Here is a 518,815-nt window from a genome sequence, read left to right as displayed (position 1 = left end):
ACCTGAATGTAGGATGCCCAGGCTCCTGGGTTTGGCTAGAGACACAGATCTGGGAGTTATCCAGGTCAAGGCAGAGGTTCAAGCTTGGACACAGGTGAGCAAACTCAGATCACACAGGACAAGGACAGAGAGCCCGGGAACGACCCCCGGGGCTGCGGCAAGAGCAGTAACCATATGCCACCTGCTAGTGTCTGGGGTAAGTTACCCTGACGGTTCTCATCCTCGTGCGAGCTCAGTTTAGAGGCAGAAGGTCTTACGGGCAAGAAGTGGGGGCTTTACGAAGTCTCTTCTCTCTAGTTTCAAACCTCAGCTAAGCACTCGTTTGCTGTGTGATCCTAGCTTGTGTCCCAACCTCTCTGAGCCCCAGCTGTAATCTGGAGCAATAACACCTTCCTGGCAGGGTTGCTGTGAGGATTAGAGAAGATACATAGGGAAAACATCCCGTGCAGGCCAGGTTCGCCCCTGCCCCCGAGTCAATTTCTCTGTAACGCTGCGGTGGCACATTTAGGGGCAGAGTCCTTAGTCCCAGTCTCCTGGACTCTCTCTAACAAAAGACACCCCAAGAGTGCAGACCTTAGCTCTGGGGGAGGCAGCAGGGACGTGAACCCCTCCCCAGACTCTGCGGGAGCCCTCAGGACAGCTGGAGAGGACCCAGACCTGTCCCCAAGGGCAGCTTCTGGAGGTGGAGAAGGACCCGCCAGGGTCACATCCTGTCCTGCCAGGAGTCATTGCCTCCCACCAAAGTCGCAGGCCAACCCCTGTGGCCCCAGACAGTGTATCCAGCTCCCTGGGCGGCTTTCAGGGGCTGACCTATGAGACTTGGGGCGGGGAGGCTCAAACTTACCCTCAGGTTCCTCCCTGAATCTTGGGGAGACCATCACGCTGGCCCTGTTTGTGCCAACCCTGTGTGACAGGGCGAGGCTGGCAGCTGCATCCTGGATGCCCCTGGGCACATTCCCTCCATCTCTGTATCTTCCCACAGCTGCTGCCTCTCCTCGTCGGGTACCCTCCTGTCCTCCTGGCCCCAGGGGTGTGTGAGTTACAGCCACTTCCACTGTCTCTCCCATGCAATGACAGGAGAAAGGGCCTGAGCCTTTTTGAGACCTTAGACCCATGGGCCTCTACCAGGCCACTGACACGTCAGCCTGTCTCACACGGGCAGGGCCCCCTCAACAGTGTTCTCAGGACCCAGTGAGGAAGCTGAGGCTCGGGAGCAATGGTTGAAGTTTCAGAGCTGAAACTGGCAAACTCTAAAGGCCAGGCCTTTGGCGGGACACTGGGGCAGGAACTCTCAGCCCTGGTTCCAGGGATGGCTGCACTGAGTCAGAGGCCCCCTCGGGCTGATGCAACAGGGATGGAGCCTCGACCTGTGGCCAGGGCCTCATTTCCAAGGCTTTTGAGAATGGAAGCCAAGCTTGGGCACTCACCCCACCCCCACGCACCCCAACCCTGAGCCTGCAGTTCACAGAACTGCCCGGCGAGCCACCCCCGGGTGCCCTGTTGTGCTTCATCTCCCACCTCTATCCTCCTCCTCTGTCCTCATTCACGGGGAGCTCAGCCACCCCCGCCCCCTTGTCTGAGGGACGGGAGCAGAGCAGGACGGACTGCAGGGCTCAGATTTCTCTGCCGGCCCCTGAGACTCCCACCTGTTTATGCAGAAGTCAGGCGCCAGGCCTCTCAGCTGCCCGGAGAGCTCCGCTGTGCTCCTCCCACCCGCCTCAGTCCCCGGGGCCACCTGAGCAGGTAAACACGGCAACAGGAGTCACCTGCCCTCATTACTTGGCTTCATCCTGCACTCAAGCTTCCCTTGCTCACAGCCAAGGAGACACCAAGACACTCGAGCTGAGGCTGCAGCCGGGAGACCAGGCTTTTCTGCTCACCGTGTGCAGAGCCACTTGGTCCCCAAGGGGTCACTGGGGCCTCGCTGCACCAGGGTCCTAGCTTGGCTTCCTCCACTTTGGGGTCCTGAAATTTGGTGCTATCAGATGATGCTTGGTTATAATCTACCTTCTTCCAGAAACCGCCTCATGCATAGAAGGCACTATAATACATTGGTTAATGGAAAATATATATATACATTTAATTGTATGCACTACAAGATAAAATTGATTTTTTTTGGCCAAGCCCTTGGCGTGTAGAAGTTCCAGGGCCAGGGATGGAAGCTGAGCCACAGCAGTAAGCAGAGCCATAGCATTGGCAATGCCCAGTCCTTAATCGCTAGGCTACCAGGGAACTCCAAGATCAAATTAAATTTTACAAAATAGATGCTAAAATCCAGATTGTGGTCTTGAAATCCTATTTATTCCTGAGACCAATGAGGGTTTCTTAGAAAAAAGGCTGATTTCAAGTCTGGGCAGCAGCTCCAGCTCCGATTTGACCCCTAGCTTGGGAACCTCCATATGCTGCAGGTATGGCCCCAAGAAAGACAAAAGACAATATAAATAAATAAATAAATAAATAAATAAAAAGGTAGGCAACCTCTAGGGACTGATGGGGCTTCCAGCCAGAAGAAGCCTGGGCCCTCGGTTCTAGCCTGGAACCTCACAGGAACGAATTCTGCCAGCAACCTGATTGAGCCTGGAAGCGGGGTCTTCCCCAGTCAAGCTTCTGGATGAGAACACATCCCAGCTGCCACCTGGGTGGCAGCCCTGAGATCCCAGCTGAGTCCAGACTCCTGACCTGCAGAAACAATGAGTTAATAAATGTGCCTTGTTTTAAGCAGCTAAGCTTGTGGTAGGTACTATTGTTACACAGCAAGAGAGCCCTAATTCGCTTGGGGACTTTGAGCCACAGACCGCGGGTAGGGAAGGCTGCACACCCCTTCCCCCACCTCCCCTTGTCCCAGTGCACGACTTCCCAGCTGAGCAGACACTGAGGGCCACAGTGTGAACCCAGGGACCGTGGGAGGAGATAAGAGGCTCATGTCTCCTCAAGCCCCTTCCCCCAAGAGGCTGGCCCACCTGCCACAGCCTCTCTAGGCAAAAAGACAGCAGAGTTGAGCCTCACCGCACAGGAGGAAGCCGGGGCTGCCGGAGGATCAGCAGCTGGGCCAGACCAGGGCAGACGGTGGCGGCGGTGATATGGATCCACTCACCCCCTCCTCGAAGGCCAAACTTGTAACTTTTCTGGGCACACTGGGGCTGTGGGGTTGGAGCCCTGAGATGTGGAGAATCCCTGGATCAGCAGGAGGGGGTGGGGTGAGGAGGCTGAGGGAGGAGTTTGTTTATTTCTGCAGACAGGAAGCCATTGCTCCGGTGGCCCAGGATGCTTTCTGGCTCCTGGCTCCACCCAGCCTCCTCCTGCCTCTGGGATTGGCCAAGAGGGAGGCCTTGGCACCCTCGCTGGTACCCTCCCAATCAGGGCCTCCACCCTCACTGTTCCCATAGCCTGGGGCCCTTCCTCCGGACCTTCACAAGGCGGGTCCTGTCCCTCTGCCCCACAAAGAAGACAAGGTCCCTTCCTCCCGGACTCTCCAGTGCAGGCCTCCACCTGCTGCCCCTCCAAGACATCACTAGCACCATGTTGTACGTTCCTCACAATACTGTCTGCAGTTGCTATTTCTTCTTCTTTTTCTTTTTTTTTTATAGGGCCGCACCTGCAACATATGAAAGTTCTCAGGCCAGAGGTCGAAACAGAGCTACAGCTGCCAGCCTACACCACAGCCACAGCAACTCCAGATTCGAGCTGTGTCTTGCAACCTACACCACAGCTCACGGCAACACCAGATCCTTAGCCTACTGAGCAGGGCCAGGGATTGAACCCATATCCTCTTGGATACTAGTCAGGTTCTTTACCGCTGAGCCACAACGGGAACTCCTATTCTTTTGTTTATTATTTGTCCCTACCTGTCCCGCTAGTATGTATGCTCGGGCCTTGTCTGTCTCATTCATGCTTGTTTCCCTGAGCGCCCAGCACAGTTCAAGCCTCCAAGAACTGTTTGTCTTGGGAATGAGCTCTCAGTCAATGCAGTTACCTTTCTAGGTGCTTCTGTGTCTCGGTACCTCCTTGCAAACACAGTGAGGCTCATAGGGTTGCCTCTCAGTCCTGCCCGATGCCCAGTAATGTCATAGGCTCTGAGCCAACTGCGGGGCTTTGAAACCCTGGTCTGACTCTTCCTGGCTGTGTGACCCTGGACAAGTATCTTAACCTCTCTACCTTCATTTCTTCATCCGTAAAACACAATCATAATAAAACCACCTACCTTGTAGGTACAACAATTAAAGGAGATTAGCACAAAGGGCCTGGCACGGAACAAACAATAAATATGAGCTTTGCCAGCCTCAAGCCAACAGCACGCCAACGTTTAAGAAGAGGTGAGAATCTCTTACCCTGCCGGCTGCCCTCTCTCTTGGCTTTATCTTTTGCTTTATTTTCATCCTACTTTTATTTCTCCTTTGTCCTGCTGTTCTATCCCATCTAATTAAAAACACTGTTATTGTGATTTAGAATATATATGATAAGGGCAAGGGGCCGAACCATGCCTTTAACAAATAATTAACAATTTCATCTTTTGGTGTTCAGCTTTATCTGGAGGGAGCCCTTTTTCCTTGGCTGTCGGCTTGATGTTAGCCCATTTATTCTTAAACAGTATCAACAGGTATCAACAAAGGTTTGATTTTTACTGGTCTTTTCAAGGACAAGTTTCTAGATTTGTTTATCCTCTTATGTATATATTTTCCCTGCATTATTATTATTATTATTTTATGGCTGCACCCACGGCATATGAAAGTTCCCAGGGACTGAATCTGAGCCTCAGCTGCAGCAACGCCAGATCCTTTAACCCACTGCACCAACCAAAGCTGCTACAATCAGATGCTTAACCCACTGTGCCACAGTAGGAACTCCTCCCCACGTTCTTTTTAATCAATTTTACACATACTCAAGAGCGTAGACTTTAAGTGTACCATCCTCTTGCGTTTTAACAATTCAGTTCGCCCTGTATAACGAACGTCACCAAGATACACAGAAAGATTTATCACCCCAGAAAGCCCCCTCGCTTCTCTCCTAGTCAATTCCCCACCCTCCCAGAGGCAACAGCTGTTTTGATTCCTATCACCATAGATTAGTTTTGCTTGTTCTAGAAATCCATATAAATGAGATCATACAGTGTGTCCTGCTCTGCATACGGTTTCTTTTGCTCAATATGTTGTTTTTCAAAAAACGAACTTCAAATTCAAAGAAAAGCTGCAAGAATGGTGAGAGGACTCCATATCCTTCCTTCTCACCCAGACTTCCCGCCTACTCACATTTGATCCACTCCCTCCCTCAATCTTTCCCGTTTTGTGTCTATTCCATTTTCATGGGTCTTTTTCCTGCATCATTTGAGAACGACGTGCAGGAAAAAAATACCCCATAACCTTAAGTACTCCATTGTGTGTGTCCCCCAACAAGAGCCCTTCCCTCCAGGCTTCAGGTGTGAACACCAGGAATGGGGGACAGGGGGCGCGGGGGGGGGGGGTTGTCCACCTGGAGTCTGTTTGCCACCTCAGCCAGAGCTTGGAGTTAATGAACAAGTGCCATGGTGTACTTTTTAGCTCATTATTACTTGGGATTTATTTTCTGCTGGCGAAAGAGCTTTTCCCTGCAGCCTTGATGATCAGCAGGAGTCAGTGAGGTGTCCTGCTCTTCTCTAGCCAAGGCTAGGGTCCCTTCAGGGACTTTGGACAGAGTGATGCAAAGGACAGAAACTGCATCGTTGGTTTCTGGATGCAGCACACAGACTCTGCCTCGTTGTGGGGAGTCAGGACCGCTCAGTAACTCACACCTCTCCATAGGCTGCAAGGAAAGACACAGAAGGCTCTCTAAGTAAACAGAGGCTTTGCCTCAGAATTGAATTAGAACAAATGGTGGGGGGTGGGGGTGGGGAGCTGGCAGAGGACAGCAGGAGCACCTAAATCCGCAGTTCTCAAACTTGAGGTTGCCAGAGGGCTTGCTGAAAACAGATTGCTGGGCCCACCCAGACTTTCTGCCTGTGCGACTGGGAGTTGGTCCAGCCCAGGGCGCTCTAATTGTGAGCGGCAGCGACATCTTGTGGTCAGAGTGGGAGTGAACCTTGAGTGCCCCGCGCACCTCAGCTCCGGCGGTGCCCGTGGGTCCAGGATGATATGGGGCCAGGCAGCAGCACCCAGACAGAATTCAATAGACCCAGGCATTGCCCCACAGTGTGAAGGCGCCTGAGGCCCCATTGTACCCGAGAGACAGGGGAACCGAATCATGTTTCCTGCAACTTCCAGCTTCATTTCCAAAGACTTCCATCCTGATTTTTGTGAATAAGTTCCTTCCCTGGTCTTTCCAAAAGCCCAAGGCCTGTGAAGCAATGCCTTAAAGTCTCAGCCACAGATGGGATGGGTCCCGAGTCGGAAGACGGAGTTCTGGAATGAAATGCCTCACTGAACAATTGCTTTCAGCCCAAAGGAGCATTTTATGACATGAACTATTATTATCTTTGTAGCTTGATATCAATCCTTGGCAGGATTTTCTGACTGACTGAAGCAGTAGTAACAATTTCAGAGTGTGTAGAAAAGGGAGCCTGGGCCGTGCCCACCCATATTTCCTCTGCTCGTTAGTTTGTAGACTGGGCTGTAAGAATTTCCAGAGTCGGGCAGGTGTTGGGGAAGTATAAATGCAGCGAGGAGGGGTTGCAAATGCAGAAGCCTGTGTGGGAACCCACCAAAGAGACTCCACCACGCTCCAGCCTCATCCCTGATTTCCGGCTTCCTGGGTCTCTCCCCTGGCAGGGACTCCAACCCAGAGAGCCAGAACCAGCCTTACCTGCGGTCCTTCCAGGCAGATCCGGGCTGAGGGGTGGGGTTCTCTCGTCAGGGGACGGTGCTGGGCTGGGACTCCTGGGTGCTGTGGTTCGTGTGCCAGGCTGTGTGCTGGGCCAGGAAGGCAGAGGTCACGGGGTGGTCGGGAGATGCAAGAGGGTGTGGGGCAAGTCAATCTCTGGCACCGGGGGTTCCAGGAGGTGAGCAGGTCTCCTCTGACCAAGACTGGCCCGTGAGCCTGATGCTCCAAAGTATGGACTTCACCTTGTCTTGTTGCATTTTCCCATCAGGCTGGGAACTTCCCAAACGTGCAGCCACGTTTCTGCGTCATCCTACACCTGCTGCCTAAGAAGTGTATCCCCTGCTGGGAGAGGGGAGCCGGGTGCCAGGTGCTTCCTGGCACCCTGAGCAGCTCACTGAGCCAGTCTGGGCCCCAGTGGTACCAGTTATCAAGCTTGGCCCCCAGAGCACACAGTGTTGGGAGAAACTCGTGGGCAATTTTCCACGAAGCTGGTCAGACCTCATCATCCACCTGCCCACCGCCTCTGGGACATGCGCGGACCCAGAATCCCTCCCTCTGGATGTTCAGATGAGCCTGTTGGTGTGGATGGAAGGAGACGGAGGTTCTTCAACTGATGAAGAAGATGCCAGCCAGAGGTCAGCCAGTCGGCTCTGGGGGCTGAGCACCGACCATGTGCAGAGCTCGGTGCCCCGTGTGTGGTGGTCACCTTTTGGGTTGTCTGCCCGTCATCCCTTCTCCCTTATTCTGGCAAAAGTGTTGCAACTCCAACCCCCCTCCAACCCCCCCACCCCGCCCCACCCATAGTCTGTAGGATTTCTGTGCGTCCCAGGACCACAGGGGAGCACGTGGCCCAGGCCCCCCCAGTAGGAGAGTTCACCCCCGCCCCCTCCTGGCCCCAGCAGTCCGTGCAGGGATCAGCCTTTCAAGGGACCTAGTACCAGAAAAACTGTCTGCTGGGAGCAGGTATGAACCCGGGACAGCTGGGGAGCATCTTGCCACCACGGGAGGAGAGCCAAAGCCAGGAACAGAGATGGGCCAGTTTCTGAGGCCATCCCTTGAGGTCCTAGAGCAGCTGCGCCTGGAACCATCCAGCGTTTCCTTTTTGGCCTAAATGAGGTTGAGTTGGATTTTCTGTCACTTGAAACTAAACGGGCGCTGGCTGATCTGGGGAGAGGAGGATATGCAGAGAGAAATTAAGAGAAGAAGGGAAGTGGTTTCTGCCTTTCGAGAGGTTCCAGGCCGGGGGAATATGGTTTCCTTTCTGGGGGATCTGAACACATTTTCAAACATGTGTGTGTGTGAAATAAACAGAAAAGTTCTTATACTTTTTCTTTCTCTATCACGTAACACGTATTCATAATGAAAAATTTACCCAAAAAAAGGAAGATCGCTTGTATGCCACTGTTACCCCATGTTTCTATGTCTATGTTTCTTCTGTTCTTTTTCTATTTAAAAATAGGAGTGGGGGGGGTTCCCTTGTGACGCAGTGGATTAAGGATCCAGCCTTGCCATTGCAGAGGCTCAGGTCACTGCCGTGGTGCAGGTTTGATCCCCGGCCCGGGAACTTCCACAAGCCCCTGGCGCAGCCAACCAATCAATCACTAAATCAATAAGAATAAATTCGAAAAATGAAAACAGCAGTAGGGTCGTACCGTGCACGTCACTGTGGTCTATTTTCACCCTACTCTCCAGAACATGGTGATTTTCGAGAACCTATAAAGGAAACCATTAGGAGATACGTTTCACGGCACAACTGAACTCACATGCACCTCGCCGCTTAGCCTCCCATCTTGTCACAGGCAGAGGCACAGGAGGCCGTCTGTGGACAAAACGTGGTGACTTTTCTCCATCGTGACACCTTCAGAGGAAGTCTAGAAAAGAGAGAATCCATTAATTCACTCATTCAAAGAGTAACTATTTCAGTGCCTCCCATGTGCCAGGCACTGTTCTCTGTGCTCAGGGTACGAGGAGCAAAACCAGACACAGTCTCTCCTCTCATGAGACTCACAGGACAGTGAGGAAAAAATCAATCATCAAATACTCACCAAAAGTGAAGCAAGAGCTGTGACAGCTGCTCAGAGCGTAACGCAGAGGATTTGACCCCCTCGGGAAAGCCTTCCTGCGGAAGAGGGGTTTGGGTTGGAGCGGAAGGGATGAAAGATGTTAAGCAGACCAAGGGAGGGAGGCGAACATCTCACGCAGAGGACAGGACCGGCACAGGACCGGCGCCACGGCTGTAGGGAGGCCGGTGAGTGTGTGCGGAGGTCCGCAGGGGCTGGAGGAAGGGAGAGCACGTGTCACATGACCCGAGCACAGGTAGCAGAGAGAGACCCAAATGATGCGGGACCTTGGGAATCACATTAATAGGTTTTCTTCTCTTTTTTTCTTTTTAGGACCACCCCTGTGGCCTATGGAAGCTCCCAGGCTAGGGGTCATATTGGAGATGAAGCTGTTGGCCTACGCCACGGCCACGGCAACACCAGGTCTGAGCTGCTGCATCTGTGACCTACACCACAGGTTGCAGCAACGATGGATCCTTAACCCGCTGAGCGAGACCAGTGATCGAACCGGCATCCTCGTGGATCCTAATCAGGTTCTAAACCTGCTGAGCCACAACAGGAATCCCTCATATTAATAAGTTTTGTCTTGGAGTTCCCGTCATGGTGCATCAGAAACAAATCTGACTAGGAACCATGAGGTTGTGGGTTTGAACCCTGGCCTCGCTCTGTGGGTTAAGGATCCGGCATGCTGTAAGCTGTGGTGTTGGTCAAAGATGCGGCTCAGATCTTGTGTTGCTGTGGTGTAGGCTGGCCCTGTAATTCCAGTTTGACCCCTATCCTGGGAACCTCCATATGCCGCAAGTGCAGCCCTGAAAAGAAAAAAAAAAAGAAGAAGAAATTTTGTCTTTATCCTAAGAACCAAAAGAAATCACTGGCATTTCCCTGAGCAGGTGCACGTGACACAAGTAGGTCTGGGTTCTATAAAGATCACATGACTGCGTGGTGAGAAATGGATCGGGGAGGTCCAGGATGGGCTCTGGTGTAGCAGGTAGACGGCTATTGCAGTGGTTGAGGTGTGGGGTCAGGGTGCCTTGCACCAGGGTAATGACACAGGAAGCGGGAAGCGAGGGGAAACTGGAGGAGTATTTAGGAGATAAAATCAGCAGAACTTGGTAACCATTTGCATCTGGAGGGTGTGAGACAGTGTGTGTGTGTGTCGAGGAGAACTCCTGGGCAGGTGGGACGACCAGTCGCAGAGCCAGGAAACTGTCAAAGAACCAGGCTGGGAAGACCGAATGTTCTTATAGACACTGCGGTGGAGGAACCCTTGAGACACCCCCAAAGAGATGCCAGGCGCAGCTGGATGTCTCAGACAGGAGCTGTGCGATAGCATGTGCGAGTCGTTTGCAAATTGCGTGCACGGACCCCTCAAGAAAACCCCACCTGGGGTGGGTCCTGATCCCACTCCCTATGCTTCAGGGATCAAATTGCTGACCCCTCTGGGACCCAGTGTCCTCGAGGGTTCAGTGAGGATGGGCCAAAGCTCTGCCCAGCTCTAACCTTCTCTGAACCTGTGAGCATATGGGGACACAGCATTGCCCCCCAATCCCAGAATCCACCCCCCTACCGCCCCACCCCAGCCAAACCCAGAGAAAGAAGCCCCTCAGTGGGGGGGAGTGTTCCTGGCTCTGTGAGACTGGCCCCTGGGATGTTCTTGTTGTGACCCCGGCTGTCCTTCTCCTGCTCGGGTCATGGACCACCCTGAGCAGCCCGGATGTCTATGCCTGGGTGGGAAGCCCAGGCCCGTCCTCCTTGTTCGGATGGAACAGTGAACTGGGCGAGCTGCCTTGGCACAGGGTGAGGCAGATTCTCTGAGGAAGGTTAAGGTCAAAGGCGTGAACTATGAATGAGGTTGCTTCTTGCCATAGACCCTCCAGGGCCGTCTCCCCAGGATCTTCTTCTTCCTGGCGCCCGGCCCGCCCCCATCCCCCAATCTTTCTTCTCTGCGCTTTTCCCAAAAATGTGTCCCCAGGTCTCCATACTGTTTGCTTATTTCACAAACACCCCAGTTTTGGGTGATGTCCCAGGTTCTACTGACTTTGCCTGGCCAGCGTAGCCCATGGAGTAGGCCTTCCTGGATGTCTTTACACCCAACGCCCTCTCCTGGGTGGAGAAGGATGCAGGGCTCATTATTGATGTCTTAGACACCCGGAGGAAACGGCCACCCGACGGTCCTGAATTGGGGTCTGGATTGCTTTCCCTAAACCCATCACCAGCCTCCTCGCCATTGTAAAGTCTCTTTTCCATTGTCCCTTCGCTTTTGAGCGTGTCCTCCAAATCCCGGAGGCAGTGGCTATCCTTTACGAAGGCTTGTTAGGGACCAATCTTGGCATCAGGCTCTTCACTGTATCTTATGTAAACTTCAAAACAACCTGTGAAGTAGGTCCGCTGTCTCCCACTTTTCTCTAGAAAGGGATGAAGTCGCTGGTCGGAGTTCAAATGGCTGCGGGGGGAGCTCAAACCCAGGTGTGGTCGGACGTGACTGTGCCCGGCTCGTCGGCCTGGCTGACTGGTTCCTGCCTGAAAACGTGGTGTCAGCCACGCGAAGTGCCAGTTTCTTGAGAATGGCGGCCCCAGACGTGCAGGAACCTCGTCTAAGTCATCCCTTGTCCCCAAGCACCTAGGACAGTGCCCAGCAATGATGTGTTGAATCAGTTTGCATGAAGGAGCCAGGCGGAAACCCCCACTCCTCCCCCACTGGCACCAAACACAGTTTTCACAACGAATCACTGCCGTGCAAGTTCCTAAATAACACATGAGAGTGAATCCCTAGCCGGGGGGTGGGCAGTAAAAGACCCAAAGCAGTAACTGGCTGAGCCATCAGTAAACAGGGAGGCGCTTGCGTTTCTCTGGTATGTTTGAATTTCTTCCTTTTAGACCCTGGGGCCTAGCTCTCTGCCAACACTGGGATTTGCTAGTGACCTTTAAGAGAGGTAAAAGGTTTGTTTGTTTGTTTGTTTTGTTTCTGGTTTTCAGCAAACAACGAAGCTACGCTTTAACGCTTTTGAGAAGGAAAGAGCAAACTGAAGCAAAGTTCATTCTTTTCTTTCTTTTTTTTTGTCTTTTCGCTTTTTCTAGGGCTGCTCCTGCAGCATATGGAGGCTCCCAGGCTAGGGGTCAAATCAGAGCTGTAGCTGCTGGCTTATGCCAGAGCCACAGCAATTCGGGATCCAAGCCACGTCTGCAACCTACACCACAACTCACAGCAACGCCAGATCCTTAACCCACTGAGCAAGGGTAGGGACTGAACCCGCAACCTCATGGTTCCTAGTCAGATTCGTTAACCACGGCGCCACGACAGGAACTCCAAAGTTTGTTATTTTCTGAATTTGTTTTTCTGTTGAGAGCATTGGGTGTCGGCATGGCTGTATTCCAAGGCTCCCAGGCCTTCAGGTCAAAGCCCACCCTCCTTCCGACAAGGTGGCCTCACCTCTGTCTCCCCCCCACCCATCATCACAGCGGCGGGTCAGACTTTCCCTAACCTCCGGGGCTTCGCCCTTTTCTCCTCTTTCACCTCGAATCTCCTTTTCCCCTTCCCCTTTGCCTAGTTAAATTTTACTCATCCTTCAAGTTCTAGAACGGCTTCCTGAGTGCCCCCATCAGACCCCCCACCTCCCTGCACGCACCGTCCGGGGTCCGTTTGCCTATGACCCCAGACACTGAACACGGCAGTATTTTCCTGTCCTTATGCCGCATTCCACCTGCCCGGACCCCCATCTGTCTCAGTCTCCACGGTAGCTGTTAGGAAATAGTGTTGCAGTGCCTTGTTTAACCACCTTATTAAATAGTTGTAGATCCATTTATTGAGTGCCACTGTGTACACGCCTCCAATAGGTTTCATTCCTAAGCAACCTGGCAGAGTAGTTTCGAGCTCCTACTTTAAGGAGCTCGGAGAGTTTCAGTCACTGGTCAAAGGACATGTATTTATTTATTTTTTAAAATATTTTTTATCTATTTATCTATTTCGCTTTTTAGGGCTGCACCTGCAGCACATGGAGGTTCCCAGGCTAGCAGTCAATTCGGAGCTGCAGCTGCCAGACCATACCACAGCTACACCACAGGATCTGAGCTGTGTCTATGACCTACACCACAGCTCACAGCAACGCCGGATCCTTAACCCACTGAGCAAGGCCAGGGATCAAATCTGCATCCTCACGGATGCTAGTCAGGTTCGTTAACTGCTGAGCCACGATGGAACTCCTAATTTATTTAGGCTGCAGTGTGCGCAATTTCCTGGGCCAGGGCTTGAACCCTCGACATGGCAGCGACAATGCCAGATCCTTAACCCCCTGAACCACCGAGGAACTTGAGAGGACAGGATCCGAGCCACATCAGCGACCTACACCACAGCTCATGGCAAGGCCGGATCCTTAACCCATTCAACAAAGCGAGGGATCGAACCTGCAACCTCACGGTTCCTCGTCATATTCATTTCCACTGCACCAGGACAGGAACTCCCCAAAAGGACACATATTTAGAAAGAGGCAGACTCTGGATGTGAGTTCAGGCCTTTCGGAAGATCTCCCTTTCCTGCTAACGTCCAGGCTTCAAGTTACCCAAATCGCTGTTATCTTCAAACTCTATAACTCAAAAGATAATTGGCTCATCAGCTGTGTGACCTTAGATAAGTCACTTGACCCCACCTGAGCTCCGTTTTTTCAAGTGGGAGATGGGGGAGGGGCGGACCACCTGAACTCCAAGACACACCGTGGCCGAGGCGGCACAATGGTTCAGATTAGGAGAAGGTGGGGCAAACAGCACCAGGCCCCAAATCTATCATGCATCTGTTGCTGTTTCCTAATCTGTGGATATGCTCGGCCTCGGCAAGCGCATGCATACACATTCCGCACACGCCTTCCAGCTCCCGGGAGTGTACACACAGCCTAGGCGTGCTCCTGGGGCTGCCAGGCCTGTGAGTGTTTGTTTGCTGCCTCTGGACTTTGCCTCCTGCCTCTTCGAGGCTGGCCTCCCCTCAAGAGATATGCACTCCTGCCGTCTCTGAGAAGATGAAGCGACAGCCCAGCGAGCTGCTCTCACCAGGGTCAGCCAGGCCATTCCTGCTCCCTGGGCCCTGCAGAAGCCACACCTGTGTGCCAAGGCTTCCCCAGCCCCCCTCTGGCAGCCCCACCACCCAGTTAACTGGCAGAGCCCTGCTGGCAGGAACCTAAGTACACCCACTCCCCACCCAGAGCCGAGGCCGCCTATCAGCAGCAGCAGTGAGGGAGCTGCAGTATCCGTGGGAAAGTGCCTTGGAAAGGCCAAGAGGGCTACAGGGTCATAATTACATGTTTGTGATTTAAAAAAACCACACAGATGGTGTGGACTGGAGTTTGGGGACTCACCACCAGTCTCTACATGGGGTAAAACCTGGACCACTGCAGCTGCCGGCCCCCAGCCCCCCTGCGTGGAAACCCAGGAGGGGGGCGCTCTGGGCTCTGGGAGAAGTGGGAGAACAGGTCTTCAGATAGTTAGCTATTTTTAAGAGAAGATTTTATGAGCCCGATTCTTGCATCTCCTCATATCTAGAAAAACACTAAAACCCGTCAATGATGGCTGATGTCTGTGACGAGTAGTGACCGTCCCAAGACCAGCAGCAAAGTCTGTAAACTGAGTGCGGAGCTGCAGCGCCTCCCCCTCCCCCTGTACCATGTATTTCGTGATGTATCCCCCCTCCTCTTGGGCCAGTACTTCAGAGCTGCCAGAAATCCTGCCTCCTGGGCTGCAGGCAGGGGGCAAAACCAAAGGTGTCAGGGGCCCCCGGGAGTACAGCCACTCCCAAGGGTGGGCCGGTGAGCCCCGAGGGCACGCAGGGAAGAAACACAGCAGACGGGCCCCCAGCCCAGGGGCGGCGCAAAGGAGTGAGTCCCGGAAGCCCAGACCTTTCCATCCTCCCCTAGAAATGGGTTTTCTGCAAATCTTCTTCTTTTTTTTTTATTACTCAATGAATTTATTGCATTTTTGGTTGTACAGTGATCACCACAACCCAATTTTATAGGATTTCCATCGCACAACCCCAGCGCATTCCCCCCCCCCAACTGTCTCCTTTGGAAACCATCAGTTTTTCAAAGTCTGCAAATCTTCTTTTGTAAATCTTTTGTTCCTACCACCTTCCCTTTGTTACAAAAATGCATATATCCAGCTTCTCCCCTCACCTCCTCGGAGCAATTTCTCCGAGCCGCCTGAGATGCTGTCTGCCGAGCTTAAATCCTAATTTTACCCCAAATAAAACCTAACTCTCAACTTTCAGGTTGTATTTTCTCAGTTGACAGTGGCCAGGGAGTGAGCAAAGAAAACTGAAAGACAGAAAGAAAAAGGACCAAGAGGTAGGACCTCCACAGGCCAGGATGAGGCTGAATCCTCTCCAGGTTATCCCAACACCTGCCCTGTACCCTTGACCAATCAGAAGCCAGCTGGGGTTCCGGTGCCCCAGGAGCACTCAGGTGCCTTAGTTTTGTTTGCTCGGGAGCTCAGCAGCCACTGATGAAGGCACATGGAGGGGATACCAGCTTGTCCCTGCTGGCCCCCTCCCTCCTGGTCCAAGATGGGCTGTGGCTGAAGAGGGTTGGGGGGGTGTGCTGGGCCTCTGGGAAAGAAAGGCGTTTGATGTCAAAGCCTCCTCTGCAGCAGGAAACAAAACTTCACAAGGATTCGAGGGGAGGCACCGCATCTGGCTTCCTTCCTTCCGGGCCCTGGTCTAGAAAAAAGCCTGGAGCCTGACAGCCCCTCATCCCCACACAGCCCGCATCCCTCTACCCCCGCCCTCCCAGAAGGGGGCCTCCCTTCTCCCTTACGCCTCCCCACCCCACCCCACCCCTGACTTCCCCACGAGAGGGGGAACCGGGGAATCTCCCTGGAAGGTACTCCAGACAGTCCGTGAAAAGCATGCAAATGCAGTGCAAAAATAGCATGCAAATCAGCACATCTCCCACCAATTCATCCTGTCTTCCCCTCCCCCCATGGGTCCCATCATCCTTTAGGCGATGGAAGGGGAGGCTTTCGTCCCCCCACCCAACAGCCTCAGGGACCTTTATTCTGTCTTCCCTTCCCCACCCTAAGCCCAGCCCTTCCCCATCCCCAGCCCACCTGGCCCTCTGCCTGACCTTGAGTGGTTCAAGAACCCAGTGCTTGCCGTCCGAGCTGCGGCGCCTTCGGGAGGGGCCCCTCTGTGGGCTCAGACCCTAAAACACTGATGAGGAGGAACCCAGTCCTAGCTTTCCACCCGTAGGCACTTCGCCAAAGGCCAAAGATGCTGGACAGGGAGTGGCTGGGGTGCTTTGCCTCTGGCTTTTCCCCTGGCCGGACGCTGTTATTACCGTGATTGTTGCTACCGTTGTTTCATCTGAAGGAAGCAGCGGCATTCGTGATAAAGAAGCAGGGTGGGAGTTCCCTGGTGTTCTAGTGGTGAGGCTCACCCCTGCAGCCTGGATGCAGCCCCTGGTCTGGGAGATCTCAGTGAGACCCGGCTGCTACAAGGTCACACATTAAAAAAATAAAATAAAATCAGAAAAGAAGCAGAGTGGAGTTTGATTGTGGTCCTCACTGGACAAGGTGTCCATCTATCATCACCCTGCCTCGTCCACCTTAAATATTGACAATTCTTAGTGGTCGAAAAAGGAAGAGGGGGAGTATCACTGAACTGAGAGAATCTGCCAAGTATGAAATTTAAGCATTGGGAGAGTTACAGGTAAAAGCCATTGCCTCAAGCTACCTGGAGTAGTTTCACTGGCACGATTTTTTTAGTGAGCCCCCCGGGGCTCTGCTCCCACAGAGAGTTATCCAGGCTGTTCCCTTTGGCTTTTGTGGGACCCAGATGCAGTTCTGTCCCCTGTTCTCAAAGTGCTAGGTGGGCTGCCTCCGCTCCCATACCTGGCCCACGACTGACCCCAGCAGCTCTCACTCAGCCTGGCCCTGACTGCCCCCAGCTCCTTCCCTGAACTAGAAGGAAAGCCTTCACACCCCCAGGCTTCCCCAGCTTGGCCCAGACTCTGACGGGGCCTGGCAACAGCCCCAGGGTAGCGAGGAAGCCCCAGGACCCAGAAACCTGACTCAGGACAGGAAATACTTCAGCTGGTTTCAAAGGCTCTGTAGCCAAAGGGAAGGAAGCCTCGAAGGGTGGTTTCCAAGAGCCAAGGTCCTTCCAGAGGGGGAAATAAATGAGAATGCCAGGCCTGGAGCCTTGGAAAGAGGGTCCCAGACCCTGAGCTATAGAGTCCAGAGCGAGCACTGGAGAGGACTCAGACCTGCCTCTCAACCCGGCTCTCCAGAACGATTGGCCTCGGGGCTCCCACGCCAGTCACAACTCCATGGCCTGGCCTCCAGGTGTGGGAGACAAGTGGCTGTAAGTGACCCCACCTCGGGGTAGCCTTCCTGTGACACCAAGTAGAGCTCTATCCTCCTTTCAAAGACTCTTACTTCTTTATCTAAATTGAAGTAGAGTTGATTGGCAATACTATATGAGTTTCAGGTATACAACAGTGATTCAATATTTTTATAGCTTATACTCCATCTAAAGTTATTATAAAATATTGACTATATTCCCTGTGCTATACAATATATCCCTGTAGCTTTTTTACTTTATCGCTATTTTTTCAGCCATACCCACGGAATGCAGAAGTTCCAGGGCCAGGGATCAAACCTACACCGCAGCAGTGACCCAAGCCACAGCAGTGGCAATGCTGATAACTTAACCAACTATGCCTTCAGGGAACTCTAGCCTTTAAAAAAAATTTTTTTTAATTTACTTATTTATTGCTTTTTAGGGCCACACCCATGGTATATGGAAGTTCAGGCTAGGATGCCAGTCTAGGAATCAGAGCTGTAGCTGCTGGCCTACACCACAGCTCACAGCAGCGCCGGATCTCCAACCCACTGAGCAAGGCCAGGGATTGAACCCTTGTCCTCATGGATGCTAGTCAGATTCATTTCTGTTGCGCCACAATGGAAACTCCTAAAATTTTTTTAATTTAATTTTTGAATTAAAGTAGAATAGATTTACAACGTTGTACCAGCTTTTTCATTTTATATATAGTAGTTTGTATCTCTTAATCCCCTGCCCCTAGAGTGCCTTTCTCCAGTTTCCTCTCCCCACTGGTAACCACTGATTTGTTCTCTATATCTGTGAGTCTGTTTCTGTTTTGCTATATTTGTTTCATTTTTAATATTCCACATATGAGTGATAATATGTAGTATTTGTCTTTGTCTATCCAACCTATTTCACTTAGCATGATACCCTCACAGTCCATCCATGTTGTTGCAAATAGTAAAAAAATCATTCTTTTCTGGAGTTCCTGTCGTGGCGCAGTGGTTAACGAATCCAACTAGGAACCATGAGGTTGCGGGTTCAATCCCTGGCCTTGCTCAGTGGGTTAAGGATCCGGCGTTGCCGTGAGCTGTGGTGTAGGTCGCAGACGCGGCTCAGATCCTGCATTGCTGTGGCTCTGGCGTAGGCCGGTGGCTACAGCTCTGATTAGACCCCTAGCCTGGGAACCTCCATATGCCACGGGAGCGGCCCAAGAAATGGGAAAAAAAAAAAAAATCATTCTTTTCTATAGCTGAGTGGTATTCCATTTTTGTATTTATATATATATATACACATATATCACATTATCTTTATCCATCCAGTGATGGACACTTAGGTCGCCTCCATATCTTGGCTTTTATAAAAAATGCTGCTCTGGAGTTCCCGTCGTGGCGCAGTGGTTAACGAATCTGACTAGGAACCATGAGGTTGCGGGTTCAATCCCTGCCCTTGCTCAGTGGGTTAAGGATCCGGCGTTGCCCTGAGCTGTGGTGTAGGTTGCAGACGCGGCTCGGATCCCTCGTTGCTGTGGCTCTGGCGTAGGCCGGTGGCTGCAGCTCCTGATTCAGTCCCTAGCCTGGGAACCTCCATATGCTGCGGGAGTGGCCCAAGAAATAGCAACAACAACAACAAAAAGACAAAAGACAAAAAAAAAAAAAAAAAAAAAAATGCTGCTCTGAACATTGGGGTGCATGCATTTTTTCAAATTAGTGTTTTCACTTCCTTTGGCCATACAGCCAGGAGTGGAATTGCTGGATAGTACAGCAGTTCTATTTTTAGCTCTATTTTCCACAGTGGCTGCACCAACTGACACTCCCACCAACGGTGTATTAAGGTTCCTTTTTTCCCACATCCTAGTCAGCACTTATTTGTAGTCTTTCTGAGACTAGCCGTTCTGACAGGTGTGGTTTTGATGTGCATTTCTCTGATGACTGGCAATGTTGGACATCTTTTCACCTTCAGAGACTTTCAGATGAGTGACTGCAGCTCTCCTGCCTGCCCACCCTTCAGTTTATGTCTCACTTTCAGCTTTAGCTTTAAATCCCCTTTTTCTAATTATTCTCAGGAAATACAACACTGAGTCTGAAAAGTTTTGTCTTTTGTGTTTTGGATTTTTTTTTTTTTTTTTTTTTTTTTGTCTTTTTAGGGCTACACTTGCTGCATATGGAAGTTCCCAGCTGGGGGTCAAATCAGAGCTGCAGCTTCTGGCCACAGCCACAGCCACAACACCACCAGATCCAAGCTGCATCTGTGACCTACACCACAGTTCATGGCAACACCGTATCCCTCACCCACTGAGGGACGCCAGGGATCGAACCCACATCCTCAGGGATACGAGTTGGGTTTGTTATCCCTGAGCAACAACGGGATCTCCTGATCTTGATCAAGTCAGGCAGGTGGTCTCCTGGCCCCATCACCTCTTAGGCCACACCCCAGAACGCTGCCTGCCTGCCCCTGACTTCCCGCTTCTGGAGCATGAGACACTGAGGCCACCAGCCTGAGCTTTGCTAACATCACCACGTGCCTTACCTATGACTCAGCAGAACCCCAGGAGGTGTGCTCTGCCCAGCCGCATTTCACAGACACCAAGGCTCAGAAAGCACTGACACTCGGCTTGAGGCCTTGCTGTTAGGAAAAAGCTGCGCCAGAGCTGGCCTCCGGGTTTGCCTGCGTCCTTAACGACCCCTCTGGGCTGCCTTTCACTCATCCCCCCATGTGCTCCTAGATCGTGGTGGCAGAGGCGAGCCCACCAGGGGCGGACTTTCATCAACCTTTTCTTTTCTTGAGGATGGACCCATTAGGGGCTCCGTCATGACCTCACATCGCATGGGTGGCAACAACAGGGCCAGTGTCCCTGGAAGACCCCTCTTTTCTTTTGTATTATTCAATAAATTTTACTACATTTACAACTGTACAACAATCATCACAATCCAATTTTATAGCTGGTCCATCCCAAACCCTCAGCGCATCCCCTCACCCCCCCCAACCTGTCTCCTTTGGAAACCATAAGAATCTGTTCTGCAAAGAAATTCATCGTGTCCTTTTTTTAGGTTCCACCTGTGGGTGATAGTGGATGATGTTGGTGTCTCGCCGCGGAAGACCCCTCTTAAAGCCACTGGGGGCAATCCTCTTCCATACAGCCTCGCCATCCTCCTCCCTCCCTGTCTGGTTACTGCTTCCTCGCCCAGGAGTTCGGAGCTCCTCAGCCTCTTCAGCAGGGGCCACAGAACATCATGGAATATCTCACGCATCTCTGCCTCCCTGAAACACAATGGGAACTCCTGGACACATCTGATTTGATTCCCGGTCCTATAGCCTCTTCTCCATGAACCTGTGGGCAGGTCACTTAATCCTCTGAGCCTCCTTTTTCTCACCTGTCAAATGGGACGGTCATACCTACCTCAAAGGTTTGTGTGTAATGACTCAGCGAGATAGATCAGTGTTTGCTTGGTGCACGATGGTTTCAAAATACATGGTAGCTATTCAAATTACAGTTGACCCTTGAACAAAATGGTTTGAATGGCTTGGATCCACTTATAGGCAGATTTTTTCTTTATTTTTCTTTTTTTTTAAATTTTGGTCTTTTGTCTTTTTAGGGCTGCACCCACGGCATATGGAGGTTCCCAGGCTAGGGGTCTAATCGGAGCTGTTGCTGCTGGCCTATGCCACAGCCACAGCAATGCCAGATCCTAGCCATGTCTGTGACCTACACTGCAGTTCACGGCAACACCAGATCCTTAATCCACTGAGTGAGGCCAGGGATCAAACCCACAACCTCATGGTTCCTAGTAGGATTCATTTCCGATGCGCTATGATGGGAACTCCACTTATATGCGGATTTTCTTTGACAGTAAATACTACACAGTAAATGCTGCACAATCCATGGTTGGTTGAAGCTGTGGCGGCAGAACTTTGGATATGGGGAACCAGGCTACAGAGCGCCAACCATAAAGTTATACTTGACTTTGGTCCAAATCCACAGTGGGTCAGTGCCCCTGACTCCCACATCATTTAAGGGTCAACTGTAATTGGAGAGACAGAAGGGGCATGTGCCAGTGGAGTCCTTTACCCATCTCCTACTCGGACTTAAAGGAGGCTTGTTCCCAGCGATGGAAACTCCTACACTCTCTGCCAAATCTGCATGCTTCTCACCTTCAAAACCTGAGACGCACTTTCTTGGCAAGGCTTCCTGAACGAACGTGTCCCTTTATGGCAACATTCCTACTTCAGACCATATCTCTGCCACCCAGTGCAAGGCAGGTTTCACGGCTGAACTCCATCATTTTGCTCATCAGATGAGGAGATGCTTGTGGACAGCAGCTGTGTCTCCCCTACTGCCAGCAAGTTACCAAAGGAACTCTTAGATTCCCTCCAGGACTCAGATCAAGTGCCACTTCCTCCAGGAAGCCTTCGGAGGAATCCCCGGCCAAAATTCCTTATTTTACCCTCTCCATGGCATCTAGCAATTCTCCTTCAGAGCATTGACAGCAAAAAAATAATTAAGTAGAAGCAAGTCTCCCCTGTTAAACTGAAAGTTCAATGAGGATAGCTTCCTTGTTTTCCCTGGTGTATTCTCAGCACTTAGCTCTGTGCGTGGTGCAGAGCAGAAGGGCAATGAATACTTGTTGAATGAATGAATGAATGAATGAATGAAGACTGCATATCACCTCTCCCCACCACTCCCAGGTCCCAGCATGAATCTGTCCATAGAATGTCCTCATTCTGCTTCCAGCCAAGGTCTATTTCATCGTGGGAACCGTTGCCTTTTCTTGGTTGAAACTTGAGTCTCAGGCTTTCTGTACGCTGCCAACCTCACTCCCCCATTCCTGCAAGGAACACATCCCCCAGTCCGAGGAAAAAGCTCCCAAGGGTTTCCCCTACCAGGACCGACTGGGCAGCGGCTGGTACCACAGCAGCAACCACAGGCTAAATATACCCTGCTTTGCATCCTGTTTGCTTTGAAGCACACCTGGCAGACACGCATCACAGGCTGGGAATCGCACCTTACCCACTCACCACTCCAGCTCCAAGAAGCAGCCCACCGACCTCCACAGGAAGAGCCTGCGGGACCCTCGGGCCCACTTCTCCCCCACCTTGTGCCTGCATTTTCCTTTCTCGGGATCCAAGAGGCCAGGGTCCCACCAAAGCTTTGGGCAGCAGCCAGAAGCCCTGGGCTTACTCAGCATGGACCCCCGCCCCAGTGGCCAGGAAAGTGCTGATTCAGGAGGGTCTGGTTACCATCTGCTCCTCCAGCTGCAACAAGTCCCTTCCCTTCTCAGCCTGTTCCCTCATCGATAAATGTGGTCGGCGGCGGAGGGGTCCTACCCCTGCTTTCCGCCCCCAGGAGCTTGAACAAGCCAACCAGGGTCATGCAGAGGACGCCCTGCAGTGGGCTGCCCCCAGACAGGGCACTGAGGAAGTAAAGAAGAAGGCTGTCCCTGCCACCAGAAAGGTTAAGTCAGCAGTAAACAAGTGTGATGGGGGAATGGGAGGGGTGCCGCCAACGGGCCAGGAGAGGAGCAGATGCCAGCATCATAGACACCTGCGGGTTTGTAAGATTGTCAACTGAGAACTCAGGCCAGCCAGCTGTGCAACCTGGGCAAGTGACTTACCCTCTCTGTGCCTCGCAGCAGTGTGGTGAGGACAAACATACAGACATGACCCTGTGTAAAGAAAGGGCTTTGATCCATTCTGGCGCAAAGTAGGTGCCAGATAAGAGTTAGCTGTTATTAATTGTTAACATCACTAATTTATTCAACAAAGATACACTAATTTATTCAACAAAGATACAACAAATTTTATTCAACAAAGTAGGTGCCAGATAAGAGTTAGCTGTTATTAATTGTTAACATCACTAATTTATTCAACAAAGATACACAAGGCTCCTTTAGGCACCAGGACATATCAAAAAACAAAACAGACTAGAAAAATATGCTTTTGTGCAGCTTACATTCTGGAAGGGGAACAGGACACCAAGCCAAAGAAGCGTGCTGTTTAATGCATTTGATGAGAGAGCTTTGGAGGAGTTCCCGTCATGGCGCAGCGGAAACAAATCCGACTAGGAACTGTGAGGTTGCGGGTTCGATCCCTGGCCTCTCTCAGTGGGTTAAGGATCCAGTGTTGCTGTGAGCTGTGGTGTAGGTCCCAGATGCAGCTCAGATCCCGTGTTGCTGTAGCTGTGGCTGTGGTGTAGGCTGGCAGCTGTAGCTCCTATTCGACCCCAGGCGAGCTTTGGAAAACAAGGCAGCAGAGAAGGAGCATAAAGAGCCCCCGGGCATGGGGGAGGGGTTCCGGGTTAATCGAGGGGGTCAAGGACAGTCAGGTGGGAAGGCGACAGTGAGCAGAGGCCTGAAGGAGGGAAGAGTAAGCCGAGCCATGACCCAGCTGGAGGTGCCAGGGTCCAGAGTGGCCGCAACACCTCCTGGGTTGCCGCGAATACCTCTTGAGCTGCAAGCAGGTTTTGAGCAGATTAAGTCGAGTGACAATGGTAGGCCTACACCAGGCACAGAATATGCTAGCTCTTCTCCAGTCTCCAGAAGATTCAGGATGTCCAGAGCAGAGCGTGCTTCCTTCCCAAACCTTCTATGGCCCCTGTGTCTCTGTGTGGGCCCCGAGGGCTACGTGGGCTTGGATCTGAGCTTTGCTGAGTGTCCCAATTTTTCTTTTTGTTTTTGTTTTTTCAGGGCTGCACCTGCAGCATATGGATGTCCCCAGGCTAGGGGTTGAATCAGACTTGCAGCGGCCGGCCGATACCACAGCCACAGCAATGTGGGATCCAAGTTGAGTTGGCAACCTACACCACAGCTCATGGCATCACCGGATCCTTAACCCACTGAGCAAGGCCAGGGATGGAACCTGCATCCTCATGGATACAAGTCGGGTTCGTTAGCGCTGAGGCCCAGTGGGAACTCTGCTGCCAAGTGTCCTTGAGAAGACACAGGAGCCTGAACCTGGAGATTGGATGGCGAGTGCCAGTCCACAGGCTTCTAGCTGGGATCTCCGCCAGGGACAATAATAACAGCTGTCACTTGTGCCAGGTGCGTTATCATTTCATCCTTCCACCAGCCCTGCAAGGCAGATGAGGAAAGAGCATGGCAGAGAGGTTCTCATAGCTCGAAGAGGGAAAAGCCAGGGCCTGAGCCTAGCCTGTGGGACTCCAAAGCCCCGGGCTCTCAGTAGGGTTGCCACATTTACCAAAAATAAGCAAAAGCATGGAGTTCCCGTCATGGCTCAGTGGTTAACGGAACCAACTAGGAACCATGAGGTTGCGGGTTCGATCCCTGGCCTTGTTCCGTGGGTTAAGGATCTGGTGTTGCCGTGAGCTGTGGTGTAGGTTGCAGATGCGGCTTGGATCCCGTGTTGCTGTGGCTCTGGCGTAGGCTGGTGGCTATGGCTCCGATTGGACCCCTAGCCTGGGAACCTCCATATGCCACTGAAGCGGCCCCAGAAAAGGCAAAAAGACCAAAAAAAAAAAAAAAAAAGCAAAAACAGAACACTGGGAAAAAAAGTGAATTTCAGATACACAAGAAAATCATTTTTTTAGTATGTCTGTCCAAATACTGCATGGGACATATTTAGAGTAAAAAATTATTCAACACTCACGTGAAACACATTTAATTGGACAGCCTGTATTTTTTCCTGGCAGCCCTAGCTCTCAGCCACCCTACCATGCAGGCCCCAGTGTCAGAGGTCACAGTCTCTAGGAGGTGGTGGAGAAACTAGAGATCAAGCCACAGAGGAGGCCAAGAGATGTCCCACACGTCCCTGGCTTGATGTGAGCTCTCAGTTTGAAGGTGAGTGTGCGCTCACCCCATCTTGCCAGCAAACAGGCAACAGGCCCCCTGTTCTAGTTCCTGACCTTTATTTATTTATTTATTTGTCTCTTTTGTCCTTTTAGGGCCGCACCCATGGCACATGGAGGTTCCCAGGCTAGGGGTCCAATCGGACCTGTAGCCGCTGGCCTACACCAGAGCCACAGCAACACGGGATCCGAGCCGCGTCTGTGACCTACACCACAGCTCACGGCAACGCCAGATCCTTAACCCACTGAGCAAGGCCAGGAATCCAACCCGCAACCTCATGGTTCCTAGTCAGATTTGTTTCTGCTGCACCACGGCAGGAACTCCTCCTAGCTCCTGATCTGACCACCTTCTGGCCAAGATGCGTGTTGACCCCCGCCCCCACTGCCACATCTAGTAGTGCACCCTGGAAGTCACTGCCCAGTGAACCTGCTCATAGGACCATGAGGCTCCCTGCCTGGGCCCGCTGAGGGCAGACCCTACAGCTGACAGGGCACTCCTGACCAGAACTACCTCTATACATACAGAAGGCCCACCTAGCCCAGGGGTCAAATCAGAGCCATAGCTGCCAACTTACACCACAGCCACAGCCACAGCCACAGCCAAGAGGGATCCGAGATGCATCTGTGACCACAGCTCACAGCAATGCCGGATCCTTAACCCACTGAGTGAGGCCAGGGATTGAACCCGTGTCCTCATGGATACTGGTTGGGTTCTTAACCCACTGAGCCACAACTGGAACTCCTGACTTGTTTTTTGTTTTTTTGTGGATTTCTTTTTCCTTGTCTTTTTAGGGCTGCACCTGCGGCATGTGGAAGTTCCCAGGCTAGGGGGTTGAATTGAAGCTACAGCTGCCAGCCTAAGCCAGAGCCACAGCCATGCCAGATCCAAGCTGCATCTGTGACCTACACCACAGCTCATGGCAACACCGGATCCTCAACCTAAGATCCAGGCCGGGGATGGAAAGCCAGTCCTCACGGATACCAGTTGGGTTCCTTACCACCGAGCCACAAAGGGAACTCCTGCCTTGTATTTTTGTTGTGCCCTCTCTCACAAGGCCTCAGACCCAGGCCAACTCTCGACACCCCACCCCGTCCCCTGCCCCCACCCCAGATACCTCCACCAGGGCTTCTGCCTCCCCAGGGTGTCCCACTGGGTGTCACCAGCCAGATGGCCAATTGTTTGGAGCTTGAGGATCAGCGGCTCTGGACTGTGAGGGCGGACACTTCTCCCCTCGGGGTCGCAGCTGATTGGAGGGGCCGGAGGCTCGGTGGGCGTGGCCTTCCTGCTTTATTTCAAGCCTCTTCCTCTGGCTCCGCCTGCATCGGGCTGGGCTGTCCCCTCCCGTGATGAGGTGCAGGTTGCTTCTCCCCTCTGTGGGGGCCTTGGTGACCCGCCTCCTTCCGGAGTAAGTCCTCTCCACGGTGGCCTCGGGAGGTGGAGCAGAGCTTCTGAAGGTCAGCACCTGCAGCCCGACGCCGGAAGCCCTGCCTGCGGGCCCCTCCATGGGGACGCCACCATGGATGCTCTGAGGAGGAGGCTCACACACCCTCCCGCAGAACCACACGCACTCACACCCTCACCTCGCCTGATATGCCTGATTTCCTCCGCGGGCGGCAGATTAGCTACATTGTGATCAACCCACAAAGCACCGACTGTCCTAAGAGCAGCTGACTGCTCAGGAGCCCCCCTTAGGGATGGACATTGAAGTTCTAATTTTTTTTATTTTTATGATTTTTTTTTCGCTTTTTAACTTTTATCGAAGGGGAGTTTATTTACAAGGTTGTGATAATTTCTGCCGTGGACATTGACGTTTTAAAAAATCTCTGCGGGAGTTCCCGTCGTGGCGCAGTGGTTAACGAATCCGACTAGGAACCATGAGGTTGCGGGTTCGGTCCCTGCCCTTGCTCAGTGGGTTAAACGATCCGGCGTTGCCGTGAGCTGTGGTGTAGGTTGCAGACGCGGCTCGGATCCCGCGTTGCTGTGGCTCTGGCGTAGGCCGGTGGCTACAGCTCCGATTGGACCCCTAGCCTGGGAACCTCCATATGCCGCGGGAGCGGCCCAAGAAATAGCAACAACAACAACAACAAAAAGACAAAAAATATAAATAAATAAATAAAAATTAAAAAAAAAATAAATAAAATCTCTGCGCCTATTTCAAAATCAGCCCTGCCCAGCTGCCCAACCCCTTCTTCCCGACCCCTGCGTCCTTCTACTCCGGCTCCCACCCCCGCAGGGTAGGCTGAGGGGGACAGAAAGGCTCAGCCTGTCCCCCGGCCACCTCTGGACGCTTCATTGGACCAGTGGGAGCAGCAGAAGCAGGGGCTGAGGGCTGCCTTTGCCTGGGGCCTCTGGGCACATCTTCGGGCCACCCTGCCCCTTCCACCCCTGGCCTGCCTGCAGGGCATGCAGCGATTTCCCGGTCCTGGGTTCAGCCTGGGCACCGCTGGCCCCCACTCCGCCCCCAACCCCCCCACCCCCGTCTGTCTTTCTTAGCCTTCCTCTGCCTCCTCCTCAGCTCCGCACAGGTCCCCCGCTGTCCCTGCAGATCCAGTCTCACTCCCCTACTCCCACGGCGGCCCCTGGGAGCACCTGCTCCTTTTTCCGTTTTGCCCGCTCCTTCTTGCTGGCTCTGTCGGAGTCACTTGCTTCTTTGCTGTCCAGTTTCCCCTGCCTGGCAGCTGGTGGCTCCCTGCCTGTCTGTCCCCTGAAGAGCAGGCCCTTGAAGGAATCCCTTCTGAGAGCGCCACCCTCAGGCCTAGGGGACCTGAGAGGCAGCTGGGGGAAGGGTGGGGACAAAAATAGCTCCTTATCTGAGCCTGAGGGAGGCCCGCCTGGGGAGGGTCAGGAAGGATTCCAAGGCCAAGAGGGTGAAGAAGCTGCCGCAGGGTCTGTGCCTGGATTAGGTCCCTGCTGGGAGCCCTTGGCCCTCCCACACCTGGAAGCTGCAGCTGATCTGGCCGCCGTGGGGCCTCCCAGGCACCTGGACTCAGGACTCCTAACAGGACCACAGGAACAGGTGACGGGCCCCAAAGACACCGAGGTGGGTCTAAGCACTGTCAGACTCGGGTTCATGCATTCATGACCTTCCCAGTGACCTGGAGTCTACAGGGAGCCAGGCACAGCATGGTGGCTGGGGGACTTGCTGTGTGGATGGCCCGAGGGGACCCTCTCCCTCAGCCCCGGTGGGCCTCACCTCCCCCCCCCCACAAACAGAACACTAAGCAAAGAGGGTCTCATCCTGCCTCATGGAGCTCACGGTGCAGAGGGACAGAGGACTGGCCAGTGGGGCAATTGCAAGGCGGAGCAATGGAGGCTGCGCCGGGGAAGGTACAGGTGCGGCGGGGCCCAGGGCTGGGCACTAGCCCGGGCTTTGATGGCCTGGTTCTCGGTTTCCAGGATATGGTCCCTGTGTGATTGGATCCCACTCTATCTTCTTTGCTGACCTCTCGCCAACTGTCCCTGTGCCCCCAACACACACGCCAATTCACATCCCTGTAATCACGCAGGTCCTGACCATCCCCGCTGCACCTCTGTGCCATCCTGTCCTCCAAGTGAATGTCCCATCCCTGCCCACCCAAATATCCACATCCTTGTAGACCCAGCCCAGAGCCTCACCCCTTTGCAGGCCTGACGGGGGACGCACTCCATGGTGACCTGGTCCCCCTGGGCGCAGAAGGAGGCCCGTTATTCCACGTGTGATCTTCCCAGCTGCTGGGACACTGCCCAATGACAAGGGCGTGTCTTAGCTATTTTTTTTCCAGAGACATGAGCTCATCATTCTGGCAACTGTGATTATGTTTAGATTCTCAGCGTCAGGCGAATGAATTCTTCCGCAGAAAGAAACTCCCATGTGCTGAGAGCTTTCAACGCACCTGTGCTTCCGGGACATCGTTTCATTTAATCGTCCTCGCACCCTTGGGGAGTGGACCCTGGAACTCCTGTTTCACAGGGATGGGGAGTGGCAGCTCCGGGCAGAGCCAAAGCAGCAAGATTAGATCAGCACCGCTCCGGACAGCTGGTCTCTCCTTCCTCCTGGTTGCTCTGTCTTCACATGGCTTCAAGGACACCCGATTTCCCGGGTTCCCTCCTACCTTCCTAGGGGGCCTCCTCTTCGCCTTCTCAGCATCAGGACCCCCGAGATTCAGCCCTTGTCCTCCCGTCTGTCCACACTCACACCCTCCAGGATCTCACTCAGCCTCCTGGCTTTAAACAGCATCCATGGGACAACACTCCAAGATGCATTTGCCATCCTGACTCCTTTGCCTAACTGCCTGCCTGACTTGTCCAGCGAGAGTGACAGCATCGGACCTCCCCAAGGCTGCGGCTCCTGATTTCCCCCACCCCCGCCTCAGCCTGCTCCGCCCTCATCCTCCCACCTCCACTGGTGGAGCTCCAGCAAGTACTTGCTCAGGGGAACGCCTGGAGGTCTTCTCCGCCTGCCCTTCTCTCACTCCCTAAATCCGGTCTCGTCGGGAGGTCCTGTTGGCTCCTCCCTCAGCTGTATCAAGAATTCAGCCTCCAAGTTCCCATTGTGGTGCAGTGGAAATGAATCTGACTAGGAACCATGAGGCTGCGGGTTCGATCCCTGGCCTCGCTCAGTGCGTTAAGGATCCGGCGTTGCCGTGAGCTGTGGTGTAGGTCGCAGACACGGCTTGGATCTGGTGTTGCTGTGGCTGTGGCGTAGACCGGCAGCTGTAGCTCTGATTAGACCCCTAGCCTGGGAACCTCCATACACTGTGCACGCGGCCCTAAAAAGCAAAAAAGCAAAAAAGAATGCAGCCTCTCCTCATCCAGTGCATCTACCTGGCCCCAAGCCCCCCTCATTTCTCGCCTGCCCCTCTCACCTGGCTTTAACTGGTCTTGGTTTCCACCTCTTTCCGGCACAGCAGCGAGAGTGAGGGGTTTTACATGTGGAAGTCAGATCGTGTCACTTCTCCACTCAGACATGGCCTTCATTCTCGGGCCCTGGGTCCCTTCTTAATCCTCATCTTCTACTCTGCCCATCGCTCCCTCTGTTCCGGCTCCTGCTCTCCTGCCGTTGCTCAATCACACCAGCCTGCGCCCTCTGGCCTCAGCCTCCTGACCGGCTGTTCCCTCTGCCTGGAGCTCCTCCGTAACTCCTTTGGTCCCTGGCCACCCTGATCGACCAGATCAGCCCTGGCCCCAGCCACGTACACATGCTGGGCCCCCTTCTGCTCTGCACTGTCTTTAGATCTCAGCCTTCAGGACCTGGTTTCCTTGTCTTTTATGCTCATGCTGCGCCGTCTCATCCCCTGGTCCAGGGGCACCCCGAGGGCCGGGGTCGCTGTCTTAGCTCTCTGCCGTGGCCCAAGCTACTATGACACGATGTGGGCGCTCGATGAATCCGGGGTGACAGGATGGACAGGCTATGCCTTTCTGTTTCCCTCCTCTGGGCTGGAACTTTATGAGGCTTCATCTGGGAAGCAGGCCAGGCAGACAGGCTGTATTTTCTTAGCCCAGTGACTTAGGAACAAGGAAGCGAAGGCCAGGAAGCTGTTGGGGCAAGTTTGGCTGGTCCAGCGAAAAACAACTGCTCAGGTAGGGCTGAGCCCTGATGGGCCTGGCGGTGACCTCTGCCTGGAGCCCCTCCTTCATCGCCCTCCTGTCCCAAGCCTGAGGGGCCAGATGGGCTTGTCGCCTGGCTTGCCTTGTCACCCAGTGTGCGGAAAGCCCCACCCAGCACCCGGACCTGTTTCCTCTCATTTATTCCTCCCAGCTTCTCCACACCTCCCTGACGGGAAGCTGCCTCTGGAGTCCCACTCGGACGCGGATCAAAGCGTGCCTCTTTGATCCAGATGCCCTCAGCATCAGTGCAGGCTATGTCAATACTGTCCCATCCCTCAGCCTCCCCCCAACCCACACACCCCTGAGAACTTCTATGAAGGCAAACTGATTCCATTCAAATCCTGACTCCACTACTAATTAGCTTTGTGAGTGTGGACACATCCCTTGAGCTCCCCAAACTGCAATTTCCTCATCAGTAGGGAGAGAAATGCAGCTGCCTCCTAGGGCTGCCAAAATGGTTAAGGGGTTTGCAGAGAATCCAGTGCTGTGCCCAGCACCCAGTGGGCGCTAAATAATGGCTACTGTGAACGCCCACATCTTGGGTGTCTGTCGTGTGCCAGGCACTGTTAAAAGTGCAGATGGCCGTGGGCCGCTGAGGGTGTTGGGAAGGAAGCAGCAGGATGCAGGGTGTGGCCCAGCATTGCTGCTGGGACGGAGCAGAGAGAAGGCACAGTGAGTGTGGCTTAGGACGGGATGGGGAGGGACCCCCACCCCCAGATGACCGCCCCCTGAAACTGTTCTATCGTCTTGCTATCTGAGAAATGAATGACATTTCTTAGGCAGACGTAGCCACTGGTGGTGGGAAAGGGGCCTGAGGCTAATCTGCCAAACCCATGGAGAGAGAAAAGGTTCAAGGCTCCACTCTGGTTCAAACCTCAGTTCCATAGAAGAAAGACTGGAAGGCCACTTCCTCGTCTGGGTAGGGCTTGTTCTCTCTCCCCAGATCTTTTATCAACATACTGTTGGCAATAGTGTCACAACAGGCTGCCACCTCTATGTCCCCAGCATCTCTGACGTCGGTGGGCAGTGTGGGAGGATGGCTGGTCACCCGTGAGCAGCTGCATAATGAGGCCATGGACTCTAGAGCCACCTCTGTGCTGGGTCTCTGCTTACTGGCGCCACACTCCTTACCTTTGCTATGCCATAAACCTTGTGCTGTCTCAGCCAGCTGAGTAGGTGAGCTCTGTCTGAGAAAGTCAACACTTCCAGATGTTTTAAAGCCAGAGAGAGAGAGAGAGAGAGAAACAGAACCGTCTGTTGCTATGAACCACCAGGCAGAGTTAGGGAAACCCAGCTACCCTTCCTCGCCCCTGCCTGGCTTCCAAAATTCTGCTCCTCATTCTCTCCATCCCAGGATCTGCACTTAAATCACATATTTAAATATTCACAGTTTGGCCTGAAATAGACTAGACTCATGATGCTTGTAATGTCTCCTAAGGCTTACCAAAATCCCTTAATCCCCTTCTTTTCTGTAATATCATATGGGGAACTGATGATGAAAATAGATTTTTAAATTGCACAAGTGTTGTCAAAAACAGAGCTTTAGAGTATGTCCAGAAACGCCTTCTGTACCAAAGCATCAGCTGTAGTCAGACTTTTGTACCAAATTGTGTGTGTGTTCATTTTAATCCCAGCCGCTCACGGACCTTGGGACAACCGGTAACAACCATTTGACATTTTTCACTAAGAATCCACCGAGCCTCTGCTACCACCAGCACTTTTCCAGCCAGGCCTTAGGTACAGAGCAAACCCAACAAATGACCCCTAACCTGCCGTGTGGGAGGGCCAGTTACACACCTTGGATCATTTTAAGCCAAGTAGGAGCACAGGACATACCCTTTGAGCTGCCGTGAGGATCGTGCTAAGCAGCAGGCCCTGAACTAAGCATTCAGTTGCCTTGTCTCCCCATCAGCTCCTCCAGCACCCCCACCAGCACTGGGAACACCCCGCCCACACTCCTCACGTTATGATGTACTATTCCTTTTCTCCGTGTCAGCAGAAACCAGGACGGTGTGGCAGTGGGCACGGGGATGGGCATGTAAGAGACCCGCAGAGGCATTTTTCTCCTTCTTCCACAATTATTTATGAAACCTACAATGTGCCAGGCCATCAGCCTACATAGTCTTTTATTGTTTTAAGGTTTTTATTTTTTCTATTATCGTTGACTTGCATTGTTCTGTCAATTTCTACTGTATAGAAAAGTGACCCAGGGAGTTCCCGTTGTGGCTCGGCGGTTAACGAATCCGATGAGGCACATGAGGTTATGGGTTCGATCCCTGGCCTTGCTCAGTGGGTTGGGGATCCGGCGTTGCCGTGAGCTATGGTGTGGGTTGCAGATGCAGCTTGAATCCAGCGTTGCTGTGGCTGTGGCGTAGGCCGGTGGCTACAGCTCCGGTTTGACCCCTAGCATGGGAACCTCCATAATATATACACACAAATTTTTTTTTCTCACATTATCCTCCCTCATGTTCCATCACGAGTGACTGGCTATAGTTCCCTGTGCTGTGCAGCAGGATCTTATTGCTTATCTGCTCCAAATGCAATAATTTGCATCTACCAACCCCAAACTCCCGGTCCCTCTCACTCCCTCCCCCCGCCCTTGACAACCTGCATAGCCTTTTAAAAATTGGAATGTATTTTGTAAACAGCTTCAGCTCTGGACCCTCTGGACAAATCAGCAGCTCTGGCAGGACCGGGCATGCCATCCCTCGGGACAACGATTAGCCAGTGCCAAGTGGTGGCTGCTCACTCTGGAGCGTGCAAATATCCTCTGGCTCACTGGCCTTTGTTGTCTCTACCGCTGGCCAGCTTCATCTCCCTGCCTGGCTACGCTAGTCACTGATGTGAATGTGTAAGCCCTGACTCGAGCTCTCACCATAGGAAACACATAAAAATTAAGAAACGACTACCAAAAGAAGTAATTGTCAAGTTTTGACATTCTGCTCACTGAGAAGTAGGGTCTGTCTCCATCCCTTATATCTGGGTGGCTTGTACCTGCTTCAGCCAACAGAGTTGGTGGAGGTACAGATATGTGATTTCAGAGGCTAGAACATAAAAGCCATGCACTTCTGCTTGGTTCACTGGAACTCTCACTTCTGGGGCCCTGGGCAATCATGCAAGACGACCCATTGCCCTGGGGCCGTCATGCTGTGAGGAAGCCCAGACCCTACGGAGAGGCCATGTGCTGGCACTCTAGCCGATAGTCCCAGCTGAGCATGGCGTTTGAGCCATCCCAGGCCAGGAACAATACATGAGAGTTAAGATGTCTCTAGATGATTCTATTCCTCACCATCCAAGTCACCCCCAGTTGTTCATGTCTTCTCAGCTGAGGCCCCAGATATGTGGACCGCAGAGAAGTTATCCACACTTTGCCCTGTCCAAATTCCTGACCGTACTGAAATGTTTGTTGCTGATACCACCTTTGGGGGATAGTTGCCATGTGGCAAGAGCTAACTGGAACAATGTCCATTAGGAAGTGTCAGTTGACCTCAGAGGTTAAGGATAATTAGGTACAGTGTGGGAAACTGGGGTAGAGCATTTCAAACAGGGCGGACAGTAGATACAAAAGCCCTCTGGTGGGAGGAATTGGGTACATTAAAAAACAACAGAGAAAGTGACCAGAAACCCCTCCAGGTATTTCAAGCAGAAAGGTATTTCATACAGGGAATTAGATGTTTTTAAAAATGGGAAGGGCTGAAAAAAGCAAGTCAGGGAAGCTGCCACTAGAATTCAAATTTGGTGCCAGCTTTCACAGAGTTAGGAAGGACAAGAAACAAACTTCCCACAGTAATCTCTCTCCATCGGGAAGGCAGGTGATATGACAAAAAGCACCCAAGAGGCCTCTGCAGATCACCTATCTACAAACCCAAAGCTCATAGATTTGTCCAGTGCTGCTCTGCTAGAGAAACAATATTATTTCTGCTTCTCTTTTACTTCCAAGTATATCATGAGCACCTCTTGTTTGTGGAAACTCACCCAGACACTTCCTGGAAGGGATTCTGGGGAATGCAGTTCCAAAGCTTCTAGCCCCTGCAGTGCTGGCGAGAGCATGGAGGGGACGGGGGAGTGATGCCACAGCAATCTGGCACACCTGGCACCCGGCCTCTCCATTCCTTGACGTCCTCCCTTGAGTGGTCTTGCCCCTCTACCTCACTTCCGTGGCTCACTCGCAGTCATGCCCTGGCTCTGTTATTACCAGTAACTCCGTAATCTCAATTTCCTCTTAGCTTCCCATCTTTCCAACGCACTCCCTCTAGTACCTGAACTCCAATAATTCTTCAGTCTCCTGCAACTTGCTCACTTTTCCCTTTCCTTTCATCTCCCCAGTGCCCTTCTCACCCAGTTTAGATGATCTAGACAATCATTATAATCACTCATTTGCAGAAACCCTCATCTCCCAAGCTCCTCTCCTCCTTCATTGTACTCTGCGGGGAAAACACCAGCTTTGGTTAAATCCAGCTCTCTACCTATTTAACACCTGCACAGCAGCAGCTAATCATGTCTAAAAAACATCAATCATGCCAGCTTGACTTATTTATTTATTCATGGCTTTTTTTAGGGCTGAACCCACGGCCTCTGGAAGTTCCCAGGCTAGGGGTCCAATCAGAGCTACTGTTGCTGGCCTACGCCACAGCCACAGCAACGGTGGGATCCGAGCTGTGTCTGCAACTTACACCACAGCTCACAGCAATGCCAGATCCCTGACCCACTTAGCAAGGCCAGGGATTGAACCCACATCCTCATGGATTCTAGTGGGATTTGTTTCCACTGTGCCATGAAGGGAACTCCCAGACTTGACTTTATTTTTATCATTATTTTTTTTTGGCTGCGCCTGCCGCGAGTGAAAATCCCTGGCCAGGAACTGAACCTGTGCCACAGCAGTGACAATGCCAAAGCCTTAACCACTCGGCCACTAGGGAACTCCCAGTCTTTGTCTTCTTTTAAGCCTTTGCTCGAATGGCACATCATCGGTGAGGCTTTCCTAGATCGTTCTTCTGAAACAGGACCGCTTCCCCACTCCCTGTTTTGTGTTTCTCCTTAGCACCTATTGCCAGCTGGTTTGCTATAAATTTTATCTGTCTTCCCTGCAATAATGTAAATGCCATGAGGGCGGGAACTTGGTTCACAGGAGGATCCTCAAAGCTAGAGCAACGCCTAGCACGGGGGAGGTGTTCAATACTATTTGTTGCATTCGTTTAATGACAAGGGTGGAGGTCACAGGTGCCGGATGAGGCTGAGAGGCGGGCAGGAGCCAGATGGACAGGCTTGCCCGTCTTGCTAAAGATCTGGAGGAGAGCTGATTGCGTTTGGAAAACTTCCCTGGGTTCCAGGAGAGAGAACACCTTTTCTAGAAAGGACGTCCTTGTCTTTGTGGGGTCAAGTGTGAGGAGCTCGGGGATTTGCTTTCTAGAAAGGGCTCTTCTACTCAGAAGAGAAGGGGGCGCTGGGACTTTGATAAGACTCAACACCACAGGGCACATAATTATGGGTAATCAGCCTTGTGCTTCTGAGGCAGCAGCTCAATCAAGCCCTTCACAGGGACAGGCTGCAGCCCCGCCTCCTCCCTCCAAGCTTCCTGGGCCCCTGCCCCACCCTGCCAAGGCCTCACTGCCCCAGAGAGCCTCAGTTCATGCCCCACACGGCATCTTCCCTGCTCCCTGTCACCCGGTCTCACCTCTCCCCAGCCTCCTGCACACCTCAACCGGAGATTTCAGTGGCCATCAAGCCCACAGGGTGAGAGGCAGTTGAGTTTCTCTGTCCCCCGGACAGTAGGCAAGGACCCCCTTGACCCCCAGGCACCAGGAAGGCCCCCCCAGGATGGACCCCCAGGAGCCATGATGCTCAGCCCTGGGGTAGCCCTTAGTTCAAAGCGCCCTCTTAACAACACTCCAGCCGTCCAAACAACCAGACTATTTATTCAGCGTCTTTCTGGCCTACTGGGCTCCCCAAACTAAATTTGCCTTCTGCACATTCCTTGAGGGTTTTAATAACCTACCAGGGAGAACAAAAAGTCCATTTCTACTGAACTAATAAGTCAGGCTAAGGTGGAAATACCTTTCAGGACCCCTCCCATCCCAGCTCAGCTGGACCTGCACTGCAGAGGGAGGCAAAATTACTTGTGACTTGGCTGCCAAGATGCACCTAATTACTTGGCTTTGCCAAGGCATGGGGGAGGGAATTCACAGTTAGCGAGGCAGAATGTTCCATCGCCAGGAGCTCAGGAGTTCAGGATTCTTTCTTACCTTCTCACATGCTGGGTTGCAGGATTCCTGCCAGCTGCTGACCTCCAAGGCCCTGTCCAGCAGCCTTGCCAGGCACTCATGGGGCCGCAGGGCCTCGTGGAGAGTGCCAGGCTGAGCCAGGGCCAGCCAGGGTTGCTCTGTCACCAACCACAAGTTATAGGCCAATCCCAGGTCAGGCGTCCTACAAGTGCAGGGCTCCTGGCAACAGAGATTAGACAGGAGGGAGCTCCCTGAAGGATCACAGGCCGGACAAGCGAATCAGCAGTTCAGACAGGGAGCCACCCGTCCCTGGCCCACCCATCTCCCAGCCCAGCTCCGGTTCATCCACCGTTTCCACTTCCCCGGCCCCGAGGAACGACCGCTTCCTACTCGTGTAAATCTAAATCCAGCAAAGTTGATTCAGTGGCTGATACTCATGCATTGGGAGAAAACTTTCTGTCCATTTCTATGGAAGTTGGGACAAAAGGAAACTAACATTTGGGTGCCTTCTATCCACGATCATGGGTTAGCCTGGCATTTGGAAAAGTGCTCTGTATCTGAGCTTGGGAACAGGCAGCAGTTAAGTTCGAACCCCACTTTGCCTTATATTAACTGTGTGGCTTTGGGCACACTTCTTTTTTGCGGGGGGCGCACCCACAGCATATGGAGGTTCCCAGGCTAGGGGTCCGATCGGGGCTGCAGGCGCCGGCCTACGCCAGAGCCACAGCAACGAGGGATCTGAGCCACATCTGTGACCTACACCACAGCTCACGGCAATGCCGGATCCTCAACCCACTGAGTGAGGCCAGGGATCGAACCCGCAACCTCATGGTTCCTAGTCGGATTCATTAACCACTGCGCCACGACGGGAACTCCCTGGGCCTGCTTCTTAGCTTCCCTGAGCCTCTGCAGCTGCATCTGTCAAATAGGGGTAATGGTACCTCCTTTCAAGTTTTTGCAAAGACTAGACATTAAGGGGAAATAACAGAACCCAGAATTCCTTGTCCAGCCAAACTATTTCAGACTCTCTCTAAAATAAAGATATATTCCAAAAAGAAAAAAAGAAAAGACTTCAAGAGGTAATAAGCAGAAATATGTATGCATATATATGTGACTGTTTGTGTACATACATGGGCATGCGTGTATACGGGTACATATTTTTTGTGTGTTGCATCTATGTTTAGTTGCATACAAATGTTTGCTGTAAAAACAAAGAAGCAAAAGCAACCAAAATTTCCTGACGCTAGACCCTCGATAGATTTGGTAATTACTCTTGGTAATTCCAACATAGATGACACGGAAAGACACCACGTTCGTGGACTGGCAAAGTCAAAATTATGACACTCAGTCCGATTTCTTCTGAGGCCTCTCTCTTTGGGCTGCAAATGGTCACCTTTGGCTGCGTCCTTTCGTGTCCGGTTCTCTGGGAAAACGCATCCTAATGTCTCTTTCTCTTCTAAGGACATGGGTCACATTGTATTAGGGCCTTACTCTGTCGGCTCATCTTAACCTAGTCACTTCTGCGAAGGCCCAGCCTCCGCACATGGTTACACTCGGAGGTACTGGCTGTTTGGACTTCAGCCTATGAACGTGGGGCTGGGGCACACTTCAGCCCATATAACATCCTCTGGGCAGGGGGGTGGGGGGGCGGACAAAGGGGCCACAGGCTTCTCAACAAATAATTTTGGGAAAACTAGATAGCCACCGGCAAAAGAATGAAGTTGGACCTTCGCCTTAAGCAAAAATTAACTCAAAGTGGATCAGGAGTTCCCGTCGTGGCTCAGTGGTTGACGAATCTGACTAAGAACCATGAGGTTGCAGGTTTGATCCCTGGCTTTGCTCTGTGGGTTAAGGATCTGGCGCTGCTGTAAGCTGTGGTGTAGGTCGCAGATGTGGCTCGAATTCCATGTTGCTGTGGCTGTGGTGTAGGCCGGCGGCTACAGCTCTGACTCCTAGTCTGGGAACCTCCATATGCTGCGGGTGCGGCCCTAGAAAAAGCAAAAAGACCAAAAAAAAAAAACCCAAAAAACAAAAAAGCAGATCAAAGACCTAAATGAAAGACCTAAAACCAGCATAGAAGAAAACATGACATTGGATTTGCAATGACTTCTTGAATATGACACAAAAAGCACAGACAACAAAGGAATAAGTAGGTAACTTGGACTTCATCAAAATTAAAACCTTTTGTGCCTCAAAGGAACTATCTAGAGAGTGAAAAGACAACCTGCAGAATGAGAGAAAATCATATATATGATAAGGATTAATGTCCAAAATATATAAAGAACTCATAAAACTCAGCAACCAAAGTAACCCACATAAAAAATGGGCACCACAACCTTTGTAAATCAACTATACTGCAATAAAACTTTTTAAAAAAAAATGGGAGTTCCCGTTGTGGCTCAGCAGGTTAAGGACCCAGCGTTGTCTCTGTGAGGATGCAGGTTTGATCCCTGTCCTCACTCAGTGGGTTAGGGATTTGGTGTTGCTGTAAGCTGCACTGTAGGTCACAGATGTGGCTTGGATCAGGTGTTGCTGTGGCTGTGGCGTAGGCCCCAGCTGCAGGTCAGTTTTGACCCCAGGCCTGGGAACTTCCAGATGCCACAGGTGCAGCAGTTAAAAAAGGTGGGGAGGCAAAGAGGTGTTCCCACTGTGGCACAGTGGGTTAAGGATCTGGCATTGTCACAGCTGGACACAGGTCGAAAATCTGGCTTGGATTTGATTTTTTTTTCTTTTTAGGGCGACACATGCAGCACACAGAATTTCCCAGGTTAGGGGTTGAATCAGAGCTGCAGCTACCAACCTATGCCACAGCCACAGCCATGCCAGATCTAAACCGCGCCTGTGACCTACACCACAGCCCACAGCAATGTCGGATCCTTGACCCACTGAGTGAGCCCTGGGATCAAACCTGCATCCTCATGGATCCTCGTCAGGTTCCTTAATTGCTGAGCCACAAAGGGCACTCCCTTGCCTTCACTTTTGATTCCTGACCCAGGAACTTCTATAGGCTGTGGTGGTGGCCAAAAAAGCAAAGGACTCTAATAGATATTTCTCCAAAAAAGACATACGAATGGCCAATAAGCACATGAAAAAAACATTCTATATCACCAGTAACTAGGGAAATGCAAATTAAAACCACAATGAAATATTGCTGCACACACATCAGGATAGCTGTCAGCGTAACAGTGGAAAATCCCAAGGGTTGGAGAGGATGTGGAGAAATTGCTGGTGACACATTTGCTGGATGTGGAGGAAAGCCTTGCTGCTGAGAATGTACAAGGGTGCAGCCACTGTGGGAAACAGCACGGTGGCCTCTCAGAAAGTTAAACATAGAAGTACCACGTGATCCAGAAATTCCAATTGGAGGCATCTTCCGCTCCTCAACTGGAATCAAGAGCTCAGATAATCGAATATCAGTGCTCATTGCAGCAATCCTCACGACAGCCAAAAGGTGAAGACAGCCAGCCCAATGTTTATCCGCAAATGGATGAAGTGTCATATACATGTACAGTTCTCCCTCAAAAATAATAAAATTCGGATCCATACAACATGGGTGAACCTTGAAAACATTATGCCAAGTGAAAGAAGCCAAACATAAAAGGACGAACTTATGTGATGTCCCCGACACAGGGCACCAAGAATGAGCAAATACGTAGAGACAGAAAGTGTAATAGAAGCTGCCAGAGTTCTGGGGAAGAAGGCAGAGAGGCGGGCTCGTTTAACAAGGACAGAGTTTCTGTTTGCAATGATGGAAAAAATCGGGAAAAGGATAGTGGTGATTGCAAAACAATGTCACTGTACGTAATACCGCTGAATTACATGCTTAAAATGCGAAATGTCAGGTTATGCATATTTTATCACAATAAAAAATACATGGTACAAAAATGTCAGCATGGGAGTTCCCATCGTGGCAGAGCGGAAATGAATCTGACTAGGAACCGCAAGGTTGCGGATTCGATCCCTGGCCTTGCTCAGTGGGTTAAGGATCTGGTGTTGTCGTGAGCTATGGTGTAGGTCGCAGACGTGGCTCGGATCCCGTGTTGCTGTGGCTGTGGCGTAGGCTGGCAGCTGTCGCTCTGATTAGTCCCCAAGCCTGGGAACCTTCATATGTCACAAGTGCGGCTCTAAAAAGCAAACAAACAAAAAAAAGTCAGCAGGGATGGATGAGCAGTGGAAGGAGAGAGGAAAAAGTAAAGACATGCCAAGTTTCTTGTTTGTTCAAAGGATTAATACAGATAAGATCAAACTCTAGACATTGCTAGAAAATAGTAAGCTTAGGAATATATGTTGGAGTTCCCGTCGTGGTGCAGTGGTTAACGAATCTGATTAGGAACCATGAGGTTGTGGGTTCGATCCCTGGCCTTGCTCAGTGGGTTAAGGATCCGACGTTGCCGTGAGCTGTGGTATAGGTCGCAGACGCGGCTCGGATCCCAAGTTGCTGTGGCTCTGGCGTAGGCTGGCAGCTACGGCTCCGATTGGACCCCTAGCCTGGGAACCTCCACATGCCACGGGAGCAGCACAAGAAATGGCGAAAAGACAAAAAAAAAAAAAAAAAAAAAAAAAAAAAGAATATATGTTAACTATTTTAAAGGACTGAAATACCTACAAGAATATAAGTAGGATGTAAAACTTTCTAATAAGTAGAGGAAAAAAAAGTGGAAAAAAAAGCAGAAAGTGAAAACAAAAGCAAAACTATACAGTGTGGGAACATAAAACACCAAATGGCCTGACCAGGTGTAAAGTAGATCAGTAGTAGCAATATGAATAAGTTATTTCCATTTGCCTACTGAACAAACAAGTCTAAGATTAGATTCTTACACAGTATCCAGCCACAGGCTTTGCGCAAGATATTTATGTCTTTTAATGGCATAGGAAAACAGAAAATAAAGAAGTGGAAGAAGATAGTTCGTGCCAAGGTAAAGAAATGAAAGGAGATACAGTAATACAAACGTCAGACAACAGAATTCAAAGTGAAAGGCGTTAGAAGTGATAAAAAGGAATATTTTATATTAATGAAAGGAGCAACATGGAGCTCCTGCTGTGGCACAGTGGGTTAGGAACCTGCCTGCAGCAGCTCAGGCTGCTGAGGAGCCACAGGTTCAATCCCTGGCCCAGCACAGGGGGTTAAAGGATTTACCTTCACCATAGCTGTGGCACCTGTTGCAGCTGCGCTCAGATTCAATCCCTGGCCTGGGAACTTCCATATGTCTCAGGGGAGGCCATAAAAACAAAAAGGACCAATCTCTCAAGAAGATATAATATTTGTGATTATTGATATGCACAAATCACAACATTGAAATATAAACCCAATACTGAAAGTAAAACCTGATAAACTCACAAGCATATATTGATAAATATATCTTTTTCATGAGAGAATTTCACACATGTCTCTCAGAAAATGACTAGTAAAACAGACAAAAAATAATTACAGATATAGAATTTTGTTGGGCGTTCCCGTCATGGCTCAGTGGATAAAGAACCCAACTAGATCTGTGAGGATGTGGGTTCAGCAGCAGCAGTTCAGATTGCTGCTGAGGTGCGGGTTGGCTCCCCTGCCCTGAACAGTGGGGTTAAGGATCCGGCGTTGCCATGAGCTGTGGTGTAGGTCGAAGACATGGCTCGAATCTGGGGTTGCTGTGGCTGTGGTGTAGGCCGGCAGCTGCAGCTCCAAGTCAACCCCTAGCCTGGGAACCTCCATATGCCACAAGTGTGGCTCTAAGAAGCAGATGCACACAACACACACACACACACACAAAGAAGTTTTCTGTTGTTGATTTTTTATGTCTGAACCCAAGGCATATGGAGGGTCTCCGGCCAGGGATTGATTCTGAGCCGCAGCTGTGAACTACACCACAGCTGAGACAATGCTGGATCCTTTAACCCACTGTTCAGGGCAGGGGATCCAACCCGCACCTCGGCAGCAACTTAAACTGCTGTGGTTGGATTCTTGACCCCCTGCACCACAGCAGGAGCTCCTGGAGGATTGAATAACACAAATTAACAAATCGCTCCCAACAAACAAGTGGAATACACATTGAATTTGTACAAAATTGATCATACATTGACCACAAAAGAAATTTCTGAAAATTCCAAAATGTCGACTTCACGCAGCTTCCTTGACTAACCAGGATACCATAAAATTAGAAACCATGAAATAACTAATAGTTTTCCCAAAATTCTACTTACCTTTGCATTAAATAGGAAGTCAAAATGGTGATGATACATTACTTGGAAATGACTCAGAATGAGAGTAGAGTCCACAGCAAAATCTGTAGGAATTCAGCCACATAAACAGTCTGAAGAATATGTATAACCTTAACTATACATTAAGTAATTATAAAGTTAAAAAACTTATGAATTAAACTTTTAACAAAAGAAAAAAAAATAAAAGCGAAACAAAGTAAACCCAACGGAAATAAAGGAATAAGTAAAAATAAAAAAACAAAAATTAATGGTTTAAAAGTAAATTTTCATTTGTCTCCAAAGCTAAAGGGTGGCTCTTCGCAAGGTCCCACATAATGGACAACACTTTGGCAAATATGATGAAACAAAGAACGAAAAGTTAAGTAAACATTAGGAAAAATAAAAGGGATATGACTATAGGGTATATTTTAATCATTATGACAAGTTCTACCAGAACTTCAAGAAAGGAATGGTTCCTAGCTTACAGAAGTTTTGCCACGGCATGGAAAAATGGTAAGCTATTCAACTCATTTTAAGAGTCCGGCATAACTTTGATTCTTTTTTTCTTTTCTTTTTTTTTTTTTAAAGGCTGCACCTGCAGCATATGGAAATTCCCAGGCTGGGGGTTGATTCGGAGCTACAGCTGCCAGCCTGCATCACAGCCACAGCGATCTGAGAAGCATCTTCAACCTACACTGCAGCTTGCAGCAAGGCCAGATCCTTACCCCACCAAGTGAGGCCAGGGATTGAACCCACATCCTCATGGACACGGTCAGGTTCTTAACCTACTGAACCACAACAGGAACTCCCATAACTTTGATTCTTAAACCAAATAAAGATATCCATCACAAGGACAGAAATGTGTAAGTCAATATAATTTATGAGATAACATGCCAAAATCTTAAAAATTTGGGAAATCAAGCCCACTGTGGTATTAAAAGATAAGGACTGAACGGAGACTTCAAAAATGGTTGAACAAAGAGAATCTACCAGTGTAATTTACTAAGAATGAATTTAAAGAATAATCAGATGATCACTTCTGTAGATAATTAGAAAAAAATGGTCCTTGAAAAATTCAAAATCCATTTATGATTTTTAAATAAACTCCTAGATAGGTAGCAAAGGCCAAATTTATCAATTGTTAAAGGGCATTAACCAAAAATATATAACAAATGTGGTACATCTCTGTAAATTACTGAAGCATTCCCATTAAAATTAGTAAAGACTAAATATTGCCTCTACTCTTCAACATTTTATACACGGCCCTGAGCGTGCAATAAACATATAAAATAAGTACATGATGGGAAATAAGGGAAAAGCTGACATTATTAACAGATGATATAATAGTTTGTCTAGAAAGTTAATTGACAGATTGTTAGAACAAATTAGAGAATTTAACAAGACGACCGATACAAAATCGAGATGTAAACAGGACAGGACAAAAAAACAGTCGCTTTCATACACCAGTTATCCATTTAAAAATGTCGTAGATAAACTTGCCAAAACATAAAGACTTTAGATCTATGTTCAGGAAGGGGTTCCCGTCATGGTACAGCAGAAACGAATCCGACTGGGAACCTCTGAGGTTATGAGTTTGATCCCTGGCCTCGCTCAGTGGGTTAAGGATCCGATGTTGCTGTGAGCTGTGGTGTAGGTCGAAGACATGGCTCAGATCCCGTGTTGCTGTGGCTGTGGCTGTGGCTGTGGTCCACAGCTGCAGCTCCCATTGGACCCCTAGCCTGGGAATCTCCATATGCCTTGGGTGCAGTGCTAAAAGAAAGAAGAAAAAGAACCCCAAAAACTATGTTCAGGAAATACTAGGAACTTTGAAAGACATAATGTAGAAGCAGATACATCTTGAATGTGTGAAATGGTTCAGGACAAATGACTGCTTTTCTCCCCCCAAATTAACGACATGAAAAAGTGAAGGGATATTGGTGGATACGTGTCGTTATACATTTGGCTAAAGCCATAGACTGTACAATGTCAAGAGTGAACCCTCATGTCAGCTGTGGACCTTGGCTGATTATGACCTTTCAGTGTTGATTCATCCATTGCCACGAAGGTGCCACAAAGGTGGAAGATGTTGATCACAGGTGACACTAGGAAGGTTGCAGCATAGTTGGGAAATCTCTCTACCTTCCTCTAATTGTGCTGTGACCTAAAATTGTTCTAAAAACAACTTGTCTTTAAAAAATATTTAAGTCCGGTCTTCAAAAACAAAACAAGCATACAAACAAAAAACTAGCAATCTCTGGTGTCATGTGAATAAATCCAAAAGGTAGAAGCCAAGAATGTCATTAATAAAGTGTTGTCTTTTTACCATTCATAAGAAAATGAAAATGGTGAGAGGAGAGAGAACCGCTATAGATTAGAAAAAAAATCAAGAAACATACCCTCCAGTCTGTTTAGATCCCAATTCAAACAGCCATGAATATATATCTAAAAAATCAAGGGCAATTTAACCTGAACTGGGTATTAGATGATATGGAGAGATTTTTGCTAATTTTGTCAGGTAGAACATTTTTTAAAAAACCAAATCATTTAGAAATAAATATTGAAGTATTATGGGTGAATGAAATAATGATCTGTGAGTTGCTTTAAAATATTCAAGCGGGGAGTTCCTGTGGTGGCTCAGTGGTTAACGAATCCGACTCGGAACCATGAGCTTGCGGGTTCGATCCCTGGCCTTGCTCAGTGGGTTAAGGATCCCAGTGTTGCTGTAGCTCTGGCATAGGCTGGCGGCTACGGCTCCGATTCAACCCCTAGCCTGGGAACCTCCATATGCCGAGGGAGCGGCCCAAGAAAATGGCAAAAAGACAAAAATAAATAAATAAATAAATAAATAAATAAATAAATAAATAAATAAAATATTCGAGCAAAAACAAAAAGGGGGGGGTCTTACTGTACAGCACAGGGAACTATATCCAATCTCTTGGGATAGACCATGATGGAAGATAATGTAAGAAAAGGAATACAGTGTTCCCTTCATGGCTCAGGGGTTAATGAACTTGACTAGGATCCATGAGGATGTGGGTTCGATTCCCTGGCCTCACTCAGTGGGTTAAGGATCTGGCATTGCTGTGAGCTGTGGCGTAGGCTGGCAGCTACAGATACAACTGGACGCCTAGCTTGGGAACCTCCATATGCTGCAGGTGTGGCCCTAGAAAGAAAAAAAAAAAAGAAAGTAAAGGAATGTATATCTATGTATGACTGGGTCACGTTGCTGTACAGCAGAAATTGGCACAACATTGTAAATCAACTATACTTTTAAAAAAAAGAAAGAAATGTACTTCAGGCAAAGCAAAAGCAAATATAAACCATATATATATATATATATATATATATATATATATATATATATTTGAGTCCTATCTCATCCATTCCCCCAAATAAAATGCTTGTTACCATGGTGCTTAGAATGCCTGCTGCAACTTGATTCAAAAACTGTAAAGAAAAAAGTAATTTGTTCATATCAAAAATATAAACATTTTGTGTATATAAACAAATACTGTAAAAAAGCTAAAGGAGTTCCCTGATGGCATAGCAGGTTAAGGATCCAATGTTATTGCTGTGGCTCAAGTTGCTGTTGTGGTGAGGGTTCAGTCCTTGGCCTAGAAACTTCTGCATGCCATGCAAGGGAAAAAAGAAAAAAATTAAAAATAAGCAAATGCCTAGAAGAAATATAATTAATATCAAGAATATATTTTTAGGAGTTCCCACTATGGCACAGCAGGTTAAGAATCCAACTGCAGTGGCTCAGGTTCCTGCAAAGACTTGGGTTTGAAACCCAGCCTGGCACACTGGGTTGAAGGATCCAGTGTTGCTGCTGATATGGTGCAGGTTGCTGCTGCAGCTCAGATTCAATTCCTGACCCCAGAACTTCCATATGCCGCAAATGCAGCCATTAAAAAAAAAAAAAAAGAGTATATTTATTTTTAAAACTCATAAATTAGCATGAAAGAGATAACCAATCCAAATGAGGGTTGAATTTGAAGAAATTGAATAAGAAATTTACTGACCACTTTGCCGTACAACAGAAATTATCACAACAATGTAAATCAACTAGACTTCAATAAAACTTTAAAAAAATGACAAAAAGAAAAAAAAAAAAAAGAAATTCACCAAAGAGGAATTATCTGTGACCAACAAAGATGCAGAAGGACACTCTACTGATGTTCAGATATACACAAATTAAAATAAAATCGAAGTAACACGAATTTTGACAAAAGTCTTAATAATATGAAAAGTTTTCCAGTACTCTCATGCACTGTGAGTGGAAATTTAAATTGGCATTTTGAAGGGCAATTGAAGGTATCTATTAAATCTAAATTGCATCTACCACAGGACATTTCTTAAAATTGACTTTCTTAAGAGGCAGATCCGTGTCTATGAGGAAACATGGTTAAAGATACTCATCGCAGCATTGTCCCCAAGAGTGCAAAACGAGTCCTCCCCAAATATCTATCAGGAGGAGCTGACCAAATAAACGCATCACTGGGGAACACCACACATCAGTTACAAAAGGAAAGGCAGATCTCTATGAAGGATAGATTGATGAGTTGCAAAATGTTGCAAAATGATTCAGCTGGGTTGCAAAAAGTTGTGAAAGGATTCAGTTGGGAAACACCCTCCACCGAAAACAATCCTGCTAAACTAATAATAGGTATTAATTATATAAAGGAATATATATGTACACATATAATTATATATATACACATATGCAAAAGGCTTGGATACCTACATTAATACAATGCTCATGTTAATTTAATACCCATATATGCACATCTACAGAGGTATTTATATATTAATATATAAGTATTTGTATATATATGTACATCACAAAAGGACTGGACTAGGAAAATACCAAATTGAGGATCATAGGGGGATGGCAATTAGATTAAAGAACAAAACCATGTGATCATAACAATAGAATAAAAAACCTCCAATAAAATCAAAATCCTTAATTTTCTTTAAAAGTCCTAAAAAGAAATAGGTGGAAATTCCCTGAGCCTTGTCAGTATGGCATTGTTGACCAGGAGAATGCATCTGGGTATAAATTGTGTAATTTAACTTTATTTTTTTAACCCCAGAGTTGAGTAGATTGCATTGGCCACACGGACCAGAGAAGCCTTAGGACGGAGGGAGGGCAGCTGGAGTGCAGGGCCTTCGTCTTCAAAGGACTTCAGTATCAGTAATCTCCATTGCCCCCAGCGGGTTTTCCTCAAGAAAAGTTTAATGCCAGGACAATGACCATTGCTCTGCCTCCTGCAAAGCCCACAAATCTAGGGAAAGTAAAACTCTAAAAGCCTTGGAGTTTATGACTACATGGCTATCCACAGATGTATTTAAATTTGATAGGAAATAAATGATTCTACAAACACACACACACAAATACCTATCAAAAAATGACAAATCTGATTTAGCAAACCAAAACACACACACAGGGGATCATGAATCTACTTTCTGAAAACACACGCAAGGTAGATTATTATTGAACTAGGGATCTATCTTGCCACGTGCAGAACAAGTTTCCATTCACCAGAATCCATCTGCAAGTGATAAGCCTAAGCAATGGCACCAGGAGAGTACCAAGTTCTAAGGTCAAATGGGAAAGACACCCACCTCTTTCTGTATCAGGAAAGAGAGGAGTTCCCGTTGTGGCTCAGCAGGTTAAGAACCCAACTAATATCCATGAGGATGTGGGTTGGATCCCTGGCCTCGTTCAGTGGGTTAAGAATTGGCATTGCTGTGAGCTGTGGTATAGGTTGCAGATGAGGCTCGGATCCTGTGTTGCTGTGGCTGTGGCATAGGTGGGCAGCTGCAGCTCTGATTTGACCCCTAGCTCGGGACCTTCCATATGCCGAGAGTGCAGCCCTCAAAAGCAAAAAAAAAAAAGGAAGGGGGGCAGGTAATCAGACATTGATTAAATTTGAATTTACCTGGCTTTTCTGATTTGGCTCCACCCCCCAGTTCCTCCAATGCCTGTGGGAATCGAGACACCCATTTTCAGTTGCAGTTCTGATGTTAGGGACCACGATCTCATGAATCTTGGGATAAGGATTAAGAATTGGACAGAGAGGTGGGGTGGCTGTTCTGCTGGCATGGGAGTGCTCGAAAATATAAAAATAATGATGGTGGCCATATATTGAGCTTCTAAGTGCTAGTACTGTGCTAGGCAGGCTCCCTATATCAGTGCACTTGAACTCAATCTCCTAAGACGGAAAAACCAATGTCCTCATTTTGCAGGTTAATAACTTGCTCAAAGTTACATAACTCGTAAATGCCAGACTGAGCACTTAAACCAATTCTCTGGCTTCAAAGTCCATGTTCTCGCCCGATGCCTTCCGCAGGCTCTTTTGTCCAGAGGGGCAAAACCAAGCTGGAAGATCCCTACTTTGGGGGTAAAGCACTTGCTTAAGGCTCCAGGAGTCCAGGCAGCAAGATGACATCAAAGTCAGGCTTGGAGAAGTGGCCCCTTCTTGACCCCGTGGAGGATCCAAGGGGCCTGGGAGCCTGTCATCCACTGGGTTGACTTTCATGCACGGAACCTTGCTGAGTCATCGAGGCAGTCACTGCTGTTACACAACAAATCAGAACACCACTAGGCCAGCCCTGCTCCTAGGGGGTTGCTACAAACCCAACCAGGGGCTGGTGACTGATTAAAGGGAAATCCGAGTATTAGTAAAACCTCCTTTGGGGAAGAAATCTCATTTCCAGGCTGATCAAAGAATAAAGAAATTGTTTCCTGGAACACAGCCCTTCCCCAGCGGCATCGTTTCTGTTCCCCCTCCCGGGGAGGGGGGGTGCTGGCCAGCACCCACCTTGGGGCTCCTGCCTCGCTCTTCCCTCTGCCTGGAAGCCTCTTCTCCAGGGGGCTTTGCTTCCCCACCCTCTTAGCTCACCACTCCAATATCTTTTTCATCCATTCAGGCTTTCCTGGCCTTTCTGTCTAAAATATCAAGGAAAACCCTCCCCTCCAGGACAGACGCAAATAGATCCTCCTTCTCCAGGCCCTCCTCCCTGCTCTGTCTCTTTCTCCCTAGAATTTAATCTGATATACATCTTACGTCTTTATCTTGTCTCTCCTAGAACGTAAGCTTCACGGGGGCTGGAATCTGTGGCTGTGTTCACTCCCATCCCGAGCCCCGAGGACAGTGCCTTCTGCATGACAGGCACTCAGTTAATATTTGCTGAATGAAATCAATCTGTGATTCAGAGACCTCAGGGAAATCTGGTGTGGCATTGAGGGGAACGTTGAGTGTTTCAGAGGCCCAGATGTGAATCCAGGCTTAGTCTAGATGAACATTCACCCTAGCTTAATAATTAATCTAGGGAGTTCCCGTTGTGACACGGTAGAAACAAATCTGACTAGTAACCGTGAGGATGAGGGTTCGATCCCTGGCCTCCATCCGTGGGTCAGGAATTTGGTGTTGCCCCATGAGCTGTGGTGCGGGTTTGTGCGCAGAAAATGCCAGGCCCTGCTGGAGAACAGGTGCCCCCATGTCCCTTTACTTCTCTTCCACCCAAGGTCTCAGAAGAGTTGCTCCTGAGCAGCAATGTCAACACATTGCCCCTGCCGCTGACACAGGGCAGGGACAGCCAGGGACAGCCAGTAGCCAAGGGACGGCCCCCACCCCTTTGCCCTCCCCAGCCTGGTGACTCGCCTTGTCATTCACATTCAAGAATAGTCTTACCACTGCCACACACGCCACCCCCTGCCTCCATCCCACCAGGATCTTCTTCAGCTCCAGACCCCCTCATACTTTGTCACTTTTGCATAAAATAAGTGATAAATCAGGAAATGATATTTTTACTTTAGGTCAACATATCACTTAAATTGTTCTCTAAGCTCCTTTTAACTGTGATCTCACAATTCAGCCTCCTGTTGTTTAATAAGTGGCATGAGTTGCTCAATGGACATGTATTTATTTAGGCAAGAAGAAATGTTTGTAGGAGTTCCTGTCATGGCTCAGTGGCAACAACCCAGCTAGTGTCCATGAGGGCGCAGGTTCAGTCCCTGGCCTCGCTCAGTGGGTTAAGGATCCAGCGTTGCCATGAGCTATGACGTAGGTTACAGACACAGCTCGGATCCCACATTGCTGTGGCTGTGGTGTAGGCCAGCAGCTGCAGCTTCTCCTAGCCTGGGAACTTCCATATGCCTTGGGTATGGCCTTAAAAAGACAAAAATAAAAGAAAAAATATTTATAGACACGTATTTACATTTATACATAGAGTTTTAAAATATAAGTTGATGCATCACCATGGGTTCAAAATAGAAAAATAGGAAAAAAGTACTTTCAGGACCTAATTTGTATACGTAATGAAATGAGTGTTGCTTTTTTTAAAAAAACATGCAAAATGCTTGCATTTCGCTTTGAATGATGAGGTAAGAGAGAAGGTTTTAGGTCGCTCTCTACAAGCCCTTCTCCACAAATCCCGCACTGTGGGCAAAAGCAGCCTTGACTTCTAATAAATGAAAAACCACATGGGAGAGAATCAGCACCATCCTTCCTCTTTTGTACCCTGGATCTTGGAGGAGTGTAGACATTCGAATGCCCCATTACATAACAGTTATCAAATGAACGTGACATTGGAATCTGGGGAAGCATTTTTTTTTTCCTTTTTATCTTTTCTAGGGCTGCACCCGCAGCATATGGAGGTTCCCAGGCTAGGGGTCTAATCGGAGATGCAGCCGCTGGCCTACACCACAGCCACAGACACAGCCACTCGGGATCTGAGCCACATCTGCAATCTACACCACAGCTCACAGCAACGCCAGATCCTTAACCCACCTAGTGAGGCCGGGAATCGAACCCGCAACCCCATGGTTCCTAGTTGGATTCATTAACCACTGAGCCACGACGGGACCTCCATGGGGAAGCAATCTTGAAGCAAATCTGAAGAATCATTCAATTTTGCTGCTCATTCGCTTATATTTCAAATAGATGTTTCTTCTGTGACTTGTGTCTAAGTTATAATGCAGTGAGGAAAAACACAACTGAGAACCCTAAGGCAGCCAAAGCCCTCACGGCAGCCAGTGGTGTTCGGTAAAAATGCCTGAGCATCAGGGCTTTGCACACCAGGTCTCAGGCGTGCTCACAGCCAGCACACTCAGAGGTTCTCCAACAGTTCAGTTTAAAAAAAAAAAAAAAAAAGTAAAAATTATAGTATGCATTGATGAAGAATAAGCAGGAGGAGGAGGAGGAAGGGGGAAAGGGGTGGGGGGGAAGCAGACATCACTGAGTCCCTTGAATCTGCTCCTCTGGACCTGCAGGTGGTAGGCCAGGCCTGCTGGCTGAGTGCAGCCGACAAGTACATCCAGGACTCTTTCCGCTCTGCCATACCTTATGTCCTTAAAAGGATTTCTCAGAAAATCCCCAGATCTCAGCTGGACAGGCCTCAGAGCTATCAGGTCCAGACTCTGCCTTCAGGAGAAGTGAGCACCAGGCTCCCCATCAACCAGAGGGCAGAGCGCACACCCCCAAACACCCACCGGCCTGACTGGCCGCATTGTTGATGAAAACACCTCCTGCACATCCTCAGCACAGCCCACACGAATTGTTGGGGTTGTTGCTCTTGTTCTGAGCTTTCCTCCTCCCCCACGCTCTCTCCGCAAAGCAGCCCGAGCCGAGATCACTAGGTAAACACCTGTTTGCCCTCCAGATACTTCTCTATCCTGCAGGTAGTGCTTGTTACAGAAGTTACCTGAAGAAAAAAAAAAAAAGGCTGAGGATTTCGAAAAAGAGAGTGAAAAAATGTGACAATTGAAGAGACGGGTATAAACCCAAGAGCCAAGAGTGGGATTATGGAGTTCCTGCCTGTCATGGCGCAGCGGAAATGAATCTGACTAGGAACAATGAGGCTGTGGGTTCGATCCCTGGCCTTGCTCAATGGGCTAAGGATCTGGCGTTGCCGTGGCTGTGGTGTAGGCCGGCAGCTGTAGCTCTGATTCGACCCCTAGCCTGGGAACCTCTGTATGCCATGGGTGTGGCCCTAAAAAAGCAGAAGCAAAAAAAAAAAAAAAAAAAAGCACAGGCCCGCTTAGACGGCCCTGGGTCCCCACTGACTAGATTTAGGAGGGCAGTCTGTTCTCTTTCCCTCATCATTGAAGCAAAGACTAGCATTTCGTTTAGAGAATGATTGTAAGGATTACATGGGCTAAAACACGTAGCGAGGTGCCGGAACAGAGGATGTGGTGGACACATGTTCATTTTTGTCCTGTGTCCTCACAAGGACCTTATAACGGATGCATTATCCCCATCTCCCAGATCTGAAAACTGAGACCCCAAGAGGTATCCATCCTGCCCACGGCATATGCCTGGGCGGGGGGTGGGGGAGGGGGCGGTGAGGAAGACCGGGATGGAGAAGAAAGAGAAAGGAGGATGGAGGAGAGAGGAGGGGACCAGCTCCAAGCGGGACAAGAGGAGAAGGGTGAGGAGAAAACGGGGCTGCCCTGATGGCCTCACTGCATCGTCGCCTCGGGTGGCCTCGGGCTTTTCAGGTCGACCCCTCTAATCACACAAGGCGGATTCACTCACCAAGCGCTCTCCCCTCATTGGGACTGGGTCTCATCATGCACGAGGAAGATGCCACCAAATCCCTGAAGCTTCTTATCTCCACGTACAAACTCAAACCACGTGCACGCAGAAAACCCATGACTGCCTTTCACCTGTTCAGCCTTAGCCTCTCCTTCCTTCCTTAAAACTTATCAATCGACGTTTCATTAACTTACTCATCCAAAGGAAATTACTGCCTCCGTGTGAAACAAAAGTTTTATACCATCATGTATGGCGCCTAGACCTTTTCTGATAAAGTTTCTTTGTAAGCTAGTCTGTAACTTAACTTCATGAGAGCAAAGCCTTGGTAATAATAAAAATAGAAATTTACTGGATCGATTATATTTATGCCCAAATATATGTATATTAGTTTCCTATTGCTGCTGTAACAGATTACCACAAATTTAGCAGCTTAACCCAAGAAAGATGTACCTTATAGTCTGGAGATCGTAAGTGAAAATGGGTTTTAGGGAGTAAATACAGGCATCAACAGAGCTGCATTCCTTCTGGAGGCTCTAGAGGAAAATCCATTACTTTGCCTTTTCCAGCTACTAGAGGCTGCCTCCATTCCTTGGCGACTGGCCTCTTCCACCATCTTCAAAGCCAGCAGTGTAGCATCTTGCCTTCCTCTAACCTCAACCCCTACTTCTAGCATCCAGATCTATGTCATCACATATTCACTCCTACTCCTGCCTCCTTCTGTGAAGACCTCTTTCATTATATTGGATCCATCCAGATTATCCAAGATAACGGGTTTAGCCAGCTCGAGGTCTTAAAGTAGTTACACTGGCAAAGTCCCTTACCGATAAACTGTCACTATTTCAGATGACATATGATACTCTATATAGAGAACCTTGAAGTCTCCGCTCCAAAACTCTTAGAACTAATTGAATTCTGCAAGGTTGCAGGACACAGAATTATTGCATTTCTATAGTCTGATAATGGAATATCCGGAAGAAAAAGCACGCGCGCGTGCACACACACACACACACACACACACAAAGTCCCTCTTAAAATCACATGAAAAACAACAACTGGGAATTAACCAAGGAGGGAAGGATCTATACTCTGAAAACTATAAAACACTGATGAAGGAAACTGGAGACGATTCAAAGAAATGGGAGACTATCCCAGGCTCTTGGATTGGAAGAATTATATTAAAATGGCCACATTACCCAAAGCAATCTACAGATTTAATGCAATTCCTACTCAGGACATTTCCCACAGAACTGGAATAAATAATCCTAAAATGTATATGGAACCACAAAAGACCCCAAATTGTCAGAGCAATTCTGAGAAAAAAAGAACAAAGCTGGAGTTATCACCCACCCTCCCAGATTTCAGACTACACTACAAAGCTGCAGTAATCAAAACAGTGTAGTATTGGCAGAATAGAACAGAGAGCCCAGAAGTAAACCCACACACCTACAGTCAATTAGTCTATGACAAAGGAAGCAAGAATGTACAATGGAGAAAAAACATTTTCTTCAACAAGTGGTGCCAGGAAACTGGGTGGCCACGTGTTAAACAGTGAAATTAGAACATTCCCTCACACCCTCTATAAAAATAAACACAAAATTGTTTTAGAACCTAAATGTAAGACACTAAACCATAAAACGTCTAGAAGAGAACACAGGCCAAACCCGCTTTTACATAAACTGAAGCAATATTTTCTTGGGTCAGTCTTGGATCAGTGTCCTAAGGCAAAAGAAATAAAAGCAAAAATAAACAAATGGAACCTAATTAAACTTAAACGTTTTTGCACAGCAAAGGAAGCCATAAACAAAATGAAAGGACAACCTACAGAATGGGAGAAAATATTTGCAAATGATGAAACTGACAAGAGGTTAATGTTTAAAATGTACAAATAGCTCATACAATTCAGTATTAAAAAACAACAACAACTAAACAATCCAATCAAAAAATGGGCAAAAGAACTAAGTAGATATTTCTCCAAAGAAGACAAATAGATGGCTAACAGAAACAGGAAAAGATGCCCAAAGTCACTAATTATTAGAGAAATGCAAATCAAAACCACAATGAGGTATCACGTCATACCTGTCAGAATGGCTACTGTTAAGAAGTCCAATCCATCCACGATACATCCATGAAGAGGCAGGTTCAATCCCTGGCCTCCCTCAGTGGGTGAAGGATCTGCTGGCATTGCCGTGAGCTGTGATGTAGGTTGCAGACATGGCTCAGATCTGGTATTGCTGTGGCTGTGGCGTAGGCCAGCAGCTACAGCTGCGATTTGACCCCTAGCCTGGGAACCTCTATATACCCACCACCCTTAAAAAATTTTTTTAAAAAGATAAAAAAAAGACAGAGAAAAAAAAAAGTCTACAAATAACAAAAATGTGGAGGAAAGGGAACCCTCATAAACTGTTGATGGGAATGTAAATTGGTGCAGTCATTATGGAAAACAGTACAGAGCTTCCTTAAAAAACTAAAAACAGAACTACCGTATGATCCAGCAATTTGGCTCTTGGGTATATCCAGAAAAAATTGAAAATACTGATTCAAAAGCAATACATGCACCCCAATGTTCTTAGTAGCACTGTTTACAGTAGCCAAGAGATGGAAGCAGACCAAATGCCCATCAACAGATGATTGGATTAAGACTACATGGTGTGTATGTGTGTGTGTGTGTAGATAGATAGATAGATAGATAGATAGATATGTAATGGAGTATCACTCAGCTATTAAAAATAATGAAATTCTGCCTTTAGCAGCAGTGTGGGTGGACCTAGAGAACATTATGTTTAGTCACACAGGACAAAGCCGTATTATGCAGTATCGCTTATACGTGGAATCTAAAAAATAATGCAAATGAAAGTATTTACAAACAGAAACGGACTCGCAGATATAGAAAACAAAATTTCTGGTTTTGTTTCTAAAAGGAAGAGGGAAAGGGGAGGCGCAAATTGGAGGTATAGGATTAACAGATACAAACTACTATACGTAAAATAGATGAACAACAAGGATTACTGCATAGCACAAGGAACTTGACTCATTATCTTGTAATAACCTATAAGGGAATATAATCGGCAAAAATACCAAATCACTATGTTGTAGGCCTCAGACTAACGTAATACTATAATCTGTACTTGCAAACAAAAAAAGGATAAATTTTGTCTAGAATTGTCCTCAACATTTTCACCATTAGAAAGAAAAATTAGGGTCACTCTTTCTCAATTTCTACATGAATATTCAAATTTATACTTTAATAAAGGGCACTGGTTTTGGACTCCTTTTATATTGTCAGAAGTCCATTTTTACTTTATACTTCAAAAGAGATCATGAAGGGTTTCCATGACAATTCGGTTGGCCACATTTGCACCGCTTTCTCAAGCAGAACTATCTTTCTAACCTGTCAGAGGGGTTCCTGTATTTGGCCCTATCGAGGGTTATAAGCCTCAATAATCAAAACTTCAGGCTTTCTACAGGTATGGAAGCTTGATTCCTGGACTTCGGGATGAAAGCAAAATACAAACAAAACACAAAGGATCTATGTGACATTTCTGTGTAAAAGGAGGAGACTAGATGTAGCGCTTGGATCCCGTCGGAGGCTGGAGGAGCACCCGCTGGCTTAGTCTTTCATGGCTGTACACGTGGATGGATAGGTGAATTTGGGAACAAGTTTAAGCTCTTAGCATTAAGAACCTAGTAAATGAGTGTTCCCGACGTGGCGCGGTGGAAACGAATCCGACTAGGAACCATGAGATTTCGGGTTCGATCCCTGGCCTTGCTCAGCGGGTTAAGGATCCGGCGTTGCCTTGAGCTGTGACTCGGCTCGGATCTGGTGTTGCTGTGGCCTTGGTGTAGGCTGGCAGCTGTAGCTCTGATTCAATCCCTAGCCTGGGAACCTCCATATGCAGCTGGTGCTGCCCTAGAAAAGGCAAAAAGAGTTTAAAAAAAAAGAACCTAGGAAACGGATGTGCCTTTTACTCTACTTCCCATTACGAATCTGGCCTGTACAATACCTTTTCCACTTTCTCATTTATCCACTCTAAAACTGAATTATTTCCTCCACTCCTATGCAACCAACTCACTTTTTTCTCTTTCAGTCTTACCTCTCCACCCTCAGCCCTCTATACTCTTCCAGGCCCCTTGCCTCTCAACCCCTACCCCTCTTCCCAATTTTAACCAAATCCTTTTTCAAAGATTTTTATCCCTTCTTTGGAATGCATTTATCAATTGTATTAACTATCTACTGCTATTTATTGTCAACTGATTTTTCAGCTGTTTTATCTCCCAAAAAGAAGTACACAAGTTTTTAAAGAAATTCTTTACACGAGAGACAGCATATTTACGATCGTCCTGAACTCGTATGAACCAGGTTAACCCATTAACTACGTAATTTATAAGCTCAATGCCTATTAACCGAAACATTTCACATCCTTCTGAGTGTTTGAGTCTTTTCAGTTACTCTTTCAATTCCTACTCCAATTTTCACCCACACTCGTTCTCTTCCGCATCACTGTCCAGTAACCTGGTCCACCCTACACGTTAGCAACATTTATACTAACCCAGCTGTAATTTCCCTTACAATGGCTGAAGCCCAACTGTCTTCTACATAACCCAGCTTAGCATAGGAAGGAAGGCCATATGCACAAAACAATGAAGTAGATATTAAAATTAGTTTATTTTTCTACTTAACTTTTAATAAATGAGAAGAAACACAGTAGTCTGTCTCATAAGGAACATTTATAATACATAACAATCCATAAAGCCTCATGGTGAGGTAGGAACAGCTTTGGAAAACAACGCAGTCATAAAACATACAAAAAGTTAGGTAAAATGTTGCAGCACTAAAGACATTTTATCCGCATTTCATGAGATGATAATTGCATTTAACTGTGCCACATCTGGCCCGAAGGACACCCTATGGCAGACACAAAACAACACAACATGAGCGTTTCATAAAGAATCACAGAATACGCTGATACACTTCATTGTGCTGTTTTCAAGGCAGAACCATAACATGGCAATTTGTGTCTTTTTATATATAACCACGTATTAATTGTATGTTACATTCCCTTCAGCATCTTTTTGCCAAAGACACTGGACCATAAAGTTTTTGGTTTAAAAGTTTAAACTGAATGACATAGAAAAGGCTCTTGTGCCAGTGAAAATGACTGCTAAATACTCCAGAGCTTGTTAGTAAAACTAAATAGCATTGCCACATAGTATTGGTAGAACTACATCAAAATAGTGCTATTATAATTCCCGTTTCAGATGGTCAAACACTGTATGACAGTTTCAATTTAAAAAACAACAACAAAAAAAACCCCTCCACCTTCCCAAGAGTTTTAACACTGTTTTATGACTTAACTGAAACTCTATTAAAATAAATATTTCTATATTGTAGGATAGTCTCCATATTTGTGTATGTGTGAACATCTTAAGACAGCAGGTAAATGACATATCATTCAGATATCTGCTTATAAACAGAAAAAAACTTCAACTCAATACCAGTTAGCCTACTAAATACTTCACATTAGGTTCCACAGGCCCTTTTCCCTTCAAACTTACAAAAATTCAAAATTAACTGAGGATGTTAACAAGATACAAACATACTAACATAGTCTTCTACCTGTTGTGACTTTTTCCAAGGTGCTCAGAGGAAATTTTTCCTGTTCAAATTACATTCCTTAGTTATTCAAACACATCGTTTTCTAAAATGTTCAAATACATATAGCAAAGTTTTTGTAATTAAAAAAAAATTTTTTTTAGGCTCCAGTCCATAGTTTTACAATGCAGATGCTCTTCAAAAACACCATATTAAAAAATCATATAAACTAAAAGGTGACAATGGAGAATTAAATCTCTCATTACTAAGGCGGCACTTGGCTTGGAAAAATGTCTGGGTTGGTTTTAATTCAGGCACATGCAGCACCTCCTTCTCACTAAATTGAGACAACAGACAAGTTTCTAAACACATATTCTAAATACACTGATCTTGCTCAAATATAAAAGAGCCAGCAGGAGAGATGCACCTCCTAAAACTGATGCAGTGTTATAAAACAGCATTTAAATATTGGGTTTAAGTCTCCTAATAATGCATGGTATTTCCCTCATTTTCTTTCAGGAAGGAATAAGCTATTTTGGAAAAGACACTTAAATCCCACAATATTTAAATATAAAAGCATTTTTTAAAAGATAATGCTAATATAGCTAAAAATGGGTTAGAAAGTGCATTGTAAAGAAATAAATAATTCTCTGCTAAAACTCAAAAGGTGAGTCAGTGCCCACTGATTTCACTACTACGACAAAAGTCCTTTGAAAAAAGAGAATCCTATGGTACCACTTTGTTACATATGAACTATTTAAAATTATGAAGAGTGAAATAACTGAAATCTAAAGGCTGTTACTTTCAAAGCACTTTTGGAAAGAAAAAAAAAAAAAAAAAAAAAGCCCTTGTCCCAAGCTTACATACCACTTTAAAAAACCCTCATTCAGTTGATGTGTTATGCATTATGTAATCTTTAAGAAATAAACCAAATAGAGCATTGTAAAGAGAGCCTCACTGAATGTAATATATTTTACCAGTTATCCTTTTGTATGACTACTGAAATGTTTCTTGAGAACGTCAAAAAAATGGTTTTGTAGTTTAAAGCATTAAATCAGGAATGTCAATGATACAGATACTTTGTCTTGCTGACTCATGAGATTCCCCAATTTAGTGTTTAAAAAAAAACTTTGCAAGTTAAGAATAACTACCAGTTGAGGAAATGAATCATAAAATATCAGATAAAAGTATTAAATAATCTAGATGTATTGCAAATTGGCAGGTTATGGTTTTGGCCCATTATAGTAAAGTGAACTTACAAACAATGTTCCTAAAGTTACCTCATTCTCATTGGAAAAACTGGGTGCTCTTAAATAGGCCCATTGCCAGCAATAGGCTTATACTAGAAAAAAACACACCATCTACCACAAAAGATCATCCCTTTAAAAAGTGAACTGTCAAACGCCAACACTTTCATCTTAAGATCCATTGAACAATGAATTATTTATTTCAAATCCCAAAAGTTAGCCATCCCCAAAGTAGTCAGCTATAAAAGTTACTAAAGTAGTCAGGATACCTTGTTTCTAGAAAAATAGAGCTATACATGATAACTGATATTAATATTCATCCTTTTGAGGACAATAACTAGGTTCTTCACAAAGCATAACCCCTCTCTATCAAGAAAAATATAACTTAAATAACTTTAAGTAATATTGTGTATGGATTTGAAATCCATAGCAACATTGAAATAGCCAAGAACAATTTCCTGTGTAGATACTGTGGCATCTTGCAAAATAAGCCACTATTGGAAGATCTGAGCAATATCAAGACAGAATGACTTATAGAATCTCAATTATTAACTTTGCCTTAACTAATTTTGTCTTTTGAGAATTTAATATCCAAACTGCATTAACCTTCAGATTTCTTCTCTCCCAAATCAATGGCTCTTGTCAAAGCACAAGCATTGCTGGTTGGGCTCAAAAAGCTCCACTTGAATCCATTCATGATTGGTCACTGTGAAATGACTAACTCAAGTTATTTCTAAAACCCACAATTTAAAAGTCTACCCATTAATAAGCCTTCATTTACCATGTAATTATTAAATTTAATGTCCTTAAAATATTTACTGTATATACTTTGTGAGTAAACTTTCAGCTCAACGTTTCTAATGCCAACCTTTCAAAGAAAGTAATGCTGGTGAACATGTCCATGTTTTAGACTGGCTTTGCTAAAAAAAAAAAAAAAAGTTAAAAGTCTCAGAATAATTTAGAAATGTAGTCTGAATATTAACTTATATTTAATTTGGTAAATGTCCATCCCTGCTCTTACTACCCATATGAGCTATTATGTGTACACTAGTGATCTCACTGTTTATCAGAATTCTCAGAAATATAAGATATGGGATATAGTAACTGATCTGTAGTATCATAAACACCCCATGTGAAGAACAAAAGGAACTTTTCCTAATAATATCCATGAGTCACTCTTAAAATATGCTGCCATTATGCTATGTAATGATCTCAAAAGGCAGGTAAATATTATACAAAACGTGAGAGGGAACAAACTTGATGATGATTTTTAAAGTTCTAGCAATTATAACTCTAATAAAATCTAATACTGGGGGAAAAGAAAAGCAGAGAAATTCCAGTAACAATTTTTAATTTATTTATCCCCCTAATTAATTTTTTATCATGGAAAAACTGGAAATCAAGTGTCATTATGTTATATAAGGTTTATACTTACTTTAAACAAAAATGTAACATAGTGTTAAAACTGGCTTTCCAAAACTGTTACAGCATAGCTGTACTCTGCTCTAATAACCACAAAGTTGTAATATAGAACTCTGTTAAGCAGCCCCATTATGTTCTTACAAAAATAGAATTAAACTGTGTGACCAGACAAGGACTTCAATTACACTACTTGGCAAACATAGAGTTTCAATGGAGTCTTTTTCCTCTTGCAGTTTAAAGCAAAAGTCAAATATCACATCTTTTTCGAGACTCATAAAGATGATTCAGGTTGTTTGTTTGGCATTTTTTTAATCTCTATCACAACAGCAGGGATGTTTTCAACTTTAGTCCTCCTGGGCTTCTTCTCTAGATTGTCACTAAGTTCTAAACAAGAAATGCTAACTGCCGGGGCCTTTTCTGCATCCTTTCCAGATTGGGCTTGTGGCCGTGTCCCACAACATTGCTTCAAAGCACACTGAGTTCTGCAGGCAAGTTCACAAGGGACTACACTTGACTTAGAGCCTACGCTAGCAAATTCAGGTTGAATGGTGGTAGCGTGAATTCCGTGATTATGGAAAACGTCCTTAATGGTCTTAGCCACCTGCATGTACGATGTCGGGTCTTCACATTTTATGTGAGCAGTGGCAATGATTCTGCTTCCAGCAAGTTGCCAAACATGTAATTCATGAACTTCCTCAACTCCTTCAACATCTCGAAGTTCCTTTATCAAATTTTTGATATCAATTTGTTTGGGAACAGTTTGGAGAAGAATAAGAGCAGACTCCTTAAGTAATGGATAAGTTGTGTAAAGAAGTATACAAACCATTACAATACAAAGAGTTGGATCTAAATATAGCACCCAGCAAGGACCAGCCTCATAAACTGTTGCATGAGTACTATTAATTAACTCTACAAATGCTTTGCAGGGGTCAGGAACACATGGATTCACACACATCTCCCCCTCAGGACAACCTTTCCAAGAAAAGTAAAAGACTAAGGCATTTACTACTACAATCACGGAACCCAAAGCATCTCCAAAGACATGCAGAAAAACTCCACGCATGTTAAGTTGTCCAGCCTTATCATCATCATCTTCCAATTCCACCTGGTCCGGTTCTCTGATAAGATTCCCATTCACTTGTACTTCCACTGCATCACTTCTGGACTTTTCTGGATCTACAAAGAAATAAAGATTCCGTATCAAACACACATCTAAAATGTTTATATAAACATTCTTGCCTAATTCCATTTAAGAAATGGAAGTGAACATTTTTCACAAAACATAATTTAAAAATGTGCTCAGGAATCTAATATAAATTGACATACTGGGAACAAGCCAGGACAGAATGGCCAGGCTAAATTAAGTCATTAAGATGATATTGCTTCCCCAACACTCCTAGCCACTCACTGTCCAACACTACCACTTCAAAAAAAAGGTTCATCTTTTCTGTATGTGTGTGTGTGTGTGTGTGTGTGCTTTTTGGCATATACCAAAAGGAAAACTAAATTGGACACTATCACCCCAAATTAAATGCAACTATGGATAAGTCTAATGCAAATGGCTAATTTGACACAGTTCTTTAGCCATCTTTTGTCATTAAGGTGTTAACTTTTACATTTTTGTCATTTATATAAATGAGTCTCTTAATGGAATGGGTTTAGAAACTAACACATCAACAATATAAACCTATCAACAATCACAGAGACTTAAGGAAAAGTTGGAACTATCATTATCATTACTACTTCCTAAATCAAACATAATGATCCTTTAAAAGAATTATACACACCAGAGCAGCTTAATTTTCTTTGGAATGACACCTTGCAGACTAGAGGGGGAGTGAGAGGATATGCAGTTGTTTACGAAACCTCTTCAAAGTACAACCTGAATTTCATTAACATAACATCCTGCATCTTGGATAAAGGAAAGCTGTCTATGTAGCATAAAACTAGGTGAATAAATATATATGGAAAAAATCTAGAAGGAAATACACAAGTTGTTAACATCCCTGGGCTTGGGTAGTCAGGTATTAGATAGATTCCTTTTTCTGTCGCCTTCAACGCCCATTTCCCAGATTTCCTTCAAAAGCACTTACTGTTTAGAATGAAAACTGTCCATTAAAAATATAAGCTGAATTACCATCGCTTATCTTCGTATGATTATGGAAATTCCTAAGTGAAATGTTAAACATGCCCAGACAGGTCCGAAGTCTAAGATTTTCAGGGTTTGGTTTAGATTTTAGAAAATTACCTGAAACATACACGGCTGTTCTTAAGAAGAACCTTGAACCAGGGTTTTGAACTCAGGCAAGTCAATCGCTAGATAGCTGGCTCGGGATACATCAAGAAACTTGTTGGAAGGGCCTCAGAACTACTTGGGCAGAGCAAGGTCCCAAACAGCCAACAACTAAGGACCAGCGGGGGATTCTCTCCGTGGGCCGACAGGGTCAAGAAATTGAATTAGGAAGCAGTTTGGATCCTGCTAACGCCCAAATCAGACACTCTCTTGAAACGGCAGCCTGAGAAGACAGCCAAGTGTGGGGTGCGGACAGCAGGGGGCTGACGGTCACCCCTGACCTTTGTCTGCTCTCACAGCCGCGATGCCTCGTCTACACCCACCCCCCAACCCCCGAAGCGTCCCCGGGCTCATGACACCAGGCTGAAAGGGGGAAACCTGCGTTTCCGCGCCTTCTGGGCGGGCGCGGGACCGGGAAGGAGCGGCGAGGCGGCGGTGCGGCGCGGCGCGGCCCGCTGGGCACCAGGGGGCGTGCGGGCCACCCCGCCCGGGGCCACCCGGGGTCTGGGCTCCCCAGGGCCAACCACCTGCGGCGGCGACCACCTCACCTGTCCGGTCCAATTTCAGCCCGTTGGAGTTGCTGCTCTTGGCCACCAGGATGTTGGTCTCCTCCTGGTCGGTTCCCTGCTCCCCTGGGGCCGCGCTGCTGTCGCTACCGCCGGCGCGGCTGCTCTTGCCGCGGCCCCCCTTGGGGAGGCCGTGGCCGTGCCCCCCGTGCGAGTGGCCGTGGCCGGAGTCGTTGCCGAAGCCGCTGTGATGGTGGAAGAGGCAGAGCCCCAGCACGTTGACCACCAGCCCCGCCACGCCGACCCCGAGGACCACCAGCGGCTGCTGCATCTCGTGCGGCTCGATGAAGCGCTCGATGGCCTCCAGCAGGATGGCGAAGCAGAGGCCGGTCAGGAAGATGGCGTTCACCAGAGCCCCCATCACTTCGGCCCGGATCCAGCCGAACGTGTTCTTCTGGGTGGCGTGGGTCCGCCGGGCGAAGCGCTCGGCCACCAGCGCCACCACCAGCGCCAGCACGTCCGACAGCATGTGGAAGGAGTCCGAGAGCATCGCCAGCGACGAGGTCACCCGGCTCACCACCACCTCCAGGACCATGAACATGAAGGTCAGTAACAGCATGCAGAGCAGCCGGCCCCGGTTCCGACCCCAGCACCCCATGGCTGCGGCTTAGGGGCCCGCCGAGCGCGGCCCGGACACTCGTGAGGCGGCGGCGGCGGCGGCGAGGCGCCGAGGGCCGGCGGCCCGGCCACGGAGGAGGAAGGGCGCCGCCGGGCTCTCACCGCCGGAGCCCGGCCGCTCGGGAGCCTGCGGTGGGGCCTCCGCCGCCGGACAGGGGCGAGCCCGGGGTCAAGCCGCCGCGCCCCCGCGCCTGCGGGCGTCCCCGGCGGGCCGGTGGCGCGCAGCTCCTCAGGCGTCTGTCCTCGGAGCCGGCGCGGAGGCCCGGCTCAGCCCCAGCAGCCCCCACACCCACGGCGGGGCGGCGGAGGTGGGGAACTGGGGCTCCCGGAGCCCGCGGACCAAGAGCCGGAGCAGGAGCGGGCGGGCGACGGGCAGCTCTGCGCTGTGAAGACTCCAAGCATCTGCCGGCTCTCCGCGCAGGTCTCCCTCTCTCAGGTCTCCCTCCGGTGTGGCTCGGACCGAGGAGCCGACGCCTGAAGAGCTGAAGAGGCGGCAGCAACCGCAGCTGCACTCGGCCCGGTGTCGGGCGCCTTCTTCGCCCCCCCGCCTTTGCAGACGGTTTACAAAAAAACTTTGCTTTGCACTCGGAACCCCCGTTTTCACACGGACCCGAGCGTGACAAGGCCTCGCCGCCCCGCCCACCAGGCCCGGCATGCTTCCCCATTGGCCAGGACCTCCTCACGACAGCCGCCGCGCCCCGCCTATCCGCGCTCACTATTGGATGGAGCCCGGCGGGGCGGGAGGGGGCGGTGTCGTGGCTCTAACAGATAGGGGCGGGGCCTTTCCCTTCAGGAGCCGGGCGTGGGCCGGGGGCCGCGGCCGGGTGCAGCGCCTGGCGTCGTGGGGGAGGGTGGGGGGCGCGGGCCGCGTGCAGCAGGAGGGGGAGGGGCGGGGCGGGGCAGCCGGGGTCCTCCCGGCGTGGCGGGGCTCCTGCTCTGGCGCTGCGGGTTCTCGCAGCTCCCAGCACACCTACGGGGCCCGGCAGCAAACAGACTTTGATCCTCCGAGCCGGGTCCACGTGGGGCGGGCCGCGCGGCCGCTGTGACAGGCGGCAGCCTGGGAAGGGCCGAAAGGGGGAGCCCCTGTGTGCGGGGCCCTCGGGTGGGCCCTCCTGTCAAAAAGCCCCGAGATTAGGCCGACGGACTCGAAAGCAAGGGCAGCACGCAACTTGTGACTCCGCTCAACACCCAGCTGAGTTAGTCCGAGGAGGTCCTGCGAGGCGATGAAGGGAATCTTCGTAAATGTTTCAATAAAGCGAAGCACCCGCATCACCACCATCCCCAGGAGACCTTGCGTGAAGCCGTATATTTCTGTCACTGATTATCTAAGGGCCACTTAGGTACAGACTTAAAGCAGGAGAAACCGGGGTTCTGGCCCTTGCTTTGCCACCAGCCAGCTGTCTGGCTTTGAGCAAGTCAACTCATCTCTCTCGACCTGTTTCTTCATCAAGTAAAGGATTGGTCAAGAGAAATTCTTACGATTCCTCCCGGCTCTCAAATTCTAAGACTCTATGATTTAACACACATTTATTTTATTTAGAGACTACAAACAGCAGAACCCCGTGTTGGTTGCTATGGGGAAAGGGAGGGGCAGTAAGAATACAGAAGAATGAGCTTCTGTCCAGGTGGAGGTAAAATACAAACATATAAAACATTTAAATTATGATGACATATCCCTATTAAATGGTGTCAACACTAGTTGAGATTGGTTACATATGTGCTGTGCTCTGAGTGGAGATTAGCTGATTTGAAAGGGAAGACGTGCTGCTTCATTTATGGAGGGGTGGCTTGAGTCAGAGTGGCCTAAAGGGGACTCTCAATGGGCTCAGCACAGCCCCTGGACAGCAGGAAGGCCCTCCAACTGCCCTGGATTGCTGTGAGACAAAGGCAGTGGCAGGGTCTGTATATAAGGCTTATTTGCCCCCCCCCCATTTACAAAATATTTCTCTTATTTCTATAAAAAGTTTTTCACGTGTGTATGATGTTTCTCATCTCCCTTCCCCCCCCCCCCCAACCAGAGAACCAGATCCTTATCTCTTTCTGTGCTGCTGAATAGAAAAGAACTGGAGGGCGATTTCTGAGAGGTTATAAAGGAAGAATTGATAGGATTTGATGATTAATTGGGTCTTGGGAGAGTGAAAGCTGATGAGGGGAATTTAACAAAGATAGTTTTTAACCTGACAAGGAAGATACTGCTTTAAAAGATGAGGAAGTTGAGAGGAGGGGGCAGGGAGCTGCTTTTAAGGGGGGGGAAACCGTCTGTTTTTAATGTGCTAAATTTACTGTATTGGTGTTCGGTCGTTTTGGGTTTTGTTTTGCTTTTTAGGGCCACACCCTCGGCATATGGAAGTTCCCAGGGTAGGGGTTGAATCAGAGCTACAGCTGCCGGCCTACACCACAGCCACAGCAATGCAGGATCTGAGCTGACTCTGCAACCTACACCACAGCTCTTGGCAAGGCCGGATCCTTTAACCCACTGAGCGAGGCCAAGGATCAAACCTGCATCCTCATGGATGCTAGTCACATTCATTAATTGCTGAGCCACAATGGGAACTCCAATGTGCTGAATTTGAAGTGAAGTCTGGATGGTGGTGGTGCTAAGGAGTGGGGAGATGAGATTGGGAACTCTCATAATCTCCTCTCCTGTGGTATAGACAGTCGACCTTTATGCAGTCATGTGTGTAACCACTGCTTCAATCTTTCTGATCAGCTCCTCCTATATAGAAATCGGGGAGCCACTTATGGGTCGAGATAGCCTATGGAAATGGCCAGGAGGCAGTTGGAAGAGCATTTAGTCTCCTATTGGGGACTGCAGTGTCCCTTTATTTAAAAAATAGATTCCTCCAAGTGTGAGAATTTAATGCTCAGAGAGGAATCAGTAAGGAGATGTGGAGGGCAAGATACAGAGCAAGCAGGGGAGCAATTCTTTCAATCACGGAGCAGACTGAATTGGGAGATGCTTAGACCCCATATAAAAACAGGCTTTTAGGTTCAGTTCAACACAGTAGTCACTTAGGAGAAGCTACCTTGTGAGGCTTTTTTTTCCCCTCTCTTGTAAGCCACTTTCCAGACAATGTGCTTTATACTCTTAAAATCTAGAAGCGGGGAGGGGTGTCAGAGGTACATTTTCCAGGCTGGAAAAAGTTATGATCATGCACTCCAGAAAGAGTAATATCATCCACATAACAGGAAAACATTTCAAACAAATAAACTTTCCTTCCCTGTAGCATTATGTAGTCAAAATGCTTTATTAGCAGTTGGACTCAAATTTGTCCTTTTTCAGCTGGTTATCTTAGCATAGTGTTAACACACCAGGAGTGAGTTCCACTGCAGGGAAACCGTGCCATTATTCACCAACACTCCTGGAGGTTGTGACTCCAGGTTGAGTAAGATGGCTTGGCTTTTTCTTCCTGATTCTTGAGAATTCTCCTGGTAATTTGCTTGCATCCAAACGACTAAACTCAGCATACTTTAAAGATGAGAGAATAATGCTCCCTTTGGAAAGAGACTGCCAATATGAGTGAAAGTCAAACGTTTAACACAAACTTCGTAATTTCAAAACCCTCTAAGGCCTCTCCGTGCTCTTTCAATGCCAAGTTCCAACCTGGAGCTTCCTAGCTCAAGGAGCTGGCCTGCACGTTATCAATCCAAAGTGTAGGTTTTAAAGGATTCTTGTTTAAAAAACAAAACAACAACAAAAAACCTCACTAAACACAGACACACCTCTGAATCTTGGTTATCAAAAATCATGACTGTATGAAGCTGTACCATGGACAGATAGAAGAAGAAAACCGTGTGAAAAACCAGATTACATTTGACTTTGGTTGATGGCAAATCCCATCTAATATTCAGTCTTAAAGCAAAAATGATGAGGGGAGTTCCCTTCGTGGCTCAGTAGTTAACAAACCTGACTAGGAACCATGAGCACGCAGGTTCGATCCCTGGCCTCGCTCAGTGGCTTAAATATCCAGCATTGCCCTGAGCTGTGGTGTAGGTCAAAGAGGCAGCTCGGATCCTGCATGGCTGTGGCTGTGGTGTAGGCTGGCAGCTGTAGCTCCAATTAGACCCCTAGCCTGGGAACCTCCATATGCCGCTGGCACAGCTCTAAAAAGACAAAAAGACATTAAAAAAAAAAAAAAAAAAAAAAAAAGAATGGCAGGTGAGAGTGACTAGCAAAGGAAAACTCATTTTTTGTAGAGACTGAAAACTAGAACTAAGATCTCCAGTCACACCTGGAAGTTAAATCTAGAAATAAAGGCCCTGACCCCTATACAGAAAGGCTCAGTAGAAGCATTTGTGAATTTCTGGGGTTCAGTGTTGTTTAATACCAGAAATTGTGGAAGGTGCAGTTTTAAGGTTTAAGCTGAATGCTCATTCTTTCTTCAGCCCTTCTACTCTAGGATCGGAGCGTTAAAGTACAAAGTATGGAAGTTTAAAAAAATAAAATTTAATTTTTTTTTTTTTTTTTGTCTTTTGTCTTTTGTTGTTGTTGTTGTTGTTGTTGTTGTTGTTGCTATTTCTTGGGCCGCTCCCGCAGCATATGGAGGTTCCCAGGCTAGGGGTTGAATAGGAGCTGTAGCCACCGGCCTATGCCAGAGCCACAGCAACTCGGGATCCGAGCCGCATCTGCAACCTACACCACAGCTCACGGCAACGCTGGATCGTTAACCCACTGAGCAATGGCAGGGACCGAACCCGCAACCTCATGGTTCCTAGTCGGATTCGTTAACCACTGCGCCACGACGGGAACTCCAAAAAAAATAAAATTTAAATTTTATGTTTCTGTAATTCTCTCCATTCCTTGTCGATAAAGATGCTATTGCCCAGTAGAGTATTTTGACAGTATTACACACCTAATGAGTTTTAGAAATTTCAGGGAACTGGTTCTTAAAAATTACTAACGTTGGACAAATTATTAAAACTCTCTAGGCCTCACTTCTCGCTTCTTTTTAATGAGGGGGGTCTAAGACCTGGCCTCTTTACTGGAGTTAAGATGTGACTAAAGAGATGGTACTGCCTACTGGATAGTCTGGGGGTCGGGGGGGTGGGGGGGGTGAGGTTTCAGGTTACCTGTTCTTGGCGTCACTGTGAACCCAGGGCTGAATTTTGTTTTATGTTTTTTGTTTTTTGTTTTTTGGTCTTTTTAGGGCAGCACCCATGGCATATGGAGGTTCCCATGGTAGGGGCTGAATCTGAGCTGTAGCCACCGGCCTATACCACAGCCATAGCCCTGCCAGATCGGAGCCATGTCTGAGAACTACACCACAGCTCAAGGCAACACCGGATCCGTAAGCCACTGAGCAAGGCCAGGGATTGAACCTGCGTCCTCATGGATGCTAGTCAGATTCATTTCCGCTGAGCCACAAAGGGAACTCCACTGGGCTGAATTTTTAACTTGCAGATTCAGAAATCACATTGTTATCATTTTACCTGGGGGAACAGATTGACATGGACTCAGAAGGGACTAATTTTCTGGCCAGAATCTCCAGTTTGTTCAGTTTCTCTGTCTAGAGGGGAGAAGCTCATGGCACAGAGCCTGCCTCCCTCTTGTGGGCAGCACCTCTGGAAAGCAGAGCTTCGAGGGGAGAGAGAACTAGGCTGGGGGAGTTGGCGCTTCCTTGGTGGGGAGCATGTCTGCTCTCGTCTGGGCTGTGAAAGTCTCCTGGTGTCTCTGCACCATACACTCGGCCCTCGTGTCCCTGAGTTACACTCCGTTTTGCTGCCAGAGGGATCCTTTCAAACCCCACATCCCATCCTTACAAATCACACAGCCTTCACTGCCACCGCTACCAACTCCATCACAGCAGCAGTTCCTCAGTGGCTCCCTTTGGGAGACGAGCCAGACCCCAGGGCACCAGGCTGGGCATGGTCTGGCCCTGGCTGACCTCCCCAGCCTCATCCCATCACTCAACCTAACAGGCCTGGCCTTTCCCACCACTGTGCCTCTGGGTGCTCCCTCCTGCCCAAATGCCTGTGCACACGCTGTTGCCTCTGCCTGGGACCCCCTTCGCTCCCCTCTTTCCCACCTGAGTTCTTGCTCATCCTTCGGCTCTTAGCTTAAGGGACAGTTCCTCAGGAAGGCTCTCTGACCCCTCTGCCCAGGTCAAGTTCTCTCCACTCCTTGCCCTGATCTTTTGTGACGCAGAACAAGGAGGCAATTTGTATGTATCCAGTTGAGTATTTGCTTCGTTTGTAAGCTCCACCTGAGCAAGGGCAACATGTGCTTTTGTTCATTATTGCATCTATCGCCAGCCCCCCTGGCTCAGTGTGTGTTGAATGAATGCATGAATGAATGTTGCTGAATTGCCATTCTCAGCTTAGTAGTTTGTGCACTCATTCAGCAGAGCCTATTGAACATCCTTGGTTCCCTGCCTACACTGAAACATGAGAATCCCGAGGACTCTTTTCTTCTAGACGGTATAGAAAACACTGTCACACATTCGTATTCATTAGCTCACCTTTTCCTGTACTCCAAGCAGGCTACCACCCTTTTGCTGTAATAGTACCTCACACAAGATGCAATTAATTGAATGAAACCAGGACCCATCCTTGCAACCTGCCACAGCAACCTTCTGGGTTCTCATGTGTTTTCAAAGCATTTCCACAGCCCTTCTTTACGTACATGATGACCCAGTGAAGTTTGCAGGGCCGACTCGACAGATGATGGGCTGACACTCCAAGAAATAAAGAAATTTGCTCAAGGTCCCACTGCTTGTGAGGCCCTAATTGCACCAGCAACATGCTGGTTTTTAACTTCAGACCCAAACTTGAGAGAAACACACTCAGTCTGAGGCTCGAGTTCTCACATGCACTGACTACTACATATTCTATGGTTCATCTCAGTTCTTTTTTTCTTTTTTTGGTCTTTTTAGGGCCACACTTGTGGCATATGGAAGTTCCCGGGCTAGGGGTCAAATCGGAGCTACGGCTGCCAGCCTACACCACAGCCACAGCAGCACAGGCTCCTTAATGCACTGAGCGAGGCCAAGGATCGAACCCACATCCTCATGGATCCTAGTCAGGTTTGTTAACTGCTGAGCCACCAAGGGAACTCCCTGGTTCATCTCAGTTCTGAAGGTCTCCGGTTCTATGATTTTCTTATTAATGTGTAATTACTATAAGGACTAAGGGGAGGTGGCCTACTTGTGAGTGACACCTCTTTAACAGGTCACTCCAAATCTGATTCTCTAGTGGTACATTCCAAAACTGGGTCCTGGTCACACATGACTCTGTAGTGCGAATTACTCACTGCTTTGCCTCCTGCTTTTATCCACCTCTAAAGGTCCATTTCTTGAACAGCTGGGAGGCCTTCTAAAGGGCTAACATTAGTGAAAAGACTGACCCCTGACCTGGAGTGACTCAGAATACAGATGCCGATTCAGTAAGGATGGTGGCGGAAGCTGACCTTCTGCATTTCCGGCAGGCTCCTGGGGGCTGCCAGTGTTGGTGTTTACCAGGCCACACTTTGAGAACCAAAATATTAGAAGCTTAAAAAAAATTTTTAATTTTATGGCTGCACCCATGGCATATGGATTGAACGCAAGCCACAGTTATGACCAAACTGCAGCTGCAGCAATGCCTGGTCCTCAAACCCACTATGCTGGACTGGGGATCGAACCCACACCTCCGCAGGGACTTGAGTGGCTGCATTCAGATTATTTTTTTTTTTCTTTCCTTTTTTTAGGGCTGCACCTGTGGCATATGGAGGTTCCCAGGCTAGGGGTTGAATCAGAACTGTAGCCACCAGCCTACACCACAGCCACAGCAATGCCAAATCCGAGCTGCATCTGCAACCCACACTACAGCTCACAGCAGCGCCAGATCCTTAACCCACTGATGGAGGATCAAACCTGCAACCTCGTGGTTCCTAGTCGGGTTCATTTCTGCTGCGCCGCAACAGGAACTCCTGCATTCGGATTCTTAACCCACTGAGCCATAGTGGCAACTCCAGGGCCTTTTTGTTTCCAACATGGAAGGAGGCTACTCCATAGAGTTAAGATATTCCCAAACTTGAAAATGTTTTGATTTTACTTTTTATTTTATATTCATCTGCCATATTCCAATTTTACTTTGCAGTGAGTGATATCACTTCTATATTAAAATTTTTTAATGAAATCAAATTCCTATCCTTGTAGGAAAGCACTCCTTAAAATGAATCAACCTCCAAGTGTAAACATGCATTTCAGTTTTTGCCTTCACTGTGTCAGGAAAAAAAAAATAATTCCTTGACAGCTTTGGAAATATTTTGTTTTTCTGACTACCATGCATGGCTCCTGAAGTCTGGAATAATAGGGGTAGCGGATGACTGGGGGTCTCTTGCTCACAAACCTTTCCTTATCCAACAGGAAAAGCCTTTCCCATCAGTTAGCAATCAAATCCTCATAAGGAACCTAAAAGACATAAAATGAATCATAGAGGTTTACTATTTAGGCAGCATCAGGAGCAGTAGTAGCCCCCAAAAGAGGCGCTGGGAAGTGAGGCTAGACGGGCTTCCCTCTGCCTGTCTGCTGACTCCTGATGAAGAGAGCAAAGATCTAGCTGCACTGACAGACCATCCCCGTGAGTCCTCTTATTGATTTTATTTATGCTTTGTGTTGGCTTCAAGGCTTATTCCATCATAAGGTCAGAGTTGACCATCTCACAACCTCAAGAGAGACATATTTCAGTCCCCAAAGTGCCATTGTCTTAAAAGTGACCACAATCCAAACTATAGGGATTGCTGCTCAGGTGCCTTCCACTTTGAGAGCAATCCTTTAATGGAAGAACCAGTATCTGCTAAATGGGAGCCAGGGGAGATTGTTTTATCTCCCAGTTGCTGCCTGGTGTGGAACCTAGGAAGCTGAAAGAACTAAGTCTAATGGGAAAGACCGTCTGGCTCCACATGTTGGGATGAGAAGAAGGATGAGCTGTTAAGTATTCCTTTCTGTTTCCGCAGCCAGACCTCTAATGTAGGGCCACCCGTCACGCAGAACAATCGTGAGAGCACTTCTCGTAGGTCTCCTGCTCCCACCCTCCTCCAATCTACCGAGCACAGTGCTTTCTGATCAGTATTCCCATACATCAATGCTCACGTGACCCTCTTACTCAAAACCCACAGAATAAGATCCAGCATCTTGTGGAGGCATCCTGCATGAAACCTTGACTTGTCATCCAAACTTCTCTCTCACTCCTCTTCCTGCTACTCAAACCAAATTATCCTAAGTCATGATTGCAAGTTACCGGCTGGCTCTGTGCCTCCCTTTCCTCAGCCTGGACCAAGATAATAACTTAGCTCACTGAGTGGTGGTGAAATAGATGAGTGAACATATACTAGACGCTTAGGACAATACTTGGCACATGGAAGGGGCCTGTAATGGGTTGTATAGTGGCCTCCCAAAGATATGCCCATGTCCTAATTGCTGTCCTGGAAATAGCGAATGTTCTCCTATTTGGAAGGTCACCCAGGAAGAGTGGAAGAGCTCAGAGGGGTGTCCAGTCTTCAACCACACACCCTGAATGCCATAGCCTATCTCTGCCATGATCAAGAGCAACACTCATTTGGTTTCTTTGCCCAGTCAAGGGGTATTATTCAAAGCATCACTGGGAAAGTATCTCATTTTCTCTATGACTCACCCTCGTTCCAAGATTAACATGCTCCACTTTCATTCTTTGCCTCCCACTCAGTTTCACATCCAGCTGGAGCCCCGAGAGCCTCTCTGCCCTCTCTGCCCCCTGCCCCACCCTGTTCTCCCCTCTCCCCTCTCCCTGTCCCCCAGCTGTGGCCCAGATTGTCCCACCATCCTCAGATTCCACTGGCCATTTTGGCTGGACTCTGGTTTAAGAAAGGCGTGTCTTCCTGAAATACCCCTCTGAGCTATGTTGAAAATAGAATAAAGAAATATATTTAAGTTGTAGCAGATGTACAGGGACAAGTGTTTGTCCATATGCTTCCAACATTCCGTTAAAGTCCAAGCATTATAGCAAAAAGCGTGTATTTCTGGACATAGACATTTTATTTTGACCTCCTCCGAAAGAAAAATAAATTAATGATTCTTCTGATGTGCTGGGATATTGCTGAACAAAATAGAACTGGGAATAAAAGTGCCATTGGCTGAGGCTTGGGGGATCTTTTTACTGTGCCAAGATTTTGGGTTTTGTACTGTTTTTTTGAAACATGCTCTGACCTGTATAATTTGATCCTGCTTACATCCAAATGCTAGTAAGATACTGAAATATTTACAGAGGGAATGATATGATGTCTGGGATTTGCTTCAAAATAATCCACGATGGAGGGGAAAGTGGGTCGGGGCAGAGATGAAGCAAGACTGCCATGCATTGAGAAGTGGTGAGTGCACAGGGCTTCTGCATCTTTTTATATGATTGAAATGGTACACGTAAATGCTAGTTGAAATTTTCAGAATTTGCTTTCTACCTCCATTTATTTCTATTTGTTTATTTATTTATTTTTTTGTTCTGCTTCTCCTAAATCTGTCCTTTCTTGAAAGCCATCTCGGGCTGTGCACTGCTTAATTAAAGCTTCCTGACTACTTGAATCCACTAAGACACCAACACCACTTAGCACCTACCTGAGTGTGTCCTTGCATGAGTGTGTGTTCGTCCTGCAGCTCCCTGGCTTGAACACTTATTAAAAGCGGGGACTTATACTTTGGGGTAAAGTCCACGCTCCCTGGTCTAAAACTGACCTCAGTCAATTCTTCCTAACTGATGGGCATGCTTGATGGTAGATTCAAAGAGACTGGTTTAAGTATTCTGAAAAGTGTGGATATAAAGAATAGGCTATCGGAGTTCCCGTCATGGCTCAGCGGACACGAATCTAAGTAGCATCCATGAGGACGCAAGTTCTATCCCTGGCTTCCCTCAGTAGGTTAAGGACTTGGCATTGCCATGAGCTGTGGTGTAGGTCACAGACTGGGCTCAGATCTGACATTGCTGTGGCATAGGCCAGCGGCTACAACTCTGATTCAACCCCTAGCCTGGGAACCTCCAGATACCTTGGGTGTGGCCCTAAAAAGACAAAAAAAAAAAAAAAAAAAAAAAAAAAGAATAGGCTATAGATCTGTCATGTTTTTTTCTTTTTTTCAGCCGCACCTGTGGAAGTTGCCAGGCTAGGGGTAGACTCAGAGCTGCGGCTGCCAGCCTACACAACCACCATAGCAACACCAGATCTGAGCCACACCTGTGATCTACACTGCAGCTTGTGGCAGCACTGGATCCTTAACCCAGGGACTGAGGCCAGGGATCGAACCTGCAACCTCATGGACACTATGTCAGGTTCTTAACCTGCTGAGCCACACAAGAACTCCATATTTTTTTCTTTAAAGCTCATCTACATAGAGTTTGAAATATTTCATTTTACCTTTAGGGAGAACTGGCTTAAGAGAAAGTCTTCTTGCAACTGAAGCAGTTCATGTTAGACAGTGGTTCCAACTGATGCAAATGCTAGTGAATAGTTAACCCCCAAAGGAAACTTAATCAAATCCTATACATGGGAATAATATGAGAACTCCGCATCTCCCCTGCTGCACAGTCTAATGGAAGGAGGCGCTAGGGTGGGAAAACATCAAGAAGAAAAATGTCAGTTTTTTGCTTTCAAAGTTTTGCCTGGGGAGCCCTCTGAGAACCGTCTCATTTCAGGCTGGTCCATGCCGGGTTAATGCTGGGTGAGAGCCAAATACAAATGAAATCTCACTGAACTGCAGTTTGCTTATTCGTTTCCTCATACACACTGATCTTTCGAAATGCTTACAACTCGTGCTTTTTCAGACCAGGGAAGAGCCATTGCAAAGCTGGAAAGAGTCCAAAAAAGTTTCTCCCTCTTTCTTCTCCCGTCGGGGAGTGCAAGGAAATCATGCGTTTGGTGAGATCCTCTCCTGTCTGTCAGTCCTCCTGGGAGGGAGACTCCACAGCCTCCTCCTGGATCAGATTTTATGGCAATAACAGCCCTTCGAATGAGAAAAATCCCTTCCATCAGCGGAACCTGAAAGCTGTCACCTGGCAGTTTCCTAGGCTGTGGATCTACCCATATGCCTTCCATTGATTCCTCTTCAGCCTTCTCTTCTCCAGGGAAAATAATCCTTGAAGAGGGCAGATCGGGGAGATACAACTGTCCAGCATTCAGGCAAAGCACAAAAGAGCCAAAAATAGAGAATCATCTGCCTTCCCCTGCAGATGTGCCCCACTGAGGCTGAGTGGGTCTCTCGAGACTCTTCAATAGAACAAGTAAGGCCTCACAATCGAGAAACCCTGTTGTCTCCAGGAAACACTGGTTGGGATGGTAGCAAGAGTTACAGCAAGAGAGTGTTTGGTTAGACCGAAGGAAGCACTGTTGGGAAGGACACACTTGAACCCAGAGGTTGGAGGCATCATGAAGCCTTTGCCCCCAGAGAGTCATTAGTCACGGATGGTTTCATTGGTCACCTGCAGGGAAGCAAGTGAGCCAAGCGACCTCTTGAAATCCTTCCCAGCAAGAGTGTCCTTTGATTCTAGAAACCCAGCAAGTTTCCCTTCTACTCCGATTGTACTCTGAACTCCATGTGAGTGAGCCTGGCGGGGCTTTAATCACTCGGTCTCTAGACTTCCTCCACTGTAAAACACTGGGGGTTGTAATAATGTGGGTGCCAAGTCCAAGGGGCCAGGAAGCTGGACGTCTTGCAGGTGCCAGATTTCTGTTAAATACGGTGGCACTGCTGAGCTGGCCAACAGTGTGTGGCTGAGCTCCTGCAGGAAGCCTGGGGAAGAGAGGCTGCATGGAAGTTTTCCAGGGTATCCAACGGATGTTTGCCTCCAGGAGGAATGCATTGTAGTGCACTTTTAGGTGGGCTGCAAATAGGGGATCTTTTTCTGGAAGGGAGTTCTGCGTTTACAGTCCTTTTCCCCAGCACCCTGAAATGCCTTCTAACTACAGCATGAGCTAAACATAAGCACCAGGCTGGGTATGTACAATCTCTCAGCAGATGATAATTTTTGCACTGATGTTGCGGAGTGTGTCTCTTGCATTCCATGAAAATGCTCATATTCATACTCGAAGACTAGGCAAGCCCAGCAGCAGACAGGCCCCTCTGGGAATCTGTAGCATAAACGGTGCTTTCTCCTTTAACAAAGCCTTTGGGCTGACCATGGCTTTGGGAGCCACCAGTGACCACAACCACAAACCACAGGGCATTAAGCGTTCGTGTATAGAAACAGGAGGAGACATGTCACACGCTTCCCTATCTCGTCCACCCCAGTAGAATACAAAGGGCAAGTGGCCTTGTCTTGGGCACTGAGGGACAGATCTGTGCGGTAGCTGTTACCCAAATGGTAGTTCTGTCTGTTCGAGGGAGGTAGGAGTCTCGGAGCAGGGCTCCCAGGCACAGACACAAGCCACGCTCCCCTCTTCAGGGTGGGTACTTGGGTAACAGAGGACACCCAGGCATGGGGGTAAGAATACCTAATGCCAGGCCCGGCTCTCTGACAAATAGTCCTTGCTGCCTTGGACAAACTGCCTTCTCTCTCCTGGGCTCACTTCTCTAGTTTAGAGAATCATTGGTGTTATTCAGATGCGGGGGCTCCACTCAGACCAGTTTCTAGAGGTGGGGACTTCTAGTGAAGTTTGAAAAACTCCCCAAACTCCCCAGGTGCTACTGATGAGCACATTAAATAATAATAGTAATAGTAATAATAATAATAAAAGGACCAGAGGATTAAGATTAATGCCCCAGGATTGAGAGGAAAGAGGAAAGTCAGTAGGTAGCTCCATAAAGTCAACAGCTTATCACTCAGCCCAGGTTAGGCCCCCCCACTTCCAAACGTGGTCAGGAACCCCCTGCCGGTTGGTGCAGTTTCTCCGGTGGTGGCTGGGCTTGCTTCTGAAAGTTTATACTGTCTAATGAAAACGCCTGTGTGCTCAAGTCTTGAATGCATTAACAAATAATTAAGATAATTCTGTAATTACCAGACATGACCTCACGAGTTACCCTTATCCTAATGGAATCTGCTGAGGATGCTTGCTCTCCTCTTCTGGAGATGTGATCCACGACCTCCTAAGTTCTCCAACAGGGATTCTGAGAGGGCCAACTGGCTGAGCTGGACACGTTGCCAAGGGTTACACTCACGGCTCTGTTCTGATCTGAGCACTTTCCTTCGTAGGACACATCTGTGGGTGGCGAATGGTGGTGAGACGAAGGTTGCATTTGGCCAGGGAGCCCAGGAAGGCCCAGACCCTGTCCTCTGGCCCGCAGCCCCTCTCCAATGAAGTCCCCAAGGGAAACCCATGCTCAGAGAATAACGGGTGACCGCTAAGACTGTGCCTCTGAGACACAGGCCCAATGTGGGTGTCTAGGCTGGACAGAGCTCACGCCAAACCCCTCTGATGTAGGCATGAGGCAGCTGCTTTTAATCCTTTATCCTTTTCACATAAGTCCATCCCCAGGTCTGGATCTTACCATATCCAGGAGAGGAAAGTCCAGGTGACAAGAAGAGAGCACGAGGGACAGGCCTCTGGGGGAAAAGGGCATTTGTGCCACTACCAGAGCAGAGCTGGTCCAGACTGCCATCCCAGGCCTCACCTCAGAGCTGTAGTCTTTTGGACATAGACAAATGCAAGAGTCCAAAGAAAAATTGCTAGAGAGAGCCAAAACGAAGATGGATGCTGCTCCTCCAGCAGGGAGAGAAAAAAATGATGGGCCACCTTCTGCTTAGAGGCAGCTGGGAAGGCTCATGAGAAAAGACTCTGGTGCCACCAAGGACCCCTCACTGGGGCGGGGTTCCCACCAAGGGTTTCTCTTTCTCTCTGTCTCTGTTTTTTTCCACACCCAAGGTATGGGGAAGTTCCCGGGCCAGGGATCGAACGCAAGCTACAGTGTGGCAACACCAGATCCTTAACCTGCTGTGCCATGAGGGAACTCAAAGTGCTCCTCTCTGGTTAAGGGCAGAGGTTGTGTCTTTCTCTCCCGTTTTCCTGGGATTAGCATAGTTGCTGGCATATTGGATCCTCCGGGCTTATTATAGACCGAATGTGTCCCCCCAGATTCAAATGTTGGAGCCCTGACCCCCGGCGCGATGGGATTTGGGATGGGGCCTTTGGGCGGTCAGTCAGGTTCAATGAGGCCATGAGGGTGGGGCTCTTATGTTGGGATTAGTGCCCTTATGAGAAGAGACGCCAGAGAGATTGCTCTCTGCCTCAACACCAGGAAGAAGCCTTGTGAGCACACGGGGAGATGGTGGCCACTTGCAAGCCAACAGAAGAGGCCTTGGAATGAAACCTACCTTGTCAGCCGTTTGATCTTGGACTTCTAGCCTCCAGAATTGCAAGAAATGACTTTCTGTTTCTACTGTTCAGTCTACGGTATTTTGTTATGGCAGCCTGAGGTAAGATGGTGCTCAGTGTGTTTTAGTGGAATGACTGAAAGACTGAACACATGAGTAACATTTTGCTTTCCATAGAGGTATAGTGGGATGGCTACGATACCACATCCTCTGAGAAGCAAAGGATGCCCAACGCAAACAGGCTTAAGCAGAAATGGAGACTATATTGGTTCCTGCAACTGAAAAGGCCAGGAGTTACTGTCTTTGAGCACAACTGGACTGAGAGCACAAATGCTGCTTTCGGGAATGTTTCTTTCTCTCTCCACCTCTCTGCTCTGCTGTGTTCTGTGTTGACTTCATACTCAGCAGGATTTCTCCAAGCGTTCCTATGACCAGGCTGGCAACCCCAGTTCAAAGCAAGCACTGCTTTCCCAATACTTGGAGCCAAAGCTCCATAGTTGCTTCTCACTGGACTGACTTGGGACACGTGATATTCTGAATGCCCTGTGGCCAGAAGGGTGGGAATTGTGGGTGGGTTATGTGCTCCTCCACGGGGGCTGTAGGGTCAGTCCCACAGGAATCTCGGGCCTTCCAAAGGAGGGAGGGGTTCCCCAAAGGCAAATGAAGTCCCTTACCTCAAGAAGGAGACCAGATACAGCTCAGGCAAAACAAACACAAGTGTCCATGGAGTTTCCACTGTGGCTCAGCAGTTAAGAACCCAACTGGTATCCATGAGGATGTGGTTAGATCCTGGCCTTGTTCAGTGGGTTAAGGATCTGGCATTGCCACAAGCTATGGCATAGGTTGCAGATGCAGCTCAGATCCCATGATTCTGGGCCTGTGGTGTAGGCTGGCAGCTGCAGCTCTGATTTGACTCCCAGCCTGAGAACTTCCATATGACGCAGGTATAACCCTGAAAAAAAAAAAAAAAGAAGAAGAAGAAACAGCAGGTGTTCAACTCAGGTAGTGTGCGACTTCCAAGGACTAATGTGAGTAGCAGAGCCATGAAGTAAGATTTTGTTTAGGAGTTCCTGCTGTGGCACAACGCCATCTGCAGTGCCGCTGAGTGCTGGAACAGTTTCTGTCTCTTAGGTCACAGCTATGGCTCAGATCTGATCCCTGGGAACTCCATATGCCACAGGGTAGCCCCCCAAAAAAGGGGGGGTCTGTTTATATATTGCTGTTAAGGTTAATTTTAAGGTTAATTACTTTGCTTTAATTGAAATAATTGGAAATGGGAAAGTAAAATATGCTTGAATTTCAATCAGTATGCTTGAATTTCATACCGAAGTCTTATCCCACAGGATCTTTTTAAAAATCACTTTTTTTCCCCTGGTTATGTAATATGTACACATTAGAAACATTTTTTTTTAGAAAACACAGCAAAGTACAAGGAAGAAAATAACTATCCCTTACAATCCTAAAAAAATACTAACCACTAAAAATTTCTCTGTAACTTTCCAGTTTTAAATTTTATATATGTATTATGTGTTGTGCAATTTTACAGAAGGTACTTTAAGAAATATACTTGAATGTTGAACATTATTTCATGTTTACAAATTTTTTTTTTTTTTGGTCTTTTTAGGGCCGCACCCACATCATATGGAGGTTCCCAGGCTAGGGGTCTAATGGGAGCGGTAGCTGCTGGCCTACACCACAGCCACAGCAACGCCAGAGCCAAGCTGCATCTCTGACCTACACCACAGCTTGTGGTAACACCAGATCCTTAACCTACTGAGCAAGGCCAAGGATCAAACCTGTGTCCTCATGGATACTCGTCAGATTTGTTTCCACTGAGCCACGACGGGGCTCCTACAAATACGTTTTGAACAACCACATACTATGATATTTATTTAACCAATTGATGGACATTGATTGCTTCCAAATTTTCGCTATTGTAAACAATACTCCCTTGGGCATCCTTGACTGTAAATAGCTTTACATGCTTGTGAGATTATTTCTCTAGGATAAATACGAGAAGTGAACTTGCTGTGACACAAAGTACAAGTAGTTTTAATTATGGTGCATGTCAAAATTGGCTCTGTCTTTTTCTCGTTTATCTAATTTCTCGTTGGTTTATAAAAGTTCTTTGCATGTTAAGGGTATTATCTTAGGTTGTGTTCTCCAGAAATGCACTCTGAGACAGATCCCCAAGTAGGACTTTATTGGGGAGGGGTGAAAAAAGAGCAGGATTGGGCAGAAGGCCTCTGCTGACCCCATGGGGAGCTCTGGAGCTGGGGAGGCCCTTCACAGTTCTGCCTGGAGGCAAGAGGGCCAGGCCTTTACATTCGTTTAAGGACTGGCCACTGGATGACAGCTGCCCCTAGGGAGTGGGGACGACCATGCCAAGTGGTTCTCTTCAGCTGAGGACAGTTGTAGGAGAGAAGCCCAGTTGCGAGCTGTCAGGCACCAACCCCCTGACAGCTGGGAAGCCCTGTACTGAAGGGGATCTAGGGCAGAGCGCACAGCCTTCTCTGCAGGCATCTTGACTATTATGTGTGTTGTGGCTGTTTGTCCCATTAGGATATCAGCTGGAGTTACATTAAATGGGTTGATTGATTTGTGTAGAAAGCCTTTTTTTTTTTTTAATCTTTTTAGGGCCACACCCACAGCATATGGAGGTTCCCAGGCTAGGGGTCTAATCAGAGCTCCAGCTGCCGGCCTACACCACAGCCACAGCAATGCCGGATCCTTAACCCACTGAGTGAGGCCAGGGATCGAACCCTCACCCTCATGGTTCCTAGTCGGATTCGTTTCCGTTGTGCCACGACAGGAACTCCAGAAAGCCTCCTATTTTAAGTCATTTTACCTCTTACCAAGGCAACAAGTTCCCAAAACTAAACCATGAGTTGGGAGTTCCTGCTGTGGAGTAGGGGGTTAAAGATCTGACTTGTCCCTGTGGAGTCAGCTGTTCAAGCCCTTGCCTGGCGCAGTGGGTTAAAGATCCAGCATTAGTGCAGCTGTGGTGTAGGTCACAGCTCCAGCTTGGATTCACCCCCTGGCCCAGGAACTTCCATATGCCATGGGAGTGGCTGAAAAAGAAAACAGAAACAAAAAAACGAAATCACAAATAGTCTCAGTATCTGATACACAGGCAGTTGGTGACTTTGCTCATTGTTCCACTGTGACAGACAAGAGCAAATACCTTGAGGCTTCATTTATATACTTCCAAGTCATTTTGTTTGTATACAAGACCCCAACTTCTCTGGACCAGGTGAGCACACCTGCCTGAAACTAGTGTGCCGATGACCCTGGTGTGAGGTCCCCAGAAAAGCACGAGGGATCCCCAGAAGCACCACAGCCATTCTCAAGGGTAGTCGCTTCTCTTTAGAATCTCCCGAGTCTGCCACATGGTTCGGCATAAATCATGGGGAAAAGGCCATCTCAGGAGGACACTGGAATTTCCAGGTAAGAGGCATCCTGGAGAGAGGACTCCCCAGCTTCCTTGCTTGGAGACAGGATTAGATTTGAGGCCTGAGGAACACACTCTCCGACTTCCTTCTGTGGTCACTTCCAATAGGTGTCAATCCTCACCATCTGTGTCTAAGCCAAAACGCCTGTTTTCAACACAAGTGAAACACACTTCCTCCTAACCTTTCCTTGAAAAGACACCAGCAACCTCTTGCAAAACTAGAACTACTTGTTCAAAGCCAGCCCTGAGCACTGTGCTTTCATCAGGGTAGGCAATTCCAATTATGTAGTTTATCCACTTAGGCGCCCTGAGTCTCCGCCACCTCAGGGACTTCCTTTTAATTTGTTTGTCTCTCTCTGTTAATTGGATAAGGTAAGTGAAATGAGGTGTCCCTTATGGAAGTGCCTGCGAAGAGGAAGTCACTCACTGCAAATGCACCAGTGTGGAATCCTTTGGGATTTGCCAACAAAGAGAAGAGTCTACTCTCTCTTGCACGGGAGAAGGCTCAGCTGCTACTCTGTCAGGAAAGAATCTCTTTCTTTCTTTCTCTTTCCTTCTTTCTTTCTTCCTTTTTCTTTCTTTCTTCTTTCCCTCCTTCCTTGCTTCTGTCCTCCTCCCTCCCTCCCTCTCTCTCTTTCTTTTGATTTTCAGGGATGCACCCATGGCACATGGAAGTTCCCAGCCTAGGGATCAAATTAGACCTCCAGCTACAGGCCTATGCCATAGCCACACAGGATCCAAGCCGTGTCTGCAACCTAATGCCAGATCCTTAATCCACTGAGTGAGGTCAGGGATCAAACCCACATCCTCATGGGTCCTAGTTGGGTTTATAACCCACTGCACCACAATGGGAATTCCAAGAATCCATTAATCTTAAGGGCTCACAAGGTGCTCTGGCTTCCCAGCGTTTTAATCCGTGCTGTGGTTTTCAACCATAGTAGTGATCTACCTACAGCATGGCTTTCAAGTAGGACAATTATTGCTTTGATTCAGCCCTTCAATTGAATTGAGCACATACTTTGGGTTGAAAATTAGACAGTTCTTCACATTTGTGTTAGGAATGATGGGTTGGAAACTACAGTTTGGAGATTAAGCACGAAAGCTCCGAAGTGAAGCCAGGGAGGGAGCCAGGCTTTGTGGGGACTACAGCTAACACAGTTTGGGGGTGGGGGTGCCTCTTGAAGAAAAAGAACACAAAATTAGGCACAGGGCCTTACAAGGGGCCATGGAATGACCCTGGAATATCGGCTCATGAGTTTCTCAGACAATCTCCTTCTGAGCCAGGCATGCTTAGGTTTAACCCCCAGCTCTGTGCTCCTGGGAAATGATGGAGCTGTTCTCTGCCTGTGTCCTCTGCAAAACAAGAGAAATGATGAGATGATAAAACCTGCTTCATGGTAATATGGGAGGGCTCCAAAGATAGGGACAAAAAACACATAGCCCACTGTCTGACCTGGGATGGGGTACAAAAAACATTAGCTATTACTGTGAGTGTTATCAATACCAGCTTTCACCCAGTAGGATTTCATACCCATAAACCCTAGCTCCCTGAGCAGAATTAGGGACGAGAAAGAGAATGAAATCCAAGTTCATACCTTTTTGCTCATCCAGCCTGCACCCAGTACATACCCCGTGTGACCATGAAGTTCAGCCCCACTGGCTACAACCACACCACACACAGTGGACAGCAAGCATTCCTGCCTCTGCGTTAATGTCTCCTGGCCCCGAGAGCTGATTCATTCTGAGGTCATAAAGCATTTATCTTCAAAAACAGTGTATTAATAGCCGATTGTGCAATGCAACCAGGCCTGTCTAGTTTTGCTTTCCTTGAGTGAAATTTGTTCACTCAGCATAAGTGAGAAGGATAAACAAAAACACTTTTTTTTTTTTTTAAATTTCAATGTGCCAGGAGAGGATGGGTGATAACAGAACAAGAAAGACCACTTGGACACTATTAGATTACACCTTCTATATTTGCACAGCACATTCCTCTGGCCGCACCTGTGGCATACTGAGGTTCTTGGTCTAGGGATCAAACCTCTACCACACAGTGATGATGCTAGATCCTTAACCCACCATGCCACCAGGGAATACCCAGTTTTGATACCTTGATGTCCCTATAAAGTAGGTGAATATATGCTTCCAGATTGCCAGTTTACGGATGTTTAACTTAGTGTTTTAACCACATTTTTGGGTTTTTTGCTTTTCAAGGCCCCAAACTACCCTTCACCCTTCTAACCTCCCCACTCCTCCTCCTAAAAAAAGACTTAAATACTCTCTATCCTGTGCCCTGTTGTGGACATCAGGTTCTCAGCAATGTCTCCCTCTGAGAGAAAAGGCTGGGGCAATTGGAAAATAAACGGATTAACAAATTATCAGAGAAGACCACAGCTACTTCCTCCTTGAGAACTTTTCTTTTTGAAATTTAAGTGGAAGGGAGTTCCTGTTGTGGCTTAGTGGGTTGAGGACCTGAATAGTATCCATGAGGATGTTGGTTCGATCCCTGAGCTTGCTTGTTGGATCCAGCAATGCCGTGAGCTGCAGCGTAGGTCACAGATGCTTGGATCTAGTGTTGCTGTGGCTATGGCGTAGGCCGGCACCTGCAGCTCTGATTAGACCCCTAAGCCTGGGAACTTCCATAGGCTACAGTTGGGGCCCTAAAAAAACAAACAAATAAAAAAAAAGAAAAAGAAAAGAAAGAGAGGTGAAATCTTAGTGGATTTTGAAGCCTGCAATATCTGAAATTCTCATAAACAAAATACAATTGGCTCTCAGTTAACCAGAACCAATGGGATTGCCAAGGGGTGGCTGGGAGGAGGCAATGACTTAATTACCCCATAATTTTTGATAGTTACCCCAGCCATGCCAAATAGTCATACAATCTGAGCAGAAACAGTGTGCTTGCTGTGCTAGCATGATTTCAAGACAAGCTTCCAGCCTCCCTTCCCAGCAGAGTGCTGGCTCTTAAGCCTCTCCTGTGTAGAAACTTTGACTAGCAAAGCAGACCAGAATGTTCCAGTAATCAAAGTCAATTGAATTATCTAATGGTTAACCAGGAAAACTTGTTTCAATCTTTGCAGCAGAAACCCATTCTTAGAAATAGTCACGTTCAAGTAACCTCCAAAGATGTTTCAGGTGCTTTAAAAAGACAATAGATGTGAGAAAAAGAAGCGCCTGAACCATCTCCTCATCCATTCATCAAGTATCTCTTGAGCATCTGCTGTGTGCCGACATCTGAGGATCAGTGGTAAGTTGGCCAAACATGGCCCCTGCCCCACAGAGCTACAAATAAACATGAGATAAGCACAATTACAGCTTGGAATTAGATTCTAGCAGGGACATAAGTGGGATGGGGGGGGCTAACTTATTTGAGGAGAACTGGAACGTTCTCTTTTAAAAATGACATTTAAGTGAGACGACCTAAGAACAGGAATTAGTCAGGCAACACATGCCATGGAGCCTATTCCCCATAGAGGAATCAGCCTATAGAAGACGGCGAGGGAGAAAGAAGTTTAGTCTTCCTGAGAATTTTACAAAGCGCAGAGAGGAAGAGCAACTAGGGCAGCGCCAGTTCTTGAAGGCCTTGTGGACCACTTGTGAGGGACTGTTCATTGCCCTGACAGACACGTCCAACTCTCTCTCCCTCCCCCAGGTGATGCGGAGAACGTGCCCTGCTGCCTGGAGTGGAGTTACCTTCCTCCAGGCGGCCAGGAGCTTCTGGAAGTGCTGACCACACCCCCAGCTCAAGGAGTGGCTCCTGATTGGTCCAAGCCAATCAGTAACTAACTGTTCTCTGCTCATTCTTACTGGCTAGGGGTGTGCACATGATCGAGAGTGGCCCAATCAGATTGCAGAGAGAAGCTTGGATTCCGTGACTGGGAACACCTCCCCTGTTTCGCTTCCTCTCTTCCAGGTACTCAGCCAAGGGAAGAGCCGCCTTGTCAAATGAATCCAGCGCCGAAAGCAGCAGAGCAGTGAAGTGGACAGACACACCTGGGTTCTGGGTAACAACAACTGACCTGCTGGATCCACCAACCCCAAATCCTGCCTGAGGTCATCCATCTTTCCCTGTTGGTTAAGATCCTTGATTTTACCAATTATTTCACTTTTGGCCAAACACCACAACTTTTCCTTATCTGAGGATCCATTATTTGATAATATGTTCTGTTCTCCTGTATCCCACACCTTGCCTAAAATCTAATTGGTTTAACAGCATTTAATTGAGAATGACTGTAAGGTCAGTTTGACAGGTCGAGATGCTCTTTTTTTTGTCTGTCTTTTTTTTTTTTTTTTTTGTCTTTTTCTAGGGCCGCACGCACCGCATATGGAGGTTCCCAGGCTAGGGGTCTAATCGGAACTGTAGCCGCCCGGCCTACACCACAGCCACAGCAACACCAGATCTGAGCCGCGTCTGTAATCTACACCACAGCTCGAGGCAACACCAGATCCTTAACCCACTGAACGAGGCCAGGGATCGAACCTGCAACCTCATGGTTCCTAGTTGGATTCCTTAACCACTGCGTCACAATGGGAACTCCGAGATGTTCTTATTTTTCAAAATCGTATTGGCTGTTTTTGAACCTTTTCATTAAAACAAAGTTTTGAATCAGAAAGTAAATTTCCACCACCACCACCACCAAAAAAAAAAAAAAAAAAAAAAAAAAATATTCCTTGAATTTACTCCTCCCTTCTGCAAGATTCCTCTGAACTTCCCACCACACTTTCTCGGCCATCTCACCACTCCCATGGCTTCCTTATTTACTTAGGGTTCTGCTTACCAAGTGTTGGCATTTCCTTGTACCATATCTTCCACGTGATGGTCCAGCTCGAATACATCCAGTAAACTTACTGGTAATGCAAATAAGTTCCACATTGATATAGCTTCTTTTCAGAATCAGCAGCCACTCTGAATTTCCCCACTTCAGAAAGAGTTGTATCTGAAGAAGGCAGAGAGGGACTGGCAGAGTCCAAGAACAGGAAGTACATGGGAGTTCCTGTTGTGACTCAGCAGAAATGAATCTGACTACCATCCATGAGGACACAGGTTCGATCCCTGGCCTCACTCAGTGGGTTAAGCTCCAATTGGACCCCTAGCCTAGGAACCACGGCAACAGCAGCTCTTGGGCTCACTCTCAGGAGCCATACCTGCATCTGCTACATCCTTCTGCATGGTGCAGACTGGCTTCCCGTGCTCCTCGGTCCGGGTAGAAGAATGAGGGCCACAAACTTGCCATTCCCATCTTCCACCTCCCCGAGAGAGACAGAAATCACCTTCTCAGTTCTAGCGTCAAACTGAGGAAGGGTTCTGCTAGACCCGTCTCAGGTCAGGTGCCCCTAGACAGGGCTTGCGTATCAGCCCAGGGGCCTCCACTACAGCTATGGAGGGATGGAGGGCAGTGGGCAGTTCCCAAAAGGAACCAAAAGTCCATTCCCAAAAACGGAAGGAGAGCTAGGCTGCCAAAACAACGGGGCTCCGGGGAAAGGACCCTTCCCTGTGAGTGAGGGAACAGCTCTTAGAGAAGAGGTTGAAGATGTGGGTCAGAGACCTTTGGGTCATTTTTGACTCTTTCCTCTGCCCCCACCCACCCATTTCTCCAACGTCGAATAAAACATTCATTTCTATTACTTCTTCTTTCAAAATACTTCCTACTTGCCCTGCCCTCTTTCCTTTTTAACCCTGGTTTCCTGGTTTCAGCCCTCATTGCCTAATGTCCCGTACTCTCTAGCAACCCCGTTGGTTTGCCAGATCTCCCCCTCCTCCTTATCCATTCTACAGACTAATCTTCTTGAAATGCCACCTGGAAGAAGTTAAGTCTCAGATTTGAAAAATGCCAGTGTCACTTGGCTGCCTATAAAGTCCACACCCTTTGACTGGCCAGTCAAGACTGTCCCCCGCTGTTCTCAGCATCACTAATCACCTTCTCCGCCCCTGTGACCACCAAGGCCTTTCCCTGAAATCTCCCAGCCGTGTGCCCAGCAATTTCACCTACCCCCTGCCTCAGACGTGGGGCTCAATAGTTTAAGCCCACCTATGACGCCCCATCACCCTAGTCCTCGTGGTTCAGGAAAAACCAGAGACAGGTGTGCATCAGTCAGCGTCGTTTCCAGGCCAGGGTCATTGGCTCAGGGGATGGAATGGGAGCCCAGATGACCCACCAGGTGAACCATGGGACTGCTGGTCAGGCTGAGGCACAGATGCCCCCCCCCCCCGTCTTTTTTTTTTTCCTCTGGGCATGAATAGAGAAGTTAATATAGCTCCAGGGGCTACTACTAGCCATCTTCAGTCTCAGGAATAACTGAAAGCAGAGCAATTTGCCAGAAACAGTTTCCGGAAAGCCAATTAACTGAAAGCTAATTTCTGAATAAAATTAAAAATACATGCATTTTCACTGAACATTTTAAAAAAAGAATATTCCTTGCCTTATATTTTTGGCTAATTGGTCATTGGGTAGATTCAGTTGGAGCCAGGCCTCTGGGTTTAGGATGATGCCTCCTTCAGAAAAAAAGGGTGGAAAAGCCTAGATGCAAGGTCATGGCTGTGGTCTTTGAACTCTGGACTGGGCTTTGCCTGAAGCCTGCCACACATGGCAACTTTTCCCAAACATAAGCCAGCTCCTTCCCATTAGAATGTAACCTGGGTTTGGTAGGGTTTTCTGCTAGGAGTAACTGGAAGCATTCTAACTGATACAACAGTGTACCTCTCCGAATACTTCCAAATTCTTCTGGAACCTTGGCTCCAGCCACACCTGTCTACTCATGTTTCCCCAGATACTCCCCATGCTCTTTCATCACAGGGTTGGCCTCCTCGCACTCCTCCCTCCGGCCCTCTGCCTGTTCCACGTCCTCCCGGCCTTGCAGACAGGAGCCTCCGTCCTTCCCCAGGCTGCTCCAACCCCCACACACCAGGCTCTCCAGCTTTCTTGTCCCCAAGCATCAAAGACTGGCCTGTGCACACTGTGGTCCATGGAACGATTAACCAGCGGGGACCTGCCGTAGGGCACAGAGAACTCTACCCCACGTGCCGCGATGGTCTGTGTGGGAAAAGAATCTAAGAGAGAATGATTGTGTGTACGTGTATGACTGGGTCACTTTTTTGCACAGCACAGACGACCACAACCTTGTAAATAACTCTACTTCGATAAAAACCTAAACAAAATAAAGACAATTTTTTTAAAAAGGAACCAAGGGCGTTCCCGTTGTGGCGCCACAGGACTGGCGGCATCTCGGAGCGCTGGGATGCAGGTTTGTTCCCCAGCCCAGCACAGTGGGTGACGGATCTGGCACTGCGGCAGCTGCAGTGTAGGTCATGACTGCGGCTCCAATCTGATCCCTGGCCCCAGAGCTCCCGAAGCCATGAGATGGCCAAAAACAGAAGAAAAAAGAAAAAAAGGGAACGGAGGCCGCTCCCAGAGTCACTCATTCCCGTCTCTCCCCAGGAGCCTTCCTGGGTGTCTGCTCTGTCCCAGCTCTTAGTCACCGCTGTTCCCTTGTAGCATCTGAGGCCCTGCCTCTACCTCGGATGGCCTTTCTGCTTCTGCTCCCGCAAAGCAGAAGCAAAATGACCTTCTGTCTCATTTTCTCCATGGTCCAACCCAGATTTCCTAGAGAGAATCTGATTGGAATAATGCATCTTTTTCATATCAGGCCATGCCGAGTCCCTGGCTACCTGCGGTTGGCCAGTTATCGGGTCAAATATTCTCCCTGGTCCAGACACCTGTGGTCAGGTGATAGGTTGTTTAGTCCCTATTGTGCTGCCCCTTCCATAAGGTGGAGGGCTGGGAGTCCCAGCAACCCGGAAGGGGACTGGGCACAGCGGGACCAGCCTGGCCTCTCAGGACGCCAGGCCACCCATTTGGCAATCCCACACCCTCTTTGGGGTGCTGCTGTATTGAGTTATTTAAAATACTGTTTTTTGGAGTTCCCATCGTGGTGCAGGGGAAACAATCCGACTAAGAACCATGAGGTTGCAGGTTCGATCCCTGCCCCTGCTCAGTGGGTTAAGGATCTGGCATTTCCACGAGCTGTGGTGTAGATTGAACACATGGCTCGGATCTGGTGTTGCTGTGGCTCTGGTGTAGGCTGGTGGCTACAGCTCCAATTGGAACCCTAGTCTGGGAACTTCCATATGGCACGGTGTGGCCCTAAAAAGACAAAAAAAATATATATATACTGCTTTTTATCTACATTTGCATGTATTTGTTTCTTATCCCTTCCATGAAATTATAAATATCCTTAATACTAAGATGATGGACCTAAATATCTGTAGTAAAATGATAACAATAAGTCATAGCTACTGAGTATTTACCGTGTGCCAAGTACAGTTTTAACTGCTTTATTTAAAAGACCCTCCACCTAAGCCTCAACCATTCTCATTCCCGCTGTATAGGTGAGAAAGTGGAGGCTAGGTCCCATAATCAGCCCGAGGTTTCCGATGTGAACCCCGCCAGTGTGATTTCAGAATCTGTGCTCTTAGCCCACGGCTCTTCCTCCAGGCGATGCTCTCTCCATGTTTATTGTAATCGCAGATTCCATACTGAAAAGGAAAAAAAATGCCCTCTCTCTTTGTGCTGGGTTACTCCTCAGTGGCCTATTTATTCCAGGAAGACTTGCTTTTTGGCCAAAAACCTTTTTCGCAGACAGCAAACTAATGCCAGAGAAAAATCAACAGAGGAGGAAGACAATCCATTCTCAAACCAAAAACTCCCTCTTGGCTGGAAGCGAGTTCATCAGCCAGATGCTCTCCCTTCCCCCGTGTTTTCCTGGCCCTGCTGTGCAGAAATCTGGGTCCAGGGCCGTGCGCAAGGTGGCTTCTGCGGGCACGAGCCACGGCTGGACAGGCTCGGAGCTGGAGCGCCAGCCAGGAAGACATTTCAGCTCCTTTCATGCCAAGTCAGGGGGCAGAGGAGGGGCCTCTTAGCCTGGAATCCTCTGGAACGTGGATGGGTGTTGAAGTGTCCTGGAGCTGGGAGCTGGGCTATCCCCCCACCCCCTGCCCCGGCCCCCAGCAGTTAATCCACGAACTCCTAGCACCCCAGGTCCCCAGTGACACTCCCTGCCAGAGGTAACTGTTCCTCCCTCCCCCTCCCCAGCTCTCTGCCAGGACCAATGAAGCCATGAGCTTCACTGGGACATGGGAACACTCCCAACCCCTTCCTGAGGAAGGAACAGGCAGGCTTGTCCACTTTAAAGATGGAGAAGGGAAGGCAGAAGACTTATTTGGGGCCACGCAGGTCTTGCTGGTTGTGGGGAGTGGAGAAAAGCTCTCACATTCTCTGCCAAGGTCTCTTCAGCTCCGAGGCACCCCTCCCTCTGCCTCTTGCCTCCGCCTTCATCCCAACAGACCACGACTTCCACACATTAGCCAGACTCCCTTCCATCACGTTTCATTCCTCAGCAGAGGCCTCCTGCCCCCGGGAGCCTTCTGAATCCTGACATCAACAAAGAGGCGCTAGAGGAAAGGGAAGAGCCGTGAGCCAGAGGGGGTGGAAGAGGAAGCAGAGGTTCAGCTGACAAGCCTGGTGGCGGAAGACACGCCTCAGGCCCAGCACAGCCACACCCTGGACTGCTTTCCAGGGCAGGAATGCACCTGCCAGCCAGGTGCTGCGGGAGGAGCCACAAGGAAGGCTTTCTAATGGAAAGGGGTGGGGAGCGCGTCTGCGGGAAAGAGAGAACCCCCAACCCTCTGCTCTTGGCCCCTCACCTCGTCCACCCGTCCATCTCCTGACCCACTTAGCAGTGTCCCTCTATTTTTAGAGTTACGGTTTTTGAACAGGCACAGAACGTGGACTAGGAAGGTCAGACCTGCATGAGACCTTAGAACTCATCCTGCCCACTGTCTTTGGATAGTGGAAGAAACTGAGGCCCAGAGAGGGCTTGTGCCTTGCCCAAGATCACACAGCTAATGAGCAATCAAGCTGAGCCCAAAAGACAGTGCTCCAAACTCCCTGAGGGCTGCCTCTTATTCAGACACCCTTACAAAAGGACCCCCGATAAAACATGGATGGAGTGTCCCAGAAGCTGAGCCTCTTCTGAGCTCTTCAACCTGCCCAGGGGCCTCACGTTTGCGGCATCACGGATTCTATTCCACCCTCTTACATCCTCCCTAGCAGGTTGTTCTGTGGGGCTGTGGTCAGGGAGGCGGTGGAGAGAGCCCCCCCCCCCCCGCCCCACCCAGTCCAGGAGCCTTCTGGGCCCTGCGGCCCATTGGCCAAGCAGGGTCCCAACTGCGCCCTGAAGCTGGCAGAAGCCCAGGGCCACAGAGCCCCTCCCAGGCAAACTGGCACTGCTGCTTTCTGTCCTCACTGGGCCCTGGGGCCTTCCTGCACCTTCCTGCCCAGCAGCTCCCGCCTCCCATCCAGCAGCTTCTGGGCGTCCTGGTGGAGCCCTGGTCTAGCCCTCCCTAGAGAAGGATCGCCCGCACGCCTTGTGCTCTGACCGAAATGAACAGGCCACCGTCTTGAAAGCCACCAAATCTAGACAGGACACAGTGGAAACTCCGGAGCCTCTGGAGCCCCGTGCCCGGAACCGTCACTTCTCCCCTCTGAGCAGGGCGCTGGTGGGGTGGGGGCAAGAATGCGCAGTGGGGCGTCGGGGCTTGCGCTCAAACTGCCTTCGAAATAGTCAGGATGAGTGTCCCAGGAAAAGGCTATTATTAGGCCTCCTTCCACACGCTCCGCTTTCCAGGGCTGGAGCTGCGTGAGGATGAGTCAGCAGATGCGACGGCTGAGGATGAACCTGGGGAAGCAGACCCGTCTCTCCAGCAGGGAAGTGGAGCTGCGAGAGGGCCCTTTCCACCACCTCTGGCCTCGTCCTGCCCCGCCCTCCATAGAGTTTGGGATCTGTTCAGCTGCTGCGTTACAGCCGGTGTCCATTCCAACTCTGAAACCAGAGTTTAAAGCAGCAGAAACATCCAGAAAGTCCTTCTCTCCACTTGCCCCCTTCCCCCTTATTTTCTTTTCATGAACTAACCTGGTGGCCAGAGCCGAGTGCCTGTCCCCTGTGGCATGGAGGGCCGCTTGGGCAGGGTTTATGCCCCTCTGCACACCTGTCTACCTGCTGGCTCCCTCTGGCATCAGCTCCCACTGTAGATTCAACACACAGTGTGGACCCTAGGCCCCACGACAGGCGATTTTACCATTGAAGATCTCATCCTCGCAGTCACCCGCGGGGCCAGTTTCTTTTCTTTCTTTCTTTCTTTCTTTCTTTCTTTCTTTCTTTCTTTCTTTCTTTCTTTCTTTCTTTCTTTCTTTCTTTCTTTCTATCTTTCTTTCTTTCTTTCTTTCTTTCTTTCTTTCTTTCTTTCTTTCTTTCTTTCTTTCTTTCTTTCTTGTTTGCTTGCTTGCTTGCTTGCTTCCTTCCTCCCTTCCTCCCTCCCTCTCTCTCTCTCTCTCTTTCCTGCTTTTTAGGGCCGCACCCTCAGGCATATGGAAGTTCCCAGCCTAGGGGTCTAATAGGAGCTACAGCTGCCCACCTTCACCCCAGCCACAGCAACACAGGATCCAAACCGTGTCTGCGACCTACACCACGAGGGCTCAAACCCAAATCCTCATGGATACTAGTCGGATTCGTTTCCACTGCACCATGACAGGAACCCCTGGGGCCAGTATATTTCCATCTTGCTTTTGCAGATGAAGAATCAAAGCTGAGAGAGATTAAGCTATTTGGCCAAGGAGTCCCAGCCAGTATCACTTATAAAGGGTCTAGCATATGCCAGGGGGTGTGTATAGTTTTTAAGATTTTTCAAGCTCCTTATTCCACAGACGAAAAATCTGAGGCTGAGAGGGACAGAGGAACCCGATAAGCAACACCGTGACCTGATCCTGCGTCTGCCTGATTCCCAAGTCAACATCCCCTCCAGGCAAACAGGGCTGCAGGGACTTCAGCCACAGTTCTGCCTCGAAATCCACACCCTCCGCTGGATTCGATTGACTCACTGTGTTCGGACTGAACACCTATGAGTCCGGGGTGGGGGGTGGCGGGCTGCCCAGTATCTACTGGCTCTCTGGCCTCTGGGCAGACCTTCTCTTATCACGAATTACACTTTGCACCTCTGTCCTCCTAAGAGCTGGGGACCAGGTGGACTAATCCTTAGGTGTTGGTTCAGGAAAATGAAAGCTTTCCTGAGGCCCCTGGTGACATGAGCAGAACTTACTGCCTGCCCCAGGTTTGAATGAAGTGGCTTTAAAGGAAACAGAGCATCAACCCGTCAATTTTTTTTTCTCCTTTTTTTTGGGGGGGGGGTCTTTTTGGAGCAGCACCTGCAGTTTATAGAAGTTCCCAGGCTAGGGGTTGAATCAGAGCTACAGCTGCCATCCTGTACCACAGCCACACAGCAACGCCAGATCTGAGCAGCATCTGCAACCTACACCGAGCAACAATGCCAGATCCTTAACCCACTGAGCAGGGCCAGGAATCAAACCCACATCTTCATGGATACTAGTGGGGTTCTTAACCCACTGAGCCACAGCAGGAACTCCCAACCTGCCAATTTTTATCACATCATAAAAGTTATGTGGCTTATGGTCGGTCAGTTTAGATATTAGGAATATGTGATCCTCAGGAAAATTGTGTACAAAAGAGGTAGTGAAGGAACAAACATGGGGCCTCAACGGGCATTTTAACCTCTGATTTCTAAGACCTGCAGGTGATGGGGACACTGAGAGAATCCAGGATATTTTTTAACCCCAGGGAAAAGGTATCACAAGTTAACCATTCTTGAGCATAGTTCCCCAACCGCTCTGTCAAAAATAGCCCTTCCCTTCCCTGCCTTTACGCTGCCTTAATTTTTTCGTAACCTGTTCTCTAACTCACATTACATTATGTATTAACTTGCTTATTTATTTTCCAGCTCCCCTCTCCTCCATGGGAATGTAAATTTCACAAGAACCAGGGCTCTGTCTCTTGTCTGTGGCTGTTGCTCCCCAGAGGCTGGAAGGCATAAGAAACCCTCAGCCATGGGGTGTTGATGGAATGAATGGATGTATAAACGTGCCTTGAGGGATCATTTAACCACAGAGATGGTTTCTCTGCGGAGTGGGTGTCCGACCCTGACCTCCCCTCTCCTCGGCAGCGGCCGCATGGGCAGTTTCCAGGGCTCTGCCCTTGGGAAAAGCCCCCGGTTGAGACCTATGCAGCCCTGAACAGAGGATGAAAAAGGCATAGCTCCCACCTCATCTAAGGGAACCCCCATTCAGGAGCACGTCCCCACTGGACCGTGGCAGTGTCTGAAGCCAGTCGTGGAGAGCAGGGAAACTTTTCAGAAAGTGCCCATCCCAGATGACTTCGGGCCATCTAGCTACCCACCCCCAGCCTAACCCCCTAATCCTGTTTTGTCCATCAGTTCCAGAGCCACAGCCAAACGGCACGTACGCAGGGGGCACATGCTGGCTCTGTTCCCAGGCTGCATGGATAACAAGGCATTTGGCAGCCTGAGATGAAACGGGGCTCCCCTTGCAAAGGCCCGGGTTGCACCATCCCACTGAGCTCCCTGGAGTGGGAAGCTGGGCTGTCTGAACTCGGATTACCACCGTGGAGATGAAAGGCTTCCTGTCCCCCGGAGCCAAGCAGTACGGAGGGCTGGCCGACGGCCATCCTGTCGGGGCTGCTCTGGATCCCTCACCCGCCAACCCGCCAATCCGCCAACCGCCGGAGGCAGAGTCAAGGTGCCCGGGCCAGCATCGTCCCTTGGTGCTATCAGCTCTGGCCTGACTGCCTCAGCCTCCTCAGCTCCAGCCTGGGCCACTTTGGCAAGAATAGCTGCCTTGGCGCATCCAGGGGAAGAGACTGGGGGTCCTCACTTGCTCACCTTGCCGCCTGAGAGTGTCTGAGGTGTGTTAGAGGGAGGACCGGCACGCAGAGGAGAGCAGCTCAGGACCCTGGGCCGGCCGGGGAAGGTCACTGCCCTGAGCCTGCCATGTTCACCCACCACATCAGACCCTGGTCTCAGGGCCTCGCCCCCTACACTGGCTCAATATCAAAAGAGCTCTTGCTGAGGAGTTCCCTTTGTGGCTCAGTGGTAATGAACCTGACTAGTATCCATGCGGATGCAGGTTTGATCCCTGGCCTTGCTCAAGGGGTTAAGGATCCAGCATTGCTGTGGCGTAGGCCGGCAGCTACAGGTCCGATTCGATCTCTAGCCTAGGATTTCCATATGCTGTGGGTGAAGCCCTAAAGAGAGAAAAACAAAAAGAGCTCTTGCTGGAGTTCCCGTCATGGCTCAGTGGTTAATGAAGCCAACTAGTAACCATGAGGTTGTGGGTTCGATCCCTGGCCTTGCTCAGTGGGTTAAGGATCTGGTGTTGCCTCGAGCTGTGGTGTAGGTTGCAGATGTGGCTTGGATCCAGCATTGTTGTGGCTGTGGCGTAGGTTGGCAGCTGTAGCTCCGATAGGACCCCTAGCCTGGGAACCTCCATATGCTGCACTGCGGCCCTAAAAAGCCAAAAAGACCAAAGGGAAAAAAAAAAAAAAAAAGAACTCTTGCTGAGAAAACAGACCTCAGGCCCCACTCTGTGAGCTCTGACTCCATACATAAGAGGACATCTGGGATTTTACAACCCCCACCCCCAGGCAATTCTGACACTGGTCCGGGCCTCTGCGGGCCAGCCCTCCTCACCACCCCTCCCCTGAAGCCCAAACGTGCCTTAAATGGGGCCGAGAGAGACAGGCCCCGGTGACCAGGGCTGTGGACTCAACTCCCAAGGGGCCCCCAGGGTGCCTGCCAAGCTCCTGACAGAGGCTCCCAGGCCGTGTCAGAGTCGTCATGGTGATGAGAACACCTTCGTCCATAGAGGCTGGACCACCAGGCCCGCAGCCAGACATGCGCACCGGGGCTCAACTCCGTGGAGCGCCCTGGGGTCCCACGTGCTGTGACCAGACGGTGTGCTGTGTGCAGCTGCAGGAACACGCACGCTCATGGGATGGGGTCGGAGGGGGGACCAAGAGGCCGGGAGCTCTCCGTCCTTTTAAGCAGAAAGGACTCTTCCCCTCGGGTATTGGGAAAGAGCTCCTGGAGCCCAGGGCTGGGCCCACTCCATCCCATCGACCCCCACAGCTCCGGCTCTGGGGGCGCCTCAGGATCGACTGGAAAGGCCCCCGTGGGGAGCGCAGGGCCCGACAGGCTGGGGCGCCTCCTTACACACTCACAGCCATCACACGTGTGCTGTACCCATACACACAGCCTCACACCCTCGTTCACAAGCACACATCCCACACAGACACATGTTCACACACACACTCCCTGCCCCACACGTACACACAGCACATTCACTCACAGACTGAACGCGGGGGCAGATATCTAGAGGCAGGACCTTGTCCCTAAGTTTTTCCAAGAGTGTGGAGGAAGCGGGCTCTGCCCCCTCCTGCCCTTGGAAACATCTGGAAATGGGGCAGGGGGAGGAGCAGAGCAACATCCCTGAGGGCTCCCCATTCCCAGGTGCCCGCCGGCAGGCCAGCCTAGAGTGCCACCAGAAGGCTCCCCGGAGCTCCCTGCCTTCCCTGCTGCTCCTGGACCCCAGGGGCTCAGGCTGAGGTGGACACCACTGCAGTGGGTCTGGGCAGGACAGGGGTTGCTGGGGAGGAAGAGGTAGATGGTGCTATGGAAGGGGGAAAGCTGATTTCTCCTGAAAAATACGCACATGGAAGGAACTCCCCAACTCACTGCTCTTTTCTGGAAGGCAAGTCTCTTTTCACCACAGGACAGCGGGTCTGGGTCTCTGGGGAGCAGGATCCACGTGTCTCCACTGTGGTCAGTCCTGCCCAAGCCTAACCACCAGCCAGGAGGAATTTTCCAGCCTGATTAGCCAGATGCTCCAGGTGTTCCAGGCCCCTCCAAGCTTTTCCACTGGCCCCAGGAGCCTCTCAAGAGCTTCCCACCAGCAGAGTTTTGGGAGCTTTGTTATGGCCCGACGGCTGGTTCCCAGCCTCCGTCCGAGGACTCCTAGCCTGACACTTACCCACCCCAGGATCAGAACTTCCTCCTGGCACACTGCACAGGCGGGTCAGCCTTGGCCCTACAAACAGAACCCCTGTGTCTTAAACGGTCCCTGGATGCCCGTAGGGCCAGAGTCCCAGGCTTGGACTCCCCCACAACTGGGCTGCACATTCTTCCATCCCCCCATTGTCCTTGCAGCCTGTGCTCTTGCCAAGAGCCACCCCAGGGGCCTGGGAGGGAGGCGTCTACTCAGCGGGCTCCCCGGCCCCCAGATCCCGCCCTCCACTCCCAGGGCCCCTGCGGTCCGCGGTTTCCTGCTGCCTTTTCATGTCTCCTGGACCAAGAAGGTCCTGCTTGTGGATTCCCGGCCTGCGCTCCCAGCCTGCCCTTGACCGCCTCGCAGAACTCGGGGTCCAGGGCGAGAGCGAGGGCTTCTCCACTCCCCGGGAGGCGGCAGGAGGACCCCGTGCTCCGACCGAGGAGGGCAGGCCAGTTGCTTCCGACTGGGGTAGCCAGGAAAATGGGGAATTCCAATGTCACTCGTCATTGGCCAGTGACTTCACAGCTCAATGTGGCAATTTGGCTGTGTGACAGTACCTGGCAGAATGCCCCGAGGAAGCCTGGGCCGCCTCCTCTAGGCTTACCGCAGCCCCAGCTTCAAAACCGCGACCCCCAGGGCGCTGGTCCTGGTTTAGGACTTATTTTTCTTCCTTCAGTCCTGACACTTATTAACAGCAACTCCTAGCACAATAGACCTCGCCTCCTGCCCCCTGTCCCCCGGGCCAGGCTGGTTGGCGGTGGGGGGGCCCTCTGTTAATGAGACTGCGTTTCTCAGGCTCTCTTTGATCCAGATTTTCACTGGCCCAGCCCTCCCCAGCCCGGCGCCTGAGTCAGCTCTTCCCCCAGGGTGGGTGCTGCTTGGAAGTAGAAGGCAGCTGAGCCTTTTGGTCTCTCGGCTCATCCTGGGTCTCAAATTCTCACTGGGATTCCATGATGCTTTGGGCATTGGCACGGCGACCCCCTCTGGGTGAGGCAGTGGGGCATATCCCCCCCAAGCCAGGCACTCCACTCATTCATTCCCGCATTCCCTCATTCATTCATCCAATGTGCATCCATCGAGTACCTACCTAAGGAGGCAGCAGCCCAGTGTGGAGGCAGGTCCAGGAGCAGAGGTTAAACTCCGTGGAATCTCGGGGTTCGGAGAAGCAAGGAAATTGGGGTCACGCTACTCACTCCCAGGGAGAAGGGGTTTTAGTCTCCTAGACTGGAAACTCCTGAAACCTGTGAGCAGGGCACCATATTTTGCTTTCATTTTCTAGAGCCCAGCACTGAGTCTAATCATAAGGTTTCCTCACTAAAGAATTAGTGGCTGCATGAATAAACGAATGAATCACGTCTCTGGACCTGGGGCCCTTTATCCTCTAAAAGGAGACCTCCAGCTCTGGGAGGCAGCAGAGAGCACCTGGTCAGGGCATTTCCCCCGTCCCCCCCACCCCAATGGCTGTGCCTATGGAACTGTGGGGTTCGGGGCTTCATTTATTTATTTATTTAGTCTTTTGTCTTTTCTAGGACCACACTAGCGGCACATGGAGGTTCCCAGGCTAGGGGTCTAATTGGAGCTGTAGCCACTGGCCAACACCACAGCCACAGCAATGCCATTTGGTTCTGATCTCACCCATCCTTCCAGAAGCCTCTGGCACACCTCTGCAGTGCCAACACGTTCGCATGTGCGTGCATGCGTGCATGTGTGTGTGCATAAAAAAGATCAACAGGGAGTTCCCGTCGTGGCGCAGTGGTTAATGAATCCGACTAGGAACCATGAGGTTGCGGGTTCGGTCCCTGCCCCTGCTCAGTGGGTTAACGATCCGGCGTTGCCGTGAGCTGTGGTGTAGGTTGCAGACTTGGCTCGGATCCTGCGTTGCTGTGGCTCTGGCGTAGGCCGGTGGCTACAGCTCCGATTCAACCCCTAGCCTGGGAACCTCCATATGCCGCTGGAGCAACCCAAGAAATAGCAACAACAACAACAACAACAACAAAAGACAAAAAAAAAAAAAAAAAAAAAAAAAAGATCAACAGATCAAGGGCCTCCTTGGAATAAACAGAGAAAATGTGAGCCCCTGCTTACAGGCTGGCAGACAAGAAACCAAAACGTGAAATTCGGCGTGGAGTGTACAAAACACAGGGAAGCCGTGCTGAGCGAATCTGATCTATCACGAAAGTCTGTGTGAAATGGAAACTCCACGAGGACAAGGACGTCTCGCCCTCATGTTCAGCCCCAGGCACCGTGCCTCCCACAGACAGAGCGCAGGGGCTCAGTGAGTATGGCTGGGACAGGTGAACGCTGAAGGTGAGCTGACGTCAAAGAACAGAGAAATCAGGGTGAAGAAAAATTGAGATAAGAAACCAGAACCCCTGGCCCCCAGGGAAATGGAGCAAATTCAGGGACTTCCAAAATGATTCTAATTTGTAACCTCAGAACAGTCCAAGGAGATGTGGGTTGCATTCATAAACCCAAACCAGGTGGTTGTGAAAATGGAACCATTAAAGAAGAAACGTTCTTAGAAATTAAAACTGTGATTGCTAAAAAAAAAAAAAAAAAAAAAGGAAAAAAATGTGGATACAAGACCTAGAAGAACAAGGTGAACGAGTCTCCTAGAGTATAAGCCCCAAAGAAATGAGAATCCATCTAAGAAGCCCAACATCCCAGAGAAAATAAAGGGGCAGGAATAACAAATAAATAAGAGTAGAAAGTTTACCAAGTCTGAAAAAAAGACTCAAACCTTCTAGTTTGAAAGGGCCCGCCAAGTACCTTCTGGGATGACTGGGTGGCAAGAAGAGCCCGTGGACTCATCCTCATGGAATTACCTGCGGTCTTCATATGCAAATGTATGTGACATTTTGACCACAGACCTTCAGCAACTGCACCTGCCCTATTTCCAACAGTGGGCCGGGCCCTGAGCCATTCCAGCGCGATGGGCAGGGGCAGAGGCGGGCTTGCGTCAACATTCTCCTTCCTCTGGCTTGCTGAGTGTAAGGGCGAGAAAAGCAAGTAGGTTCCAGCTTGCTGATAGCTGTATATTCCTTTGTTCATTCCCCCTCCCTGCTTCATGGTCCCCCCGCCCCCGGCCCCCCATGCTAAGTAACTTTCTGTGACCTTTTCCCTAGAGGTTTAGAAACACGGACTCTGGCGCCACTCTGTCTGGCTTTGAATTCTGTCTCTGCCTTTTACTAGCTTGGGCAAGTTGCTTCCTCTCTCTGTACCTCAGTTTTCTCCTCTATAAAATGGGAATGAAAATAGAAACTCCCTCGGAGGCCCGTGAGGATTCAGTCCTTAGTATGGATAAAGTTGGTCTCACAGCACCTGTTCTGAGACCAAAGGCCAGAGGAGGACCTGCTGGGATGATCTGAAGACATAAAGGTATAACCACTAGCAGGATTGCAAAATAACCAAGTGGGAGGTGGGAGCGGAAGGTGCAAGACGCGAGCCAGGTTCCTAGTCTTTCAGGGCATGCGTGGACACCTCGAAGGGTGGACCAAGCCTGGCGAAGTGACGCTCGCCATTTGCGAGTACCAAAGGGACAGCAGCAGAACTGAAACAGAAACTATAGCAGCAGGTTCCCTCTCCGGGTAGGACTGAAAGGATGAGGCAATTTTTCCTTTAAAGTCCTCCATGCTGGGAGTTCCCGTTGTGGCTCAGTGGGTTATGAATCCTACTAGTGCCCAGGAGGACATAGGTTCAATTCCTGGCCCAGTTCAGTGCATTAAGGATATGGCCCTGCCGCGAGCTGTGGTGTAGGTCGCAGATGTGGCTCACATCTGGCGTTGCTGTGGCTGTGGCGTAGGCCAGCAGCCATGGCTCAGATCTGACCCTGGGAACCTCCAGATGCTGCGGAGTGGCCCTAAAAAGCAAAATAAATAAATAAATAAGTAAAAAGTCCTCCGTGCCGTTTGATTCTCCGCATACATATGTGTTATTTATACGCTTTTAAAACAAACGCATAGTCTTTTAGTTTTAATAAGCTGCTAGGACCAGTGGTATGCGGGAGCCAACTATGTGTACCCATGGGCTGGGGTGAAAGTGTCTGCATCACAGGAGTCATGAATCCTGCCAACCAGAGCCTCTTAGGGAGCTGGTGTATCTGCACACCACTAGATAAGCCAGTTGTCCCTGTGGTAACTTTTAACTCTTGATACTTCCTGCTTAAAACTCCAAAGGTCGGAAGCATGATGGGCCCCCGTCATGGTCTGTGTTTATTCGGAGGCGTCAGCGGAAGTAACCACCTTCTGCCCTTGAGGATGCTTCGGGCCTGCCTGAAAGCCTAAGGATCCTGGCATCGCAGTCCGGCCAAGGTGTCGTCCTTGCAAATGTCCCCTCCTGACATGCGGACAGAGATGTGGACCCTGGGTGGCAGTTATTCATTATCTAAAACATACGGGCCATGTATCTATCATGTGCCAGGCACTAGGCCAGGTCCCAGCCACGAGCCTCTTGGGGCTGCCTCCTGCCTCATCAATAGAGCAAAGGCCCTAGAAATTTGGCAGCAGCTGGAAAGTGTAAGTCCTTTCAGAATAGCGGTTCTCAGGCTTGAGGGAGCCTCAGAATCACTTGCAGGCTGGGCCCCAAAGATTCTGATTCAGTATGTGGGAAAAGAATCTGAGAGAGTGGATGTGTGTATACGTATGACTGGGTCACTTTGTTGTGCAGCAGAAATGATCAAAGCCTTGTAAATTAACTCTACTTCAATAAAACTTTATTTTATTTATTTTTTATTTTTTGTCTTTTTACCTTTTCTAGGGCTGCTCCTGCAGGACCTACACCACAGCCACAGCAACGCGGGATCGAGCCACATCTGCAACCTACACCACAGCTCACGGCAATGCCGGATCCCCAACCCACTGAGCAAGGCCAGGGATCGAACCTGCAACCTCATGGTTCCTAGTCAGATTGGTTAACCACTGAGCCACGACGGGAATTCCCAATAAAACTAAAAAAAAAAAAGATTCTGATTGAGTGGAAATGGCAAGTTGGGCCAGAACGCGTGCATTTCTAGTAGGTTCCCAGGTGCTGGGATGTCGATGCTGCTCATCTGGGGACCACACGAAGAACTACTGCCCTAGAGAGTCCAAACCCCGACAGTGGTTCTCCAGGCAGGAAAGAACAATGAGGGAAGTTTTGCATCTCTACGCTTGAGATAAGTGACTTAATTAAAGTCTCCTGGCTCCACTACTGCCCTTAGCCAGTGAACGGGTTGGCTGAGACCAGTTCCCTGGTGTGGATGCAAACACACTTGAGCAAATGCACACACATTTGCATTTACTCATGGGCAACTCCAGACCTCGGTGCTCAGCCCACTCCCTCCAGGGGGTTCAGCACTGGGGATATGTTTGGGAGGTCCGCAGTCTTGAAGCCCCAACTTCAGACCTGGCTTGGCCTCTGGCCAGCAATCAGGCCAAATTCCCCAATCTCTCTGGGCTATCATACCTTCAACTGCCAATTGAGGCCAATACTATCATCAAACCTCGCAGGATCGTTCCAGGACACATGCTAAATGGCACATACATAAAGGGTACTCAGCACACAGTACTCATTTGACACTTGGAGGCCATCATTAGCCTTTCAGGGCTAACGGTCCTGGGGTTACCGATTTGTGTTTCTCACTGGACATTTGTATTAGAGGCGGTTTGGGATGGGAGTAGGGGGTGTTTGTTTGTCATTTGCATTCTGTGTCCCTCATCAGACTAGCATCTGGGGTTTGGGACAGTCACCTTCCTCCTGTACCCGCTGGCAGTGCCCTGCTCCCAGGGCATGAGACCAATGACAGAGGGAACTGAAACTCAGCTGTTCCACGCTGGAAATGTAGAAGGGGCTAAGAATTCCAGGGGAGGCCTCTGGCTCAGAAGTTTCCTTTCTCTGAAATAGCTATTTTAAAATATAAAAAAAAAAGAAGGCGAAATTGTGTTTGTATATGTGTATGCATGTGTTTATATGTATGTATAAATATATGTATATATATTTTACTCTCTACTCCAATTCATCCCATACACTGTCAGAACAGGTTTTAAAAGGTGTACATTGCAGGAGTTTCCTGGTGGCCTAGCAGTTAAGGATCTGGCATTGTCACTGCTGTGGCTCAGGTCAGTGCTGTGGCTTGGGTTCGATCCCTGGGCCAGGAACTTCCGCATGCCATGGGCATAGCCAAAAAATGAAAGGGTACAATGTAAGCTCCAGGTAGCCAAGGGCTCTGTTTGTTCCATGTGCCACTGTATCCCCAGCGCTGGGCACAGTGCCCACCATAGGACTGTGGTCAGCAAACGTACGCTGAGCAGCTTGAATGACGACAGGGCCAAGGGAAGGGGCTGGATGCAGAAGCTTGGGAGAGAAAAGAAAGAAATTTGACACGGGCTTTCTCCAGGTGGTGATGAGGTGGTCCTGGGACAAGAGCTGGCACAGCAGCTAAGAGCAGCAGCCGGAGCGCTGGCCTTTGCGGGCGGGTGATCTCTGATCCTGAGCCAAGTCAGGACCTGCAGATAGAATCGATCCTGGTGGCTGATGCCTCGAGAACTGTGGCTCCAGACCAGCCTGGCCATCATCCCTCCTTCCCACCAGTTCTCCTTCCTTCTTTGCTCCTGCTGGACCCCGAGCTAGGGTTGCCATGGTTAGCAAAATGCAATTCAGGATGGCCAGCCAAATTTAAATAAGTAACAAATATGTTTCAGTATCAGCATGTCTCGAGCAATATTTAGGACATGCACTCCAATTTTTACTATCTTTCAGAAGTTAAATGCGCCTGGGTGTTCTGCATTTTTTTTTTCTGGCCACCCTACCTGGGCCCAAAGGGCCCTCTGAGCTCATCCACTAGAGAAACCTTCCATCCTTTGAGGTCCGGTCCAGATGTCACATCTCAGAAGCTTCCTCGGATGCTCTGCTCCACCCCAGGCAGTTTCCTTGTTCTAGCCCTATGGTTCCATCTCACACCTGACCTTCCTCTGCCCCCTGCATCCCCTGCTCGTGGGCAAATCTGTCATTTAACACCCCTGGCTCCTGGGGAGGCCAAGAACGTAGACGGATGAGTATTAAGAAGAGGAGTGGGAAAAAGTCAGAAACACAGAAGATAGAGACAAGAGAACCAGTCTCTGACTGTCGAAACAATGCCTCTGACTGGCTACCACATTAGAACTTTTTTTTTCTTTTTAGGGTCGCACCTGCGGCACATGGAGATTCCCAGGCTAGGGGTCCAATTGGAGCTGCAGCTGCCGGCCTACACCACAGCTACAGCAACACAGGATCTGAGCCCCGTCTGCGACCTACACCACAGCTCAGGGCGACGCCAGATCCTTAACCCACTGAGAGAGGCCAGGGATCGACCCTGCATCCTCGTGGATACTAGTCAGGTTCTAACCCACTGAGCCACAACGGGAACTCCCATGTTGGAACTCTGTTTCCTTACCCGAGTCTTTGTAGCTTCTCTGGATGGTGGAGAAAGAGAAGACGGTTTACTCAAAACCATCATGAGGTTCTTTCCTAGCCACTCGGGCCGTCAGTCAAGGGCGTCTCTATGGGTGTTCTCTTCCCGATAGATGGTCTGAATCCCCTGATCGGATTGAACAGAAGTACACGCTGTGACAGCAGAAAGGAAGCTGAGGACATAGATCACAAGCGGTTTTGTCCTTAGAGAAAGAGGACCCACAGAGGAGCAACTGAAAGGTGAGGCCCGACTGTCCCCATCTTCAGCCTCAGACTCCTGCGGGGAGTCACGGGCTCCTGGGCTGCCTGTGGCTGTCCTCACTGGGCTGCCGAGATTCCTGGGCTGGGTTTCTAGAGCCAGAGCGGCAGGGGCCTCCCTCCCCTGCCTGTCTCATGAGTCATCACCTCCAGAAGGAGAAGAAGGCAGCGCATATCTCTACTGTGGGGCCTCTGGGAGGGGAGGCTACTATCTTATCTCAGCAGCCCTGGTGCTGCTCTTGCATCCAAAACAAGTGGCCGAGAAGCCACATCACTGAACCACCTTCGTCCCCCTCTGGTTCCTAGAAGAAACCACAGCCGGACTTCCCACCAAGGCAGGTCCCAGGGCCTTTTTAGTGCCTGGCAGTGTTCCTGAGACCGCCCTCCTCAGCGCCTCCCAGGACTGGGGAGCCAGAGGGCATCTCTAGGGGGAGGCCCGGTCAGAGAACTGACTGCCAGGCCCCCCCTACAAGCCCAAGTCCCCGTACCTCCTCCACCCTCTGTTGCGTGGACTGTGGTCCTGTGGCTGCTGGGCCTCTGCCTGGACCACCCCTCCTCCACCTCCCAGGGTGAGAGTCCAGAGCCAAGCTCTTCCAGACCAGTGATCTCAGCTCCGGGTTGGGGGATGGGGGGGGGGGGCGCGTTCCACCCACAGGGGGATGCTGAGTTTGGATTCAGGAGAGGCTGCAGCTAAAAGCAGGGCCTTCCCTGAAGCAGCAGCAGTGGGAAGTGGCAAGGGAAACAAAAAGTGATCTCACTGGCCCAGGGGCAGAGAAGTCCCATAAATGTCTGTAGGGGTGGGGCACGCTCCCCCTAACCCCTTCCGCCCACTGGGCTGGCGGGGAGACAGGCAAGAAGGGCGCCAAGAGGTGGGATGTAATTACAAGCCCAGTTTCCCCAGCAGCGGCAGCGCAAGGGTGCGAGGCTTTGCTTTGGGAGCTGCTATAATTATATCTCAAAAGGAATAATAATAATAATAATAATTCCTTTGTACATGTTGCCACTAGAGCAGGGCTGTTGAAAGAGGGGGGAGAGAAGCAGCACCCTTTCTTCAGACCAGCCTGTCACACTCCCAGACAGTTACCCCTGGTCCCCTCAGGCCCAGCCAGTTCCATTCTGCGTTCTTCACTCCGACAGAGCAGACTTGGTGGCCGTCAGCTCCACGGCCAGGCACTCACTGTCGGATCCGGAGGAGGGAAGGGGAAGGCCGGGCTCTCTGGGCCCATAAGTAAAGGGAACCGTGGAGTTCCCATCGTGGCACAGCAGAAACGAATCCGACTAGGAACCATGAGGTTGTGGGTTCGATCCCTGGTCTCGCCCAGTGGGTTAAGGATCCAGCATTGCCGTGAGCTATGGTGTAGGTTGCATACGCGGCTCAGATCTGGCATTGCTGTGACTCTGGCGTAGGCTGGCAGCTACAGCTCTGATTAGACCCCTAGTCTGGGAATCTCCATATGCTGTGAGTGCAGCCCTAAAAGTACAAAGGGGGGGGGGGCACTGTGAGCCCTTTTTTTTTTTTTTTTTTTTTTTCAGTGCTACACCCATGGCATATGGAAGTTCCCAGACTAGGGGTCGACAGGGGTCACATGGGAGCTACAGCTGCCGGCCTACACCACAGTCACAGGAACACAGGATCCAAACAAAGTCTGCGAACTACGCCACAGCTCACGGCAATGCCAGATTCTTAACCCACTGGGTGAGGCCAGGGATGGAGCCCACGTCCTCACGGATGCTCGTCGGGCTCATTTCTGCTGCACCACAATGAGAACTCTGGAACTGTGGGTCTTAGGGGCTCCCCACTCTTTCCTGGTCCTCCTGGGGCCCAGGGCTGGCTGGGCTGGAGGCTACTACCTGTGGCTCCAAATCAGGGGAGAGGTATCTACTGCCTGTGAGCCTGGGAACCCAAGCCTTGTGTCCCCACTTCGCCCCTGACAGCAGCTGCCAAGAAAAAGAGCAGAGGAGGCGAAGCAGAGAGAGAGAAGGAGGGGGGCAGTCACCCCCTGGTCCTGACGCGTTAGTGACTATTCTCTCTCCGGGGCTGGGGGCTGGGGCAGCCTGCGTGGAGCATGCGCCCTGGTAAGAGCAGGGAATTCTCATTCCTGAGGTGGAGGCCAGCGTTAAACCCCTGAGGTCTGGCCCACCTCCCGTGGCTGAGGCTCCTTGTAACTGAAATGTCACCCCTGGAGAAGGGACAGGACAGATTAACCAGGAGAGAGGGGATGCCAGAGCCTCAGGTCTTGGGATGACCATGACAATGAAAGCTCCAACCTTGAGAAGGCAGAACCCAGGACAGAGCCCTGACGGGATCGCTTTCATCTTTACAACAACCCATAACGTGAGCATGAATATCAGACTCACTTTAACGATGAACAGAATGAGGCCTAGGGTGGTATACAACCTGTCCAAACCCCCACAGTGGGAAGTGACCTCAGCCGACCGGCTTCAGGTCCAGCCCCCAAGTGTCTGCACGACAGCCCCTCCTGGGGACAGCAGCCCCAACCAAAGGGCTCTGTGGCTCCAGACCCTCTGCAATTCTGGACCCTCAAGGGTGCAGACTCATTCTTGAAACCCTGGGATGGCGCCGCTGGGCTGCGGGGGCAGGTACCACTGGCCAGAGGCGGAATGCATGCTACTCCGCTTGGTTACCATGTGACTCTGGGAACTCACTGACATCCCCGAGCTGCAGTGTCTTCAGTTATCAAACTCACATGATGATGTATGTGCCTTAGAGATGCAGGTGAGAACACAGGAGCTGCTGTGTATTATCCAGCACCCAGCACAGGCTTTCAATTTTATACTTCGACAAGGCAGCCTACCAATCAGCCTCAGTGGCCCCATCTGCAAGTGAGAAGAATGATTTCCAGGGCGCTTCGAGACTTTTCCCTCTTCAGATTCACCCCTTACCCCACTGTCCCCTGAGCTGGGGAGATGGGGAAGACAGCAGAGCGAAGACCGCTGAGGTTCCTCTGCCAAGGTCATGGGGGATTTTTGGCCTTGGCCTTGGGAGATATGCCCACCACGAGGGCAGTGGGGCCAGTAGCCAGAGGAAGGCAAACAAGAGTTTATAGCTTTGTTTTATGGGAGGAAGCATTGCCCGGTCCCTGGAGACTGTGCAGTGACCTCATAGCTGAGGAATGGACCCTAGGGAGGTTTTTTGGCCTCAGAGAAAGTGTAATGGGAGATTTCTGCAAGGACCTACTGCAGAAGCAGAAGCAAACGGTGGTGCCCAGAGGTAGGCCTTGCCTCTGAGGCCACGACCCCTCCCCAGCTGCACACAGTGGACTCCAAGGTATCCAGCACTTAGCTCAGGGCCTGGCCCCTGCCCAGTCTCTCTAACCACTTACCAAATGAATGAATAAATGTAGAAAGGGGGCAGCAGCGCCTCATATGGTTGCTACGGAGAACTGAAGTCGGGGTTTGAGGGACTTCATGAGCCTACTGGGAACTGTGAGCTTTCACAGCGGTGGCGGGGGGCTAGCACTTTGGAGGGAGGGCCTGCCCACACAGAGAAGCAGGCCAGTAGGTCTGTGCGCAGAGGGGACATGAGAACAGGTGGAGTCCCTGAGGCAGGGGAAGGGGGCAGGGGGAAAGACAGACAGACAGAGAGAGAGCAAGAGCTTTATGAGCTAGAAAGGACCTTGGCCGTTTCCCATCATGGAGTGAATCGGAGGAAAAAGAGAACTAGAGGGCAATGAAGGGGTCAGGAAGAAGTAGGAGAAACAGTCTCCTTGGTTGCCACATACGATAAAAAAAAAAAAAGAAAGCCTTGGAAACAGAAAGAGATCTTCTGGAACATTCCACCGCCTCATTTTCCCTCACCTTCCCTCCATAGGCGAGACTAACCAGCGGCTCCCGCCTAACGCATGACAGCTGACTCCTCTCACCGACCTGAGAACAGGCTCCTTCTCTCCTCCGTAACCACTGCCCATCTCGGCTGGACCACTCTCCTGTCTTAAAAAATATATTCTTTTTAAACCTCTCTCGATCCTACTTCTCCATCCAGATAGCCCTCTATCTTCCTCTATTCACAGCAAAACTCCTCCCAAAGGGAAATGAAAACAAAAAGAAATGAAAAGGAAAATGGACACAAACGCCCACAGCAGTGTCATCTGTAACAGCCAAACAGTGGAAGCCAACTCATGTCCATCCCCGGCTAAATGCATAAACAAAATGTGATCAATACACACAATGGGATATCATGCAGGCGAAAAAAGGAATAAAGTACTGACATACATCACAACACGGATGAACTGAAAGCATTATGCCGAGTGAAAGAAGCAGTCACAAAAGACTACATATTATATGATTCCATTTATGCAAAATGTCCAGACCAGATACGTCCATAGAAGCCAAACATAGATGAGTGATTGCCTAGGGAAGAATACATTGGGAATTGACAGCTAAAACATAAAGGCATTCTTTGGGGATTGAATAGAAATTTTTAAAATTAGATTATGGTGGAATGCAGGGGGTTGAGTTCAACTGCAGCAGCTCAGGTCACTGTGGAGGCAAGGGTTTGATCTCCAGCCTGGTGTAGCAGGCTAAAGGATCTGGCAGCTGCAGCTCAGCTGCAGCTCAAATTCAATCCCTGGCCCAGGAACTTCCATATGCTGCAGGTGCAGCCATTAAAAAAAAAAAAATAGATTAGATTATGGTGATGGTTGCATGATTTTGTGACTACACCAAACACCACTTAAATGTACACTTTAGCTGGGTGCTATGAGAAGTACATCTTAATAAAGGCGTTTTTTGCAGCAACAGAGATGGACCTAGAGATCAGCATACTAAGTGAAGTAAGTGAGACAGAAAAAGACAAATATATGATATCACTTATATGTGGAATCTAAAATAGGATATAAATGAACATATTTACGAAATAGAAATAGACGAGCAGACATAGAAAACAACCTTATGGTTACCGAAGGGGAAAGGGGGTGGGGTAGGGATAAATTAAGATCTGGAGATTAGCAAATGTACACTATTACAAATAAAACAGATGAACCACAAGGACCTACTATATAGCACAGGGAACTATATAATTCAATATTTTGTAATAACCTACATTGGAAAAAAAATCTGAAAAAGAATGTGTATGCGTGTGTGTAACTGAATCACTTTGTTATATACCTGAAATTAACACCACACTGGAAATCAACTATGCTTCAATTAAACATTATTTTACAAATAAATCTGTTTTTTAAAACAGATTCCTCAATTGTCGTCGGCAGCCACTGTCTCTGCGTCCTCTTCCCTCCTCCCTCGACCCCGTTCCCATGCAACCTGAGTCTCATCAGGCCCTTGCCCATTGCTGATGTGAAACCGCTGCTGTCAGGATCTCCAGGGGCTTCCACGTAACCCAGTGCGGTGGTCAGGTCTTACCCTTGTCTTCCTCATCACCAGCACTGACTTGGCTTGTTCCCATCCTCCTTCCAGAAGGACTTTCCTTCCAGGCCTCTTTGGTCTCCTGGGCCTGCACCTGCTGCGCCCAAGGCCCCCTCTCCTTTTCCTGAGCTGGTTCCTCCTCATCTCGCCAACCTCAGGTGTTGGGGCCACATCCATTCCCCAGCACCATCACAGTGTCAGAACTCTCACCACCATCCCTACACCGATGACCTTAGAGTGAGCAGCGCAGCCTCGCGCTCAACTCCACGCTGGCGCAACGTGGTAAACTGGACATCCACAGGAATCTCACACCGACGTGTCCAAGGACTTGGAGAAATCGGAACCCTCCTCGCTTGCTGCTGGGAATATAAGACGGTCCCTCAAACGCTCAAACATCGAGTTACCACATGACCCAGCAACTCCACACCTAGGTTCACATCCAAGGCACGAAAAGAGCTGTCCACACACCAACGTGTACCTCGAGGTGTTACCTAAAGTACCATATCAGCGTTCATGAATTATTTACTTTTTCACATCAGTCCAAGTCAAAGCACTGGGATGTAGCCAGCAGCACCAGCTGTCTGGCGATTGGGCTTGTTTCTTGCCCTTAGGGTAGGAATCGCTCAAGGTCATGGGTTTGCCATGGGGGAAAGGAGGTGAGACCCTCTGATCAAAATATCCAAGAAGGTGGGGAAGTGGGGAAGGCAGGGGCAGACGGCCGGTGGAGGGCTGAGAAAGGACGCCGGATGATGCCCTGAAGGCGGCTTTTCTCTAGATGTCGCTCCCTCCCTCATCAGATCAGAATTTGCTCTGGGAATCTTCTCAAGGACCATGAGCCTTGAGGGAGGGGGGTAAGCCTCTCCCATCAGGTTGGGAGCTTCTCTGGGATAAAAACCCAAGTCTCGGTATCCTGCTGGGACTGAGCTGAGGGCAGAGCTGGAAGCCCTCGTCCCCACAATTCACTGCCCCACCCTCCCCTCCCCAGAGTTCCCTTCACAGGGCCACCAGCAACTTGGGCACCTGGTCCAGGGGTGACAGACAGACCGACAGAAAAGCACAAGAAGGTGCTGCCAGTGGAGTCTTGTGCCAACCTAGGTTGTGCTGGCAGGTGGTGGGGACTGTGGGTTTGGCCTTCCCATGCTGAGTCTTCCGTGGTTTTCCCCAAGAAACCACAGGCTGTGTTACTGGCCTGTGATTTTCCCCTCCTGCTACATCATCTTGAATCAGAGGGGGTCTCTTGAAACTCCTCTATCCCATCCTCCCCCCCCCCCACCCTCACCTCCATCCCAGGCAGAACCATAAGTCCTGGTCCCTGAAAAAGACAGTGAGGGGTGGCCACTGTCCAGAGGCTGGGATCCCAGGAGCAGGCACATCTTTGCAGCCCAACAAGCAGGAAGATCTCTGCCAGGGCTTCCTTGCCCCAGCAGCCCATCTCTGCCCACACGGGAAGCAGCCAAGGCCATGGGCCGCGCCTGGCTGGAGAACCCCGCAGGGTGGGCAGCAAACTTGCTAAGCTGGGGCTGTTGGATCTCATGATATTTCCCAGGGAAACTGAATCTGGGGGGCTGGGCTCCCCAGACTGAGTAGCCAACACAAAAATGGCTTCTGTTCCCGGCCACTTTGGAGTTGGTGTCCCAGCTCTGCCTCTTCCCGTGTGTGACCTCGCGCAAGCCAACCTGGTTTTGTTATCTGTGAACTGAAGCTAATGATGTCGACCTGGGGGAATGAACGAAGACGACGCCTCTAAAGCAGCTCCAGGAGGTCCCTGCACAAGGCCTCCAGGAGGCGCTGCCTCCGTATTATGCTTCTGGAAGCCCTGATGAGCTGGTTACCAGGCAAGCACATGGGATGTGTGCAAATTCGGGGTATGTTTGAGGCCTGCTTTATCAGAAGGGCGAAGAACGAAGCCCCAGTAACACCCTCCCTGGTCCCCAAAGGGTGGGAGCCATCAGCTGGAAGAGGCCTCTCCGTGATCCACCCACACACCCCCTCCCTGAGAGCAGCACCCTGTTTATCAGACCTACTCAGGGGAGGGGAGAGTGGGGCTTGCATCTGACTCAGTGCCCTGAGTCTTCCAGAGAGAGCGCCTGCCTCTCCTGAGCCCCGGGAGAGAGGGGCAAGCTTCCTTAAGCACCCATACCTTGGAAAGCCTTGGAGAGATGAAGCACTGGGTCTGCTTTCATTTTTCCCAAGGCAATCAAGGATTTGAAAGGACATCTTTTATTTGCTCTAGTGTCAGGCTGGAGCTCAGTGCTTTAGGAAAATGCTGTGCCCGAGAACGTTCTGCAATGATGAAAACATCATACACGTGCACAGCCCTGCACGGTCACCACTGGCCACGTGTGGTTATTGGGCAGTTGAGATGTGGTTAGGGTGCCCAAGCACCTGCCTTTTTCATTTGATTTAACTGTAATTCGTTTCCATGTAAGTAGCCCGTGGCCATGGCTTTGATGAACACAGAGGTCTGAGCCCAGCAGGTGCATGACAATGGCCTTTCCTGAGCTGCTTCTCCCTTTTCTGTGTAATGGAGCTCATAATGGCACCTGGCTTCTAGGACTTATTGGAGGATTTAAAAAGTCAGTGAATATAATGCCCTAACTACTGGAAGAATTCAATGACAACCAGGTATTCTCATTACTTTTGCTAATCTCCAAGCTTTATGGGCCTTAGTCATTCCATCACCAAATAGGAACATTTATAATGTGTCAGGCATGATTCTAGGCACAGGGGGGTGCAGAAATGAGTCTTTGTGTGTGTGTGTGTGTGTGTCTTTTTGCCTTTTCTAGGGCTGTGCCTGCGGCATATGGAGGTTCCCAGGCTAGGGGTCGAATTGGAGCTGTAGCCACTGGCCTACGCCAGAGCCACAGCAACTCGGGATCAGAGCCGCATCTGTGACCTACACCACAGCTCACGGCAACGCCGGATCTGTAACCCACTAAGAAAGGCCAGGGATCGGACCCGCAACCTCATGGTTCCTACTTGGATTCGTTAACCACTGCGCCACAACAGGAACTCCAGAAATGAGTCTTTAAAATCCTTCCATCTCCAGGAATCTCTGTCTAAATGAGGGAAATTGAAGTAATCAAGGGCTGCCACGCAGTAAAGAGAGTACCTCTGGATCCCAGAGGAGACCTCCAAAATAATCTAAAGTGGGAGAAGGAAGTCAAGGAAGGCTTCCTGGAGGAAGCAATGTTATTCTCTTTACATTTACTGGCTTAACTTGACCTTATAGCTCCGAAACCCACCACAACTCAACCTTGTTTCTGTAGATTTTTGTATTAGTTTCCTTTGTTGCTGTAACAAATTACCACATTATTATCTTAATACACTATTGTCTTACAGCTCTGGAGATCAGAAGTCTGAAATGGCTCTCTTTGGGCTAAAATCAAGGGGTCCACGGGGCCGCACTCCTCCGGAGGCTCCAGGGGATAATCTGTTTTCTGCCTTTTCCAATTTCTAGAGGCCACCTTCACTCCTGGCTCATGGCCCCTTCCTCCATCTTCAAGGCTATGGCATCTTCAAATCTCTGTCTCTCTCTCCTGTAAGGGCCTTTGTGATGACATTAAGCCCACCCAAATAATATCCCCATCTCAAGATCCCTAATTTAATCCCCTCTGCCGAAAGTAACATATTCACACATTCTGGACATTAGGATGTGACCCTCTTTTCTGTTAGTTTTTTTTAACAGCTTAAATGACATAATTGGCATACCATACAATTTACTCATTTAAAGCGCACAATTCGGAGTTCCCACTGTGGCACAGCAGAAGCAAATCCAACTAGTATCCATGAGGATGTAGATTCAATCCCTGGCCTCGCTCAGTGGGTCGAGGACCCAGCGTTGCCGTGAGCTATGGTGTGGGTTATAGACATGTCTCGGATCCTTTGTTGCTGTGGCTGTGGTGTAGGCTGGCAGCTGTAGCTCTGATTCAACCCCTAGCCTGGGAACTTATATATGCTGCGGGTGTGGCCCTGAAAAGCAAATAAAATAAAAGTGTACCATTCAGTGGTTTTTCGTATAGTCACAGATAAGTGCGATCATCGCCACAGTCAATTTTAGAACACTTTCATCACCTCAAAAGAAACCCTATACCCTGAAGCTCTCACCCATCTACACTGTCCTGCCTCCACCCCACAACCCTAAGCAACCATTGATCTACTTTCAGTCTCTATAGATTTTTTTTATTCTGGACTTTCACATGGATAGACATGCAATATACGGTCTTTCGTGTTTAAATTTTACTTAGCATAATGGTTTCAAGTTTTATCCACGATGGAGTATATGTCAGTACCTCATGCCTTCCTGTGGCCAAATAATATTCCATTAAGTGGATAGACCACATTTTGTTTATCCACTCATCAGTTGATGGGCATTTGGGTTGTTTTCATCTTTCGGCTATTGCGAATAAATAGTTCTATTCTAAACATTTGTGTACAAGATTCTAGGTGGACATCTACTTCCACTTCTAATGGACATACAACGAAGAGTAAAATTTCTGAGTAGGACATGGACATTTGGGGGGTGCTTCAGTCCATCTACCATACTCTTACTTCAAAATCTTGAAACAATCCGATAGCTGAGGTCAACCTGTGAATTCATTCACTTGGGTCAGGACTGCAGCTACTGCTGCATTGGGAGGCAAGTTCATAGGCACCAACAGGGCAGGAGGTAAGACGGAGCAGTGTTAATGACAACCAAGCAGAGATCACTCGCTGTGAGACCACACACACGACCCCTCTCAAATGTTCACAAGTCATCCAGCTGCATTGCATTTTTCTTTGGTGTCTCTGCAATGAATTATTTCTACAAACCTCCCCTCCTACTAGAGCGGGTCTGAGGGGGTTCCTATTTCTTATATAAGACACTAATACCACCCATCTCACAAGGTGGCTTTGAGGATTTGGTGAACTCAATGAGAAAACTCACATGCAAGTGATGAAGACAGAGTAAGGAGCTCAGCAGATACAGCTCAATCTAAAGCAGCTACATTTTCTCTAGCTGTTTCAGGGATGAAGGTCTGGGTCAGGGAGACCCAGATGGAGCTCAAGCTCTGTTGGAGATTAGATCCAACCACGGGAAGTTAGCAAGACCTGCAGCAGTGCCAGGCTCAGCAGAACTGGATGCAGGAGGTAGTGGGGCCCATCAGGAGGTGACAGGAGCCACTTAGAGGGAAAGCCCTTGAGGGGACAGCAGTGGAAGGAGGGGTCAGCAGCAACTATGCAGATGGGACTTGTTGGGGACACAGATGATGGATCCCTGGGACTTTGAGGGATAATCATGAGAACTTCACAGAAAGCCAGGGTGCCAACCAGGCGGGAGGGCAGGAGGCAGAGCGACAGGAAGAGTTAGTTACCCCGTATTGCGTGGAGCTCTCCTGCAGCCTGTCACTCAGATTTCCCACCAAAGAGAACAGAGTGCCCTCCAGGCTGCCTCCTGGAGACCACCAGAGAGGGGACACATGGCATCTCCTTGATGGACAAGGCTCAGGGCCACTGCATGGACAGTGCCTTTCATTTCTGCTCCCTCCCCACAGCTCTAACCCATCTTTCTCCGGGAGCCACCTTACATGAAGGACTTGAATTCAAGAGAATGAATATTTTTGTGCAAGGAGGCAAAGGTTGGGTCAAATTGGCCAGCCTGGTCAAGTCACAGGGGACGGGACTCAGCAGAGGCCAGAAAAGAGGGGGGACAGACAGCACGATGGCCCTTATCACGGGGCAGGCCCGGGAGAAGGAGGGCGAGGTGGGGGGTGGGAAGAAGAGGAACTCGGGTCAGGAGGGGGAGGCAGGACTGTTGGAGGAGAGAGCGAGCTGGGAGGTGCTGAGCAAGGGCGCAGGAAGTGAGGCAGGGAAGGGAGGTCATGCCTAAGCCTCATCCTTCATTTGTTCACTCATTTAACAAACACGCACTGAGCACCCGGCTCTGAACACCCAGGTGAGGGAGGAGGCCTACCTGCTCTCCGAGCTGAGGCTCCGTAGGTCCACGGGGCCCTGAGAAGTTGAGCAGCTCACTCTTCCGGGTCCCTTCCCCCTCCCCAACCCTAACACAGGGTCTTACCTCCACAGGAGTCTTCTATCTTCCAGACCAGAGGATGCAAGATTATGTCACGGAAAACTCTCATGCCCCAACCCTTTGGTGTGAGTGTCCATCCCTACAGGCAGCTCCAAAGGCGGGGCGCAGATGGGGAATACGCATGTCCCTGGACCCCCCACCACCAACATGGGCTGGCCAGCAGACGGAGGGACCCCTCAGAGACCTAGGGACATGGCAGGAGAAAGGGGCCAGGGTTTGGAGACAGAGGCAGCGGGGAGGAGCAGGGCGAGCTCCAGAGACCGAGACAGGCTCTTGGTTCAAATCTGGACTCCACGGCTCAGGAGCTCCAGGACACTGAGAGTGTCAACCCTCTCCGATGAGGACAGGGTCCCCAGGGTAGTTGTGGCAACTTAAATGGACAGTGTAGGTGAAGGTGACCAGCCCTGGTTGTCAGGATCCACCTGCTCAGGAGGGAGGTCTGGGGCCGGGCCGGGAGCACATCTTCCCCTCCCTGGGAGACGCAAGGTCAGCGGCTGCCGAGGGCATTCCTAGGGCTGGGTCTCCGTCCTGTGGTCTAAAGGGCACAGGCCAGGCTGTTTGTAAGATGGCTTACGGCCCTACCCTCCGATTACTGCACGTGGCGCAGAAGATGGGTTCGTATGTTTCCTCCTGGAACTTTAAATCTGCACAGCGCTTCTTAGTTTCACCCCCAGCCCTGGGGGTGGAAAGGAAAGATATTAGGAAACCCATTTTACAGATGGGGAAACAGAGGCTCAGAGATATTAGATTTGCCAAAGGGTCATTCAGCTGGGAAAGAACGCTGGGTGGCCAGTGAATTCAGGGCATTTTCCACCAAGTGGGTCACAGCTCAGAGGGGACCTCCAAGCCCCAGCCCCCCAGCTTCTTCCACAGTCCAGGCAGATGAGGACATGGGAAAGCCCTGGGCAGGCTCATAATCTGTTTCCCCGCCTCTAAATACCCACACAAGGAGTTCCCATAGTGGCTCAGTGGTTAATGAACCTGACTAGTATCCATGAGGACACGGGTTCAATCCCTGGCCTCACTCAGTGGGTTAAGGATCTGGCATTGCCATGAGCTGTGGTGTAGGTCGAAGATGTGGCTTGGATCCTGTGTTGCTGTGGCTATGGCGTAGGCCGGGATTTGACCCCTAGGCTGGGAACCTCCATATGCCATGGGTGTGGCCCTAAAAAAGCGGAAAAAAAAAAAAAAAAAGGAAAACCCAATTTTTCCTCAATAGAAGTCTTTTCTTTGAAGGTCAAAAAAAGGATCTATAACAAACACTGGATATAACCAAACATTTGACCTCATCTAATTTCAGTTTTTCCATCCCTCATAGCATTAGTCATGCACATTCATCAGGAGAGAAGTAACTGGCATAGATACAGTTACAAAATCTTCTTTCAAACATGCTTTAAATTTCTTTCCCAGCATTCATGTCAACAAAACTGTTCCCACTTTTCTGTGGTTCTGCTCGTGTTTTGCTTTCTTGTGCAGTTGGGAAACTAGGCAAAGTCTTGAAACATGCATCAGTTAGGTGGCTTCTAGCTCCAAAAAACCTAAACCTCAATTCAACCCTGAAGAAATTCACCGTTTCACACATCTGCTAATCCAGAGGTAGGGCAGCCCTCCGGATTAGCCAGGGCCAGCTCAGCCCAATCCCAGCTATCCCCTCAAGTTTTCCTCTAAACCTTGGCTTCATGCACAAACCAGCTCATCTCCAAGGAGCAAAACGGCTGCAGAAATGACCAAAAGGTGACAGTCACACACGTGTCCATTCACCATTGAATGGCGAAGCAAATGTCTGTACATACAACGGAATCCCCTTCACCTTATGAAAGAGGGAGATTCTCACCTGTGCTACGAGAGGGATGGAGCTTGAAGATACGCTGAGTGCAGTAAGCCAGTCACGACAGGACAAATAGAGCATGATTCCACCTCCACCAGTACCTAGAGTAGTTAAATTCTCAGAGACAGAAAGTCGGATGGTGGCCGGGGCTGAAGAGCGGGGAAGATTGGGGAGTTATTGCTCAAAGGGTATAGCGTTTTGGTTTGGGAAGAAGCAAAAAGTTCTGGAGATGGTGGCGGTGTTCAAATAGCAGCATGAATGTACTTAATGGCGCTGAGTTGTACACTTAAAAATAGTTGAAATGGGAGTTCCCGTCGTGGCTCGGTGGTTAACCAATCCAACTAGGAACCATGAGGTTGCGGGTTCGATCCCTGGCCTTGCTCAGTGGGTTAAGGATCCAGCGTTGTTGCCGTGAGCTGTGGTGTAGGTCACAGACGAGGCTCGGATCTGGCATTGCTGTGGCTGTGGTGTAGGCCGGCAACTACAGCTCTGATTAGACCCCTAGCTTGGGAACTTCCATAGCCGAGGGAGCAGCCCGAGAAAAGGCAAAACGACAACAAAATAAAAATAAAAACAAAATAATAGAAATGGTGGCGTTCCCTAGTGGCCTAGCAGTTAAGGACTTGCCATTGTCACTGCTATGGCTCGGGTTCAATCCCTGGCCTGGGAACTTTGACATGCTGTGGGCGTGGCCAAAAAAAAATAGATGAGATGATATGTTTTATGTTGTGTACATTTTACCACAATTTAAAAAAAAAATGACTACAGGACTTCAAGATTCTTATCACTTTGAAGAGAAGGGCTCTCTTTTAAGGGAAAGAAGCTTTTGTTCAAGATGGCCACAATAAATCCATCCTCTCATTAGAGTCATATTCTCTCTTTCTGAAGTCATCCTTCTGGCCAGGAAAAATTCTCTGTGCTGATTGGCCTAAGTCTAGGTCCCGGGCCCAATCACTGTGAGGAAAGGTTTGAGATTAGCTTTTGACAAGTCAAGTCAACCTCCAAGCTAGGGGCAGAGTCAACTTCCCCTGGATCTTATGGGGCAGGGGTTGTGGGGGAGGGAGAGGAAGAGAGGAGGAGTGGGGGAGGGGACACATGAAAAAAACAATGTTGGAGGTAGTGAGAAGAAGAGGGAGGCTAGTAGGGAGTAGCAGAGACAGCCAGCCATCCTCCAGCATCCTTCTTCCGGGACACTGTACTAGACTACATTTCCCAGCCTCCTTTGCTGTTACGTGTGGCCAGTGGAGGTTTCACCTTTAAGCCTTAAGGCCGTGGGCCCGCCTCTTCCGTGCTCTCTTTACTTTTCCCAGCACCTCAACTGTGCAGAGGAGGACTTGACATCAAGAGGATGGAGGACAGCAGAGTGAGTCAATGGAAAGAGCCTGGGTCCCTAAACAACAGCCCCCCAACTAGGACCGCTCACTTCACCATGGTTGCATGCAAGACAAAGAAACTTCTATCATTTCTAAGCTGCAGTAGGGGTGGGCAAACGGTGGCCTACTGCCTGTGTTTATAAATAAAGTTTTATTGGAACACACCCATGCTCATTCATTTATGTGTTGTCCAGTGGCTGCTTGCCTGCTGGAGCAGCAGAGTTGAATAGCTGCAGCGGAGACCATAGGACCTACAACACCTGACATATCTACTCTTGTTTACTCTCTGACCCTTTACAGAAAGAGTTTGCTGACCCCTGCCCTAAATATTGGATGTCTTGGTTACAGCAGTCCAGCCTGCCCTTGGCCAATGCAGTACAACCAACACCCCTTGCTACAGGGGATACAATACGGTGTTTTAAATTCTGATGATAAATCACTTATTCCCAGTAAACAGCACCTGCCATATGGTACTACTCACTTCAGGTGACAGTCGATCTCAGGGCTGCTGATCCAGCAACGCTGCACAAGGCAGCCTGTGGGAAGCTTTTCTAGAGGGATCAGTAGACCAAAGACAAATATATATTTTATTCCTGCTCAATGGCTTGTTTCTTTTGGCTAAGCTGGATAGACTTTCATGTCACAGTTCTGAGCAGAGACAGAAAGCGGCCCCACCTTACTTCAGAGGGTGCTCAGCACCCCTGGAAGCAGCCCATCCAACCTACTCCTTCCTATGCCTGTGGATACTGTTTTGGGTGCTTCTCTCAGTCTGCTTTCTGCCTGCCCAGCCATGGCTAGAGCTGACCAGGGCCCTGGTCCTTGGGGTTCTCACAAAACAGGGCTTTTTTTTTTTTTTCCTTTTTAGGACTGCACCTGCAGCATATGGAAGTTCCCAGACTAGGGGTTGAATCGGAGCTGCAGCTGCCTGCCTACACCACAGCCATAGCAACCTGGGATCCGAGCTGCATCCTCAACCTATGCCACAGCTTGCAGCGATGCTGGATCCTTAACCCACTGAGTGAGGCCAAGGACTGAACCCATATCTTCATGGACACTAGTCAGATTCTTAACCAGCTGAGCCACAGTGGGAACTCCAAGACAGGACTCTGTACATTCTCCTTTGGGGCCAATTCTGACCCATCAGTAGCCGTGAGACTCCATGAGTCTTTGAGTTATCTCTGAAGGGAAATGTCCCATCATGTGGAAGATCAAAGGGTTGGGGTTGTCACAGGCTCAGCGGTGACGGAGGGAAATTCCTTAGGCCAACTTCAGCCAATAGCCCAAGGGGGAGTCTGCTGCGTGGACTTGAATCTCAGCCTCACCATTAGCTAACTATGTGATCTTAGGCAAGTTACTAACTTTTGTGTGCTTCCAATTGGGTTGATAACCCTGGTACACCTCTCTCACTGGGCTGTCAGGAACTTGTCATGAGACCCTGATCAACAAATGTTAGTGCTCCCGCATTTGAAACTCCACATCACCCCAAGCTTTACAAGGCTAGATAAAATAGCATGGTTGTGCAAGTGCCAGGAGGCGCTGGTAGAGGCGAGCCTGCCAGGAGATAATACCTGAGGTTTCTGAGTCTGGGCTTTCGGTCTTTCCCCAGCAAGCAGCGCAGAGCCAGGCCAAGGGGAGGAGCAGGAAGGGAGGGAGGGGATGGCCCAGTAGCTTCCTCCCACCAAAAGCTACTGGGGGGAGAGATCACTGCACGCTCGCCAGACCCCCAAAGTCGTCTCTGTGCCTGATCTCCGCCTGAACCGTGAACTCTTCAAATGGGTTGCCCTCCTCACCCAGAGCAACACTGCAGCCCGATTAAGCGCTTGCGAAGTGCCCATTCCGGGTTGCAGAGAAGGACCTGGCCAAAGCTTCCTTGCCCTGGACACTTGGCTTGGGCATCACCTCCCCTGAGCCTGCCATAGCTTGCACCCTCCCATCATAAACTCATCACGCTTCCCTTTTTGCAATTTGTTCAACAAATATTGATTGAGTGCTACCACGTGCGGTTCTTTGTTTATTGTCTGTCTCCCGCTGGACTCCCTGAGCGAGGGCAGGGTTTCGCCTCCACCACGTGGTCCTCAGATCGTGGCTATATCCACGACGACGGGTCCGTGAAGGGCCGAGGCCCCCAGAGCTTTGTGCCTCTCACGTAAGCTAACACAGACTCAGCGCTGTGGACGTTCCAGGAGTGATGTAAGTGCCTCCTGGTCATGCAGATACTCTAGAGGTTCCCATCCCACTTCGACAGACCTCACAGAGCTCCCAGGTGAGACCTGTGGGGCTTGGCATCCGTTCCCCTGCTGTCCTGCAGCCAACCAGCCATGCGCTACCCATGCTGGCTGAAGGCATGGATATTATGTCAGATCTTTGATCTGGCTTTTTACAAAACTAACCTGGCAGGCTCTGATCTTCCGTGTTTTTTAGCTGTGGCTGTGCAGGTGGACCCTGGGCCAGCCCCCGCCCCCCCTACCACCAGGGTCGAGCAGGGTCGGGGAGTTGTTTCCACTAACAGGACAGACTGTGAAGCAGAGCCACCAGATACAAGTCATCGGTCCCCATGGGGAGTCTGTGCAGCTAGACCCGGGGACCCCAGGAAGTCTCCCTCAGGGGACAGCCTCCCTGCTTTGGGCCTGTGGGGCTTCGCTCGCCTCCCTTCTGATGAGGCGGAGATCAGCTTAGGCCTCTGAAGGTTCACCGCATTGACAGGGCCTGAGTGTCAGCCGGCTGCAGCCCCTGCCGGAAGCCAGGGCCTTCACGCCAGCCTCAGATAAGGCAACCGGCTGGGACTGCCTGGGAACATGGATGCCAGACACACCAACATTGATCGCCATTTTCTGCAACACACAAGTTAGCCTTGGCCCAGCAAGGGGGAGGAGGGTTCAGAATGGACTAGAAAATCGAAGAAGCAAACAGTCCACCCAAGAAAGGGAGAGCCCTCCTTCTGCCTTGGCCACCGCTGGTGACGGAGGAGACCAGGGAAGGATGGAGACAGCGTAGACTCAGGGTTGGGAGTCAGGGTTGATAAACTCAACTCTGCCTGGGTTTCCAGGTACCAGAGAATCGGGGACCACCCACCCGGGTGGAAGAGAAAGGGAGGGTACTAAGAGCTCAGTTTGGTTCTAGAACCTTTGTAACTTCCGGCTTCCTAATTTGATGACTGCCTGGTTCCCCAGAAGAAAGCCAGCCCTAGGGATGGAGGCGGGAAGAAGGGAAGTGGGCATCCCACTCCCCAGCTCTGTCCTGGACCAGACAGGGAGAGACAGTTCTCCCGAAGAGAGAGGCCATTGCAGCAGCATCCCTGATACTTGATAAAAGAAGAAGGGCGGGAGTCACCTGGGCAGCTTGTGGGCTGAGAAGGGGCCTGGAGCTGGGCAGTGGCGGGTCCATGGCCAGGGTTGAGGCCTGAGTGGTGGGTTCCAGAAAGACAGAGAGCCCAGGACCGTGGACACAGCCTGGCTCAGAAATCTTCATCTGCCTGTGAATCCCCAAAGCGCTCCAGCTAGTGATTCACGAGCTGTGGGACCTTCCTCATGTCTATCATGTCTGAGCCTCAGTTTTCCCATCTGTAAAATGGAGATAATATGGTAATTGTGATGAGAAGGGGGAGCTACTAAATGTTATAGCCAATTCAGAGTCTGATGGAGAGTGAAAGCTCTGTAAGTGCCCACTGGCCTGTGGCCTCACACCCCACTCCCCGCCCCCTCCAGCCCTGGCTGGAAGGCTGTCCCCAGGCACTCATTCCAGAGTCCTCATAAGCCAAGCTGAGGTTAAGGCTGCCCCGATGGTGAGAGCAGGCTCACGTCTGTGGGGAGTTCAGCGCCCCACATGGCCCCGAAGTGGTGCTCCTTCTTGGCGTGGCCTGATATCCATGGACCCGGTGGCCCAGAGAGCATGGGTCACACCAAGGCTGGGCACCTGGATGCCCATCCCTGGGCATGCTCAGGCAGCCTGAGACGCAGGTTGTCCTGGGGAGACACCCCCGCAGTCATTGCCCTTGGCCTTGGCATTGTGTGGGCAGATAATGTAAACCCAGCTTGCCTTCCACACAGATTTTGCCAGCCTGGCCCTGCCCCCAGTCCCGGCCAAGTTTCACCTGGGCGGGCTGTGTTCCCACCTCTGTATCTCATTCTGCAGAGGCAACAGCTGTCAGGGAGTGGGCGGTGCTTGGCCAGGAGTTGCCCCGACAGGCTGGGGTGGTGGGAGCCTCACTCTCTTCTGGGCTCTCGCTGCCACAAGCCTGGCATCCAGCCCCAAGCCGGCTGCCTGCCAGCTTCCTGCATCTCACTTGCTTATCATTGTTTGTTTTGGAGGTTTCTGGAAAGCAAGTCTGCACCTGAGGGAAATCTTTGACTCTGGGGACTTTGTGACGGCTAAGACTTTGAACTCTCAAGAAAGCCCAGCACACAGCGGGCCACCCCAAGCCCGTGGGTGGGGACACCCTACCTGAGGACCGTGGCCCGGCAGCATATACTTCTCCACGCTTCTGCAAAGCAGCCCCGCATGGAAGCAGCTGAGGCCCTCCAAGACAGTGCATCGCCGGGACCTGCTCCAAGCAGCCACCACCCGGGGACCCGTGCTCTGTGGGTCTCTCGCTCTATCTGAAAACAGAAATGATAAGCCTTTCGTCTTCTTCGCCTACTTCGTTTGAATTTGCCTTACAATAAAAGGAGCATCTAGAGGAAGATTATTCAAGTAAATCGTGGACATGTTCCTGTAATGACCAATGACTAATAAGCAGAATCCCCCACCTTACCCCAGGTGGAGATGCAAAGGTGAAGAAGTATCTTTTGTAAAATCTCTCTCAGTAAATAACTTTTGCAAGCACGAATGATCTGGCAAGGCCCAATTTTTTTAAATTGTAAAACTGATGTTAAAACCCCTATGAAATGGGGTAGAATCATAAAAGAAGCAGTTGTTAGTATAACGAATGTGCAAAGAACAAGGGGAAAAAGGCTCCCGTTATTCCCATCACAGAGGTGTCTGCTTGGGTGGACAGTTTGGTGTGTTCAAACTCTCATACTCTATATACTACTTTGGGTCACCGGTAGCCTTCTAACCTAAGCATTTCCCCCAATCAATCAATCCGTGCTCACTAAAATAATTTAAAACTTTTTAATGGCTGCATAGTCTTCCATCACGTCCTTGAACAAGTTTTGTTAACCTTTCCTTTTCTGACGTTTAGGTCGTTCCCACTTTTTGCTCTTATAAAAAGTGTTTAACAACTGTCTTCACACATTGATCTGAGCACATACTTAAGATAAAACTTCTAGTGGTAGAATGGCTGAGTCACAAAGTAAGAAGCTTCTAAGGCTCCTGGTGCATCCTGCCTTGGCTGGTTTCTTCCTTTGCTTCTGTGAAAACCATTGCCGCCTGAGATCAGGGAAATTTCACCTGAGCTTTCAGTAAGCTTATGAATTTGTCATTACTTGTTTGGACCATAATCCATCGGGATGAATGATAACACTATTAACAATATTAGCTAGCATTTATCGGGAGGGTTCTAGGAGGACACCTGACACCCATTGTGTTACATGCCCTACAATTATGTTATGAGGCAGGAACCATATTCCCTTTTTACTATAAAGAAATGGAGATTCTGGATTTATCCCCACCTCATCCCTGGCACATGGGATGAGGTGGGGATTTAGTTTCTGCCCCATATTATTTAAACATCATTTCCTAAATCAATCAGTTCCCCATTGATTTGGACATCGCATCCATCATAGATGACTAAGTTCCTCTAACACGCAGGGTCTATTCCTGAGTTTCTCTTTGTTGCCCTTGAGCTGCCTGTCCCTCCATCCCTCTCTGCATTCTTCTCTGAAGCATCATAAGGTGTTTTAATACCTGTGAACCGACAGCCACACTGCTCTTTTCTTCGCCCAAATTTCATGACTCCACTTATATGTTTATATTTCCAGGTGAATTGTTCCATGTAAATTCATTGTGTCCGATTTAAAACACAAAAAAACTCCCGATAATTTTATTAGACTTATACATTCGGGCAAATGGCCTTTACAATATTAAGAGCTCTCAACATATCATGTCTTACTGTGTGTTTAACATCCCTTGATATAGTTTGGCAGATTTTTATTCTGAGGGTCGCGCACTTCCCGCGAGCTTTGCACATTGGTGTGGCTTGTGTAAATGGGCTCTTTTGTGTTACAGGTCTTCTAGCAAGGTGTTTGCTGCCCAGACGGTCCCAGATTCAAGGGCAGCTAAACATCTGGGGACGGCACAGTCCCCAGCCTGGCCCAGCTCCTGACCGTGGCTGTGCGCAGGGAACTCCATGGCCCAGCGAGATGAGGTTTCCTCCTGTGGGTACAGCTGCAGGCAGCAGCACAGAGGGGTTTTAGATGCTTCTTTTCTTACTGTCTGGGGTCAGAGAGAGTTTGATGAAGACTGGACTTTCATACAGCAAGATGCCCGAACACTGCCAGTACTACCTGAGGATTCATGGGCAACCCCAAAGACATCCAAAGACCCTAAACACATCCTGCATTGAAAGGTTGGTCCAGGGAGTTCCCTAGTCATGCAGGGGGTTAAGAACGCAGCGTTGTCATTGCTGCAGCTCAGGTCACTGCTGTGGTGTGGGTTTGATCCCTGGCCCCGGGAACTTCCACGGACCTCAGGCACTGCCGAAAATAAGCAGGTAAATAAAAGGTTGGTCCAGCCATGAATTCCTCCAGGTGGGTGGTGCCGAAGACAGAAGCGCTTGAGCCTTTGTGACCTTGAGTGAGTCACTTCCCTCTTGGAATCTTTAGGTTCTCCTGGAGAACAATTAGCTGCGCCATCCAACAATAGCTGTGTCTGGGAACCAACTGAGCTTGCGTTTGAAAAAGTGCTTTGAGAACTGCAGCTCCGGAAGACAAAGGTAAGGCACAGTTCATGCCAGGAAAGGGAGCAGGATGAGGCCCTGCTCTGCTGTGCGGTGAAGGAATCTGAGTTTCTTTTATTTATTTTTAATTTTATGTTTCTTTTTGCTTTTTTTAAGTTTCATTTTTATTTTACATTGGTGTATAGTTGAGTTACAATGGGCCTCTGAGTTTTTCAGAGAGCAGTGTCCGCTCCCAGGCCACCCCGGCCCCCAGTGAACTTGGCCTTCGTTCCTGGGGCTGGCTGGTAAAGGCCTTGATGCCCTTCAGGTTGCGGGATGGCTGTGCTGACCCAGTGAAAAACCACGATTAAGTAGCTGGATGTTGGAGAAGTGTCAGGGTTCCTGGTTCACAGATATCACTTCTTGGGCAGTTGTAAAAATTAATCATTCATCCTTTCCTGCAGGCTGGAGGCAGGCAGCCAGGAGCCTTCGAGAGGCCTTCCCCAGCGTGGCTTGGGCGCAGGACGGGCCATCACACGAGCCCTGGGCCTGCATGACCACGGGCCAGGCCTCCTCTCGGACCCCTGGGGAACCCTTCTGTAAAAGGAGGGGCTACACTCCATGTAAGTGGATTCATAGTTGAAAAATTCTGCAGAATGAAATAATAAAACCTGAAGCCTTACGAGAGACTTTAAAGGCTTGCCAAGTTGTCCTCCTGCTCCCAGCAGCTGATGCCCCTTGACCTCGTGGCCCCGCTTGAACTCTGGGCTCTAAACAGATCAGCCTATGTGTGTGAGTGAGTGTGTGTGTGTATGAGAAAGAGAGTGGGTGTGTGAGTATGGGGGGGGGGGGAACAGGAGGAGGGCAAAAGAGCATGTCACTAGGAACCTCTTTTTTTTTTTTTGTCTTTTTAGGGCCACACCCACGACATATGGAGGTTCCCAGGCTAGAGGTCAAATCAGAGCAGCAGCTGCCAGCCTATGCCACAGCCACAGCAACGCCAGATCCAGCCGCATCTGTGATCTGCACCACGGCAATGCTGGATGCTTTAACCCACTAAGTGAGGCCAGGGATCAAACCCACATCCTCATGGGCACTAGACAGGGTCTTAGCCCACTGAGCCACAGTGGGAACTCCAACCAGGAACCTCTTTCTCAATAAAAGTGGCTGCTCCCTCCTCCCAGGGACCAACCCCACGAAGAAGCTGCCTGTGTGAGCGCTCTCTTAAATAGAAGCAAGAGCTCTACTGATCAGCATTACAGGTTATCTTTGCTATGCCAGCTTTAAAAAATGTATAGGAAGTTCCCTTATGGTGCAGTGGGTTAAGGATCCAGCATTGCCACCGCTGGGGCCCCGGTCATTGTTGTGGCACAGGTTCCATCCCTGGCCCAGGAACTTCCACATGCTGCAGGAGCAGCCAAAAAAAAAAATGCATACACTTGGCCCAGATGAGCGAAGCTGCTGCTTCTATTTCCTATAACAAATCAACAAATACTGTAGCGTCGCCACCTGGTAGGGTAGTGAGAGACACCTTCAGTAGGCTAATTAATTGACTAATAGACTGGTTTGGGGTAAATACTCAGTGAATTTGAAGTTCATTCAACTCTGATGAGCCACTTCGCCCCTCCCACTGCTCCCGGCAAAGAGGCCCTAGGATTAGTAGCTCTCCTGCGTGGCTCAGGGTGCTGGTGGGGGCGGATCCCCAACTGGCTCCTGCATGGCTCTCTGCTCTGGGTGACCAGTCCATCCTAGCTCAGGGAGCAGTCACCATGAGCTAGGGCCAAGATGGGGTCAGTGATGCTGTGGCTGGAGCAGTCGAACTGCTTTGTAGGAATCAGTGTCTCAAAGGTGTGTGCCCACCTGGCCCTCAAGGACCTGAGTTTCTGAGACAGGGCTGTGCTCCCCACACGCTGAGAACCCTGGGAAAGACATTTTCCTCAAAGACTCAAGGTAAGGCTGCCTTCCCAGAAAGAATTTAGGATAAATGCAAAAGACAACCCCAAACAGCTATTTAGAAAAGAGTGAAGAGAATTGATATGCATCAAAAGGAAAGAATTATTGTTAAAAAATAATAATAAAAATCAAAAAGCAACACATGTTTTAAGATCCTACGTGGGAATGTATTTTAAATACACACACTGGAAAGCGGTCACCTCCATTTCGCATCCTACCTGCTGCGCCCGTCGGGAGAGCACGTGGACGTGGAGGGGAGCAGATGATGCGGCAACTGGGGAGCCCACAGAGAACGCGCTGCGGCTTAGCCGCTCTTACCTGTCAGACAGAACTGACACCACGAGCCACCTCAGAGTTTGTCTCATGAGAACCAAGTAAGAGACTATTCCTGAAGTGCTGAGCAAGTAGTGGCATTCCTTAAATGTTTGTTGTTATTGATATTAGCGTTACAGTAATAAAATGTAAGTTGATGATACTTTATTTCCTGAATATCAGGAAACCCCAACTGACTCTGGGGCCCATTTTAAAATGCTTTCTTGCATGAGGGGTTTGAACTATGAGGATTTTTAAATATTGTACTTCTGCATATAAAACCTGACAAGAGAAAGTTAGAAGTTTTCCTTTTTTTTTTTTTTGGTTTGCTTTTTAGGGCCACACCCACGCATCAAATCAAAGCTGTAGCAACTGGCCTACGCCAGAGCCACAGCAACTAGGGATCCAAGCCGCGTCTGTGACCTACACCACAGCTCACAGCCACACCAGATCCTTGACCCACTGAGCGAGGCCAGGGATCGAACCCACGTCCTCATGGACACTAGTCAGATTTGTTTCCACTGAGCCACGATGGGAACTCTGAAATTTTCTGATGTAACAGTAGGATAAGTAATTTTCATGTCATTATTCAATGTGTATTTATCAAGCAGCTACTTATGGGTCTGGTGTTGTCCTTTGCATGAGGAAATTGCGGAAAACAAGAGAAAAAAAATCCCTGCCTCATAGAGTTTTATGCGAATGGGGAGGAGACAAACAGTAAAAAGTGTCATATATTCTATTCAAAAAATAAATAAATATTCTATAAATAAATAAGTAAATAAATACACATACTCAGATACACAAACACACCCCACAGACCCCCATATACAGAGAAGTCCCACCCCAGGGCCTCTCCCCACCCTGCCATACGCAGGAGGTGTGGAAATACCTAATGCCAAATTATTAACAGCTGTTTCTGGAAAGCAAGCCAGAAGGTGGGATCATGGGTGAGGGAACTTCTGTGTTTTCATTTTTACTATATATATTTCCATACTGTTAGAATTGTTTGGGGTTTTTTGTTTGTTTGTTTACTGTTGAATTCTTCACTCTAAGAAACACAAAGTTAGCAGAATGCTTTCAAATATTTGTTGGAAACCAATGATATAATTAAATTAGGAACTACTTATATACATAAAGTTAGGAACTGCTTATATGCTTCAAAAACTATAAATCATAGGAGTTCCCACTGTGGCTCAGTGGGTTAAGAATCCTACCCTTATCTATGAGGATGTGGGTTCGATCCCTGGCCTTGCTCAGTGGGTTGGGGATCTGGTGTTGCCATGAGCTGTGATGTAGATCGCAGGCACAGCTCAGCTCCTACCTTGCTGTGGCTGTAGTCTAGGCCAGCAGCTGTAGCTCTGATTTGACCCCTAGCCTGGGAACTTCCATATGCTGCAAGTACAGCCGTACAATTTATAAGCTAACCTAACAAAAGTATTTTATGCCAATGCAACTAACAAGGAAAAATACCAATATCAGTGACAGTATATTGATTGTGAACAGTATCAGACATTTGTTACAAACATTTTTACACAAAGAGAAGCATTTTATTCACAAGGATGTAATTTTTACAGCTGAAATTACTATAAACTTTTAAGTGGCAACACTACCTCAATCTATTTAAGGGAAAGATATTGGAAACAGGAGAAGAAATAGAAAGACAATAATGTTGCCAAAACTCAGCTTTTGTCCACGGCTGCTGAATAGAGAATAGAAAGGCAGAGGCAGAGTTTTGGATGAAAGAGAGAGAAAAAAAAAAAAGATTTTATTGCTTGGCCAGGCAAAGGTGACCATAGCAGGCTTATGCCTTAAAGCCTTACCCTCCCTTGAGGAAGATCTGCAGGGAGTTTTAGAGTCTAAAAGGAGAAAAACTGGGTTTCAGAGAAGAGTCAGTTTTGGGGCAAACATGCATTCTTCTTTTAGGGAATCTTAGTCATCGAAGCTGGAGGCAGGAGAGAACAGCGTGATCCTGTTGGTGGTCTTCTGGGTTATGTGGCATCTTAACTTTTCCTAGAACAACAATATTTGCAAAAAGGGCATACGGAGGGGTTCCTCTTGTGGCTCAGCAGGTTAAGAACCTGACATGGGGTCTGTGAGGATGCAGGTTCGATCCCTGGCCTTGCTCAGTGGGTTAAGGATCCAGCCACAAGCTGCAGCCTAGGTCTCGAATGTTGCTCAGATCCTGGGTTGCTGTGGCTGTGGTGTAGACTGGCAGCTGTGGCTCAGATCCAACCCCTGGCCCAGGAACTTCCATCTGCTGCAGGTGCCCCCGTTAAAATAAAGAAGGGGAGGGACTTATTGATCAGAGATTGGAACAAACTAGGAAAGTTCCTGGAAAATATCATATGCTTATAATCTTTAATCCACAGGCAAACGAGCTCAGGGTGCCTAATCTTTAGCTGAGTAGGTACTTGTGTTTAGGGTGCAGTCAAATGAAGGAGAAGCTGTTCAATGTTAAAGTCCCTAATTCATTTCTTTTAAAAGCATAGGGAATATATGACTTTTCTCTTAGGTGTGTAAGATGCCTACATCCTTATGTGTTTCCCTTGAGAGGGAACCAGGGTCCTGCCCCAAGACTGGACTATTGTTTCTTGGCTCTTCCTCCCTGGTCTCTGCATGCCCTCCCTTCCCTGATCCGCAACTGTCTGAACCTGCCCCTTGGAACTCAGGGAAGGCCATGCAGACTGAATGAGCCCGTTTCCTAAAAACAAGAAATAGGGGACATAGAAAGGCTTGTTGTGCCTAGGAGCCCCACAGGGCCCTGCTCAATTTCAATAGCAGTAGAAAATTTTGACACATTTTGAGTTTTAAAAAAAACTAAACAAATTATGAGCAAGGACAGAATTAAATACATACATCAAAATCATACATTATATATCTTTCAGAATTTCCAGGAAAAACTAACCATCCTGTCTTACAAAGAAACCATAGAGAGTTCCCTGGTGGCCTAGCAGTGAAGGAGGCCACGTTGTCACTGCTGTGGCTAGGATTCAATCCTTGGCCCTGGACCTTCCACATGCAGCAGGTGGCCACACACACACACACACACACACACACAAACCCTTTTTTGAGGGTTTTTTCCTCTGTAATTCATAGCACATTTCACTGGTCACATATTAGGCTGCAAAGAAAACCCACATTCTAAAACGCGCTTTTGTTCAGAGGCACAAAGAAGCACCTCTGAATAAACGCAATGGATATGCATTGTTAGAATTTTTCACACTGATGCTATCCCTTTATAATTTAAGGACTTTTTAAAAGACGAAATGAATAAATTCAGCCAGCGTGAACATTTCCTGGAGTGTGTGACTGAGTCCGCAGAAGACCCCACCGCATTAAGAAGGCCATCGTATGGTCGCCAGAGAAAGCGGGGCGCAGGGAGGAGGGGGGAATCTGCTTCCAGAGTGGTGGCAGGGAGGAAGCGCGCAGCCTTAGGGGGTCGAGGATTTCAGGAGCGCCGGCAGAAGCCTCAGAGCCCTGCCCGGGCTGCGGGGTCAGCAGTGTGGGAGAGGAGCCTTGGAAGTGAGCAAGGCTGCCCCCACCGGCCCCTCTGAGTAGGGTGTTGAAGCCCACCTTCCAGATGTGCGAGGTCCCCGGCCGCCGCCGACCTCTGCTCTCCCAGCGTGGGGTGAGCCGGGGCCACGCGGAAGGCGCCCTCCCACACCCACCGATGCCATCAGCCTGCATCAGCCTCCTGGCCGGGCGCTCCATCCGTCCAGCAGGGATCCCTATTTTCCCAGGCACCGAGCCCAAGGAACAATCTTCCTTTCCTGTTGGAACATAGACCTTCTCTCCACTCTTTTCTAATCAGCTGCCTTGTATCATCTTTTGCTTTCATCCTTAGGTCATCCTAGGGGCGGCGCGGGGAGGGGGCAGCCTTACCTGGAATGTTTGGGAGAAATGGGTTTTATCTTGAAAGAAGGGTCACCTGGAAACAGAAAAAATCTCAAGGGAGGCCAGGCCTGAGTGGGGTGCCCCCCACCCCCGGAAGATGCTGAAGAAAGGGGGGAAGGCCTGGAGTCACTGGGAAACTGCCTCTCAGGCACCTCCTCTCCCCCCAACACTAACTGGTCCCTCCCAGCACGCAGGTCTGGACCGCTCTGCATCTGCCCTTCCTCAGTCCTTCAAACGTCTGCGGTAAGGCCCTGGATTGTCACCCTTGACCCCTCGTTGGGGGAAACTAGACGGTTTGGCAGGAAAGCTAATCTTTCACTGTCCCACGGAGGCAGGCAGGAGGGGGCTACAGTCGAGAGCCTGAGTTTTAGAGCAGAAACATCAGTTCAGCTTTGTGCCCGTTCCAGCTTTGATCTCAGAGCCTGTTTCCCCGTGTAAAATGTGACACTAGATGCGACACCCTTCTCAGAGGGTGCCGAGAGGACGGAATGGAATAATGGGAATAAGGCATTTAACCAATGCCCGTAGCTAGTCTGTCCGTAAAAATCAGTTGCAGGGGCTGGACCCCAAAGGGTAGGCTTTCTGGTCTTAACAGGCCCATGGCGCCACCTTGTGGTTTCTCTCCGTCAGCGCAGTTGGTTAATCTTCAAATCCAAAAACCCCTTTTCAAACGCCTATGAGCAGACCTTACCTGGTGAAACTCATTACGGTTTAAACATGAAAAATCTGTCCTGGTAAGTATGGTGTTGATGTCATGCAAAGAACCTTAGAAAGATCTTAGAAAGAGATGCTGCAGACGCATTATTTGGGAGGACTCGCCCCTCACCCTCATCAAAGCCAGGCCCTTCTTAGATTACTGCCGTCACAATACCCCCCAGCTTTAGGGTACAGATGCATCAGCAAATAAAAACATCTCTTCTCGTTTCCCAGTCTCTGTGCCCTGGGAGGTCCTCTGCTCTCACATCTCCCAGGTCCCATCAGCGTCCCCGTCCCCTGCCCCACTCAAACCTACCCTTTCCTCTTCCCTCCACCCCCTCTTCAACTCCAACCCCCGACAGCCTCCCCGTCCTGCAATACTAATGATCACCTCTTCTAAAACTGCACCTCCCCGGAGTTCTCGTCGTGGCGCAGTGGTTAATGACTCTGACTAGCAACCATGAGGTTGCATGTTTGATCCCTGACCTTGCCCAGTGGGTTAAGGATCTGGCGCTGCTATGGTCACAGGTGTGGCTTGGATCTTTACAGCTGCGATTTTTATCCCTAGCCTGACAACCTCCATATGCCGGAGGCTTCGGCCCTAAAATAGTAAGAAAATAAAAATAAATAAAATTGCACCGCCCATCCCTCCGCCCCTTTGGTGCTTCCTTCCCTTCAGGGGCCAGCCCATACCTACGCGTTCACCATCTGCCCTGTCCTCTCAGCGGCACCTCCCTGAGGGCGGGGATTGCAAAGCACTGTATCTTCAGCACTTTAAACAGTGCCTGGCTGTAGCGGGTGCTCGATAATTGTTGATTGACTGAAGGCAGGCATGAAAATCAAGGTGGAGTCTGAGCCAGGAAAACTAGAGATGCTTCCACCATGCCACAGGATTAAAAATGGAAAGGAAATTGATTTCCAAAGGTAGGAAAAGCCTTTCCTAAGGCAAGGGCTGGCTTCACCAGTGAGCAACCAGCGCAGTCTCACAGGGGTTGTGCTTAGGAGGACCTGGCATTTGGAAGGGCCGGAAGCTGGTTTTTAATGCTCTGTGCTATTGTATCGTTGAATTTGTGTTGTGTAAGTCAAGTCTGATGGGACAATGGGCGGGTGTGGGCTTGAAGCCTCGGCTCAGGCATGGTCCCACCTCCTGCCATCAGCTCCCCCAGCCCTGGTGCACTGGGTCCCACACAGCCTCCCCTTCCTGCCTGCACCCCTGCCATGCTCTGCTGCCAGAAAGGGCCTGGGCCTGAGCAGGGGAAGGGTTGGGTGCTGGCCCCCAGAAGTATCTCAGGACAGGGTGACAGCGGCTGCCTCCTAATGCCTTTCCCCACTCCTGGGCCTGGCAGCCCTGTAGCGTGGCTGGTAACTAGAGGCCTTATCTTGGCAGAAGTGATCCAGATACTCGGATCGAGGTACAAGGAAAGTCCCAGCTTGGAGGGGCAAGATCCTTGGAGTGAGCATCTGCCGGAGTCGGGGCTGTGGGCCGGACTTCTCCTGCCAGACAGTGTGCAGAGCAAGCACCAGAGTCAAGGGCCCCATCGCCTGTCACAGGCAGGTGTGTGTGTTCCCCTCTGGCCAGCTTGAGGCGCCCTCCCAGATGAGTCACAAAATACGAAGTGTATAATCTTGGTGATTCTACAGAGGAGCTAGACGTGCTGCTATTTGCTTTTAAAACTGGCATCGTGCGGTATAAAAGACGAATGGTAAAATTCATGCTAATAATTTAAATTTCATTTTTCTTAGAAGATTTAACAGCAGATAACACAATAGGCAGACACCTTGGAAGAAAGGATAAGGCACTTCTACGAACCTTTAATGGCACTCGTTTCCTGCTTTTTTAAACAGGGAGCGCCACGCTTTTAGTTTGCCCTGGGACCTGCGAATCACACTGAACACTGACATGGGGTGTAACGCCGGCATACGGCAAAGCCGCGGTCATCAGCCTCTGAGTTTTGATAACATGTCTTTGCTGGAACAACACTGTGTAATAAGCCTGTGTTAACGTGGCTAATAAACAGGGGTTTGGGACTGGCGCATGCACACCGTGGTATATGGAATGATTGGCCAGTGGGGACCTGCTGTCTAGCACAAGGAACTCTACCCGATATTGTGAGAATCTATACGGGGGTGGGGGGGGGAGCCTAAAAAAGAATGGGCGTGTGCATGTACAACTGAGTCACTCTGTTGTACAGCAGCCATGATCACAACGTTGCGAGTCAACTAGACGTCAATAAAGCGTTTCAAAACCAGCTACTAAAGGAGCTGTTCCTGTTTATTAAAACCCCTCAGAACTTGGTCTTCTTTCGATAAAAGGATTAGCATTGCCAGGAAAACATCACATGAAAAATGTGATGGGCACAGCGAGGACCGCTGATTCATATCACAAGTCAGACATATTAAAAAAAATCCACCAAAGCCAAAACAAGTTCCCTTCAAACTCCCGCAAGCTTTAGCTTAGATCAGGGTTCCCACGCGTGGCCCTGTTGGCATTTAGTCCTGGGACTGTCCTGTGCACCACGGGGGGGGTAGCAGCAGTCCCGGCCTCTGCCCACTAGATGCCAGCAGCACCCTCCCTCCAATTGTGACCATTAAAAAAAACTGTCTCCAGATGTTGCAAATATCCCCTGGTGGGGAAACTGCCCCCAGAAAGAACCACTGGCTTAGTCGGTCAAATGAGATGCAGAGCAAAGTGCCCCCAGCCCTGGGGAGCTAACATTCTCATGCCTGCCCTCCAAAACCTGTGAGCCGTAAACACAGACTCCCTCCAACCAAGAGATGGGCACATGCCAGAGACTAGGAAAACTAAAGAATTCTTTTATTTAGTCAGAAAGAGGTGGCACAGGACAGTTCACAGAATAAAAAGGGAAAAAGCATACAGACATCACAGAGATGAACTCTTCCACAGAAGGTCACAGATTCACGCCCCAGAGCAACGAGATGTTTACACGCGAGATGCCAGCATATTAGTGGCCGACCAGGTTTTCTCTAAGCTCAAGAACATTTAAAAACCCAGACTTAAATTTTCACTCTAGACAGGACAGCTGTAAAGCACACCACTCAGTCCTTCAGACTTCACAGTAAGCACTGCTCCTGAGTAAAGATGTTTTCCTACTATCCCCCCCAATTCCCAACACTTAGAATATAACATCGAAGGTTCCAGAAGTAATCACACAGAGGATGAAAAGTCCAGTTGGCCAAGACAGCGTCATTCTGTCTGTAAAGCCTTCTTAGAAAAAGAAAGACAAATGCATGGGGTGGACGCTGGCACACCTGCCGCCGAGGAACAGCAAAAGCGACCCCGAAACATCAGGCTTCCTACAGAAAAAGCACGGTTCACGGCAGCACGCGTGTAGGCCGCGGCAGGGAATGCCAGCCTCGAAGGGCGGGCAGTGTTAGACCCAGCTCGCCGCTCGCTGTCTCTGGGCCAGGCTAGCGCATGCCCAGGATCTGCCTGCTTTTCAGCTGGTACGTTTTCTCAATGTCTGCCAGGGCCTGCGCCCGCAGCTGAGCAGCATGGAGCCTCCTCTTCAGGTCTTTGCACTTGGATTTGGAGCTGAGCTGACTCTCAGGAGTCTCACTCCTTGCGACGTTCTCCTTACTCTCCCCGCTGAAGTGAACCTTCTTCTTCATTCCCGAGGACGGAAGATCAAAACGCTCTTCAGGGAGGAAAAAGAAGAGGGTCTGAGTTACGTGAACAGGAGTTCAACTCCCCCGTACTTGGCAGACTCACCGCAACAGTCACCCTGTCGCTTCACACGTGAACCCCGGGGACCGGCTATTCTCTCTGGAACCAGAGCGTGACAATTCAGCTGAGGAAATACTCAAGATCTTACTGGCTTTACTCAACGATTCATTTTTTTGGTCTTTTTTTTTTTTTTTTTTTTTTTTGCCATTTCTCGGGCCGCTCCCACGGCACATGGAGGTTCCCAGGCCAGAGGTCCAATCAGAGCTGTAGCCACCGGCCTATGCCAGAGCCACAGCAACACCAGATCCGAGCCACGTCTGCGACCTACACCTCAGCTCACGGCAACACCGGATCTTTAACCCACTGAGCAAGGCCAGGGATCAAACCCACAACCCCATGGTTCCTAGTCGGACTCGTCAACCACTGAGCCAGATGGGAACTCCTAGTCAACGATTCACGATGCTGGCAGCATCCTACCTACCAGACAGAAAGCCCTGAGGAGCTGTGCAGAATGAAAGACCTTTACGGGCAGAGGGGACGGGATGAGGAAGTCACTCTAGCAGGGAGCAGATCTGTGTGGCAAGGTCACCTTAATTCAGTGGACAGCAGGTGTCTATCAGGCAGATGACCTTACTACTGCTGACCAGGTCATGCCAGATTGACTGCTTTAAGATTCCATTCCTGGGAGAGGCAGAACCTGTAATTAAGTTAGGTATTAAGTCTTGGTTTGGTGACATTTGGTGATAGGTGACTCCATTTTGGACCTGTTATCTCTTTCGTAACAGGCTAGGGGCATAGGTTTGGCAGAAATCAATCAGGCTTTTAATCTGCAGCCAAAAATCGAGGAGCATATGTTTTATTCTCCTAACACTCAACCTTCCTCTTAAGGTTAAATGCACAGAGGATCACAGTCTCCAGTATGAAACGTCTGGAAATCAATGTTCTTTATCTCTATTCTTGAAAACAAGTGCCTTTCTGCCTACAACGCATGACTCCCAGGAAAGCATGGACGCAGAAGCTCTTCCTTACAGCAAAGCACCTACAGTTCTGGCGAAATACTTAAGAACACTTAGAGCGGCTTAACTGCCCAGAAACTTGTTTCAAAAAGAACCTAAGCCAGGGTGGCATGGTAAAAGCAGAGGCAACACAGTAAAAGTTAATCGAGTTAATAGTGAGTGAAGATGTGAATTGTACTTTTAACATTTAAAAAAAAAAAAAAAGAAAGAATTTCCTTCAAGTGTCTACACTATTAGGAACTGACAGGTTTGAATTCTAGAACAAAAAGGTTCTTTTTGTTTTTCCTTTGTGTTCATGTAAAGGAAATACGGTCGAATATTTACTGAGCTCACTGCGTGGGCCGCTGGGGACCAAACAAAGGCCCTGTTGTAGTGGGAGGAGAGAGACCACAAACAAACAAACAGGTGCATGTGAGGAGTGTCCAAGGGGATGTGTGCTCTGGGCAAAAAGGAGACAGATGCGGGGCTGTTTGCAGTCGTGCAAAAGACCTCGTAGTAAGACGGCTCCTGAGCAGAGACCTGAGGAGAGGGAGGAAGTAAGAAGCCAGCCGACTACGTGGAGAAGAACATTCCAGGCCAAAGAACAGGAGGCGCCCTGCAGGAGTGGGCCGCACAGAGAAACACTGCCTTCGCCTGCCTGACTTCTACTTCCTACACTGCTTCTCCGCCAGCCTTTCAGGAGATGGCTTTTAGGTCCTAAGTCTATGGTTTCAAACAGATCCACCTTTATGACCTCAAATACCTGAACGTTTGTAAACCAACAGTATAAACTGTAAATCTTACTGAGACAGTTTTGTAAGAAAGAAAAGGGTTTAGAAAAAAAATAGCATTTCTTTTTTGTTGTTGGCCGCCCTGTGACACATGGAGCTCCCCGGCCCAGGGATCAGATCCCAGCCACAGTTGTGACTTAAGCCACAGCTGCGGCAACACCGGATCCTTAACCCACTGTGCAGGGCCGGGGATCGAACCTGGATCCCAGCGCTCCCAAGACACCACCGCTGATGCTGTTCTTGCTACAGCAGGAACTCCTTGAATTAGTATTTCATTAAACAAAATGAATTAGTATTCATTAAATAGACTAAGGAGAGCTTTAGAAAAGATGCTCTTAGTTTATTTGTTTTCCTCGAGTCTGAATTGCAGGACCCAAGGAGGGGAGGAGGACCTTCCCAACTGTCCCGAGTTCATAAGGACACTGCCCCCCACTGCTTTGTTGCTCATCTGGGGCTCGGATGTGCTCAGTACTTTAAAATATCTCCTACCCACAGTGGATGCTCCACCCTACAGCTCATTTTCAGTAATTGCCGCGACTCGCATACAAGTAGGTTCCTCTACCCACGGATCCGACAGAGTGAAACACACCGTCCTTCTTAGCTTTTCACCCTTTGCTCAAAGACGCTCGGGGCAAGATGTCGATAAACTCTATAACTGGAAGAGCTGTCCCCAACGGCGCCTTCGATGATTCTTGGCAATGAGCTTGATGCCTGAAACTCACCCAGTTAAAAATCCCCCCTCACTCTATCGATCATGATTTAAGTGTAGTTTGTCTTTATGGATGGCAGTGTGGAATCGAAGAAAAACTGAAATAAGTATAAAAATATTGAAATGTTAAAATAGCAATAATGAGGGAAAAAAAGATATTTACTGCCATCACTAATTTCATTTCTTTCTATCACTTATTACAAAGCATATGTAGATATTAATCAATCGCTTTTTCTTTTATTGGCTGCACCCACGGCACATGGAAGTTCCCGGGCCTGGGACTGAACCCGAGCCGCTGCAGTGGCGACGCTGGGTCCTTAACCCACTGTGCCACAAGGGAACTTCCCAAGCAATCACACTTGGACACATACGTTTCAGCTGGAACAAGTCCTCATAAAGATCCCAAATGGATGGCCTTTGCTATCGCTGGTTTATCACACCTTTGAAGCCATGCTTTCTACGAAGGCTGTGTAAGTATTATTGGGTCCTGTGCGAGAGGGAAATGCTAGGATTTTCACTGGAAAATGGAGGGAAATGTAGAGTTTTGAGAATATATTCAGAGAAAAATCTGAAACGCAAAGCATATTTTTTAAAATGACCCAATTTTAAAAAATAAATATCAGATACAGAACACATAGTTTGATAAAGAAAAAAAAAAGCTGAAGATGAAATCGTCCTGCCTCGCGTCTCACGCCTCTGACCCCAGTGAGTCAGTCACTACTAGAACAGAATTCTTGTCTCCACTGAAACACATATGTTCAATTAACTCCCTCTTACAATTCGAGACTCTGGAAATTAAAAGGGCTACCGGAGCCCCCTTGGGGGCAATGCTGGTGCCCACTTCCTCATTTGTGGGACCAGCTTCTGTTCACTGAGCTGGTTCTCATACCTGGACCGCCCTCCAGAGACAGGAACTTCTGGTCCTTCAGCAGACTGTAATTCTTCAGCAGACTTTCTGCCCTGGCCAGTTTGTTCTCTGCCAGCCGCTCACGAACACAAAGCTCTCGCTCCTTCTCTTTAAAAGGAGACGGATGAGAAAGAGAGCAATTAATGAGCAGCTCTGGGTATAAAACAATTCACATGTGGTGATCCTAAAGCTTTTCCTTATCACGAAGGCTACAGCCTGACCACTGATGAGCCTTTTTTTTTTTTTTTTTTTTTTTGTCTTTTTAGGGCCACACCCGCGGCATATGGAGGTTCCCAGGCTAGGGATCGAATCTGAGCTATAGCTGCTGGCCCTCACCACAGCCACAGCAACTCGGGATCTGGGCCGAGTCTGCAACCTACACCAGCTCACGGCAACACTGAATCCTTAACCCAATGACTGAGGCCAGGGATCGAACCCACATCCTCATGGATGCTAGTCAGATTCGTTCACTGCTGAGCCACAACGGGAACTCCCGCCCGATGAGTCGGGCTGTGTGAAGGGTATCTCACCGTAGGCTCCAGTCACCCTGACTGTGCCCAGCTCATAAGGCAGTGCGTCGTTGGTACGCGTTTTCTCCTAACGACTGGCCCAAGTGCCAGGACAGAGTGAGCTTCCACCTCTGGTCGAGATGTGTGGGAGTCACTCGGGAAAACCAAGAGCCCCGCCATCCCTGCTCGCCATCCCTCCTCTCCCCCAAGAAGGGGCAACAGTTCCCTTCCTGGGCATTACCCGGCCGCCTGGCACAAACCCTCCTCCTTCCGGCCAGTGAGAGCCCGGAAACCACAGCTCGTTTAGGTGGTGCCTTTAGATGAGTAACAAAGGCTTTTATTTATCCATGGCCCAGCTTTCAGAGAGTTCAGATTTCAGTTGTTACGTGAAATTACAAAACACCACGGAAAGTTTTCATCAAAGTTTTTGGTTGGTTGTTTTTCGTTAAGAATTTAAAAAAAAAGAAAGATCTTGGAGTTCCTGTCGTGGCGCAGCGGAAACGAATCCAACTAGGAACCATAAGGGTGCGAGTTTGACCCCTGGCCTCACTCAGTGGGTTAAGGATCCGGTGTTGCTGTGAGCTGTGGTGTAGGTTGAAGACGCAGGTTGGATCTGGCGTTGCCGTGGCTGTGGCGTAGGCCGGCGGCTACACCTCCAATTGGATCCCTAGCCTGGGAACCTCCATATGCCTCGGGTGTGGCCCTAAAAAAAAAAAAGACAAAAAAAAAATATTCTTTTGACAGAAGGAGTTCCCAGTATGGCTCAGTGGGTTAAGAATCTCACTGCAGGGGCTTGGGTCACTGTAGAGGTGCAGATTCGATCCCCGGCCCACACCATGGGTTAAAGAATCCAGTGTTGCCACAGCTGTGGTTCAGATTCAATCCCTGGCCCAGGAACTTCCATACACCAGTAAAAAAATTTAAAAGAAAAAGAATTCTTTTGACTGAGAGACGAAAAAAGATTTTCAGGTAAGCAGAGGCTGTAGCTCCTGCAGGGAGCAAATCTCACGGTCCCAGACAATAATCATTAGGAAGCAGAACACGAATGAATGCATCTGGACGCCGTGTAAGTAGTCCAGCTGAATGCAGTGCGCCCCTGCGGAAAGCTGCAGAAGCAAAACATGAGCCTTAAGGGGAAAGAGGCCGGCCGCAGCCCCATCTCATTCCTCGACCTCAAAATGCAGAGCCTCACGGCTGCTGCTGCCTTGTGGGACCCTAAAACCTGGGGAGCAGCTTTCACTTTAGTGGATCAGACAGGCGTTCAACATCACAAACTCCTTAGCACCCAATCTGTCAACCCCATCAGAGGACTTAAGTATCTTGTACCCACATTCTCTACGGAATTGCCACAACACATCTCGCTCACATACTGCAGGATTTTAGACCCTAACAGTGTCGGAGCAGCTGTCGCAGAAGGGAGAAGCGAGGGTTTTTATTCTGGAAGGCAACAAACTCTAAGCCCTCCCTTTATATTGGGAAATTTAGGGTCTGTATATTAAGGAAGATAAAGAAGTGACTCCACAGGACAGGGGGATGGCCACTGGGCTGGGCTGTCACAATCAGTGCCCCCAAATACAATGACAGCAAATGATCTCGGAGAAGGAGGCTCAGCTCGAAGGTGCCAGCAAGCTTTCGCTGCACATATTCTGGTTTCACAGGTATTTATAAAAATGTTCACATAGAACACAGACCTAGGGTCCTCTGTCGAGGCAGAGCTCTACACGCAGGAGAATAGCTCTGGCGCTTCCCCCCACCCCGACTCACGCTCCAGGCTTTCTTCCCTGGCTTTGAGAGCTCGCTCCCGCTCCTGTAAGTGTATTTCCTTCAGTTTCAGCTCACTTAGCACAGGACTGGAGTCCTGCAGCTTTTCTGGTTCCCCTGACCGTCGCCCTCTTCTCTCGGGATTTCTTCTTTGCTCTTCTGCAACCAGGTCTGCTATCAAAGGATTCTCAAGAATTTCTTCGACAGAAGGTCGATGGTAATCCTGGGGGGAAACAGCCAGTGTCACAGGCAGGCTTCGTAATGGAAAGCTCATCCTGCGAGCAGCTACACTTAAAACGGTGTATTATTTCCAAGGCAAAAGAAAGGACTCCTTTCGGGGCGGGTCTTATTCTTGGAGGAGCGCGGCGTTATCACTCAGCATCTGTGTGTGCGACAGGGCAAGCACCACCACCTGCCCAGTTCCCCCGTCACCACAGGCTCCCTCCGCCCTTTCACCCCCTGCAAAGGGATGGCTCACAAACACCTGAAAAGTTCGCTGGTGGTCTGAACTCATGAGGTTCTGAGTCCACGAAGTAATGCAGATTTTAACTCAGCATTGCTCCCTCTTTAAGAAGGCTCCATCCTTGTGTGGTGCTGGGTACCACAGCCAGGTCTGGTTCAGGGCATGGACGGTCCCTGCATCCCTAAGCTCCACGAAGCAGGATGTTCCCTCCCTTACCTTGGGTCCTGTGACTGCACCCACGACCTTCTCGTTCACCTCCCAGAGCATCAGTCTGATACAGCAGCCTGATCCCGAGGACATCTCCCTCCCCATCCAGTGGCCTGACTTTTGTCTGCATTCTCTCTCTGAGTTACCTCCCCTCTGTTCTTCTTAGCCCCCACCCCCACCCGTCTCTAACAGTCTCTAATCTTTAATCTCTCATTGGAGCTGGAGGCAGAGTAATAAAGGCTTATTCTTCCTGGCCCCTTCCTGTACCACCTGCCACCCTGAGGTAGGCGAGGATAAGGGGAACTGAGGATCTGGATCCTTTATGCAAAATCTTTCCTTGCTCCCACCATCTGCTGGCGTGGCAGCGCGTGGGAGGGGACAGAAAGAAAGCACAGCAGGGAGGCCAGCCACGGGCCAAGGATTCGTGTTTTCATGTGTGTTCACAGAGTAGATCCAGCTGAGGAAAAACGTGTGTAGCGATTCCTCAGTCTCACTGCTCCACCAGAGCAGGTGGTGCAGATTTTAACTGAGAGATGGCAACAGGTGCTATATCATCTTATAGCTTTACCTTTAAGTTTAACATCCTCGTAATAAGGTCATTTAATTCATCGGAGTAACGATATGGAATTCGCCTGAATTTGCCTTCTCTGATCTTCCCAGCTAGTTCTTTCTGGTTGAAAGCTGTAAACGGAGGCCTGCGGGGAAAGGTTTTTCAAAAAATAAAAGTGAAAATATAGAATAAGCAGCACATGAAGAGCAGCGTTTATAGGTCCAGGCTATGTTTCTACTTCCGGCATCTTCTACAGCTGTTTCCCAGCCTTGGCCCCGCCGACGCCCGGAGCTGAATAGTTCTGTCGGGGGCGCTGTCCTGGGCACTGGGAGTATGTTTTGCAGTACTGCTGGCCTCTGTCCACGAGATGCCAGGAGCTATCCTTAGTTGTGACAACTAAAAGGTCTTCGGATAGTATCAAGTGTCCCATGGGAAGCAAGACTGGGAGGTAAAAGATTCCTCTCCTAGTTGAGAACCACTGCTTGACAGAATATTTTAGAAGGAAAACAATGAAAATAAAAAGGGGTAAGAATTCGAGCTCTTTCCTGTCCAAATCCCCAGACTGCGTCTCTAGGCCGTTATTTCATTTCTCCCACAGGCCTGACCCACGTGCTCTCCCCTTAAGCCAAGCTCAGGCTAACAGGGAAGCATCTAACCAGGTCAGAGGCCTGAACAAGTCCAGATCCAGCCTCAGGGGGTAATTATTAATTTGTAAATAATTTTTTTAACCGATCCGTCTACCTTCATTTTAACCTAAGGCTTGAACGTGCAGAGGTGCCCAAAAAGCTGAGCCAGGTGAAAGGTGACAGAGCTAAGTGTCTCTCTCGGCCTAGATGTCTATCCCATCATACTTACATTAGTGCGCACAGTTCATACAGCAAACAACCTAGGGACCAGATATCCGATTTCTCATTGTAGGACATGCGATTCATTTGTTCCTGAGGGGAGGAAGAAAGGAGTTTAAAGGTTTTTTTGTTTTAAAATGTAAAATTACTCCTGGGACAAAAACAGAATCTTAAAGTTGGGTAATGCTGACTCAAGAAGAAGGAGAAAAAAAATTCTTTTCTTTAATGGCCACATCCACGGCACACAGAAGTTCCTGGGCCAAGGACTGAATCCAAGCCGCAGTTGCAAATTACGCGTAGCTGCAACAATGCCAGATCTTTGAACCCACTGCCCTGGGCCAGGGAATGAACCTGCACCTCCAAAGCGACCTGAGCTGCTGCAGTCAGATTCTTAACCCACTGTACCACAATGGGAACTCCAAAAAAAGTTTTTATTATAAATATTTTATATCTAACTTTATACCTATAACAAAAATTTCAGATACAAAAGGCTGATTCTGCTCACATCAGGTCTTGTATCCTAACAACAAAAGAGGCTACTGTTTACTTCACCTTCAAATTTACAGTGGAAAAAAGGCACTGCTCTTATCCTAATACACTTCACCAGATAGAATTCACTCACTTATTTTTCATTCACAAACATCTACTGTGTTACTCCAGGCAGACACTGGCAATTCAAAGGGCTACATGAGATCTCTACCCTCAAGGAAGTCATACTCTAGAAACTCCATTTTAAAAGAACCAGAGGCGTTCCCATTGTGGCTCAGTGGGTTAAGAACCTGATGTAGTGACTGCGAGGATGTGGGTTCAATCTCTGGCCTCGTTCACTGCATTAAGGATCTAGCATTGCTGCAAGCTGCGAGGCAGGTCGCAGATGCAGCTTGGGCCCAGTGTGGCTGTGGCTGTGGCGCAGGCCCACAGCTGGGGCTCCAATTAGACCCCCAGCCTGGGAACTTCCATATGCTGCAGGTTCAACCCTAAAAAGAAAGAAGAAAAGAAAATTGAAAGAACCAGAGCAAATTCTAGAATAACTTCAGGTCCACATTTAAATGGATGTAGACATAAATGGCTAACTGACTCATTCATTTATGTATTTTTCCCTTAAGTCCACTGTATATACCACAGTAGTAGCCAACATTCTCATTTTCTATTTTAACTGTTTCTTAGCTTTCTTCCACACGTACAGCAACAATGGTCCACCATGACTCTCATTCTCAACAGAGGGCACAGAGGCAGGTAAGGTACCAAAATCTTTAGGAGGCTTCTTGGTATTTTAAAGTCCAGCAGGTGAGTCTGGTACTACTTCTTGACAATCAACCCCTCAGGAAACTGAACCAATCTAACTACCAGGGCAGAGGAAACAGGAACAAAAGAACTGCACAGGTTTCAAATTTTCCAAGAACCACCTCTGGCTAATTTTCCTTTCTGCCACTGGTTCCTATATGGAATTTGATCCAGTGAGAAAATGACGCGGTCCTGGCCCTGTCTAAACTTAGTCAAAAACAAAATCACCAATTTACAAAGTTTTACACTGTAGTCAGATTGGTTAACCTAACTAAAAAAGATTTAGAAAGTCCTGGAAATGTTTGTGAACCATGAGAAACAGTAAATCTCTCTCCATCTGTACCAGCTAATATTTCACATATAACACATTGGTGCTGTCACTTAAAAGCTTTTCAAAGTCACTAGAGAGCTATAAACATTTCATACTCTGTGACCCAGCTATTCCATTTTGAGAGCGATACACCAAGAAATAACCAAAAAGGAAGAAAGGATAATTCCTATAAAGATATGCAGAGCCCTGTTCCTCAGAATGGTGAGACATTTTGGAAACAAAATATCCAGCAATAGAGGAAAAGGCTTCTGGGTGGGTACTGCAGCTCCGCTGCAGGAAGAGGCAGCAGAAAAAGAGCAAGCACCAAGGGTTAACCAGCAAAAACATGATAAACGTGTTATCTGAAGTGAGAGAGCCTCTGAGCCTCAACCTCCATCTCTAGAATCATCTAAAGAGTCTGTTAAAATAGAGAGTCCAAAACAAACAAACAGAGTGCAAAGATCTGTCCAGGGACCCAAATTCCCTGGATTTGGGGCCCAGGACTCTGCATTTTAAATGATCACTCCAGACAAATCCAAGGTGGTGTCCAGGACTTATGGCCCCTAGGGAAGTGCTGCTCTTGAGGGTGGAAACAAAACCTATTTCATCTTTGTAGTCACAGAGCTTAGCAACCAGCAGTCATTCAATACAAGCCTATTTTGCATTGCTAATACAGGAATTTAATGGCCTGGTGGCCCATTCAGAAAAATATAAATTTAAAATAAAACAATAGTTAATTCTTGGTGATTGGATACTACTAAACAAACAAACAAAAAGCTCAATTTCCCTGCAGTTGAATGAGTACCATTAAGATGTTTAAAAAGTATCTAAATTCTTTTTTTTTTTTTTTGGTCTTTTTTTTTTGGCTTTTTTTGGCTGCACCTTCGGCATATGGAGGTTCCGAGGCTAGGGGTCAAACTGGAACTGTAGCTGCTGGCCTATACCACAGCCACAGCAACGCCAGATCTGAGCCACATCTGCGACCTACACCACAGCTCAAGACAACACCGGATCCTGAACCCACTGAGCAAGGCCAGGGATCGAAGCTGCATCCTCATGGATGCTAGCCAGGTTCATTTCCACTGCACCACGACGGGAGCCTCAAGTATCTAAATTCTAAAATACTCACAGGAGACATGTAATAAGGTGTGCCAACAAATGTTTTTGCAAAACTCGTATCGTGGTTCAGTATTCTAGCTAGCCCAAAGTCTCCAAGCTTAACATTCTGCTTGCCATCCAGGAAGACGTTGGCTGGTTTCAGGTCCCGATGCAGCACAGTGTGGCCGCCATCGCTTCGTCTGTGACATTCCTTTAGGGCCAGAGTCAACTGAGTCATCACTCGAAGAACAAACTCTTCATCTAAGTACTGTCTGAAATCAAAACAGTTATACAGCATATAACTTCTAGGAACCCCATCACAAAGATGAATTATCTAGCTTTCAAAGGTTACACACAAGGAAAGAAATTACTTCGGTATGAAACACGGGTATTGATCTGCCAGGGATTTTTCTAAAGTACCCACCAAACAAATATGAGAAGACCCTTCCCCATTACTAAGGACTCTGTCTCTGATCCTAATACAGGAGGCTCAACAGAAACAAAACAAGGCTCATTTAAAAGATTAATTAACCTGCGAGTTCCCGTCGTGGCTCAGCAGTTAACAAACCCAACCATGATCCATGAGGATTCGATTCGATCCCTGGCCTCACTCAATGGGTTAAGGATCCGGTGTTGCCATGAGCTGTGGTACAGGTGGCAGATGAGGCTCAGATCCTTCGTGGCCGTGGCTGTGGCTGGCAGCTCTTGCTCTGATTCGACCCCTAGCCGGGAAACGTCCGTGGGGCCACAAGTGCGGCCCTAAAAAGCAAATGTAAAAAAATAAAAACCAAAGATTAATTTACCTTTCCTTGGTTCCCTTTGAGATCACGCTCGCCAGGTCCCCCCCCTCGCAGTACTCCATGACAATGTACAGGGTGGTGTTGGTCCGGTCAATAATCCTATCATAGTATCGGACAATGTGTGGATGTTTCAGCTCACGAAGCAAGTTCACTTCGGAAACAAGCATTTGTTTCTCGGCTTCTGTCATGGAGCCATAGTCAAGTTCTTTCCAAACTAATATCTGAAATAAAATTTTCCAAGGTATAAATGAACTCATTAAACTCCAAACCCCCCCCCCAATTTTTTTTTAATTACTTCTCTGGTAAACGGATCATACAGTCATTATCAACTCCTTTAGCTGAACCAACGGAAGGACCCCTGAGATTACTTCCATAATCTTCCCCTCATTTTCAAGCAGTAAAATGATGCAGTAGAGGGCGATGAGGCACATCGGGTCTCCCCCCACCCTACCCTCAGTTGCTTAGTAGGAGGCTGTACTCTGCCCAAGGCCAGGGCAGAGGCAGACAAAGCTCTTCACCATTCCAGCAGGCCAAGCTCTTCCAGGGAAAGAGAACTTGGTAAAAATCCCTCCACCAGAGCCAGTTTCCTCTTCACTGTTTGTTTCTGTGTAAGGTCTACCTACACACGTTGGGAAATAGAAGTCCAACAATCCCAAGGGCATTTTAAATGAGTTCTGATTACAAGACATAATATTTCTAGGTTCTGGTGGCCTTGCCCCTTCTTCATGACTGAGAGGGTTGTTCTCTAAAAATAGCTCAGGAGTCAGCTACCTGTCTCCAATAGAAGGCCCTTAGCAGGTCAAAGTATGAAAAAGGAAGAACATGAAAGAGAGACGAAAAAGGACGGAAAATACATGTATATAAAAAATGCATTCTCCTGTAAATAGCAAAAGCAGTGCTTGACAATACGTATTTGGCAGTATTTTATTTGGCACATTCTATTAATTTTACTTAGGAATTAAGGGCAGATTTACAAATTTCAAAAAGAAAAAAGAAACAAGGACACAGTCTCCATGCCTCGAGCGACCCAGAACAGACACAGACCTGGGGGGGAGCTGGCTGACTTCTGAGCACGGCCTTCGAGACCCACAGCCCCGACCCCTCGCTCCCCTTCGGCGGCAGAGGCGCAACACCCGCCGCAGGGGCGGAGACAGGGAAGAGGCCCGCACTCACCTTGCCGTCGCTCTTCCTCCGGATCTTCTGGCAGCGGCCGTAGGAGCCCGTGCCAATGGTGTACAGCACCTCGTAGTCCTCCGCCCGAGTCGGCATGGCGGGGCCCGCGCAGGACGCCTGCAGGTCTCACTGCCGTTGCGGAGCTTCGGCCACCGACTCGGAGGCCTCAAACCACAGGCCCCGGCTGCCCCAGGCTCCAGCCCCGTTTAACCGTCGCGGGCCTCGGCCTCGCAGTCTATTGGCCCGCGGTAAGGCCTCTTTGCCCCTCTGATTGGCTAAGAAGAACACAGCACCCTGGGCATCTTGGGAAAAGCGTATCGCTAGGCAACCGCGTCAGCGTCGGTGTCTACGTCGGCCTCCCACCAATGGGGAGAAAGGGGCGGAGCTAAATCCAAAGGGAAGGCGGAGGATTGAAAGCAGCGGAGACACAGGTGGCTTTCCACAATACTGCGCTTCTGGTCACCAAGGTAACCGAACCCCGTAGAACTATCCTCAGACCTTTTTGCACACCTCCTCAACCAACTGCCTTCTGATCTTTGCACTCTGACTTCGCACACTACCCACTCTCTGCAGGCGCTCTCCTCTCTCAGGTTCCTGTACCCTGAGGCCAGACCGGATCAAGCTAAAGCTGAGTACAGAGGCGAAAATTACTGTCCCTCGCTAGAGAGTGCGCGAATGAGTCCTGACAGTAGTGCGGGACTTTAGTGCCAAGGTCTTTATATGTATTGCCCTGTTTATAAAGCGGGAATTAGTGTTATTTCCCATGAGGAAACTTAAGCACAAAGGCTATAGTGTTTGCTTTAGGTCCAAAAGCCAAGAAGAGTAGAGTCAATCCAAAATCAGTGGTACTTATCTAAGTTTACGCATGACCGTAGTCATCATAGAGAGACTGTATTTTTGAATACCAAACTTAGAAGACTGTTCAACATGCAGAGGATGTGTACAAAAACCCTCGAGGTAGAAGTTCCCGTTGTCGCGCAGCGGAAACTAATGAAACTAGTATCCATGAGGTTCCGGATTCGATCCCTGGCCTCTCTCAGTGGGTGAGGGATCCAGCAATGCGGTGAGCTATGGTGTAGGCCAGCAGCTGTAGTTCGGAATAGACCCCTAGCCTGGGAACTTCCATACGCCTGCAGGTGCGGCCCTAAAAAGCAAAAACAAACAAAAAAACACCTCAAGGTGGGATACGGAAGTCCCTGATGTTTTAGAATACCCCAAATGAGAATATGGTGGCTCGAAGGCAGAGACAGGTCTACCTTTAAACAACTAGAAAACAATTTTTTTTTAATTAGAAAAGACTATGCAATAGGTTATCTGGGGCGCCAAACAGGAACTCAATTGACAGGAGTTCATTGGATGCAGCCTTTTCTCGGTACACACAGAAACCAACATTTTCCGCTCTCCCAGCCAGATGGAACAGTCTCATTTTTACCAGGGACAGGGGACCTGAAGGCCTCCATTCAGAGGTGGATGGAAAAATGTAGGTATTGCAAGATGGCTGATAATTTCTCAAATGTATGTGTAGGTCAGTTTTCTTTAAATATCTGCTCAGCATGGGATTGAAAGGAACTTGGTTTTCTCTTCATGAGAATTACAAACCTCTTTATGTTAAAAATAAGTAACTTATTACATGCACTGACTATAACGTCACCGGAATTGCCAGCCAGGAGAATTTTAAAAGTAACGTTCAAGGGCATTGTCTTACTTCCAGAGAATGGGACCAATTTAGGTTTCAAAAGTTATGTAAGGAGCCACAAGTGGCTGAGTTAATTGGCTTTATATTTTTTATTTTAGTGCCTCTTAAAGATTGACATCCATAGAGCTCTTTCACTGGCCAGCCTCAAATCCAATCCTGCATCTTCTCTCCCGCCATTCCTATGCTCTGATGCTTTGCCCCAATTCCCCAGACCCAACGCTCTTTCTCACGTCCCTCCTACCACCACCACTTTCGCACTTGTTATTCCATTTGTCTGGAATACTGTCCACTGCACTCCCGTATCCACTCCTCCATCCCTGACCCTGTTTGTCTAGAGGACACAAATTGTCTTTCAATACCCAATGCCCACTTTCTCTCCTGTACTTGGAAAGCCTTTCTTAGCATACTAGAGCAAGCAAACAATTAATCCATCTACATTATTCATAGACCACATTGTGCATAAATCAGTCCTTGTTATTTATCACTGTTTGCTTACATGGATCTCACAGTAAGTCAACCTCAAGCTCCTTCTAGCTAGCCTAAGTCCTGTAGCAAAAGAAGCATGCAGCAAATCTCTGCTAAAAATGAAAATGTGAGAAAGCAGCCTATTCATAAAAATGTAAGAATTTGAATGAGCCATCAAGTTTCAGGACTCCAGTCTTGTGGCAGAGACCAAATACGGGGAAAAGAGCCATCCCAAGAGTGTGGAGAGTGGCTCCTAGACACATATATTCATTCAACAAATATTTATTGATCACTTTTTGTGTGCCAGATATAATGATAAGTATTCATATGCTGGGTGTTCATTTAAAAAGAGACAAAGGAGTTCCCTGGTGGCTCAGTGGTTGAGGATCTGGTGTTGTCACTGCCGTGGCTCTGGTCACTGCATTCGATTCCTAGTCCAAGAACTTCTGCATCCCTTGGGTGTAGCCAGAGAGAGAGACAAAGATGTCAAGGGTGACATAGGTGTGGCATGACAAGCCCTAATAACCAGCCAGAGTTAGCCTGTGTCATTGGGTGGGAGTGAGAGCAGGACGGCCTGGCAGAGACCACTGGACACTGAGTGGAAGGAGATCTTGGTGGCCTAGAAGCATGCGGACGTCTGTCACTTTAGAGGAAGCCCCCCTTCCCCCATTGCTTCCTCTCTCCTTCCTTCATATTCCACCCTTTCTTTAAGACAGAGCTCAAGGCCAGTTTCTTCCCTGAAAATGACCCTGGCTTCCCTCAAACCATGAGGTCCTCCTCAAAGAGAAACTAACTGGGTTCCTTACTCATTTAGAATGTGCCATATAATCATCTGAATTCCTAGCTTCTTGTGTATATTTATCTTGTCTGACCTATTAAATCAAAACCTCACCCTTCAAGAAAGATACCTGGAAGCATGCTGGGTGATGAACACACCCCAGGGCCTGGGACTGGGGTGCAGTCCTGGAGGTGGAGGAGGCGGATGGACCAGTTCACGGAGAAAGTCAACCACTGTGGACTGTGAGAAGAGTTAAGAACACAAAGAACTGGAACAGAAGTGGAGAAGATGACATTGAAAGAGAGAACTAAGAGGTGACCAGCTCCGAAAGGGTGAGGCCAAGGCTCACACTTGTGCACAAACCAGGACACAGGTCTGATCCACTGTTCTCACAATTGTCTTGCTAAATATATTCTTTGTTGTTCGTTTTAATTTAAATTTAGTGGAATCTCAAATAAGATTCGAGAAAAATGAACACACTCTGTGTGTTCTGCTCACAAGCGCTCTGCAGGTGTTCCCAGAGACACAAGCTAATTTTTATTTATTTTTTATTTTTTTGTCTTTTTGCTATTTCTTGGGCCGCTCCCGCGGCATATGGAGGTTCCCAGGCTAGGGGTCGAATCGCAGCTGTAGCCACCGGCCTACGCCAGAGCCACAGCAACGAGGGATCCGAGCCGCATCTGCGACCTACACCACAGCTCACGGCAACGCCGGACTCTTAACCCACTGAGCAAGGGCAGGGACCGAACCCACAACCTCATGGTTCCTAGTCGGATTCATTAACCACTGCGCCACGACGGGAACTCCATAAGCTAATTTTTAAAAGAAGCTCCTTGGAGGATTAACAGGCACCTCCAATTTAACGTGTCCAAAATCCAGTTTCCAAGCTTTGCCCCAAATTGGTTCTACTCCCTGTCTTCTTCGTTTTAAGAAAGGAATGCATATGATCTTATTGTCGTTTGTTTTGCTCACTGCAGTATCTCCAGCATCTAAAACATGCCTGGCACATAGTAGGCCTCAGCTGGCATTTGAAAGTCCGAGGGAAGGAACCAGCAAGCCGACCATCACACTCCATTGCCCTGGGCTTCCCTTTTTACGTTACAGTAACACCCACTAGAGGGCTGTAAATCACTGCATAATAAACAAGGAATCAGCGGCTCCGCACCAGTCCACCCCCAGACGTGTCCTGACCAGACACTCTTTGATTTGCATATCGAGCCCTTCAAATCTCAGACAAGATGCTTTGTGTGCCTTATCCCCACAATTACTGGAGCCATTTGAAGTCACAGATTATAGGAATTCTTTAAAGTGCTTATAAAGATTTCTAGAAATCAAAAAAAAAAAAAAAAAGAGAGAGAGAGAGGAGTTCCTGCTGTGGTGCGGTGGGTTAAGAATCTGACTGCAGCAGCTGATAGCTGCAGAGGCGTGGGTTCCATTCCTGGCCCTGGAACTTCCATAGGCCGTGGGTGGGGCCATTTTTTTTTTTTTTTTATAAAAAGAGAGAGAAAGAGATTCTTTGTTTAGACCAATCAGAATCTGAAAGATGTTAAAGAAAGATGCGTGACATAGTATGAGTTCAATAAATAACCATGTTCTAGAAGAAAGAATGAGACCTAATGGAGATTGGCCCTAACAGTGAGACCCACCACTTGCTATAAACAGGACAAGAGGCAAACTAAGAGAGAGCTTGGGATTTAATGGCAGGCAGCTAATGGAAGAATGTGACGAGAAGAAATTTATCTTTGAAACCAAATTGTGGTTAGTTCTGAGCTCTGTCACATTTTAAAGAGGGATAGTGTTTTTGCTTGTACCCAAGGGCACCAGTTAGAGGAAGGCTGACTTCTGTTCAATACAAGGATAAACTTAGGATAAAGCCATGCACAATTTTTACATGGTTTTTAATATTTGTATATTCAGGATATGTCTTATCAAATCGCTAAGGGTATTGATACTATAAATCGGTCCAGGAGAATGTTGACACAGACTCACAGGTGCTGAGGCCATAATGTGTTCTAAGGGACAACAGGGGCTTTTAAAGCACAACTCCTGATTTTCGCTTCGGGGCCAGAACAGGGAAGTTGCCTGAGCAGTGAGCATGAGGTCCCGGACTCTGGGTTCGTCTAGTTCTGTTTCAATGCGCCCTCTGACGCCGGAACCCGCTTCACCTCTCTGTGAAACGAGGGCGTTAAATGAGATGACCTTGCCTGTGACACCTCCAGCGTCACATGTTATGATCCTTTCCCCTCCTCCTGAAAACTCGGCAGAGCTGCTGTCAGAGCCAGAGCACTGGTCTGCTTAGCCCTTGGTTTGACCCCAGATGACAGTTTTAATCAAGCAGCTGCGTCTGCATTAGCTTTCTTGGCATCCCGCTTCTTCATTCTTGACTGTTATCGGCAACGTTTATTGAGTGGCAGACACCATGACAGGTACTGGAGATAGAAAAATAAAAGAGCAGCCTTTGACCTCCAAAGAGGTCCCCCTGGAAAGGCGAGACAGGTCTAAGTCAGCTCTTCCTCTTCGGCGTCATGATCTTGGCCTAAATGTCCGGGCAACGCAGAGGGAGGAGCCAGGCTCTGAGAAGGATGGCAGGGAGCACAGGTCAGGGCAAGGGTTCATGGGAGAGGTGGCCCTTGAACTACATCTTAAAGATGAGTCAGAATTAGGAGAGGGAACCGTGAGCAAAAGCCTGGAAGCAGGCCAGGGCCTGCGGGTTGGTGGAGCAAACATTTATCACGTGGCTACCTTGGGGGACAGGGATTTAGACAGGCGAGCGGCGTCACCCAGGGGTTGAGGGATGGAAGCTTCGAGCAGAGGAGCATCATCAGATTGTGCACCAGAGAGATCGCCCCGGTGACGAGGTAGAGCGTGAATGTGGGGGGAACGTGGTGTCAGAAGTTACGGTAGCAAAAACCCTCCCGGAAACGCTACCGGCTGAACTAAGGCAGTGGCCATGGGAATGAAGCAGAGGGAGGGAGCCCAGGACAGTTTGGGAGGTAGATTCGATGAGATGCACTGAGCGACCACGGAGGGGAGCAGGGAGGACAGCTGCCGGCCTGAGTGACCACGTGGATGGGGACGCAGCAAGAGGAGGGCGTGGGGGCGGGGCCGCTTGAGCACAGGTGGAACCCAAGGGCGGGTTGGGAGGCTGGCCAAAGTGCAGCCAGATACAACGTTTCGACAAAGGGTCTAGGCTGGAGACAGAGGTGAGAGTAGAAGTGGTAACAGAAGCCAGGTGGGGTGATGCATGTGCCCCAAGGGTGGTAGAGTGAGAGCTGATGGGAAGGGCGCCTGGAGGTTATTCCGGGCTGAAAAGGAAGAAAAGTCAGCAGAGGAGACCAGGAAACAGGACGAAAGAGCTGAGGAGCAAGATTGAAATTATGAACCCAGGTGGTAAATTGAGGAGACGGTTGTAAGAACGTGGGACTGGGAGTTCCCGCTGTGGCGCCGTGGGTGAAGGATCCAGTGTTGCCACAGCTGTGGCGTAGGTTGACGCTGCGGGACTTCCATGTGCTGCATGTGTGGCAAAAAAAAGAAATGTGGGAGTGGTCCACGGTGCCAGGTGTTTCAGAAAAAACACATAAGAGATGGGCAGAAATGAAAACACGGAATTTGGTCCTTCGGAGAGTACAGGTGACCGCGCTAAGAGCATTTGCAAGCCGCGTGGGGGGCAGAGGCCAGCCTGCGGGGCGTGCAGCTGGACCAGATGGAGGGGAGACAGAGTGTGCATGTGCGGACAGCCCAGATGACCTTCAAGAGCAGCTGCAGGCCTGGCCCCTTGTGCCCGTTTGCACCTTGGTCCTATGCCCCGGGGGAACAAATGACCCATCCCAGAGGCTTTTCTGCCCTCATTGTCAGCACTCCCAGAACACCAGTCTGCAGCTGATGTCACATGGCATACTCATGACATGACACCTGTCACAGCATGTGGTTCTTCACAGCACTGACGTGCCCACGTCCCCAGCTGGTGTCAGCCGCTGCCAAGGTGGTGACCATGGTGACTTGAATGCAGAGACGGGGGGAGAGGCTGTCTTTGCTTAGTTGAGGAGAGTTTAGAAAGAAGTCCGAGGGGGCATCTTCACTGCAGCCTCCAGGAGACAGGACCCAAAGGCACTGGCTCAGGCCTGTTCCACCTTCGGGGCCACGGTGAGCTCCCAGGAGCCTCCATCCGCAAGCAGACTTGAGTCTGGATTCAGTCCCGAGGCGCCCATGCCCTTGTGTTGTTTCTCTGTACTGATCCTTTGACAAAGCCGAGCTCCAGAATATCCTCCCTGCTGCTCCCTTTCTTGGGGAGGACGCCTCGGGCAGAGGCAGAAAGGAAAGCCTGCCTGGAGGGCTGTTATAGCGACTGGTCACTGAGCTCAGGCCCAGCACCAGCACAGGTCACCTTGTCTCGCTCCCTCTCACCAGTGCCCGTGGGGAATTTACAAATGAGAACTTGGGGGCACAGAGAGCTTAAATAATTGACTCAGGGTGGTGAGGGGTGGCTACACACTGAAGGCCCGGTGGGGTCGGGCGTGAGATCCAGGATCTTGAAAGCCAGTTTGTGTGGCTTTGCCTGGTCTCGTCTAAGGCGGAGAGGACTTTCAATCAGCGAAGGCAACCACCCCATGTCTACTTTAGGTTCTGCTTTAACAGCTGTGCCTTGAGGCCTGGCATCTGCCTGCCGACCAGGTATCCCCAGCCTTGCTGGAGAGACCTGATTACTGCCGCCCTGGGACATGGCAAGAGTCCACATGGGGCTCTGAGCGCCTCCTCTCCTGAATCACACAGACCTGAGGCGGGCTCCCATTGGCCCCCCACCCCCACCCCACCCCACCCAGCGCACAAGCAGGCCAAGACCATAGGCAGGTGCCCCATAGAGGCGGGCGACAAGGCTGACCTTCCAAGACTTCACTGGGGCTGAATGAAATAATATGCTGGTGTCTGACTGATGCCCCAGATGTCATAGGTAATGGTGGTTTGGGTACAGGTCTTCCATGGGTGGAGCCACGGAGGATGGCACAGCATCCAGACTTTCTGCTGGCAGCCAAGGCTCCCTGAGGGGCATTTTACACAACCTCCAACCCAGCCACCCTGACCAGCATGGCTGAGGCAAACATGTCCCCAGCTGGCCTGGCTCGTTCTCTGGCTTCTGTTCTGCCTGCCTGTCTGTGGAATCCTGCCTTGGGCGGGTTCTCAAGCCTACGAGTTCAAGGGCATTGGGGCCCATAGCTCTCAAGACAAGGCGAGGGAGCAAAGCTGAGAGCAGCGTGGCTGTTTTCGGGATGGTTTTAAATCCACTTCCCCATTGATGAGCAGGTGCAAACAGCCCCAGGTGCCTGCCAGCCTTCTTGTGCTGCCTGTCCCCCTCCCTCTCCACCCCCCCGCCCACTTTTCTTTCTTTTCTAGCAGAGAGAGGACCTGACAGAGGAGAGGTCCTCATCCTTCTTCAGACCTCTTCCCTCCCCCACAAGCCTCAAATCCCAGCACGGGTCTCACTCAGGTCTGCGACATGATACATGTAGATTCCTCACTCTTCCTCTCTTCTTTTTCAGGAAACATCTGGAAGCTCCTCTGGGGCTTCTAGTGAACCTCAGGCTCCTGCAGATGCTTCCGGAGTTGTTCATTTGTTGGATATCTAAGCTGTATACAGATACGTCTGTAAACATCCCAAAGATGGAGTTTGAACCCAAAGCACACTGTTCTTAGTTAAATCCCTGCTTTAAGGAAACGAAGCTTCTGAAATCAGAATTTGCCACACACAGTAATTGGAAAGCGGATGATTTTGGGGATACCAACCACTCATCACTTTATAAAGGAACTTACTACTGATTATTTCAAATGCCAGTCTTCCAGCGTGCTCTTCAAACACTCTGAAAAAACTGAAAGATTTTCTTTGCCCCCCCCTTTTTTTTTTTTTTTTTGGAGCAATTCTGTAGTGCATAGAAAGACCTAATTTGAGGAAGCCTTGGTGACTTGTCACACATACAGCTCTTTAGCTTCGTGCCAGCCTGATGCATCATCCATCATGTGGCCGCCCTCACACTGCCCCTGCCCCTGGGCAGCAGCAGGGGGCTGTATGGAGCATCTGATGAGCTGCAGCCACAGGTACAGGTACACCTGGCCTGCTGGATGTGGCCCCAGGAGCCAGGAATGATAACAGCCCCTCCTCCATGCCAGGTACAGCTCTGTATCTTACTCCTTTATGCTTCACTATGAACCCATTACTGGAACATCGGTTTATTCCCATTTTGGGGGAGAGAAAATCGAGGCTCAAAATGGTTAACCCCAAGGTTTCAGGTCACTGTACGAGTCCTCATCTGAAAGAGAGAAAGCAGAAACATGCCTATCCACCCTGCAGTGGAAGATACCCACCCTCCAGGAAGCTCTCCTACGCCAACACCCCCACCCCGGACCACCTAGAAACCATATGACTCCTGCAAGGACCCTGCTGGGAACTAGCATCTGCAGGGGGCACAAGTGAGGGGTCAGCATGAGCCTGGTCACCCTGGAGGGCTGCATGCCATGGGTAGGCATGTCTGCACGCCATGGGTAGGCATGTCTGCACGCCATGGGTAGGCATGTCTGCACAGAGGCCAGGGTGCAGGTGGAGACAGGAGTGGTTTTTATAAATGGAAAAGCTGCATCCTCCCCACAGAAAAAGGGAAGCCAGACCAAAATGGAGCAACTGGGCCACAGCAAGCCCTGGCTAGCAGGGAGCTAGCACAGGACTCAAACATAAGGCAAGTTGAAGAAACTGCCAGTCTGGAGGAACTTAAGGAGCCGTGACAATGGCAATGAATGTCCTGAGGTATCTGGATGCCATCCTGGAACAGATAAAGGGGCTTGGGTGAAAACAAAGGAACACCACCTGTGTGGCATGTCTGTTACAAAGAATGAGGCGGTCCTGTTAACGTTATTAACGAAAGTCCAGTCTTGATTCTGATTTCCGTAGTTTTGGGGGGTTTTGTTTGGTTTTGTTTTTTGTCATGGCTCCTTAAGGTCCTCTAGACTGGCAGTTTCTGAGACTTGGAATGGAGAGTTCCCGCTGTGGCTCAGCATGTGAAGAATCCGACGTTGTCTCTCAAGGATTCCTGGCCTCGCTCGGTGGGTTAAGGATCCAGTGTTGCCTCAAGCTGCAGTGCAGATTACAGATGCGGCTCAGATCCAGTGTTGCTGGGCTGTGACTGTGGCTGTGGCTGTGGCTGTGGCCTCAGCTACAGCTCCGATTCCACCCCTAGCCCAGGAACCTCTATGTGCTGCAGGTGCAGCTTTAAAAAAAGAAAAAAGTACTGCTCTTTGACACCGTCCCAGGCAATTCCCCAGGCAAGTTAAAAGGCAAGAACAGCCGCTCTGGAGTTCTGACTTCTAAACCTGCTCTCCTGAGAAACGCAGTGTAGACAACATCCGCTTTCAAGACACACTTCCATGGGCATCTCAGAGCCCAAGCTTTGGGAGGCAGTAAAGCACTGGGCCACACTGAGAGCTCCCCGAGTGCGAGCTGGTGTCAGGGACAGCCTGCCGGGGAGGGCCGAGGGGCTGCCACTCCAGCCTTTCCTCTCCAAGAGTACAAGCGGGAGGAGAACTAGAGGCCCAGCCTCAAAACTGCCCTAACACGTATTTCAAAACGTTGCCAAATGCCGGCACCTTAGCTGTGATTAGCAGAAGTCCTATCTTATCTCTGTTCCTGCAGCTCTCAGCTACGGAACTGATCAGAAGCCCTCTGGGCTCCTTGTTATTAAAAGTGGCAGGGCCACACCTCAGACCTCCTGCACGGGGTCCCTGGCGAGGGGCCAGCCTTCAGTGATCTGGGGAAGTCCCCCAGATGGTTTCACGGGGCCTCCGGGGCCCAGAACCTGCAGAAGAGCCCAGGGTGCTCAGCCCCGCCCTCTCTTCACCATCTTGCTTGTCACCAGAGGAGGGCGCCCTTCCCTCCTGGCCCTGAAGGAGGGGGACAGGGCTGTGGCTCTCCCCTGCGTGGGGTGGCACGCTCTTTTGGGGGTGAGATGGGGGGTGGATTGTGAGAACTCCAAACCTTGGGATGCTTAGAGTCTGCAAAGGGTCCAAATATAGAAACATTGACCCCATTCCTGAAACAGTAATGGCAAACTGCCCCTTCTTGGGGACAGATGTGTTTCAGAAGGTGCCTTGGGCCCGCTTGCCCAGGCCTGGAGCTGGTTTGAAATATGTCCCCCCAGAAAAAAATATGTTCAAGTCGTAGCCCCCAGTGTTCAGAATGTGACCTTCTTTGGAAATAGGGTCACTGCAGATGTGATTAGTTAAGACCAAGTCAATTCGGAGGGTCCTAATCTAACATGACTAGTGTCTTCATTAAAAGGGGCCGTTTGGAGACAGAGAGGCACATGTGAGGATGAAACAGAGCTAGAAGTGATGCTTCTGCAAGCCCAGGCACATCAAAGACACCTGCAAATCGGAGTTCCCATAGTGGCTCAGTGATTAACGAACACAACTAGGAACCATGAGGTTGAGGGTTCGAGCCCTGGCCTCGCTTAGTGGGTTAGGGATCCATCCGAGGTTGAGGGTTCGAGCCCTGGCCTCGCTTAGTGGGTTAGGGATCCATCCGGCGTGGCTGTGAGCTGTGGTGTAGGTCGCAGATGCAGCTCGGATCCCACAGTCAGCAGCGGTAGCTCCGATTGGACCCCTAGCCTGGGAATCTCCATATGCCAGAGGTGCGGCCCTAAAAAAAAGGCAAAAGACAAAAAAAGAAAAAAAAAAAGATACCTGCAAACCACCTGAAGCCAGGAGAGAGGATGGGACGGAGCCTCACAGCCTGTAGAAGGAACCAGCCCTGCCCACACCCGGATTTCAGACTTCTGGCCCCCTGAGCGGTGGGATAGTAAATTGCTATTGTGTAAGACCTCCAGGTTGTGATATGTGCAACCGCAGCCCTAGGAGACTAATACCTCTCTGTCAAGATTACTGCGAGGGCGGGACACCATGCCTCACCTGTGAAACGGTGACCTCTTTCAAGAAGGAAGGGGGAGAGCTGAGTGTCCCAGAACCATCTTCCTCCTGGTTTCACTAATTCTTTCCCGGTCATTTTCCTGCTTCTCAACAAGTCACGTTCATCCCGCTCCGGGGCTGGCCCCCGACTCGGCATTTGATCCTTCATGTCTTCATTCGTTGGTCCTTTGTCCGTGTGTGTGTTTATTCAGGCAGATGTCTTTCTTGCCCACATCCCGGGGGCCAGTCGCTGTCCTAGACGCTGGGCACATGGTGGGGAATGAGACAGGCCTGTCCCCACAGGGCTTTTGTTACAGAGGACAGAGCTTTAGTCAAACAGTGCTGACGTCTGATCAATTTCGACGGCGACAATGACAGAGTAGCTGGGGGGTCTTGCTGTCCCAGCTGACCCTGAGCCCCGCCTGCGTCTGCCGACTGAGGACAAGGACGGCTCAGTTACAGAGAAGCAGCCTCGTCGTGCTGTGGCGTGTCCTGCCGATGGTGAAAAGTTCATCTCGGGCACAGATGGGATGTCACTTTGTATCTGCCCTACCTCGCAGCCCCGTTTTGGGGAGAGGAGCTTTCTAGGTGAGGTGGCAGGGACCCAGAACACCTGCAGTCGCTGGATTTCCTGGATAAAGAGCAGGAGGTGACAACCACAAGAACACAGGTTTGTAGGAGACTCAGGTGGTCTCTGAGGGAGGTTGGGGCCCCAAGCGTGGTGCAGGGCAGTGCCTCCACTGAGCTGTCGAGAAATGCAGACTCAGGCTTCCCCCCGGAGCTGCTGAATCAGGACCTCTGGGCTGGGGACCCCAGGAGTTACTGCTGCTCCTGGAAGTTGAGGAACACTGGAATCCAGTATAAGCATGGCTTTGGGGATAAATGGAGTCCAGTTTGAGAACTGGCTCTCTGCTTTCTGAGGTTCTCCTGTGTTTAACATGGGCATAAAAATAACACTTAATTTCCAGTACCAGCTTCTAAGGTTATGAAGAGGATATTAAATAATGCATGTAAGTGCCTGGGACTTGGCAAAAGTACAGTAAATATCAGCTAGTTACCTTTTATTATGATGATTCTTTTCCTGCCTGCTTTTGGGGAGCAGGCCTACCCAGCCTAGCATTGGAGCGTTAGGAGGTTGTCAAAAACCTCAGCATGGCCCGAGTCGTCTCTTGAACTGGTTGCCTGGCTGGTTCTGTGCTTTGGCGCCCAGCAGAACGGGTGAGGCCGCTTGGCTCACCGCCTTGTGGCCCTGAGGGTTTTTAGGCCAAGGGTTGTCAGGAATCTGGCCCCAACCTGCTCCGGGAAGTATGGCCTCAGATAAGGTCACGACGCCCACCATCATCACAAAACCAGACAGTGCAAAGCTGGTGCCTCGTGCAGGATCTAAAGAAGGAGGGCCGTGGGCCCTGGAGGGAAGAGTGGGTGCAAGAGGCTGACAAATAGTTGTGTGTTTTCACAAGAGAGACTTGGATTCCTGGGAGGAGCCCAGGACCAGGGAGCACAGTCTTGGTGTTCATGTTGCCTCTCTGACTTCTTGATCAGGTCCCTTTAAGCACTTCTGTTTGTCTCCCACAGAGCAGGAGGTTGTTCAAAGCTGTAATAAAGCTCCACGATTGAACCAGCTCTGCCACTGCTGGGGACAGCCTCCCAGAGCAGTTAAGGCCAAGGGAGATGTGTGTACACAGTGAACTAATACCCAGAATGGGCATTTCCTGCCCCACCCCACTCCTCTGCCAGGAGGTTTTAACTGGGTGATGCTGGAGAGGGCCCCATGGCATTGAGATTCCCAGGGTTGGTTGCATGGTGCAGCTGGGCAGAGGCCAGCCAGCCTCCTCTGACACAGTGGGGCTCACACACCTTGTCAGAGCATGGACAAGGAACAAGGCTTTTCCTCAGCTCCTTCCAAGGATTCCCTGGAAGGTAATCCAGTTGTTGGGCTGATATGTCCAGGTCATCCTAGCCCAGGGGGGAGCCTCAGCCCAGTGTGAAGCCCTTACCTGCTTGGAGGAGGCCCTGGAGAGGCTGGGATGGGGTGGTCTCACCTTTGCGCACAGGTGGTACCTCCCTGGTCTGGTCTTGACTCAGGTTTCCCTCCATAGTGGGCTCCCCTCCCCAGACCCTGCACAGATAGCCGGCAAGGCTCTAGCATATTTCTTGGTGTTCTCTCCTGGCCGCCCCTCTGGGCTCCTCAAAATGGGGTGACAGCACTAACACCCCAGCAAAGGACCTGCCAGGCCAGGGACAAATCGGAGAGAGAAAAAAAGTCATTTATTCCTGTTGACTTTACATTCAGATATGTATTTTCTCCAATGATGCTGATTTTTCTTGGTGGGGGGCTACACCCACAGCATATGGAGGTTCCCAGGCTAGGGGTCCACTAGGAGCTGCAGCTGCCAGCCTACACCACAGCCACGGCAATACAGCATCTGAGCCACATCTGGACCTACACCATAGCTCATGGAAACGCCAGATCCTTTAACCCCCTGAGCAAGGCCAGGAATTGAACCCATATCCTCATGGGTACTAGTCAGGTTCTTAACCCAATGAGCCACAATAGGAACTCCCAATGATGCTAATTTTTATTACATTACTTGTATGTCTGTTTCTGGATTCTTGAAAAACCACCTAAAACTGTTGATGAAAAAGACAAGTATTTTGGGGTTCCCACCATGGATTAAGAATCCTACTGCAGCAGCTCAGTTTGCCTGGGAGGTGCAAGTTCAATCCCCAGCCGGGGAACTTCATATGCCGTGTGAGTAGCCATAAAAAAAAAAGGACAGGTGTTTTTCAGTGGTGGTCTGCTTATCTCAAAGGGGAGTGAACTGTGATTATGGGGAGAAACTGATCTCCAAGGCAGGGCAAGGTCATGTCTAAGATCCATGAAAAGGGCTGGGGTCTGGGTGAGTGGGTGAGTTGGTTACTGTGCCCATTCAACTTCTGTCCCTCTCTCCCCGCCACCCTCTTCCTCTAGTCTCGGCCCACACAAGAGGGTCCGATGCACCTCACTCCTCCGGAGCCCCTGCAGAGGAAAGGGAAGAGGGCGCCCCAACTCCTATTAGCCCCACGCTGGTCCCTTATTAAACTGGGCTTCTTGGCACACCCACCCTTGTACAACCTCCCGCCGCCCTCCGTCGCCAGCCACTCCCAGGCTCTGCCATTGTGGCTCCAGCCTTCAGGCTCTCACACCTCCTAACACACTGGCGCTTTCCTCTCTGCCTTCTGTCTGATCAAAAGGCCCCAGCATCCTAGTGGATCTGATGCCCTCTTCCACCAACGGCTCTGCGTGGACAGCCCAGTCCTGCTGGTAATAAACCCCAAGCCTCTATCTGCAGCCTTGCACACATTTGTGTGATGGCCCAGAGAGGACTCGGGGCTTTGGGCTTTATATGTGTCACTTCTGTTCTGAGTGGTAGTTAGACACAGTGCTGAGCAGCCTGACACTGGCACCGGCCCTCTTGGCTGGGGATCTGCCACATATTGGCGCCTTTGGGCACATTGCCTCACCAGTTTTTGTTGTTGTTGTTTTAGTTGTGGTCAGACACACGTAACTTGGGAGCTCCTGTGGTGGCTCAGGGGATTAAGAACCCGACTGGTATCCATGAGGATGCAGGTTCGATCCCTGACCTTGCTCAGTAAGTTAAGGGATACGTTGTTGCCTCAGGCTGTGGTGTAGGTTGCAGGCCCTGCTCGGATCCCATGTTGCTGTGGCTGTGGCTGTAGCTGGCAGCTGCAGCTCTGATTCAACCCCTAGCCTGGGAACTTCTATATGCTGCAGGTACAGCCCTGAAAAGGAAAGAAAAATAAAAAAGGCACATGTCACTTCAAATTGACCATTTTAACCATTTTTAAGGGTTGCATTCAGTGGCATTAAGAACATTCACACTGTTGTGCAAATCACCACCACCCATCTCCAGAATTCTTTTCATCCTGCAAAACTGAAACCCTGGGAAAATCTGTCACACGCTAAAACGTGGATGCACCTCGAGGGCCTTATACTAGTGAAGTAAGCCTGTCACAAGGACCAGTACTGTATGAGTCTGCTTACACGGGGGATCGACAGAGGTCAAGACCACAGAGACAGAAGGTGGGATGGTGAGTGTTGGGGGGCGGGGAGGCAGAGCGGAAAGTGGGGAGCCGTTGCTTAATGGGTGTAGAGCTACCGTTTTGCAGGTGAAAAGAGTTCGGGAGATGGATGCGCAGCAATAGGACTATACTTAACACTATGGAACATTTAAAAAATGGCTAGGGGAGTAAATTCTATGTTTGTGTGATGTACCATGATGAGAAAACTTAAAACTGAAACAACAACAACAAAAACAAAACCCAGAACCGAAAGCTGGACACTCTGTAGCCCCCTCTCACCTCTTTTTGCCTCCGTTTCCTCATTTGTCAAACGGGACTCATCATGCTACCTGTTGAGAGGGTTGCTGTGAGCCTTTGCTGGGTAATGTGCACAAAGGGTTCCCATCGTGCCTGGCCTCCTAGTGTCCTCACGTCCGCTCTTGTCATTACTAATGTTTCATGTCGAGCAGGGCAGGAGGCGGGCAGGTTAGCAGATGCACTTTGCAGAGAAGGAGGGCAGGGTGGAGGGGTGGGGGACGGAGAGTCTGTTCTGGGATTTGGGGAATCTAGCTCACGAGACAAGAGGAATTCCTCAAGGCTTGTTGACCTGAACATCTGGATCCCAGCAGAACCCCCAAGGCCTACAATGACATAGGCTCGAACCGTTTTTTATTTTATTTTGTTTTGTTTTATTATTTTATTTTATTTTGGCCTCACCCACGACACGTGGAAGTTCCCAGACCAGGGATCGAACCTGCCCCACAGCCGTGACCTGAGCCACAGTAGTGACAAGGCCGGATCCTTAACTTGCTGAGCCATCAGGGAACTCCACGATCATTTTATTTTATGGTTTTTTTTTTTTTTTTTTTTTTTTTTTTGTCTTTTTGCCTTTCTAGGGCCGCTCCCGCGGCATATGGAGGTTCCCAGGCTAGGGGTCCAATCGGAGCTGTAGCTGCCGGCCTACGCCAGAGCCACAGCAACGCAGGATCCGAGCTGCGTCTGCAGCCTATACCACAGCTCAGGGCAACGCCGGATCCTTAACCCGCTGAGCAAGGGCAGGGATCGAACCCTCAACCTCTTGGTTCCTAGTCGGGTTCGTTAACCACTGAGCCATGACAGGAACTCCCTGCACGATCATTTTAAACTTATGCACAGCAGGCTGGAATTTCTGAGTCCTTTACTCTGCCAAAGCGTGAGCTGAACTCAGTTTGGCTACAAACCAGGCTGGTCGGGTGCAGGAGAGTTTTCTGAGTTCAACAGGATAAACGACCCCCAAGCCCTTTGGCGGGGGTTTCAGGAATACGCTGTAAAATTGTCTCCCCTTCCGGTCAAGTCGACCCTCACAGCAGTTTGAGTTAGCATTTTGTTAAAGTGTGGTTGATCTGCAATGTTGTGCCCTTTTCTGTTGCACGCAGAGTGACCCGGTCACACATATGTATACACTGCCTTTCTTATTCTCTCGTCCATCATGGTCTGTCCCGAGAGACTGGATATAGTTCCCTGTGCCTCACCGCAATTTTAGAAGATGTATTCATTTAAAAAGCCTTGTGAACGTGGGAAATGTGATTACATTTAATAAACAATTGTATTTAAAGGAAAAAAATCACACCCTTGTGAATCCAACAAGTCTATTCACCAGTTATACTGGAGGGGTCCTGGTCCCCTCTCCCAAGAGCCCCCGCTCTGGCTGTAGGATGGCAACTGAGCGGAGTCCCTGGGTGCTGTGGAAAGATCCAGCTGCAGAAGGGCAGCAGAGACCAGTGCAGCGAAGAAAGGCGATCACTCCAAGGGGTTTTACAGCATCTGTTGGACCAAATGTTTTCTGACATTTGCGGTAACTCTCTTGGGCTCCTGCTCCAAGCATTCTAATGACCTGGTTTCCCCTAGCTTTCCCCTCTGGCCAGGCAAGCACAGCGGCCTGGTGAAGGAGGGGCTGGGAAGGGGGGCCCGCAGCCTGCTGCTTGCTTCCAGTCCTGGGCGTGCATGTGGGCGGCCGTCGGCTTGCGTGGCTCCCTGGGAGTGTGGGCTGTGCGACCCCTCAGCGCCTCCCCCTTCCCTCTGACCTCCATCCTTAGGCGGTGGCTGCAGTGCAATTGCTGGGAGTGCTGGAGACAACGGTTTTTCTTCTTTCTTGTTTTACAACATTTTGAGGTTTAATTGACGTACAATAAACTGCGCCTGTTTAAAGCGTGCACTTTGATAAGTTTGATGTATGTATTTCCATGAACCATTGCCTGGAGATAATGAACATAATCCACCCTCCCCCCGAATCTCCTCCCTCCCTCCCTCCTACAGCCCCCTAACGCCTCACTCAGGCCACCATGGATCTGCTTTTGGTCGGTGTAGGTTCATTTCATTTTATAAAATTTTATATACATGAAATGGTGCATTTTGTATTTTTTCGGTCCAGATTCTTCTCCCTCAGCTTAATTATTTTGCAATGCATTCATGTTGCACATATCACTGGTTCACTTCCTTTCTGTAGCTGAGTAGTCCGTTGTATTAATATCAGAATTTGTCCGTCTAACTGCTGATGGGCGTTGTCCAGGTCTTTTTTTTTTTTAAGTTTTATTTAAGCCTAGTTGACTTACAATGTTGTGATCATTTCTGCAGTACAACAAATTGATTCAGTTATATATGTACACACGCTGTGTACAGGTCTTTGTGTGAACATATGCTTTCATTTCTTTGGGGTAAATACCAAGGAGCGGAATAGCTGGATCACATAATAGGTTCATGTTTATTTAAGAAACTGTCTCACTATCTTCCAAAGTGGTTGTACCATCTTAGGTTCCCACCAGCAGTGCATGAGAATTCAGTTGTTCTGCATCCTTGTCAGCATTTGGTACTGAAAGCCTTTAAATATAGACATTCTAATCAGTGTGTAGTAGCACCTTGTGGTTTTGATTTGCATTTCCCTAACTAATGATTTTGAGCATCTTTTCATATGCTTATTTGCCGTATTTGGTGGACTATTTGAATACTTGTCTTCCTTTTTTTTAAGGGCCACACCTGCAGCATATGAAGGTTCCCTGGCTAAGAGTTGAATCAGAGAGGCAGCTGCCTGCCTACACCACAGCCACAGCAATGCTGGATCCTTAACCCACTGGCCAAGGATCAAACCTGCATCCTCATGGATACTAGTTGAATTCCTCACCACTGAGCCACAACAGGAACTCCCAATACTTGTCTTTTTTAAACATTGGGTTGTTTGTGTCTTTACTATTGAGTTTTGAGAGTGCAACATATGTAATTTAAACATGAGTCTTTGATCAGATACATGCATCGCAATCTGTGACTGGTTTTTTTCATTAACAGTGTCTTATGAATATCACAAGATTTTGATTTTGACATTTACTTGATCAGTTTCGAATTTTATGGATCATGCTTTCGTGTCATGTCTAAGAAATCCTCGCTTAACAGAAGGTCACAAAGGCTTTTTCTTATGAATTCTTCCAGATATTTTGTAGATTTGGATTTTTATTCAGGTTTGTGGTCCATTTTGTGTTAATTTGTATGTATGCTAAAAGATATGAATCCAAGTTTACTTATTTGCATATGTATATCCAATTGTCCCAGCACCATCTGTTAAAAGACTATTTTTGCTCTACCGAATCACCTCTGCTCCTTTGCGGAAAATCCGTTCAGGACTATATTCCTTTCCCAGGACTGCCTAACAAAGAGGCACAGACTTGGTGGCTTAAAACAACAGAAATTTACTCTCTCACAGTTCTGGAGGCCAGGAGTCTCCAACCAAGGTGTCGACAGGGCTGAACTCCCCCTGGAATCTCAGGGGGCGATTCCGCTTTGCCTCTTTCAGCTGCTAGCAGCTCCAGACCTTCCTTGGTTTGTGGCAGCATGACTCTCATCTCTGCCTCTGTCTTTTTTAGGGGGTGGGGGAGCTGCACTCACAGCATGCAGAAGTTCCCAGGCCAGGAATGGAACCCAAGCCACAGCAGTGACAACACTGAATCTTTAACTGCTAGATCACCAGGGAACTCCATCTGCTTCTGTCTTTACCTGGCTTTCTCCCCAGGTATCTCTGTCTTCCCTTCTTAGAAGGATACCCATCATTGGATTTAGGGCCTATTCTTAATCTGGGATAATCTCAAAATCCTTACTCAATTACAGCTGCACAGTCCCTTTCCCCCGTAAGGTCACAGTCAAAAGTTCCAGGTGGACAAATTTGCAGGAAAGGGGCCACAAGTCACCCCACGACATGCATCCGGGTGGGTCTCTTTGGTTACTACAGCTGTATAATAAGCCTTGAAATTAGGTGGTGTTTGTCCTCCAAATTTGTTCTTTTTATTTATTTATTTTTATTTTAAGGCTGGACCCACGGCATATGGAAGTTGCTCAGCTGGGGACTGAGTATGAACCACAGTAGCGACCCACGATGCAGTTGCAGCAATGCCGGATCCTTTAACCCACTGTGCTGGGCCGGGGATGGAACCCACACCGCCCCAGTGATTCATGCTGCTGCAGTCAGATTCTTAACTCACTGTGCCATAGCGGGAACTCCCAAAGTTGTTCTTTTTAAAAGTCACTTTGACTATTCTAGAACCTTTGTATTTCCATATGAATTTTAGAATCAGCCTGTTTCTAAAAAAAGTAAAACTAAAAAACAACGACAACTTGTGGGATTTTTGAGGAGACTGTGTTGAAAGTATCTGGGGAGAATTAACATCTTAACAATACCGAGTCTTCCAAACTATAACCAAAGTATATCTCTCCATTTATTTAGAGCTTCTCTAGTCTCTCTGAGCAACGTTTTACAGTTTTCAACATACAGGTCGTTCTCATCTATTGTCATGTTTATTTCATATTTTTGATGCTATTGAAAGAGGTCTTGCTATTTTCATTTAAATCCTGATTGTTCATTGCTAGTGTTTAGAAATCCAGTTGATGCATGGATATTTACCTTATCTTGCAGCCTTGCTAGACTCATTTATTCGTTCTAGTGGCTTTTTTTGTAGAGTCAGATTATCTTGGTCGGTGATCATATCATCAGAGAATAAAAACTGTTTCACTTCTTCCTTTCTTTCCAATACTGGTTTCTTTTCCTTGCCTTAATTGGCTGGAATCTCCCATACAACATTGATAAAGGTAGTGAGATTGGACATTCTGCTGTGCACCTGGTCTTAGGGGGAAGGTATTCAGTCTTAGTTGTAGATAGGGTGGCCAATTGTCCCAGATTTCTGGGGACTGAGGGATTTCCTGGGATATACCACGTTCAGTGTTAAAACTAAAATAGTCCCAGGCAACCTAGGACAGCTGATCACCCTAGTTGTAAGATCTGGGTCAGTTTCAATGATTATTTTTTTCCTCCTCCTTATAGGTTTTTCTTTTGTTTCTTCGCATATTACCTGGTAATTTTTTATTCAATGCCAGACATGGGAATTTTATTTTGTTGGGTGCTAGATATTTTTACATGCCTCTAAATGTTCTTGAACTTGTTCCCGGATGCAGCAGTTTTATCCTTTCAGCTCTTTAAGATTTGTTAGGTGAGATGAAAGCAGTATTTAGTCAAGGGCTAATTATTTTTCCCTACCGAAGCAGGATCCTTCTGTGTGGAAGGATAAATTATGAATTTTTCCAGCTTGATTGATGGGAGTAGGACGTATTCTCAGCCCTGTGCGAGCTCTGGGCACTCTTTCCTTCATGCTTTTGGGTAGGTTTTCCCTAGATGTGCGTAGTTGCCTCACACACATGCCCATCAGTGCTCTGCTGAAAACTTGAAGATCTCCAGGCTCTCTCTGTGCAGCTCACTCCTCTAGGGTGCTCTCGGGTGTACACTGTACGGCTGCCTGGGTCTCCCCGGACTCCCAGCTCCTTCTCCTCACTCAAAAACACGGCTGGGTCTGCATCTGTTTCCCTTCTCTGCGCTATGGCTTCATCCTTCTCTCAAGGCATTAAACTGGGGCACCTCTTGAGGGTCACTGACCTTTGTTGCCTGCTGTCCATCATCTTGGAAGCCATGGTTTGCTGTTCCTTCCATCAGGCGAGGAGCTCCCAGCAGGCAGGTACTCTGCTTGCTCTTATCAGGCAGGTGCTACTTGAGCACTGATCTTCCTTGAGATAGTGTTGGGCCCTTAGCCCGCTGAGCCACAGCAGAAACTCCATATATTTTCTAAATGTGTTTGAGCTCAGTAACTGTTTGATCTCAGAATCTCTCTGGACTAATTATTATTCTCAGAAACGTATTTGAAGAAACACTAACCCAAGTCATCCTGAACAAATGAGAGGCTCTTCTCTTCTCTGCCCTTCTCCTCTTAGAGAGGACATCAGAGGAATGGGTGATGAGCAAATGAATAAAAGGAAGAATTTGAAATCATTCTCGGAGTTCCCGTCGTGGCACAGTGGTTAACGAATCCGACTAGGAACCATGAGGTTGCGGGTTTGATCCCTGCCCTTGCTCAGTGGGTTAACAATCCGGCGTTGCCGTGAGCTGTGGTGTAGGTTGCAGACGCAGCTCGGATCCCGTGTTGCTGTGGCTCTGGCGTAGGCTGGTGGCTACAGCTCCGATTCAACCCGTAGCCTGGGAACCTCCATATGCCGCGGGAGCGGCCCAAGAAATAGCAACAATAACAACAACAACAACAAAAAAAAAAAAAAAAAAAAAAGAAACCATTCTCAACAACCCTTCTGGTTTTGACCTTATGGATCAGGCTAGTTTTCCCTGAGATTCTCCTGACCCCCCTTCACCACAGGTTCGTGTGCCTCTCCCACCCCATAATCTTCCAAACACACCTTAGTTCATCTGCTCCAGTGTGGAATTAGTTCAAAGCAATATGAGTAAGGCTGGGGACACAGACTAAGAAACTAGATGAAGACCAGCAGGACCTTCGCTCGGTACAACTCCAGGGGGCGCCCTTCATGTTGCATCTGACATCACAGGTGCTCTCCTGGAGTTGTGCAACTCCCAGCCCTAAGGAAGGGTTGGAAAGTAGACACTCCCTGGGCTTCCGCATTTCTAATCTCTGATCGCACCCCTACTCTGCTTGGAATGAAATTCAGATCATTCTCTTAACACAGTGCCTGGCCTAGCCGGAGCTCAGTGAACTGAGGTCCAGGGAAGCAGACATCCTCAGCCCTTCTGAGAAGGTCTTGGGTGTGGCGGGCCAGAGCTCTTCAGGGACTCGGGGCTGGTTGAAAAGGGAGGATGGAGTTTGGGGCATTAGGGTCCAAGTGTCAGCTCTGGGCAAAGCCGGGGAGTGGTCCAGCCTGCTGTTTGATGTCATCAGGCTGCTGGTGGAAGCATGCTCAGTGTGTTGGCCAAAGAGGATGCCCATGGAGTACACCTGCACACACTCGTGTGTGCACAGGGACAACTTAGGCAGGCACAAGAATTACCACACTGGTCACACCCACATAGAGAGGTGGACTTGGATGGCCAGGCACGAGAGATGCTCGCAAGGCTTACATGAACATATGTGCACCTAGGCACGTGCACAAACACATACACACACATACACACAGGCTAGGCAGCCTTTGAGAGCATGCAAAACACAGTGGGGGTGACAACAGTTGTTAAAAGGCAGGAAGTGGGAGCCCAGGGCAGATACCAGGGCTGTCTCTTGACAACCGAAGTTCGGAGGGGCTGAATGGTGAACTCCTCCCACCTTCCTCCCCTCGTTCCCAGAAGGTGGTCTGGGACTTCAGACAACAGGCAAGCAAGACCCTGCAGCCCTTGTTCCTGTAAGGACCACAGCACCTGATGCTTGCTCAGCAGCTGGAAACAGCAAGAGTGAGTGAGTGAGTGTGAGTGTGTGTGTGTGTGTGTGTGTGTCCTCTGCCCATCCAGGGGCTCCTGAAAGGCAGAGCATGACTTCCACGGTGAGGTTGAGCCTCCCTTTTTTTTTTTTTTTTTTTTTTTTTGCTTTTTAGGGCTGCACATGGAGGTTTCCAGGCTAGGGGTTGAATCGGACCTGCATCTGCCGGCTTACACCACAGTCACAGCAACTCGGGATCCAAACCATGTCTATGACCTACACCACAGCTCATGGCAACGCCAGATCCTTAACCCACTGGGCAAGGCCAGGGATCGAACCCACAACCTCATGGTTCCTAGTCAGATTCGTTAACCACTGAGCCACGATGGGAACTCCAGGTTGGGCCTCTCTCGAGGGAAGACCATGCCTTGCCTGGGCTCCTCTCAGCCTCAGGCTCTGCTTCCTCTTCACCTTCACACATGCCAAGGGCCCAGGGAGTGTGGTTTCTGAGCTGGCTTCCCCCGAGTAAGCTGGTGCCCTCTCTCCCTCAAGATCTCGGGGCATCCTGGCTGCCGAGGCCCCCCCTGAGTCACTGGCAGGCCCAGAGGCCGGCAGGCCTGGGAGGCGGTGTTGCTCAATCTGGCTGCAGTGCCCCAAGGGCCCAGTCCGCTCAGGTTTCCTGGCGCATCTGAACCGCTAGGGAGTTGTTGAGAACCTGAGGTTTCCTCGATAATTTACATCCTCTCCCCTCCCTTGACAGGATCACATGGCCCCCGACAAAGTCGGTGAACACGATCCTGGGGGAACCTGATCACCCGGGTCGGGTAACAACAACAAGGGGAACAATACAAGGGTCAGCCTGGACTCTGGCCAGCGCTCCGGGAGCCCCGGGCTCAGCGGGAGGCCAGTGACCTGATAGGGGCCGCTTAAGCGCAGCAGAGGCCCTTCACTTGCTGCGGGGGGTAAAGGGTAAGAGGAAGCCAAACCCCTGGGGCCTTAGGACAAAGATGAAGGTGCCGTTGTGCCCAACCTCAGTAGCCCGAAGGGCTGCGAACTTTCCTCTGGCGTGGAGATCCCACTCCTTGCCCATCTCTGCTGTTGACCAGCTGGAGTGTCTGCGGATCGTGACACCTGTTCCTGGTTCTCCACCTGTGCTCGGGCCACTCCCACCCCGACCCCCATCCCATGGCCTGGTTCTCCAAAGCTTCACCCCTCTGCACTGGCTCCATTCCCTCAACATATAAACACACTCGGGACTTGGGAATCTTCAAATAAATCCCCCTTTGCCCCTCTAATCATCAGCCTACTACTCTTCCCTCCTCGGATTAGCCGCTGGGAAGAAACTGAGGGCACTACGCCCTCCTCACTGCCCGCTGCCCGCGGTCCACTGGTCTCCACCTGCTCCACTGATGCAGAGACACCTCCCCTGGATCTGTATCCCTACAAACCCTCCTGGGCACCTGAATGTTCCACAGGCAGACTCTGAACTCGTTATTCATTCATCAAAAGCATTTAAATACCATCTTTGTGCTGGTCATTGAGCTATAAAGTAAATACGGTTTTTCTGGAGTTCCCGTCGTAGCGCAGTGGTTAACGAATCCGACTAGGAACCATGAGGTTGCAGGTTCGGTCCCTGCCCTTGCTCAGTGGGTTAACGATCCGGCGTTGCCGTGAGCTGTGGTGTAGGTTGCAGACGCGGCTCGGATCCCGCGTTGCTGTGGCTCTGGCGTAGGCCGGTGGCTACAGCTCCGATTCAACCCGTAGCCTGGGAACCTCCATATGCCGCGGGAGCGGCCCAAGAACCAAGAAATAGCAACAACAAAAAGACAAAAGACCAAAAAAAAAAAGTGAATACAGTGAAGGTCAAGGAGCTTATGATGTAACGGTAAACAGAGATGCGAACCAACCCTTAGGGATCTGATTATTAAGGGATGCAATTGACATCTGCCCACATGTGATGAGAACCCAGGGAAGTACATCAAACTGGGAGGGGAGGAGCAACTGGTCAGAGAAGTCTTTCTGGAGGAAGTGGGTTGGAACTGATTTTTCACAGCGGTATAGGAAGTGGGTAGAAGAAATTGAGATTTTAGCTCCAGGACTCTTAAGGACTTCAGCAAACCAGGGAACTGTATAACTGGGATGATTTCGTAAAGTGGCCTCAGACCCTCATAAACCCTTCAGATCTGCTACTCAAATACTTAGTGCTGTTGTCTCTCCCTGTGTGGGTCTCATTCTCTCCTAACCAGTTAAGCTTCCTCTGTGTTTCAGGGGGAAGAAGGAGCATGGCCACAAGGCATTCCAGGCTTACATCATTTCAGTTTGCTGGCCCCACAAGAAAGAGAGAACCAGGACCCACATATAAAATCTCAGAGAAGGGCTCTGATTGGTCATGTGCCAATCATGGGCCAATCACTGAGAGGGAGGACACTATGCTTGATGAGGCTTGGATCTCCTGCCCATCCCTGGGACCAGGGAGCCTGATGCTGTGATTGGCAGCTCCCTGGAATGAGACAAGGTCACTAAGTCAAGGAAGGGATACTGAAAACACAGAAACAACAGATGGTCATAATAGAGAACTTTCTAGACAGAGAGAATCTTATGTACGAAACTACGCAGCAGCCATGGAATGTGTCTGAGAATTACTGGTAGTTTTATATAGTAAGATCTAAGGATGAACAATGATGAGTGGCAAGAAATAAATCCAGAGAAGAAGAAAGAATTTGGAGGCCCGTATGTGCTGAACAACAGAGTCTTAAAATTATCCTGAAAGCTACGGAGAGTCTTTGGGAAATATTCTATCAGGTATTTTATATGATCGGATCCTCGTATTTGGGAAAAGAATTCTTTTGGCCAAAAAATTGTTCTTTGCTTCCCTATTTCAGTTAATGGCACCCCAGTCTTGCTAGTTCCATGAGCTGGAATCTGGAGGAATCTGTGGGTCAACTCCCTCAACCAAGTCCTCCGTGGGTCCCCTCCCGTTAGCCATTCCTCTCCACTCTAACGGCGCTGCCCAGCCCCAGGTCTGTTCGTGCAAGGACGACTACGGTGGGCCCCGCTAACTTGACCAAGGCGTCCACTCTTCCAGAGAGGTTTCTGTGCCCCAGTCCAGGCTGAGTTAGACGTAGTTCTCTCTGCTTCCATCCACTGTACACCCGTCAGGGGGCAGCACCCCCTGCATTGCAACTGTGTACCCTCTGGCTATGACCTGATGCTCTGTACGCAGACTCTGTGGATGCCTCAGTAGCACAACACTGTTTTCCATTTCTTTTTCTTTTCTTTTTTCTTTTTAAGGCTGCACCTATGGCACATGGAAGTTCCTGGGCCAGGGTGCAAATAGGAGCTACAGCTGCCGGCCTATGCCACAGCCACAGCCACAGCCACGCCAGATCCAAGCCACATCTGCTGGCCTACGCAGCAGCTTACAGCAACACCAAATACTTAACCCACTGATCGAGGCCAGGGATCAAACTCACATCTTCACAGAGGCAATGTTGCGTCCTTAACCTGCTGAGCCATGACGAGAACTCCCTGTTTTTCATTTCTGACTCAGCTGCACCACTGGTGTTCAATACACTATAGACACCAGGTAAATGTTTGCTGATGATGAAAAGACAAATGAATAAATGAACCCCACCTCTTGCCACTAAGATGGGCAAATATAAATGCACTCATAACTGAAAAAAGAAAATGTCCTGAGGCCTTGGTGAAGCTCTCTGAACAAAGGTGTTTCTGTCATCAGCTTCCAAGGCTCAGGTTCTTTTGCTCTCTCCTTCTAGCTCCTCTTTTCACTTTCCCTCTCTCTGTGGAATTGTGGGCCGGGAATGCCGCCTGCCAGGCCAGGAAAGAAAGAAAGTCGTTGGCCACCTCACGTCTATAAGGATCAAGACAGTTGGTGGTCATTTGTACGGCAGTTGGAAGAGACGAATACGTGAGGTAAGATGAAAAGTGTGAGAAGCACACAGCGTGATGGGATCAAGAATGTTCTCACCAAAAGAAAAAAAAAAAGGAAAAAAATTCAGAACTTCCCTCGTGGTGCAGTGGTTAAGGATCCAGCATAGTCACTGCAGCTTCTCTGGTCGCTGCTGTGGTGTGGATTCAGTCCCTCGCCTGCGAACTTCCCCATGCTGCAGGCATGGCCAAAAAAAGAGGAAAAAAAAAAAAAAAACCCAAAACCCTCTTATTACAGTAAGCACAGTGATTACACAGAAACCTATTGAGCCCAGAGTTCTTTTGCCTGGTTCTGAGGGCTGCCCAGACCTGTTGTTTATGTTGTTGTCCCGTTTGCCGCCTTCATCCAGCCACAGCCACCTCTCTGCCATCTGCGCAGGTGTGGCCTGCAGCTTGGGAATCACTGCTGGGCTCAGAGGGGAAGCTGAATGGGCCCAGAGCCAGCTCTGGACAGACTCCTGAAGCTTGCTTACATGGTGCCACCGTTCCTAGCGCTCCATGAGGGCACGGGGTGCTGGGTGCTCTTCTGCAGGTGGAGGGGCTGAGCACAGCAGTGAGAAGGTGGCAGAGCTAAGACCTGAGTCCGAGGGTCAGGCTTCAGAGCCTGTGCATGAACTGTCTCATCAGGCTGCCTGGGGCAAAGGGGATCTCCATTTCTTGATGTACTGGGCACCACACAGCCATGACCAGGGCCTCGGGCTGCCAGCCTGCCCTTCCTCCTCCTCCCATCTCCGCCCCATCACCCAAGGCCGTGCCAGGCTCTGAAAACCCCTGCGTTCTCTAATTCCGCCCCTCCTCAGGCCAGTCCTGCCTTGGTCTGCTGGCTGGCTGCCCAGCCCCCAGGAGCAACAGCCTTTACAGAAGGGAGCGGAGCCTGTGAGCCACCTGCGCGGGCTCTTCTCCCGCTCAGGTGCTTCCTGGTGGGGGGGACAGGAGGGGGCGTGGGTGCCAGGCTGGCCCTGGATCCTGTTACTCACCAGGAAGCGTGGTCCTGCCCACAGGTTACTGCAGGGGGTGCCTCCAAGCCCTGAGCTTCGGGATGTTCCGCATTCCCTTCCCAGCACTCCCACAGCCAGAAGCCCTCTGCAGCCTTGGCTTTGTCCCCACCTCCACGGCCCCGTCCTGAGGCCCAGGCTTTCCCTGCCACAACACACACCTTGTCTGAATCCTGCTGGGGTTCTGAACCCCCACCAGCCCAGAGGGAGCTCATCCAGTCCCCTCAGGTCCAAACTGACCTTTCAAACCCTAACAACCCCCAGCTTCAGATTCGTATTTTCTTTTCTTCCTTTCCTCTCTCTCGAGTTGCAACACTTATTTTCAGGTTCTCTCGGGGTTTTTTGGTTGTTTTGTTTTTAATTTTTTCCTTTTTTGCCACACTGGCAGCATGTGAAATTTCCCGGGCCAGGGATCGAACCTGCGCCAAATAGCAGTGACCAAAGCCACAGAGGAGAGAGCACAGGAGGCTTAACCTCTAGGCCATCAGAGAACTCCCCAGATTCGTGTTTTCAATCACTTACGTAACGTGTCCTGTTTTGGAGCCAGTGGATGTCTGAAACTTCACGTGTGGTCATCTTCCTGCCCCAGATACCCCACCTGGACAAATGACACCCCAACTCGTTCAGTTGCTTTAGCCCCCAGACCTTGTGTGTCATGTGGCATCTTAAGTCCTCTCTCTTACTTTCTACGGTCAATTCATCAGCCAATCAGGTTTCACTCTTCCTCCAAAATGTACCCCAACTCTGTCTCCAATGCCACACCCGGTGGAGGCCATGCCCACCACAGGCCTGGCCCTCACTCATCTCCCAGCTGCGCCCTGCTTCCGTCGTTGTCTCTGATCTGTTCTCCACACTGCAGCCAGGCATCTTTGAAAATCCAGAAATCAGTTTCACTGCTCTGCTTTAAACGCTCCAGTGGCTTCCATGGGACTCAGGGTAAAAGCCGAGGTCCTGGTGGGGTCCTCAGAGACCCTCCCTCCGGCCTCACCTCATAGGCCCTCCAGCTGCTCAGGCTCTATCTGGCCAGCCCTGCCCGCGGCCTCCCCAGCAGGGCCCGAGTCCCCAGTCTGCCCTTGGAACCCTCTGCTCAGGTCACTTGCCTGGCAGCCAGCTTCTCTCATGCAGATCTCGGCCCCAGTGTCACCAAGGAGACCCTTCAGGAAACCGCCTTCCAATCGCATGCCCATCTCCTCTGTTTGTGCTTCCCCATGGCATGGCTCATAAATAAAATGACCGTCTTCTTTGTGATTGAAGGAATTTACTTCTGTAAACTCGCCCTGAAGGATGAATTAACAAATATTGAAACATCACGAAAACCAAGGTTTGGGCACCTACCAGCCTCTGGTTACCGCCTTTTTCTCAAGACCTAAGGGTGTTCTATGCAGAGCTTCTATTTAAAGATACATTGTCATGCTTCTATTTAAAGATACATTGTTTATAATATTTTGTTGATTCATCAGTGGTCCAACTCCCAGCCAAAGGCACTCAGGCCTGAGAGAAGCTTAAGTAACCCTCCTCTGGAGTTCCTGCTGTGGCTCAGTGGAAACGAGTCCGACTAGGATCCATGAGGACACAGGTTCAATCCCTGGCCTTGCTTAGTGGGTTAAGGATCTGGCATTGCCGTGACCTGTGGTATAGGTCGCAGATGGGGCTTGGATCTGGCATTGCTGTGGCCGTGGCGTAGGCTGGCAGCTACAGCTCTGATTCCACCCTCAGCCTGGGAACTTCCACATGCCTTGGGTGTGGTCCTAAAAAGACCAAAAAAAGAAGAAAAAAAAAGTAACACTCTTCTCCGTGGGGCACCTCACAGACTTCCTGCACTTTCAAACGCTAGACAGACAACTTCACTGCTATGCTTGGGACCATTTCAAACAGCAAAATCACCAACGGAAAGCACAAAAATGCAAAAAGAAAAAAAAAAGTGGCACTAAATAGTCCATAAAAAGAGTTCCCGTTATGGCTCAGCGGGTTAAGAACCTCACTAGTATCCATGAGGATGTGGGTTCCATCCCTAGCCTCACTCAATGGGTTAAGGATCTGGTATTGCTGCAAGCTGCAGCGTAGGTCATAGATGCGGCTTGGATCTGGTGTTGCTGTGGCTGTGGTGTAGGCCAGTGGCTATGGCTCTGATTCAACCCCTAGCCTGGGAACCTCCATATGCCATGGGTGTGGCCCTAAAAAGACAAAAAGTAGAAGAGGAAGAAGAAGAAGAGGAAGAAGAAGGGAAGCAAGCAAGCAAGCTTGTTTATAGTCTGAGAACTGAAATGAGAAGGTTCCACCTCATCTGGCAACATGCCCATGTGCCCACCGTCCACACAAAATTTTCACTAACTCCGCACTTAGGCCCGAACGACTCTGACGGTCCTGGATGTATTCATCTTGGGGTTGGACTAAGTTCTAGCAAGTAGCTGAGCTTGCAAATATGGAAGCTGAGAATAAGGAGGATCAGCTGGGTTTTACTTCTCCCAGCTGGAAGGTAAGCTCCAGGAGGACTTGTCTGCCTTGTTCTCGGCAGCATCCTGAGCTCTTGGCACAGCGCTTAGCATGTGGGAAGCACGCGGTATGGTTTTGTTGATTGAAAGAAAAAAATGGAAGGAAGGGAGGGAGGAAGGAAGGGAAGGAGGGAAGGAGTCCCTTCTACCCAGGAGCTTCCCTGGGGAGGGGAGAGGACCTGCCACCTTCTTTGTCTGTCAAACTCCCCAGCCTTCGCTGTCAGGCGACACTCTGGGCTCAGTTCCCCCACCCAATGGCCAAGCGAGAGTTGATCAGATTCTCTTTTATTCTCTCCTGGACTCTTCCGGGAAGTGAGAGTAGGAGCTGTCTGAGCATCTGTTTTGGTGTCTGGGGACGTTTGCCTCTCCCTCTGTTTAGCCCTGATTTCAGTCTCTCACAGGTGGAGTGAAAAGTCCACTGGCCAAGAGTCGGACACCCCGACACACATCAGACCTCCTGGGAATTAGCTGTGTGATGGGGGCGGGGAGTCATTTTCCCTCCCTGGCCTCAGTTTTCCTCACGTGTTTTAGAAAGAGGATGAGGTCACCTATCCTCTTTTGGGTGATCGAATAACATGTGTACATGAACATGCAGTACAAACTGTAAAGTTCCCTTCAGTGGCACATGCTATCCGCGCTGTTTGATCCCTGGTTCTCTTGTCAATGGAATACCGGATTACAAGTGGCTTAAACCATTCCTCGTCTCACACAGTGAGGAGCCTGGAGGGAATTCCAAGACTCGGGAGCCTGACAACGTCCGGGCTCTGGGTTAGCAACTCCATCTCACTCCTGACTTCCATCCCCAGATGCTGTAGCCACTCCAGGCTTCAGCCTCTCACACCTACAGCCACGACGGGGAGGTGTCGGCAGTGGGGGAGCTGGTTAGAAATGTGACCCAGCTGTCATCAAGCTCAGATACTCAATGTCAGGTGCGAGACATGGCCTCTGGGGGGTTTGCTGATGGGGAGGAGGGAAGAAGCCCCCTCATCTCTTTTATTTTAATAAAGGATGAAAAAAATCATTCCCACAAGCCCCCAGTAGACTCTCTCTCTGATCCTATTGGCCCGGATTGGGTCACACTAATAAGGTGATCGCTGGTGCAGAATGAGATTCTCAGCCAATCATGATTCATCCATGGTTCATGGGGAGGACAAGGCTCTGTCTGATACTCAGGAGAAGTCTAGGTTCTGCCAGCATGGGCGGGGGGGAGCCAAGATCACCTGTCACCTGTGTTGCCTCATCTCCTGGCCTCATGCATGCACCCTGCACCCCTGCTGCACCCCCTCCTACACCCCCTCCTGTAGCCTCTCTGCACCCTCTCCCCCACCCTTTCCTGCTCCCGTTCCTGCACCTGCTCCTGCACCCCCCCTGCATCCCCTCCTGCACTCCTTCCTACACCTCCTCCTGAAGCACCCAGCCTGCCTCATGCTGCCTTCTTCTGGGCTCTGCACTGTGGGCCCTGCCACCCCTCCCAAGACTTCTTATCATTCTCCTCTCCCTTTTCTGGGACTCGAAGTCCCCTCTTTGCCCTTTCTTCTCTCTGACCCACGAGACCTTCATATGACAACCCCCACCCTAAGGCTGGCCATTACCTGCACCCTTAGCCTGCAAGAGGACAAGCTTGCTCTGGTGCACTGACTTTCTCAGAAGATCCAGGGAGCATTTCAGGCTCTCATCTGTGCCTCCGAGCCCACATCGGGCCTCGGGGGTGGATGCGTGCTGTGGCATCTGTCAGAAAGCCTTTCCTTAACAACCACCCCACCGTTTACACAGCTTGGGAGCATTTTGTTGGCCCTTTAAATCTAGCTTGACTCTCGGGAGAACCCAGGAGCAGACAGGACGCACATAATGAGCCTTTCTGTGCAGCACGCAGATGACTCACAGAGGCCCCGGACAATCAGGGAGGCTGCCCCAGGCTGTGGAGCTCCTGGGCGTTGGCTCTGGAGGGAGAATTCTTGGCTCCGGCCCCGGACGGCATGCCCCTTCCATTGCACCGAGACCCGAGACGACTCACAACTGGCCTGAGTGAGCGTCCAGTTTAGATTCCAGACAGCCAGGAGTTTGCCAAGTGAACACGTTCCAAATAACAAAGTCCATTGCTTGTGCCAGGGAGGTCTAACGCGATGCTAGGCGCGAGGGCAGAAACAAAGGTTATCACGCTCCACCACGTAAAACTCCGTGGGGTCAAAGTTATTCCCTTTGGTCTCCCAGCGACCCTGGGAGGGGGACATGGCCGGGCGGGTTACAGCGGCAGATGCGGCAGCGGTGGCCGTGTGACCTGGCCGGCTAGAAAGAAGCTGAGCGGCGGCCTTACCCTGAGGTTCCCACTCCCCAGGCCTGGATCCCTCCTCTCACAGATTCACAAGACTCACAGACTTGCCCCTCTGCTCGCAGGCTCCGGGGTCCTGGGCGGGCCCACTTGTCATCAGGTTTCTCAGATGCGGGAGGCAACCTGGGCCTAGAAAGTGGTTTCAAGGAAACATGGCCAAGGGAAGAAAGGGTTTGTTGGGAGTTCCCGTTGTGACTCAGCAGGTTAAGAATCCGACTATTATCCATCAGGACACGGGTTCGATCCCTGGCCTCACTTAGTGGGTCGGGGATCCGGCGTTGTGTGAGCTGTGGGGTAGGTCGCAGACATCCGACTCCGATCCTGGTGTAGGCCGGCAGTTGTATCTCTGATTCGATCCCTAACCTGGGAATGTCCATATGCCGGGGATGCGGCCCTAAAAAGACCAAAAAAAGAAGGAGGAAGAGGAGGAGAAGATAGAGCTTGGCAAGAGGTTCAGAGAAGGCCCACTGAGCCAGCCACCCTGACCAAGCTGTAAGAGCCCCAGGGTGGCAGCCCAGGAAGCCCCCCAGAGCCTGGGACCAGGAAGCCTGCGGGGAGGGGTCCCTGGGAGGTTCCTGCTTGGGTTCCCCGGCTGCTCCCCTAGAGCCCATGGCCAGGCCCACAGCTAATCTCCACGGTCCATCTGGGATGTGTCCACACGCTGTTGTCGGGGCCAGAGCTCTGTCCTCTCCCCTGTCCCACGTCCCAGGCCACTTTGTAAACACACTTGGGAAACAAGGGCTGACTGGCCCACCCACTGCCCCGCTCTCCCAGGTTCTGGGGCTGGTTCGCTGAGGGTGACAGAGCCTGTGACAGACCCCAGGGCAGGCTAGGAGGATGGCGCACACGACCGACAACTGAAGCAGAAGCAGAGGGCAGTGCAGATGACACGTGTCCACAGAGCTTCCTGCCGCCCCTATGGTACGTGCGGGTGTCCCTCCTGCATCCCCTGGCCCACGGCCCTCAGCGTCACTCTGGGGGCCACAGCTCGGGTCTCCTCTGCGTGTGGCCCTCGTGGTGGGGAGGGAGCCCTCCCACTCCCCTGCAGAGCTGCCAACCCGAGGCCAGGCCCCCACTGCTGGCCTTTCCTGCCCCTTTCCGCTCCTCCCCATGTCGTCCCGACTCATTCCAGGAATCAGCTCCCATATAACTGCCCACACCCGGAGCCTTGTGTCAGGCTGTGCTTTGGAAGGAGCCTGCGCTCCCTGGCCGGGGGCACAGCGCCTCTGCCCGGCTGGGAGGCCCCTCCACAGGGGGCAGTAAAGAAGAGGCTCCAGCCTGGTGAGCCACTTCCACCCCGCGGCAGCTCCCCCGCAACTGTTCCCCTCTCTGGGCCCCAGCACTGAACCCCCCTGGGAAAACAGGAAACCGTAGAGGCTAAGAGGTCAGACAGCCTGCATCCGAATCCTGACCCTGCCACCACCAGTTGGGTGATTTTGGGCAAGTCGCATAAACGCTGGCTGTCATTCTGTACTTCTGCAAAATGGTGATAATGATGGTACCCACCTCCCGGGGGTGCCCTTAAGGTTAGAGGGGTTGGCGTGGGAGGTGCTAGCAGAGCATGGCCTGGCTGACGGAATTGCTCTTTTTTTGGTGTGGGCAGGGGTGGGGGCTCCCCCTGTGGCATGTGGGAGTTCCCAGGCCAGGGACCGAACCTGCACCACTGCAGGGACTGGAGCCACTGCTGGATCCTGAACCTGCCGCGCCACAGGAGAACTCTGGGGCTCTTTATGTTGGAGACTTCTCTCGTCCTCTGTAAGAGCTCCTGACGCGGTGCCTCATGGGGAGGGACAAAGCAGGGTCTCTGAGGACCCCCAGGGGGCTGGCACCTTCCCATTTCCTTCTCGGAGGCCCTGGTGGTGGGGCTCCCTTCATAAATGTGTGAAGTGACACACTGTCAACGTGGTTAACTGCTCTGTTGTTGCCATCTTGAAAATCTTTTAAGTTTTGGAAGCAGGGGCTCCTCATTGCATTTTTCACCAAGTCCCACAAATTGTGTAACTGGTCCTGCTGGGTAGCTTGACTCCTGGGGAGGGGCCTCTGCGGATGATGGGGGCAAAAACCTCTGTCCTCTGGCCAAGCCAGGCTCATTGTTTCTCCCCTCCCCTGAGCAGAGCAGACTGTGGGCACAGTGAGACCTTTTATCACAGCCCCTGTGACTGACAATGGCTCCTGGGGAGGCGGGGGGGACAGGCTTTCGGGGCCAGCTGGTCCACCCCCCCACACCCCCACCCAGAGTTGTGACTGCCTGCCCGGCACCCCTGGCACAGGCTCACCCAAGCCTCTTTGTGAATTCTTCTAGTGGCAAGAAAGGGCCCGTTTCATTGTTGATTCTAAATGTAACTGCCCCTCACGGCCCTGGCGTGTTTTAAAGTTCTCCAAACCTTTGCAGGATTATCTCAATGGCTTCTCACCAACCCTCTGATGTGACAGGTGTTTTCTTAGGAGTAGAAATTGTAACTTCCAGATTAATAGCCTTTTCTCACTTAGCCTTTCTTTCTTTTCCTTTCTTTCTTTTTTTCAAGGACCACACCTGCAGCATATGGAAGTCCCCAGACCAGGGGATGGATCGGAGCTGTAGCTGCCGGCCTACACCACAGCCACAGCAACACCAGATCTGAGCCACGTCTGTGACCTGCACCACAGCTCATGGCAAAGCTGGATCCTTAACCCACCGAGCAAGGCCAGGGATCAAACCTGCGTCCTCATGGATGCCAGTCAGATGCATTTCCGCTGAGCCACGGCGGGAACTCCTGCTGACTTAGCCTTTCCTTTCTTTCTGTCAGCAAATGAAATCTCTCTTCATCTAGGAAGTCTTTCAGCCTATCAAGAGAGAAGAAAACAACTCCTTAATTCTTTGTAGTACTAAGTTATTTTTCTCCCTGGGCTGAAGGGAATATAATGCCTGTTTTCCCAGATGTGCTTTTACTTTGAATCACCGTCATAAAAACGGCAGGAGCCAAGCAGACTTTTAATGAACTGAAACTTCTAAAAACTGAAACTTGGGAGTTTCCTGTACATGTTGTCACTATTGTGGCTCAGGTGGCTACTGTGGCATGGGTTCATCCTCTGGCCTGGGAACTTCTCTGTGTCACGAGTGTGGCCAAAAACCAAAACTGAAACTGAAGTATTAGATTTTCTGTTTAAAGAGGGTGGAATTAAGCAGGATCACAGGAGTTCCCGTCGTGGCGCAGTGGTTAACGAATCCGACTAGGAACCATGAGGTTGCGGTTCGATCCCTGCCCTTGCTCAGTGGGTTAAGGATCCGGCGTTGCCGTGAGCTGTGGTGTAGGTTGCAGACGCGGCTCGGATCCCGCGTTGCTGTGGCTCTGGCGTAGGCCGGTGGCTACAGCTCCGATTCAACCCCTAGCCTGGGAACCTCCATATGCCGCGGGAGCGGCCCAAAGAAATAGCAAAAAGACAAAAAAAAAAAAAAAAAAAAAAAAAGCAGGATCACAGAAACTCCCTCTACTTGTGCCCAAGAAATAACACAGAAATTTGACAACAGAACAAAAACACAACCACCTCCAACAGCCAAAGAGTCAATCATACAAGGAAAGAGGGTAGAGCTCTTACAAGTGCCAGTCAAGGACAGAAGCAGAAGCTTCTAGAACCACCTGGTTTCATGCCATCTCGGACTGGGAAAATCTGTCCAGCAAGGAAATCCTGAGCCCCGCACCACTGCCCTTGGATGTGAAGGGCAGCCCTGGGGGAGGGGGACGGGCAAGGGACCATCTGAGAGGGGGGTCCCTGGACCTGCGCGGGCAGGAAGGGCTGGCCTGGGCTTGCTGTCAGCCAGGTGGGGTGCAGGGCTGACAGGAGGAGCTGGAGCCCCCAGGGGGCAAGGCCAGTAGCCTCACAGCACGGCTCTGCTGGCAAGGGCGCCCCGCACCACCCGGATGTCTGGGGCTGGACGCGTGGCAGGAGCTCTTTGAAGGCCACCCTTGTTGCTTCCTGCTTACTCAGCAGACCTCGGGCTCTCCTGCTTCCCCAGCTTAGAGCAAAGAAGAAGCCTGTACTCATTTCCTTCTTGCGCCGGGTTTTCAGGGTCTTCGCAGCTGTGTTCTGCGCCCACGCAGCTCCTCCTCCCCGCCCCCGCCCCACCCATAAATACCCTTCAAACGAAAACCCCCAGGGGCCTCCGCTTGGGCTGGCCTCTCAGGGCTAGAAGGCTCCCCTGTGGTGAGACAGGAGGCCAGGCGGGGCTGGAGAGGTGGCCCTCCTGTCCCTGCTCCTCTTCCTCTTTCAATAAAGGGTGACGTCGGTCTGAGTCAGACACACCCGTTTGCCCACCCGGCAGGACTCCAGCTTGCTTCAGTGACTATTCCTCATCCACAGTGGAACGAGATTCTGCAGGATTCCATGTCTTTGCCTCCACGGAGAAGCTTTATAAATGCCATATTCATTAACTCATTCAGTCTCTTGCCTTTCTCAGCCTTTTTTTTTTTTTTTTTTTTTTGGTCTTTTTGCTATTTCTTGGTCTTGGACCTCTTCCGCGGCATATGGAGATTCCCAGGCTAGGGGTCCAATCGGAGCTGTAGCCACCGGCCTACGCCAGAGCCACAGCAACGCAGGATCCGAGCCGCGTCTGCAACCTACACCACAGCTCACGGCAACGCCGGATCGTTAACCCACTGAGCAAGGGCAGGGACCGAACCCGCAACCTCATGGTTCCTAGTCGGATTCGTTAACCACTGCGCCACGACGGGAACTCCTCTCAGCCGTTCTTTAGGAAACCAAAGCCAGGTTCTCGCCGTTAGAAGCCAGCGCGGGCATTCTCCCAACGTTGTCACACTGGAGCAGGCACAGGTGCACGTCCACGAGTCATCACTGGAGGGTGGCCTCTAAGTATCTCCAGATCTCCTCTGCGAGACCTGCACACTCTCATCTTTGCCCTTCATCCTGTCTTTCTCTCCAGGTGGTGGGGTTGCCACCTTCTGGTGTCCATGCTCTGAAGAGGTTCTGGGAGGGGTGGCCTGGACAGCCCGCTGGCCATCAGGCTGGGAAATCAAGGGCTCTCAGGGCCAGATGGGGCTTGGAAATGTCGCCTTTTATCGCCTCTCTACACCCACCCTCAGCAGAGCTGAGCCTCAGCCCCACACCTGCCATTCCAGTTCCGTGAAAGTCCCCCTGTACTTAACCTCATCACCATAGGCACACATTTGATTCTAATCCGCCCACTTCCTGCTGGCACCCAGATTCCTAAGAATTGAATACACGGCGCTTCCTGGAAAATGAAATCTCAAACCTCAGAGCCTTCTGCAGCTGGAAGGGAAAAGGTTTTCAAAATTAGTGTGGTTTCCTAAGTTGCTAGGATGCCTTCCACGCAGGCTTTGCACTTAGGACCATTTGAATTATACATAGAGAGCTGTGGACTGGTGCACAGCTTCCAACCGCTAGAAATTATATTTCCCTCCATTTTGATAATTAGTTCAAGGTCTTCACCACAAGTGACATCATGTCTCAGAACAAAAATAGGTCCCTATGAAGACTCTGTAATGTCTTCTGTCTGGCAGGTTCTATTTCCTCTTTATGTCCTAGTCTCCTCACCTTTCTAATTGGCTCTCCAACCACAAAGCTTTTTCCTGTTGCCGTCTGGAGGCTTAGATAATTAGATATAGTCTGACTAGGTGAGGTTAGGAGCTTAGCTATGCTGACTGCATTTCAGTTTACCTGGGCCGAAGGATCCAGGGCTCTGGAAAATGAGACGGTGGGCATTAGAGCCTATGCCATAGAGACACGATGCTTATGAACCAAAGAGCTTACTTAGATGGACCTTAGGCAGAGCTGGGGTGGGAATCATTTACATCCTCTATTAATTCTAGTTGGAGTGGGCTAAAACAGCCTCTCCTACTGAGCATGACCTATAGTGAACTGCACATACACAAGCTCACTTAACACAGAAGAGACCTCTGAAAATTTCCCGTCTAACACATGAGAATGAGGTTGAGAGGGTAAGAAACTTGTCAAACGCACTGAGATTCAAGGTCATGGGCTAGGTCGGGGGTTCTGCTGCCTATCTGCAGGCTCCTACTGGGACAAGCCCTGGGACCCAGAGGCCACCATGACCAAGGGTTGCTTGGGCACTAAGAGGTAGTTATGAATTTATTACCTGTTGCCAGTTTCACACTTGGAATTCAGAAATGAGAAGAACTATTATGAGAGGGAAATCTCTCTCCCCATCAGTCTGAAACAAAGACATTCTCTTTATGTTGTACTCCAGAGGGCAAAAATAAAAACAAAATACATTTCATTTCCACATACAAAAAGCATGGATTGCAGACTTTTTTTGCGGCTAATTGTATCTCTGCAACAGTTGGGGGGAACGCATAGTAAAAAGTAATCTTTGAGGGCTTGGGAACTATGATGTTTACTTTAAAAATCAAGAAAATGGAAATTATAGAAACTTTTAGATCCATCACCCCTTTAACAAGCATACTTAACCCTTTAGATGTAACTCTTAATTAGTTCCTAAAAACAGAAACTCAAACAGGGGCAACCTGCTGTTTTGAGGAAAACATTTGAATGGAAATCAAAAGACCTGATTCTAGTCCTCACAATTCTATTAGGTAGCCGTTTGATGCATCCTGTAATGGACAAGAAAGGCACCAGAATGAAACCTGCTGTCTCAAAACAAGGTGATTTGTAAAGTTCCACTAGCTCTGAAATTCTAAGGGCTAAGGAGTTATGCATCAGTCAGTGCCAAAAGTCATATAAAGATTACTCCCCCAAAAAACCCCCATTGCTTTAGTTTAGTGTCCTTTTGATTAATGTGGTTTATAGGAATGAGTGATGGATCAACAGAGCTAATCCGCTTAAAGTATTTAGAAACTCAAAAAATTCCCAACTACTGAAATTACGCTTAAACTTGTTGACGTGAGAGAGCTCTTCTAGACCCATCGAGCATTCTTCAATCATTCAAACAGCTGAAGGATTTTTTTTTCCTGTGATAGCTGGTCCTTGAAGATGGCTCCCAATGAGCCATGCCGCCTGGCACTCACACCCTTCTGCAGACCCTCCCACATCATCCTGTGACTCGCTTTAACCAAAGTGACATTGTGCCGGTTCTGGGTCTAAGCCAAAGAAGTCTTGGTTGCTCCTACTTTCATGCTTTGGGGAAGCTCTGAGCTGCCATTGCTCTCACTGCTCCCGCTCTAAACAGATCAGAGTTGAACCGATCCAACACAGGCCCAGATGCCTCAGTTCCAAAGCCACCCTTTGTCCTTATTAAAATGTGTACATATCAGGGTAAGAGAAAAAGCCCTATTGTGGGCTCTAGATGCCTTGATTAAAAGCGGCTCCCTGTTACATTTTGAATTGTCTCTTTGTTTGGCATCTAGAGATGCCTAATGGCCAAGAGGCATACCTTTCTTCTGCCAAGAGGTCAGAGATTCTGAAATCGGAGCTGGGACCCTCTACAGGTGAGCCGTCAGGGATGAGAGGGTGAGGCCAGTTCACCTGGAAGTCGATTTCCTTAAGGCCACTGTGCTTGAATACTCCCAGGGATCCTTGTGCATCCGGGTGTGTGCACCTGTTTGTAAAGCCGACTTTAGCATTCCCTCTGCCTTTTAACACTCCTGGTTCCCTCTTCCTGTTACTCCGAGGGCTTCAGATCCGCACTGCCCCACCCCCGGCCCCGCCCCACTTCTAGGTATCTATTTTCTTTCCCGGTAACTGCCCATCAGCTGATTTTGATACAGTGATAGGTGTTAATTGACTGATAAGAAAACTGAAGGTAAGATCTCTTCAGGCAGTTTTTGCAGCAAAAAATGAAACAAAGGAATGAAGATGCAGCAATTGATATTTTAAGGGAGGTGGCCTAGCCACGTGGTTTCTCAATGACACCACTAAGACAGCTGCTATAATCACAAGAATGGCCCCGAGGTCCCTCTTCAACAGTGAGAACCCGCATCTGGAGAGTGAATCTCACAGCTGGAGGGCAGGAAGTATGCCGAGGAGAGGCAACAGAAAGCTGCTAGGAGACAACTCAGGAATGAGCTCAGTGATACGGTCAGGCTTCCTAGGGGAATAAAAAAATAATAATAATTCCAATTTCCTCCTTTGTAAAACGGGTTTACTCAAACCTAATGAAAAGGATTTTTTCTATGATAGGAGCCTCTTCTCCAGTGGTGAGCAGCTCCGCTCCCCAGTCCACTTGTGTGTGTGTATGTTTATACATGATCTGGGTAACTGATTCTTAGTTTATGTTTCTCAAGCCTCTGAGAGTTAAGAACCAGGTTATTCAAGTCCTGAGAGGTAAAAATTTATTGAATTATATCATATCAGCATGTTATGATATGGTCACACCGGCTCATACAGCTGACTTTTTCTTATAGCCAAAAGAGGAAATTTTTTCCTTTTAAAAATACATTTTTTTTTTCAGCAAGAAGAAACATTTTCTAAAAACAAACATTTTCATATTAAGTGGAAATTAAAAACGATGGCTTTTGTTTTTTTCCCCCAACTTGGGAAGAATAGGGCTGGTCAGCAATAGATCTCAGAGTGCTTCAAATCTGCTTTCCGGCCTCTGCCCTCAGTTTGTTCTTTGTCTTCCACAGAAACCACACGGGGCGGGGGCGCGGGGGCGGGGAGGGGGGGGATTACAGCCTCACTAAAACAGCAGCCTAAATCCAGATAGAAAAAGAAGAGGTAGACTGAACAGTAACTATTTAACTTATCTGGTAGATTGTGTAAGATATTTAAATACACTGAACATTTTTCAGTGGGATCAAAATTTTCTCCAAATACCTAAACAATAAATCTTTGCAGTGAGCAAAACAAAAGCTTAGAGATGCCTATTATCAGTTTACTTAGTTTTGAGAAATGAAAGCAGGAAAAAACCCCCGAAAACTTGAGAAATGCACAAGCTTCCCATGCACTTCAGGAAAGGTTTGCTTTTGTCAATTCTTCAAATCAAAAGCACGCTCTGTAGGGCCAATATTAGCGCTTTCCCACCCTTTAAAGTCACTGCAAAGGTCAGTCATAGGAATTTCCTGAGAGCTGAGAGTTTACTCAACATTAAGAGTTTAAAACAAAAAACAAAAAACAAGCAAGCACAGGGCAGTGGTGTGCTGGAGAGACTGCTCCTACCGGCTCCCTACGACTGACTGTTAAATTTTAGAATTTTGCCAGCAGTTGCTAAACAGTTGTTATTCAAACTAAATTATATAAGCTTGCAATAAGTGCTGAGGCTGACAGTGGTTCACTTTAATGAGTATAATTTGGACAAGGGTAAGACATAGTTTAACAGACTACATATCAGATTGAATGACAATATATTTGAGTAATAAATGGATTAGGAGGAAACTCCGTTTTTCAAATCATAGTTGAATTGTGATCTACACTGGCTACAAGAGTTCAGCAAAAATCAAAGCATCGTGGGAGAATCAATTGGCTATATGGCATTTACAATAAAGTATATTTTATTATTATTTATTGTGTTGTTGTATATCCTTGCTATCAGCAAACGTTATAACAAACTTACATACACTTGTATACATATTTTTTTTTCTCTAGGAGAGCAGACTAGTAAACATTTCCTAGAACACCACTGGATGGGAAAAATGAGGAAGGAGTGTGGGGAACAGACTAAAACCAAAGAAGAAAGTACAATGTTTTTTCATTTGGTTTTTCATTTTGCCCTCAGCTTCCAACTGCCATGATACTCATCCACAGATGTTAATGCCAAAATATCTCTGGTAAACTACAAATGTCCCCTCCCCAACACTAAGAATTAAAAGCACTTGACTTGAAAAAAAATCAACTTTATTTTTTCTAAGTTTAAAAAAAATAGAACCAGCTATTAATTTGTGTTGAGAAAATGCTTTTTTTTGGTGTTCACACCTAAATGTTTGAAAAGGGGATCTTTACTAAAATAATCCCCAATGCATTCATAAACCAGATCCACATGTGACCAGCCCTTTACAAAATCTAATTTACAGTTGCCACAGCCTTTACATACATTTGCATCATACATGACAACATGCAGATACACAAAGAAAGAAAGACAGCTGAAGTAAACATCATGGCATCAGGAAAACGAAAATCCACCTGCATAAAATAAATACAACTCTGTAATAGCTGCAAAGAAAAGGAAAGCACTTAATACAGCAATGGCAGTTCAATGTACAACTGTTTCATTACTCAGTCATGAAATGAGATACTGTAAAATGCATAGTCTCCTTACACGTAAAGAATTTGTGCATCACAGTCATGTGTTCAACAGTTTTACACAATAAAAATAAAGCCATTCAAAATGTGTGCATACATTGCAACTAGATTACACTTAAAAATTTTTTTTGCTCTTTTAACTGTTTTAAAAAAATATTAAATGTAAAAATCCTCAAGTGGAAATTTTGCAGAAAAACCCTTATTTTGTCTTTCACATGGCTACAGTCACCCTCCCCCAACAGTTAAGCACCCTCAGCTTATTCCCAGGGTCCAGTTCCTAACTGGTGGGGATCAGTGCAAAAGGATTACAATAAAGCACCAACCAGTGACTGATCCAGAGAACACCCGGCCCCTTTGTGACATAGAAATGTCCAATTTAGGTGGTTGTGGTCCCAAACAGATTCGTCTCTATAGCCTCATAAAATGAACAGTGTATCTGCTGCCCAGGGCAGCAATGACTCTGCATTTCATGTCAACAGATGTAAATTTCACAGCACTACCTTGTGACAAAATGAGACTAACCAAGACTAATGCACCCTTGGTGGACCGGCGCTGGCACGCTCATAATGGTAACTCTGGAGTGAAGTCCTGTGTCGTGGAGAAAGTAACTTTCCTATTCAGCAACGCAAATACAATGGTCTTAAATATAAAAGAATCCCATAAGACTACCCATGATTAAAAATGACCTTCTATGATAACAACCAGGTCCTGCTAGTTCAGAACAGTCTGTAGGGAAGTGATTGTCAAAAAACGCTACTAAAACAAAACCACCAGAGATGAGTGATGTGAACACAGAATGAAGAGGCATATTCTTAACGCCGATCTAAACGACACTAGGCTGATGTTCTGAGGTTTGCATCTGGTGATTGAACATTTCATTTTCACAAAAAGTCTTGAGAAAACTTACAACACCATCAACTCTTGATTTTTCATGGATTCCTCCTCCAGACCAGGGATTTTTCAGGGTTTTGTTTCTTCTTCCTGAAGCTGTCTTTCCAAATCTTTTCACTACTCATTAACAGTCATAAATATACATAGGCAAGAGAAACTAATAAACAACTCAAATTATGTCTTTAAATTAATAGGCATCCCCAGAAGAAAATGAAAGTTGGGTGGGAAGAAAAATTCAAACTCCTAACTACAATTAGATTTTTGGCATACGATGACCCATTACTGGATTAACTATCCAGTAATTTCTAGTTCTTTTACTGTAGAAAATTAAGGGTTGTTGCAATATTAAAAATCTAATAACATGACAGATCTGAACTCACAGCTGGCTTTAAAAAAAAATCTACTCTTTAGATTCTCACTCATTTGTCACCCAAAACATCATTTTTCATTCTGTAATTTTTCTTTACCTTCTAGTGGCGTATAGGTTTCTCCACAATATATATCCACATCTTTCAACACCAATAATAGTTTCTGAAGTCAAGAGCGAACTGCTGGAGTGGTCACCGCACCTGCCCGTGGCCAAGCAGATGCTCCATCCCGGTGACTCACTGAGACCAGGATCCGGCAGGGAGTTCTCAACCCTCTCTGCTGTGTGAATCTACGCAGATCAGCTGACACCAAGCAGTCCTGAAATTCTAGAAGCTACTGGCATACAACTGGCACTGTTTTATCTTCTTTCCTCTTTGACAAAATGCATATTCCCTAAACAACCTTTGACCTCACCTTGCAAAGAAAATACAAATTAGGGCTTTTCATTCAGTTCTGTACAGTGGCATATTGCTGCTTCCCTGATGGCCATATAAAAATGATTCTCTCTTTACACATTCCCGAGCAAACAGGAGAACTCTAGTTACTGATAAAGAAAGCACTTGTCAATGCTCTTGAGCAAATATATTTTTTTGCCAACAGAAGGGAGAGAACATGTTGATAAAGAACCCAAGAGGGAGAGGGTAGATCAAATACACATCTATTTACAACTCACAGATCTTCAAAAATTAACTCACACATCAACGAGTCAAAGACTGCGGAAACGACTGCGCTAAGTAAAGCATCTTGCAGACCCGTCTGTTCAATGCGTGCAGGCTGTTGAACGAGATCACGTTCCTTTGGAGCTCCGTGATGGCAAAGCGGCCCTGAAGCGCATCGGCGTATGCAGGTATATGATATGCATTTCTTGCTCTTCCTTTTTTGGATAGAATTGGCCACTCTACCCATGGCTTGTTCAGTGACGAGGAAAAGGTTCATGAGCTACGACTGTGTGTGCCACACTCAGGAGTGAGCATCTTATCCCCAGAAGGCGGACTAATCTCTCAAAGGAACAATTTCAATTCATCTTGTAATCGAGTCGTGTTTGCTGGGCCTCAAAGAGAAGCATCTTCAAGCTTCGATCGGGCTTCCTATCACCAACCATGATAAACTGTACCTCTAAACTGAGATTGGCTGCACTGACTCACTGTCACTGTCAAACACGAAACGCAAGGCGTATTAGATTTCCAAAAAATTGCATCTTACAACAACCGTTACCGGACCAAACACATGAACACGGGCCTCTGCTTTTCCCCAGCAGCAGCCTGAGAGTCCAGGAGGTATTTCAGGCAATGCATCACTCGCTTTCACATCGGCACTGAATTAGCCAAAAGATGAAGCTGCCATGGGCTTTTATTTGGTGTTGCTTTGCCTTTCCCACATAACTGGGAGAAAATTCACATCTTTCCAGTTTTTTTTTTTTTTTGGTTTATTTAAAAATAAAAAACAATAACCTTTATTTTTATCTTTTGGCCTACGTCTCAAAATCGTCATTTGTATGATTAGCGACAACAGGGGATCTACAATGCTCACAGAGAACTACACTGACTGTCTAGGGTCTAAAGAAGCACAGAGTCCCAAACCAGAAAACATACTCTGTCCCAGCACCGGGAGGGCAGGAGACGGACGGATGCTGCACCAGCGCTTTTTGAGAAAAGTTTGGTTCTACTGTGAGGTAAATCATGCGAGCACAGAGGCAAAAAAAAATGTTCTCTAGAAATGGAAACTTGACTTTCTCCTTTTTTCCCAAAGCACTGGAAGAGCCCAAGAATCCTCTCTGCTGGCCTCTCTCCTGGTCACAGCCCTCGGACACGGGTGGCCCCTCCCCGTGCTCACGGGACTCGGGTTCTGGGGACACCATGTGAGAACACATCGCCATCTTAGGACCGTGCAGAGCTCTTATTTTTCTAACAAACTAGCCTATTTCGCCTTAAGTGGATCATTTAATCAGTTTATATTAATTTGTTTCAACCATCCCCAAATGTACGTGATGCGAATATGCTAAATGGAGGGAAAAAAGGACAGAAGCCTCAGGTGGGGCCCAGTGCAGGTGGCGCTGGACCGGACGCCTCTCAGGAATCCTACTCCCTGATGATGCTTGGGTTTGTTTTCAGGCTATGGTACTAATCCTCTGCTACCTATGCATCTGATAAAAGTGCATTTTGTAAAAGACAACTGCCAATCCATGATATGCCTTCTATAGACAAAGAGAAATCCAGGGACACCCCCAGCCCCACCCCGTGGACAAGAGGAAGCGCACGTGCATGTCGCGCTGGCACTGGACTGGGCTGCTCTTTTTGAAGCACACGTTCTAGTACCGGAATATGTCCAGGGGACACTGCTCTCCCCAAGAGCACGCTGGACACCGAACCTCCCGGAGCCGCGGAGGACAGGGGTGCCACTGCGAACAGGGCAATGGTTCTTCGGAAGGTGCCAAGAAGCTCACCTCAAGGCTGCCAGGAACACAGCAAGATCGGGGGGCGGGGGGGTGAGGGCACGCCAAAGCACTGCCCGATCGAGACCGCTAGCTCAGAGGAACGGACGCGTACAACTTTCTGCACTGGAACTAGATTATCAGGCATATCTGGTGGCAAGAGAATTTCTCCAGAGTCCTCTAGGATGATTTTACAATTTCTTCTTCTCCGAATGTGATGTTGGCTTAAATGTGTAGTAGAGTGTACCTTTTTAAAACGTGAAAAGTCCTTAAAACATTATTAATTAGCAGGTCATTATATTATTGATCCTCATTTTAGTAGAGTTTTAAAACATCCCAAAGGGGGATAAATATTAATCCATCCATTGAATTTTCTTTGCTTTTTTTTTTTTTTATGTTCTGATTTGCCCATGTAAAATGATGCACGCTTATGAAAGTCTAAATTCCTATGGTACCTTGACAAGTCCAAGTGAATTTCCTAAAACAGGCAATGGTAAAAATACTGAAAGATGCTGTACCACATATAGCCCGACAAAAACGCAAAAGACTGTATGAGAAATATCCACGTATTGCTGAGGGTCATCGCCCTGGAAATAGCTTCTTTATGGCCTTTGGCAGGTGGAAAAGCCCCTAAAAGACAAGACAGAAATATTAATTTGTTTTATTGTGGTGATAGGTGTCCTAGAGTAAAAGTTGAACATCTGTTTAAATAGTTTTTGAAGCATCTTCTGTGACTTCTTTTTGCTCTTAAAGAGAGACACCTTTTTTTTTTTTTTGTCTTTTCAGGCCTCACCCTTGGCATACGGAAGTTTCCAGGTTAGGAGTTGAATTGGAGCTGCACCTGCAGCCCTACACCACAGCCACTGCAACGCCAGATCCCAGCCATATCTGCAACCTACACTGCAGCTCAAAGCAATGCCAGATCCTTAACCCACTGAGTAGGGCCAGGGATCAAACCCGCGACCTCAGGGATACTAGTTGGGTTCCTTACCACCGAGCCGCAATGGGAACTCCAGAGAGGTAGCATTTGAAATGCAGTTTTCAAACTGTGAAACCCTTTCCTGCCTCTAAGCCTCTACCTTTATTCTCTGCCTGGAATGTGCCTCCTCGTCCTTGTCCTCGTCCTGGCAGTGAAGGGCAGGCTCACTGCATTCTTCCAGCGGCAGAAAAAATACCGCTGGTCTTTCCTCCCCCACCAGCCACTCTCATTTCCTTCTTAGCACTTGCCGCAATCTGTATTGATCCCAAGCTATCTTTTCTTTTTTCCTACAGACTGGTTTACTCTCTGTCTCCTGCTGGGGTATCTACTGCAGGAGAGCAGGCGGTCTGGCTGCCTTGTTTTCCACCGGGTCCTTATAGATTTCCGCAATGACCAGGACACGGGGAGTGTGAGATCAAATAAATAATTTCCACAACAGCACAACTTAGACTGATTCTTCTATTTACAAATTAAATATTTTGCCACAAAAGGGTTGTAAACTACTGATATTATTTGCAAGAGGCAATATGGTTTCCGGACTGTATCTTAATAATGAAAAGGAGAAGCACCAAGTAAACAGGTGTCTTTAAATTCTTTTCTGGAAAGGAGAGCTAGACCCCTCGGAGGCACATGCCCCGGGGTCATTCTGAAAACACTCTTTGGTATTTTGAACAGTCTTTGTCCGTGCTGATAATCCCCCAGGGTAAGCTGATTCAGGAGAGGATTTGCTTCTCACAATTTGCAGAGAACACTTTTAAGTTTCAAGGTCTATTTTGCAAATAGTGCTCTTAAAAAGAGGTTTCCATTTTTGCTGCTACTATTTAAGCTGAATATCATAAAGAGATTGAGGGTGAAAAAGATGAGAAAGCTTGCTAGCCTCTTATGCATCTTAACCTCTTATACTTAACGCCTTCTTATACATCCATCCTGTCTTATCTTTACAGAAAATTCTAGAGTAAGACCCAGAATGCACACAGCGGAGAGGAGCATCTTGTTCAACGAGTCTTACTGGGAACTCTAACAGCACACACGGTGTCCCGCTCCTGCCATTTTCAGATGCATTGGTCCGAAGCCCCAGGGTCAGACAGTTAAGGTGAGGAAGGAATCCTACTGAGGACAAAGGGCCACAATCCTAAACGCAAAGACAAGAGCTCTCCCGTAATTAACAGTATCAGCCTTGCTTATCAGTAGTAGACCTCTGACAGTCTGATTTAACATCTACTTTAATTCTGTTTCAAAAAAACCTAAGTGGGAAGAAAATTGGGCCTCTAAAACCCCCAGGGCTGTCCTCAGACCTGGGACAAGTGCCTCTATCTTTTGATCCCTGCAATAAAGAAAATAGGCCAACAGCTATCTGTGAAAGCACGCGGGTGTGCTTGGTGTGCTACCGACGTGAATTTCCTGCTTTTCTAACTTCCTTTCTTCCTCCCTCTCTCCTCCTCCCCTCCTGTGTCTTTTTCACTGCCTTGTAAAACATACAGAAGAGCATATAGAGACTCCTGAGTATAGAAAAGGGATCTCAGGGCAAACGGACTTTTTTCTCCCTTGGAGAAAAATATAATAATGTTGAATCCATGAAAATTTAAAACGTTAACCCCTCGGCATAAAGAAAAGAATATGCATGTGAAAATGCCGTTACAAGTGATCTGAAATGCCTACAAGGTGATAGCATTAGTGAAACGATCAAGTGCAATGCCAAAACGTGAATGATAGTTGCTATTTCATAAAACAGGCCATACAATCGTAGCTGTGTAATTGCAAAGTCTCCCACAGACTGTGTACTCTCTTGAACTAGATCCATTTAGTCAACGTTTTCCTCATTATTTGTTCTTTTCACACTAGCTGATGAAGATCGTGAATAAATTTAACATAACTTTGTCTTTATGAAAATTCTAAGCTGAAATTCGTTTTTTAAAAAAAGTCTTATGGCTATACCCACGGCATAGCCAGAGGTCAAATCCTAGCCACAGCTGTGGCAATGCTGGATCCTTTCAACACTCTGAGCTTGGCCAGGGATCAAACCTACATCGAGGCAGCAACCTGAGCCGCTGCAGTTGGATTCTTAACCCACTGTGCCACAGTGGGATCTCCTAAACTGAAATTCTTAAATACAGAAATACTTTGATTCCTTTAGGGTATTTGAAGAATTAAAAAAATGGTTCTCTCTCCTAAAGTACATCTTGAAACTATCAGTAACTTCAGCAATGTGCGTAATAGGTTTCTGTGTACCTGTTTCATAAAAATGTGATAAGAGGTCCTCTTTTTCAATAAAACGTTGATAGAGCCAGTTGGAAAGGTCATCAGTCTCTAGGGGCACATCTTTAATTGGAAAGATCCTGTTAAGAGTCAGAAAAAAAGCAAAAACTGTTTTAATTCAGAAGTCACAATCATTTGGAACCACAACTTAGCTTTAGATCATCCTGCAGCTATGAATGATTATTGAGAAATACCTGTCTTCCCATGTTTGTAGGTTTAAGTAGGAAAGGTTTTTGGAAGGAAGTGTTTAAATGCACAACACACTGAGAATCTTCAAACACTGGGTCAAATAATGCATCTTAGCAATGTTGTTTTGGTGAGTATGTCTGTGAACCGGATCGCATTTGCCTGAATTGGTGCCCTTTTGCTAATTACATCAGAGATACTGGTTCATGAGCAAGGCCAACTCTTACTGCCTGGGCACAGTTGCTGGAACACGATTCTGAAGATTCTGTGACCATGTCCTTGCTGAACAGGAGACTGGCTGGGATGATGACAGATCTCTACCCACGGCAAGTGAGAACAGAGACGGGCAGCCTGAGTAAGGGCTAGAAGTGACCTTCAAAAAGGGTTTCTTTCTAATTTTGAGGGGGAGGGTGTTCTTTTTTTTTCTCTTCATCAAAGGTATAAAGGTACAGTTTAAAAAGTCTGCAAAAGGTTTGTCTGTATGAAAACTGCAATTCCCTTCCCTCTGCCCTTTGCTTCTCCCTCCCCAGAGGAATTGATTTTTAACCTCTTGATACTTATTGCCCTATTATTTCTTCTTCAGTGGACGGCCTACCTACTGAGCACTGACAATGAGGATGAGGCTCCTTCCTCTTCTTAGCCCCCTCCCCCCATCCTCCCCAAGATCCCAACGCAGGTGTGTGTAGGGTCGTCTTAATCACCGCAATTGACACGGACATCATTACAATCATGCAAATATATCCAAATAGAGTCAAATGCGGCAAAATCATCGCCACTTTACTTTTCCTACCTAATTTTTGTTCTCTCTAGATTGAGCAATTGCATTGTTTTCTATGTATACATAACTAATTCAACCACCAACTCTGGACCAGTTTTCTAAAATCAATCTCTAGCTCTAATCTGCAGACTTTTCTTTCGAGGGCCAGATAGAAAGAATTTAGACTTTGGGGAGTTCCCGTCGTGGAGCAGTGGTTAACGAATCCAACTAGGAACCATGAGGTTGCGGGTTCGGTCCCTGCCCTTGCTCAGTGGGTTAAGGATCTGGCGTTGCCGTGAGCTGTGGTGTAGGTTGCAGACGCGGCTCGGATCCCGCGTTGCTGTGGCTCTGGCGTAGGCCGGTGGCTACAGCTCCGATTCGACCCCTAGCCTGGGAACCTCCATATGCCGTGGGAGCGGCCCAAGAAATGGCAAAAAGACAAAAAAAAAAAAAAAAAAAAAAAGACAAAAAAAAAGACAAAAAAAAAGAGAAAGTATTTAGACTTTGCAGGCTATTAAGATCAACTATTTGACTCTGCTTTGTAGTGCAGCCATAAACAAGGTATAAAGGAATTAGTATAGTTGTGCTCAAATAAAAAAAAAATTTTTTTTTTTTGGTCTTTTTGCCTTTTGTAGGGCGGCTCCCGTGGCACATGGAGGTTCTCAGGCTAGGGGTCGAATCAGAGCTGTAGCCACTGGCCTACACCAGAGCCACAGCAACTCGGGATCCAAGCCGTGTCTGCGACCTACACCACAGCTCACGGCAACGCTGGATCCTTAACCCACTGAGCGAGGCCAGGGATCGAACCCACAACCTCATGGTTCCTAGTCCGATTCGTTAACCACTGAGCCACGATGGGAACTCTTTTTTTTTTTTTTTTTTTTTTTTGTCTTTTTGCCTTTTCCACAAATAGAATTTTATTTAAAAAACAGGCAGTGGGCCAGCTTGACCTATGGTCTAGATCTCTCAAGATACTCACATGCATCAGATAGTCTTTCAAGTTCACCTTCCTGAGGAAATTTCCCCCCGATTCTAAATGTGCTGCCTGTAGTTTTCATCCTGCAAAAGCCCTTCACCGGGTGACGCTCGGTACCGCTCACATGGACTCGGTGTTGCCTACATCTCACGTCGTCCTCCTTCTGAACTGATTCCACAATTGATGGAGCCCATCCTCCAGCAGTTTCTTGAGAAAGGGTACTCGAAGTCGTGCATTTCTGCCAGTGTCTTTTCTCTGTCCTCATAATTTGGTTGATAATTTGACTAGATGTAGGAGTCAGGGTTAGAATTCATTTTCTTCCATCTGTCTTTTTGCCCTCCTTTCTGGGAGATCTCTTATTTAATTTCAAACTTTTTTTTTTTACTGAGTTTTACTTCCTTTACCATAGTTTCTAAGAGCTTTCTGAGTGTTTCTTTTTTATAGAATGAATTATTATTGAACTATCTTTTTTTGTTTTTTGGGCCATGCCAGCAGCACATGGAAATTCCTGGGGCCAAGGATCAAATCCAAGCTACAGCTGCCACAGAGCACAATGCTGGATCCTTAACTCACTAAGCCACAGCAGGAACTCCTATTGTTGCACTACCTTCTCTCTCTGAGAATCTCTTCTCTTTGAGAATCACAATGGGGATTTTTTTTTTTTTTTCTTTTTACACCTGCAGCATAAGGAAGTTCCCAGGCTAGCGGTCAAATCAGAGCTATAGCTGCCAGCCTATGCCACAGCCGCAGCCACACGGAATTTGAGCCACAGCTGCCAGCTTATGCCACAGCCACAGCAACACAGGTTCCAAGCTGCATCTGTGACCTACACCACAGTTCACGGCAACACTGGATCCTTAACCTACTAAGCGAGGCCAGGGATCAAACCCATGTCCTCACGCACACTAGTTGGGTTCGTTACTGCTGAGCCACAGCAAGATCTCCCCCTACGTTTTTATAGATGATATTTTCATTATCATTCTGCTAAAAATATTTTCTATTTCATTACAATCTCAATACATGGTAAACATTAGATTCCTCTTATTCCTTATTGATGGACAGTTTCTCATCTTTCATTATAAACAATGAATGACACTGTGCATATGTCCATTCATATATGTACAAGTATATAGGAGACAATTCCAGAAGTAAAATTGCTAATTCAAAGGTTAAATGCATTAGTAATTTTGAAAGACGTTGCTACTCTGTCTTCATAAAGATTATACCAGTTTATATACCCACTATCAATTTATGAAAATGCCTCTCCAGAAAGATTTCTAAAATGGAGAATAACACAGTCAGAAGGCTCTGATTTAGCAGCAGAGGATGGCTGGCAGTGTTTCACAACTGGGATGTGCCAGCTGGGGAATATTTTGGGGAATCCTTACATGAGCTCTCTTAAAGAAGGTAGATAGCGGGAGTTCCCTGGTGGCTCAGTAGGTTAAGGATCCGGTGTTGGTTACTGCTGTGGCTCTGGCTACTGCTGTGGTACAGGTTTGATCCCTGGCCTGGGAACTTGTACATGTTGCAGGTGCAGACAAAAACAGACAAACAAACAAAGAGGTTTCCAATGTGAATCTTAATAAAAATATTCTGACTCACACAGATAAACATAACTAAGTACTGCCATGTGATTTCAGAGCCTACATGGATCATCATTTTGGTACAATGCAGTACTGCTCTAAAAGTAAAAGGCTACAGAAGTGAACAGAGGCACATTGAAGAGCAAAATCCATTCTTTCGCCTCTAAAAATTGGATACTTAGCTTTCATCTTCCTGTGACTTTTAATATCCATTAAAATAAAACGACAGGAGTTCTGCTTCTTGTAATTGCAGAGTAGTTCACATGTAATAGTTATAAGCTCTGGATGGGGAGTTCCCGACATGGCTCAGTGGAAACAAATCTGACTAGCATCCACAAGGAAGCAGGTTTGATCCCTGGCCTTGCTCAGTGGGTTAAGGATCTGGCGTTGCCGTGAGCTGTGGTGTAGGTTGCAGACGAGGCCCGGATCCTGTGTTGTTGTGGCTGTGGTTTAGGCCAGTAGCTACAGCTCTGATTCGACCCCTAGCCCGGGAAACTCCATATGCCATGGGTGTGGCCCTAAACACACACACACACACACACACACACTGGATGAAATGCAAAAAGCCATTAGTATGAGGCACTGGAGAGTGACCACAAGGAGGTAGCTATTGAAGGAGAGTCAACACCTGGCACACAGGAATGGCCCTGAGAGAGTTTTCCATTTTTTACAGCTTTTTAACTGAGAATAGTTCCCAGTGAGTGCCACGCAGAACATGTAGTCTTCCTGGCTGAAGACTCAGAGGACAGGGATTAGGGCAACTGTAGCAGCTGGAAAGTGAGTAATCCTGGAAAGAAGCAAAAGCACTGAGTGGGAGCCATGACTTGCGAGTATGATCCCTAGTCAAACCCCTGGGCGACCCCTGAACTATGTACGTTCTGGGCAAACTCTGGCAGAATAAAGCCAGCACGGTCTGGGCACAAGGGAGATGCCCAGAGCTATGCAAGAAATTTAACTATTTGGGAAATGTAATCATTTGTTTCTTTTTATTTTTCTAAATTAAATATCTTTAAGTATTTGGATTTTTAGGAAAGTCAGTTAATGTCATCCTGATATTACAGGAATGTTTTGTTTGCTTCTTCCATGGAAATGTTCTTTTTTTAAAAAAAGGAAGAAAAAAACTGAAAAATAGTTGATTCAGGGAATGTAGAGTTAAAAATTAAAAATTAAATTTTATTTTAAAAATGAATGGTATTACAAATTATTGACTTTTTACTTTTAGATAATTTAATACTGTCTTAACATAGTTTTGTAATATAAGTAACACTTTTTTTTTTTTGGTCTTTTTGCCATTTTCTTGGGCCACTCCTGTGGCATATAGGGGTTCCCAGGCTAGGGGTCGAATCGGAGCTGAGCCACAGCAACTCGGGATCCGAGCCATGTCTGCAACCTACAGCACAGCTCACGGCAACGCCGGATCCTTAACCCACTGAGCAAGGCCAGGGATCGAACCGTCAACCTCACGGTTCCTAGTCGGATTCGTTAACCACTGAGCCACAACGGGAACTCCCTATAAGTAACACTTTTTAAACTCCTTATCTCTACCATACTGAATATGGTCAAATAGTTTGGGAAATTATTTGCATTATTCTTTAGCCTCTAAAAGTACACTATTTCTGTAAATAGAAAAGCAGGTCCAATCAACCTAAGGATAACTTAGCAGAGCCACATTCAAAACATCTTTATAAGGATAAAAGGGACATTAAAAATAAGGCTGAATGAAAGAGAGGAAGTTTGGGTTTATCAATTGAACTTCTGAAAGAATGTGGTGAGATTGGCGATGTGTCTATCGCTTTAAATGAGGCTGGGGGTGGGGCTGTTTTGACAGAAAACCTACCCTACCTTCTGCCTAGAATAGCTTGGACATTCTCTCGCCTTAGGAGACAGCCAGCAGGGCAGACCAAATGCTCCCTCAAGAGCCATCTACCTCTATTACTCTCCTTGTTTGGTCGGCATGGGATTAAAATATTAAAAAGACTAATCTCCTAACATGGCAGGCTGTCAAATGCACTGAGTACTGGTCCTCTTGGAATCAAATAAAAGGAGCTCTTGTGGGATATAAATAAATAAATCACAAACAAATCTTTCCACTATCAATAGCTATCCTAATGAGAAACTAGCTCCCAACTTTTGAGAAGCAAAAATTCTTACTGGTAATCCAGAACAGGCTCCTAAACACAGAGTATTCCACCCAAATCCACACAATTGGATTTGAGAGCACTAGATTATACTTTCAAAAAGAGGATGCTTGGCAGATGGAATGTCTAAACATTCTCAGGAGAATATGTGATTTTCATGTCACAAATATTACAAGATGGGAGCTTACCAACGACATGGCTCAACTTTTGGTTCAATTATGCCAACTACGTGCTAGGAGCTAATACGCACTGAAGAAGGTAAACAGTTTGTGCTTTCTAAAGCTTCATAATCTAGCAGAGGGATAACAAAGCAAATAATCTAAAACCAGAGAGTGGTAAATGTTATACAAGGAATTTAAAGAACTTCTGTGTAAGTTTAAATGCGGGGGTGTGCGTGTCTACTTATGACACAGGATTCCAGGAAAAGGCAGCACTTGAGTTGGCCCAAAAGAGTAAGCAGGATTGAAAAGACTTAAAAACCATTTTTTAAAGAGTAACGACATGCATATAGTTTTCAAGGGTCAGAGTACTATCAGGTGCACATTGAAAAATAACAGACCTATTTTTTCCCTCCTCAGACACCTACTAGTCAGACCCCGTCCCTCCCCGATTCCTTCTGCTGCTCACCTCCACGTTGCCTATAAACACGCTCACACCACTGTCTCTAGGTTATCCAACTTAAAGGGTAGTCACCGACCTCCTACTAGGAACATAAGGGCGTGGCTCTCTTCCACCTGTGCCCTCTGCTCCCCTGGCCTCCCCCTCCTCTCCTACAGTTAATAATGCCTCCTCAGGGCCAACGCTGTCCTTTGTAACTATGCTTATTAGTTTATGTTCTGTTTCTTTTCTTATGAGTCCATTTCCTCTATCAGACCGTGCTATACTCTCTCTGCACACCCTCTGTGTAAAACCAGTGCCCGCGCCTTTGTGGGAACTAAGTTTGCTAAACTAAGTTAAATTCAGAGTAACCTGCTGGCATAACACTTCATGAGGTGCCGTCTCTAGACAGCCATCAATACTATGGGCACCGTTAACTGATACCACCAGGGCTAGGGTGACAAGAATAACGCATAAATGTGCTGGTAACTTGTCACCAAAAGTAGATTTATGGACAAGAACAGATTCTGTCAAGTTGAACTTATGGGACTGTCTTCCAGCATTCAATTCCCAGAAGTTTTGTTTGAGCCACTGTCCTTGGGTAGGGTGCCCAGGCTTCATCTTCAACATATCAAACATATTTATAGCTTCCTTATGGATCTACTAGAACGGTTTTGGTTTTTTTGTTTTTTTTAAAAACCACTCATTTATCTAAAAAAAAAAAAAAAAAAAGAATCCAGCAACTCAAATATGATCTTTTACCTCTTTTAATACAGGGATAAACCAAGACTCTACGGCAGCAAATCTAGGGTCATGGAGGAGAGAACTGTGAGTGACTTTAAGGCCTGGGAAGAAAGTGGGATGGAAAATACTGAGCACCTAGGCCACTGCTCCCTTCACAGTCAAGGTCAACTGCCCTGGTAACTCTTCCCCTTGAGTCCTGCCCCCCTGCCTTTTTTGGCCACACCCACAGCATGAGGAAATTCTGAGGCCAGGGATCTGCCACCACTGCAGTGACAACGCCAGATCCTCAACCTGCTGAGCTATGAGGAAACTCTATGCCCTGCTCCTTAAACAGTTAAAGCAAACCGACATGCCACCTAAGGGTATAAACAATGAGACAGCATTGCTTATACCTCAAACTTATTTCTCGTAACTCTATTCATGCTACATCCTTTGAGCCACAAATGCCTGCTGAATGAACTGAATTACTCCGTCAGCAAAACACAACGCTGGGATATTTATTAAGAGAACCACTATTATGCTTTCCATGAGTCTAATGACTTTTAAAGTTTTTTCTTAAGACTTCATTTTTTAGGGTAGTTTAAGATTCATGGCAAAATTGAGGCGAAGGTATAGAGACTTCTCCATCTCTCCCTAATGACTTTTTAATTTTTTTTTTTTTTTTTGTCTTTTGTCTTTTGTTGTTGTTGTTGTTGCTATTTCTTGGGCCACTCCTGCGGCATATGGAGGTTCCCAGGCTAGGGGTTGAATTGGAGCTGTAGCCACAGCAACGCGGGATCCGAGCCGCGTCTGCAACCTACACCACAGCTCACGGCAACGCTGGATCGTTAACCCACTGAGCAAGGGCAGGGACCGAACCTGCAACCTCATGGTTCCTAGTCGGATTCGTTAACCACTGCGCCACGACGGGAACTCCTTAATTTTTTTTATTCTGAAATAATTTCAAGCTCGAAGAAAAGTTACAAAAACAGTGCAAAGGATCTGTATGTACACTTCACCCAGATTCTCCAAATATCATTATTTCCCATATTTATCATTTTTGGAGTAAGTTCCAGATAATGTGTCCCATAAATACTTCTATGTGCATTTTTGAGAACAGTCTCTTATATAACCATGGTGCAATGATTAAAACCAGGAAATGAACATAGATACTATTATCTAATCTACAATCTACAGATTTCATTCAGATTTTGCCAAATGTCCCATTAATGCCTATAACAAAAAAGAAAAAAAAAGAAACAAAGGAATACATAAAAGAAGCAGCAAAGACTACTGTCATAAAAAAAAAGAACAAAATAATGCCATTTGCAGCAACATGGATGCAACTAGAGATTCTCATAGTGAGTGAAGCAAGTCAGAAAGAGAGAGACAAATACCATATATCACTTATATGTGGAATCTAAAATTTGGCACAGATGAACCTATATAAGAAACAGAAACAGACTCACAGACATAGAGAACAAACTTGTGGCTGCCAAGGGGCAGGGGGAGGGAGTGGGATGGATGGGGAGTGTGGGGTCAGCAGGTGCAAACTATTACATTCAGAATGGATAAGGAGGTCGTACTGTGCAGCACAGGGAACTGTAATCCAATCTCTTCGAACAGACTATGATGCAAGATAATATAAGAGAGGGAATGTATATATATGTATGACTGGATCACTTTGCAGTACAGCAGAAATTGGCATGACATTGTAAATCAACCCTACTTTAATAAAAATAAAATAATAAAAGGAAAGAAACAAAGAGAAAAAGGTAAAATGCTTTAGGAAGAGGAGTAGAGCAGTGAAATAAATAAGTACCAATATCAATAAAGGGAATATTTAATAAGCAAATACACTCTAGATAAAAAGCTGTGACATCTGAGCTAGGCAATGGCATTTAGATAAGAAGAGGGAATAGAAACAAACATTGCAGAGGTACCTTTCATAGGAACTGGCAGCTGAATTTGAGAGAGAGAGGATAAAATTTACAAGTGGAAGCGTCAGAGAACTCCAAAACTTTCATTCTGGGTGAGGGCAGAATGGTGGCAACATAAACCCCAACTGGAAAGCAGGTAAAAACAAGTTTGTGTGAAGGAAAAAGAGCTCAGTTCTACATCTATTGGGTTTGAAGAAGCAAGAGGGGATCCCGGTGGAGGAAAGGGAATAAAGTGAGGGTTTGGACCGTGGGAGGAAGACTGAGAGCGAGAGGTACATGCACCGGGGAGCCACGTCTACACACTCCCCACTATGAACTCAACCTGTTATTGCCTCCACAGGGGGAAAAAGAGGACAAAGACGGTATCCCAGCGAAGGTTTGTGTTAAGTGTGTGGTGTGTGTGTGTGTGTGTGTGTGTGTGTGTGTGTTTTCCCGTATTAAATGGAAGGTTAGATAAAAAAATCCAGCCAGGCTTTCCACTTCTCAGACTCAAACCAATGACTGTAAGTAACTCAAAGATAAATAGTGATCAGTGAGAGCTATGCTTAACCATTATTCAATTAAAAATTTATACCTTAAGAATTTTTTTTTAATTTGGGGGACATTATACCATCATACTTCCAACAAAACTTAATTAGAAAACAAAAAGTATGTTTTGAATACCAGTGGCAGTCACTGTGCTTGACCCTGGAGAAAGCGGACCGTGCAAAAGCCATAGTGAGGCTCCAGAGGGTCGAGGAGGTGGGGAGAGAGAGGGCTTCACTTCCGAAGCTTATTACAGTTCTCCAAATCATATTCTGTCCAGATTCATAGATTGAAAATAACCTAGTAAATTAGATTTTAGGTTATGTCTTGGTTCTTTATTATGTTAACAGTAAAAAAAAAATTTCTTTCATATATAACTTCTTATAGACATTGGAGAAGAAATCAAGCATATCTTCTAATGAGAAGATGGAGATTTTATCTTATTTGCTATGATGATTCGCCTCTTTCAAACCTTCAACTTAACGTTGTATTTCTAAACTACAGAAATACAGAGTTCAATCCGTAATAGTCAAACCTCAAGACCACTTCTTCAATGTATTCCGCATCCTGAATGGTGCCGAACTAAAATGTTCTGTTCTCTTAAAGAAAAGGGGAAAAAAAAAACCACTGGTGCAGAAAAGAAAAAAGAACTTGGGGTTGGTGAACATTGATAAAAACAGCCAAGTGGAACTAAAAACTTGAAAATTAAATTGAATATGTAACTTTCCATTTTCCATCTGGCAGCTTTGAAGAGTGGCTTATGACTAACACATCCAGTCTTTTCCAGAGAAAAGCTAGGATACAGAGGCAAAGCAGTAGAAAACAAGAGATGATAAGAAAGGCAGAAGGAAGAAGTCATTCGCCAGTAAGGAGAGGCGAAATGAGCATCAGAAGCGGTGGCAGAGAAGAGGCCCAGATTAAGAAAAACTAAAGAGAGGTCACTGCTTCCTTCTGCGAGGGGGAAGAAAAGCCACTTTTAGTTCAAGAGGCAATCTTGGCCTCACTCCCAAATGAGTCATTGTGGGGCAGGGGCTGGGCTCAGGGTGCTAAAGCTCTGTCTAAGTCTGCATCGTTAGGGCCTGATTCTATCACTTAGGTGGGGACCACTTTCGAGTGACAGTTACTGGGAAAAGGTGACGGAACTTGGCCTTCATTATTCTGAATAACGTTATATTAATCACAGTCTACTTTATTCTAACTTTTTTACTTAAAAAGTATTACTTTAGAAATTTAAGCCTCTTAAAGCTTACTTTTAAATTATGGACTAAACACTAGAATACAAAAATCTAAAACTATCTATAAGACGAGCATCTCAATACTTTGGCTTATAGGGGTAAAAATCTATTTGGTGTCTATTAAATGGTATGCATTTAAAATGTGAACTTATTAAATTCTTATAACTATCTGATGAAAATGCTTTTGTTGCAATTACTCAAATGATTATTAAACCAAAATTTTAAATTCTGTGGATAATTTCTTTTTTCAATTAATTTTTAATTGAAGAATTAATATATTCACATTGTAACAAAAAAAAAAAAAGCTTCAATTAGTACAAAGAAAAGATTCCCTCTCTCCCCAGAGGCATTCATGGCCAACAGTTAATACCAACCACTCAGCAGTCACTGTGCTGCCTTCTTTTGAGGGGTGAGGGGAGAAGAACAGAGGAGAGGTAGAAATTATTTTTTCAATTTTGTTTAAGTGCTCCATGCCATATATCTAACCAAATTATAACTAAGGCTTTATTAAACTGGCTTTAAGATGCCTCCCAGTTTCAGAGATTTTTATTTATTTTTTTATTTTTTTAAGGGCTGCACTTGCAGCATATGGAAGTTCCCAGGCTAAGTGTCAAATCAGAGCTACAGGTGCTGACCACAACCACAGCCACAGCCACACTAACTTGGGATCCGAGCCACATCTGTGACCCATGCCGAAGCTTGCGGCAATGCCGGATGTTAACCCACTGAGCAAGGCCAGAGATTGAATCTGCATCTTCACAGAGACTAGCTGGGTTCTTAACCTGCTGAGGCACAATGGAAACTCCCAGAGGCTTTTTTTTTTTTTTTTAAATGGCCGCACCTGTGGCTTATGGAAATTCCGAGGCCAGGGACTGAATCTGAGCCACAGCTGTGACCTACACTGCAGCTCTGGCAGCGCTGGATCCTTTAACCCACTGCACTGGGCCAGGGATCGAACCTGAGCTTCCACAGTGACCGTGAGCCACTGCAGTCAGATCGTTAACCCGCTGGCCACAGTGGGAACTCCTCAGAGGTGTTAATACTTGAAAAAATATATATCTTAATGGAAGAAATATGGTATATCACGTCTCATCGTGTTTTTCAGAACTTAATTCAAGTATCTATGAAGTAACACTATCTTTATGGGCTTCAAATATCATCTTTGTAACTACCAACTACCAAAAATATTAATTAGGAAATCGCCAGTCAGACACAAGCTCCCATGTAAATGTGGATTTTCTAATCTTTCCACTCATCGGACTCCACCGTCATACTGTGCAGCTTTAACTACACTAAGCCTTGACATCTGGTAGGAAGAATTCCTTTGTCTTGCTCATCTTCAAAACTATCTTAGCTATTCATTTAGCTTTACTTTCCCAAAGGATTTTATTTTTTTTTTAATTTTTATTTTTGTCTTTTTGCCTTTTTCCGGGGCCGCACCCATGGCATATGGAGGTTCCCAGGCCAGGGGTCGAATCAGAGCCGTAGCCGCCGGCCTACGCCAGAGCCACAGCAACGCGGGATCCGAGCCGCGTCTAAAACCTACACCACAGCTCACGGCAACGCCGGATCCTTAACCCGCTGAGAAAGGCCAGGGACCGAACCCACAACCCCATGGTTCCTAGTCGGATTTGTTAACCACTGCGCCATGAAGGGAACTCCCCAAAAGGATTTTAGAACCATTTGTCAGGTTCCAGGAAAAAACCCGGATTTTGACTCTTATTCTCCTGCACATAATATAATTGCAATTATGTTAAATTTAGAGATTACTTTGAGAAAACTGACGTCTCTATAATTTTCAGCCTTCCCCTCTGTGAACACAGTATCTCTTTTCACTTACTCGGGCCTTTTATGTTCTTCAATGAAGTTTTATATTTTCCTTCATAAAAGTCACACATTTTTTTTTCTTGAGTTTTATTGGTAGATACTCAAGTCTCCTTGCTTCTGAGAATAATATCTTTAAAAAATTACATTTCCTATTTATTGCCAGGATATAAAGGGGTAATACAATCAACTCTGTTGATTATAAAGAGTTCAAGATTGAGGAACTCCATATAAACAGATGGTGAACTCAGTTTCTTGGGTTTTCTGTATAGACCATTACGATGGCTAACTTTATGTGTCAACTTGACCGGCCTAAAGGATACCCGGATGGCTGGTAAAACACGACTGCGGGGTGTGCTGTGAGGACGTCACTGGAAGAGATCAGTGTTCGAATCAGCAGGCAAAGCAGAGAAGGTGGCCCTCACCAATGCAGGTGGGCAGCATCCCACTGGGGCCAGAACAGAGCAGAAAAGTGGGAGAAAGGGGGGTCTACTCTCTCCGCTTGAGCTAAGACATCCATCTCCTCCTGTTCTAGGACACCAGCGCTCCCCGTTCTTAGGCTTCAGGCCTCCTTCCTCACCATTCTCAGACCTTGGGACCGGGCTGAATTATACCACTGGCTGACCTGGTTCCCCGGCTTGCAGACAGTAGACTGTGAGACTCCTCAGCCTCCATAACCAGGAGAGCCAATTGCTACGATAAATCTGCCCTCTTGATATCTCTCTGTATCCTACTGTTTCTATTTCTCTGAATAACCCTGACTGATCCAACCATCTGCCATCCCAATATAGGATTTACAGCTCATTTCTTGATTAGGTTTAGAACCTTGCCAACATCTTTATAGTTTGGGACCCAGTAGGGGAAAAAACCCTTTTTAATGGTTCATCGAACAATTTAAGACTACAGATCTTCCTACACCGTTGGGAATCATAGGCAAACTGATCCTCTTTATGTGTTACACAACAGAAAAGGCCTCAATTTTTTTTTTTTTTTTTTTTTTTTTGACCGTGCCAGCGGCATGTGGAAGCTCCTGGGCCAAGGATTGAACTCTAGCCACAGCAATGCCCTAACCTGCTAGGCCACCAGAGAACTCCAAGGCCACAATTCTAATTAAAATCCCTGACATAAGTGTTTGGTGTCAAAGAGGTGAAACAATAAGGAGGTATCATTTTTCCCTCAAAGCACTAAATATATTTGTTTTGAAAATTTAAACTAATAACAGCATTCAAAAGCTCTTTTTTTTTTTTTTTTTGAGGGCCGTGACTGCAGCATATGGAAGTTCCCAGGCTAGAGGTGGAATTAGAACTGCGGATGCTGGCCTAAGCCACAGCTACAGAAACACTGGATCCTTAATTCACTGAGTGAGGCCAGGGATCGAACCCACATCCTCATGGATACTATTCGGATTCGTTACCATTGAGAAACAACAGGAATCCCCTCAAAGGCTATTTCTGCCCAAGTGAGACTGCTGGGTCACATGGTAGTTCTATATTTGGTTTTCTGAGGTACCGCCATAGTCTTCTCCATAGAGGTTGTACCAATTTATATTCCCACCAACAGTGTAGGAGGATTCCTTTTTCTCCACACCCTCTCCAGTATTTGCTATTTGTGGATTTATTAATGATGGCCATTCTGACTGGTGTGAGGTGGTACTCAAGGTAGTTTTGATTTGCATTTCTCTAATAATCAGTGATGCTGGGATGGACTGGGAATCTGGGGTTAACAGATGCAAACTATTGCCTTTGGAATGGATAAACAATGAGATCCTGCTATATAGCTTGAGGGCAGAGATTCAAAAAACAATAGAGAAAATTAATAAAACCAAGAGCTGGTTCTTTGAAAAGGTAAACAAAATTGACAAACCCCTGGCCAGACTCACTAAAAAGAGGTAAGAACCCAAATAAACAAAATTATAAATGAAAAAGAAGAAATCACAACGGATACAGCAGAAATACAAAAAACCGGAGTTCCCGTCGTGGCGCAGTGGTTAACGAATCCGACTAGGAACCATGAGGTTGCGGGTTCGGTCCCTGCCCTTGCTCAGTGGGTTAACGATCCGGTGTTGCCGTGAGCTGTGGTGTAGGTTGCAGATGCGGCTCGGATCCCGCGTTGCTGTGGCTCTGGCATAGGCCGGTGGCTACAGCTCCGATTTGACCCCTAGCCTGGGAACCTCCATATGCCGTGGGAGCAGCCCAAAGAAATAGTAAAAAGACAAAAAAAAAAAAAAAGAGAAATACAAAAAACCATAAGAGAATACTATGAACAACTATATGGCAACAAGTTTGACAATCTGGAAGAAATGGACAATTTTCTAGAATCTTACAGCCTGCCAAAACTGAATCAAGAAGAAACAGACCAACTGAATAGACCCATCACTAGAAATGAAATTGAAGAGGTCATAAAACACTCCCTACAAATAAAAGTCCAGGACCAGACAGCTTCACAGGCGAATTCTATCAAACATATAAAGAGGAATTGGTGCCCATCCTCCTTAAACTCTTTCAAAAGGTTGAAGAAGAAGGAATACTCCCAAAGACATTCTATGAGGCCACCATCACCCTCATTCCAAAACCAGACAGATACCACCAAAAAAGAAAACTATCGCCCAATATCATTGATGAATATAGATGCAGAAATTCTCAACAAAATCTTAGCCAACCGAATCCAACAACATACCAAAAAAAATTATACACCATGACCAGGTAGGGTTCATCCCAGGTTCACAAGGATGGTTCAACATATGCAAATCAATCAGCATCATACACCACATTAACAAAAGAAAAGTCAAAAATCATATGATCATCTCAATAGATGCAGAAAAAGCATTTGACAAAGTCCAACATCCATTCATGATCAAGACCCTCGCCAAGGTGGGTATAGAGGGAACATTCCTGAATATAATCAAAGCCATTTATGATAAACCCACAGCAAATGTAATACTCAATGGGGAAAAACTGAAAGCCTTCTCACTCAAATCTGGAACAAGACAGGGATGCCCACTCTCATCACTCCTCTTCAACATAGTTTTGGAAGTCCTAGCCACAGCAATTAGACAAACAAAAGAAATAAAGGCATCCATATAGGAAGAGAAGAGATAAAACTGTCACTGTATGCAGATGACATGACACTATACATAGAAAACCCTAAGGACTCAACCCCAAAACTCCTTAAACTGATTAATAAATTCAGCAAAGTAGCAGGATATAAGATTAACATTCAGAAGTCAGTTTGTATTTCTGTACACCAGCAATGAAATATTAGAAAAGGAATACAAAAACACAATACCTTTTAAAATTGCACCTCACAAAATTAAATACCTCGGAATACACCTGACCAAAGAGGTAAAGGACCTATATGCCAAGAACTATAAAACTTTAATCAAAGAAATCAAAGAAGATGTAAAGAAATGGAAAGATATTCCATGTTCCTGGATTGGAAAAATCAATATTGTAAAAATGGCCATACTACCCAAAGCAATCTACAGATTCAATGCAATCCCTATCAAATTACCCATGACATTTTTCACAGAACTAGAACAAACAATCCAAACATTTATATGGAACAACAAAATACCAAGAATCGCCAAAGCAATCCTGAGAAACAAAAACCAAGCAGGAGGCATAACTCTCCCAGACTTCAAAAAATATTACAAAGCCACAGTCATCAAAACAGTGTGGTACTGGTATCAAAACAGACAGACAGACCAATGGAACAGAAGAGAGAACCCGGAAGTAAACCCTGACACCTATGGTCAATTAATCTTTGACAAGGGAGGCAAGAACATAAAATGGGAAAAGGAAAGTCTACTCAGCAAGCATTGCTGGGAAACCTGGACAGCTGCATGCAAAGCAATGAAACTAGAACACACCCTCACACCATGCACAAAAATAAACTCCAAATGGCTGAAAGACTTAAATATATGACAGGACACCATCAAACTCCTAGAAGAGAACATAGGCAAAACACTCTCTGACATCAACATCATGAATATTTTCTCAGGGCAGTCTCCCAAAGCAATAGAAATTAGAGCAAAAATAAACCCATGGGACCTCATCAAACTGAAAAGCTTTTGCACAGCAAAGGACACCAAAAAGAAAACAAAAAGACAACTTACAGAATGGGAGAAAATAGTTTCAAATGATGCAACCGACAAGGGCTTAATCTCTAGAATATATAAGCAACTTATACAACCCAACAGCAAAAAAGCCAATCAATCAATGGAAAAATGGGCAAAAGACCTGAATAGACATTTCTCCAAGGAAGATATACAGATGGCCAGCAAACACATGAAAAAATGCTCAACATCGCTGATTATAAGAGAAATGCAAATCAAAACTACCGTGAGATACCACCTCACACCAGTCAGAACGGCCATCATTAATAAATCCACAAATAACAAGTGCTGGAGGGGCTGTGGAGAAAAGGGAACCCTCCTGCACTGTTGGTGGGAATGTAAACTGGTAGAGCCACTATGGAGAACAGTTTGGAGATACCTTAGAAATCTATACATAGAACTTCCATATGACCCTGCAATCCCACTCTTGGGCATCTATCCAGACAAAACTCGACTTAAAAGAGACACATGCACCCGCATGTTCACTGCAGCACTATTCACAATGGCCAGGACATGGAAACAACCCAAATATCCATCGACAGATGATTGGATTCAGAAGATGTGGTATATATCCACAATGGAATACTACTCAGCCATCAAAAAGAATGACATAATGCCATCTGCAGCAACCTGGATGGAACTAGAGAATCTCATACTGAGTGAAATGAGCCAGAAAGACAAAGACAAATACCATATGATATCACATATATATAACTGGAATCTAATATCCAGCACAAATGAACATCTCCTCAGAAAAGAAAATCATGGACTTGGAGAAGAGACTTGTGGCTGCCTGATGGGAGGGGGAGGGAGTGGGAGGGATCCGGAGCTTGGGCTTATCAGACACAACTTAGAATAGATTTACAAGGAGATCCTGCTGAGTAGCATTGAGAACTTTGTCTAGATACTCATGTTGCAACAGAACAAAGGGTGGGGAAAAAAAATGTAATTGTAATGTATACATGTAAAGATAACTTGATCCCCTTGCTGTACAGTGGGAAAATAAAATAAATAAATAATAAAAAAGAAAAAAAGAAAAAAAGAAACTTAAGAGCTATACCAACCAATTGCAATCTAACTGAATCCAAACTGTTTCAAAAAAAAATTTATGAAACAATCCAGAAAATTTGATAACTGACTAGATATGTAATGATATCAATGAACTGTCATTAATATTTTAGGTATGATAATACATAATTTTTTTACAAAAAGAAATATTACATTTTAGAGAATCCATAACAAAATATTTACAAATGAAATGATATAACGTCTGAGCCTTCCTTTGAAATAATCCAGCGGGATCTGAGAAGTAACACGGAGAAAACCACATTCGCCAGAACTGTATGACATGCAACAGCAGGTATATTACTCAAACCATAATTTATAGGTTTGAAATTTTCTATAATAAAAGGCTTTGGAGGGAAAAACTATTTCCAAAATTAGAGCCCTTAAAACTTATAAAAACTTGTGACTTTCTATTTTGCTGTTTTTAACAGGAGGGGAAAAACAGAAAGGAAAACCAAAGTGATACATTAATCACAAATATATATAGGTTTCTGCATAAAATTATCAAAATATTATACTCTGTTTTAAAATGTTGGTATTTTTTCTTATAAATAAGTTTTTCCCTCATGGAAATTTGGAATTCCTTCACTCTTGCAATTTGGATATAATTTTTTTTTTTTTTGTCTTTTTGCCTTTTCTAGGGCTGCTCTCACGGGAAGCAAACAATAAGACATCTTTTCTCTTAAAGTAATAAGTAGCTTAAATCCAATCTATGAGAATGCTCATTTACTAGTACCGATGTATCAATAATCCATACACACGTTATATATCTTAATAACAATATTTTGTAAGGTGCTCTGCAGGTTTTTTTTTTTTTTTTTTTTTTGTCTTTCTGCTATTTCTTGGGCCGCTCCCGCGGCACATGGAGGTTCCCAGGCTAGGGGTCTAATTGGAGCTGTAGCTGCTGGCCTACGCCAGAGCCACAGCAATGCAGGATCCGAGCTGCGTCTGCAACCTACACCACAGCTCATGGCAACTCTGGATCGTTAACCCACTGAGCAAGGGCAGGGACCGAACCCGCAACCTCATGGTTCCTAGTCGGATTCGTTAACCACTGCGCCACGACGGGAACTCCCGGTGGTCTGTAGTTTTGAAGACACTTTTTAATAATCAGTGTGTCATGTGGGGCTCAAACAATGAAGGTGCTGCATTGTTAGTTACTACCTGCTTGTAAGATAGGATCTAACAAACCATGTCACAAATTTTTACTTTCTTATTGACGTGGTATTTTAGGAAAGTATTTCACAGCATATAACATGTATATTTAGAGTTCATCTCTTCCAGAAATCCTTATGCCTAAGAAGTAAGAAGTGAATTGACAGTGTAGAAAACTGCTATTGAAAAAAAAAATTGTTTATTTCAGAACATTTAAAATTAGCTATTGCACTCTTACACTTTTTTCCCCTAAGCATCAGTAGAGAAACTTAAAATCTAGAAAAACCCCTGCTGTACATTCTGGTAACTAGATATTATTTTCATATTTAAATAAAGACCAAATGTTTTCTAGGCACTTAATTTTACTAACACGTTATAACTGAAGTCACTCTGTAGGGAAAATACCCTTCTAGCTCAGACATCGCCATATACTCATTACAGTATGTTCTGAACAGGTAGTGGAATTCACTTGGTAGCCTTGACAATAATTTCCAAGAAGGAAAAATAACTGTATTAAAGAAATTAAAAATGGCCCAACCACTGATTAACATTAAATAAATGATTAGGAGTGCCTGCTGTGGTGCAGTGGAAATGAATTCAACTAGTATCCATGAGGAAGTGGGTTCGATCCCCAGCCTCGCTCAGTGGGTTAAGGTGTTAAGCTGTAGTGTAGGTCACAGATGCGGCTTGGATCAGGAGTGGCTGTGGCTGTGGCTGTGGCTGTGGCCAGCAGCTGTAGCTCCGATCTGACCCCTAGCCTGGGAACTTCCATATGCCAAAGGTGTGCCTGAAAAAGAAAAAAAAAATTTTTTTTAAAGATAACCAAACAAATGGAGGGTCTGAACAGAAACCAATTTTTCTGAGAAGAGTAAACAAAACAAAAACAGACATGGAGCATCATGTCTATTTAAAATTATTATAATTTCAATGGTGTGTTTCTTGACAGGACAAATCCAAGATACACAATAAACATTATTTTGGAATTGAGAAATCCAGGGGTTAAAAAAAACAGCTATAGAATCCAAAACAAAAACACCAATCTTTTTTTTCCTATCCCCCAGGGTGTCCTGGGGGCCTAGAATAATACATGAGGAGACCTAGTCAACCTATGGCTGATGGAGATGTATTCCTGGGAGCTACTAAGAACGTGGGCCACATTTCTTTTCTCAAGCTCCTTGCAAATCCTCAAAATTATCCTGACACCAGACACCTGTTTTTCTCCTGCATCTCTTCACATGCCCTCCCTTTCCCACCTGAACCCAGGTCCTTCTCTTTTCCTAACATTGGTTAGATAATGGTCTCTATTAAATTTCTGGAAAGAAAAGTGTATCTTATCTGTCCCAAGACTTGTAGGATTGTCTGTGTGTGTGTGTGTGGTGTGTATGTATAAATAACTGCGCATAATTTGTGCTTTAATATTTTGCAGTGTGATTCTATGTCATAATTTAATCTCAGCTAATTTAACATATTAGAATGTTCTCTACTATTGCTATATCTGCTAATAAAGTGCCTATAAAAATTTATTTCTGGAGTTCCCGTCGTGCTACAGCTGAAATGAATCAGACTAGGAACCATGAGGTTACGGGTTCGATCCCTGCCCTTGCTCAGTGGGTTAACGCTATCCGGCATTGCTGTGAGCTGTGGTATAGGTTGCAGACGAGGCTCGGATCCTGCGTTGCTGTGGCTCTGGCATAGGCTGGCGGCTACAGCTCCGATCAGACCCCTAGACTGGGAACCTCCATATGCCCGTCACAGGTGTGGCCCTAAAAAGACAAAAAAAAAAAAACAAAAAAACAAACCCTCATTTCTGAGACACTTCTATTTTATTAATAGAAGTATTTTTCTGTATCAAACTAACCATTCCTCATCTCCTATCTACTACAATATTTGGTTTTTATCTCTAAATCAGGGTCCTTAATTTTTTTTAATCCTTAATCTATTTTGAGACTAGAGTGAAAGCTATTAAACGTCTCTGCAGAAGATCACGAACATATACAGAATTTTGCATAGAGATTCAGTTAAATTCTGGGAGGTTCATCCATGAGACCCAGAACAGGCCTGCTTCCAGTGAATTTAAGAGCCTCATACTTGCTTTTATTAAGAGCCTCATATTTGCTTTTATTAAAATAATTTTGTGAAAAATGGACATTTCTTCATTTCATTCCATTCATTTTTTTTTTGTCGTATCTAGAAGCTACATTTCTTCCATTTATTGGTTAAAAAGCAAAACAAGGTCAATAATGAGGAATGCCTACCTAACTTAATGTTTTCTCTCGTCTCAGTTCTTTTTGGGTATAATGCGCTAGGAAGGTCTGCACGTATCCAATGCAGATACAACCTACATGTGGCCCCAAAACGGAGGGTTTTTGTAGCAACTGTGGTCTTCCTTGGGAACAACTTCTCCCTTAGCAACTTAGCTGCCATGTATTGAGATCTTTGACCAGGAAATAGAGCCAAGATAAGCGGCTCATGAAGCGATGAAGTCTATCCAGGGCTTATCAGGATTATGTTTGATATGAATACCTGCACACATTTACCTGAAATTCTTCTGAAAAAAGAAACCTACATTAAAAACTCTCAAGGAGCTAGTAGAGAATATTCAATGTTTCTGCAAAAGACAGGTGTATTAAAAATTTGAAAGTGTCACAGCTAAATTATCAATTTAATCATTTAGTAAATCTTACATTGACTTAATGATTTAAAACCAAACTCCATTTCTATTAATACAAGACTACTTAACCCAAATGAGTATATATTTACCCTTGATATTTGCCCTTGAAGTTAATTGCTCTCACTCAAGAGTGTCAGGCAATCAGTAATCATAGCGTGGCTAAAAGTCCATTTTTAGAGACTTTCATCAGTCAGTGAAAATAGCTACTTCAAATATGTTCATATTAAAAATTCAGTATAAGAGTGACTTTGAACCAACAATTTTCACTACTGATTAAAACTTTGATATTAAAATATCCACAACATCCTGAGATAGTACTTTAGGTTGGATTTGTGTTGAGAACGAATGTGGAATTCTTACCTGTAATGTACATGTGTGACTGCTGGTTTCCTGTATCCAAGGATCCAGGTTTGAATATCTATGGGTTCAGCTTTGGGATAAGCTATGGTTGTATCTATTATCCACTGGAGGCCCTCTGATTTGCTGTCTGAGAACAACACAAAATTGAATCAATTTTTATATTATTTGCAGCAAATAACATAGTACAGAAGTTATCCTTTGCTGTAAGACTGTGAACTTTGGTGCTTCTGCTCTGTATGATGCGCTTTGGATGAAACTAAGCATTTCCTGTTACATTATAAAATGGTGGAATCTCAAACAAACTGACAAACCACAAAGCACTATTATTATTGGACATGCAGTCAGTTAAAGATTCAATACAAGTGTGTACTATGGAGGTCTAATTTGCATTTTATCACTCATAAAAGCTGGTCTACTGAAAAGTCAGAAGCTAAAGTATCACATCACAAAAGCAAAAAGCAGACTTCGAAACAAAACAAAAAAATCCATTCACTAAATATAACGCTATATAATACAAATACCAAGACTTGTGATACTGGGGAGGCAGTAATAATTACTGGAATAAAGCAATAAAATTAAGCATGTTATGATCATCAGTTGCTGTTTTTGGAATTCCCGTTGTGGCTCAGCCCAGAAACTTCTATACGCTGAGGGTGCAGTCCCAAAAAGACCAAAAGGAAAAAAAAAAAAAAAATCCATTGCTGTCCTTGTTTAAAACAAACACAAAACTCCTCTCATTTTAGCAAGAGTTATATACAAACAAAGCAATAAACCTGTCCACCCTTTGGCAGGTACCACAGGTAACTACTGTTTTGAGAGGGGCTGGGGAAGTTCTTGGGTCCTCTGCACACTGCTTTTATTCCCAGTGTGGAGCACAAAGTTGAGCAAGAATTGAGAGGGGAACCCTTACAGAGAATGCTGATGGTTAGATTTTAAAGCGTAATGTTCTATCCTTTGTTTGAAGTATAAAAGGACCCCTTAAAAAAAAAAAACCTTATTTTTAAACCTAAGTCCCAGTGTACAGTAGGAATCAATAATATTCTACTTAAAATGTTAAATAACTCAAAACTGGCCTTAAATTCTTTCAAAAATTTAGACAACATTCTGAAGGGAAAAAAATACCCATACAATAAAAAGTTTAAAAATTATGTTTTAAATAGTATATTGCTAAAGGAGCACAGTTTGTTGAGAGACACATTTTAACAAGCTAACCAATGATGCACATGCTGAAATTGCAGGGATAAATACACTGATGTCTGCAACTTACTTTGAGATGCATTAAAAAAAAAAAGGACAACCAAGGTGGACTAGTAGTTGGAAGAAGGATGGTGACAGAGTAAATACAGTCAAGTGCTAATTATAAACCTAATCGGTCAGCTCATGGACATTAACCGCAAAGTTCTTTCATGCTTTATGTGTGTTTGAAAATTGTGATAATAAAATAGTTGGGAAAAATCCAAGAGTTCAGTTTAATATCTATTAAATCATACAATAAACAGAAAATACTAATCCTTTTAAAGTTAATTAGACACAACTCAATTCTGATGTGTATGGATCACACCCTAAAAACAGACCTGAAGGAAGGCGCGGTCTGCGAGTGTGTGGAGTGAAATTATTAAATAGGGAATATGAACGCTGAAGAAAATAAAATACCAAAACGTAAAGAAGAAAATGGTAAAGCTAGTGTTGGGGCATGCAGTTTTCTAGAACTTCTTATGATTTTCCTAAACTGTTAGAATAAAAAATTTAACTAAGGTAAGATAAGTAATAAACTACTTTGCTCTGGTTATAAACAGAAATCGCTTCTCTCCGAAAGAGAAAAACATTTTTCTGCAATCTGTGTAATCAGTATGACAAATGCCCACACCTTTGAGAGGACTGACTGGGTAAAACTACTTAAGAACAGCAGTCTTTAGTAGTGCAATTAATCCTAGTTGGAAGACCTCTGCCTTCAAGCTTCGGCTGGGCTGACATTGCCACAGTGTCTCTCCAGCAGTGAAGCTATTCTGAACATTCCTTCTCTGTTAAAAGACTCTTTCGATTTGTCTTTTGACTAGATGCTGAAAGATTAAGAGAGGTGACCGCCAAGGAGCTGTTTAGAAAAAAACAAATGAAAGGAAAACTCAGCGCCGTCTCAAAGACCTTAGTTCTATGTCTGGTCCTTACTGTCATCTAAAAACACCTATTTCCCCCTAAAAACACTTATTTCTGAGGGCCAATCATTTCCATTTTTATTTTACCTAAAGAATATTTAAAGAAACAGCAAAATGCTACTAAGGAAACAGGCCCAGTGAGTTTCTTTCAGCTTTTTAATTTCTAATTTACCACCAAACTTTCATAGTGTCTTAATAAACTTGTTCAGTCTTTCAGGCTGTTGGCACAAGACTTTTGCAAGTCTCCACAATTCACTAGGTTATCAGAAAAGTGTTAAGAAATGGGGAAAAACTATCCATAACATTATAACTCAGGAAAGCAATCACTGCTAATATTCTGGAATCTTTTCCTTTCACTGATTTCCTTATTATTTACATATTGGAGCTCATATTGTTTACACAGGAGTTGCATGTTCCTCCCATTAACACTAGAAAGCATAAGCATTTTCCAAGCCAGTACAAACTCTCCATAAGCATCATGTGCAATGGCTGTGTTGTATTCTGTTTGATGGATATTTGATTATTACTTATCCACCCCCCTCTGGCTGTTCCCAATTTCTTGCCACTAGAAAGAATGCTGTGATAAACCACTCTGCCAGTATTTCAGATCATCTGCAGGGTCATTAATCCACATTTTAAGATTCTTAATAAATACCACCAAATTGTATTAAATTCATTCTCCATATTAAAAAACCAGCTTTCTAAATTTGATAAATGAAAAAATATATATCATTATGATCCCATTTGCATAGTTACTATTAGTTTCTCAAAGTAGTCGTTTTTATTCTCTGCCCTTTTAAGCTACCAATCCCACCTCTAAGAATTTATACTACAGACATTCTTCCAGAAATATTTAAAGCTGTTTGCAGTAATGCTGACTGTAGGAGTGGGAAGGGCAAGGAGTAAAGTACACAGTTAAGAGAAAGACACCTTTGACTCTACCTTCTTACATTATTTGAAGAAATTATTGTAAGCATGGACTACGTTCGTACACAGAACTGTTAAAAATTATATTTCTATCTTATCCCTCAGTATTATTTCTATTGGACAAAAATTACAAATATGAAAAAGAAGAATGCTATCTCCTGGAACTCCAGAAAATCCTTCAATTCCAAGAAAAGAAAATATACTAAAAACCATCATACCTAATTCTTTAGCATCTCCTCCTGCAGGACTTCCATTTTCCTGTCGTGCTACAAGTGCACTCAAAATAATTTTTGTTGCCCCAATCCTTGGCAGAGTGACATGTGTAAGAAACGGCAAGTTATTTTTCTTGGCAAATGCCTGACTGGTTTCTCGCCTCTTTCTGAGGAAGCCCCCTTCTGGAAAAAGAACAACCCACTTTCGACCTCTGCTCCTGTAATTATTTTCTAGGTGTTTCTTGAGAAGAAGCAGCTGTTGGTCACGATGAGATTTTCCCTAGAAGGTAGACATACATATAATAAGTATAAGCACATCTCACTTTTAGATGTCATAAAATTAGAGAGAGCTGCTTCTGGAGTAAATCCCAATCACAGGCTACAATAGTGCTGTCCTCTCACTCACTTCCCTTTTGACCACAGTGGCCAGAAAAGTTATTTCTACAAACTTTCAGCTTATTTCTAAACTCGTGGTTCTCAGAAGAGGCTTAATTAGATTCACTAATTATTCACTAAGTACTTACCATGTGCAAAATACTGCACAATCCAGGGTGTAGTGGCTAAATACATAAACACCAGGTAAGTGTGGCATTACCATGCATGAAGACTCCTTTGATATCATATTTTAGTTATCCTTTTTTGAGAAAATGAAGCATGTGATACTAGCAGCGTTATCGGGGAAACACTAAAATGTAGTGATGACTTGCTAAAAATGTATTTTTTTTTTTTTAGTGAAGTATAGCTGATTTACAATGGTGTGTTAATTTCTGCCATATGGCAAAGTGATTCAGTTATACCTATCTATACATTCTTTTTAAAATATTCTTTTCCATTATGGTTTATCAGAATATTAAATATAGTTCTCTGCGTTATACAGTAGGACTCTATTTACCCATTCTATATATATATACACACACACACACATACATACACACATATATATACACAATAGCTTACATCGCTAACCCCAACCTCCCCCTCCATCCCTTCCCCAAACTCCTACCCCTTGGCAACCACAGGTCTGTTCTCCTGGTCTGTGAGTCTGTTTCTGTTTCATAGATAGGTTCGTTTCGTCATATTTTAGATTCCACATATAAGTGATATCATACGGTATTTGGCTTTCTCTGACTTATTTTACTCAGTATGATAATCTCTAGCTGCATCCATGTTGCTACAAATGGCATTATTTGATACTTTTGATGGCTGAGTAGTATTCCATTATACATAGTGTAGCACATCTTTATTCATGTCTCTTTTGATGGAGATTTAGGTTGTTCCCATGTCTTGGCTATTGTGAACAGTGCTGCTATGAACATAGGGTGCATGTTTCCTTTTGAATTACAGTTTTGTCAGGATATGTGCCCTGCAGTAGGATTGCTGGGTCATATGGTAGTTCTATTTTCAGTTTTCTGAAGAACCTCCACACTGTTTCCCATAGTGGCTGCACTAACCTACATTCCCACCAACAGTATAGGAGGGTTCCCTTTTCTCCAAAAGAAGGTATTATCCTTTTTCCTTCACCAAACTATTCCTAATGTTTGGGACCCAGTCCCAATCCACTTTCTTCCATCAAACCCAGACTCGTTCCTTAAATTTATACCAAATATCATCTTCTCTTCTAAGGTTTTTCTGGATTTATAAAACCTTGACATACTCACTTTTCATACTATGAATTCACAAAACATTTCCTCTTATTTTTTTATTTTTTATTTATTTAATAAGCTCCCTGATGGTAATCTTATTTATTTAATAATCTTCCTAATGCTAATTAGATACCTTCTGAACCATATAACAGTGACCTGTGAATAAAAATAACAGTGATAATACAGATGATAACAATCGAAGTCATGACAGAATTATGAGCAAAGTAGAAGGGACTGTTCTGAGTCTGCAACACAGACTCAGAATTAAATGATTACTTAATTTAATCCCCATTATTCTCATTAGAAAAACAAGGAAACTTGGAGAGGTTAACTAACTTGCCCAGTTCACACAGTTAAAAAGCAGAAGAGCTGAGACTGTGGCAGGTGCCTGATAAATATTCACTAAACACGGCACTGTTTAGAAAGGAGGAGGAGGATGGAAGTTAAAGTATTTGCATTATCAGCATTTTAACGCCTATTCGTACTCAAATTCAGATGGAAATGAATGTTTTGGGGAACAGAGATTCCCAGCTCCTGAGATATTAGAACTGGCTCTATTATAACTGGTTTTGTTATTTCTCTTTTTACAATAAAGAATCAGACTGATCAGGCTATCACTGTGAAAAATAATGCTCATTACTTACCTGTCTTATAAAGAAGTCTCCGTGAATTAGAGAAACAATTCCAAAGTTGGTGTACTTAAAAATATGATCCATCAACCACATCATTTGCGCAACAACCTAAAATATTTAAAAGCAAGAAATAATTAAATGTTGGATAGAAAAAAATCTGACTAGCCAATCTCTCAATTTTCAATATAATCATCCAAGCATACTTTTAATTAACCTAAATATGAACTTAATGATTTCCAATTTGTTCTACCTAAACAAAATCTCTAGTAACTCTCATATAACTTGTAAAGTTATATTGAAACAATACAATGTGCCTAACTTTATCAAATCAGGGCTATAAATTTAATTAATAAGCACTACAGCTTTATAAAATGTGACTTTACCTTAATGGATAAAGTTTTAAAAGTCAAAAAATATAAATATGCAAAATTATAAAAATGTCCAAAATAAAAGAACATAAAAGAATTTATGTAGTCAATAAGTCTAGAGTAAATTTTTTAAAAGTTCATTTAGTAGAATGATTTACACATTCTATTATGTTATGAAGGGTATTTGCTGGTTTATGAAAGGCCATATTCTTTGCCAGCACAAAAATACTGTTTCTTAAACACAAAAATATTATCCATTGCTCATAGGGGTCAATACCTGTATCAGAAGCAAGAGGCTTTATTTCAAGCAAATTTCAGAATTAAAAACAAGTGTAAAGTCTAGGAAATGAATTGGTTAATTGTTCTTCCCTGCTGAGAAAATAGCATTCTTTGTTACAAGCCTTAAATAAATAAATTGAAAACCACAGCCTCAATCAAGAATGTAGCAGAGCCCTACTTTGGTTCCTAGAGGAACAACAAATGCAAACTTTACCTCTAAGCAGCAAATTATACGAAGTAACATATGAGGAAAAAACTAAGCATTGCCACCCGTGAGCAGCTTTTACAAAAACACTGTAAAAGCTCACAAATAATACAATATTGAAGCTTCTGCCTTAATTTTTCAGTATCACTTAAGAGTTCAGTTGCATGACCCCTAGTCCATTAGCTTTATTATATTAAATAACTTTTTAAAAATAAAGATACACGTCCAGTGAAGGACTGATTCTCCAAGTCAATTAATACAGAATAAAATAATCACCAACAGGTCATTTCTGAATCTTGTTTTGCTTTGTAATGATGGCCACTCTGTTTAAATAAATTGAGATCTGAACTAAATGGAATTTGCTAAAACGTACCCTAGCAACATGGACTCAACTTATAAAATTTCTGAACTTACAAAAGAATTTACATAGTATGAAGTATAGCTGCACTTTTTATTGGTCTCTGGGTTTAATAACAACACTAATGTAACTAGCTTTTCTGTTTAACCTTACATTTACAGTAGATTTACCACAGGAAGAAGGGTTAACTAAAACAAATTCAGTAAGGAGTTCCCCTGGTGGCTCAGTGGTTAACGAATCCGACTAGGAACCATGAGGTTGCGGGTTCGGTCCCCGCCCTTGCTCAGTGGGTTAACGATCCGGGCGTTGCTGTGAGCTGCGGTGTAGGTTGCAGACGCGGCTCGGATCCTGCGTTGCTGTGGCTCTGGCGTAGGCCGGTGGTTACAGCTCCAATTTGACCCCTAGCCTGGGAACCTCCATGTGCCGCAGGAGCAGCCCTAGAAAAGGCAAAAAGACAAAAAAAAAACAAAATTAAAAAAATAAATAAATAAAACAAATTCAGTAAGACAGCCAAAATTTGTATGGATAATTCTGTCCCAACTTATTTTAGGGGAAATGTTACAAGTCAATTAATATTTATATTATTATATATCTAATGAAGTTCTTTTCATAGGAAAAAATTCTCAGTTTTAACATCAATTGTCATGAAAGCGCACTTCACAGGTACTCATTAAAAAGGTACCAGCACATTTAGAAAGTACAATTCATCCTTATTTCACGTTTCTGAAAAAAGGACGTCAGTAGCTTCGCGGGCTGTCAGAACACTGTTAGGTATTTCCAAGGGACAGTATTGTCTACATCAATTATTCTTTACCTGCATGGATTTTCTCCCTATCACCACATCTGGAGAGGCTTACATGACTAACTCCATCCTCTATATCCCTTCTGAAATTTGGGTGAAGTCACTGTTCTCCGGTTTGGCCATCTGTAAGGACAGTTTTGGCTGTCTCGGCGACTAGGGAGTTCTACTAGCGTGGGGGCAGCCAGGTGAGGAAAACGGTTGTCCAGCAATGGCCAATAGGACAGTTCAGAACAACAGTGCTGTCCCACCAAAACGCAGAAAGTGCCCCCACTGAGGGATGAGGATGGGTGCGACAGGAGTTCCTGATTTCAAAAAAGGATGTTATGTTCACATCACCATTAAACTAATTTTTTTTAAACGGGGCCACAAATTAGCATTAGCCTTCTTTCTTCAAAAGTGCCTACGGAGTATGCAGTTTATCAAGTAAACATTCCTACATGTGAACAGAAATTAGTACTGCCCTATACTTATTAGGCAGGAGGGAGAGCCTATAATCCTTCCATCTTTATATTTCTCAATTACTCCTTTATGAAACAGTGCAAAAAGTTCTTTAAGATTTCAAATTATTTAGTAATATCACATGATAAAAAAAGTTTAGTATAACTAATCTGAAAATAAAAACCAAACAACTTTGCACAGAAAAATTAACCTAAGACCAACTAATTGAAATCTTTTTATAAAAGCAAACCAATAAACCAAAATTTCTTTGTCCACCTGACTGATGACAATATTCTGTTAATACAGTTATCATCTTTGCCAAACTAGAGTTAGAGTCATGAAGTTAGGCACATTTATATTTTGGGGGGGGGGGGCACACACCTGCAGCATGAGCAAGTTCTCAGGCCAGAGATCGAACTCATGCCACAGCAGTGACATTGCTGGATCCTTAACCCACTGAGCCACGAGGGAACTCCTATATTATATTTACTACTGTAATCATTCTTTGAGATTCAAAAGCCAACAGAGGACAGTGTAGGCCCTCGGAATAATCACTATAAATGTAATTATCTTATTGGTAAGAATAAAAATGTTCTCCTTGATACAGCCAAATAAACCAGTTCTTACAAAATTTTAACACCAAGAATTTAGGGGATAGGCCATAAATATTATTGTAAGTGCAAATACATATACACAGTGGTATTCTTTTAACAATTCAAAATTCTGAATATAAGAAAGGATTGAATTTTTCTACATTCTAGCAAAATTATGCCTCTGCTTTGCAGATAAACAACAAAAACATACTCCATATTTAGCAAATCTATTTTCCATCCGCTCTTTTCATTTTCTGACCCCTGACCTGCTAAATCAAACTCTATAGGATCTAAACACACCAGGCTTATCCTTGCCTTGGTGTTTTGGCCAAATTATTTCACTAAGGAAGAAGGCCTTTGCTTCACTACTCTGCTGAGCTAAATTCTACTCATCCTTCAGGGTCAAGTTTATGTCCTCTCCCCTCCACAAAGGTTTCTTTTTCCACCAAGTAGATGGTGAGCTCGTCTTCCACTGAATACTGAATACTTCTCACTTTGCAATAAGTGCTGTTTACTATTCCCTTGCTCCTCCTACCACTAGATCATTAGTTCCTTTAAGAGGATATTATCCTATAGGATGGTATTCTGTATTTACAGTCAGTGGCCATGAATAGGAAACACTCACTCAACATCTACTCATCTGTTTCTTCAGCATTAGGCCAAATATTAAGTCCATTACTTTTATATACTTTCAATTTATTTACTTTTCTATGAATATAACCTCTTTACTTTCTCCAAAAGTGATAATTCTTTTCATGTTAAGCACTGATTTTATTTCGCACCCTGCCAGTAGACGGGTATATTTTAGTTATTAATATAAGCAACAGAGAGTCAACATAAAATTCTACCTTATAATTAAATATGCAAACATTACCAAATGTATAAGCAGTTCCAATTTAAAACAAGAAAACTAAAGACGTGGCACTTATTAAACATCTCCAGATGAAGTTATTGCAACATAGCCTGAATAAAATGGGCCTAAAACCTTTTCTTCCAATTTGCTTTCTAAGTAAAATCCAAAATAATATTTACCTTATTTTCTTCTGGCTCGAGATCACCAAGACCACCTAATTCTCCAACTCCTATCTTAAGCAAACTGCTTTCAGCGTCTGTAGTATCAAACTGGCAACCCACCACTCCTCTCACCTCAGCCCCAGGCTGAATCCTATTACCTTTGCTTTCATTTCAGTGATTTAAAACAACAAAACAGGAGTTCCCGTGGTGGCGCAGTGGTTAACGAATCCGACTAGGAACCATGAGGTTGCGGGTTCGGTCCCTGCCCTTGCTCAGTGGGTTAAGGATCCGGCATTGCCATGAGCTGTGGTGTAGGTTGCAGATGCGGCTCGGATCCCGCGTTGCTGTGGCTCTGGCGAAGGCCGGTGGCTACAGCTCCAATTCGACCCCTAGCCTGGGAACCTCCATATGCCGCGGGAGCGGCCCAAAGAAATAGCAAAAAAACAAACAAAAAAAAAACCAAAACAAACTTCGTGGAGATTTAGGTCACATTATCTCAGTTATTTTTCTTTAAGTCTGTAAATTCCACTCGGGTTGACTTAGAGTTACATATGCAGCATATTTTTCCTTTAAAATTTTTCTAAATTTTCAGGAAAAGTAGACATTGTAAAGCCTAGGTCTACATTCCCGACCACAGTAGCTGCTTAAGTTGGTTCTTCGTTAAGCTCCCCTGTCTGCAGTTGATCTCTGCCTTCAAGGCGCTTACCAGTCCTTTGTCCTGGAGGCACATCATCAGTGTACACACATCTCCTGTTGCCTGATGATTCACCAACATGACCGCTTCATCCTTTGAAATGGCTTTAACATCTTCCCCCCATTCCATCACTGTAAGGATAAAAAATTTCAAAACTGTGATTTAAGAGTTCTACACTACCACAAACCTTACATTAGGAAAAACGGTGCATATGAGAGGTGATAAATCACCTAGCTAAAATTTATGAAGGTTCAGAACTAAGTTTATTTCCTATAAAATTCAGAGTGTCCAGGTAACACTTGATAGAGACACAAATACATTTAATAAATGTAAAACAGTCATACCTTTGACTTAGAAATTCTACTTCTTAGAAGTTTATCCTACAGAAACTTTGTCCAAACAGGCAATATTTATTGCAAATTAAATGTTCACAACAGGGGAATGGATAAGAACATTTTTATATATTGGAAGAATATAAATCCATTCAAAGAATGGAGGATATCTCTAACCCAAAAGAACTTCTTATCAAGTAAACAAAGCAAATCACAAAACAATATATATAGTATGACCCCATCATTTTAAACAAGGAATAAAATTTACAGGTAATTTAATAATCTTGAAAAAAGTCTTGGGGAATGAATTCAAAACTATTAATACCGACCATCCCTGGGAAGTGGTTCCCAAAGCCCTTTAAATTCTACCTTATAATAAAATATGCAAACATTACCAAATATGTAAGCATTCTCAACTTAAAATAAGAAAACTAGGAGTTCCTGTCGTGGCTCAGTGGTTAGCGAACCCGGCTAGGAACCATGAGGTTGCAGGTTCGATCCCTGGCCTTGCTCAGTGGGTTAAGGATCCGGCATTGCCCTGAGCTGTGCTGTAGGTCTCAGACGTGGCTCAGATCCTGCGTTGCTGTGGCTCTGGTGTAGGCCGGCAGCTACGGCTCCGATTTGACCCCTAGCCTGGAAACCTCCATGTGCTGCGGGAGCGGCCCAAGAAATGGCAAAAAGACAAAAAAATAAAATAAAAAGTTATTGCACCAAAACTTGTAAGTACACTAAGGAAAACAGTGGTATCTCGAGTCGTTATGCCTCATTTTACAGCAAATTTACTACACAGAGAAAATAAAACTAAGCATTAGCTTCGAACATCAGGAGTCTACAAAGAAGCTTCCAGGGTCCTCAAATGTCTGACATGAATTACCAGAGGCTGAATATGTACTGGTTCACTCCTCTCACTCCCAGCTGCGAGGAAAGAAGCCGAGCCCTTGTATGCAGCAGCTCAGGGTGCAGAGGAATGGGCGACCTGGAGCTCACAGGCTTTACCCCTGCCAGCCTCCCGCCCTCCATGTCACCCCGGCATGGTAGAGCCCTTCGTAAGAGTTCACTTGAAAAAAGAGTTCTGCTAATTTTTCTATTAAAACCCACTTAAGCAAAAGACAGCTTATACACCGCTATGGAATGATATACTCTAAGTAATAAAAGCAAAGTGCAGACCAGTGCAGTATGAAGGATGCTGCCGGTGGGTTTTCAAAAAAGACAGAGAATATGTTTACTAAATGAAAACTCCCCATATCATGCCTCTGTTGACAACCCTTCAATGAAGACACACACGCATCATTCTGTCATTAATACATATATCACTTCTTCACTCACTATAGCAGCTTCGGGCACTGTGGATATAATACAAATAAGAACAAAAGTATTATTCTAATAGCAGTTAAAACACTCAAGAAAGTCTAGCTTCGTTCTATAAATATTGGGCTATGAAGAGGTAATGTGGAAAGTCTTCTGGCTCCACATCTATATAAATAGATGTTTCATAACCAAATATTCCTTTAATGCAATCTGTGCTACATAAATGGAAAATATTAGCTACCCAGGCCAGTGCAGTAGAAAAGGATATTGTGAATATAACTGCAAATAAAAATACGTTTTCTACATAAAATGCATCCTACATGTTTGCTTTATGTAGAACAGATAAATCTAGTAAGTGTGTTGGTTTAAATCTCAAAGTAGAAATTGTTAATTGAAGTTAGAACTCTCTGTCCTGGGTTAAATAATGTCCCCCCAAATTTACACCCACCCAAAATCTGTGAATGTGACCTTACTGGAAACAAGGTCTTTACAGATGTAACCATGCGTATTCCCCAGAGCCTTCAGACAGGAAACCACCCTGCCGACACCTCAATTTCAGACTTCTAACCTTTGGAACAGTGAGAGAATGAATTCCTGTTGTTTTAAGCCACCCAGTTTGTGGAGCTCTGTTCTGGCAGCCTGCTGAAATGAACAGACTCCACCCCTCCACTTGCCCCACCCTTTCTCTTTCGCATTCTCTTCCCCACAAATTAGAGGGTTTTTGCTAAACAACTGCAGAAAAAGAACAACAGCGCTGTACTTTAAACACCTAGAATATTATAAGAGAAATCTAATATCATGTATTATAAATGATTCTCAATGTTCATTTCTAGAATACTTTCAGGGAATAATCGTTAAGAGTCAACCCAACACGTATTTTATTTCTTGGCCATAACCCAGTAAAATTAATTTTCAAACTAAATGTCAATTTACTGAGACTCACATGGCATAACAAATCAAACAAATGAAGGCGGCTGGATCAACTTTTTTGAAAAATGATCCTGATGTAGCAATGAAGTGGTGTTGAATTGTCTAATAATCTAAATTTTATTCAACAATACATTTCGTTTTCGGTTCTATAGCATTCTTCTTTTACCAATACTTTTACCATATCATTATATACTTTAAAGATCACTGTTAGAAAAAAGTTATGTGACTAACAAAATCAAGATTAAAATACGCTTATAGAGAAAAAGCATTTATTTTATGTATGAAATAGCTATGTTTTCAAATCATACCCTGCTATCCAAACCAGTAAGTATAATAATGGAACTGATATCTTAACCAAGGAATAGAATATTTATTCTCACGTTAAAGAACAGAAGCTATGGATGCCTGCCAGTTCCTACATTGTACTTGATTAGAAGAACAAAAATATTTTAACACATGGTTCTGTGAAATGAATTCTCAAAAAAGAACTGGGTCAGGTCCACGACTTCCAAAGGGAATGAAAGACAGCTAAGTAAAAATGGGAAGAAAAGTTCCCTAACTGTAATTTAACTTTAAAAAAATTGTGAGAAAGACCAAACCCAAAGATTATCACTTACTCTATACGCACACACACACATCAATAAACCTTCTCCCAAAGTTATAAACTAGAATAAGACAATTCATATCTCAGAAAGCAAATAAAAACAATAAACCATCACAAATTCCTTAAAAGCAGTGATCCTAAAGCCATTATACTGACCCACAAAACAGAATTAATGTGGAGAAGAAAACCTAATAGTCTATTTTTCAAAGTTCCAAAAAAAAAATACATGCCTGCAAGCTGATGTTACAAACTACTTTACCATTCCGTGCCTCAGTATAATCACTTAAGAAATATTAACAATATCATTATGCTACTCAAACACATGGTGAAAATAAATGGTATACAACTGCTGGACTCACAGACATCCTGGGTGAAGTTACTTTTGAAATCATTATTAACTAAAAAGAGTCATACAACTACAGTGTCACGGAAGGTCAGGTATTCTAATATGAAGAGTAAAGATTAGAGAGCAAAAAAAAAAAAAAAAAAAAAAAAACGCATTCAAGAATTTCGTGTAGCTCCAGAACTGTGGCTTTCAGTGGTCCACACTGGGGGCAGACTGGGTTGGATGCATCCAAAGTCAGGGGTTGGTAGAGCAAGGTGAAAAGGGAGTGAGGCTGTTGAGGGTGTGCCTGTGAGAAAGTAGCTTAAGGTTCTGATTAATGGGGGGGGGGGAGTAACCAGCAAGGGGGCTGAAAGAAAACCGAGGGGGGGCTATTATAATGTGAATACCTACTGCCAGCCCACCTCTCCACCTTTACCCACCCTATTCAAACCCCCAAAACAGGGCCCAGACTTTTGAGAAAGCCCTCTGGCTGCATCTAACAGCACCTGTACATAAGAACCACTGGAATTTAAGCGCTGATGAGTTTGTTTTATTTTCTTAAAACAAGAAGACTGAACGCACCAGGACGTTGTGGACAGTGTCCATTTTTTGGCACTTAAAATTTAAGAGGTTAAACTTGGAGAGACAAGTCTCAAAGTGTAGCTTTTGGAAGCGTTGCTTAACTAAAAGAATAACAGTAGCATGTATTATTAAATAGACATTAAAATTAAATACTAATAAGCTTAATAGCTAACGTTTATAGAATGCTTGCTATGTGACAGCCATTAGGAATAGAAAATAATTCACATTTTCTTCTTTAATCTTCATAAAATCCCACATGTATAGACACTATTAGCCTCAATTTACAACTGAAGAAAATGAGACACAAAAGGTTAAGCAATACTTTCCAAGTTACACAGTTCGGAAGTTGGGGAACTGGGATTCAAAACCACCATATCATGCTGTCACTGCGGGCATCTTGAGGACAGCAACTTGGACACGTTGCCCACGCAGCCCCTGAAGCTGCCCCATGAAAGGGGCGTAGACAAGCCAAATCTCAAAGTCCTCGACAAATAAGGTTGGTGGGTGGCACCAAGGGGAGGTGCAGAGTGTCAAGCCAAGAATCAAGGGGTCTGGAGGACTGCTGAATAATGGCCAGGTCCAAAGGGACAAAGGGTTCTCTATTAAGAGGCAACATTGTCTTTGGGCACAGGAAGCAGGCATCTTAAGTTGAAAACGCTGAATACAGAACCAGCTCTTCACCCCAGCCTTCTCCATCTCCACAAAGGATACCATTATTCACTCAGTCAACACGAGACAAAACCTCGAACCCCCTTTGGGTCCCCTCTTTCCTTAATTCTCCATATTTAATCCATCTATAAGTTCTCTGGACTCTGCCTCTGAGATACACCCTGCATCCCCTATGTCATGCCTTCCTTGCTACTACCACTCTTGGCCAAGCCACCAACACCTCTTCCTGTTCTGAAGGAACCTCCCAACTGGTCTTCTCACTTCCACTCCAGCCACCTGCTTAAAAGAAAACTTTAGGGAGTTCCAGTGTGGCACAGCAGGCTAAGGATCCAGTGTTGACACTGTGGTGTCTAAGGTCAATCATGGGTTCGATCCCTGGCCCAGGAACTTCTATATGCCATGGGCATGGCCAAAAAGAAAAAAGAAAACTTCAGTTTCCAATTTCAAATGCCAATAAAATCTAAATCACCACTGGCAAGCAGGAAAGTCAACTAAAATAACTGGGCATTAATGCTAACTGGTATTGAGATTTGCTTTAACTTTGTTTCCAAAAGGGGAGAGATCTGGGAAGAAGCAATTCTTCCTGCAGTCATCAGCACTACAGAACTTTTATTATACCTGGCCAGCAGTCTTTGTTACAATCCCAAAGATCCCACCATTTCCAAACATCCCATTTGAAACCGTAAGTGAAAGTTTAAAATGAGTTAGGTCAGCATGAGCCAATGGTAAAATCAGAGTGAGGTTAAATAACAAATGAGAATAATACAGACCACGTGAGGACTATGTGCACATGTGCTTGTTAAAAACAGAGATCAGCGCCTTTGATGCCTACGCTTTACCGCTCAGCCCCAGGGCACGGAAGCAAGGGGTCTGGGGGTCTTCCCTAGAAATCCGACCAGCTCAAGAAAAAAGACTTACAAATACTGACACTTAGGATGCTCCGGTGAGATATTCCACATATCTACCCTACAGTGAGGCTTAGTGCGGACAAGTCTCAGCCACAAGCAGGGCTACTTCTTCAGCCCTCTACTCTTTTTTTTTTTTTCCTTTTAGGGCTGCACCTACAGCATATGGAAGTTCCCAGCCTAAGGGTCAAATTGGAGCTGCAGGTGCCAGCCTTCGCTACAGCCACAGAAATGCCAAATCTGAGCCACATTTGCACCTGTGCCTCAGCTTGCAGCAACACTGGACCTGCTGAGCGAAGCCAGAGATCGAACCCACATCCTCATGGATACTAGTCGGATTCTTAACCCACTGAGCCACCACAGGAACTCCCTGGTCCTCTACTCTTAAATAAGAACAGATAGCCATATCTTACCAGATACTCAAGAAAGAAAATAAAACAAACAAAAAATAAAGAACCCAGAGGAAACAGAGACAACACATGAAAAAGACAACTTCAAAAGAGACTTCATAGACAGTGTTAGTATCTGTGTTGAGGTAAGAGGTGATAATGGATAACCAAGAGACAACAAAAAGATGCCTAAAAAAGAGGGAGAGACAATCAGAGAAAAAAAAGACCTGTTAGAAATCAATAAGAGAGCTAAAATAAACATCTTAATAGAAAGACTGGTGAGGAAATTTTCCAGAAAATAAATAAAAAACAAGACGAACAGAAAGGAAAAGATTTCAATACTAGAGGACCATTAAAGTCCAACATTCAAATAGTAGAAGTTCCAGCAAAAAGAACACGGGGGGGGGGGAATCAAAGAATAATTAAAGAGTATGTGAGGACATAAATTTCCAGACCGACAGGGGACATCCAGCAGCCAGTACAGAGCATGAAAACAAACCCACACCAAGGCACACATACTCAGAAAATTTCAGGAAGTCAAAGAGAAGATCCTATAGGCATTCAGAAAGGAAAACAGGAAATGTACAAAGGGAAAAAGAATTAGACTTACTTTGGATTTCTTCATAGCTATAGCAAGTCAAAAGATCAAGATCAAAAACCAATTATGGTTTCAAAATCTCTAAAAACTATTCCAACCTAGAATCTTCTACCCAAGTTATTTGTTGGGAGTGAGAGCAGAAAAAATATTTTCCAGTGCCCAACACCTTGAAAAACAAATCTCTTATTCTAAGGAAGCTGAATGATGAAATAAGAGAATACAATAAGAAAGAGAAAGACATATGATACCAGCAAATGGGAATGCAGAGTTCCCCTTGTGGCTCATTGGGTTAAGAACCTGAATGGTATCCATGAGGATGCAGGTTCGATCCCTGGCCTCGATCAGTGGGTTAAGAATCTGGCCTTGCTGTGATCTGTGGTATAGGGCACAGACAGGGCTCGAATCTAGCATTGCTGTGGCTGTGGTATAGGTCAGCAGCTGCAGCTCCAATGACTCCTAGCCTGGGAACCTCCATATGCTGCAGTGAGGCCCTAAAAAAAAAAAAATTAAAAATTGGGAATGCAAACCCAGAAATAAGCAAAAAGAATCCCTAGGATGTTAGCTGTGCACTAGACAGTGGAAAACCAGTCCAAATTGGAGCAAATTAGAGGTTTCCCAGAGAGATTTTTCCAAAAAGATGAAAAATGCAGAAAAGCATGACTTGAGGAGAAATCTAAAGCTGACAAGTTTGGGGTTGAGTTGGTTATCACTTCACAGAAAAAGAGAAAAACTATTGGCTCTAAGGAAAATGTGTAGAAAAGTGAAAGTGTTTACAATTTTATTACATGGTTCGGCTATGAACAGACATATATATATTCATAAAAAAGAAAATCTCTCAATATTGATATAATCAAAATTATAATAAAATTCAAATACAACCTAGAAAAATATTTTTAAGATACTATTTTAAAATAGGATGAAGGCTAATCTTTTCTAAAAATGTATGGCTTCTGAATAGTAAAACAGTATTTGCTCATTACAGTGAATTAGAACAACACTAAAAAATACAAAGAAGAAAATCACCCCAAACTCCACTCTTCAGGAATGAGAAGACTTACTAAAATTTTGTAATACATCTTCCAGTGATTTTTCCCATAAAGATTAAATTTTCTTATGAAGATTAATTTTTAAGTCGAAAAGGCTTCATACTTACCATACATATTGTTTTATACCACTCGAAATTTAACATATTAAGTAAAATTGCCATCGTTATGTATAGAGTTAAAATATTTCTACTTAGAAATCTTAAGTTACCAAAATAATTAAGTTAAAAGGACAAAAACGTCTTTTAGGAAGTAATGGAATGACACTATGCACTGATTGTGGTGGTGATTACACAAGTGCATAGGCTTTTAAACTATGAAGGGTGACTTTTACTTCATGCAAATTATACTATAATAAACCTGACTAAAAAACATGTGCAATAAAGCTAAATAAAGAACACATGCAAAAATATGACACGATGACTTTTTAATTTCATAGAATCAGTGAATTGAAAAAAAAAAAAAAAAAAAGATTGGAGTTCCCGTCGTGGCGCAGTGGTTAACAAACCCGACTAGGAACCATGAGGTTGTGGGTTCGATTCCTGCCCTTGCTCAGTGGGTTAACGATCCGGCATTGCCCTGAGCTGTGGTGTAGGTTGTAGACGCGGCTCGGATCCAGCGTTGCTGTGGCTCTGGCGTAGGCTGGTGGCTACAGCTCCGATTCAACCCCTAGCCTGGGAACCTCCATATGCCGTGACAGCGGCCCAAGAAAATGGCAAAAAGACAAAAAAAAAAAAAAAAAAAAAAAAAGAATCAGTGAATCGATTTATAAGAAATCTAAAATATCTGGGGGTGTAAAGCCAGTGGAAAATTTTTTAAAAGAGGGAAAACAGGAAATAGAAAAATCAATGAAACCAAAAGGAGGTCTTTGAAAAAGTCGTTACAATTTTTAACCTCTAGCAAAATTTACAAAGAAAAAACCCAAATTATCATCGTCAGGAATGAAGGAGAGGCTATCACTACACATAGCACAGACGTTAAAAAATTTTTTAAGGTATACTAACAGCAACTTTACAAAAAATTTGACAACTACAATGAAATGGACTAATGCCTTGAAAACCACAAACTACCAAAACTCATCCAAGATTAAATAAATAACCTGAATAATCTATCTCTACTTTAAATACTGATTTTATAGTCAAAAACCTCCCAAAAACTAATTCTTCTGGCCCAGATGGTTTCATTAGCAAATTCTATTAAACATCTTAAAAAGAAATGATACTCATTCTATACAGTCTCTTCCAGAAAACAGAAAAGAAGGGAACGCCTTCAGGTTCACTTTATGAAGCCAGCATCATTCTTATACCAAAACCAGAAAAGGACAAAAGAAAGAAAACTAATGCTGATATCCATTAAAATCCTCAACAAAGATTAGCAGATGGAAAACAATAACATATGCGGCAACCAAGTAAGGTTTAACATTGCAAGAAAGCAAGGCTGATTCAATCAAGCATCGTAATTCACCATAGTAACAGTCTAAGGAAGAAAAACCTCATAGTCACATTGCTATGGTCTGGAGGTCTGTATCCCCCCATAGTCCCTATGTTGAAATCCTCACCTCCAGAGGTGATGGTTTCAGGAGACGGGGACTTTAGGAAGTGATTAGACTGAAAGAGTTGAGCCCCCATGCATGGGCTCAGTGGACTCCTAAGAGATCCACACAACTTTCTAGCTTATTTTACCAAGTGAGGGCACGGTGAGAAGTTTGGGCACCATGAAGAGAGCCCTCGCCAGAAGGGGACCATGCTGGCACCTGGATCTTGGATCTAGAGCTGTGAGCAAGAAATTTCTGCTGTTTATGAGCCACTCAGCCTGTGACATTTTGCAATACCAGCCCAAACAGAATGACACACATGAACTGAGGCACAAAAAGCATTAAACAAACTTCAATATCCATTCATGATAAAAACTCTCAGTAAACTCATAACAGAAAGGAATTTCCTCAGTGTGGCAAAATGTTTCTACACAAAATCTATTGCTAACACAATATTTAGTATTAATTATATATGAGTGCTTTCTCCCTAAGATTGAGAACAAGGCAAGGCAAAGATGTCCAACCTCATTTCTCTTATCTAACATTATTCCAGAAGTCCTATTCCATTCAATAATGCAAAAAGAAAAAAGAAATGAAGGTTAGAAAGGAAGAGATAATACTGCAAATATTTGCAAATGGCAAGACTGTCTTTGTAGAATATCCCAATTAATCTACAAAAAGCTCCTATCATTAATAAGTGAGTTTATAAAAGTTGCAAGGTACAAAGTCAACAATAATAATATCAATCATTTTTATACCAGAAATGAACAATAGGAAATAAAATATCTTAAATCTCATTTAAAATAGCTCAAAAAATATACTTAGGTATAAATCAAAAACACATGGACAGGATCTGTATCCTGAAAACCACAAAGCACTGATAAAATAAATCAAAGAAGGCCAGAGTGAAATGAATGTTCATGCATTGAGTGATTCAACACCGTAAAGATATCAATTCTCCCACAAATTGATCTATAAATGTAACACAATTCCAATCAAAACCCCAGTAAGAATTTTTGCAGATGCAGACAACTCAATTTTAAAACTTACAAAGAAATGCCAGAAACTAGAACAGCCAGAGTAACTTTGAAAAGGGAAAATAAAGTTGGAGGAATCATATGACCCAACTTTAAAACTAACTATAAAGCTACAATAAGCAAGATGGCATGGTACTGGTGAAGGATCAGACATATAGATGGACAGAACAGAAGAGAGCCCAGAAAGAGACCACACAAATACAGCCGAAGGATTCCTGACAAAGGTGCAAAGCCAGTCCAGTGGAGAAAGAATGGTGTTCTCAACAATGCTAGAAAAACACGAAACCTTAACCCATACCTTATATAACAATGAATTCAAAATGGACCACAGACTTACGTGTAAAACTTAGAACTACAAAACTTCCAGAAAAAAATGTGCAGGAAAATCTCCATGATCTAGGATTAGGCAAAGTGTTCTTAGATTTGACAGAAAAGCAAAATCCATGTTAAAAATTCAGTCTAGGAGTTCCCTGGTGGCACAGAAGGTTAAGGACCAGCATTGTCACTGCTATGGCTCTGGTTACTGCTGTGGCACAGGTTCAGTCCCTGGCCTGGGAACTTCCACATGCCACAGTCAAAAAAAAAAAAAAAAAAAAATCCGTAAACTGGACTTCACCAAAATGTAAACCTTTTGCTCAACAAAAAACACTGTTAAGAGAATAAAAGGACTGGGAAAAAACATGCAATCACATATCCAACAAAGGATTTGTGTCTTTGTTCTTGTTTGTTTCATTCACCGATTTTTTTCTTTTCTTTTTCGGCCACACCAGCAGCACATGGAGGTTCCCAGGTCCGGGACTGAGCCTGAGCCACAGCTGTGGCCTATGCCTCAGCTGCGGCAACACTGGAACCATAACCTACTGCACCACAGCAGAAACACCAGCATTGGTGTCTTTGTATCCAGAATGTTTACAGAACTTTCAAAACTCAGCAGTAAGATAACAAACACTGGGCATAAAAACTTGGACATTTCACCAAAGAGGTGAAGCAAACAATCACATGAAAAGATGTTCAACATCATTAGCCATCAGGGAAAAACAAATTAAAACCATGATGAGCAAACACTGTACATTTATTAGACTGACTAAAATTAAAAATACTGAGAATACTAAGCTTTCATAAGGGTGCAGAAAAATTGGAACTTTAGACACTGCTGATGGGAATGTAAAATCCACAGCCACTCTGGAAACAGTCTGTCAGTTTCTTACGAAGTTTAAAATACACTTACCATCTGACCCAGGAAACCTACTCCTGGGTATTTACCCTAGAGCAGGAGTTAGCAAACTTGCTGTAAAAGGTCAGCCATTAAATATTTTAAGCTTTTCAGGCTACATATAGTCTCTGTTGCATATTCTTCTTTTGTTGGTGGTGTTTTTTTACAAACCTTTACAAGTGGAATAGCCATTCTTAGCTCACAGGGCCATACAAAAACAGGCAACGAGAAAATTTGGCCCAGTGGGCATAGTTTGCTGACTCCTACCCTAGAGAAATGAAAACTTATGTTAATATAGAAACCTGCACATGAATGTTTATATCAGCTCTATTCATAATTGCTAAACTAGAAACAACCCAAATGTCTGTCAATAGCTGAATGGATAGAAGCTGTGGTACATCCATACAATGGAATATTACTCAGCAACAAAAAACAAGAACATTCTGGGAGTTCCTGCTGTGGTACAGTGGAAACTAATCTGACTAGGATCCATGAGGATGCAGGTTTGATCCCTGGCCTCAGTGGTTTAAAGGATCTGGTGTTGCCGTGAGCTGTGATGAAGGTCGCAAACACAGCGACATGGATCCCACACTGCTGTGGCTGTGGCTGTGGCTGTGGCTGGCAGCTATAGCTCTGATTCTACCCCTAGCCTGGGAACTTCCATATGCCATGGGTGAGGCCCTAAAAGCAAAAACAAAAACAAAACAAAACAAGAAAAAAAAACCATGATACAACTTGGATGGCTTTCAAAGGCATGCTGAGTGAAAGGGGTCAGTCTCAAAAAGTTGCATAATGCATGATTCCATTTTATGACATTCCCCAAAAAAAAAATTATAGTGAAAGAAAACAGATGAGGGGTTGCCTGGGTTGGAGGTGGCAGGGGGTGTGATCAGCAAGGACAGTGAGCGGCAACGTGGCAGAACTACGGCTGGTCTTTGCTCTGTTCTTTTCCTTTCCCTTTTTCACATTCTTCTGTTCCCTCCAAATTTTCAGCATTTGACTTCTTACTTTCATGATTCAGGAAGGTTTTTCTCCCCAGATCAAAGTAATAATGGAAGGTATTAACAGTGGATGGCACTCTTGTTACTTGTTTTTTAAATGTTCGTTTTCTCACCTTCACTATCTCTTTTGAAAGCCTCCCCCCAGAGCAGTCTGATTCAAACATATTTTGTTAAAACACTGAGAGTGGAAGTATCTAAGACTTTACATCTTCAGTTTCTTTCCATAGTAGGTGCCAATAAAAGTACTTCACTCTGCACAAAATCCTCGACTTGGTCAAAGTTGTGTTTCCTCCACTTTTTAAACAGCTTCTTTCATTTACTCATAAGGAGACTAAGAGAACACTATACAAAATTCAGGGATGGGGATTTAAACCACAGGTATTTTAATGTGATTCCACTGGGAAAAGGGTAAGCAATGGGATTAAGTAGTTACCTGCCTCAGGGTGCTAAAATAAGCGGCTGGAAGATGGGGAAATTCTAACTTCTAAAGGTTAAGGATCGCACCCCATGGCTAGAAATAAGTGGGCATCTAGCTGCTCTGCTCTGCTACCAGACCTCTAAACAGCTTTAGAATCGGATGATTACTTATGGCAGGGTTTTGATTTTAAGGACGTTTAAAGCTAGAAAGGAATTTAGAGGTATCTGAATGCAAGCTCCGCATGTCACAGATATTTTGAATCAAATACACGAAACAGAATGCGATGGCTGCTCCTTGACTGGAAAACACACAGATGGTAAGTATCACTCACTTACAGCGCCTCCTGCTCACTCTCCCCCAAAGCACTTAGTCTCCATTCGTTCAGCTAGTTTGATTCTCTTCATAGAGAAACAGGATTCGACCACTGTGGGCACATCAGTGTAGAGCAGGATTCTATCACAAAGCAATCAGCTCACTACATTCAGCTATGTGAGCTCAGCAACAAGAACAAAAGAGAGAGAGAGCGAAAGGTGAGAAAGGAGAGAGCACGGAAGGGAAGACGGAAAAGATGAAACAGAACTTCTCAAACGGCACAAGCAATGCTGCCTGCCTTTGCAGTCCTCAGACGGAGGCCCTGGAGGAAGCTGGAGGCTGGAACCTCGAAGCCGCTGTCACTCGTCCGTTTCAGCTCTCAGGTGCCCATCACCAGGCCGGCATCTCACGGAGCCCAAAGATTCCAGGTTTTTAAAAAATACATTTTCTTCCACATAAAACTGAAGCAAACTTTTAAACTGACATATGATCCTGCCCCCAAGACGTCTGCTCACTTATTGAGAATACAAGACAAACGGGAACGATGCGTTCCTTAGGAAAATCCGTTCCACAGGAGGCAGAGGAAGAAGAAACGGCTGGGAGCAAAAACATGGAGGGAAGAGGCCCGCCAAAGAGATGAGGAAAGTGGCCTCATGTGGTCCGGACCAGAGGCTGTATCCGTGAACACGAGGTCAGACTGGAGTGGACAGGACCGGGAAGGATGGAGAAGGAGGCTGCATCCGTGAACACAAGGTCAGACTGGAGAGGTACTTTTAAAGTCAGATGCTAGAATTTAAGCCAGGAAATATAAAATTCTTTTTTTTTTTTTTTTTGGCCACCAGACAGGTGACAAAAGTGAGAAAGTGGGCTTCCTATTTGGCAGAAGGGAACAGTGACACTGTGTTAAAAATAGAGAGGGATGCCCCACCCAAAAAGAGGGCAGCTACTTATCCGGCTCCAGGCTGTGGTCAGTGAGTGGGGAAGGGAACCCAGGTCACCAGAGCCTCCGATTTTTTTTTTTTTAATCTTTTTAGGGCCGCACTGCGGCATATGGAAGTCCCCAGGGGGTCAAATTGGAGCTGCAGCTGCCAGCCTACACCACAGCCACAGTAACATGGGATGAGAGCCGTGTCTGCAACCTACATGACAGCTCATGGCAATGCCAGATCCTTAACCCAGTGAGCAAAACCAGGGATTGAACCCGAGTCCTCATGGATACTAGTTGGGTTCATTACTGCTGAACCACCATGGGAACTCCCAATTTTTTTTTAATGAATTGGAAATTTGAGCATTTTTATGAAAGTTGAAGAGGAGATAAACAATAGAGGAAGGTTCCCTGAGCAAGCAGGAAGGAAGATGATAAGAAGGACGTCCTGCACATTAACGGGAAGAATAAAGGAAGGAATGCCAAGTGATACAGCTCAAGAGGTCGGCTTGGGACGGGCCAGTAGACACCAGAATTCGGCACTTTAGCTCACAGACCACAGGCAGCCAGCCGGTGAAAAGACCTGACAATAGAGGGATAGGAGGAAGGCGTGACGGGCTGTGGGGATGAGGGAGAGTATGTCTGTTAAATGGGGGAGACTTTTTTTAAGGATGAGAATGTACTTAGTATCTTCATATCCTGGAAGACAAGAGCAAAGGCACGAGGAGACAGGAAGCAGTGAGATGGGATGTTCGCTTTGGATGACAGAAGGTCTACAGATGAATGAGGGTGTGAAGAAACTGGGGAGAGGGCAGAGTCTCCAGGGCACAGTCCCAGGCCTGCAAACAAACCCAGGACAAAGAGGCAACGAGAGGAACTTAAAAATGACCTGGGAAATGGAGTTCCCGTTGTGGCACTGTGGTTAACGAATCTGACTAGGAACCATGAAGTTGCAGGTTCGATCCCTGGCCTTGCTCAGTGGGTTAAGGATTCGGCGTTGCCGTGAGCTGTGGTGTAGGTTGCAGATGCAGCTTAGATCCTGCGTTGCTGTGGCTGTGGTGGAGGCTCCGATTGGACCCCTAGTCTGGGAACCTCCATATGCTGCAGGAGCGGCCCTAGAAAAGGCAAAAAGACCAAAAAAAAAAAAAAAAAAAAAGAAGACCTGGGAAAGAGAATGCTCAGAAAACTATCACGAACATAGATATCCTAAGTGGAGTTGACCTAGACGAAACTGGGGAGGCCCCTTCAAATGAAAGACCAGAAAGCAGATGCAAGCATTCACACCAGCCAACTGTCCAGAAGCCTGAAGCAAAGAAGTTCATGGCTGGAGGTAACATAGCCTCTGATTTGGGACTTGGCCGTATTCCTAAACTTTGACATCTGGGATACCAAAAGAAGACAGTACTAAGAATATAACCAAATGAGAAACTAATGAATTGTACTATATATTAGTAAAAAAATGTTCCTGTTTTACAAGGCTTTCACTCATATTCTCTCAATTGCCACCGCAGCACTCTAGGGCATCCAGGCCATGTACCAATCTCGTGTAAAGCTAAGGCTCAGAGAAGACACGGTGCAAAGGAGCACTGTAAGTAAGCGCAATGAATGTGACTGAAATCTAGATAGCCCCTGTCTAATAACAGCATTAACCATTCACCTAAACGGGAAGTGTGCTGTTTCCAAGGCACAGTGAAACAGCGTGGGCTTCAGAGCAGAAGACCTTCGTTCAGAGAGAGCTCTATCACTCGCACTGAGCAAGCTGCTTCACTCCCAGAAGTGTCTGTATCTTGTTTATATAACAGGGTTGATAACACTTCCCTCCCAGGATTGTTTTCCGTATTTAATAAGAAGCCACATGTAAGCACTTGCTAGTACCTGGCACAGCAGGTACTCAAAATAGGTTTCTCTTCTCACAGACGCATTGCCAGTTATCTATGATTTGCATAGAAGTCAGTCTCTTTGCCACAGAATTAAGTAAAAAGAATTGAGCTTTTCTTTAGCAATAACCCTAACCGGAACATAAATAATTTCTAAAGGAATCAGAGAAACTAAATCAAAAAGCAAACTATAAATTGGAGAATCAAAGCCACAAGAAGCAAACATCATCATTTTAAGACTGGGATTAATGGGAGATGAATGTAAGAACATGACATAGAGGAGAATAAAGAGACCAAATGCACGAAAGGTGCAAGGTTCTTCTCACCGAGCTCAGGAGCTCGGCGTACAAACCTGGGGTCCACAGGCTCCATAAACAGATTTCAAAGAGTTGTGAGCCCCTTGAAACTGTCTGTAAAACTGTGAGCACGTGCAAAGGTGCTGGGGTAAGCCAAAAAAATGCCCTCCTCCCCCACTCCACAGAATATCCAAGTCAAATCCCTGAACTAGGGACTGTGACATTACATGGTAAAGATGTGATTTGCTTAAGGATCTTGAGAGGAGGAGCTAATTCTAGATGATCCAAAGAGGCCCTCGATCAATGGCAAATGTCCTTATAGAGACACAGAGAGAACAGACAGGGAGAAGAGGAGGCGGCCACATGACCCTGGAGGCAAAGCTAGGAGAGAATGCTGACAGCTACTGGAAATAAAAGGGCCAAGGAATCTCCCCATAGAACCTCTGCAGGGAGCGCAGCCCTGCCGACATCCAGACTTGACCTTTGGGCCTCTAGAAATGTGACCGCACACTTACGCACACTTACGCTGCTTTAAGTGCCTTTGTGCTAAGCTGTTATGCAGTCATAGGAAATTAATACAGGTGCACTATTCTGAGCGAGGGCCCGTAGCTTTCATCAGATTCTACAAGAGGTTCTTATGAACCCCAAACGGGAAAAGGACTACTACTGTAGAGGATAAAGCAAGACTGTCTATAAACAAAGGAACTGGAAGTGTGTTAAAAACCTGCAGAACAAGTAGTTACTTGGATCAGATCCCATGGTGAGTGAGTGCTGAAGTAAGGAAATGAGCTCTTCTCTGATATCTAATCCAATATGCATTTCATTCTCTCTTGGAGTTCAATCCCACAAATGCATTCATTATAAGGCAGGGATTCCCAAACAATTAAATAGCTTGTTAAAAATATAGGTCCTCAGGCTCCATCTCAAGGTACTGAATCAGAATCTCCAGGGTAGAGAAGTTCGTACACATCAATTTTAAAGCTCCTCTGATAAGGCAGATGTGCGGACAAATTTGGGAACTAACTACTCTGTAAGGCAGGGATCAGGAAACTTGTTCTGTAAAAGGTCAGAGAGTAAAACTTTTAGGCTGTGCAGGTCAAGAGGCAAAACTGAGAATATTATACAGCTATTTACATAACAAATCTTTTTTCCAACAAATTCTACAAAATTTTTGACAAAATTCCAAATATAAAAATAAACACATTTTTTTTTTTTTTTTTGCAATACTGGTCTACTAACAAGAAGAATAAAATTCTTTCTTGGGAGGGGTAAGATTTCACTTAATTGGGGTTCAAAGTCAGTGTTTCCTATCATCAGATCAATTGCAAATGGTCACTGGTAAAAACTTCCTGAGCTGGAAAGGACTTACAAAACCAACAGGCCGTGGGCTGTATTTGACCCAACGGCTGCAGCTTGCCAACCTCTGCAGAAAGCTGTAAAGAAGAAGAAAGAGCCACAGGCCCTGTCCTTAAGCAACTGACAAGTTAGTTTAAAAGACAGGAACGGCAAAGGTAAAAACAACAGTGAAAAACATTTAGTGGAATTCCCGATGTTTTCTGTCGTGGAGCAGTGAGTCCTAACTGTTTCAAAGATGAACAGTCTTTTTTAATGTCAAAAAAATGTGGCAGACGTCTATGATAGCAGCTAGAACTGAGTGAAAAGATCCACAGCAAAAAGCAAGTCTGAAGTCTACAGTGCTTATAAAAGAGATTTCTATCCCAACAACAGCAACATCTAATTGAAAAATAAATATTAACACATATTTATAAGACCCATTATTTATTCATCCACAGATGGTACTTAACATGTGTATGAATTCTTGACCCCCTGAGGAAACTGTGAACTCTCAGCCCAAAAGTGTGTGAACCACAATTACAGAGCAGGTGCCAAAGAGGTTCAGAGAGAAGGAAACAGAAGAAGCGGAGGAGCGAGAAAGGATAGCACAGGCTTATATTAAGGAGGCAGAAATTTTTCAAAGAAACTGAAAAACAGATTTTAGGGACAGAAGGAATATCAATGAGAAAGTGGAGGCTTCACTAAACGAGAGTTTGGGACAGGATCAAATTGTGGCAGCTCTGCCCTGCTGCCGAGCTCTGTCGCCAGAGCCAGCGTTTCAGTGCCTCCCGTGTCCTCTGTATCCTCGAGCCCTGATAAGCCTTCTCTCCTTCCACCCTCACTTGCAATGGTTTCCTCAATCCCTGAGCCGAGTCAGTAAGGGACCCTGCTTTCCTCAGGTACAACTCCCAGTAGGCTGAAAGCTAGACTTTTAAATCTTAAAAATAAATTCGAAAGCCTTCCCTGGACCCACTTTCTCTCCAGTGACTATCACCCTCTCTTCCTTCAGAGCCATGTCTCCGGAAAGTCACCCGCTCGTGCTTCCCTTCCGTCTGCTCCATTCATCATTCATCTCCAATCCACTCTCATCTGGCTTCCACTTCCACCACGTCAACGAAGCTGCTCTTGCCAAATCAACGGAAGGATAAATCAGTTCTCATCGGACCAGAAGGGAACTCTCAGCAGCTCTCCCGTCGCGCCCCTGCCTTGGAACCGGCTCATTTCGGGGACACACACGTGCAGGGCCGGGATGCCTTCCTCTCCTTGGGCTGCTCCTTCCCAGGCTGACCCCTCCTCAGAGTCTGGCCCCGCGCCTCTCATCACTCAGTACTTAGAATCCGCCCAGGGGATTGCATCTGTCTTCTTGGCTTTAAACACTGTTGGTAATTTTCCCATTTACCTTTCTAGCTCATGTTTCTCTGCTCAGTTCTAGACAGCCTATCCATGCCTACTTCAGAGTCTCACTTAGGCTTTTTTAAAAACACTTGATTTTGGAGCTCAACATCTCTCCTAAAAACAACAAAATTTACAACTAAATGCTGAGCAAACTTCAACCAAAAGGACCGGAAACCTTCAAAAAGATATCCTCCTCCAGAAGACAAAGACTCCTCAAGAGGCAGGAGGGTGATCACATGCTATAAGCAACCCCACACCCCCGGGTGGGGAGCCCCACAGACTGGAAAGTAACTGGTTCACAAAGACTCACCTACAGGAGAGTTCTGAGCCCCACATCAAACTCTCACGTGCGGGGATCTGGCACTGGGAGAAAGAGCCCCCGGAGCATCTGGCATTGAAGGCCAGTGGGGCTTGTGCACAGGAGCTCCACGGGACTGGGGGAAACGGAGACCCCATTCTTAAAAGGTGCACAGACTTTCACGTGCACTGGGTCCCAGGGCAAAGCATAGTCTCTATAGGAATCTGGGTCAAACCTGACTGCAGTTCTTGGAGGCCCTCCTGGGAAAACAGGGGTGAACGTGGCTTGTCGTGGGGCAGGGACATTGGAAGCAAAGCTCTCGAGAATATTCAGCAGCTGCCTCTTTGGAGGTGGCCATTTGGGGAAAATCTGGCCCCACCCATCAGCGCTGAGAAGCCCCAGGGCAAACAACAATCCAGGTGGGATCACAGCCCCATCAGTAAACAGGCTGCCTAAAGAGCCCCCAGGCACACAGCCGCCTCTAATCCCCTCCGGAGACAGAGCCCCACCCACAAGAGGGACGGGAATCAGCTCCGCCTTCCAGTGAGCAGGCACCAGGCCCTCCCATCAGGAAGCCTACAGCAAGCCCCTGTACCAACTTCAGCCACAAGGGGGGCAGACACCAGAACTAAGAGAGGCTACAACTCTGTTATCTGTAAAAAGGTCACCACACCAAAAACCTATACAAATGAAAAGACAGAGAGCTATAACTCAGAGGAGGGAAAAAGAAAAAACCCCAGAAAATCAGCTAAGTGATGAGGAGATTCTCAGCCTCCAGGAAAAGGACTTTAGATTGTGGAAGCTGAAGATGATATCAGAGCCTCCCTTAGAAGCTTCTCACTTGGCCTATGCTCAGTTTTCATCTTTCCTCTCAACACTGCTCCTTCTCTGGGCTTCTCAATCCACCCAGCGTCTCACACCAGAAAACTTATGGCCATCCCCCCACCCCCCCACCCCCTGTCACCTGCCCACGTATCGCATCCTCTGTGTCCCATCCCTCGACAAGTCCTGACAGGCTTCCTCCTACAAAACTCTGCAATTAATTCAGTTCTTTCCATCTCCACTGCCATCAGCCCTAGACCAAGCAACTATCACCTCACCTGGATAAGAAGAAAGTACAGCCTGCACACTCTCACTTCTCTCTAATCCATTTCTACAGTGCAGGCAGAGTATACAATCACAGATATGAGTCAGATTTCATCATTTCCTTGCTTAAATTCCTTGCGTTGTTTCCTTTCAAGATAAAGGAATTTCAAAATCCTTAGGAAGCATGTCAAAGCCTCAGTGGTTTTGGCCTCATCACCCCACCCCCTCCACTGTCACCACCTCTACTCCTCTCCTCATTCACTCGGTGCTGCAGCCCATCTGGCCTTCCCTCGGTTCCTCATAAGCGACAAACTCTTTTCATCTTCTGCACATGCTGCCCCTCCCCCAGCATCACCTGATTCATTCATGCTCGAGGTCTCAGTCTCAATGTCACTTTCTCAAGGAGGCCACTCCTCTGCGACTCCATCATCTCCAGAAAAAGCTCTGTTAATTACTCTCACAGCCCCTATACTGTTCTTTGCAGCCCTTTTCAAGTTGTGACTGCATGGTTATCACATGACTCCTCCTGTCCCCACGTGAAAAAGTCAACTGCAGAAGAACAGGAGCTGTTCTGGTTTGTTTGTCATCATTTTATCTCCTCCACCAGCACGGTGCCTGACAGAGAAGGCACTCAAATATCTGGTATTAGAACAGGTGACTGAATGAATTAGAAGACAGTTAAACGTAATTTGCTTTGAAGCATTTCATAGTTTATAAACATAATATTCAGTTAATAGTTTAGTTAGGCTATGGCTAAGTTTCAGTATCCTCAAATGTATTTCTAAAACTATTCCATTAGAAAGTTTTTATTCGTGTAGACATACCTTTCCCCAAAAGGTTAACATAATTGTTTTCCTAGGCATTCATATATTACTACTACTGCTAATAATAATATTATTATGTATAGAATACCAAACATGCTTCATAAAAGATAAGTATCACAACCTCCATTTTTTTTTTTTTTTTTTTTGTCTTTTTGCTATTTCTTTGGGCCGCTCCCGCGGCATATAGAGGTTCCCAGGCTAGGGGTCCCATCGGAGCTGTAGCCGCCAGCCTACGCCAGAGCCACAGCAACGCGGGATCCGAGCCGCGTCTGCAACCTACACCACAGCTCACGGCAACGCCGGATCGTTAACCCACTGAGCAAGGGCAGGGACTGAACCCGCAACCTCATGGTTCCTAGTTGGATTCGTTAACCACTGCGCCACGACCGGAACTCCACAACCTCCATTTTTAAAGATGGTCAAACTGAGGCTCAGAGAAGCTAAGTAATCGGCTCAAAGTTATACAGCTAGAAATGTGCAGTGGTGGGACTCAAACTCATACTAACTCAAAAGTCAATGTTTTTTCTAATATATCATGCTATCTCCAATATCACACTTACTTAGCAATATCTACCATTTGTTAAAAACACAACATCTGTATGTAAGTCTCTGAGGCTTAAAACACCTTTAAATGATTATTTCAGCTTTAAAATGAGCTTTAAAATTTCAGTCTCTCATATATTAAAGCTAATTGTATCCTACTCGTATAAAACAACCTAAGACTCATTTAAAATGACACCCTTGTTCCATATCCAAGTAACCTATACTTTATTCTACAACATAAATTTAGCTTCCAGTTAATTTCCTTCTCTGCAGAGACCTCAATTAACTTTAAAAAATGGAACCATCACATTAGGGGAAAATGAGCATACCGATCTCCATTTTTCAGAAAACTTCGCAGGAGCATTTTGGACACACAGTTCATAGTAAACTCAACTATCCCCCAAATCATCCATCAAAGTAGAAACTATGTCAAAAATTCTTTTGGCAGAAATTAATCTAAATCGCACTCTCTAATACAGTATTATACAAGTACTTATTGATGCTAACTGGCAGCAGGCAATCAATAAGCACCTGGCTGATCAATCACATAAGATACTTCTGCAACTAAGGTCCTGTTTTCCTGAGAGAGTAAACAGGAAAGAACTACTGTTACTCCTAACCACACTCTTTCGAAGGCAACTCCTAGTGCAATACGTAACTAGTAAGCATTTCCTCAACACAGAGGAAAGAAGATATGATTTAACCCAGTTAAGAATATTAATTCTCAAAAAAAACTGTTTCCAGCAAACACTTTTAAATCCAGAAAAGCTTTAAACTAGGATTTCTGATTCGTGAACTAGCCTCATGATTGAAGTCATTATATGTAACAAGAAGTATTGTGAATTTTTAAAGAATTAAAATACAAAAAAAACTATACCTGACACTTAAAATATAGCACAAAACCAGAGAAATAAAGAAGATGTGGTCCTGGCATAAGGAGAGACATTCAGATCAATGGAACAGAAGTGAAAGCCCCCAGAAATAAACCCAGACAGCCAACTGATTTTCAATAAGGATGCCAAGATCATTCAATACGGAAAGAAAAGTCTTTTCAACAAACAACACCATGGTGGAATGGAATTGGCAACATCTTGGGAGCACTAGGACACAGGTTTGATCCCCAGTCTGGCGCAGCAGGTTAAGGATTCCGCATTGCTGCAGCCATGGCTTAGGTGGCAACTACAGCTTGGATCTGATCCTTGGGAACTCCATATGCCACGGGGTGGCCAAAAAAACAAAACAAAAAAAGTACAAAATAGTAAGATTTATACCACCTGAGTTCCTATAAAGCTACAGTATTTAAAATACTGAAGTACTGGTAAAAAGACAGTTATTAGATCAGTGAAAAAGAATAGACTCTAAAAAAGACCCAAACATACAGAGGCAGCTGATGATGAATAAAGGCATCAAGGCAAATGAATCAAAAGACTGCTTTCAATATCTGTATGGGGAAAAACAACAACACTAGAACAACTGGATACCCCTATGCAGAAGAATGAAGTCTGGACCCCCACCTGACACCATGGAGAAAAATGAACTCAAAATCAATCAGGAGTTCCCGTCGTGGCGCAGTGGTTAACGAATCCGACTAGGAACCATGAGGTTGCGGGTTCGGTCCCTGCCCTTGCTCAGTGGGCTAAGGATCCGGCGTTGCCGTGAGCTGTGGTGTAGGTTGCAGACGCGGCTCGGATCCCGCGTTGCTGTGGCTCTGGCGTAGGCCGGTGGCTACAGCTCCGATTCAACCCCTAGCCTGGGAATCTCCATATGCTGTGGGAGCGGCCCAAGAAATAGCAACAACAACAACAACAAAAAGACAAAAAAAAAAAAAAAAAAAAATCAATCAAAGACCTAAATATAAAATCTAAATGCTTAAAAGAAAAGATAGGTATAAATCTTCACAACCCTGGATTAGGCAGTGGTCCTTTAGATATGATACCAAAAACACAGCCAACCAATGAAAAAGTAGAGCTTAGCATATAAAATATAGAAAGAATCTTATACCTCAACAATAAAGACAGTCCAATTTTTTTTCAAATTTTTCTTTTTTAGGGCCACATCCAAGACACTTGGAAGTTCCCAGGCAGGGGTTGAATCAGAGCTGCAGCCTCTGGCCTACACCACAGCCACAGCAACGTCAGAGCCGAGCCTCATCTGTGACCTACGTCACAGCTTGTGGCAATGCCAGATCCTTAACCCACTGAGCAAAGCCAGGGATCGAACACACATCCTCATGCATACTAGTTGGGAACTCATGAATAATGCAATTTTAAAATGGGTAAAAGATTTGAATAGACATTTCTCCAAAGATATATAAACAGCTATTAAGCACATGAAAGGATGTTTGACATCATAAGTCACGAGGGATATGCAAATCTAAACCACAAGAAGCTATCACTTTACGTCCACTGGGATGGCCAAATTAAAAGTGACAAACAAACAAACAGAAACTAATAAGTATTAGTGAGGATGTGGAGAAACTGGAACTCTTCTACATTGCTGGTAGGAACGTACAATGGGACAGCTGCTATGGAAAACAGTTTGACAGTTTCTCAAAAAGTTAAACTTAGAATTATCATATGACCCAGCAATTGGACTCAAGGTCCAAGAGAATTGAAAACATATGTTTCACCCAAAAACTTGTCCATGAATGCTCACAGAAGCATTAGTCACAAGAGCCAAAACATGGAAACAACCCAAATGTTCATCAGCAGGTGGATGTATAAACAAAATGTGGGCTATATCCATGCCATGGAATATTATTCCAACATACAATGGAACACAGTACCGACACATGTGAGGATACGATGAACCTTGCAAACACCTTGCTATGTGAAAGAAACCAGACACATAAGACTACACATTGGACAATTCTATTTATACGAAATGTCCAGAACAGACAAATGCATAGAGAGAGAACACAGATTAGTGGTTCCCAGAGGTTAAAGGGAGGCAATGGGGAGTGGCTGCTAAAGGGTTTGGGGTTTCTTTTTGGGGCGACAAAATGTTCTAGAATTAGTCAGGGCTTATAACCGTACAATCTGGTGACCATAGTAAAAACACTAAATTGTAGATTTAAATATAGTGAAATTTATGGTATGTGAATTCGATCTCAATTTCTATATACAATATATTAACATACCTAGCAAAACTAGATTGATCATAGTTTCGTCTTTTGATCGTTCAGAAATATGTTGATGATGGAGTTCCCATCGTGGTGCAGTAGAAATGAATCTGACTAGGAACCATGAGGTTGCCGGTTCGATTCCTGGCCTCACTTAGTGGGTTAAGAAGCTGGCGTGAGCAGATGCGGCTCAGATTCTGCGTTGCTGTGGCTGTGGCGTAGGCTGGCAGCTGTAGCTCTGATTCGACCCCTAGCCCAGGTGTGGCCCTAAAAAGCAAAAAAAAAAAAAAAAAAGAAAAGAAACATCTTGATGTATTTAAATTTATGGGTGTTTAATCCCTTAAAGTGTAAAAAAATGCGAATTTCTAATTAATGGCATATGCGAAATGTGTCAACATACATTATTAATAATGGATTCTTTTTTTTTTTGCCTTTTCTCCGGCCACTCCCGCGGCATATGGAGGTTCCCAGGCTAGGGGTTCAATCGGAGCTGTAGCCACTGGCCTACACCACACCACGGCAACACCAGATCCGAGCCGAGTCTGCTCACAGCAACGCCGGATCCTTAACCCACTGAGCGATGCCAGGGATCGAACCTGCAATCTCATGGTTCCTAGTCAGATTCGTTAACCACTGCGCCACGACAGGAACTCCTAATAATGGATTCTTAAAGTTTAATGAGTACTAAAAAATTTTGCGAAAAGTGTTTTGGTAGCTAAATTTGACCAGATCTACCAAGTTAAGAAAAAGCATATTCTCATAACTAAGATTTATGCATGCTTTTTTTTTTTTGTCTTTTTGCCATTTCTTGGGCCGCTTCCCACGGCATATGGGGGTTCCCAGGCTTGGCGTTGAATCGGAGCTATAGCCGCCGGCCTACACCAGAGCCACAGCAACTCGGGATCCGAGCCGTGTCTGCAATCTACACCACAGCTCACGGCAACGCCGGGTCCTTAACCCACTGAGCAAGGCCAGGGATCGAACCCTTAACCTCATGGTTCCTAGTCAGATTCCTTAACCACTGAGCCATGACGGGAACTCCCAGATTTATGCATGCTTTTTACAAAACTATTTTTAAATTACCTGTACAATAATTTAAAGAAATGGAAATCAACTAGACTTGCTTTTTCATATTTAAAAATAACCAATTTTTAATAATCTAAATTTTACATGATTATATTTATAAGAAGAAATGAGACATCCTTCTAGTTAACGAGTGCACAAATAACAGGAAACATTTCACTATGTTAGTAATATGTAACATGAAACTTGAAAAACTTTGTGACCACAGCTCTTACTAATGGCACTTCATCTTTCAGTTCCCGTCACATGCCTCTGCTACGTGAAATCAGCAGTTGAGCTCACTAACACACTTTCAGTTTTAATGGTAGAACTCATTAGTATGTTAGCACTATTAAGGCATATAAATGCAAAACTACCATATCATACGCCCAGCAGAAACAGACTGGTACTTGTGACTTGAGTATTTTCAAATGAACATCATTGAAGCTTCTGGGGTCCAGGCAAGTAAAGCAAATGAGCAAAGCAGGCCCCGAGTAAGACCCGGAAGGAGTGGGCTCTGGCGTGAACTGGGGAGCCAGGCTCCTCTAAAGGGGGCAGCCATCACGTAGCTCCGGCAAACTGCTGCCAGACGCGAGGGCCCAGCATGGCTGGATTTCTAATTTCCCAAGAACTACAAGTCTTGCTTTTATTTTCCATGTTTTATGAAGCCCCCCCTAATTTTGAAATGTTGGCAATTAGTTAAAGAAAAAGTTGAAATAACTGTAAAGGTCAAAGAAAGCACTTCAGTTGCTGAATATGGCCATTAGTTTGCCAACTCTGAAACGAAACTCGAAAATGAGTTTATAACAAATACACTACAAATTTACTATATTTAATGTATACAATATACCTTACATATATAACTAATATATTATATATATTAATATATATTAATATATTTAACTACTATAAGATACTAAAAGTATATTTATCAAGGTTTAGGGGCACTAATCATTTAAAGTTTTCAGGAGTTCCCGTCGTGGCGCAGTGGTTAACGAATCCGACTAGGAACCATGAGGTTGCGGGTTCGGTCCCTGCCCTTGCTCAGTGGGTTAACGATCCGGCGTTGCCGTGAGCTGTGGTGTAGGTTGCAGACGCGGCTCGGATCCCGCATTGCTGTGGCTCTGGCGTAGGCCGGTGGCTACAGCTCCGATTCAACCCCTAGCCTGGGAACCTCCACATGCCGCGGGAGCAGCCCAAGAAATAGCAACAACAACAAAAGACAAAAAGACAAAAGACAAAAAAAATAAAATAAAATAAATAAATAAAATAAAGTTTTCAAGGTGGTCCCAGACCACATCCTAGAGACTAATATTAATGTTACTCTTCTTTCATATTCTTCACTCAAGTATCCAAGGTAACTTACTTCTTCTATTCATTCTGGTGACATTTTCTTATTGTAGCCAAGTGGAAAACAGAGCGGCTATCTTAACTATACTCCAATAAATATTCCAAGAATCAAAACAGCTTGGGAACCAAAAACCAAAACAGTTTGGGAGAAACAAAAAAATGGGGGAGGCTATTTCTTGCTTTTGGACAGACCTTAAAGAAAATTAATTAGGTGGAAAAGTTGATCTCCATTTTATAATAATCAACTAGTAGTGAAGCAGAATGGTGACAGAGTTGCCTGAATTATACTTATATAATTGAATAAAAATCTGGTGTTGTACTTTCTGGTATGAGCACAGTAGAGTCATAGACATGAATCTCCCTGGAAAATACATGCAGCAACAAGGAGAAAGGAGGTTTTAAAAAAAAAAAAAAAAAAAAAAAAACTCACAGAACTCTTTCCCAGCAAACCTAGGAAAAAAACAAAAATATAAAAATTCCATGAGTTTCCTCTGTGGTACAATGGGATCAGCAGTGTCTGCAGCACCAGGACACAGGTTCAAGCCCCAGCCCAGGACAGTGGGTTAAAGGATCCTGCACTGCCACAACTGTGGCTCTCCCTGACCCCGGAACTCCACGTGCCAAGGGGCAGCCAAAAAAAAAAAGCCCTCCAAAATATGTGAGATCAAACAAAGATGATGTTAGAGAAAGAATCTACATTGGGAGTGGAGAGCAGACATAAAGACAGAATGCCTGGCATGTGATGAAGAGGGCCCAGCAGTGGCCGAGCTCGGAAAGTAACAGCAAAAACACACATCCTTAAGGCGAGGGATTTACACTGCCATGCTGTGGCTGTCCCTCCAGTCACAGCTACAAAGGTAAGAGTGGGAAGTCCAGAACTGGTGGCAAAAAGCCCTCTAGACTCAGTCTGGTTTGGAGCGATGAAGGACTTGTGGCAGCACAGAGAACACTCCTAGGTGCCACATGTAAAAAATAACTATCTCTGTGGCAGCTATCTGGGAATCTACCCTGACCCCACTTGTACCTCCTACAAATAAATGACTGAGGAAGGTCCAGTTCACTAAATTATAGGGAATAAAAAGGTAACTGGTGGAGTTCCCATCGTGGCTCAGTGGTTAACAAATCCAACTAAGAACCATGAGGTTGCGGGTTCAACCCCTGGCCTTGCTCAGTGGGTTAAGGATCCGGCATTGCCGTGAGCTGTGGTGTAGGTTGCAGACGCAGCTTGGATCCCGTGTTGTTGTGGCTCTGGCGTAGGCCAGCAGTTACAGCTCCAACTGGACCCCTAGCCTGGGAACTTCCATATGCTGTGGGAGCAGCCATAGAAAAGGCAAAAAGACAAAAAGACAAAAAAAAAAAAAAAGGTAACTGGTGCAGCACTGACTTGGAGATACTGTAAGAAAATGGCAGAAATTAGCAGCATGGCGTACCGACTGTCAAAGAATACTCACTACAAACACTGCAATGGCGAAGATAAAAACTGTTACTAAATATTCTCATAGGATTTTAAGAAACTCAATGAAGTCACCACCATTATGAAGAAGATCACAGAGCATAAATATAAGAACTCAAGAAAGAAATATCTAGTCAACAGGAAAAGAGGAAGCATGAACTGGCAGAACTCAAGAAAGAAAAAGAATAGGCGTTCCCATCTTGGTGCAGGGGAAACGAATCCGACTAGGAACTGTGAGGTTGCGGGTTCAATCCCTGGCCTTGCTCAGTGGGTTAAGGATCCGGTGTTGCCATGAGCTGTGGTATAGGTCACAGACGTGGCTCAGATCTGGTGTTGCTGTGGCTGTGGCTCTGGAGTAGGCCAGCGGCTACAGCTCCAACTGGACCCCTAGCCTGGGAACCTCCATATGCCGTCGGTAAGTCCCTAAAAAGACAAAAAAAAAAAAAAAAAAAAGAGAAGACTAAACAAAACCATCATAGAAATGAAGAAGAAGCTGAAAGGAGAACAAAGAAAAAAGACATTGCGGAAGACACGATAAGAGACATCAAAGACAAAAAACACACAAGTGAAAGTGTTTAAAAGGATTAAAGAGAAAATAATAGATAAAAAAGATATACAAAGAGTGATCCAACAGACATATAATTAGGGTCACCAAAAAAGAAAACCCAAACAACCAAACAAAAGTACTTAAAGATATAATTTTAAAAACTTTCCTGAAATCAAGTTAGATTTGAATCTACGCATTGAAAGGGCACACCTGTGCCAGCAAATCCTACACCAGCATATCCCAGGAAAGTTACTAAATATGAGACAATGAGAGAATCCTTTGGGGAAATGGCAAGAGAAATCAAATCATTAATGATGGGGAAAATGTCAAGCTGGCTTCACACATGTCCACAGCAACATTAATGCCAGAAGACATTTGTACGGCACTGGTAAGATGCTCAAGGAAAGAAAGAGTGAGCCGAGGATTTTATTACCTGCTGAGCTGTCCTTCAAGTGTAAAGCAACAAAAAGACGTGCTGAAAACAGTGCAAGAATAATATTCCCATATTGTTTCCCCGATTCTTCACTGAAAAACCATCAGAGGATGGACTTTAACCAACCAAAGGATGACTGGGAGAAACTGCAAAAGGGCTCAGGTGAGCACTGCATATATTTAACTGAAGAATGAAGACTAAAACTGAAAGAGATAAAGGTGATAAAAACAGAACACAAATATCATAGGCCATAACAAGGTATCAATGCAAGTTACAAAAATTGAGCGAAGGGAGGAAGCAAGTAGGAAGTAAAATAAGCTTACTGATAACCTTGATGGAACAGCTAGGAGTCAAGAGATAGTCTTAAGGCTCACAAATCAAGCAGCAGAAGTAAAGCATATGTAATAGTGCAAACGCAAATACTGTCGTGAATAAATACTGCTCATTACTGACTAAACTTGGGTGATGGAGAACAGAAAGGAGAAGGGAGTGTTTAAAAAGAATTTTACCTTTGTTAGTAGGAGAGAACAAATAGTTACTATCAATAGAGAACTAAAAATATCATATAAAGTAACTAATAAGACAAAAATACAAACCTTCCTAAATATCAGAAAAAAAAAAGAAAAACCAACTACACAGTGAAAGACTTAACATTTCTATCTATTGAAACAGAAAACATACGATACAGTAACACAGCCCAGACAAAATATGTCTGACATATTAATAAATGCAAATGGGCTCAATTCATATTAAAAGAGATTTTCAAATTGACTCACAAAGCAAAACCTATCTCTATGCTGATTATTAGAGACACAACTAAATCAAAGTAATTCAAAGTTTGAAACCTCCCAAGAGTTCCCGCTGCAGCACAGCAGAATCCAACTGGTATCCATGAGAATGTGGATTCAATCCCTGGCCTGGCTCGGTGGGTTAAGGACCTGGCACTGCCATGAGCTGTGGTGTGGGTCGCAGACAGAGCTCAGATCTCAAGTTGCTGTGGCTGTGGGGTAGGCCGGCAGCTGTAGCTCAGATTCGACCCCTGGCCTGGGAACCTCCACATGCCACAGGTGTGGCCCTAAAAAGCAAAACCAAATAAACAGTTTGAAAATGAAAGGACGGGCAAAGATATACAAGGCAAGCAAACAAAGAGACAGTAGGAACTGTTTCACCCTGCTCTTTCTGACTCCAGAATCTGAGGTCTTACCCACTATAAACATAGCAAATAATGCTTCATGTGCTTCTGAATAGTGCATGTGGGTGGGTGTGCACGAATGAATTTATCTATTTTGTTAAACTATTTAAAATACTCAATTATACACAGTCTGCAAAATGAGACCCGATATCAAATTGCTGAGTTCAAAGAATTTAGGAATGTTTACATTTAATGGTATATAAAACTTTTCCATATAAATATCAAAACACTATACTGAAAACTCCCCATCTGGATTTATGTCAAGATCAGCTGTTGACCTAACATCATGCAGTAACTCCTCGTTCTGATGACAATCTATTGCCAAGCACTCAAAAAACTAAAATTCGGGAGTTCCTATTGTGGCTCAGTGGGTTAATAACCCAACTAGTATCCATGAGGATGTGGATTCGATCCCTGGCCTCACTCAGTGAGCTAATGGTCTAACATTGCCGCAAGCTGCAGTGTAGGCGGCTTGGATCCAGTGGCTGTGGCGTAGGCAGGCAGCTGCAGCTCCAATTCCACCCCTAGTCTGGGAATTTTCCTATGCCACAGGTGTGGCCCTTAAAAAACAAACAAACAAAACAACAACAAAAAAAACCAAACCAAAATTTCAGTTGAGTTGCTCTCTGAAATGTAAGGAAATGGGATTTTATGAAATTTATAGTATACTACAAATACTTCCGTTAAAGCAACAATTTCTTTAACCTCTTGCAGAAATCCATGATATTGCTTTCAGGTGTTAAAGAATTATTGCTTCAGGAAGAGATTTCATGCCTCAGAAGCAAAAATATGGGTAGTAAAAATTAAGAAACACTCTAGGAATATTATATAAAGGTCAATGATAGCTCTTTACAAAAATAAACTTGTGACAGCATCAACTGCTAATGCCTAAGAGGAAGTAATTATGAAACTGTGTTTCAATTTCAACATCAATAACAAAAGGGAGGATAATAATAGTACCACCCTGATAAGACTGTTGTGAGCATTAAATCACTGAACCACTTAGAATACTACTTGGCTTATATTGCAATGAATGTTAGCTAATATTAACACCACAAAGATATAAATTTCAAATGATGCATTATTGAATCTTTTAAGGCTATTATAATAATTGATGATAGAGTTAGCCACATAGAAATATTTCCCTAACGGAAAAAAAAAAAAAAAAAGAATGTAAGGCGATCCTCCCCTAAATTCCCTATTCCTGCTCTGCTACCACCTACCACTGGGATGAGAGAAGGAGGCCGTCCTCTCTCACCCCGTGGTACATCTCCATGAGAGCATTATCCCAGAATGTGTGCCTTGCTGGTGGCACTGTCTTCCCCACCAAGGCTGCTGTGAACTCCTTAAAGTCAGTGATAGTGTTGTGTGCATCTCAGCACCTCCAGGGCATCTGTTCCCACACAAAAGAAAAGCTGAAGGGAGGTGTGCTAAATTAACAAACGGGGTATTGTAGGGTCTGTGGGGGGGGTGTGTGTGTGAAAAACATGATCCAGTTCAGGGTTTATATTCTGTGGATTGCAATGACCTTGATAACAGACTGAGCTGCCTGAGCTGCCTTACCTTCCCAAAAGGTCTGTTATCAAGATCAGGAAGGTAGGCAGCTCAGGCAGCTCCTTTGGGACCATGAATGAAAGACGAGATTCAAGAAAGCAGGTGCGTATGGAGCACTCTGAGAGCATCGGCAACGAAGTGGACTCCAGGGTTACAAAGAAGGCCGTATCTCTGTGTAGAGAGCTCACAGCCCAGTGGGCATGGAGCAGGCAAGGATCTCCCTCCGACCGGTGAGCAGAGATATTAAAGTTAAAGCTAGGTCGAGACGGCCAGTTCCTGGAGTTCCCCTCAATTTCCGTGCTCTTTCCACCAGAACAATGCCTTTCAGATGGTGACAGGGCTCAGCAAAAAATGGATTCTTAGCACCACCCAGTACAGACACGAGCACTTCTGATCGCTTCTATTTCACCTTTCCTATTTCACTGTTTAAAACGTTCATCTTGACACACTACCTTGGCTTATGACTCAAAAGGGGAAAATACTGCTCTAAAAGATATGTTTTTAAAATTCTCCCTAGAATTTCAAAGTCAGATGTAATTTCTGATCATTTTCTCACACAACGAATATCTTAGGGGAAAAAAAAGGTAAAACACCATCAAATAACATCCAAAGACTAACAGAGAGCTATGACAGCTGTCACTTAGAGCGTGGCAGGAAACTAAACCTAATCTCCATCGGTTTTCTCTAAAGCCACCCAAGTAAATTCCCAATCTAAGGGAAACAGCCATTGAGCTTAGTGGCAAGTCCCGGGCACACTCAGTTCCCTTCCAGCCAGACTGTGGCCCCAGAGACTCTCATCCTACCCAAGAAATTCTGGAGCTTCCGCTTACAATGAATACTGTTAGATGATTTTGTGTAAGAGACTTTTTAATTAAATGTGCTTGGATGGGGAACGAGTTTATTAAGACAAGTGAATGAAAATCAAAATAAACACACCTTATTTTTTTAAAAATCTCTCATGAGGGAGTTCCCGTCGTGGGTCAGTGGTTAACGAATCCGACTAGGAACCATGAGGTTATGAGTTCGATCCCTGGCTTGCTCAGTGGGTTAAGGATCCGGCGTTGCCGTGAGCTGTGGTGTAGGTTGCAGACGCGGCTCGGATCCTGCGTTGCTGTGGCTCTAGCGTAGGCCGGTGGCTACAGCTCTGACTGGACCCCTAGCCTGGGAACCTCCATATGCCGCTGGAGCGGCCCAAGAAATGGCAAAAAGACAAAAAATAAATAAATAAATAAAATAAAATAAAATTTAATGTTTAAAAAAAAAGACAATTTTGGAGTTCCCATCGTGGCGCAGTGGAAACGAATCTGACTAGGAACCATGAGGTTGCGGGTTCGACCCCTGGCCTTGCTCAGTGGGTTAAGGATCTGGCGTTGCCATAAGCTATGGTGTAGGTCAAAGACGCCACTCGGATCCTGTGTCGCAGTGGCTATAGTGTAGGCCAGCGGCTACAGCTCTGATTAGACCCCTAGCCTGGGAATCTCCATATGCGGTGGATGTGGCCCTAAAAAGACAAGAGACAAAATAAAAATAAAAATAAGAATTTTATAAACTGTAATAAATTTTCCTGTCTTACCCCAAAGAAACCTGTTTAGAAGTACACTGAGATAAATATTCCTTTATAAGGATAAAGTGCATTTCTCCTAAGAAAAAGGAGAAAACCATACCTACTATTTATCAGCTTCATCCAACAGAACTTTCTGTGCTGACAGACGTGTTCTATTATCTGCACTGTCCAATATAGTAGCCACCTAGCACGGGGCACTTAAAATATGATTGGCTTGACTGAGAAACTGAGTTTCCAATGTCTTTCATTTCAATTAATTTAAATTTAAATAGCCATATATAATTAGCAGCTACCATATGAAACAGTGCAGGTTGGGTAATCAACCGAAGTCCTCAGCAGCAAAGTTGAGTAACTGACATACCTTAGACTGAATGGGACAATCTGAAAAGACGACATCCTATAGGAGCATTCATATCCAGCATCCTAATTAATAACTTAACTAATTAACATTTAAGATTTCTTCAGAGGTGGTTTTTCAACAAGGTTTGGCACTTTTTATTCTAAAGCATGAACATACTAGATAGACCTCCGGAGCAGAATGCCTTTGGCAACATTCAATTTTCCATCTATGAAACTGAAGCATAGGAGTTCCCGTCGTGGCTCAGCGGTTAACGAACCCGACTAGGAACCATGAGGTTGTGGGTTTGATCCCTGGCCTTGCTCAGTGGGTTAAGGATCCGGCGTTGCCGTGAGCTGTGGTGTAGGTCACAGACATGGCTCAGATCCTGCATTGCTGTGGCTATGGTGCAGGCCAGTGTCTACAGCTCCGATTCAACCCCTAGCCTGGGAACTTCCATGTGCCACAGAAGCGGCCCTAGAAAAGGCAAAAAGACAAAAGAAAAGAAAATTAAAGGAAAGAAAAGAAAAAGAAACTGAAGCATAGGGAAAGGGGGAAAAAAGCTACTTAAGCCCACCCTCTCTTGATATAATGGTAAGAGATAAAACACATAATCCACACAAAGCCTAATACACCCCCCTAGACTCTTTTCTGGGGACATCTGTCATCAACCCCCGCCTATGTTTGCTTCTCCAGACTCAGTTGTGGCCTTCAAAAAAAGTCATTCCTACATTTGACTGACCTCTTGACTATGTTCCGCTATGACTAGACCCTCTAAAAGTATTCTACCTATAGGAAGACCACTTAAAATGCATATACTAAAATATTCTATACTTACATGAAACAAACTGATCAGATGGTCAAAGGGCAGTGGCTTGACGAGTAGATGCTTCAGAGACTAAAATATGCAAATCATGCCAAGACCACTTTCCAAGCAGGTGGCAAAAGAAAGTGTCTATATTCAGCAAGGAAGAAACACCCCGAGAAAATATGCTAAAAAATACACTGCAGCCTTGATGTGGCCATAAGACAGCTAACTTTAACTTCAATCAACAGCACCATCCTCCTTACGATCTCAAGGTCAATGCCCAATTATTTTTTTCCAATTTCTCATCATGCTAACACTTATACACAAATATTCCACAAACACACACACAAGCACAAATGCTTCCGTAATTTCATTCTTTATAAGTAGAATGAACTTCTAGAACTTGTATCGAAAAATACCATGAGCTCATTTAAAACAAGCAAACTCAGGTATACCATACCGAGAACAAAGCCACTATACCAAACAGCATGTTTGCGGAAGCTCAAACTATACTGAGCCAAGCAATCCTGTGACAGCAGTGCGGTTCAGGTAAGAATTCAGCAACAAAGAAGAAAACTTCATTTTTACTTCTTTTTTTCTCTCTCCTTACTGCTACCACCAAATCCTAAAAAAGGACTAGAAGTTCATCTATTGCATCTAAACAGCATTGGAATCTCAACAAAACACATAGCAGAGAAGCAATGCATACACTATTCCAGGGCTTGGGGCTTACAGAATAAATGGCATTGCCAGAAGGAGAAAAGGCTGCATCTGGGGCAACTGACAGCACTGTGACCTAGCAAGAGACCGGCAGACTCCATAAAAGCTGTGTGCTGTCAGTGCCCTCATGTGTGTGCATAAAATCTGCAGATGTAGCCTGGGCAAGAAAGAAGGAGACAGAAAATTTCTGCGCTGCCCGGCCCCAAAAATACCCTTCTGGCTCTTCCAAGGTAAAACCTACAGACTCCACTGACCGCAGCATCTGTGGCACCATCTCTAAGGAGCTTATCGGTTATAAAATTCCACGATAAAGCCTCCACGTCTAAGACAAGTGCCAGAAACCTCAATGCTTTTTTCATTATCCTAACTCTTAGAGGAAAAAAGTCAAATAAATATAATAAACAATGCACAGTTTGCACAGCAGGGGCACAAGTTCTCAAAGCATATAAGGCTTATACACAGAAAATAAACACTACTTCTCATTCAGTTCTTTAAAAAAAAGTCCACCTCAGAATAGCAGTACTCCTGCAGAAGTAAAAATCTACTTAAGACACTCAGAAAATAAATTAGCTTAACAGGGATGAAACAATTTCTTACACCTAATATTCTAATATAGAATTATAACATATAGATTCTAGTAAACAAAAGAAGCATATGCAACAGAAAAGAGAGCCATTTTTTTTGCTTGGCTTCAAATGTGAACCCAGTACAACACACCACTAAATAAAAAAATGTATTAAACTATCTTAGGACAACTTACCATTTAGACATTTCTAAATGCCCAATGATTACTGGCTAAATATCTTACTTCTTCATTTTATAAGCCCTGTAGTCCTATAAAACGCACTCCTATTCCTTTAAGAGCGCTTTCACAGATCAGTTTTAGCAGATGTCAATCATCTTAAAACATTATTAAAGAACTTGTCCATATATATTTATGAAATTATACCTCTGAAAATATCATCCTTCCTAAATTAGGATTCTGCAAAAAAAAAAAGCTCAATAGCATTGTTTGCTATTTATTTTTTCAATAGTTAAAGCATCAGAGCATCTTCTACCGGAAGCGTAATACAGATACACAGATATAGATACACCAGATGCGTGTATGCGCATATACATACATACATATATCACAATCGTGGTTCCTGACTTAAGCATAACATCTCTCACCTGTATATCCAGCAGACCATCCCCAGGAAGCCACCATTCCTAAAAGCCATTTGTACATGATGCCTTCAATATACCAGAACCGCTTACTGTCCAGCATTCGAAGGGGTTGAAGCACAATTACATAGCAGACGTAGGATGAAATAGCAACCACGTTGTTGGCGACCATGAAGGCAAACCTCATCAGGGCTTTCACCAAGATCCAGCCCAGCCACGGAGCTTCCTCCAAAGTCACAGCCATTCTCACATTGGGGTCTGTCCGGTCTTTCTGAGGCGAAAAGAAAATTCGTTTAAAAAGGACGATGGATTAAACACATCTAAATAGTCACTGACAGAGACATCACCTCCGGCAGAAAAATAAATGGGGAAAAAAAGGAAGCTCGAAGCTTTGCCAGTGTGGTACCTCGGGGATTTGTCCGGGAAATTCCAGACGGGCAAAGTGAGCGAGGGAGGAGGAGCGGCACAAGGTCAAGGGAGCTGTTCACCGAGGCACAGGCTATGTCATAATATATTTAGCAAATGATAACACTATTCCCACCAACTAATCGGTGGCCAGCTCCGCAACCGCGTCGGACTGCAGTCTTCGGTTGGACTTCAAGGAAGAAAAACAGACCCACTGGCCTCACACGCCGTCAGTAGCTCCAAACGGACGACCCGGGCGAAAAGGACTGAAACAGAACCTCTGGATCAGATCTCCCAGATACCGCGACCTCGGTACCCTCGCCACCACCCTTCCTGCACTGATTCATTCCTTCAAAAGGTCTCTCGAATTAGCAAAAAGAGTTACGCGAAAATTTTTCATTTGCGGCACATCGGGTCTTGTGTTCTTCTTTTATTTAAAAAAAAAAAGAAGAAGAAGAAGAAGAAGAGAGAACAGGCCAGAAAAGAGGGCAAAGGGGTGAGAGGAAGATCGTGGGCGATAATAAGGCGAAAAGGAGGAAGGACAGGAGGAGGGGGAGGGGAGCAATAGCCGGAGGCGGCGGCGGCCAAGGGCCAGGGATGGGAGCGCAGCCCGGGACCCGAGGGCAGGGAAGCGGGGATGATGAAAGAAGCGGGGAAGAGGCGACAGCCCCGCTCGGGGGGCGGGTGGAGCCCGCAGCGGTTTCCGCGGCAGTGGAAGGCTCGGGGCAGCGGTCTCGGCCCGCGTCCCGGGCTCACCTCGGCGGGCGCGGGCGGCGGGCGCTGGAGCGCGGCGGCCGGCGGGGCCGGGGGTCGGCGGCCCGGGGCGCGGGGCTGCGCGGCGGCGGCGGCGGCGGCGGCGGCGGGTGTCCCCGGCCGAGGGGTCGCGGTCATGGACGCGGCGGCGGTCGAGGCGCGGCGCGGCGCGAGCGGGCGCGCGGGCGCCCTACTCCCCTCGCGGCTGCCTGCGGACAGAGGGACGGCGGGGACTCAGAGGCCGGACCTGTCACCGGGGCGGGTCCCGGGGAGGCGGGCGGATGCCCCGCGCCCCCGCCTCCTCCCCGGGGCCTACCGCGCCCTCACCCCTCACGCCGCCGCCGCCGCCTCCCCGGGCCGCGCGGCGACACCCTCCCCGCCCCCCAGCGCCTCCCGGGCCCGGCCCGCCGCAGCCCCGGGGCCTGCGCCCGCCGAGCCGGGGGTTACCTCGGGCCGGCCCGGCCCCGGCCGGGGCCACGGGGGCCAGAGGAGCCGGAAGAGTGCATGGCCGGCGGAAGGGCGAGGAGGCGGCGGGGCCCGGCCCCGCTCCCGCTGCGGCGCGGCCCGCGCCCGGTCCCCGGCGGCGCCGACACTCGCTCCCCAGCGCCCGGCCTCGTTCGCCGGGCTGGCGGGGAGGGGCGACGGGGAGGAAGCGGCGGGAGTCGGGACTGCGGCACAGCCGCCCCCAGAGCGCCCTCTAATGAAGGCGCGGCCGCCGCCGCCGCCAGCGCCCGGGATCCCGCTGGTCCGCGGGTCGAGGCCCTTGGGGCTGCCCGGCCCTGGCACCGAGGAAGGAGGCCGCTCGGAAAGATCCAGGAATGAGCACCAACCCTCACGCCACGCGAGGAGCGACTGGATCAAGCCGAGAGCCGCGTTTCATTGTCAGGGCTCTGTCTCCAGGCAAACCGATCGCTCCCAAACTGGGAAGCTGTCTCCTTGAAGACTGAATGTCCTCTTTTCCCTCCTAGTGAAACCCAGCTGCGCTCATGGCTTATTTCCGAATCTCTCTGGAGTATGAAGGTCTAGAGCTTAAAATCAATTCACTTTAAGTGCCAGAATTCTCGTTCCTGGAAAGCACCTGGAACATTCATGACAATTCCAATTCTCCATCCATCCTCCCACCCCCTTCCTGGCAAAAAAGAAATGCAGTGGCAATGAGTGATCTACACAGAGACTGAAATTTAGTCAGTCAAGGAGAGAAAAGCATGTGGGCAGTGCCTGTCATTGAGTAAGTGCTCAAAAATTCGTGGCCATAGGTACCCCTGGACAGGCCTAGGCACTCCTAGAACACTGCAACTGCGTTGTTTCAAAGGTTGGGCCGCCAGAAAGAAAACAGAGAAATAGCCCGATGACCTGCCCACCTGAACATTCTCACATGTTCTACCTAAATTTCAGTTTAAAAATACACTTATAGGAGTTCCCGTTGTGGCTCGGTGGTTAACGAATCTGACTAGGAACCATGAGGTTGAGGGTTCGGTCCCTGGCCTCGATCAGTGGGTTAAAGGTCCGGCGTTGCCTTGGGCTTTGGTATAGGTCGCAGACATAGCTCAGATCCCCGAGTTGCTGTGGCTGTGGCGTAGGCCAGCGGCTACAGCTCCAATTAGACCCCTAGCCTGGGAACATCCATATGCCGTGAGTGCGGCCCTAGAGAAGGCAAAAAGATAAAAAAAAAAAAAAAAATACACTTATAAAATCTTGCTATGTCCCTTGATCACATTTGTAAATGCGAGTGGGGGACTATATTTGCAGGCCCCTTGTGAACTGCCATACTTAAATCAGAATGCCTACAAAATGTCTATCACTCACTGCCTTTGCTTTGGACTCTCAGCTACCTCTCTCTCCCTCTCTTTCTAAGTCCATAATTTCAGCTCCTCTGTAGCACTCAGGTGAAGGAAAGAAAATGCAAATGACGTATGAAAGAATATTTTCTATTCCTATTCCATTATGCAATGAGGAAACATGAAAGCACAGAGCCTGGCTTTCTAATTTATTAGATTCCTTCCTCTTTATTATTAATTTGCTTTATTTATATATGTTATTTATCTTTTGCACCAACATTATATTTTAATTGTACAAGGCATAAAAAGGCACAGGCCCTGTCAGAGATCTTTCTGTATAAGTTCAACTGATGTACAGCAATAGAAAAGTTAAATATGGAGTTCCCCTCGTGGCTCAGTGGTTAACAAATCCGACTAGGAACCATGAGGTTGCGGGTTCGATCCCTGGCCTTGCTCAGTGGGTTAAGGATCCAGCGTTGCCATGAGCTGTGGTGTAGGTTGCAAATGCGGCTCGGATCCCAAGTTGCTGTGGCTCTGGTGTAGGCCGGAGGCTACAGCTCCAATTAGACTCCTAGCTTGGGAACCTCCATATGCCATGGGAAGAGCCCTAGAAAAGGCAAAAAGACCAAAAAAAGAAAAAAAAAAAAAGAAGAAAAGTTAAATATGACCTTTTAGTCCCTTGGATTTCCTCTGAGAATTTAGGTGCCAAGGTAACAGCATCTTTAAATAAATCTCATGAGAGAAATAATATGTGTTGTAGATTATTGTTTAAAATATCTCATTATATTAAGTGGGTAAGAGAGGTGAGACACATATTTCTCCCAAGAATCAAGAGTAAACTCCCCTGAGATTCCATTAGGTCCATTCCACCATTCAGCAGTCCCCACATGTTGGCAAATGCTGGCTGACACCTGGAGGGAGAGAACCTCCAACGTGATCTGTACCTGGTTCCCTGGATCACAGAGCATCTGCCAGAGCACCGGAAACACCAGCACTTGCTGAGATGTAATTAGTACCAATCAGTCATGCCCAGAAAAGGGCCAGAGGTTGGGCAGGACCTTGCCCAGCAGGTGTCAAACCTCAGCATGTTAAAAACATCACTTGGAGTGTCTACCAAACAAAAGATATTCTTAGACTTCATACCAAAAAAATTTAATACTGTAGGTCCAGCGGGGCCTGGGAACCTGCTTTTTTAAAATAGCATAGCCCGCAAACCTGGCTTGAAGAAACTCTGACCTAGACGTATCCTGCAATAATCACATCCTTCTCGTGACCCTTCATGATTTTAAGTTATTTATTGACTGCCTTTTTTTTTAGGGCCACACTTGCAGCATATGAAAGTTCCCAGGCTAGGGGTCAAATCAAAGCTACAGCTGCTGGCCTACACCACAGCCACAGCAATGCAGGATCCAAGCCTCGGCTTTGACCTACACCACAGCTCATGGCAACACCGGATCCTTAACCCACTGAGCCAGGCCAGGGATTGAACCCCTGTCCTCATAGATCTTAGTCGGTTTCATTAACTACTGAGCCACGAAGGGAACTCCGTTAAGTAATTTAATCATATCTGTTCTCATCTGTATTTGTTTGCTAGGGCTGACATAAGAAAATACCAGAGACTGGGTGGCTTGAACAATAGATAGGTATTTTCTCACAGTTCTGGAAGCTGGAAGTCCAAGATTAAGGTGTTGGCAGGGTTTGTTTCTTCTACGCCATCCCGCCTTGGCTTGTGCAAGACCACCCTCTCCCAGTATCTTCAGGTAGTTGTCTGTCTGGGCATGCAGGTGTCCGGGGTCTGTCTCTTTGCGTCCCAATCTCTTCTTGCGAGGTCACCGATCCTTATACCCGTCACACTGGATTAGCACTCACCCTGATGACCCTGTTTAATTCCCTTTTTAAAGTCCTTGTCTCCAAGTGCATCGGCGATTCTAAGCTACTGAGGGTTATGGCTTCAACATGTGAATTTTAGGGGACACAGCTCAGCCCTACGTCATCCTCCTACCACTGCCACCATTTCACGCCACCATTTCAGTAGCTCTGTATGGGGGTTGGGGAAACCCTCGTCTTGATTATTTCAGCTGGTCTCCTCTTGACTGGCTCCAACTTCGTTAGACTTATCGTGAAGCAAAGAACGTGCACCAAGCCATCATGTTCCAGATGTAGGTGGGCCCTGTGTTATTGTCCAGGGTGAATGAAAGGACTTCTCTTTTCAACTTTCTTGTTTTTCTTTTTCTTTTTCTTTTTTGTCTTTTTGTTTGTTTTTGTTTTTGTTTTTTGTCTTTTTGCTATTTTTTGGGGCCACTCCCGTGGCATATGGAGGTTCCCAGGCTAGGGGTTGAATCGGAGCTGTAGCCACTGGCCTACGCCAGAGCCACAGCAAAGCGGGATCCGAGCCGCGTCTGCAACCTACACCACAGCTCACGGCAACGCTGGATCCTTAACCCACTGAGCAAGGGCAGGGACTGAACCCGCCACCCCATGGTTCCTAGTCGGATTCGTTAACCACTGCGCCACGACGGGAACTCCTCTTTTTTTGTCTTTTTAACTTTCTTGATCACAGCAGCACATTTAGTTTCCAGATAATTCAGGGCTTATGATGGATAGGAAACTGCTTGTAGGCCGGCTTCTTCAGGGAACAACTCCAGAGGACACTTGGATTTGTTGCTTATATTTCCGTGTTCATTTAAATACATATGTTTTGTATTTTTTTACCTTACATATAATACTTTTCCCTTGCCTATACTTTTCTTGCCCTGCCACCTTTCAACTTACTATGGCTGCCTCCTGAGATTTTTCTCTAGCTTATTTCCACAGTGCCACTCAGCAGACAGACATATAAATACTCTCAACAGCTGACCAGTAGGTTGGGATGGCCAATCTTCAGGGCAGTAAAGTGTAGAAAGCAAGGACCTTCTTCAATGACTAACCAGCTTCCAGTCCTCCTGCCTGCTGCCTTAGAACCATGTTTATCAAAACACAAACATTAAGCCAAGAATTCTGCAGCCTTCCTACAGTACACCCCAATGGGGGAGGAGGCAAACCAAGAGACCCCACTCTATAACCCCAAGAGGAGCAGTTTCAAGGTTCTAAAGCCTACATTTGAACCACAAGAGGATGGTCCTTTAAAAGAGAAATATGACTCCTCATATATCCAGGAGTTGCCAGACATTTTAAAACAATCTAACCACAATACCTGAGAAGGTTTAATTCCATCCATCTGGTCCACATACACAACAAATTAGGTTATAACCAGGGAGCAGCTCTCTTGGGCAGAGAATCCTCCTGGGCCCTCTCCTTTTCCTAGTGGCAATTATAAAAACATTTCACCTACCTGTGCTGGTTTCTGCACTAAAGCTCCAATGAAGTACTTCCTCCCTGGGGGAAACCCCATCAGCAGTTTTGTGAAGTACAGGGACTTGACACAGGACCCCCCACGCCACTAGAAACAGTTGCAACCTAGATATGAGTACCCGAAGGGGGCCACGCATCCTGACTGTTGTCAGCTTTAACTTCAAACACAAAGGGACATACATATATATCTAAATATAGTACATATTTTTCTTCGATATTATTATTCACAATCAGTTTGCATAAAATGTTAGGGCTGAGAACCTTCTACTTTTTTAGACAAGATCCGATCACAGCTTTATTTAAGTCATTTCGGCAGTTCCGGTTTTTCTTTTTTTGGCCACAGCCATGGCATGTAAAAGTTTCCAGGCCAGAGATCAAACCTGCGCCATAGCAGTGGCTTGAGCTGCTGCTGTGATCCTCAACCCACTGCACCACAAGGGAACTACTCACTCCATCAGCAATTCATTTTATTAACAGGCTTGATCCTAAACCTCGCTGTGAAGTAAACAATTCTCTCTTATGTCCCTCTCCTCTCTGACTAATTTCCTTTGCCCCCACGTGATACTAAAATGGTTCCTAATTTCCAAGGGGCACTGAAGACCCCAACAGACAATTTTCTAAGCTATCACCTGCTTTCTCACCTGTCCAATATTACTTTTTTTTTTAGTTCAGCCCTGTCTTTCCTGCCTCCTGGGGTAAACGAATCCCTGCTGAGCTGCTAATGGTGAAAGTATTAACATTTATAAAGGACTTCCTTAAAAAGCCGAGCTGTTGGTAGAGTCTCAGGTAGCAGAGAAGAGTTCTTGCAGGAGAGGCTAGTTCAGCAAAAGCTCCTTTGCCGCCAGCGCCTAGAAAGTCACACCGTACCCCTAAGAATAAGACAAATTCAGATTTAAAACTGTCTTTTCCTAACATAAGAACTAAAAAATAACATGCTTATATTAAAATAGCTGACATTAAGTGAGCTCTTTCAGCATTGCAGGCCCGTTCTCAGTGCTTGCTTTTTATGCATCAACTCATTCATTCCTCACAAAGACCTTCCAAGGACCACGTTTTACAGGTGGGGCGATGAAGTGATCTGCCCAAAGTCGCTCAGCTAGCAAGTGGCGGGGCTGTGCCTCTCCCTTCTCCTGACCACACGCTACGGCACCTCCTTGGAGAGACTGGAAGACCACCCTCCACTGAGCGGGTGAGAGAGAGATGGAGAGGACTTTTCCCAGGAAGCTGCTCTTCTTCAGTGTCATCTCTCACCACCCCTTCTCATCCTTCCCCGTCCCTCATGATGGCCACACCGAAGCACTCGCTGTCCTCAAAGGATGCGCTGTGCAACTGCACACAGTCAAGCTCACACATTTTTTTGTTCAAGCTTTTCCCTTCTCTGTGTCTTTTTGATCCTTTTCATCCCTCGTGGTCCAGCTATCAAAGGATAGCCCCCACCTCCCACCCCCACCACCAGAATTCATTCTTTTTCTTTTTCTTTTTGTCTTTTCAGGGCTGCACCCGCGGCATATGGAGGTTCCCAGGCTAGGCTTCCAATCAGAGCCACAGCAACACCAGATCCGAGCTGCGTCTGTGACCCACACCACAGCTCATGGCAACACCGGATCCTTAACCCACTGAGCAAGGCCAGGGATCGAACCCACAACCTCATGGTTCCTAGTCGGATTCGTTTCCGCTGCACCATGACGGGAACTCCTCATTCTTTTTCTACGTACATTTTTTTTTTCTTTTTGGCTGCACCTGAGGCATGTGGAACTTCCCAGGCCAGGGATCAAACCTGTGGCACAGCATCAACCCAAGCTGCCGCAGTTATAACACTAGATCCTTAACCTGCTGAGCCACCAGGGAACTCCTCCTCCTTGTGTATTCTTATCTCCCAGTGCTCACCATATTGTAACAGGCTCAGGTGTTTTATATCTCAGGCTCTCTGCTGAGAGTGAAGGTTCCGTATCACTTGTCCTTCTTGCTCTTTTTCCCAGTGTCTAGCTTAGTGCCTTGTATTTGGTAGGAAACAGATTTTTGAAGTCTAATTTATCCAGACGAAATAGTCTCTTTTCATTTTGTAAGGTGACAATAGGAAACTTTGAATGGTAACATCATCCTTAGCATCGTTCAAGCCATAGCCGGAAGCAATAATGTTAATACTTCATCTTAAAATTTATTTCAACTTTTAAAAAATGTTTCAGCCGCTAAAAGTACCTCAGCTGAATCATTAATTGTACAAAATAATATTACCTTTTTACTATGAGAATATTTTCCTTCCTTCCTTCTCAAGCTATCGTTTACTCCCAATCCATCCTAGATGATGCGGTTGTAGTATTTTTCTTAAAATACCATTTTTTGACGTTCTATTGTCCTGCTCAGGTTTTGACATTGTTTCTCCATGTCCCAGCAAGTCAAATCATATCTCTGGTTTACTTTAGGACCTCGACACTGGATTCCTCACTCGTTATCTCAGTTTATCAAGCCATGGGCCAGGCACACTGCTGTGTCTCAATGACCAAGCCTAATGCTCTAGAACAGCAGACGGGTGGCCTCCACACTGGTTTACCCTCAACTGTTGTCACCATTTTCAATGCGTGCGTGAAATGAACGGCTGGGAAACACTGTCTAACGGACTTCAGTCCTCATCTACTGCCCAACCAGCCTTGACTGTTGACTACTTTCTAACACACGCACGCCCTAGCTTTGCTTTGGTTAATCCCCTACCTGCAGTGCCATCTTTCCTTCTCTCTGGCCATCTCTGAACGACCATGGGAAGCCTGCCTTCTTGTCCAGGGCTCCAGAGTCCCTTCTCTGAACAACAACTGCATTGTTAGGGAGAACCCCACAGATTTGATTTAATTCGTCACTTTTACCCATTCTTTCTGCATTCTTGTTGCAGGGGAGAACCACAATGAACTGCCTGATTATGAGCCTGCATCACAAGGAGATCTCAGCGTATAAACTGTTCAGATTGAGAGGCTGCAGGTGCACAGTTTCAGGGTACCGCATTCCGGCTCCAAGCAAGTTCCGGCTCCTCCTTCTCACCTGTTTACCTGCTGGTCCTTCAAAAGCTTGATCCTTCAATCATTCCGTCCTTGCACGCTTCGCCCATACTCTAAAGCCAGATTCACTTTTTTTTTTTTTTTTTTTAACCTACACCACAGCTCAGCTTACGGCAACGCCGGATCCTTAACCCACTAAGCAAGGGCAGGGACCAAACCCGCAACCTCATGGTTCCTAGTCAGATTTGTTAACCACTGCGCCACGACGGGAACTCCCAAATTCACTTTCTTCAGCCTCCTCTAGCCTCTCGGAAAAGTTAGGTCTTTTTAGAGTCCTGGATTCTCCTTCGTTTCCAGTCAAAACTGCTCTCCTCACAGTTACCTGAATTCCAGTCTGGCAATTTCCCTGAACTCTGTCCACAGAATTTTCCAGCACTAACTTCTTTCTGCGAAGACTACCCCATCCTCTTTGAACTAGCTTCTTTTCCCTTGCCTCTGCCCTCGCTTTTATCCTCAGGAGATTCCATGGAACCTCATAGCTTTCTCTCTCAGTCCAAGTCTTACCCCTGACTTGTTCTAGAAGCTTTTAACTCATAACTATCCTCCATTTCTAGGTTTTACCACAATTAAAAAAATATATGTGTGTGACTGGGCCAATTTGCTGTATAGTAGAAATGGACAGGAAACTGTTAACCAACTATAATGGAAAAAATAAAAATCATTAAAAAAAAAAAACCCACTAGGAGTTCCCATCGTGGCTCAGTCGTTAACAGATCCGACTAGGAACCGTGAGGTTTCGGATTCAATCCCTGGCCTCGCTCAGTGGGTTAAGGATCTGGTGTTGCCGTGAGCTGTGGTGTAGGTTGCAGACGCAGCTCAGATCTGGTGTGGCTGTGGCTGTGGTGTAGGCCAGCAGCTGCTGCTGGATTAGACCCCTAGCCTGGGAACCTCCATATGCTGCGGGTACAGCCCTAGAAAAGACAAAAAGACAAAAAAAAAAAAAAAAGAGAGAGAGAGAGAGAGAGGAAAAAACCCACTGGGGCATCTTTGTTCTGGTGTTGGGGTGGTGAAATTTAGTGATATGTGATAAGAAAGAGGAAATCCCCTGTGGAAAAGGAACACAGGATTAATTCCACTTATGAACAGAGGAAAGAAGGTGTGGGGAAATTACCTGCCTTTTTTTATCACAGAGTGTGTCAGAAACAGATTTTTGTTTGTTTTTGTTTTTTAGGGCCACACCCATGTCATATAGAGGTTCCCAGGCTAGGGGTCTAATGGGAGCGGGCCTACACCACGGCCACAACAGTGCGGGATCCTAGCCGCATCTTCGACCTACATCACAGCTCAGGGCAACGCTGGATCCCCTACCCACTAATCGAGGCCAGGAATAGAATCCGAATCCTCATGGATACCAGTCGAATTCCTTTCTGCTGCGCCACAACGGGAACTCCCTGCTGTGGCCTTAAGGCGACCAGCTCCTCCTGGTTCACCCAGACTTTCATCGTTTTAGCACCTGAAGTCCCAGAGCTCAAGAAACTTCTCAATCCTAACCAATGGCTGGTGACCCTCTAAGGTCTCCCGGGTCCCCGTGCAGTCCTTAGCCAGTTTACAGCGGTCCAGCTTCCCGGCCCAGCCCATCTTTCCTCGGCTATACCTGCTCCATCAGAGGTTAACAAGCCATTCCGGGCCCATGGCATGTTTAATGGTTCCTGCAAAGTGTCCGCCTTTCCTTACCTGGACTAGCTTTCCCTCTCTTATCCGAGCCTTCTGCAGTGCAGCGTGGCTCTTTCCGTGGTTCTCATCAGCGTAAATCATAAGGAGTTTGAGCAGAAATGTTTACCCTGCTCCCTTTCCTTCAACTGTGTGTTCAAGGTTAATTTGTTGCCTTGCAGTGGGCCGAGACTCTGCTGTAACGAAGATCTCTCTCTCCAGCAACTCGCAGTCAACAAATCTCTTGCGCGCGCACGCATGCACGCACGCATGCGCGCGCACCCGACTGGGTGTTAAAATAACCCCCTGGGGTAGGCTGATACTTACTGGATGAAAGTAAGAAGGGCAAGGAAAGAATTTCCTTACAAGTGGTTTTCTCTTGAAATAGCTTCAAGAACCAGTTTATAAAACATACTTTCAAATCCTTTGTTTACCTTGGTCTTCACAGCATAAACTCAAGTGGAGATGTAAATTATTTGGAATCAGTCGCTGGCAACCATACAGCCTGGAGAAACCCCAGAGTGTGGAGGGGGGCGGTGGGGGGCGATGGGGGTGGGTGGATCCCAGCTCCTTCTTCCCAATAGAACCAGCAGCAGTTCTGTCACCCCAAAGCTGGCAGGTCCTGCCTCTCCACTTCCTCTCACCCAAAATATTATTTCTATGCGGAAGCGCAAGCTTACATTCTCTTTAAATAAAACCTGATTGTAAATTGGGGACCATCAACACCGAATCCTTCGCTCCTTGGTTTCCCATTGTATAGGCTTCTAGGCACATGCTCCCATTTTAAGTGCTGTGAATTAAACAAAGCTGTGAGCAAAAGGGTGAGGCTAAAATGCTGCCGCTTTAAGTGTGGGATATTTAAGGTTTGGAGCCATTCAAGCTATAGTAATTCTATAGTTTAAGTTCTTCCATGAGGTTTTGATAAAGTTTCAACAACTCCCTATCACGTTGAATTGAATGACATTCTTCCAAAAAGGCACCTACTGTACTTGCGTTTCGAAACGTGCAGCATCATGAGAATCACCTGCAGTTCTTTTAAACCGGAGAATTTCGTGTATGACATCGTCCCCAGGAGAGCTTGATAAAATGTGGATTCCTGGGCCCCATCCCAGAGATTCTGATTCACTGGGTCTGGGGTGGGGCACGGGAAGTGTAGCATTAAAAAGCATCCTCAGATGATCCGAGGCAGGTGCTCTGAAGATCTCTCTAGCCTTGCTATTTACTGTGTGGTCTGCCAACATCCGGTGTCGCCTAGGATGGATTACAAATGTCGAATCTCAGGCTCCACCCCAGATCTTCTGACTCCGAATCTGCATGTAATAAGATCCCCAGGTGGTTTGTGTGTACAGAAGGTTTGAAAAGCAGTGCACTACAATACAACAAACAACATCACATCAACTCAAAACTTGAAATCAAGTGAGAGCTATCAGTGGGTACCCTGTAGCAAGCCTTCTTCCATGGGGGCTTTTAATACATACTCAGCAAATACACATCAGATGGCTATATTTTCATGGAAGAGGGACCATGGAAGTCTTGGAAGACTTCCCATTGTGCAAGCTAACTTGCGTTAATAAAATTATGAATAAACCAGAAGTCTAGATACGTGTTAGTGTCTGTAAACAAGACTGTTTTGCATATTAATCAAGTATTTACTTACTAGGTGTTTTCCATGTGCCCAGAACTTTGCTTCTCCCATTCTGTTTGGAGGAAAGAAAGAAAATAGAGAGAAGACTTTCAGAAGATAATGAAATGCCTCAATGCGATATGGGCATTTGATGTTCGCAATTGGAGCTCAAAGAAGGGGGAAGTACACTGACTGTAGGAGTCCGTGGAGCCCACGGAGGAGGCGGGCGAGAGGGTCTGTAAAGCCTGGTTGGTGTTATGGAAGCTGACAGATGGCTGCCCAAAGAGGAAAGACAGCAAGGAGAGTAAAACTTAACATGAGCGTGATCTGTCTGGGAGACAGAGATGTGAACGACTCTGTGGTTGCAAAGATTTCAGGGACATGAAGGACTGAAAACAAGAAGATTACATAGGATGAAGCTAAGTTGTAGGCACTTGAAACTCAGAAGTAGAATGTGCCATAGCATGTGTTTGGACAATGCTGATTATTTTTCCCAATCCAATCTTTTTCTCTTGAAAGAAAATAAGACGATTTTTAAAAACATTGCAGTATAGTCAGTAAGAGTTTTTTTTTTTTTTTTTTTTTTTTAAAGCTGGGACCAGAGCCAACCAAAACATAGACTACATTTCCCAGCTTCCTTTGCAGGACAGTGTGATCATATGACTATATTTTGTCCAATGAGATATACACAGAAGTATCAGCTGTGACTTCTCTAAAGGAAATTTAAGGGATGAGAACACATTCATCCTTCTTTCACATCTTCCACTTTCCTGTTAACTAAATAGGGATGATGAACCAGAAGTTTGAAGTCACAAGCTGGGCTGAGCAAACAGTGACACAGGAGGAGTCTTGGGACTCGATGATCAGGCCATCCTAACCCCAGACTTTCTTCTGGTCCTTTAACATGAGAAAAATGTAATTCTGTAACTTCCTTAAGTCACTAATACTGTATTTTGACTTTTCTGTCCTGCACAGCCAAACCTGATTCGAATTAATAAAGCATGTAACTGAAAGCCAAAAATGCAAGTGTTTACACATTAGGCACCGTCCTGGTTCCAGGTCACAGCCCTATGACCCTAATAGATGGGTTACCTAATCTCTCTAAGCCTCTGTCTTCTCACATGTGAAATAGGGAGAACATTCCTCAAGGGTGGTTATGAGGAGCAAATTAGATTAACTATATAAAGTATCTAGCAACACTCTTAATAAATGTACTCTCTCTAATTATATACAGGGGCATAGCAACAGACCCATACGGGGCACAGCAATGGCTGTGGAAATTCAGAGGGTATTTACATCTGGAAAATTAGTTTGGCCGTAGTGGACCTCATGGTTTGGAAGGTGAATAGACTAGAAGCAGGGAAATGCTTCAAAAATCTCAAGTTCAGCCTATGGCATGAACAGGGAAACTAAATCAGATATTCCTTGAACCCCCTTCCTGTCGCAGGTACATTCTAGGAGTTAAAGCCACAAACAAAAACACACATGGTTTTTACACTCACAGACCTTACAGCCTGGCATGGAAATCAGATGTTAAACTACAAATGATTAATGATATGACTGTGCTAAGTGCTATGAAGGAAAGAGAAAGTTCTGAGCGCTTGTTAGAGGCACTTAAAATATAGCAAGGTAGGGTTAAGCTGAGAGGCGAAGGATGGACCTGAGTTACTAAGTGAAAAGAAGCAGAAAGTACATCCCATGCAGAGAAATGAAAGGCAAAGGCCCTGAGGGGGGAAGGAGCAGGAGAAGTTCTCATAAATAAGAGAAAGCCAGTGTATGCAGAGTGCTGAGCCCGCGGGAGAGCTTCTCCGAGCTGGCGAGGAAGGCAACAGCCCAATCCCGAAGGGCCTCATAGACCATCATAAAGGATTCTACCCCAGGCATGACTGGGAAGCTGCTGGCAGGTTTTGAGCAGAATCCTAGGACAACCAACCATCCCAGTTTGCCTGGGACTGAGGGATGTAAGACTTTCAGTGCCGAAACTGGCACAGCTCTGGGGAAACCAAGGAGTTGGTGACCTTGGTGATAAAATTTTTCCTAAAGATCACCGTCTGGATGCCAGTGGAAAACTAAGCTTAGGAGGACAGGGATGGCATATTGATAAGACCAGTTAGATTATTGGAATATCCAGGCAAGAGAAGACAGGAGCTAGGGCTGGGGCGGTGGCAGTGACGTTGAGGGGAAGAAGAGGGATCTGAGAGACGTTTAGGAGGTAAAATTGGCAAGATATGGTGAGAGGTTGCAAACACTATTTCCGAGACCACGCGGATTAGCTCGAGTGTGTAAAAGTGACTTCAAAGCCCACATAGGGACCACTCTAATTATATTCTTCTAAGCGCTGAAATACTAGGGGAGACCCACCCACGAGAAGCACCTTAGCCAAAGAACAAACAATCTGGTCTAAGCCTTGGTTTCAAGAATTAAGGGCTACAAAGAAAAAAGTATGGTTCCTTAACTCACTGCCTTTAGGCAAGGGCCATCGCTGTGTTCCCCAAGGCAAACAATCTTCTTTATAGCCTGACAACCATCCCAACCCTCAAAATGAAGCCAGGAACTCTTTCGCCCCCTCTAAAATATTTTTTCTCCTACTTGGAAGTGGTCTCATAGTGGCCCTGAGCTATTTATCTGGGTTTTATGCTTCTGACAGTATTTCCAAACAATCATTTGCTTCTTCTTAGCCCATATTTCTAAACTGAAAATACTTAAGGAAATTATTTACTCATGATGATGACTGTGGTTTTATGATCATTTTACCATTCTTTGCAAGATGTTCCACCTTTGTCGTAGGAAGAGCAAACAGCATGTAGTCTTCAACAATTATTCAACAGTTCTTAATTTTGCCTCTTTTTTGCACCGTGAAACTAATTGGCGGCTTTAAAAATGAAAGGTTAGGATTGTAAGCCAAGCAAACACTGACGAAAAACCCTCGATGTTGTAGAATCAAAATTCACCCTTAAACACAAGCCTGCTTTTTCCCCCTGTTTATATTTAATCAAAAGTTTCTAATAAACCTTCAGGAACTTCATGTATTTTTTTTTTAATCTGTAAAGTGTGTACATGTTTTCTTTACAAAGTAATAATTAGCATATCTTAATATTATTAAACTATACTCTACAGGAAACCGATTATTTTGCTCTGTAGTATTTAGCAGGTTTAACTTAATTTCATTATAAAAACACTAAAAAATAATGTTAAAGAAATAATTCAGAAAATCTTATGGCAGTGACCAGGATGGGTTTGGGTGATTTGGGAGTCAAATGTGTGTGTGGCAGCAGCAGGCATCTGCTATCTTTTAAAGGTAACAATGGGAGTTCCCACCTTGGCGCAGTGGAAACGAATCCGACTAGGAACCATGCATGAGGTTTCAGGTTCGATCCCTGGCCTCGCTCAGCAGGTTAAAGATCCAGCGTTGCTGTGAGCTGTGGTGTAGGTTGAGATGTGACTCGGATCTGGTGTTGCTATGGCTGTGGCATAGGTCAGCGGCTACAGCTTCAATTCGACCCCTAGCTTGGGAACCTCCATATGCTGCAGGTGTGGCCCTAAAAAGACAAAATAAATAACTAAATAAAATATAGGTAGCCATGCATCCGGCCTCCATCCCTGAGGATAGCAGATTCAGCCAAAACAGCTGATGGGCTGCGCCAATGTTTTGGAGCTTCAAGGGAGCCGATTTGGGGATTAGGTAGCGGGACTCACTCTCAGGGTCATCTTGGGACTTTGTCACCACCCAGAACTACTTCCATTATGAAACCTTAAGCTCCATATTCCAGCCTCTGACCACAACCACCCGTTCTTCAGTTTGCTCTTTCCCTCCTGCTGCCCTAAAACTCCCCAATCTTTCCTATTCTCCCTCTCATCTGTCTCCCCTGGGCTTCCTTGCCTCCCCTAGTCCTTTCATTGCTCTCACCATTCCCCTCAACTTGCCTTTCCCATAGTCTTTGCATTTCACCTGCCCTATGAAACCAGGGATGGGGTCTGGTCTTACCCACGTTGGGGCTGTTGGGCTCAGCTGAAAAAAAAAAATCACACAACTCTGTAAAGAAGAGCCACAGAACACAAGGTGGCTTCCAGACGCAGCCAGGCCCCCTGAGCCACCTGGAAATCCTTTCATCTTGCCCTTCTCAGCTTCCCGTCCCATTTGTTTTCCTTTCAGATACAATCTCCTCTCTACTTGAAACTTCTGATCTTCATTCTCCCTCCAGCCTCAGTGGAAGGCCTTGGCTCCCTGCCCCTCAACTGCAAACCAGTTTTATGTGTTTTTGATCACCTAGAGAAATTTTATTTCATGTTTCTTAGACACATTAAATAAAAGATTTACTAGGAATTTCCTCATATTTGTGTTACTATTGAAAAACCCTCAAACTTCTGGAGTTCCCTTCATGGCACAGCAGAAACGAATTTGACCAGGAACCATGAGGTTGCAGGTTCGATCCCTGGCCCTGCTCAGTGGGTTAAGGATCCGGCATTGCCATGAGCTGTGGTGTAGGTCGAAGGCTCGGATCCCAAGTTGCTGTGGCTCTGGCGTAGGGCAGCAGCTACAGCTCCAATTCGACCCCTAGCCTGGGAACCTCCATATGCCATGGGTGCAGTCCTAAAAAAAAGACATCAAACTTCTAAGTACTGAAGAGCATCTATTGATCAACTGCTAGTTCTGAGCGGAAAGGAGGAAAAGACAGAGACTTGAAGGTTCCTTTTTTTAACACTTACAAACTTTCATTTTGTATAAGGTTTATAATATTTTAGACATCTGACGTGACCATATCTCCTTTTTTCTTTCTATTTTTAAAAATTAAAGTATAATTGATTTACAAGGTGCCAATTTCTGCCGTACAGCAAAGTGACTCAGTCATACGTATATATACATTCTTTTTCTTGTATCATCCATCATGTTTTATCGCAAGATATTGGATATAGTTCCCTATGATGTACAGTAGGACCTCATTGCTTATCCATTCTAAATGTAGTAGTTTCTATAGACTAACCCCAAACTCCCAGTACCTCCTACTTCCTCTCCCCTATCTCTTGGCAACCACAAGTCTGTTCTCTATGTCTGTGAATCTGTTTCTGTTTTGTAGATAGGTTCATATTTGTGCTGTATTTTAGATTCCACATATGGATGATTCCACTTGGTATTTGTCTTTTTCTTTCTGACTTACTTCACTTAGTTTGAGGATCTCTAACTGCATCCATGTTGCTGCAAATGGCACTATTTCATTTTTTACGGCTGAGTAGTATTCCACTGAGTATATATACACACATCTTCTTAATCCATTCATCTGTCAATGGACATTTAAGTTGTTTCCATGTCTTGGCTATTGTGAATGGTGGTGCAATGAACACAGGGGTGCATATATCTTTCTGAATTATAGTTTTATCCAGATATATGTCCAGGAGTGAGATTGCTGGATCATATGGTAGTTCTATATTTAGTTTTCTGAGGACCCTCCATACTGTTCTTCATAGTGGTTGTACCAATGTACATTCCCACCAACAGTGTAGGAGGGTTCCTTTCTCTCTACAGCTTTTGTTATTTGTAGACGTATTAATGATGGTTGTTATGACTGGTGGGAGGTGGTACCTCATAGTAGTTTTGATTTGCCTTTCTCTAATAATTAGCAGCGTTGAGCAGCTTTTCATGTGCCTATTAGCGATTCCTGTGTCTTTGGAGAAATGTCTATGTAGGTCTTCTGCCTGTTTTTCGACTGGGTTGTTTGTTTTTGGTTGTTGAGTTGTTTGCGTATTTTGGAGATTAAGCCCTTGTCAGTTGCAAGGGTTGCAACTATTTTCTCTATTCCATAGGTTGTTTTTTCATTTTTTTCTATCATTTCCTTTGCTGTGCAAAAGGTTTTACGTTTGATTAGGTCTCATTTGTTTAGTTTTGCTTTTATTTCTATTGCCTTGGAAGACTGACTGACCTAATAAAACATTTGTACAATTTATGTCAGAGAATGCTTTGCCTATGAAGATTCTTTTTATATGCATATAAATGTTGTGATATATATCAATGAATAGATATATATCCATATATATAACAGCTTTATATCTATAGTCATATACATAGCAGCTTTATTGACATACAATTCACATACTAGACAGTTCACCTGTTGAAAGTATACAGTACAGGAGTTCCTGTCATGGCTCAGCAGTAACAAACCCAACTAGCATCCATGAGGACCCGGGTGTGATCCCTGGCCTTGCTGAGTGGACTAAGGACCTGGCATTGCTGTGAACTGTGGTGTAGACTGGCAGCTGCAGCTCCAATTTGACCCCTCGCCTGGGAACTTCCATATGCCGTGGGTGTGGTCCTAAAAAGACCCCCCCCAAAAAGCACAGTTCAATGGCTTTGAAGTACATTTACAGGGTTGTGCAGCTGTCACCAAAATCAATTTTAGAACATGTTAACCATCCCAACAAGAAACCCTGCACCCACTAGAAGTCATTCCCCATTTCCTCCCAAATTCCCCAGCCCTGAGAGCTACTCTCCTATGTCTGTCTCTACAGATTTGCCTCCTCTAGACGGTTCTTATGAATGGAATCACACAATTGGTGGCCTTTTGTGTTTAAATTTGTCACTGAGCATAATGTTTTCAAGTTGCATCCATGTTGTAGAATGTATTGGAACTCACTTCTTTTTATTGCTAAATAATATTCCATTGTCTAGACATACCACTTTTTTTTCATCAGTTCATTAGTTGGTAGACGTTTGGGTTGTTTCTGCTTTTGGCTGTCATGAATCATGCTGCTATGAACAGTCTTATACAAGTTTTACATGGATGTATTTTTCAATTTTCTTGGATATATACTTAGGAGTGGAATTTCTGGGTCATGTGATAACTCTGTGTTTAACATTTTGATGCTCTGTCAAACTGTTTTCCAAAATAGCTGCACCCTTTTGCATTCTCACTAGCAACGCATCAGTGTTCGGATTTCTCCACATTCTATCTTCCCTCTTCATAACTAATGTGTGTGAAGTGGAAGCTCATTGTGGTTTTGTTTTGCAATTTCCTGACGGTTAATGATGTTAGGTATATATTCATGTGCTTATTGGCCATTCGTCTATTTTCTTTGGAGAAACACCTATTCAGATACTTTGTCCCTTTAAAATCAGGTCATTTGTCCCTTTACTGCTAAATTTTAAAAGTACTTTATATATTCCAAATGCAAGTCCCTTATCAGATATATGATTTGCAAATATTTCCTTTCATTCTATGGATTTTCTTTTTACTTACTTTTTTTTTTTTTCCTCTTTTCCCTTTTTTTTTCCTTTGTATGGCTGCACCTGCAGCATATGGAAGTTCTCAGGCTAAGGGTCTAGTTGGAGCTACAGATGCTGGCCTATGCCACAGCCACAGCAACACCAGATCCAAGCCACATTTGCAACGTAGGCCAAAGTTTGCAGCAACATTGCATCTTCAACCCATTGAGCAAGGCCAGGGATTGAACCTGCATTTTCACAAACACCATGTCAGGTTCTTAACCCACTGAGCCACAACAGGAACTCCCCTCTTTTCACTTTTTTTTTTTTTTGTCTTTTTGCTGTTTCTTGGGCTGCTCCCACAGCATATGGAAGTTCCCAAGCTAGGGGTCGAATCAGAGCTGTAGCTGCCAGCCTATACCACAGCCACAGCAACGCAGGATCTGAGCTGCATCTGCAACCTACACCACAGCTCACGGCAATGCTGGATCCTTAACCCACTAAGCAAGGCCAGGGATCGAACCTAAAACTCATAGTTCCTACTCGGATTCGTTAACCACTGAGCCACAACGGGAACGCTTCTTTTTACTTTCTTGATGACAGAGCACAAATTTTTTAAAATTTGGTATCAAATGAAAAAAAAAATTTGATGATGTCCAATTTATCTATTTTTTTCTTTTGTTGCTTGTGCTCTTGGTGTCATGTCTAAGAAACTATTGCCTAATCTAAAATCACAAAGATTTACACCTTTTTTTTCTTCTAAGAGTTTAAGTTTTAGGTCCTGAATTTTTAGTTAATTTTTATATATGGTGTGCGGCGCTCTTTCGCATGTAGCTATCCATTTGTTCCAAATGATTCTTCTTCCGCTGGGAGGTCTTAGCACCCTTGTCATATCAATTGACCATAAATGTGCTGATGTACTTTTGGACTTTTTTTTTTTTTTGTCTTTTTGCTATTTCTTGGGCCGCTCCCGCGGCATATGGAGGTTCCCAGGCTAGGGGTCCAATCGGAGCTGTAGCCACCGGCCTACACCAGAGCCACAGCAACGCAAGATCCGCGTCTGCAACCTACACCACAGCTCACGGCACCGCCGGATCGTTAACCCACTGAGCGAGGGCAGGGACCGAACCCGCAACCTCATGGTTCCTAGTCGGATTCGTTAACACTGCTCCACAACAGGAAATCCTGGACTTTCAATTCTATCCATTGATCTGTATGTTTCTACTTACGCCAGTACCATACTGTCTTAATTACTGTAGCTTTGCAGTAAGTTTCCAACTGGGAAGTGAACCCACCATCTTTGCTCTTCTTTTTCAAGATTGTTTTGACTATTTAGAGTCCCTTAAAGTTCCTTATGAATTTTAGAATCAGCATGTTGATTTCTGCAAAGAAGCCAGCTGAGGTTTTGACAAGAATTGTGTTGCAAATGTCATTCCCTGGGAAGTACTGCCATCTAACAACATGGTCTTTTTCATTTGCTTCTGTCTTCTTTAATTTCTCTCAACAACATTTTTACAGTTTTCACAGTATTGGATTTACACGTCTCATATTAAGTTTATTCCTAATTAATCTTCTTGATAATGTTGTAAATAGAATTGATTTCCTCATTTCATTTTGAGATTTTTCTTTGCAAGTATGTAGAAAATGTGATTTTGCATATTAATCTTATAGCTTACAACCTTACTTATTAACTGTTTTTATAGTTATTAAACTATTAAACTTATTAATAGTTTTTTAAAGTGGACTCCTTAGGATTTTCTACGTATAAATCATGTCATCGACCACCTGAAAGTTTTCAAAGACAGCAGCAACCACACTGTGATGGGGCACAGCTGGGGGGTGGTTCTTCCGTCCTTTCTAAATAGTGATGTGTTTTTTTGCTGAAAGCTTTTCCCTTTTTCTGGCTAGAAAGGACGACTCTCTCAATAACAAAATTCACTCCTGATTCTTTATACATTACATTTCAGCCTGATGCAGCTGAAAAATCAGTCCATTTTGCATTTTAACCCAAGCATTGCACTTAACCTACATTATGAGATCATGATTCCAAAATGGTGTCAGTATTGATCTCTTTCATTCAGAAGACAATATAGTTTAATGGAAAGACCTCAGCCTCTGGAGTTGGAAGACGGGTTTCCAGTCCAGCTCTGTCCATTTCAGCAGTGAGACTTAATGCCTGCCCAACTCATTTCACAGGTTGTTGTTAAGAATCCAGGGAACTACTTCTTCAGGCTTCCTTGCATGAGCTGGCGATTGCCTCTGAAGAGGAACGGGGGTGAGGGGAGGATGTGCCTGCGACCAGAGAAGGCAGAACCAGCTGAGCTGTACCCTTGGGAAATGCCTGCTTCGTTTTAGTCAAGACATTTCTTGGGCTTCATCAAGGATAATTCCTTTCCTCGTTTGAAACTATGATGCCATCCCACCTCACTGAGAAGCCCTCTCACTCTGGAGGTGCACCGACCTTTGGTGAAGGTATATCCAGACCTCTCTCAGCCTGGTACCTGCAGGCTGAAGAGGATCTATGACACATACGGGAACATCACAGCAGTGACCAGGAAGAACAAACAGGCGGTGGCTTTATCTTAGTCACAGAGCCACAGCTTTGTCACCAGGATGGAGGATTGGCAGAGGGAATTCCATTCCTTATCATAATGCTCATTGCTTTAACTGAACCACTGGTTCCTTCCTTAATGTGTAATTGAGAACTGACTTTATGAGACGAACATGTTGGGTTTTTTGATAGCCAAAGCCTGTAATCCCAGCACAGGGATTCCCAGCTAGGCTCAATTAGTATAGCGGCAAGAGTGTGGCCCTAGTGTCAGCTTGCCTCTGGATTCAAATTCTGGCTCCATCTCTTAATAGCAGGTGACACTGGCAATCTACTTAACCTCTCTATGCCCCTATTTCCTCATCTGTAAAAAGAGTATATAGCAATTCATAAAATTGAATAAATATATGGTCCTTACCTTATGATAAACATAATATACCTTTTAGCTATTACAAGTAACAGCAGTAGTACTTTTCCTCAAGGCATTTAGTTGACTAAACTAAGGAAATTATTTCAAGTTCATCCCAGTGGTTTTCAAACTTTCATATGCATAACAATCACCAAGAACGATTTTTAAAATGAAAACCCCCAGGAGTTCCCGTTTTGGCCCAGGAGTAACAAATCCAGCTGGTATCCATGAGGATGCAGGTTTGATCCCTGGCCTTACTCACTGGGTTAAGGATCCCATGTTGCTGTGGGCTGGCAGCTGCAGCTCAGATCCAACCCCCAGCCTGGGAACTTCCATATGCTGAATGCCTTAAGAAAATAATCATAAAGAGAAAAAAAAATAAAATGAAAACTCCCAGGCTCTACCCCAGAATTTCTGATTCAACAGTCTGTGGCAGGGCCCATTAATCTGCATCAATAGCAAGTAATGTGCACCAGCATTCTGATTCAAGTGATCTGTAGGCACTTTTAAAAATAAACTTTTTTCTTGATATAATTTCAAGTTTACAGAAAAACTGCAAACACAGGACAAAGAATTTTCATATAGACTTTACCAAGATTCATCAATGTTTAATAGTTAGCTACATTTGCTCTACCAATCTCTCTTTTTCTCTATGTGTCTCTAAATTTTTTTCCTACATCCTTTAAGGGTAGGTTGCACTAAGTGTCCATTGACAGATGAATGGATAAAGATGGAGTGAGAGTTTGGGGTTAGCAGATGCAGACTATTCTATATAGAATGGATAAACAACAGTTCCTACTGTATAGCACAGGGAACTCTACTCAATAACCTGTGAAAAAGCATAATGGAAAAGAACATAAAAAAAGAATGTATATATATATATATGTATAACTGGATCACTTTGCTATACTGAAGAAATTAACACCTTGTAAACCAACTATGCTTCCTAAACAAATAAACCAAAAAAAGAGAAAGAACAAAAAGATGTGGTAATAATATTACACACAGTGGAATATTATTCAGCCATAAAAAGAATGAAACTATGCCTTTGCAGCAACACGGATGGACCTAGAGATTATCATACTAAGTGAAAGTAACAAAAAGAAAAATAGATATCATATGATATTGCTTATATATGGGATCTAAAAAAATGATAGAAGTGAACTTATTTACAAAACAGAAACAGACTCACAGACATAGAAAACAAACACGGTACCCAAAGGAAAAGCAGGGGAGGGATAAATTAGGAGTTTGGGATTAAGATACACACACTACTATGTATAAAATAGATAATCAACAAGGACATACTGTATAGCAGAGGGAACTATACTTAATATTTTATAATAACCTATAATGGAAAAGAATCTAAAAAAGGATAGATAGACCGATAGATAGATAGTAGGTGTAATACTGAATCTAACTCACCTGAAGCTAACACAGTAGGGTAAATCGACTGTCTTTCCATAAGATTTTCTTTGAAAGAGTAGGTTGCGTATCATGCCACTTTACTCCTTAAAACTTCAGTGTGTGTTTCTCTCTGCATGACAACTGTCCAGTTATCAAATTCAGGAAAGTTAACCTTGATAAGATACTTTTACCTAATATATAATCCATATTCCAGTTTTATCAATTGCTTCAGTAACATCTTTCACAGTAACGATTTTCCCCTCAAATTAGGATCCTAATCCAAAGATCACATATTGCATTTAGTGCTATGTCCCTTTGTCTCCTTCATTCTGGAAGGGTGCCCCAGCCTATTTTTGTTTTTTTATGACATTGACTTTTTCTGAAGAATATCAGCCAATTATTTTATACAACAACATTCCTTATTGTGGGTTTGGCTGATGTTTCCTAGTGATCAGATTTGAGTTATGCATTTTGGCAAGAATCCTTCATAACTGCTGTGTCCTTTTCAGAATGTCCCCTCTGGGGACACCTGATACCAGTTGCTTCTTGCTGATGACATGGACCACACTTTGAAAATACTTGACTACTATGAGAAATATTTGTTTGACCACTCTCTGTTCTAAAAAGCCTTAGAGCCTAAAATGGTCAAAAAAGGAAATGAGACCTTTGCTCTTCTGATTTTTCTGATTGTTAGTTAAGGGGCTCATCTGTCTAGTCCCTTGGTACTTCAGAAGAAAATCACATATTCACTACAGCTGCCATTACATTCAAACCCACAGCACACTTTCACGCCTTACTTATACAATGCCCCACCTCTATCCCTTTTCATTCCTGGTAACTCTGGATCACTACTTTTATTTTGGTTTTATTTTTTATTTATTTTTGTCATTTGTCTTTTTTTTTTTTTTTTTGAGGGCCCCACCCATGGCATGTGGAGGTTCCCAGGCTAGGTGTCCAATGGGAGCTACAGCTGCTGGCCTACACCACAGCCACAGCAACACTGGATCTGAGCCGCATCTGTGACCTACACCACAGCTCACAGCAAAGCCAGATCCTTAACCCACTGAGCGAGGCCAGGGATCGAACCTGCGTCCTCATGGATGCTAGTCAGGTTGTTTCCGCTGAGCCACGACGGGAACTCCAGGGCATGACAGTTTTTGAATGGACTTTCCAAGTTACAAGATGCACGGGGTTTAACTAATGGGTTGTGGACCAAACATTCCTAAATTAAAACAGTGATGGCAAAGAGAAAGGACCCAGAGAATTTAGGAGAACAAAAAGTAACCAAAGTAGACTCAGTGAGAATCAGAAGGAACGAATCTGGTGGAGGTCTTCCAAGTTGATTTCAGTACTGAACTATTTCCTGCCATTTACAGATGAGGAAACTGAGGTTTTGTGACTTTGAATAACTTGCTCAACCTCATACCAACTCAGGTCTGACTCCAGAGTTGGAGCATGTGTTTCTACCGAATTCATGGTATCAGTAACAATGGCTATTGAATAAATATCATTTCTATGTCAGGCGCGTTATATACTGACCTTTATTCCTCACTACAACACTGTGAAGTAGATTTAAATAATACCTTGATATGAATAAGGTAGCATTACCTTATTAAATATTTAGTAGCCTGACAATTCTGTGAGGTAGTTCTTATAGACATTTACAGCATATTACCTTACCAATTATTCAGAATATCTTGATGGAGAGTTACATTTGAAAGTATCAAAAGCTGATACTGAATTCCCTCAAAAGCAAACCACCTTTTTAGCATCTCTGTGTCTCCTCTTCCTTCTCCTCTTTCTCCTTCTCCTCATCCTTCTTCCGTGCACATGGGCCAATGGGGGAGATGGGAGAGAGTGAGGATGTCAAGTCCAGGCAGGCTTGGCTCTGCCAGACTTGGAATCAGATGCCAACACGAGCAAACAGCAACTACAAAGGCCTTCTAAGTGAACACAACTCATGCTCTCACTCCTTCCTCACCTTCCTTTTCGTGGGTGAAATCTCAGGCTTCCAACACGTGTCAGCGAGGTTAAGAGAAAGCATAGAAAGAGCTAGTGTTAGGGAATGAACCTAATTCTAAGAAAGATCCGAATGCTGTTCTTTGCAAAGAACAAACCTGAAAACCCAGAAGAGTAAGACAGCAACTTCCCATAGGAAATGCGTTCCTAGAATTATGGAATATGACAGGAATATGAAAGGACTATGACAGGAATAGGGGGAAAAGGATATACTTCTAATGGTATGCAACTTGTCATTGCTTAAGGGATGGTTTGAAGTTCTAGTTTGCCTTTTTGCTTTTTCTTTTACCATTATTTGCTTTGGACCACTTTTTTTTTTTTTTTATCCGTTTGCAGAATTCTCAGTGAGTGGGAGATAAAGGAGGGAAGAAGATGGTTTCATATCACAAGAGATATTTTGATAAAATATTTGATAAAAGAATGGGGAAGAGAATGAAATCACTGGTTAAAACTACTTTCTAGGAGTTCCCATCGTGGCTCAGCAGAAATGAATCTGACTAGTATCCATGAGAATGTGGGTTCGATCCCTGGCCTTGCTCAGTGGGTTAGGGATCTGGCGTTGCTGTGGCTGTGGTGTAGGCCAGCAGCTCCAGCTCCAATTCAACCCCTAGCCTGGGAACCGCCATATGCCACAGGTGCACCCTATAAAGCAAAAAAAAAAAAAAAAAAAATTACTTTCCAGGTTAACTGAGTGATTCAAACATCCATGGTTAGAAGAATACTTGGAGCCAGGATGGGGGTTTTGCTTATTCATTAGAATGAGTTAGTTGACTAGGGTATCAGCTAAATACACCTTAGTTTACAGATTGCCTCTTTCCTGGTGGTTTACAATATAAAAATTAAAGCACAGGCAGCCATACTCATGGGTCACTAGAACACAGGACGAAGATATGAGCACAGTTATCCAGGGGTCAGACTGGACAAGAGCCTCTTGTATTTTGACCCTCCTGCCACATATATACACTGTAATCTATCTCCCACAAAACCGCACCCCAAACTCTACACCAGAGTTATTCTGAATGAAAAGAATCTGTCCTGTTTACAAAGAAGGCACAGTCCTTGTCAGAGCTCTTAGTTACTGAAACAGCAGCAGTAATAATACTGATAATACAGACACTCTAAATTAAGTGTGCTAAAGGTGGCAATTCATGGAAACATCCTCTGTGATCTTTGGTCTACACCTCTAACAATGAGGAGCGAAGTTCACAGTCAAATAGTCTTCATCCCTAGTTCTGATAAAATGAGTACCTCGCCAACTCAGACTGTGGGGTAACTTCGGAGGTCAGCTCTTTTGATTTCATGTGTCTAGAAAACCCCTAACTTCATCCCTTTATCTTCACAGCTTCCATGAAGCGTCCATGGGCAACCTTGACGATGTCATGAAGAGCTCGAAGGTTCACCTAGCCCCGTTTTCATCCACAGAGAGCCTCTGTTTAGTGGCCTTTGCCCAGTGTCAGCCCTGGCCTCGCTGTCTCTTCCTCTGCAGATCCCAGCCCATCACAGCTATAGGTCCAGGGCTTGTTCCTACACCCAGTTCTGGAGCCCATCCTAACTGAGGCAGGAAGTTTGTCTGTTTAGTTGGGTTACTGTCACACAACACTATAGACTGGGTGGCTTACAAAGAGCAGAGATTTATTTCTCACAGTTCTGGAGGCTGAGAAGTCCAAGATCAAGGTGCTGGCAGATTCAGTGTCTGGTGAAAGTCCACTTCCTGGTTCACCGACAGCCATTGTCTCATTGTGTCCTTACATGACGGAAAGGGCAGGGGACCTCAGGGTCTCTTTTATAGGGGCACTAACCCCACTGTGAGGGCTCTGCTCTTATGAGCTAGTGCCCTCCCAAAGGTCTCATCTCCTAATACCATCACATCAGGGGTTCAAATTTCAACGTATGGATTTTTAGGAAGTGAGGGTGAGGATACAAACATTGAGTCTCTAACAGAGGTCAGTATTTATAGGCTTAGTCTCTCCCTACAACCTCATTTCATGTGGCTAAGAAGTAAGTCTATTCTCTAAGACCTAGAGTCTGGCTCCCTAATTGTGGCTGCTGGGTGCCCACAGGACCTGTCCATTGCCCAGTCTCTTAGCAGGCCTGGGACCCAGCATTCCTAAGAAGTGCATGGAAGGTGACTGTGCTGAGCCGTGAAGCACCCCTCTCGTCATGGCCTTGGTCCCACCACCCCTAGGTCCTGAATTTTGACCAGGTACTCTGCCCGCAATCTCAATGCTAAGGTTGAAAATTAAAACTCAGCATAGTTGTTGGAACTACTTGTTTCATAACCACGGTCATGGTTCTCCAGACGTCTGGTCTGGGCTACCATCTCGACTTCATCTTGTTATGTTCCCTGCCCAACTCTGACCTACCACCCAGGCCAAGTTTTCTAAATTGTGATAAAGGTAACTGGGTCTCGTGGGCCGTGGGCCTGCTCTGCCCTGCTGGGCCCCTGTCCAAAGCAGCATGCTGCAAGGCGGCAGGGGAAAGCCCAGAGGTAAATCTCCTATAAATCTTAAACATCAGGCCCCCTGTATTCTTGGTGAGGTGGAAAAGCCAAGTTGTCATCAACAAGAATTTTGGCTGGTAAATTGCCTGCAGTGATCTCAGAAGAAAAGGATATGAAGCTCCAAGTCACCATTATTTTGTTGGGAGTTTTTTACTCCTTTTAAATGAACAGTCACTTCCATGCCTGTTATTTGTATTATTTTCTGAAAGAGCAACCCCTACCTCGTATAAGCTTCAAGCCCCACAAAATCTGGATCTGCCCTTTGGAAGACCCACAGCAAGCCCCATTTCCAAAGATTATGAGCTCATTGATTTGGGGCCATGGATATCGGCCACCCCCGGCCAGTGACAATTTAGCAGTGTCTGGAGATGTGTTTGGTTATCATAGCCGAGAGTGGGAGGAGGTTTGCTATTGGTATCAAATGGGTAAAGGCCAGGAATGCTGCTAAACATCCTAAAATGCACAGGGCATCTCCCACAAGAAAGAATGATCCGATTAAGAATGCCAGTAATGTCACAGATAAGAAGGCCCAATCAGGCCAGGGCTCTGAACATCAGCATTTTTCAAAACGTTCCTGGTGAATTTGAATATACAGACACGGCTAAGAACAACATGGCTACAGAAAATAATGATAATATCTAACCACAATCTTGGAAAAGTGCTCCCATCACTTGGAAAAGAAAAGAAAATGAAAAAAGGACTCAAAGTAGGTACAGCTGAGATGGCTTGGTGAAGCTATAACCATTTTAAAACCATGTGCCACTGTTGGTGGGAATGTAAACTGGTACAGCCACTATGGAGAACAGTTTGGAGATACCTTAGAAACCTATACATAGAACTTCCATATGACCCCGCAATCCCACTCTTGGGCATCTATCCGGACAAAACTCTACTTAAAAGAGACACATGCACCCGCATGTTCATTGCAGCCCTACTCACCATAGCCAGGACACAGAAACAACCCAAATGTCCATCGACAGATGATTGGATTCGGAAGATGTGGTATCTATACACAATGGAATACTACTCAGCCATAAAAAAGAATGGCACAATGCCATTTGCAGCAACATGGATGGAACTAGAGAATCTCATCCTGAGTGAAATGAGCCAGAAAGACAAAGACAAATACCATATGATATCACTTATAACTGGAATCTAATATCCAGCACAAATGAACATCTCCTCAGAAAAGAGAATCATGGACTTGGAGAAAAGACTTGTGGCTGCCTGATGGGAGGGGGAGGGAGTGGGAGGGATTGGGAGCTTGGGCTTATCAGACACAACTTAGAATAGATTTACAAGGAGATCCTGCTGAATAGCATTGAGAACTATGTCTAGATACTCATGTTGCAACAGAAGAAAGTGTGGGGGGAAAAATGTAATTGTAATGTACACATGTAAGGATAACCTGACCCCCTTGATGTACAGTGGGAAAAAAAAATAAAAAATAAAAAAAATTTAAAAAAATAAAAATAAAAATAAAAATAAAACCGTGTGCCAAAGGGGCCTGGGCATTTGTCTCAGTTCCTCAGATATGTCTATGACTGGTTCCATTAGCTGGATGCAATTCCTTTAAAACTACCCAGAAATGACAGACCCGTGTTCGGGTCCTTTTTAAATTCTTTTTTTTTTTTTTAAGTGCCTTGGCTCATTAGACTATAAATAAGTACTAGTCATTGCTGCTCCCATCATTGTCTCCAGAGCAGTAACGGGCTGTGTGGCAATGTCCTTTCACAGATGGCTGTCTTGAATTGAAAGCCAGGCCAAGCAGCTGTCAGAAATGCTGACTACCAGCCTGGGGAAAGTACTGCCAAATGGGAGGAACACGGACACGTTCTCTGGCAAAACGGGAGAAATGCATAACCTGAAATGACTCTCTCCTTATTCACGGTTAGAAAATGCTGAAGTGGAAAGGACCAGCACATTTGGGCTTTTGGGTTCAACTGCACAAAACCAAGATGAAGAAGACAGGTGTTTTCTCAAGGTGCAGCGAGTGAAGGACCCGGCATTGCCACTACAGTGGCTCGGGTCACTGCTGTGGTGTGGGTACCATCCTTGGCCCAGGGAACTTCCACATGCCATGATGAGGCAAAAAAATACACACACACACACAGTTTCTACCTTTGGCACAGGGGATGTGGTGGAGATGGGACAAAGACATGAGCACTTCTACAACAAAATAGGCCCAACAGAGGCACAATAAAGAGCTGTTAAGAGACTCCCAAGTCCCTCGAGAGAAGCACAGCTGGGGTCAGATCCTAATACGCTGAGCAGATGATCTAATAGCTGTGCCATGCTTGGACTTCGGCCTTACGGTACTCTCAAATGTGAGACGATAAATTCCTGCTGTTTTGAACTGATCAGCTTGTGATCCTCTTACACACAACAGACAATGAATACAATGACTTACACTGGTTGATTTTTCAAATGCTACACCAAACTTATGTCCCTGGGATAAACCCTATTTGGTCACAATACACTATATATTGGTAGATTCGATGTGCTAAAATTGGGGTCAGAATTGCTGATGGGAGTTCATGAGTGATACAGCATGAAGTGAAAGTGAGAAGAAATTTGAAGGAGAATGGAAGGGAGAAGGGACGACCTTACAGATGAGAACAGAGTAGAGGTGGGCGAGCATCAGAAGAGGTTTGCAGGATATAACCACAGATGAGAAGTCAAGCCGGGGAAGGGCTGGAAGTAGAACGCAGCCTTCATTTGGGGGACAATTAAAGAGCCACTGAAATTTGTCGAGGGTCCTAGCCAGACGAGCGAGCCAGTAGCAGCGTGTGGTGAGAAGTACATCAAGCAGAGTCCAAAGGACAGTAGGGCTGCCTGGCAATTATCTGCTTAGAGGTCCCAAGAGCCTGAAGCTGAGCCGGGCAAGGGGAAGGAGAGGAAGCAGGTGCTAGAGGAGATCCAGGCCCTAAGCACTCAGCCTAGATGTTAGCTGGGCACGACTCGCTCTTCAGGCACCTGGAGCACATCATCTGATGACTGGAGCCAACCACGGAAAGCAGATCTGACAACCGTTTGATCAGATCTGCACGTCCAGCTCCCTGTATTCCTGCTGGATCCAGGCCTGGCGGGGTGGCCTCAGAGAGTACACTGTCATTAACGGTGGCTCTAGAGGGCCACTCCAGAAAGACGCCAAGACGCTGGCTTGAGTCGGCTGTCCAGCCTGGGATGGGAGGGAGTCCAGCTTAGTTGTTGAAACCTGGGAGAGAGGAGCAGGGGCACTGAGCAGAACTGTGCTCTCTCAGTAAGGGCTCATGGTTTGTGGGAAGGACGTCCCTGGAGGGCGCCACCTGGAGGCCTGGAGCTTATCCTACCTCAGCGGTTAGAAGGGAGCCAACCGACCAGGCTTGGGGGCATGAAGCATGTTGGACATGTATTCTTTTTAAATTTTATTGAAATATAATTGAGGAGTTCCCGTCGTGGCTCAGTGGTTAACGAACCCGACTAGCATCCATGAGGACGCAGGTTCAATCCCCGGCCTCACTCAGTGGGTTAAGGATCTGGTGTTGCCGTGAGCTGTGGTGTAGGTCACAGACACCACACTCAATATTATACAGTATTGAGTAAATTTCCCCGTGCTACACAGATCCTGCGTTGCTGTGGCTGTGGTGTAGGCCAGTGGCTATAGCTCTGATTTGACCCCTAGCCTGGGAACCTCCATATGCTGCCGATGCAGCCCTAAAAAAAAAGACAAAAAAAAAAAAAAAGAAAGAAAGAAAGAAAGAAAGAAATATAATTGACTTACAAAGTATCAATCGCAGGTGTACAGCAAAGTAAATCAGTTGTACATGTATGTATATCCATTCCTTTTCAGATTCTTTTCCCACATAGGTTATTTTACAGTATTGAGTAAATTTCCCCGTGCTATAGAGTAGGTTCCTGTCACCCATCTATTTTATATATAGTAGTGTGTATACATCAACCCAATCCCCTAATTTATTCCCCCCACTACACGTTTCCCCTTTGGTAACCGTAGTTTGGTTTTAAGATCTTTGAGTGCTGAACATTTATTCTTGTTTCTTTGCCTCATGCAATCACCCCAGAAGAGGCACACTGGGCAATTACCCCACGAAGTCCTCTAGGGAGCTGCCTCTACATTCATTCTTTCTTCCAAAAGGTAGCTTTTACTTCCACAGCAGAGGCAGTTTCCTCTAATGAAATGCTGGCATTACCCGGGAGGGGCTTGGTACATCGGCTTGTCTGACCATCTCTTTAGGGGCACAGCCATCCACAGAGAGAGATTAAACACGTAGCAGGCTGGAGAGGATGGATGAGGAGCGATGAGAACACACCTGAGATGCTGAGCCAAAGAAGTGGGGATGGGGTCGTGAGGGCGTGGGAACCACACCGGCAAGAAGCGGAGACTCCAGGGCACAGTTTGGCTCCAGGCTCACTGCGTAGCCCTGTGTAGCACTCCCCACTCCATCCCTTTCTGTGGTGGTTTGAATTATTTCTAATTCTTTCATCTGCCTCCCTTCAACTGGTGAAGGGAGCTTGAGCCTCCTTCCCTTATTTTGGGGCCAGAGTTAGTGACTCCTACTAATGGACAGAGTATGGCAGAAGTAACTGTTACTTCCGAGACGAAGTCGTGTGGCTTTCATCTGGTCACTCTCTTGGATCATTTGCTCTCAGGGGCGGTGGGGGGGGAGATCCAGCTGCCGTGTCATGAGGAGAGGTCTGTGGGGCATGGAACAGAGACCACCTGCCAACAGCAGTCCAGTCATCTTAGAAGTGGATCCTCCAGCCCCAACCAAGCCTTAAAATGACTGCAGCCCCATCACCAACATGTCTGCAACTCATGGGGGCCCCTGGGCAGAACTAGCCATTGTGAAGCTGCTCTCGTACGCCTGACCTAAAGAAACTGGGATAATACACATTTGTTGTTTTAAGCTACTAAATTGTGTGGTAATTTGTGGCACAGCAATAAGTAACTATCATACCTTCCAATGGGTCTCCATCAGCTGTTTCAGGTCAGAATAATTCAGGGGCTCTTAGCATGGAAGCCCCAGCAGATAAAAATGATTAAGAGGAATCTCTGTATTTTATATGTAGGGAAATGAAGGCTGATCTGGAACAGGACTAAAATGCTTTGCTTTGTTTAATTTTGCCTACTTGAATAATGCTTTTGAAACTCGGCATAGAAAGCTGCATGCTGGAATAAACAAATTCATGCAAAGCCCTGGGAGGGAAACAGAGCACTCTGTCTACTTCGATCCCAGAAATGTGGCTCTTAGGTTTACTAGTCCTGACATCCATGCTTGAAAAAGGAGCAAAGAACCTGGCTTGAAGAACAACAAAATTTGGAAAATGGGAGGCACTGACTTAGCAAGTGCCATCTAGACTCAGAATCCTGGGGTGACCTTGGGTTGGTTTGTTTCTGGACCAAACAGGGATTGCTGCCATCGTGGGGCAGTCAGTGACCACATCTGAAAGGCCTCTGCAGGCATTCTAGAAAGATCTGTGTGGACAAAGAATGTCACCTGCTATTTTGTAAACAAAGGATGTTGCAGCCAGAAGGCTGTCAGCCACTGTAGCCACCCCGGACAGTGTACCCTGGAGAAAGATGGAGAAAAGCAGATAGCTGAGGTGCATGTCAAAGGAATGATTTCAATAAGCCCAGGCTCTTGCATCTTCCCACACAGAGAAAAGCCCTAAAATCGTGACTTGAGATGTCTGTTTTTGTGATTGGCAATAATCTTTTGACGTTCGACTACGTGGGTTTTTTCCAGCAAAAACTCCTACTATATCCTGGCTCCTCACTAACCTCTTAGAACAATCCCTCCGAGCTATTTAAGAGGCTGACTCCCAGGCCTAAGTCCTCAGTAAGCCCCCAGAATAAAACATAATCAACTTTTAGATGGTGCATTTTTTTCAGTTGACATCTGCTTAACTAACCTTGTTTAGTTCACGACTGTTTATCAGCGACAGTGCTTAGAGCCTAACTGGGGCTGTATTTCTTCTGTAATGGGTCCCATTTAATGTTTCCAGCAAGAGGCTGTGAGGTTTAGCACACAAGTCCCTGGGGGATTGGCATTTTACTTCTCTAAAAGCTTCCGCTCTGCCCGATTAAGCTTGTGCTCCTTCGCGTTATAACTGCCCTTCCCGACCTGCGGGGGGAAGCCAGCGGACGCTTGTCGGAACTGGATTATAGATGACACAGATACCAGAGGTTAAGGTATTTAGTTGGGTTGGCTGTTAACATTTATTTTTGTATCCCCAGGATTCAGCACAGGGTCTGGCTCAAAAAGGTTTGAATGAATGAATGAACAGACAAAAGGGAAGACTGCAGCTCCCAGGCATCCAGAAACCCCAATGTCAGATCAGTGCGGCCAGTACGATGCCTTTCCTGTTCTTTGCAGATAAGAAGCACCAGCCAGGGATCCTTAACTCTTCACTGAGAGCATCATGACCTTTACGGATTTTCTTTCCTGTGCTTCATCCCTTTTTTTTTTTTTTTTTGGTCCTTTTGCCTTTTCTAGGACCGCTCTCTCGGCATATGGCACATAGAGGTTCCCAGGCTAGGGGTCTAATTGGAGCTGTAGTCGCCGGCCTACACCACAGCCACAGCAACGCAGGATCTGAGCCTTGTCTGTGACCTACACCACAGCTCACGGCAATGCTGGATCCTTAGCCCATTGAGCAAGGCCAGGGATCTGACCCACAACCTCATGGATGCTAGGCAGGTTCATTAACCACTGAGCCACACGGGAACTCCACTTTGTCCTTTTTAAATACAAACCACAACGCTAAGTTTCACAGAGGAAGAGGACTCTTACCCTAAATCACGCTATTGTGTTTGAGCCCTACCTTGGCACTACTTCCTAGGGGCACGGGGCTCTCCCATCCCCAGATGGATCCTAGGGTTTAGTTCCCATCAAACACCTCCCGGAAAGTCTGATATTTTCATCCCCAGACTGGGTACGCTTAGCCAGGCTCTGCTGACAAAGGCACTTCGGCTCTCCCTGTCCTAACATAGTTTCGAGTTGACAACCCCCATTCAGCCCCAAGGGAACTCATTTGAGATATGCTAATATATTAATCAAATGAGACTCCTGTTTTGTATATCCAGGAGCCTTTCATTTTTTGATCTTTAAAGTGGCTTTGCCTGCTCTGATTTATTGGTTTTCATTTTATTTCTCCTCACAGTTTACCTGACTGCCTACGTGTTGGGGTGGCCGAAACAGCACAGGAGGGTGGCCTTCCGTTTGAGGCTCTATACTATTGACTTTCCTAAGCTATCTGTGAGCACCCGTGGTAAATGACTTCTTTTTAAAAAATTTCATTTTTGCCCAGCTTGATTGATATGTAATTGACATACAACATTGTGTAAGAGTAAGGTATACAATGTGATGATTTGATAACGTGGATATATTGCAAAGGGATTACTACAATAAGAGTAGTTAACACATCCATCAGCTCACATGATTACCATTTTGTTGTGGTGGCGGCTGTGGTAAGAAGAGTTAAGAACTAATCTCTTAGCAGTTTTCAAGTAAATAATACCTATTGTTAACTAGAGTCGTCATGCTGTACATTAGATCCTCAGAAATTATTCTTCTTCTAAATGGAAGTTTGTGCCCTTTGACCAATAACTCCTCCTGTGTCTTGCCCCCCAACCTCTGGCAGCCACCATTCTACTCTGTTTCTATGAGTTCAGCTTTTTTCAATTCCACATATAAGTGAGAACATACAGTATCGTCTTTCTCTGACTTATTTCACTTAATGTAATACCCACTTAGTTCATCCATGATGTCACAAATGGCACAATTTCTTCTTCTTCTTTTTTTTTTTTTTTTTGTCTTTTGTCTTTTTAGGGCCACACCTATGGCATATTGAGGTTCCCGGGCCAGAGGTCTAATCAGAGTTGTTGCTGCCGGCCTACGCCACAGCCAGATCCTTAACCCACTGAGCGAGGCCAGGGATCGAACCCGCAACCTCATGGTTCCTAGTCGGATTCATTTCCGCGGTGCCACAATGGGAACTCCACAATTTCCTTCTTTGTTATGGCTGAATAATATTCCATTATACATACCGCACATCTTTTTTTTGGTCACCTTTGTGAAATAATATTTATTACTTGGATCGTACCAGATACATGGCCTGAATCATGTACAGATTGGAATTATGTTGAATTAAATCATTAGGATATGAAAAGCACAAAATTATTTTTCTCTTTATTTTCTTTCTTATTCTCTAATATAGCTTTTTTTATACTTTTTTAAATTGAAGTATAGTTGATTTACAATATTCTGTCAACTTCTGCTGTACAGCATAGTGACCCAGTCATACATACATATACATTCTTTTTCTCAAGTTATCTTCCATCACGTCCTTTCCCAAGAGATTGGATACAGTTCCCTTACTATAAAGTAGTGCTGCTATGAAGTTTGGGGTACATGTATCTTTTCAAATTAGTGTTTTCATTTTCTTCAGCTGTATTCCCAGGAGTGGAATTGTTAGATCATGCAGTGGTTCTATTTTTAGTTTTTTGAGAAACCTCCATACTGTTTTACCCAATGGCTGCACCAATTTTTTTTTTCTTTTTCTATGAGTTTGTTTGTTTTTGAAGTACAATTTACCTACAACACTTTTTTAGTTTTTGGTTCACAATATAGTGATTCAGTGATTTATAGTGATTCTATAAATTACAAAATGATCACCATGGTAAGTCTAGTTACCACCTGTCACCCTACAAAGATATTACATTATTATTAACTATATTTCATACACTGTACAATTCATACCAGTGATGTACTTATTTTGTAACTAAAACTTTGTACCTTTTAATCTCCCTCCTTCCCCCATCCCTCCTCTCCTCTTCCAACCACCTGTTTGTTCTCTGTATTCATGAGTTTCTCTTTTGTTTTATTTGTTTGTTTTTTAGATTCTATGTATAAGTAAAATCATACGATATTTGTCTTTCCCTGTCTGTCTTATTTCACTTAGCATAATGCCTTATAGATCCATCAAGGTGGTCTCAAATGGCAAGATTTCTCTTTTTTTATGGGTAATATTCCACTATGTGGAATCTTTGTTATCCGTTCATCTTTGGATGGTCACTTAGGATGCTTCCATATGTTGGTTATTGTACAGAATGCTTCACTGTGTACCAATTTATTCTCACCAACTGTATACAAAGATTTTCTTTTCTTCACATCCTCTCCAATAATTGCTGCTTGTGGTCTTTTTGATGATAGCCATTCACACAAGTGTGACATACTATCTCATTGTGGTCATGACTTGTATTTCTCTGATGATTAGCCATGATAAGTATGTTTTTATCTGCCCATTGGGTGCCTGTATGTCTCCTTCTATTCAGGTCTTTTGCTCATTTTTTAATTAGATTGTTCAGGTTTTTTGATATCAGTTTGGATGACCTATTCATATATTTTGGATATTGGTCATGTCATTTGCAAATATTTTCTTCCACTGAGTAGTCTTTCTGTTTTTTCAATGATTTCCTTTGCCGGGCAAAAGCTTTTAAGTTTAATTAGGTCCCATTTGTTTATTTTTGCCTTTGTTTCTTTGCCTTAAGTGACTGATCCAAAAAAAAAATGTTGCTATGATTTATGTCAGAGTATTCTGCTTATGTTTTCTTCCAAGAGTTTTATTGTCTCTGGTCATACATTTAGGTCTTTTATCCATTTTGAGTTTACTTTTATATGAAAAAAAATTCCAATTTATTCTTTGGTATGTAGCTGTTCAGTTTCCCTGCACCACTTAAGAAAGAGACTTTCTTTTTTCCAGTGTATATTCTGGCTTCCTTTGTCATAGATTAATTAGCCATAAGTGCATGGGTTTATTTCTGGGCTCTCTATTCCATTACATTCATCTGTTTGTCTGTTTTTGTGCCAGTACCATACAGTTTTGATGACTGTAGCTTTGTAGGGTTGTCTGAGGTCAGGGAACTTGATACCTCCAGCTCTGTTCTTTTTCAAGATTGTTTTGGCCATTCAGGGTCTTTTATGTTTCTGTATGATTTTTTAAAATTATGTGTTCTAGTTCTGTGAAAGATGCCATTGGTATTTTGATAGGGATTGCATTGACCCTGTGGATTGCCTTGGGTAGTATGGTTATTGTAATGATATTAATTCTTCCAGTCTATGAACACAGTTCATCTTTCCAACTGTTTGTCTTATCTTCATTTTCTTTCATCAGGGTCACAATTTTCTGAGTATAGCTTTTTCACCTCCTTAGGTTAGCTCACTTAATTCTTAAAATAATTCTGTGAGGAGGTGGTAAAACCAGTCTCCTGGCCTCTGTTGACTCCTATCTTAGTTTTCTAGGGCTTCTGGAGGCCGGAAGTCTGAGATCCAAGTGTTGGCAGCATTGCCTCCTCCTGAGGACTCTGAGGGAAGCATCTGTTCCAGTCCTCTCTCCTTGGCTTGGCTCCTCCCTGTGTCTCTTCACACTGTCTTCTGTCTATTTGAGTCTGTCTCTGCATCCATATTTCCCTTTTGATAATGACTCCAGTCGTACTGGATTAGGGCCCACCCTGCTGACTTCATTTTAACTTGATTACCTCTTTAAAGACCCTATCTTCAAATAAGGTCATATTCTGAGGTACTGAAGGTAATGGCTTCAACACCAGTATTGAGGGAGGGAGGCGTGGGAGAATACAGTTCACCCCCGTAACACTGCCCAAATTACTGAACTGTAAGGTTTCACAAGAAAGATATTTGTAAGCTGGTGCTGGCTGAGTCAGTGAGGCAGAGACAGGAGAGAGCCTACGTTATGCATGAGTCATTCACAATTCACAAACCCACTCACTATGATCACTATCCAGGAATGAAGGGCTCAACCTGACTCACTTGGTTAAAAACAAACAAACAACAAAAAAACAGGCCCCAAATGGAGTCACTTGTGCTGAACCCACATCACCAAAGCAAAACTTAATACCTACCTAATTTCAGTTGCAACCTCTCCCGGGAATGCAATTTTAAACCAGTCAATCTGGAATTTCATGGTCAGCAGTAGTATGGTAATTCCTCCAATAGACCCTTTTTCCCTGGCCCCTTCTGCCAATAAAAACCTTCCATTTTACATGATCCTTGAAGCTCCTTTCTAATTGCTGGATGGGATGCTGCCTCATTCAAGAATCATTGGATAAAGCCAGTTGGATCCTCAGGTTTACTCAGTGAATTTTGTTTTGCTAACACACTGAAAAGTCAAATATTTTAATTTTTTAAAAAGGTCCCCAAAGATCTAGTTGGATTAGACTTTGATTCCAGGATCAGCTACTTCTTTAACTCTGAGTAACCCTGGAAAGTCCTGTAGGTTCTTTTCAAGAACAAGCAAGGCCTGGGCCAGTGACTAAAGCGATCACTGAATAACCGCACAGAAAGAACAAGAGAGAAAAGATCCATTAGGAGGGGTGTGAACCCGAGGAAAAGGAAGGGGAGTGTTGACAAAAGAGGAAAGAAAAAGGAGGTCAGAGAGCTGCAGGCTGCCTCCGGTCACCTCAGAAATTGCACCTCCTCGCTGGAGATCAAAGTAACATATGCAAATATGTTTTGGAAGGTTCAAAGTGTTATGCAATTGTAAAGTGTTATTTTCTAAGGCAGAAATATGGAGGCATTGCCCCCGTTGGAGACTGGTGCTGGTATGTTTTCTGGCAGACTGCTACCTAGTCTTTCACTTGATTTTTTAGCCGCAAATAAAATACCATTAACTCTTCTGTGAGTCACCAACCTCCATCTTCATTGCTTTGGGGAAGTTTTTGTTTTAATCAGCAAATGTGAAAACTTCCAACTCACACTAAACTCCATGTTCACCTAACTGGGAGTGGCAAGACACCACAAACTACTCTCTCCTGAGGTCCTAGCAAACGCTTATTGTTGAAGGCAAGAGTGTTGGAACAAATGTCCCTGGCTCTCAGAGCTCATATTTTGCTCCTGCCTTGGCCTAAGACCCTGTGAATAACAATTTGGCTGTGTTTCCAAATCTTCCAACCACTGATTTTCTTTTTTATTTTTTTTTGTCTTTTTTTAGGCTCGCACCTGCAGCATGTGGAGGTTCCCAGGCCAGGGGTTGAATCCAAACTGTAGCTGCTGGCCTATGCCACAACCACAGCAATGCCAGATCTGAGCCGTATCTGCAACCTACATCACAGCCCACGGCAACGCCGGATCCTTAACCCACTGAGCAAGGCCAGGGATCAAACTTGTATCTTCATGGATGCTAGTCAGATTCGTTTCCACTGAGCCACAAAGGGAAGTTCCCAACCACTGATTCTCAAAGTCACCCAAGGCCAACCAACCTGGCGGGCCTCAAATGGACCCAAGAAAGCTAGTCTTCTTTTTGGTCCTTTGGGATGAACTATTTACATATCCAGGCACTCTGGTTTTTAGGGACATCTAAGACCTACTTTCTAGTAGCTTGATGAGTAAATTAGTCAAAGATAATCCAGTCTGGAATTCATAAACCAAAATCAGTGAAATACCAATTCTTTTTTTTTTTCTTTTTCTGGCCGCCCTGAGGCATAAGGAGTTCCTACGCCAGGAATCAGATCCAAGCCGCAGTTGCAACCTAAGCTGCAACTGTGGCAATGCTGGATCCTTTACCCACTGTGCTGTGCTGGGCCAGGGATTGAACCTGTGTCCCCAGTGGTCCCAAGATACCACTGAACCCGTTGCACCACAGTGGGAACTCCTGAGGTATAAATTCTTATTGGGGATTCTAATTTAACATCTCACTAAGAAGTCTGGCTTCTAGGGAAATCTTTGCTGGAGACTTGCCCACACCCGACAGTCTCTGGCTCAGTGCTTTGTAATTAGTCTACCATTAGTGTTCAACCGTGTTTGGTCAATTGCTGCCATTCTTGCTTTTAATTATAATTTATTGATAATTTCATCATTATCAAGTTAGAGTTATTTGGTTAACCTTAAAGCAACAGGTGCCGGATATTTGCTTTAACTATATTTTTTTGACCTTTAATTTTCCAGTAATTATACTTAAACACAATTCTGCATTACAGTTTGAATATGAATCACATATACCCCAATTGCAAAAGCGTGTGCACGCTTAATCCTCCCACATATACGTATCCCTGAGTTATTTTTCCATTGGTAAGAAAGAATGGGGTTGATTAGCTGTGTTCCAGTTTGCTCAGCTTCAAGTGGAAAAGGTTGAAAACCACTGTCTTAGACTCGAAGAATAAACAGCTGAATGTACTGCATATTTTGCAAATCCCTTATAAATGGCATGTTAAAACTCATTTCCCTTGATAGATGCTGGGAAAATAAATATCCACTCTTACCTTCTTTCTCCCTACTCAGCAGCAGGCTCACTGTGGCTGCAGCAGGAAGTCATGGAGTCAGACAGACTGGCTGCCAAGCCGCCGAGGAACCCGAGTGGGCAGGGCTGCTCCGAGCAAAGGTTTCAGGGGAACTGTAAATACAAGCAGCAGAGTCACAAACTACAGTGACCTCTGCAAACAGTGACCGAAGCTTGCAGCACCATGTTTCTGTTCAGGGTCGTGATAACCGCTGATTGAATATTAGCAAATGGCAATGACCATGAAAGCCCAAAGAGACTTTGGAAGCCTGGGCATCCACGTATTCAAGGACCCCTCAAAGCTGGGTCTGGGCTGACCTCAGGTACAACTGTGGTCTCAGATACTCCCTTCCCGGTGGATCCCACTGAATTTTATTTGTATCTCTTTTATGGCATTGGGTGCTGTCTTGCTTTAGAGTGGTTTGTAAAGGTCTGACATCCTTGCAGACTTTGTTTCTTTGGGGAGTAGGACCGGGTTTCACCCATCTTTAGGAGACAGTTTGGCACAGTGCTGGCAGTGGAGTGAGGGCATCACCCTTGACTGATTCATAAGACTGCTGTGACCATAGAGGAGTCTATTAGGAGTCTCTCTATTCCAGGTATTGAAAACCCATCTCAAGCTTACACACACACACACACACACACACACACACACACACACGAAAAGTACTGATACACAGAGATATTGTTAGTTTACATTATGACTTTTTTTTTTTTGGTCTTTTTGTCTTTTTAGGGCCACACCTGTGGCATATGGAGGTTCCCAGGCTAGGGGTCGAATCAGGGCTGTAGCTGCTGGCCAGCGCCACAGCCACAGCAACACAGGATCCAAGCCTCGTCTGCGACCTACACCACACCTCTCGGCAACGCTGGATCCTTAACCCATTGATCGAGGCCAGGGATTGAACCCACAACTTCATGGTTCTTGTCGGATTCATTTCCACTGCGCCATGACTTAAACCAGAGACTGTAAGACTTTCAGCCTTCTTCCTCCCCTCCCCCCCTTCTCTCCCTGTCTCATAACTAGACAGAAGGAGGGATGGAGAATTAGATATAGGTACAGATAGACATATACCTCAATATCTCTCTTTTTCACACACACACATTCAATTCTGTGTCTTCCTGTAACTGCTCTCATTTTCTCCTACAAATGAACTTCCTCCAGACAAGTGGTGGCAATGCTTGTAAACAGTTTATTTCATTTCTGCAAAGGACTTCTCCTTCTCTGAATCAGTATTTACAAGACTCCGTTGATCAGTCCAGTTTGATCTGGACTGCAAACTCAATCCCCGGAAGGAAGAAGGGTGGTCCCACTGGAATCTTCTGGTAGAGCAGGGAGAGGAAATCCCCCAGAGGAAAGGGTATTTGAAACGCTATTACATAAATAAGGACTGGGGGGAGAGGAGGTGGGCAGGGATCTGAATCTGGGCAGGCAAAATAGCCACTGTCCATTTCAGTCAATGGGGTGCCGTAGTAAGGGCACGGTGCCTTGTGCTGAAATAGACGTTAAGCTGAGCCATCCCTTTCCCCCTCTGTTCTTGGAGCCTCCTACCTTCTTCCTTATGTATCCGTGTCCCAGCCACACCCAAAGTTACTTCTGGTACTATTGGGGAACTGCAGCCGGAGGGAGCTGGAAGCATCCTGCCCTGCTTGATGCTCTTCAGGAGCAAGAGAGAAGGTACGTTTTTGATCTGGAATAAAAGGAAGGTTCACAGGGAGATCAGAAAGCTGTAGTAGAAAAGAAAGGAAAGCCAGCTCTGAGAGGCCACGCTAAGGAGGAGATCTGAGCTGGAGCGCAGCAGGTCCCATTAGAATCAGTGGCAGGGTTCAGAGAGCTGCCGTCAGCCTGACAAGCAGGGTTTCTTTCCCTTCCCTCTCCTTTTTTCTCTTCTCTGCTGTTTCCACACAATCAGAGAACTCCAGGCGATGTTCCTTGCCTTGCCAGAGGCTCAGGGGAGGATGGCTACAGTCCAGAGCCGAGGCACTGAAGCGGGAAGGAGAAAGTGATTTGACTCCAGCCCAGAGGAGGCCTGGGGGTGTGGGCACAGCAGCTTTCAGTCCAGTAACCTGCTCCATGAGGCTTTTCTTGGAGTCAGTGGCAGAGAAGTCACTGGAGGAGGAGTGGTGGACAGACCAAGCTTCTGAGCACAGAGCCAGCGTGGCAGCCCTGGCAATGGACTTGGTGCCAGCAGGAACCATGTCACCCAGGATCGGGAACATCAGCACCTGCACAAAGATTTGTGCTGAGTCCTCATTTTTTGTTTGTTTGTTTTTTGGCCATTGAACACATATTCCAGTAAGACTGGAGGTGCCGAGAAAAGGACGTGATATGTGCTTTCTGAGGTCCTTGGCCAGGGCTGGGGGCCAGTTGGTACAAGAGGTTGGGCACAGGAGAAGAGCAAGGACCAGGAGAGTTTATGGGCCACCTTCGGTGCAGCTGTGGCGTGCAGGCAGAGAAGGGATGTGGAACCAGGCGATCTGACCCTAAAGCCTCCCCTCTGCTCACTCACTGGACAGTTCATCGTGGACAGTTCACTCTTCTCCCCTGTGACTCAGTTTCCTCATCAGAAAGAATCACGACAGTAATACTTCACAGGGTTGTTGTCAGGATGAAAAGAGCAAATTCTGTTAAGGTGCCATTCCATTGTTCGGGGTCCCCTCCCCTTCCCCGGAAGTTGTAGTGGGTGACTACTAAGAACTCAGACTCTGGAATCTGACAGAGCTGGGTTCAGATCCCCATTTTGAAGTATATAGAGAGATATGTATGTGTGAAATGATGAGATGACTGGAATTCGCTTCAAAATAATGCAGGAAAGGGGGAGCCCGGGTGGGGGGTGGCAGGACAATATGGGCCATGAGTTGCTCATGGTTGAAGCTGGGTGATGGATACAGGGGCTTTATTATACCCGACTGCCTACCTTGTTTACGCAGGTGGCCCTCAGCTGGCCTGCTTGTGACAGGCATGGATTGCGGTTACCATGGCTGAGTTAAACAGCACCAGCCTCCCCACAACAGTCAGGTGTCCGTTTCCACAGGCTATTAACTGGACTCGCACGAGAGTATACTTTGCCGTTTAGTTCACAAATCACTGCATAAAACAACAGATGCACATCCTTCTCAGTGATCTGTCACATTACCTTTCAAAGTCTGTCTTCGGTCATTGGTCCCCGCCCGGCTATCACGTTTACACACAGACACAAAGCTTGTGCTGAGCTGCCTCCTTGTCTCCTAGTAATAAACTTAGGTCACGTTTTACCAAAAAATTTGATAATCCAAGAGAGGATTGGTCAACAAACATGAAAATGCACCAAAGAAATGAACAGTGATGGGAGTTCCCACTGTGGTTCAGTGGTAACGAATCTGACTAGTATCCATGAGGACTTAGGTTTGATCCCTGGCCTTGCTCAGTGGGTAAAGGATCCGGTGTTGCTGTGGCTGTGATGTAGGCTGGCTGGCCACTGTAGCTCCAATTTGACCCCTGGCCTGGGAACTTCCATGTGCCCCGGGTGGGGCCCTAAAAAACTAAAAAAAAAAAAAGAAAGAAAAGAAAGAAAAGAAAAGAACAGTGATGACATCAAAGGTGAAATCTGAGCCGAACCCAGGTGGAATTATACCAGAGGCTGACATCACGGCCATTCAAGACTACAGAGGCAGCTGGAGGATTCAGTGAAGAGAAACTCAGGGGCATCGCTGCTTATGGTGAAAACATGATAATGTCCCAGAGGAAGTGACACCAGGAAAAACCTTCATATTGAAGATACTCTTGGAGGTATTTCACAACATGGACCACTCAAAGGATAAACTGTTGGAAGCTGATCTACGCTCACAAAGAGCGTGACGATTTGCCAGGGCCCAGAAAGATACTAAGTCTGTATTTTACCTTATGTGACGGGGAAGGCAAGCACCATTCAAACTACTCTTGACACTTTTTTTTTTTTACAAAGAAAGAAAACACTTTCATATTCAGTGTGTTTAATGTTCTAAATTACAGTGTACTAAATAAATATTAGTTTTACTCTTTTTTTTTTTCATCTCCATATATATATTTTTTTCTTTTTTCTTTTTTTAAAATTCAGGGCCATTTGTCACAATGTGGGAAGCCAACCTAAAGAGGAGGCCAGTGCACAGAGCAGAGATGACCTGGGAGCCACTGAATTAATCCAACCTGAAGCCTGCCCCTATCCCTCAACTTCCATTTACATGAGCCAAAAAAAAAACTTGCTTAGTAAACTGGAGTAACTTCAGAGTTCCCTGGTGGCTCAGTGGGTTAAGGATCCAGTGTTATCACTGCTGTGGCTCTGGTTACTGCTGTGGCGCAGATTCGATCCCTGGCCTGGGAACTTCCGCATGCCGCAGGCTCAGTCAAGATAACCCAAACCAAATATACCACCTAAATTGGAGTAACTTGCAATGGGAAGAGTCCTGACTGGTACAGAGACTCTGTCTTCAGTTTGGTCTCCACTGTGCATCTGTCACATGGCAGGTATTTGTAAATGCTTGTAGGTTGGATGAGCCTGTGATTCTTTTTTTTTCCTGCTTTTTTAGGGCTCCACCTGCTGCATATGGAAGTTCCCAGGCTAGGGGTAGAATTGGAGCTACAACAGTCAGCCTATGCCACAGCCACAGCCACAGCAACACAGGATCCAAGCTGTGTCTGTGACCTACACCACAGCTCATGGCAATGCTGGATCCCTGACGCACTGAGAGAGGCCAGGGATCGAACCCACATCCTCATGGATACTAGTTGGGTTCATTACCCCTGAGCCACAACAGGAACTCCTGAGCCTGTGATTCTAACATGGTTCCCTTCCAGCTCTCTGCTTGCCTGTAGAGCAATCTTCTTCCTATAAGTCTGCATCAGCTCCCTCCTCACTTGAGCTTTTGGTAGGAGTAGGTTATTTTCTAAAACTGAAATAGGGCTTCCTATAGGGACAGGAGTGTTCATGTGTATCCAGTCCAGCTCTCTTGGAAACGCCGGCATGGACCCAGGCAACGCTGAACTCGCAGAGCTTCCTGTTTCTAGACTTTGATTTTCAGCCTTCAGATGTTAACTGAAGTCATCATTTCAATATCCTTTCATGAAGGATGGTGATAACACTGGACTCACATAACCTAATCAATAAGCTAGCTACAGATGACATTTTGAGTGGGTTGTTACGTATTCAATCACCAAATATTTGAGATGCAAAGTCCCATGGAATGATATAATTTCTAAGAAGTTTCCTGCTTATTTTCATCATTTCTGGATACAGATTGTTAAGAGCTTTATTTTCAATGAGTAGCCTTTCTTTCTTTCCTTCCTTTCTCTTTCTTTCTTTCTCTTTCTTTCCTTCCTACTTTCCTTCCTTCCTTCCTTCCTTCCTTCTTCTTTCTTTCTTTCTTTCTTTCTCCCTCCCTCCCTCCCTCCCTCCCTCTCTCTCTCTCTTTCTTTCTTTCTTTCTTTCCCTCTCTCTCTTTCCTTCCTTCCTTCCTTCCTTTCTTTCTTACTTTCTATGGCCACATGTGTGACATATGGAAGTTCTTGGACTATAGGTCGAACCAGAGCTGCAGCTGCTGGCCTATGCCACAGCCACAGCATCACTGGATCCTTCACACACTGAGTGAGGCCAGGAATCAAACCCGCGTCCACATGGACACCATGTCTGATTCTTGACCCACTGAACCACAACGGGAACTCCTATTTCATGACTCAGACATCTTATCCTGTGTCTAATTTCCTTCTGCCCCCATGATTTACTGTTTTAAATGGTTCTTACCTGTCTTAAAGACAGCAAATGGGCCAGAGATGAGCACTGATCCTAAAGCAGACATCCATAGGCTGCCTGGGACCTAGGACATGGTCTTGCCTGAAGGTATCTTCTTCTTCTTCTTCTTCTTTTTTTTTTTTTTTTTTTTTTTTTGTCTTTTTGCCATTTCCTGGGCCGCTCCTGAGGCATATGGAGGTTCCCAGGCTAGGGATCCAATCGGAGCCGTAGCTGCCAGCCTACGCCAGAGCCACAGCAACGTGGGATCCGAGCCGCATCTGCAACCTACACCACAGCTCACGGCAACGCCGGATCCTTAACCCACTGAGCAAGGGCAGGGGTCGAACCCTCAACCTCATGGTTCCTAGTCGGATTCGTTAACCACTGCGCCATGACGGGAACTCCACATGAAGGTATCTTCTAACCACATTGTCATCTGCTGTGCTTGGTCAACTAGGAAAATCATCTCTGAGAGATTCTGAATGTGAACCATACAGAGAGAGGAACACAAAATGAGGGATGAAAAAAGCAAAAGCTCAGCCACTTTAAAATTAAGTACTTCTGTTCACCAGAAGACCAGCTACACAGGGAAGAGAGAAGCCACAAAATGGGAGAAAATATTTGCAACGTGATGCGATTAATTGTTACATAAAGGAGTTCTTAAACATTAACATGAGATAGACAACCCCAAAGCTCTAACCCAAAGGAAAATTCACAAAAGGAAAAATTCAAGTAGCCAGGGAAATGCACCTGCTGCCTGACTGATGGGAAAAGTGTGACCTCCCTGCGGCCGCTCGGGTTCTTGTTTGCCCTGTTCAGGCAAGTTGGAAAGTGCAGGAATGTGAGGTAATAGATTTTCCCAAGTTCCATCAGGACAGTTAAACTAATGCCTCTGTGGCTATTTGAGTAAAGTCCTCTCCGGGTTATCTCAGCCAAAGGTCAGCCACGTGGACTCTACAGCCCTGTACTGGACTATGCTCCCTGCCTGGAGGTGGCTGCCCCCGGAGAGGAGGAAGGAGGGCAGAAACAGTAAAGGCATCACCATCTGAAAAATTCCCTACAAGAGCCCAAGCACTGCGATGACTCCTCCAAGCTCAGTAAAACAACCCCCCCCCAACACCCCCCCCCCCATGAATCGATCCACAAACACTGTCTGTAAACCCTGGTGCCACTTAGGAGAAGGCAAGTGGGAGGAAGGTCTTTGCTGTACAGTCTTTCAAGCGGACAAGGAAAAAAACAGAGAAAAAATTGACCTAAAAGCAATACAATTAGCGAAGTAAAGCATGGCCTCGCCAGTAGGTTAGTGGGAAGAGACAGGGGGAGAAATGAGTTTGTTTAATATTCCTTCCCTCATTCAGTCCTTTACTTCACAAACATTACTTAAGGTCCAACTCTGTGCCATCCACGGGGATGGGGCCTAGAAGCCCAAAACAAACAGGACACAGACCCTGCCGACGTGGCTAGAAGTGAGAGGCAGGCAGACGAGCTAATGAAAGCCCAGCTATGTCATCGGAGCTGTCATGGACCCGGGTACAAGGGTCAGGGCGATTCCCTCCAGGTGGGGGGTCTGAGGGCAGGAGGAGGCTTTTGAGATGGGGTGGCCAGGTGACGGCTGTGATGAGCGAGGGAGGAGAGCAGGCTCACGGGCTGGTGCCAGGGCAACCGCTGTAATCTTGAAAAGCCAGGCTCCCAAAGCAACTGTTTCTGTGGCCACTGAAACGTAGTAAGCAGCAACTGTATCAAAAAGGTGCATGTTTGAGGCGCATGTGATGATGGGCAACTACTGAACTGGAGGAACAACTTGGACCTGCTGGTGGGAGCTCTGTACCCTCACTGGGGCAGCTGGTTATCACACTGGTGACACCTAATTGGCACAGAAACCTCCTTGATGAGGCAAAGAGCAAGCGGTCCCACCAAGTCTCCTTTTAGGAGGTTTGCTACTCTGGGGAGTTCCCGTTGTGGCTCAGCTGGTTATGAACCCTGGTATCCCTGAGGGGATGTGGGTTTGCTCCCTGGCCTGCATTGCTGTGGCTGTGGTGTAGGCTGGCAGCTGTAGGTCCAATTCGACCCCTAGCCTGGAAACCTCCATATGCTGCAGGTGTGGCCCTAAAAAGCAAAAGATAAAAAAATAAAATTGCCACTCTGGAACAGACAGAAAGGATGGTCCCCATGGATGGACTCTGGAGGTGGACAAACCTAAGTTGGACACCTCATTCCTCATTTAACAGATGGACCAAAGGCTTGTGTTAGTAAGTTATTGGTTGCAAGTAATAAACACTCACGCCAGGATAGGTGAAAAAGTTCAACTGTTAAATTGAACATTAACCATTCAGTTCAACATTAATTGATCCAGGGCTGTCTTCTAACACAAGAGAGCAGGAAGGTATCCAGTCCCAGGAAGGACCACAGCTGGTGGGAGGCCGCCCACCAGGAATCCTGTGGTGCACCCCCCTGCCCCCGTCTCTGCTCTCTCTGGGCACCTGCTTTCTCTGCCTGTCTGGCTGGCTGGCCGTCCCTCCCCATCCCTGCCTCAGCATAGCAGAATATGTCCTTGCTTACATCTTATAGCTCTTACCCCAAGGAAAGCCTGGACTTCTCTTTGGACACAGTTCCAGATGCCTGGGGGATCGGGGAGAGGAGGGCTCTGACTCAGCTGAGGACAGAAGCACAGGGTTCCTGCTCAACAGGTATCTGCTGGGAGCTACCTCTGTGGACAAGAGGCAAGGGTTCTTGTGAGTTGGACAGGCGCCCCCAAGGAGGTCAACAATTACTCATATCTCTGGACCCTGGACGCTGAAGATAAGAGTCAGCGCTTTACCTGGTCGTCGAACAGATTTGATAAGTTAGTGTTTGTAAAGAACGGCCAGGTAGTAGGTCCTGAGGAAAATGGAGGTGATTATAATCATTACATTAGCCAATAAAGCCACCATGTGATCTCTTTTTAGGAAAACCCAGTTTAGGGGGCTGGCATGCAGCCTTCTTTCCTCCACTAAAGCTGTTCGTATTAACATAAGGATGCAGGCCGGCTTCTCTTCTTTGCCTCAGCCACCATGGCTCTCATCTTAGTTACCACGTGCAGCTCCCATCCCCACATCCCCCCAGGTTTCTTTGCTATTACAAATCAATCACTTACTTTTTGGGCCCCTGCCACCCCCGCAGGTCATGGCTGCATTTACGTTTATACGGTGATTATCCACCTTTCTTCTTTATTCAACTTTAAATTTGTAGGCTGACAGACCACATCTAAATATCCAGGACACTGCTGGGCATCTAGTGTTCACTGGATAATATTTGTTGATTCATCATGTTTTCACATCAAGGGCAATATCCTTTTATAGATCCATAAAAGGCATCTCAAGAACTCATTTATTTCGGGCTGCTGCCTTCGGGCAGGCTAAAGTGTAAGCATTCTAAGTAAATGACCCCGTGTTTTATTTCCGCTCTCACGTGGGCGGAGAGTCACACAACCTGGGATTCCGGACTCGGAAGTCACACCTCGGCCTCAGGCAGCTCCTGGAGGCAGGATTCCTGCCCTGAGACCTGGGCGGCTGGTCTCCCCTCGCTCCGGACGCTTATTGCCATCCTAGGAGGCTCACCCCAGCTTTATCCCTTTACAGTTGAGGGAGTTCTTTGTGCGAAGAATCTCCAATCTACTTCTGCGTCAGTTCCATCACATGTTCCTAATCCTGCAGGACCAGGATGAACGCCTTTCTCCCACAGCGGCCGTCCTCACACACAGAAGGAGGGTCGGGTTCCCCCTCCAGGTCCTCTCTGAGCCTCTTCTCTTCCACCCAAGTGTCCTCAAGAGCTTCTCTACAAGGGGTTGTGTACAGATGCTTTGCCTCCCCTTTTGCACCTTGATAGGTTATGTTTCTCTTTGTTCCCTGTCTTAGAGTTTAGAACCCAGCCCATGACACTCTGTGGTCTGACTGCTGAGGGGGGAAGGGGAAAGGGTTAGGACCTGTGTTCTAAATCTAGCTCCTAGGAGTTTTTTTTTTAAATGCTGTGTACATTTTTTTTTTTTTTTTTTTTGGCCATGCCTGCAGCATGCGGAAGTTCCAGAGATTGAACCTGAGCCACAGCAGTGACAACACCAGACCCTTAAATCACTGAGCCACCAGGGAACTCCAGATGCTGTGTAAATTTGAGCAAGGTTTCCGTTTGGGGAGAGAACCATCACAATTTTGTCTCATATTAGCTTCAAAATCATCCTGTATTTTTTCGAAAAAATGGAAATTACTTTTTAAAGAACAAATGTGATATATGTCTATTATGGAAAATTCAGGGAAACAAAAGAGCAAAACATAAAGGGACTAATGACTACATTGTAAACCTTCCCTTTCGCGATAACTATTGCTTACATTTTGGTATATATTCTAGACATCATTTTCTATGCGTAAACACACACACACGCTCGCTGTTACCAAAGTGGGACTACGCATCTTTGGTAAATTAAAGACGGCTGCTAATTCTTTGCTACTTTGTGATGAACATGATAGAAGACAATTTGAGAAAAAGAATATATGACATACATAGGTACATGTATAACTGGGTCACTTTTCTGTACAGCAGACATTGACCAAACATTTTAAATCAACTATAATCTAAAAAACTAAAAAACTTAAAAAAAAAAAAAAAAAAAAAGACAGGTGGTGTCTATTTTCTCTCTCTGCTCCTGGGCTGGGCCTGAGGCTGGTTTTAATCAATAGAACATAGTGGATGTAACAGAGGGTCACTTCCAAGGCTGGGCCTAAAGAGATCTCGGCTTCTGCCTTCATTCCTTGGAAGACTCTGGAGACTCACCACGATGTGAGGGAGCCTAACAGCGACACGGAGAACTGAAGCCTGTGACTGAGAACGCCCAGCACTCCCTCCCAGATGGCAGCTGACACCAGCTATCAGCCCTGCCAGTGAGGTCCTGTGGACCTTCCAATTATGCCAGTGTCCCGGTCAGTACCAAATGATGCAAAATAATCTGCGGAATCATAAGTAATAAAATGTCATTTTTAAGTTTTGGGGGTAGTTTGTTACAACAGCCATTGATAACTGAAATAATTACACAGAATGACAGCAAATGTTTATACAATGTTGTCCATGCACTGAGCATGGCTATAAATTCTTTGTACAGATCTTCATAACGGTACATTTTAGGAAGGGCTCTGTCTGTCAGAGGTGCTAAATGCTGGATACTACCTAAGGGTATTACGATCGATTACTGTTTTTTTTTTTTTTTTTTTCTTTTTTAGGGCTGCACCCACAGCATATGGAGGTTCCCGGGCTGGGGGTCAAATAGGAGCTACCGCTGTCAGCCTAGGCCACAGCCACAGCAAAGTGGGATCCAAGCTGCGTCTGCAACCTACACCACAGCCCATGGCAATGCTGGATCCTTAACTCACTGAGCGAGGCCAGGGATCGAACCTGTGTCCTCATGAATACTAGTTGGGCTCATTACCACTGAGCCACAACGGGAACTTCCTGATTGATCACTTACGGAAAGGGACCTACCCTTATTAGTTAGGCCTCTTATCTGCGGCTCCTCCACAAGGGGTCAAGGCCATGCCCTCCTTGGGGCCCTTTTTGATTGGATCAGAAGCAGAGGACTGCAGGTTGCAGTTCACCTGGTTCCAGAACTGACAAGTTGTCTGACCTTAAAAACAGCGGTAAACTGCGGTCTCCTTGGCTTCCCAGCCTGGCCTTGCCCCAGAGCTGTGGGGCTTGGGTAAGATAAAGCACACAGCATCTCTCTGAGGGATGGAGAGCCCTTTGCACCATGAGGAGTCGGTTTCCCTTCTGCCTTTGCATAGAATCCTCCATGGAGCTTGAAGCTGGAGCAGGCGGGTAGGATGGGGGTTTTGGGGGTGGGACTTGGTGTCTGAGAAGTTTTTTTTTTAAGCTCCACAGGTGCATATGCAAGTGTGGAAACCACTGACAAAGTATAAAAGACACACAGGAGAGGAGAAATCAATTACACTGTTCAGCTAAAAAGAAGTCTTAGATTATCCGCACATTTTAAACTCTGTTTAGAGTTGATAACTAATTGCCTGGCTTTTTCAGGGCATTCAAAATCCTAATCTCAGGCCCTTTTCCTTTTAGGAAAAATGTACATTACCTGAGTGCTATTTATCCACACACACACACACACACACACACACACACACACACCATGAATCATCTCCACTGGCTTCTGTACTGAAGTCAGATTCTAAGTCACGTCTTTTATTCTTTGACCTCTGAGTAATCACTCTGGTGATTACTGTTCTTTCAGGTCCAGGAAAACAATCCGATTAGGCCCTGAAAAATGGATTCACAGTAGCCCAAACCTCCACAAACCACAAACCAGACTGTTAATGTACTGCTCGGGAACATCTGTTCAAGTCCTGGTTCTCCTTTTTGTTTATTATTTATTTATTTGCGTGGTTTTTTTTCTTTTTTTTTTTAAGGGCAGCACCTGTAGCATATGGCGGTTCCCAGGCTAGGGGTCGAATCGGAGCTATAGTTGCCGACCTATACCACAGCCACAGCCAACGCCAGATTCAAGCTGCGTCTTTGACCTACAGCACAGCTCACGGCAACGCCAGATCCTTAACCCACTGATCAAGGCCAGGGATCGAACCCTCAACCTCATGGATGCTAGTCTGGTTCGTTACCGCTGAGCCATGATGGGAACTCCTGGTTCTCCTTTCTAAATGATGCAGTGACCTTGAGCAAATGCTCCATCTCTAGGGCTCCGAGTTGACCATGACCACCTGATCATCACCCTTTACAAGGCACTCTTTCCCCCCTTGTAGCAGTTCTCTCTGGAACGCCCATGGGGTGTAATCAAAACTCGCCGTGGTGGACTTAACGTGAAAGAAGTTCGAGAAACGGGTAGAAGGAGAAGCAAGGAGACACCAAGGTGGCTGCTCCTCTCAGGTCCGTCCAGCATCTCCTGACCCTCTTCTGGGGACAGAGCCTCCTCCCTGGGGAACGGCTCCTTCCTCCTTATGGCTCTGGGCTGCAGATCAGAGCGCCCTGGCTCGTTCCTCTGGGGCCACAGGGGTGTACATACGACCCCAGCTTCACCATAACAACAGCCTACGCACCGCAGCAATTTGGTCTGGGGAGTCATCCAAAGGCTAATCAAAAACAAAAACACCCCCCAAAAAGGGGATTTTTCCCAATAAAGCTGGGCAAAACTCTCCTTTCTAGCCAAGTTGCTATACAGCTATGACACCAGAGCTGCCACATGAGAAGGCTGGGGGGCGGTGGCCACCGTCCAGGGACGAGGCTGAGAGACAAAGGTGGAAACAAGGAAAGAGCAGGTTTTCATGGTGACACGTTCCCTCCAACTGTTCCAGAAAATATTCCTTGGATTCTCTGAACGTCCTCAAGACAGCTCTCTCACGCTACTCTGGCCTCTGATTCACTTTCACACTCTTTCCCACTCTCCAGTCCAATCACGAGACTGCGGCCGGCAAGTGGCCTGGAGATTTAACAGACTGGCATCCAGCTGAGGCAAATGCCGGGATGTCCTGCCCAGACTCTCCCACTCCCGACTTCCATTGAGGAAATGTCATGAGAGAAGGAAAGAAACACCCTCAGAGAGAACTTAATGGGCATTGTGTGTTGCCTACAGGGGATGCCAAATAAATATTGTAAAAATGAAATATCATAGGAAAAACCACTCTGTGGGAACATTATCAGGGATAGTTTAAAAAGCAGCATGGTATATTCTGTTGGCCCACTGAAAGCTGCATGCATGAGTTTGAAATTCCCACTGATTATGACCCACCTCAAAAACAATAACAGAAAAAAGAAATTTCCACTGAGATGGGCTCAAGGTCTCTTCCAGCTCTGCAATATCGGGCGAAGGCCAGAGCTACCAATCCTAACGTGGCCGTTGCACAACGTGTGGCCTTTGCTGAGTCAGTGGCTCTCTCTAGGCTCTGGCTGGTCTACATGGATCAATGAAGTAAACAGAGAGATTAAGAAATCAGAGTCTCTCAGGCTTGGAAGCAACGTGAGACGTTATCCTCAATTCAGGAAGCTGACCCTGGCTCATCTCCATCTAAGCCCTCTGGCTTTGCCTGATCCCTCCCCCAGCCAGGGCCCTGCGGCAGCGTAGCCCTGTCCCATCACGGCAGAGGCTGCAGATGGTGGCTCAGGCCTTTGTTGGGACTCTGTCCAAGAGTTGGGACAAGTGTCCAAGGGCAGACTTTTCTTCATCCAGAATTAGGCAACCTTGGAGTTCCTGCTGTGGTGCAATGGGTTAAGAATCCATTGCAGTGGCTCGGGTTGCTGCTGAGGCGAAGGTTTGATCTCAGCCCAGGGCAGTGAGTTAAGGATCTGGTGTTGCCGAAGCTGTAGCTCAGATTCAGTCTCTGACCCAGGGACTTCTGTTGACCCCGGGTGCAGCCAAAAAAAAAAATATATATATAATAATAATAATAATAATTAGGCATTAGGCACTCTAAATTTTAAAAAGGATATGCTGCCCAGCTTGACATGAGACACAAATAGTAGGCGAGTACTGGGAGAAACAGGAACGTGCAAGAGGGAGAATAATGTATTACAAACAAGAATAAAACAAGTAGCCGCTGGTACAGGCATCTGGCACATGCTACACATTTTATAGCCGTATTGACATTTTTTTTTTTTTTTGTCTTTTGTCTTTTGTCTTTTTGTTGTTGTTGTTGTTGTTGCTATTTCTTGGGCTGCTCCCGCGGCATATGGAGGTTCCCAGGCTAGGGGTCGAATTGGAGCTGTAGCCACCGGCCTACGCCAGAGCCACAGCAACGCGGGATCCGAGCCGCGTCTGCAACCTACACCACAGCTCACGGCAATGCCGGATCCTTAACCCGCTGAGCAAGGGCAGGGACCGAACCCGCAACCTCATGGTTCCTAGTCGGATTCGTTAACCACTGAGCCACCAGGGGAACTCCCGTATTGACATTTAATTCTCGCAACAGCTCTGGGTTTTCTCCAACTTACCAAAAAGGGACTCGGAGTTCCTGTTGTGGCTCAGCGGAAATGAAACTGATTAGTAACCATGAGGATGCAGGTTTGATCCCTGGCCTCGCTCAGTGGGTTAAGGATCCGGCATTGCTGTGAGCTGTGGTGTAGGTTGCAGATGTGGCTCGGATCTGGCATTGCTGTGGCTGTGGCGTAGGCCGGGGGCTACACCTCCAATTCGACCCCTAGCCTGGGAACCTCCACATGTCTCGGGGGCGGACCTAAAAAGACAAAAAAAAAAAAAAAAATACAAATAAGGGACTTGAGATCAGTGATCTCCAGTAATGTGCCTTGAGCTGCAAAACTGACTAAGTGGCCGCCTTGGGCTGCCAGACGCTTTAAGGTGACCCTGACCTCTGCTCTCGTTCCACCAAGAACCCTCTGCTGCTATACTCATCTCAAGGTCATGCTTGATGTGAGGGCCTTTCCCAGTTTTCTGAGTAGAAGGAAATTAGAAGCCAACACGTTATATCATGATATCATCATACCGTACGTCATTTCATGTCATATCACCGTATCTACCACGTCACATCACACCAGTGCTCGGTTGGGTAAATTTATGATTGAACAGCACAGTTTTAGGCCGGTCATGCAGGCTTAGTCATTCTCACCCCTTCCTTTCATCCTCTACATACATCCTCTAGCTGTTTAGCTCCTCTGGGTACCTGGACTGTGTGAATTCTGCCAGGCCCCTGAAATCAAGGTCAGATGCCCCAACCAGGTAAACCAGGTAAGCAGCGGCCTCTACTTGAAGTCGGTTTGACAGCTTTATTTGGTTCTGTTACCCATCACATCTGTCCTTAGAACCTTCTGGAGCACCGTGGGCAGCCAGCGAAGCCTGACTGCAGCCTAGATTGGAACAGGGCTCGCCCTCATCAGTTAGTGGCAGAGCTGGTCCCAGAGGCCAAGTTCCCTGACTCCTTTGGCTGTTTAAAGATTTCTCCCGCACACACAGGATGCACTTTCACCTATGGAGTGCCGACAGAGTAGGGGTGGGGGCTTTAGCCACCCCCTCTTCACCTCTACCAGCATCCCATCCCCACACACATTCACCTCTTTCCATGTCATGCAGAGCTGTTGTTTTCCCAGTTCAGACAAAGTCCCAGGCACACATGGCAAGTGGGTCCCCAAACCCACCCCTTTCAACCATTGAAGGCCCTCTACCTTATGCATAGAGACTCTGGAGCCACTGGCACACATGCCTGTCTCTTCCAGAAGACTGTAGCTCCTGCCCCAAAGCAGGAAACAACCCCTTCACCCCCATCAGATGCCCCCAGAGTGTTACGGAGGCCCTGCATAGTGCAATCTCACAATGAGCATGTGTTCCTGGGCCTGGTGCTGGTGTGACGCTACGCTCAGTCCCATTGAGGAAACACGTCTGATGGAAACAGGTATTTCTTCCATATTATCGATAACACAGGCCAGAAGTTAAAAGATATGAAATTTTACCTTTTTCTGCTTTGTGTCACTTTGCTGCTGTACATCAAGGATCCTACTTTAAAATTTTTTTTATTTTTGGTCGCCCCATGGCATATGGAGCTCCCAGGCCAGGGATCAGATCCAAGCCGCAGCCACAAACTAAGTGGCAGCTGTGGCAACACTGGATCCTTAACCCACTGTGCTGGGCCAGGGATCGAACCTGAAGCCCAGTGCTCCCAAGACACTGCCTGCCGTTCCAGGTGCACCACAGCGGGAGCTCTAAGGACTGCGACTTTAGATTGCGGGCTCTTCAAGCAAAGTGACCATGTGTCAGCATCTAGTTTCACTCCATGTTTCCTGAGGGACTTGGAATCTGGAATCCTATGTGGATCCTTATGGGACCTAACATAAGAGAAACACACGGCATCTGAAAAAGCGACCAAGAAATGCAACTTACAATCACTGAACAGCAAGTGACGACATGATGCTTTTCACTATCAGAGCGAACTAAACCACAGGGAAGCTACCACACCTTCAAAATATGAAGGTGATCACTAGTCACCTCCAAGCCTTCTGCTTTTCATGTTTCGGTGCCTTAAAGACACTTATGAGAAAGGCCGAGTCCAGGGGAGACAATGCACATGTGACTGAAGTAAATGGTACCGTGCTGAATATTTAGAACCTGCAAAGAGAGTCGACCTTAAAAGTTCTGATCTCCAGGAGAAAATTGTGGTGATGGATGTTAACTTATTGTGGTGATCATGTCACAGTATATTCCCACATCAAATCATTAGGTTATACACCTGAAACTACCATAACGTCATCAATTGTGTCTTAACGCTTTTTTAAAAAGGAAAGGCTGGTCCACACACTTCAGAACTGCTGCGGACACAGAGCGGGTAATCGGTTCAGCCGCCCTTCTCCGGGAAGAGCGCCCCCTCCCCGAGACCCCCTCAAACACAGATGCCACCACCCCACATGCAGTGGTTCCAGGGAGCCGTGTTAATACTGTGACCTGCCCAGATTGGACCGACCAGATTTTTTTCTCCCAGGAATTCGGAATACAGAGACACAAAGAAAGGGGGTTTTCAGGTCAGTAATGGAAGCCCCTGGAGGAGACGTCTATACCGCCTGCTGCTTCAGACCCGAGATTGGCGCCAGCAAGTCCCCCTTTGGGAGCCAGCCCAACACTGAAAACAACATAAAAATAAATAAATAAATTTAAAAAAAGAAATAACTAGACTTTCTATTAAACAGCAGCAACAACAACAACACACACACACACACACACACACACAGGAAATCAAACATCTTGCTAGTTCTCAGGAATAAATATATAGAGTTTGGAGGTGAATGAATCTCTCCTGCCAGCTGCTCTCTGCACCTTCCGGCTTTCTTCACAGCCTGCATTTCACTCCATACCTCAAGCATGAGGGGCTCATGGAGGACAACGAGGGGCCTTAGGCAACTCTGTTATTTCTAGAAGCCTTACCAATCATTAACCTTCCTCTGGCACTCAAGGGATGTGATGAAGTTGGATTAAATTTGATTGACTCTACGGAGCTCCCTCGTGACTCAGCAGGTTAAGAATCCAACTAATATCCATGCGTATGTGGGGTTGATCCCTGACCTTGCTCAGGCGGTTAAGGAGCTGGCAGCTGCAGCTCTGATTCAACCCCTCGCCTGGGAACTTTCACATGCCACAGGTGCGGGGCCCTAAAAAGAAAGGAAAACTCTTTGGATTGACTCTACTGACAAAAATAATGATGTTGCACGTTTCTGGGGTCAACGATATTAAAACTATACTCACATTTCATCACTTAGCTTTCTTTGTATCCAGATGTTACACTACGATTTAGGAAACAGAGCCATCAGGTAAGTACGTGTGCTTTGAGGGAAAAAAAAAAAAGAAAAAAAAAGATCAAGGGGAAATTCCTGGGGAGCGTTTTGGTGCCCTTCCTCTGCCCTCTGGGGCTGTGCCCTCTCTAGGACTCCCAGTGGTAAACGGTACTGTATTGAATATTTAGAAGCTGCAAACAGAGGTGATCTTAAAAGTTCTGATCGCCAGAAAAAAAATTGTAACTATGTGTCTTCAGGCACAGCTAGGAGAGGGGCAGAGGGGGGTTTGTGGGTCCCGGAGCAGACTCTCCAGGGCCCAGCTGACATTGGGAGCTTTAGAATCAGACCCCTCTAGCTTTGGAGACAGAGCGTTGAGAGGCTCCGGGAAGAACTGACCATGCGCTGGGGTCAGACACCTTGACTGAAGCTGGTGAGGGTGCAGGATGCCAGCTCGACCCTGATGAACGTTCATGGGCAGGCAGCCTCTGGTCTGAGGGATGGTAAGTGCCCTGCATCGGCCCCGAAAAGCATTTGTAAAGGACCGGGTGGTGGTCATGGCACGATGGGGAACACGTAGAATCCACAGGGACCCAGAGTCTGGGAGCACCGGCTGTGGACAACTGCCCCGAGCTCCCCAGGCAGTGTCCTTGCCCCCGGGGTGGCCTCAGCTGGTAAACGCTTGGGACGCAGCTGAAGCTCTTGGACATTAAAACCCCTTCCCGGCTGGAGTAACCTCAGGTGATAGCTGGACGAAAGCGAGGCAGGTGAACCCAGAGAACTTAAAAACTTTTTTTTTTTTTTTTTTTTTTTGTCTTTTTGCCATTTCTTGGGCCACTCCCGTGGCGTATGGAGGTTCCCAGGCTAGGGGTCGAATCGGAGCTGTAGCCGCCAGCCTACACCACAGCCACAGCAACGCGGGATCCGAGCCATGTCTGTGACCTACACCACAGCTCACAGCAACACCGGATGCTTAACCCACTGAGCAAGGCCAGGGATCGAACCTGCAACCTCATGGATCTTACTTGGATTTGTTAACCACTGAGCCACGATGGGAACTCCTTAAAACATTTTTTAATAAGCCAGTACTTGCTGTGCTAAATACTTGCACCATGTACACAAGCCTTACATGGGGGCTTCCATTTGTGTTCTAGGATCTCAGTAATAAGAAAATACACCCTTAAATTTTTTTCCATGCCTATCACATATCTTGGAAAGTTACCAGATGGGGTGAATTTTTTTCCCCTACTCCAGGCCTATTAGAAAAAAAATAAAACTTTTGATTAGTTTCATACATACAACCATTTAGAAAGAGTCCTCATTAATATTTTGACAGACTTCTCAAACTCTTACTTACGCACCTATCCATGAAAATACATAGTTTTAAAAATGATATCATACCACACTGTTACCTAAATTTTCTCTTTTAAATTCAAGACTATATTGTGAGCCTTTTTTGTGTGTGTGTCTTTTTAGGGCCGCACCCATGGCATATGGAGGTTCCCAGGTTAGGGGTCCAATCAGAGCTGTTTCTACTGGCCTACAGCAATGCCAGATCCAAGCCACATCTGTGACCTACACCACGGCTCACGGCAATGCTGGATCCTTAACCCACTGAGCTATACTGTGAGCTTTTGTACAGCAAAGGAAACCATAAACAAAATGAAAACACAACCTATGGAAAGAGAAAAAATGTTTTCAAATGATGCAACAACAAAGGGGTAATTCCAAAAATACACAAAGAGCTCACACAATTTAATATTAAAAAAACCCCAACCCCAATCAAAAAATGGGCAGAAGGCCTAAATAAACATTTCTCCAAAGAAGACAGATAGCCAACAGGAACATAAAAATATGCAAAACATTGGTAATTATTAAAGTAAGTCAAAACTACAATGAGGTATTACCTCATACCTGTCAGAGTGGCTATCACTAAAAAATCTATAAATGATAAATTCTGGAGAGGGTATGGAGAAAAGGGAGCCCTCCTACACTGTTCAGTAGGAATGTAAGTTGGTGCAGCCACTACGGAAAATAGTATGGAGAGTCCTTAAATAACTAAAAATAGAGTTACCATATGATCCAGCAATCCTACTCCTGGGCATATACCCAGAAAAGATTAAAACTCTAACTTGAAATGATATATGCACCCCAATTTTCACTATTTAACAATAGCCAAGACATGGAAGCAGCCTGAGTGTCCATCAGCAGATGAATGGATAAAGAAGACGTGGTATATCTATACAATGGAATGTTAGTCATGAAAAGAATGAAATAATGCCATTTGCAGCAACATGGATGGACCATGCCATACTAAGAATACCATACTAAGGGAAATAAGTCAGACAAAGACAAAAACTAAATGATACCACCTATATGTGGAAACTAAAACATAATACAAAGGAATTTATTTATAAAACGGAACTAGATTTACAGACATGGAAAACAAATTTATGGTTACCAAAGTGGGAACGATTCAACCCCTAGCCTGGGAACCTCCATATACCACGGGGGCAGCCCAAAAAAGACAAAAAAAAAAAAAAAAAAAAGAATTCAGGCTTCTCTTACACTAAAGGGGGAGGGAGCAAAGCCAAATTTTTCCTGGTCCTTGTCAGCCTCCTGAGGGGGTAGGTTCATTTCTTTCTGCCTATAGTCATTCACAGGTGAGCCTGGTCAGGATGTTTCCTGTGAGCCAAACAAAGATATTTCATTTATTTTTATTTTGTATTTTTAGGGCCGCACCTGTGGCACATGGAAGTTCCCAGGCTAGGGGTCCAATCAGAGCTGTCGCTGCTGGCCTATGCCACAGCCATAGCAATGCTGGATCCAAGCCGGATCTTTGACCTACACCACAGCTCACGGCAAAGCCAGGTCCTTAACCCACTGAGCAAGGCCAGGGATCGAACCCGAATCCTCGTGGATCCTAGTCGGGTTCGCTTACTGCTGAGTCACGAAGGGAACTCCCTGATGAGAACTTTTAAGATCTACTCTCTTAGCAGCTTTCAAACACACAGCACAGTGTCATTAACTATAGTCACCATGCTGCACACGACAGCCCCATGACTTATTCTCTCCTAATCCCCTTCACCCATTCCCCACCCCCACCCCCGCCCCCAGCAACCACTGATATGTTCTCTGAGTGTGTGTGTTTTAAGCTTCCACATATAAGTAAGATCAAATAGTATTTGTCCTTCTCGGACTTATTTCACTTAACAGAATGCTTAGCATAATGTTCTTTTCATCTGATAGTTTGATTTATGGTGCTTTGTTCATTACTTAAAATTTTTAAACATTTGTGCAATCAGAGCCTCCATTCTTTATCTGGGTAGAGTCCACCCTTCCTACTGTTGGAGCCATGCTTGATCTTACTTTCCACTCCAGAGGACCGGTTTGTTCAGGTGACTTTATTTTTTATAGATACTGGACATCTGGCTGGTTTTCTGAAGCTGCTGACCGGGAATGGCAGGTCAAGGGGTGAGTCAGCTGCTGTTTCTGCCGTGCAGATTTTAGAAGCAAAAGCGGCTATGACATTTCCATTGTCTGGAGACCTGTCTTCATCACGCAGAGAATGAACCATGAACCAAGCTGTGCTGAGGCCAATTCTTTGCTTCTTATGCAAGGGATGAGGACGTAATGGCCCTTCTCCCCAGAACCCAGAGAAGAGTCTGGGCTCATTCCAGCAGGGACATTTCACCAAAGTGAGAACACCTGAGGGACAAAACCAGCTGCCAACCGGAACCAAATGACGTCTCCAGCAGTGGCCTGGCAAGAGCTCCCCTCCCACAGGGGTTGTTGGGAAAAAGCTCAGGCTTTTACAATCTTCAAGCCCTGTTCCGAGGAGCTTTTGTGGTTTAAATCAATGTGCTTCTGGGAATAAGTGCCCTTATTATTCCTAGTTCACATTATTTGCCCTGCTCTTATACCACTGTGACATAATACCCTTTGTGCAGCTGTACAATAACAGTCCTTCCAGGAACCTCTAAGAGCTTTCTAATCAGGACCCACGACCACAGGGTAGAGGGAGAAGCGGAAGACCAGAGACGGGGATGACGAAGCTCCACCTCGGTCACAAAGGAGCCCAGCCCAGGTCTGCATCCTGCTGGAGGCTGCAGGGTCTGGGCTTAGCCACTCGTCCAGGAAGGACACCACTGCAGCCGTGGCTGCAGGACTGTCAGGCTGCCCCAGTGCTGGGCCCTTGGCAGTGCTGCTTAGGGTCACCTAAGCAGTGGAGGTAGTGAGTTAAGGACTAGAAATGTCCAGCACTGGTTGGGCAACAGCTCTTGAGTTTACAATCCATTCTCATTTCTCGGGACCAGAAACTGTATTAAGGCTAGATAATGTGAACAGAATTTTGCATTAAATAATTAGACTTGATTGATGACCTGCTATGTGCCAGGCACTGTGCTGAAGAGCAGGAATGCAGAGAGGAACTCCCAGTCCTTCTGTTGGATGTTCACTGTCTAGAGAGAAGAAGAGACAGCTATGTAAGCAGGGAGATATGGGAGCAGAGAGCAGACAGAAGGCGAGGGTAGCACCCGGCGCTGCGGGGCTTGCAGAAAAACCTTGGAGAGGAGGACTTTCAACCTGGGTAAGTCTTCAGAGATGGACTGAGCTTGCTAGGCAGAACCATGGCGAAAAGCGTGCCACGGGCTGAATGCCAAGCGCTCACAAAGGCCTGGGCATGTGCAATGCACTGGGGTTCTGGGAATGATGAGAATGTCAACCTGTCTAAAGCAGCAGCCATGCTTATCACCCCGTTCCTTGTCTCCTCTATTTTTATAGCCAAAACACTCTCCTTTTTTTATTCTCAGTATCTTGTTTTGGATGTTAAAAACACTGAACATTGTTTTGCTTTGTCTTTACATTATTGCTTTAATGTGCCACTACGTTGGGCACCGTCGATGCCTCTGACTGGCCAAAGACCACGTATTGGGGGAATGTCTACCAGAAAAGCAGAGATGACTATTTCACTGCATTATGAGGACACAGGGCAGCTCAGGGAGCCTTGGGCAGGATTTTGGCCAGGCCGTGTTTTTTTATTGTTTAGCAAAAAACATGATCTTGGATGATTCCCCAGGTTACCTGTCACAAGTCCAGCCACCCAGAGGGGAGGTCTGGGGTCCAAAGCCTGTGGGGTAGAAGCTGTAGAGGACCAGCAGATGGAGGACGGGAGGCAAGGGGAAGACCTGAGCTGGTCGCAGTCTGACCGATGCCCCGCTGAGGAGTGAAAGTGGGGAGCAGCGCTCGCTCTCCGGGTCTGATCTGCAGCTGGCTCTGGCGTCGGGCTAGATCGCAGCGCTGAGAATCCAAGGCTGCCCTGACTTCTCCTTGCCTTTCTCTCTCGGCACTTTCCGTGGCCCAGGCCACCTCCCTTGGGCCTTCTGGGCAGCACTTTGTATACTGCTCCATCCGTGAGAAGAACAACAGTGGACCCCTCAGGTCTCACTGCGGTGCAACCGGAGCATCTCAGCACGGTGGCACCTGGACAAATATGGATCAGGCTGACGTATGTGACAACCAGCCACCACAGCTTCCCAAGAGCAGGGACTCTGCCTGCTGCAGGACTTTGCACACCACAGGTCCACAGTCAGTCCTGGAAAAAGGAGGGAGGAGCGAAGGAGGGAGGAAGGTGGGGAGAGGCAACAGTGAAACCCACGCCACCCAAAGCAGCGGCACACGCCACCTGTGACCGAGAGAGGCTGGCGCTGGAGGACAAGGGTGGGGGTGGCACAGAAAAAGACAGATGAACGTCTTTTTTTTTTTGTTTTTTGTTTTTTTTTAATTACTTTCTTTAGAGTCTAGGCTCCACATCCTCCTGCCTCAGACCTCAGATCAGAGCCTGGGCGGCACTCCAGGCCCCTGCTGGGCCTCTGCAGCGCCAGGGGGCCATGCCCCCAACGTTACACCACCTGCAGCTGAGAAACAACGGGAAGCCTTTCCTCCACCTCTTGTCTCCGAGGGGGACACTGAGTCAGCAGGCAGACCAGTGGGGGCTGCTCCATGCAGGGGTGTGAACAGGCGGGAGCCTGGAGAATAGTCACGGCGGGGGGTGGGGGGTGCCACAGGGGAGGGAGCTCTCTGTTCTCATTAGCTGGACAAGGTCGCATTAGCCACTATGTGTCACCTTCACGCGGATCCCGAGGGCCAGGCAGCCCAATTGCTTCACACCAGACGGAACAGGATCCAGGCCGTGGAGGGCCCTTGACTGTGCCTGGCTGGAGAATCTGAACTTGGAAGGATGGACGGGGGTTTCGGTGATGGAGAAGAGAATTCAGGTGCTGGGAAAATACAAAGAAGGTCATGCGGGTGAGAGGGTACGAATGTTCATAGGATGCCCGGGCAGCTAGTTTCATTACAGATGGGGATACACACGAGCTGTGGCCAGAGGTGAGGCCTGGCTGCCAGGCCGGAGTCTCATCGTGGGGGGTCTTAAGCGCTATACTGAAGAAGTTGGGCTGTAGAAGACTCCGGATGGGAATAAAGGGATCAGACCAGAGGAGCGAACTGGGAAGCAGCGGAAGGAAGGATTACTCAGAGGAGGCCGCCAAGGGCAGCAGGGAGGCCAGGAAGTGAAAGCGAGATTCCAGTTAGACCTCAGGAAGTTGTGAGCCCAGGTAGTGAGACCCGGCGGGGAGGAAACGCCCTGAGAGACAAAAAAGTCCGCCTTTGTCAAAAAGTAGGCCAGCTCCCCTTCCTGCCTAGACACACATCTCATCCAAACCCACACAGACGCCCTGAGGAGGTGAGAACCCGCTTCCCGCCCTCCCCTCTCAGCTGTCGGGCCAGCCCCCACCCATCTCTGTTCCCCTGATCCCTTTCTGGACAGCGGCCAGAGGCATTTGCTCTCAGGACAGAAAGAGTCACGAGGGGGTTATTTATATGTGCAGCAGACCTGAGCCCTCTTCTGGAGGGCACGTGCCCGGGAGGGAGCCGGCCACAGCTCCTCTCCCAGGCAAAAGCCTCGCTGGCGCCCACTGCCTGCAAGAGATCCTGCTGATGGAACCTGGGCCAAGAGGCCAGCCAGTCCGTCCTCCAGTCTCCAGCGAGGCTGTTGGCAAACACACCCCTGCGGTTGGACAGAAGAGACCACTCAGTGCAGATTCTCCTCCTGTCGTATTTAATTATTTCCATAGGCCCTCAAGTTCTTTATACCCAACCTAAATGTCTTACTGCAATGCGAAGTCTCCCTGCTTCATGTTCTGTGTTTGGGGGAGGCGGCGAACTCGCCAAAACCTTGCACAGGGAAGTGTGGGGCAGGTGATCCGCCAGGTAGGAAGTATATCCATTGAATCATGGGGCTTGGTTCAAGAGATCGAATGGCAAGGACTAACTCTGGATATAAGCGCATTTATCTTGCAGTTGCTAAATAACTCAGAATGACAGAGAAGCCTGGGTTGGCTCAGGGCGCTGGTGACACATCTTCAATTTTTTTTCCCTTTCCCCCAGAGCTCAAGGCTGACAGGGAAGCCTGATGGATATAAATGTCCTGCTCCCACAGGAAGAAACAAAAGACAACAAAAACAAATTCCCCTGCGTCTAAGAAATTTTCATCCCTTTAAGGCCTCAAACCCGGAACAGCCTCCTCTTCCTCAGCAGAGATGACCGGAAACACATCACTGTTGTATCAGGCTGGCATTTCTTTTCCCGCTGTTCTCTGGCCACTCCACCAGACGTGGAAGGCAACCAACGTGGTGGGCCTGGCAGTAGTCGAATTCGTGCGGGTATTATTACTTGAGTCTTCACCGCTCTGCAACTGGCAGGTATTAGCCCCATCTCACAGATAAAGCAGCCAAGACTCACAAAGATGCTATGAGAAGAAACAGGCTCAGAGCATAGCCGGGGGGCTGACATGGGGCGTGGGACCGTGGAGGGAGCTCTGTGTTCCCATTAAGAGGCCATGGTAACTTTAGCCACCAGTTGTCCACATCCAGGCCAACCCTGGGGGTCAGGCAGCAGGACCGCACACAAGACTGCATTTCTGCTGACCACTGAGGGAGACAGAGCGTCCTATCTGGTTGGGTCCCTGCTGGGTCTGGAGAGACAGATGCATTTTTCAACGTGGTGCAGCTGCGGGTCAGGGGAGACTGCATTGTGATTAAAGCGACTTGCCTGTGACAGGGTTTGGGGGCGCTTTCCTTCCCCTCAAGCATGGAGCACTGAAGCGGGAGGCTGAGACTGCTGTCAGGAGTTTAGGGGGATGGAAGGAAAGGCTGAGTGAACTGAGAAGACGGCTGGAGACCAAAGGAGCTTCCCCACGGCCACACAGGAGACGGCAGTCACCCTGACTGCCGTGTCCTGTCCAAATGCATTCCGCTCCCCTCTCCCTGGAGAAAAGGATCAACCACCGAGGAAGCTCAGGCTCCCTTGGCATAATCAAGGCCAGGTGGCTGTCCCACAGCCTTCTCTGCCACCGTCTGTGCAAAAAAAAAAAAAAAAAAAAAAGGAGCAGCATGGCCGTGAACCCAGGGAGCCTGTCCATTGTTGTATTGCTAGCTCCTGAGAGTCGGTATGTATTCAACAACATCTGATAAATACATTTTAAACGGGCATCTGTTTTCAAAATGGTTGGTGTCCGTTTTGGCTGTGCCTTTTGCAGAGATCTGGGAATGCTGTCCCAGACGATACACTCCAGCTCAGACATGTGGACAGATGTTGCTGGCTGAGCTGCAGTGCCCGGGATGTCGGCTGAGCGACCCTGGTCAGCTGCACGGGAGGCGGTGCTGGGGACAGACCTGCGGGCCCTCTCCTGTGTCGAGGGCCCTCAAGGAGATGCACGTCCTCCCTGAGAGAGACAATTCCAGGCTAAGAGGCTCCTGATCATCCTGGGGGACCCTGTAACAACGACGGAGGCTAGATCCGATCTCGCTTAACTGATTCTGTGATTACAGTTATTTCTCCCTAATGCTCAGACACCTCAGAATGGGACACTGAGGGGTTCACGTCTGCCAACGGCCAGGCCAGAAACAGCAGTCGTTTCTGCAACATGAGACCGTGTTTAATTCCGAGTGTAAGCTCCCATCTTCTCCAGACTAAATACTGACTTTACACTTTAGGTGTATCTTTTTTTCCAAATGCTCTTTGGCGCCTCTCTGGCTTTCAAGTGGTAAGCACCCAACTGTCTCTGATGAAGTCAAAAGGAGGCTCTCTGAGGAGGAAGGGACACTGCAGTCCAAGGCTGCAACGGGAGAGGATGCCAAATGATGGCCGGTTTTCTAATTACCTAAGAGCCTGTCCTGTGACATATTAGCGGAGGTGCTATTAGAATTTCAGAAATGGCATCTTTTGTGTTCTGTAAACGGCTTTAATGGAGCCCTCTCCATGTCCTCTAAAAGAGAGCTCACCTGCTCAGCTGCACAGGGGAGGGGGCTGCAGGGAGGTGGCAAAATGAGACTACAAGCTGCTCAGGAGCTCTGTCAGTTTCCTTCCTCCTTTGCTTTCATCTGCTTCTCCTGTCGTGTGTGTGCATGTGCGCGTGTGACCCTCCTAATCACAGGATGTCTGCCTTTACTGGGGTGGGGAGGCAATGGTGGGAGACACGAGTGCCAGCGATTCACCACCACGGTGCTCATCGCCTCAGGGTGAGATGACACAGAAACAGCATCTTTGGCCTGGCTGCTTCCAACCGGGGGGCGGGGGTGGGGGTGGGGGTGGAAATTGAGGCAGCCCCGCCTTTCACGTCCACAGTCTTGGAAACAGGAGGAGGAAACATTAACACCTTCTCATAATTCCTCCATCTAACTCAGTTCTATTTGAGGTGCACGGTCCTCTATTCTATCAAAAGACAAACAAGCTTCATCAAAATCCACAAAATCTCCCAAGAAAACTAAAAGGTGACGTAGAGAATATTTCTCCTCTGCTGACAATCTGATTTTCTTTAACTCCTTCGGACTTTTGAGGGTATCGGGTGGATGTTCATCTTCCTGATTGTTCTATTTCATTTGGCATCATCTCACTTTTATATTTCTACTAAAGAAATTATCTGGAAACAACAATAAAAATAATTCTGGCCCCAGCCTGCCAGCAAAGGATCACAAAAGCCAGACCTGTAGTCATGATATATAAGGAAGACAATCTCCAAACTCATCTCATCAGATCTCAATTTTTAGCCAGACCTAAAAAATAAGCAAAGAGGACAATTACTGCACACCAAACCTGGCTGGGCAGGAGACAACTGTGCAGGGAGGTCAGCAAGAGAGCAGGAAGATACAGGAAAAGAGAGTGACCAGAAAATGTTTTGTCAACTGCAGTAGATTTGGAAAAAAAAAAAAAAAAAAAAAAGGAAATTTAGAACATGTAGCATTCTTCACTACAATGTGAAAATCACCAGCTCCAGATCTTGGTATATTAAAGAAAAACACATGATTTACAGTTTAAATCTCAGTAATAATTAAAAATTAAATTGTTCATAGGATGAGTACTTTAGACCGGAAGATGCCAAAGGACAGTGGCCTAACACAGTCAAGCCAATAGAACACAGAGAACCTGTGGAAAGTTTTTGCGTCCTTGGGCAGGAGATGAAAAAGGCCACAACCTCCTGGAGTGCTGTTGGTAGGGGCTCTAAGCCAATTCACCAGACGTTCGGCCTTCTCAGTACATCCCGTCATACTTTTAATGCGGGTGACAGATAAAGGCTTAATCCAAGGGTGCATCACACAAAGAACAGGCCCGGGTGGTTGAGCAACACAGGACTGGATTATCAGCAGCAAAGCAAACACAATGCCTTCCTCGCCACCTCCACTCTTCCAAGTGAAAAGTTTGGTGTGCCAAAGCATTCCGATGCAGACACATCCAGAAACCTACTCAAGGACTATCTGGGTCCTAAGGCGGTGGGGACCCTTATTTCTTCATTTCTTACTCTGGCACTGTCCCATTCTATAGGCAGTTGCCACATGAGGCTATTTAAGTTTAACTGAATGACAAGTAGTAAGATTCAGTTACACGACGATTATCTTCGATACTCCACAGCTCCGTGGAGCTAGGGGCTGTATTGTGTAGGGCAGACTTAGAATATCTCCATCATCACAGAAAGTTCTGTTGGACAGCGCTGCAGATACTCTGCACACCAGGTTGCAGGGCCCTCTTATTCTCAATATCTGCAGCCAGATACTGGCACAGAAAGATTAAGCGAACTATCCAAGGATTCACGGCAAGTGAGTCCCATAAATAGAACTTAAGTGGACACCTCTGGGACCCTAGACTGAGGATCTTGTTTGTTCTTCCTGAACCCTATCTCAATGCGAAACATGACCAAGAGCCTCCAGTTGCAAAAGACCTGCTACGTGGTTGGTCTGACCAGAAAGGTCACATTACGAGATCTCTTAGTTATGTCAGACTATAATAGACCTTTAATCTCTAGTTCGTAAATATACTATTGCCATCACCTCTGAGGACAATCAGTATTTTCGTGATGTTCTTTGTACATCTGTCTTCAAAAAAATATGTATATTTTTGGTTGCACCCATGGCATGGCTAAGTTCCCTGGCCAGGGGTTGAACCTGCACCACCACAGCCACCTGAACCACAGCAGTGACAATGCTGCATGCTTAACTTGCTAGGCCACCAGGGAATTCCTGTCTTTAAAGACTTCAGTTAAATAGTGTTTAAAGTACTGCGGTGGACAGAAATTTGTTCAGCTCAACATTAAGTGATGTTCTTACTTAACGTACCCAAATTGAGTATGAGAAAGACAGCTTATACGTGTTTCTAGCAAAGAAAAGGTAACTTCTATTAAAGTTAAATAAATATAATGCTAAGATTAAGAATTCATCTAACACTGTGACAGACAGTATTAGCGAGGATAATGACAGTAATACTAGTAAGAGCGAACACTTAGGTTTTTCTGCTTACTACGTGCCCTTCTAAGTGCTTTATACATGTATTAATGCTTTGTCAATTCACTTAATCCTCACACCTAACCCGTGACGTGCTATCATGCATCCTGATTTTGCAAATCAGGAAACTGAGGCATGGAGAGATTACATAGCTTGTCTAAGGTCACAAAGTTAGGAAGACTTAGGGTTTGGAACTGGACTGTAAGGCTCTAGAAGTTTGGGCTCTCAGCTGCCAGGATGTCCCTTAAAGTCCCCCGAACACAGAAAAATCAGTCCTGTCTTCCTGGAATTGATCAGCCAGTGGCCGGGACTGCCCGTGTTTCTGAAGTCGGGGAAGATGTGCATCATTAGCAGGTGTACCTTTCTTTCCTGCACGGTTCCTTGAGTGTATGTCCTTTCTCGTCATTCATTAATGCAGTGCTGAAATCATAAACACAGCTCCCCCCACTCAAATAACTGTTTCATCGTCGGTGCCTAAAACACAGCAGGTATTGTATCAAACACAAAATCTGAGAGTTCTAATTCTGGAGCTAAGGGATATACTTAAGTAAAATAGCCTTTTTTTGCTTCACAGAGTTACTTTTTACTCCAAACTACATGGATTTGTTTTTATGTTAATAATTCCTTTCCTCCTTGTGCCAGGGACCCTACAGTGCACGTAAGAGTTGCTAACTACAGCTACCAAAAGCCTTGCCTTTCAAGAACATAAAACAGGGGAAGGTCTCAAAGGGTATTGGTAGTTGACAAAATTTGCTTCTTTTCTGGAGAATTCTGCCTTGTAACAGTACGAGAAATCTGAAATTAACACTGTAAAATTTCATTCCGGAAATAGCCACTTTAAAAACAAGATTTTTCCCAATTTATGAAAGAATCTTTTTTCCCTTTTTGTCTTTACTCTTTCAGTCACCTGACTACAAAAACTCTAGCTTCGAGTCAGGAGGTCCCATCAAATCCAGACCTTTCATGGACAAGGAAACGGAAGTCTAAAGAGATGAAGGGACGTGTCAGGTCACAGCACTACATCCTCAGAGCCCAGGCGGAACCTAGGCTTTCAGGTTCAGCTGGTTCCACACCTGGTGGGGGGGCAAGGGGTCCTGCACACGTGCCCCACGCCACCCTGGCAGTTCTCCCTGAGGCTCTCGTTCCCAGATGCTGTCACACTGTGTGCGCTGAGCACATCGGGACTGCGTCTAAGGACGTCGTTCACAGTGGACGCTGAAGGTTCACACACACTTTGTGGCCATGTCCCTGCCACTGGCGGTAGAAGTGCTGTGCTGCCACAACAGCTCACGAAGCCAAGAGATCTCAGAGGGACCCGAGTTGCCCACCAACCACTTCCAACCCTAGCAGCCACATTACTCACACACACACACACACATTCATTTTTTCTCTTTAAACTCTATCCCTCCTTTGAGCCCATGTCAACTTTAAACAGAAAAAGACAAAACGAACAAAGAAATTGAGAGATTTATTTAAAAAGAAAACTTCCAGGGCAATGTGCCCGCCTCACCTTGGGAGCTGCTTCCAGCTCAAGTGCCCACATCATCAGGGTCTGTAATCCTGTGACCCCGGTGTTTAGAAATCATGATCCCAAAGCACCGAGGGATCCCAAATCAAGAAGTTAAACTCTATCTAGGATACTGTGTTAAGACAAGAAAGTGGATTATTATCATATTTTTAATGGTTTTCAACCAGTATTGAAATAGGAAAAAAAAGGGGTTTTCTGGCAAAACCAGAAAACTTCCATTCCCTGAGCATCCCAGCTAACTGAGGTTGTGTCATAGAGAGACTGCTGTTTCTAGACAATCAAGTTTAGCATTACCTAACTTGCCAAGAACCTAAACCAATCAAAGGAAAAGATCTGCCCTCCTAACCTGAAACGTGAGGATAGGAAATGTGAGCGATTTTCTTTTCACTCTTAGAAACAGTAAAAAAGTCTCTATTACATATCATCATACACGTCATTAGAAAAAAAACAAACTGTTGATTTCCAATCTTATGTAATTGTTAGCTGCTCTTTGGGTCAATTAAATAGTAAAACAATAAATTAAGATTGCATTAGCAGAGAACAGGAAAATGGGTGAAATGATACAACAGGATGGTTCAAGTCTGCCAGACTCCATGCTCTCGTAATCCGTACGACTGGATGTTTCAGGGGGTGCTTTCGCGTCATCTTCTACCACCCTTCTAGGGAACGGCTCAAAGCCCAGCTCAGAATGAGAGGTCTAGGTCAGGCAGCAAGTGATGTATTTTAGTAGAAAAGCAGTCAAATTTACTAATTCAATGATCCCAATATGTGACTTTTTCATGAGGAAAAAGAAAAGGCTCAACAACAGTAAAAGCAATAATAACAAAACAACGTAAGTGTTAAACATGAGAGGAAGGACTTGGTTTTAAGAAGGAATACGGAAAAAAAAAAAAAATCTGATTAGGAACCCAATTATTTCTCAAACTAAATTTTTAAGGAAAAGTTTCTTTCAGAAGGTTGTATTACAGAAACCAATGAATAAATGGACGCTCTAGTCTAACTTCCATGTCTTAATCCAAGAAAAAGCAAACTATTTTTGCTAAGCTGATCCACCCCTGCAAAGTCTGTACTGCGTTTGCTGTGTGGCTAAAACCGAGTGTAGGCATTTCGTTGTTGCTGTTGTTGTAACGGCTGCTGGGCTTGCTGCTGCTGTAGGCGAATCTGCTGGGAATATGGGTCTTCCAGGGATTTTACAAATATGGTCGTCCTGGGGCCAGTCTTCCATACGATACCATTGGCGTCTTTCACCGAAGATTCCACTGTAATGTTGTGTGTACCAAGGACAGCAAAGTTCAACAGAAACTGAGTACTGAAGTAGTCATTGTGAGGTTCAACCCTCTGCTCCATCTCATTTGTCATATTGTCAATGGGTATCTGGAACGAAAGGACTGTTAAATAGTAACAGCAAACATGTACTGCGGGCATACAGTGCCAGGCCCTGTTGTAAGTGCTGGGTTAAGCCTTGCAAACTGCGGGGAGCCGAGGCGGTGCAAGGACTCAAAAAAAAAAGGGCCCTGCCTGATGGCAGAAAAACCTAAAGGCAAGTTCCTAACCAAGGAAGGGAGCTCACCTGAACAGTACAAGCCGAAGGTGGGCCTCTGGTCAGGATGAGAGCCCGCCTGCACGCGGTACAAGCCGAGGGCAGGCCTCAAGTTACACAGCTCCCATTTTGATGCTGATGGGGAGGAATTGGGGCTTTCCTGGGAAAACAATTTCCATGTTTGCGCTGGAGAACATGGATTGTTTCTCGGGTGACCTAGTCTTTCCTGTTGTTTTATTTGTTATTTAGTTTTCCTCAGTCTTTCCTGATTATTTACTTGTTATTCTTACTTTCCATTCTTATTTTCCTGTGGTGATTTGTGCTTTAACAAAGTTACAACAATAATATAATAAAAATTTCATCCTGAAGGACTTTTCCCTATTCATATCCAACTTAATTAATATATAGTGTTTATCTACTAACTAGTTACAGTAAACTTGAGAGTTAGGATTTTAATGAGGTTTCGAGACGTTAGACACATATTATTCTTGATCAAAAGAAACCCAGCTGTGAGTTTTGTCCTTGATTTTAGAAGCTTCTAAGCAGTAGCTAATTAAGTTGATTTATATTTTCTTATACTGTCTTCTGCCATAACGCTTGAAGATATACATTAGTCTAAAAACAAGATTTGTAAAAGCCAGATTTTTGTGTCTGTAACCTCTTCAGCTGTGGGAACTGGCTGGCCATGAGATGGTTTGTGCTGAGTCTCCTCTTTCCCACATGATATGCTGCACCTGTTTGTCCTTAAATTGTACTCATTAAATTTAGTTAAGTTGAAGATTTTAAAATGTGATGTATTGCTACTGTACCATGTGATCAGAACACAAAGTCTAATAGTTAACCAATGTACTTTTAACACTATGATGTAATCTGTAGTGAAAAACTGTCTATATAATCAACCACTTTTGCAATAAAATTTGAGCAGTCCAGCGCCCTGAAAGAAGGGACAAAGAGGCTGTCTCCGTATTGTACATTCACCGACGCCGCGTCCCTCTCCTACTGGGAAAAAGTGTACACTCCCTGGCCGTTGGAGCTGGCCTCCGGCAGCAAACAACTTGCTTCATGACTGAGGAAAATGAAGCAGAGAGAGTGTAACTTCTCCAAGGTCATAGGACTAATGAGCAGTGAAGCTGACATCTGAACCCTGGCAGGTTAACTCCAGAGCCTACACTCTGCATCATTAGGCAACACTGTCTCCCCACTATCCTTGGTTAGAAGGAGCTTTCTCAACCCCTTCTTAGGCTGGCCTTTCTTCCTTGTGAAGAGTTCAGAACCCGTCACTCCTAAATATTCTCGTACACTGATTATTTTGAGCTAAAAGCACTTAGAAACAACACATACAAAAAGCACTCTCTGACCTGCCCCTTTGTGCTTGAAACATAAAATTTTCCATGAGAAAGGTACCCTCTTGTTCCAGAAAGAGAAGAACACCCTTATCAGCAGAGACTGGGACTCAACACTGAAACGGACCTGTTCAGAACACCTACGAAAATACCCCTCATCTTCCAGGAGCTCCCCCACTGCCCCAACACATCTCTTGTCACTTTCCCCCAACTTACTGTCCCTGGCCCCAAGCCCTGTGTCTTGTCATTTCGTTGAAAATTATCCTTTCTGTGCCTAAAAGAAAATTACCCTTTCTGTTCTGGTCTCTTCTTCCGGTCTTCATTCTCCTATGAAGTCTCCCACGTATATGTAAAATTCTAATAAAACTGGCATGCTTTTCACCTACTAATCTGCCTTAATGTCAGTTCACTCTAAGGCCCAACTGGAGACCTTAGGAAGGTCTCCAGTTACATCTGCTCACCTCCGCTACATCTGCTCACTCCACCCCGTCACCTCCCAGCTTTCTTTACCCTGAGAAAAGGATGCAACCACCTCTTTCGGGGAGTTTAAAATCTAAAAGACTGAAAAAGAAAAAATGCAAAGTTGATGTTTTTTCCCCCTCCTAAGCTAGTCTGACTTTATATTACTTCAGTAATGGAGCTATTCTTCCCTCCTTTACAAGTGAACTTTAGAACTTGTACATTGCTCACTTAAAAATCTGTGTCTTATTCAGATGTGCAGTAGATATGTTATGAAACACAGATTCACTTCTTTATTTAGCTAGATGCTCAAACCTTTGTTCTTCAAAGGAATGAATAACCCCTGCAGGCATATCCTTTCCTGTGCCCAAGATGAAGTATGTCAAGAAAGACACATTGAGAACACACACAGAGGTAATCAGAATGCATATTTGACCAGATTGCTCTGTTTGTGTGTTTCTGTTGCACTGTTAATTATATAAATGTGCCCTGAAGCTTCATGTCTCAGTAAGCAATTTCATGAGGTCAGTTTTCCAGAGACACTGATCTGTACCACTAATGAAATGAAGTCACCAAGCAATTCCAAGATTTTAGAATTATTTATAAGTCCTTTTTTGTTTGCACATTCACCTTCTGTCAGATTTTCATTTTCCTAAAGAATATGCCCACTACACAAGAACGTCCTTAAAAGGACCAGAGAGAGGCCTAGTAGGAACTTGATCACTCTGAATGAAGGATGGATTTTAGGTTGCAAACTCACCACATGCAACATTACAAGGCAGTCATGTACTACTTGGCTTATGACATCAGCTTCTTGACTCTAACCAGTGCCCAATGCCTCTGGAGGGCTAAGTCAACAATGAGATCAGATCAGTAGCACTTCTTGATTTGAATTTTTTTTTTTTAAGCAGTAGAAATTACTATATGCAAGGAACAAGGGGAGCTCATGGTTACTGTTCTTTCAAACCCAAAGTGAGCAGAGAGCTGAAGACAGGAAGAAGTTACCTATGTAAATAAATTCTCCTTATGATCTCCTGTGACAACAGAGACCACTGAAACATAGGAGCTGTACTATCGGTACAGTAAGTGATTTTTTTTCATTTTTCACACATATTTACTGAACAGCTTCGTAAGGCACGCTTTGTGTCACGGAACTCAAAAGAGAGGAGAAGAGGAGAACAAAGGCTGAGCCTTCTCAGAGCAGGCGCAGAGGTCTGGAGGGGGAGTCACCCCGGGAGGCAAAGTCGTGATGGCCTAAACCAGACCGTCCCTTGGCTTTTTAGCCTAAAACCACCAAAGAGAATCTAACTCTCTTGTTTTATATCTCTACTGATACCCCTTTCTGTGTTCGGACCTCAGTTCAAGCCTGGCCACAAATAAACCCGGACACAACCAACGTGGGCATCTGAACAACTCAGTTGATACAACGGTGCACTTGCTTCCTTGTTCCATTTACTGTGCACAAACCAGCAGGAACCGGAAAGAGACATCTGAGGAGAGGAGCAGTCTACATTCGGAACATGGGTATTCTCACGGGTACAGATTCAGAATCTTAGCTTTGGCTAACAAAGAAAGCATGATTTTGGTTAACCTACCTTGTGACTTCTTAAAGCACCAAATTCCTAGGGTTATATCCTTAAAGAAAGATTTTACTTTATCTGATCATTGTTAGATGAATGTGATACACTTTTTTTTTTTTTTTGAAAATGCTAAAATTTACTACTTAAAAGAGAGGAAAAATGGAGGTGAGTCTTACTGATTGGGAAGTTGCGGGGTGGGGAGATAAGCACCTTCTCTCTCCCTTCTCCAGGCTTCGGGGTACTGCCTCTGCCAGTGTGACAGGAGCGGGCTCATTCACTGGCAGAGGCTGGTGCTGACTGCCAGGCACCTGAGCTAGGATTGCTCATGGCTCTAACAGTAGTGACACTCGTATGCTGATCTCTATCTTCCTGGACGCTTTGTCTACCAGCTGGTCCAGACAGGGAAAAGAGGAGTGTTGCTTACCAACCCCCTCAAACCCCGGTATGCTTTTTTTTTGGGGGCTGCACCTGTGGCATATGGAAGTTCCCAGGCTAGGGTTCGAACTGGAGCTATAGCTGCTGGCCTACATCACAGTCATAGCAACACCGGATCCGAGGCGTGTCTGTGACCTACACCACAGCTCACGGCAACGCTGGATTCTTAACCCACTGAGTGAGGCCAGGGATTGAATCCGCATCCTCACGGATAGGAGGAAGATTCCTTTACGCTGCGCCGTGATGGAAACTCCTCCCAGTATGCTTTCAAACTCACGTCTACATGATCCCTTGGGAGGCATCACTACAATCTGCTCATGACCATGAAAAACCCTGGAAAACGTCCATCCATGAGTTGAAAACATCCACGCCACAATTTGGCCTCTGTTCTAACTTACCTTGTAGTCTTGTCCGGATTTACTCTGCAGTGTGGAAGAAACATTCAGACAGACGGACTGAATTCTGCGGAAGAGTCCTGGCTTAGATCCGTGCTGGACCACTCCCTCTACCTTTAGCGCCAGCTGCTGGTTACTCTGGACAGCGATAGGCTCTGCAGGGTTCCGGGGGGACGGTGACAAAGCTAGCTGGAATGCCAACATTAAGACAAATGCTAAGAACCAGAAGCAAGCTTCATTCCAACAAACATGCCTGTGCCAAACACTGATTATAGGTTAAAACGTCACTTGCACACACGCACACCTGGATAACTTGCCTGTGCTAGGACAACCAAATAGATATACCTTAAAGTCAAAGGTTCCTTGTGCCTAATTCCTCTGTTTATTTATTTTTAAATTTTGTCCCCCTTTTCATACCCATGGCATATGAAGTTCCCAGGCTCGGGGCTGAATCAGAGTTGCAGCTGCTGGCCTATACCACAGCCACAGCTATGCCAGATCCTTAACCCACTGAGTGAGGCTAGGGACCTAATTCCTCCTTTTAAATACCACTATCCCCCCCCTTACCCCAGTTATGTTCAAGGGGAATGGAGGATTAGAGAACAGCAAAGGGACTGTTTTCCCAATTTTTTAAATTTATTTTTAATTTTTATTTTTTTGTCTTTTTGCCTTTTCTAGGGCTGCTCCCGCAGCACATGGAGGTTCCCAGGCTAGGGGTCCAATCGGAGTTGCAGCCGCTGGCCTAAGCCAGAGCCACAGCAACGCGGGATCCGAGCCGCGTCTGCGACCTACACCAGAGCTCATGGCAATGCCGGATCCTTAACCCACTGAGCAAGGCCAGGGACCGAACCCGCCACCTCACAGTTCCTAGTTGGATTTGTTAACCACTGCGCCACGACGGGAACTCCTTCTAACCGTACTCATTGATCAGCTCCTCAAAGCTTGTTATTTAAAGATAAAGTGTTTTGGAGGTAGGGATGGTGGTCTTATTGGACCTGATTCATCCTTGGTTGGGTCTGAACAGGCTGAGCAGAAATGGGCTCAGCTCCAGATCACTGTGGATTCCTATGAGGAATACCACTCAACTTGCTCTTAAAGACAGGGACACAGCTCCAGGGACCCACATGCCTGCCACTCCGCATTTGGCACTGTCAGGTAAGAAAGGTGGGGACAGGGTTTAACTCCCAAATCCCGTTCCCTTCACCAAACCACGTGATGAAGAGAGGAAAGGCTTTCAACTAAAGACTGTAAGTTTTATCAAAACCAAAGGTAAGATCCTGGAAGCACAACCATGCTCCCTGTTTTAAGAAGGCGTTAAACTGTATTAGACCTGAGTTCTTCCTGTATTACCTTGATGCTGGTAGACTGAAGTTTCTGGAAAAAATACCTCTGAAATGAAAGAGGAACCTTCAACAGAGAAATGATGGCATTGCAGAGGCATGCTGTATGCTGGGGGCGAGAAAAGAAATTAAATGAAAATAAATTTCCAGATTTCATCAACAAATAGTTACTTTCAAGAAGTATAAAAACTACGAATGCTCATGATTATTACAAAAGTGCATAGCAATCAGGTTAACAGACATGAACGCCCAGGGACTTTGCACATCTGTCAAATCACGCAGGTACAATCAGAGATTTTTTTACTTTACTTTGAAGTATATTCAATAAAAAAATGAAAAGAGAGAAAACCCACATTCCTCAAGGCTAGGCGATGCAGAAAGTCTCCGTTTCTATAGTGCTTCGAGCTACTAGACATGCATGGTTATTATAGATACTAAAATATAAAGTAACTATCAGGTGGTAAAGCATGATAAAGAGCATGTATCTGGTTAAGAAGCCACAGCAGAATACTGACATCTAGAGTTCCCACTGTGCTGCAACAGGCTCAGCAGCATCTTGGGAGCACGGGGACACAGGTTCAAGCCCCAGCCCAGCACAATGGGTTGAGGATCCAGCATTGCTGCAGCTGCAGCTTAGGTCGCAAATGTAGCTCAGATCTGATCCCTGGCCCAGGAACTCCATTTGCCTTGGGGTGACCGAAAAAGGAAAAAATATAAAAAAAAGAGTATTGACACCTGAGGCTTGACACCATATCCCACATGGAAGCTTGGCGTTGATCTGCCTCACGCTTCATCCCATTGCTACAGGGTGCAATGAGGGAAACTTACTGGAATTCAGATTAAGGATGACTATAAAGTCCAACTCTATAAATGGCTGAAATTGAAATAAAATACCTTATTTCTAAAATCTATTTCACAAATTACACTGAGTTTTTAAAATCACAGTGTAATTGCAGAGGAAAAGAATTACTACAATGAGGGAGTTCCTGTCGTGGCGCAGCAGAAACGAAGCCAACTAGGAACCATGAGGTTGCGGGTTCGATTCCTGGCCTCACTCAGTGGGTTAAGGCATAGGCTGGCAGCTGTAGCTCCGATTCAACCATTAGCTTGGGAACCTCCATGTACCCTAAAAAGCAAAAAAAAAAAAAAAAAAAAGTTGGGTACTACTGCTAAAAGAATCCACTCCTCATGGGTTTCAGGTTATTGAACATTTTGTGCCCAAAAGACTCACGGTACAAATGCAGGTCTAGGAGTTCCCGTTGTGGCTCAGTGGCTAACGAATTCAACTAGGAACCATGAGGTTGAGGGTTTGATCCCTGGCCTCGCTCCGTGGGTTAAGGATCCGGCGTTGCTGTGAGCTGTGGTGTAGGTTGCAGACGCGGCTTGGATCTTGCGTTGCTGTGGCCATGGTGTAAGCCGGTGGCTACAGCTCCAATTGGACTCCAGCCTGGGAACCTCCATATGCCACAGGATCGGCCCTAGAAAAGGCAAAAAGACAAAACAAAACAAAACAAACAAAAAAACAAATGCAGGTCTATTGCTTGAGGTAACCACAACCCTGGGTCTTAGAGACACCAGGTCTACCCAGGCTTAACTGCTAAAACAGCGCTATTCATTGTCCTGCAACAAGGAATCTGAGATGCATTCGCAAGGACATCCCACCTATGGTGGAACCTTTAATGCCACAAGGTTAAGGACAGAAACATCTTTCAAAGACCCCAAGTGACTTCAGGCTGTTCCCAGGCAAAAAAGCACCATTTTCTCTCTTAAAAGAATAGATGTGAATTGCGCAATTCTCCACCAGGAAAGCAGGACTGCCTCTGAGGCCACTGCCCCCTGGGCACACCTCCCCACAGACTACTACCAAAGTACCAGTCTGGGGATGCGAAACCACGTGTTGGTAAACCACAGGAAGCCGAGAGCATCACCAATACTCTTCATTGCCAAACTCCATACTTTTCAGCCTTTGTCTTTTCTGACATTTCTGTGGCACCTGACAACACTCTTCGTCCATGAAATTCCACTTAACGGTCCCAGCCTCGCTTTCTCTGATTCCTCCCTCCTCCATCGTCTTTTCTAAGAGTCTCTTCTTTTTTTGTTCCTTCAGTGTTGACACTCTCCTTAGTCCTTCTGCCTTTCCAGGGCCTTTGTTCTCCACAGGCAATTTCCACCCCTTCCCAGGACTCCAAGACCCCTCCACGCTCGTGGTGACCTTAGATGCATCCCAGTCTGCCTCCTTCTGATGCCAGACCTACTATCTAACTACCCATTTAAAAACGAACCTTCTTCCACTGTCCCTGTGTATTCTCTGCTTCGGTAAAGGATCAACCACTTGTGCACCTGGTCACCTAAGCTGGAAACCCAGAGATCAAGTGTCCTACCTCTCACATCTAATTTAAAGAAAAAAAAAACAAAAACAAAACAAAGCCTCGAAAATATTACACATAAATAATCTTTCTTATGTATCTGCTCTTCTCATTCTCACGGCCATTTTATTAATTTGGCCCTTACCTTGGATTACTGGGAAAGCCTTGTAATCACTCTTCTCTATTCTAACTTCCTGCTGTCTGAGTTATTACCTGTTCTGCTTCTGCATAAGGACCACGTACAATCTCGGCTTACCACTTCTCTCGCACACCCTTTGAAAATTCCTAGAGTGTCCCCAGGATAAAGTCCACCCTCCTTAAGACCGTGTTCACAGCCTTCTGGCCTCTGCCCACCTCACCTAGTCCTGTCTCTCTGGTCCTTGGCCAGTACATCGCACTGCTGCAGCAACAACACACGGTTCCAGAAGACATCACACTATTTCAAGCCTCTGCAATCAAACGTGTTGTTCTCTGCCTGAAATTCTCTATACCCCTTGTCAGCCTGGAAAACGCCCATGCAAATACCTCTTCTGACTGGCAGCTTTGGCCTGTTTGCCCTGCCCTTTGACACGAAATACTTTCTCCTCCGCGCTACAGCTCAATCACTGCACGTATACGGCACTGGTTGTTTCCACATCTTTCTTTCTTATCAGACTGTGGACAACTGGAGGGAAGACCCTCTTTATCATTTTTCTCTTCCTAGGATTCAAATGCTTGTTAAACTGAATTTCAAGTTCAGAAAGCATCAAATCTATAAAATACAATTTGGAAAGGGAATCAACATTTATTAACAACTCCTTATATGCCAGGCCAGGCACTGTGCTAGGCATTAGGCATTATTCCACTTAAATGTCACAGAAACCCTATGAGGTAGGAATTTTTTCCATGTTATAGGAAAGGACGTTAGTAATTTGCCTAAAATCACAGACCTGCTAAGTGGCAGAGGGAGGATTTGAACCCAAGACTCTTTCTCTACACTGTGTACCTATGGAGCAGAAAATTCCCATTCTTTCCATTCCATTCGGTGGATTCAACTCCATCAAACTCAAGTTTGTGTTTGGCATCTATGTAGTTTCTTGGAGTGGAGCTTAGAGGAAACACGAATAATTTAATCGATGTCTCGCCCAGATGCGTCTACCCTCTACAGAGGTCGTCTCGACAGTCTCCCCCAGCAACCCAGCTCGGTATCAAACAGCCACCTGGGTCATTTCCATTCAGCAAACATGTACCGACAATCTTATGTGGAAAGCGGTGTGTACAGGAAAGCATCCACCTGTAAAGCCTCACCTAACTCCTTCACTGACCCATCTGTCAGTTTCTTCTAAAACACTTGATAAACGGTGGGAGTTCAGAGTGAGAAGCGTGGGCGCCAGCAGACAGACAGCTACAGGGAAAGCCAGCAACCCCCGTAGGGTCAGGGCCAGAGGAACTCCCCAAGGTGTGACGCTCGAAGACCGAGCCATGGGCTGAATGTGCTGTCGTCCCCACACTCTCACGGTGAGGCCCTAACGCCCAATGTGTTGGTATGTGGACGTGGGCCTTTGGGAGGTCATTAGGTTTAGATGAGAACCTGACGGTGGGGCCCCTGTGATGGGATTAGTGCCCTTATAAGAAGAGAAAGAGAGACCAGCGTCCGCTCCCTCTCCAACATGTGAGGGCACAGTGAGAAAGCGGCAGCTTGCAAGCTGGCAAGAGAGCTCTCAGGAGGAAACAAACTGGTTGGCACCCTGATCCTGGATTTCCCAGCCTCCAGCAGTGGAAAATAAAGGCCTGTTGTTTAAGCCACTAAGTCTATTTTACTCTAGGAACCTGAGCTGAGTAAGACACTGAAGAATGGCCCAGGAGGGATGAGAAGGCCTGGGCAGGAGTGTCAGTCTGTCCTGAGAAGGAGACGTCAGGGGAGAAGGTTGAACAAAGAGCAGGAGCTCAAGGCAGGCGGCCGGGATTTGGGAGGCTAAGGGGACAAGCACTGAAAGAAGGCAAGGCCACCACCCAGCAGGAACCGATTTAATGGCAGTGGGACAATTGGCCCAGTTCTTTCTGTTTCCATTGGCCAGTGGTTTTTAACCCTGGTGGCACGACAGTATCACCTGGGAGTTTTAAAAATACCAACGTCTGGGCCTCGCAGAGATTGAGAGCTCACTGGTCTGGGGTGGTGCCTGGATATTGATGTATTTTTTTAACAAGCTCCCAAGGTGATTCTAATGTGTGGCCAAGGCTGAGAATAATTGCAACTTCAGTTAAAAAAGAAAAAAAAAAAAGGTTTTACCTGCGTTCTGGTGGAGCAGACTTGACATGTTAATGTGTGTAGCAGCCACAGACGTGCTGTGGTGGATTATTTTATTGCATCCTCACAACAATACTATGAGGTAGGCACTGTCTTACCCTTGTTACAAAATAGGCACAGAGGAAACAGAGAGGTTAATGTGGAGAAGTCACACAGAGTAAGTGCCAGAGACAGATTAAAGACTCACTTTCACATAATAAAGACTCAATAAAACAAATGCAACTTGCCATATAAGAAACAGGGGTATATTTCCTATTGAGTGATTCCACCTCCTCCAAGACATGATTATATACAGACATCATTCTTCTCTCATATTCACTATCAGCATGGGCTGCTCCTGTAGATCCATATTCCTGGAAACTGAAGTTAAAATGAGTGTCAATTAATCAACCAAAAGAACAACTAATTTAATGTCTAAATGTTAGGTGCTTTCCACACACTCTTATTTAATCATTAAAATAATGGACGCATGGTTATGTCCACTTCACAGATGAGAAAACGGAGGCCTGCAGATGCCAAGTAATTTGCCTTCAGTCACATAACCAGTAAGTGACAAGCTGGAATTCAAACCCAGACCTGACTTGACTTCGAATGATACAAGTCTTAATCACTTTGTTAGCTACTATAAAAATGTTTCATTAAACCATGTCCCTGTCATGAGGCGAAAGAGACATACGACATTTGAAAAGGTAACTATCAGCAAGGCTGGCAGACGGGTGTCAAATGACCAATACAGATACACGAGCGATCAATCAAGGGGGAGCTGAGGAGAGTCACAGAGGAGACCAGTCGGGACAAATGGCTATGCAGGCAGGATGGCTAAGATGTGAGGAGTGGAAAGCAGGAAAGCACGGGGACACTCGCAGCCGGGAAATGACACGAAGCTACAGCAAGGAGGTGACGCACAGGAACGTTCAGCAGAGACCTGGCGTACAGAGCACGCTGGGAAAAGTTTTACCTGCATTTCTTTCTTTTTCCTCTACCGCCTCAAATGCAGACATAGCTCAAAAAATACTCCCAAATGAGAAAAGACTCCTGCATTCTCACTAAACTTCAAGAGGGCCATTTGAAAATGCAAGCTAAGTAACTTTAACCGCATTGGGAGTAAGTCTGTTCTTATTCCCTTAACATCCTTTTAATGCCTACTCTGCAGAAAGCACTTCAGCTGGGTACTTTACATAGGTTTTTGTTTATTCGTCACAATCACTCTGAGACGGGCAACATTCGTTACCCAAGGTTATGCATCAGCGGTCAGTGAGATGAAGTAACAGGTATACAGTCATAAGGCTGAAGGGCGTGATGGGGACGCACTCCCTCCCAACTGTACCTACAAGTGTATCTGCCTGTTTCCAAAGCTTCCTTCCCTGCTCTGCACTGTACCTTAGTTGCACTGGGAAAGAACCGAGCCTCATTTACATGATGGACTTGAAGGAAACCTATAAAGCTTTAAGACTATAACGCCTTTTTATAAAGTAACCTGCTAATAAAGGGGTATAAAAACAAGACTACATCGTTCCCGGGTTCTCCTGCGGCACAGCGGGTTAAGGATCTGGCGTTGTCACCGCAGCAGCTTGAGCTGCTGCTGTGGTACGGGTTTGATTCCTACCCACGGGGAACATGCGTGTGGCCAAGAAAAGAGAATACACTCCATCTTCCACAAAAATATTACTTTATATATTTCAAAGTAAACTTTATTGGGATATAAGTTACAAAGTCACAAAAAGGCACCCACTTAAAAGACCCTTTCGTCGTCAGTCCCTGCTTCTGGCCCCTGGCACCCAGAGATCTGCTTTCTATCTCTGTAAATGAGATGTTTTCTAATACCGGATGCAAACAGCTACACCATGTGTACTGTTCTGTGTCTGGTTTCCTTTACAGCACAATATTCTTGCGTCATTAGTGTGCTGTGCATATTTCAATGGAACATTTGTCTTTATTGCTGAGTATTATTCCACTGCAAGGATATACTACATTTTATTAATTTCCTGTTGAGAGACACTTGGCTCGTTCCAAATTTTTTTTGTTGTTACAACTGCAACTGTCCAAATATTCTTAAAAATTAGGTTATCTTGATTTGCATATTTTTTCTTTTTTCCCTCCCTGGGCACACTTGTGGCATGTTGAAGTTCCAAGGCCAGGGATGTAATCCAAGCTGCAGCTGCAACCTAGGCCCCAGATCCTTACCCTCCTGTGCCACAGCAGGAACTCCCTTGAAATCTTTAGTAAACCCCTCCCCCACCCCCTTTAGCTCTTCTCCTTTATTTCGAAAATGGTCAATCACACTGATTCATTTTTTAATTGTCAAACCTAAACCCTCATCTTAATACGTTACCCTTTTGAATATTGCTGGATTCGATTTGTACATGTTTTGTTACAGATTTTTAAATCTATGTTCATGAAGAATATTTGAATTTTTTTTCCTGTTCACCTAAGTTACCACATTTATTGGTAACAACATCACTGCATCCCACAGGTTTTGACATGTGGGATTCTCATTTTCATTCACCTTAACCTATTTTCTGATTTCCCTTGTGATGCCTGGACCAACTGGATTGTTAAGGAGTCTTGTGTGATTTCTAAATTCGCGGGTTTTCCACAGACCATCTTCTAATTTAACTGTGCCGGATAACACATTCTGTATCGTTTCAATGCTCTGACATTTATTAAGACTTGTTTTCGAGTCCAGCATGTGGTTTACCCCGGTAAAATTTCCAAATGCACTTGGAAAGGATGTGTATGCTGCTGGCGGCAATGTACACACGTCAATCAGGTCAGGTGGGCTGGGAGCATTACGTCTTCTACACCCTAAGAAATCTTCTGCAAGTTGTTCTACCGATTATTCAGAGGTGAGTGCTGAAAACTCCAACCATAATTGTGAACTTACTTCTCAATTCTGTCAGTTTTGCTTCATCTGTTCGGAAGATCCGTCACTAGGTACATAAATGTTTAGAATTACGTCTCCTCCATGAACTGACCCCCTTATCACAATGAAACGTAGCTCTCTATCAAGTCTTTGTCTTGAAGTCCATTTTGTATGACACTTCGAGCTTTAAGAGTTCCTTTCTCCATCCTCTTGTTTACTTTGAATTTACTTGTGTCTTTATATTTAAAATGGGTTACTTGTGCTAAGCAGAGCTGGGCTTTGCTTTTTCACCCTGTCTGATAATTTCTTTACTTAGAGTAAGACCATCTATACTTATATATTAATAATTGATATGACTGGGTATAAATCAACCGTTTTGATTTTTCTACTTCTTCCACCTGTTCACTAGTTCTTTTTTTCTCTCTTCCTGCCTTCTTTTGGATTAACTGAGGTTTGTTTTTGTTTTTTTTATTTAAGTACTCCATTTTATCTCCTCTACTGGTTTATGAATTTAGTGGTTGCTCTAGAGTTTATTAACCTCAGTATTCATAAATATCATTATTCTTCAAAAATATATTACTTCAGGTAAAATGTAAGAATCTTATTACTGCATTATTTCCAACATTCATCCCAGTCATTTGTCTTATTTCACACGTTTTACTTCTACATGCTATAAACTCCCCAAATGCATTGTTATTTTTGCTCCAAATGGGCGATTTTTTTCAAAAAAGTAAAAATGAGGAAAGTCTTTTATATTTATTCATATATTCACCGTTTCTAGTGTTCTTCACTGTATTTTGTAGATCTGAATTTATGTCTCAAATTTTTTTTTTCAGCCTGAATAACTTTCTTTAAAATTTCTTGTGGTATGGGTCTGACGGTGACAAATATTCTCAGATTTTGTCTGAAAATGTTTTTTATTTAATTACAGAAGAGCGTTTTTACTGATCATAGAGTACTAGGTTAACTTTTTTTCCTATTAGGACTTTAAAAATGTTTCACCTCTCTTCTAGCTTGCACTATTTCTGATGAGAATTAGTAAAAATTCTTATCTTTTTTCTCTTCTACATAATCTCCTTTCTCTGGCTGCCTTACATTTTTCTCTTTGTCACTGGTTTGCAGCAACTTGATTATAATGTGTGCCCTTGTGATTTTCTCTATGTTTATTCTACTTTGGATTTATTAAGCTTCTTGGATTTGTGAGTTTATATTTTTAGTTAAACAAGAAAAATTTTCAGGCACTTATTTTTTCTCTCTTGTTTTTCTCCTTTTGGGATTTCCAGTTACATGTACATTAGCACATGCTCCACAGGCAATTTTGACTCTGTTCAGTTTTTCTGCCTTTTCCTTTAACTTTTTTCCTCATTATCTTCTTCCTTTAATTTTTAAAAAATACTTAAGTCCAGGTCAGTTAATTCCATCATTTGTCACTTGTGAGTCTTTTCTCGTATTGCCTAAATTTTGTGTTAGTTATTTGTCACAACTTCCTGCTGCTTCTCATGTCTAGTGAAATCATATACTTTCATACTGTTGAGTTCCTGAATTCTGTTGTCTTTAAAAAATGTTAAGACTTTGTTAGACAGTGAAGATACTTGTGCATAATCCCGATTCTTTCAAGATTACCTATAAAACTATAAAATCTTGTGTATTTTGGAAGCAAAACTATTCCAGGTTAATCTATTTGTTTTTCCATGCAAACACTCTGCATACACAATGTTAATCAACCAAAAGAAAAAGTACCAGAGTTCCCATCGTGGCTCAGTGGTTAACGAATCCAACTAGGAACCATGAGGTTGTGGGTTTGATTCCTGGCCTCGCTCAGTGGGATAAGGATTTGGCGTTGCTGTGAGCTGTGGTGTGGGTCTCAGACACGGTTCAGATCCCATGTTGCTGTGGCTGTGGTGTAGGCTGGCGGCTACAGCTCCAATTAGACCCCTAGCTGGGTACTTCCATATGCCGTGGGTGCAGCCCTAGAAAAGACAAAAAGACAAACAAACAAAAAAAGTACCAATGTAAAAATGAAAAAACATCCAAACTGTTGACACATGCTTAACTATTATCAGCTACTTTTATGTACAGCTGTATACGTTCACAATAGTTATTCCATACGTATGTATAAAAGTGGTCATTAGGACAGGCCCAGGGTAGTCTTCCCTTTAGGGCTAGTTTAGCCCAATTACTAAGGCGGTATGTCCCTTCTGGTGTTTCTTCTAAGTGCTTTAAGTGTTCAATAAGGTCTCTATACCGTTTGGCTTGTTGGAATTCAAACATTTATCAGCCCTGTAGGAGCTCTGGGAATTATTCAGCTTTCAGCTTCCTGGTAATTATTCCCTGGTTTTAAAGAAAAAACAAACAAGGACAGAGAAACTGAAAATGCTTTGTTGGTTATATTCTCTTTGAGGAAGCTGATCTTGGAACCATAGGCCTTATTAGACTGGAAATCATATGGCTGAAAATGCATATTCCAAAAGAGACTACTACAATGGGAAAAAATAATGGACTATTCTTCAATAAAAATATTTTGAATAATTAATTAGTTAATTAGGGAATGGAGAATAATTTTAAAAAGCAAAAAGAGGAATATACTGTTGTTTGGGAAACCGAAGAATAAAAATTTCAAGTTCAAGCCTAATTAAATTATTAACTCAACTTTTCATACCGAGGTTTAGTTATAAAATAAAAGAAGAAAATGTTCACGTTCAAAGAATTTCTTCTTAGTTATTCTGAAAAGGGGAGGCAGGAGGCAATCAAATGATGGGGACAGAAAATCTAGGTTTTGTCATGAGCTGTGTGACCTTCAGCAAATGCTGGAAAAGTTCTTCCTGTTTGTTTCTTCTTCTATAATACATTTTCCAAAACAATGTTGTGATAATTACATAAGATAATGTATTTGAAAGTGTTCTGAAATATGAACTATTGAAATACCTTGCTGATTCTGGGTCCAAAATCAGGGCTTCTATAGCGTGAGAAATCAGTAAACAGCTCTGCTGCTGCCTGGATTATGTTAAGGTTAAATATTATACAAGATGACAGAGAACTGCCCTAGATACGTTACATTACCTGAATATTTAATAAATAAGGCAAGATGAGAACTGTATGCTTAGTGAAGGTAACCATACATTACTCACTCAAACAGTCTGTGGCTCTGTTTTTCTCCTTTGAAGGGATGTATGTTGTTTATAGCAGTGATTCTCAAATTTTGTTCCATGAAGGGTAATTCAGAGAACAAAATCTGGGAAAGAGGAACCAAGCAACAGGTCCTGAGATTTAATCGCAGAAGCTTTTCATCCATCTTAGAGACACCAGTTTCGCTGTTAAAAATAACAACCCCAATGACGGTCTGTAGCGTGGTTACCCTGGAGGTTCCTAGGCTGGCGCTTGAGGGATCGGTGACCCCTCCTGAAACTACATGCAAATTTTGCATTTTTTAGGGTGTGCGCATATACACATGAAACCACAGCATTCATTAGGCTTTTGATCAGTAAACCAAAATGCCCCAAACTACTGACTGCGAAGTCCTGCAACTTAAAGGCAATGGTCTCTTCCCTCCTTTCAAAAACGATCTGAGGCAGCAATAAGAAAATACCGAGAGCGATGGCTGAAAACAAGCGACGAGATCACTGATAAAAGTGACGGGAACTGGGGTGGTTAGCTCTGAAGAAAAGAAAAGGTGCGGCAAAACAAAATGGTTCTCTGGCGGAAAACTGTTTTGCGTTGTCCACTGTGGCTCAGGTGAGCACCGAGTACTCCGCACTGGGTGGACCTGAGTTTGGGATGTTCTTCCCAGAGGTGGGAAAAGACCACAACTGAGTCAGCACTTTTTGGAAAGTCTGCCTGAAGTAAAAGAAGTTATACGGCTCATACTAGATTTTACGAGACATTACTATTTATATAGTAAATGTGTAGCTTATCTCATATATGTATATTTTAGTTAAGCATATCTGAAGTATTTACATTTAAAAGAGCACTTCCAAAGAACCAGAAATAATCAGGGCAAGCTTAGGATACAGTTCGACATTCCTCAAAGTTGCCGAGTCAGCATCAAAAGATGCCTGATACAGATCCCCATATCGGGAAGCAAGGCTTCGGAATTCTTCCATGGACAATTTCATCTACAAAGGAGGAAAAATATCAATTATGATAAGCGAACATGCTATCATTACTGTATAAAACCCACACAACCCAAAACATAAGAAAAAAAGCCTCAAACAATAAAAATACAAAAAATATTTCGGCTCTTTCCCATTTTCAATTCATTCATGTTTAGAACCCTGGTTAAAGAAAATTAACGAAGACAGCAAATGAAACTACAATGTGCACAAGTTTATAATAATTTACTTACGGTGTACAGAAACAAAAAGCCTTGCATACTTAGCTTCAAATTTCCACTAAAACAACACAGTTATAATTATTATAATAAATAAGAGTTTACTTGAAATGTCTGTTCCTTTTCTATATAAATATGTAACATCCAGCCAGACATCACCAATCACTTTGTCGTTCTAATAAGACATCAGCCTATTTTTGGCAAGACAGATGAGTTTACAAGCATTTGATGCTGTCTCTGAGTCAAACCACTGACTTTTAAATTTCATCTCACAACTAACCTCAAAAACCTCTGCAGTGTAAATAAAAACTGCACTGAAAATAAAGTTAAGACATGCCTGATTTGAGATTCGACCACACCGCTGAAGGTCATTCCCTAAGGTCATGGCAATTGTTGTGGCAATTGCAGGTGGAGGGCTTGTCTTGAGGCTATTACAAGTACAGATAAGTTGAGAGAAGGCTTGCAGAAGGTCAATCCTGAGCTTTATAAATTCACACTGAAAACTTAAAGGATTCAGGGGTGTACTGGCAGCCTGGGGAACAAAAAAAAGATATATTTAAGACAAAGTAAGCATAATATGAACGCCTGTGCGTATGACTGTGGATCTATTACTTAATTTCTCTAAGGCTTAAAGTTCTTATCTGTAGAAAGGTAATAAGGTGAATGTGAAGATTAAACATGATAAGGAATGTAATATAACCTAGCACATTCCTGGCACATGTCCTATCAATAATAATTATACGTTTAATAGATTTTTTTTCTTTTTCTTTTTTTTTTTTTTGGGCTGCACCTGCGGCATATGGAGGGTCTCAGGCTAGGGGTCGAATCAGAGCTACAGCTGCCAGTCAGTATATGCCACAGCTACAGCAATGCCAGATCCAAGCCACATCTGTGACCTACGCCGCACCTTAAGACTATGCTGGATCCAGGAGTTCCCGTCGTGGCGCAGTGGTTAACGAATCCGACTAGGAACCATGAGGTTGCGGGTTCGGTCCCTGCCCTTGCTCAGTGGGTTAAGGATCCAGCGTTGCCGTGAGCTGTGGTGTAGGTTGCAGACGTGGCTCGGATCCCGCGTTGCTGTGGCTCTGGCGTAGGCGGGGGGCTACAGCTCCGATTCAACCCCTAGCCTGGGAACCTCCATATGCCGCGGGAGCGGCCCAAGAAATAGCAACAACAACAACAACAACAACAAAAGACAAAAAAAAAAAAAAAAAAAAAAAAGACTATGCCGGATCCTTTAACCCACTAAGTGAGGCCAGGGATTGGTTCATGAGTGAACCCGAATCCTCACGGATACTAGTCAGGCTTTTAACCCACTGAGCCACAATGGAAACTCCAAAGGCAATCTATTTTTGAGAAGCTAATTTAGGTCCCTAATGAGCTGACTTTATACTAATAAAAAAGGAGATTATTCTGGGTAGAACTCTCTTCATCAGGTGAGTCCTTTAAAAGAGGGCCTTGAAGGTAAGAGATTCCCCTGCTGGCCTTAAAGTTTCCTCAGGTCTTACAGCTGTGAGGAACTGAATCCTGCCAACAACTGCATGAGTTCAAAAGAGGACTCTTGAGTCCAGGCTTCACACAAAACTGGCTCTGAACAACACCTTGACAGTAACTTCGTGACAACATGAGCAGAGGCCCCAGCGAAGTCACACCTGGGCTCGTGGAAACCGTAAAATAGTAAATGGGTGTTGTTTTAAGCCACTAAATTTATAGTAATTTTTTTATATAGCCCAGAAAGCTAATATGAACACTTTTTATAATTTATATTCCTAAGAAGCAAGATAACTCCAGCTTTAATCACTGTATGGGGAAATTAAGACACCCAACACTGCTATAGAGTCCCTCTAAGCGTGGAATCTTTAACTCCTGTTTGGCTTGGCTGAAGTAGGTAAAAATACAGTCCTCACAGCTGAGTCTCGGGTCAGCTCATTCAGGTGTCAAGGAGTGAGAGGGTGAGTCATGCTCACACCATCTCGATTAAAAAGGGGAAAGTTGCCATCAAGTCCTCACTTGTCAGAGAGATTTTTAAAAAATCTTGTGGAAATCCCGAGAGTGCGGTATACTCAGAACTGAGAGAGGTTCCAAACGACAGTCAGGATCAGACTGCCCCCCCCCCCCCGGACTCTTCTCAAGCACATCGTCATCTCTAGACCTCTTTTTTGACTCCTCAAAGCAGGGTTTGGCACATAGCCAGTGCTCACAGTCTGCTGAATAAAGCAACTCCGTTTTAAGAGGTGATCTGAGGCCCAAGAACCTGCCTTAGGTCACATGGCGCGAACGGCTGAACGGAGACGGACACAAGGGCCTTCTGACAGCCCACTGCAGTCCTCCTACGTCAGGATCCAGCCCTTACCTACTGCCAAGCCTCCTTAAATAGAGAGAGCACACAAACCATTAAATGACCGTTAAATGTGCAATGGAGTTTTTCTTAATATTAATTGCATCTGCCTCACTGTTCTGTGAATCTCTCTCAGTTCTTACCACTTACTGCACTAAACCATTAACAATTTTTTGTTCCACATAAATTAGAAAATAGAATAATTCTACTGATTGGCGCCAACAACTATTCTTTGACTTTCTGAGCTATTTATTAGCCTGAAATAGGCAACAACAAACTCTTCTGAGTTTTGATAATCATGACGAGAGAATCATGTAGTTAAGGCTACCCCTTAAAACGGTGAGGAGCCATTCCTACATTCCTGTTTTTTGTTTTGTCTTTTTCCTTTTTAGGGCTGCACCTATGGCACATGGAGGTTCCCAATTCCCAGGCCAGGGGTCAAATCGGAGCTCCAGCTGCTGGTCTACGCCACAGCCACAGCAACTCGGGATCTGAGCTGCATCTGTGACCTACACCACAGCGGGTGGCAACACCGGATCCTTAACCCACTGAGCAAGGCCAGGGATCAAACCTGCGTCCTGATGGATACTAGTCGGGTTTGTAACCCACTGAGCCACACTGGGAACGCCCTATATTTCTGTTCCAAAAGAGCCATCAATCAATCCCAGCTCCCTCCAAAATCATTCTTCAAAAGATGTGTATCCACAGCCATCTGAACAGTCTGTCTCTTCGGTGACGTCTGTTTATTCTTTGTCCTACTCTGAAGCGTTTCTTTCTGGATACATTACATTTATCTAATGTAAAAAGACAGTTTACATTATGTGATAAGTGAAAAAGGTAGATACACAGGTACCCAAAGTTTTACGGCCCTATCTAAATATATACAATTTTTAAGGTTGTGTGACAATGCTTTAAACGTGTTCAATGGTGATTAAACTCTTTACTCTTAAGGGGAAAAAGTCCTCACATTAACATAGAAAAGGCTCATTTTAGGGAACAGGCTCTTATTTAGGATTATAACTAGTTTCAAGAAAGTGTTAAGGATCTGATCTCTTTTTCTTGGTAGAAAAAAATGGAAAATACAGCTGGCTGTTCATTTGGAGTAGAGGGTATCACAAAGGGGTAAAAAGTGATCATTTGCTTTTTATTTACAAAGCAAAAAGCTCTAGTTTCTTAGTGAGTGAGTAGCCGCCAGTGATGGGAAGGGCTGGGTCTGGCGGCAGCAGCGACCCAGGCTGCGGTCTTCCCAACAGCAGTCTGGAAAGGGAGCATCCTACCTCCGCTTATTCTTTCTGCCTGGACTGTGCAATTCCCCTCCACGTGTCTACTGGACACTTGATAAAAAACCAAATGATAAATGTGCATCAACCCATGAACGTTAAAAAGTCGGGCAGGGGTTCATGATCTACTGTCACGTCCTACGTCTTATTTTAATACTTCCGAATACATACATATTAGCAGGGTTTTCAAGGTGAAAACGGGACAGCCCCCGGAAGAAAAGGGACACCATCCTCACACAAGCCATCACCACCCAAGGAAAATGAGGAAGACTCACTGTTAAGGAAGCAATCCCTTTGTGGTAGAATTTCAGGGACTCAGCAATGCAAGAAAGTGCTGAACTAGCGTCGTTCTCCTGCAGGCCGGTGAGGCACTGCTCCGCGTGTGAGAACTCCTTCAGACTGTTGAGCCAGAAGTGGAGATGCTCCGAGGCGACCTGCGTCAGCAGGCTCTGGTACAGCTCTCCGGCCATGTCGTGACTACCCTGAAAGAAAGCCGGGAGGGCCCAGGATGAGGGTCTTACGCTTGACCCAGCTGCGGCAGCACCTTCAAGAGAAGCCCAAACCTTGGACACGTTTTAGCAATCGTGCCTCCCGCCCTGTAACTCCGAGCTGCTTTGCTGCAACACATGCCTGAAGTTCTTTAGCCACACAACAGCTCCGGAGAGAAGATAAACGCAATGAGCTACAACCCGAGGTGAGCCATGTAGTTCCAAACAGGCCCTTCCGCACGAGCTGTTCAGTGGTGTGGGGAGAACCCCAGCCACTTTTCCTCCAGTGGTGACCGGGGGAGGCGAGGGAGGGGGCTGAGTGCCCTGTGAGGCCGGGGCGACGGATGCCCAGGGTCCTGCTGCAGCTGGAGGCGTGGCACAGCTGAGGATGCGGGCGCAGCGGTGGCCTGTCAACAGTGCTGCTTCTCCCACTCCAGAGACTGGGAAACAGGAACCCGCGCTTCAATCACCCGGGGCAGCGCTTCTCAAACTGTTCTCTGGACTCATCCCCAGATATTTCCTATACTATCTAAGCTCCATATTTCCTCTTCAACAAAACTAATAAAAAATTGTTAGGCTTTCCACACGGTTGAGAAGGAAACAGCACACTAAAACGTTCCCGTTTCCCGTTTCCTCGTAGGAAGGATAAGGTTGGTGAGAGAAAGGGAAGAAAGATGGGGGGACAGAAACGGAGTCCCTCTGAGCGCCGCGGGCAGAGTGACAGCGGTGCTAACAAGCGACAGTCAGGAAGAGCGTGTGTGCCGGGGATTCCCGAGGAACTTGCCGGTGACAACACAGACGCCGTGCTTATGTGTCTACGTTAAAAACGAGGTCCTTTCAAAGCCCATCATCTTTCAATCCTATGACTAAAAGCACTTCCATCTCTATCTTGAGCTTTGACCAGGAGCGACGCGCACACGGCCTAAGGTTTGTAACCCGGCATCTTCAGCAGCCCAGTTCACATGGAAGGAGGACACATACCATCCGGGAGGCCTGTCTGGCAATCCGGTACACAGTCCATCCGTTGGAGACACTTTCGAGCTGCTGCTTAATCACTGCCTTTACTTCAGCAGAGAGTGCTTTCTGACTGGCTACAAAAATCACTGTGGCCAAGCTCACCTGACGTTGAGCAAAAAAGAAGAAAGTCAAGAACCATCATGTCACTCTATCCAATGTCATAGATGACGTTACCCAAAAGGGTGAACAATGAATTATAGCCCATCCCAAAAGAACAACATTGGTCTCCCTTTGACATTTATCACACTTCCACTTTTAAGTCATGAAGCAACTTATCCCACTGCTCAGAGCACTGTGTATAATAGCAAATAATTAGAAACAATGCCCATAAATGTGGATAAACTATGATGTAATCACAAAGGATATATTATAGAGCAGTGAAATGGATAAACGAGAAATACACTTATCAATATAGATGATCAACACAAAACAGGCAAAAATAGGCAAAATGCAGACAACATGTAGTATGATAACAGAGAAAGTTAAAACTATGCAAAAAATATTGCATATCACTTAGGAGATATACTAAGGTAGGATGTACAACAATATGTATGGGAATGATAAATACCAAATCTGGGATCATACTTATCTATCCAGATGGGAAGGAAGAAGATACACAAGGGGGTAAAATTCAACTGTCTTGGTAACATTTTTTTCTTAAACTAGGTGATGGATATGAGTTTTCATCATATTATTCCTTATGTTTTTCTGAATATTACATTCATAATTTAAAGTTGCTTTAAAGTAGTACTGACAGAAAAGGGATAGAGACCATTAAGTGAAAATTCTGCTGCAATAAAAAGTAAGCTTGGCTCACAGCTTCTCAGTATTCCAAAGCCGATACATACAAAGATCCATACCTACTGTGATAACTGCATGACTCCCACGACCACTGCCACTTAGTCATCAGGGTAACCTTTCCTGATAGCAAAGGATGAGATGGGGGCGATCTTTTACACAACGCCCCCTGTAGGATTAAACATAAAACGGGCTTGAGTAAGTGACTTCATTACGCTTTCTCCCAAGCCATAAAGTCAGAGGACCACTGAGAGGGAGTGGCCAATTTAAAGCTTACATCTCTCTAATTAATGCCTATTGAGAAGGTACTCTATTACATAAGAACTTCCAAACAAACATTACGTGGCTTCCATGCTTTCTGGTTTTTTCCTGCGCATGTACCTTTCCCAACCCCAGGACTGTCCTGTAACCTATACCGGACCCTAGACAGCTAAAGAAGTCCTGGATTGGCAAAGAGAAGGTGAGTTAATCTACAGTCACCGTTATCACTAGGTCTTTAACTTGTATTTTTGGAAGTACAAAATAAGGTTTGGTTCACTATTTATGTGCTTTGTATAAAAAAGAGGAAAACTTCATTTTCATTTTGTCCTTTGTAATAGAACAAAAACAGATTGAAGGCTTCAGCTACACCACGCTGATCTGGCAGAGCTTAGGAAGAAAGCAGCCTGCTTCGGAACCACATAGGGCTTTCTAAACCGAAAGTGGAAATAAGAAGTTCATGGTTCCAACCCTATTTTGACTTCGGTATGCTCTTGCTCGTAGCTACTTGCTTTAACCTGTTGCTTACGCTGCTGTTTAAGTCAAACGGAATGCCGACTTGTTAAATGTACTCCCCACTAGACGAGATCCCATCCACCCACCGCCAAGTTCAAAAAGTGGATCTTTACCAGAAGCTCTTGTTGCTTGTCTGTGGCTGACCGTCCGATCACCTTGTAGAGCTCCACGAGGTCCCCGAGCATCCCATCGCCCAGCACAGGCAGCTGCATGGCAATGGCGGCCAGGCAGTGGCACATCAGAATCCGGGCAGTGTCCTGCGCGCTCTGCAGCTGAATCAGCAAGGTCTCCACCACTGACTGGCTGAGGTGGGGCCTGCCTTTGGCCAACTTCACCATACAGTTGAGAGCAATCTGCATATTGAATACAAAATGGGTCAGTTACATCTCGAAGGTATGAAGTGAAGCTTTACAGAAAATAACTCTCTACAAGTTACTAGGAAAAATCAAGGAAAAGGGTTTTCGGAGACATAACATTTTTATAACATTTTTCTTCATAAACACATGACAAACTGAATCCCGTATTAAGATCTGCAAAGTGTGCCATGTTTAAAGCTAAAACAAGACAGGACTGTACATCAACCGCTCATTTTAATCTAAGACTATTCAATCTAAGACTTGAGATGAAAATCATAAGAAATAATGCTGAAAGGGTCAAATTATGCCAAACTGAATGTTATCATGACTGCATTTTCATTACTTTTCCAAAACTGCTTCTAAAGTGTGCTTTGTAAATTTAACCTATGCCAGCATCTCCCAGGATGCTAAGAGAAATAAAAGATTCCTGAGCCCTACCCATCCCAAACTTAGTGTATTGCCTTTTTTTTTCGTTTTGGTTACTGAGTTAGCAGTTTAACAAAGGTGCTCTAAGTGACCTTTAGGCACACTAAAGTGGGGAGGAGGGGTCTCGTTTCCTCTCTTATGTCTCAATAGAAACCTAAAAGCCAATCTGCTTAGAGCTTCTGGTCAGGCCAGTAAATGGCAACACCAAACCCCAGCCACCCAGACTGGAAACCCAGACGTCCTCTCGCTAACACGGCCAGCGGATTCCTAAATCCAGTCATTTCCACTTTTGTCAAATCTCTAACATCCACCTCGTCAGCTCCTCTCCATTCTCTCTGCCACAACACAAATGTCTCCCTAGTTCCAATCTCTTGAAAAGATGGGCCCATTAACCCGTCCTTCACGCTACGACCATGTAGCTTTCCATGTGTTTACAAGGAACAATCTGACAGACCCAGAGTTTAAGAGCACCTTACACCCTCTACTGGCTAGGGATCTGTGAACACATTATTTGTTCTCTCTGAGACTTAATTTCCTCATAAATAAGAGGAATAACTACACAACTACAAATTCCGCTAGTCAGAGTTGTCATAAAGACTGAAAGAAATGTACAGACATGCCTTCAACAAAGTTTGGTACATAACAGGCATAAAGAACAACAAAATCTACAACAGAAGTTAGAGCATGGCCACTACTTTAAAGACCTCGCTACCTATGGAATTTAGCCAAAGTCCCTTAGCAGGACATTTGATATCCTCCACGATCAAGCTGCAAACTACTCTTCTAATCTCACATTCCATCATCCAGCCACAGGGGGCTACTTCTTTCAATATACAATGTCTGTTTCTGCTTTCCTGTCTTTTGTAACAGTGGTCCCTCAAGTGCAAATGATCCTCCCTCAGGGAGCTAAGGATTTGGCCTTGTCTCTGTGGTGGCTGGGTCGCTGCTGAGGTGCGGGTTTGAGCCCTGGCCCGGGGTGGTGGGTTAAGGATCTAGTGTTGCCACTGCCATGATACAGGTTGCAGCTACAGCTCACATTCCATTGCTGGCCTGGGAATGTGCATATACCACAGGTGCAGCCAAAAAAAAAAAAAAAAAAAAGATCCTTCCTCAATACTGAAATCCTACCCCATCTTTCAAGATTCAACTCATATGACATCTCCTTGTCAAGTCTTCTCCAATATCCTTAGTTGAAATTAACTACTCCCCATTCCATCCTCTCATTAGAATTGCACTTTTGTTCACACTACCAGAGAACTGGCTACATTCTCCTTGGTATTATCATCCCTTTTATAAATATCCATATCGTCTAGAGCTCCTCAAATGAAGGGACTTTTCTTGACCATCTGTTCTGTCCCGTGTTTTACTGAGACCTACAATTGGTGAGGAAAGGTTTTGGCTTGCTTTCCTTTACAACTACATGATACCTTAAGCTGCTAAAATAAGTCATGACTTCCCTGGAACCGTATCTTAGACAAGGTATAGTTCTTACATTTATCAATGTCTATCGAACAGCCTTTTACTTCCATTAATCCTACTTTCTTAATTATTTTGTACCACCAAAAATTATATCTTAAGTTTCACCCCAATAATAGTCTCATCTCACATTTAAAAATCTTAAATATCTCTAAGATGACTCTATAAATAAGTAAAATTGAAAATTTTATAATTTTTCCCTTGGCTTAAAAACTAGGGCTTCTATAGTCTAGAAATTAATATACACTTACACATTTAGGAGTTCGGCTGGAGCAATTTCATCAGTTCTTTGTAATCTTATAGATATTACCTCAGATTATAAACTTGCAAAAGTGCAGGAGCTTTGTCTGTTTAACTTTGCCTTATATCACCTAGGACTATCATATATAACTATTATAACTTCATAAATACCTTCAACCAATAGCAAGATAGGCCAAAGCTCAAATTTTTACTTTGTCTATCTTTTGGAATAATAGGAGTCAAAATGCTAGTTTTGAAAGTAAAGATCAAAGGCAAATATTTAAGCGGAAGTTGACAAACTCTTGCACTTGGGCCAAATCCTGCCTGTTTCTACAAATGAAGTTTTCTTGGAACAAAGCCATACCGTCACCTTCCTTTTTTTTTTTGGTTTAAACATACAGTCCATGGCTACAATGGTAGAACTGAGTAGCTGTGACAAGGAGCACACCATCTGCAAAACTTAAAAATATTTACTATCTGACCCTTTGTAGAGAGTTTGCCAATCCTTAACTTCAGGCAATGAAAACAGGCATTGTATTAAAATAACTGATGTTTTCACCTTTAAAGTGGCTTGAGCACCTGGGCTATCATCTTGACTACAAAGTACCAGAAGGGATTCCAGGCCAAAGACAGCATCTTGTTCCAGTGCCAAAAGGTCTAAAGGAAAAACACTAAGTTTTTTAGTGGTCAAGTAGAAAAGAGTAAATGTACACAAACACACACTTGAAAGAAAAAAAAAGTAGGGAGTCTAAAACATAGGAAACATTTCAATGCATCAAGTGTCTTACCTTCCTGAAAAACCACATGTGGGATTACTCCTGAAATGCAAAGGCTATCTTCAGACTTCTATATTTCCACTACTTTATTTAAGATTATAAATATATATATATATATATAAAACATCAAACTTAAAAGCTTCTGCACAGCAAAGAAAACCATCAACAGCGAAAAGGCAACCTACTGAGTGGGAGAAAAATCTTTGCAAATCATACATCTGATGAGGGGTTAATACGTTAAATACAGAAAGAACACGTACAACTCAATAGCAAAAAAACCCACAATCTGATTAAAAAAAAAAAATAGGCAGAGAATCTAAAAGACATCCTTCCAAGACATCCTTATATGTCCACGATGACACATACAGATGGGCAATGGATACATGGAAAGATGCTCAACATCACTCATTTTTAGGGAAAAGAAAATCAAAATCACCTCACATCTGTTAGAATGGCTTCTAAAAAAAGACAGTTAAAAACAAGTGTTGACAAGGATGCAGAAAAAAGGAAACCCTTGTGCACTGCTGGTGGGAATGTTAGTTGGTACAGCCACTATGGAAAAGAGTATGAAGGTTTGTCCAAAAATTAAAAAGTGAACTACCACATGCCACTTCTGGGTATCTATCTGAAGAAAACAAAAACACTACCTTAAAAAAAAAATAAATGTATTCTTATATTCACTGCAGCATTATTTACAACAGCCAAGGTATAAACAAATTAACTGTCCACTGACGGATGAATAAAGAAAACATGGTGTGTGTATATATATATCATAGAGCCACACACACACACACACACACACACACACACACACACACACACACACAGGAATTATTTATTCAGCCATATTTTATAAAAAAAGGAAATCCTGCCATTTGTGACAAGGGATGGACTTTGGGTGACACTATGCTAAGTGAGATAAGTCAGACAGAGAAAAATAAATACTGTATGATCTCATTTATATGTGGAATCTAGAACAAACAAACACACACCAAGCTAAAAAGATACAGATAGGTGTTTGTCAGAGGTGCGGGGTGGGAAGCCAGGGGTGGGCAAAATGGTCGAAGGGGGTTGAAAGGTCCAAATTTCTACTTATAAAATGAGTAAGTAATGTAAAGCATGGTGACTACGGTTATAATACCGTCTGCATATACAGAAGTTGTCAGGAGAGTAAAGCTTGAACGTTCTCATCACTAGAAAAATAATTTGACAACTATATAGGGTGATGAATGCTAACTAGACTTACTATGCTAATCATTTCATAATATATGCAAGTAACAGATCATGATGTTGTATATCTGAAACTAACATTTTTTAAAAAACATACAGGTACACTGAACCAAGATCTAAAGCTACAAATGTATAAATAAAGCCTAACTGAAACAGTGTCACCAACTTAGCTAAGGAAAATCCTAGAACACCAAACCAAGTAGTATGAGTCAATCTTCCAAACTAGACGTAAATTATGCAGGTCCATTTTCACCTAGGATGCAACTTTCACATGAAAGGGGAACCGCTTTTAGGAAATAATTAAGATACCACTTAATCTTATTAATGTCTTAAGTCCGATCATAAAGAATGAACCCCTTAGGTATCTTATGTAATAGCAGTACTACACCATTTTTTCACTACCTTTAGGCTAAAATTCCTCTAAAGGCTCTAGAAAGTTCTGAATATATTCTTTAGCCATATTCAGGTTAAATATATGTCAGCTTTGAGAACATACAGCAATTTTCTGTGCTACATGGTAGAAAATACTTATCACTATCTCCAAAATGAAACAATTTATTCAAATCATAATCAACATACAACTTCAAGAATGTCTCCTGAGTTAGCACAGGGGCTTGGCAAACAATATCTAGTGAAGAACAGGTGCTAGGGATAAAGAGGAACTCATAGCAAGCAGTGCTCAGGCCCAGCGGAGATAAAGAGAGACTTCAGATCTCACGATCCTTAACAAAGACCAAAATAAGTACTGAAACAGATGAAACATCCAAAATCCATGTCCTGTTTTTGAACACCTGCAAGAACTTCTTTACGTATTAAGGTCAAAAGATGTTAGGAATACAAAAAAACCTATTTTCAATGCACATACTTTTTAATTACGCAAATCATTTAACACTACAGATACCTAGAGACAAAGTCTATGAAAATTTAATTCACATCGCTCTCTTAATTCACTTGTCCCTAGGTAAAAAACTGTTATTTAAGCCCCTCAATAACTTCAATTTTTTTCCCCTAAACGTTCTAGTTTTTTTTTTTTTTTCTTTTTTGAAAAAACAGGAACAAACTGATACTGCTGGCTAGTCATAAACAATCCCCACCCATAGTACCATCCATGCGAAGGCAAGCAACGGGAGGAAATGGACAATACTCCATAAAACCTTTCAATTCCTCGATCCCAACTCCAAGGGCCTCATTTTCTCCCCCCAAACAATGAAGCAGTCTTGAGAAAATCTGCCCAAAGGACATTCAGGACAAGGCAACCAAGAGACAAAAGCACACGGGCTAAAAATAATAAGGGATTAAAAACCCAAACACACACAGGATTCTGGTCAAACTCCAACCTAAACGTTCATACATAATATCAGTCTTAATCAAACTTACCTTTTTCTTGACAAGAGACGGTTATATTAGTCAGGACTCTCACTCCGTGAGCTGCAATGCCCCTGTTATTATGGTAACAGCATTCTTGGGCTAATCTGACTAAATCAGAGGCTCTAGGGGAAGAACCCACATTTCCTAAACAAAAAGAGAAAAGCAGTACAGATTTTATTCATTTATATTAAAATGCAAATAAAATTCAAAAGCAGTTCAGCTTATAGGTTCATTTTTATCATTTTCAAGAGAAAATCTCTAGCAATAAACCTCAACAAAATTTTCTACCTCTACCCCATCAACATACATCACCATTTGTCCCCTGTCAAGGTATCTGGAATCAAGTATATGTTAATAGTTTTATAATGATTAAGACCTAAAATTAATACAGAACTTTCTCACAAAAATATTCATAAAAATTGACTGAGGAACACAGTAAAAGCCCAAACAACTACCGACTGTATCTAGTGATTTCAAATGGATTCTCATTAAAATGGAGTCATGACAGGCTTCTTGTCAGATAAAACCTTACCTTCAACAGAGGAAAGAAAAGAGAAACAAAAATTTTAAGTTTGCTATTCTCTCCTCAATTGCTGGCATATAGTTATCATGCAAAGGGTTTATAGAAGAATTTATGATTTTAAGACCTGGAAAGGATTTGGGGATCATCTGATTCAATACCCTATTTTTACAGAAGAAACTGAAGCCTAAATATTTTAAGCATCTTGCCATCAACGTCATAAAACTTGTTAGTTATGCACTAGCCTTGCGCGTTCTATGTTAAGTTCTACCCTATAGTTTGTAGTGACTTTTAAAATTCACACTTGAAATTCTGTAACATAAGATCGGCTGGGAATGTTTTTATTTAGTAGAGAAGCTCTCAGTTATAAGGGAGTGAGCTTCAAGAATAATCCCAAGATTAAAGCTTATTCAACTTCTCAGCAGGGTCTCTCATTCCTGTCTTCCTTTCTCCTGCTTATTTTTCCATGATTCCTATCAACTTCAACCTTGTCTTTCACACCAAAGGTGATCATATTTTTTGATGCTTGAAGGGGACACCTATTACTAATAAGAACAGGCATAAACCAGGACTATCCCAGGCCGTGTAGGACATATTTCCAGTTTAACATAAAAGTAGTAGCTTAGGTAAAGCCTCCGTGCTTTGTAAATTGGCAAAACATGTGAGAGATGAAACTCTGAGTTCATATTTAAAAAAGTATGGAAAATGTAATTTCCTCCATTCTTTTTCTTGTCCATATGATGGGGACAATGTAGACTCATCTGCAAACTTACAAACACGTTTTGCAACTTGGTTTTCTTTTTTTTTTCTTCCTCTCATCAAGATTTCAGAAAAAAGTTGGAAAACAAGACAAAACAGAAGAACCCCAAGCAAAAACCAGAAATCCTCCCCAAACTCATAAATCAGCCTAACATTATTACTAATTTGTCAGGAATACTGTGAAAAATCTTTTTCCCTGAGGCACACCAATATAATTAAAAAATCCATACATAATCAGGGTAAGTACATACTGCCAATATTCTGCCTTTAAAATATAATTTCTGTGAGGATCTTTCCATGTTAACTGTTTAGGGATATATTACCATCTTTAATTTAACTTTTTATTATCTGTTATCTGCTTCCTGGGTATCATCCCAGAGAGTTTACAAACATGCAAGCAAGCTCCTTTCTTTTCTTTCTTTCTTTATCAAATGGCTGCACTCAAGGCTTATGGACATTCCCAGGCCATGGACTGAATCCAAACTGCAGGTACAACCTACTCCACACCTGTGGCCAACATCAGATCCTTTAATCCACTGTGCTGGGCTGGGGATAAAACCCACACCTCCACAGCAACCCAAGCCACTGCAGTCAGATTCTCTCTTTTTTTTTTTTTTAATTTTCCCACTGTACAGCAAGGGGATCAAGTTATCCTTACATGTATACATTACATTTACATTTTTCCCCCACCCTTTGTTCTGTTCCAACATGAGTATCTAGACATAGTTCTCAACGCTACTCAGCAGGATCTCCTTGTAAATCTATTCTAAGTTGTGTCTGATAAGCCCAAGCTCCCGATCCCTCCCACTCCCTCCCCTTCCCATCAGGCAGCCACAAGTCTTTTCTCCAAGTCCATGATTTTCTTTTCTGAGGAGATGTTCATTTGTGCTGGATATTAGATTCCAGTTATAAGTGATATCATAGGGTATTTGTCTTTGTCTTTCTGGCTCATTTCACTCAGGATGAGATTCTCTAGTTCCATCCATGTTGCTGCAAATGGCATTATGCCATTCCTTTTTATGGCTGAGTAGTATTCCATTGTGTATATATACCACATCTTCCGAATCCAATCATCTGTCGATGGACATTTGGGTTGTTTCCGTGTCCTGGCTATGGTGAATAGTGCTGCAATGAACATGCGGGTGCATGTGTCTCTTTTAAGTAGAGTTTTGTCCGGATAGATGCCCAAGAGTGGGATTGCAGGGTCATATGGAAGTTCTATGTACAGATTTCTAAGATGTCTCCAAACTGTTCTCCATAGTGGCTGTACCAGTTTACATTCCCACCAGCAGTGCAGGAGGGTTCCCTTTTCTCCACAGCCCCTCCAGCACGTTATTTGTGGATTTATTAATGATGGCCATTCTGACTGGTGTGAGGTGGTATCTCATGGTAGTTTTGATTTGCATTTCTCTTATAATCAGCGATGTTGAGCATTTTTTCATGTGTTTGCTGGCCATCTGTATATCTTCCTTGGAGAAATGTCTATTCAGGTCTTTTGCCCATTTTTCCATTGATTGATTGGCTTTTTTGCTGCTGGGTTGTATAAGTTGCTTATATATTCTAGAGATTACGCCCTTGTCGGTTGCATCATTTGAAACTATTTTCTCCCATTCTGAAAGTTGTCTTTTTGTTTTCTTTTGGGTTTCCTTTGCTGTGCAAAAGCTTTTCAGTTTGATTAGGTCCCATGGGTTTATTTTTGCTCTTATTTCTATTGCTTTGGGAGACTGCAGTCGGACTCTTAACCCACACACCACAGTAGGAACTCTGCAAACTCCTTTTTCTTCCCTTGCTGCACGTTGTTGTACAGCTTGTTTTATTTCCCTTTAAACATTATATTATGGAAATAATTCCATGCCCTATATTCTTTCTAGTAAATTGCACTGATTTCTATTGCAGTTAGGTATCAAAATTTCTTTAAAGAGTTTCCGATTGATGATCTTCTTACGCTACTACATTCCCATTTGATGGATATTTTGCTGCTACATACAATGATGATGAATAACCTTGTACATGTGTCATTTCTCAACTATGTGAATAAATTGGGAGGATAAATTCCTAGAGGTGGAATTTCTGGGTCATTTGTAATTTTGATGAGTATTTCCAAATTACCTATGCTAACGTTTAATAATTTACATTCCCACAAGCAGTGAATGAGAGCAGCTGTCTGCCTTCGCCCTTGTTGTTGACACAGCGTGTTATCACACCTCTGAATCTTTGCCAATCTGATGGATTGGAAAAGTATTGCAGCGTTGTTTTAATTTGCAGTTCTCTTAGGTATATGTGATACTGAACATCTAATATGCTTAAGAGCCATTTGGTAAGGATAATTTAGACACACTGAATTTAAGTTTCTTTCACAGACTGTCCTGGTTATACTGAAAAATCTAGATCAATGAAAATAGACTTGAACATTACAATTATCTATGGAAATAATCTAACTTTGGAAAATCCCTGACTTTTATTTCCTGTGAACATTACCTAGTCTGGTTATTTATGCTTTTTGCTTAATTCCATATACAAACTGCAATTTAACATAGGTCAATATAAGGACAAATAAAATATCTAGCTTAAGAAGTACCTGAATTTTAAAACCCAACACAAGGCTTACAAAGGTCTTTGGAATTGAAAACTAAAGAAAAAGAAATTCATCTCGTATCTAGATCAGTTTAGTATAAAAAAGAATTCTGATCAGAACCTTTGGGCTCAGGTACTTCTTAAGTATGTGACTTTGGACATGTCATGCAAGCTCTATGAGCCTCAGTTGTAATATTTATAACCCCCCTTGCATGGGTCTCATGTGAAAGGTACTTGTACAGGAAAGCTCTTATGAATTATAGGATAAAATTAGTACTCTGCCTACTACTGCTCTTTCAAAGTGTGTGTCAGTCAAGGATAATAACTGCAAGCTAAGAAACTGAGACTGGCTGCTTTATGCAGAAAAAGAATTTATGGAAAGCGCAATGAGTACATTGGCGATTTTTTAAAAGGCCGTGAATCTCTCTCTCATCCCCTGTAGGCATGCCCCAGTGCAATATACTTTTCCAATTCCTTGCCTCAAGAGGTGTTTATTTCTCCACCTATCCAGGCTTGGCCACATGCCTTGCTTTGGCCAATGAGATATTAAAAATATGTGCAAACAAAAGGCTATAAAGCACTTGTATGCTGGTGGCTTGCCTTCTTTTGGCTGCTGCTAGTAACCCTAAGAACATGATGTCAACAAGCCCAAGCTGGCCTGCTGAGAGTCACATGGAGGAAAACCAAGGTGCCTCAGCTGAAAGCCTTTCCAACCTCTAGCTGGTGAGTGAGGCTACCTTAGACCATCTGGTTAGGTCCAGGCCGCAGATGACTGCAGTCTTACAGGCGAGCCCAGGTGAGACCAGCGAAACTGCTCAGCTGAGGCCAGTCACAACTGCTGATAATCAGAGCAAATGAATGGTGGTTTTAAGCCACTAAGTTTTGAAGTGATTTATTATGTAGTAATAGATAACTAATACAGAGGTGCCTCAGAGAATTACTGGAAAGGCTAGACAAATCAGCTCAGAAGATGGACAGGAAGAAGTTAAGTCTAGAGCCCCACCAGGTTCACAGCCCCAATCACATATGAAGTAATCCAGTAAAGGCATTACCACCACTGTTATTGTTTCTTGACATCACAGCGTAAACTGCTGCCCAAGGTATCAAAGAGCCCACATGCCTGCTGCCATGTACCCTGGAAACTGGATGTTGCTGATCGTTGTTGCAGCACCAGAAAGGATTCTCCCACACCTACTTGTTACTGGCTCCCAATTTTTTTCTGGTGTATGAAAATGATTAGTTGAGTCCAGGGCACTGGTGTGCACCCTAGCTGGCCGGACGCTTGGGCCTAGCAATAGAGTATCAGGTCTTTTCAGCCTCCTACCAAGACTTAAATGGTGGGAAAGTTCCTTTACCCAAAAAGTTTATATGCTGTGAAGCCATAAAAAAAAGACAAATGCACAGTGTAGTCCTTAATTAATTCAATTCAAATTAACTGACTATCCAGACAAAACTCTACTTAAAAGAGACACATGCACCCGCATGTTCATTGAAGCACTATTCACCATAGCCAGGACACAGAAACAACCCAAATGTCCATAGACAGATGATTGGATTCGGAAGATGTGGTATATATACACAATGGAATACTACTCAGCCATAAAAAGGAATGGCATAATGCCATTTGCAGCAACATGGATGGAACTAGAGAATCTCATCCTGAGTGAAATGAGCCAGAAAGACAAAGACAAATACCATATGATATCACTTATAACTGGAATCTAATATCCAGCACAAATGAACATCTCCTCAGAAAAGAAAATCATGGACTTGGAGAAAAGACTTGTGGCTGCCTGATGGGAAGGGGAGGGAGTGGGAGGGATCGGGAGCTTGGGCTTATCAGACACAACTTAGAACAGATTTACAAGGAGATCCTGCTGAGTAGCATTGAGAACTATGTCTAGATACTCATGTTGCAACAGAACAAAGGGAGGGGGAAAAATGTAAATGTAATGTATACATGTAAGGATAACTTGATCCCCTTGCTGTACAGTGGGAAAATAAAAAAAATAAATAAATAAATAAAATAAAATGCTCTTTAGCCAGAAAAAACAAACAAACAAACAAACAAAAAACAAATTAACTGACTAGAAAAGGAAGCAACAGAGATTTCCGCAAAACTTCATTAAAACAAAACAACAAAGCCTTAAATCTGTTATGTAAGCAAGTGCCTCACAGGGCATTAATAAAGGCATTCTGGAGTTAAATTATTTTGAAGAGGCAACTGGGAAAGTCTTACTGAACTGGGGTAAAGTTTCATTTTAATCATTTTCCAGAGAGATAACATGACATTTGCTTTTAAAATTCACCACCACTTGGCCTTTGAAATGTACTTAAATCCAAAGGGCAATTTATGTCAGAGACACACGAAAGCAAACCAGCTACTTTAAGCATCCTCAAAAATACTGTTTTATCTACACAATGCAGAAAAGGGCAAACTCGGAAAAACAATAGCCTTGAGTTAAGATTAAGGATGCGAGATTTTATTATCACAGGAATTAGTTAATAAATCATTTGCAAAGAAATTATTAACATATAACAGAGTATGAAATTGAAATCTTTCCTGATTCCAAAGCTTTATAGAGGAAACAACTTGAAATACCAACACAAATAAAGGATCGGCATGTTATCCATATATTATCTCCTTTCTTCTCTTTACCTGAAGCTATGCTGAAGTAATGTTTGACAGCGATGGTCCCTGACAGCGTGGAAAGAACAGACAACATCCCAAGTTTCAAGCTGTCATAGGGAGTCTGGAGAGCACATTCACAGAGAGCCTGAAACGCGGAAAAGAAAGGAACACAGAAGGTAAAACATCAATATTGCTTAAAATTCTCTACCTATTTTAAATTTTACAGATTTTTCTTCTCTCTCTCTCTTTTTTTTTTTCCTTTTTAGGGCCGCACCTGCAGCATATGGAGGTTCCCAGGCCAGGGGTTGAATCAGAGCTGTAGCTTCTTGCCTATGCCACAGCCATAGCCACGTCAGATCCAAGCCTTGTCTGTGACCTACATCACAGCTCACGGCAACACCGGATCTTTAACCCACTGAGTGAGGTCAGGGATTGAACCTGCATCCATGTGGATACTAGTCAGATTCATTTCCGCTGAGCCACAACAGGAACTCCAAATTTTACAGCTTTTAAAAAAAATTGTGGGGAGTCTCTGTCGTGGCACAGCGGCAACGAATCCGACTAGGAACTATGAGGTTGCGGGTTCGATCCCTGGCCTTGCTCAATGGGTTGAGGCTGTGGAGTTGCCGTGAGCTGTGGTGTGGGTCACAGGCCCAGCTTAGATCCCACGTTGCTGTGGCTGTGGTAGCAGCTGTGGCTCAGATTTGATCCCTAGCCGGGGAACCTCCATATGCTGCAGGTGTGGCCCTCAAAAGACAAAATAAGGGAGTTCCCGTCGTGGCGCAGTGGTTAACGAATCCGACTAGGAACCATGAGGTTGCGGGTTCGGTCCCTGCCCTTGCTCAGTGGGTTAACGATCCGGCGTTGCCCTGAGCTGTGGTGTAGGTTGCAGACGCGGCTCGGATCCCGCGTTGCTGTGGCTCTGGTGTAGGCCGGTGGCTCCAGCTCCGATTCAACCCCTAGCCTGGGAACCTCCATATGCCGTGGAAGTGGCCCAAGAAATAGCAACAATAACAACAACAACAACAAGAAGACAAAAAGACAAAAAAAAAAAAAAAAAAAAAGACAAAAAAAGATCCCTGAATTGTTGTTTTCATATAAAACATCTCCAGAAAAGTGAAATTAGACAGCAGTTGCCACTGGGCAAAGGAGATGAGTGGATGGCAGACCAACAATTGGGAAATATTTGTATAGCCTTTTGTAGCATTTGAATTTTGAGACACGAATGTACCGGCATTAAAAGAAAGGAAGTAAAATTTAAAAGAAAATATTAGGGCGGCATCTATTGTCTATAAGATTAAATAGCAACTGAGCGCCAAAGCGTTTTGCAACCTCTGCAAACTACTGTGCTGGGCAGCAACTGAGCTCAGGTGAGAGAACACATGTACTGGTGTTCAGGGAAGCCCTGTGAGTGGCATTCAATGAGGAAGAAAGAATGGAGACTGGACTCAAAAATTACTTTGGAGGGAAGCGGGCAGAGAAGGGCACACAGAGGAGCAGGTTAGAGAGTGAGGACGGGCAAGGGCCAAAGACCAGGGGGAGGTGGACGGTGCCAAATGCATCAAGAGGAAAGACGCTAAAGGCCAAAAAAAGGCTCTGGATTTAGCGATGAGAAGAACACTGGTGACCTTTTAAATAACCAAGCAAAGGACCTCTGCAGGAACCCATCTAAATGTGGGTGTGTTAAAAAAGAAAGAGCAGAGAACGAAGAAATAAAAGCAGATACAGATGCTGTTTTTGAAGTTCAAAAGAAAGCTCTTTTTTTAAAAGTGATGGCTATTAGGTAATTTTATAGTTTTATTTATTCAAATACTTAGACCACTTCCGTTTATCGACTTTTTATTGCCTCATCTGTTCTGCCTTGGACTGTTCATTAGTTTGTACTGAGGAATAAAATTCTCCACCAAGTAGCCCCAGAGGTTATGTCTGCATCTACACATATTGGAAATCATGTCTTATAAAGGGCTCTATGTATAACAGACATTTAATCTTTTGGGAAATCAAGAAAGTGAGTGAGATATTTTACATAAGATGATAATGACGTTAGTAATTTTGAGGAAAAAATTTACCATTTGAAAACTGAACAAAATATTAGAAAACCTTATAAATTATTTACAATGTTATCTTCTAATTTCTGTCCTTTTGCACAGTCCTGGATACCTAAAATGTTCTCCATAAATAACAGTGGTTTAAAGGCCCATTAATTCAGTGGTAAGCTTAACAGAGCAGCACATCATAAAGCTCCCCAGAGACAGCATGTCAGTCATATTTCAATGATGAAATCTGGCTCAAGGTTCTACTTCAAGGATATTATCTATTACAAAACTGTTCTTACCAGGACGTTTCATAACAAAATGGAAAACTCTAACTCTTTCTAAGGAGTCCCCTTTCTCATACACAACCACTGTCATTGTCACTGATTATCTGGTCTGAATTTTTCTCTCCAGGCTGGTTTCACTCACTGCTCATTTGAGGTTCTGTCCTGAATTACTATTTTCTGGGTCAGCTCCTAAATGGGGGCTTCTCCTCAACTCTAGAATGGGACTGGTCACCAGGGATGTGTTCCAGAAAAGCATGGCAAAAAGTTTATAATCTTTAAAGAAAAATGTCATGTTAAAAGTACTCTGAGGGGCTCCCGCTGTGGCTCAGTGTGTTAAGAACCTGACACTGTCTCTGTGAGGATGCGGGTTCAATCCCTGGCCTCACTCAGTGGCGTAGGTGGGCAGCTGCTACTCCGATGTGACCCCTAGCCTGGGAACTTTAATACGCTGCAGGTGCAGCCGTTAAAAAAAAGGTACTCTGCAAAAGTGACTCAAACTTCCAGTCTTAAAAGAAGTAAGTCATAGTATGTGACAGACAGCACAAGAAATACGGTCAATAACACTGCACTAACTCTGTATGAGGGCAGAGTTACTAGATTTACTGTGGTGATGTTTCATAATATATTTAAATGTTGACTCACTATGTTATGCACCTGAAACTAACATAATATTGTATGTCAATGATACTTCAATTAAAATAATAAAAGTACTCCGTCAGAGACCTAATACCTCTAAATTTTCTGTCTCCACTGTACTAACTACAAAGAAAAAAATTATTAGAAGAACTAATTCTCATGTTCAACTTGTCATTCTCCTTAGGATCAGGTAGGTAAGGTACAAATCAGAAATCTCAGGAGAGCTCAAGTAAAAATAAAATTACGTCTCTGAGAATATCCAGAACAAATCATCTCTTGCTGTGTAACAGATACGCTGCATAAATCAACCTCTTCAGATAAGACGATAACATCAGAAATAGCGTAAACTATTAATACTGAGTAACGCGAATGGATATCACAGCAAGATATATTTTAAAAATCCTGGGAAAAATATAAACATACGAAACATATTTGTTTCTATGAAATTATTTGTTTTTGACTATCTTAACTTGGACACACTATACCTGGGCCTTGATTTAGGCCCTTCCTTCCTAAAACATTCAGAATGACAGTATTTCCTTTAAATCTGGAGTATGTGGCTACAGGTAGAAATTAAAATACCTACCAACACACCAGTAAAAGCGACAATGAAATGGACACAATTTGCACTTGAAATACCAAGACTCAAAAATCAATCAGCAGTGAGAAGACTGGCAGGAAGAAAGGAACGGGAAGAAGGAAGGAAGGAAAGAGGGAAAGAGGAAGACCCAGAAGAAAAAGTATTACTCTTGGTGATTGAGAGTAAAATTCAAATTTGAAATCAACAAACCATTACCTTGTAAAGACTGAATCACTAGAACGGTTTCTCCTGCTCTATTTTAGTATTTTTGAAAATATACCTAGGCTTCCTACTGAATGAAGTCAGTTAGACAGAGAAAGAAAAATACCATATGATATTACTTATATGTGGAATCTCATTTTAAAAAATGATAAAAATGAACTTCGTAAAACAGAAGCAGCTCATAGATTTCGAAAACAAACTTATGGTGACCAAAGGGGAGAGGGGAGGGATAAATTAGGAGTTTGGGATAAACGTATACACACTTCTATATATAAGAAATATATAATCAACAAGGACCTACTGTGTAGCACAGGGAACTCTACTCAATGTTCTGTCATAACCTACATGGGAAAAGATTCTGAAAAAGCATGGGCATGTGTATACGTATAACTGAAACACTTTTTGTACATCTGAAAACATAACACATTATAAAGCAACTATAGTCCAGTAAAATAAAGTAAAAGAAGTAGGGAAAAAAAAAAAGAAAGAAAAAGAAAATATACCTAGGCTTTGAAAAAATGATTACTTTTAACCACATCCATTTAATTAAAATCAATATTCTCAAGTTTCAGGCACAGTTGAAAAAAACTCTTTGTGGAAGAGACGAACATTAAAAAAATATATATTTTCAATTAAAAAGAGCTAAAGAAAAAAGTCACAAAAATGAGAAAAATAAATCAGAATAAAAAACTCCAAGGAAGATGTGGTATAATGAAGAAATACTAGTAAGCTGTGAAATCAAAAAAGCAGTTAACGTTTAAGTAACCATTAACGTGGCTGTGAAGTTCAATGAAAATATTACAAAAAAAAAATGTATTATAAAAAAGATACAGAGGGCTGACAGTATAACCAAAAACCATGAAACACTTAGAAATGACTATCTTACAGAATATGTGCAAAAGCTGTATGCTGAAAACTAAAAACTACTGATGAGAAATTGAGGAAGATCTAAAAAACTAGAAAGATATGTCATGTTCATGGATGAGAAAACTCAATACTATTAAGAAGCCAATTCTTTCCAAACTGATCTACAGACTCATATACTAATCAAAAGCCTAGGAGATGTTTTTTTATAGAAATTAACAAACGGATTCAAAATTCTATATGGAAAGGCAAAGGACCTATAACATCCAAAATAAAAAGAAACACAAAGGCAGAGGACTTAACCTGATTCCAAGACTTAGAGCTCCAAGCTACAGAAATCAAAATTGTGTGCTACTGACTTAAGAACAGATACACAGACCAAAGGAACAGAGAAAATACAGAAGTAGACCTACACAGATAAGGTCAACTGATTTTCAACAAAGACCCTAAGGCAATTTGTAAAGAGCAGTCTTTTTAACAAATGGTGGAACAACTGGCTGTCCAATCATACCTTCATCTCTACCCTGCACCACATACAACAGTCAACTCAAAAAACACAGAGCTAAACACAAAACCGAAAACTATAAAACCTCTAGACGAAAATACATGAGAACATCTTTGTGACTGTGGGTTGGGTAAAGATTTCCTAGAAAAAAACACAAAAATACAATACAAATAAGAAAAAAAATGGATAAACTAGACCTCATGAAAACAAAAAACTTCTGTTCTTCAAAAGCTACTGTATTAAAGGCACATACTGGAAGAAAATATTTGTAAAATACATATCTGATAAAGAATCCTATCTAGAATACACAAAGAACTCAGCAACAATAAAACCTAAAAAAAAAAAAATGCATAAGAGATTACAAAAGGCACTTCATGAAAGAAGAGCTCTGAAAGACAAGTCGTGTTCAACATTAGTCATCAGGGAAATGCAAATTAAAACCACAATAAGAGGCAGAGCCTCCTTGCCTGCCTGCTTGCAATTCTCACAAACATCCAATCTTAATAAATCCATTTCTTGCCTATCAAAAAAAAAAAACCCACAATAAGATACCACTACACACCTATTCAAATGCTAAAATTACAAAACCACATGCTATAAAGTACTGACAAGGATACAACACTAAAACTCACACATTGCTGGTGAGTATGTAAAATGGTACAGCCATTATAGAAAATAGTTTGGCAGTTTCCTAACAAAGTTAAGCATACATTTACCACAGAAATGAGCAATTCTACTCCTAGGTACTTATTCAAAAAAATGTCCTACAAAGATCTGTACAATATGTTTATTTATAACAGCAAAAACAAAGCAAAACAAAAAACACCCACAAAACCTGGAAATAATCCAAATGTCCATCAAGTTGTGAAGAGATAAACACATTATGATCCATACATGGGAATATTTACTACTCAGCAGTAACAAGGAACAAACTACTGTTTCCTGTAACAATGTGGAAGCATTGTGCTAAGCAAAAGAAACCATACCCCAAAGGCTACACATTGCATGATTCCATTTATATTTTGGAAAGGCAAAATTGTAAGGCTAGGGGAGTTCCCGTCGTGGCGCAGTGGTTAACGAATCCGACTAGGAACCATGAGGTTACGGGTTCGGTCCCTGCCCTTGCTCAGTGGGTTAAGGATCCGGCGTTGCCGTGAGCTGTGGTGTAGGTTGCAGACGCGGCTCGGATCCCGCGTTGCTGTGGCTCTGGCGTAGGCCGGTGGCTACAGCTCCGATTCAACCCCTAGCCTGGGAACCTCCATGTGCTGCGGGAGCAGCCCAAGAAATAGCAACAACAACAACAACAACAAAAAGACAAAAAAAAAAAAAAAAAAATTGTAAGGCTAGAAATCAGTTCAGTGGTAGTCAGAGGTTAGGGAAAAGATTAACTACAGAGGGGCCTAAAAGAACTTTCTGGAATGAATTGAAAAGATTCTATATCATAATTGTGTTGGTGGTAACGCAACTGTATACATCTGTCAAAACTCAAACTGTATATCTTGAACTGTAAATCTAGAAAAGTTTCTGAAAATAGATTACACCACCATAAATCTCACTAAAGTGCATTTCAAATTAATGGCAATGGGAACACTGAAAGTTACAATTTATGGAATATGGCCAACATGCACTAAGAGGAAAATTAATAGCCTTAAGTTCTTTCATAATTAAACAGAAGAATATGTACCAACCACTTGAAAAGCATAAGAAAGCCATGCTTCTGGAAAGTCTGATCAAGAAAAGGGGAATAGGAGTTCCTGTTGTGGCTCAGTGGTTAACGAATCTGACTAGGAACCATGAGGTTTCAGGTCTGATCCCTGGCCTCACTCAGTGGGTTAAGGATCCAGCGTTGCCGCGAGCTGTGGTGTAGGCTGCAGATGCGGCTAGGATCCCGTATTACTGTGGCATAGGCCAGTGGCTATGGCTCCGATTAGACCCCTAGACTGGGAACCTCCATATGCCCTGGGTGCAGCCCTAGAAAAGACAAAACACCGAAATAAATAAATAAACAAATAAGAAAAGAAGGAATATACAAAAGATAAATGTGGGATTTTAGACAAAATCTGACACTAGGTATGATAGATATTTCGGAGAGCAGACTTGAAAGTGAAGTTGTTGTGCTTTTTTGTTTTTTAAGGGCCATGCCTGCGGCATATGGAAGTTCCCAGGCTAGGGGTCAAATCAAACCTGCCAGCCTATGCCAAAGTCACAGCAACGTCAGATCCAAGCCACATCTGTGACCTACACAGCAGCCTGCAGCAATGCTGGATCCTTAGTCAACTTAGCAAGGCCAGGAATGGAACCTGCATCCTCATGGATACGAGTTGGATTCTTAACCCCCAGCCACAATGGGAACTCCTGAAAGGTTTTTTTTTTTTTGGTCTTTTTAGGGCTGCACCTGTGGCATATGGAGGTTCCCAGGCTAGGGGTTGAATCAGAGCTGAAGCTGCCAGCCTACACCACAGCCATAGCAATGTCAGATCCGAGCCATGTCTTCGACTTAGGCCAGAGCTCATGGCAACGCCGAATCCTTAACCCAATGAGTGAGGCCAGGGATTGAACCTGCATCCTCATGGATGCCAGTCAGATTCGTTTCTGCTGACCCACGATGGGAACTCCAAGTGAAGTATTTTTAATACACACTTCTAAAGATTGAAAATGTGAAAACTAGAAGAATCAAAGATTGTTCTATTTGTTTGAGTCCTCTGGAAACCAGACAGCAAGATGTAATAACTGCACATGCATTTTTGTCTGTTTCAGAGACTGTGTACTGACAAGGTCTAGGGTGTAATGAAGCAGTCTTTCTTTTTAAATTATGACTTTTTAAAAACTACCATTTACAAGTGATATATGTCTCCTAGTATAGTTAGTAAAGCAAGTATAACAATTTTAGATTTTTTTTAGTCCAAAGCACAGAATTTTAATGAACAATGAATCCAAGTTATGAAACATTTTCCCAATCATTTTTGCTCAATATATTCAACAATAAAAGATTTAACAGGTGTAAGCTTTATTTCAAACAAAACAAGAATTAGGGAAATGCTCAGCTAAATAGTCAAGTGTTTATTTAAAGATAATTTTCCTGAATCTCTTTTAAATAGGGAACGATTATACTTAAATTGTTATTCTTTTCTTTTTATAAATCTCATTTTCCATTTGAATCTGTAATGATGTGGGATATTATCATATTAAAGGAAACACTGTGGAACATTATGCAAAGATTTAAAGTTAAAAATTAAAGCTAAATTTCTTTATTTTTTAAATAAAGGGGTAGGAGTATAAACACAAATGCAACAGTAAGAATAAAATAAAGATAAAAATTCAGAGATACTAAAAATTATAAAGCTTCTTTATACTGACACTAAAAATCTGAGAAAAAAAATTAAATGGAAAACGAACGAGCAAAACTGATTCAAGAAGAGGGAGAAAATTCTGATAGGGCAATAAAGCCTTATAAGTAATTGGAAATATCCTCAAAACTCTGTCCCTGGAAGAAGTTCCAGGTTCAAATGGACTTACAGCACTTTTAAAGCTATACACCCTCAGAAGACAGAAAAATTTTATGTCGGAGCTCTCAACCCTTTCAGAGCACGGAAAGAGAAAGCGCCTAACTCATTTTATTAAGACAGCAGAACCCCAACTCTACAGTCTGTCCAAGTATACAAGAAGGAAAAACTATGGAATCATCTCACCTTTAATATAGTTTTTTGGAGCTAATCTTTAAGGAGCATTTTTATGTGTATTCCAGACATTCACTATCTCTATCCCTATCTATGCTGTCTGTCTGTCTATCTCCACTCAGGTATCTTAATACATGGCAACCCTCTATTTCCCTAATTGATTTACATTTCTGTTTCTTTAAACCTTTGGCTCTGCATCCTCCATGCTCACCCACACCTTATGATCATGTTTCCTAATTAACTAAAAAAAAAAAAAAACCCCAAAACCGTACGTGTTGACACTGTCTACCCACCCACCCGCTCTGCCTAAATACCACCGTCTTGCCTCCTGTGCCTGTGTGAACCAGATAGAGCCCATCCACTTGTACACTGCATCCCTTCCAAGTCACCTACTCAAGAATAGCATTCTCGGAGTTCCCGTCGTGGCGCAGTGGTTAACGAATCCGACTAGGAACCATGAGGTTGCGGGTTCGGTCCCTGCCCTTGCTCAGTGGGTTAAGGATCCGGCGTTGCCGTGAGCTGTGGTGTAGGTTGCAGGCCGGTGGCTACGGCTCCGATTCGACCCCTAGCCTGGGAACCTCCATATGCCGAGGGAGCGGCCCAAGAAATAGCAACAACAACAACAACAACAAAAAGACAAAAAAAAAAAAAAAGAAAGAATAGCATTCTCAATTTTTTTCTCTAGACCAGGTCACTTCCACCAAAATAACATGTGTTGGATTCCTCCCAAACAAACAAACCACAAAACCCTTAGCAGCACCATCTTGGTTCTCACTCCCTTTAGAGCAAAACTCCTTTAAAAACATTGTCTATAATCACTATCTTTAATATTTCTCCTGTTTTTCTCCAGTCCTTTACTCACAATAGTCCAATAAAATCGCTCTCATGAAGGCCACCAATGACTGCATACGGCTAAGTACAAAGGGGCATTATCAGTTCTTACCGTGGAGAATACCGTGCAGCACCTCACTTTTGACCACAGCCTTCTTCCCATAAAACAACACTATCCTGACTCAGGGCTGACGTCTTATCAGGCTCCTTGGCTGGTTCTTTCTCATTTCACCATTCTCTAAATCTCCCCTATCTGCACCCTCTCTAGGTGACTCATCCGGTCTCATATGGCTTTAAATATCCTCTACAAACGCATGGCTCTCATATTTATAACTGCAGCTAGATCTAGTCACTAAACTCTAGACTCACGTGTCCTTTATATCGCCATTTGGAGGTCTGACACCATAAACTGCATATGCTCAGACCAAACTCCTGATCTTTCCTTTAAGAAATAACCTCCCTGAATCATACCCATACCAAGAATATTTCTTGAAGCCAAAAACCTTAACATCATGAGGTTCCCATTGTGGCTCAGCAGGTTAAAACTCCAACTAGTATCCCTGAGGACATGCGTTAGATTCCTGGCCTCGCTCAGTGGGTTAAGGACCTGGTGCTGCCGTGAGCTGTGGTATGGGTTGCAGACACAGCTTGGGTTCCTCACTGCTGTGGCTGCGGCGTAGGCCAGCAGCTGTAGCTCCAACTGGACCCCTGGCCTGGGAACACTCATAAGCTGTGGGTGTGGCCCTTAAAAAATTTTTTTTTTTTAGGTGGTAAAACTATAAAGAACAAAGAAAGGATTATCACAAAATTCAGAACAGTGGTTTCCTCTGGGTGGGTATTAAAGCTCTAATCCAGGAGAACTATGGGAGGCAAGGAAGCAGGTTTCTGGGAGTTTGCAGTGTGCAGTGTTCTATTTCTGGCGGGATGGTGGCTACATGGGTTTTGACTTAGCAACTAGGATTTAAACTATTAAATGTACCCTGCACATACTTTCCCGTACGTGTGATCTGCCTCACACTAAGGAAGAAGGTCCCACTGGGTTTGGTTCCCTAAGGGGCTGAGCACATTCTCTTCTTGGACAGTATGTTCAGTAGGAAAAAAGCACTGGAAGGCAGAGCTCTCTTAATTAAGTTCTTAATTAAGTCCTCTTACGAAGTTCTCTTAAGCACATTATGTCTCTCTGAACCCTAATTTGTTCATCTATTAAATGCAAATCCTAATAACGTCCTCATCCCTTGGGATATTTGCGACTGTCAATCACAATATACTGAAACATGCTCAGAAAACTGCAAACACAATAACCCCAAATAAACACAGCAGCTCAGGTTCCATAACCTGAAACTCAAAATTTTTTGGTTACCCTGTAGCTATGATACTAAGAGATTAATAAAATCCATGAAACAAAGGTTGAATTCTAACAATTTGTCATGTCACTTAACATAGCGTTTTTTAGAAAGTGGTGCATCCGTTATCAGTAACGAGTAAACAAACAGGTTTCCGCTTTGAGAACAGATAAATATACAACATTCATTTAATCAAAGAAATGCTACAAAAGACATCACACTAAAAGTCTAGAGATTGAGATCTGCTCTTGTATTTGTAAAAGAAAACTTATGAATGTCTTTTCCTCTGTGTAAAAAGGGAAAAATATACTTTGCCGAGTTACCCATCCAGAACCTTTTCCCTAATAAATCATAGTCTGCACCAAAATTGTTCTCCTGAAATTGAGTAAAGGAGACATGAATAACAAACAATTTAAGTGGGCTTCTCGATTAGACTTGGTGCTGCGATGGGACAATTAAAAAGAAACTGAGAAGCAAATCTAATTCACCAAAACAAACTTAAACATTAAAAGAGATAAGGTTTTCAATAATGAGGAAGTATCTTTGTATATGGTAGCTAGACTTACTATGGTGATTATTTTGAAATGTATAGAAAAAAATTACTATGTTTTGTAACAGGAACCAGCACAGTGTGGTAGCTCAGTTATACTTCAAAAACAAACATATAAACAAACTCATACAAAAGAAATCATATTTGTGGTTACCAGAGGCTGGGGGTAATTGGATGGAGGCTGTCAAAAGACACAAACTTCCAGTTATAAGATAAAATAAGTACTAGGGATATAATGCACAACATAATAAATATAATTAACACCACTGTAGGTTATAAATGAACGTTAAGAAAGCAAATGCTAAGAGTTCTTATCATACAAAATTTTTGCAAATTCTTTAATTCTGTATCTATATGAGATGATAGATGTTCATCAAACTTATCATGATAATCATTTCATGACGTAAGTCAAATCATGCTATACTCTTAGACTCATATAGTGCTGTGTCAACTATATCTCAATAAAACTGAGATATAAATAAAGAGAAAAATACCATACAGAAGTTTTATATGTTTACTTTGCTAATTCGACCTTGTGCTACAAGTATCAACAATGCTCTTAGAAAATCTGTATATTCAAACACTTAGAAGATGACAAGGATGATATAAAAATGTAAAGCAAAACAATTTGCTCTATTACAACATGATTTTTCTACATAAAATATTGACACTCAAAGTCCTACATACCTGAATGTTTTCCCTGCTCCAAGTATGTGGTGTTTTATTGGCAAGTAATTTCAGATCTTGAATAGCAAGTCTCTTTACTGCTTTCCTGGGATCATTCTTCAAATACTGCAATAGAAGCTGAATCTATAAAGGAAATAAGTCCCTCCATGAATGAAACCCTCACTGAAGCTGTCATTAGGGAGTAGTGAGGTTTAGTCAAACTTTTGAGACAGGGCTCATTTCAAATTACAGCCCTGTCATTTTTTCATTATGTGTCCACGTTTGGGCTTCTTTCTCCTCATGTACCAAAAAACTGTATCATTTAACTAGCAGAGGGCTTGGCCTTTAACCCTCAATTCTTCCCTGCCACCCCCCAACCCCCACATCCACCTCGTTTTTCTCAAGGGCTTCCAAGAACCTGTACTGTGGATAAAGAGAAGGGAAAAGCAAGCAAAAGGACATTAAATGTCCTCTAATTTTTATCAGAGAAAGGGATCTTAACAGTAACAAAACTTAGGGGTTACTTTCTTTTTTTTTTTTGGTCTTTTGTCTTTTTTGTTGTTGTTGTTGTTGCTATTTCTTGGGCCACTCCCACGGCATATGGAGGTTCCCAGGCTAGGGGTCGAATCGGAGCTGTAACCTCCAGCCTACACCAGAGCCACAGCAACGCGGGATCCGAGCCGCATTTGCAACCTACACCACAGCTCACGGCAACGCCGGATCCTTAACCCACTGAGCAAGGGCAGGGACCGAACCCGCAACCTCATGGTTCCTAGTCGGATTCGTTAACCACTGCGCCACGACAGGAACTCCGGGGGGTTACTTTCTTATTGTTTAGCACATACTTAATATGCCCGTTTAATGAAGAAAAGGCAATTTACAGGAAATGGAAATTACCTGCTTAGGTGTATCAACCAAAGATGAAGCTGCAAGCAGAGTAAAAGTGTGCAAAGAAACGATCACCATTTTGGTGGAAGGATAGGACGTGACCAGCTGCTGTAAAAGCTGACGAGCACTGGATGCCAGGATTGCATCGTGGTGCATGTGCTGTAGGATGGGGATCAACTTCAGCTTCAAGTCTACCGGTGTGGCAAGACCTAGATGCAAAAGGCACGCTTAGAGATTTCTGATCATCCTCCTGGATGAGAGTTCACGCTGAAAAGGTCTGATTCAATGGCAAAATAACCATTTAAAAACAAATCGTATACTACTGTTATATTTAAATCATTAAAGACAAGTATACTAGAACTAATCAGTAAGTTCAATAGTTTTTTCACAAGTATTTATCTTCCTAAAATTTTTTTTCATTACTAGTTGATTCACAATGTTCTGTCAATTTCTGCTGTACAGCAAAGTGACCCTGTTATACATAAACTATACTGTTTTTCTCACATTAGCCTCCATCAAGTTCCACAAGTGATTATAGTTCCCTGTGCTGTGCAGCAGGATCTCATTGCTTATCCACTCTGAATGCAATAGTTTGCATCTACTAACCCCAAACTTACAGCCCATCCCACTTCCTCCCCCTCCCCCTTAGCAACCACAAGTCTGTTCTCCGAGTCCATGAGTTTGTTCCTTTTCTGTACATAGGTTCATTTGTGCCGTATATTAGATTCTAGATAAAAGTATTTATCTTAACACTAATTTTGGATCATTATAAAACTACATGCAGATAACAGAAAATGCCTTTAAGGAGTTTCTGCTGTGATATAATGGGTTAAGGATTCCACCCCAGCACTCATGTCGCTGTGGAGGTGTGAGGTGTATCCCTGGCTCAGGGCAGTGGGTTAAGCTGCAGCTGTGGCACAGGTCACAGGTGTGGCCAAAAAATGAGGAAAAAAAAAGGAAAATGACTTTAAGAAGTTCCCACAGTGGCTCAGTGCTAATGAACCCAATTATTATACATGAGGAAGTTGGTTTGATTCCTGGCCTTGCTCAGTGGTTTAAGGATCCGGCACTGCTGTGAGCTGTGGTGTAGGTTGCAAACTTGGCTTGGATCTGGCGTTGCTGTGGTGTAGGCTGGCAGCTGCAGCTCCAATTCAACCCTGGGAACTTCCACATGTATGCGGCCCTAAAAAGTTAAGAAAGAAAGAAAAGAGATAATGCCTTTAAAAGGCATAGTAGAAAGCAGGCATATCTGCTGTGTATTTCTTCCCAGAGCATATACTAAAAGATATACGCATGCATGTACACATATACACATGTATATACCCAAACTCAATGGCTATAATTTGATTGTATTTACAATTTTAATTATTTCCTTCGACACTAAGTCAAAATTAGGAAGTGAACAGACTGTGTGCAGAGCAGTCTGAAGTTCTCTATCTCTGTGTAGCAACGCCTTTCTTTACAGCACACACAGCTGGAACTCCATGAGATATAATTCAGAGTATCTTTTCCAGGCAACACTGGAGCTAACGAAACAAAAAAGCCTTTCTTATACAGCTTGGCTTTGTGGTTGATAATGAACAAAAAATTGTCAATCATAACGTACACATATGCCAAAAGCTAATTTATCTCTACCGATCGCTGGTTTTGCCATCGTGAAGTAACCGCTAGTGTGAATACATAATAGCATTTCAACATCCAACAGTGGTTTCCATCAACTAACTCCCTTACTATCTGGCCTCTCTTAGAGTTCTGCCAAAGCAAAGAGCCCCAGGAGATGGGAGGGAGAAGAATGAGGTCTGAGAATATACTCCCTGGGTTTCTTTCTACAGGGTCATGTCACGCTTCTGTTACCACTGTTTTGGTCCTCAAGGCACTGAATTAATTTGACTCTGCTGGCCATTCTATTTCTTTTTTTTTTTTTTTTTTTTTTTTTTTTTGTCTGTTGTCTTTTTTGCTGTTGTTGTTGTTGTTGCTATTTCTTGGGCCACTCCCGCGGCATATGGAGGTTCCCAGGCTAGGGGTCCAATCGGAGCTGTAGGTGCCAGCCTACGCCAGAGCCACAGCAACGCGGGATCCGAGCCGAGTCTGCAACCTACATCACAGCTTACGGCAACGCCGGATCGTTAACCCACTGAGCAAGGGCAGGGACCGAACCCACAACCTCATGGTTCCTAGTCGGATTTGTTAACCACTGCGCCACGACGGGAACTCCTGGCCATTCTATTTCTGAAACTCTTTCTCCTTCTGCTTTTTCATACGCTCCCTGCTTTTTGTCCTTTCTCTGGCTGTCCCTTCTCAATCTCTTTGTAGTCTCCTTTTTTGTCCATACTTTAATTTCTGATATTCCTTGAGTCTGGTAATAAATTATCTTCTTACCCTGTGTACATTCCCTGAGAGAGCTGATAAGATCCCAAGGCTTCTACTATCAGCGATATGCTTCTAAAGACTGCCTCCCCACCTCCTCCTTGGCCCCTGAACTTCAGATACACATGTCCTATTGCCTTCTGGTCATCTCCACTGGGATGTCCCTCCAGTATTTTCCACTCAATAGGACCCAAAGAGAAACTTCTGATCCCCACCATGAAACTGCCCCGCCTCCGTTTCAGGATATGACAACTCCATCGCTACGCTCCTTAGACCTTGGTGTCTTTCTTGCTTCCCTTATTTCTGGCATCTCCATATCCAAATTTATGGAGTTCCTGCGGTGGCGCAACAGGATCAGTGGCGACCTGGGACGCAGGTTCAATCCCTGGCCCGGCACAGTGGGTTAACCATCTGGCAGTGCTACAGCTGTGGCTTGGCTGTCTGATCTGATCCCTGGCCCAGGAACTCCATGTGCCTCAGGGCGGCCAAAAGAGAGAAAAGGAATTTTACCTCCAAACTTATTAACAAATCTTGCTGGTTTCCATCTTCAAAAATAATCCAAGTCTGACTGTATCTTTCCACCTTCATTGCTCTCACACTGGGCCACTGCCACCACCACCTCTTGACTAGATTCTTGCAAAAGTCTCCTAAGTCTTCTCCTTGAGGCCTTTTTCACGGCGGACTCCTGTCTCAAACCCCCCTTCTCCTCTCAAGTCTATTCTCAATCCAGTAGTCAGAGAGATTCTTTGTGTTTATAGATATCTTTACTGAAGTTTGTAGAAACACAAACAGCTTAAAATTAAATATAAGGGATACCTGATTCCTAAAACCTGCCCACCATTTCTGTATCCTGGGCTGCACTCTTCTTCCACCTCGCTCCCAGGCTACTTCTGCTCTTTTCTCCCCCTCTCTTTCTACCTCCTAATTCTGGTTCATTTGCTTTCATTTTTAACATTTTTTAACACATAAAATGCAAGGAACAATAATGAATCTTAACTATGCATACTAATGAATTTCTACATACGAACTGCCACTCAATACACAGACTCTTCCAGCACCCTAAGAGGCCCATCTGAAGGGCTTGCTATTTGCTATCTGCCCTTGCTGCTGGCCCTCTGGTGGGGTTTAGTCAGTGAAGAGCCCCAGCAGATGGGAAAAGAAGAGTGAGGCCAGAGTGTTGATTATCCCTTGGTTCTTTCTCTGCAGGGTCACACCACACTGAAGGTCAGCTGTTCAAGGGGCCTCTTGATGTGACTCCAGGTTCTGGTAACCACTCCTTCCCCTGTACTCTAGAGGGGCACACGGCTATGTTACCCCCTTTCTTTACCCTGCCCACACCTTTGTAAAAGGCTCCTTCGTTAAGCCCTACGTGAATCATCTCAATTCAAGTGTGACATCTGTTTCCTGCTGTGATCCTGGCTGATACAGCAGGCATTCAATAAAAACCTGTTCAACGAATGATGCTTCCTTCCAAGGGTAGCTTTCTGCAGATAGGGGAAAAGAGACAACAGGAATAAAGGGGAATGGGACAAAGGTCAACCACTGTGTCTTGGTCTTCAATTAAGTCATTTCACTGTGGGTCCATTCCTTTTCCATTAAAGAGACACTATAATATTACCTACCCAAGTCTGCCAAGTTGCACAACTCAAAGAAATGTCATTTAGAAAAACACAAGGAAAGTCATGCTCTTTAGAGCTGTGCAATGCAGTAGCCCCAGCGCTTCCTTCTATGAATATTATGAGGGTTAATGGGAAGCAGAGTATGGACGTGACATTAGAAAACTAGAGCTTTGAGGCAGTAAGGAGTTTGGATTTGAGTTTAGTTGCAACCGGAAGCTACTGGAGGGACATGAGCAGAGTGAAGAGAGTCCCAGAGTACCCAACAGCATTGCTCTCCCCCAGGTCAGAATGTTTTTCCCCTAAATCCCGCAACTCCCCTTCAAATATCACATTATCAGAAGTCTCCCTTGATCAACATATACAAAGCGGAAACGCCCTCCTGCTATCCTGCCATCTACCCGGGGACTCTCTAGCCTTCTTATCTCGCTTTTTCTCCACAGCACCTGAAAGGTTATATTTTTACTTGTCTATTGTCACCACCAAACCTTCCAACACTAGAGTGTAGTTACCTGAAGTCAAGGACTTTGTTTTGTGTCCTACTGTATCCCAAGCACCTAGAATAGTTTTGGCATTTAGAAGCTACTTAATAACCATTATTTGAATGAATAAATGAATGATGACAAGCACATAGTAATTAATACATGTTAGCAACTTCTATTAATATAAATCCCATTAAGTCACTTCATAATACTAAATGAAGCATACATACCTTGAATCATTTCACTGATTTTGTTACATATTCCTACAGCAAAATCCCTTTGGAAAGAGAAAATAGCAAAATCCTTAAAATCAAAATATTAACTTTGCTTTTGTTTTCTCAAGGCTTAAAAGAAAAAGAACACAAACACAGGAGAAATGCAATACTCCAAACTATAACTAATATTCCTAAGGTTGGGCGCTGGGAATGGGTAAGAAATACAACTGAAACTAAAACTCCAACAGCAAGTGGGCTTATGCCAACACTGTTTCCATATGGTTTTCAAGGAAAGAGACTCTGATTTACAAGTACTATTGAATTCACATCACTGAGTGACACTGTCTGAAATAGACTCAACGTTACCATTTTTCAGTCTACGTTTTAGGACATACTTTTCATTAAGAAAAGCTTTTAACACATAAGCTGATTACTTATGCAAACTATAAAATACATACCAAATATTCTGAATTTTAGAAAAACAGCTTAAGTGTGAAGTAGAAATGCAGTAGGATATATATGAGGAGAATCTTACTAAGAGCCAAACTATTTAAAAGTCCTCATTTAAAAAATACATACATGTAGGGGTTCCCGTTGTGATGCAGTGGTTAATGAATCCGACTAGGAACCATGAAGTTGTGGGTTCGATTCCTGGCTTTGCTCAGTGGGTTAAAGATCTGGTATTGCTGTGAGCTGTGGTGTAAATTGCAGACGCGGCTCAGATCTGGAGTTGCTGAGGCTCTGGTGTAGGCCAGCAGCTCTAGCTCCAGCTCGACCCCTAGCCTGGGAACCTCCATATGCTGCGGGAACGGCCCAAAAACTGGCAAAAAAAACCAAAACAAAACCATACGTGTGAAGTATTTTCCAAGGTGTTGCTTTTGAGTCTGCTGCAATAGAAATATCACTGAATGTTGAAAAAGTTATTAATAACATGAATTCTGGGGATAAAACATATAATACGTAAGGAAATATGATACACATAATATGTTCAAACTTGGCTCTTTTAGTCAAGATAAATGATATATGTATAAGACATAAAATACTTCCTTTCTGCAGTTCAGTGGATGTCTATATAAAATACTTTCTGCAACTAAAATATTACTTGACATTTTCAATTTCATTCTCTCACAAGTGAACGGTGTTTTCCAGAGGCTACATGATGTACGACACTGTCTCTTGACAACTAATGGAAAGTATGATTACATATTGTGTTTTCTAGAATTTTCTAAAGTAGCAGGTTTAGTGTGTAAATATATTGAGATTAGCTCAGTTTGTTCTCAATTCTTCTCCTGTGCTCTCACCATCTTTGACTATATTTTTAACTATAATCTGTGACCTCATTATCATCCAATACAACATTATTTTGAAATTCTGAGGTTTTTCCCTCTGCTTATGCAAAACATATCAAAAAGTACATTTTGTTGAGCTGAGACAAAGTTTTGAACATTTTTCTAAAATTTTATATAAAATTGCTTTTTTAGAATCTAACAAATATTATATTTCAAAATAAAGTTTATTTTCAATGTGGTTTTCTTACACTCTACAGTGGACCACTGGCTTGAAAAGGAGATGAGAAAACCCATTTTCTCAACTCACAGGTGTATAGTTTAGGTCTAAAGATACTGAAAAAGATGAAACTGATACATCAAAGTTTTCCAACTCACAGACGGGAGGAATCTATTCTAAAGAAAATGGCAAAATAGTACAAGAAAAACAAAACTAGGACTAAAGCTATCCCCCAGTTTTATAGAAGTTAATAATTTAACTTATGGTGCCTTATGAAACAAAATATTTCAAAAAGTATTATGGTATCAGTTAATTTGTGGCTTCATTTTGAGACCAATAATTTATGATTTTTTAAAAAAACAATGAGTACTTTAAATGTAGATGTGATTTACTCATTAAAAGCAGAATATTGCTCATTACAGCTTTTCAAACTAGAAATAATAATAGGATAAGTTATCATAATGCACTGGCTGGAAGAGTGCACAAAATAGCTGAGAGATTCTGTGCAGCTGACAAGGCTGAATACCTGCTGGATGAAAAATCAGTCAAAGAAATCAAGCCACTGTCACTTTTAAAACATTAAAGTAACTTATCAAATAAAAGATTTAGAGAGTTCTCTTGTGGTGCAGCAGGTTAAGGCTCTGACAGTTGTCACTGTAGAAGCTTGGGTTGCTGCTGTGGCGAGGGTTCAATCCCTAGCCTGGGAACTTCCATGGAAATAGAAATAAAAATAAAAAAAAGATTTGGCTGTAAAAATAAAAAAAAGATTTGACTAAGTTAATACGCTCACCTGCAGAACTTTATTTTTGCCTTATAAATGGCCAAGTCTATTGATGTGGCCAGGTGTGCTTTTGCTTGTAATTGTCTGGGATCAACACCACCTAATCAATCATAGAGCCTCTCCTTTGTGTGAAATTCGGCAAGAAACACTTCTGTGCTGAAATCTTCAAAGTGAGTAATGCTTTTTAAAAATTTCATGATTTGGAGTTCTCGCTGTGGCTCAGCAGGTTAAAAACCTGACATAGTGTCCAGGAGGATACGGGTTCGATCCCCGGCAGGTTTAAAGATCCAGTGTTGCTGCAAGCTGCAGCATAGGCTGCAGATGTGGCTTGGATCTGGCATTGCTGTGGCTGTGGTGTAGGCCTGCAGCTACAGCTCCGATTCAACCCCTAGCTGGGTAATGGCCATGTGCCGCAGGTACAGCCTTAAGAAAAAAGAAAAAACAAAAATTTCACGGCTTTTATCTTGGCCCAATAGTGCTAATATCTTCATCTTTGATGCCAAAGCCACGAGGAGTAAAACTGCAGGCAGCTTAACTAGAATCAAGGCAGTGTCACCAAACTACTAGTAACGCATTGTACTCTTCACCATCATGCACGCTCCCATTTTTAAAAAAAGAACAAAAGAAAGCCAGTTGCACTCCTAAATCTCTTGGACAAAACAATGAAAATTACTAATGATATTAAATGTGAACCCTTGGGTAATTTTAAATTTTAACACTATCTGACAAAATGGAAAGCACACTTCAATTCAGTACAGTGGTTGTCTCCAGGAAAGTACTATGCCATCACTGGAATTATGAGACGAACTAGGCATTTTTTTCATGAAACTACATAGTTATTCAGATTTGGCTCTTTGGCAGACATGTTCGAAAAAGATGAACAAAGTAAGCTTGGAACTTTAAGGAAAATAACTGGGAAATCTGTTTGCCAATCTTAGCTTCTAAGCAAAAATTAGCATTTTAGAAAACTTGTGTCTGTCACTGTGAGCTTGACAGCTTGATTAGTTTCCCGATGAGATCGGTGAGGAAAGTAACAAACGTGATTCTTTGTTATTATGCAATGAAAGGGTCACCATCTGGAAGACCTGCCTAACACAGTGACCCAGTATTTTCCAAAAGACCAATGTCTGGGTTATAAAACCAGACATCGGTAAGAGATGCCCATGAAGTTCAAGATAACATCGTACAAGTTCACTGACATGGTTTTAGGGTTTACATGGAAATTAACCTCTTACCAACACTTTTCTAGTTCTGGTATAGTATCAAAGAAAAATATCCGTAATTACCCATAAAGCCTTTAAAAATACCTCCTCTCTTTTCCAACCACATATCTGTGTGGGGCTGGATTTTTCCATATACTTTAACCAAAATAACATTTTATAACAGAAACAGTAAATGCAGAATCAGATGTGAGAAGCCAGCCAGACATTAAAGAGATGTGCAAAAATGTAAAACAAGTCCACTCTTCCCATGAAACTGGTTTTTTTTGTTTTGGAAAAGAATCATTTCCATAAAGATATTTTTATGTTAACACATTAGGGATTTGTTACTTTTATTTATTTATTTATTTATTTTATTTTCCCACTGTACAGCAAGGGGGTCAGGTTATCCTTAGATGTATACATTGCAGTTACAGTTTTTCCCCCACCCTTTCCTCTGTTGCGACATGAGTATCTAGACATAGTTCTCAATGCTATTCAGCAGGATCTCCTTGTAAATCTATTCTAAGTTGTGTCTGATAAGCCCAAGCTCCCGAGCCCTTCCACTCCCATCAGGCAACCACAAGTCTCTTCTCCAAGTCCATGATTTTCTTTTCTGAGGAGATGTTCATTTGTGCTGGATATTAGATTCCAGTTATAAGTGATATCATATGGTATTTGTCTTTGTCTTTCTGGCTCATTTCACTCAGGATGAGATTCTCTAGTTCCATCCATGTTGCTGCAAATGGCATTATGTCATTCTTTTTGATGGCTGAGTAGTATTCCATTGTGTATATATACCACCTCTTCTGAATCCAATCATCTGTCGATGGACATTTGGATTGTTTCCATGTCCTGGCTATTGTGAATAGTGCTGCAATGAACATGCGGGTGCACGTGTCTCTTTTAAGTAGAGTTTTGTCCGGATAGATGCCCAAGAGTGGGATTGCAGGGTCATATGGAAGTTCTATGTATAGATTTCTAAGGTATCTCCAAACTGTTCTCCATAGTGGCTCTACCAGTTTACATTCCCACCAACAGTGCAGGAGGGTTCCCTTTTCTCCACAGCCCCTCCAGCACTTGTTATTTGTGGATTTATTAATGATGGCCATTCTGACTGGTGTGAGGTGGTATCTCATGGTAGTTTTGATTTGCATTTCTCTTATAATCAGGGATGTTGAGCATTTTTTCATGTGTTTGTTGGCCATCTGTATATCTTCCTTGGAGAAATGTCTATTCAGGTCTTTTGCCCATTTTTCCATTGATTGATTGGTTTTTTTGCTGTTGAGTTGTATAAGTTGCTTATATATTCTAGAGATTACGCCCTTGTCGGTTGCATCATTTGAAACTATTTTCTCCCATTCTGTAAGTTGTCTTTTTGTTTTCTTTTGGGTTTCCTTTGCTGTGCAAGCTTTTCAGTTTGATGAGGTCCCATGGGTTTATTTTTGCTCTAATTTCTATTGCTTTGGGAGACTGACCTGAGAAAATATTCATGATGTTGATGTCAGAGAGTGTTTTGCCTATGTTTTCTTCTAGGAGTTTGATGGTATCCTGTCATATATTTAAGTCTTTCAGCCATTTGGAGTTTATTTTTGTGCATGGTGTGAGGGTGTGTTCTAGTTTCACTGCTTTGCATGCAGCTGTCCAGGTTTCCCAGCAATGCTTGCTGAATAGACTTTCCTTTTCCCATTTTATGTTCTTGCCTCCCTTGTCAAAGATTAATTGACCATAGGTGTCAGGGTTTATTTCCGGATTCTTTATTCTGTTCCATTGGTCTGTCTGTCTGTTTTGATACCAGTACCACACTGTTTTGATGACTGTGGCTTTGTAGTATTTCTTGACGTCTGGGAGGGTTATGCCTCCTGCTTGGTTTTTGTTTCTCAGGATTGCTTTGGTGATTCTGTGTCTTTTGTTGTTCCATATAAATGTTTGGATTGTTTGTTCTAGTTCTGTGAAAAATGTCCTGGGTAATTTGATAGGGATTGCATTGAATCTGTAGATTGCTTTGGGTAGTATGGCCATTTTCACAATATTGATTTTTCCAATCCAGGAACATGGAATATCTTTCCATTTCTTTACATCTTCTTTGATTTCTTTGATTAAAGTTTTATAGTTCTTGGCATATAGGTCCTTTACCTCTTTGGTCAGGTGTATTCCGAGGTATTTGATTTTGTGAGGTACAATTTTAAAAGGTATCATATTTTTGTATTCCTTTTCTAATGTTTCATTGCTGGTATACAGAAATGCAACTGACTTCTGAATGTTAATCTTATATCCTGCCACTTTGCTGAATTTATTAATCAGTTCAAGGAGTTTTGGGGTTGAGTCCTTAGGGTTTTCTAGGTATAGTATCATGTCATCTGCATACAGTGACAGTTTGATCTCTTCTCTTCCTATATGGATGCCTTTTATTTCTTTTGTTTGTCTAATTGCTGTGGCTAAGACTTCCAAAACTATGTTGAAGAGCAGTGGTGAGAGTGGGCATCCCTGTCTTGTTCCAGATTTGAGTGAGAAGGCTTTCAGTTTTTCCCCGTTGAGGATTATATTTGCTGTGGGTTTATCATAAATGGCTTTGATTATATTCAGGAATGTTCCCTCTATACCCACTTTGGCGAGGGTCTTGATCATGAATGGATGTTGAACTTTGTCAAATGCTTTTTCTGCGTCTATTGAGATGATCATATGATTTTTGACCTTTTTTTTGTTAATGTGGTGTATGATGCTGATTGATTTGCGTATGTTGAACCATCCTTGTGAACCTGGGATGAACCCAACCTGGTCATGGTGTATAATTTTTTTGATATGTTGTTGGATTCGGTTGGCTAAGATTTTGTTGAGAATTTTTGCATCTATATTCATCAATGATATTGGGCGATAGTTTTCTTTTTTGGTGGTATCTCTGTCTGGTTTTGGAATGAGGGTGATGGTGGCCTCATAGAATGTCTTTGGGAGTATTCCTTCTTCTTCAACCTTTTGATAGAGTTTAAGGAGGATGGGCACCAATTCCTCTTTATATGTTTGATAGAATTCGCCTGTGAAGCCATCTGGTCCTGGACTTTTATTTGTAGGGAGTGATTTTATGACCTCTTCAATTTCATTTCTAGTGATCGGTCTGTTCAGTTGGTCTGTTTCTGCTTGATTCAGTTTTGGCAGGGTGTAAGATTCTAGAAAATTGTCCATTTCTTCCAGATTGTCAAACTTGTTGCCACACAGTTGTTCATCTCTCTTATGGTTTTTTGTATTTCTGCTGTATCCGTTGTGATTTCTCCTTTTTCATTTATAATTTTGGTTATTTGGGTTCTTTCTCTCCTCTTTTTAGTGAATCTGGCCAGGGGTTTGTCAATTTTGTTCACCTTTTCAAAGAACCAGCTCTTGGTTTTATTAATTTTCTCTATTGTTTTTTGAGTCTCTGTTTTATTGATTTCTTCTTTGATCTTTATGATTTCCTTCCTTCTGCTGACTTTAGGACTTTTTTGTTCTTCTTTTTCTAATTCGTTTAGGTGGAGGGTTAAGTTGTCAATTTGGGATCTTTCTTCTTTTTTGAGAAAGGCCTGGATTGCTATAAATTTCCCTCTGAACACTGCTTTCGCAGCATCCCATAGATTTTGAGAGGTTGTGTCTTCATTATCATTTGTTTCAAGGTAGTTTTTAATTTCCTTCTTGATTTCCTCATTGACCCATTGGTTTTTTAGTAGCATTTTGTTTAGTCTCCATGTAGTAGGTTTTTTCTCTTTGCTTTTCCCATGGTTGATTTCTAATTTCATGGCATTGTGGTCAGAGAAGATACTTGAGATAATTTCTACGCTCCTAAATTTATTGAGATTCGCTTTGTGTCCTAATATGTGGTCGATTCTTGAGAATGTTCCATGAGCATTTGAGAAGAATGTGTATTCTGATTTTTTTGGATGTAGTGTCCTGAAGATATCAATTAAGTCTAACTTTTCTATTGTTTCCTTTAGGATCTCTGTTGCTTTATTGGTTTTCTGTCTAGAGGATCTGTCCATTGATGTGAGGGGGGTATTTAGGTCTCCTACTATGATTGTATTCTCATCAGTATCTCCCTTTATGTCTGTTAATATTTGTTGTATGCATCTGGGTGCTCCTATATTTGGGGCATATATGTTGATGATAGTAACATCCTCTCCTTGGATGGATCCCTTAATCATTAAATAGTGTCCTTCTTTGTCTTTCTTTATGTCTTTTGTTTTAAAGTCTATTTTGTCTGATATGAGTGTTGCGACTCCTGCTTTTCTGTTATGTCTATTGGCATGAAATATTTTTCCCCACCCTTTCACTTTCAATCTATATGTATCCTTTGTCCTAAGGTGAGTTTCTTGTAGGCAGTATATTGAAGGTTTTTGCCTTTTTATCCACTTAGCCACTCTGTGTCTTTTGATTGGGGCATTCAGTCCATTGACATTTAAGGTGATAATTTATAGATGATTATTTATTGCCATTTGAGCCTCATGTTCCAGTTGATTCTATGGTTCTCCATTCTTCCTTTCTTTTTTTTTTTTTTTGGTTGGATGGTCTCCTGTTATTATCTGCTTGAGTGTATTTTTTTTTTCATTTTTTGCAAATGCAATATTTGGTTTTGGCTTGTGGTTGCCCTGTTTTTTAAGTATGCTAACCCCTTCCCATAATTGTGTGTTTTAGCCTGATGGTCCTGTAAGTTCAAACACTTCATTACTATATTAAAATTAAGAAGAGAGACATACATATAAACAAAAAGGGTTATTTACCTCCTGACATCCCTTGCCCACATTTTATGGTTTTGATGACTCTTTTTTATTTTTTTCTTTTTAATTTTATTTTGTTTGAAGCATGTTCATGATTAAATCTGTATGCTGGCTTATTTGAGTGACTGCTCTCTGATTGCAGTTTCCTCAGTCCTAGTTCTTCCTCTTCTTCTTCTTTTTTTTTTTTTTTTTCTTTTCTTTTTTCTTCCCTTTCCTTCCTTTCTTTTTGGTTTAGAGAAGCCCTTTCAATATTTCCTTTAACCTGGGTTTTGTGTTGCTGTATTCTTTAAGTTTTTGTTTGTTGGGAAAAATTTTTATTTCCCCTTCTATTTTAAATGATATTCTTGCTGGATAGAGTATTCTAGGTTGCATATTTTTTCCTTTTAGCACTTTAAATATCTCTTGCCATTCCCTCCTGACCTGTAGTGTTTCTGTAGAGAAATCAGCTGATATTCTTATGGGGGTTCCCTTGTAGGTAACATTCTGTTTTTCTCTTGCTGCCTTTAGGATCCTCTCTTTATCACTAACTTTTGCCATTTTTATTATGATGTGTCTTGGTGTGAGTCTGTTTGGGTTCAGTTTGTTTGGGGCCCTCTGTGCTTCTTGTATCTTGAATCCAGTATCCTTTAGATTTGGGAAGTTTCCAGCAATAATTTCTTCAAATATTTTCCATTCCCTTATCTTTTTCTACTCCTTCTGGAATTCCTATTATGCGTAGATTGGCCCGCTTTATATTATCCCATAGGTCTCTTATATTGCTTTCCAGTTTTTTGATTCGGTTTTCTGTCTGTTGGGATTTGTTACTTTTAAAACAAAATAATAAATATTTTTAAAAGTTAGGCATTTTCATTTCTAATATGGTAAGTATCAATCCATATAATCCACATAAACAAAACAAAACAAAAAAAGCTTTTTGAGGACTTCAACAATGTCTGAAGAGTATAAAGGGATTCTGATACCAAATGGTTTGAAAACTACGGCTCTAAGATATCAGCCCCACAGTGGACAAGAAAAAGTCAGCTGTATGTGTCTTGCAGGTGTAAGGCAAGAGGTGTGTCAGCCACGTCTGGAGGACGTGCCTGCATTTCAGAGCACTCTTGGACTTGCTATTCCTTCCTCTTGGAATATCCCTCCTCTGCACGGCCGCCCCTTCTTCAGCACTCAGCCGCAGGTCAAGTGCTTCCTCTTTAATGAGGCCTTCCCTGATGACTCCTCCTGAGCAGCTCACTAAGGTCACTATCACAGGGCCAAAATTAATGAGCATTGGAAACTATTTTGTGTCTCCATAACAACAGGGCACTAATCTTTGCCACTCCTGCATTCCTGGTGCTTAGAATAGAGTCTGGACATGACGGAGGTTCAAGAGGTAGTTCTTCACTAACTACACAGTAACTTTTAAAACACAGGGCCAATACACTGCAAGTTAGAAACTGCAGCTTTTGTGGGGGGGGTTTAATCTAATAATATTTTTAAAAATATTAATGTCAGCATTAAGAATATGTTAAGGATGAATATACAGGGATCAGCGGCGCCTCTGCAATGCCAGGACGCAGGTCTGAGCCCCAGCCCCCAGCACCATGGGTTAAAGGATCCGGTGTTGATCCAGATATGACCCCTGGCCCAGGAACTCCATATGCCACGGGGAGGCCAAAAGGAACAAAAAAGAAAAGAATGTGTAGTTTGCTATACACCTGAAAGTAACACACATTTGAGGTCAACTATACTCCAATAAAAATTTTTAAAAAGCATATATAGTCTCATATGATGAGACTAAACAGAATAATATGATTTTCCAGATTCTCCCCTTTTTGCCCCAAGGTCTGCCCACATCAGATCTGACAATGCTGGTCGCACATTCTGGCACAGTTACCACTGACAGGTACTACTGTGGAGCCCCTTTTTAGACGCTGAGTGTGCCCGTCAGTTCACCACAGTCACCGCTAGAGGTCACTTTCTCACTGACAATGCCTCCCTTGTCCCTGAAGGTTTTTGGGTTTGCAAGTTGTGCTCTGTGTGACCCAGGGAGTAGCTCTTTCGAGGCAGGTCATCTTTTCTGGGTGAAGAGGTAAATGCTTATCTCAAAAAAATATATTTCCCTAATTTCACACTCTGATACATTTAGATAGGTTCTCCAGGCTTTCCTACTGCACTATTTTGGTTAATACAAATTACACATATACCATATTGAAGCCTGGTATGTTAAAAGCTGCTTCTATATAAACTGTTAAATGTTTATTGGTCATGAATTCTGTAAATGAAGAACCACGCTGTTTCTCTGTTACTTAGTCTTAATTTTTCCCAAGACAGATCCCAAATTCCACGGTTGATAAAATCAGCTTCTGGTAATAACCCAAGAGAAAAACTGAACCAAAAATGATTCTTATAAATAAAACATAATCACTAAATCACGAATTTCTCATCTAAATTTAAAAAGTCAACTTAGAACACAATTTCTGGAGCTACTCCAAGTACATATTTAATCTGATAAAGTAGTAACACCTTGACAGCAGTGATCAGATGATAACTATTCAGAAGATAAAACTTCTATCCAATAAAAGTAATTGCTAAAAAGTTCTCTCCATACCAGTGCCTCTCAATAAAAAAAAAGTGCCAATTTTCAAAACCACAAATATGAATTGTTTTTACTCAGATGTTCCCCTTCCTCAGTTACTGCCACACCTACTACTTTTGATCAGCAAATTAAAGACTCTATTCTTTTTTTTGTTTGTTCATTTTTGTTTTGCTTTTTAGGGACGCACTCACAGCATATGGAGGCTCCCAGGCTAGGGGTCGAATTGGCGCTACAGGTGACGAATCCCAGCCACAAATCCCAGCCTCGGCTGCCAAGTACAGCACAGCTCACAGAAACACCAGATCCTTAACCCACTGAGCAAGGCCAGGGATCGAAACTGCATCCTCATGGATGCTAGTTGGATTTGCTTCTGCTGCACCAAAATGCAAACTCCCAAAAACTTACTCTCTAATCTCCTTTTCCAAGGAATAGCTCTAGAATTCTGAAGGCCTGATAAGAGTAGCTGAAGGAGTGAATATGCATATAATTGAAATGTGAAGAAAGATCACTGGTGAGTAACTATTTCAAGTCTTATCCAAATTTAGCAGAGGTTCTTGATGGAAATGCTATTTTTATTTTAAAAAACTGATTAATCATCTGATTTAAAACTAAAACTTGCTTCTAGCACGTACACAGAAATTCATAAAAGAAAATAAAAATAATCTTACCACCCAGAGTTAATATTTCAATATATATTCTTCTAGTCTTTTTTCTATTCCATAAATATACTTGTTTTTTAAATAAATCTGTAACATCACATAACTTTTTTTTTTATTGTATTTTTCTTGGGCCGCACCCGCGGCATATGGAGGTTCCCAGGCTAGGGGTTGAATTGGAGCTGTTGCTGCCGGCCTACACCACAACCACAGCAACGCCAGATCCGAGCAGCATCTGTGACCTACACCACAGCTCATGGCAACGTCGGATCCTTAACCCACTGAGCAAGGCCAGGGATTGAACCAGCAATCCCATGGTTCCTAGCTGGATTTGTTTCCACTGCACCAAGTCGGGAACTCCTCCAAATATATTTGTTAACCAAAATTGATTCAGTATTTCACTGTACCATCTTATCTATCTACTAAGCACACTGGTTGGAATTTAGGTTGCTATTCTTTTTTCTTTTGGTCTTTTTGCCATTTCTTGGGCCGCTCCCACGGCATATGGAGGTTCCCAGGCTAAGGGTCGAATTGGAGCTATAGCCACCGGCCTACGCCAGAGCCACAGCAACACGGGATCCAAGCCGCGTCTGCGACCTACACCACAGCTCATGGCAACGCCAGATCCTTAACCCACTGAGCAAGGCCAGGGATCGAACCCGCAACCTCATGGTTCCTAGTCGGATTCGTTAACCACTGAGACATGACGGGAACTCCATTTTTGTTTGTTTGTTATTCTTTTTTTGTTACCATAACCCTATAACTAGCATCCTTTGAGGTAAATACCAGTACACACTGCTGATTCCTTAGGATAAGTTCTTGTAAGAGGAATTTCTAGGTTATAGGTTTGTTCATGTTTAAAGCAAAGCGCACATTACTGCAATGCCCTCCAGAAAGCAATGCTACTTTTGGTATCAGTCATTAAAGGGACTGACTTTAGAGGGACCTCTTTAGAAAGGACGATCAAGCAAGGGAAGTGCAAGAATAAAACCGTGGTCAACATTTCATCTCCCTCCCCCCAAAAGAGATCCACTGTTTTATGAGATAACCAGGTAGAATATGACACCTCACAAAGGTTAAAACTGGTTTCAACTCAAGTTACGGTCTTTGTCACTGTGCACAGCTCTACTGCCAAAAGCTAAACATGAGAAGACACAGGAAAGCAGGAGTCTAGGAATTTAGTATTAGGACTGTCTATGTCTGGGGAAGGCTCTTCAGCGGACGACGCTTCTGCCCCCCAGTGAAGCTTTCTCCACCTAGTCTCACCCCATGCTGACCCTGTCCTTCTGGAAACCCTAATTTCCCTTACAGTTAATGCCAACATCTGCATTTCACCTTTTACGAATTTAAGTTCTGTTTTTCCAACATCCCTTAGTGTTTACATATATAAACCAGTTGTTCCTTCAAAACCTCTTCTTGGGAAGCTGAACTATAATGGCCAATGCTTACTTTGACTGCGCAGAGAAGTTTGCAGCAGCGAACACAGCAGCTTCCACTTCTACGTTATCATGTGAATCCAAACTCTGACGAATACTATGATGAGCATTCTTCCTCTCAGGAATTATTGATGCCAGACTGCCCAACATCCTACATAAACAGTGAAACCCAAGAAGAACGGAAATACAATAAGCTCAAGGTCAGAGAGGAGGAAACTGGCAAAACTAAATGATCAAAACTAAACTTTGTAGGTGGTTCCATAAATCTCAGGTTAATAAAGTACCAGTTTTAAAAATCAAGCAGTGACTCAAATTCTAACACTCTTCCCCATTTCAGTAAGCCAGAAAAATTAACATGGCTTATTTAACACACGGAAAAATTTAAAAAATCACCTTGAAGGACATGACAAGTACCAAAGAGAGCCCAGAAGAAGAAACTTTTGAATTATTAAAATTCAATTGTCAAAGTGTCAGTTTTTTAATGTTGTATAGAAAGTCTATTTTAGCAAAGCATTAAGAATCCAATATTGGGAGTTCCCGTCGTGGCACAGTGGTTAACGAATCCGACTAGGAACCATGAGGTTGCGGGTTCGATCCCTGGCCTCGCTTAGTGGGTTAAGGATCTGGCGTTGCCGTGAGCTGTGGTGTAGGTTGCAGACGCGGCTCAGATCCCGAGTTGCTGTGGCTCTGGTGTAGGCCGGTGGCTGCAGCTCCGATTCGACCCCTAGCCTGGGAATCTCCATATGCCGCGGGAGTGGCCCAAAGAAACAGCAAAAAGACAAAAAAAATCCAATATTTTTGCTACTAAGCAGGTCCACAAAGTACAAAGTAAGACTTCTCAGTCTTTTTTTCCACACCAGTAAATACTGGCACCATGATTTTCAAATCTTTCCCCAACATCAAGAGAGAAAGAGGGTGTCCCCTGGGGCTCACATCAGAATCAGCAAAGGTGAGGAAGGTGGAGTTGAGCAAAGTGAATTTCACAAATCCAAAAATTATATGTATCACTCCACAGATGACAGATCTAAAAAGAGGATCTGGTTCAAGCTGGATAGAAGGTTTACAAAATAAAGTTCTAACAAAATTGTTTTGAAAAAACGTTAAACGCCAAGGAAGAAAAGGAAAAACTGAAGAATCTACGGTGGTTCTATCCGGCATTCTCCAAGGAGTCCGAACATAAATGATCATATACAAAAATGAGCACATAACCAAGGATGAAAACATAAAAGTGACATGACACCGTAAGAACAAAGTCAGGAAGGTGAAAGTTCAAAATAGTCTGAGGCTAAGATATTCACATTCAGATGCGAGTTATCATACTCATATTACTATATTCAGATGTGAGTTGTCAGATCAGAATATCTATCCACAAAAAGAACTATTTCAAACACAAGTTACCAAAAGAGTATTATAAACGGTTAGCTACAGAGCAGAGAATGGGACGGTTACCATATTTTTGCATTGACTCTTAGTAGAAAAAAACAAAAATAAATTCTGACTATACAAAACAATAAGAGCAAATATACTGCCTTTGGGGGGGACACAATACAATTCAAAAACCTTGTGGTGACTCAGCAGAGTGACAGAGTATACCTGAGAGTGATGGCTCTTGCTACGGGGTCATTACTGTGAATCACAGAGAAGATTCTCTTCACAAATTCATCCACATTTAGAATCTTCTCCAAATGCTTCTCACTTTGTTGAGTAACTTTAAGAACACACAGCCTCAGGAAATTGTTTCTATGAAAAACCAGAGATAAAAATAAATTAGACCACTCTAGGAAAATATTTAATCAGGAGTCAAAGCAACACTAACTATATCAAATTTTAGCCAACCGGCCACTGTTTCTCAATCTTATTATTCTCTGTCCTACCACTAAGAGGGTTAAAGTCTATATAGTCCTCCTTTGGTATCTGTGGGTGGGGAGGGGGACTGGTTCCAGAAACCACCCCCGTACCAAAATCCTTAGACACCCAAGTCCCTTACGGCGTAGTATTTGCACATCCTCCCATATAATCATCTCTGGATTACTTATCGGACCTAATACAATGTAAATGCTATGTCAGTAACTGTTAATACAATGTAAATAGCTGTCAGCAGAAAGTAAATTCAAGTTTTACCTTTTTGGAACTTTCTGGAATTTTTGTTCCAAATATTTTTGACCCGTGGTTGATGGAACCTGTGGATGCAGAACCCTTGGATGCAGAGGGCCAACTGTACATGAGATAAGCACTAAGCATAAGCAGTTAGCAAAACCTGCAGTCCTGCTGCAAGACACCAAAACAGGAGTAACATAAAGAGAAGCCTTGGAGCCAGACTCAATCTCCTCTATCACATTATAACCAAGGAGAGAGACGGTCTTCCTTCTCTCGAGCTAATTTTACATCTTTCCTCCCAAGTCGGACGTGGTGTGTGTCTAAGTACGTGAGTGCATTGAGAATTGTGGGAAGAAGTGGGAGAAAGAATGGCGGAGAGAAAAAACATATAAGTGTTTATTCAACGCTTGTTTACATGTTTCAGGCACTTCACAGGGACATGTAATCTCATGCTAAAACTGTTAAATTAGAAACTTCTCAAAAGGATCTGCACAAAGCCACAGACATTTCCAAAATATACAATAATATATTAAGGTTGTCTTTTTTTTTCTCCCCTTTTTTCTATGGCTGCACTCACGGCATACGGAGGTTCCCAGGCTAGGGGTCTAATTGGAGCTGTAGACAACAGCCTACACCACAGCCACAGCAACGCAGGACCCGAGCTGCATCTGCAACCTACACCACAGCTCATAGCAATGCCGGATCCTTAACCCACTGAGCGAGGTCAGGGATCGAACCCGCAACCTCATGGTTCCTAGTCGGATTCGTTAACCACTGCACCACGACGGGAACTCCTAAGGTTGTCTTAATTTGAGTTAGCCCCCAAAGAAATAAGTACTCTCCGACTTACACCCCCACGTCTGTTTTGCACCAAGAAGTGTTGCGAGGTGTCCTGTGCATCCACAAAACTGATAACGAACCATACGGAAGTCCCCGAAGGCAAAAAGAATACAAGACCACAACATAAAATAAAGAAACATGAACAAAGTACTTTAGGACACCGAGGCTTTGGAAAGACTTACCCGACCCTGAAGACATCGGCTAACTTCAGGAATGCAGAATTGATGAGAATGGGGAACGGATACTTCTGGAAGAGCCGGGGGAAGCGAACAACCGCTTCACACTGTTCACCAAGTTTGCCAGATCTTAGACCTACGGAAAGCGCACAGAGGGAGGAACAGCTTACGAATTTGCGGCTGCAATAGTCAAAACAGCAAATACAACACAGCATGACAGAGTAAAATTATTTACAAAGTAACATAACAATCATTCTTAACAATGAGGTAAAGTACAACTGTAACTCATTATCTTCTTAAAAATAAAAATGGCATATGAGGAGTTCCCGTCGTGGCACAGTGGTTAACGAATCCGACTAGGAACCATGAGGTTGCGGGTTCGGTCCCTGCCCTTGCTCAGTGGGTTAACGATCCGGCGTTGCCGTGAGCTGTGGTGTAGGTTGCAGATATGGCTCGGATCCCGCGTTGCTGTGGCTCTGGCGTAGGCTGGGGGCTACAGCTCTGCTTCGACCCCTAGCCTGGGAACCTCCATATGCCGCGGGAGCGGCCCAAGAAATAGCAACAACAACAACAACAAAAGACAAAAAGACAAAAAAAAAAAAAAAAAAAAAAGGTATATGAAACAGTAATTTGGTAAAGTGTCACTTTTGGACACAATAATGAAAAAGGTTGAGCTGATAGAATATTCAGAGACATAAGCAAATCTCGACAAATTTAAAAGGAAGGAAATCTCATTAGGTATGTTGTCTGACCATAATGAAATTAAAATTCAGAAAGAGGAAAAAAAATACCTACAAATTCCCAAATATTTGGAAAGTAAGGAACACACTTATAAATAATCAATAAGAAGATGAAATCAGGGAAAGAAGGGAGAAAGTAAAAGAAGAAACCAAAAAAGAAATTAGAAAAATATCTTGAAATGAATAAAAATGAAAGCATAATCTGTGGCATGCAGCTAAAGCAGTTCTTCAAGAAACATCTATGACATTAAATGCTTATGTTAGGAAAGAAGAAAAGTCTCAAACCAATGATCTAATAACAAAAGGTGATGATAACCTAGTATGAAAAGGATACTTTAAGCAAATGGTTCTGGAACAACCAGATATCCATAAAGAGAAAAAAGGAAAGGAAATAAAGAAACAATCTTTAATTTGCACCACATACAAAAATTAATTCAAAGTGAACCACAGATCTAGATGTAAGAGCTAAAATTATAAACCATACAGGAGAAAATACGGAGGAAATCTTTATAAGCTTGGATTAAGGAAAGAATTCTTACATAAAACACAAAAGCATGAACCATAAAATTAAAAAGTGGTAGTTAAACTTTGTCAAAATTAAAAACTTCTGATTTTCAAAGTATACTGTTCAGAGGATAAAAAGACAAGGCATATACTAGAAGAAAATTTATCTATGGAACACAAATAAAGGGCTTCATCCATAGTTCTTCTATCTCAATGATAAGACAACTCAATTTTTTTTTGGCCACACGCATGGCATGTGGAAGTTCCCCAGCCAGGGATAGAACCTGTGCCATAACTGTGACCTGTGCCACGACTGCAGCAATGCTGCATCCTTAACCTGCTGTGCTATAAGGGAACTTCAGACAATTCAATTTTTTTTCATGGGCAACATTTGAAGAGAAATTTCATTAAAGAGGAAATATGGACAGCAAATATAATCACAGGAACAGATGCTGAACACTGTCAGTCATCGGGGAAATGTACATTAATAACCACAAAAAGATAACAGACACAGCCACTCAAACGGCAAAAAATTTTAAAAGACTGTGCTAATGAGAATATGAAGTAACTAAAACTCTCCCACATTGCTGGTTGGAATGCAAAACTATACAGTTCTTTGGAAAAGTTTGGCCATTTCCTATAAACATAAAACTCAGCATACACTCAGCAATCCTACTTCTAAATATGTATCCAAGTGAACTGAAAACACATGTCCGTATAAAGATTGGAACACAAATATCCACAGCAGCTTTATTCACAATAGCCCCTAACTAGAAACAATCCAAGTATCCATCAAAAGGGGAATGAATGAACAAACTGTGGTATCTCTATACAATGGACCGCTTACTCAGCAATGAAAAGCAACCAACCACTGATTAATTCAACAGCATAGGTGGGTCTCAAAATCATGACGCTAAGTGAAAGAAGTCAGGCCCAAAAGACTATACACTGTTTGACTGTGTTTTACATGGCACTCTGGAAAAGGCGACACTATGCGGACAGAAAGGAGATCAGTGAGTGCCAGGGGGTAGAGAGAGGGGACTGACCACAAAGAGGCACAGGGCAAGTTTTGCGGATGAAAAAGCTTTTCTCTATCTTGACTGTGGTAGCGGTTTCAGGACTACACACATTTGGTTATTTTACTATATGCAAATTAAACCTCATTGAACTTGATTTTTAAAAAAACCCAACAAACAAAAGGAGTTAATGTTCAAGGCTTAAAATTCATTAAGAATGAATATCTTGATATAGAATTAACAGCATCACCTTCAATTTAATTTTTTTTTTTAATCACCGCCCCTATGGCATAAGGAAGTTCCCAGGCTAGGGGTTCAATCAGAGCTGTGGCTGTGGTGTAGACCACGGCAACACTGGATCCGAGCCACATCTATGATCTATGCTGCAGCTTGCAGTAACATGGATCCTTAACCCACCGAGTGAGGCCAGGGATCGAACCCATATCCTCGCATTCTTAACCTGCTGAGCCACAGCAGGAACTGCCAAATATTTCTTTCGGTATTTTGCAATTTACAAAATGCTGATCATATCTGCACAAGAATAAATACCCTAGGATGTCTCTGCTCAGTAAATGTTCGTTGTTAGAAAATGACAAAGGAAATGTCTGAGGTGTAAAACAAGGAATGTCACTTGCCCTTCGGTTCTACAAGAATGAAGCCGCTGACCTATTGTACACTCGGAAAGGAATTCAGGATGCAAAGCAAGACGAGGCACTATGTGCTTTAGGGAAAACAGGCAAAGCAGGCCCTTAGGTAGCTGTATTTCAGAAAAAAAACTTCTTATGAACCCCGATTCTTGCCTCTTCTCACTTGGGAAAGCACTAAAATCATTACCTGAGATATCTGTTCCCAAGCAGTAACCTTCTACCGAGCTGCAGGCTGGCTGGACTGCACACACGCCTCAGCCAAAATCACATGCCCACCTGCCCCCCCCACCCCAGCAGTTCCTCAGAGGTCTCTGGAAGGCCCCTCTGAGGCTGTGGTCCTCAGTAAGACAATGACTAAAACTCAACTCCCAGCTCTTCCTCTGCGCTTTTGATTCCCAGTTGACAGAAGGCTCTTTACTGGTGGCCACTTTGTTTCAATGCAGAAGACAGCCACAAAGTAAATCTGCACATGCAATTTCTAGAACTTACTAAAGAGTTAAGTTCCACGAATGCACTCATGTTAGTTACTTGGTACTTGGAACATTCTTCCTCATAAGATTTAAAAAAAAAAAAAAAAAGCACTAGCAGTACTCACAGTACTCCATAATCTAGTAACAAATTATACTAGAAGTTCCTATGGGAAGATTAATTCAACACGAACCCTAATTTCTAGTTCAGATATTTAGAACACATCCCTACTTTGCCTGTTCCCTTCTCCCTCCACCCACCCGTCAACTTCCCCACGCACAAGAACTGCCACTGGAAGTTACAGGAGTCTTCTTCCCATTAAATGCACAGTGCCAACAGGGACATTCTAGGTGACTGGCAATGGCTCCTATCTCCTTGAAAAAGGGGTCAAGAGACACAGACGAGGCAGTGAAAGGACATAAGGGAAGGGGAGAACAGGAAAGGCAAGTTCGAGGATGGAGGCGAGAGAACAGCCAAGAGGACATGTTTGCCTGCAAGCCTGTGCTGGAGGAAGGGACTCCCGGGAGAATCCACAGCAGTTAAAAGACTGTCTCCTCTTCTCTCTCTCTCAGCTGAGCGATGCAAAGGACAGCAAAGTTCTCTTTGCAATAAATTAACCTTGGTTGGGATGAAAAAAGAAGGAAGCAGTCCATGGACAGGGAATTTCCTCAACAAAGTATGACTTGACTTACTTTCCCTTGAAAAACAGAACCACAGGCCACAGTGGTTTATTTAAACATGCTGATTTATTTATTCATTTATTTAGTCTTTTCCAGGGCCGCACCTGCAGTATATGGAGGTTCCCAGGCTAGGGGTCGAATCAGAGCTGTAGCCACTGGCCTACGCCAGAGCATCGGCAACGCAGGATACGAGCCGCATCTTTGATCTACACCACAGCTCATGGCAACGCCAGATCCTTAATCCACTGGGCAAAGCCAGGGATCAAACCCACAACCTCATGGTTCCTAGTCAGATTTTTTTTTTGTGTGTGTGTGTGTCTTTGTCTTTTTGCTATTTCTTGAGCCGCTCCCACAGCATATGGAGGTTCCCAGGCTAGGGGTCTAATCGGAGCTGCAGCCACTGGCCTACGCCAGAGCCACAGCAACACAGGATCCGAGCCGCGTCTGCAACCTACACCACAGCTCACGGCAACGCCGGATTGTTAACCCACTGAGCAAGGGCAGGGACCGAACCCGCAACCCCATGGTTCCTAGTCGGATTTGTTAACCACTGCGCCACGACAGGAACTCCACCTAGTCAGATTTGTTAACCACTGAGCCACAATGGGAACTCCTAAACATGCTGATTCAAAATGTACCTATGATAATTTTGAATCTGGTCAGAGAAATATGTTGGTTTCTCTAGTGCTGTCACATTTTATTTAGGGTAAAAGAGACCCTCATTCCTGTAACAGGGCCATCAGGGAAAACGAGCTAAAGAATAGTACATTTCTTGCTTATTTTCTGAAATCAGAAAATGATATGAGAAGAAATGAGAAGCTAGGCTGGCTCAGAAGGTCAGAAGCTGGAGAGCAAGAGAAGAGAGAAATGCATTAAGGCCTAAGATTTAGCAACAGTTCTAGGCTGAGGCAGTATGATACCCGGCTTGCTTGCTCTAGGCCAATTTTAATGCCAGTATAAGCCAAGCACCCGCAAAGAGTCAGCTCAGCACAGTCAGATCTTGCTCTTAGAGAAGTTTAAGAGGAATCATTCACTTTATTTCTGTGGCTAGCGACAACCAATTTGAGGAAGAATGTCTTGATCAAAAGACCAATAATCTTAAGAATGCTGCTATGAGGAGTTCCTGTCGTGGCGCAGCGGAAGTGAATTCAACTAGGAACCATGAGGTTGTGGGTTCGATCCCGGGCCTTGCTCAGTGGGTTAAGGATCTGGCATTGCTGTAAGCTGTGGTGTAGCTCGAAGATGCAGCTCAGATCTTGCATTCCTGTGCCTGCGGCAGAGGCCAGCAGCTGTAGCTCTGATTGGACCCCTAGCCTGGGAACCTCCATATGCCACGAGTGCGGCCCTAAAAAGCAAAAAAAGAAAAGAAAAGAGTCTCTATGAGAGCACTGTGGAGGGGTATGACTGCTATTTCTACATTCTGCTTTTCATTCTCCCACCAAAGTAGCAGGGATCTCTTCCTTTTCAGTGCCTGGAGTTAAAGAGTGCTTAATCCAGTTGCAGGCAGGTAGACCAGGGAGAAATAAAATAAACTGTCAGTAAATTGCTCATTCAGTCAAAATTTACTTGGCAGCAGTGACATTCATTATTCTAAACTTATTTTGCACTTAACATGTGCAGAACATTTTGCTAGGTTAGTGGTTTATCAGCTCTGATTCTGCATTAGAACCATTTGTGAAAAATTTCAGAAATATCTATACTAGGGTTCCCTCCTCTCCAAACTGATCAGATCTCTGGGGCAGCAGCCCAGGCATCTGTTTCGCTGCTTTGAGAAGGTAGGCAGGTAAGTAAATCCTCAGGTTACCCTCTGCCATTTATCTTAGTTGACTGGCCTGCCCAGGCTGCAGTTAGAACACCAGGAGGCTGCTCAATCTGGCCCTCGGAAGAATTTTATGAGACAACGTGTTTAAAGGTTTTGAATCCACTGTCAAATTTCAAAATGAAATGATATTTCACATAAAACCCAGGATTTTTGGCTTTTTTTTTTGAAAAATGTAAAGATCTGAAGTGTCATGAAGAAGGTAGGAGTGTCTTGACCAGAGAAACACTGTAGGTTTGTGTTGAAGGCCAATTCAGGGGGTTTGTATCATTTCTAATAACAGCAGGTACTCTGAGGCACGACTTTCCCTAGCGATGTTTGGCTGCCTTTGGGCACACATGACTAGAATAGAACCTTGGATGAGAATTTAAAATACTGGGAAGAAATTAATGGAGCCAATGAATTGAGAGACCATGAAATCTAAGCTGGATAAAGAAGTAAAACAGCAAGGGACTGGCAGGTAAGAGAAGAAGAGAGGTGAGTCTACTGAGGTCTGAATGAAAATAAATGGTTAAGGAGTTCCCATCGTGGCGCAGTGGTTAACGAATCCGACTAGGAACCATGAGGTTGCGGGTTCGGTCCCTGCCCTTGCTCAGTGAGTTAACGATCCGGCGTTGCCGTGAGCTGTGGTGTAGGTTGCAGACGCGGCTCGGATCCTGTGTTGCTGTGGCTCTGGCGTAGGCCGGCGGCTACAGCTCCGATTAGACCCCTAGCCTGGGAAACTCCATATGCCGCGGGAGCGGCCCAAGAAATAGCAAAAAGACAAAAAAAAAAAAAAAAAAAAAAAAGAAAATAAATGGTTAAAACAGCAGTTAATTGGAGTTCCCGTCTCGGGCAGTGGAAACGAATCTGACTAGTATCCATGAGGACGCAGGTTTGATCCCTGACCTTGCTCAGTGGGTTATGGATCTGGCGTTGCTGGGTCTCTGGTGTAGGCCAGCGGCTACAGCTCCAATTCGACCTGCAGCCTGGGAACCTCCATATGCCTCGGGTGCAGCCCTAAAAAGACAAAACAAAACACCAAGCAGCTCACCATGATGGTGATTGCGATGATGCCAGACACTCTAATGAGCATTTCACATGTATTAAACTCTATGCTCTCAGAAGGTAGGTATTATTATTGTCCCCGTTTTAAAGATGAGGACACAAGCAAAGAAGAGTTATGCAACTTGCCTAAGAAACAATAGCGGGTAAACTTCACAGATGAGCTTAAGATCCTAATAATCTGTTCCTATTCTGCTAAAATGCATTTCTCGCAACTAGAGGAGAGAGGTTAAGATGAAAGAAGAGATATCTGAATGCGATTTCAGAGAGCTGTAATTCTAAGGGATGACAAATTTCAAGGAACCAAAGAAGAACATAAATTATGTAAACCTGAGGTTTGTGATACATTAATCAGGTTTTCAAAATAACACACATTTCTAGGTAGCATGCATCATTCAGAGTTCTCAGCTACTAGCAACAGAAGCTAACTCCAGGTTACTGGGCAGAAAATTAGGCTTTTTTTTTTTTTTTTTTGTCTTTTGTCTTTTGTTGTTGTTGTTATTGTTGCTATTTCTTGGGCCGCTCCCCTTGTTGTTGTTGTTATTGTTGCTATTTCTTGGGCCGCTCCCGTGGCATATGGAGGTTCCCAGGCTAGGGGTTGAATCGGAGCTGTAGTAGCCACCGGCCTAGGCCAGAGTCACAGCAACGCGGGATCCGAGCCGCGTCTGCAACCTACACCACAGCTCACGGCAACGCCGGATTGTTAACCCACTGAGCAAGGGCAGGGATCGAACCCGCAACCTCATGGTTCCTAGTCGGATTCGTTAACCACTGCGCCACGACGGGAACTCCTAGGCTTTTTTTTTTTAAGTAATAAACAATTTCAAGGGTAAACGCCTAAGAACACCTAACTCCACACTGCCAAACTAATTACATGAGGAAAACTGCTGTTTCTGGGAAACACCAGATGCTAGAATTAGCTCTCCTGCCATCTAGCAGTGTTGTAGCCATTGCTGCAGCTACTGCATACAACGAATGCTGCAGCCACTGCTGCTGCCGGGGAAGGGAACTGGGAGTGTGTGCTTTGACTCTGCCTTGCATCTTTAAACTGAATCACAGAGCCTGGAGGAGGTCCGTCTGACGGGCAGAGCCTAGGTCACATCCTGCACCCTTAAAAGGGCAACTTACGTGTTTGCGTCCACTGGGATGAGACAGGGCTTGTGATGTATCCCATTCCCCAAGCAGAGGAGAATGTTCACAAGATGCCAAGTGACCACCAATACGACTAATATCCACTACAAAGAAAACTGCTAATACACATTACCATGCAAGCCCATTTTAGGAGAATTTGTGGTATACATTTGCTTTGGCTAAGGGGTGAGGATGATTCAAAATGGAACCATAACACCTTAAATACATTAAAAATGGGGGGGGTGTTCCCATTGTGGCTCAGCGGATTATGAACCTGACTAGTGTGCATGAGGATGCAAATTTAATCCCTGGCCCCACCCATTAGGTTAAGGATCCAGCACTGATTTTGCCGTGAGCTGTGGTGTAGGTTGTAGATGCAGCTGATTCGACCCCTAGCCTGGGAACTTCCATATGCCGCAGGTGCAGCCCTAAAAAGCAAAAAAAGAAAAAAAAAAAATGAGCGTGAGGGGAGAGGAGAAATACAAACACAGGTATATAACACATTATTCCAAGGTACCCTAACAATCCACACCTTAATAAACTGATAATAGTAATGTCTCAGCGAATTATATTTAAAAAGGAGGAATAGAAACAACGGATATAACGGTCAACTCAACGGATAATGTGTTAATTATAAAGCACCCATTACTCCCATGAACTCTGTGAACAGACAGAGTAATGGATGCACTACTGGGCAGTATGTACAGAGCAGACTGATTCAGAATCATAAAGAAGTCAATTTCATTTTATGAGTTATCAACTTTCAGGAATATATAACTCACTTTTTAAATTACAAGATAGTAGCTCTTACCCATACAGAAAAATAAGTCTATGGATTTTGAACTCAAAATCCATAGAACTGAATCCAAGAAGTGAGGAAGGGCCTTGGATTTTGGGATCAGCTCATAGCCCATTAAGGGGCTGAGTTAAGAGGGGGATGGGCCCCTGGACTAGAACAGCCAGGCCTTGTTAGGCTGAGTAAATTGGGCCTTGCCTCTCTTTGCCACCTCAAGGAGAAAGTTAAGGGTGGGAGCTGAGCTCCGCTGGAGGGGAAAGATAAGATGGCCACTTCAATCACTCCTGGGGTCAAGGAGAGCTCCCCAGCCACCTACGTGCAGAAAGACTCCTAGGGGTCAGAAAGGGAAGGCACACCGGGACGTAGTAAGTAAGTCCTGTACCATCCCAGCACCCTCTGCTTTGGAATATGTCTTGGCCAAAAGATGCACACACACATCGGGGAGAGTGTGGAGTTGTCAGGTGTGAGAAAGGAAACAAGAGAATTGGTGAAAGGAAAACAAAGGCCTGGAAGAACTGCCTGGTATAAGTGATTTAAATCATCTCCTGGCACGTTCCTCACTCAGCGGATGGCCCACACCAGCTCTCCTCCTTTCAGGGTGCATTACTGCTTTGTTTCTGCCATAGGTAGACAGACTGCTTCTCTGTGTGCTTTCCCTTTTGCTGTACTGTGTCTCTAACAATAATCTTTGTACCTGTTTTTATAGTCTTTGCCTCCTTGAAACAGTCCTGCTTTCAACAGGGGGCAAGAGTCAGGCAATTCTGCTTCTAGCCTCTAGCTGGTCTACTGGCTAGGATTCCTGGTTTTTGTCCATGCTGCCCAGGTTCAATTCCTGAGCAGAGAATGAAGATCTCACTTCAAGCCATCCCTCACTGCTGTCTCTCCGAGAACAGGACCACCAACCAGGCTGTAAGTATCAGTCTTTTCTAATGCTGGTTTTTATGTGGTTTTGAGTTATTAAGTGTCTGACCTTAAAAACTCTCAGTTCTACAACATTGTACATGTCTACTTTGCCACACTATCAGACTAAGTGTGGTCTGGCAGTACAGACTCTCAGGACAAAGAATTTGATTGACTCAGTGTAGGTCACATGTCCACTCCTGAATCACTTATAGCATAAACTTAGTCGCTTGGTATAAATGTGGCTGCAGAGGCTTCTCTTTTTAGTTGAGGATATGGGGATCCTTCCAAGGACTCATGTTTATCACAACACAACTACATCTGTGCCAACATGGGTAGTGTAAAAACAACCTGTGGTCTCTTTTGCAGTCTGAGAATTTGGATGTTTTGGAATATAGGTGAGGGGATGGCATCTAAGAGGAAAATAAGGGAGAACAGACAGTTGCACTGATTTACAATTTTGTAAGTAAATTTTGCATTGAACACACCATCAAGATTTTCCTGCGGCATGAAGTTCACCAACACCTCAAGCGGCAACTCCACCCTCTACCTTTCCCCCTTCTCACCGCCCAGGTGCAAGAAAGGGAACCACTCTCTTCCTCTTGGCTCTTTGATCTCATCCTTCCCAAGGCCAACAGGCTGAGTGGTGTCACTTAGGGGAGACTCTCCTTTTCACCCAGACACCTAGCTAAGTTTTCCTAAATCATTGGGACAACTTCCCATCAGCTGACTTAAAAATCTTTAGACTGACAAGGTAGAAGTTACATTAGTGAAAATGTTACACTAATGTACCTGAGAGTCCTCTGTAATGCCTATGTTATAGAAATGATTGTGTGTATTATGAAATGTCAAATATATGTAAGCTGTGCTTGATTATGACACGACTCTGTTTATATATGCCATCTTCACAGCTTGGGCAGCATGGTTATTAGCTTAAAACTTTAAAAAAGGGAAGGCAGAAAGATCTCTACATAGGAGCTAAAGTGATCTTTAAAAATGTAAGTCAGTCCTGCATAAAAAGTTTCAATGTTTTCCCAATGCACTTGGCATAAAATCCTAACTTCTTGTCCGAATAAGGTCATATTTGATCTAGCCCTGTCTGCCTTCTTCTGTTAAGAGTGTGAGCTTCTTAAAGCTGTTTTGTCCACTAATACCTGGTTTACACCTGAGTTAAACAAGCAATAGTTACCTATAAATTTCTTACAGATAGGAAATAGTTCTATTTCTACTTATAAGAAGGAAAAATTGTGTTTCATTTATTTTTTACCACAACTGCAAGTTTTTAGGAATTAAACGATTCCAGATTTCTCCCTTCTTCAGCGCCCCATCTCGATTCTGCTCTACACCACTGTTCTACTCTCGTTACGGGATGAGCCCACCTGGACTAGAGTGGTAGGCAATGTCTTTAAAATCAGTAGGATCATTAGATATCCAGACTGGCAACTCTCACTGGGGACTAAGGAAGGAATTGTCAGAATGGGGAGGGAAAGATTATGTAATGCTATGGTTTTGTAATTCAGAGGTAAAAAGCCCTATCATACAGGTAAGTGAAAGCAAAGCTCAACATTTTCTTGGCTGGTGGAGAGGTACTGAAGATACTGTGACTCAACCAAATGAAAATCTCAATGGAGCGCTGTAACTGTTTTATGTTGATCAAAAGGAGTTAAAAGCTTTTTTTAAAGTTTAAAACACTTATTCAGACCAACCCACTTTAAATGTTTACAGGTCAAAACCAAACAAAACAAATAAACAAAAAGAGTACCCCCCTAAAGTCAATGTAGTGACCAAGTCAGAGAGCTGGGAAGTGACTCCGATTGGACTTAAAGGAAGAGCGTTCTGCTAGTCCAATTCTTGTTTTTTACACACAAAAATTAATGTATGCCAGATGTTTCCCCCATTCAATAAAAAGCATTTAAGTACACTGAACAAAAGTTTCATTTTAATACTTGAGTTTTTTACTGACAAAGATCTCCCCCTGCCTCCCATATGTATGGGTAAGGCAATTTTTTTTCTGCATTTAATAAAGACTTCTCTTGCACATCATTAAATCACTTAATATTGACAACAATCTTGCCAGCTCAATGGTACTTTACCCACTTTGCAGAGAAAAAAAACCAAGGTTAGGTGAAGTTAGGTCACCTGTCCGTCATCATAAAATCAGCGGAATTAAAATTCAACTCCGTCTACCTAAAGCTCCTTCTACTACACCAAGCTCCCAACCCCCACTTCACCCTTGCCCAGCCGACTCCACCACCCACCATCCCTCCCACGCCCGTAAGGAAATAGAACTCGTGGAATCTGTCTGCACAGAATGAGCAAGGGCTGTGCTTTTCGGATGGACTTGTCCCTATTTAACCTGCGTAGTAACTGGCAGGTAACAGTTACAGAAATCAAGTGAATCGCAATAAAATCGGTCCAAGGTTATTATTCAGCACTCTTTTGGTGAAGACCTGGTCTCGATCGACTATAATGAAAACTAATTTCTCAATTTCAATGTAGCATTTTTAGAAACTGCTCGGAAAATCGGGGGACTGTGCCCTCAAGCGGTCAAGACGGGCCCATCACTGGAGTTTTCTACTTTTTCAGCGTGTGTGAGCCCCATCCGGCAACGCTGCAATTTTCAGGAACAACCTCCCCAAGCTGCAAATGCCTTACCAAAAGCACAAGCACCCGCGCCTGCCCCGCCCAGGGAAGATGTGCGCATGCGCCTTCCCAGCCTCTTCCTAGGCTACCACCGCCTGGTGGCGCCAGTTCCCCCCACACCCGTTCCACCCGCTTCGCCCGCTCTTTCGCATACCTTTGTCTAATTCCATAAGGGCAGAGTTAGCATCCAGCTCCTGTTCGCCATAGCCAGCATCTGCCAGAAAAGACTTCGTTGAGTTTGACGCCATGATCCGTATAGTTACTCGACTAGCCTATTCAGAAAGATTGCAAACTCTGCCTCAGCCCCGCCATCTTCTTCCACCACCTTCTCGCGGATTTTTCCTCCGCGCTCTGCCGAGCCGAGTTACGCATGCGCCCAGGCCTCCCCGCCGTTCGCCGGCGCCTCTGCGGCCCCCCGCGCAGGCGCTCAGGGAGCTCTGGAACTCTAGGTTCCCGCGGCTGGGAGAAAAGGAGGCGGAGACTCGAAGGGGGAAGTGACTCGGACGCGCCCGGACGCCGCGGCGGGAGCCAATCAGAGGGCGTGACGTCAGTTTGGCGGGGAGTTTGGTGGCCGGGGCTTACAGTGGCGGGAGTTGGAGGCAATAACTCGTCGTGTTCTGAAGGGCGCAAGAGACGGTTTCTGCTGCATCGGGGGGCTTTTCCGCGGCTTTTCCTTCACTTGAGCCTTTCCCTCCGGCCCAGATGCTCTTCAGTTCGGTGCTCCGCCAGCCCCAATTTGGCGTCCCAAGGAGTGGTGAGTAACGGCCCTAACCGCTGCCTTTGGCCGGCGGATCCACCTCCCCCGTAACAGCACCTCAGACCAGTGCCCACGCCGATGCCGTTTCCCAGCCGCCGGGTTCTCCCGCAGCCGAGCGAGTTCGCGGAGGCGAGGAGTACCGAGGAAAGCTGCACTTGCGGGCCCTCGAGACACGTTCCGTCGTAATCGGGACTTTTTCGGTCAGGACTGTGGCCTGACGGAGGGAGGGACGTTGAGTTCACTGGCCTCCATTACGGCCTGTGTCCATTTTGCTCATTAAGTGGAAAATGCGTGCATCTGAGTAGGTGTGGTTCTCGCAGCAGCTACGCGAGGCCGTCCGGACTCATATTCATTGGTGAATTCATTCATTTGTGGTAGAACCTTAGTGAGCCCGACTATTTGCTGTGTACACCAGTGAAAATGACCCGCTGTTAGGGAACTCCGTCAAGCAGAGAAGATAGCACATCTGCTTTTAGCATGGTCAAATTTTTTTCCTCCCGATTAACACATGGGCACAAAAATCCGTAATTACAGAGCGAAAAATGCTTATGAGCGTATGTCCCAGAAATGACGGCTATGAATAGATTGAAATATCTTAATCCAGATGTTTTTCAATGTCAGAGGTAATAATTGTTATTTACAGAAATGGGGTAAAAATGTTTTGTCTCGTTTTTAACTTTAACGATGTAACTTGGAACTATTGCCGTATTAGTATCTAGATATCTATCTTGTTCTCTCCAGTTCTTTAAGTCCCTTAGGTTAAAACATTGGCAATGAGAATTTTGAGTTTAAGTTTGGTATCATCAACCTGAAACTTTCTTCTTAGTTTCTGATAAGGGAGTTACTACCCAGACAGACTAAGCATGGATACAAATGAAATCTCATTCATTTAAAGATAAACTAGGTCTTCCTTCCCCCTTGAAATCATGTGGAAAACAAGAAGAAAACAATCTGAGAAGGGAACTTTTTATATTTAAGGCATAGGTCTAGGAAAAGGATATTGAGAAGGAGGCTGGGGAGTAGCTCCTCAACTTCCTGCCTTTTAGACTTTTTAATTATACTCTAAATGCCTTTCTCTCCTGCAGCCTTGCTTAAGTAACTTTTCTATACTGTGTCGTGAGTGTCACTACAGCACGGTAGTTAGAGCTCTGTCTTTAAACTTTGAGATTTAGTTCCACCTCCAGTCCTTACTTATCTGCTTGACTTGGAGCAAGCTATTTACATTTAGCCTTTATTTTGTAACATATTTTCTCCTGATTCTACATTCTGTCTACTTTTCCCCTTTCTCTCTGATTCACAGATATTTACTGGGGAGTGGGAAATTTTCCCCTCAACCTCTCTTGAGTTCTTGTAGCTGAACGAATAATAAAATTGACACAAAGCAGATTAACCATGGAAAAAGAAGCAAATTTTAATGCATATGCATGGAGGTTTCATAAAAATGGGACCTGAGAAGTGGCCAAAGCAGGCAGCATTTATACTTTTCAGACCAGAAAAAAAAAAAAAAAAAAAAACCCAGTAAATGTGTAAGGAATTGACAGGACAAAGAAACTTAGGTTTTTGGTGCTTAATAAGTGAAGATTCAGAGTTTGGGCTTGAGGTAGTAAATTAAAAGAAGTAACGAAGTTTGTTTATACGGGCTTCTCAGCTCTGAATCCCCTGTCTCTGACATAAGGATGTCCTTCTACCTCCAGTTGCAAGGAGTACACCTTTCGTATGAGCGATTTGTTTCTTCCTTTTCAGGGAGACAGAAGGGTCAGGGTTTCGCATCAGCCGCTTCTCAAGCAACTTCTTTTCAAAATAATCAATATGCCATGGTGACATGTTTTGGGTGAGCCCATCCTGAGCCTCAAAACACTCATTCATTGCATTGTGTTAGGCACTCATTCACTCATTGTGATATATCATGCACTGGGCTTAATAGGAGATTCTTCTGTACTCTTCCAGGAGGTTGTTCCATCCTAGGCCCCTTTGCTCTTTCTACCTATACTCTTATGAGTGATCATAGCTGTAATTGAGGTTTCTTGCACTGCTATCTACAGCCTCCCATTCCCTATACTTTACATCCATTCCTGTTACTAGTAGGAGTAACTTCATCCTGTTGGTCAGTCTCATAAACATCTCAAACTCAAATATTCAAAAACTGGGGGGTCACTTTTTCCCCAAACCTGTTATATTACCTACTTTTAGGAATGGTCTTATTATTTTAATCTGACCTGAGAGTCAATCAAAATTCCTCTATTTTCCTCAAGAAATTACTCACATTCAGAGAATTTCCCTTTAAAATCTGTTGAATCTTTCATCCTCTGTGTCCCCACTGATTTTTCCTCTTCATCATATCTTGGATCTGTCCTACGGTATTTCCTTAGGATGCATCCTTACACCGTCTTGTCTCAGCTATAAGAAGTCTCCCAAATGGCCTCTTAAGTTTCTCTTTCCAGTTTACTTTCCACATTGCTGCCAGTGATCTTCCTTTTAGAAACTGGTAACTCTTCTGTGTACTTTTAAATTGGTATCTAAAAGTTTTTATCATAAATTTAAACAGATGCAAAGGATACAATTTCCGGCCATATTTTGAATGTTGACCTTTTTTAAAAAAAAAAAAAAGCTCCGTCGGTCTTTAAGATTTATCTAAGAGGCTATAAATACTATAGTGATTTGATAATCATTTTTAAAAATATGAACAAAACTCTTTAACTGTTAGATATTCTAATAATTGTTTTTGCCCCTTGATTTTATTTCCATTTTATTTCTCTCATAGGATTTATCCTAATATAATTTTATTTTAAGCTTGAAAAGTCATTTTATTGATCATCCTATCTTCTCTCTGTGTAAAAAAAAGTGTATTTAAATTGATGTTCTCTGAGATCATAAGGCTGTAGGTGTTAAAACTTGAGTTAATGTATCATTACAATTATTAGTAGTATCTACTGGGAAAAAGATGCATAACCTAAAGGCTGAGAATTATGTTTTATTTGGTAAACAAAACTTAAGGCTTAGCCCAAAAGATAGCCTTTCAGCTCTGCAGGACTGCTCCATAGAGGTGAGGCAGAAGTCAGAATATATAGGAGTTTTACAACAAAAACCAGGTGGTTGAAACAGCAAAGGATTACTGTTAACTAAGGAAAACCAGACATCTCAAAGGAATACATTTAGTAGTTTTCTCTGTAAAGGAAGAGGCAAGAGTCTGGGCTCATTGTAATCATCCCTTTGGTATGCACCTTACCTATCTATCCTCCTTTTCAGCATCTTGAATTCCCTCAGGTACATGGGGGTGGCTGTAGAGGCTGCAGGCTAGCTGGCGGCAACATCCTTTGTTTACTCTTATGACAAGCAACTTTTTCACCCACAGTAAGATGTAATTGATCAGAACAGTAAGGATTACCATCCATACTGAGATCTATGGAATGATTGACCAATGGGAACTGCTATATAGCACAGAACTCTGCACAATAGTCTGTGATCATCTATGAGGGAAAAGACTCTGAAAGAGAATGGATGTGTGTACATGTATAACTAAATCACTTTGTTGAACAGCGGATATCATCACAACATTGTAAATCAACTATACTTCAATAAAACTTTAAGAAGAAACTATGGATTACTAATTTCAATAAATAAGCAAAATAAAAACTACTTGAAAGTTTGTCTTTTAATTAAGTAGATTTGAGTGTTATGATGCCTTTATTAAAGGAAGTTTTTGTACCTTTGGTCTGTGCAAGGTGTTAGATTGGGGCATGGAAATGCCTTTCTTTTTTTTTTTGTCTTTTTCAGGGCTGCACTTGTGGCATATGGAGGTTCCCAGGCTAGAGGTCCAGTCAGAGCCGTGGCTGCCAGCCTACTCCAGAGCCATAGCAACACAGAATCCAGGCCGCGTCTGCAACCTACACCACAGCTCACGGCAACGCTGGATCCTTGACCCACTGAGTGAGGCCAGGGATTGAACCTTTGTCGTCATGGGTGCTAGTCGGCTTCGTTAACCACTGAGCCACAACGATGGGAACTCCGGAAATGCCTTTCTTTTGAAAACTGGAAGAAAGATATTGAAGAAAGGGGGAAGAGCTTCTACCATTGCACACGGGTCAGTTTTAGAAATGCATATATATGGAAGTTGAGTATCTAGAAATTAATTCTCTGAAAACTCATATTCCTTGAAGAATGTGCGCATAACCCCAGGGGCTTAGGTTGTATGTTGAGGAAAGAATAGGCTTTTCCAAATGAGTGTTGTGGAAAGCATAACAAGTTCATGTTGGAAATAACCTAGGACAATAAGGATACGAAAGTAGCTTATTGGACTGCTCCATGAAGTGTGTGTGGTCAGGTCACAGAAGTTGACGGGTGGAGTTCCCATTCGGAAACAAATCTGACTAGTATCTGCGAGGATGCGGGTTCGATCCCTGGCCTCACAAAGTGGGTCAGGGATCCGGCATTGCACAAAGTGGGTCAGGGATCCGGCATTGCCGTGTTGCAGTGAGCTGTGTTGTAGGTTGCAGATGCAGCTCAGATCTTGCGTTGCTGTGGCTGTGGTGTAGGCTGGCAGCTACAGCTCCCATTCGACCCCTAGACTGGGAACTTGCATATGCAGCAGGTGTGGCCCTAAAAAGCAAAAAAAAAGAAGAAGTAGAAGTGGAGGGGTAAATAGGGACAGTTACTAAGCCTCCAGGCCACTGGTTGGTGTTTGGATGTTTGTAGGCAGTGAGGCAGGTTGCGGGGGGGAGGGGGTCACTATTTAGTTGTAAAGAATCAGGTCTCCAGAGCCTGTCATCTTCAGTACCACTCAAAATTGTTCAAGATTTGGTCCTTTTGAATTCATGAGTTATAGTCATTAGTTTGATTTATTTTTTTAAATCCTAATCGACAAGTATGTATTTATGTAACTTTAGAACAGAGGTTTTTGTTTTTAAATTCATTCTATAGATGGATATTTGTGAACTCTGCAACAGAACTGGTCATTATATTCATGTTCTTCTTTTAGTAGTCTTTAATGGCTTGTTTACAATCACATCTGGCCTTGAGGTAATACGTTACCTCAGGAATAATTACTAAATCTGGATTGAATTTCTTTGCTGCCTTTGAATTCCTTGAGATTATTTCTGTGAGCATTCAAAACTAGGTTTGTCCAAGGTTAAGTCAGGCCAAGGTGTCTTCTTCAAATAGTATTTTTCATGAAAAGTGGGAATTTAAAATGAGAGTTTGTTAATTATGTAGACAGCTCTCTAGATTGTAATTTCATCGTTTCCAATGGTGCTCACTGAACAATTGGTTCTCAGTAACTCTCTTTTTGAATGAATCTGTCCTTTATTTATTTAAAATGTGTTGACCCACATATCAAAATAATAAAACAAATCTTTGAAGATGGTTTTCTATTTAGGACAATGGTGCACATCAAGTCTTTGACCCAAGCATAATAAACTTTCTCTCCACTCTGAATTTCTTCCTCTCTCACATATTCAGAGAAAGCTTATTCTTCTTTCAAGACTTATATTTGATTTCACCTCTTCTAAAAAGACTCCTGACCCTACTACTATTAGCCAGGGCTAACTGATTGTACTCTGGAGGTAGGTACGTAACACTTTACTTTAAAATTGCTCTAATAAACTTTAAGATACCATGAATCTGTTACTGTTAACATCTTAGAGTCCTAGAATTTCAGTGCTAGAAAGGAAAGAGGAAGTATAAAAATTAGTATTTACTTGTGAATGTTCGTGTCCTCCGAAGCCACTTGACATGCATTATTTCCTTTAACTCCCTGACCATTGGATTATGTGTGATGTTGCTAGTAACTTAAGTTTATAGTAATGATTTATAAACTCTGAAAACATAAGATTTTGATTGACAGGAGTGGCTGTTTTGGGAGTTCCCATTGTGGCTCAGCGGTAACAAACCCGACTGGAATCCAAGAGGATGCAGGTTCGATCCCTGGCCTCACTCAGTGGGTTAAGGATCCAGCATTGCTGAGAGCTGTGGTGTAGGTTGCAGATGTGGCTCGGATCTGGCATTGCTATGGTTGCGGCATAGGCCAGCAGCTACAGCTCCAATTTGACCCCTAGCCTGGGAACCTCTATATGCTGCAATGTGGCCCTAAAAAAGACCGAAAAGAATGGCACTTTTAATGGTAGTGGTATTCTTTGTAGCTGTGTTTTGTGATCGTCACCAAAGGGTAGGGTCGTAGGTAAGATGTTTTCTGGTGCAAAGACCATTTGTTTCTTGCAGACTTAAATGGATTAGCAAAAGTCTCCATTTAAGATGGTAAGCCCAAAGCTACATCTCACCAGAAGTTGCAAGTGCTCTTTCATTTTTTCCTTAGGACCCCTTAGTAAAGTATTTCAATTTTTTTTTTTTTTTTTTGGTCTTTTTAGGGCTGCACCCGTGGCATGTGGAGGTTCCCAGGCTAGGGGTCTGATCAGAGCTGTAGCCTCTGGCCTATACCACAGCCACAGCAACACCAGATCCAAGCTGCATCTGTGACCTACACCACAGCTTACGGCAATGCCAGATCCTTAACCCACTGAGTGAGGCCAGGGATTGAACACGCAACCTCATGGTTCCTAGTCGGATTCGTTTCCACTGCACCACAACGGGAATTCCTATAAAACTTTTTAAAACAGTTTTTTTGGCTGCCCTTGCAGCATCCAAAAGTTCCCAAGCCAGGATCAAAACCATGCCACACCAGCGACAACACCAGATCCTTAACCCACTGCACCACTAGGAAACTCCTAAAAAACAAATTTTTACCTCTGCATTTGTTAAAAGTACTGAAATGTGATATATTGAAGTTCTATAAGGAATTGTGTTTTATTTTAGGATGGTCTTCACAATACCCTCTGCAGTCCCTTCTAACTGATTATCAGTGCAACTACAATGATGAGCACACTTCTTATGGAGAAACAGGGGTCCCAGTTCCTCCTTTTGGATGTACCTTCTCTTCCGGTAAGAGAATTATTGTATAAGATAGGCTTGGTCAGAAATTATCTATTTTCACTCTTTAGAGGGAAAGTATGCTAGGGTGGTTCCCTTTCAAGAAAAAGTAAGTTAGATAGATGGTAGAGTTTTTCTAGTACCTATTCTCTCCTCATGTATGAAATAGACTTTTCTTAATCTCTATGCATAATTATGTATTTCTGGTAAAGCATAAGACTATTATAGCACCATCTTTTGTTTGTTTTAACTGATCTTGAGAAAGAGTTGCAAAGGTTTAGCCATCGTGAAAGTTTTTGCCCCTTTTGAGCTAATTGAATCTCTTTCTGCAGTGCATTAGGGAACATATTAACAGAAATAGAAGTACTTGACCCCTGCTGTTAAAAGTTTAAGAGAGAAAAAGTAAAAGGTTGTGAAAAAAGTATATAAAATCAATAGGCTCAGTCTGCTGGTGTCCTATGTTGTATGCCTGTATTTGCCATTGGCCAGTACTACTTTTGTGTGTCTTTTTTTGTTTTGTTTCATTTCCATTTTTTTGTTTGTTTTATGGCTGCACCTTCGACATATGGAAGTTCCCCAGCCAGGGATTGAATCCGAGCCACAGTCACAACCTACTCCACAGCTGCGGCAACTCCAGGTCCTTTAACCCACTGCACTGGGCTGGGGATTGAACCCATGCCTCCACAGCGACCAGAGGCACTGCATTCGGATTCTTAACCCACTGCAGCACAGTGGGAATGCCAGTATTTCTCTTGTTTTAAGTACCATCCTTGATTCAGCCCTTCTCTAAATAAGAGATTGTCTGAAGATTGGTGTTTTTGACTCATTTACTAAATTAGATATTATGAAATTTTGTACAATCTAATTCAGAAAAACCTCTCTACCGTAATAGATATTATTTGGGTAGAATCATCTTATATCTTTTCGAACAGATTCTTTGTGTTTACCTTGTAGCTTTCAATTAATCTATATTCTGTTGTTTATATAGCTTTAAACTTACCTTTAAAATCTTTTCATGTATTTTATTCTTTATTTATTTAGCTCCCAGTATGGAGCATATACTAGCAGTTGCCAATGAAGAAGGCTTTGTTAGGTTATACAACACAGAATCACAAACCGGTAGAAAGAAGTGCATCAAAGGTAAGTTGAGGTCTAACATATTTGTTTTAACATTATTTTTAATTATAAAGCCTCGAGGAAATTATTATTTGAATACATTTTCAATGATATTCACTTCTGATTGAGTCTGTGTAGGGGCCAGGCTGAAAGTAAATGGTAGACTGTTTTTCTGTTGATAACCTAACAGTGGCAAAGCCTTTACTGAAAGTTAAAAATACAATTTAGAATTTTAAAAAGTTCTTCTTTTACAAAGTTAAATTTTTTATACTTAATATGGAGAAACATTTCTTTAAAATATTTATATTAAGCCCACGACGGCTTCATCACCTGACCAGTATGGGGCAAGTGCTGGAGAAACACATGGGCCACCAGGAGGCGGACCCTCCTGCTGCAGAGCCTTGGGGACTGGCTGGCACACCACCTCACCTCTTTCCCCCTGGGCTCGTGACCTCACAGCACGAACCCCCCGGAGGGCTTCCCAGCTGATCACCTGCTCGGACTGCAAGGCCAGCTGTCCAAGTGCCTGTTGGCCAGGCCCTGCTGTAGAAGGGTCAGGAGAGAGATGACTTCTACCTTACCGAGCCCCGGGCTGTCCAGCTCACTCTGGAACTGATCACGCCTCATGCAGTTGCTCATCCACTGATTCTGGAAGCTATTAATCAGCAGGTTCTGAGCAACAAGTTCGTTATTGTAAGAATGAGAGCACGTCTTTTGAGAAGGGAAGATTGCCAGAAGTTTTCCCAAGGGCAGGAAGGGTATATTTTTCTATCAGTGGCTGGTGGTATTCATGGCCCATGGGCTGATCCAAGCCTGTACCCTCGCCCGCAAGGATGTCATCAGCTCTGGAGGACAGTGATGGGACTCACCAGAATGTTCTGAGCTCGCCACGTAGCCCCAGATTCAATTTGTGGGAGTTTCGGCCTCACTGACACCCACGGTACAACCCATGGCTCTGACTCTGGTTTCGGCCAGTAGAGAGACTGCAGCCTTTTCCCCTGACTTCAGCGGACAGCACTGGGATGAGGAAGAAGAGCCCCAGTTGCGCTGTGGGCCTGTGCACTACAGTCCGGAAGGAGGTGTGCACTGTGCAGCTGGAACAGAAGGCCCAGGGCTAACCTGACGTAGGCCTGTCGGTCTGTGAAGACTGGAGGCCCTGCCCAGCCTTTCCTCACAGACTCTGGTCCAGAGCATTCTCCTAGGACCAGGGAGGCCTGGGGCTCATCATGCCATCTGTGCTGGGCACCACCACCTGCATGACGGCCTATCTCCTCACTGCCACCTCTTCTAGAATCTGACTATCTGCCTCTTCTCTGGAATGTTTATGGATGGTTTAGAGGAATGATGGATCCTCTTTTTTTCTGAGAACGATTCATCCATTTTCACAGAGGAGCTTGCCAAAATAAATAAGTAAATGCAGCAACTCTATTAGCAACATCTGGCGTATTTTCCTTAATAAAAGTCAGTGTTCTATTGAAAAAATTTATATTGAACAAGACCTCTTCCATATATAAGGCAAAGTTGTACTGACCTGAAGAAGCTGATAATTTGGAACTAGTAAATCAAGTGTTGAGGTAATGAAAATAAACAAAATCTATACATGATGTAGAAAGGAATACAAAGAAAATGCAACAGGTATCTCAAAAAGCTTATGTAGGAGTTCCCGTCGTGGCGCAGTGGTTAACGAATCTGACTAGGAACCATGAGGTTGCGGGTTCGATCCCTGGCCTTGCTCAGTGGGTTGAGGATCTGTGGTGTAGGTTGCAGAAATGGCTTGGATCTCGCGTTGCTATGGCTCTGGCGTAGGCCAGCGGCTGTGGCTCCGATTGGACCCCTAGCTTGGGAACTTCCATATGCCTCAGGAGTGGCCCTAGAAAAGGCAAAAAGACCAAAAAAAAAAAAAAAAAAAAAAAAAGCTTATGTAGGTAGTAAAGAAGGTAAGGTAAATTTATCATGAAAGATGGGACATTCGAGGTGGACTGTGGTATTTAGAGGAGTGGAGGGAAAAACATTAGCAAAGGCCTAGAGGTATGAATGCATAGGATATAAGGAGGAAATAGGGAGTGATCCAGTCTGGTTGTCGTAAGATATACAGAGAATAGGGAGATACAGCCAAAGTGAGCAGAACTTTAAATATCAAACTAAAGTACTTTCGACTCCATTCAGAAAGCGTGATGAAGATTTTTGAGAATGTGTCGTTAAGATTCCGTTTTAGAGAATGTATCACCTCATGGGAAGCAGTTTGCTATCAAATGGTAGTTTTACGTGGTGATGACAGGAATGTGTACTGGGTGTGAGCCCACAAATTCTTTTTGGCCCCTGGACCGTAATATACTGACCGCTGGCCTTTTCACTACAGCTTTCAAAGCATTTAAACAGTTACTGATATGGAAGGAGTTCCCGTCGTGGCGCAGTGGTTAACGAATCTGACTAGGAACCATGAGGTTGCAGATTCGATCCCTGCCCTTGCCCAGTGGGTTAACGATCCGGCGTTGCCGTGAGCTGTGGTGTAGGTTGCAGACGCGGCTCGGATCCTGCGTTGCTGTGGCTCTGGTGTAGGCCGGCGGCTACAGCTCCGATTCAACCCCTAGCCTGGGGACCTCCATATGCCGCGGAAGCGGCCCAAAGAAATAGCAAAAAGACAAAAAATAAAAAATAAAAAAATAAACAGTTACTGATATGGATAGCACAGAACATAGTTTAGACATTTTACCTTCTTTCTTTTTATTTAGAATGGATGGCTCACTGGAATGCTGTCTTTGACCTGGCCTGGGTCCCTGGTGAACTTAAGCTTGTAAGTGACTTCTATTTTATTGGGATCTGGGTAAACACTGGTGAAGGGTTGCTTTATTAAACTGTAAAACCTTATTTTTGAAAGGTTACAGCAGCAGGTGATCAAACAGCCAAATTTTGGGATGTGAAAGCTGGTGAGCTGATGGGAACATGCAAAGGTCATCAGTGCAGCCTCAAGTCAGTTGCCTTTTCTAAGTTTGAGAAAGGTAGGTATCTGCTTACCCTCTTTTATCTCCTTAACCTCCTTCATGGTGAAGTAATAAGAAGCTGCATTTGTTACCACCCTTTCCCTGTCAGAGTTGCTCTTTTACCTACATAGATGATTGAGATTCTTAATATGACTTGAAAACCTCAATGAAATTAAATTGAGTTTTAGTCCCATTCTAATGGATATTATCTCCAGTTTGTCCCTGAAAGTCTAGCATGTTCAGATCATTTTTTTCTATAACCTTGCAGATAAGGTAAAAATTCACCAATAGCCACAATACCTCAGTTCAACTTTGAGTGGCCTTTGAGGTCAAACCCAGTACTGGACACTGATTAACTCCATTTGTAAAATAGTTACTTTACTTATAATATTTAAATGGAGTGTGAGGCTGGGATGGGAGACCTGATAAACTGGATACATTTCTCTACCTAAAAAATATGCCATGTAATTAACTCCCTGGTATGTTTTCAACTATTATTTACTCAATTAATCTTTCTATATTTATTTTATTATTATAAAGGAGAAGATGTAATACAGAACAGTACTATAGCTGCTAGGGAAAAATTTAGCAGGGGTGTCTAATGAGCTCTTCATTTCTGGGGGATTTTGTGTGTGTGTTTTCTCCTTCATGGTTCTCACTAAGAGCGAGACAATAGACATTCATCTCAAAGAAGTGGATGAGTCAATCTGACTTTAATCTCAGAATAATAGAGATGCCCGTTATAGTCTGTTTTATCATTAAAAAATAATCCTATTTTAAAAAGGAATATTTTCATTTGAATAAATATTCCTGAGCACTCAGGAATAGTAAACTGAGTTGTTGAGCTGGTTTGGACTTTTTAAAAAGGTCAGTTGGTTGCTGTTGAGACTGAAACCTTTAAGGGAAAATAACATACAGTTTTTATCTCTGCTTAACTTTTCATTAACATATCTAAGGTATAAAGTTAGGTATGCTTACATTCTCATTTGCTACACTTCTATGTCAGAGTTCATTCTCTGAGTTTAGAAAAATAATTTAAGGTCATGCAAATTTACTTAAGGTAAATTTGTTTATTTAAAGGGCAATAAAAAAGGGAAACAGAAGTTCGCATTTGGCTCAGCAGTTTAAGAACCTGACTACTATGCATGAGGATGCATGTTCAATTCCTGGCCTTGCTATTGCTCAGTGGGTCAAGGATCTGGTGTTGCCACAAGCTGCAGTGTAGATTGCAGGTGCAGCTCTGATTCCATGTTGCTGTGGCTGTGGTTTAGGCCAGCATCTGCAGCTCTGATTTGATTCCTAGCCTGGGAACTTCCATTTGCCACAGGTGCAGCGGTAAAAAGAGAAAAGAAAATGAGGTGAAATAAGAATGCACCTTCCCCCCCCCCAAAATCTGAGAAGCATATAAATGCTTAGTGTTTTGTTTGTTTGTGTGGGTAACATGGTAGAAAATATCGTATTTCAGTTCTTGCAGCCCCACATGGGCAGGTTACAAATACTCCAATAGGACATAGTTATAGTAGGAGATATTTCCCTAAGTATCTACCACCTGAAAACAAGGAAACTTCATTTCTAATTGTTAGTTACAGATATTTGTTTTGTGTGGTTAAAGGGATGTTAGAACTTCTAGTGGATAATTAGAAATAATTATAAGAGTGTTTCTTTTTCTTCTCCTACAAACTTACTTTCAAATTTGCACCTTCTTCATTCTTCATTTTCCAGTTTAAGGCCAATGCTTCTTCTAGGGCACTGGTTCTCAACCCTGATTGACATTAGTCACCTGGGGAGGTTTTTTAAAATACCAATTAAGTGTAAATCTGTAGGAGGTGGGCCAGGCATCAGTTTTGTTAAAAGTTTCTCAAGGGATCCCAGTGTGCAGTAAAATAAGGTTGAGAAGCATTCTTAATCCTCCTTAAGACCTTATGCCATCACTTACATCCCCACAACTCCTCTTATCTTCAAACTTTCTCTCTCTTGGCTCTCCGTAGAAGAAGATTCAAGCATATCTGTGGTCTGTCCAAAAAAGTTAAACACCTTACCTTGTAGTCCCCTTTATCATCCTTTTTTATTTCCTATCTCTTCTAAGTTTCTTAAGAGTAATCAAAAGCTGGTTAAATGTCCTCTGGAGTTCCCATCGTGGCTCAGTGGTTAACGAATCCGACTAGGAACCAGGAGGTTGTGGGTTCGATCCCTGCCCTTGCTCAGTGGGTTAAGGATCCGCCGTTGCCCTGAGCTGTGGTGTAGGTTGCAGATGCAGCTCAGATCCCGTGTTGCTATGTCTGTGGCTGTGGCGTGGGCCGGCAGCTACAGCTCCGATTTGACCCCTAGCCTGGGAACCCCCGTATGCCGCAGAAGCGGCCCAAGACACTGCAAAAAAAAAAGACAAAAAAAAAGGCTGGTTAAATGTCCTCATCTTAATTTGGTTCGATATGTTTTTCTCTTCCTGAAATCAGCCTGCCTCTGCTTGTTCAATACTTGACACTTCTGGCCATTTATTTTAAAATTTATAAAAAGTTTTTCTTCCTTGGACTTTGATACAGCGCCTTCTGGTTCTCTGTCTTTCTGTTTATTCCTTCATGATTGCTTTTGTGAGCTCCACTTCTTTAATTTGAAGTGTTGGCACAGCCCGGGATTTGGTATCTGGCCTTCTTTTCTTTTCAGTCTATACCTTCTCCCTGGGCAGTTTTCATCTATTCCAGGATTTTTTTTTTTGCTCCATTTATATTGAACCAGATTGTATTTCCAGCTTTCACCTTTCCTGCAAGCACTTCAAGGTCAGCATATCCAAAACTGAACTCATGATTTCCCCCAGCAACACCATCTTTCCCCTGTCCTCTGATTCCATTTCTCCTCATCCTGAAGAACTTCCCTTAACATTTCTTGTAGTGCAAGTGTGATTTTAATAAATCCTGTTTGTTCTCCTTCATCTGAAAATGTCTTTATTTAATCTTCATTATTAAAGGATATTTTTGTTGGGTATGAAATTCTGGGTTGGAAGCCTTTTTTCCTTTCATTATTTGAAGATGTTGCTCCACAGTCTTCCATGGTTTCTGTTGAGAACGCTGTGGTCATTTGAATCATTTCCCTGCATGTAATATGTTGTTTTTCCTGACTGCCTTCAGGATTTTCTGTCTTAGTTTTCAGAGGTTTGACTTACGTGTCTAGGCATGCATGGTTCCCTTCAAAGTTATCCTGTTTGAGGCTTGTTGAGCTTTTTGAATTTGTGAATTTACAAATGTCTTTCACTGAATTCTGAGAAGTTTTCTGCCCAATTTTCTCTCCTCTCCTGGGACTCAAATTACTCTTGTATTAGACTTTTGAAATTGTCCCATAAATCCTTAAAACTTAATTTTTTTCAATTTTCTTAAATTTGAGATAGAATTAACATACCATAAAATTCACCCATTTAAAGTGTATGTTAAGAATATTTCCATCAGCTGGAAAAGAAACCAGAACCTGTCAGCAGTATTTTCCATTTTCCCCAGCTCTACCTAAGCACTAACTTAGTTTCTCTCTATAGATTTGCCTGCACATTCGTGTAAATGGAACCATACAATATGCAGTTGGCTTCTTAGCATAATATTCAGTCTTATTTTTCTCTCTTCCTCAAATTGAATGACTTCTGTTGATCTGTCCTCAAGTTGATAGACTTTTCCTCTGTTCTTTCCATCCTGCCCTTAAGCCTGTCCTGTGAATTTTATCATTTCAGAAATTGTGGGTTTGGGTTCTAAAATTTCCATTTGTTCTTGATAATTTCTATTTGTTTCTCTGCTGAGATATCTCATCTTTTCATTGACTGAGTGCCTCTTTCTTTGCTTCACTTGACATAGTCACTTATGTTTTACAACCTGACCTGATAAATCAGTATCTGGGTTGTTTTGGGGTTGACCTCTGTTGATTTTTTTTTCCCTTGAGAATGACTCATTTTGATGGCTCTTTATAGGACAAGTAATTTTAAGATTGTACCCTAGGCATTGGGAATGGTAAGTTGGACCCTGAATTCTATTATACAGCTCAGAAGTGTTGGTGTTTTTGTTTTAATAAGCAGTTAAATCATAGTCAGATTGTATACTCAAACCTGCAGGAAGGCAGTCAATTCAGAAGATCAGATTTCAGTTCATTTCTTTAAGCCTTAATTGCAGGGTGCTTTTAGTTTTCAACACACATACAGCTTGGGGGGGTTGAGCCGTAGACTTGGTGCTAAGTTTAACCACAGAATTAGGGTTTCCCTTTCTCTGCTCTCTCCAAGGTTTCCTATTCCCTTTGGCAGCTCTTGTTGCCTCAGGTCTGCTTTTCCTAGTTCCTCTGGCTCAAAAGATGGTCTTTCTGTTGGCACTTCAGCTGCCTGATACTGATGCTACCTACAACTGTGGCTGCCCGCAGGGTAAAACCGCAAAAAAAGCAGTAACTACCTAGAGAATCCTAAAGACTCTACCAGAAAACTGTTAGAGCTCATCAATGAATTTGGCAAAGTCGCAGGATACAAAATTAATACACAGAAATCGACTGCATTTCTATATACTAACAACAAACGATCAGAAAGAGAAATTAGGGAAACCATCCCATTTACAATCACATCAAAAAGAATAAAATACTTAGGAATAAACCTACCTAAAGAGACAAAAGACGTGTACTCTGAAAACTCTAAGACTGATGAAAGAAATCAAAGATGACATAAACAGATGGAAAGACATACCATGCTCTTGGATTGGAAGAGTCAATATTATCAAAATGACTATACTACCTAAGGCAATATACAGATTCAATACAATCCCTATCAAATTAGCAAGGACATCTTTCACAGAACTAGAACAAAATATGTTAGAGTTTATTTGGAAGCACAAAAGAACCAGAATAGCCAAAGACATCCTGAAAAAGAAAAATAGAGCTGGAGGAATCAGGCTCCCTGACTTCAGACTATACTATAAAGCAACAATCATCACAACTGTATGGTACTGGCACAAAGGCAGAAATATAGATCAGTGAACCAGGATAGAAAGCCCACAATTAAACCCACACACCTACAGTCAACTAATCTATGACAAAGGAGGCAAGAATATATGGGGAAAAGACAGTCCCTTCAATAAGTGGTGCTGGGAAAATTGGGCAGCCACATGTAAAAGAATGAAATTAGAACATTCCCTGACACCACACACAAAAATAAACTCAAAATGGATTAAAGACCTAAATATAAGACCAGATGCTATAAAACTCTTAGAGGAAAACTGAATATTCTCTGACAACCACAGGAATATCTTGTCAGATCCACCTCCTAGAGTAATGACAAAAAAAATAAAATAAAAAAATGGGACTTAATTAAACTTAAAAGTTTCTGCACAGCAAAGGAAAGCCTAAACAAAACAAAAAGACAATCCACAGAATGGGAGAAAATATTCGTAAATGAAGTGACTGACAAGGGATTAATCTCCAAAATTTATAAACACCTTCTGCAGCTCAATACCATAAAAACCAAACAACCCCATCAAAAAGTGGACAGAAGATCTAAACACAATTCTCCAAACAAGACATACAGATGGCCAAAGAAATACATGAAAAGATGTTCATTCTCACTCATTATTAGAGAAATCCAAATCAAAACCACTATGAGGTACCACCTCACACCAGTCAGAATGACCATCATCCGAAAATCTACAAATAATAAGTCCTGGAGAGGGTGTGGAGAAAAGGCAACTCTATTGCACTGTTGGTGGGAATGTAAATGGGTGCAACCACTGTGGAAAACAGTATGGAGATTCCTCAGAAAACTAAAAATTGAACTACCATTTGATCCAGTAGTCCCACTCCTGGGCATCTCTCCAGAGAAAACCATGACTCGAAAGGATACAGGTACTCCAATGCTCACTGCAACACTATGTACAATGGCCAAGGCATGGAAACAACCTAAATGTCCATTGACAGAGGAGTGGATAAAGAAGATGTGGTACATATACACAGTAGAATATTACTCAGCCATTAAAAGGAAAGAAATAACAGCATTTGCAGCAACATGGATGGACCTAGGAATTATGCTAAGTGAAGTCAGTCAGACAGTGAGACACCAACATCAAATGCTACACTTACATGTGGAATCTTAAAAAAAGGACACAATGAACTTCTTTGCAGAACAGATACTGACTTGCAGACTTTGCAAAACTTACGGTTTCCAAATGGGACAGGTTGCGGGGGGGATACACTGAAGGTTTGGGATGGAAATGCGATAAAATTGGGTTGTGATGATTGTTGTACAACTGTAAATGTAATAAAATTCATTGAGTAATTTAAAAAAAAAGTAACATCCTAAGCCAGTAACTTGCTTCAGGTGTTGACTCCCCAAAATTGCATGTGTTTGTTCTGTCTATAGGACCTTCAGATGTAGTTGTTTTTTGTATTTTGACCTGAGTTTACAGCTAATGCAGGTGGATTAATTTGCTAAATGTTCACTCTTCATATAGAAAGCGGAGTTTTTTTTAATTTGATTTTAAAGAATAAAACATGACAGATAAATTGGAGTTCCTCTGTGTTCCCTTCTCAAATCTCATTGCCCTCTTTCCATCCCTAGAGGCAACCCCTTTCACAAATTTTATATGAATCTGGTCCATATTTTTATACAGAGACAATATAGCTTGGAGGTTTGCAGTATGGGCTCTAGATGCATGCTGCCAAAAATAAAAAGCTTTGGAAGTTACTTATCTTCCCTGTGCCTCAGTTTGCTCATCTGTAAAACGAGGATAATTCCCACCTAATAGTGTTGATAACAAAGGTTGAGGTCATTTATAAAAAAGCACTTAGCATAGTGTCTAGAACATAGTAAGCACTCGATATATTTTGGTTATTGCTTGATTATCATTCTTACTACAATTTACAGTATGATATTTTGTTTGGTTTCAAGAAAACACACAGAGGGATTATTCTATCACGTTTTTGCTCAACATAGCATTTTGACTTCTTATCTTTTTCCCGTCACCACTTTGCTTTCTCTTATTTGTGTTGAGCTATATATTTTATCATTTTTAATCCCCTGTGCCAATTACAGTACCTAACATACAATAGATACTCTTGGAAATTTAAATTGAAGTATAAGCATCATTGATTGGTTTTGTTAACTTCTTGGTAAACTATTTCTTCACAGCTGTCTTTTGTACAGGTGGAAGAGATGGCAACATTATGGTCTGGGACACCAGGTGCAACAAAAAGGGTAACCTAATTTCCTTTTAATGTTGATAAATGCAGGGTTGCTCCGGAGTAATTTCGAATGAAAGAATGCTTTCAACTGATTACCACCAGGGGGCACATTTTCATAATTCCTCAGTTCTGCTCCATTCAGTTCTCAGGATCTTAGTGATTGTTCCAGGAATACCCTCCATATTTACCTCATGTTGTCTTCTGAACTGTAATGCATTTATCTAAATTATTGATAGAATTGAAATTATTAGCATATGATCTCACTGGCAAATGGTCTTTTATTTTAATTTTTTAAATTCAGAGGCTTTAAAGACTTGGATTAAACATAATTATGCTCACATTACCCCATGATGCTGTAAGCAGAAAGCAGTGATCATCTCCCTGCTTACTTTCATTCATAAATATGTATTTTTTTAGTAGACTTTTTTTAGAGCAGTTTTAGGTACACAGCAAAATTGAGTAGAATACTTAGAGTTCTCTCTGTGCTGATACAGACCCTGTCCCCCCATAGCCTCTCCCACTGTCAACATCCCACGCCAGTGCTGAACATTTGTTAACAATTGGTGAACCTACACTGAGATGTCATTATCACCCAGTGTCTATCTGTACTTTATGATTCAGTCTTGGTATTAAGCATTCTATTGGTTTTGACAAATGTATAATGACGTGTATCTACCTTTATAGTATCATACAGAATAGCTTCTCTCCCTAAAAACCTTCTGGGCTCCTCTTATTTATCTCGCTCTCCCCCCATGCCCTGGCAACCACTGATCTTTTACTATCTCCATGGTTTTGCCTTTCGTGGAATGTCATAATTGCAATCATACCGATACAGCCTTTTCAGATGGCCTTCTCTCAGTAGTGTGTATTTAAGGTCTGTTCATGGCTTGGTATATCCTCATCTTTTTTAACACAGAATAATAAATCATTGTCTGGATGTACCACGGTTTTATTCATACATGCCCCTACTGAAAGACATCTTGGTTGCTTCAAAGTTTAGCAGTGATAAGAATTGCCGTATGAATAAAGCTTCTATAAATATCCATGTGCTTATTTCCTTCTCACACAGTATAATCTCACCACAGGAGATACAGTAAGTAGAGCTGCTGGCCTCTAATTTCACTAATCTAATAAAGAATATAATTTTGAGATCTTATATATAAATATTACATTCAGCATGGGAACAAAGTTCTGAAACCTAAACCAATTTCCTTCAAATATCTTGCAGATGGATTTTATAGGCAAGTGAATCAAATCAGTGGAGCTCACAATACCTTAGACAAGCAAACCCCTTCAAAACCTAAGAAGAAACAGAATTCAAAAGGGCTTGCTCCTTCTGTGGTAAGGTTTTATAGCTGTATACGTGTGTGCAGGTCTTGACAGTACCAAAGTCTCATTTTAGGGAATTCATTAGGCATAAAATGAGAGCCTAGCGATTCAGTCAGTGAATGAGAATCTTTATTCCCTCTTGATATCACGGCTTATTGCTTAATACTTTGTACACTGCCTATGGTAGTGGCTCTCAAACTCTAGTGTGCAGCAGAGTTACTTGGCGAAATGTGAAAGATACAGCTTCCTGAGACTCATCCCTAGAGATCTTTATACATACATTTCATCTACAGTGTAATGGGATTCATTAGGAAGAGGCCAATGGGTAGTGTGAAGAAGCATATTAAGTACCATAATATAGTAGTTTCTATAGAGGAGAGGGATCCCTGTTGTTGTTTTCATAATACAAATTACAGAAAAGATGGGAGTTTTTTATATTTTTGAAATATTTGGCAAAAGATTATTAAATATATTGAGGAACATTTGGGTGGAATATAGTTACTCGTTAGCATCTTTTGGTCAAAGCTCAAACAATGCCCATAATACATATTTTTCTTAAAAATAAATCACCAGTGTTCTTTATTTATTTTGCTAATTTTCCCTGGTCTGTAGCATCTAATATTTTGGGAATGTGTGGTTGCTAGAACATTAGAACTTAAACTGCACAGGCATGAATGGAAACTGACAAGGTTAGCATTGGTCTTTGGAGGCCAGATGAAATGAGTAACATTTTAGACATTGCATCAGATTCTGAGCCAAGAAAACTTAACAGCAGTGAGGAGGTAAAACTCCACTGAGCTCCTTTAGATTTTTCAGAGCATTTATTCATCTTCATCTAGACATCCTATATGATAATCTGGGTAGACGGAACAGTTCATAGATGAAACAGGTACAAGTTAAATGAGTTTTCTAAGGTAGGGATGATTCCAGGTAGAGCCAGCAGGCTGAGACGAGTACCAAAACCCTTTAAACACCAGTTTTTTCTTGTGTATAAGACAAAGCATTTGTGCTATGTAATATACTTTGATGTTTAGGTCATTTTCTTGCTGAATTACTTCTCGATCTTTGTATGTGTCTGACTAGAATTATTGGAGAGGGAGAATTTAGTGTAATTCAGAGTTTGGAGAGAAAAACCATCATGTTGACACCTTGGTCTCTTGATAGTGAAGATTGTTATACCTCAAATATGTTTTCTGTCTTATCTTTTTTTTCTTTGTGCTGTTAGGATTCCCAGCAGAGTGTTACTGTGGTCCTCTTTCAAGATGAAAATACATTAGTCTCAGCAGGAGCCGTGGATGGGTAAGAAAGGTCTTTATTTCTTGGTTCTTTTGATGAGCTGTCTTTCTAGGAACCGTGATTGGGAAGTCACCTAGTTCCATTATAATTTAATGTGTGTGCTTTTAACTTTCAGCATAGTATGTAACCAGCTGAGAAACAGATCATACTGAAAATTTATCTCTTTGGGACTCTTGCTCAAATAATTAAATGAGATAATGTGCCAACTTAGCACATTGCCTAGCACATTGGAGCAGTGTTAGCTGCTGCTGCTTTTATAGAGAACCTGGAGGGTAACTTGCTTGGCTGTGCAGTATAATTTAATCAGTGACCTTATTTTGAGAAGTAAGATTTCTATCACAGGCATACCCTGGAGGTATTGTGGGTTTGGTTCCAGACCACTGCAGTGAAGCACATATTGCCATGAAGTGAGTCACATGGATTTTCTTGGTTTCTCAGTATATATAAAAGTTAAATTTATAATATGCTGTAGCCTATTAAGTGCGATAGCATTATGTCTAAAAAAAAGTCAACAAGCAGAGTTTAATTTAAAAATACTTTAATGATGAAAAATGCCAAGACAATTGCAATAGTAACATCAAAGATCACTGATCACAGATCCTAACAGCAAATATAATAATGATTTAAAAGTTTGAAGCATTGGGAGGATTACCAAAATGTGACACAGGGACATGAAATGAGAAGATACTATTGGAAAAATAGAACCTATAGACTTGCCACAAACCTTCAATTTGTAAAAAAAAAAAAAAAACACACGGTATCTGTAAAGCCCAATGAAGCAAAGCACAGTTAAAACAAGGTATGCCTGTATTTTGGATTTTATCTTCTCAAGTTTAGTAATACTCTAAAAGAAAGAATCTGATTCTAGGCATGTAATTGGCATTCCTGGGGGTAGTCTAACTAGATTGATAATAAGGCCTAAGGACTTTAACATATTTTCCAACCATGATTGATCTGAATGTTTGGCTTTTGGATAAGTTTGTGATACTTCTTGATTGGTTGCTTTGTTGGAATTTAATAAGTTCCTTGAGTATAACAACTCTTTCTTGGATACTAGTCGGGTTCAATTCCACTGCGCCACAATGGGAACTCGAACTCTTTCTTTTTAAAATACTCTTCTTCATCCCCCTTTTTGCCCATATATCTCCCAAGACATGTCTCCCTTCAAAAACTGTACTTTAAAAAAAGGTGATGGCTTAATAAACTAGGATTTCTATTTGTCCTATGGACACTCAAATGCTCTGTGGACCAAATTCTCTGGATTATCTAAGGGTAGTTAGTTATTTTTGTGAATGGCTATGAAAGTTTTGTTTCCAAGGATACTGCCTTTTTATAATGAAGCTTGTGTTTTCACGTTGCCAACAAACTAGGTGTAGAAAATTATCCCAACAGATGAAATGAAAAACATATTTCACAGGAAAATTTGCTTCAACTGGATTACTTAAGGAGTTAATGTATGGAGATACAACCATGGGAATAAAGCTTAATACTTATGATGTCAAAGGTTATATGCAGAGCGTTAAAGGCTTAGGAAGTGTTGGAGTTGTGTGTGTGCGCGTGTGTTTCTTAAAACAATGAAACAATGACTATCAGCACTTAACCTTCATTTTCCTTTTCCGCTCCCTTGAAGTAAACTCAAGGCAACCCATCAGTGGGTCAGATCACATCTGTTTCCGTTCTGCCAGAATTGTTAGCCCGACACTGGAAACAACTATATGAGATAGTTCAGTCTGTTTCCCGATGAGATATCCTCACAGTTCTTGGTTGATGTACCAGAGGATTAGATTAAAAGTCATTTCATGTTCAAATGTAGTTGAAACTGGTTGGGATTGGAGAAGGACTACAAAATATCTATTTCTTTACCTTGGTTTTTAGGGTAATTAAAATATGGGATTTACGTAAGAATTATACTGCTTATCGACAAGAGCCCATAGCATCCAAGTGTTTCCCGTACCCAGGTAGCAGCACCAGAAAACTAGGTAAGCCTTTGCATACGCTAGAGGACTTTTTTGTAGGGCTTTTTTTGGATACCTGAGTTTTTGTTACAGTTTTAAAAATAATTATTAAGCTAGTTTTCAACCACTGTTATTCTCAATTGACTTGAGAAGCTAATATATAGAAGTATCTTTTTTGAAGTTGACAAAGTAAAAACTCAGAAGCCTAATTTTGGTTTGTGTATGTTTGGGGGAAGAAGAATTCTGATGATGCGTCTTGTGAAATCATCTGAAAAGATTATCTTCACCTCAGTTCTCCGTCATGAGTGCGTGCTAATTAAAGTTTCTTTTTCCAGGGTACTCAAGTCTGATTTTGGATTCCACTGGCTCTACTTTATTTGCTAATTGCACAGATGACAACATCTACATGTTCAATATGACTGGATTAAAGACTTCTCCAGGTAGGATCTTAGTCATTGGTCCTCTTCCTTGGAAACTCCTATGGACTTTTTGTTAATGATAATTTAATGTCGACCTTTTTTCCAAATTTATTAAGATATGTCAGGACTTTAGGGTCTTTGATGTTCCAGTGCTGTTTTCATAGATGTACTTACCTTGTGATGATTTCTCAAGTGATCAGAATCCTGCTCTATATTGTGACTTAGTTTTGACAGAATCTCTCCTGAAATTATGCCCCTGTGGCTACACCTAGAATTATCTTATTTTATGTAGGATGGAGAAGGCTATTATGCTTAGCTTTTGTCCTGTTTAGGGATTGCTCATTCAAATTAGAGGGTTTAGGTGTTTTAAGGCTCCCAAACAGTTCCTATCTACCTCAGCCTTCTCTTTAATTTTGGACAGAGACTGTTTTATCTCCAGATGTTTTTCCCAACCTCCCCCTTTTTTTTCCTTGAAGAAAATTATAAGCAGACTCTGATTATAAAGCTGATAACAGACATTTTTAAAAAGTCAAAGTTTCTCAAGCACACTCTAGGAAGGTTGAGTTACATCATTTTAAGACTATTATCAGTTACTTAAGCAAGCTACATATTAGTAACCTACTTATTTCTTAGGTTTGGCTCTGTCAGAAACACACTTTGAATTCTATAACCAATCCCTATAGCTACCCAGCTCCCACAAAAGTAAGATGTGTTGATTAAAAAGAAATCTCAAAATCATACAGAGAGTTTAGCTGGGCTTTTACAGAAGTTTCTAAAGACTGACCACAAGCCATTATTAGGACTTTGGCAGTATCACAATTGGCAGTTTCAATGCTCTGGATTATATCCAGTGTTGTCTAAACAAGAGTAAGAGTATTTGGAAGAGGGAAGAGGTTGTATAACTTTCTTTGCTGTCTTCCTGAATGGAATCAGAACTGGACAACTTATTTATCTAATCATATAAAGCACACTTCAAAATTTTTCTAGAAAAGATAAAAGCCTAATGCTAATTATATTATCAGATGTCCAAGAGCTCTTTCTGTATCATTTTGTTATAGTGTGACCCTAAAAGCGGCTTTGAATTTAGTTTCTTGCCACCAAACAAATATGCCCAAGTGCACTTTGCTAATAATTTAGTAATCTTTTTCCTGTGCTCCTTAAGTAATTTGATTGGTTTTCATAGATATGTCGATGGGTAGATAAATAGCTCTGTTCTTTACAAATTAGAGGACAGACGTGTATGTGTGTGTGCACGTGCATGTGTGCGTTAAAGCCAAGATAGGTTTTAGAAGGATTTTTCACGTTTTGAAACATTTCCTATGTACTTTATGTTGGTTTTCTTACACCAGCAGAGGGCAATAAATACTTAAGAGTTTAATGGGAAATTTGGTCTATAGTTTTCCATTCATCGTTTAGAGTTGAAAAAGATAAACTGTTAGAGTTTTGCAGTTGTATTCAGAATAAAAGAGCCTGTTTGTTTTGTGAGAATTTATCTGTCATACCATAGTAGCGATATAGCATGTGTATCTCAATTGATTCTCTCTTGCTTAACTTTCACAGTAATAATATTTGATATGGAGGGTATTTGATATGCAAGCCTTTTCTTGAAAAGCTATAAATACAGTTTTTTCTCCAGTTTTATTCTAGCAAAAGGAAGGAATTTTTGTGAGTACTTATGGAAAGCTGTTAAGTCCCTTAGTAATTCTTTTTCCCGTCCATTAGAAGATTGAAGTGAAACATTTTTTCACTTCAGTGTATCTTTAAATTCTCCAATGACTGAGGTTTTTTCATTTTTTTCCTGGTTGTGTTCTGTTGCCAGTGGACTTACGTTTTAGTCTCGTTAGGATAGAAGAACATGTTGAGTATGTTTTGCTAGATCGGGTAGTGAGAAGCCTAAACCTAACCTGTTTGGAGTATCTTACACATGAATACATACCCCACTGGCTGCTTCTACTCTTCAGCCTTTAAAGTGCTGGATTAAAGATTACCACATCTCAGACAAGCTATCCAAATCTTAACTCCTTTCACCAATTTTTACCTTTTTATATAAACAATTGTGTGAAAATCTCCTGGGTTCAAAGCATTATAAGGTTAGTGAGGAAAGAATAAGATACAAAATTTAGCCTCAAGATGGAGTTCCTGTTGTGGCTCAGTGGAAACGAACCAGACTGGTATCCATGAGGATTTAGGTGCAATCCTTGGCCCCACTTGGTGGATTAAGGATCTGGTGTTGCCATGAGCTGTGGTATAGGTCGCTAACTTGGCTCAGATCTGGTGTTGCTGTGGCTGTGGCATAGACCGGCAGCTGTACTGCAGTTCGACCCCTAGCTTGAGAGCTTACATATGCCACAGCTGTGGCCCTAAAAAAAAGAAAAAAAAAAAATTTAGCCTCAAGAGATTTGAAGTCTAAGAGGAAGAAAGACTAATATATAATGCAATGGGAAAAACATAGCGTAGGGTGGGGAGAGAAGGTCTGATAAAGGCCTTTTACTAAAAGATTGAGCACTCACTGTGTTATTTTCCTTTAAGAATGTTTTTCATCACTTTCTTCTCTATACCAAGAGGAGTATACCACACCAAGTCTTTGGACATGGATCTTGAAATTGGGTCTAATTCATATAAAGCTCTTTTGAGGATTTTGCTTATTTTTCTGCAAAAGGCCAGTTCTTTTTCATTTGGTGACTGTAGCTTGACCATCTGCTTCGGTCGTCAATACACTAATAATACTTGTTAGAACATATGTGCTGTCTTCATTTATTTGAAAACTGGAAACAATTACTAAGTAGTTTATTTTTTTCTTCTGGCAGTGGCCATCTTCAATGGACATCAGAACTCTACCTTTTATGTTAAGTCCAGTATTAGTCCAGATGACCAGTTTTTAGTCAGCGGCTCAAGTGATGAAGCTGCCTATATCTGGAAGGTAAGTTACCAAACTTTCCCCCTAAAGATAAGACTAAAGTATTCCTGCAAATAGTTCTTCTGTCCAAGATGAAGTAAGTTTAGTGTAAATCCATATTTAGCTTTTCTATATCGCATGTTCAGTAAAAATTGCTTCTTGCCTCTTGGTATAGCCAAAACATCACTCTGATTGTCACAGAATATATCACATTTTCATGGTCAGAGCTTCTCAGAAATTGACAATCCATATCCTCCAGCAGTTTTACAGATTATCAGGAAGTTGAGAATTTAGTAGACTGGAAAGAATCTTAAATACTTTGTCCTGCTTCCTGAAAAAAAAAAAAAAAAATGCTGTATTGCCTTTTAGCCCTGTATTTTCAAAATCATACAGAATAGTAGTATTTTGATCATAAAATCCTATACCCAAATCATCCACAGATTCTTACATAAAACATTCACTTAAAAATACTTGTATTGCAGTTCCCATCATGGCTCAGTGGTTAATGAACCTGACTAGGAACCAAGAGGCTGCGGGTTCAATCCCTGGCCTTGCTCAGTGGGTTAAGGATCCAGCGTTGCCCTGAGCTGTGGTATAGGTCGAAGACGCGGCTCGGATCCTGAGTTGCTGTGGTTCTGGTGTAGGCTGGCAGCTATAGCTCTGGTTAGACCCCTAGCCTGGGAACCTCCATATGCCTCAGGAGCGGCCCTAGAAAAGGCAAAAAGACAAAAAATTAAAAAATTTAAAAAAAATAAATAAAAAAAATACTTGTATTATAATTGTGTTCTTTGCATTCCTCTCAGTGGCCATTCTTCAGGGTACCAGAATAGATGTGGCTGCTTTATCAGTTCCGTATAAATTTAATAGCAGTATTTATTCATTTATTTATTTTAAGGCTCCCAATTTATGTTACACCAATTTTTTTTTTCACTTTTTAAATAAACAGTGGTTCTAGAGTGACTACTCTAGGCTAAGAAATTTAAACTGTTCATTCAAAGTCCAGTGGAGGGGAGTTCCCATTGTGGCTCAGCGGTTAACAAACCCGACTAGGATCCATGAGGATGGGGGTTTGATCCCTGGCCTCCCTCAGTTGGTTAAGGATCTGGCGTTGCTGTGAGCTGTGGTGTAGGCTAGCACCTATAGCTCTAGTTCAACCCCCAGCCTGGGAACCTCCATAGGTTAGGGTGTGTGTGGCCCTAAAAAGGAAAAAAAAAAAAAAAAATCAAGTGGAGAAAATTGAAAGCAGTACCTGCTAACCACTGAAAAAATGACTCTTGTGGAATAATTGATTATGGAAATATATCTGAGTTCAGAGAAAGGTTAAGAGCGTTAGGGCATTGCTTTTCTAGAGCTAGAAATTAATTATGTTCTAGATTGCCCTATATTTCATAAGTGGCCTTGACATTGGTGAATAGAAAGATTAGAGTTCACGTATTTTGGATTTTAGAGTCATAATGTCTAAAACTTCAGTATTATCAAATCCCTTCTCAGGAGGAAATTGTATTAGTCTTGCCAGTCTCTAGGAGGTCATATCTTTAATGCAGGACAGGGGTAGAGCCTGTCAGATATGAAGCATAATTCTTCAGCTTAATTTCATCTGGTCCTGGAGGAGGTACTAAAAAATGATTTCTCTATGTACCTAAAGTTGCAAAAACGCAACACTACCTTATCCAAAGCTCTTAGTAACAATATCCTAGCTGGTCACAAGGTGGAGATGTTGTTCCATCCAAGATGCTTTTGTGTTGCCCTTGCCTCTTTTTCTACAAACCCATTTCTTTCATTTGCTGTATTTTTTTTTCCTTTTTTTGGTCTTTTTGTCTTTTAGGGCCTCACCCTCGGCACATGGAGGTTCCCAGGCTAAGGATCCAATTGGAGCCATAGCCACCGGCCATCGCCACAGCCATAGCGACACCAGATCTGAGCCTCGTCTGCAACCTACACCACAGCTCAAGGCAGCGCCTGATCCTTAACCCATTGAGTGGGGCCAGGGATCGAACCTGCATCCTCACAGATGCTAGTCGGGTTCGTTAACTGTTGAGGTACTACAACAGGAACTCCCCTATTTGTTCTATCTTTAAATGAAAAGTTGCTTATAAAATATACTCTTGAGACCCTCATCTTACAGGAGTTTTTAACCTAGCTTCTTGTCTATAAAATTCTTCTGACTTGAGCTTTAAACCTCATGTGACTAGCACTGATGTATCTGTCTTTTGGTCTTGTCTTATGCTTCATATCTGTTATCTTTTGATTTTCCCTTTCTCCTTCCCTCACTGTCTTACATTCCTTTCTCTACTTTGGTTTCTGGCTTAGCTAGAGGATTTTATTCCTACCAAGGTCTGTATCTTTTTAAGGTTCTTCTTTAAAAAAAAAAAATTCAGACATACCAAAAAAGCATAATAAAGGATTATGAAAAAAAAAATTTTGGCATTAACCATTTTTAAAAATCATTTAAAATCAGTTTCTTAAATATATGTGTACATTAAATTATATATATAATTATAGATATTGTGTGTGTGTGTGTATGTGTGTGTGCGTAGTTTTGCTGCCAGTTCCTGAAGTTCTTCCCTGGCTCTCCTCTCCACTATAAAGGCCTTTTTGGTTGTTTGGTTGGTTGGCTTTTTTTTGTTTTTGTTTTTTTCTGTTTGAGGAAATCAGGGTTATGGAATGCTTCCTGTCTTTACAGATACCTGGCTGTTCATTCGTAACCCGTTTTTCAGACATCCAGTCAGTGGCTATCACACGCATGGGTGACCCTTTCTGAATTCTGGGCTGGGTCACATGTTAGTGCTGAATGATGTGGTTCAGACATGATGTTCTCCTGCCTGTCCACACATAACTCAGTGTGAAGGCTCTGATATTTGAGATCCTGGCAAACTTAGTGCTCCTAAAATTGAATTTGCCTAGCAGGGTGGCTCAGTTTCTCTTTTCCATGATAAGAAAGTGGAGGAGGGGTGTAGTTTAAAAACAAATCCATACAAGCTGAGTATTCAGGCTGTTAGGTTTTAGGAATCAGGAATTCTCCCAGGTTTTAGGGTTTTCCTTTGCCAAAAAAGCCCGTGGACACGAGAAAACAGTGGAAGGAGGGAGTTTTAGATCTCAAGACAGAAGAGAATGGCCTTTAATGCTTACCACCACCCAGCAAATAGGAGATGTAATACAGCAGACTTTCTGACACTGAAGCCCAAGACTTAAAGATAAAAAGATTTATATTTTTTTCTTTTTCAATTTCCTACCCCTTGCCCTCCCCTCACCCCTACTCCGTCTGTCCCTGGTTCATTTCTGATGCAGCCACTGGAGAGTATTGAAGTGGTTATAAATAAACTGATTTGGCGCTGTCATTCTACCGCTGACTGGCGAAATGCTGAGCCTGACGCTTTAGGAAGTGTAAATGATCTCATGGCAGAAATGAAGATTAGGCTCCGTTTCTGACCGGGTGGAGTGAGGAGGTTTGTTGAGGAAAGGTGCACGTTCAAGTATACAAAATGTTTTTTGAGGTCTGTAGGTTAGAGTCCGTTACTTCTAAGGGTACCTTCATAGTTCCACAAGTTTTAACTTTAGAATTCTTACTGCCTTGAGTTCGTCTTATTCTGTAACAACTAGAATTTGTAAGAGAGGATGATTTTCTGTGTTTTGACCATTCCCAGATTGTGCAGATGTGAATGTCTCTTGGACTTCATAGTCGCTTCTTCCTATTTAAAAGTAGAGGGAGGCTTTAAAAAGATGTTATATAGTTATGATAATGTTTTTGTAATAATGAAGTGAAAATAAAACTTACTTGAATAAAAACAAAGGATTTAAAAGTCACCTGAGTTTCATTAGAGAAACTAATCTTCTTTAAAGTAGTCACTAAGTATATTTTACATACTAGGGTAATCCTCAACTGTGAAACTACTTGTTACTAACGTTATAAAACTTGTTGGACATTTGTTCTCATTTCATCCCACAACATGCCCTTCCCTCCACTGTTTTTTTTTAATTGAGGTAGAATTTGTACAATGTAAAATTGACAATTGTAGTCATTTTAAAGTGTACAATTCAGTGATTTTTTTTTTTTTTTAGTATAATCACAGTATTGTGCAGCTATCCCCACTACCTCATTTCCAAACATTTCCATCACTCCAGAAAGCAAGCCCATACCCTTCAAGACTCACTCTCCATTCCCCTCTTCCTCCAGCTTCTGGCAAGCACGAACTTAGGTTCTTTCTCTACGGATTTGCCTATTCTGCACATTTCCTCTAAGTGGAGTCATACCATACACGATCTTTTATGTCTGGCTTTGCTTTCACTTAGCGTTTTCAAGGTTTATCCATGTTGTTGCATGGATCAGTCCTTGATTACTTTTTACAGCTGACTATTCCATTGTATGTGTAGGCCTGGTTTTATTTATTCATCAGTTGATGGATATTTAAATTATCCCACTTTTTGGCTCTATGAATAAAGCTGCTGTGAACATTCATGTACGAGTTTTTGTTTGAACATACGTTTTCAATTCTCCTGGGAGTATATACCTAAGAGTAGAATTGTGGGCTCACATGGTAATTATTTCCATGCTTAATTTTTTGAGGAACCCTCCCTTCACTTTTAATGCGATGTAAAGTGCCTGGCTTATGATAATCATTCAGTAGACGCTGGCTTTTATTATTACTGTTATTATGCCTGGCCTATCAAATGGTATAGATTTGTTCCAACAGGTCTATCCTTTGTTTTTTTCTCTTAAATCCTGTAGGTAAATGCAGAAATACATTCTATCGGTGGTTCTATTCTTGGCATTTATTTTCATCTCTGGTATAGATATTCAGCTTCTTCTAGGTATTGTAATGCCTAGGAAACTGAGGAAGGGCAGTGATATCATGAAATGGAAAGCTACAGGCAACAAGCAAATAATCCAATGGAGTAAAATAATATATTCTTACCCAGGAGGGTCAGGGGGACCTGAGGGTTTCCTCTTCCTTTTAACTTGTTGCTACCAGTCCTCCTTGGGCCTTGGATAAAGAAACCACGGGCTGGACCATTGAGAATGTCTGTGACTGCTGAAATAGACACTATCTTGAGAATCTTTTCTAAAATACGCTGCCTTGTGAGAGAATGAGCCCTTGTTCTCCGTGGCATTGTAGGAGCAGGCAGCAAGTGAGAGCATCTTAGATCTCGGGGAAAAGCCTCCTTTTCTGTGAAACTTTAATTAACCCAGCAAGGCAAATGAGATTCTGCTCTTCATCTTCTTTGGCTTATTGAGTCATTACATATGTGCCACTTAACCCCAGAGAGGAGTAGTAATCATGGGGTTGGATAACCTTATGAATCAGTGTGTCGATCCCACAGCTACAGTGTGAGGCATCCATGAAGCTTACTTAGTCATTCTCACAAATATTCCTTCCAGAGTGCCCCCACTTTCTTCACACAAATGAGCAATGATTCAGAGCCTCAGAAAAATGAAAAGGATAATTTCTCTTTTCAAACACTTGTGCTAATAATAGTTATGTGAGTTTGTACTCCATGTTGTGCTGATTAATGCCTGTGGCCTCTTGACAAGGATTGACAACTCTGAATGAATCTGCTGTCAAATGCATATCACTGATGTTTCAATGAGGGGGAAAATATGATTCGTAGTCATGTGTAGTACTGCACAAATGCGACCCTTCTTTACACATGAAAAATGTATTAAATGTGGCAGTACTTGAAAATTCAAGATTTCTTTAAGCAAATGAACTAAGATTTTAGAGGAAATTTTTTTCCCCAAAAGGATACCAGAGTGTCTTGTAAAATATAGCTTATATGAAACTTTGGGCTTTCGTCAAAGTCAGTGAGTCTTCTCTTGGAAGAAGACTGTCCTCCTGTCCCAGGAGATCCGTCTTCAGGATTAACCAGTCTAGGTTCCACTTGAAGTGCACTCCCTTGTAGCTGACCTCGCCCTTTCAATCTTCAATTTTAGTCAAAATATGTGTAGCTAAGTAGTCCTGACTTGAAATAAGTCCTGTCCTTGTGTCGAAGCTCATATTGTTTACTTACTTTGGCTATTTTCATTCTATTTTCAGATTAATGACAAATGTGTCTATTGGGTCTCTTTCTGAGCTGTAACTAGACATGTCGGGGGGCCTTTGGTAACAGTCCTCACCAAAGCTAAGGCAGAGACGTGGAAAGATTCACACCTCTGTCTGGGAGACCTAACACTGGTCTGCTGACTCGTTTGTTTCTTTTTTGATGGCGTGATAGGTCTCCACACCCTGGCATCCTCCTACTGTGCTCCTGGGTCATTCGCAAGAGGTCACATCTGTGTGCTGGTGTCCATCAGACTTCACAAAGGTTTGTAAATGAATCTCTGTAGTTGGTTTAAAAAGTAGATCACAGATTTGGAGGTTGAGAGTTAATACAGACTTTTATCTTTAAGTACACATTTAAAAGATCTTGAGGCTGTCTAGGATCTGCATCATCATTAATCACACATATTCTATTTTTTTCTGCCGATACAGATAATGTATTACACACTAAGGAGTAAGGATGCATTTCTTTTCTCCCTAGTCATTTTGTCCCTAAACATAGAATTAAGTTTCTAATGTTATTAAAAATTTATCTTAAAATTGAAGGTAAAAAGAAAATCTAAGATGAAAACTAGTCTTGAACGTCTACATATTATCAGTGTGGTGTATCAAAGGCAACATCTTGACTGGTCGTCATAGTTCAGTTTGGGTTTTCACATGCCTGAAAAATGCTTACTGTGAAATCTTAATACGTTAGGTTGTAAGAGTAGCCCAAGCTCCACTCACTTACCCAAAACCTACTGCCTTTGCTCTTTGGGTTTTCTGGGTTTAACAAGAAATGGCTGTTCTGTGGAGATCTCCTTTTCACCAATTACATTTTGAAACTTTGTTGCCTTTTGTTCCCATCTGTTTGGTTTGTTTGGGGGTTTTCTTTGGGTTTTTTTTGTTTTTTGTTTTTTGTTTGCTTTTTTTTTTTTTAGGGCAGCACCCGTGGCAATATGGAGGGTCTCAGGCTGGGGGTCGAATCAGAGCTGTAGCTTCTGGCCTACTCTATAGCCACAGCAATGCCAGATCCTTAACCCACTAATCGAGGCCAGGGGTCAAACCTGCATCCTCATAGATCCTAGTTAGATTCATTTTCACTGAACCACGATGGGAACTCCCCATCTGGTTTTTTTTTTAATCTTCCAGAATCTTCTCATCATCTGATTTACTCATGATATCCTTGCTAGCTTTCCAGTACTGCTGTGAATTTCTTTTTATTTCTATATCCCTATACCACTTCCATGATGAGTTTCATGATAGACCTTTTTTGAAATCATTACTTAAATCACCAGTAATTAAACCCCAATGGCATTTTTTCTCTCAGATTCCATGTAATTTCCATGAAATATCTTCTTTTAACCTAGAATTTTGTATCTTCATAAAACTTACTAAGATGAAATTTTTTTTAATTATTCACTTAATTATGTCATCTTTTTCCATCCATCACGTACTGTCTTTATCTTTATGCACAGAAAAAGGAAATGGCAGGGTTTTTTACCCATTCTAATTTTTTTTTTAAGATTTTTTTAATAAATAATTTTGTCCATAGCCTGGAATTAGGAAAGTAAAGTACCACTTAAAAAAGAGAGATTTCGACTGAAATTGGAAAAACTTGGATTTAAATTCTAGCTCTGCCACTTAGTTGTGGTGACCTTGAGCAAATAACTTTATTCTCACTTTATGGATGAGGTTATTTGGGTATAAGGCTTTTTATATTGTGAAAATTAAATAAGATAAAGAATGTAGATTTTCTGACACTCGGACTTAGTAGTTAGTTGTTATGTAAATAATAACTTGTTAATAGACCATAGAGTAACTGGGGATTCCAGGCATTTCTTGTTGAGCTGTTAAATATGTGTGTCTTCTTTTGGCCTCCCAGTAAGGAAAGGAAAAAGCTGCCAGTCTCTTGGGGGCCAAGACTTAAGAGAACGTGTGTTCTTTTTTTCTCTCTCTTTAGTGACTGAAATAGAGAAACTATATAAACAAATGCTGGGGAACAGCTCTGGTACCAGTGGCCATTTGCCACAAGCTCTTCAAGCTGGACTTTCCCTGCCATAAAAGGCTTGGGACCAAGATCAGGAATGGTCAGATATTTTTAAAGGGGCAAAGGTTATTTTTAACTTCTTTCAGCCTAGTGAACTTGTTGTTTTCCCAGATTGCTCTTTTACCTATCTGAAAAAGAATCTTAGGGGATGGCTTCATTCTACTTGTCACAGCATACTGGGGTCATGGACTAAGTCAGATCTTGGGAATGATCCCATTACTATAGCAATAAGCCAGAACTTGTGGAATTCAGAAGAAAGTCATAGAAATTGAATGTCAGTACATAAACTAATGGATTATTTAAGAGTGAAGAACATCTTAATTATATGTTTCATAGTTATGTAGGTGATAAAGATACTGACTTGTCCAACTTGTTGAGGATAAAATGCACCTGGTTTTATAGTAGAGCTTTGGGTTGGGTAAGAAATGACTGGTCACAAAAGATATACCAGCAGAATGTATATAAAGAAGAAATTAAAGACTCTACTGCTTTGGAAATCTGGAATGATTCCTGAAAGCGAGGAATGGAAGTTATCTGACCTTTCAGATAGCGTTTTCTATATCCTGTTATATCAGCCAGAATAATCCTCCAGTGATGAGTCCTTAAGACACATAGACTTTTTACATTGTTGTTGAATCTTTGATTGAAACTTATTAACTCCCTTCCGGATTTCTCTGTAGATTGCTACCTGCTCTGATGACAACACACTGAAAGTCTGGCGCTTGAATAGAGGCTTAGAGGAGAAGTCAGGAGGAGATAAACTCTCCATAGTAGGCTGGGCCTCTCAGAGGAAAAGAGAGGCAAGAGCCGACCTAGGTAAGGATTCCAAGTTTTTTATGGTTTGATTGGTTTATTTAGTTCTCGTAGCACAGAATGATGAGCTAGATTTGCTCTTGTTTTGGTGTATTTTTAAAGGAAAGTACCATCTTACTGATATTCTTTTTGCTTTTTAGGGCCACACACTTGGCATATGGAGGTTCCCAGGCTAGGGGTCTAATCAGAGCTACATCAGCCGGCCTACACCACTGCCAGAGCAACGGCAGATCCAAGCCACATCTGCAACCTACACCACAGCTCATGGCAACGCCAGATCCTTAGCCAACTGAACTAGGCCAGGGATCAAACCCGAAACCCCATGGTTCCTAGTCAGATTCGTTTCCACTGCGCCATGATGGAAACTCCCTGATGCTCTTTTTAATGGATGTTTTCTGAACACTACCATGTTTATCAACTACACAAAGGACTGGAATACACTGGTAGATTTATTTTTTTTAAGTGTTTATTGAGCATTCGTTATAGTCTAGACACTGTTCTAAGTTGCTAGGAATTCTGCAGTAAACAAAAGAATCAAAAAATCCCAATGTGTAAATTAAACTTATGCATTAGTGTGAGAGGCAATAAACAAGTCAAAGAAATAAAATTTATCAGATAACAGTATGTGCTTAGGGACAAAGGAAAGCAGGAACAAGAGAATAGCAAAGCATGCTGTTCAAATTTTAAGTTAGGTGCCCAGGGAGCCCTCAATGAAAAGATGGCATTAGCTTAAAGAAAGTGAAGTAGAAAGCCATGTGGATACTTTAGAGAATGTTCCAAGCAGGCACAGCAGCAAATACAAAAGCTCTGAAGCAGAAGCAGCCCTGGTATGTCTTTTGTTTCCTCAAAGAGGCTGATAGAGCTGTAGTTCCTGTGGCTAAAATAGGCAAATGATAAGGAGGGAAATAGTGGCAGAAAATAAGGTTCTTGTATGAGTTTGGCTTTTATTCTGACAGACAAAATTTTGAGAGTTTTAAATAGAGGAGTATATGATCTGATTTTTCTCAACTTGATCCTTCTAACTCATGTGTGAAAACTAATTATAAAGGGATCAGGGTAAAAGCTGGAAGCTAACTCAAAAGTTCATTGAAATAATCCAGGAAGCAATGATGGGGACTTGGGCCAGAGTGATAGCAGATGATGGAATGAAAGGTTTTCAAATTCTGGATATATTTGCATGATGGTACCCACAGACTGCACTGTGGGGTCAGATATGAAATGTACGGGAGAGTTATCAAGGATAATAACTTCAGAGTTTTGGCTTGAGAAGTCAGAAGGCTGGAGTTGCCATTAACTTATATAGGAGTCACTGCAGGCAGAGCAGGTTTGGGGGAGGGAACAGCTGGATATGTTATTTGATGTGATCGTCAGACATCTAAATGGGGACATCTGAGAGGCGGTTACATGTTTAGTTCTGCCATTCAGGGCTGGAGTTGTAACTTCGGGGTTCGTCATTATATAGGTAAAGGTAGTTACAGATAGAAAGGAGAATAGGTCTGGGTTTTGAGCCTTGGAACATCTTAATATTTAGAAGTTGGGGAAGTGAGAGAGCAGGTATGACCGGAGAAGTAAGAGAAGAAAGGAGAGAGTATTGTGTGAGGTAAGTAAAGGAGAGAGGGATGAGTTTGGTCAGGTGTTTGGCATATCCCACTTAAGATGAGGACTAAAACTGCCCTTCAGATTTGGCTGTGCGGGGCTTATTTCGCAACATTAACTTTGGCGGAAGGTAGGTGGCCCGATTCTGATGAGTGTTGTTCATGAGGATGGGAGAAGAGAACTTGGAGACTGTGAGAATAGAAGGCTCTTCTTACTAGGAGTTTTGTTGGAAAGGAAAAGAAGAGAAATGAAGTGGTAGCCAAAGAATGAAGCCGTGTTGAAGTTTGTTTTCATTTTGCTGTTTTTAATGAGAATATAGCATTTCGTATGTGATCAGAAGGATTCTATAACGAAGGGGAAGATTGATGCAGGGAAATTTGCTAGAGCACTGTCTTCCAGCGAGGGGATGATATATACAAATACCAGAATAGGCATTTGTCAGGTGTGTGGGTAGTTTATCCATAGTGACTAGAAGGCAGAAATATATCCACAGAGAGGTGGCTAAGTGGGATGGTCAGAACTTGTAGAAGTTTCCATTGTTCCGACAACTTCTGTTTTCTTGGTGAGATAGGAATCAGGATCATCAGCTGAGAATAAGGATGGGGATGGCGGAGGGGTGGAGACTGGAGGAGAGAATCAGTCACGTAGAGAAGAGAGGATAAATGGACCGGGGAAACATGATTATTGGGCAGTAAGAGTCAACCCTTTAAGACCAGGACTCCTTAATTGAAGGAGAGAAGTCAGCGTGGTTGTTAGTCTGCTGCTCAGGTACACTGTGGGTAGATCGTTGGTTTTAAGCAGGGATGTGGTTTAAATCCACAAGAGGATGAAGTGAGAGGAGGGCCAAGGGAGTTGAGGATGATGTGCTATAGGATTTAAACTGGGCGAGGAGGGAAGTGAGGGTATGATGGGGCTGAGGGTAGAAGAGATAAGAGTGAATTAAGGGCCCCTGGGGATGAAGGGTGGTTGGAACTGGAGTGCTCAAGAGAGCTGGGAAAAGAGGTGGTGCTTGAAATTGAGATACTGAAGGATTTGCAGGTATTGGTAAAAAATAAGGTCAAGGAATAAGTGGCTTAAGTGAGTGAAAGGACAAGGCAATTGTAGAAGAAACCCAACCCACTGAGCAAGGCCAGGGATGGAACCCACATCCTCATGGAGACTACGTTAGGTCTTTAACCCGCTGCCATAATGGGAACTCCATCAGCTGGAATTCTGATAGGGATTGCTTTAAATCTGTAGATCGATGGTGGGAGTGTTTCTGTCTTAACAGTGTTTTCTTCTGATCCATAAACATGAGATGTCTTTTTTCTCTCCCTAATTTTGGAAAATGTGGAAAAATTTTATGTGGAAAAAGCCATCAACATCTCTACCATACGTGATTTTAAGTAACATTTCGAGTTTTGGGTTTTTTTTTTTTTTTGAGATTTTTACCTCCTTGTCTATAGATTTGCTTCTTAACAAAATCATAGTTATACTATATATACATTAGATTTCTTGAGGATTTTTTCACTGACCATGATGTTCTAAGCATTTTCAGTGTTACCTTTTTAGCAGAACATTTAAAAATCATCCTCTTAGTAAATGTTCCAGTTTACCTAGCTAGTCTCTTGAAGTTGGACATTTTGTTTCATATATATATATATATATATATATATATATACACACACACACACTTTTTTTTTTTTCCAGCCACACCTGTGGCATGTGGAAGTTCCCGGGCCAGGGACTGAACCTGTGCCATAGCAGTGACTTGAGCCTCTCGCGGTGACAACACTAGATCCTTAACCTGTTGTGCCACAAGGGAATTCATGTTTCCAATATTTTATGAAAAAAATTTTTGAATTTAATGTCCCTCCCTTCCCATTAAAATAGATTCCTAGAGGTGGAATTTCTATGATAGTGACTAAAACCATTTTAAGATTTTTGGTGAAAAGTATTGCTTTTAACTAGGTTTTTTTTTAGAGTGTCATTAATTCTTAGTTGTGGAAGCGAAGTCATAAAAAATTGCATATGTTGACCAAGTTTGTTGACCATTTAGCCATTATTTAGTAACAGCAATTGTTCTAAGAACCTACTTGGCGTTATTTCATTTAATTCCCCAAATACCAAAACTAAAGCTCAAGGAAGTTAGACTTGCCCAAGCTCACACAGCTGTGAAGCTGTAGTAGAACCAGAGTTCAGACCTTTGCAATCTGATTCTAAAACTCACGCTTGGAAGAACCCAGCACTGCAGCTTCCTTTAGAACCCAGCACAGCCAAATTAAGACCAGACCAGGAGTTAGACCTGGATTTCTCTGTTTCTGCTGGAGTTACTCTGAAGAGCCCTACAGAGCAACAACCTGACACAAGGGCCAGTGGCTGGCGTGCTGGCCATTTGGCCCAATAGTCAACTTCCAGCAAAGGACGGGCTGCTGCTAATCACACTGCCATCTTGAAAATTATACTCCTCTGCTTTCCCAAGCTTCTAATTACCACCCCAACCCTTCACTGCTGTCCTGGGCTGCCTGTCTTCTCTTCTGGCCTTTTAACACACTAGCTGGAAGGCCTTAAAGCCCAGGGCTCAGCCCCTTTTGCCTCTGTCCTACTTTGCCCAGCCAGCATCTGCTCTCTTGCTTATATCCTTTCCCTGTTTCAGCCAGAGATCTCATAGCACTGTCAGGACAAATGGTTCTCCACCCTGGCTGTGCATCAGAACCACTTGTGGAGCTTGTTTAAAGTTTGTGTGTCCCCAGAGATTGTTGAGTAGGCCTGGGGTGGGGGCCAAGTACCTGTATTTTTATAAAGCTCCAAATAAGTCTGATATGCAGCCAGAGTGAGAAGCCCTGGCCTAGGTATTACTGAGCGACAAAGATGATTATCCTTATCTTAAAGAGAAGGAAACCTTACCTATTCTATCTCAGGCGCTTGCTGCAGACTTATAAATTAGCCAAGTGCTTACAGAGTCTATTTTAATGCCTGGAACTCCGCCCTCATCCCTCTCAGCAGGAGTACAATTTAGCAAACATTGGTTAATAATTCCTTGCTTAGGAACTACGGGGGCACTAGACCTAAAAACGAGCGAATCATTATCACCTGCCCTCTGGGTGCTCACAGTCTAGTCCAAGAGGCAGATACAAAAGCTATAGTATATTGCAAACATTTTTCCCACCTGTGTAAACAGAAGGCTATGAGAACCTGTTTCCTGTGGGAGAGGAGGGAAGAAGTTTGTGAATTCTTCACAAAGGTGTTAACATTGTCATCAGAGCTTGGAAATGTGAGAATTTTTACCTGGAAAAGAAGGGGAAGACTTGGCAAGAAAACCACATGAACACAGAGAGGTGACAGTGCACAGCTTGCTCAGGACGCCGTGAGTAGTCTCCTGGAGTAGGATCCTTAGGTAGCAGAGTGCATGGTATGACTGAAAAGGTAGGGTGAGGCCAGGTAGCAAACTCTTCTAAAGAAAGAAGCTACAGAACGAATCCGACTAGGAACCATGAGGTTTCGGGTTCAATCCCTGGCCTCGCTCAGTGGGTTAAAGATTCTGTATTGCTGTGAGTTATGGTGTAGGTTGCAGATGTGGCTCAGACCTGGTGTTGCTGTGGCTCTGGTGTAGGCCGGTGGCTACACCAATTAGACCCCTAGCCTGGGAACCTCCACATGCCGCGGGTGCAGCCCTAAAAAGACCAAAAAAAAAAAAAAGAAAGAAAGAAAGAAAGAAAAAAACTGCGGAGTTTACGTTGTACCTCAGCAGTAAGGAACCCAACTAGTATCCATGAGGATGTGGGTCTGCTCCCTGGCCTCGCTCAGTGGGTTAAGGATCCGGCGTTGCTGTGAGCTCTGGTGTAGGTCATAGACGAGGCTCGAATCCATTGTTGCTGTGGCTATGGGGTAGGCCAGTGGCTACAGCTCGGATTCGACCCCTAGCCTGGGAGCTTCCATATGCTGTGATTGAAGCCCTAAAAAGACAAGAAAAAGAAAGAAAGCTGCAAGTTGACTGATGATTAGTAACCTCTCTAGAGTTTCTCTAAGGAACTGACTTTGGGGAAGCTTTTAGGGCAGTAACCTAGTCTGTACTACCTTGTCATCAGATCTCATGCAGAGCTTCGGGTCCATAGGAGTTGATGACATACTTAGCAGATGCAGTACTAAATGGTATATGCCACATCCAATTCTATAGGCCAATGTAGTGATGCAGTATACTGCTGTTAAAAAGAATGCAGTGCAGGAGTTCCCTTGTGGTGCCACAGGTTAAGGTCGATCCTATGGTATAGGTTTGATCCCTAGCCCAGGAACTTCCACATGCCACAGGTGCAGCCAAAAAAATAAAAACTGAAATAATAGATAAATTCTTAAAAGTTAAAAAGAATTTCCCGGGGGTTCCTGTGGTAGTGCAATGGAAACAAATCCGACTAGTATCTATGAGGGTGCCAGTTCGATCCCTGGCCTTGTTCAGTGTGTCGGGCATCCGTCATTGCCATGAGCTATGGTGTAGGTCCTAGACACAGCTCAGATCCTGCATTGCTGCGGCTGTGGTGTAGGCCAGCAGCTATAGCTCCAAATTGACTCCTAGCCTGCGAACTTCCATAGCCGCAAATGCGGCCCTAAAAAGCAAAAAAAATAAATAAAAAGAATTCCCTTATTAAAAAGAGAATACCGTGCATCTAAGTATACCTCGATGAAGAGATAAGAGAAAAACACACTGGAGCAAAGAGCAAATTGCAGAATGTTTGTATGTGTATAATCATGGTTTTTGGTTTGTTTTCTTCTTCCAAGGTACGATATTGATACATACATTTCTGTATATACCTCTGTGTATGCTAATAGGTACAGAGAAAATTGTGGAATGCACAGGAGCATAAGAGTGAAATGAGAAGGTTGAAAAGAGGACCTTTTACCTTTCACCTCGTTCACCTCTGTAACTGGATTTTTACCTTGAACTTTTATTACTTTTGTAATCTAAATGTGTTAAAGAAGGAAGGGATGAAAGAGAGAAAGGAAGAAGGACAAGAAGGAAGGAAGGAAGGGAAAGAAAGTGGAAGGAAGGGAAGAAAGAGAAAAAGTAAGAAGGAAGGAAGGAAAGATTAAGAGAAAATGTGACGGTAATCCTGAAGGAAGAGGAAACGCCCCAGCTTTTCACATCAGGTTTTCCGCTACCCTTTAGTAAACACTTCAAATATCTGAAATATCTGCCCTCAAGTATTAGAAATATATACTTGCTGGAGTTCCCGTCATGGCGCAGTGGTTAACGAATCTGACTAGGAACCATGAGGTTGCGGGTTCGATCCCTGCCCTTGCTCAGTGGGTTAAGGATCCGGCGTTGCCCTGAGCTGTGGTGGAGGTTGCAGATGCAGCTCAGATCCTGTGTTGCTGTGGCTCTGGCATAGGCTGATGGCTACAGCTCTGATTAGACCCCTAGCCTGGGAATCTCCACATGTCTCAGAAGTGGCCCTAGAAAAGGCAAAAAGACAAAAAAAAAAAGAAAAAGAAATATATACTTGCTTTGTCCTCGGCCCAGCTTTTCCTTCTCCCTGGATCCTGCCTTAGAATCTGCATGTTGTAAGACTCATACTATGTTAGGACTTTTTGCCCTAAACATACTTTTCAGCCCGATTTAATGGAACTAATAACTGTAGGGGCCTGAGGATTGAAACACATGTAAAGTTTCTTTCCTCCTGAATGATAACTGTCATCAGGCTCTAAAACATGAGTGTGAGATACATCGCTGGCTGCTCCCTGGACCCATCCTAATCACTAACACCCCTTCTGTGGCGCATCATGGCGAAATGGGATTTTCCAGTAATGATCTTTGTTGAAGGAGCAGTATCACTTTGTTTCTAAACATAAGGCCGATGAGAAAAGTTTAGGCAAAAGTCAGTTTGTAGACCTTCTGTATCTCAAGACAAGGCTGCTTTGAGTGGGGTAAAGCAAAGTGTAAACTGTACAGGGTAACTAAATGACTGAAATTAGTGCTTGTAAAACTTTATTCCAGCTACCAGAGAGGTGTCAGCCCATCCTAAATTTAGTTGCATATAAATGCAACTCAGTAATTAAACTAAATGTCGAATTTATAATTCAGAGACTTGATGACTGAGAAATAAAGGCCCTCGTTATTTGTTTTGGTTGTTGTTGTTGTTTTGCTTTTTAGGGATGCACCTGCAGCATATAGAAGTTCCCAGGCTAGGAGTCATATCGGAGCTGTGGAGCCTACACCACAGCCACAGCAACACTGGATCTGAGCCTTGTCTGTGAGCCTTGTCTGTGACCTATACCACAGCTCATGGCAACGCCATATCTTCAACCCCCTGAGCAAGGCCAGGGATTGAACCCACATCCTCATAAATACCAGCCGGGTTCATAACCCACTGAGCCACGACGGGAACTCCAGCCCTCATTATTTGAAGATAAGAACACTATTTCAGAAGTCTGGAGTTCCTGTTGTGCTGCAGAATCCAACTAGGAACTGTGAAGTTGCAGGTTCGATCCCTGGCCTCGCTCAGTGAGTTAAGGATCTGGCATTGCCATGAGCTGTGGTGTAGATCACAGACGTGGCTCAGATCTGGCGTTGCTGTGGCTCTGGCGTAGGCCGGCAGCTGTAGCTCCAATTCGACCCCTAGCCTGGGAACCTCCATAAAGGGACAAAAGACAAAACAAACAAACAAACAAACAAACAAAAAAAAAAAAAACACCAAAAAACAGAAGTCTGGAAAGCTCAGAAGGAAAGTGAAAAAATATAAGGTGGTCTGTGTTGGGGCCTAAGGGGGAAGAAGAATGCAGTTTATAAAAATTTGCCTGTAAACAAGGGGCAGGTCCCATAGAGAAGAGCTCGATCCGCCATTTGATTTGCTTTACAGAGAACAAGCATTGAGTTTTTGAATGTTCTTCGGCATTCTTTGGCTTGTGGAAAATTGTTATTGTAAATCAAGGTAAAAGCAACAGGAGGCCTAACAACCTCAGCAAGAAATTGATGGAGTTACTTTTTGTGGAGATTCAAAACTACCTCCATTTAATAGATAGGGAAACTGAGGTGAAAGGTTGTACTCAAGTCACATAGTAAGTGATTGTGTTAGATTTTAGACCCGTGCACTGTGCAGTGCTCTCTGCCCTAGTATTGCTCAGAAGTATATACATAGGAATGCTAAGAGCAACTTGACTAATGAAAGCAAAATATTAACGAACCTAATGTCTGTTACCTTAGAATACTTTGTAGCTATTAAAAATGATATAAATCCATGTTCATGTGGGATATGTTCATGATATGTTAAGAAGCAGGTTACGCAATATTTTGTGCATTATTGGTCCCATATTTGAATAGAAAAAAGTTGATGTGTTGGGAGATCCCACTGTGGCTCAGGGGAGATGAACCCGACTAGCATCTATGAGGATGTGGGTTTGACCCCTGACCCTGCTCAGTGGGTTAAGGATCCAGCATTGCTGTGACCCGTGGTGTAGGTCGACAGACAGGGCTTGGGTGCCATTTGACCCGTAGCCTGGGAACCTCCATATGCAGCAGGTGTGGCCCTAAAAAAGCAAAAAAAAAACAAAAACAAAAACAAAAAAACAACTTGACAGATTACATCACATGCACAAATATAGAAAAGGCACTACAGTGGTTCACCTGGGTGCTTGAAATTTTTTCTTTTTTTAATTTTTCTGTGTTTTCTAGATTTTACAAACATGTTTGCAACAGGGTGTTTGGGAGGCTAGCAGTTAGGAAAGGGGAAGGGAAATACTAAAAGGGTCTGGTACAATAAACTTACTGGGAAATCAACCCCTGGATGATTCAGTTAGCTATAATTTTCCTTGATGAGAACTCAGGGATTTTCTATGCCTTTCACTTCTGATTTTCACGACCCTCTTTCTTTTCTCTTTCAGTGACAGTGACAAGTAGCCAGAGTACTCCTGCCAAAGCTCCTCGAGTAAAGAGTAGTCCGTCCATTTCCTCCCCATCATCGGCAGCTTGTGCTCCGAGCTGTGCGGGAGACCTCCCTCTTCCGTCAAATACCCCCACATTCTCTCTTAAAACCCCTCCTGCCAAGACCCGATCTCCCATCAGCAGAAGAGGCTCTGTCTCCTCTGTCTCTCCCAAGCCACCCTCATCTTTCAAGATGTCCATTAGAAACTGGGTGACTCGAACACCTTCCTTATCACCACCCATCACTCCACCAGCTTCTGAGACCAAGATCACGTCTCCAAGAAAAGCTCTCATACCTGTGAGTCTGAAATCCTCCCAAGCAATGTCTTGCTCTGAGTCTAGAAATAGAGTCAAGAGGAGGCTAGACTCAAGTTGCCTGGAGAACGTGAAGCAAAAGTGTGTAAAGAGTTGCAGCTGTGTGACTGAGCTTGATGACCCAGTTGAAAAGCTCCATTTGGATCTGTGCTGCCTTGCTGGGAACCAGGAAGACCTTGCTAAGGACTCTCTGGGTCCTACCAAACCCAGCAAGGCTGAAGGAGATGCCGCAAGTGTCTCAGAGCCTCCTTCTCCTGCCGGTCCTTACACTTCAGAAGGCTGTGGAGCGCTGCCTCTTCCTTTGGGATCTTGTGGAGAAGGCTCTGAAGTGGTCGGCAAAGAGAATAGCTCCCCAGAGAGTAAAAACTGGTTATTGGCCATGGCAGCCAAACGGAAGGCTGAGAACTCGTCTCCACGAAGTCCCTCGTCCCAGACCCCCACCTCCAGGCGACAGAGTGGAAAGACGTCCCCAGGCCCGGTAAGTTGGCAGTGGGAAAAGACACATTTCCTAACTTAACGGGGACAGGCAGAGATCTCTTCTCAGAAGTCAGGATGCCCTTTTTTCTTTCTTTTTAAGTAAATCTGTTTATTCCTAGGATTACCAGATTTAGCACATAAAAATACAGGACAAAGGTATTTGCATGGAATATATTTATACTAAAAATTTTAGTATTTAGTATAAATACTAAAAAGTTATGTTGTTTGAAATTCAGACGTAACTGGGTGTGTCCTGTATTTCACTTGGCAGCTCTGTTGACTCCCATTAAAATCCCTTCTGTCAAGGTCCTTACCCTCAGCCCTGTTGCTTGGTTCATCAAAGCCTTCTTCATTCCCCCAGGATATCAATTCAAAAATAGCTTCCCTCTCCTTTGTTTGCCATTATTACCTCCCTACTCCTCCTGCTTTTAAAAAAGTTCCTCCACCTCCTAGCCCCTGGCAACTTCTTTTTATAGACTCCCCTTTTTATAGACAAAGCTGTAGTTCATGGGCAAGTTGCCAACACCCATAAATAGATTTTCAATTTGAAATTACAGTTTATGATTATTTAAAATAAAGCAAAATTTAGATACTTAGAAAACAGTTTAAGTGCAGAATCCTTCTAGATTTTTATGATTTGTTCCCAGTCTTTTACAACCCTCTCGCTCTCATTAGTGTTTTTGGCAACTCACCTGTATCTGCTTTTTTTTTTAAACATTCCGCTTATTTTTACTTATCCTTTTTAGAGATTCATATTTAAGTCAGATAATTTCAAAAACAGATATTGCTGGCCGAAATAGCTTCGTGAACCTTGACGAGCAAGTGATCCATAATCGTGGAGGCCGCAGTAGCTGTGAGCATTGGCTGAGCCATGGGCACCCATCAGAGGGGATAGAAAGCCCCTGCTCCGTGGTTTGCAGGTTAAGGGGATGGGCTGGGGGAAGAGTGTCAAGGGAGTTCCTCCTGTAGTTCATAGTCACTCGTCCTCTGGGTTGGAGAGAAGGTGGAAGAATAATTGAAACCCAATCTAGGAATCATGATCAGCAACATCTGTCCTGTTGAAGGTCAGAAGCTGGAGAATCTTAGGCCAGTCCTGGTTTAATAAGTGTTCATATCCCCCGCCTGTAATTTTAGCCTATCCTATACTTTTATCCTAAACCGTAATTTTAGGAAAGATAAACTAGAAATACTTTAAAGATTACTTCAATCACAAACTCTTAAGACCTTGCTACAAAACATGGAGGAAAAAAAAAAGCTGTAAGGAGTGTTTTCTTTTGTCTCTCAAAATTATCGTGGTAGGTGATCTTTGCCGCTAGCCAAAATTCCTGTTTTTCAGAGGCGCTGGTCTGTTATGTATTGTCAGAAGAGCAATTTCAATAAAAATTTGTAAGAATTTTTTTCTTTATGTACATGTTGATAACGTAGAGTTTGGAAGAGGGTGTAGTATCTGCCATTTGTAAATCTGGAAGGGTGATTTACTCTGGTATTTCAAAGAAGATGGTAACTGGTTCCTATTAGGGGGCTTAAGTAGTAAATATTTTCTGTTCCCCTGAAATGCATGTGCTTTGGCGTTCCCAGTGTAGCACGGTGGGTTAAGGATCCAGTGTTGCCACAGCTGAGGCCAAGGTCATAGCTGCAGCTGGGATTTGATCCCTGGCCCAGGAGCTTCCATATGCCATGGGTGTGGCCAAAAAAAAAAAAGTCTGTGCCTTCCTTCCTTGAATGCTGCTTTAAAATTTTCTATATTTAGTACAAATCAACCAAAAGAGACATTGCCATCAAAGTGCTTGAGACAGAAATCTGGCAGACTGAAAAATCGAATTTCTAGGTGTCCTGACTCAAAATACCTTTAGTGATAACCTGCTGAGGTAACAACTGAACTTTATCTTAGAAAGTCTCTGAAATCTAAACTTTCTTCTTCTAGGTCACCATTACTCCCAGCTCCATGCGGAAAATCTGTACATACTTCCATAGAAAGTCCCAAGATGACTACTGTAGTCCAGAACAGTCAACAGAATTGTAGATTCTAAGCTGAGTGAGTTAACTGAACTTGGCCCATTAAAACAAGATAAAAAATACAGCAGAGTGACTCCGTAACCCTGGTTTTTAAGAAAACTACCATTTTTTCATTTTTAGAGACAATCTTTTCAGCTTCACCTGTTCTGGTTCTCCTCTCTTGGTATGGGCGCAGCTTCCTCAGGATGAAGGCTGTGTTCAAATTTCATGAAGTAAGTTGGTCACTTTGTAACGTTTTGAATGAGTAGTCTTTGCTTTTTAAATGATGCGTCTTCTGTATGATAATGATACAGCTCATAGAGGCAAAAAACAAAACTTGTCTCTGTTCCTCTGCCACCCTGTGCCGCGTGGACAGTATGTGCGGGCACAGCAGAGGCCTGTCTGTGAAGGCCCGCTGCTCAAGAGGCCCTCCAACAGATACAATTTCACTGAAAACGCGTAGGATCTTTTCACTACATTTTGGGGGGTTTCTTTAAGTGTGTGGTAAAATGTGATTTTTAGATAACTACATTTATATTGATTCAGTGTTAACATACAGTCTCTTAAGTTGAAATCGTCTTTATTTTAAAAGCAAAGATGAATAGCAACTTATTGAAGAAACTAAGAGAACAGCCCTAGAAACCTTTGTCTTTTTGCCCCTGTATGCGTATGTCTGTGAGAGATCTGCGGTCCCTGTATTTTACCAAGCAGTCCACTGTGTTACCAACCGAGCATCATGCTCTGGAAGAGGATGTGGCTTCTTTGCCACTTACTGAAGGAAGAAGTTTATAAAGGCCGTAGTCACACACTGAAGCTGGGGTTGTAGCCAGTCCTCAGTTCTCCAGGGGCTGCTGCTTTTTAAAAATAAGTCATCGGATTTTAAGAAAAAGTAATGGATTCTTATGGATATTTTTATAAAAGTAGATAATTTCGAACTGAAAATCCAGAACCTAAACAATAAATCGTGGCCTTAACAGTTGATTTTTTTAAATCCTTTTCGTATACTAAAAAGCAGTGACCTCGTAGAGCCATGAGCTAAAACGTCATGGAATTTTCTCTAGATATTTAATGTAGGGAGTGTATAAGCTGACTCTAAGTTAATCATGTGCAAATATCTTAAATATCCCTTACCTTAACAGTTACGTATCGATCGGCTTGAAATGAACCGTTGTTTTACGTTTTAGCCTTTTGTAACCTCATAGAAACAAGCTCTGTGTATTTTCTGTGTACCATATCCTTGGGAGGTAATCAGTCCCCTTCCAATCATGAAACTTGATAAATTTTATCCGTATTTCTGAGGACTGTGTAGACTTCATTCGTATTTTTATCATCATTTTAAAATCTACTCTTAATGGTAACTCTTTAATTCCTTTGATTCTTCTAAAGTAAGCATAACATCCAGAACTGCATAGGTCATGGGTTCTCCTGGTGTTTATCCAAGGGGAAAGACAAAGGGGAGCCACAGAAATGCTGTTTTTGAAACAAAGTATGCCATTTCTAGCATTATCTTTATGTTTAGGAACTCGACTTACATTTAATATTTGATTTTTTGAGTGTGTGACTATGGGAAGGTATTATTTATGACTGACACCCGCCAATAATGCTCTCTCTCTCTCTCAACGTGAAAGCCATTGGAGAAAAAGGTCCATGAAAAAAAAAAAAAAAAACTAGACAATTTTCTTCTATGTATCCCTGCTCATCTCCTGACAGTTGTGCTGAGTGAAATTGGGGACAAATGTGGCTGTCAGAAACTGTGCTGAGAGTCTACTGGGAGTAACATTCCCACTTGGAAAACTAGTACTTCAAATGGGTGCCAAAGGTCAAATGTAATGAGATAATAATTATCCCTGCTTGTGTCAGTGTCAGACTTCGAGCTGCTCCTGAATAATAAAGCCTTTTACCTTATCTGATGTTCTTTTCTGAACTTTTTGCATTAACCTAGAAGCTGTCTACACAAAAGAACTATATAATAGTAATCAAGAATCCCTTTTACTTGTTCATTGAATAAAATTTGTTTATTCCAAAGTCCTTGAGCTAGTTCAGGCTGAAAGAGGTTTTAATAAAATGCGTCTTGGTCTTGCTTGCTCAGACCTTGAGTGTTTGAGATGGTTTGGATTACTTGATAAAGAAGGGCGGAGTGATCTTCTGTCTAAACAGGTCTTTCCAGCCCAGGCTTTCCATTTGAATCCATTCCAAGCACTGTTGCTACAAAGCTGTAAGAGTTTCCTTTTGGCTCTTCCGACACAGACCCTTAATTTACTTTTGTGAGTGTTGACTCATTAGTCCTTTAAAATGTCCCTTAATCTAGGCTGCACATTTAACTGATGATAAACCAAAAGCTTGTGTAGCTACTCTGTTGGGGTGGCAGAAGGTGGGTTCAGCCCACCATCCCTATCGCCAGCCTTATAACTCAAAAAAACTGAATGAGGATTTTGGGGATGCTCTATATAGGAGGCATTTTAAAAAAGATCTCAGTTGTGCAATATGGATGTCTAGAGGTAACTTTTTTCAAAGTGTATGTGAGTTGTTATAACCCCCAGCTGGAAATTAGCCTATAGCCATGGTCTTTTTACAGGTCACCTATCAGTTTGACATACGCTTTTTTAGGAGAGTCTGGCTACTCTCAGGCCTGTTGTTCTGCTTTTCCTAGTCTCACGAGGGACTGGATTTCCTCTCACACTGCTCTTAAAGCAAAGGCCAAGCAGTCCCATAGAGAGAATCCGTTCCCCAACTTGGTAGTAGTGTGGGCAACATTTTACAGATGTGCGTCAGAAGAGAAACTGGGTGGGCGAGAATGGTGTACCAGAGAAACTGAATTTTCATCCTCCTTGTGGCAGTTAAGCACAGGTGGGTTCTGCTTTTAATTCTCTAAAGGGCTGAACACAAACCCAGTTAAGCTCTTGTTTGTCAAATTGCACCATTTCCCACACAGGTCTTCATAGGAGATTCTTTGCCTGCCTTGGGTTTAGATGATGCCACGTCATGGATTAACCAATTACTCATTCCATTCTTAGGAATTATGGAAAAGCCTGCATTATGCATGAGCTCCTTAGAGATTGGTTGGACGTTATAGGTGGGCCAAACACAACATTTTGTTGAATGTGAAGTGAATCTAATACTTCATTAGATCCGATGCCAGGAATACAAGCCCAGCTTGTTATAAGGGACCCACTTCGTTGTCTAAAGTGGTAGAAAGACTTGTTTTATTTCTGAGCTACATTTGAGTGCATGCTAAAAAGTGCAAGAGCTGTTAGAGTGATGCAAGGTAAAGTCAGCCTTTAAAAACACAGTAAGCAGCTTGTTCAGATCTGTATGCCTACAAGTACGTGCAACGCAAACGAAAGGTGTTACGTTGGTAAAGCACGAGCTTGTTTCATCCCCAGAGCTTAGCGCTCCCCCTTCCCTGCTAAGCCAGGAAAGAAGACTTCAAGGATATACAGACACATTCTTTATTTTGCATTTGACAGGTTTAATGTTTCATTTATACCCCATTTCTCCCTAATTTCCCTCACGTGCTGCAGGCCCTTTCCCGTTTTGACATTCTAAATAATTCAGGCCATTTTGTGGAATAGGAATAGCACATCGCAAACGCCTTGGATTGGAAGGCACTCAGTTCAGCCAACACTTACCTATTCATCATGCGAGTGCCAAGCCCTTTGTGAGACACTTGTCTGCAGAGTTCTTCCCTTTATTTTCAGTTGTTAAAGGAGTCACTTTATCTGTGGCGCTTCAAGAGTCTAAAGTCAGCATTGGAAGGAAACACAACGCAAAGACCAGGTCTTCAAGTCCTTTGAGTGAAGTTGTGGGCAGCTCTGGTGACTGTAGCAAGTGCTGTCTAGGTGCACACTCTTCTCCCCAAGAACTTCATTCAACTGCCGCTTAAAGCACCTGTAACTTGTCAAAGTAAAATGCTTTTCTCATGCATGTTTTATATTCTTTACATTATAAATAACTGTTAAAAACATGATCTCCAGATTCCAGCTGCCTAGCTTTGAATGTCAGCTCTAGCTGTGTGGCTTTGGGCAAGTTCCTTAACCTATCTGTGAATCACTTTCCATGGGATTGTGTGGTTACTGCAGGTACAGCTTTTAGGAAAGTGCCTAGTTGCACATAATAGCTAACTTTCCTGAACAGTTACTGTTAGTTTATTATTCTCATAAGGTAAGGAGGGCAGAGGTTGTTTCTTAACAGCCATATTTGATAAATGGACATAAGGTTTACATAACTGCAGTTCTTTGGACTCATTCCTGTTCCTGTTAAACTACAGTTGTGATCCTCAAAGTTGTGTGAACTAAGTCAGAATCACCTGGGAAGCTTTTTAAAAACAAAAACAAATGTTGCCTAGGCTTCCCAGTCCTAGCACTTTTCAAAAAGGGCAAATAGGCCTCTGGAAAATCTCCTTCCCCAGGTGTTTGAGACTCATAACTCTTTGCCATCAGGTACACATGAAAATTACAGAGGTCATTTCATATATGGCCTCAGCCATTCTTTAGAGAGGCTGCAGTTTGCAAATCTGTATCCTGGAGTCTTAAGCAAGCCAAAGACTTTGCTCACACAATGACCACTCTCCCATTTCCTGACCACTGCCCCCAGGTGCGCTCCATTGTTTAAGGTGTGTTCACCTTTACGGAGAAAGCTGCCGCTGGTGTGCCTTTAGAGCCAAGTCTTGCTCATTTATTCGGCTGCTGTGTTCCCTGGGCAGTGAAGAGGCCAGTCAGATCGGCAGTGAAGCTTGAAACAGGCAGTGTTGGTCTATCAGCTCTGATTTTGTGAGATTCTTGGAGTCAAACATTTAGTTGGTTGACAAGTGTGTAGTCTGTAGATTCTTTTCTTTCAGTGAGATTCTTCCCTAGGCTCCTCTTCAAGGCCAAGAGTAACAAATTGTGCTGCCCCTGCTACTGCTCAAAACCCTGGTTTCCAGCTTACAAGACCCTAACAGAATATGACATTCTCTTCTAGCATCTGCTCCTCAGCAAACAGCTCACCATGCTGGACCCCTTCGTGGGTTTGTGCCAGTTATCAATTCTGTTAGCAGCCTTTTATTTATTTATTTATTTACTTATTTATTTATTTATTTTCAGCCACACCCTCAGCACGTGGGAGTTCCTGGGCCAGGGATCAAACCCAAACGCACCACAACCACCCCACCTGCTGTAGTGACAGTGCCGTATCTTTAACCTGCTGTGCCACAAGGGAACTTCCTTATCCGTCTTCCTTTTAAAGTCAGTCTAAAAGTAATTATATACATGAGCCCTTCCCTCTAGTAATGTATTACCAAGTAACATATGTTATTAAAACAAGAAACCATAAATAAACCATCTTACCTTGCTATGTTGACACGATGTTAACAACTACTGTTGTAACATATCGCTTGATAATCATTCAGCACCAATCTTTTCCTCTTTAATTTCTCTTACACCTTTTCCCATCACCTGCAGGACCCTCAAACACAGTTGTCCAAGAATTATCTGAAAAGAATTGCAATGAGGGTTTATTAAATATAACTGAAATAAATAGAGGTACAGGAACTGAAAAATTAAAATCCAGTAGTCATTGTTGTCTCTGTAATGGGTTAACATTTGGCCCAGCAATTAATGTCAAGTTAGAAATGCTGCTTCCATAAAGCTTTATTGGCTTTAGATAGCTTTTTTTTTTTTTTTTTTTTTTTGGTCTATTTAGGGCCGAACCCGTGGCATATGGAGGTTCCCAGGCTAATCGGAGCTGTTGCTGCCGGCCTACGCCACAGCCACAGCAATGCAGGATCCGAGCCACGTCTGTGACCTACACCACAGCTCACGGCAACCCCAGATCTTTAACCCTCTGAGTGAGGCCAAGGATCGAACCCGCAGCCTCATGGTTCCTAATCGGATTTGTTTCCGCTGTGCCACAACAGGAACTCCTTTAGATAGCTTTATGTGGGAGTAAGACTCCAAATCCAAAACCACTGTCTTGAGAAAAGGGTTAACCAGCAGACAAGTCAAAATGAATATTAGTAACTTTAGAGTGGGAAAGAGGGTGGTTATGGTAAACACGTCTCAGCTCCCTAATTAGGTAATGAGGTCTTGGCCTTTAAGTGTTGCAACTATAATTAAGTATTTGGTTTTGGAAAACTACCTCCTAAACCCTAGAAATGTAAGCAGCGAGGTCTGGAATTGTACATGGAGTGTTTGCAGGAACAGGAAAATTAGAATGTGGTTTTTGATGAGGAGGAATGATTTCTGTTCTAGCCAACTCTTCTTTACAATGAATTGCACAAAGAGAGGATGCTGTTTAGAGCAGCTTGTTACCTTAAGTCATCCGGTGGTGCCTTTGTGTCTTCCTGTTTACTTTGACAGCCTTTCCAATCCTATTCACTTTCTCCTTTTTCATGTCATTTTGGCCAGCTGAATAGTGCATGAAGCCAGGGTTGTGGGTTTGATTCCCAAATGGACCTGTTCAGTTCACTCTGTTCTGCTTGCCCAGCTTCAAGACCAAAGAAGGAGCCCGGAGTCAGCAACAGAGGCACGAACGGTTTAATGGATGGGGGAGCCCACTCAGCTGAAGTGAGGTCCTAATGCAACACCCCGCCATGTGCAATGAGCGGACGGACGGACAGACGGACAGTGGGCAGGACATGGTGGCAGTTTCCAGTCCTGGAGGGAAGGGGAGGTGACCAGTTATATGAGGAATTGCGTCAGGTTGGCTCATTAGTTACCAGGGAAACCAGCAGGGAGCAGGCCTCTCACCGCCCTTTGATAAGCTGTTACCAGCTGGGGCCTGGAACGCATACAGAGGAAGGTTAGTCCTGTGCTTGGGGTCCAGATGAAGCAGGCGTTGTTCAGGCGGGATGCACAGAGGGCAGGAGGACAGCTGTTTTGAGCGGCCTGACCATACAAACCCAGTAAGTGGGAATGATTGTCATCCACATTTGGGCAGATCCGCATTTAGACACAGTGAAGCACCAAAGAAGTTCAGTAACTTGCCCAAGGACACAGCCAACAAGTGGAGCTTGCAGACTTGGTCTGACTCGAAAGCCCACACTGATTCCCACACTGTAAGGCCTCATAGAAGCTTGTCCCAGCCCTCTATTAATCAAATGTATGCTTTCCATTATGTATACATTCGAATGAACCCTCACGATATTCCAAATACATTTCTTGTCTTGCCTTTTTTTGGGGGGTGGGGGGTGCTTTTTAGGGCCACACCCATGGCATATAGAGGTTCCCAAGCTAGGGGTCCAATCGGAGCTGTAGCTGCCAGCCTATACCACAGCCACAGCAATGCAGAATCCGAGCCATGTCTGCGACCTACACCACAGCTCACAGCAACACAGGATCCTTAACCTAGTGAACGAGGCCAGGGATCAAACCCTCATCCTCATGGATGGTAGTCGGGTTCATTAACTGCTGAGCCACAACAGGAACTCCAGGTTTTTGGGGGTTGTTTTTTTTTTGTCTTTTTTTTTTTTTTCACCAAATATATTTCTTACTTGAGTAATGAACACAAAAACCATTCTTTACTACAGGAGGAAGGTGATATGCAGGTCTGAAAGCTTGAACCAATGCTAATAAGGTTACAAGGATATAGACACAGGATCAAAAGCACAGCAGCTAAAATTTTTCGGAAAGAGAAAGTGGAGAGGGAGTTCCCATGATGGCTCAGTGGTTGATGAATCTGACTAGGAACTGTGAGGTTGCAGGTTTGATCCCTGCCCTTGCTCAGTGGGTTAAGGATCTGGCGTTGCCGTGAGCTGTGGTGTAGGTCGCAGATGCGGCTCGGATCCTGCGTTGCTGTGGCTGTGGCGTAGGCCGGTGGCTACAGCTCTGATTCAACCCCTAGCCCAGGAACTTCTTTGTGCCGCGGGAGCGACCCAAGAAATGGCAAAAAGACAAAAAAGAAAAAAGTGGAGAAAAGCTTGCCCACAAATATCAGAGAATGAAGGATGAAGATAAGTGTATATAGAGCCTGGGACCCAGTGATTCCACCCCGGGCCCTAGGGAAGTTCATGTGCACCAGGCGAATGTACAGGGATGTTCACAGCAGTGTTGTTTATACTGGCCGATGGCTGGAAACCACCCAAGTGTCCTTCCACAGTAGAATGAATAAACTGGGGTACTCAGAACAATATGTAATTGTGAAATTAAAAAGAATTTGCTAGCTACACATGGCGATGTGAATGTTAGAATGCTGAGCAAAAGAAGCAAGAAACAAGGGAATGCATACAGTATGACTGCTTTTAAATCAAGTATTAAAGACCAGGCAGTACTGGCATTCTCTTGTAGTGCAGTGGCTTCAGGATCTGGTGTCGCCACAGCAGTTTGAGTCACTGCTCTGGTGCAGGTTTGATCCCGGGCCGGGGAACTTCCACATGCCACAGGTACAGCCAAAACCCAAAAACCAGGCAACACAGCAGTCGTATTTCAGGGATACGTACGTGGACTCTAAAAGGCAAAAGAAAGATATGATTCCCTCTGGAGAGTTGTGCTTGGGAGTTAACATGGGGAACTGGCCAGTTGTGGCAAGGTTATGTCTCTTGCTCTGGTTAGTGGTGACATGCATGTTTGCTATGATTATACCTTGCGTTTATGTTTTATGCACTTTCTGTACCTGTTTCATGATTCACAGTGTTTAAAGGAATGAAGATGAGCTAGCTCTCTAGAGAAGACATGCAAGAGATGGGTATGGGGAAGTCCTAGAGAGACTGGATAATGTCAATTACTCGAAGGGAATGTTACAAAGGGAGCCTGTGGGATCTTCTTGATACCCTCCAAGGACAAGGGAAAATCCTCTGTTCCTTCAAAGCAGAAGGATAAACGATTTTGCTTCTACATTTACTGTCAGGATTCAGTATAAAAGAACTCAAGAGGTCCCGCTGTGATGCAATGGGATCAGTGGTGTCTCTGCAGCGCCGGGACGCAGGTTCAACCCCGGCCCGGCAGAGTGGGTTAAAGGATCTGTCCTTGTGGCATAAGGCATAACTGCGGGGTGGCCAAAAATGAAAAAGAACAGCCTTCAGCAAGGAGGGCAATGACTCAAACGTCATTTGGAAGTTTGGAAGTTTTCATACCTGGGATTGAGCCAAAAGTCAGCAAGGGGAACTAATGGGGAGAATCCTGCATTATTGCAAGTCCTCATCTTTTTAAGGTCAGGTTCAAACACCCCTCTCTTCCTATAGGAAAAATTCACAGATTTTCCTAATTAAGTCTTCCTTCTACTCAACCCCATGGTGCCTTGCTTAAACACTAATGTGCTTATCACATTTGTCTCAGAATTATTTCTATATTTCCACCACTAGATTATATGCTCCTAGATGTCAAACGGGTCTTATTCGCGTCTGCGTACCCAGGGGTATGCTAGAGCTGGCTCATACTCATGATAGCCAATTATTAAATATTCAAGAATTTTGTGAGCAGGTTGTTAAAATGTTGGTTGTTGTTAAAATGTTGGTGGTCTGGTGAGTGTATTTACATCATGGAATATACAAAAGCTACCAATCAGGGCCTTCCCCCCCACCCCCCCCAAAAAAGCCAGCTTCTCAGCCATCAAGGCACATTTCCCATCACCGCCCCCCACCCCTGTGCTCACTATAGTGCCTGGCAGAGCAGTTTCAAGAAACATGAAGAAAGGGAACCAGTGCAAATGCAGACCAAAATGTAAAGCGAATTCAAAAACCGTCTGCTCAGGAGCCCAGGGAAGAGAATTCTTTGAGAACCGGGTAGTTAGTTCACTGCTGCTGAGAAGTTTCAGACAAGGCCAGGACATCTTTGTCCTTCTCCAGAGCTATTTCATCCCTGTGATAGGGATGAAAAATGGCTGGGAATGAAAAAATAGGGGTGGTTAGGAAATAGGCAGTAAATGCAGATTCCTTTCGAGAAAAGAAAACGGAGTCTTCTATTAAGCATCTGTTTGCTGAACACCCACTGTGTGTCGGGCATTGCACTAAACGCAGATAACAGGCCCATCAGGCTGCTCCCTAGGGCAGACAACAAGAGAACAGAACGTGATGAGATACGGCCTCTGCTGAAGGCGTGATGTTGGGGCTGTGGGGCACACCCCACGGAGCCTGGGCATCCAGGGAGGGTTTTAAACAGAAGCTAACTCTGGGCTGAGCCCTAGAGAAGAAAAAAATTTCCAGATGCTAAGGGGAGGAAGGACATTCCTCATAAAGGAAATAGCAAAATAGCATGAACAATAGTTTGAGAGGGTGAGAAAGTGCCTTTTGGAGGAACTCGAAGTAATTCCAGTTCCCCCGGAGAGCTGGAGCAGAGGGAACACGTAAAGAGCAGCAGGGATGAGGCTGCGGAGGCAAGCAGGGGTCAGGGCATAAAGGCCCCCGCTGTGCCACTATACAGAGTTTGGACATTATCTCCAAGGCACTGGACAGCCACCGAATGACTCAGCAGGGAACAAGCATGATCTGATGTTTATTTTAGAAAGATGGTTCTAGCAGCAGGGTGGAAAGTGGATTGGAAAGGGGCCAGCTTGCAGGCAGTCGACCCCACAAGGAGGTGATTGCAGTCAGCCCGGCAGTAAGGGGAATGGCCCGGAGAGAGCAATGGCAGTGCAGACGAGGGGGTGGTGATGATTTGAGAGGGTGCTCCGGAGACGGCAAACTAGTCGTTTTTAGGTGAGCAACTGAGAGAGGAGTCAAATGAATTCCAGGATCTGACTGGCACCTGGGTAGATGGTGGTATCATTTGAGGGGAAAGGAATACAGCAGAAATGACAGGATTGTGAGAGGAGATTATTTCCCCTGTAAACCCCTAACGGATAGCTAGTGGAGATGCCCTCCAGGCACTTGCATGTACAGAGTTAGAGCACCAGAGAATATCTGGGTGGAAAAGTTTTAGGAGTATTAGGTGTGAAAAGAATAGTGAAGGTGGAGCTTAGAGAGAAGATGGGCCAGGGGGAATGTGTAGCACAGCTGTTCTCAAACCTGAGTGAACAGTCCGCCAGTTTTTAATGCTGGAAGTTGGAGGTGGAGCCTGGAAATCTGCATCTCTAACACGTCCCCAGGCCATGCCTATGCTTCTGGTCTGAGAACCATGCTTCACAGACCATTGGTGAGGAGAAAATCATTCCAGGGTGATTAGAAGAGGAAGAGCTCTCGGGCATGACTGAGAAGGAGCCGTTTTAGGAAGAGACGGTCTAAGACAGTTGCAGGGAGTAAAACTGAACACCGTCAGGCGAGATAAAGAACAAATGATGCCAGTAACACTTGACATTTTAAAAGGTAATGTTGGAGCCTGGTGGCAGTATCGGGGAGGAGATGGGAGGTAGCAAATGCAGATTCCTCTTCCCAGGAGTTTGGCTGAGAAGAGAAGTGTGAAGCGATGGACACTGGGGGCCATGGAGGGGGCTGGGGTGCGGTGTCATGGTCAGGGCGAGATCTATGGTGAGAAAGACCAAGAAAGGAGAAAGGAGGCAGGAAAGAGGAAGAGTTTAAAGACAGTGGAGATAATTGACGGAGGCAGGAAGGAAGGGACCCAGAAGACAGGGAACTTTGCCTCAGGTGCGGGGAGAGCCCTACTTGTGAGGCCAGAGGGCCATCGGGATGCCAGGGAAGGCCAGGAAAATCACCAAGGAGGGTTTTAAAGGACATATGTGCCTGAAGTAGGTTGGTAAGGTTTGTAAGCCAAAGCAAGGGGCCTGACCAAAAGCAAGAGCCCACACTGTCAGAGAGATGGAGTAGCAATGGCTTCAAACAGAGACAAGCAAGGATACAATTGAAGTGCCCAAGGATATAGCTGCAGTTGCCACAGTGCTGTGTTTAATCTTGAAAAAATGAAGCAGCTGAATCCAAAAAAACACAAAAACTTAGGAGTTCCCATCGTGGCTCAGTGGTTAACGAACCTGACTAGGAACCATGAGGTTGCAGGTTTGATCCCTGGCCTTGCTCAGTGGGTTAAGGATCCGATCTGGCGTTGCCATGAGCTGTGGTGTAGGTTGCAGACGGGGCTCAGATCTGGTGTTGCTATGGCTCTGGCGCAGGCCAGCAACTACAGCTCCGATTGGACCCCTAGCCTGGGAACCTCCATATGCTACAAGTGCGGCCCTATGAAGAAGAAGGAAAAAAAAAAAAACTTAATTTGAGAAAATACATGCACCCCAATATTCACAGCAGCACTATTTATAATAGCCAAGATATGGAAGCAACCTAAGTGTCCACTGACAGATGACTAGATAAAGAAGATGTGACATATATGTACACACACAATGGAATACTATTTAGCCATAAAAATTGAAATCTTGCCATTTGCAACAACATTGATGGACTTGGGGGGTATTATGCTAAGTGAACTGAAGCAGAGAAAGACAAACACTATAATATCCCCTATATGTGGAATCTAAAAAATAAAACACACTAGTGAATATAACAGAAAAGAAAAAGACTCACGTATGTAGAGACCAAACTAGTGGTTACCAGTGAGGAGAGGGAAAGGGGAGAGGCAAAAGAGACAGAGAGATCTGAGAGGTACAAACTACTCGGTACAAAAATGAATTAGCTACAAAGATACACTGTACAACATGGGGTAATAGCCAATATCTTATTATAACTATAGAGTATAACTTTTAAAAATTGTCAGTCATGGAGTTCCCATCATGGCGCAGTGGAAACGAATCTGACTAGGAACCATGACGTTGAGGTTCGATCCCTGGCCTTGCTCAGTGGTTCGAGGATCCTGCGTTGCTGTGAGCTGTGGTGTAGGTTGCAGACGCGGCTCAGATCTGGCATTGCTGTGGCTCTGGCATAGGCTGGTGGCTACAGCTCCAATTAGACCCCTAACCTGGAAATGTCCATATGCCCAAAAAGGACAAAAGACAAAAAAAAAAAAAAAAAATTGTCAATCATCTAAACCTGAAACTTACATAATGTATCTCACTATGTCTCAACTTTTTAAAGTTAAAAAAAAATAAAAGCAGCTTAAAATTTCCAACAATCATAGGATATTGGTTAGATAAATTACGATATGGATATTAGGGGAAAGGCTATTGTAATATTAGAAAAAAGATAGAAAATAAATTACCAAATAATGGGTATAATACCTAATTTTGTTTTTAAAATTAAATGATTTTTTTTTACATGGCCGCGTCTGTGGCATATGGAGGTTCCCAGGCTAGGTGTGGAATCAGAGCTGTAGTTGCTGGCCTACACCACAGCCATGGCAACGCAGGATACAAGAGCTGCGACCTACACCACAGCTCATGGCAACTGAGCGAGGCCAGGGATCTAACCCACATCCTCATGGCTACTAGTCAGATTCTTAAACCTCTGAGCCACGAAGGGAACTCATAAAATGGATTCGAATATATGTAAGTGTACTGTAGGAGTAGTTAGCATTGGAGAATGGACTAACAAGTGATTGATTTACTTTCCAGATTTTTCCATAAGTAATTTTTTAAACTTATTTTACAAAATACTTTTTAGTTGAATCTAGGGAGGAAAAGAGCTGCTTTTCCTCAGAAGTGGAAAGGAAGGAAGAAATAATGAGCAAAAATACAGAGAAGCTTTGTATTTTTTTTCCTAGCATAAGTAATTCCACAACAAACATCTTTGTGAGTGTGTGAAACTTAGAATACATAATTTTATATAGAGAATATTTTTAAAGTATCTGTTATAATCATGCTATAGAATATTATATATAGAATAAATACACACATTTCCAACTACTTCGGTGGTCAGTGCAACCAGGCTAGAGCCTCAGCCTAAGACCCTCAGGTGGGAAGCCTGTTCTCTCTCTCTACTCAGACATTCTCTAAAATAACTGCCAAATGACCACGACTTGTGGAAAACTTACACTCTGCTCCAAACCTGAGGGGTCAAGGTGTGTACTTTGAGCTAGAGTATATTTGAGCTGGTGGCCAAAGGCAGGGATGTCACCAGTCGGTCCCCTGTGTGTCCTCAGTGATGCACATGTGTGACTACCTGCTGGGACGAGGGCTTAAGCTAATGTAGAAAGAGATACACAAAAGTCAAATCTGTCACCCCATGAGCATAGGGCTACGGCATCTTGAACTAACTGGCCCTTCAAAGCCTTTGGGACAAGCCTTTAGATTAGTTGCTGCTGAAGTCATAGACCTGAAGACTCTGTCCCGGGGACACTCATGGCTCTATGACAGTAGGTCTGGTCACCTTAAACCCCCAAACTTCCTTAAATCCATTCAGGCCCCCAGGTCTAGACTCTAAGGTGAATCCCCTATCTTGATTTCCTATATACTTCCTCCTTTTCTTAAAAAGTAAACTCTGTTAATTATCTGAGATTTCTTCTTAGGAATTCAAGTTGTCTCTTCTTATATTAAATAGCCCTGTGAACAAAAGGAGTTGGGATCCAGCGGGATTCAGTGGTTTGCACCGAATCACCATAAGAACTCTAGCACAGCAGAGATGAGAGCCCCCGAGGGGTCTCTGCCTATTTCAGTTGACCCACCCTCCACCTGCTTGCTTCTGGTTTGTGCTAGTCTAAGAACCAAACCATAGATGGCTATATAGGTGTGGGCCCCTTCTCTGTCACTGTCACCTAACACATACCTCTTTGTGATAATCCCACCTGGGTGGAATTCTACCCAGATCAAATGTTATTGTCCTGCAGTGATGGCATCTGATGGTTTTTTCCACTGTTGATCTGTCAATGATTCACCTATAATCAGAGTGATTGTCTCAGACATAGAAATGATCAGATCTTTGATCCGAATTTCATTGGTTTTCTGTGGCTACCACCAGGACTTATTCATTTGTCATATTAAATGCAATAGTGTTGGAAGCATGGGTCCTCTGAAAAGTTCAAGGATTTTTTTAACCATTTGGGGGTTAACCGCATTTTGGGGATTCTCTGAAATCTAGGGACACACACTGCAGAAAAATTCGCAAGAGACTTATACGCAAAATGCTTCTGAGTGAAGTGTTAAGGCTGCAAATTTATAGACCCTATGAAGCCCACTGATGGACCTTGGGGGCTGTGCTGATCTGTGTTTAAGGATGCCTGACTTAAGCTACTGAAGGGCAGTTCAGCTCCAGCACAATACTGGTGGAGGAAGGCTCACGGGTTTAGTCGCTCTGTGGTTGAGTTGACTTTGCACACAGGAGCTCTTATCTCAGAACCACAGAATAATCTCTAAAGTCCAGACCTGGAAGGAGGTTTAGCATGTGCTCAACCTTCTTTTTTTATAGATTAAAAAGGAAAAAAGCACAGAGAAAATTAGTCATTTACTTGAGGTCACATGGCCATGGTAGGGCTGGGACTAAAGCCCACACCACAGCACATGATACCGAGTGGATGGCTTTCAGTGGTGAATTGAGGATATAATTTTATATGTGGAAGAAAGCACGTGATTATAGTCTCATTTTTAAACACATGAACCAAGATAGGCAGCTGATATTTACTATATCTATCATGTGTCTTTTCATTTATTCAGTTATCAAAAAATACACATTTAATGTCCACAATGTACCAGGTACTATGGTAGGTACTGCTTATCATAAGGCTCAACCCTTCCTTAACACAGCATTAACACACACACACACAATTCAGTGCCAATATCCCCTTTTATGACACTGTACATTTTTCTCACTGCACATAGATATTGATTCAGATGCTGTCCACACTCAAGGATTTCCCTGGCCATGGCTTCGAGGTCTTCTTCATGTCATGAATTGAGTTGGAGGAAGGTAATTTCAAGGTGCTATACCATCTATATCAGTTCAGTTCTAGAATCATCTTGGTTAGTTATGTGACTCTGGAATAGAACAACTCGAATAAAAGTTGGGGTAAGTATGAGAGCGAAACATCTTGTTGAATTTTAGATGTTTTTTGTTCTATGAATAAGATTGTTTTTAGAAGCACCTAAGGGTAAGACTGGCTGCTGGGAAAACCAACCATATAATTAGAGGATTAGACTTTTCAGTCCCACCCCCTGATCTCCAGGAAGGGGAAAGCTCTTTGAGATTGAATCAGTCACCATTGGCCAGCAATTTAGTCAATCATGACCAAGAAGACAGCTTTTTGATCCTTTTTTAAGAGCTTCCATTGGGAAACTAGAACACTTCTGTGTGCCACTCGGTTAGGCTCCACATTTCACAAGGACAGAAGCTCCTTTGTTCAGGACCTCACCCTATGTATCTCCTCATCTGGCTGTTGATTCATATTCTTTATTATCCTTTTACAATAAATTAGTAATCTAGTAAGTAAACAGGTTTTCCTGAGTTCTGTGAGCTAGTCTAACAAATCAATCAATCCCAAGGAGGGGATTGTGAGAACCTCTTATTTACAGTCAGTAGGCCGGCAGCACAGGTGACAACTAAAGTGAAGGGTGGTCTTGTGGAACTGAGCCCTTTACCTGTGGTTTCTGATTCTCACTCTGGGTAGAATATCAGAATTGAGTTGAACTCTCAGACACTCTGCTAGATCCAAGAATTGCTTGTGGTTGGGGAAGCCTACACACACACATTCACATGTTGGAATTAGGTCCAGGAGGAACCCTTTGCAGGATATGAACCCATTATCAGATATATGAGCTGCAAATATTTTTCTCCCATCCCATAGGTTGCCTTTTCCTTTTATTGATGATTTCCTTTGCTGTGTGGAAGTTTTTTAGTTTGATGTACTCGTGTGATCCCTCTTGTTTATTTTTGCTTTTGTTGCCTTTGCTTTTGGTGTCATATCCAAAAAAAATACTTGCCAAGACTGATGTCAAGGAGCTTACCCTTTGTGTTTTCTTCTAGGAGTTTTTATGGCTACAAGTCTTAAATTTGAGCTCACAATCCATTTTTTAGTTGATTTTTGTATGTGGTGTAAGACAGGGGTCCATTTTCATTCATGTGGCTGCTCAGTTTTCCCAACATCCTTTATTGAGACTCTCCTTTCCCTATTATATATTTTTGGTTCCTTTGTCAAAAATTAATTAACCATATATATGTGGGTTTATTTCTGGGCTTTCTGTTCTGCTCCATTTACCTAGGTATTTGTTTTTATGCCAGTACCATACTGTTTTGATTACAATCACTTTGTAATATAGTTTTAAATCACCTTTGTTTTTTCTTTCTCAAGATTGCTTTGGCTATTTAGGGGATTTTTTTGTGGCTCCATACAAATTTTATGATTGTTTGTTCTATTCCTGTGAAAATGTCATTGAGTTGTGATAAGGATTGCATTGAATCTTCAGTTGACCTGGATCGTATGGACATTTTTAAGAATATTATTTCTCCCAATCCATGAGCATAGAATATTTTTCTATTTATTTATGTCTTCTTTAGTTTCTTTCATCAATGTCATAATTTTCAATGTACATATCTTTCACTTCCTTACTTAAATTTATTCCTAGACATTTTATTCTTTTGATGCAATTATAAATGGGATCATTTTCTTAATATCTCTGACAGTTCTCTGATAGTATATAGAAATGCAACTGATTTTTGTATACTGATTTTTTTTTTTTCATCTTTTTAGGGCCACACCCACAGCACATGGAGGTTCCCAGGCTAGGGGTCGAATTGGAGCTGTATCTGCTGGCCTACACCACAGCCACAGCAATGCTGGATCCAAGCTGCATCTGTGACCTACACCACAGCTTATGGCAACACCACATCCTTACCCCACTGGAGCAAGGCCAGGGATTGAACCCGCATCCTCCTGGATACTGGTCGGATTCATTAACCACTGCACCATGATGGGAACTCCCTGTACACTGATTGTGCATCTTGAAACTTTACTGAATTTGATTATTAGTGCTAACAATTTTTGATGGTATCTTACAGATTTTCTATACATAATATCATGTCATCTGTAATTTTACTTCTTCCTTTCTGATTTGGAGGTCTTTTATTCCTTTTTCTTGCCTAATTGCTCTGGCTAGGACTTCCAGTACTATGGTAAATAAAAGTGGTGGGCGTGGGCATCCTTGTTTTGTATCTGATCTTAAGGGGAAAGCTGTTTTTCACCATTATGCATAACATTAACTGTGGGTCTGTCATATATGGCCTTTATTATGTTGAGGTACATTCCTCCATACTTAGTTTGTTAAGCGTTTACATAGTCTTTACAATAATGTGACAAGGAGGTGCTTTTATTTTCTCCATCTTAATAATCAGGAAACTGAAGCTTAGAGAAGTTGAGTAACTTCCCCAGAGTTTTCAAGTGGTAAAGCCAGAACTGAACCTGGCAGTCTGGCCACCCTTCAGCTCCTTCTGAGAGCTGAAGTTGCAGGAGGCTGAGAGGAAGCAAGCTCTAATTATGATTCCTCCAGCCTCCAGCATACTAAGAAAATTACCTATGGTGTCTGTGTTATTCACGTCATGTGATACTGCATGTTATACTATATTGTCCTATGCATGTGCATTATTAATTTTTAAAATATGTTGTGAGATCCTTGAAGATAGGGATTATCTTCCACTAAATCACTGCACACATGCCAAGCAAATAAATAGTTCAGTAAGTATTTACTCACTGGGGCTCAAAATTGCCTGAGGACAGACCTTAGGTAGAGAAAATCAGAACTGCATCTTAAAGATCTAGGCTTCCAAGTCTCATCTTATAGTTGAGGAAACTGAGGCCTAAAAAGCGGAGTCAAAATGGGACTCAACCCTTCCTTCAGGGCAGAGCTATCCTAAATTATTCCGTCGTCCCGCCCCACTCCCCAGCACCCCCGCCAGCCCTGTGACCAGGGCTGGGACTCTGTGTTTATCATCCAATATAAGACTTTAGGGTCCATTGACCATAAGACCATTAAACTCTGATGCCATTCCAGTTCAATTAGATTTATAGCTGGGATTGAAGGAACCTTAGAAGTCATGTTGCTTGACTCTCAGGTTATAGGTGAAGTAACAGGCCCAGCGATGGCACATGACCTCCCAGTCATCATCACCTGGCCAGTGGCCTATCATTTAAATGAGGTGCCCCTGCCCAGAGGGAGCAAAGACACAGGAAACACAGGTTGACATTGCCCTGGTTGGAGTGTGTATGTCAGGGCGGAAGTGGCAGTTGTTCTCTTCCCAAGTCAAACCAGTTTGGGGAATACTTTCCACTCTTGCGTGGAGTAATCGGTGGCTTGCCCATGCTCACCCTCTCGCCTCTGTTCTCTAAGCACAACTGAGGCCTGTGCCCAAGCTGGCACCTGATTCCACCACTCTTTCCGTCCTTGTCTAGCAGCCTTTCCCTTCTCAGCAACACCTCTGGCCCAATGACCGGGTTAGGACTGTCACACATGCACAGATTATAGTCTGGCTGTCCCTTTTCTCCTCTGCAGAGCTGAGGGAAATCAGTGTGTCCCCTCTGTTTTGCTCTCCACAGAAGCCAAGTGCCAGAGGAAAGAGAAGCCCCATTGCTTCTTTTAGGCAGCTTGGGCCCCGGCGTACGGAGTGAGTTGAAACATTGAAAAGGGCTGTTTTGACCTCACTAGACCTTAACAGTAACTTTTCTCAAGGTCAAGCCCTGTCCCTCCTATGCACGCACAAGCCCAGTAGGGATCGAGAGGCAGCACATATAAAAAGACCTGTCTGCAGACGGAAAGGGATTGTTCCTGAGAAGCCTGCAGAAACTGCAGGCAGCATAAGGGGGCAGAGCTCTACACGCAGAGTCTGGGAGGCTAACAAAGGGCCAGCTCTCCACAGACAGGAAGTTTGGAAAGTGAACTGCAGGGAAACTCATTTAGTGGAGAAGGAGAACCACCCTCCTCCCATTTCCCTCTGGCTAGGCTGGCACAGGAGAGCTGGGCAGCTGCCTCATCCCCACCCACCCAGGTCTGCAAGCAGGTGGGAGAAATTTTCACCTCTCCTGTACGGCTAAATCCCAAACCTGGATAAATTGGTCTATCTGCCTCCTATTGTCTGCACCCAAACAACCAAACACTCCTGAGTCTCACCACCAGGCAGACTGGTTCCATTGTTACTCAGGCTCACCAACCCCACCTGGACTAAAGGGTGGTTGAAAACTTTACTGCATTTCTCTGATCAGCTCACACTGCCGTCAACAACTGTTCCAAACCTTCTCCACTCTCCTGAGACCTTGGATGCCCTCCCTTCCACAGACGTCATCAGGTTTAAGTCCTTCTTTTATGACTCTAAGTACTTAACCCGGCAGACACTACCCTTCCTTCTTGCTTCCCGTGACACTGAAGCGTTTTCCTTCCACTATATAACCCAGGGCAACTCCAGCCCTGGTGTTCTATATTCCCTCTTCCCCCACCTTCTCATGAACCTTATCTGTAATTTATCCAGTCTCACTCCTGTTTATCTAGTCTCTCTCTACTGGGTTCCATCTCATGGTTGTTTAAACAAACTGCTATCTCTTTCACACAAAAAAGAATCCTTTAGCATGCACCCTCCTCAGTCTATGGCTTTTCTCTCTTTCTCTACACAATCTAATTTCTCAAGATAAAGCCGTTCTCACCTCCCATTTAACCTTTAACACACTCCAATCCGGCTTTTGCTGTCATTACGGAGGCAGCTCTTGCGATGGTCATCACCAATATCCGTGATAAATACAGTGGTCATCTTTCAGTCCTCATCTTTCCTCTTCAGCTTTTGATTCTGTTGAGTGTTAAATGACCATTCCCTCTCTCTTAAAAAAAAATCTTCCGGAGTTCCCATCGTGGCTCAGCAGAAACAAATCTGACTAGCATCCGTGAGGACACAGGTTCGATCCCTGGCCTCACTCAGTGGGTTAAGGATCCAGTGTTGCCATGAGCCGTGGTGTAGGTTGCAGACACAGCTCCAATCTGATGTTGCTGTGGCTGTGGTATAGGCCAGCAGCTACAGCTCCAATTCAACCCCTCACCTGGGAACCTCCATATGCCACAGCCCTAAAAAAAGACAAAAACAAACAAACAAAAAACCCCAAAAAACAAACAAAAAAACCTTCCTATGTCTCCTCTTGTTTAATGTCTATCTTTAACCACTCTTGCTCAGTCTCCTTTACAAGTTCATCCTTCTCCTCTGAGCCATTCACTGTGAGAGTTCCAGGCAGGGAGTTCTCTTTAAGTCCGTCTATTTTAGTGTTTTTACACACTACACTCACCTGCCTTGTTAAAATGTTTAAATCAGCATTATATTATAAACATCTTCCCATATCTGCAGATTTTTTTTTTTTTGTCTTTATATGGCCACACCCACGGCATATGGAGGTTCCCAGGCTAGGGGTCTAATTGGAGCTGTTGCCACTGGCCTATGCCAGAGCCACAGCAACGCAGGATCTGAGCCTCGTCTGTGACCTACACACCACAGCTCATGGCAACACCGGATCCTTAACCCCCAAGAGAGGCCAGGAATCGAACCCACAACCTCATGGTTCCTAGTCAGATTCGTTTCCACTGTGCCAAAACGGGAACTCCGGCAGAATTATTTTAATGAGGGCATATTATGGATATATCATTAACTTATTTTCTCAATCTCCTGCTGATGGTCATTTAGATTCTTTCTAATATTTTGATTTTATAAATAGCACTGTATTAAACATCCTTATCCAACTCCTTTTTGCATGTAATTCAATGAGTGATACTAATATTAATCACTAGTACCCAGTTGATTAAAAAAAAACAAAACTGCTGTGGGGAAATTGGGACTATTTGGAAAATACATTTAGTCTTTTGAGGTCAATAGCATGGAGGAAACTACCAAGGGAACCCACACAGCAGTGCCAAGCAGGATAGGATGTTAGGCAGAAGAAACTGGCATGGTTTAGGATGATGTATCTGCTCTCTTTCCCTGTTTTTCTAAGCTTTCAGTATGGAAGTTACCAGAGTTCCCATTGTGGCGCAGCAGAAACGAATCCAACTCGAATCCAACTAGGAACCATGAGGTTGTGGGTTCGATCCCCAGCCTTGCTCAGTGGATTAAGGATCTGGCATTGCTGTGAGCTGTGGTGTAGTTCAAAGACGCAGCCGGGATCTGATGTTGCTGTGGCTGTGATAGGCTGGCAACAGTTGCTCTGATTCGACCCCTAGCCTGGGAACCTCCATATGCTGCAAGTGCAGCCCTAAAAAAAAAGCAAAAAAAAAAAAAAAATACACACACACACACACACACACACACACACACACACACACACACACACGGAAGTTACCACCGCAGATGATAATAGGTACTGGGAAGGCACTGCTCACTCTGGAAGCCATGGGCTATTTGCCTTATTTCCACTCTTTGCCAAAGGAGCAAGTCTTGATAGAGCCAGATGGATCTTAAATGACTTCAGAGGATTTTGAAGACATGGATTGGCTGAAGAAGTTTCCAAGGCCCAAGATCAGTCCTGGAACTGATCTGTCAGGCCTGAACTTGGATGGCTGCAGGACAAAATAGGTCAGCAAAAGGCAGTGCCAGAAAAGCAGCAAGAGTAGGCCGATTGAGTGACAGGATAGAGCACAGCCATGAGAGTGAAAGAGAATTGTGGGGAGAGGAGGAGAGTGGGCACAAACAACTTGGGGTCTTCTTCATCTCCCCAAATATTTAATCTTGGAGTGCCCTAGGGCCCAGCCCTTGGACTTCTCTTTTCTACCTGTTCTATCCTTCCTTAGTGAGCAAACCAGAGTCAAGTGCCGTCTATACAGAGATGAGTCCCAATTTTACATTTCTAGCCTGACACCTGACCTGTACATCCAACTGAAAAGTCAACATCCCCGCTTGGATGTCTAACAGGCATCTTCCGTTTAACCTTTGTAAAACTAAACTCCTAATTTTACCTCCCCACCTCCCCCACTACACCTGATTTCCGCTCACGTGGTGGCAATGCCACTCGTCCAGTTTCAGGCCAAAAACCTGAAGTCATCCTTGACATCTCTCACAACCGACTTCCAATTCATAGTCACATCCTATTGGTGCTATCTTCAACATTCATGTTCTGCTTTTACCCATGAAAAATGAGACCTAACTACCTCACTATAAGCAATGGAAAAACTGGATCGAAGAAATGGAACCGCTATTTCCAGACATTAGACCAGAGGCAGGACAGGACTGTTTTCCCTAAAGGAAGGGGAGCAAATAAGGTGAACCCCCAAATCATGGAGGCAATTTTCAGATGACTCGGCCCCCAGTATGGTACCACTGCAATTTTACACATGGTTTGGGAAACTGTAACAGCCTAGCAGTCTTTCTGAGTTGAGGAGACAGAGTTTGGAGTTTGGGGAAATTGAGTCCGCTAGAATTTGCTAGATACATGCCCCAAAGGAGGGAGCGATACAGAGAAAGAGCTCCATGTAAGGGGTTGAGTCTTTGGCTGAAACCAGTCTGTGCATGCGTAGGGTGACACGTCACAAGGCCAGCCACAGAACAACTGCCAGGGAAAGAATGATTACGAGGGAAGTATAAGCTGAAAAATTCACGGAGCTCATGCAGCACTGGAAGTCCCTCAAGTTCCACCAGCCATAAATGGACACCTCGTGGCGGCAGATTGTCACGTCCAAAGATGACCCAAGAGCTCCCATCCCCCATACTCCTGTGCCCTGGCTATTCCTACTTCAAGAGCTAGGGGTCCGATTCCCTTCTCCCTTAATCTGGAAGGTGTGTGACTGCCTCTGCGAATGGAAAATGGCAGTGAGGCTGCACTGACTTTGAGGCGCGGTTGGAAACGCCTTGTAGCTTCCAGACCACCACCATCATCCCCCCGCCCCAGTCCTGTACCACTTCTCCCTAGCTCACACTTTTGGTCACATGGAGGGGGGGCCCTAACGATCAGCCGATAGAGGAGGAAAACGCCAGGCGTGGTCAAGTCACAAATGGACTGGTGCTATGTTACAGCCCATCCTGGGGTGGCCCTGAAAACAGTGGTGAGGGGAAATCTTCACAATAGACAGAGCTTTCACACCTATCATTCCCTTGTGAGGAAAGAGGCACTGTCCGAGGCAAAGAATATAGGATACGTAGGTAGCAGGAAATGGCTTGGGCTTGGATGTATTGGTCAGCAGCCTGGGAAGGAAGGAGATTAAGAAATAAGAAACTGGGAGTTCCCGTTGTGGCGCAGTGGTTCACGAATCCGACTAGGAACTATGAGGTTGTGGGTTCGATCCCTGCCCTTGCTCAGTGGGTTAAGGATCTGGCGTTGCCGTGAGATGTGGTGTAGGTTGCAGATGCGGCTCAGATCCCCCGTTGCTGTGGCTCTGGCGTAGGCCGGTGGCTACAGCTCCGATTGGACCCCTAACCTGGGAACCTCCATATGCCGCGGGAGCGGCCCAAGAAATAGCAAAAAAAAAAGAAAGAAAGAAACTGGAAGGTCTGAGGAGAGACGTGTGAATAGACCTATGGAAGTGAGCATGAAGTATGCCTTTTACCATACATATATGGTATAAGCATAAGGAAGTTCCTGGGCCAGGGATCGAACCCACACCACAGCAGTAACTAGAACTACAGCAATGATAATACTGTATCCTTAACTTGCTGAGCCACCAGAGAACTCCTTTTCCATACATGAATACCTGCAAGAAAGTATCCGCCACTCAACACCCAAGTGGACAGAAGGACTCAGACAGCTGATGTCAGCCTCTGTCACTGGTCACCTTGGTGCAAACTCCCAGTCAGAAAGGCCAGTTTAGCTGCTGCCACCACAGATGACCAACCTGCAGGAACAGAAACTGATGCTCAGAATGCAATACAGCACCATTCTTCAAGGACACAAGCCAGCCGCTTGTGGCAAGACAATTATATTGTTTTCTCTTCATCGTGAAAGAATAGTTTGTCTGGCATTAAAACATATTTCATGAATTCAAAGTGGGCCATGGACTTATATGCAAAACGTAAAACTATAAAAGGGGGAAAAAAAAAACAGAAGAGAAAATCTTTGGGATCTAGGGCTAGGCAAAAAGTTCTTAAACTTGACACCAAAAGCATGATCCATGCAAGGAAAAATTGATAAATTTGACCTCATTAAAATTAAAAACTTCTGCACTATGGATGACTGTGAAAAGGATGAAAAAACAAGCTACAAATGGGAGAAAATATTTACAAAGCATATACCTGACAATGAACTAGTATCCAAAATATCAAAATATATAAAGAACTCTTAAGGAGTTCCCTCTGTGGCCCAACGGGACTCAGGTTGGATCCCCGGTCAGCACAGTGGGTTAAGAATCTGGTGTTTCATTGTACAACTACGAATGTAATAAACTCATTGAGTAATAAAAAATAATGAAAATAAAATATGAATAAAAGGAAAAAAAAAAAAAAAGGAATCTGGTGTTGCTGTAGCTACAGTGTAGATTGAAACTACCACTGGGATCTGATCCCTGGCCCAGGAACTCCATATGCCACAGGGCAGCCAAAAAAAGAAAAACTCCTAAAACCCAAGAGTAAAAAAAAATCCTATTAGAAAATGGGCAAAAGATATGAACAGATATTTGACTGAGGAAGATATACAGATGGAAAATAAACACATGGCAGAAAAGTTCAATGTCATTAGCCATTAAAGAAAAAAAAAAGCCACAATGAGATATCACCACACACTTACTAAAATTAAAAGATAATGACAGCATCAAATGCTGGGGAGAATGTAGAAAAACTGGATCACTCACAGTGCTGGCAGGAATGTTAAATGGCACTAGAAGTCAGCTTGGCAGGGGTTTATTTTTTTATAAAACTAAGCATACAATTGTCATATGACCTGGAAATAGCCCCGCTGGGCATTAATCCCAGAGAAATGAAGACTACATTCACACAAAAGCCTGTACACAAATGTTCATAGCTGCTTTATTTGTGACAGCCCAAAAACAACAACAACAAAAACAGAGCTATCCCAGCTGTCCTTCAGTGGGTGAATAGTCAAACAAGCGGGTAAACATTCACACCACATAATACTCAACAATAAAAAGGAATGAACTACTGATAAACACAACGACTTGGATGAATCTTCAGAAAAGTATACGGAATGAAAAAAGCCAATTCTAAAAGATTATATATTAGAGTTCCCTGGTGGCTCAGCAGGTTAAGGACCTGGCATTGTCACTGCTGTGGCTCAGGTCGCTGCTGCGACACACGCTTGATCCCTGGCCTGGGAAACTTCCAAATATTGCAGGCACAGCCAAAAAGAAAAATAAAAGGTTATGTATTGTATGATTCCATTTAAAAAACATTCTGAGGTGACAAAATTTTACAATTGGAGACTAGACTAATGGTTGTCAGAGGGTAGGGACTGGGGGAAAGGGAGAGAGGAACAAGTATGGTTATAAAAGGCCAACACATGGATCTTCCTGGGGATGGAACTGTTGTCTGTCTTGACTGTGGTGACTGTATACAAATCTACACACCTGATAAAATTGCATAGAACCAAACACATACACATACACACAAATGAGGACAAGTAAAAACTGGGGCAGTCTGAATGGTATCAAAATCCATATCTTGGTTGTGGCATTCTATTATAGTTTTTCAGATGTTACCCCTGGGGAAATTGGGTAAAGAAAACACGGGATCTCTCTCTCTCTCTCTCTCTCTCTCTCTCTCTCTCTCTCTCTCTCTCTCTCTCTCTCTCTCTTTTTTTTTTGTCTTTTGTCTTTTGTCTTTTTAGGGCCACATCCATAGCATATGGAGATTTCCAGGCTAGGGGTCAAATTGGAGCTACAGCCACCAGCCTATACCATAGCCACAGCAATTCCAGATCCGAGCCGTGTCTGCATCCTACACCACAGCTCATGGCAACACCAGATCCTTAACCCACTGAGCAAGGCCAGGGATTGAACCAGCGTCCTCATGAATACTAGTTGGGTTCATTAACCACTGAGCCACGACAGGAGCTCCTGGGATCTCTCTGTATTTTTTTTTTAGCAATTGAATATGCATTTATAATTATCAAATAAAGGTTTTTTTGAAACAGCATCTTCCTTGCCGATTATCCAGATTCGGATGTGCTTTTCTTGCCAGGAGAGCCTTGGCCAACACTACAATCCAAAGGCTTATAGAGCATTAGCTCCACTGATGTGGGGTTGAGAATAACCTTACTTTGGACCATTGGCTTCACTCTTCAGCAGAGAAGGTGTGGGAGTGGGTACATGACCATCCAGCAGCCCACAGAGTCAGGAAGTGGCTGCTGAAAGATGCAGCAGAGACCAACTTGGAGTTGATATCCTTCAAAACTGTGGTGTTGCCCTTCAGGATTTGGTCTCAGTGTGGACTCCTGTGTCCCCTGTAGGTGGAGTACATAGGTCCGGGAACCAAGGTGGACCTGCTTATCTGGAGGAATGTGTGCATCTAGTCCCTGCAACATGAGGCTCTATGGGTCTAGAAACCCTGGTTTCCAAAGGGATAATGCTTCCACCAGGAGGAAGTGGAAGTTCTAGTAAGTGTTAAGCCATGGATGCTACCTGATAACCTCAGACTCCTCATACTAAGTGACCAGCGGACAATGAAAGCATCACCCATGACCAAGGTGATTGACCTTGACTCTCAGAAGGTGATAGGCTGTGTTACACTCTGGGGACAAGGAGGAATATCTTTGGGACTCATGTAATCTGCTGGGGCCTCTTCTGATACGCCCATCCTGACTTTAAAGGTATATGGAAAAGTGCATCAGCCTTGATCGGAAAAGGACACAGTACTCAGATCCCTTAGGGATGAGGGTCTGAGTCACACCACTTGGAACAGCAGAAGTATCAGCCAAGGGTGAGGGAACTTTACAGCGGGCAGTACAGGAGGGAGATGATGAGTATTCTTTATGATCTAAAGACAAGCTGCAGTGGGGGGGGGGGCTGGGGGGGGGTGGCTAGTGCATCCCACAGACCCTCCTTAAGTTCCCCGAGGAATCAGACCAGCCAGGATCTTGGAGAAGCTGTTCCAAGATGGAGTGGATTTGAAGGGCACAAGAGGTGGTTTGGAACAGATACTACGATGCTCAGTGCAGGTGCGCCTTCGGCACTGAGATACCCATTCCCTCAGCATTCAGGAGTGTTACCTATGGAAGACTTGCAGCTCTGTCCCTCTCTGGGCAGTACTGTCAGCTGAAAGAAGCTTCCCTGGCTCATTTCTGCACCCCTTCAATGCAGGCAACCCACATCCAAAGACTGGTCAACCTGGGGCTACAAAGCCTTGGCCAGTGCTTTAATTTGAGGCATCTCTAGCCAAAGAGCAGCTCAAAATTAACTTGCTCAAAACCAAGCTCTTGGAGTCCTCCCTAAACCTGTCCCCTCCCCATTTCAGCAAACGCCAATTCCCTGCCTCCAACTGTCCAGTCCAAAACCTTGGCACTTTGACTTCCCTCTCTCTGTTTCTCCAAACGTCTATACCAGCAAATCTTGTTGGCTCTAACTTCATGTCCACATTTTGATCACTTCTCAGCACTGCCACTGATAACCCTCTTCTCCAAATCCCTATAAAGTCGCACCTGCCACACACCACAGGCTCCTACCTGGCCCCCTGCTCCTGCGCGTTCCTCTTTTCCTCTGTTCAGTGTAAGCAGCCAACATGATCCTGTTAAGAGCTAAGTAAGATAATTTCATTCTCAAACAAATTCTTCTAGTGGCTTCTCATCACACGTAGACTACAAGCTAAAACCTTTACGACAGCCTACACAGCCCGACACGATCTGGCCCTGTGCCACCTGTCTGAACTCATCTCCAGCCACTCTGTGCCTCCCCCACCCTGCTCCATGCTGTTCCTCAAGCTCTCCAAGGATGCTTCTGCCCCAGTCTTTGTACTTGCCTCTCCCCCTGCCTGGAATGCTCCAACCCAAGACAGCTGCAGCCCTCACTTCCCTTACGGCTCCGCTCCAGTATCACCTCATCAAACACGCTTCCTGAGCATCTTACATGTAACGGCAACCTCCACTCCCACCTTGTCACCACCTGCTCTCCCAACCCCCCTTGCTTGGTACTTACCACCTGACATAATTTTTTTGGTTTTTGTCTGTCTCCCTCCCCCGGAAGGTAAGCTCCATGAGGCTGGAGACTGTCTTTTGTTGACTGCACCGTATCTCTAGTTCCTACAGGAGGGCTTGGCAGGTAGTATATACTCGAAAAAATTGGTGGGATGAACCAATCAGATTTTAGGTATTGTATAATTTAGGCTTTCACACTACCCGCCTCCATCCAAGACGGTCCATCCTGAAATGCAGATACACCAAGACCCCCACCGTCCGCCCATTGTCATGTGTAACACACACTGACCCAATAAACCCCTTAGGGGGAAATGCCTCTTCAGTTGTGAATTCACTGTCCTGAACCATCTGGATCAGAGTGAGACTCAAAGATTCAGGAAGGGAGTTCCCGTCGTGGCTCAGCGGAAAGGAATCCTACTAGTCACCATGAGGATGTGGGTTCAATCCCTGGCCTCGCTCAGTAGGTCATGGATCCAGTGTTGCGGTGAGCTGTGGTGTAGGTCACAGATGCGGCTCAGATCTTGTGTGGCTGTGGCTGTGTGTAGGCCGGCAGCTGTAGCTCTAGCCTGGGAACCTCCATATGCCTCGGGTACGGTCCTAAAAAGCAAAAGAGAAAGAAAGAGAGAAAGAACGAAGGAAAGAAAGAAAAAAGATTCAGGAAGAAGGAAGAGACCTGAGCCTGCAAGAGTGGCTCTTGGCCTGACATCAGCGCCAACTTCTCCACCAGGCACAGTATATTTAGGGGTTCACAAAGCTCTTTAATCCTTGTTTTTAATGTCTTTTAGAATCAGAAGAAAAATGTGTTTAATAATAACTGGTATAGGATAATGAATCCGCCTTGGATCGCATTCATGTTTACACCAATACGGTCGCGAAATGGGATGTTAAATATTTTCCCATGGAGGAGGCAGCCCGCAAATGTCGCGGCGTGCCCTGCCCGACTAGCTCGCCTCGAAGGCTCTGGCTCATGTCAAGAGCCGGCAGGACAAGGAGATGGAGAGCGGCGCTCAGCAGCCTTCCCACTGATTGTCTCCGCAGCCCGGCTTCTCAGCCCCGTGCTGTGAAACGGAAAACTGAAGCTCGGAACGCTTTGCCAGTGCCATCCAGATGGTAAGGGCCGTGCTAAGACTTGAGCCTAGGATGTCAGAGACCCTGCCATAGGCCACCTTACTGCCTGCAGAGCCGCGGGCACAGGTGTGTCCTTAGACACTTTTCTCAGAACTGCCCCTGCCTGCCAAAGGCCGTGCCACACCGGGCCCGGCCCCCTGAGTCACCCCAGCTCCACCCTGCCCTTCAAGAACCAGATTTCTCCCATCTGCCTCAGCTGCAGTGCCAAGCCCCTGCCCTACCCCTGGTTCCCACTCTTAATCATGACACTTTGGAGAAATAGGGACAAGTGGCAATGCCCCACCCTATGAATAGGCAGGTCTGGCTGCCTTCTCCTACTTGTCAGGCCTTCCAGAGAACAGTAACTTGGTCCTGAGGAGGAAGAGACCAGCCTCATTGCTCCCCGGCACAGGCCAGGTGCCAAAGCCTCCCTCCTCGGGCAGGTGAAACGGCCTACAGAGACTCCAAGTGCCTCTATGTCCACATCTAGTCCTCGTCAGCGTGAGCTCAGGGGTACGTAAGTTCTCCTGAGCGCCAAGCAAATATCTCTAAGAGAGTCACCTTGTCAGCCTTCATCTTTTGCTCCTATTTGACACCCTCTGCCCCCAAATAAAAGTGGCTGAGTTATTATTCAAGTTCAGGAGGAGAGCTAGAAAACAGAGCATGGACTTGGGAATAGAAGGGCCTAGTTGAATTTCAGCCCTGGGGGTAAATACTTTTTCTTCCTTCCTTCCTTTCATTTATTTTGCTTTTTAGGGCCACGCTAGCAGCATATGGAAATTCCCAGGCTAGGGGTCAAATCAGAGCCGCAGCTGCCGGCCACAGCAACACAGGATCCGAGCTACATCTGCAACCTATACCACAGCTCGCGGCAACGCCAAATCCCCGACGCACTGAACGAGGCCAGGGATGGAGTCTGCATCCTCATGGATACCAGTTGGATTTGTTTCTGCTGTACCACGATGGGAAGTCCCAGTAAATAACATTTTTAAATGTAACTACAACTTGATAAACACAAAAAGAACAAAATTTCATAAAGTGGTTAGCATAGGATCTGGAATTGGGGTGTGCCATAAATGTTAGTGACGTTTTATGCCTAGTATGCCTCCACTCTAAGTAGCCTAGTGTCTTGGTGGATGTATTTTCTGGGTATCCTCCTTAATTCATTTCACATTTATTTTCACTTACTGCATCTCAGCCACTATGTAAGTAGTGGAGATATAATAATAAATAGAAGGAATCTTTGCCTCGGAGGACCTTGTGCTCCACTGGGGATTGCAGAGAAGCGAGCAATCAGCTACGGTACGTTGTGGTAGCTGTGAAGCGCTGCATCTTAACTGAGGGCGTTACCATCCGGGAACCAGAAAATGAGGGGGTAGAGAAGCACTTAGCTTTTGGAGATTGGGGAGCGCCCAGATAAACAGCAGGAAACCAAATCGTGTTGGTAAACAAGAAAGACCAGGATAGATAAAGGGTCCTGGCATTTGGCCGTTTTATAAAGTAGAAGGTGGAAACTTAGCTGTTCTCGGGGATTCTCCCTTAGAAAGAAGCCCCATCAGGACCCGGGGATTTAGCCCTAGGAGTTATTATCTAAATGACGAAGACTACTTTTATTAGCTTTACGAGTAATGAGTGGAGTAGGCTGCCCCATCACATGTGTTCTGAGACAAATGAGGGGGTGCCTTAGCCTCGTGCCAAAATGCCCCCTTCCTGTTCTGGAAAGTTCGTCATTAGCGTCAGTCCTGAAGGATGATTTTCGCCCTTCTTTTCAAGGCATATAGTCCAGAGAGAGATGCCTGCGCTCTGGCTCTTCCTTCACTGGGGCTGCTCTTTTCCACATATTCAAATCCTGTCTATCACTCGGCCCAGACTGCTTCCTCAGCAGTTTTGTTCCAGCCTGCTCTCCCTTTTGGAAGGACTCCTACTGCTGGTACGAGTCATCGATCCAGCAGGGATGGTCTTATGTGGCTTCTTGGTTAGACTCTGCGTGTGCATGCGTGCGTGCGCGTGTGTGTGTGTGTGTGTGTGAGAGAGAGAGAGAGAGAGAGAGGGTGTACACATGCTTAGCTTTTGATGGACATTGACGGTGCATCTGTCAGTGACAGCGAGGCCGTACTTTCCTAAAGTTCACTTTACGCCACTTGGCTTTTTTGAAAGGCCTACATTTGTACCTATTTTCATTAACGGAAAGAAATCCAAAGGGAATTCTCACTTGTAAGAGAAAAGGTAATTGCTTCTGCACTTTACACCATTTCAGCTTCCGAAAGCTTTCATAGGAACTCTGTTTTTGGAGAGCGGGGAAACCTCTCCATGGTTGCATTACAAATCACCCCCAAACAACGACTCTTAAAACGACTCTGTATTTACTCACAACTCTACAACACGTGCTGGGAGTAGTGGTAGTGCTTCCACTGGTTGGCTTGATGTCTCACGCAGCTGCTGTCATCTAGAGGCTCAAATGTGAAGGAGGAATCCAAGAGGGTTTCATTCACATGTCAGCAGAGGAGGTGACAACAGCAAGGGGCCAGCTGGCCCCTCTCTCTGTGCGGTGTCTCATTCTCCACGGCCTCTCCAGCAGGTCATCCTGGGCTTCCTAACAGCATGGCTGCTGAGCTCCCAAAGGGAGTATTTCTGGAAGCAGAGCTCCAGCAGGCAAGCACTTACCCATTTGCTTCATATTTGTTAATACCTCATTGGCCAAGGAAGTCGCACAACAAACCCTAGAGTCAGCACGGAAAAGGACTTAAAAGGATCTGTCTAGCAGGAGGTGTAGGGAGGTTTGGGGTAAGGAAGGGCCGCTGATGTCTACCACAGCCTATACACAGAGATTGCATCTTTTTTTTTTTTTTTTTTGAAACTTTCACATTTACCAGCAGCATCTAGAGTATTTTGGTCGTGCTCAACAAATCCTTGATGACTAACAAATGGTAAGTAGAGTTAATTGCCAGCAAAGCTCTGTAGGATGGGCCTTGCAGGCAAGAGCTGAAGGTCGTGCCAGCAGGAAAGCTGGGGCTTGGAAGGAAAGAGGGTTGAACGCCAAATACAAATGGGTAGATTTTAGTGAATTTCATTAACGTCCTCCCCATTGATTTCAAGACTAGAAAAATGTATCAATAAAGATCAAAATATCAAAAGTATGGTCAGCTCAGCACTGTGTTTGGCCTCATGTAGGTTATAGCAGAAAATTGGGCCTTTGAGGTCGCTGAAGAAACAGGAAATAAAAACAGGAAAACTTAAATATTACAAGGCCTGATAACGTTTTAACATAGTGCATATCCCATAATAGGCACTCAAGAAGTGTTCTAGAAAGAAGGAACAAGATATGGTCAGGAAATGAATCAGGTTAGTCTAGGATTCAGCAAACTACAATCCAGAGGCCAAATGCGACCCACCAACTTTTTTTTTCTTTTTTTTTTTTGTCTTTTCTAGGGCCGCTCTCATAGCATATGGAGGTTCCCAGGCTAGGGGTCTAATCGGAGCTATAGTCGCTGGCCTACACCAGAGCCACAGCAACGCCAGATCCAAGCCACTTCTGTGACCTACACCTCAGCTCATGGCAACGCCGGATCCTTAACCCACTGAGCAAGGCCAGGAATCGTCCTCATGGATACCAGTTGTGTTCTGTAACCACTGAGCCACGACGGGAACTCGTGGAACTTCTGGTTGCCAAGAGAAAGGGGGAGGGAGTGGGATGGACTGGGAGTTTGGGGTTAGTAAATGCTAACTATTACATTTAGAATGGATAAGCAATAAGGTCCTGCTGTATGGCACAGGAACTATATCTAATCACTTGTGATAGAACATGAAGGAAGATAATATGAGAAAAAGAATGTATATATATGTATGCTGTACAACAGAAATTGACAGAATACTGTAAATCAACTATAAAAAAAGTTTTTTAAATTAGCTCAAAGTAGAGCACAGGCCTAAATGTAAGAGCTAAAATTATTAAACTTTTAGAAGAAAACAGGAGAAAATCTTAGTGACCTTGGATTAGGCAACATTTTCTCTCTTTAAATTAAAACAATTTAATAAAAATTTAAGGTAAAAAAAAAAAGAGCACAGCCTCTCCCCAGGGCTGACTTATTCAAAAACACACTAAGGGCCCCATGATATTTTAAGGGCCAAAAAAAAATCTTCTTTTAAAACCAGAAGAAAAAAGAATGCAATAATAATGGATATGTAATAATGAATCCAGCCTGGATTATACTCACTTTTATGCAAATTATAGAATTGTATGATCAAATTATATAATTATGTAATTTTTTCCTATTTTTCAGTGGTGGAAGGAGGCTCCAAAGGCACAAGTACCTTGGGCCAGCGAACGCAATAATGCAGTCCTGACTTCCTCAAGTAACAAACAGGTTTCAGAAAACTTGATGGCGAGAGGATTTGTCCCAGGATCTGAGCAGAATTCCCGCTGTGACCATGTCCTTTCTGGGCCCAGAGTCCTTAGAACTGAACACAGCTGCCTTTGACCTTTGAGTCAGGATAAAAACAGCTAAGCTCTCGGGGAAGGAAGTGGAGGCGGGCAGCTAGTAAAGAAGTGTGCTGGTGTTGATTCAGCCGCCCCGGGGCCCCACAAGGCTGGCCTGCCCAGCAATGCCCCTGCCCCAGGGTCCCTGCTGAGGACAGAGCAGGGCCCGGCCCAGGCCCTACTTGAATTAACGTTGCTTCAGGCCCAAGAGTGTTGACTCAAGCCTGGTTCCTTCACCCCTCCCTGGCTGCGCAGATTGCTCTGGGGGAGCTGCCCTCCACTCCAGAGCTTTTCAAGGAGTGAGCACAGCCTGGAATTTGCTTTCAAGCTCTCCTCCTTGCTGCAGTAGGTGCTCAGGCACCAAGGAGTTCGTATGTTGATTAACCAGCTGCTTTAATTTTCCACCACAATTCTCCCCCCACTTCTCTTGGTTTCTGCCTCACCGTGTTTCTTCGTGGTGGCAGAATGACATCTGCATTTCTTAAAGTCAGGGCAGTGGGTGCTACTGCAAACGCAACTTAAAATTTATCTAATAGATGGTCTTTGTTAGGGCTTGAATTGTGTCCCCTCCCCCCTCAAAAAAAAAAAAAAAGATATATTGACGTCCTAATCCTCAGTGCCTCAGAACGTGACCTTATTTGGAACTTTGCAGGTGAAATCAACTAAGATGGGGTCATCCTGGAGCAGGGTGGACCCCAGTGCAACATGACTGGTTTCCTTATGAAAAGAATACCGTGTGCAGAGTCAGAGACACGCAGGTTGGAGCGAGCCATGGGCAGGCACAAGCAGAGACAGGAGAGACGCTGTCAAAAGCCAGGGAAGGCCTGGGGCCACCATAAACTGGAAGAGACAAGAAAAGTTCATCTCCTAGAGGCTTAGAGGGGCCATGACCCTGCAACACCTCGATTTCAGACTTCGCCTCCAGAACCGGGAGAAGGGAAATTTCTGCTGTGTTATGCCGCTGGTTTGTAGTGGTTTTTTTTCTGGCAGCCCTAGGAAACGAATGGAGTCTTTGAAGCAAATAATCCACACAGCTGGAGCGTCAAGACTCAATTGCCTGACATCATAATCACACCAAGCCCTTGTTCCGAGGAAAAATTTCACTTCTCTAAAGTTCTGTCTTCTCCATTATCTCACTTTAGCCCCATGGCTACTCTGTGACACACGGCAGAGTTTATTATCCCTCATTTTCCAGACACAAAATCTGAAGCTTGGGAGGAAACCCACTCACCGCCAGTCATGCCTAAGTGTCTCTGTGGCTTAGAAGAAAATTAGCAGTAACAGAAATTCAAACTCAGCTCTGCCTCTAACTTGATCTACCTGCACAGCCACTGGTGAGTCACCCAGCCCCGAGGCGTCCACACATTGGTATTTCAAGTACAGTCATTGCTTTCTTTTCAAGAGCATTCAAAATCACCTGCCATCTGCTAACATTTCATAAAAGACAAGAAAAGACCATAATACAAGAAAAAAGGACATGTCTTTTAAATTTCATCTTTTTTTTTTTTTTTTTTTTTTTTTTGTCTTTTCTTGAGCCACTCCTGTGGCATATGGAGGTTCCCAGGCTAGGGATCGAATCGGAGCTGTAGCCACGGGCCTACATCAGAGCCACAGCAACGGGGGATCTGAGCCGCTTCTGCGACCTACACCACAGCTCACCGCAGCGCTGGATCCTTAACCCGCTGAGCAAGGCCAGGGATCCAACCCTCAACCTCATGGTTCCTAGTCGGATTCATTAACCACTGACCCACGACGGGAACTCCAATCCTTTTTCCTTTTTATGGCCGCACTCGAGGCGTATGGAAATTCCTGGGCCAGGGTTCGAATCCGAGCCATATCCGTGAACTACCTCACGGCTTCCACATCTGCCATCTCCTCCACAGCTGGTGGCAATGCCAGATCCTTAACCCACTGAACGAGGCCAGGGATCAAACCCACACCCTCACAGACACTATGTCAGGTTCTTCACCCACTGAGCCACAAGGGGAACTCCATTTTTTTTTTAACTCACTACTTTGTCCTCATGTTTTGTTTGTTTGTTTTTCAGAAGACCCACAGAAACCAGGATCAGCATTTGGCAACCACTTCTGAAATCTCTCGGGGTCTCCTTTAGCTTATCAGAGGGTATTAGATTTCTCCTCGAATCCCTTCTTCCTCCAAACACTTTAGGACTCTCTGACTCAAGCCCAGAGCCTCTTCCTACTCACACAGCTGGAAACGGGGCCCCCTAGGTATGGGCTGTGACGGCAAGAATGCCCTGGTCAGAGGAGCCAGATGCATGAATGTTCAGGTTCTGTCCTTAGACCACACTGTCCCCTGCTGTGCTCCAAGAGAGCGACCAAGAGTTGTTTTGGTGGCGTCAGGTAAGCCGTGGGAAGAACTGACTTCCTCTTAGAAAGTGACTCCTTTGTATTTGAGGCAAAACAGCTTGGGATTTGATGTGCAAACTACAGTCTGCTTTCTCCCAGTACCTCCTGCCATCAGGCTAGTTCTGGCTGGCTCAGCTTCCACCCTACACAGCAGAGCTTGGGGCCTCGAGGCCACCAGGGCCCCCAGCTGCTCTAGATCACAGCTGGGAAAATCAGCTGGAGAATCCAGTGCTTCTACCACAGGCTGCCACTGGGTTAAGCCTGAAGCTTAAATGTGTCCCACAGCTAAAGTCAATGATTTTGTTATCACTAATGATGATAATCTTTTGCACGTATTTTTTTTTTCTTTTTCTTTTTTCTTTTTTGTCTTTTCTAGGGCAGCTCCCACAGCATATGGAGATTCCCAGGCTAGGGGTCTAATCGGAGCTGTAGCTGCTGGCCTACACCAGAGCCACAGCAACGCAGGATCCGAGCCATGTCTGCAACCTACACCACAGCTCACGGCAATGCCAGATCCTTAACCCACTGAGCAAGGCCGGGGATTGAACTCGAAACCTCATGGTTCCTAGTTGGATTGATGAACCACTGCGCCACGATGGGAACTCCATATTTTTTTTCTTTTTATGGCCACACCTGTGGTATATGGAAGTTACCAGGCTAGGGGTCGAATTGGAGATGCAACTGCTGGCCCTACACCACAGCCACAGCCATGTGGGATCTGAGCCATGTCTGCAACCTACACCACAGCTCTCAGCAGCGCTGGATCCTTAACCCACTGAGTGAGTCCATGAATTGAACCTGCGTCCTCATGGATACTAGTCAGGTTCTTAACCTGCTGGGTCACAGGGGGAACTCCTATACATTGTTTTTGAAGAATGTTGTTAATCCCATATGCTTTTAGCATAACATCAGTGCTCAGGAGACTCTTCATGACAGAGATAGGACTGGAAGTGCACTCTGAAAAAGTGGTGGGGGGGGGGGACCTGGACAGGGAATGGGGTGGGAAGGAGGCGGGTGGCGTGTCTAGAGAATAGTCTGGAGGGTGACAAGGAGCAGGGGGGCTCCTTTAGAGCCAAGAAGAGCCCTGCCTGAAGGGGTCGCTGAATTCCCAGAAAGAGAGCGGATGAGCTGGGAAGGGGCCAGATGTGTGGAAATCTCACAGGCTTTTGAGGCAGATAGGCTCGGTCAAACCCTAGTTCGACCACTTGTCATGATGCCCCCCTTTCCTGCTGCCTCTCTTCTAGGGAAAGCTCTCCAAGGCCAGAAGAGTTAAGCAGCCCTCAGGGGTCGGGAGAGGGCAGGAGCAGAATGTGTCTGGCAGGGATTCTTTCTGTTAAAAAGTTGTTCAGGAGTTCCCAGTGTGGCTCAGCGGAAACGAATCCGAGTGGTATCCATGAGGATGTGTGTTCCATCCCTGGCCGCACCTAACCCCGATCCGGGTTAAGGATATGGCATTGCGGTGAGCTGTGGTTGTAGGTTGCAGACGCAGCTTGGATCCCGTGTTGCTGTGGCTGTGGTGTAGGCTGGCGGCTGCAGTTCCGATTCAACCCCTAGCCTGGGAACTTCCATGTGCTGTGGGTGTGGCCCTAAAAAGCAAAAACAAACAACAAAAATTAAAAATTAAAACAATAAATAAAAGGTTGTTCAGGGCAATGGTCAGCCCACCGCCTCCTTCTCAATCTCTTGAACTGGTTGCTTTGGTCCCTCCTTCTCCCTGAGGGTCAATTTCCAGGGTGATAAAAACCCATGGAAATCAGCAGGTCTAAGGCCATTTGACCAGCCACCAAGCCAAGGAACAGTCCTTCCCGCCCTGCTCTCAGGCGGGGTCTGTAACAGGGACTGAGGAAGTGACCTTTTCTCAGGAAGTGGGTGGACAAGTGACCTAAAGCTCAGCCTTTCCCTTCTTGGGGAGAAACTTATCTGGAGGAGGAAAGTTTTAGAATGTGCTCCTTTTTCAGGGCAGAAGGAAAAAAGAGTGGGAGGAACAATTTACTGTCGGGCAGTGAGTTTAGAGGACTAGAAGAGAGATGTTTTCCACGAATGGGCACCTGTTGCCTCTGAGCAGAGTTTGCAGCTTTAAAGAGGCTGAAAGTTTTCTCTGGAACATGCAGCCTCTACTTTCGTAATTGTCCTGGTTGGAAACCTAGAGGGATTGTTATCTTACGTGATGCCGATGTGTTTATTCTTTTTCTATCACCTCCTATAGCAGCTGTTGGGATTCAGACCCAGTGGCTTGCGGAGACTTGGTGCCCGAACTGATCGAGAGGAGACTGGTGAGGGAGCCGCCCTGAGAACCAGAGGCGGATGGGGAGGAAACTCCTAAGTAAAATGTGTTTGGCCTTCCATGACTTTATCTGAATTTGCGTTTTTATCATGAACGTAATATATGCATCTATTACGCAAATGACCACAAATTTCAGTGGCTTAAAACAACACAAATGTATAATCCTATAGTTCTGAAGGTCAGAAGTCTGAAATGGGTTTCACTGGGCCAAAATCAAGGTGTTGGCAGGACTGGGTTCCTTGTGGAGGCTCCATGGGAAATCAGTTTTCTTGCCTTTTCCAGTTTCTGGAGGCTGCCTGCGTTCTTTGGCTTGCGGCTTCTTCCATTGTCAAAGTCAGCAATGACCAGCTGAATCTTTCTTATATCACATCACTCAGACACTGACTCTTCTGCTTCCCTCTTCCACATTCAGAGATCTTGTGATTACATTGAACCCTTCTGGATAATCCAGGCTATCCTCCCTATTTTAAAGTCAGTTGATTAGCAACCTTAATTTCCATTTGCAACCTTAATTCCTTTTGCCAGGTAGCATCCATATTCACTGCATCCAAGGATTGGGACTTGGACGTCTTTGGGTACCATTATTCTGCCTACCACCGTCTGCAAGCTCTGTAAGGACAGAAAGTTGGTCATAGTCTCTGCTGCATCTTCAGTACCTGGAACGTGGTGAGTACTCGATGACCAGCCATTCACTGCGTCTTACCCATTTGGTCGGGTAAAGATGGCTGGCTCTAGAATCCCTTCTGACAGGACCCTATCTGCTCATCAAAGTGGGCAAAAAATCTCACTGTGCAGGCTGGGGACACCTTTTCCAATAGAACTCCTTGTCGCCTGAGGATGTTGAAGAAAGGGGCAGTCAAAGACGTGGTTCGGGGCAGGGACAGTGTCCTTCATCTGTGTGTTCCCTAAAGAGTCTAGCCCACTTTAAACACTCAGTGCAGGAGTTCCCGTCGTGGCGCAGTGGTTAACGAATCCGACTAGGAACCATGAGGTTGCGGGTTCGATCCCTGCCCTTGCTCAGTGGGTTAAGGATCCGGCGTTGCTGTGAGCTGTGGTGTAGGTTGCAGACGCGGCTCGGATCCCGCGTTGCTGTGGCTCTGGTGTAGGCCGGTGGCTACAGCTCCAATTCGACCCCTAGCCTGGGAACCTCCGTGTGCTGCGAGAATGGCCCAAGAAATGGCAAAAAGACAAAAAACAAAAACGAAAACAAAAACAAAACAAACAAAAACACCTCAGTGACTGTTTATTGAGTGGATCAAGGTGAACTAGAGGTCCATTTGGGGCAGAAAAGCTGATAGCAAGGAGTCCGTTAGGGCATTGATCCGATTAGAGGCCAGGTGTGGCCACTCCTGTGCGAGCAAGTTTTCTGAAACAGACTATGCTATATCAGTCAGGCCCCAAGAGCCACTGTGAAGAATCAAGTCAGGCAAGAAATCAGCAGCAGGTAGACAGGGGCAGGGGTGGGTTCAAGAAGCTGGGTGGAGTGGAAGTTAAAATTGAAGGTATATCAGAAACAGAAGTAGACTCGCAGACGTAGAGAACAGACTCGTGGTTGCCAATGGGAGGGGGATAGGGGAAAGATGGAGTAGGAGTTAGAGATTAGAAGATGCAAACTAGGGGTTCCTGCTGTGGCGCAGTGGAAACGAATCCTGCTGGTATCCATGAGGATGCGGGTTCAGTCCCGGCCCTCGCTCAGTGGGCTGGCTACTTGGCGTTGCTTGGAGTTGTGGTATAGGTTGCAGACGTGGCTTGGATCCTGTGTTGCTGTGGCTGTGGTGTAGGCCTACAGCTGTAGCACCAATTTGACTCCTAGCCTGGAACCTCCATATGCCATAGGTACGGCCCTAAAAAGACCAAAAAAAAAAAACGAAGATGCAAACTATTTCTTTGTCCCTGCCCACCCACTGCATGTGGAAATTCCCGGGCCAGGGATCAAACCTGAACCACAGCAGTGACAATGCCGAATCCTTAACTGCTGCTCCACCAGGGAACTCCCAGATGCAAACTATTATAAATAGAATGGATAAACAACGAGGCCCTGCTATATATCATAGGGAACTATATTCAATATTCTGTAATAAGCCATAAAGGAAAAGAATATGAAAAGAATATACATAGATATGTGTGTGTATAACTGAATCACTTTGCTATGCAGCAGAAACTAAGGCAGCATTGTAATTCAACTATACTTTAATAAGTAATGAATTTAAAAAATGGGAGTTCCCATCATGGCTCAGCAGGTTAAGAACCTAATATCCATGAGGATGTGGGTTCCATCCATGGACTTGCTCATTGGTTAAGGATCAGCATTGCCATGAGCTGTGGTGTAGGTTGCAGATGGGCAGTGGCTGTGGCTGTGGTGTAAGTCAGTGGCAACAGCTCCCATTAGATCCCTAGCCTGGGAACTTCCATATACCACAAGTGCGGCCCTAACAAGCAAAAGGCAGAAGAAAAAAAAATTTGAAGGGGCGCATTGAGAACCTGCAGGAGAGTAGGAACAAGCTTAACCACACCAGCTTCCTGCTCCATGCCCCAGGCTTTATGTTGTTTCTCTCAGATAAGGGTCAAGTCAGCGTGTCTAGAGGCCCCTGACCAATGGATGGTGCCCAG

General features: G+C 44.9%; 5 protein-coding genes, 4 long non-coding RNA genes and 1 pseudogene across 57 annotated transcripts; 4 read left to right on the top strand and 6 right to left on the bottom strand.

Moving 5' to 3' along the window:
• Positions 1–61,861: 61,861 nt before the first annotated feature.
• On the bottom strand, positions 61,862–65,210 carry SLC30A1 (solute carrier family 30 member 1). The gene is made up of 2 exons (NM_001139470.1): positions 64,582–65,210; positions 61,862–62,916 (listed from the first exon to the last, which is right to left on the bottom strand). Exons 1-2 carry the CDS (start codon positions 65,195–65,197, stop codon positions 62,012–62,014), a joined length of 1,521 nt encoding a protein of 506 aa, NP_001132942.1. The 5' UTR covers positions 65,198–65,210; the 3' UTR covers positions 61,862–62,011.
• A 73,474-nt stretch (positions 65,211–138,684) lies between these two features.
• On the bottom strand, positions 138,685–152,159 carry NEK2 (NIMA related kinase 2). 3 transcript variants are annotated; one of them, XM_021063863.2, is made up of 9 exons: positions 151,978–152,159; positions 150,808–151,025; positions 150,036–150,276; positions 147,323–147,405; positions 146,486–146,612; positions 145,251–145,470; positions 142,960–143,085; positions 140,165–140,272; positions 138,685–139,546 (listed from the first exon to the last, which is right to left on the bottom strand). In XM_021063863.2, exons 1-8 carry the CDS (start codon positions 152,071–152,073, stop codon positions 140,166–140,168), a joined length of 1,218 nt encoding a protein of 405 aa, XP_020919522.2. In that variant the 5' UTR covers positions 152,074–152,159; the 3' UTR covers positions 138,685–139,546; position 140,165. The 3 variants fall into 3 exon arrangements, 2 of the variants coding, with proteins under 2 accessions (XP_020919522.2, XP_003130461.3); XM_003130413.4 differs by lacking the exon at positions 140,165–140,272; XR_014816618.1 differs by lacking the exons at positions 138,685–139,546; positions 140,165–140,272; positions 142,960–143,085 and adding an exon at positions 141,421–141,509 and having other exon boundaries at positions 144,350–145,470.
• Positions 152,160–152,364: 205 nt separating this feature from the next.
• LOC102166108 (uncharacterized) lies at positions 152,365–163,771 on the top strand. Of its 3 annotated transcripts, none has more exons than XR_014816601.1 (4): positions 152,365–152,444; positions 160,451–161,638; positions 161,907–163,408; positions 163,461–163,771. It is a non-coding gene; the product is annotated as an uncharacterized LOC102166108 (long non-coding RNA). The 3 variants fall into 3 exon arrangements; XR_014816602.1 differs by having other exon boundaries at positions 160,451–161,642; positions 161,915–163,408; positions 163,461–163,632; XR_305732.4 differs by lacking the exons at positions 161,907–163,408; positions 163,461–163,771 and having other exon boundaries at positions 160,451–161,783.
• Positions 163,772–195,140: 31,369 nt separating this feature from the next.
• Positions 195,141–313,841, bottom strand: LPGAT1 (lysophosphatidylglycerol acyltransferase 1). Of its 9 annotated transcripts, none has more exons than XM_084978101.1 (9): positions 313,707–313,841; positions 272,906–273,111; positions 271,751–272,015; positions 234,673–234,791; positions 229,922–230,017; positions 227,641–227,914; positions 224,343–224,469; positions 202,467–202,573; positions 195,141–199,888 (listed from the first exon to the last, which is right to left on the bottom strand). In XM_084978101.1, exons 2-9 carry the CDS (start codon positions 273,038–273,040, stop codon positions 199,737–199,739), a joined length of 1,275 nt encoding a protein of 424 aa, XP_084834227.1. In that variant the 5' UTR covers positions 273,041–273,111; positions 313,707–313,841; the 3' UTR covers positions 195,141–199,736. The 9 variants fall into 9 exon arrangements, with proteins under 9 accessions (XP_084834227.1, XP_084834228.1, XP_020919520.2 ...); XM_084978102.1 differs by lacking the exon at positions 313,707–313,841 and adding an exon at positions 273,733–273,908; XM_021063861.2 differs by lacking the exon at positions 313,707–313,841 and adding an exon at positions 273,350–273,545.
• LOC146400220 (uncharacterized) lies at positions 240,646–246,788 on the top strand. Its single transcript, XR_014816599.1, has 2 exons — positions 240,646–242,789; positions 243,103–246,788. It is a non-coding gene; the product is annotated as an uncharacterized LOC146400220 (long non-coding RNA).
• LOC146400219 (uncharacterized) lies at positions 249,152–255,682 on the bottom strand. Its single transcript, XR_014816600.1, has 2 exons — positions 255,319–255,682; positions 249,152–251,868 (listed from the first exon to the last, which is right to left on the bottom strand). It is a non-coding gene; the product is annotated as an uncharacterized LOC146400219 (long non-coding RNA).
• Positions 313,842–314,896: 1,055 nt separating the features above from the next.
• LOC146400218 (uncharacterized) lies at positions 314,897–316,811 on the bottom strand. Its single transcript, XR_014816598.1, has 2 exons — positions 316,642–316,811; positions 314,897–315,414 (listed from the first exon to the last, which is right to left on the bottom strand). It is a non-coding gene; the product is annotated as an uncharacterized LOC146400218 (long non-coding RNA).
• A 17,442-nt stretch (positions 316,812–334,253) lies between these two features.
• On the bottom strand, positions 334,254–429,564 carry INTS7 (integrator complex subunit 7). 25 transcript variants are annotated; one of them, XM_084978084.1, is made up of 23 exons: positions 429,366–429,564; positions 416,830–416,959; positions 415,304–415,450; positions 413,724–413,861; positions 400,837–400,883; positions 396,151–396,350; positions 395,275–395,397; positions 383,087–383,204; positions 376,584–376,718; positions 373,760–373,857; positions 370,816–371,055; positions 369,095–369,232; positions 367,901–368,107; positions 364,345–364,539; positions 363,689–363,792; positions 362,606–362,674; positions 357,045–357,177; positions 352,175–352,273; positions 350,828–351,013; positions 337,838–337,991; positions 336,796–337,194; positions 336,096–336,173; positions 334,254–334,398 (listed from the first exon to the last, which is right to left on the bottom strand). In XM_084978084.1, the coding sequence occupies exons 1-23, from the start codon at positions 429,457–429,459 to the stop codon at positions 334,367–334,369; spliced, it is 3,264 nt and encodes a 1,087-aa protein (XP_084834210.1). In that variant the 5' UTR covers positions 429,460–429,564; the 3' UTR covers positions 334,254–334,366. The 25 variants fall into 25 exon arrangements, 13 of the variants coding, with proteins under 13 accessions (XP_084834210.1, XP_084834212.1, XP_084834216.1 ...); XR_014816575.1 differs by lacking the exon at positions 334,254–334,398 and adding an exon at positions 415,832–415,925 and having other exon boundaries at positions 335,103–336,173; positions 336,796–337,306; XM_084978086.1 differs by lacking the exon at positions 334,254–334,398 and adding an exon at positions 415,832–415,925 and having other exon boundaries at positions 335,103–336,173.
• A 206-nt stretch (positions 429,565–429,770) lies between these two features.
• Positions 429,771–516,266, top strand: DTL (denticleless E3 ubiquitin protein ligase homolog). 13 transcript variants are annotated; one of them, XR_014816595.1, is made up of 20 exons: positions 429,771–429,965; positions 436,773–436,898; positions 437,928–438,026; positions 440,735–440,796; positions 440,881–441,001; positions 448,113–448,178; positions 449,394–449,506; positions 450,720–450,793; positions 452,666–452,769; positions 453,081–453,185; positions 455,972–456,084; positions 462,271–462,360; positions 464,805–464,940; positions 474,385–475,217; positions 477,141–477,251; positions 477,353–477,444; positions 511,356–511,457; positions 512,205–512,886; positions 513,600–513,915; positions 516,128–516,266. XR_014816595.1 is itself a non-coding variant. In XM_084978098.1 (16 exons), the coding sequence occupies exons 1-15, from the start codon at positions 429,914–429,916 to the stop codon at positions 477,237–477,239; spliced, it is 2,193 nt and encodes a 730-aa protein (XP_084834224.1). In that variant the 5' UTR covers positions 429,771–429,913; the 3' UTR covers positions 477,240–477,251; positions 477,353–479,116. The 13 variants fall into 13 exon arrangements, 2 of the variants coding, with proteins under 2 accessions (XP_084834224.1, XP_013835424.3); XR_014816593.1 differs by lacking the exons at positions 511,356–511,457; positions 512,205–512,886; positions 513,600–513,915; positions 516,128–516,266 and adding exons at positions 492,770–492,857; positions 504,289–504,525; positions 506,754–507,862; positions 510,536–511,132; XR_014816587.1 differs by lacking the exons at positions 512,205–512,886; positions 513,600–513,915; positions 516,128–516,266 and adding exons at positions 492,770–492,956; positions 504,289–504,525; positions 506,754–507,078 and having other exon boundaries at positions 477,141–477,444; positions 511,356–512,144.
• LOC146400217 (nucleoside diphosphate kinase 6, mitochondrial pseudogene) lies at positions 438,342–439,208 on the top strand (annotated as a pseudogene).
• Positions 516,267–518,815: the final 2,549 nt, after the last annotated feature.

The sequence above is a fragment of the Sus scrofa genome, chromosome 9, assembly GCF_054392235.1.
Source record: "Sus scrofa isolate SSC_HxYL_T2T_F1_AM1 chromosome 9, Sscrofa_HxYL_maternal_Yorkshire_Landrace_v2.0, whole genome shotgun sequence".
NCBI classification, from domain to species: domain Eukaryota; kingdom Metazoa; phylum Chordata; class Mammalia; order Artiodactyla; family Suidae; genus Sus; species Sus scrofa.
Note: the sequence above shows the minus strand (reverse complement) of the source record. Positions and strands in the feature narration are given on the sequence as shown.

Excerpts from the sequence above, each read along its gene's own strand:
- SLC30A1 (NM_001139470.1), bottom strand. The coding sequence starts at position 65,197 with ATGGGGTGCTGGGGTCGGAACCGGGGCCGGCTGCTCTGCATGCTGTTA. Across the intron at positions 62,917-64,581 it reads GCTGAAATTGGACCGGACAG|ATCCAGAAAAGTCCAGAAGT; the intron begins GTGAGGTGGTCG and ends ATTTCTTTGTAG.
- NEK2 (XM_003130413.4), bottom strand. The coding sequence starts at position 152,073 with ATGCCGACTCGGGCGGAGGACTACGAGGTGCTGTACACCATTGGCACG. Across the intron at positions 150,277-150,807 it reads TCAAAGGGAACCAAGGAAAG|ACAGTACTTAGATGAAGAGT; the intron begins GTAAATTAATCT and ends TTTTGATTTCAG. Across the intron at positions 143,086-145,250 it reads CAGGGAAGAAAGCCTGGAGC|AGAAGGAGCGAGAGCTTTGT; the intron begins GTGAGTCGGGGT and ends CTCCTTTTAAAG.
- LPGAT1 (XM_084978101.1), bottom strand. The coding sequence starts at position 273,040 with ATGACCGCGACCCCTCGGCCGGGGACACCCGCCGCCGCCGCCGCCGCC. Across the intron at positions 234,792-271,750 it reads ATGGTCTGCTGGATATACAG|TGATGGAATGGGGGGAAGAT; the intron begins GTGAGAGATGTT and ends TTATCCTTACAG. Across the intron at positions 230,018-234,672 it reads GCCTCCAGGACAAAGGACTG|GTTGTTGCGCAAATGATGTG; the intron begins GTAAGCGCCTTG and ends TAAATATTTTAG.
- INTS7 (XM_084978084.1), bottom strand. The coding sequence starts at position 429,459 with ATGGCGTCAAACTCAACGAAGTCTTTTCTGGCAGATGCTGGCTATGGC. Across the intron at positions 369,233-370,815 it reads ACAAGCAACAAGAGCTTCTG|GTGAGCTTGGCCACAGTGAT; the intron begins GTAAAGATCCAC and ends GCTCAACGTCAG. Across the intron at positions 337,195-337,837 it reads CCCTCGGGATCCGCGTGAAG|GTGCCACCGTGCTGAGATGC; the intron begins GTGACACATAGT and ends ATATTTGTCCAG.
- DTL (XM_084978098.1), top strand. The coding sequence starts at position 429,914 with ATGCTCTTCAGTTCGGTGCTCCGCCAGCCCCAATTTGGCGTCCCAAGG. Across the intron at positions 448,179-449,393 it reads CACCAGGTGCAACAAAAAGG|ATGGATTTTATAGGCAAGTG; the intron begins GTAACCTAATTT and ends AATATCTTGCAG. Across the intron at positions 449,507-450,719 it reads AAGGGCTTGCTCCTTCTGTG|GATTCCCAGCAGAGTGTTAC; the intron begins GTAAGGTTTTAT and ends TTGTGCTGTTAG.